The sequence below is a fragment of the Vicugna pacos genome, chromosome 19 (genome assembly GCF_048564905.1).
Source record: "Vicugna pacos chromosome 19, VicPac4, whole genome shotgun sequence".
NCBI lineage: Eukaryota > Metazoa > Chordata > Mammalia > Artiodactyla > Camelidae > Vicugna > Vicugna pacos.
Genome location: NC_133005.1, coordinates 32,519,327 through 33,071,694, shown reverse-complemented (window position 1 = coordinate 33,071,694; position 552,368 = coordinate 32,519,327). Strand labels below are relative to the sequence as shown.

General features: G+C 46.5%; 12 protein-coding genes, 1 long non-coding RNA gene and 2 other non-coding genes across 33 annotated transcripts; 7 read left to right on the top strand and 8 right to left on the bottom strand.

Annotated features, from left to right (window-relative positions):
- Positions 1 to 32,781: 32,781 nt before the first annotated feature.
- Positions 32,782 to 42,600, bottom strand: R3HDML (R3H domain containing like). The gene is made up of 6 exons (XM_072944277.1): positions 42,339 to 42,600; positions 38,799 to 39,106; positions 36,065 to 36,183; positions 35,837 to 35,969; positions 34,493 to 34,608; positions 32,782 to 33,277 (listed from the first exon to the last, which is right to left on the bottom strand). The coding sequence occupies exons 2-6, from the start codon at positions 39,054 to 39,056 to the stop codon at positions 33,145 to 33,147; spliced, it is 759 nt and encodes a 252-aa protein (XP_072800378.1). The 5' UTR covers positions 39,057 to 39,106; positions 42,339 to 42,600; the 3' UTR covers positions 32,782 to 33,144.
- A 6,407-nt stretch (positions 42,601 to 49,007) lies between these two features.
- On the top strand, positions 49,008 to 49,139 carry LOC116284371 (small nucleolar RNA SNORA72). The gene has a single exon (XR_004194133.1). It is a non-coding gene; the product is annotated as a small nucleolar RNA SNORA72 (small nucleolar RNA).
- Positions 49,140 to 52,212: 3,073 nt separating this feature from the next.
- On the top strand, positions 52,213 to 57,740 carry FITM2 (fat storage inducing transmembrane protein 2). The gene is made up of 2 exons (XM_006202519.4): positions 52,213 to 52,455; positions 54,412 to 57,740. The coding sequence occupies exons 1-2, from the start codon at positions 52,283 to 52,285 to the stop codon at positions 55,025 to 55,027; spliced, it is 789 nt and encodes a 262-aa protein (XP_006202581.1). The 5' UTR covers positions 52,213 to 52,282; the 3' UTR covers positions 55,028 to 57,740.
- A 7,108-nt stretch (positions 57,741 to 64,848) lies between these two features.
- On the bottom strand, positions 64,849 to 85,972 carry GDAP1L1 (ganglioside induced differentiation associated protein 1 like 1). Its single transcript, XM_006202521.4, has 6 exons — positions 85,652 to 85,972; positions 78,643 to 78,835; positions 77,460 to 77,633; positions 74,357 to 74,454; positions 73,468 to 73,582; positions 64,849 to 65,217 (listed from the first exon to the last, which is right to left on the bottom strand). The coding sequence occupies exons 1-6, from the start codon at positions 85,829 to 85,831 to the stop codon at positions 64,874 to 64,876; spliced, it is 1,104 nt and encodes a 367-aa protein (XP_006202583.1). The 5' UTR covers positions 85,832 to 85,972; the 3' UTR covers positions 64,849 to 64,873.
- A 20,519-nt stretch (positions 85,973 to 106,491) lies between these two features.
- OSER1 (oxidative stress responsive serine rich 1) lies at positions 106,492 to 117,777 on the top strand. Of its 2 annotated transcripts, none has more exons than XM_006202526.4 (4): positions 106,492 to 106,639; positions 110,214 to 110,330; positions 113,318 to 113,431; positions 116,537 to 117,777. In XM_006202526.4, the coding sequence occupies exons 2-4, from the start codon at positions 110,254 to 110,256 to the stop codon at positions 117,222 to 117,224; spliced, it is 879 nt and encodes a 292-aa protein (XP_006202588.1). In that variant the 5' UTR covers positions 106,492 to 106,639; positions 110,214 to 110,253; the 3' UTR covers positions 117,225 to 117,777. The 2 variants fall into 2 exon arrangements, with proteins under 2 accessions (XP_006202588.1, XP_072800377.1); XM_072944276.1 differs by lacking the exon at positions 106,492 to 106,639 and adding an exon at positions 109,027 to 109,109.
- A 6,535-nt stretch (positions 117,778 to 124,312) lies between these two features.
- Positions 124,313 to 181,793, top strand: JPH2 (junctophilin 2). The gene is made up of 6 exons (XM_072944275.1): positions 124,313 to 125,183; positions 146,250 to 147,030; positions 176,310 to 176,428; positions 177,466 to 178,202; positions 178,887 to 178,980; positions 180,361 to 181,793. Exons 1-5 carry the CDS (start codon positions 124,805 to 124,807, stop codon positions 178,965 to 178,967), a joined length of 2,097 nt encoding a protein of 698 aa, XP_072800376.1. The 5' UTR covers positions 124,313 to 124,804; the 3' UTR covers positions 178,968 to 178,980; positions 180,361 to 181,793.
- Positions 181,794 to 191,531: 9,738 nt separating this feature from the next.
- Positions 191,532 to 404,112, bottom strand: TOX2 (TOX high mobility group box family member 2). 6 transcript variants are annotated; one of them, XM_072944273.1, is made up of 11 exons: positions 404,083 to 404,112; positions 385,647 to 385,766; positions 370,164 to 370,381; positions 262,163 to 262,228; positions 235,047 to 235,292; positions 198,467 to 198,706; positions 195,913 to 196,140; positions 195,370 to 195,450; positions 194,168 to 194,563; positions 193,321 to 193,448; positions 191,532 to 192,515 (listed from the first exon to the last, which is right to left on the bottom strand). In XM_072944273.1, the coding sequence occupies exons 4-11, from the start codon at positions 262,199 to 262,201 to the stop codon at positions 192,479 to 192,481; spliced, it is 1,395 nt and encodes a 464-aa protein (XP_072800374.1). In that variant the 5' UTR covers positions 262,202 to 262,228; positions 370,164 to 370,381; positions 385,647 to 385,766; positions 404,083 to 404,112; the 3' UTR covers positions 191,532 to 192,478. The 6 variants fall into 6 exon arrangements, with proteins under 6 accessions (XP_072800374.1, XP_072800373.1, XP_072800375.1 ...); XM_072944272.1 differs by lacking the exon at positions 404,083 to 404,112 and adding an exon at positions 391,043 to 391,120; XM_072944274.1 differs by lacking the exons at positions 370,164 to 370,381; positions 385,647 to 385,766; positions 404,083 to 404,112 and adding an exon at positions 329,348 to 329,369.
- Positions 404,113 to 406,713: 2,601 nt separating this feature from the next.
- On the bottom strand, positions 406,714 to 408,123 carry LOC140687296 (uncharacterized). 2 transcript variants are annotated; one of them, XR_012061496.1, is made up of 3 exons: positions 407,965 to 408,123; positions 407,681 to 407,870; positions 406,714 to 407,133 (listed from the first exon to the last, which is right to left on the bottom strand). It is a non-coding gene; the product is annotated as an uncharacterized lncRNA (long non-coding RNA). The 2 variants fall into 2 exon arrangements; XR_012061495.1 differs by having other exon boundaries at positions 406,714 to 407,128.
- Positions 408,124 to 422,460: 14,337 nt separating this feature from the next.
- Positions 422,461 to 423,288, top strand: GTSF1L (gametocyte specific factor 1 like). Its single transcript, XM_072943591.1, has one exon. It carries the CDS (start codon positions 422,738 to 422,740, stop codon positions 423,200 to 423,202), a length of 465 nt encoding a protein of 154 aa, XP_072799692.1. The 5' UTR covers positions 422,461 to 422,737; the 3' UTR covers positions 423,203 to 423,288.
- Positions 423,289 to 426,283: 2,995 nt separating this feature from the next.
- Positions 426,284 to 426,390, top strand: LOC116284380 (U6 spliceosomal RNA). The gene has a single exon (XR_004194142.1). It is a non-coding gene; the product is annotated as a U6 spliceosomal RNA (small nuclear RNA).
- A 6,909-nt stretch (positions 426,391 to 433,299) lies between these two features.
- MYBL2 (MYB proto-oncogene like 2) lies at positions 433,300 to 460,704 on the bottom strand. Its single transcript, XM_072944270.1, has 14 exons — positions 460,448 to 460,704; positions 457,301 to 457,394; positions 453,264 to 453,335; positions 452,292 to 452,384; positions 451,870 to 452,090; positions 449,089 to 449,251; positions 445,572 to 445,859; positions 442,296 to 442,718; positions 441,708 to 441,847; positions 438,818 to 438,917; positions 437,327 to 437,440; positions 435,887 to 435,991; positions 434,439 to 434,585; positions 433,300 to 433,836 (listed from the first exon to the last, which is right to left on the bottom strand). Exons 1-14 carry the CDS (start codon positions 460,465 to 460,467, stop codon positions 433,708 to 433,710), a joined length of 2,109 nt encoding a protein of 702 aa, XP_072800371.1. The 5' UTR covers positions 460,468 to 460,704; the 3' UTR covers positions 433,300 to 433,707.
- LOC102540799 (small ribosomal subunit protein eS12-like) lies at positions 450,978 to 451,483 on the top strand. The gene has a single exon (XM_072944269.1). The coding sequence runs from the start codon at positions 451,061 to 451,063 to the stop codon at positions 451,457 to 451,459; it is 399 nt and encodes a 132-aa protein (XP_072800370.1). The 5' UTR covers positions 450,978 to 451,060; the 3' UTR covers positions 451,460 to 451,483.
- A 7,521-nt stretch (positions 460,705 to 468,225) lies between the features above and the next one.
- On the bottom strand, positions 468,226 to 495,112 carry IFT52 (intraflagellar transport 52). 5 transcript variants are annotated; one of them, XM_072944266.1, is made up of 14 exons: positions 495,007 to 495,112; positions 492,757 to 492,881; positions 492,014 to 492,101; positions 490,214 to 490,343; positions 489,849 to 489,924; positions 488,660 to 488,731; positions 485,198 to 485,324; positions 481,996 to 482,097; positions 480,985 to 481,053; positions 477,263 to 477,417; positions 473,254 to 473,341; positions 472,170 to 472,278; positions 470,102 to 470,247; positions 468,226 to 468,488 (listed from the first exon to the last, which is right to left on the bottom strand). In XM_072944266.1, the coding sequence occupies exons 2-14, from the start codon at positions 492,873 to 492,875 to the stop codon at positions 468,441 to 468,443; spliced, it is 1,329 nt and encodes a 442-aa protein (XP_072800367.1). In that variant the 5' UTR covers positions 492,876 to 492,881; positions 495,007 to 495,112; the 3' UTR covers positions 468,226 to 468,440. The 5 variants fall into 5 exon arrangements, with proteins under 5 accessions (XP_072800367.1, XP_072800368.1, XP_015093284.1 ...); XM_072944267.1 differs by having other exon boundaries at positions 481,996 to 482,082; XM_015237798.3 differs by having other exon boundaries at positions 494,980 to 495,107.
- A 1,399-nt stretch (positions 495,113 to 496,511) lies between these two features.
- Positions 496,512 to 516,724, bottom strand: SGK2 (serum/glucocorticoid regulated kinase 2). 6 transcript variants are annotated; one of them, XM_015237805.3, is made up of 14 exons: positions 516,550 to 516,724; positions 511,395 to 511,452; positions 510,811 to 510,860; positions 510,235 to 510,292; positions 509,946 to 510,029; positions 508,927 to 509,058; positions 507,755 to 507,867; positions 507,420 to 507,456; positions 506,288 to 506,374; positions 504,098 to 504,193; positions 502,868 to 503,023; positions 500,340 to 500,429; positions 498,770 to 498,974; positions 496,512 to 496,909 (listed from the first exon to the last, which is right to left on the bottom strand). In XM_015237805.3, the coding sequence occupies exons 2-13, from the start codon at positions 511,428 to 511,430 to the stop codon at positions 498,810 to 498,812; spliced, it is 1,104 nt and encodes a 367-aa protein (XP_015093291.1). In that variant the 5' UTR covers positions 511,431 to 511,452; positions 516,550 to 516,724; the 3' UTR covers positions 496,512 to 496,909; positions 498,770 to 498,809. The 6 variants fall into 6 exon arrangements, with proteins under 6 accessions (XP_015093291.1, XP_072800361.1, XP_072800366.1 ...); XM_072944260.1 differs by lacking the exon at positions 516,550 to 516,724 and adding an exon at positions 512,522 to 512,673; XM_072944265.1 differs by lacking the exon at positions 510,811 to 510,860 and having other exon boundaries at positions 516,550 to 516,686.
- A 6,886-nt stretch (positions 516,725 to 523,610) lies between these two features.
- L3MBTL1 (L3MBTL histone methyl-lysine binding protein 1) lies at positions 523,611 to 551,491 on the bottom strand. Of its 3 annotated transcripts, XM_072944258.1 has the most exons (21): positions 551,283 to 551,491; positions 550,821 to 550,962; positions 550,367 to 550,517; positions 550,093 to 550,225; positions 549,353 to 549,437; positions 542,259 to 542,347; positions 541,684 to 541,788; positions 540,692 to 540,827; positions 540,269 to 540,360; positions 538,898 to 539,049; positions 538,413 to 538,489; positions 537,793 to 537,878; positions 537,499 to 537,609; positions 536,916 to 537,030; positions 536,082 to 536,181; positions 535,762 to 535,904; positions 535,567 to 535,616; positions 535,038 to 535,107; positions 531,132 to 531,289; positions 530,629 to 530,691; positions 523,611 to 526,370 (listed from the first exon to the last, which is right to left on the bottom strand). In XM_072944258.1, exons 1-21 carry the CDS (start codon positions 551,436 to 551,438, stop codon positions 526,272 to 526,274), a joined length of 2,313 nt encoding a protein of 770 aa, XP_072800359.1. In that variant the 5' UTR covers positions 551,439 to 551,491; the 3' UTR covers positions 523,611 to 526,271. The 3 variants fall into 3 exon arrangements, with proteins under 3 accessions (XP_072800359.1, XP_015093287.2, XP_031543662.2); XM_015237801.3 differs by lacking the exon at positions 535,038 to 535,107 and having other exon boundaries at positions 535,567 to 535,904; XM_031687802.2 differs by lacking the exons at positions 535,038 to 535,107; positions 551,283 to 551,491 and having other exon boundaries at positions 523,611 to 526,406; positions 535,567 to 535,904; positions 550,821 to 551,037.
- Between the last annotated feature and the right edge of the window lie 877 nt (positions 551,492 to 552,368).

Sequence of the window (552,368 nt, the reverse complement as noted above, 5' to 3'; positions counted from 1 at the left end):
GACCATGAACTCTGTGAGGACCCCTCTGCTTCATCGCAGCCCTCAAGGAGCCTGGCAGTGCCTCCTACAGACCCCAGAAGGTGGAGCGTCTGTTCATTCAGTCACTGATGGCCATTCACTGGGATGCCACGGAAGTACTTCCTAGAGGAAGATGAAGAAGCTTGGGGCTGAAGGCCAGTGGATTTGGAAGGAAACATTTATGTGGTTAACTGATAACTCAGCCCCATCCTTGGGCCCCTGGAAGCCTCCTTCCTCCCTGTCCTCAGCATGATTAAGACGAACTTACCTGCCTGCTAATCATTGCTGAGCCTGTTGATTTTGCCTTAAAAAATTAACTGGGCATGAGTTTGCTGTTTGCCTCACCCCTAACCCTGCAAAGCAAAGGCCTGGGTGGGCAGGAGGCCACCCCGGTTATGCAAGAGGCCGTCGGCCTCCCCACGCAAGCCAGCAACCCCTCTGCTGCTCTCCAAAGGGTCGGTTTTGCTCCAGAGTCAACAGTCTGCTTGTTTCCCCTGCTCTGGGTCCTGAGCAAATTTGCTGTGTTACCAAAGAGAGATAAAAGCAGCTGGGGGAGAGCTTACCAAACAGGGATGCGAAGCGGCAGCTTTGAGCTTGGGATTCTAGAATCCTGCAGTGTCAGAGCCAGGAGAGCCCTTAGGAGGATGTGGCCTGAGGCCGTTCAGACTGGATTCTGAGATCCCAGGAGCCAAGGGAATATATGCAGAGGCCTCGCTTTACCCAGTGCCCACCACTTAGGGACACTGTCCCTTAATATTTCATCTGAGAGTGGAGCCGGCTGCTGATAACGGGAACCGGAAAACTGCTGGTCCAGCCTCACCCCCTCACTCATCATGCAGATGGGCAGATGGAGGCTAGAGGGGGGAAGTGACCCGCCCAGGGACAGAGGTCACCCTGGATGCCCTGAGGCTCCAGCTAGGCTGGGGCAGACAGGGCTCTCTCTAGTGCTCAGTGATGTGTTCCGGATGTTAGTGAACATCATGGCCCTGAAACGCCCTCCCCGGCTGTTCATCCTCCCTCCCAGGGCTGGCTGGAAGCAGAGTGGTGCCTAAGAGCCACCGGAAGGCCAAGTCACCTGGCCCTGTGTCCTGTGGGCCCTCTGAGGAGTAGCCATGAGCTGCAAACCAGAGGCTCCAAGTTCTAACCCATCTCAGCCTTGTCCTCTCTCTGGAGGCATCAGGCCATAGAAAAAGAAGCAGAGCCCTGCCCTGACTCAACCTCTCTGAGTCTCAGTTTTCTCACCTGTAAATTGAGAATAACAACACCTAACTCACAGAGTTGCCATGAAGGTGAAATGGACTGGGATATATGCAGTAATAACAATGGCCTGTGTTTACAAAGCTGTTTTGAGAGCCTTCCGTGCATTGACTTGTTAATCCTCATAACCACTCTGGGACATAAGGCAATGTTTTTATCACTATCTTATAGACCCAAGGCACAGAATGGTTAAGTCATATGCCGAAGCTTGTACAGGTTATAAGAAGCAAAAGCTGAGATTCCCCCTGAGTAATCGGGCTTTGGAGTCTGTGCTCCCAACTTCCGGGCCACCCTGCCCTACCCTGCCCTTCCAGGGCTGGTATACAGTAAGTGCTCAATGAAAGCTGGCCAATATGATGATAAGCACAAGGCACACATGGGCTGTGCAGATGGACTGTGAGGCCTGGAAGGTGGGAGAAAGAAGACATATCACTGGGCTGGAGTGGTCAGAGATGGATTCCTGGAGGAGGTGGTGTCCTGTGCAGAGGGAACGTCCAGAAGTGGAGAACATTGTGGGTGACGGCAGAAAGGCCTGGAAGCTACTCTGGCTGGAGAGCAGGGCATTATGGGAGAGGCTAACTGTAAGGCTCAAGAGGTAGGGGAGAGAGTAGGGTCCAGAGAATGATCGGGAAGGAGGCCAGGAGGACTTGGGCTGTGTGGGCTGGGCCTCCCTGCAGGCTGCCTTTTGCCAGGTGGCTTGTAACTTCTGGGCTGAGGCTGTTGCTGTCCTCCTGGTTATGTTCCTCTCTCCTGGTTATACTCCTGCTTTTATCTAGGCAGAGGTGACTTTGGGAGTTCAGTGGAGCCTGCCCAGCCCCTGGCAGGTCTGAAGGGTGATGCGGAGCCCTGCCAAGCTCAGGCCCTGGTCTTTGGGTGGGGAGATGAACCCACACCCCAGGAACCACCCTTGGGCTCCCCAAATTCTTGCTCTAAAGGGCTCCAGGGATCTGCCTGGAGGTCACTGAGATGAAGTGTTTGGGATCCTGAGACTCAGGCCAGGGTCACTGCATACAGTTGTACAGGTTGCTCACTGCACAAAGGTTCTCTGGCTAAGGAGGCAAGTGGAGGTGGAAATCCACCCTTGTTCCACTTACCAAGGAGCTTTGGCTGCCCAGAGAGGGACATCATTCATTTATTTTCACAAAGTCTCCATGTGAGCTCTGTCCCAGCTCTGCTTTCAGCCACTGTGTGACCTTGGGCAAGGTCATTTCTCTCCTGAGCCTTGGTTTCCCATTTGAAAAGTTGTCTAGCATAAAGCAGAGACTCACCCCTGATGGTGAATTAGAATCACCCGGGGCCCTTAAAAATACTGATGCCCACGCCCCATCACAGTCCAATGATCAAATCTTGGTGGGGAGTGGGTGCTGGGTATGAGTATTTTTAAAAGTTCCCAGGTGATCCTGATATGCAGCCAAGATTGAGACCCCAAGACTGAAATTTGGAACTGGAAAGGCCTAGGTGTGCATCAAAGTTCTACAACTTCCTAGTTGCAACTTCAGTGAGGCTCCATTTCCCCATCTTTAGAATGGGAACGGTGGCAGCTTCCTCATAAAGTCAGAATGCCAATCCAGCAAGATGCTATTGAGACCGTGCTTGGCACTGTGGCTGGCATGTAGGGGGCTCTCGATTCTTAGTACCAGGACTATTATCTGCCTACTGACAACATGAAATTGGCTTAAAATAAAGGGCCCTGTTAGGTCAAGGATTCAGAGACTGGGAGTCAGGCTTTTTCTCTTCCGGAGTCAGGTTCTGGTACATGGGTCTCAATCGTGGCTGCACACCTGTCATATTATTGAGGTATGAGTGATGATTCTTACGGTTTGATATTTTTCTCCAATCTGGTACAAAACTTAAATTTATTTTTGAATCAGTACTGCATTCACAGGATTCAAAAATCAAAACAATATGAAAGGTGCACTTGAGAAATCTGGCTTCCACTGCCGTCTCCTGCCCACCCACTTCACTCCAGCTGACCCTTCTCTGAACTTTCCTGACACAGACCTGGCTGGATGTAAGACCATATATTATCATCCTCCAGCTCTTAAAATGACCTGCATCTTGCTTTGTTCATTTCATAGCATAACCTGGAGACTTCCCCACAGCAATGGCAAGCACGCTTTGAGGAAGGAAGGGTTATTGCCCCCGTCCCAGGTGAGGGAACCGAGGCTCGAACTGCTGAGTCAAGAGCGTTTGGACTCTTGCTATCTGACTCCAGAGCTGGTGTTTGTTTCCCGCCCCAGCGTGGACTTCCAGGAAGCCTGGCCCAGACAGCTTTGGAGCCTGGCCTAAATCTCTCCAACGCAGGCCTGGCAGGGGGAGTGGGGTGGGGTTGAGCCCCCACTGTGTCCGGGCCCTGACTTCACAGAGGGGCTGAAGTGTGGAACAAAAAATGTCCAAAGTCATCCAGATAGTGACCCAGTGAGGGGCTGTCCCCTGGATGGGACAGTGAGGGCCTGGTGGCCATGCCCTCCAGTAGAATGGAGCCTGCCAGGATCTCTCCGGCAGCTGTAGGCTGTGTGGGTGGCAGGGGAGGGCAAGGCGGTGGGGAGCGGCAGGGAGGGAAGGGAGGCCTGGCTGATGGGACAGGCTCTGAGGAGGGGAGGCTGAAGGGACCCCATTCCTGGAGGTCAGGAAGCAGGATGTGGAATTCATGGCAGAAGGGCAATGCCATTTTAACCAGATGTTTTCTGCTCCGGCAACCTCAGGGCTCCCTCTGGCTTCCTGACCTGCTTCAGGCCAGTGACTCACTGACTTTGGACAAGTCACTTTTCCTCTCTGTGCCTCAGTTTCCCCAGTGCAAAATGAAGGTGATTAGGAAGCTGGCCTTTAGGTAGCTTTGGAGCAGCCCCTAAAAGATTCTCTGAGGCTCTTCTTGCCTTGTTAAGGGAATCTGGATCTCGCCTTGATCAGAATGGGGTCCTCCCATCAAGGCCCTGGGCGGTCCTGGGTTCAGGGCCGGGGTTACAACGTCTCAACACTGCTCTAAAAGCTGGACTCCTCCCCGCAGTCCTCTCTCTCCCACCACCTTGTCCTCCTCTCCAGGTAGATATGGAGTCAGGACCATACCTGGGGGGTCCCGGGGGAAGCCCTGGCCCCAGTCTGACATCCTCCTCCTGGTGCTATGGGGTCGCACACAGAGGGCAACCTCTTCATCCCTGAGGGAGCTCCCGCAGCCACGCTGGCACCCCAGACCCTGCGAGGGCTGCTGGGCAGAGTTAATCTCTTAATACTGGTCACAATGAGATTTCAGGGATGGAGGAAGGCGGTCTCCATAGAAACTGCAGACCAGCCCAGGACCCATGCAAGGAATTAGCCACAGGGCTCAGGAAGGGACTCCTGGAGACCCAACCCAAACAGGAAGGGAAGACACAGCAGCCTGAACTCCCGTGTCCTGCTCCAGCTCTCCTGCTGCCTCTCTGGAGGGCTTCAGACAAGCCATACCCCTCGTACTGCCCCAGTGTTTTCCTGTTAAACTGCACAGAGTCACCTTCACAGGGGGAGCCCTGTGACCTTTCTGGGCCTCAGTTTCTTCATTCTCCAATTAGGGTTATAATTCTCAATCCAGGGGCCTTTCTAGAAGAGTGCAGTCTTCGGAGTCTGCCAGGCCTGAGTTTGAAGCTAGGCCTTTCCCATTCAGACTGTAAAGCTAGGCCAGGCATTTCACTTCTCCCAGCCTCAGTTTCCTCACCTATACAATGGGCACAATCACTGTCGTGCCTGTCTAGTGGGTACTGACGCTCAGTGACTGTGAGTCTCCTTTCCACCTCTTTCGGACTGCCCCACCACACTGTACATCCACCCCCCACCCCACCCACTTGCAGCTTTCAGAATCCCAAATCTGCCTTGTCTCTGGCCTTTGCACATGCCAGAGACGTGCCTCTCCAGATCAGCTGTCACACCTCCCGCTTCAACTCCTCATCCTCCACGTCCCGTCTTAGTCATCTTTCTCCGGGCAGTCCCACTGGCTTAGGCAGGTCAGGGATCCCCCTCGGTGCTCCCACAGCTCCTAGTGCTTTACATCATCAAAGTTTAATCAAATGGTGGTTACTGGTTATGTGTCTGCCTCCTCCATTAGACTATGTCCCACTGTACCCTTATATTCCCGGGACCCAGCTGGCACTTAATATAAGGAGTTGATTGAATAAATGAGTGAATGAATGAAGAAATTTGCCCATTTCATTCAACATTTATTCAGCACATCCCACGCGCACTGCTGTGGGTGCTGGAGATGCAGCAGTGAATAGGGAGGACCCCCTCAACAGGGTTGCAGTCTTAGCAAATAAAAACACCAGATGCCCAGTTACACTTGAATTTGAGGTAAACAATGAATAATTCTTTTAGACCAAGTATGTACCAAATAACACATGGGGCATAATTATACTTTTAAAAACTTCTGTTGTTTATCTCAAGTCCAAATGTCCTTGGGCATTCTATATTGGATCTGGCCACCCTATTCCTTCCCTCACAGAGCTTACATCCTGGTGGGGAGGCACGGTGGAAACTGAGGAAGTAAATAAATAAAAAAGAGAATTCCAAACAGTGCTTAAGTGCAGTGAAGACAATGAAACAGCACGACGTGACAGCGTCCGGCGGCGGTAGGGGGGCATCTGTGGATAGGATGATCTCCAAGCTGGTGGCCTTTAACTTCATGGGACAGTTCTAAGGTCCAATGAGATGCTACTTTGGAAAATTCTTGAAGGATCTTAAAGGAGTGGAGGCTGTTAATATTGGAGGCTGTTTAACTTGAGAGAAGGGCTCCGAGGCGAGCAGAGGGCGCAGACGGGGGACGATGCTGAGTCCCACTTGACCGACTTCACAATTTTGCAATTTGGATCTGGGCCTTCACAAACCTTCGCGAACCCGCAGCCCCACCCCTCGGTCAGCCAATGTCCTCTGCGGGGCTCAGAGCCAGAGGAAAGGGCCAGAGAAGTTGTGCAGAGGAGCGTGGCCACCTGGGCCAGAGTTAGGAGCCCTGACACCATCCCCCCAGACCCACCTGGGTTATTCTGTACCCCTTGGGCACAGGGCACAACCCGAGCCAGAGGGCCTCCTGGAGGAAGCCAGCCAGATGCGCCGCAGGGCCGCGCTTTGCGCGTCCTGAGCTCCCCCTAGTGGCCAACTCAGGAATTGGTGTCAGAACTTTAATAACCCCGCGGGCTTCACCACTCACAGCAGAGGTCATATTACAGTCCCACCAATCACAGGCCCAGACAGACTATGGCTGTCCAAATTCAGCGGAAGACAGCTAGACACGACTACCGATCACAACGCGCTGGGCAAGCTAATTTTCATCCAATCACACACCAGCACTTGGTCACTGCACCAATCACAAAGTAATGTTTTGAAACTGGGTTCCCTAAGGCGGGTACAGCGCTACCATTACACCATCTATGAAATTTATATTCCCAACATCCGGTCGCAACGTGCAGGCTCCTTTAATGAGAGTCCCAGGCTTTGTGCAGCCTCCATGTGGAAACTCAGGTTTGTATTCAAGCTCATTTATATATCTTAATATTATATCCTCCCCCATTATAAAAATTAATGCGTGGGTCCAGAAAAGTGGGAAAAGTATGACCTTTGGAGTTGGACACACCTGAATTGGAGTCCACTTTATAGCTACGTGAATTAGGACAAGTCACTTCCCCTTCCTCAGTCTTTAAAAAAGAATACCTACGTTAATTGTGATTGTCTGTCACCCCACCCCCATCTCAGTTATTCAAGCCAAAATCCTGGGAGTCACTCCCTTTGTGTCTTTCCTCCCATTCCCTCCCAGCTCCTCAGAAAATCCAGTTCTTGCCACCTCCAACGGTATCTCACATTTTCATGATCTTTTCATCTCCACCACAACCAGCCTTGTCCCCATCCCCATCATCTCTTCAGATCTGCAAAGTCCTTTCACTTCTCCTGATCTTCTGCTCTGGGTCTTCTACCACCCACTCTACACCTGGGGGCCAGGGATGACTTTCTATAAGAAGATTGGATCAGGTCCCGCCCTTAAACTGTTGCAGCTTTCTCTGCGCTTATAATTAAACTCATAAAATTCAAAACTCCCATGGACTGTGAGGCCTGTGTGACCTTGTTTCTACAGCCTTACATTTCCAACTTCATTTCATTCTAAGCACTCCCATCCCAGTGGCTGTAGTCACACTGGCCACCCCACCTCTAACCCTTCCCCCAGTCTCAGGGCCTTTGCACTGTCTTCTCTCATTGCCTGGAAAATAGTTCATTGGTTCTTCTCATGGCTTGCAAAAGATCTTTCAGACTGACTTAATTGTCACCTTGTTTGAGAGGACTCTCCTATGTGTTTATGTAGGTTCTCCCCATCCTTTACCCCTTTATTCTCTGTCCCTGCACCTGTTTTTCCTTCTCACCACTTATCACAATTTGAAGTTACACGTATGTTGAGTTTCTTGTAGAATATCTATTTCTATCTCCTTCACCCCCATGAAGATGACCTTTGTCTGAGGTGTTCCCCAGGGTACACTCCACTTCTTGAACGGTTTAAACACATAATAAGTCCTTAATAGATATTTGTTGGATACATGACTGAAAAGATTTTTGGGGAGAAACTGGTACAGTGATGTGAAGTGTTTAGTATATAGTGTGTATTCAATGAAAAGGATTCCATGCTTACAGGGAAGTAAAGTGAAAAAGAGGAGATTAAAAATCACATGTGCTCCTATGTTTGAAAGGATTTAAACTCTTAATTGTTTACCAGGATTTCTTGACCTCAGCACTATTGACATTTTGGGCTGGATAATTCTTTGTATTGGAGAAGAGGGTGGGGGAGGCTGTCCTGTACATTGTAGGATGATTGGCAGCAACTCTGGCCTCTACCCACTAGATGCCAGTAGCACCTGCCCTTCCCTGCCCCCCACCCCAAGGTATGACCACCAAAATTATCTCCAGACATTGCCAAATGCCCCTTGGGGGTCAAAATCACCCCTGATTGAGGACCATTGTGTTAGGAATTAGATGTCTAGACTTACAGGAATTTTCTCCCAATAACTCAATGTTTCTCACATTTCAGTGACCATAAGAATCATCTGGGATCATTAACAAAAATTCAGATGGCTCAGGTCCCACCTCCAAGTTCCGGAGTCAGCAGTTGGCCCAGGCATCCCATGTTTAATGAGGTTCCAGGTGCTTCTGATTCAGGGACCCCTCAGGAAAATTCCTCCAAGAAGCCTCCCTGATAACCTGATAAGCAAACACTGAGTGAGGCTCCCTACCTACCTGGACCCTATCCTTGAATTCCTCTCCTTCCCAATTACCCTTCCCTGGGTATATTTTCAAAGTAGTGACAGAACCAAATCCTAGCTCAGCCAAAGCCCAAACTGCCGCATCTACCTTCAGGGAAGAAAGCAAAGCTGACCACAGGGTTCAGCTAAAACCACTTATGAAATAATGGTACCCCAACCAAAGGAATCCTGAGTCACTGCCTGGGAGAAAATCAGTTGTCAGACGGTCTTCTCTTGGATGGATCAGTGTCCCTTCTCTGAGAACAGGTGCTGAAGACCACTCAGTGGGGCTCATCTTACTGATCTAAGACTGGTCATGACTCAGCCTACCTTTCCAGACCCGTGTTTCTGGCTCCTTTACTCATAATCTACTTATGGGTTGACTATTTCATGTCCCTCTTTTCAGGCACATGGCAAGATTACCCTTTCTTGCTGCCTTTGAAGTTAGATTGATCATGTGACTGGTCTTAGCCAATGAAATGTGAGAAGAAACTGCATCACACTTGGGCAGAAGCTTTAGGAGTCAGTGCTTTGGTTGTTTTGGAAGCAAGTGTAGATTCGGAGTTACAGGACAAGGAGGATGACCCACCGACTCACGACAGAACTGTAACTGAAGGATAAATTCCCACAGAGTTAAGCCAATGAGACTTGAGGCTTTTTTTCTTTTTAATTGCAGCATAGCCTCACCTAACGTGACTGAATGCGGTCTTTTCAAAGCTTCCCTGATTTTCCTACGACCATTATGATTTTTATCAATCTGCAAACCACCTATGCTATTACTTAACATTTTGTTGACATCACCTCACTTATTTTTACTTAGATTTATTTTAGAAGGAAATGTTATTACTTCCAAATCAAACACCAATACCATAAGTAGAAAGCAACAGGAAAATAAGCAAATAAAATAAGCCATTATGTTATATCCTGAATTAATACGATTGCCTTTCAAAGCCTCTGGGCCCTAGGTCTGTTGTCTTTGTTTAAAAAAAAAAAAAAAAGACAGTTACTGTGTGTCAATCTTTTGGGCCCCAGAGAGCTGGCTGGGATGGTCAGATGTTTGGAGGTGGCCCAGCATGGAGGTTGAGAGCACAAATTCTGGAGCCTGACATTTTGGGCTTGCATCCTGGTTCTGTCCTGGACTAGCTGTGTGATCTTTGGTGACTTACTTAACTGTTCTGTGACCATTTTCTCATTTGCAAAATAGGAATGATAATGATTCATGTGTCATTGGGTTGCTGTGGGGATTATTTATGTAAATATAGAGAAAAGGCTTAGAACTGCGCCTGGCAGGCAATACTTATGTAGGTGTTAGCTATAAAATGGTGGCAGGGTCAAGATCAGGTGGGTTTGGAGAAGTGTTTGAACTCAGTGAAAAGGAAAGAAAAATCTCCACATTGGCCAAAAATGAATTACTTGGACAGTGTGGATTGGGGACGTAGAGGGGCTGCCTTAGCAGCAGGTGACATGACAAAATTCTAGAGGTTTTACTTGGCGCCAGCTGCCTAGACCTCGCCTTGTCTTGTGTACTATTAGCGAAGACGTAGTGCTCAGCTGAAAGGAGCTAGAAAGGGAGTGTATACCTCAATGGTAGAGTGCACGCTTAGCGGGCACGAGATCCTGGATGCAATCCCTAGTACCTCCATTAAAAAATAGATAAATAAACCTAATTACCTGCCCCTGCCAAAAAATAAATAAATAAATAAAAATACATTTTTTTTAAAGGAGCTAGAAAGCCCTCCATACACATGGACCATTCATCCACAATTGTGTTTGATTTCAATTTTAATAGAGACACAGTTTTCCTAGGATGGGACAGGGTGAGAAAACCATGCCGTTTAGAGAATAATTGAAGATCTGAAAGAGTTCCAGGCTGATCGCTGGGGAAGGGGAGGGGGCAGTGTAGCAGAGTGGTCAAGGCTGCTGCCTTTGAAATATCGATAGCACCATTTACACAACTGTTTGACCTTGTGAAAATTATATGTTCCTCCAGCCTTATTTGTTTCGGCTTTTATAAACTACTGCTATTTTGTGTCTCAGCTACTCATAAACAAGCTAAACCTTATTGGAAATACCCATTATTACTGCTTCTATTTGATATTTTCCTAGAGGCCCAAGCAATGCAATAAGACAAGAAATTCAAAACCTATCTAATAAGAGAACCTAACAAAATTGCTGGACACACAGTATGTCAAAAGAAGTTGGTTTGTATACACTAATAACAGCAAGTGAGAAGATTCAATTTTAAAAATTATTTATGATAGCAATAGCAATTATTGCTAAGGTTAATCTAACAAAAGGCCTTTATGTATTAAAATTATCAAGTTTTATTTAAAAACATAAAAGCAAACCCATATAAATGAAGACCTATATAAATATCATGTTCAGAAGGACTTTTGAAAATTAATAAAGGGAAATCTCATTAAAATGAAGTCGGAAAGCCAGAAGGGGGAGCTCTCATGCACTTACTACTCAATGACAATACAGATCCCAACAGGAGGAGATGCACCTTGCATCTCAGGAAAGCAGTGACACTGCTTTACTACTGGCAGCAGGAGGAAGAAAGATTTTCTCCTTGCCTGGCAACAGCTCAGCCAGTGAGAGACTGGCACAACCCAGCCAATGAAAAGCCACTATACTTTAATCTTCCAGTTTACTCAATGGACTGCTCCCAAATAGACCCATTTTGCTGGTAAAAAAATAATTGTTTTATTGTTTTAGGTTAACAGATTCATTAGGCAGAGATGTCAGTTCTTCCCAAATTAATAAATTCAATGTAATTTTAATTAAAAGACAAACAGAGCAAAGCCACTTGGCACAGTAAATTGCAAGCACTCCGAATATGATAGTTGCATTGACAGAAGTCCAGTGAAAACAGATATGCCACTGATCTCCAAACTTTGTTCAGTCCTGTTCAGTCTCATTGTAAAATTTATGTGAATGAGCAAAGAGAATAGACAAGATAATTTTAAAAGGACAATTATAATATGAGGAAGACATGCTCTACAATACATAAAGTTCTAGTTTCACTGCCCAATATGATGACCACTAGCCACATGTGGCCATTGAACATTTGAACTGTGGCTAGTCCAAATTGAGATGTGCTGTAAGTATAAAATACATGTTGTATTTTGAAGAACTATTATATTTAAAAAAAGAAAAATATCTCATTAATTATTTTTATTTTTCATTTTTGATTAGATGTTGAAATGACAATCTTTTAGATATATTGGGTTGAATGAAATATATGATTAAACAATTTTAACTATTTCTTTTTTGGACTTTTTAAAAATTAAACTTCTTATTTTGGTATAATTATAGATTTATTTTGGGTTTTGTTTTTCATTTTTTAAACATGGCTACTAGAGGTAAACGGAACAGTACAGAGAGCCTAGAAATAGATCTATGTATGTGTGAAAATGGGAGACAAAAGCAATGGCATTGCATGTCAGTCAAGAAAGGCTGTCCTGTTCAATAAAGGGTCTGATCAACTATAGTTATCCATATGAAGAAAAAATATAATGGCATCTCTATTTCATGTCACATACAAAAATTAATTGCTATGGAATAAAGACCTACTTATCAGAAATACAACTTACAGAAAACATTTGGCACAATGTCTTTATGATTTCAGGGCACTGCAAGATACAAAAAGCACAAACCATGAAGGAAAAGATTATTAAGTTTAATGCTCATACTTATAATTTAACCAAAATTTAAGTACGTTGCAATTGTAAACTTCTGTACAACAAAAGATACTCTAAAGAGAATGAAAAGACGAGCTACAGACTGATGAAAGGTATTTTCCACTAATACAGCTGAAAAAAGGATTTGTATCAAGAATAAATAATCCCGTCAAATTAAGAAAAGACATAATGCAGTAGAAGAATGGGCAAAGGATATGACCACGCACACTCACAGAGAAGAAATTCAAATTGTAAAAAGAAGCCTTCTTTCTCTAGCAATATGGGAAATGCAGTCTCATTTGACATTCATCACCTTTCAGAATCAAGTGTGGATGAAGGTGTGGAGCGATCAGAACTCCTAGATGCTGACAGTTTGTGGGCAAGACTGAGCAACTTACCAATATCTCATCAAAGTGAAGATGCCCATTGCCTGAGATCCAGAAATTTCCCTCCTGCATGTTATCCGAGAGAAACTCTCACCCATGGACAGAAGAATGTTCTTTGCAGCATTGTTTAGAACAGTGAAAAACTGGAAACAACTCCATTGTCAAAAACCAGAATAGATATACTTGGAATATTCATTCACAGCATTTTTTTTTGGTGGGAGGAGGTAATTAAATTTATTTCCTTATATATATATATATATATATATATATATATATATATATATATATATATATATATATATATATTTTAATGGAGGTCCCGGGCCCCCAGGACCTCATGCATGCCAAAGCATGCACTCTACCACTGAGCTATACGCTCCCCGACAATGCACATCATTTTAAATGAGTGCCCTAGTGCTACCTGCAGGTGCATGGGGGAAGAGCCAGAAACGAGAAGAAGTTGCTGAAAAGTATGTACGACATTTGAATAAATTTTCCAGATAAGCAAAATTATTTTGTATATAGTTTATGTAGCCACGTAGAGTAAAGGCATAAAAACATGTCTAGGAGTGATGAGCAGCCAGTGCTGACGGGGTCCCCTGTGAGAAGGCTGGCAGAGCAGTGAGGCCGCGGAGGAGTACAAGGGGGGCTTCAGGTGGAAGTGTAATGTTTCACTTCTCATTACAACAGACAAGAAGAATTTAACGAAAATCTGGTCATGCATGTAGGATTTGACAAAAATCCTGAGAGATGGGTACATCAGTGTTCACAGTATTATTCTCCATATCTTTCTGTAATATTAAGAAATATTAAAAAATTTTAAAGGAAGATTGTGAAAAATTTAACTGTCTTTCCGAATACCAGCAGCAATAAGTAATTATTTTTAAAAAATCAGACTGTTTACATTTTCTATACAATTATTTTTTTCCTTAAATCTAGGAATGTATTAAGCCATAGAATTTGTCTGCTTGGGGAGCTTCAATTGGTGTTAATGTTTTCAAGAGGCTCTGTGATGAACTAAGGCGAACACACTGGAGGCCTGCCTTAGACTGCCTGAGGCACTGTCCTGTGTGAAGGGCTTTGATAATGAAATTTGAACAGCTTTCTTTAATCCAGCATTTTTTTCAAACATCAAAGGAAGTATAGAATCCGTTTCATTTGAGTGGCCTTGCCTTGGGAAAGGCTGACCTAGTGACCTCCAATTCTCAGAGTCACTATTCTAGTTTGGGCTCTGCCACTAACTTGCTGTACGACTTTGGCCAAATCACTTTTCCTCTTGGGGCCTCAGTTTATTAAGCTATTAAGTGGGTGTGTGAAGTTTAGACTAAGGTCTCTTACCTGTTTCCAGCTCTCAAACCCCATGTTCGAGCCCAACCTTGGGATAACATTCCCACTCAATGTTACTCCTCTTCTCTCAGTTAACTTTTTATGATTTAGCTGAAGCAGGTTCATGGTAGAAGAGTTATTTAAAAATGGACATAATGGAATTTAAAAAAAGAATTAAATTTACTCCATATGCCAATGTAGGCCCTTTTCTGAAGGTGTGATGATAGCCAGCATTTATAGAAGACTTACGTCCAAAGCACTGGGCAAAGTCCTGTCCTAGGACTATTCTTATCCTCATTTTACAGATGAGGAGACTGAGGGTCAGAGAGGTAAAGTCACCTGTCCAACGTCATACAGCTTGGAGGGCTCTAACCCAAGTCTTCCTGACTCTGCAGCACAAATTCTCAGCCACTGCCCTATAAGGCCTCCCCATGTGAAAGGGGTCTTCATCACTGCGAGATTCCTTTTCCTCCCAGCTCCCTGTCTCCTTCAGGATTCTCTCATCTCAGAGTAGCTGTGGGTGGATATTATCTCCTCCAAAAGCAAAGTCAGGCCTTCTCTGTTAAAGGACCTGTGTCCCTCCCTCATACTCAGTCCACCTTATCTCTAGAAAAACTATGACTTGCCCTGGAGAAGGGGAAAAAAAATAATCCTCTCCCCACCCCAACTCCACCTACCAAATCACAGGATTTGGGGGTAAATTCACAGGCTGGAGACAGAAGAATGAGTGCGTAATTAAGTTTCAAATTGACTATTGTTTTATGTGAATGTCTGATAAAGAAGACACAATGGCTGCCAGATGTGGGCTGGGAGGTGAGATCTCCCAAATGTGGAATTCTAGGAGGCAGGCCTTGAGTTCTAGAGCCTGGATCCTCCAGACAGGCAGGGTGGGGATACCAGAGAGAACTGTGGGCTGGGGAGAAGTCCCAGCCAGGGACACCAGCCCAAGACATTTGATTGGGACTGGTCCTTTCAGAATGGAAAACGGAGGCCGGATGAGTTAGCAGTGAACTTGGTCACTGCTATAGAATCCAAGGGGCTAGAGCAGCAGTGTCCAGCAGAAATATCATGTGAACCACACATGTAATTTAAAATGTTCTAGTAGTCACTAGAAATAGTGGAGCTATGAAATAGGAAATTGAGCTTACAAATAATGAGCTTCCCCTTGGTGCTAGCAATCAGGGGTCCCAAACTCAAGTGCCCTCAATGCCAGGATAGGTAATAAAGATATACGAAGCAAATAGAATATAAGCAAATTTCACACTGTCCTATAAGAAAAACAACACAGCAAACATAATAGTTTATATTCATTAATACAACTTTAGACTAGAGACACTAAGGAATGGTGAGGGTTGTGGCAAATTAGAGGAAGCGTGCCAGGTCTAAGTTAGTTCCAGTGGATTTTGTCTTGTGGGTATGGGGAATTAGTGTTGCTGGAGCTGCCAATTTTTGGAAAGAAGCTGGAAGTTGGAATTTTTAAAGGTTAGCAATCAGTTGAAATTTTATTTAAAAACAGAACAAAACAAAACTGGGTGGTCTAAATCTCAACCTCTGATCTCCTTTAACCCCTGGGCCTTGTTATACTGAGGAGGAAACCGAGGTTCAGAGTGGTTAAATATTTTCCCAACTCACAGCAAAGACAAAGAACTGGCTCTTTGGGTTGTTTCTGCTACTTATGCTAATAACCAACATTGACTTTTCACTATTCTTACTGAGAATTACTAGGTGCCAGGTTTTGTGCAGAAAAAAATGACACCATGAAGAAGGTCCTGTTTATGATGCCACATTTAGAAAGGGGAAACCAAGGCTCGGAAAGGTGGAGCAAATTGCCTTAGATCACACTGTGGGTCCAGAATCTGGGTCTAGGTTTAATTACAAGACTCTAGATGCCTCTTCTGGCTGCATTCCCTTCCACCTTACCTCACTGAGGGACTTCAGAGACCAAGGACCCTGGTGATTTTCACCCTGGGGCTACCTCGAAGGGCCAGGAGCTGCGGGGCAGGCAGCATCCTGCACCCCCACACTTCCTTTAACCCAGGAACCTCCACTGTATCATTTCTGAGAATTTGCTTCTGGTAAGAGTTTGTTTGAAGAAAGAATTCCACTGCTTTTTTTTTTTTAAGTCTGAAAACCACTGATCAGCCCACAGTCTCTTGATTTACAGGAGAGGAAACTGAGGCCCAGAGGTGGCAAGTGTTTGAGGTCCCTTTGCAAATAAGGGCCAGAGCAAGGACCGGAACTGGGTTCTGGAGGCCCAGCCTGGCGGCCAGGCCCCACCTGGGAAGCTGCCCACTGGGTGTGCCGGGGCCTCCCTCCAGCTCTTCCGGGCTCTGCCCAGGGAAGGGCCAACTGCTCCCTCTGTGTCTCCCCACCTCCTCCGCCTTCCCTCACGGCTGTTTGGATAACTTTCTCACCTGTCCCTTCACAAGCCCTCCCTGAGATGTGGCTGCCTCCACTGCTTGTCCCAGGGAATCCTAGGGCCTTGGCTGTGTGTCGGCCCAGGCTCGGCCAGTCCCATGGCAGACAGTTGTCAAACAGTGGCTGTCTGGGTGGAGGGAGGACTATTTACCCAGGGCAGGGCCCAGGCAGAGGCTGCAGCTTCCTCCCCACGTCACTGGCCCATCCAGCCACTCAGCATACTGACTCAGCTGTCCCTTCTGTCTTTGCTCATTCCACAAATATTTATGGAGTGCCTACTGTGTGCCAAGTGTTGTTCTACATGCTGAGGATACAGCAGGGAACAAGATGGCCAGATTCTCTGCTCTAATGGAACTTACATTGTCGTGGAGAAGACAGATGATAAACAGATTAGCGAATTCACAATCCCAGAGCCTTGAAGGATAAGAGGATTGATAGTGATGGCGGAGGCCGGGCAGTCTTAGATTTGAATGGTCCAGGAAGGCCACTCTGAGTGGGGAACATTTGAGCTAAGAACCAAACTGGGAGGAGAAAATAGTTATGGGAAGATCTGGCAAAAGGATGTTCCTGGAGGAACAGTAGGTACAAAGGCCCTGGGGTAGGAATGTGCTTGGCATGATTGAAGGACAGTAGGAAGGCCCAAGTGACTGAAGTGGACTCAGCTAAAGGGGAAAAACCAGAGAGGCCAAACAGAAGGGCAGACAAGTCAGATCCCCTGAGGCCTTTTAGGTCAGGGAAAAGAGCTTAGGTTTTCTTTTCAGTGCGACACAAAGCAACTAGAAGGTGTTCAGCGGGGATTTTATATATAATTGTATCCTGAACTCCTCTTTTAACTTTAAGTCTGCCTTTTCCCTCTGTTGCTTTCTGTCCCAGGACTCTTGTTTTCAAGTACTGTCGAGGGTGTTTGAAACAGTGTTTAATTATTCCATTTTCCTTTTTAATTTAAAAAGGTTTTCAAAAATTTTATCAAAGCTGTATAGGTACACAATTGAAAAAATCAAATACTCATACAAAGCTGATAGTGAATAGCATAAATAAATAGTTGTTGTCCACCCACTCTTTCCTGAACCCGATTCCCACCTCTTGGAGACAACCAACTATTCTACCTGGGTTCCCCGCCTCCTGGTGTTTTCCTCTATATTTCTAAATATTGTGGTTATACTGCTGCTTCTTGGTTTTTCAGTAACACTATAAGGTAGGTGTTGGCCAACATAATAGCAATAACAACACTCGAAATCTACTGGAATTGGTTGCAGTGTGCAGAAGACCCTTGTACCATCCCCTTGATCTGCAGAGCTATCCTGGGAGGTAAGCAGAACCAGTATTATTAACCCCATTTTCAGAGGAGGACCTGGAGCCCAGAGTGATAAAGGAAATTCCATCTCTCACAGTGGGATGGTTAAAATAAAACCCATCTTGCAGTCAGGATGGAAGGAGCTGGGGTCCCAATGTGAAGGAGATAAGCTCTTCTATCTTACATTTTGGGTTTATTACAACAGCTAGTATTGTCCTTACTAACGCAGTGCCCGCGTTTGAATCCTAGCTCTGCCTCTTGTAGTCTGTGATTTGGGGTAAGTTATTGAACCTCTCTGAGCCTTTGTTACCTCTTCTGAGAAATGGATTTGCTGATAGTAACTACTCATTGGGCAGTGGTAAGGATCAAAGGAAGTAATTTGTTTTGAATGTATGAAGTGTTTAGAACAGTGCTTGGCCCATCATAAGTACAATATAAGAGAGAAAATAAACCAGAGCTAGAGAATGAGTAGGCCAGGACCCAGATTTGGGCCTTCAGATGCCAAGTTCAGTATCTGATCCCAAAGCCCCAGACATATCTGCCCATCACCTGTACTTGATTTACCTGTAATTATTTACTTGATGTTTTTCTTTCTTTTGAAGACATACATTAATTTTTAAAGTGTATTTTGTATTAGTGCTTTAATGTGCTAGTTATAAATTTTTCTAATACACAGTAAAATAAATTTAATAAGATGTAAAAGTGTTTGTCCATGTACTACCCAAAACCAGCCGCTGTTCCTTATGGGTACACTTAAGGAGAAGTGTGCTATTTTGGGGTCCATAAAGAACCTTTGGGAACATTCTGTCTGGTGGCTTTTAAACCCTTTTGACTATGACCCTCAATAAGTAATCCATTTTACATCACATACTTTATATACAGTGGCAATAAAAGTGGCAGTCAAAACACAGACTCTGGAGCCTGACTGCCTGGGTGGGAACCTTAGCATCACCTCTGAATGTGTCTGTCACTTTCAGTGAGTGACTCAACCTCTCTGTGCCTCCATTCCCTCATCTATAAAAGGGGGTGACAGTAATAGCATCCACCCCTCTGGGTATTATGAAGATAAGGAGTTGATATGTGTGAAGCCCTAGCATGGGATCTATAAATTTTTGGTATTATCACCTCCACCTTCCCGCCTTCCACAGGCACATCCATAAGCACAAAAGCATAAGCATAAGAAACGCACAAAAGTTTCACACACACAAAACAGACTCTGACTCCATGAGATGCCCTCGGATGTCTTCTATTCTAAATTACTCCACTTAAAACAACGTGGTCACCTTTGTAAAATTTCATTCATCTAGTTGTGTGATTCATGCTCTTTTCTCTGTGAGCAGTATACTTCCATAAACATGTTTTTAAATAGTACATTTTTATTCAAAGAAAAGGCAAGAAATAAAAATGAAAGAAGTCAGTCGATTATGTGAACAGCAAACATGTTGAAATTATTTTGTCCAGCATAAGGCGGGTACATTAACAGATTTGGGCTCCCTACCCACCTGGATACTTTTGATCCATAATTTCTAATGACGACTGTTGAACTATACTCCTGGAATAATATATCTGATTAAAACAAAAAATATGCACTTCAGATGCTTTGAAAAATATATTCATTATATTAAAGGAAGAATCAGCAAATTATAGCCTCTGGGCCAAATCTGATCCACTGCCTATTTTTTATAAATAAAGTTTTACTGGAACATGCCACACCCATTCATGTATTTATTGTCTATGGCTGCTTTTGTGCAATAAGAGCAGAGCTGAGCAGTTGCTCCAGATCCCATTTGGCCTGCAAAGCCTAGAATATTTACTACCTGGCCTTTTGCAGAAAAAGTTTGCCGACTCCTGTATTAAGATTACAAGTCAAAACCCTTAAGCTTAAATTAAATCTTATTCTATTTGCATTTTATTTTGTTCATAAGTCTAGCAAATTTTAACAGTTACAGGTCCCCTAACATTTTACTTTGAAAATGTTCAGACTTACAAAACATCCAAAGAATAATCCATGAGCACTAATTTACCTAGATTCACCAATTGGTAGCATTCCTAAATATTTGCCTTATCATAATCTATGTATATCTCTCTATGCTTTTTGTGTTAGAATATTTAATGTAAAAAATTGGATATTCACATTTGTTATACATTATATTTCTGTGTGTGTGTTTGAACATGGCTCCATGGTAGAGGTGGTCAGCTGTGTACCAACAAAGTCACTCCTCCATCCATAGTTTAGAACTATTCCTGGGTAACAGCTCCCCCTCCTGTGATCACATATCCCAGACTCCTCTGCATTTGGCCAAGGTCATCTGACTAATTCTGACCAATAGAGTGTGAATAGAAGTGATAAAGGTCACTGTGGGCCAGGGTCACTTCTGGGGTCCCTGGATGACTATGTGACAGAGGTAAGTGAACTTCTAACTTACATTTTGGGTTGGTTTGTCTGCTCCAACAGGTAGTATTGCCTTAACTAATACAACCCAATAAACTGCGTGACCCACGAATGGGTCAAGATTGCAGTATGAAACACTCTGGTCTGGTCCTCTGGTTCTCCAAACATTTTTGAACCATGGAGTTCTTTCATTAAACGTTTCTGTCAAATGTCAAAATAGAGCTTCTCTGGTTGAACCAGAGGTTGTGGGGTTGGGGAGGTTAGGAGCCTGATCTGTTTGACCACTGCCCCCACCATTGGCCTCAAAGTGAACCCTGAGGCATCTTTCCTGACTCCTAGGGCTCCAGTGAATTTTGTGTGATAACCGCTGAGTCGGGCACAGGCCTCCATTTCTCAGAAGAGGAGGTGGGGAGCCAGCAAGAGGAGGACTTGAGTGAGGGCACCAACAGCTGCCCCAGGGCGAGAGCCATTTCCCCGGTCTGCAGCAAGGGCAGCTCTGTTCCCATTTCCATACCTCCCATTTGCTCCTAACGGTTCCAGACTCATGAGTCAGGCCCTTGAGAATAGTCCCCAAGCATCAGAGGGCATCTGAAGTCTTGGGACTAAGCTTTGTTCAGCCAAGTAGCTGCAGCCTGAAACCATCACATAGCCCTCATTCATTTCTGTTCGTTCCACAATAGCTGAAAAATGCCTAGCATGTAGGAAGTATTCAACCTCTCTCACATAGTAGGTATAATAATAACAATACTTAAAAATTTACATAGCACTTTCTATGTGCCAGACACTCAATACTTTACAGACATTAACCTCATTTAATTCTCATAAGCCTATGAAGTAGATACTGTTAGTATCAACCCATTTGACAGGCGAAAAAACTAAGACACAGAAAATTAAGTAATTTACCCAAAGCCACACGGCTAGTAAGTGGCCATTGCAGCCCAGGCAGTCTGACACCAGAGCCTGAGCTGTTAACCATGAAGTTGAACAGCCTCTCAGATGCTGTTATAAGATGCAACAGTGCAGCTAAAAGAATGAAGATCTGCTGCTGGACAGACTAGATCTTAATAACTCGCTGTGTGATTCGAGGAAACTTACTTAGCAACTCTGAATCTCAGTTCCCCTGTTTATGAAATGGGAATAATACTTCCCACTTTGATGGGTTATTGCAAAGATTAAAAGGGAGAAAACCTGTGAAGTCGCCAGCATCCTTCCCAGTGCAGAGAAGGGGCTTAAATGGAAATAAATTTCTTTCCTCTTCAGAAGCCCACCCTTTTGCTAGAGGCATGTGAGTCTGAAAAAATGGAAGGCATAGTTCCTGTTTAAGCATCTCACCATCTCATAATCTTTTTAGGAACAAGATAAATCACCGATCAGAAAAGCCCCAAGATACTCCCAATAAAAGATGGAATGAATTGCAGTCAAATGTTAGGTGATATCAGTGTAGGCTCTGGGCTTGGGCATCAGCTGTTCCCCCTCCCTCTCTTCTCCGGGCTGAGTCCTGCTAAACCTTCAGGTTTCAGCTAAGATATCAGTTCACTCCTTCAAGGTCTAGAGGTCCCTGACCCCTTTCCCTCTTCCTAAGTCTCTTTGTGCTCCCCTAGTGCCCTGTCCACCCATGTCCTGGCACTCTGTCTTTGCTGCTGGTTTGTCTGTCTGTCCCACCAAATTGGATGCTCTCCAAGATCTGAGCCATACTTTATATCCTCCTACATCCTCCCAGTGCTTAGCAGAATGCCGTGCTACCATAAGCCCTCAGTGGTCATTTGTTGAAATGGACACGTGAACAATGAGAAAATGCAGGAGCCTTCTGGCTGGAGACAGGACGTACTCTGGGTATCCACATCCTCCCTTTATAAAATAGGACAAAATAAGGCAATGGTTTCCAAACCCCAGCTGATCCAACACCCAAAATCACTTAAGAAACTTAAAAAATTAAGGATTCTTGGAACTCATCCCAGGAGGTTCTGATTCACCAGGTCTGGAGTGGAGACCCAAAATATGCCAGCGTAAGAAAGTTTCCCATATGCAGCCAGGTTTGTGAACGATTGGACCATAGGGGCTGGATCAAATTGAGGTGGGGTGGGAAGATGACATGGAAAGGGGGAAAGGGTGAGGGAGACTATATTTTGGGAATGAAAGGTGAGAACAGCCATGCCTGGTATCTGACATAGTCCCATAGCAGGCCAGCATCTGAGGTCCCACCCAACTTTGGGACCATTAACCCTTCAGGGAGTACTACTCTCCCAGCCCAGCCCATCTCATCCATCCATCCATTCATCCATCTTTTCCTTTACCCACTCGCCCATCACCTCATTCATTCATCCATCCATCCACCCATCCATGCATCTTTCCAGTTATTCAACCATTTACCACATTCATCCACATATCTCTCCATCCATCCCATCCACCTACTTACCTATCCATCCCTCCATCATCCACTATACCCATCCACCCACCATCATATCTGTTCATTTTTCCATCCATCCACCTACCCATCTGCCCATATTCCCTGTTACTCATTTATTCATCTGTATCTTCATCCATCATTCCATCCATCCATCCATCCATCCATCCATCCATCCATCCATCCATTCACTAACCCATCATATTGATTCATCAAACCAACTACCTGTCCACCCACCCAGATATCTGTTCACTCATCCATCCATCCATCCATCCACCTCCTCATTCATTCATTCATTTACCCCCCACCAAATTCTACAGAGGGCCAGGCCCTGTGGTGGCCTGGAGTATAACAAGAAGAATGAGACAAATACAGACCTTGCTCCAAGGAGATTTGAGATGCTTACAAGAATGACAAACTCCCAAAGGGCCAAAATAATCAAGAGAAGCTTGCTGAAAGCAAAACAAAGGTAGGAAAATAACAAAGCCAAGAGTTAAGTTAGCACACAGCTATGTACACTGTAGCATCTTAGCCTCACAGTTGCTAAGGGCAGCCCCAGATCTGGTGCTGAGCTAGATCCTGGCACCCAAAGCAAACACGACAACGCGAGAGTCACAGTAACTCAACTGTGGCAGATAGTACCCAGCAGCTATTCCTGCTTCCATATAACACAGCGGTGTCATATGTGCCCAGGACACATTTGGAAATGTCAGGAGACATTTTTGGTTGGCACAACTGACAGGTTTGCTACTAGCATCTAGTGAGTTGAAGCCAGGAAAACTGCTAAACATCCTACAATGTACCAAACAGCCCCCTTCCAAAAAAGAATTATCCAAGCCAAAATACCAATAATGCCAAAGCTGAGAAACTCATTATGAGAGAACCCCAGTTTGGTTTGCAGCAGCACTGTGCCAGACCCCAAGAAAAGAGCAGCATTGGTCTCAGCCAATGTCAGCTTTCCCATTTCTTTCCTCTAGACACTTCCCAGCTTTCCTTGAACTAACAAAGTCTGCTAGGAAGTTTCTGGGAAATGTTTGCTTTTGGGAAAAAGAAACAAGTGCTTCGAGGAAAACCCCTTCCAGCTTCAGACACTTCAGTGCAGACGTGATGCCTGATGCTGTGACAGCCACCTTGGGTCTGTAATGGGACAAACCAAGAACCAAAAGCCAACACAGTGAGGATGACAGAGAGGAGGGAACGGAAGAGCCTGGGCCTGGATCTGACTGACAACACAGATCATTGTCATAGGGCTGTTCCTTAAAACCTCCCTCAATTCATCCATCCAACAAATGCTTACTGAGCGCTAATTCTGTGCCAGTCACTGAGTGAGACTTGCAAGGCTGAACAAAGCCTTGAAGTCCATGGCCTCATGGAGTTTAGAGTCTAGTAGGGGAGACAGACCTGACGATGCACAAACGATTTGGTCAGAGTAATGATGAGATCTACAAAGCAGAGTCCAGTGTGCCATGGATGCACTGCAAGTCCAGGGAAGGGTCAAGTTCGCCTAGGATCACCACACCAAAGATCGGCTCATTAATTACGGTCTTACTAAGGATTGGGATTTATCCTGTGCTTTCTCTGTGTCAGGAGCTATTCTAAGCACTTCTGTGCTAATTCATGTGATCCTAACCACAACTCTGCCCTTCACTGTCTCTCCCGAGGCTCTGCTATGAACCATGGTCCTTACCCAGCAACTTACAGCAATTTACCTCTGTGATTACTACCTTCGAAGCTTATTATGATCCCCAGTCAAGAATCCCAGAGAAAGGGGTTTTATTCAAAGCATGTGTGTTCTTTTTTTTTTTTATCAGAAAGTGCATAAACTTTCCCAGAGCTTCCCATCAGACATCCTGAATTTATTTAACAGATGAAATATCTAAGACTCAGAGAAGGGTATGTCACACAGCTTTAAAAAAAAAAAAAGGCAGATTCAGAATGCTAACACAGATTTATTTTTTCTAAAAAGCAGGATCTTTTAGCCAATATTTCACCCCCCCACACACACACACACACAAATACCCACTGTCCAAGGACAACAGTTCTCTTTCATTGTTAATGCATGCTGCAGATCTGGCCACGGGAGCCCTCTTTCTCTGCCCAGCCATATCTGTAGCTCTGTCAAGAGCATAAGCATGGATGGACTATGTCAAGTCTGGAAGCAGATGATTTTTTTTTTAACAATCCTAAACTTTAGTTTCCTCTTCTATCCTTGGAGATTATGTTATTTATCTGAGACAACTATTTTGAGAATTAAATGAAGTAATAGTCATAGTATAGCATCCATCCATTCATCCATCATCCCTCCAACCATCCATCCATCCATCCATCCTTCCATTTGTTATATAATAAATATTTATCCTTTGGGAGGAGCTCTATGGGGCCTTCTCTTAACCCCTAACGTAGGCTTGGGACCTGAACCTCTCCTTCCCCAGAAGATGACTGTCTGACCCTTTGGGAGCTGATGAGTCTCCCTCTGGTCACAGGGTCAACCAAGTCTTAAAATTGTGTTTCGACCTTGGATGAAGCATCTAAGGCATTCCCGCCCCTTGAGCTATGCTATCTCCTCGAACCACCGCCCTCTATGAGATAGGTCCTGTGTTTCTCTCCATTTTACAGAAGAGGAAATAGCTGTAAAGATGGGAAGTGATTTGCCCAAGGTCACACAGCTGGTGTGTGGGAGAGGTCCCCCAGGCTGTTTGTGGTTCTTCAGCCTCTGCTCTTTCCACTGCGTCACATACTCCAGCTTGATGGTGGGTCAAAGAAAGGAGATCCCCTGGACCAGTCAGGAGAACAGTCTCTAATTCCTTGTGGCCATCTGTCCTCAGCTAGTGATGATAATTAAGTAATATTTATTGAGTCCTTACAATGTGCCTGGGGCTGAGGGCTTACACCTTGCTTTCCTTTAGTCCAGCACGAAGACTCTAAGACACCCTGTGTCCCCTGCAGTCAAGGCAACCAAGGCACAGAAACGATGAGGAATTTGTCTAAAGTCCCAGAACAAGAGCCAAGATCTGCTGGATTCCAGAGGCCAAGCTCTGCATGCGTGTGATTTAAATCATTTTCTAAAATGCACCTAATTTTTTTTTAAATCCAAAATGTGCAAAAAAAGTAAAACAAACATTCTCTTGAACCTCCTTCCTCAGAAACAAAACTCTGTTACTGGTTTCTTTGTGTCCTTCCACTAATCTATGCAAATCCAGACGTGTGTGTGCATATATATGTGTACATCTATCCTGTTATCAGAAATATAATATGCTATATGCTCTTCAGCCTCCTTTTTTCACATAACGTACTTGAAAGTCCTTCTCTATCTGCACACAGATATCTGCATTTTTTTCTCTAACAGTGGGATAGCATTCCATCCTGAAGAAGCATCATGCTTTATTTATCCATCCTCTACTACCTAACATTGGGGTTACTTCCAGTTTTGGAGTTACCCCCAGCAGCAGTGCCCAGGGCCTTCATCGGCAGCAACAACTCTTCCCACACCCTGCATCTAAGTTTCACACTTACAGCAAAGACCATTCTCATTTTCCAACACCCTGTGCTGTGCATTGCTTTAAAGGGCTTCCCCTTGCTGAATTATCCAGAGCCGATGGTCCTCATTAGAGGAGACGGCTAACTCTCCCCTCCAGTCCCAACCCACCTAGACCAGGAACCAGCTCCGTGACCCAAGGCCCAGCAAGCTTCTCTCTGGGCTTCAGCTTGTCCCCACGGCAAAGTGGGGATGATGCTTCCAGCCCCTACCTTCTGTGGAATTTCAGAAAGACTCCTGGGATGCAACCCAGGAAGGCTGTCTTCCTGGGCAGGCAAGTGAACCAAGCCCCCACCATGGGGCTCCAGCGGCCCCTCCGAGCACTTCGCGTGCCGGATCCACCATGCCCCAGTTTAGTTTAGTGAAGCAAGTCACGTGCCTCCCCTGGGCTTCCTGCCATTTCAGAGAAGCCCTGAGAGGGTCTTTGGGACCCTAGGAAACACATAGAGGCGTATCTCATGGTCTCCCAAACTTGATGGTGGTCCCACCATGTCCAGTTTTCCCCTAAGCCCCAACTTTAGACCCCACTCACCATAGGGACTCTCCACTGGAGCCCCGAGGGGCGCATTCACACTGACCATGGCCGAGCCCGCCCAGCCGGAGACCCGGGGGCATGGAGGAGCTGGGGCCCCACACACAACAGCAGCAGGAGCCAGTCCACCAGGAAGGCCGTGCAGTGAGTGCAGCCAGCTGCCACCGCCTGGTTATCTTATTGATTCTTCTAATCACCCAAGGTGGGTGGATATGTTAAAGAGTAACCAGTCACTTAGGGAACCTGCGGCTGGGGACTGTCACTGTTGCCATGGTAACGGCAACCTGACCAGACCGGAGGTCCACTTGGGCCCTAGTCCTGCACTCTGGGGTTGGGGGCTCCTGGAGTCAGATGTGGGAGACACCAGCCCTCCCTACCCCTGATTTGAGGGGAAGGACTGGCCAGGAGGGGATGGGAGGTGAGAGTCCAACCTGGGTTGGGTTTTATGGCTCCAAACAATGGGTGTGGCATGAGCCAGGAGGGAGGGGTAGAGGCGAAAATGAGGAAGCTAGAGGGCTGTACTTATTGAGCGGCTACTGGATGCTGGGAGCTTCAGGCATACAGGCATTGCCACGCTTAACTTAAAATGAGGTGAGGAAATTGAAGCACAGAGAGAAGTTGCTTGCCTGGAGTCACAGCTGGTACATAGAGGAGTTAGAATTACAATGCACATTCTCCCCTTTATCTAACATATAATTATTGACTGCCTACTGTACACCAGGCCCCATGCTAGACTCCAGTGATACAGAAATAAGCAAAGTAGACTTCATGCCTGCATCCATGGAACTGTGGAGTAATGGAGGAGATGGGCATTAATTAGATAACATTAAAGACATTACTCAAAGATGTTATTGCAAAGGTGTAATGACAAATGGTGAGTGCTATGAGGAATGGAGAAACACAGGGCTGACTCCAGCCCATGGGTCAAAAGCACTCTGCCTGCTCCCTCCACTGGGCCTTGGTCTCCTTCTCCACACAAAACACAACCTACTGCTGAAATCTGCATTCCTGCCTTGGAAAGCTGAACCATCTTGCTTCTTAGCTGTCTTGCATACTAGACTCATTCAGCTTTTTTGGGAACAGTCCCACTTCTTTTATCTCAATGTTGGGTCTCACAGTCTGATTTGGGATTCTGAGCTGAAGGTCTTTATCATGTTGGGGAGAGCTCAGATGAGGAGCAGTAAAACATGGGACTCAGAAGAGTCAAAAACCCCAGGTCCACCATCGTCTTGCTGTATGGTTTGGGGTACATTATTTCATTTCCCCATTGAAACCTACCTCACGTGTTGCTCCACTTCTAAAATAGCTAATCGATCTCTTCCTTTCTGTCTACAGTTTCGTTTTCCCAGTGTCCTCGCCTGGCTACCTCAAGGGGCTGTCTCATCTCCTATGGATGGACACTATATTGCCTCTGGTCCTTTGTTCCTTCTGTTTCCTCCCTATCTGTTGCACCTTCTTGTCTTCGTTTCCTCCTGTCCAGTTTGAAGCCCACAGTCCATCATCTTAGTTTCTCTCTCAGTTCCTTTCCTTCTAACCACCTGAGAAAAACCCAAGCCTGGATGAGCCTGAGTACCTGGCTTTCTTCATGCCTACACACCAGCAGCCGATCACTGTTGGAAAAAGTATTACTTTGAGGGAGAGATGGCAGCCACCAAAGATTCATGATCACCCACTGGGGCGGGTCCCTCCGCACTGCCCGGAACTTCTCTCCTGTTTCTCTCCTCCTTGTTCTTCTATTTTCTACCTCCATTTCAGATCTCTTCTCTCCTCAAACCTTTTCTACCTCATTCTCCGCAGGCTGAGACTTTACCTTCCTCACAGAGAAAACAGAAGCCTTAAACCTGGACCAGCCTCAATGCCCCACAAAAATTCACCTGTATTTGCACTCTGCTCCCCTCCTTCCCTCCAAATCCACTCGGGTCCACACCCTACCTCTGCCCACTACTCAGGAGCCTCACATGATTCAGTGTGAGTTCTTCTATATATTCAACCTCTCCCTCTTTAGACTTTAAAAGTCAACTTTATTGAGGTATAATGTACATATAATAAAATGTACCCTTTTTTAGGTGTACAGTTTTACGAGTTTTTGACAAATGTATACACCCATGTAACTATAAACTTAATCAAGATACAGAGCATTTCCATCACTCCCAAAAGTTCCCTTTATTCCTCTGCAATCAATCCTCCTGGCACCTCCCACTCCAGGCAACTTCTGGTCTGCTTTCTATCACTCTAGATTAGATTTGTCTTCTCTAGAAGGTCATAGGAATAGAATCAGACAGCATTTACTTTGTGTCTGGCTTCTTTTGCTCAGTATGTTTGTGAGATTCATCTAGGTTCCTGTCTTTTTTCTTGCTGAGTAGTATTCCACTGAATGGATATACTGCAATTTGTTCACCCATTCACCTGGTAATGAACATTGAAGTTGTCTCCAGTTTGAGACTTTTATGAGTTAAGCAGCTATGTATATTCATGTACAAGTCTTTCTGTAGACACATGTTTTCATTTCTCTTGGTTAAATTCCCAGGAAAGGAATTGCTGGTTGATATGGTATGTATAGGTTTAATTTGTAAGAATCTCCAAAACTGTTGTCCACAGTGATTGCACCAGTTTGCATTCCTACCAGCAAGGTGAGAGAGCCCCTACTTGCTCCACATCCTTATCACTGTTTGCTGTTGTCAGTCTTTTTAACTTTAACTATGTGATATGATCTTTGCTTTTGCTTTCGTTTGCTTCAAACTAGTTTCGTGAATGAAAGAAGTAACACATTCATGTGTTAAAAATTGGGAGGGGGAGAGTATAGCTTAAGTGGCAGACTGCATGCTTCGCATGCATGAGGTCCTGGGTTCAATCCCCAGTACCTTCTCTAAGAATAAATAAGTAAACCTAATTACCTATCCCCACCCAAAAAGAAAAATTTAAAAAAAATTTTAAAATTGTACAAACAGCATATAATGAAAAATAAGCCTTCCTCCTACCTTAGTTCCTATATTTCATTCTACTGAACTTTTAAACAAATTCTTGTATACATTTCCAGAAATTACATACATATGCACTACAGAGGAGTGAACTATATCCTCCCAAAATTCATATGCTGAAGATCAAACCCCCAGTGTGATTGTATTTGAAGATAAAGCCTTTATGGAAGTAATTAAGATTAAATTAGGTCATAAGGCTGGGGTCCTGATCCCATAGGATTCGTGTCCTTTTAAGAAGAGACCTGAGAGCTCTCCCTCTCTCTTCTTCTCTTTCTCTCTCTCTCTGCCACCTGAAGACACAATGAAAAGGTGGTTGTCTGCAAGCCAGGATGGGAGCTCTCACCAGAACTCAACTATCCTGGCACCCTGAGCTCGGACTTCCAGCCTCCAGAACTGGGGGAAAATTTTTTCTCTTGGTTAAGCCACCCAGCCTGTGGTATTTTGTAACGTCAGCCCAAGCTGACTAAGGTGTACACACATGTAAATGCATATAAATACATGGGGACATATTAAACACACTCTTCTGCCACTTGCTTTTCCCTCTTAGTATCTAAGTACCAGCATGCCTGCCTCATTCTTCTGGTGGCCATGTAGTATTCCAGTGTGTCCATGTCCCATAAGTGATTTTACTAGTGTCCTGTTGCTGGACACTTAGCTTGTCTCCAGGCTTTTGCCTTTACAAAAAGTGAGTGTCTTTGTAAGCTTCAAATGTCTTGACCCACACATGGGGAGTATATCTGTAGGACAAATTTCTAGAAGCAGAATTCTATCCATATTTAAATGGGCTACAGTGTCTCTTTTATTAAAAACAAAACAAAACCCTCCCTCCATAGCTTCCTTTCCATGTCAGGGACTCCATCACCTCTCTCCTCCCTCCTGATGGTGAACTTTTAAGGTAGCCGTCTACACTAGCACCAGGTACTGTTCCAAGCGCTTTCCATAAATTCATTTAAGGTTTTGAAGGACCTCTTGAGACAGATACTATTTAGTGTCCCCATTTGTAAGTGAGACTGGGGCACTAAGAGCGTGACTCACCCAAGCACACTCAGCCACTGAGTTAAATTTGTACCGAGGCAGTCTGGCTTCAGAGTCTGTGCTCTTAACCCTCTTGGTTAGTCAATGTGTAAGCAAATGAGCAATCAGATGAAATTGGGGGATGAAGATCTTCAGAGAGTATAAAATACTGCAGAGGGTTGAAAGCTGTTTCAGGTTTCTTGCAGCAGAAGTTCCCCTTCAGTTGGAACAGCAGCTTAACCAAGCCAGGACACTGCCAGAGTCCCTGTCCTTAGGTCTGCAGGGTCCAAGGCATGGTAGACACAAGCCTGCCCACCTGCCTCATTTCTCCTTTGACCTGGGCTCTTCCCAGAGGCAGTTTCAGGAAAATGGGGAACCGGGGAGGTCATCTGGAACTCCCAGTGGCAGTTTTTGCTTAATCTTTTGTCTCAATCTTTCTTCAGTCCCTGAGTTTCTCCCTTCTTAGCTGAGAGGCAAGAGAGTGAATGGGTTAAGACATTGGGCTTTGGGGTCATGCAGAGCATATTCAAACCCAGCTTCTGTAGATTCCATTTTTATGTCTGTAAAATGGGTATAGAAACACTTAAGAACAGTTAAGAGAGCTGTGATCTTTCAGTGAGATTAAGTGTGTACTCAGCAGTTCATAAATGCCAGTGGCTGTTAATTCTCATTATCCTGGCACTCAGGACACAGGAGGGTAACATGGGGCAGTCAAAACAGCATAGGCATTGGGGTTGGGTGGCACTGAATTCAAATCCCACATCTGCTTCTTACCAGCTGTGTGACTTTATACATGCCATTGAATCCAAGGGGTCACATGCCACTTAAATTTCCAGAACATTTTGGGAATTTGACATAGGGTTGGCAAGTTGGTTTTTCCCACAATATAAGGACATCAATAATTTTTAAAGAAAATCTAACATTTATTATTACCATTATGTAATAAATGAAAGGACACTTTAACCACCCTCCTGCCCCACTGCCAAAAAAAAGTAGGAAGGATATAACCTGAGAGTAATGAACTCAGAACAGTGTACTTGTTTCTCTTACTTCATGCATGCCCAACATTTGGAAATGAGCACTTGTGCTAAGGCTCATTTTTCTTAGCTATAAAATGGAGTGATAATATGTACACAAAAGCACGCGTCATCTAGCTGACGTGCCGGGTGCAAAGTAGGGGCTGAAGGGCTGTTAGCCCATCCTCGGGTCTTCCTCTTGAGCTGGTTTGCCCCTCACTCCATCTCCGCTAATCAATTTCGTTCTCTCCTCTTTTGACCCTCCTGAGAGCGGAGACCAGGACCAGAAAGAGCCGCTGCAGGGGATCTCAAAGGACTTTACTGAGGGCGGAGGGAGGCGGTGTTGACATGCATAGGTCGTGGTGCAGGTGGGAATGACCAAGAGGGAAGAGCGCTCACTCTGTCCACAACAATGTAGGGACTCTGGGGGAAGGCGCCTGTTTTCATGAGTCTTTAAATGGAGCTCTCTCCAGGCCGGCAGGGAGTGGGCCCCAGCTGGAGGGCAAGGTCTGAGGGAGAGATTTTACTATCTCCAGAGACAAAAGGACTTTTGTGTGTTATGATAACTGGGTAGGGTGGGGTGGGGAGAGGGGAAATGGTTCATGGGAATGAGATTCCGCAGGAGAAATAAAGAGAGGGAGAGAAAGAGAGACAGAGATAGAGCAGAGAAGGAGGTGACTGAGAGAGACCAAGGCAGAGAGAGAGTGACTGGAAGGTAAAAAAATTAAAGAGAGAGTCCCCTCGGGCCAACTTCTGTTTTCGCCTCTCAGATCTGAGCATTCAGAGAGGTGCTGAACTACCTGAAGGGTTTGTGAAGCCTGAGCTTCAACCTGGGTGCCTTTGCAGACAAGCCGTGTAGCTCTCAGTAAGTCATACCTCTTTGCTAAGCCTCAGTGTGCCCATCTGTTAAAAGGGTGCCTGTGCCCATGCAATGAGGATAGAATGTCCACAAGCTAATTTCAGGGTATTGTTTTTTTTTTAAGCATCATCTTTTTATTTTTTTAAATGCTCTGTTTTGGCAAGGGAGGTAATTAGTTTTGTTTATTTATTTATTATTGGTTTTTTTTATTGTTATTTTTTAAATGGAAGTACTGGGGATTGAACCAAGGACCTTATGCATGCTAAGCATGCACTCCACCGCTGAGCTATACCTTCCCTTCAGTTATCTTTTACAAGCGTTGACCTGAAATGGTCCCAACTCAAGAGACAGGGACCACTGGGCCTCCAAGGCTCCAAGAAACTGGTTGGCTACTATTGGATGAATGTAGGTAGGTTTCAGGATCAAGATTATTTAATGAATACCTTTTATTGGATGGACAAAGACTTATGGGTTTGAGGCCTGAGCATCACGAAACTGCTGTCAGTGCTTCTTCCAGCCCTGGCTCTCTGAGGACTGAGTAAATTAAAGACTCAGGCCTCTTTCCTGGAGGCCAGAGAAAAAATAGTTGTAACAGGTAAGAAGGAAGGGAAGGAGGCTGTTTTCTTCTGGCACATGCTGAACATTTAGGAAATGGAATCAGGAGGGAAAATTCAGATTGGTAGAGTGAGCCCCACTCATGTCCTTAAAAAAAAAAAAACAACCCTGGTCTCTGGGAAGGGAGTCTTAGAGGGACAGACCCAGCTGGAGGCCTGCCGGAGCCCAGAGAAACTTCAGACCCGTGGGAGCCGGTTGAACTTGAGCCCAGAGAAGCACATGTTCCTGTTGCAGCTGCCTTGGTAGCTGGGAGGGCAGGCGGAACACGGCCTCCCCATCTTGTACGGTGCCTCGCCGATCCAGTTACCCCTGGAAGAGAAAAGGTCTCAGGGAGGCGGGGTCGGGGGACGGTGACATGAGCCACCTTCGCACAGATTTCCAAGTCTCAGCACTGCTTGTGACCAAGTCACCCTTGCAAGCCTCGGTTTCTTCATCTGTAAAACCATTAGACTTTCCTCCCTCCCAGGGATGCAGCGCAGGTTAAATAACGGAGCCACGTGTGCAGGTAGGATTAGCCCTATTTTACAAGAGGAGACTGAGACCTACGGAGTGGAAATGACTCATCCAAAGACTTCAGTGTGTACGTGGTAGAGCTGAGAAACCCAGGCCTGGTAACAAGAATAGGAACCAACAAGCATTCCAAAATTATTATGCGCCTGGGGGCATTACCTGGGACAGCTCACTTAATTCTCTCAACAATTGTATGAGTAGATACCATTTCCTTCCCATTTTGCAGATGTCCTTCCCTCTTTCCTTCCTTCTTTCTGCCTTTCATCTCTTCAATGCTAAGTATTTTGTAAATGATGAAGGGCTACACGAGAGTAAAAGGCAGTTATCATGATGTAATATTGAAAGTCTAAATACCATTTTTACTTAGAACCTGTTCTTGCTTTTGTATGAGCATCTGTAACGTTTGCAGATTTGTATACTGTCACGTTGTGTGGGAATTCCCATTCTCCTTTCTCCGTGTTTCCAAGAGACGTGGGTATGAAGACCACACTTGTCCTCTCTCCCACCAAGCTGATTGGAGAGTCTGAGCAAGCTCATTCCATCCTTCCTTTCTTTCCTTTGGGATGTGCCTGCCTGCAGGGAGCATGCATTCTTGGTTGCTCTATTTCTTGCGGTAAGCTTAGAGGGGCTGGCCCTGCACTTAGGAGAAGAGGCCTGTGGTTGTCCAGTGTGGTCTGCCAATGGATCTGAAGGTCTAGTTCAACAGTGAGAGATTTGCAAGCCCACTTGGCTGGCAGATTGAAGCCACATTCTCCACTACTGACATCATCAGTGAGACTGCCTATCCACCTGCCTTGGTCCTCTACCTCCCAATCGATTCTGAAACTTGGGTAAGGAAAAAAGGATTCTTGATCGACTCTCTAAAAGTACCAAATTGTACAGTATTAAGGTTATTTAGAATGGAGGAAGGCAGGGTGTCCTGTGTGTCTTCCTTTTCTGAGAATTCTGCCCGCCGCACCTCAGGGGCCACCCTCCTGCCCCAGATGCCCGTCTCTGCCACAGAGCTGCACTCACTTGATGGCGTAGTTGCAGACCAGGTACACAGCCTGGTGCCAGGTGCTGCCCCAGACCTTGATGCTGCTACAGGTGTGGATGGCACAGCCCAGCCGATTGGAGGATGCCCACACCATCTGAGGAGGGACAAAGACAGGCGAGGCTGTGAGAAGGGCTTGGGGCTGGACGGCTCCTGGGCTCGGTTCAGGGTGGATGCATTAGATGAGGTTTTCCTGGGGGAGGCAGTCTGCCCGTCTCAAGGTGACGGGACTGGAGGCACACTGTAAGATATTATTTCTCAAACTTTTTTTTTAACTACAATTAACAGTAAGGAATAAATTTTATACTGTTACCCTGTGTACCAACACCCCCACCCACCGACACACCCACCCCCACCCCACAATTGGAACAAAAGCTTTATGGACCAATATTTACTCTTACCCTGCGTGATACATGCTAATATTTTCTATACCGTTCTTTTTTTCTTTTTTTAATGGAGGTACTGGGGATTGAACCCAGCACCTCTTACATGCTAAGCACAGGCCCCACCACTGAGCGATACCCACCCTACCATACCATTCTGTTAGATTTCCTTCTTTTTTCCCGAGTAACTAGTGTTTAAAAATCATTGTTGTGTTGGAGGTTTAAACATAAACTTTGGCGTTAAACAGCCTTGGGTCAGAATCTCAGTATCACTGTCTGTGTCTCTTTGACCAAATCACTGAACCACCCTGTGCCTCAGTTTTTTCTCTGGTAAAATGAAGGTAATAATATCTCATGGTAATAAAATGAAGGAAGGCCATTTGGTTTAGGCCGCACATTTCCTAGAGGGTCTCGAACTTTGATTTTTGACATTTACTGCAAATGAGTCACAGAGAGATCGGCAGGACAGGAAGAAGACATTCGTCATACCATTGGAGGTTTCTGTCCCAGGTCTTGCAACGTGATACTGTGCTGTATTTTTATGTGTAGTAAGTGGTAACATATTCAATATTAGCACTCCAAATATACTATAATTTTTTATAATCATTTGGTGTTTCTTTTTTTTAAGATAGCAAGAAACTTAGAAAACAGAAAACACGAGAAGATGTTTGAACCTATTGAAATTGAATGCACTTTTGAACTTGTCAGACCAAACATCTCCATTTTGGGGTCAAACAATATGGTCTGACTGCCTAAGACGCTCAAAACGAGGTCAGTTCCACTCGATTCAGTGCTCACACAACTTTCCAGGCACAGGCTCAGTATGTAAAAGGAAGTCCCTAGGAGCCTCTGTTTTATTTCTAATTTCTGGCCCACAACATTCTTTTTCTCCTAAGGTAGAGGATTTGTTCTCTGTCAGCCCCTCATCCCGACAAGGGGTACCTGGGTATAGTGGGAGCAGACGGGGCCACTGCAGCGCCAGGGGCAGTGCGGGGTGCAGTCCCTCGGGGCCGGAAACGAGTAATTTCGCTTCTCCTCAGACCAAGACTTCACGAGATCCACCACCGAGCGGTACCTGGGGAGGCAGAGAAGATGGAGGAAAAGTCACTCTGCCACCAGCGTGCTCGGTGACCTTGTTGAATGAGCGAGTGAAGGAAGAGCTCAACTCACCGGCCAGAATGGATGGAGAGGTTCTGGCCCACGTATCTCATCAGCTGTGGGGGCCCGTGGGACCAAATGCACTGGGTGGCCCAGGCCTCAGCAGACCTGGCCAGCTGCTCATCCCAGACCTCGGAGAAAAGACAGGTCATGAAATTCCCCGGGGGAACAACTGCCATCATCTCGACAGTGCCTAGAGATGCACATACACAGTACCATTACTCCCCCGTCTCCTCGGAACCCTGCAAAAACCCACCTGATAAATTAGAAGACCGAAACTCAAGGTCAACAGCAAGTCCACACCAGAGCCAGAGCCACACCTAGGTTTCTGACTCCTAGCCAGATGCCCTTTTTCTCTCCCTTGGCTTCAAGCCTGAGGCTCTCTGCTCCAAGCAGGATCCCAGGGTATTGGCCCGGGAGTTCCCAGCATCCCTAGAAGTGACTGCGCCCAGGGTGATGGGAAGAGAATGGATTTTTAAATTGTATTTATTTTATTTTTAAAATGTGTTCATTTTAACATTAAAAAATTAATTCAAAAGGGTTTTTTTTCTTGAATAGTGAAAACATGCACAAATTTAATATGTAAGATGGAGGAAAAGTGGAGTCTTTCATCTCTGTCCTGAGTGAGTCCCTCCAGCCACCCTGACCCTGGGGACAACCATCGCTGTGAGTTTCTTGTGTCCTGTTCCAGAAATATTCGACACCTGTAAGCATATTATACGTATGTACATATGTTTTATATGTATAATTATACATAACATATGTAATACATAAAATAATTACATATTACATAATATGTACATATGATAATTATGTGTGTATATAAATTATAAGTATATATAATTATGTATATATATAAATTTTTTGGACAAACGGTTGGATGCCAGACACTCTATTTGGTACCCCCCTCTTTTCACTTAACATGATAGGTTATCTTAGTGATTACTCTGCATCAGGACACAGAGATCACCCTTCTCATCCTTCTTAACAGCTTCCTAATTTCCAGGTTTTATAACCTGAAGAGGCATCCCTTAAAAAAATACTAGTCCCCTTCCACTCTGACTTTCTGGGATTCTCTCAGATACTGTTCGTTCCTTTGTTTCATCTGTTCCTTCAGCAAATATTGAACAAGGACTCACAGTCTAGCAAGAAAATGAGACGTGAAAGAATCATTGCCATCCTGGTGGGTGTGAGAATGTGGTACGGGACCTGAACTGTCTTGGAGGAGAGAAAGGACTCCTGGAGCAAGAGATGTCTGGTCAGATACCTGTCCTGTGGGCAGAAGCCGGCTAGTAAAGGAATGGGGGCCCCCAAAGAGGGGTCCAGACCTCTCCCCAGGGTTGTCAGACTCACACATTTTGAGGGAAAGTAGAGGAATGTTTCCTTTGTGCCACAAATGGGCGGGGCGAGCTGAAGGGACATGCTAACATCAAACCGGCACTCACTGACCCGCCTGGGACCCCCTGCTGAGACGTCTCCCTCTCTGTTCCACAATTCATGCAATAATTAAACACCTGTTGTGGGGAGGGCCACACACACACTGGTGCTCAATAAATGTGTCATTGTTTGAAAACTGGAGGGCCTTCTAGGTGCCAGGCGCTGGGTTAATCAATGGATGAGTCAGTTAATGAACAAATAAGCGACTCGCCCACCTCTAGCTGCCTGCCGTTTGGGCTCCTGTCCCCCACTCCTCCCAACACCTTACTGCTACCTGACGTCTTAATTATACGTAAATTTTGTGGTCAGTCTTCGCTTTCAATCATCTCCACTAAAATGGACCTTGTCCATCCTGTTCTCAGCAGTGTGTGTCCACAGAACTCAGCATGGAGCCTGGCTCCAGACAGGAGCTAGTAGGTAACTGAATGGACACATTGCAAAAGCATAAGAATTTTTAGGCTGTCAGGGAGCGCGTATTTGTCTTAAAGGAGGCAGACTGACAATCTCTTTCCCTAAAGAAACCGGTAGGTGGGCTGGAAGCCTATCTGTCCAGGGTAGTTTGGGACAATGGTCCTGGGGGAGGGGCTGTGATAAAGAGAAAAGTTCCCTCCTCCACTCCAAGAGTCTGGCTTCTTGGGGGCTGGGGTGAGAGCCCCTGGCCCTGTCCCTTTGAGGGAAAACATCCCAGCTTCCTCTGTGGGTCACTGCTGTTTCTCTTTAGCCTGAGACCTTCCAGGTACCAGACCCCACTGCTCCAAATTCTACCTCCACAGGCTAGCTGAGGACAATCTGGGTGTGTCCATCAAACTCCTGAGGGCAAAGAGACGATAGCATGGAAAGCTTTAGCCACCCACCCGCGGTGAGTCCCCAGCAGGAAGCCAAAATTCTTGGAAAAGGTATTGTGTTGGTTAAGACTGCAACCTTAGCAGCTGGCAGACCTGGGTTGGAATCCCAACTGAGTGACCTTTAGCAGATTAATTCTCTGCATCTTGGTTCCTTTATTTGGAGAATGGAGTTCATTCCCACCTTGAAAAAAGAGGAGGCCCCTCAGGGTTACACGTAGTGCCTGGCTCACAGAAGATGCTCCATAGATCGCAGTCCTCTGCTCCTGCCTCCAGAAAGGACTTGGATAACTGCCTTAGTTTTCTCATCCATAAAATGAGCAGACTACTTCCTGCCCTCTCCACAGGGCCCAGATGCCAAGATACTGTCTAGGGAAGCCAGGCTCCTGAGTGGTCCAGCCCTTCCGGGGCATGTTGACTCAATGGCACTTACTGGATGGGGCACTGGGGAGAGCATGGGGACTCACCATAAACTCCATGTTGGCAGCAGGTGGGTGCACGCTGGCCCGGATGTGGTTGTGATAATCCAGTAAGGCATTCATGTCCCGGGCCGAGATGTGGCGCTTCCGCCGGTACCTGGGCACCCCCAGGCCACTCAGGGGCTGCACAGTTGCGCCCTTGGTCTGGGCCAGTGCCAGGGTGGCATTGGGCATCAAGGTGTTCATTGTCTGGCCTGCCCAGAAGAACAGGCCTGCCAAGCCCACGGTGCCAGGCAACAGGGACATAGCTGGCTGGAGAGGTCACACGTCTGCCTTGTGCAGTCAGGGCCGGCTGCCTGGAGGGGGTGGGCATGAGGGCACCAAACCCTGAATGTTCTCCAGTATCACCACCCAGAGGATGCTAACTACTGGTAACTTGGCAAACACCTCTTGACTCAGCTGTAGTCTAGGGGCACAATATCCCATCCTTCCCACCAGTGGACTGAGTGGATGGGGCAATAGGAAAAAATGCCCCCAACAGTGGCTAAATCCAGACCAGGCTGTGGGGTTAGATGAGGCTGCCACTCAAAGCCAGGGCTCCATCCCACCAGCCCAGGAGACGGACCCCAGTTCTCCCTAGCTTGGACCCCCTCTTCCCCACTCTTGCTCCAAGTGGGCTCCGTTGGTGCCTGCCAAGGGGCAGTGCCCACCTTCCCCAAGGCATAGTGAAGGGCCTGCTTGTCCCTGAGTTGCAGTTTAGGGGCTTGAGAGCGAGACACAGTAAGAACCAGAAAGCAGAGAATGAAAGAGGCAGAGAGAAAGAAAAATGAGAAAGAGAGAAAAGGAAAATGAGGGAGATGAAAAGGTGATTGAAAAAAAGAGATACAGAGAAAAGGCATGAAAGAAGTAAAAAGGTAGAAAGATACAAGAGGGAATGAGAGACAATGACAGGGCCCAAAATAGCAAGAACCTGGGAGAGACAGAAAGAGAGGGAGGGAGGGAACATAGAACAGAGAAGATGAGGAGAGACAAAAAGAGAAGAGAGCCAGAGAGAGGTGTCCGGGGGACCAGGGAGCGGGCTTCCCGGGGGCGCGTACCCAGCATGGGCAGCCCAGGCGGGTGGCAGGAGGCGGCTGAGGAGGCAGAGGACCTCTGCAGACGCCCCGGCCCGCTTGGCAGCACAGCGACGACTTTAACAGTCCGTAGGGAGCTGATGGCATCTGACGTCTCGGCCCACGGCCCCCTCCCCTTCCAGCCAGGCCAGACTTGGTCAGGAGGCTCCGCCTGCCGGTCCGTGGGCTTTCCTTTCCCGCCCTCTCCCGCCTCTGCTGTTCCCGCTTCCACCTGGACCGTGCAGGGCTGGGGCTGAGCTGCCGGTCAGGTTAGGGATGTGGTCAAGGCAGGGATTCCAGGACAAAATACCATCTCCTCTCGGGAGACCCTAGATCCAGAGGCTTCTCTCTGCCTTCCAGACCTCTCCGGCCACTCTGCCTCCAGAGTATTTTCTGACTGTTTCCCCAGCAAAGCTCTTCAGCCCCAGAGTTGACAGTTTGAATGTGGCTCCATCTAACGAGTTCGGCTGAGTGCCTGACACATACAAGCTCAGCCAACCCTCAGAAGCAGATACGATTGCTCCCCCACTTTATAGATGAAGAAACTGATCCCCAAAGAGGTGAAGGAACAGCCCGAAGTCAAGCCAGCCTTAATAGAGCCAGGATTCAAAACTAAGTGTGACCCCCAGGCCCTGCTAGTATGTAAAAAGGATGCCATTTCTGTAAACAAACCAAAGATACGTGCCTTAGGGGAAAAAGCCTAGGAAATTGTTCCCTACCATGGCGCTCCAACAGAGCGCTGTACGCCTAATTAATTAAGCCCATGGGTCTGGACTCAACCACTGCACTGTTACCCTCCCCACCAACATTCTTTTTTTTTTTTTAACTTCTTTTTTTCATGCACTAACTAGGTGTCCTTGGCAGGTTACTGAATCATCTGTGCCCTATCTGTAAAATGGGAGAAATGACGGTACCTACCTTATGGCATTGATGTAAGGATTAGATGAACTCACATATGTGCAGCACTGCGAGTGTGCACGCGTGTGTGCTTGTGCGTACACACGTGTACTTGTGAGAATGTGTTTATGTTATAGGTGTGCAAGCACACACGGACATACCCATGCCCATGGAGGGCTCATGATCACATATATGTGTACAGACATGTACATGACCATGTGGATGTCTGCACCTGTGTGTGTACTTGTGTGAGTATCTGTGTGCTTGTATAAGTGTGCAAGCATCTACATGCATGTGCTTAGGATGGTTTCTGTGGCATATGTTTGTGTGCATGGATACATGGGTAAACATGCAGGGGTGTGTTTGTGTGTGTGTCAAAGCCCCTTTGGTTTCTGAGTTGCTACACTTCAGGGTTAAGAAAGAATTTCATTTTCTCTTCTCTGATTACTTGTATTCTCTACAAATAACAAGTGATACTTTTGCAACAGGAGGGGACAGACTTACAAGAAAGATGCTATATAAAAAACCCAAAGCTAAAGCATTTGTAATCCCCCAGCCTCCTCTTCCAGAGACCTCTGAGAATCCCTAGGCAGAACCCAGTCTCTGGGTGCCAAGCTGAGTTCTGGCCTAGGTGGTGATGTGGGGTTGGGGGCTGGCACTAGGCTACTGGAGCAGGGTCCTCCCCAGACACATGGAATTCCCATCACAGGCAACTGCCCAGCCTCAGCCTCCGCGGCCCAGACAGTGCCTGCTGCCAAAGCACACACCTTCCCGCTGGAGCAGCTTCCCCCAGCCCCGGCGCTGACTGCTAGATACTGGGGGAGATTGGCAGACAGAAGCAGTGGGGGTCAAGAGCTCCTAATTTTGACCTCTACAGGGCTTTCTCATCACACCAGAAGGACAGGAAGGACTGGCTCCTATCTAGCCCCTTCTCTGCCTCCAGGATGCTGGGTGTCCTGGGGCAAGTCCTTATCCTTCTCTGGGCCACTGGAACAGTTGGACTACGGGCTTTTCTGCCTGGGATCTACAACATCCTAGGGGGGGCTCTGCAGCCCCCAGGAGGCAGACGCAAAGAGCCTTGGCACTTACAAGTCCAGGAGTGCCAAGGATCATGCTCTCCTCCCTCAGAAAGCTTAACACGGACCTCTCCCCCATACCCGGCACTTGCAATGGTTCAGAGCATTACATCCATGACTCACTTGGTCCTCACAGCTGCCTTTGAGGCAGCAACCGCACCCATGGACAGATGGGGACACAGAGCCTCAGTGACTCGTCCTAAGGCCTGGAGCTTGTTTGTGTGGTCACTGGGGTTCTGGCGGTGAACATTCTCCAACATTTACAGAATGCACACACATTCATTGTGCACACACTTACATGCACACCCTCACACATACATAGCCTCTTCCCACAAGTCATAGAGACAGCTGGTCTCCCCAATCCCTCAGATCCTTTCTACTGGACGCCCTCAGGTGCCCTTGATAAATATACAGAAACCCACCCTTCACATGTTTAATCAGCTTAAGACCTACAAGCTGTGTGCATGTGCTCGTAGTGCCCAGCACTGTTCGAAGCACTTTACCTGAATGAGGTCATTCAGTCTTCAGAACGACTCTATCAGGTCGGCGCTATTATTGTCATTGTATCCATTTTTCTCTCCACGAGGAAGCCGAGACACACAGACCTGAGTCATCTGCCTGGGGTCACACAGCCAGCGGGTGGCAGGGGTGGGATGGGCACCCAGGCAGGCTGGTCACGCTGCCTCTCCACAGGGACAGAGGGACAGACATCGAAGATAGTATGGCCCCTCAGTCCAACCACACATAGAAAATCACCATCGCCTACCCTGCACGTTCACACATCCTCGGAAACCCAGAAACTTGCCCTGGTGGCAAACACGCAGCGACACGCCTGGCTGCTCCACCAGGTGGCACCTTCTCTGCCGTCCTCGCTGACTAAGCCTATTCCCAGGTTCACTTAGGTTGCCTGTGGATAAACATGTGAAGGGTGGAGGCGGGAAATAACCAGGGATGGCCCAGATTTAGATGAATGCCTTGCGCTAGATCTCACCCCTGGGTTTTATCACATTGGATTCAGCTATCGCTTCATCCTCACCCCTCCTGGAGTTCTCCCTCATCTTGGGCAAGCGAAGGGGAAAGGGGAAAGTCTTCTCGACAGCAGTGATGTTTGAGGCAGTGTATGTTAGTGACTAACATTGCTGGCTCTGGATCCAGACAGCCTAGGTTCATGGCTTACTAGCTGTGTGACCGTGGGCAACTGACTTAACCTTTCTGTGCCTTGGTTTCTCACCTATAATTTGGGGTTGCCTCATGGCATTGTTGCAGGGATTAAATGAATTAATACACTTGACACAATGCCTGGGTAAGCAACCACTGTTAATTATAATAACAGCTAATAATACTACTAGTGACAGAAGCAGTTAACATTTATTCAGCACATACTAGGTGCCAGGCACTAAATGCTTTAGGGGCATGATCTCATTCAAGTTTTGTTCCAGTTTTATGGATTAGGTATCAGGAGCTCCATTCAACAGATGAGGAAGTAGAAACTCAGAGAGGTTAAGGACCTTGCCCAAGTTCACACAGCTAGTCCCAGTGGAAACTGGATTCCAATGCCAGGTCTCTGATTCTTACCCCAGTGTTCTTTCCACCCAGTAAAGTTGCTTTTAAGAAGAGATTGTGTTGTACAACACAGGGAATATAGCCAATATTTTATAATAACTATAAATGGAATATAACCTTTAAAAATTTGGAATCACTATTTTGTACACCTGTAACATTTAATGTTGTATATCAACTATACTTCAATGTGAAAAAAAGAGAAATGGGGGGAATAGCTGAGTGGTAGAGTGTCTTGCTTAGCATGAATGAGGTCCTGGGTTCAATCCCCAGTACCTTCATTTAATAAACAAACACACAAACCTAATTTTTTAGCATGGACATTTTTTTAGGGACTCTACTGTTTTGGGAGGGGCATTTGAGTGATAAAACTGAAGAGAAATACAAAGAAATACTACAAAAGTCAAGCTGTGATCGAGGGGCTTCGACTTCTTGATCTGACTGGTAACAGGTGGTTCATCATACTAGGTTCCACGTATGTTTTACGTGACTTTCTGTATTTATGTTTTATTTTACAATAAAAAGGCTTTTAAAAAAGTAACAGCAGTGGTAATTTATACAGTGGCACCTTCCGTCTGTTACCACCCTAACCCTGCATAAGGATTTTAACCTTCTTTCAACAGTTGAGGCCGTGAGATTCAAAAAAGGAGACAACTTCCTCACAGTCACATAGCAAATAAATCTAGGAGCCAGGACTCGACCCCTGTGGTTGGTGTGTCTCTGCAGCATAGCAGTGGTTGGGCAGCCGGTGGGGGTTCCTGACCCAGCAGAGGAGGAGTTGGAGAGATCTCACGACAGATTCAGAGACACCGACTGCTAGGAAAATAAAACACATCCAGAAGCACCTCTGGACTCCTAGGTCTGACTCCTGCTATCTTTGCATCCAGTAAGCCATGTCTCCTCTTTGGCAGGTTACCCAGAGGAAGGTAGGATGTTCTAGTAGTGGGCAAGGACCAGAGCGGTGGCATTAGATTGCTGACTCCACTCTGGGTGACCCAAGGCAAGTCATGGGCCCTCTCTGAGCCTCAGTTTCCTCATATATATAATGGGAACAATAAATAGGTGCTACATTATTTCGCTATTATGATAAATTCAGTGAGATACGGGAAGTGAGAGCACACAAAGCAAGTTTGTTCAATGTTAGCTATCAACCTCCCCAAGCAAACACTATGTGACTCCATTGAGAAAATACTCAAGAACAGAAAAAACTAATTTACAGGGATGGAAATCAGAGCAGTGGCTACTTTGAGGGGTACTGACTGAGGGAGGGGCATGAGAGAGTTCTTGCTGTCACTGAGGGTGCTGTACCTGCTTTATACTTTGATCCAAGTGGTGATCACATGGGTGCACCTATGGAAAAATTCATCTAGCTGCACACTTAAGACTTGGGCACTTTAAGTTATACCTTAATGAAAATTTAGAGTTTTAGATGGTTTTTAGAATCTTTGTTTAATTTAAAAAGATTCTTTCAACAAGTTTAAAGTTAAAATGCTACATAAGAAAAAACATACACACCAAGAAAAATATCCCATTTTCATCTCCCCAACACAGACTTCCTACCCAATACATAAATATCCTCCCCTGTACTCCCACTAAAACCTTCCACACTGTGTACACACAGCCAAGGACCCCACCATCAACGCAAATAGAAGTCAAATCCAATACAGCAGACAAGCCTGCACTCCCACTCAACCCCACAGCACATCCATCTTTAAATATAGATGTTTTTCCATTCTGGGTGCATGGAAACACGTCTTGCATGCAAACACACAAACAGAGTCACACAAGCCAAACCCACAGACTGAACTAACTGACTCGGGCAGATTTGTGAGTCAGACAGACTTTGGTGGGGGTCTTGGCCCCATCACTTTCTCACCATAGGACCTGGGGCAAGTCGTGTAATTTCTCTGAGCCTCAATTTCCTGATCTGCAAAATGGGCCCAATAAGATCTTCTCCACAAAATGAAATAAAATAAGAAGAAAGACCATGAGCAAACAAGGTTTTTGAGGGAAGGAGCTGTGTGACTCGTCTCTGTACACTCCACGACTCACATCATGTCATTTTTAGTGAACTTGTGTGTGTTGTCAATTCTTCCCAGATTAATCTTTACTTAAAAAAATTTTAATTGAAGTAGAGTCAGTTTACAATGTGTCAATTTCTGGTGTATAGCATAATGTTTTTACGTAATGTTTTCTTACATATACATATATATATATATTTATTTTCATATACTTTTTTCATTATAGGTTACTACAAGCTATTGAATATAGCTCCCTGTGCTATACAGAAGAAACTTGCTTATTTTATACATAGTAGTTAGTATCTGCAAATCTCAAACTCCCAATTTATCGCTTCCACTGCCTTTACCCCCCAGATTAATCTTTAGATCCAATACAATCTTGATCAAAATTCCAGCAAGGTTTCTGGAGGAAGTTGGGAAGCTGATTCTAAACTTCACGTGGAAGAGCCATGGCCCAAGAATTTTCAAGACACTCTATTCGTCATGGTATTAGTAATTTGTGATGATTCAGCAGAGAACAGAAGAATGAGTGGAGGGTGAAGGTGGGACATACCCATGAGCCAGGAGAACAGCAGTGCAAGGGAAGGGCACAGCATGGGCAAAGGTTCTGAGGCTGGAGGGAATCTGGTTCCTCTAAAGAGCTGAGAAAAGGCAGGTTAGGGAAGGCTAGAGGCAGTGGTTGAGATGGGGGCAGAGGTGAGCAGAGACCATTTTTGCCTGCAGGCCTTGAATGCCACGCAAGCTGCAGAGCTGGTGAGGACTTCAGATTGTTCTTGGCTTTGCCCTGGGCTCTAGTTGGGGTAGTGGGTAGGGGATGGGAGGGAGGCAGAGAGAAGACCACGGCTTAACCCTTCAGGGAAATGGGGCCACCTCACCCTAGTAAGACCTCCTAGGAGCTGATTTCCCATGGACCCTCCAGAACCCTGAGATCAGAGGGGCGCCCCTGAGGGGTCCCTCTTGGTCTTCTCCCTCCCAGGAAGGATTCTGAGTAGGGTGTTCTCGGGGGCTGAGCCAGGGAGCCACTCATCCTCCTGCGTGTCAGAGAGGACTAGCCCTCCTCCAAAAAGGCCAGTGAAGGGGAGTAGGTGGAGGGGGGTAGGGCTGATCCCGCGCACTTAACCCCGAGGGGGCGCCCAATGCTCCTGCGCCCGGTGCTCACAGTCATCCGGGCCCCTGGCCACCGGGGATCCACGCCGTGCCCTCGGGGGGCCGGCGGCCGGAGGACTGGGGAATCCTCCTCCGGGTCCAGCCGGGACAGCTGCAAGGCCAGGTGTGGCCGCGGAATTTGCTGCGTCTCCGGCCCGCGGAGCTGGAGCGGAAAAGCCTCAGTGTCAGCGCCCCCTCCTCGCCACCGCTCGCGTCCCACATTCCTGCGCGGGGCGTGGAACGCGGGCCCGGCGGCCACATCCAGGCGTCCGACCCGAAGAATTCGACAGGGTGGGGGCGGCAAGGGAGCCGTGGACCCTTTGCGCCTCCTTACTCTTCCGCTGCAGAAGTGAGCCAACCCCCCCGTCTGTTTAATGAAGACGATGACACATAGTAAGATACTATGAGCTGCCAAAGATGAGCATGTTTATTTTATAGGTCATCAGCTATTGTGTGCCTACTGTATGCCTGACGCCTGGCAAATAAGGTTTCACTTACTTGTGCGGCAACAAAGCTGCCAGAATACCGTTTTCATTTTTCAGGTGAGAGAGAAATGATTTGCCCTAGTCATAAACTGAGTGTAAACTTGAACTCATGTCTGGCTGTATTTTTAACCAATAAACTACATGGCCTTTAAACCCTATAAAATGACTTGCCCTACTCATACAGGTAATAAACTCTGAGTTTAGACTTGAACCCATGTCTGTTTGACTGTATTTTTCACCAGTGTAATACATGGCCTTTAAACACTATCAACTGTGTGTAAACTTTGCAGAGCGCTGCGACCACGTGGTCATTATTTTTGGCAGGCAGGTGAGATCAGACCTAGGAGGCAGTGTGTGCCAGTGGTTAAGTGCTTTGCCAGGTGGGGCACACTGACCCTAGTCTGAATCTTAGTTCTGCTGGATTGCTAGCTGTGTGACCTTGGCAAAGTTTCTTAGCCTATCTGTGCTTTGGTGTTTCCATTGGTAGAATGGAGTAATCACAGTATCTTCTTGTGTGGTGGCTGTGAGAAAGAAAAGAATTAAGTACAGTAAGGCACTGTGCACAGTGCCTGCCACTTGGTTAAGGCTCAATATGTTATAAATCAAATTACTTCAATAAAAAAACAAAAACAAACAAAACCCCCAATGAACTAAATGTTTAAACGAGAAGAATAGAAAATTTAATTCGTGTTTAACCAAGTTTAAGAATAGGGGCCTTAAACTATTATGTAGATACATCTGGATTCTGTGCTATAATTTGGAAAGGAAGACTGAAAAAAAAAGGCTCAGAAAATGTGTTCTCAGAAACTAGGTGTTTTATTCCCAGTTTGGTATTCCTTTTTTTTTTCAAATACTGTTTCTTAAATTGTGAAATATAACAAATACACAAAATTTATGAAATACAAATATATAATATAAAGGATATTTTTAAAGCAAACATCTCTGTGACTATCCCCAGGTAAAGAACCAGAACATTGCCTACACCCCCAAAATCCTCTGATCCCAATGTCCTCCCTCTGTCCTGCAAGTAACTGCTATCCTGACACTGGTTTACTCATTTCCTTGCTTTTTTACCAATGCTCTTCCAGACAATAAAAGCCTCTGTGACTGCTTCAGAAAGGAGGGGTCTGAGGTCTGCAGGGCACGGTGTCCAGAGGAGAAAGCAGAAAGGAATTCAAGGCTGCTGGGGTGGTACAGGGTCCCTGGCAGCCCCTCCTGAAGCTCTCCCCGTGGCCTGAAGATGAGCAAAGCCAGCTCCCTGCCCTGACACTTCTGACCCTGTGCCCAAATGGGTCCAGTAATGGGCAGCTGGGGGTTGTGTGTGTTGGGGGCGCAGCCAGTGGATATAACTCCCTCCCAGTTAGGCAGGCAGGCAGCCTGGCCTCTGGCAGCTACTGGCTTTGCTCAGCTGCCTCACCCTAGGGAGTTGCTAACCGTCCCCTCCAGCCAGAAGGAGGTGGCCAGAGGTTAAGAATGGGAGAGGCACTGCAGAGCAGAGCTCAGAAGGAAGGAATTGGTGCTGGGGGTGAATACTTCTGCTCTCTGGCCAGGAGCTGTGGACAAAGAGGGCTGCCCCTGGGAGAATTCTGGGCTGCCTACTGCCCTCCCCACCAAACCAGGAATGAAATTTCCCATTTCACACACACCAGCCAACAAAAAAGCACCTGCTGGTTGCTCTTCCTGGAATGTCTGCTTCCCACTGTTCCTCTGGCCATCCTCTGGCCAATCCTTCAGACCTCGGCTTAGACAGAAATCATCTCTTCTAAGAACTCTCCCCTGACCTTTCCCTGGTCCTGTGGGTTCCTCTCCCATTGCCCCAAGCATCCTCTACTTAATCCATTACCATTCTACCCCTACATCTTTCAAGACTTTATGGACCAGAAACCCCTTTCATGGTGATTTATAATCTTGGGAACCCCTTACTATTGAAAAAATAATTTCATATTTATTATGTATGTACATAAGTGTATTAACACATTTCTTTTAATATAAAGAATGGGTAATGCTAAACATTCATTATATCAAGACCATGCATGTGTCCCCAGACCTAGGTCTTTCCCTGAGTCTGGTTTCATAAATGCTGGTGATAAACCAAGTCTGATTTATATAATGCATTTTATGTGGGAAATATCTGCGACTCCAGGTATCTGATCAACCTCGAGAAATGATGGCACAGCTAGAGTTAATAATTTTTGAAGATAAACATTGGTAATTTGATGATTACCAGTTGCCAATAAATGAATCGTAAATGACTGTGGTTTATTTTCTAGGGGAAAAAAAAGAATGTGTAGCACATTATTTTAAAATAATAAAATGCACAAATACACTTTGCTGTAAATTCCATACAGTGACTTGATTCTCCCAGACTGCTTTAATTGATGTTTGCTCTACTCTGGTATCCATACCCAACGTATAGTTTCAATTCAACCATGTTTTGTCTTGTCTCAATCTAGACAATCAACAAACCAAGTAAAGCCCTGGTTTGCCAGTGTAAATACTCCCGCCTGGGCTGGTTTCAAGCTACAAATGTGACGCCAATGAACACACAGTTGGGAAGAGTTACACAGTAAAGTACTCTACAACAGATATGAGCAACCTTGAGGACATAGATAATAATGAAATAGAGTAAAAGAATTAGGAAATGATGAGTTTTGAATATTTATTTTGAGCTTAATTGTTCACTTATATAATGTGATTTTTTAAACAATGGCTTTAACAATCAGCTTGCAAAAGTCCCAAAAATTTAATAATCTGTTCTCACAGGCCTGTGGGAGGTCACTCCAGCACACAGCTGGACTCACAGCATGAATATCTATTTCTTAATATGGTTTGAAGTTTGAAAGAAAACTTCTCTAGAGAAGTACATTTTTTTTTTTAGGTCTGGGTTTAACCGTGTCTTCAAAAATCTCCAGGGATGAAGCTGTTGCTCGAGTTTCATTGAGCTATTGCTCAAATGGAAGAAACCTGTGTTCCTTCTACAGAAATACAAAGCCTGATGCTTCCAGGAGGTACGTTTTTGATACATCCTCTGGATGATGCCTGGAGATTTTGTCACCCAGCACCCTTCCCCACTTTTCCTGGGGCAGAGGATCAGCATCTAGGGGGACCACTTAGCTAATAATGTCTCCTTGTTCTTAACCATTAGGCAGCTTGCTGGGGAATAACTGAGCACCTGACAATCTTCAGGAGATAAGAGACAGTTTCCGATACTATTTACAAGCTGCCTTCACAATTAACATCCCCAATCATGAAAAGTCCAATTAGTATAATCACTAGCACATTTGCTTTTTTAAATCTAGCTTTTTGAAGAGCCAGAGGCATTTTGCTACATCAAAATTATGATCAGATAAGTGCAATTTACAGATATGAAGATCATCTTGAGATGGCTTTAAGGAATTAATAGTTTTATTAGTTCACTGGATCTCTGCATAAGAGATTTTAAACATCAGTCTAGTATAGGCATAAATCAGGCCAAAGCGTGGTAGCTATCCTTGGTTTCGGGACAAGAGATTATTTTAGGCAGCTAAAGATGATGAATATTTCAGTAGACATGCTATTTGTGTAATAGAAGAAATATAACTGGCACATAGAATCTATTATTCCATGGATATTTCTGCTTGGGAGGCTTTCAATAAGAATTTTTATTTGTTTGCTATTACATTAACTTAAAAAAATTTGAGGTAGAGTTGATTAACATGTTGTTCATTTCTGGTGTGCAGCATAGTGATTCAGTTATACATATACATGTATATATTCTTCTTCATATTCTTTTTCATTATAGGTTATTACAAGCTGTTGAATAGAGTTCCCTGTGCTATACAGTAGGACCTTGTTGTTCATCTATTTTGTATATAGTAGTTCATATCTGCTAACCCCAAACTCCTAATTTATCTTTCCCCACTCCTTTCCCCAATAATTATTTAAATTTTAAATGTGTGTTATTTAAAGAAAAATGTTAAACAAATAATAGTATTGGTGGTATATGGACATAGCAAAAACTGTTAACGTGGCTGTAACAGGTTGAATGATGACTTCCTCCCTCCTGTCCCCCTGTCCAAGAAAAAATGTCAGTCTTTGGAACCTGGGAATGTGACCTTAGTTGGAAATAGGGTCTTTGCAGATACAATTAAGGATCTCAGGATGAGACTATTCTGGATTTGGAGTGGACCCTAAATCCAATGACTGGTGTCCTTATAAGGAGAGAAAACACATAGGGACACAGAGGGGAGAAGGCCACGTGAAAACTGAGGCAGAGATTGGAGTCATGCAGTCACAAGCAAAAAAACGCCAAGGATTGCCACCAGTCACCAGAAGCTAGGAGAGAGCCATGAAGGGGATCCTCTTCAGGGCCTCCAGAAGGAACGTATTCCATCAGCAGCTTGATTTCAGACCTCTGGCCTCCAGAACTGTTAGAAAATAAATTTCTGTAGGTTTAAGCCCACACATTATTGGTCATTTGTTATGGCAGCCCCAGGAAACTAATTAAGTGGCAAAGAAACGCCTCAAGTTTGGGAAACACTGAATTAGACACCCAACCATGACTGGGGATGAGAGGGTTTAACTCTATGATAAAAGAGTCAATGGGGCATCAACACCCTCATCTGATCGTCATTAACTGCCAGCGTCCAGCATTTTTGCTCAATACAAATATGCAGGTGTTTTTTAAAGTGAAAATAAATCTAATAACTTAAAATGTAAATATAATAATTATTTTACGCATTTAATTTCTCATGTCCCTACATCTGGACCACCATACTCCACCCTGAGTTCATAACTCTTGGGGAAGAGTCCAGTCTTCCCATTTTACAGATGAGAAAACTAAGGCTCAGATGGAGAAATTGTCTCCAAGAGAGATTAAATGATTCTGGGACCACTGCTCCAATTCCTACTGCGCTACGTTTATTCTTCACCACCTCCAGCAAATATTCCCACAGCTTTTTTTCCCTCCGACCAAAGCAAGGCACAGAGGCAGAGATTCCACCCTGCTTTGCCTGGAGCGTGTGAACCCCGGGGGCGGGATTTCGATAAGGGAAGAATTTGGAGATGGGCACGGCAGAGGCCACAGGTGGCCACGAGGGGGAGCGCGCGGGCCCGGAGTGCGCACGTTCCTCGGGGGGGTGGGGCTTGCGAGCGGTGCGCATGCGCCCAAAGGGAGGCGGCGGCGCCGCCCGGACGGAGGGCAAGACGGTGGCCGAGCGGGTACGGGGAGGCGGACGGTGGCCGACGAGGTCAGGCATGGAGTGTCTGGAGCGCTGCGCGTGGGTCCTCAGGGGGACGCTGGTGAGGGCGGCGGTGCGGCGCTACCTGCCCTGGGCCTTGGTGGCCTCCATGCTGGCGGGCTCCCTCCTCAAGGAGGTCTCTCCGCTGCCCGAGAGCTATCTCAGCAACAAGCGCAACGTCCTCAACGTGTGAGTGCGCCCCGGGTCCTCTCCTGTCCCCGCCGTAGCCACTCGCTGTCGCCTCGTGCAGAGAGCCGAGGGTTAGCTCCCTTGATGGGTGGGTCATTGGAAGGGGAGGTCCTTCCCATCGTGACAACAGCATCTGCACGCGTGTCGCGATGGAGGGACCCCGGAATAGTGTCGCTAGCAAGTCGTGTTTGCACACCCAAACTAGACAGCCTGAGCTTGACTGGGCAGGGTGGTGTGTGTGTCTGTGTGTGTGTAGGGGTGTGGGGTGGGAAGGGGGGACGAACCAGCCCGTGTCGCTGCTCCCACCCTTTGGGGTGAGGAGTTGGTCTCTGCCCTAGGAGGTATGCCACCTCCTTCCTGCCTGCCACTGCCAGACCCCGCACCTCTCCCTGAGCCCGACCCTCTCCCTTCTCCCTGCTGGTGATCGAATCCCATCATATCTGGGTAGGGCAAAAAGACCTGCCCACCCCTCCACACCCCGTCCTAGCCTATGACACCACCCCTCCAAGACAGTCGCCCAGGAGTGGAACCCTCCAGTCTATGAACTTTCCCCTGGATCTCCTTGGATCTTTTCAGCTACTCAAAGTTCATGGCAGTGACCCAGGAATGCAATCCCATCTGGGCTCTTTGAAACTCCTTCTTAACTCCACTCACTCACTTTTTTTTAAACCTCTTGGATTTTAAGTTTATTGACAGAAACACTGTTGCAGTAGTAAAGGGAAACCCTGAAAGATGAAACTCCTCCCTTGATGTGAACCTAGATTCTTCAGAATTACGGTGTCTGCAGCATCTCCCAAAAGTCAGTCCAACTATGGTTGTCTACTTAAAACCTTGGTTTCTCTCTCCTAAGCTTCATCAGATGCCTGACAGCTCTTGGCTCTGGCCAGATCCCTGCATAACAGTCCCAGGGAAGATTCTCGCAACAGGCCCTGAGTGGTGTCTGAGGAAACTTTAGAACTCAGGAAAGAGTCCTTCTGTCCTTGGCCCACCTTCTTTCCTCCCTCACCCTTGGAGGCTGGGCTGATAATAGGTTATGAGAGTGGTGGTAGCCCCAAGTCTCTTGCACGTGTGTTTACTGCAGCTGGTCCATAGGTCCCCCACCTTTGATGAGCACAGGGGAGGCAGACAAGGCAGCTGCTGCTCGATCTGGCCTGTGTGAGCTGGGAGCCAAGCAGCCTGGTGAGCGAGCAAGTCCCTGTCGATTGCAGGTTGCCATGGATTCTGGTATTTTGTTCCCACACCTCTGTGCTAATTAATTAATGAAGAGAACTAGTGAATCATTGGCTCTGGAAGGGATTTTAAAAGTAATTTGTCCCCTCAGTTCTATTTAACAGTTGAGGAAGCAGGCCTGGAGAAGTGTGGTAATAAGTCAGAGTCAGGATTTGAACTTGGGTCTTCCAGCTTGAAGCCAAGCTCTTTCTGATCATTTCTGCCATATAGGAAAGAGGTAGAAAAAGCCGGAGCTTTGGGGCTGGCCAAATGTTGGTTCAGTGTATGCTTGCTGGTCCTGTGAGTGTGACCCTGGGCATGTTACCGAACCACTCTTTATAATACAGGGCAAATGATACCTTCCTCCCAGGTAATTGTGAGGGTTCCATGGGAAAGAGAATGTGTGTGTAATTACTTTCCTGAGCAAGTAGTGTAGTACTTAAGGTCATAGACCCTGGATTTGAATTCCAGCTCCATCACTCATGACTTCCACTTTGGGCATGATGCTTCTCTGTGCCTCAGTTTTCTTATCTGTAAAGTGAGGATGACAGTAGTACCTACCTCAACGAGTTGTATAAGGATTAAATAGTTAATACACTTAAAGTACATAGTAAGTGAAGTTGTTGTCTATAGCTTTTATCACTTTTTCTCATTTTCCCTCCCTTGAGAGTCTAGAGTCCTGGGTCATGACATTGTTCCCTCTCCACCGACGCCCCTCTCTTCACTTCCACTTTCCTCCTCTGCCAGGTATTTTGTCAAAATGGCCTGGGCCTGGACCTTCTGTCTCCTCCTGCCTTTCATCGCCCTCACCAACTACCACCTGACAGGCAAGGCTGGCCTGGTCCTGCGGCGGCTGAGCACCCTGCTCGTGGGCACGGCCATCTGGTACTTCTGCACGGCTATCTTCTCCAACATCGAGCACTACACGGGCAGCTGCTACCAGTCGCCAGCCCTGGAGGGGCCCAGAGAGGAGCCCCAGAGTAAGCAGCAGTGCCACGGGGAAGGAGGCTTCTGGCACGGCTTTGACATCTCAGGCCACTCCTTCCTGCTGACCTTCTGTGCCCTCATGATCGTGGAGGAGATGGCCGTGCTGCACGAGGTGAAGACGGACCGCAGCCACTACCTCCACGTGGCCATCACGACCCTGGTGGTCGCGCTGGGCTTCCTGACCGTCATCTGGGTGTGGATGTTTCTGTGCACGGCCGTGTATTTCCACAACTTGTCCCAGAAGGTGTTTGGCACCCTGTTCGGTTTGCTGGGCTGGTATGGGACCTACGGGTTTTGGTATCTGAAATCCTTTTCCCCAGGACTTCCTCCCCAGAGCTCTAGTTTGAATTTGAAGCAAGACAGTTACAAGGAATAAAAGAGAAACACAAGGGACGACAGTAGGACAGTGGCTCATACATTTTCCATTTCTGTTTCTTAGCTGTTTGACTAAATTATTGATCCAACTTCCAGGAGGAAGCTTACCAGGCAGTTTTGGTGGGTGACAGTGGAGTCTGGGGAGCGAGGTCAGGCCCCAGAGTGTTCTTGGCGGCATCACCCGGTGTCCCAAGCACGGCCATTCCCACTTGGGCACTTTGCATCCCTGGCAAGACTTGACCTTAATCTGGAATGTTCCTTTTTTTCCTTTGAGAGCCAAGCTCAGGCTCGGCGAGAGGACAGAATCAGGAAAGCCTCTACTGTGTGGCTGAAGGGGTGCAGGGCCTCAGGACTCTGCTCTGCTGCCGTCAGACTCCCCCCGGTTCTGGCTGTCTTCTGTGTTAATGGCTGTTAATGCTGTTATTTAACAATATTTCCCTCTGGTGAATTTCACGTAAGCACTTATTTCCAGCAGGGTTCTTCACAAAGCAACTGACCACCTGAAAGACACACTCTGGTTGTAATATTCGCTTCATCCATGGAATGTTAAATATTACAACTGGCTTGTGATTAGCTACCAAAACGGTTAAACCCGAGTGCCTCTTCAACCGGGTATGGGATGATTTTTATGTAATGAACATTGATAACTTTCTGTCCACATTGTCTATTATATAGTGGTTTCTGGAGCATTAAGTTTACTTACTTTCCCCCTTCTATTTTGAGTGAATGCTTTCTAGTTTTTAATAACAACTAAGGTATTTGTTCTTTGTTGACAAAACTCCCGAAAATAATTCACCGCTCCGGTGCTGCGCTCTGGCATGTGTGTGGATTGTTTTGAGGGTTTTTTTAGAACACTAATTTACTTTTTGATAAACCAAACTCTTGGCTTACAGTATTCGATTCAACCTCACGGGTCTGTTTTCTCTGTTAAGGAGAAAACCAGAAAGCAGACGTTTTAGTAACTTAATGAATTTTAAGCTGAGTCAGAGTAATTTCGCAAAGTGCGTATTTGCCCTGAAACTCTCCTGACCACATGTCAGTGGTATAGACTGAACAGTGCTGCGAAGTTCTGTGATTATAAGTCTTGCTGTGACTCAAGGCTTTTTACTTTTGGACAAGATTGTAAGTCAGAAGTGGAGGAAAATGTCTTCCCTTGCTTCTGATGGCAAGAAGCCAGCTCTTTTGCAAAAATGTTCTTGTTAAATGGTGGTGTGACTTTGGCCACACCTTCCTCTTACCACAGCAAACCTAGGCCTGTTCACCTGGCCTTGAACTTGATTTTCTTTCCCATTTGTTGCACTTCTCAATTTCCAGCCTTGTCCTTGGGTGGCCTTCACCGTGAGATTGCTGGGAAGGGTTGGAAACCTTGTCCCCTCCAGCCCACAAAGGCACAGTTACTGCTCTGTGGTAAGATGCTCCTTCCCCTCTCTCAGGTTGTCTCCTGAATCCTTTCAAAGGGAGCCCCTTGCATTTTGGGGAATCATCCTGGAAGCTTCTTTGATGTCCCTCCCCCTAGTCAAGCCCTGTTATAGCATCAGTCGATAAGCACTGCACTTGGCTGGCTTAGCTGAAGCTCCGGTTGTTAGGAGCCTGAGGTCTGGAAAATCTTCAGTGTAAATTGTATTGCGTATAAAGATGTACGGAGAATATGTCGTTCGTGTCCCATCCGGCCACAGGTTAACCTGTATTGATCAAAATGTGGTGTGTGATGTGTTGTACCCAAAGGTGGCAGAAACACCTGGCAGTGAGATTTTGGAGGTGTTGCCATGGTGTTTTGGGAGCATTGACAAATATGAAGGGCCCCAGGGGAATTTTTTTGCCCTCTGGAGTTTACATCCATAAACCAGGGGTGAAAGTGGGGTGGGGGAGGTGGCAGGGTCTTGTCGAAGGGATTGAAATCTCTCCTAGGTTTCTTGTTCAGCACCAAAAGGCAACAGGCACAGGGCGAGTCCAGAAGTCCATTCTTTTAAATCTCCAGGAGTTTCTCCCATGCAAGTCTGGTTCAGGCCCAGCCTTTAATGAACTCCATGGAAAGCGTCCGTTTCCCAATCTTGTACACAGGTTGGTCTGCTGCCTCTTCCTGTTCAGTCTTAGCACCTTTGCCTGTCTCTTGGGAACATGCTCTTAATCTCAATGTGAGACAGCACGGTGAGGCTGAAAGAGTTTGGGTCTAGGCAAACGAGAGATGTGGGTCCAAGTCGTGGCACCAGTACTGAGAGCTGTCTGACCCTGGGCAAGGCTCATTTTCCCCATCTGTAAAATGGAAATGGTCCTGTTCGGATTAAGGGAAATGAGGCATGTAAAATGCCCAGCACATGTGCTTAGCAGGCGGTAGTCCCCCTGCCTCCTGTTTCTTGACCAAGCCTTTAGGACTTCTTGGCTCCTCTAGAGAAGGCAGGGAACCTGACATCTTCTGGGTATTGTTCGGGGCCTGGGTGTCCTGTTGAAATAGCCTTGTATTGTCCTTTGAAAAGTGTCTGTTCCCCAGGTGCTGAACAGGAGGCTTTCGAGGGCATCTGTGACCAGAGAGTACTGCGTGCTTGTTAATCTTTCCGTGTTGGGGTACATTCATTGGTGCCTCATTTTCCACGTGCATCTGTCACAGTCTGAGTACCAGATTGTATTTGGAGAATGGTCCTTGTCACTGTTGTATACACACACAGATCGTGTTTGTAAACAGGCGTATTAAGTAAACTGGAGATCATGAAATCCCACATTCCTGCGTCCCGTGTGTTCTCTTCTAAAACCCTGAAGTCCAAAACCAGGGAGGCTCAGCCCGCTTTATGAAAGGAGAGCAACTCTGACTTGAGCTGCTTGTTATTTGTAGGGAATTTCATGGCTGTAGTCACTCTTATTTTTTTCTCCTAAATGCTGTAAACTGAGGATGTATTCAGTCATGTATTTCTTAGCTTGATTTACTCCTTCCCTCTGTGCCACATCTGTGTCTCAGTGTCCTAAGGTCTGGGTCATCCAGATTTGGGAGCAGTTTCCTTGCAGGAGGAAGAGGATTAGGCCTCGTGGAAGGAACACAAAGAGCAGTTACAAAGTTCAGTCAAATGAGGTCGTGTGTGGCAATGCCTCGTAGCCCTGGAAGTCTGTACGCGGGTGAGGACCTTTGGTACCTCTTAGCGCCCACTCCTTTGTCAGCCTGCCCTGCTCGGCACCTCCAGGTCCTGTCTTTTGAAAGCTCAGTGGCTCCAGGATTTGAGGCCCCTCACGCTGCAGAGCTTCCCTGTTCAGATTCCATCAGCAGCACCAAACCCTTCGTGAGTTCATACTCTGAATGGGGAGCTGGGACAGGATGATAAACTCCCTCTCTCGTGGAATTTGTGGTCCGAAGTCCATCCCTCAGGGTGTGTGCTGGAATTGCAAAGGTGAATTTGCTACATCTGTGCATTTGAGGAATTTTCACTCTTGTGGGGAAGACTCACCAGGAGCCCACAACCAACATCAAATGTTCCAAGTGCTGGCCAAGGTCCGGGCCTGGGAACACAGAGCAGGGAACAACCAGCTTCCCTGGGGAATCACGGAATATTTGCACAGGACATAAAAGTTCTGGGTCTTGAAGGATGAGGAGGAGTTCAAGCAGTTAGGCAGAGAACAGAATCCAAGGACATGGGAAAAGCAGGCACAAAGGCGCAGAGACGTGCTGCCATGATTTTTCATTCAGATATCCCTTCTCAAGAAACCTCACTTCATTGCCGAGAATAGGTTCTTGTCTTGTGCAGGAAAGAATTCAAGAGGGAGCCAAAGTAAAGTGATTTATTTGGGGAGATACATACTCCGTAGACAGAGTGCAGGCGTCTTAGAAGGCAAGATCGGCAGCCCTGAGGTGTGGGAGGGGGTGAGTTTTTATGGGCTGGGTAACTTCATATGCTAACAAGTGGGAGGGTTATTCTAACTGTTGGGGAAGGGGCGGGGACTTCTGGGATTGGGCCCCGCCACTTTTGGCCTTTGACAGTCAGCCTGGGAACTGTCCTGGTGCCCGTGGGTATGTCATTTAAAAAGCTAATATATTACAGTGAGCCTATAATGAGGCTCAGGCTCTATCAGAAGTTAGGTCTTCACCATCTTGGGCCTTGCTTGTTCCAACTAGTTTATGTCCTATCCTCAATTGCTGTGTCATTCTTTTAATAGTTGTGCCCTGCCCCCTTCCCTCCTGTCTCAACTTTCCCCTCATGTTCAAGAGCCACCAAGATTCAGGAGAAGCAGACGTAAAGGACTGTCAGTGGAGGTGATGGGTGAGGCCTGCTAGAAGCTCGAATACCTAGCTTTGAGCCGGTTTCTACCCCTGCTTTTTCTGCTCTTCTGTGTGACCTTGAACGAGTCACTCAGCATCTCTGGGTCTCAATTTCCTTGTCTGATAAATGATGGACGTGGACTGGTAAATCTCACCAACTCTTCTACTGTCTTCTGTTTCTCCGCTCGATGAAAAGTTCTTCCCGAGCTGGTGATGACTTTTATTTAAGGAAACAACGTGAAAAGAAACTCCCACTCAGCTGAGGTGGCAGCTGGCTTCCTGGTGAGTGATGGGGGAGCTGACCTCCGGGCGCGCTTACTCACAGCCTGCTTTTCTCTGTGTTGAGAGCCTAACACAGTTCAGACCTGATTGCACAGCTTCATGTAGACTTCCTGGACGTGGGGAGCTGAACCTACTTGCTGGAGGGATGAATTGTGGAAGCCTTTCTTAAAAAGTGTCCAAAATCAAACCGTGTTCAGTATCTAGCAAGGAGAAGGTAGGTTCTGTTAAGAGAAACCCTCTGCAGTATAGTCCCCTTCAGAAATTGTCCCAGAGTCCCTGATACGGTCTCTGGGGAGTTTTACAGTTGAACACAGACACTGCAGAAAGCAGGTACTCCCATACCTCGTGGGGAGGGGAGTTGGTAATTTGGTCCCACATGTTCAGATGATAACCTTGTACCCAGACTCAAAACTTGCAGACCCAACCCTCAGTCTAGGGGTTTAGGCAATGGAAGTGCTGTAGACACGGGTAAAGATAAGCTCAAAGATTTTATGGCAGCTATTTGTAATAGTAACAAGTTGTCAAGATTTATCTAACTGTTGCCAATCAGTTAAATAAATTATGGTAACTCTACGTGAGGAATATAATGCAGTCACTGCAAAGAATACATGGAGTTATGTTTAGCATGGAATCTGGAGGCAGAAAGACTTTGTGTTCGTGCTGACTAGAACTTACACTCGAACTTGTGTGCCCTCGGGCAAGTCAGGGTCTCTGAGCCTGTTTCTGAGGGGTAAGATGGGGATGTGAGTGCCTCACCTCATTCAGCATCCACTGCCCAGATAGCTGAGGGGCACTGAGTGAAGCCGGCCCTGTGCTAGGCACGGTGTTAAGTCAGAGACACGGTTCTTCCCTTGGAGGGGTTTACAGCCTAGCCAGGCACAGACAATGACATGAGCAAATCCAAACAGGTACTGAGCATCAAAAGCAGAGTCCCCCCCAACCCCCCCTGACCTTGTCCCAGCTCAAGCAGAGGTGATTTACATAAAGCACTCGGAAAATCAAAGGAGTGAGGAGGTTAATGTGGACCTGAGTCAGACTGCCTGGGTTCTAATTCTTCCTCTGCTAGACATACTGGCTGTGTGACCTTGAACAAGTTCCTTAACCTCTCAACCTCAGTTTCCTCATCTGTAAAATGGGTAAGTACCAATCTCATACAGTTGTTATGAAGATTAAATAAACTGATACTTGTAAAGGGCTTGTGTGGAACAGGACCAGTCTGTGGAAGGCACTATATAAATGTATTTCAAGTGCACAGTAAGTCCCTAACGTGCCATCAATACTGTAACTACTTTAAAATCAGGAAAAAGAAACTCCATACATGTCAGTGTTAATTCTGATCCACTCAAAGGTGGTTAGAATGTACAGTTGGTGAATGTAGGAGGCCGTGTCCCAGTAATGTCTAGAATGAATAGAGTTCATTCTAGAGTAACATTCAGGATTAACTGGGGAGTGGGGGAGAGTGAGAGAGGTGTTTCCCAGGAGAGCTGAAGGGAAAGGACACCCATGTATCTGTGGGGTCCTTTTGGCCAAGGCAAAGTAGGTCCTGCTTTTGGAGGTGCTGTCCACTCACAGGTAACTTAGGGGCTGCCTGACCCTGGTTTCCAGGTTGCTTATTTTGGGGACTGGCCATATCACAAATCCCTGCCGCTTTCCCGTTGTCTCTGTCAAGGAGTGGCTCCCCGGGGTATGTGTCTGAGGTGTCTGAGTGCCTAGCGGGTGCGTAGGTAGGGGAGCCTGGGAGCCACCTCTGATTAGCATCTTAGTTTCTGGAGCAAAGTTATGCAGGCTCTGCCCGAGCAAACTGCTGTCACCCTTTTCTAGCTCTACTCCTTTCATGCCTTCTTGCCCTCTGTCTGTATTTCTTGAGCAAGTTGTGTCTGCCAGGTGCCCCCATGCTGCTGGGGAGTGATGGGGACACTGAACGGGTTGGGGCATAAACTGTCTTATCTGGAGTTATTAGACACCTTGGACTGGACTGCATTCAAATTCTGCCTATCAAACCCTCAGCTGTGTGATCTTAGCCAAGTTACTTAGCCTCTCTGGGCTTATTACTTATCTATGAAATGGGGTTAATACTTTCTTTCTACCTCAGTGGTCTTTGCTTAGCTTCATGAAATCATGGATAGGAAAATATGTTACATGCTTTAAAATGTTAGGCACCTGTGAGGGCTGCTTATTATTGGAGAGATTTACTTTGCCTGGTGAATGTCTCAGAAGCTGGGACACTGTTACTTCTGTGTGCCCCCGATAACCCTGAAATGGCTTGGTGTCGTTACTGTCATTTTTAAAATGCAGCGTGAACTAAAATTTGTAACAACTAGCATTTGTTCTGAACTTTTAAATCTGGTGCCTGACATTTTCACTGTATTGCCTCACCTGTAGCTTCCAGTTGCCCTAGGCCATAGAGAAAACAGGTGGAGGCTTTGGCTTCAGACCGGCCCTGCCACTGTATTAGTCAGCTATTGCTGTAGTAGTGCTTTGTGACAAACCACCCCCAAACCTGATGGTTTATGACAGCAAATGCTGGGCCAGCCTCAGCAGGTGAGCTCTGCTCCAGGCAGTGGGCCAGCTGGGCTTGGTTCCAGGCCATGAACTGAGCTCAGGTCTGTTCTACTTTCATGCTAAAGTCCAGATGAAAAGGGCAGCAACTGCCTGGGGCCCATTCTTCTCGTGATGAACACTGAGGCACCCAAGCCCAAGCCAAACCACATGGCACGTTTAAAGCCTCTGCTCACATCACGTTAGTCCACTAACATTCCACTGGCCCAAACAGGTCACGCAAGCCCAGCATTGATGGGGCAAGGAGTAAACTCCACCCACAGTAGGAGGTGCTACAGAGTCACAAGGCAAGGGCCGTGGGTGTCCAATCCTGTTAGGGAATCCAATAATCCAATCTACCACTTTTACCTGGGGACTTAACTCTGAGCCTCTGTTTCCTCATCAGGAAAACATAAAAAGCAATGTTTTGCAGAGTTAGGAATAATTTATGTAAATTTCCTAGTTTATAGTACTCAAAGGATGGCAGCTTTTACTATCATCAGCTCTACTTTGGAGATGATAAAACTGAGGGCTTTAGGCAGTATGGGTTCATTGCTAGGGAAGGACCATTAGGTCTTTGAAGATACGTTGAAATGGCCTAGGCAATTCATTCTGTGGCTTTGGCTGTGAGCATCTGATGAGCTGAAGAAGGTATGACCTTCAGCAGCCCTTGCTGTCCTCCCCAACAGGCATCTTCCTGGGGAGGAAGACCTTTCTCACAGTGTGAACACTGGGGGCGCCCATTGCCACAGTCCTGGTGGTGGTGGTGTCTATCTTCCTGACAAGACTGAACTTAGATAGCCCCACATCCTCTCCTTCTCTGCATTCCTTCATGGTACCTCTTAGAGGCTCAGCAGGGGGAGGAGGGTATATAGCTTAGTGGTAGAGTGAGTGCTTAGCATACATAAGGTCCTGGGTTCAATCCCCAGTACCTCCATTAAAAACAAACAAACAAACAAACCTAATCCTCCCCCCACCACCCCAAAAAAGAAGGCTCAGCAGATGGTGGATTCTCAGTAAATGTTTGCACGGTGACTTTTGCCCTTACCCAAGGTTCTTTCCATGACATTCTGAGAGACACTCACTGAGTGATCCTGACCAAACGCAGACATCAGCCCATCCAGGGCCTCAGTTTCCCATATGTTGAACAGGCACGTGGGGGTTCATGGAGTCTTTGAGTCTACGGGTCTCTCCAGCAGTCTGCCTGTGCATCTTCTCATTCGCAGTGATTCTGTGTGTCAGAGGCTGCTAGCTGTCCACCAAGATCTGTTCTCTTCTTCCTTAGCAATAGGCTGTCCAACCAGAGACTACATTCCCCAGCCTCCTTTACAGCTGGGTGAAGCCCTGTCCTTGCATCCTTACCCCTGGAATGTGAGCAGAAGCTATGTAACCCTCCACCATGTCTAGGGCCTTAAAATACTGGATATGTGCTTTTCCATCCTCTCTTTCCTTTCCTAGCAGATAGAACCTGGCCTCCCCACCTCAAGCCTTGGGCTCCCCTAGAAAGCCATCCATCGTCTCTTCCTTCTCTCCAGAAGTGAAATGGTCTAACCTCAGTGAGTTTGGACCATGAGAGTCAGGAGAGCTGTACTCTTGTACAGCACTGAGCCTGAACATCGTGTCTCTACCCCTCTGGCCCCAACCTTTGGAAATCAGAGCTAGACGGACAAGAAGGGTTTAGAAATGAAAAGCCACTCCTCCTCCTGGATGCTTTATTAGGGGCTTTCATTGGTTTCTAAGCATGAGCAGCAGTGACACCCAGACCCTCTCCCAACATGCAAATGGCACAGGGAAGTGGAACACCACCAGGGCTGGCAGCGTGGATGCAGAGACCCTCCCCGCGTGGCATGGTGGGGCATGGACGGGGAACCCCAAGAGTGATGGGGAAGGCAGGCATTAAAGGATATGGCTTTGGCAGAGGCTGGAGGCGGGACCTGAGGGCCATCCACCTCCAGACCCACCCCGCACTCAGGCCACCGCTGATCTTCTAAGAAAAGATCAACATGGCTTTTACTGAAAGGCCACCTCACATGGTAGGAAAACTCAACTCCTGTTGGGAAGAGGAGGATGGACACTGCCTTCAGGGACTTCTGATAAAGTGCCAGACCAAACATACTGGCCAAAACTAAGAGGGGAATGGGAGGGTGTGCTCATGGTGTTGGTCCCAGACACGGCCTGTGGTTGGATGTCACTGCCTTGGCTTGAGCCAGTGCTGTCTCAGTTCAAGTCCAGGAGAGGAATGAAGCCCCTTCTGATCTTCAGGGCCCCCCCATGGGATCTCTGGGTCTCCAGCCTCACCGGGAGGTACCACTTAGAAGAGCTGAGTCTTGATGTTGGCTTTGTCCTGTGGAAGAATTCCCTGGGCAAGAGGGAAGGGGAGGCGAGGGGTCAGACCCTTCAAGCCCCCAGCACCTCCCAGAATCTGGGACCTGGTGAATGGAATGGCCTGGGACTCACCTCAGATCCTAACCAGTCCCCATAGTTTCATCTTGAGACCTTGAATTGAAAAAAAAAAAAAAGGCATTCGTGTTTTTGTTTCTCTCTCTCTCTCTCTCCCCCACCCTCACATACTTTCTCTCCTTTAGTAGAGCCGTGGCCTCAACTCACGGCATTGGCAACGTCTACTCCTAAACTATGGAATGTTTTCACACTGACAATAGAATTACTCCAAACAAGGGGCAGGAGGGGCTGTCCAAGTGTTCATGAGATGGTGTGTTACCGAGAGCTTCTTGGGAATCACACAGCACAGAGACACCGACAGCCAGACACCAAGCCCAGGGCCTGGCTTTAGATGTATTTTTTCTTGAGGTACCAGTAGGCAAAGTAGCCCATCCCACCCAGGGAGCCCATGAGGAAGGATGCCCCAAAGAAAGACGGGGGTTTCCGCTTGACCAGCCGGAACGCGTTGGGGATGACAGCCGACAGCAGAGTGGTGTGGATATCGCCGAGAACTTTTCGGAAGGCAAAGCGTTTCTGGACCCTCTCAAAGAAGGACTGCAGGTTGGGCCGGCTGCCATCTTCCCAGTATTTCTTGGACAGTCCTAGGAATTTGAGGCGGTGCAGGGTGGCTCCCAGGAGGACATCAGCGAGGGTGAAGGCACAGCCACAGAGCCACAGCTCACATTTCTGCCCTAGAGTGGAAGAGAGAGGAGTTGGGGGTGGGAGGGGTCAGCATTCTCCCCACCTCCCCCATATACTCCCTCCTCTCTTATCAACGCCTCTGGCTCCTGCCTGCCTGCCATAGCGGCTCCACATGGTCGCCCACTCCTGTACAACTTCAGTGATTTTTACCATATGTATATACTACCTCTGTTATTTTTTCTTTAAATCAACTGACTGATAAAGTGCAAATACATGTATTTAAACTCTGGACTCATATATCCCACTGCCCGTTTTTCAGCTCCACTTGGGTGTCCACTCTGCATTTGAAACTTCACATATCTAAAACTGAATTCTTGACTGTCACCTCCAAACCTACCACACTCATCCCCATGTCAGTAACAGCACCTCGATCCTTCCAGCCACTCAGTCTCAAGCCTCATGCCATGTCGAAATCTTCTTTCTTTCATACCCCACATACAGTTTATCAGCAGTTCCCATCAACTTTATTTTCAAAATATATTCCAAGTTTGATATTACCTCTACTGTTACCATCCTGGTCTTAACAAATATTATCTTCTGTCCTTGTCTCCCTAAAGTCTATTCTCAGCACAGCAGCCAGAGGGATCCTGTTAAAACTTAAGTCAGATCCTGTCCTCCTCTCTGATCAAAGCCCTCTAATGACCGCCTGTGGTGGTCAGAGTAAAAGCTGCCATCCTTCCAATGGCCTGGAGGTCCTACGTGATCTGGTCCCCAGGTACCTTTCAGATCAAGGATTCTACTCTCCCCTCCCCCTTAACTCACTCTTCTTCAACCACACCAGCCTCCTTGCAGTTCCTCATTCCAGGCACGTTCCCACCCCAGGGCCTTTGCACCAGCTGTTCCCTCTGCCTGGAACACTCTTCACCTACAGAGCCGCAGGGCTTACTAGTCCTCCACCTCCTTCAGATCTTTGCTCAAATGCCAACTTCTCAGGCAGCTTCACTGACCACTCATTTAAAATTGAAACCCCAACCCCAGCAGTCACTCTCCTCCTCCCTTGCTTTGTTTTCCTCCAAACAACTTAGCTCCCTCATTCCACCATGTATCGTAGATGCTCATTTTGTTTATTGCCTGTCACCGTCTACTAGAATAGAAGCTTCACGAGGGCAGGAATTTGGGTCTGTCTTGACTACAGCTGCACTTCCTGCACCTAGAACAGCGTCTGGCTCACTAAATCTTAACTTAATCAATGATGGATGAAAAAAGAAACTATATTATAAGCAATGTCATTTGCCATAAACTATGTGCAATGATAAAAGTGTGTATAAGAAAACCAAAACAAACACTATTAAGTTCCAGCTGGAGACGCTTGCCCGCCAAAAATCTCTGAGCCCAAGACTTGTTTATTTGAAGAAAGGAGCAGATATTAACACATAACCCCTTTACATACTAACATCATACTATTACTCTTTCTTTAATCAAAGGAACTGAAAAGAATAATTTTCATTATGTGGTTTTGTATTATTTATCGCCATGGTCATGTGTCATCTAAAATTAGTCTGCGTGCCTAGGAAAGACTTTGTTTTGTGCAACATGTTTCCCCCAGACGTTTAGACTTGAGATTTTGGAGCCTCTTTGGTCTCCTACATCACCTCTAGGCTCAAAACCCCTAAATTTTCCCCACTGACTACACGTTAATGTCAGATTCCTTTGCCCAACTTTTAAGCCCTTTCAGTAGTTAGTTTTGTTCAAACGTACTTCTCTGATCTTGACTTACCATGATAGGCCAACAACGTTTCTATCAAGCAAGGCACGCTCATTTCAGCCTGTGGCCCTTTGCCCCTGCTGTACCCCACGCCTGGAGTGCCCCCCCTCCACTTCCTGTGAGGTCTGCTTTCTGCGGAAGCTTGCTTTGGCACCTTTGGAGAAGTGTTCCTTTCAGCTCAGAAGTTCCATGAGCCTAATGCCTCTACCCTCAAAGTCTGAGCATCCTGACCACGCCCTGCTGTCATTCTGTGTCTTCATGTTCATTCATTTACTCATTTATCCAACAAATGTTTATCTGGTAGGATGCGCTGGGCATGAAGACTTGACAAGACACAATGCCTTCCCTCAAGGGGCTCATGGTCTCACGGGAGCAGGAGTTAAAGTGTAATGAAAGCTCTAATCAGAAGTAGTTCTTGAATGTGGAACCTTCAAAATTCCTGTCTGACATCTGAGGGGAGATGGTGTCTGCAGTGAGAGCTACAGGTGTGCATCATCAACAGTGGGATGGCTTCATCGAGGGCATGAGTGGAGACAGAGCTGAGAACAGGACCAAGGGCTGAGCTTTGGGGCTTCAAGATTTAGATACTGGGCAACAAGAAGCAACCAGCAAAGGTGCATGAAAAGGAGCAGCCTGTGAGATGGGAGATGCCCCAGGAAAGTGCAACGTCCCAGAAGCCAAGATAAGAAAGTGGTCCAAGGAGAGAGCTCAGCTGAGTTCAGATACTGCAGAGAAGTCACAGAAGAGGAGGCTGAGAGTTGGCGATTACATTTGGCAACTGGTGACCTTGACAGGAACAGCTGGGGTAGATGCTGACGATGGAAGTCTGGTTGGAGGGAGTCCAAGAGGGAAAGGGAGGAGAGGAATTGGAGACAGCGAGCAAAGGTCACCCTTTCAAGGAGTTTTGCTGTAGTGAGAAGGACACACCCATAATGTGAGATGGGTCAAGAGAGTTTTTGTAAGTTGGGAAGAAAAGACCAGCACGTTGATGGGAATGATCGAGCCGAGATGAGAAGTGATGCTACAGGAGAGAGTGGAGAGTGACTGATGGGGATCCTTGAGTGGATGAGTGAGCATGGATGGCACCTGGTACACAGAGGAAGGGACTAGGTTTAGCTCCTTCGAGAACAGTTCATCCTTGGTAATGAGGGGGAGTATGGGGATCTTTCATCAAATCTGAGTTGCCGTCCAGTGTAAGACAGCCACCCTAAAGAAAACAAGTGATGCCGATTAAACTACTGATTGTGGGAAGCCTTCCAGTTTCAGAGATGTTGGGATGTGACTTAGCAAAGGTGCATCTTAGAATTGATAAAATACGGTGTACTAATGTTGGGGGGGTGGGTAGTCATGGGGGTCAGAACTGTGAAGGGAAGGCACAGCCTGTGAGGTAGGAGACGAGCCAGGAGAGTGTGGTATAATTTCCTTAATCTGTACAACAATCCTATCAGATAGGTGCCATTATTAGCCCCATTTTACAGTTAAGGCAATCAAGGCACAGAGAGGTTAAGTAACTTGGTCAAAGCCACACAGCTAGCAGAGGGCAGAGGAGAGTTGGACTTGAACTCAGGCCATCTGGTTCCAGAGTCTGTGCTTGTAACCACTACATTAAGCTGCTTCTTTCCACATGCAAATATTCACACATGCATGTATCTCCACAGACACGCAGGCCCCTTTCAATAGGTGGGTGCATTCTTTGAGTCTGTGTAGATCTGTGTGTCTGTATCCTGCATGGTGTGTATGTTTACCCATGTGAATGCCTGCTCAAATCCCTGCAGCTGGTTGTGTATTTGCATGTGGATAGCCACATGCATGGGCATTTGTGGCCATGCAGTGAGGGGACTAAGTGAAGCGTGCGTCCACATCGTTTGGTGTTTGCCTGCAGACAGGTAGATGGTTCACAAGCATGTGGGTGTGTGTCGCTATTTAAGATTGTCCATTCCCGTGTTTGTGTCTGTAGGCAAACACTGATAGACATGACTATGTATATCCATGGTCACGGGTAGCTATCTGGCATGTGGCCAGAGGGCCTGACCCCTTCCATTCCCTCCTTTCCTGCAGTTGTGTGTTCCTTCACCAAGCCACAGCCCTGGATGAACCCCATCTTGTCCCTTCTCCGAGTCTGCCAGCTGAGCCTGCTGGAGACACTTACCCTGACCAGTTACATTTTAAATTCCTGACCACCAGGCCCAGGAGGGCCAGCAGCACTGCCCAGGTCCTGGAATAGTTCTGGAGAAGGTTTGCTTCCTCTCCCCTTGCGGAGACAACAGCACATCTTTCATCTTCTCTCCTCACACCTGGTCGTTCTCGCTCAGCTGATGACATCCCCTCACCCTTCATTCAGAAAATAGGAGCCTTCGGACATGAAAGCCCTCACCCCACACTGTGAAACCCACACTCCAAGCCCACGCGCTTGCCACCCACTGACCAGGGCAGCGTGATGCGCCCATGCACAAAGCCAGGTCCTCCGCGGCTCCCCGCGTCCATCCAGCACTGCATCTCCTCCCGTACCCTTTCTAGATCCACCCTCCTCCCTTCCCCACGCTGCTCTGGCCCCAGGAGGCCCACGTGACAGATATACCAGATATACCGTTGGGGCTCCAGGGAGGTTTGGCCAATGGGGAGCAGAGGCAGGAGATAGGACAGGGTGGGGGGGTGAGAGCGAGGTCAGGGTCTTAACTTCCCTCAGTTTTCTCTCTGCGGGTCATCAAGGGTTGACTGTGACCCTAGACTGAAAGTCACAGCTCCTGTCTTGTGGCCCTCAGCACAGCCTCTCTATCCTGGTTCTGAATCCTCCCCAGCCTGGGTACCGCACTTCTCCGTGTGGTTCCCCTGGGTCCTGCCCACACATCTGTAAAGAGTCCCTTCATGAAGCCCTCTTGATTTACCCCATTTGAGGGCACTCTGTGTTCCACCGGGGAGCTCTGCCTGAAGTACAGCCTTCCTTTCGGCTCATGGACTCGGCGTCATGGTCCTGCATCACTGGTTTCTCCTTTGCACTGGGTCATTTCTACCAGCCTGAAAACACACTCTTGCCTCTCCTATTGCAAGATAAAATTCCTCCCTTTGTCCCGCATCTTTCTTCAGGCACCACCCCATTTCTCTCTTCCTCTCTACAGCTATGCTTCTCGAAAGGGTCGTCTGTCTTCTCTCCTTTCCTCCCATTCACTCTTCAGCATTTTGCCCCCATGTGCCAGTGAAACTGCTTGAGACAAGGTCACCACCAACAGCCATGGGATGAAATCCAGGGGATGCTTTCCCATTCTTGGTTTACTCAGCCTCTCTGCAGCACCTGACACTGTCTTCTCTCCTTAAAACAATCCTTTCTGGGTTATAACACAAGAGTCCTCACATCCCAGTGGCCACTCTAACTCAGTCAGCTTTGCCAGCTCTTCTGTTTCTAACCCCTCTCAATGTCAGGGAGCCACAGGGAAGGGGTGGTAATTCTAAAATATGATACAGTATTTGTCTTTCTTTGTGGAATCTAAAAAATGATACAAATGAATATATATGCAAAACAGAAACAGACTCACAGATACAGAAAACAAACTAACAGTTACCAAAGGGTAGAAGGGAAGTAGGAAGGGCAAATTAGGGGTACAGGAGTAAGAGATACAAGCTACCATATATAAAATAGATAAGCAACAAGGATATACTGTGTAGCACAGGGAATTACAGCCATTATCTTGTAATGACTTTTGATGGAGTATAGTCTGTAAAAATACTGAATTACTATGCTGTACACCTGAAACTAATATGATGTTGTAAATCAACTATACTTCAATTAAAAAAAGAAAAAGAAAAAGTATGCCCACAGATTACTTGATACATATCTCTTGGGTGGAATCCAATTTTCCTCCTCTTGAATACGGGCTGTATTTAATGACTTGCTTCAAATGAACAGAATGTGGCAGAAGAGACAGAATTCAACTTCCAAGGATAGGACATAAAAGATAATGTGGTTTCTGCTGTTTCTGTCTCTCTGGGGTCACTTGCTCAGGAGGGAAAGCCAGCTGCCATGTTGTGAACAAACTCAAGCAACTCTGCTAAGATGCCCATGTAGTGAAGAGTCAGGGTCTCCTGCCAACAGCCAGTGGGGAACCTCTAGTTAAGACGCAGGTGAATGAGCCATCTTGGATCGTTCAGCTCAGAGTATTGCAGCCCCAGCCAACAGCTCGACTGCAGCCCGTATCATGCAGCCCCAAATTAGAACCACCCAGCTAAGCTGTTCCAGAATTCCTGATTCACAGAAAATGTGTCATATAACAAATGTTTTTTGTTCAAACCACTGAGTTTGGAAGCAGTTTGCTAAGCAGTAATAAATAACTAATACAGCAGGGTCTTCATTCCTCTTTCTGTCTCTGTCTACTCTCTTCCTAGGTGAAATCACCCAATTCTATGGCTTTAAACACCACGTATATGCTGAAGACTCTCAAATCTCCATCTCCAAATTCCGGTCTCTCCTTTGAAAGTCAGGTGAGAATACTGAATGGCTTATGTGACATCCCCTCTGGGGTGTTTCAAAGGCATCTCAAACTCATTCGGTCCCAAACTGAGCTCTCAGTTCCCCCTTGCCCAGATCAGGAAATGGTACCACTTAGTAGCTCAGACCAAAACCTCAGGAGTGACCTTTGATTCTCTTCCCCACCCACCACCGCCCTCCCCTCAACACCCTCAAGCCTGTTCATTTTATTTCCAAAATACATCTCAAGTCTTTCATGCCTCCCAATCTCCGCTGCCACCATCTCAGTCCAAGCCACCATCTCACCTGGGCTTCCGTCTGCTTTGAAATCCATTTCCACAGCAACCAGAGTACTTTTAAAAGTAAAATCAGAACACCTCACCCCTGGGTAGATTGCAAGAATGGCCACAAACTCCTCCCATTCCTGCATGCATGCCCCTTGCAAGGGCTTTGCTGCCCCTGCCATCAAGAGGTAGAGTCCAACCATCCACTCTTTTAATCCTGGGTCTGTCATGTCACTTGCTTTAGCCAGTGGGACTTTAGTAAATGCAACACAAGCAAAGGCTTAAATGTGTTTGCACATTGGGCCTTTGCTCTCTTGCTGCTCTCAGTAACCCTGTGATCACCATCATGAAGAGCCTGGCTTAACCTGTTGGATGATGGGTGAAATGTGGTCCAGCTACTTCCATTGGCCCCTGAACACTCTTCTGTAATGGCCCCTCCCCAACACCCTCTCTGATGAAATGAGAAAGTTCCTTCCTGGGGTATGTATTGCTTTTACTTATTTAGCCATACTATGCTTTTTTCTAGAAAGGATTTAGGAGAGCTGGCTTCAGCAAGCATGACAATGTCCCTTGTTTAGGACCTTAGGTGCCTGTGTGTGCCTTGTGCTTGAGGCCTCAGCTGTGAAATACTGGAACCATCAAGAGGGAGCCTGTTCTTGTCCTAACTATGCCATTTAAGAGCTGTGTGACCTTGAGCAAGTCATTTCAACTCTGAGCCTCAGTTTTCTCATCTGGAGAATGTGCGTGACTTTAGCTGTCATATGAAATAAACTACTATGTTCCAGGTACTGTGCTGAGTGCTTTTAATTTTTAAGAGTTCAACAAGATGGGGTTAAGGTTTTCAATTGTACTATTAACATCCTGTTTCGCAGATGAGGAAACTGAGACTCCAAAAGGGAAAGGAACTTGTCCAAGTCACACAGTATAGGCAACAAAGCTAGAACCCTAACTCAGGTCTGTTTGACGCTAAACCCATATTTTAGAACACTGTGCTCCACAACCTTCCCATGTACACAGACCTGTGTGTGTGTGTGTATGTGTGTGTGGAGCTGTGAGTTTAGCAGTGTAGGTTGCATGGGTTCCACAAGTTTGTATTGTTGGGGAGACCAGACTAACAGGCCACCTAAAACAGAGCAAGATGGGAAGGTCCTGAATGAAATTTAAAGAATGGCGTTGGCAAAGATGGTGTGTAAATGTGAAAAAGAGCATGGTGGTGTGGAGAGGGCACTCCATGCTGGAAGAGCTGCAGGAGGCAAGGTGTGGAAACAGCAATGAAGCAGGCATGCTTGGGGTCCAGAGAAGAGAGCCACTTGAGAACAGAAAGAGGGAAGGTCAGAGAGCCTGGGTGAGCCTGGATGTCTGGCTGAAGCATGAAGGAGCCATAATATATCCTTGAGCAGGGAAAGGTGAGATGGTGTGGTGGGTATTAGTCACCACCACCACTACCATCACCATCTTCATCAACCTTTATTAAATACCTACTATGTGCTAAGCACTCTCCATATATTATTTTGTGCAGTGCTCAACATCTCTCTGAAGTAGGTCTTATTATTATCCCCATTTTATAAATGGGAACCTGAGGTCCAGGGATGTGAAGTACCTGACCCATGGTCATTCAACTATCAAGTGGCCAAGCTGGGACTTAAACCTAGGTCTTCCTGACTCCATGGCCCATGATCTTAACCACCCAAATGGTTCTCCAAGATCACTGGGGAAAAAGATGCTGGGACTGTCGTGGAGAGGGTGGGCCGGATTGGCTCCAGCACCCACCTGCCCCACAGCTGGCACCCACCCTCGTTCTCGAGCTTCCTCTTCTCCAGCTCAGCCTCGATCTGGTCCAGCACCATGGCCAGCTCCCCAAGGATCTTCTTCAGGTAGCTCACATCATCATGCTCCAGGATCTTGGCCTGGGGGTGGGACAAGCAGGAGCTAGAGGAGCTGAGTTGGCCTCAGTAGAGCAGGGATGACCAGGAATGGAAGAATCTTGGCCCAAACCCCCTTCTACAAACCCAGGCTCCAAATATCCCCTCAAGTGCATAGGATACCCCACTGTTACAAAGCACCCTCATCTGGTGCTCACAGCTGTCCTGTGAGCTTGGCTGCCCTGGCCAGATCCCTTTCATGGGGCTGGTGCACTCATACACCAGCTGCTGTGAGGGCTGGTTGATAGTGGCTCATAGCTTCCCCTTCTTCAGAGAATTGCTCTCAGCCAATGAGGAGCTTCCTGAAAATACTTGGGATGTAGCCGATAACTGGCTGATACAGGGATGTAAAAGTTTGTCTCTTTATATCAAGAGACAGACTTTGTGGTGCCATTTGTGCTCCAGAGCCCCCTGTGGAATCAGGTGAACTTGGCCCCTTCCTCATTCCTATCCCATCCTTACTGGATTCTCCTCAGAGCATTCCCTTAATACCACACTTACCCAAGAACCTCTGTCTAATGTTCTGCTCTTAGGGACCCAAACTAAGACATGAGGAAAGTGAGACTCCAGGAGGACAGTGACTTGCTCAAGGTCAAAGAGCCAGTAAATAACAGAGGAGACAGGATTGGGAAAGCAAGCCATGGTTTTTCCATTTCTTATCATCAGCTGATTCTCTGCTTAAAACCAGCTACTCCCAGTTGTTCTTTTCCATGGAAAAGATGGTGGGAAAGGTGAATGAGCAGGCCAGGAGGCACTCACCATGAGCTTCTTCTGCTTAGAAAGGTAGGGCTCAGAGAGCTGGGGCTCCTCTTCGTGGTCCAATTTCATGAAGTCCGTGGTGGCATTGGCTAAATGTCCTGCAGAGAGAATAGGAAAGGTCCTGTTCTTCTGATACCTGGTGCTCTTCCTTTCCCTCCCCCCACCTGACTTGGAATAGGTCCCATTCAAACACTAATCGGGGAGGTAACAATATCAACAGGCATAACTAGTAGACACTATGTCACTACAGGCTGGGACATGGGGATGGGTGAGATATCATCCTGCCCTAGGCTCAGGCTAGTTGGAAAGACAGACTGACAAGAGATACAGATGACACTGCACAACCAGTCTCTAATGAAGAGTGAACACTGGCCCACCTGCCTGGGGCTCAAGGTGTCAAGAAACCTCACTGAGGAGGGGACTCTAGGGGATGAGTAGGAATTTGCCAGAAATGAATATCACCCTAAATCCAGGCTACCTCATACTTCAATGAATGTCTCCCCTTCCTGTAGTGAAGAAACAGGTTCAGAGAGGCTAAATGGTGTTCTGCACTAGTAAATGACAAGCAGATTTTAAACCTGGATCTGTCTGGTTTTCGGCCTAGCACTCACTCACTATAACCCACAAGTAAAAACTTGTTTAATGTAAAAAACCAAAAAACTCTAAGAGACCTCGGTATTTTGAAACTTCTTCTGGTGAAGCAACTTCCTTGAAGATTTAGGGACACATTGACCATCTTTTCTGGGAAAACTGGCCTTTAAAAGATGCCAGAAGACCAGGGTGATAGAATGTCGGTCAGTGATGGAACTCAAGGCAGCAGGTTGAGAATTATTCTTAATGGGAGAGAGGAGGTGTCCTAAAATCTAACTTTGACAGTCTAACTATAAGCGGTGGGTTTTATAAGAAGAGGTAGAAGTATTAAGTGGGATAAGATCCTGGGGTGTGTTCCATGATTGGGGCAGAGTTTCTCTGGGATTCTTAGCCAGTAGGTCTGAGACATGGTGGGTCAAGTGTGTGGTGGTGCCCAGTCCTGCCCTGCCCTCTCTTCTGGGCCCCAACTCCACTTGGACATCCCTTAGGGCCCTCAAACTCATCCAGGCTCAACCAAACTCATCATCTTCTCTGCTCCACCTGCTTCTTGTCTGCATTCTCCCCAAACTGCAGCACCCTTTCCCCACACTAAGCCAAGCCAGATGCCATATGGTTGTCCTCACATCTGCCTTCTTTCTCCTCCCCAAACCATATCAATCCCAGCTCCTGTTGATTTTCCTGTTTAATTTTTCTCATATTTAACTTCTCCCTTTCAATCCTCTGACTCTCCTTTAGTTCAGACCCCCCCATTAATCTCTTGCCTAGGTGATGGGACCCACCCCTGTCACCTGCACTCTTTCCCCTCCAAGCCCTTCTCCCTGATCATCCTTGGATGTTGCTGCATCCCAGAAGCCTTCCACAACCCCAGAGTCTGGGATGGGCATCTTCTCTGGCCCCACAGCCTCTACATTCCCCTTACCATAACACCAATTGGTACTAGGTTAGAAAAATTTAAATCAATTAGTTTTGAACAGGTTATACATACATACTTATCTAAAAATTCAAACAATATTAAAAAGCATATAGTGAAAAGTAAATCTCTCTCCTCTCAATCTGTGGTCCCTAAGTTCTGCTCCTCCCATCTTCTCATGCATCCCTCCATAAATAGTCCTGGTGTTTGCAAGCACCTGCGTATCCATTAATGATAGCACACTAGACTCATCTTTCTACTTACTAATACGTCTTAGCATCCACATGCCTATTATTTTTTAACAGCTGCACGGTATTCCACTTTTTGTAAGTACTAGAATGTATTTTTCCAGTTCCCCAATCATGGACAGCTGGATTATCCCAACCTCTTGCTACTAGCACTGATGCTGCAATGCATATCCTTGTACACACTTCTTGGCGCACACATCCACCTGTAATGGCAGGATAATATTCAAGGTGTGGGCCTTTTTATATTTAATACAGAGTGCCAGACTATCCTCCTAAGAGGCCATTCAAATTTACTTAGTCCTGCACTGTAATCACCTGGCCGTTTGTCTTTCTGCTTGAAACTGTGACACTGTGAGGGTAGAAGCTGTGACTGTCCCCATCTGTCCCCAGCCCCCTGCCCAGGTCATAGAGACCTCATAAGTGTTATTGGCTGAATGGGATCAGGACGATATAGATAAATTCTGAATCTTGTTCAAAGGTACTCTAAAGGAACGGAACTGAGTTCCACAGCCTGCCCCACTTTAGTCCATCAGCCTCATTCCTTTGAGAGGAAGTGACCATTTACCGAGCACCTATTATCTACTTGGAACCATCATGCTTCATCTGTGTATAGGACTCTATGGTGGTGTCTGCATAGAGCCTGGACCAAAGTCTGTAAAAAGCTGGTGATGGATGATCTGATTTAATCCAGCCCTCACCTACTGGGTGCTGAAAAATGAAAAGGCAAGCTTGGCTGCGGACACATCCAGACTGGCAGTTAGGACCATATATATGTGATGCTTGAATCTGAAATCAGACACCCTACTGGGGGCCTTGCAATATCTGGCCAGCCGTCCTTGGTGACGCCAGCCCTGATGTCACTCTGTGCCCTGGGCTGCCAACCCCAGCCCTGCAATCCTTGGGCCCCTACCCGGGTGTCTGGGGCTGGGATGCCCATGGAGAGGTGTCCCAGCTCCCATGGACAAGACAAGCCTCTGGGGAGGGAGGTGCAGATAGCCCTATAGGCTCTGTAAGGGATGGCAGGACAAGAGGAGGGGGCAGGAGAGGGGAACGAGAGAGAGACAAGGTGAGAGTGAGAGAGAAAGAGAGAAAGAGATTGAGACCGACCCAAGGTGAGAGACAGAGAGCTGAACAGAGACAGGCACAGGAATGGAAAGGTGGGCAGAGGCAGAGAGATATCCACAGGGAAGAGGCAAGAAGGAGGAAAAGGAGAAATAAAGGGAAGAAAGCCAGTAAGAGACATGAGAGTGGGAGGGAGAGGAGCAGAAGTGAGGACGCCTTTAACGGGAGGAGGTGGGCAAGGACAGGGTTACCCTAGGGCTCCTGCAGCCCTCACCCCGACTCTGGCACTCACTGCGGATCTCGGCCGTGGCATACTTGGGGATCATGGAGTCAGTGGTGAGCTCGGGGTGCAGGATGCAGCCGTGCGTGTAGGCGTCCATGGGCAGCGCATCCAGGAGCTCGCGGTACTGCAGCACCCGCGCGTGCTGCGGGCTGCCTGCCTCGGGCATCAGCGCCACCACATGCTCTGTGGAGCACAGCCAGGGTCGGATGGGGGGCAGAGGACCCAGCCTCCACCACCCACCCCCCTGATTCAGAGAGGCCAGCCTCTGGCACCCCATCCCCCAACCCCAGCACCTTGGAACCCTAAATGTCCAGAGGTTTGGGGCCCACCCCCTTTCCTTGACCCTTGAGATAAAGTCCCCATCAGGCTGACCGGGGACCCTAATGGTTCCGGCCATCTACCTGTCCTCAGTAGAGCCTGCCAAGCTGTCCCCTGAGGGGCAGCTCCTCAGGTGCCAGGCTTCTTGCCAGGTGGGGGTCTAGGTCTAGTGTTGCCACACTTGGGGAGACACTGGGAAACTGGATGTTTGAAACTGAACTCCTTGATTTCTACATGTTGGCAATTCATATTCTTAAACAGTGTATGTCTGGGCCCTGATTCCTCTCAGCTGCATTTGCAGCCTCTGCCATGGGCAGTGAGCTCCTGAACTTGAGTAAGGGCAGGCGGAGGGTGCGGGGAGGCAGGGGAAGGACTCAGGGTTCTGTGGGGTTCTGGGGTGTCTGGCCCTGCTGATGTCTGCAAAGCTTTAGGGTACCTGGGCCCATGTCTGTGGGGTTTCCAGAGAGGCTGCGGCACTGACTGTGCTTACAGGGTTTCAGGGGGCTGGGTCATGCCCAAGTCCTGGCAACCCTGGGAGATCTGGGCCCTGTCTGTGGGGATTTAGAAGGGGGTCTGGGTCCTGCTCATGCCTGACGGGCTCCTGATGGTCTGTGACCATGCCTGTGACTCCGGAACTCTTGGGGAAGGGCCCCAGCGCTCCAGTGAGGGGTGGTCTGGGCCATGCCCTTTCCCTGAAGTGCTGGGGTCCCTGGGGATCTGTGGCCATGTCCGTGGCTCTGCGGTTTCTGGGGTGGGGGGGAAGCTGAGTTCTGCCTGTAGCCCCATGGTTCCTTTCTGGGGAGACTGGCTCCAGCGGGTTTCCGCAGGCTTCCCAGGGTTCGGGGGCCCTGTCTGAGCCTGCGCTGTCCCCTACCTCCTGTGAAGGTGCGCTCCACGTAGTCGATGATCTGGTCGTAGTCGCTGATGATGTTGTCGCGGTGGATGATGACGGGCACCTCCTCGCCCAGGTTGAGTCGCATGAACCAGGGCTCTTTGTGCTCGCTCTGCGGCAGGCTCACGTCGCGCTCCTCACATGCCAGGCCCTTCTCAGCAATCACCAGCCGCACCTGCAGGCGCCAGGGTCAGAGCGGGGAAGGCGGGCGGACATAGGGGGACACTCTGCCTAGGTGGGGTGGGGGCATGCAGGGAGGGAGGTCAGAGGTCACACACAGAAGGGGACACTGTTGCTTGCAGCCCATTCCTGGGCCCCCTGCGGTGCGGGTGGGGGGATATCTCCCAGAACCCTGGTGCCTGGTGATAGAAGGAACATAGCTCTGCTCTGGGGACAAGGGACATGCTGCCTGGTAGTTACAGGGCTGGGTTTCATAGCTGGACACACCTGGGATAGGGTTTCTGGCTCTGCTGTGTTTGTGTGAGTTTGGGCAGATTCCTTACACTTTCTGAGCTTCAGGGGTTTTCTACTTGCAGAATTGAAGTATTAATAATCATTATCATTATCATGATTGGACTCTCAGCCTGGCCTCCAGGTGTGAATCTGGCCAGAAAATTTGCAGAAATTCTTATCATCATTATAATCAATAGCAAAATTTCTTAAATTCTTTGAGAAACAAAGTTAGGTGAAAAATAATTTGCCAACATCAGCCAAGCCTTTTATTGGCCCCAAACACCTTCCCACCTGGTTGCTGGATGCTCACAATAGCCTTCCAGAGGAGAGCAGAGCAGGGACTATCTCCCCATTTTTCTTGATGAGAACTCCAAAGCCCAGAAAGGGCAACTAACTTACCCAAAGTCACACAACCAACTTAGCAGTCGACCTAAAACTAGAAGCAGTGGTTCCTGACTCCAAGACCTATGTTCTCTGCCCTGAGGGCTCCCTCCAGGGAGTCCTGGGCCTGCCCCTTCCTGAGTCTTTCTCTATTGTCTAGGGGGTCCCAGACAAACATTTGTGTTGTTAGATGCTAATGGAGAGCCTTGAGGCTGGGCCTGCGCCAGACCCAGCCCAACATTTCCGAACTGGAACATTGTTAGTGATAACCTAGTCCAAACGTCCCCTGTCTGTGAACTGAGACTTAGAAAGAAGGCTGGATTCTTCTGGGGTCCAATGTTCCCACCAAAAGGATGGCAAGCTCCACTCCTATATGCGCCTCCCTACTTCCAGCTCCAGCCCGAGAGAAAGAGGGGGCATCCTGAGAGAGGCAAAGGCCTGTTCTCACTGAGCATCAGTGTCCCCCCTACACATTGAGGTGCTAACTCCTGAGACTGGGCATCTGCAGCCTCCCTCCCAGATGCCAGGAGTTAAGCTCCCAGAAGAGGCAATGTGATGTTATAGTCAAACGTTGGGCTGGGTGTCTGTCAGTTCAAATCTCAGCTCTAGCACTTAATTGCTAGATGACTTGGCTTTACAAGTAACTTTATATCTGTGTGCCTCAGTTTCCTCACCTGTTCAATGGGAATCATATCAGCAGTTCCTTCAGAGGGCTGTTGTGAGGCTTAGATACATTAGTCCCTGTGGAACAGTGCCTGGCATACAGTAGGGAGATTGTGTCTTAGCCACTTGCATTAGACAAGGTTTTGGAGGCAAACAGACCTGGACGTGAAGCCTGGCTCTGCTGTTTATTTGCTGTGTGACTTTGGGCAAATCCCTTGACCTCTCTGATTCCTAGTTTCTGTGAAATGAGGACTGTAATTTACTCCTTCAAGGCTGTCAAGAGGTTGAGATGGAATACATGGATAAAGTCCCAGGTTAATGCATGGGTTCCAATATCACTATTATTATACACACACACATACACACACACATGCAAACACACACGCACACACACAGAGACTGCCCTGCACATCTGGTTGATGTCCTAAAGTATTTCCCCCACAGCTAACACGAATAACCCCTTCTGTTTCGTGGACTATGAGGAAGAAGATATAATCGGCCCCTGAACCCTCAGCCCTCATCCACAGATTCATTTGCTCTAATAGCCAAAAGCAGGTCCTGCAAGCAGGACTAAGAGGCAGGGACTCAGGTCCTCAGCCTGGCTCTGCCATGGCAATGTTGTGTGACCTTAGCACTCTCGCTGCCCCTTCCTGAGCTTCCTTTTAATTATTAGTAAAATGAGGGGCTGGATTCCAGGTTCACAGCATGCCCCATTGCCCTGCGGCAAGCTGACACTGCATTCAGATCCTGCAGGAGACATGGCCAGCTCCACCCTCCTCGGCAGGGGGAGGGACTGTGGCAGAGAGTGAGCACCTGTGGGTGGCATCTGTTGGGTCTAGGTGTGTGTGACAACTGCATGAGTGAGCAAATTGTGCGTCTGTGCCTGTGTGTGCACAAGTGTGGGTGTGTATGGATGATTGTACAAATTAGTGTGAACATTCAAGTATTGTGTGAGCATGTGTGCATAGTGTGGATATGAGTGTGAGTGTGTGTGTGCCCATGTGTGTATGTGTAGTTGTGAGTGGGCAGGAGCAAGAGTGTGTGTATGTGTGTTTTAGAGGTAACTGAAGGGTGGTACCTGGGCGATGGAGGAGCCCCAGAGCAGCTGAGGCTGGAGTTCTGCTGGACCCAAGCCACCCCATTCCCTTCCTGCTCATCCTGGCATCCTCCTGCCAGGGTCCGCCCCGCTATCCAGCCTCTGGGTCAAGCTGGGATCTCTGAATGGATGGAAACAGAAATTAAATCAGGCCTCCTTCCTTGGCAGGTCCAGACGTTTGGCCTTCCACCCTGGCAGGGCACCTGCTCCCAGGGTCCACTCCCCAGGCCTAGCCCTTGGACTCCAGTGAGGGTGCCTGGTAGGGCTGCAGCCTAGGGAGGGGACTATCTTTAGAGGCATAAGAGTCCTGCTTGGAGCTGCTTTGGGGTCATGCCGGCAAGCAGCCAAGGAGACTTTCTCCTTTAGTTGAGCTGCAGAACACAGCCATGTGCAGTCTTGCAGGGGAGGGGATGTGGGAGGAAGTCAGGCCCGGGGAAAGGCAGGCAGCCGCCAAGGCCATCTGCCATCTCTGCCTCCTGGAGGCTGGACTACACTTAGGTGTTCATCACTGAGTGTGACCAGACATCAGCCATCTCTGGGCAAACTATCTCCCCTGTGGATGCTAGAAATTCACCCACTAGTGCTTCATTGTCATGGTTAGGCACTGTCCCCTCTCACTCAGGCCCTTGTTTGTGAGAAAACTATAATGGGCTGGGTTGGCGTCTCTGCCCAGCCGTTTAGTTGCTGTATGACTTTGTAAAAGACACTTAGAGTCTCTGAGCCTTAGTTTATTTATCTCAAATATTTAAAAAATTTTTTTTAAAAATTAATAAGCTTTATTTCTTGGAGCAATTTTAGGCTTACAGAATCAAATATCTTTTTATGTAACATCTTATGGCTTTTATAAATGCACCACTTTTCAACACTTATTTATTGAGTGTCTACTCTGTGCCAGGTCTTGTAAGTACTGGAGACTCAGCAGTGAACAAAAGCAAAGATCCCTGCCCTCAGGGAGTTGACATTTTAGTAGGGGCAGACAGATGATAAGCAGTTAAAATTGATAATGGTGTGTCAAAAGATAGTGAGTTCATTGGAAAAAAGAAAAAACATAGAGTCAGATAAGGGAAATTCGGGGTGCTGGGGCATTGGGGAGACAGGTGGCAATTTTAAATAGGGTGACTCATTGAGGTGAGTCTCTCTGAGAAGGTGACCTTTGAGCAAAGAATGAAGTAAGGGAGTGGTCCACACAGAATTCTGAGGAAGGGAGTTCCAGGACCCTCAAGAAATTCGCAAATAAATGTTTTGTTATTGTTAAAAGAGAGGTGATGGGGAGCCAGTGCAAAGGCCCTGAAGTGGGAGCATGATTGACATGTTTGAAAAATGGTGAGGAGGCCAGTGTGGCTGAAGCAGGATGGATGGGTGAGATGAGAGGAAAGGAGGTCAGAAAGGGTCACCACAGGGGCTTTTGATTGAGATTCCCAGACTCAGGGGTCTGTGAACGAATTCAGGGAGTCCTTGAGCTAGGATGGGAAAATTACATGTTTATTTTCAGTAATCTCAAACTGACACTTAGCATTTTCTTCAATTATGAGTGTAGGCGACAAAGCATGGTAGTGTTAGCAGCACCTGTAATATTGTCACCACTAGGAATCAGATCTTTTCATCACTTCACTGCTGTTGCAGTTACATCAGTCACAACTCCAACATTCCAGTAGTTATCAGTCCTGCCACTAGACTGTAATATGATGGGTTAATACAGAAACATATATTATTATATAACAAATTTGTTTTGAAAATATGTCAACAGCTATACTTCAATATGATTGGTTTCCTTTCTAATCTAATAATCCTGTGTTTTTTTTAATTTTATTCAATCAAAGGCATTATTCTGAGAAAGTCCATAGGCTTCCCCCAACTGATAAAGGGCCCATGACCCAAGCAAGGTTAGGATCCTGCAGTAGGACCTGAGGCCATGATGAGGACTCTGACTTTTTCCCAAAGGGGCCTGGGAGTTACTGCAGGCTTCTGAGTGAGGAGTGGTGAGATCTGTAGTTCCTGCCTGTGGATCTCCTGGGGGTAGGAGTGGGGGTGGTAAATGGTCAAGTGCAGCATGGACAAGGCTGCAGGGCCAGTGCCTAAGAGCTTCAACAGCAAGGCCAAGGTGGCAGGTAGAGATCATTTACTTCCCTTCCTCCATGTCTGGGAGGGGCCCCCAGGAACTGTTCTGCATGTAGGCAAGGCCCTTTAGGACTGACAGAATGAAGAAAACTTGCCTGCTAACCTCCTACTTTGTGTCAGACACTTAACACATGTCCATGTCCTCTCAATTCCCTAGGCATCCTGCAGGGTAGGATGTAAAAGTCCCCTTTTCCAATGAGGATGTTAAGACACAGAGAGGTGAAGTGACTTGTCCAAGGTCACACAGCCAGTAAGCACTCAAGATGAGACTGGAACCCAGAACCATCTGACTGTAGAGCCCATGTGCTTTCCACTAGGCTACACTCCCTCTAGAAACCACCATGGGCCCCTGGGCAAGGAGAAGGCCCTGGCAGGAGAATGTTAGGCTGCCTTGGTCAGAGGCTTGGTCACAAATGGGATTGCAGTGGGTGGTCCCATTCCTAACTGAGGGCCACCTTAGCCCTGAGCTCAGACTGAATAAAAAAAGATTCAGGAGGCTTCCACAGGAGATGGTGGTGGGAGGTATCACCCCTCTGCCCCTATCCAATCATGGCCACTGGGGCCTGGCTCCTAGGTTCTGGGCAGGAGGAGATCCTGGCATCTGGAGGTCAGTCTGATTCATCCCCCAAAACCCAAAAATGTGCATAGAGCCTGGCATGTGGTAGGTGTTCACCACACATGTATAGAATTCATGGACGAGTCCCAGCATGACCTTGGTTAACTCCAACCCCTCTTTACCTAGCACTTTAGTGATATCATAACACCGGTTATTAACAGAGCCTTGACACCACGCCAGGCACTGCTCTCAGCACTTATTGTGCATCATCTCATTTCACCATCACAATAGTCCTCTGAGGAAGGTACTGCCATTAGCTCCATTTTACAGATTTTAAAACTGAGACTTTGGGGAGGCAAAGTGACCTGCCCAAAACTCCACAGTGAATTATTGGGGAAGATGGCTCTCCCGCTGGGGACTGTCCAGCCTCAGAGTTTGTACTGTATACCAGCAACCACTCAAAGGGGAACTAGTGGACAAGCTTCATCAGCATCACCTGGTAGCCTGTTAGAATGCAGCATCTAACTCCGGATTACTGAATCAAATACCTTCATACCCACTGAATCAAAATCTCTGGGATGGGACCCAGCATTCTGTGCTTTAACCAGTAATGTATGCGCAAGTTTGAGTAGTGCCAGTCTAGAGCACTAAGCTATACTGCCTCTTCAGTAACCCTTGAGAAGGGGTTGCAATTAGAAGAAATAGCTATTATTATTATAATCCCATTTTCCAGAGGATGAAACTGAGCCTGGACCAAGAATCAAACCAAAGAGCCTGGCTCCAAGGCCCTATCTCAACGAAATCTGTTTCTCCATCTGGAAAGTGAGTGAATGGAACAAAAGGATCTTCCAGGGAGAAGAGAGGTCGAAGGGTCAGGCAAGGGGTGATGCTCAGGTCCCAGCAGGACTTGCTGCTGGGACTTGGCCATGGTGCTGAATCCATGCCCCACAGCCAACCAGGGTGGGAGACTGCGCCCCTAGAGGCACCCTGGTCTTACAGGCGCAGTGCCCGAACCTCACCTCCCAGGAAGCGGGAACCCCAATAACTCAACACCAGGCTGGATTCCCAGCTGCCTTCCAGTTCCCCCGGGTCTGAGAAGGGACTGTGGGGTCGTCTATGCCTTTAAGAGCAAAAAACACAAACCTTATGGGCCAAGCTCAGCTGGTTTGAGATGGGTTAACTCCTTCCCTCTCAGCTCAAGATTAGGGGAGGTGGGGGGAGGGCTGGGGACAGATACTTCAAGCCCCAATTAGAGGAAGGCCCCCAGCTGCATAGAGGAGCAGAGGCGCTGTGACCTGAAGGCCTGTGGGATCTGGGACAGCAGCAAGGAGGGAGGGCCCGCGATGGGACTAGCAGGGCTGGAGGCTGGACCCCAGGGTGTGCTCCTCCCCGCCCCCTCCCACAGGCCGCCTTCCCAGCAGTGCCCATTCCCTTCCCCTTGCCTTTGTCTCTTCTCAGCCCTCCAACAGACCGGGTATTTCTGGGAGGGAAAGAGGTAGAATGGGTGTTCCTAGAATTAGGGACAGTGCTCCTGGGGCCCAAGACAGGGCCATTCATCTCCCAGGAGAGCAGCTCAGCGTCCCCGTCCTCCGGCCCCAAAACCCCAGATTCTACCCTCCAGTCTCTCACGAGGTCTTCAGACCCCTTAAACCCTCCCGGATCCCCTCCCCCAAGCCTCGTAGCCACTGGGCACATCGGGTTCCCCTGCTCCCTCTGAGCTCTACCTTCTGCGAGCTGAAGGACTGGGTCCAGTGGTACAGAACCAGGCTCTCCTTGGGCCAATGGGCGTGGCTGGCCGTCTCGGGCGCGTCGGGGGCCTCCACCGGCTTGGCCGCATCGCTCTCCAGCGCCGAGATGGGCCACCAGCTGCAGTTAGTGGGGGTCAGGTTGTTGGGGGTCGCCATGACAGCCCGAAATCAGAGGGAGGAAAGAAGGAGGCTCCGGCGGGTGGCGGCGGCTCTCTCGCCCAGCATCACATGGCCTCCCCGAGCCTGCCCCTCTCCTTCGCTCCCTCCCTCGCCTCTCCGTGAATGTCATTACTCACTGGGCAGGTGGGGGAGGGGCGAGGGGGGATCCCGGGAGCTCCTTTCCTCCTCCCCTTGGCCCGCCCCTGGTCTGTGCCGGAAAAGCCGCCAGTCCTGTCAGGCTCTGTGGAAGGGTGCGAGGAGCCATAGGAAAGTGGTCCATGCCCCCAAATAGCTAGAATCTGGCCAGCCGCCTGCCGAAGATGCCACCATTATAAACGCATTCTGCTTCTCAACCTTCTAAAAGGCATATAGGACAACTGGTGTTATAGGAATCCATTCCTTTTGTAAGTTGGTGTCTGGAAATAGCTTGTCTCTCTTTGAAGCTGTTATTTTCTAACTTTTCTCCTGAAGGACCTCTAAGGGCAGAAGGGAACAAACTATGATTTATTGAACAAACACTCACATAGCACTTACTGTGTGTCCAGGCAGTGCCGTAAGGCCTTTACAACCATCAACTCATTTAACCCTCACAATAATCCTATTAGCCTCATTTTACAGAGGAAACTGAGGCACAGAGAGGCTAAGTGACCTTACCCAAGGTCACCTAGCTAGTAGTTGGTGGAGCTGAGATTCGAACCAGGCTCCAGAGGCTATGCTTTTAGCCATAAGGTCATACATAACATGATATTAATATAAATGACAACACAGCGAGCATTTATCAGCCCAAGCACTTTACACACATCACTCATTTCATCTGCACAGTAATCATTTTTCCTGGATGAGAGAGGTGAGACTCAGAGATGTCAAGTCGTTTGTCCAAGGTCACATCTTCACCTTAGGAGACTGAGGCACAACCAGAGGAGCCCTGTAATGCCTTTGTCATCACATGGTTTATCCTAAACTTTCATGGGAACTTTACATAAAGTTCCTTAATATACCCTTACTTACCTTGCTATGAAGTTTTATTTATCATTGAGCAAATAGATGCATCAGGAAAATAACCTTCTTAGGTTGCCCCGCTCCCACATGTCATGCTACCAAGGACTCCTGGGCCCAGACTGATAAGCATGGCTCTGGAGGAACCAGTGTTTTTCCTTCTATCAGATAACAAAAGTTCTGTGGCCCAGGGGTTTCCCTTTTTGCTTTGGCTGCCAGGAAGCTTGGAGCTACATTTGCTATTCAGTCCCAGTCACCACATTAGCCTTTCTGGTTCAGCAAATCTCTTTTTATGAAAACGTTATTTCTTCTTTCTCCTCAAAATGTCTTGTTCACAGTTTGATTTTGCAAAGAAGGATATGGTATGTCTTGAGGGAAAACGCAAATGTCTGTGAATTCAGGGAAGTAAGACCTTAGAAATTTGATCAGTGGGGAAAATCTGGGCCCCTATCTGTGTCTTTTACCTGAATGCATCTAGAGAGCCTGACTCAGAGCAGTCACACTGAAATATGTATTATTTCTCTCAACAAATATTAATTGTGCACTCACTATGTGCAAAACACTTTTTGAGGCAAAGCGATAACAGACACTGGCCTACTCTTTGCATTTTTCACTCAGCAATACATCGTGGAAAAAGCTTCCTATCAGCATAGGTCTAATCTATAATTTACAACAGTCCACGCTGATGTACCATAACAAACTGATGGATATAAGTATGCTGTTTCAAGTCTTTTGTTATAAAAACAATGCTGCAGTGAATATCCTTGTGCACATGTTTGAGGATAATCTGTATGATAAGTTTCTAGAAGTGAAATTGCTGGATCAAAGAATACGTCTTTGCCAAAATCCCCTCTGAAGAGGCTGTACCAATTCATACTCCCCACTAACGATCTACAAAAAAGCCCATTTCCCTACACCCTTGCCAACACAGCATTTTTTTTAACTTTTTCTTTTCTATGGGTGAAAATGCTATCTCATACTTTTTATTTGCTTTTCTTTTATGGCATTTTATTATTTTAAAAATTCCAAACATATAAAACAGAAAAGAAAATATCTCAATGAACACCCATGTATCTATCACCTAGATACGCTCCATTATCAGGGTTTGTACAATGGTTTTCTGATTTTGTCCTTTCATCTGCGTGTATCAGCTGACATTATTTGAATTGCATTAACTATGAGTGGAGCTGACCATCCTTTCAAATGTTTAAAAGCCATTTTAATTTCTTTCCCAGTGAGTTGTCTGTGTTTCCGTGGGGACCTGGGCAATTATAGCACAGCGTGATGAGTGCTGTGACGGTGTAAGGACATAGGATTGTGGTAAAGCTGGGAGGGACATCTGGCCTGCCCCCCAGGCACCGGACATGCCAGGGAAGGCTCTCAGGAGGTGGTGGCTCTCAGTATGGGTTCCCCCAAAGCAGACCCTGAGGCAAGAATTGAAGGAAAACCGGTTAACTGGAGAGATGAAGGAAATCCTGGAGGCAACTGGGGAAATGAGACAGAAAAAGCAGCCAAAGAAGTTGTGTCATCAAGTAAGTTAGCACCATGAGTGGCTGGAGCTTAATCCCACGGGGAAATTCTGAGGCCAGCTTGAAATGCCTCGGTGTTATCCACGGGAGGAAGAGAGCTGGGGTAGGTATATGCCAAGTCCAGTCTGTCATTACTTGAGGGTTGCTTCGTGGGGGAGTGTTAACTCCCCAGCACTTCCAAGTCTGCCCTGCAGTTGGCAGGGTGGATTCCAGTGACCACAAAAAGCCCTCAGGCAATAAATGTGGGCACTGCCAGTTAGCTTCAACCAGCATGCACTGAAATGGTAAATGAGAGGACATCCGTGAAGGGACCTCTAAGCAGAGACTTTGAGGCTAAGAAGGCATGAGTTTGTTGAGAAGTCAGGGAAAGGGATGCATCTCCAGGTAGAGAGAGGAGCAGGTGCAAAGGCCCAGAGGTGAGAGCAAGAGTGGTGAGTTTAGGGGACGGATGGCCGTTCATATTGCTGGAGGCAGAGGTGAGAGAGGAGGCTGAATGGCCAGCCAGGCCTGTTAAGATATCTTTAGGAGCTGTCACATCATGCTGAGGGCACTACAAAGTCACTGGAAGTTTTAAGCAAGAAAGTAACAGTTTGGGTACCAGAAATCTGAAAAATCCTAAAACGTACATACTGACATTCCAAGGTATTAATTCACACCAGGGGCTAGATGTCCCTTGCCGGTGGTGAGATTCCTGCCTTTCTTCTGTGACAGCCAGGGATGGACTCAGAGCAGGAGGTTGCTGTTGAATGTGAATTCAGGGCACAGTGAGATGAAGAGTCTCGGGGAAACATTTCACTCGGGCTCACTACTGGCAGAGCATAACACGGAATATGTGTGGTTATAATGACAGTACTGAGGGCTTCCCACGTGCCAGATACGGTGCTCAGCACCTCACAGTCATTGCCTCAGTTGAAGTGGTATTGCTATTATCCTGACAGCACAGACGAGGAAACTGATGCTCAGGTAGATGGAGTTATTGTTAGGCCAAAGTCAAGAGCTAACAAACACTTAAGTCCATAGAAAATAGAATTCTGAGTGTCCTGACAACAGGGGATGAGAGAAATCAATTAGAGTATATTCATACTATGGAACAATTTATATTCATTAAATGAGGAAAGTTACAGTTAAAAACAGGGTATGAGGAGAGGTTATAGCTTAAGTGGTAGAGCACATGCTTAGTATGCTCTAGGTCCTGGGTTCAATCCCCAGTACCCTCTCTAAAACTAACTAAACAGATAAACCCAATTGCCCCTCCCCAAGAAAAAAAACCAGTTTACAATTTTATAACTTACTGTAAAATTTCTATTTAGCTTAGGTTACTATAAATGCAAAATGACGAAAAATCAGGTTACTGAAAAAACTATGTACAATTCAATTTTAAATATATATAAATTATAGAAGGATAGTCAATAAAAGTGGTTTATGTGGTTAGATTGGTGTGGGTGGAGACAAGGGCAAGAGGAGATGATGAATTTTTTTTTCTTCTTAATTGGAATGTCTGGTTTCCCTACCATTATGGACTGAATTGCATCTCCACAAAAATTCATGTGTTGAAACCTTCACCCCCAGTGTGACTGTATTTGGAGACAGGGTCTTTAGGGAGGTCATTAAGGTTAAGTGAGGCCGTAAGGGTGGGGTCCAACCTAAAAGGACTGATATCTGTTAAGAGGAAGAGACACCAGAGATCCCTCTCCTCTTTCGAGCACCAAGGAAAGGCCATGTGAGGACACAGTGAGTAGGCGGCTGTCTACAAGCTAGAAAAGAGGTCTCACCAGAAACCAACCCTGGTAGAACTTTGACTTTGGACTTTCAGCTTCCAGAACTGTGAGAAGATAAATTTCTGTTGTTTAAGCCCTTGCTATGCAGGATTTCATTTATGGCGCCAGATCAGACTAATACATCTACAGTAGAAGTACATTATATGTATCTTTTAAAAAGAATTCAAAGTTATTTTTTTTTTAAAAAAGGTACCACTTGATTTTGCCTTACTACAAGGGATGGGGGTGGATTGCGAAGCTGGTTTTGGTCCTCCCACTACAAGAGAAGGGGGAGGAATTAACATGGTCTGTGTCCTTCAGCCAGATCCTTTGCAAAAATCCCACAAGAAGAGTATTAACATCCACACTTGACAGATGGGAAAACACGCTCAGAAAACATGAAATGTCTGACCTCAAATCACCATTTAGGAAGCAGCAGAACTGGAGCTGGGATCTCGGTCTACCTGACCCCCAGCCGCACCTGAGATTTCTTCTCCTTGTACCACTGCCGCCATAGAGCAGATGCTGAAATGGTCACAGACATGGGTGGGATGGGGCTGGGTGACGTCCTTCAGCCTGTGAAGATCACTCAGGAGATTTTGCTTCCAAGTTCTGGGCAGGATGAATGGCCCTCCTGGGAGTTAGAAGCTGCCTGGAGGAATTCACTGTGAAAAATCCTAACAGCAAATGCATCTAACTTCTACATCTATTACATCAGGACCTGCTGACTCAGGAAGCTACAGAGATCAGAGAAATGCCATAAATATGAGGCCAACCAGGTATGAACCCACAGGGTGTGGTGAAGACTGCGGCAAATCTTAAAACACGTGTCCCACATTGTGAGGCCAGCTGCTTCTGGCTCATCAATTACCACCCTACTGGAATGCAAACCTGGTTGCCCATTATTCCGGGTTTGCAAGAACCTGGAAATGAAGATGTTTGTGTGAAATCTCTCACTTAAAAATTTGTTGATAAATCAGGAAAAAAAAAAAAGAACACTGGGGCAGGCGTAACAAAATGTACTTATGAGTCTGAGCTAAGCCCTCATATAGTTCATTTACAGCTTCTGCTCTTGATAATTTCATTTTTGCTACCATCCTGGAGGCCCTGTGTTAGTTAATATAGCACTAGCCACTGTACCAGCTAAACTGCCTAATCACAGAGACTTTACTTAAAAGTTTATTTTTCACTCACACTAAGTCCAATTAGCAGTGGGTGAGGGGAGGGGTAGGGAGTTCTGGCAACCTTCCTTTGTGGCTTCCAAGATCACCCAGGCATTGATATCCAAATAGCTAATGGGCAGATAGTGAAGAGAGAGAGCAGCGGACCAGGAGAGCACTCCTCCTTCTGCCCACATTCTATTGGATGGAGCCCTGCAGCCTCCCCACTTAAATACAAAGCAGAGCAGGGGATGTAAGTCCCTGGCCTGTGGTGGCCACTTTCCAACAGCTCTGTCCTCTAGATCTTACCCATCCTGCCTCAGGCAGTTATTAGCATCTCCATTTTATCACTGGAGATGCAAATCTCAGAGAGGCTAAGTGACCTGTGAGAAGTCACACAGCCAGAGTACTGTTTTTCTGACTCCAATCCAGGGGATCTTTTTTTCCAGCCTTAACGTTTCCCAAACTTGTCATCTCATGAGCATCACCCATGGCACTTGCTAAATGTACGGGTTCCTGGACCTCACTCGCAGACTTTGAATTTGAATATTCAGTGAAGGTGGGAAGGAGTAGCTTAAGTGGTAGCGTGTGTGTCCTGCACGCACAAGGTCCTGGGTTTGACCCCCAGTACCTCCATTAAAAATAAATAAATAAATAAAAATTGCCTTCCCACCCAAAAACTAAAAAAAAAAAAAAAAAAAAAAAATTAAAATGAATAAATGTGGTAACCTGTACTTCCATCGAGAATCCCAAGATAATTTTTTTTAATTTTCTTTTTAGGTTTTTTTTTTTTGGTGAGGAGGGAGGTAATTAGATTTATGTATGTATGTATGTATTTTAGAGGAGGTACTGGGGATTGGACATGCTAGGTATGCACTCTAGCATTTTGAGCTATATCCTCCGCTCCCAAGATGATTCTTATATCAGGCTCTTTACGAAGGGCTACACCCTTGACTGGGGGACTTTGTGGAATGCTAATCCCTTAGCCCCAACCCCTAGAAATTCCCATTCAGCTGGTCTGCGGGGGGGGGGGGGGGGGCCCTGACACTACTACCATGGTGTAAAGTGCTCAGGTGACTGATGTGCAGCCAGGACTGTGAAGCACTGCCTCTGGTCCCCAACCAGATGGGGCTGGTCATCAGAATCACCTGGGGGAGCTTTTTAAATTAAAGCAGCAAGAGAGAGAAAGGAAGGGAGGGAGAGAGGAAAGGATGGAGGAAGAGAGGGAGGAAGGGAGGGAGGCAAGGAAGGGATATCAAGTGATGATTGACCCTGGGAATCAGCATTTGAAAACCTCTTCAGATGATTCTAACATCCAGTCCAGGCTGAGACCCACTGAATAAATGGACCAGGGGATTCTGAATCAGTAGTTTTGGGGTAAGCCAAACTTTCCATATTTTTAAAGTTCCTCCAGGAGACTGTGGTTCCACTGCCCTAAGGCTTTGCTACTCAGAGTGTGGTCTGAAGTATTAGCACATCACTGGGCGCTTATAATAGGTGCAAAATCTCAGGCCCTCTCCTAGCCCTGCTGAGTCAAAATGCACAATTTAACAAGACCCCAGGAGATCGGCATACACTGCGGTGGGAGAGGTACTGCTCTAAGACATGTGGGCTTTTTGCGAGGAGGATAGCAGATCAGGTCCTCCAATCAGAGCTGGCTCAGCTTCTCTCCCATTCCCTCTTACGGTTGCAGAACTTTTTCTAGTGTCCCCAGCATAGTCTGTCCTCAGAAGTCTGGGCCTTGCTGCCCCCATGCCGTGGCCATCTGTTCGGGGATACTTGGTTGGAAGGTCTGGGCATGCTCATGGGTCGATGATTCAACAGAGGGCTCGCAGGCCCCGCCTGCCATGGAAGGACATCACAGACGCTGGGTACTGACTTGAGGATCAGACCATGGGATTGAATGCTTCACCTGAAGAAAGTCTCTCTAGATCTACAGGCTGGAGAAGAAAACAGACTTGTTTTATGTGGTTCTGGGACCAATCAGAGGATTTTATAGGGATGGAGGCTGTAGTTCAATATAAGGAAGAGTTTCAAACAAGCAGGAAGGGACTGAGTCGAGGGTAGGCAGCTTCCTGCTCCTGGAAAAGAACAAGCAGAAGTTGAATGGCCTTCATTCATGGGCCCCTGGAGGCAACGTCTGGATTGGATGTGGGCTGGAAGGAGGCCTCTCCTTGAGGCTGAAACATGCAGGACCCCCCGAAGGCAGGGAGGCTGGGTCAGGAAGGGAGAAGAGTGAGATCATTCAGGGGTCTGCTGGGCCCAGCAGTCATGCAGCCAGTTTGGCTAAACAGTCTACTGTTTGTGCAGGAAATAATTTCCGTGTTGGTCTCCACTAGTTTGAAAGCTCAATGAGGTCAGTGGCTGGGCTGCCTGTGGCGTTCATAGCACGTGGCACAGGGTCTGGCATATAATAGCATCTGCCCAGTAAATATTTGTTGACCTAAATGTAAATGGCTGCAAATGAACATCAATCCTTTGTCTATCAGTGGTAGTTTTTGTGCACTGTAGGGTAATTTGGCCTCCTTTTGTGCCCTTTAAAGTATCTTTGTCAGGTGTTCAGATTGTTCGGGTTTTTCTTCTTGTTTTCTTACTAAACTCTAGGGTTGGGGAATAGCTCGGTGGTAGAGCACATGCATAGCATGCAGGAGGTCCTGGGTTCAGTCCCTAGTGCCTCCATTAAAAAAAAAATCCTTCTCATTAAGTTCTAATTCTTTTTCAGCTAGCTTCTATCTGCATGGCATTCTTTGTAATGGTAGAACACCTGAAACATCCTAAATGGCCCACAAAAGGGAGTTTTTTGAATCATCCAGGGTCTCTGTTCCTCCAAAGCCCATCCAACAATGCAAGTTAAGAACCTCTTACCTGGAAGGATCCAGACAAGATACCAACAGCGTGGTCTCCGGACGGGTGGAATTATGGGTGTTTTCTGTGAACTACGTATGCTTGGCTCTATCTTCTGACCTTTGGTGGTGTTTGTTTTGTTTTCTTTCTTTTTTTTTTTTCCCCCTGTTCTGAGCATCTATTACTTTTGAATAAGAAAAACTAACCAATAGGAACAGGACTGGTTCTAAACTCTATTTTAAATCTCTAATTTAGTTTAGCCAGCTTTATCTAATTGACAATGTTTTTATTTGAGAAAATTGCAAATTGGAAAAGAGTGAATGATATCCAAAAACCAGTTAGCGAGAAAGCTGAGGCCCAAAGAAGTAAAGTGATGTATATGTTCCAGAGAAACAGCCAGGCAGGAGCAAACTCAGACCTGACTTGTGGATGGGTGTTCCTTTCCTTACATCTCTCCCTTCCCTTTCCTCTGGCAGCCTCTTGCCGCTCTTTCTCACTTAAGTCAGTGTCTCAGGGTTCATGGCCTCACAGGCTGGACATTCCCTCCCACTGTGTGGATTCCAGAGAGTGGAGAGAGTCATTAGACCAGGCAGCCTCACGTGGGCCCTTGCTTCCTGGGAGATCACAGTGGGTTGCAGGTCAAATGCACAGCACTGCTAGCAGAGGTCCTGTCCACCCGGCCCTGGGCCAGGAGCTGTCTGCCCACTTTGAAAATTTGCTATTGGGAGATTGGCAGAGGCTGCAGGCAAGCCTACACCGTTTCTGCCGCATGGGGCGTTTCCTTGGGAGGATCCAGATAAGACCAACAAGTCCTCCGTGGACACTTCCTCCAGGCTGAGCCCAGCTTGCTCTGACCCAAGTAAGAGGAGTGGGGATCTTCTTTAGGGCATCCTTGCCAGGCTGGGTGGGGCTTGGGCCAGGGATCCACCCCTTTTCCATTTGTTCAGGGCCCAGTGGAGGGGATGTGAGCCCTGCTGCACCAGAACCCAGGCCAGCAGCCCCAGGCTCTGCAGAAGCTGTGATGGCCTGGGAGATTCACAGGGTGAACGGAGCTCAGGTTTCACAGCTGGGAAAGGAGCCTGAGGATTTTTTCTTTCCTGGCATCTGGACAGATGAGTCCATGGCAGGTGTTCTGTGGGCCCTAAGGTCAGCTTGGGATACATTTTTCTTGGAGCCCTGGGCTGTGGTGAGGAATATCTCTGGGCTAAAGTGATTCTTGGAGGTGGCTCCTGGGTCTGGCTGTCCATTGGGGGAGAAAGTGCTTTGGAAGAGCAATAGAGAAATTCTGAAGTCAGAGGATGGGGGACTTGAACCTGAAATACTGACAGCTTCTCAAGGCCCACACTGAGAATTTCTTGCTACACCTTATCAGAGAGAAACAAGCAGGCACTTACATGATCAGATCTTAAGGGCAGACTCCGTACGAATCACCAAAGAGGTATCGATTTTCAAAAACTTAAATGGCTTTTCAAAAAAAAAATCAGGGAAACAAGAAAACCCAATGTTTGGCTAACACCAAGGGTTATATTTCCGCCCACAGGAAAATGGACCCAGGCAGGAACCAAGTTAACACATCTATCCAGAGTTTATGGGACTGCTCAGTTAATTTATGAACATTATGAAGAGTGACGTATGCAGGAGCACCCTGGGTGTGGGACCATCTCCTACCATCTCAGTGAAATGCAGTAAATAAAAGTGACCTTGTGAAGGAGTGGTAGTGACAGGAGGCAGATTTAAACAAGCTCATGTCACTGCTGGAGAATGTAGGGAGGTGGGCTCTGAGTGTGTGAATGGGTGATAGCCCTTCTTTTAGGCATAAAAGGCAGGGCATACCTTCTTACCTAGGTGTTCCAGGTGTAAAATTCTACTCTAAGCAAATAATCAGACTCATGATCAGATGTAGAGATATATACACGTACATCTACACACGCATTTTTAATGTGTAAATTTATATATACACACACAAACAAGGATTTTCAGTTCAGAGTTCTTTATTACAGCAAATGCACACACAGACAACACACACACACAAACTCACAACTGTCCAAAAACAGAGGAATGGTTAACTACAGGAGAAATTATGAACCCATTTAAATGATGGACTATAATTCAGTCATTAAAATCATATTTTTAGGAATATTGTGTGACATGAAAGATGCTTACAAAAGTTAATGAAAAAAGCAGAGTGTAAAACTGTGTGCACAGTCCGTCAGCAATTAAAATAGATACATTTAAGATAACAATACCAATAATAGTAATAGTGACTAACATTTGTAGGACACTATCTCATCACTCAGTTCTCCCCATGCCTCCTGAGGTGGGTCCTATCATTAGCCCCATTTTTCAGAGCAGTAAATGGAGGCACAGGGGCTTAGGCAGCATGTCCAAGGACACAGAGGGGTAGGAGTGGGGAAGCAGGACTTCTAAAATAGAGCCAGCCTGACTCTTAAGTACTCTGTAACACAATGACAAAATGCTGACAGTGGTCTTCCTGGGTGCTGGGGCCAAAGGACGTACAATTCTCTTCTTCATATTTTCTAAATTTCCTATAAAGGTATATCCACACCTTTTAATAACCTTTAATGAAAAAGAATATGAAAATGAATATACATATATATGTATGCATGATTGGGACATTATGCTGTACACCGGAAATTCATACATTGTAACTGACTATACTTCAATAGAAAAATAAATAAATTAAAACAAAACAAAACACTTCCAACGTACAGGGGTTATTAAATAACCTAGGAGCCTGACAGATGGGAGGGTGTGAATCAAATTCCATTTGATTCAATTAAATGGAAAGGGACCAGGAAAGGCCAGAATACTAGGCTTTAGGGGAAAAGGTAACCCATTCAGTTCTGAACATGTCGCATTTCACCAGGTGTCTGTGGGATGTCCACGTAGAGACGACCAGCAGGATACAGGACTCGAAGTGTGGTGAGGAGACAGCCGGGCTGGAGATCTGGACGTTGTCAACAGCAAGCACATATCGCCAAAGCTGTGGACGACATTTATTGTTTCTCCCTGCCCGTTCCCTCTACCCCTTTCTTCAGGTCATAGCACCCACTGTTCCCTTTGAAGAAGTTCCCCAGCCATTCTGTGTGGTCCTGGTGAAACAGCCCAAGTGCCCTGCCATCCAAGAAGTGGGCACATCTATCAAGCTAAAGAACATTTCTTGAGGGCAACACCAATGTACTTTTATTGCTGTTAATTCCTGATTCCTCGTTAAGCCTGCAGCTCCCCAGCCATTCAGTGAGTGCCTTTTGCTGCCCAAGGAGCCATTGCTCGGCTCTGAGTTTGAAATTTTTCTTGAGTCCACAGTGAGATAAGAGTCTTAAAATCTGGCTTTGTAGAGGGAACAGAAAAAAGATTTCCTTAGTTCCAAACTCTTCTCTCTGCAGATCAAGAGCACAACTGGGGGGTGAGAGGGCAGAGATTTTCTGTAAGTCACAAGGAGGAGATGACACAGTGTAAGATTAAAGAGAAGTTCCCATAGAGCAGGAAGGGACGAGGCCTTCTGGGCCTGCCCTGGAGAAAAAGCAGGACAGGAGTTCAGATGCAAGTGTTCTGGTCCACCCTGTTCTAAGGTCAGATCCACTGCATGGGACTGAGAAGCTCCTAGGCAGGCTTGGAGGACGCGGGCGTCACATCCCAGAGCAGGGCCAAGGGGGAGCTCTGGCCTCTCAGGGAAGCCCCACACTGGCCATACCGCAGCACCGAGTTGGCACCTAAGCTATAAAAGCAGCCCTGGGAGATGATATGGTGGAAAACAGCAGCTTCCCCAGCCCCCTGAACCCATATGCCATGTAGATGACCTGGAAGTTACGCATGCCCTCAGGAGAGATCTTGTGGGTGTGCTAAGGGGACTGATGGGTGAGGAAAGCCCAGGAGACAAGCTGTGAGGACCTCATGACAGGGAACACCGGCAATTTTCATGATTCTATTCAGGAACTGAATCAGGTCAGCCCCACCATGGTGGGTTCCAGCAGAATCCATGATGCAGAAGACAAGCCTAGAGCAGCCACGTGGCTGCAAAGAACAGCCAAGGGGAAGGAACAGTCTCTGAATCACAAAGCTCATCTGCCCCCTCCCTCCTGGAGCCACAGAGAATGGGAGGAGAAGGGGGAGGGGAGGAAAGCCTGCACTACTGAGGATTTATGCAGGACAGAGTGCGGTAAACCAGAAGAGACCGAAATACAGGTCTCCCTTCCTACCTTCCCCTTCCTGAGACCTTTTGTAAGCTGACACAGCGTAAAGCGAAGCAGCAATTTCCTTAGGACACGATGTACTAATGGAGGCGCAACATAAATTGAGATAAAGCACAGATGTTCACAGACACAGGGCAAAGCTACGCGGCTTGATGCTGAGATGCTGAGTGCAGTTCCCGGGAGAGAGCTTGGCGGTGCCTCTTTCGCCCTTGGGGTGCGTGCTGCCTCTCTAATACTCGGCGCAAAACAAAGGCTCATGCTATTTTTGCTTTTCACCTTTTTCGTGAAAGGGAAAATCCTCTTCAGGTTTCTTTTTTTTGGGTGAAAACAGGTACTAATGTAGGTCTTTCATAAAAGCAAAGTGGCATAGAGCGAACTTTTGAGAAGTGCAGGAGACCTCTACCCACTAGAGTTGGGAGAATGGAAGTTTGAGGGCAAGATGAGATCAGTTGAAAACGGAAGAAGCTGTCCTATTTTTGCACCTCTGAGTCGTGGACGATACAGTCTGACACCGCTACGGGGCCAACCAGGGCTTCCCTCCTTGGAACTTGAATCCTATACAGAGGGTCATGGAAGGTCAGAAATGCGTGGCATCTGATGGCGATACCCCAGAGAGGCTGCCTGCGAATTCCTGGCACCTGGGAAAGGTTCTGTCCCCAGTCTGATGAGGCTTGGCTGTACAGCGTTCCCTTTTGTTGAGTGAGCTTTCTGCTATCCTTCCAGTAAATTCCTTTTCCACTCAAGCAAGTCAAGAGTAGATTTCTCTCTTTTCTGACCCAGGATCATCCAGGAAGTGGAAGTGATATGAGAAGCATGGGGCAGTGAGGCGCCTGATGGGCAGAAGAGGAGCCTGGGGAGGAGACGGAGGAGGAGAGGCCGCTGAGAGGATGGCGCTGGGTGTGAAGACCACAGAGGCCGGAAGGAGGGTGAGTTGAGGAAACCATGTCCAGTGTCAGACGGAGCTCAGAACTCAGGCAACCTAGGAACTGAGAAACGGGCCACTGGATTTAGCAGCAAGGACATCACTCCTGCCCTTGGCCAGAAGCATTTCAGTGGTGATGGAAGTCTGGTCGCAGCAGTTTGAAAAATGAGAATCGAAGGAGAGACACTGACTATGGTTCCAAAGGGGAGAAAAGGACAGGCGCTTAGGGAGAATCCAGGCAGAAGGGGGCTTTGTGGGTTTGGGTTTTGTGGGCTTTTTTTTTTTTCCTTTTTGTTTTTTAAATGGTAAGAGAAGACATGATGTGTGTTTGCGTGTACAGAAAAAATGGCGTGCATTTCCCAAGAAAGTGCGAGAGACAGGAACCAAAGTGAGGTTACAGTAGGGACTGGTCTTGGAGAGAAGACCTTCTAAAAGAGGAGGGGGGGGGATGGCTGGAGAGACAAGCAAAGATGAAAGGACGGGGAACGAGATCTCAATGGCATCTGAAGACAAAGGCACACTTTTCTAATGAAACCTTTTCTTTTTCCCTCAGGCAAGCTAAGGTGCTCATAAATTACACATAAATGTTGGCACTTGAGAGGGCAGACTGGTTTAGAGCACACACAGGGCAAGGAAAGAATGCTTGGGAGTGAAGGCTGAGCCAGGAAACCATGACACAACAGTGTAAGTGTAGATTAAGTTGACGTCTCTTATCAAGACATGGCTTCATTCAAATTTAAAAAACCAAACCCAGCCATTGTGAGGTTGGCAGATATGAGAAGTATGCGAGTGCAGAGGCTTAGCTCAACAGCTTTAGAGCGGGGCTTCTTAAATCTGTTGTTACTGTTGTCTGGCATAGGTAACACAGTGACAGGATTCAAAAATCACTGTGACAAAGTCTGGCTGCTCCCATCCTGCCCCCACCATTCTCTGAATTGCTCCTCCTGGTGTTCAGCTTATCTTCTCAGTGTTTCTTTATGCAGACACAAGTGATACACATATACATTCTTAGCTTGCACCTTTTTTTTTTTTAACTTACTATCTCTTAGAGATCTTTTCTAAGAGCTTGCTCTGTTTCCAGCTACATAGTAACTCAGTGTATGGCTGCACCACAGTGTAGGTGCCTGGTCCTGTACAGATGGATGGACACCTGGGTTGCCTCCCATCTTTTGCTGTTACAACCAGCGCTGGATTGGCTAAGCTTTTATATAAGTCATTACATATATGTACAAATGTCATCTACAGGGTGGATTTCTAGACTTGCCATTTTGATGGATACTGTCATTTCACAATCCCCCTAGCAATGTCTGGCAGAGCCTGTTGCCTCCTGTCCCACCCTCTAACTTCAACTCCATTGAGTGTGCTGTCAAACTTTGGGATTGCTGCCAACCAGATAGATTAAAAGTGGTATCTCTGTATTCTTTTAATAAGCATTCATCTTTTGAAGACTGAAATTGAGCATCTTTTCATATGTTTGATTTCTTTTTCTGTGAACTATCTGTTCATGTCCTTTGCTCATTTTCTCTCTTTTGCTGCTGCAAAAGTTCTTAACCTGGGGTCTTTTTCAGAAAGGGTCCTGTGACTCAGAGAAGGTTAAGAATTATAGGAGAAAAAAAAGAACAGTCACCCTAGTCCAATACATATATCTTGTGGTACAAACTGAGACTTTAAAAACAGTTTTAAAAACACTTTATTGAAGTTTAATACAGATAGAAATATAGTGTCTGTGTGTGTACATATACATAGTATGGATATACTATACTGTATCAAAGCTTGATGAAATTTTCACAAACTGAACACGCTCCTGTAACCAACGTCAGATCCAGAAACAGAGTATTACCAGCACCCCTGAAGCTCAGTACTCCCTTCCAGTCCTTACTGTTCACAGGTTCTTTTCCTCTGTAGCTTTACTGCTTGATTCTTTTTTTGGCCTTGATACTTTCCTGATGTCATCACACAGTTTAAATTGCAAAGCTGAATGAACACTTGAGCTAGAAGGCAAGGGATTCACTAACCCTGGGTCTTCAAGTTTTGAAAACACTGTGAAGGGCTTTATTATACTAGAGGAAGAGATTCTGCAGTCCTAGGGCTCCCCCTGCTGGTGATCAGTAATTACTAGGAAAAGCCTCCCATTTCCTCCCAACCTCTGAGGATTAACTTGAATCCTGGGACTCAAGTTGACGCAGACTTAACCAGAACCAGTGCACAAAGAGATGTTGTAAGTTCACTTATCAAGGCATCCCAAAGTCCCCATTCTGTCAGCCAATGTTTGAGGAAGGCAACTGGCAAATAACAGACCACAATAGCTTTGGGGCTGTGAATAGAATGACATGAAAGCACAGTTAATCTCCACTGCCCCACCTCTAGCCTATTTCTCCCCAAACAAGACTGTTGTGAAGGGCCCTGGTGCTAAAATCAACAGTCAAAGGAGACAAGGCCCCAGTTATGGTTCTCAAAAGCCAGTGGGCAACTGTAATTACTCGCTTAGCAAGATGACTGACTGACTGACTGATGGACTCTCACTCATTCACTACATTCTGTGGCAGACCCTGTGCCGGGTACCAGGGAGACAAGATGCGGCCCTGGCTGTGATGGAGGAAGTGGGGGTGCCCAGGGAGCACACAGCGTAGGGGCATTTAACCTACATATGCAGGGGAATACAGGCTGAGGGGGAAAGCTGGGGGGAAATGTGCGTCTTACCCTCCAGAAGCTTAGAATCTAGCTGGAGACACAAGAAATGTACGGGCAAAAAGCTAAATAATAACTTAAGGAGGCACCTGGAGTCCCAAGTGATGTGCTTCTGGAGTCCTGGAGATGGGGAAGTGGAGGGGGGCTGACAAAGCTGACCCGTGGTAGACAGAGGAGTGGGAGGCCCTTCAGTTGTGGTGAGGGGCAAAAAATGATGTCCAGGGAGCCAAGAGGCCACTAAGTGGTTTGTCGTGGCTTGTCGGCTGAAAAAAATGCATAACCTAAAAGTTGAGAATTATGCTTTTGGTGAAATTTCTGAGGACTTAAGCCTGGAAGACAGCCTCTCAGGTGGCTCTGAGGGACAGCTCCAAGGAGGTAAGGGAGGGGCCAGGATATATAGTTTTGCAACGAAAACTAGAAAGTCAGAACATCAAAAGATTACTGTTAATTTAAGAAAATGAGACATCTCAAGTTAATGAATTTAGCATGCTTTCCTAAGTATGGAAAGATGCAAGAGTCTGAGCTCATTGAAATCATTCCTTTGATTCCTCGCACCTTAACTATCAAGGACCCGTATCCTGCTTTTTGCCATCCTGAACCCCTTCTGGATGCACAGCTGGGGTGGCTGCAATGGCTGATGGCTTGATGGCTGCAACATCCTTTGTTTACTGATGTGGCAGGCAACACTTTCCATCCACAGGTAGGAGAGAGTGGGAAGGGTCATCACCACTCAGGGTTCCCTTTGTTTCTTTCCTCCCATTTCCCACCTCTCCTTGGGGGCCCTTGCCCTCCCCTGTGTCTCTACTGGCCTCCTGCATGCTGACTCCACAATGACTTTCCTGTCTGAATCTCTCATTTGAACTTGAGACCCATGTATCTTCCTGCTCATTAGATACCTCTACCCAGCTGCCCCAAAGATCTCTCAAGGTCAATGTGTCCAAACTGCGCTCATCATTCAGAGGTACGACGTCATGGGAAGGCACAGCCTGTGTGAGAGCACAGACTCTAGCCTGACGGTACAAATTCGAGCTCCACCATTAACTAAGCTGTGTGACCTCAGGCAAGTTACTTAACGTCTCTTGGCTTCAGTGTCCTCATCTGGAAAATGAAGATGATCGTGATACTCTCATAGGACTACTGTGAGAATTAGAGTGAGTTTTCCTGACACATAGAAGAGCTATAAATGTATTAGCATTTATTATTATCTCCCATTTAAATGTGGTTCTTCATCTGTTCTCTGTCAACTGGATTCAATAGTTACATTAGACACAGGCAACAATACCTGTTCAGCTGCTCAAACTAGAAAGCAAATTGTCATTGCTTACTTTCTCTCCCTGCTCTTCCTGCTCACATCCAGCCTTTTACCAAATCTGATCTACACAACTTTCAGTCTGTTAATTTGCGCTGCATTCCCACAGCCACCTGCTTTTAGATCACTGCCATCTCAGGCCTGGATCCCTGTGCCATCCACACTGTAACCAGAATAATCTTTCTAGAATAAATCTGGTCATTTCTCTTCTCTTCCACAGCTCCCATGGTTCTTAGGATAAACCTTGTGACATGGCCTTGTAGACCTTTCATGAACTGATTCCTGCTTTCATCTGTACTTCAAACTCCTTATGCCGGAAACTAAACACTCTCCCTAGTCCCTAAATCTGCAGACTTCCTGAATTTCCTTCCTCAGTAAATGGTACCGCCTACTGGCCACGCACTCACTTGGGCCGAACAGTTCTCTGACCGGCAAACCTGGAAAGTGTTGCTAATCTCCTTAGATAATGTGGCCTCCTAAGTGACCTCCAGCCATTGTTTCAGTTCTGGCCTTCATTTAGATCATTTCAACTGTCTTCAAACTGGCTTCCCTCTTCCTCTCCTTTTTAAGAGGCTTCCAGAGTGATAGAAACTGCCCATGGGCACGTCATCATTTTGCCTAAGGTCACAATCCCAGCTCCTTAACAGGATTCTCTCCATGAGCTGGCTTGGACTCTCTGAGTTTCACTGCATCCCTTCCCACTTCCTGGGGCAATGCGTGACATTCAAAACCTAGTTTAGATGGCACCTCCTCCAGGAAGCCTTCTCAGAGACACCCCCTGCACCTCCAGGCTGGCTAGGCAATCCCTCCAGGTGGGCACCCACACGGCATCCTGTGTTTCCGCCAGGGCTCTCCTACTAGCTTCTCAAGGGCTTCCGCACAGCACTGGGTAAGCAGCAGGTATTCACCAAGGGCTGGGGAGAGAATAAGTGAGAACTGACGACACAGAAGGTGCCGTGGTCCCACAGCAGAGCAGAACCAACCAGGACACAGCTCTCTTGACTCCTGTCTTCCAAAATGATCAACACACACTGACTTCCCGCTACCGTGCCTCTATCTGTAAGTGGATAATCGTGGGGATTAAAAATTGAGTTGATACCAAGTCAATTTCCTGAATGTAAAGTCTCCACATAAGTTCAGGGCTTTTTCTATGGCTGGAAAGATGCTGTGTTACTGGTATACGAGGCAGGCCTGGCTTTTTGTTCTCTCAGATCACATGTTTTGTGCCTTCTCTCTCTCATTCTAAGTCTTGAGGTGACTCACACAGTGAGTTAGGCCTGTATGTAAAGACTTGAAATTTCAGGCCACATCAGGCCGTGCGAGTTAGCAGACTTTACTCTCAAGAGGTTCTCGCCTTCCAAAAACCCAAGTAATGAGCCACATTCTCAGAAAACATCTAACTTTATGATGGAAACATGCTTACCTAAAATGAAGCATTTTAAAACTTTTTAGTTTTTAGTATGTAATGCCATCCATGGTGAGTGGAAATAAGGTAAAATGAAGAATTCACCAAAACTACATAGCACCTACTGACCTCCAAGGGCTGTGTTAAGCTTTGGGAATTCAACTGATCTAGATACAGTCCTTGCCCTCAAGGATGTGTGGTTTTATCTGAAGCAGTATTTTCATATGACAGCTTAAGAACACATATTTGGTCTTGATGAAACTCACTTGGCAATTTCTAAGGGGAAAAAAATGCGTCATATTTACGTTTCTTAGTATTTTCTAAGAGATGTTGAGAGATGGGCAGCAGTGGACGGCCTGGCTTTTGAGACGGTTTAAATCCTGACTCAGTCACTTCCTAGCACTGTGCGACACAGAACAAGGGGAGCTAGAACAAGTTATCTAGTATCTGAGTCCCAGGCATCTTCTTCTGTAAAATGAGTAAAATCACAGGAATATTAATCGTGCAAACACGTGCATGCCTGAGGCACAGCAGAGGGCAGCCATTATTAGCATCATTACGTTTGATGTTGGAACTTCACAATTAACAGGTTTTTTTTTAATCCCTCGTCAGTTATTGAGATTCTGGTAAGAACAAGGAGGATTTAAAACGTTTTACCCAGAGCCCACGACATGCTTTAACAACCTTACACAATGACCTGTAGATTCCATTTCCAGACACAGGGGCCAGACTTTCCAAAGTCTGGCTGTAGTTAAGTTGTATACACTAAGCTATTTTCAGCAGCCTAGCAGGTGATTGGGGAGTGGGAGGTTCCACTTTTGGTTCAGGTGACCACCTCACACGAGGGTTGGGTCAAAACCAATTCCAGCCCACTGTATTGAGAAAAGCCATCTTTCCCCACTAAGTTCTGGTAAGTGCAGACGCGGAGCTGGGGCGGGGTGAGTGAGGAGGGGCGCGGCTAGGTCAGCAGAACCAGACCCAGTGGTGGAGGGAGTGGCAGCTGTTGCTCAGCCCGCCCCTTCTCTGCCTGCCAACTGAGCAAAGGCAGGAGTCATTCAAATGGAAAAGATCCCTAAAAAAATCACCAATTCAGAACTGCCCAAACCTTTTCGCAAAATTTAGTATGCATGTGCATTTCTCTGTCGAGGTGGTCTACAGTTCTCACCAGATTCTCAAAGGAGCCCATGCCTGGAAACAAACGAGATTCGCCGAAACGGTCCAATGCCCTCACTTACTCTGTTAGAACGGAGAAATTGAGGCCGTAGAGGGAAATTAAAGCGAAGGCGTTTCAGTTCCAATTCCGGCCTCACGTTCAAGGTCTTGGCCGTGTCCGATACCTCTAAGCTTCTCTGCAGCACTGGAAGATCCCCCGGGGGCTGAGGGCTGGTGTCCGAGCCCTGGAGATGTCGCAGGCAATTCAGATTCTGGCATCAAAGAGACTCGAACCAAGCGCTCCGTTGCCGCGCAGGCCCCCCACCCTGGGCTCACCCCGCGGAATTCGCAGTCTTGGTGACTCCAACTAGCGCACCAAGCACAAGGAGACCCTGGCAAGTGGAGGCTGCTCCGCAACTGTGAAGAATAACGCCCACTCACTCACCTGATCCACAGGAGGAAGCAGACACGCCCCAAAACCGGGTCCCGAGCAAACTCTCTGCGGAGGAAGGAGTGAGCCAAGAGAATAACAGGAAATGACGTCAGGCGCACGTGCTTCGCGAGGGGCGGGCACCAGGCGTTTGAGAGGCGCGGCCATCGCCCTGCGCCTGCGCAGCCACCGCCAGCCGCGCTGCCGAGTCACTAGGGTGGGAGGAGCATGGACAGGGGGCGGGGCGCGTGCCCGGTTGGCGCAGGCGCAATGCGACTCCGGAGGCGCGGGTCGCCCCCTCCGCGGGTTTAGATCCGGGTCAGTCAGGCGCGCCGCGATCGGAGAGAGACGATCTGAACTGACGGGACTGGCTCAGCGGAGCGCCCCAGCTGCGAGGAGGTGAGTGCCCTGACGTGACGGGGAGGCGCCGTGGCACCGCGTCTCGGCCTCCAGGCCCAGCCTGGCCGCGGGCGGCTTTCTCTGGGCCCGCCTGCCTCGCGTCGCCTAGTCCCCCGGCGCTGGCTGCCTGGGCCCGACCGGGCCTGTGCCTCTCCGCGTCCCCTGGGCCGCTGCGGCCTGGCCTTGCCCGAGCTTCGTTCTCTCGCCCCTTCCCGCCGCCGCGGCCCCTGCTCCGTGCCTCCGCCCTCTCCCGCCCGGTTGTAGCTTCCCCTTTTCGCCCTCCTCGGCCGCTCTTTGCCTCTTCCCGCCCTTTCCCGCTCGTTCCTGAGCCCCAGTCTCGTTGGCTGCCTCTTCGCCTCTGCTCCTGCCTCCTCCTGCATCCCTTGCTCCTAGTCCGACTCAAGCCTCTCATCCTGGCCGGGGGAGTATCCTCAAGGGATAACTTTCTAGCAGGAGACCCCGGGCAGGCAGAGTTAGGGCCCTGGACAGCTCCCTGCTCGCCGAAACCCCCAGGTTCTGACCTTTCCCCCTATTCTGCTCAGCCACGGCCGATCCGGTTTCTGGGTGAAAACAATTAACATCGGGCTCTAGCACCGAGAGTGTAGGGGTTGAGTGGGTGTGTGAACATGTTTTGTCTCAGGGGCCAATTGTTTCAACGCGGTCTTGTTTGCGTCGAGAGTTGCTGGACGGGGATTTCTTTCCTGGATTCCACGCTTCCTGGTGGGCTGGGAAATTTTCTGAATCTTTAATATTGTGATGCCACGCTTACGCGCATCGTTCTCAGGTCTTTTCAGGGTCCTGGAAATTTGGACCTAGGCTTGAGGTTCAAAGAGGTCTTGGTTAAAAATGCAAGATATTTATATAAATAAGATTGTGACACATACTCTTAGTTGAAAGTCGGAGAAAGTCAGGAATTTGCCCTTTTGATGGAGGAACTTAGAAGAATTTTGTCATTTTTGAAAGGTTAGGGAAAATCCGAGGTCCCGGGTAATTTGCCTTAAAGTGACTTACAATAGGCCTTTAAAAGTTTAATCTTTGGCGGGGATTGTCCAATTTCAAGAAGTTAGTACAGTTAAAACGGCAAGAACGTCTCCCATAAATTTAATATTAATGAAGAAGGACACTTCAATTACATGTTTCCCGGAGGTAGTTGTACGGCTCTTGATTTGAGTGGATGAGAAGCTGGGAATAGGGAGGAACATAATAAGCCTTCTTGTAATTACAAACATACTCTGATTTAGCTGTTAAGGTTATATTTAAGACTCACCTTTGCCGTGGGTTAATATAACTGAGGGAAAAGTTGAGCAATCAAAATGTTAGACGTCTGAAAAAAGTTCAGATAGAACTTCATTCCTAGAGTTTTAGTCTGTGGCCAGTTTTATTTTGGTCTGTTTTGGTTTTTAAGTGTTGGATTTTTTAGTGTGACTACAAGAATGTTAGGTAAGTTTGTGTAAACATCTGGAGGTCACCTGCAGTGCTATTAAGTTAGCAGTATGATAGTTGAAAGTTCAATTCCAGGGTGCAAAGTTTCTTAGCAGAGTGTTAGGGCAGGAGTGTGATTCCAGTCCTTACAGGAATGGGGTTCATAGTCCTGGTGTGTGTCAGATTCACCCTCATATCCCTAAGCATCCAGTCTGTTGCTAAAGCACATAGTAGGGATTCTGCCAAAATTTATGGAAGGAATGATTTCTGCCTATAGAGTACAACAATGTATATGTAGATATGATGTGTACTGATTTCCAGAGAGACCCAAAGAGGATTTATGTGGGGGTCTGCAGGGATGGGGACACTGGTTCAGATGATTTCACTCTATAAGGGCCAAGAGTCTGAGCATTTGACTAACTGGTCATAAAGTAATTGAGAAAAACTAACAAATAAAATGAAATCTTTATTCTAGTTCTGCTGGCAGGAAGAATTTGTTTATAGTCTATAGATAGCAACCTTTTAGATGCTGTGCAGCCTCAAAAATATTAGCATATGTGATCTTTCCTCCCCCTCTTCTCAGGTATATAGGACATTATTGTGTATTTGTGGGAAGAGTCTCCTCTCAATCCAGAAGAATTAGAAACCAGTGAAGTATGGAATTGATGTTTCCTCAAATTCATGTGCTGGTTAAATCAGCAAAATATATGTGGGTAGTGTACTTAATTTTTTTTAAAAAAATTTTTTGTCTTAAGAAATTGAGATGAAAGCTAGCTGAATTCTTTTGAGACCGTTTTCAATGTTCCCCAGAGGAATCTACCTAAAATACGTTATACACTGAAATAAATAAAACAGTCTTGATTCCTTGCTTCTTAATTCTGCCACTGGTACTACATGGTTACATTATAGCAAACGTATTATGACACCCTGACATTTGGAATATTAGAGATCTCACAATAACATCAAACTCACGCCTGTGAAATAAGCAGATAAAGAATCAGAGAGGATCCAGAGAAGCACTGCTCACTCTGAGAGTGGTTGTGGTGGGGTAAGGGGTGGGAGATGGGGTCCGGGGGTAGCAAGTTAGAAATAGAGAATGTGAAGTGAATTCTTTGCTTCATAAACTCCCCATCTTATATTTTTTATTTTACTTTTTTTTCTTTCTGTTTCCCTGTGATATGTTCATAGATACTGATTTATTTTTTGACCAGGATTTAGTGTTAATAAATTTTTTACCCTGGGTAAAAAAATTGGGAGATTAGATTCAGAGAATTTGTTAGCTTCTCTATTGTTTCTCTTGTTGCTTCGGTAGGTCTCCCCCCTCCTTTTTTTCTGTTTAATAATCTGGGTGAAAGAAGTGGTGAACTTTGGTTAAGATTAAGTGGAGATCATTTAAAGGCGCATCTATAGAACAATTTCAGTGTTTTTCCTTTACTTCCTGTCTCTCTTAGCTACTTTTGTTTTTCAGTTGCAAGTATAGTTCATTTATTTTCTATGTTTATTTTCTAATAAAGTATTCAAAGTATAAAGAAAACATATCAACCTTATAAGTAGAGTGTGGAATAATCAGTAATCATTGAAACATATTTTAATCCTGCTTTAACCATGGTAACATCTTGATATCTGGGCCAGGATTACTTTAGAGAAATGCTATCATGTGTCATGAAGTTATTATCTGAAATGTTTAAAGTTAAATGAGACAAATACTCAGTAGCATTTTAAAGAATCAGAGTCCTGTAAATTGAGCTTTTTCCTTTTATTTCTGATGCAAAGGTCATCTTGCATGTAGGTTTCTAGACTTCTATAACTGGAAAGGTTTTTCCCCCTGTTAGAAAGTATACTTAAACACAGATTTTAGGTGATCTAGTTTCCAAAATTGTGTAATAAAATACTGGCATCACGTATTTTGACAGTTTCAATTCTATCATAATAAATACACATTTTCAGTATTGTTTCATATGTCTCCACTTAAGAAATAAAACCTATAGTTTCCTAATCATCTACATTGAAACTTCTTTTTACAAATAGAAATTTGCTTTTTCTCTCCCTAACAAGCAAGAGTAGTATCAGAAATAGAGATTTTTAACAAAATGTATACTTTTAAACACACTTGTTTTCATTTTGCTCATTTTCTTTTTGTTTTCTTTTTTAGTATTAACGGGAACATCCATAATAGTGTAAAATCTTTCACGATGAAATCCGAAGCCAAGGATGGAGAGGAGGAGAGTCTACAAACTGCTTTCAAGAAACTAAGAGTGGATGCGTCAGGGTAATTAGATATGAAATATATTATTGGGGAATTGTTTACTAGATATAAATAGCCATTTCTTCAGAAGAGCTCTTTCTAAAATTTCGCATTATTCATAGAAGATACAAATGTTAATAGTGTGACATTCTACCAAATTCTATACAGCATTGTTTTACTCATAAAAGAAACTCTTCTGTTAAATTTGGACTCCAAGGTTGGAGGTTTTCCTTAACTTTGAGGAGGGTTCCCCCCACTTCTTTTTAATCAGAGTGTCTCATTAGAGAGTTCCTCTTACATCTCTGGGGAATCACAGTATTTTTCAGTAAAAGTGAATTGGCTCAATAGAAATCTCTGCAGACATTGTCGATTTCATGGGCTCTGATTGCTGGGCCTATCACTATGGAAACCTCTATTCATTACGGTTCTGTCACTGAGATCAATAATCTTGGACCCTTTGGCCAAACTAATTAGAGCACCTGCAGACCAGCTGCTGTCTGCATGTTAATATTTCACCCCTTGCGAAGTGTTCTATTTAGGGCTCTTTTCATCCCCATTCTTTGCCCCAGGCCAGAAGAAATCTCAAATTTTTAATGGATGTAAGATTATTTCATTTCATGAATGGAAACTGAACACTCCCCAACAAGGAATAATAATAATTGCTAAAATATATTACTGATTTACTGTGCCCTAGACACCGGCTTAAGTACTCTGTACACACCATCTAATCTTCACTACTAACGTAGAAGATAGGTACTGCAGAGTATACCACATGGTTTACAGAGGAGCTACAGATGAATTAAGCCACTTGCAGAAGGTCACATTGGTAAGAAGCGGTAGAGCTAGGATTTGAACCCAGACAATGTATCTCTGGACCCTGTGCTATTAACCATTCCTTTATATGGTACCTTGAAGACAACGTGAAGAAATGCACGCAGTACTTGGCGCATAGCAAAATTAAATAGGTGTTAGCTGTTATTATAGCTGCCTGCTTAGTACTTGCTAATACTATTTTTGACCTACCAAATGAGAAGATTTATACTAATAGATTTGCGTAATAGCTGTTACAGATACTTACATTTGCTTCCCTGATACTTCAAATAAGTACACTAGGTGTTTTTTCCAATATGATCATCTTGCCATTAGAATTGGTAGGTACTTTATAAGGTATTTTGGGGAGCAGAAACAAAGCAGACAAACAAATAGTTAGATTGGAGTCATGGTAAATTCCTTTGTGATTTCTGGTATAGAAATACACTTTTTTTTTTTTAAATTTTTGGGGGAGGAGGTAATTAGGCTTATTTATTTTTAGAGGAGGTACTAGGGATGGAACCCAGGACCTCTCCCCAGAAATACACATTTTTTAGATATAGAAATAGGTATTTTAAAATATATTATTTTAATCAGGAAAATACTAGGAATGTATAAATGCACATATACATGTATATCTCTTAGTGTATAAATTTATATAAGTAATTCTTGATATACAGACTTCTTTCCTGGTGTTTTAAGAAGTTGGAATGTAAAATTAAGCTATTTCCATGCCCCTAAAAATTACTTGGAACATTAAAAAAACTTTAAAAAATATCTGTACAATGTATGGTCATATGTATTTGTAGCATGCGATCTACTTTGAGTAAAATTATAGAAAGAGAAGGAGCAGTGGAGAACATTTGAGAAAACCAAATAAATAAAAGTACGAGGAGTGAGTCATCACCATGACTAAGCAGAGTAAGACTTGTATAGAGTAACATACATTTATAGTTGTTTCATATTGTGTCTGATTTACGAGTGGAACATCTGAGGTACTGAGTCATAAACTAACAAGCCTTGCCAGGAATTTAGCATGATCCTGTTTAACAGGTTTTGATTCCTAATGGTATTTGTCTTATTGGGACGAATCTCTATATTGTAAAACAACATAGTCCTTTTTATCAGATTATAAAATAATACATGCTTATTATGGATAAATCATGAAACAAAAGAAGAGTAAAAAAAGAAAGTAAAAATCACAATTTACCATGACCACTGTTAATATCTAGATCATCTGTAATAACATCATACCCTTTTTTTTTACACAGTTGAGATTATAATGTATATACAGGTATTTATCCATGCTGTTTTCTCTCTCTGTGTTATAAGCATTCTCCCATGTCATTAAAAGCTCTTTGTACACTTAATTTTTAATAAATTGCTAATCCATTGTACAAATGGGCCATAATTTATATAATACAGTATTTTCTATTATTGAGTATTTAGGTTATTCCCATTTTTAGTTTTCAGTTATATTTCAGTGAACATCTGTTTACTTAGTAGATTGTTTCTTTCTAAAGGATATTTATCACTACCACAGCATTGTATAGTAGGGGCTCTGTTTATGTGTGTATTGAAAAGGTCCAAAAGATTTTAACATGAAATGGTGGTGATCTCTGGGTTGTGAGATTATAGATGATTCTTTTTTTCCCTCTTTTAAATTTTTCATCTTTACTGGGAACCCATATTACTTGTGTAATTTTAAACTGCAAAGATTTAATTTTGAGTAATATTTCAAGTTCATTAGTTATAAAAATTAGGATATTTTTGTGTAAGGTGTATACTATTTGAAAAAGTATTCATTTCCAAGTTAGGTTGAGTTTCCTAAAGTTTTTGCTCCTAAACTTAGTTTCAGCGACTCTGGTTTGCCACATGAAGTAAGTGGTCAGTGTCATTAACAATCTCCCTGGACATAAGGCCTGATCTGCCCCAGATAAACAGCCTAAAAGTCTATTTATATCCCACTGCTGGTTACAGTTAAGAATCATTCTTTAGCTTATGATTTTGCACCTGTGAGCTCTCAGAGGTCCTCCAAATTTGGTTTTGGAGGAAAATTTACACTAAAAGCTGAACAGTTTTTGAGAAACCCAAACTACAAAGACAGTAAAGGTATTAGTACTTGGATTTGGGTTGATGAGGGCAATAAGTTCTCCTCTTTGCACGGTTTTCAAAGCAGTAAACTTTGTTCTTGTCTTTAGGTCCATAGCATCTCTGTCTGTTGGAGAAGGCGCAAGTGTCAGAGCATCCGTCAGGACAGCAGCAGATGATACCAAACCTAAAACTACATGTGCATCTAAAGACAGTTGGCATGGGTAAGGGCTCATTACAGATGATTTTTATCCCAGTACCTTAAAACATTTTTGGGTTTTCTTTCCTGAGGATCCAGAAAAGAGTATGTTACGATGTAGAATCCAAGGACCACGATTAAAGAAGACCCTTTCTTCTCATTGCAGATTTGCTGAGGCTTGCTGTATGGCCTGGTTCATAGTCAGTCTTTATCAGTGTATGTGTGTTGTGAAGAATAGTTCTCCTCTAATCATTCTTAGGTTCTGTGTGTCCCCACTACAGTAAAGGCTTTTAAATGTGTTATTTGGACCTTTTTCAACTAATTTTTTGGGGGGATCACTTCGACCTATTAATAATTGAGAGGAGTTTGTTGAAATCTCCTCGACAGGAGTGCATTTGTCTGTTTTCCCCTAAGTTCTGTATTTTTGTTTTGTGTGTTTTGAAGCTGTTTCATTGGGTGCATGTAGCCTAGGTTCATGCCAATTTAGAATGTTTCCCTGGTGAATTGAGACTTTTATTATCTTAGTAATCCTCTAAGTCCTTCAGAGTGGTTTTTGTCTTAAAGTCTGTTTTATCTGGAATTAATATAGTGAATCCAGTTGTCTTTTAGTATCTGCCTGCTGTATCTTATTCTGTTCTTTTACTTTTAATCATTCTGTGTTTCAAAATTTTAGGTGTGTCTCCTAAATATATATGGCTTATTTTGTTTTGTTTGCTTCAATGATCTTTTTAAGTGCTGAGTTTAATGCGTTTACATTTATTTTGATTATTGATATATTTAGACTTCTCTTTGCTCTTTTACTTTATGCGATTTGCTCTACTTATTCTTTTTCTTTTTTTCCACACTTCTCTCTCCTCCTCACCTTTTAAAAAATTATTTGAAATAGGTTTGTTTTTCTCCCTACCATTTTTCTTTCTACTGGTTTGGAAATGGTATACTTTGTTTCTATTCTTTCAGTAGTTAGCCTTGAAATTTTACCACATATGCTTTACAAAGACAGAAGCTAACACTTTAACCTTCCTCCTCAGAATTGTTTTGCTCTGACCTCCAGATTTCCATGGTGTAGTTGCCCAGTATTTTAGTTCTGTCACTTGTCTTTATTCTCACAAATTTGATTTTGTTTAATCTACTTTATTGTATTTAAATGGAGAGTTCATTTAGATTCATCTCATTTGTAGTTTCTTTGCTCTCACCATTCTTGTATCTCAGACCTTCCATGTAGGATCACTTTCTTCCTAAAGTTCTTCCTTCAGAAGTTCCTTTGATAAAAGTCTGTTATTAGTAAATGGAGCCTCTATGTTAGTTCTTTACCTAGAATAAGTTTGAATGGTGCCCCCAGAGTTGTATACATCATATTCTATTGATAAATACACTTGGATATGGCTTATCTGAAAATGTCTTTATTTTATCCTTGTTCTTGAAAGCTGTATTTGATTTGATACACTGGAAATCTGTTCTAGTTGACTTATTTTCTTTTAGCATTTGAAGGTATTATTCATTGTCTTCTGGCTTCCGTGTTGATGTTGAAAAGCCTACAATCTAATTGCTGTTCTTTTGGAAATAATTTGTCTAGTTGCTAGCTATTTTTAAGGTGTTCCTGTTGTTTTGGATATTCTGCAGTTGGCTGTCTTGCTTTAGTGTGCTTCCTGTAGCTGTAGATTCTCTTGTATCAATTCAGAAAATTTCTCAGCCATTATCTCTTAAAAAATTACTTGTCTTCCATTCTCTGTATTCTTTCGTAGACTCCAGACTTTTTATTCTGTCTTAACATCTCTTAAAACTTCTACATTTTTTCCAGATCTCTAAGTCTCTGTGCTGCATTCTATGTCAAGGGTTGGCAAATGTTTTTGTAAAAGGTCAGATAATAAACATTTTAGGCTTTGGAGGCCAAGAGGTGAGATCCAAGGATATTATGTAGGTTTGCTTGATGTGCACCATCCTGTAGGTAAACACACTTTGTGTTCAGTTGCTGAGACAGTCTAGGGTGAAATAACTAGCCTGGTGTGATGGGTGAGTGGGGGCATTGCCAGGGTCGGTTTTACTCTGCCCCAGTGGCCTTCTCTGCCAGCATGCCCTTCTCTCCTCCAGAGAGCCTGGCACAAACAGATTCTCCCTCTCAGTGCTCAGCGATTGCCGATAGCACAGCCCCAACATGTAGATGGTAGCCAGTGTGGGCCCGGGCAGTGGCGTGACACACACGTCTGCTGGCCAGGAAGGCAGGCACAGGCAGTGAGGGGAAGAACAGGGGCACAGGTAGGGGACACCCCAGCTGTGTCTCCGTGGCTCACAGGTCTAGTCCATGGGAGCAATGTCCTAGGGGCTTATACAAAAACAAGTAGGGGCCAGATTTGATCCACACACTGCAGTTTGCTGACCCCTGGTGTAAATAATTCAGATTTATCCTTTAGTTCAGTATTTCTTTTCTTAGCTGTATGTATTCTGCTGTTTAGCCCATCTATTTAATTTCATATATAAACTTTTTAAAGTTCTATTTGGTTCTGTTTTCAAATTTGCTTGGCAATTTGAGTCTCTTTTCTTTGCTCATTTCTTATTTATTTAAATACTTCATCAAAAGTTATATAGTGTGTCTGATAATTCCCAGTATCTGAAAACTTCCGGGAGTCTAAATCTGTTTTTTAGCTGTTCCCAATGATAGAAATGAATCCTAAATCTCCTACTCTGTTGAGTAATCATGTCATAGTGGCCATTTGTAGCATTAGCGCCACAGTGGTACTGAAGCTGCTGTGTTCAGGGCATAGAGCACAAGGCTGAGGTTTTACAGCATCAGTCTAAGTTGTCTGTGCAGAGCACTTCCCTAGATTCACTGGTCAAAGGCTCCCAAGCCAAGGGTTGTAGCAGAGCAGTCAGGTATTCTGCACCAAATGTTTGGTCCAAGAAATGCAATTAAAAACTACCCTTTACCTCTCCTGTTTCTATAGCTTGTTAATAAAGCTGTTGAAGGTTTTGAGACACAGAGACTTAGCTTGAAAATGGAAGCAGGCACATCTCTTTGGGGGAAACTGATTTAGACCTATAAACCTGAGAGGTGGCAAATTTCCAACGAGCTCATACCTGTTTAGAAGAGCTTTGTATCCCAGCATCTTCCTATGCATTTTTTTTTCCCTTTTAGGTCTACAAGGAAGTCTTCACGAGGAACAGTGAGAACCCAGCGTCGTCGACGTTCTAAGTCTCCTGTCCTTCATCCTCCGAAGTTTATACATTGCAGTACAATAGCTGCTTCCTCCAGCAGCCAGCTCAAGCACAAAAGCCAGACTGACGCCCCTGATGGCAGCAGTGGGCTGGGAATTTCAACCCCTAAAGAGTTCAATGCAGGAGAGTGCTCCACTTCCCTCGATACTAATCACACAGGGGCAGTTGTTGAGCCATTGAGAACTTCGGTTCCAAGGCTCCCGTCAGAGAGTAAGAAGGAAGACTCCTCTGATGCTTCCCAAGTCTCCCAAGCAAGTCTCAAGGCCAATGATCTCTCTGACTTTCAATCTGTTTCTAAGTTAAACCAGGGCAAGCCCTGTGCATGCATAGGCAAGGAGTGCCAGTGTAAGAGGTGGCATGATATGGAAGTATATTCCTTTTCAGGCCTGCAGAATGTCCCTCCCTTGGCCCCAGAACGAAGATCCACGCTTGAGGACTACTCTCAGTCGCTTCACACCAGAACTCTATCCGGCTCGCCCCGCTCCTGTTCTGAGCAAGCTCGAGTCTACGTGGATGATGTGACCATTGAGGACCTGTCAGGTTACATGGAATATTACTTATATATTCCCAAGAAGATGTCCCACATGGCAGAAATGATGTACACCTGAGAGCAAGAAGCTAATTCCTACGCTTTAAACCAATGAAGGGTTGTCAGAGAGATTTAGTTAACGGCAGACCTTGTGGCCACTTTGTGTGAGAAGACATCTCCTGCTCACTGTGCTTGCAATAAAAACTTTTCTTGGCATCTCAGTTAATCTTCATTCTTTAAACTTACTCTCCAAGTTCTTACATGCCCACCAAGACAAGCAGATCAAAGAAAAATCCCTCTCATTTAGAAATGTTAATGGAGTGGGGTGAAAAAACTGTAATTGCTTGACTGGTAGCAGTGGGTCTGTGGTAAAAGCCTTTGTAAAACAGTGTATTTTTCAGATCTGTTTAAGATTTGGGTGCCAAGGAAAATGAAATGTGGTTTTGTAACTGGATTGAACATTTGTCATGCTGTAGTTGCCAGCCCAGAATATTAGAAGTTATATGACTGGTTTAAACCACCTCTGATTTAATGCAAGATTTATTGTGTCTTTAAAAGTTTCCTATGTTATTGTTAAGCCAGAGATCGAAGGTTTAGATTCACTATGAATAAACTAGCTGGCCTGCCCTCTATTGTTTGAGAGAGTCATTAACCATCACTAAATAAACCCCTGCTGGTGCTCCTTACCCTGAGACACGGTACATGAACTTTCTTACGTAAGAAACGACTTAGCGGGGCGCTGCCTCCATTGGCGGGAAGGGGTGTGATACATGAAACTACTGTGTGTCTTCTCCGTCTCTGGCATTTCAGTATCTATGGCATGTTTCAGTCTCTTGCAGTATAGATCACATACCTCAGTTTCAAATGTTCTGGATGGATATTATCTCTTTGCACTGCCCTTCTACCCCAGTAACTCCTAAGGAGAATTTTATACATGCTGTGTCCCGTATTTAATAGCTGACCATCCCACAGTTCTCTCCAAAGTTTGGTAAAAAAAAAAAAAGTGTCCTCAGTTTCAGTGGAAGATGAATCCCGATCTTTTTACTCTGAAGTGGATTTCTTGTAGGCCACATAGTTTAATTCAGACCATCCTAAGCATACTCATGAAATTCAGAGAAAATTTCTCCAGCCATTTTAACATCATGTTAACAGAAAGTTCATTTCACTTTTTAGATTATGAACTAAGTTTTACTAAAATAGCCCATTGGCTGTGGGGTTGATGGATGATAGTGGGGCGTGGGCTTCACGAATAGGTGATTTATACTTGGGAGAGGTGGGAAGGGTGTTTTTAAACTGGAAAAGCCCTGAACTTAAGTAGTGAGAGAGCCCAGCTAGTTTTTGGTTTAGTATGGATTTAATAACATGTGGAGGCTGTGGTTGGAGGAAGAGCAAAATGCCTTGGTATCACAGCACTAGAAACTCTTAACAGTTTTCTTAACGCTCACAGAAGGTGCACTGTTTCACGTGTCTAAGGCAGCAGCTCTGAAACTCTGGTCTTAGGACTTAGATTTGCAAATTGAGGATCTCAGAGCTTTTGTTTATGTGGGTTCTATTTATCAGTATTTCCCACATTAGAAATTAAAACAGACATTTTAAAAATACGTATTCATTTAAAAATAATCCACAAAACCATTTATGTTAATATAAATAATATCTAACTGGAAAATAGCTTTTCCAAAACATTTAGTGAGAAGGGTAGCATCTTTTTGCAAATCTCTTTGATGTTTGGCTTAATAGAAGCCAGCTAGGTTCTCATATCTGCTTATGCATTCAATCTCTTGTTATACCACATGTGTGACCTCGGGAAAACTCTACTCTTGTGAGAGAAAGAGCATGAAAAAGACAAATACCATGTTAATACTATGAAAACAGTTCCGATCTCCCAGATTTCCTGATTGGGTGGATTCCCAGACCACACTCTGAGAAGCGCTGATCTAGGCCATTAGAGCTCCTGGTTGTCAAGGTACCTGCCACTCCACCCTGACCTCCACAACTAGTGTTCTGCTTCACGTTTTTTCCACTAGAGAGAAGTCGAGCAAATTGGGCTTAACATGTTCCTTGAAGTAAGATGGTTCCTAAGACTCAAGTCCTTTTTAGTTTGTTTTTTCAAATCAGTGGTCCAGTTATTAATTCTGAATATTAACAGAACAGTCACCAGAGGAGGGTGAATGATCACATGCCTTTTAGACGAAGTTGTTAGGAGGGGTGTCTAGATTGAAATGGACAAAGTTCCAATGGCCTAATAATCTGCTGAAGAATTCCAAATTTGGATGAAAACTTAGGCGTTCCAGATTTGTGAGAATGAGTTGTAAACATTTGCCTCTCAGTCAAAATCTTCCTCAAAACATGAATCTTGAAGCCCAAAATTACTCTGCTGAAACCCAGTTGGGCCGACTTTAGTATGTGTCCCTGACTGGAACATCTGAACTTTGTGAGTGCAATTTAATGAACCAATGTTTGTCAAGTACATCCTGGAAATGGATTCAGATTGTGAATTGAGGAATTTCTACTCTGATGTTTTGGAAAGTAGCATCCCGACATGGCCCTTTATTTAATAACTATTTATTGAACAGTCATTCATTCAACAAATATTAATCGAGTGCCTAAAACACACCAGGCATGCTATACTAGGTGGTGGGGATAAAACAATGTCATGTTCTTGGTGGAGAAAATGCTATAGAGAGAGAAGGATTAGGCGATAGTAAGGGCTGGGCCAGGGGGAGGGGTTGCTATTTTATTGAGGGTGGTTAGAGAAGCTTCTGTGATGAGGTGACATTTGAGCAGAGACCTGAAGAAAGAGGGATGAGCCATGTAGATATTTGGGGGAAGAGCATTCCTGGCAGAACAGCAAGGATATCTGTGGTTTGAAGCAGGTGAACCCCCAAAAGCATGGGTCAGGGCAGATATGGAGATCCTTGAAGTCTGTTTTAAAGGCTGGACTCTTGAGGAGACAGGGAGCCTTGGGGGAGTTTGGAGGAGAGGAGAGAAATACCAGACTTGTCTTTTAGAAAGAGCACTGGCTGAAGTGGTGGCCATAGCTCAGCGGTAGAGCACATGCTTAGCAGGCAAGAGGTCCTAAGTACAATCCCCAGTACCTCCATTTAAAAAACCAAAAAGCACTGGCTGCTCTGTAGACGAAGAGGGGAGCTGGGGGAGGGAGGGGAGCAGTTAGGAAGACTATTGCGGTAAACCAGGCAGTGGTTTCTAGTAGCTTGGGCACTTTTTAGTGTGGGAGGGAAGATGTACTCCGAAATTATTTTGAAGATAGAGCAGAAAGGATTTGCTGATGGATATAGGGTGCGAGAGAAAGACTGAAATTAAGGATGACTCCAAAGATTTTAATACACTGGAGTTGGCTGGAGGAGCAGATCTGGGAGGAGAAATTGGGAGTTTGGTTTTGATCTTGGTAAGTCTGAGATGCTTATGAGGTATCATTCAGATAAGCCGAGTCAGTGGTTGGATGTACGACTGAAGATCAGAGAGAGGTACAGGCTGGAGATACACATTTAGGAGCCATCAGAACGTGGGTGTTATTTAAAGCTATGCGGCTGTAGGAGATCACCTAGGAAGTAAATGTAGATCATGTTCAGAGGATCGAGCTCTGAGCCATTTCCAAGGTATAGAGGTCAGGGGAATGGGGAGGAACGTGCAAAAGACTTGAGTGGGAGCAGCCAGTGAAGCAGGAGCAGAACCAAGAGAAGAGCCCTAAAAGTCAAATGGAAAAGCATCTCATGAAGAGAGTTGTCGGCTGCCAAATAACGCGAAGAAGGGAAGGTGAAGACACCCAGTTTGTGCAGGTGCTGGGCATACAAAGATGAGCCCGATGCCAGGCAGGCACTTAGGAGGTGTTCACCATTTTTTTTTTTTGAAATGAAGAGAATCTTTTCTCCAAACAGCTCATAGCTGGAGTGAGAAGCCAGCATGAGGGAAGGCGTCTAACACAGCCATGTAACTTGTCTGGAGAGGTGAGGCTCCTTCAGCTGAGTCTTCAGTGGCTGAGAAGGAACTCAAGCAGGTTTCTGTATGCAGTTCTCTCTGTTCTGGATTTTCAGTCCCCTCCTCTCCACCTTCCCTAGCAAGCAGCCAAGCACACTTGAGAAGTTAAGACAGAAATAAGAGGAAGCAGCTGAGTGTCCCCTCTGACCAAAGAAGAGGGCTAAGGAGTGAGAAAAGGCCTGGGAAAAGAGAGACTGGGATAGCTACCTTTAAAAGCAGTTGAAAATTCGTTCCAAATTTAGTAAATTCCCAATGGTCTGAAGAACTTGGTTTTCCGAAGAAAAACGTTATAATGCACATATGGCCACAAGGGGTCTCCCTTTCCCTGAAATGCACTGGTTTAAAGAGAGGCAAAAAAGAGACGGCTGGTCCAGTACCAAATTTGGCAAAGAATTTGCTTAAACTTTTAGGAAATCAAGCTGTCTCTTTAGCAATAATATAGTTACCAGTTTAAAAAGGAAGAAAGTACAGGGTAATTTTGAGGGAATAAACACATATTGGGAAGAGTAAGGACTACTCCTATGTCAAGGTACTTAAAGGTTAGGGGGTGATTTTTCCCTCTTTGGTGAGTATTTTATTAAACATGATGGTTTGAAAAACATCTCATCATCTGAGGATAATAGTAATAATAGCTAACATGTATTAGGTGTTTAGTGTGTTCTGAAACTTTTTACAGCATTAACTCATGTAATCCTTACCCAGCTATGTAAGGTAGATATTATTAGCCTTAATACTAAGGAGCCTTAGAGATAGGTACTTATACAGATGAAGAATTTATGGTTTAAGGAAATTAACAATTGGCCCCAGGTCACACAGCTTGTGCAGGGCAGAACTGAGATTTGAACACAAATCTAATTCCACAAGTCTCTACCCTACACAGCCAATGGTAAGTAAGTGGATTCACTAATTTGTATATTATTAAGAAATGGTTTCTTAGATAAATGACAGGTTTCTTCTGTATAGCCCAGGGAACTATATTCAATACCTTGTATTAACCTATAATGAAAAAGAATACGAAAATAAATATATGTGTGTGTATATATATATATATATGACAGAAAAATGATGCTGTACACCAGAAATGGACACAACATTGTAAACTGACTATACTTCAATCAAAAAAGAATTCTAGCTACTAAAAAAAGATGCCCCCCCCGCCAAGAAAAAGAAACAGTGTCTTAATTTGAAAATAAACACTGGTTCTTCACTAGGAATGAGAGAGTCAGATTTGTCTGAGGAGATTTTAAAAAGAATGCAAGTGACCAGAACTTCTCCCAGGACAATCTAATTCAGTAGGTTGGGGATGGGGTGAATCTGTTCACGTTTTTCAATTCCATAGGGGGTTCTTATGTGTACCCACCCTTGGAAGGGAACCACGAAGGGAGCTGTACGGATGAACAGTGGCTACACTTATGTAGGAGGGACAGCTTGCTAGAACACGGTAGCCACCCAGCCTTAGAACAGGATTATGGTGATTTGCCCAGCATTTAACTACAAAGGGCATTGAACTCAATCTCCTCTGGCTTCCAGCTTGAGCTGCTCTTTCCTTTCCCCTTGAGAGAGGAGCTGGAAAGAAATGTGTGATTTTCCAAAGACCAGTCAGGAGTGGCAACGGCAGAACTCTCTGGAGGCAGCACTGAGGGGCGAATTGTGCAAGGAGGCTCTCAGTCCACTTGCTGGGTGGTGCCTCAAAACCCAGATGATATAGTCTTTATCCACTACTATTTGCTGCCTGTCAGCCTGGCAAACAGACAGTGATAGTGAGCTCAGAGGCTGCGTGTTTCTTCCCGGGGTGAAATGTGGGCACGAAAGAGCTTTCTAAGGCAGAGAAGCTGTGAAGATGAAGGAACCAAGTGGTAAGAACTGGGATCAGCTGAGACGAAGGGAGAGAGCCTTTTCTATCCATTTCTGAAATGAGAACACATTCATCTTCTGCAGTGACTTTAAGTGGCCTAAGTCATTACGGAATCTGGAGTCTGACAGATAAGTCTGAAGTCAGATAATAATGGTCTCATGTTCTCAAGTGCCTTCTGTGCTTCCTTTTTTTTTTTTTTTGTGATTTCTATCCTCCTCTTCTCTCAACACACACACACACACACACATTAGACACACACACAAAGCTTCCTGTACTTGGTGGCTCCTACGTCTCCCAGAATTACTCTGTGCTCCTGTTAACCCTGGGCTCTGTTGGGATTTCCAGTCTTTAGCCTTGGCCACCACCTCTGTCATAGAGATTTATTTGTTCCTTTTGCTGGACTTTGGTGGGAACCTGCGCGCTGGTCAGTCCCTTTGCTCCTGACCCTGCCCCAAGAGCTTTCTGAAGTCTGGCCTCCCAGGCTTTTAGGACACCAGAGCAAAAGAGGGCTTTGAAAGGGAACTGTTTTTTGAAAATCATGATCCATGAGTGCTTTTGAGACGACCTCATTCCAATACAACCAGCAGGGCTGTCTCAGAGCTGGAGTGGGGAGGGCAGGCTCCCTGCCCTTCAGAAGAGATAGAAAAGGAGCGATCCATGATTGGTGCCTCTTGCACAGGGTTCTTCCCGGGGTTTTCCCAGGGTTGGGGGCGGGGAGGGAATTTGAGGTTGTTCTAGACTCAGATTCACTTTGTCTCCCTGACTCTGTTTCCAGAACCGCTCCTCTCTTCCTAAGCTCCATCTCTGCTTTCAAAAGCATATGCGAACCCATGCCCCGTTCCTTTCTTTTTAGGTCACCAGATTCCTTCATGGGGTTGGCAGCAGAGCTGTAGCCCCAGGTTCTGTCGGGGCATGTGAGTGGTGGGGGCGCTGAGGTTTGCCAACATCTATGCTCCAGGGGCTTTTAAGTGTTCCAGGACTGGGCGTTCTGCTGGTCTTCCTCTCCCCTCCCTGCCCGCAGACTCAGGGGACCAAGGTGGAAGGGAGGTCTTACCCAAGAGAAGAAAAGCCACCACATCGCCCCAGCTGCCCACACTGAGTTCTCAGCTTCCCTTCCTCATCCCTCCGGCCACTCCCCGAGTCTGAAGCACCAGCCCCGCTTGAAACACCCCTCCCGTTTTGAAGGAGGCTGGGCTGGCCAGGGGGTTATTTTGGGAGCAGCTTCTGAGATCCGATGGCCTTGTTAGGACAACACTGACCTTTCCATCCCAGGAGGAGGGCAGGATTGGAGAGGGGCGGGGCGGGGGCGGGTGATCACAGCCCCGCACACCCATGGGGGTGGAGGAGAAGGGGGCCAGCCGGCGGCAGGAATTCAGCCTCGGGCTGGGGGCTGTCAGCAAGGGGGATTTCTCCTCCATGAAAAAGAACTGGGGACCTTGCCACCCCACCCTTTTCGCTGGGCTTCTTAAAGGGATCACATCGGTTTTCCTTTGATTCCATGGAAGCCAGGTTTGGGACACTCCGTGGAGACTTTGAACCTTTCCTTCCTGCTGCCTTCCCAGCTGGCAGCCTTCCTCTGGCTGAGTGAGAGGGGGCCTCCCAGGCATGGCACTGACCAGCCTACCCAGTGCTGACTTGGCTCCTGGGTTCCTTCGGCCTTGGGTGGCATCTGGCTTACCCCCTCCTGGGGCGCGGCGGTGGTGAGTCCAGGGGCCCAGCCCTGAGCTGCTTGGAGAGAGTCGCTGGCACCCCCCATCGGCCTCTCCCCCCAAGCTGGAGGACGGTGAGGTGGTCAGGGCTACGATGAGATGAGTGGGGGCCGCTTTGACTTTGATGATGGCGGGGCGTACTGTGGGGGCTGGGAGGGGGGGAAGGCCCACGGGCACGGACTGTGCACGGGCCCCAAGGGCCAGGGCGAATACTCGGGCTCCTGGAACTTTGGCTTTGAAGTGGCGGGCGTCTACACCTGGCCCAGTGGAAACACCTTCGAGGGATACTGGAGTCAGGGCAAACGGCACGGGCTGGGCATAGAGACCAAGGGACGCTGGCTCTACAAGGGCGAGTGGACGCACGGCTTCAAGGGACGCTACGGAACCCGGCAGAGCAGCAGCAGCGGTGCCAAGTACGAGGGCACCTGGAATAACGGCCTGCAGGACGGCTACGGCACCGAAACCTATGCAGATGGAGGTGAGCCCAGCTTGGGGCTGGCAGACTTGGGGCAGGGGCCAGGTGGGCTGAAGAGGCCTGGGGAGGGTGGGGAGAGCCTGGGGATGTACCACACAGGATCAGAGGATCCAGGATGTTATTTGCTGTGTGGCACTGGGCAAGTGGCTCTACCTCTCTCTGCATCCATTTCCTGGTCTGTAAAGTTGGGGCCAGTAACGGGGTTCTGGAGAGGACTGGCAGGAGTGCTTAGCACAAGACCTGCCATCGAAATACACATTCAACACACATTCAATAAGACGCTGCTGCTACTGTTGCATGCTGGGTGTACAAACAGCTGTGGAATATATTCTAAAAGTACTAGGGTTTAATGTCAACTTTGCCATGAAAATTATTTTCAATCAATAGATCATGAAGTGTTCATTCATTCATTCATCCATCTATCCCCTGACCTAACTCATCCACCCATTCATCCACCCACCCATGTATCTACCCATCCACCCATCCACCCATCCACCCATCCACTCACCCATCCACCCATCCATCCATCTATCTATCCATGCATCTTTTTGTTCAGTGCACATTTCTGTAGTACTGCCTATTAACCAGGCACTGTAAAAAAAGTTAGGTATAAAGAGGAATAAGATACAGCCCATGGGTTAAAAGATACGTTTTACACACATTATTATACACAAGTATTCACAGAGTGCCATGGCAGAAAAAAAGAAGCTAGATTTGAGGAAGTCAGGGGATGCTTTAGAGGAGGTGACATCCGAGCTGAATCTTGATGGGAAATCTGTTTGTGAGGCGTATAGAGAGTGGCCTTGGGTGCAGGATGGGCTACCAATTGGTGGATGTCTGGCAAGGGCCCGTTCAGCCTGTACTCTTGGAGTTTCTGTGGTACAATGACAGCTACGCAGCCCTGGCTGGAATTGGACAAAATCTGGCTCCATGTTTCCTGATTCAGTGACTTTGAGCTGTTTGCTGAGTCTCTGCAATTCAGTGCAGTTCAATTCACCAGGTGTTTATGCTGGACACTGCACTAAGCTCTGGGTACAAGCAGAGAGCAAGCCTCAGTTTCTCCAGTTACGAATTAAGATAGTGCTTCATTGAGTGCTTGCTAGGCATCAGTTACCTCTGCAAAGCGGGACACAGTACGCATGTGCTGAAAGCTCCTTCCCTTCCCTCTTCCCTTTCCAAGCCAAGGTGTGTGTGCTGGAGGCCTGGATGTGAGTCACAGGGACACACTTTTCTGGGAAGCTGCAGGCGGATGTCCCAGCATGTCTAAAATGGGGGAAACCCATTCATTCACTCACGTGACCAATATCACAGAGCACCAACTATGTGTCAGGCGCCATCCCACAGCAAGTTCTAGGGCCAGGGCGGTGAGCAAGCAAAGTCACAGAGAGTTCCCTGTCTAGTGAAGAAGACAGAAATAAACCAGAAAACAAACATAGATGTAATTTCCAGAAGTAACTAGTGTTATGAAAAATACAGCAGACAAGGAAGACAGTGATGTTTTGGGGTAGAGTGGTCCGAGAAGTCGGGTGGAGAAGCCTGGAGAGGAAGGAAAGACCCCAGGCAGAGGGGATGAAGATTGCAAAGTCTCCGAGGCAGGACTGGGCTTGGCACGTCTGAGAAAGAGCAAGAACGCCAGGGTGGTGGTGCAGAGTGAACAGGGCACCAGGCAGGGGCTGATGCTGGAGTTGTGGGCGTGCGCCAGCTCACGTTAGGTTTGCGGGGCCCTAGGTTTTATCCTAAGTGTGTCCAGGGGCTGTTCAGGCCAGGTAATCGGAAGAGCTGCCCCTCCGGTCTGTCAGAGGCCCAGACTCTTCCCCCCAAATGAGACAGCCCCACATCCAGGGGGCTTGGAAACCTCACAGGTCCTCGCTCCCAAGTGCAACTCTCCAAAATTAGATGTGGCTACTGCTTTGGAAAATCTCTTTAATCAACCTGTCATCAGCTCCCTGAGGGTTTGTTAAGGACCTGCCCTTTGCCCCGTCCTGGGAAGTACTAGGGGGATGTGGGCACAGAAGATCCTGTGATTAGGAATGGTTTCGAGTCCGGCAGCCCTGGATTAGTGCCCTGCCCCTGTTGTATTAGTTAGTTTCTCGGGGCTTTAGGTTCCTTATCATACTAATCTCTCCTAAGATTTCTCCTGGGATAAATATGTCGTTGCTGTTACTACTATTAACTATCATTACTTCATTCAATAAATATTTATTGAGTGATTATTAGTAAGCCAACACTATACTATATGGCGGGGGTGAGGGGGTGGGCTGCGGGGAAGGAAAGTATAGAAATGAACAGGATGGAAAAAGTCTCTGCTTTCCAGAGAACTTGACAAGAAACTGTGTTGGGTGCCAAGTAGGGACATGCCAGGGAGTCAGGGAGCAAGAAGCGGGCAGCTGACCAGACTCAGGCATTCAGAGAGGCCGCCTGGAGTAAGTGGCAAGCTGGGCTCTGGAGTATGGAGTGAACCAGGGGACAGGGGTGGGTGAAGGACGCATGCTCTGGATCGAAAGAACAGAGTGTACAAAGACACTGAGGTCCAAAGCTTGCCGTCCAGCAGGGATCAAGCTGAAATTTGCATCTTATCCCCAGCTTTGAGAAGTACTGACTTCAAAGCAATGATATGTCTGTCCCCTTTCGTCCACTCTCCATCTAACTTTGCAGTCCAGTGTCACAGGTATCTGCCTGCTCCAAACCAAAGAGTAGATTTCCAAAGTGGAGGTGTCCACCCATTAAAAGTTGGCAAAATCAATTTAGTGGGTCATGACCTGCATTTTTTTAAATGGAAGAATAGAACAGAACAAAATAGAAAATATCAGAGTGTTTCATAGAGAATGAGATAAAGTACTATTTTCTGAAATGTTTTCTCAGTTGGAGACATATGTATATAAATACACATCTGGATATATGTATCTATATAGTGTGTGTATTAAAACATCTGTGTTTTTGTGTGTGTGATGATTCAAATACATTTTTTTACTGCAGGTCATGGTCAGAAAGGTTTGAATATCACTGTTTTACAGTGACTTGACCCGGCATCTTCATGGAAGCCCCTGCCCTTCCTAAGTCCACAGAAGACCCTCTCTCACCTTCATGCTTGTAGCTTTGGCTGGAAGTTAAGCGCCAGTTCTCTGGTGAGAAGGGGAAGGTGGTCTAGGCCAAGGAGCCCCAGCCTCCCAAACCCTGCACTCAGCCTCCTGGCACCCCTCCCCCGCCTATAGCCCAGCATTCCTCCCCTGGCCATATATAGCCAAGCTAAAAATAGCTGCTGACTTGAAGCCCAAAGCCAGCACACACCCACCCTTAGGTAGTAATGCGCTGCGTGGCTGCCTGGCGGTCCCCATCCCAGAGACCCCCAGACTCCAGGACTGGAAAGGCCACTAGCGATCTTCGCTTTCCGAGCATCTTGACCGGGGGCCCCAGCCTTGGCCTCAGAGGCCCGTAAGTGGCCTGAAACTGCAGGCAAGACGTGTGCATATGTGCGTGGACTATGTGTGTTTTCCTGGGAGGTGTTTCCTCAAAGAGCCATTCACTTCGCAGAGTAATCTAGTGCTCAGATAAGTTCCAGAATCAAGACTCTAGTTCAGTAAGCCCCTCCCTAAAATGTGCAGTGGGAAAAACCAAGCCCAAGGTTGACTTTTTCTCACAAATAATGATAACAGTAATTAACGTTTTTGGAGCACGGATAACGTGCCAGGTGCTGTTCTTGTCACGTGGCCCACGCTGTGTGACTGAAACTTACCACAACCTCACAGGAAGTACTGTTCCTACCCCTATTTTACAGAGGAGGAAACTGAGATGAATAATTCAAGTGGCCTTTCTTCTGCTCCTCCAGCTGATAAGAGGCCGGGAAAGAATTTGATAATCTTCAGTGATAATTAAATGTATTATAAATAAGTATTGTAATCAATGACAAATGATACAAAGTAATCAAGACTGGCAACATAATTTGGTAAAATTACGAAACTGCCCACGAACCGGTCTTGACAATAGTAATGACTGTCTCCACCACTTACGGAGTCTTGCTAGTCTTTACCAGCCTCTGTGCTAAGAACGGTACATGCGTTGTATTATTTAAGCTTCTTAACCACTCTCTCATCTACTACACTCGTGACTTTCAAACTTTTTGATTACAACCCACTGTAAGATACATACTTCACATGTAATTCTGTGCACACACACACACATGTAAACCTGAAACAAGTCATCACCAAACACTATTCCTCTTCCTGTATGCTGTGCTTGCTATGTTCTCTTTCATGCGATCTTGCTGATAGAATTGTTCTATCTGGTTGATATCTGGTTGAGAGAATTAAACAATGCCCTGATAGGTGCAACGTACTTGGAACAGAGTTAGGCATGTGGCTAGTGTTGTTGTTGTTATTATTTTTATTACTATTATTATTATTACATGCTGAAAAGATGGTATTTTTCTGTTTCACTAGGACAATGGGGTCAAAGCCCCAAGCTTCTATGCCTTGGATACAGTTTTCTTTCTCCTGCCCCAAGTTGATGACTTAAGCTCATTTTAGCCCAGTTGACTCTGAAACACATGAGCTAAATGGATTTGCCAGGCTAGAGGCCTGAGTAATACCTGTTGTCACATTATCTGGGCCTGTAATATATGTTCCTTGAAGCAACTTAACCTCCATCTTTCTTTGTGTATTTGCTTCCCAAAGGAATAGCATTTCTAGTGATCTATATGTCTATCTTTGTGCCAATATCACACTGCCTTGGTTACAGGAGCTTTAAAACAAGTTTTAAAATCGGAGTAAATCCTTCAGCTTTGCTCTTCTTGTCCAAGACTCTTTGGGTTATTCTAGATCATTTCCGTTTCTATATACATTATAAAATCAGCTTGTCAACTTCCACGAAAAAAAGCCTGATGGGAATTTGATTAAAATTGCATTTCCTCTTTACATCTATTTGGAGAGAATGGACATCTGAATAGCAGTGAACCCTCCAATCCATGGACATGGTATACATCCCTATTTATTTAGGTCGTCTTTAATTCGCTCAGCCTTGTTCTAGGGTTTTCAATGTCTTGTCACATCTTTTTATGAGTAAAATTAACAAATTTTTTTTCTTATGATATTGTAAATAGCATTTAAAATTTCATTTTTCTAACTGTTCATTGCTAGGTTTAGACATACAATTATTTTTGTGTATCAGTTTTCAATCTCTTCCCCTTGCTAAATCAATTTTTTAGTTTTGGTGGGTTTTGTTTGTTTTTGGTTTTGGTTTTCAGATTTAAAAGAGACATCTTTTAATTTAAAATTTCTTGATTGCTATTAAAAATCCAGTATAGAAATCTTAAAAGAATCTGATGGTGTTAAAGGAGGCATGTGTTACTTAAGCACGTGGAGCTTAGAGTAGCCAGATCTGGGTCCAGATCCCAGTGGTGCCACTTCTTAATTCTGTGAACGTGGGCACATCGTGTGACCTCTTTCACCTGCCATTTCTTCTTTTCCATTTAGGGATGTCAAAGTCTCCCTCAAAATATGGTTGAAACAATGAGATAATACATGAAAAGGACTTAGCATGAAGCCTGGCATGGAGAAAATGCTGGAACATATATACTCTTTTCTGTGTTTCCCTCACAGTCCAAAGGGCGAACTAATTCAGGATGGCCTGAACCACCCTTGTCTCTGTTTTGGGGAGAATATTTCAACACAAAACCTAGCTTTTGATTTTAGAGCAGTTAAGAAGCCAAGACTTTGATTGCTTAGTTCTGCCTTGGGTCCTGCCAGTGTAGATGGAACCCACGTCAGGGGTTTTGAATGTAGAATCAACACAATTTAACCTCATCTTGAAAATCTCATGTCCCACATCACAGCCAGGGGTCAGCATGACAGCCAGCTGAGCTGCTGTCACGGCAGCTTCTTGGCATTTATCTGGGACCCCAGAGGAGCAGAGCAGACCCTCAGAGAGACAGGGAAGTAGATGCAATTAGTCTTTCCTCTCTGCAGCCTTTCTTTCTGGGATGCCTGCGTCCAGTTGGCCAAATGTCCCCAGACGGGCATGTGTCCAAGGCCAAGCCCTTGGGATTCATTGAGCTGGCTTGGTTCCAGGGCCTATTAATTCCATGTCCCCAGCAGCTGTTCCCTAGACCAGCCTTGGCTGCCACACCTTTGTGAGGAATGTCCAGTCTCCTTTTCTGAGGGCCCTGGTCGGGGGCGAGGGGCGGGTGATGGAGACAGTCTTGCGTCCTGCCACAGACCAGAGGGCCGTCCCTGCTCTCTCCCATGCCCTCCAGTCGGAGCCACAGAGTAGGCAGGCATTAGGTCTGGCAACGAATGAGCATCTACGATTCCTCCTTACTCCTGCATAACTTGGAGTCGACTGGCCTGCACCCGCCTGGCAAAATCCACAGGGTGATCCAGGGGCAGTGTGAAAGCCAGAAGCCTCTTCCCTATCCCGGCAAGTAGTGAGCACCTCATGCCTGGAAGTACTCAAGCATGGGCTGCCGACTACTGTATGGACAGGGTAGAATGGGGGCCAACCACTGAGGCTTGATGGCTGCCCACAGCCTGCAGGAAATATTCTGTGCAGCACATGCAATGTTTTCCTTATTTTTATTTTTAATTAAATCTGAATTCTTTATGGATACCATCCTAACAGAGTGATCGAACCTCACACCATTGATGACCAGATCACCTGACTATAGGGGCCCTTGGTGGGACGTACAGAGAAGGACAGAACATTCCCCTACGTAATATTCCTGCCCGGAAGGCGTGGGCAGGGGGTCATTCTTGCAGGGCCTGCTAGGCCGTTGTAAGAATTTGGCTTTGACCCTGAGAAAAATGGGAGCTATAAAAGTGACATGCTCTGACTTTGTTTACAGGGGCTCCTCCAGCTACTGTGTCAGGAGACTGGGGGAGAGGAGGTGGCATAGAAAGGACAGAAGCAGGGGAATCAACTGGTGCGTTTATTACACTAATGCCAGTTTGGACCACCATGCTGTGGCAGCAGAGGCGGGGAGAGGTGGTTGAACTCTGGGTCTGTTCTGAAGGTGGAGCCATACACTGTGCTGATAGATTACACAGAGGGCATGAGAGAAAGAGAAATCAAGGAAGGTTCTACAGAAAAAAAAGGAAGGTTCCAAGGCTTTGGCCTGAGAACAAAGCTTTGGATGCCTTTGCAAAGGATGGCGTTGCTCTGAACTGAGATGGGATGAGGGTTCGAAGAGGGAAGGTCAGGAGCTTGGCGTTGGAGACTGAGGGTGAGCAGTACCTGGCAGATACACCTTGTGGGCACGATGGTTGTGGGCAGACCCGCACACAGACAGGGAGGCCTGAGCAGCCGGTGGGAGGTCGGAACCCAGACCCTCTCCGCTTCATCCCCTTTGGCTCCCAACACTCAGTTACTTCTGGCTTCCAAGGCCCTCGGCATTGCTGCCCTGACCTAGGGCCTGGCAAAGACGCTTCCCCCTAGGCCCCAGGTCCCAGGATTGTCAGCAACCAGGCAATGTCACTTGATTAATCCCCTGCTTCTTGTGCAAGCTGGGGAGCAGCCTCTCCGTGTGGGGGTGGTGGAACCATACAGGCGATGGGGACTTGCCACTGCAACCTGACCCTGATCCTGGGCTCTGGTCGCCCACTTTGGGTCGCCTGTTGGTGACCCTGGGAAACCAGACACAGCAGAGCTTTGATGGGAGGTAGCATTTGGGGGCCATGGGAAGGGACTTTGGTGCCACCTTGCAGGCAAGCCAGAGAACAAGGCCTTGGGATTGTTACAGGAAAAACAAAATATCATCTGTGTGCTCACCCAGAGGGACTGTTCAGTTAATTCATGAGATCACGTCATGAAGTACTAACATCGTTAAAAAGACAGAGAACTAAACCTCAATTAAAACAATTTTTTTTAAAGAGAGGAAAAAAAAAAGAGAGACAGAAAAAAACAGAGGCAGGCCCACCTGTACTCACATGGAAAGGAATCTAAAGCATTTTAGGCGAACAAGAGCCATTGGACAAATATTTATTGAGTGCCTACTGTGTGCAAGGCAGTGTTCTCATTGAGGGGAAGGGTGGTAGAGGAAGGAACAGCTAATCTTCTAGTCTGCCTGTGATATGTGTAGGCTTGAAATAAGTAGAAAAAGTTCTGGAAGGGCCTAAATTGTTAACAGCAATTACCCTTCAGTAGACAATATAGGAGCTTGTATCTTAAATACTCCAGTACTGTTTGAATTTGATACAATGACCATGTGTGTAAATTTTTTAAAAAGTGCCCTCCCTCCAACACATAAATAACATTTATTTGCAGACATGCTCAGAAGCTTTCAGAGTACAAAAAGAGTTTGGAGGCTTGAAGCAGAGTCCCCCAGAATCTAGGCTCAGATCCCAAATGATTCAGCTCTTCAAGGCAAGGCAAGACAGGTGACCTTTTGTTTAGTTCCAGCTGAGCTACTGTCTGGCTGTGTGGCCTTGGGCAGGTTGCTCTACCTCTCTGTGCCTACACTTCCTCTTCTGTATCATGAGGGGGCTGAACCACACTTACTCCTGAAGGTAAATTGATTTTTCTCACATGCAACATCAGCTAATTGACTGTGGCTGCCTGCAGATGTGGTGAGGGGAGACTGCTTGGCTATATTAAGATTCAGCATTGTGATCGATTAGCAATGTCTGTTGTGGACACAGGTTGGGGGAGAGGTAGCCCATGTGACATTACTTGTTGCCTTGGACTAGATGTCCTTCAAGGTCCACTCCAGCTATGACCATCTTGGGGTTGAAATATTCTCACTGGCCCCTGAGTTGAGGTTGTCTGTAACCGTGTTGCAGATATTAGGAACATGACAGTCCGTATTGGATACTGGGTACTGGCACCAGCTCCTACTGGCTCATGACAGCCCATCATTAACTTTTCAAGAATTTTCCATGCCGGCGGTTCAACTGTTGATAGTTTGGCCATGGTGGGAATATTTAGATGTTGGAAATGGGCTGACACTATGAATCGGGTATTTGTTTTTCCAAAGAGCTGTTTTACCAGCATGCCATGAACAATGTGCTAATAGGAAATGGCCTTCTCTCCTTCTCACCCAGGTTTAGGGTGCCCAACCCTCCCGGTTTGCCCGGGAACTGTCCTCGCTTTAGTACTGAAAATACTAAAGCTTCTTGGGGAACCCCTCCATCTCAGGCAAACTGGGATGACGGGTCACTATCCAATTCTTTCCCAGAAGTGAAGGGAGCCAACATTTGTTGAGAGCCTGAGGTCTCTGCTAGATAACCCATGTGACACTCACAGCAACCCTGCAAGTCAACTTGCTTTGCTTCCTTTGCTGGGCTGAGACAGACTTGAAGAGAACTTGTCCAAGGCCATGGACTCATGCACTCACTGGGTGCCTTCTATGTGCCGGTCAGCACACTGAGTGCTGGAGATGCTGTGGTGACAAGGTAGACTTGGTTCCTGCCCTCAGGAGCATGCATTCCAACAGCAGAGACTAGCTTTGAACAGTTGTTTAACAACAGCACGGGATAAGTAATTTAAAAGGCAAGTGGAAAGATTTATGAGCTGATAATGGGTGAACCTAGTCTGTTGGGTAATCAGAGAAGGCTTCCTAGATGAAGTGATCTCGGCCTTGAGGCCAAGATCTGAAAGATGGGTGACAAGAGGGCCACACGGTGCCAGGCAAAAGGACTATCAAGTACAAAGGCTTGGAGGTAGGCGTGGAGCATGTTGTGTTCAAGAAAAGTTGGGAGCACAGAGACAGAGGGAGAGTGGGGTGGAGGAGGCTGGAGGGTTGGTTGGACCACGAAGGCTTCAGGGGTCACAATGAGGAGTTTGAACGTCACCCTTATTGGAGATGCTGTGTGACATCCTCAGACATCCGGCAGGAGCAGGGTCCTCATTCCTCCAGCTGCTGGGAGTGTTGGCTGCTGAGGGCTCACAGCTGGGCACTGCTCTCTGTCAGAGGAGGTGCCTCATTGGGGGTAATCCAGAGCTAATGACTGGTTGATAGGGTAGTACAAAGACCCAGCCTCCTTGCTTTGATTTTGGACAACTCTGAAGGGCCACATCAGCTCCAGAGATCCCTATGGGCTCCATGGAGGCATTGGTTGCAACTGTTCAACTTCTTCCACTTACTGAAGCCTGCTCCCTTCCTTCCAGGTGTTCATCTTGAGAGCCCTCTCCCCATAATCACCCACCTGCTATCTCAGTCTTGGAATATGTCTCCCAAGGGCAACCCTCCCCTAAGGCATTGGGAAGCCATCACAAGGTTTTAAGTGGGATAACCTGATCGGATCTGCATCTCATAAAGGAGATGAATCTGGGGGCAGAGAAGGGTGGACTGAAGCAGGTATCAAGGGAGGCAGGAGACCGGGGAAGATGCTATTGGAGTCAACCAGGGAGGATTGGTACAGCCTGGACTACATGGATAGGGTGGAGATAAAGAGAAGTGGGGAGATTAAAGAGATACTCAGAGTCAGGTCTGTTTCCAAAGCCCAAGCAATTTCCATTCTTCTTTGCTGCCCCCAAAGATGTCTCAGGCTTGACTTGCTCTCGTTGGGACGTGGTCTTTACCAACATGGGTTAGAATCAATCTGATATGGGTCCCCTATATGCAGGAACATCTACGTGGGTGTCCACAGTGTGGGCATGTGTGTTCACCACAATGGCATTACTGGTATACCTGGTCTGATTTCAAGGTGCCTGGACAGGAGTCAGGAACCCTGGACTCTCTGGTGCTCACTCCCCTACCTGCCATGCTCCATCTTAAACCCCATCTGAAATCTGTGGATGACACTTTCACAGTCCTGCCCAAAGATCTTGCACCAACACCTAAGACTATGTGAGAGGACTTGTAGAAGGATCAGGAACGGCTGTTACACAAAACAGACAAGATATAGACAATATAGCTGCCAGAGGTGGGAAGAAGTGATGAGAGTCTGGAGGAAGGAAGGTGGCCTAGGTAGTTTTCTGAAGGAGGCAGCTTTGAAACTGGGCTTTGATGGATTTGGGGAGACAAAACTGAGAGGTGACCTTGGACCAGCTCATGAAGACACTGGACTGTCAGGTAAGGACTTCCATAGGCAGTGGGGACCCCTGGAGAGGAGCTAGTCCTGACTCCTTTCTGTCCATCTCTGTTCAGTCCCCTAGGTACACTGACATTTGGACCTCAGACAGTTTCTTAGAAACAAGCAGGGGCCCCTGGCCAGAGGGGATGGTGTTCTCAGTGGCACTCTGTATTTGGAGGCAGAATCCCTGGTCTGACCCACATGTCTCTTCTCTGTCTCAGAGTGGACTCTGGATCTCCTAGATGCCCCTTGGGTTTCTGAAATGGTCATTCTCTCTTCAGAGCTGAGGTTTGCGTGAGGACTTATGAACCTTTAACTTGTAAGAGATATTCTCAGATGCTTAGAGGTGCAGAGGAGAAAGCGCTGGTCATGATGCTCGGCTGTGATTACCAACAACCATCACACTTGTGTGATCATGAACAATTCATTTAAATTTTAGTTCCAGTTTTTCCAGCTGTAAAATCAGAATGATAATACCTATATATGTTAGGATTTTTTTTCTGTCTTCAGGTAACAGAAAACCTTAACTCCAAATTACCTAAACTAGTACTTTCCAGTGGAAATATAATGTGGGCTCCATATGCAATTTAAAATTTTCTAGTAGCCACATTTAAAAAGGTGAAATTAATTTTAATACCATCTTTTATGTAACCCATTATCCAACATATTATCATTTCCACATATAATCAGTATTTAATTAGTGAGATATTTTACATTTTTTGTACTAAATCTTTTAAATTCATGCTCAGTAACCACATGCATCTAGTGGCTACTATATAGGACAGCACAGACTTAACCAATAAGGATATTTCTAATCTCACATAAACAAGAATCCAGAGATAGGGAAGTCTCAGGATTAGTTAATTTGGAGGCTCAGCAAAGCAGCAAGAACCCAGGTTCCTGCTACCTTTTCGCTCTGCCATCCACAGAGTGTCGGTTTGTTCTCAGTTAGTTCTCCTTATGGGCCCAAGATGGCTGCCACAGCTCCAGGGATCATCTCCACATGCAATAACATCCAGCAGAAAAAGAGGGTATGTTTCTTCGCAAGTACCTCTTTATGAGAGCATGTAGTTGTCTCCCTTGCCCCACCCACTTTGCCAACTTACCCTCAGGTCTCAGTGCCAGATTTCATCACATGCTCAGGTCTAATCCAGTCATTGGCAAGGTGGATAGACTTGAATGCCTGATTTAGAGCAAACAGGATTTGCCCCTGGATTGGGGACCTTCCTCTGAGTCGAATGGAAGGAGTCCTGGATCCTGGGGCAAAATTGAGGCTCTGTTAGCAAAGAGGACATTTGGTGCTGGGTAAGCCAAGACCAACAGTAGCTGCACAATACCTGCTCTCCCGATTCCTCCCCCAGGTTAAACTGATGTGAAAATGAGGTATAGCCTTAAGATCATTTCCCAAAGTGGGTTCCCTGGAAGGGTCTTCTGATTAAATAACACCACCTCACGGACTCACAGTCCCCATGAGCATTGTAAGAGTCCTGACAAAGTCCCATAGGCAGGACATTTTTCATTTTATTTCCCAAAAAACTTCAACTGTCTTGACTTCAGAACGGTTTTTATTTTTTTCCCACGATGTATGTGTTTTTTCCATGATAAACAGCAGTTTTGAGAAACACATTTTTGGGGAGCCTGTTTTAGTGGTTTATTAGGTTGTATAGCAGGGAAAACCTTCCCCAGGCTATATGCCCCCTGTTTGACCTCTTGTGTTGGAAATGAATGACCTGCGTCAAGCACGTTGAGAAAGCTCCCACAGACCAGGTCAAAGACAGAGCACCCAGCGGCTCAGGCCACAAACATCTTTTTCCTGAGAAAGAATAAAAAGTGCAGTTGTGTCCTGATGAACCTCAACCAAACCTTAGCTTCATACCCTATGAGAAAGTCACACATCATGCTGCTGGCGTAGGGTTATTCGCTTATTTTCCTTGCCTTAGCTTTGGTTATCCGTTTGGTGTCTTCCTTCCTGAGATGGATGGACCTCTTTGACAAGGCAAATGTTATCACACTGATGTTTGAAAATGAAGTAGGAGCCCCCTTACCTGATGCCATCAATACTGACAGCATGCTGGTTAATTGAATATGAGTGACAGCGGAAAATTTTTATATGATACATATATCTTATCTTTACTTTAATTTCCATAATATATATGTATAGTGTATAGATATCCAGTCTTTCTCATTCACTAATCTTTTGATGGCAAAGCCTTTAATGAACAGAGTTTCTCATTGTCTGCCTTGCATCCCTGCAACAGATCATCTACAATTTCCAGTTTCTGTCGGTTTCTTTTAAATTGAGCAAGAAGTTAAAGACACTCACAGAGCAATCCGAGTGTAGGAAATGTCTAGATTTTTATAACCAACGTTTTATAGTTATCTCTTGCATCCCAAATTTAGAGAGTGATTTTTAAGGGACCCTCCCTATGAGCATCCAAAAACATTCAGCTTGTTTTCAGAGAAGTAAACTTCTCTTTCTCTGTGCACTCATAGTCCACTGGTTTAGATAACAAATATTAATAAATCACATCCTTTCAATAATGAGTACAACTGAAGTTAACGGGTTTAGAAACAGTCTTAAATAAACACACAACTCCACATGTGGGAACAGAGAGGCGTGTGCACTTGTGAGGGCGTCAGGCTACCTACCAGCCGTGCACATCAGGGTGCTGAGGGCATCAGTTAGCAGGTGGTACAAAAGGAACAGAGCATGTTGGTTAATTGGAGGTCAGTGGAGAGCTTTTACAGCTCTCACCCCAGGATGCATATTAAAATCATCTGAGACGCTTTAAACAACTCCACTATCTACATTAATTAAGTCACAGTCTCTGGCCCCAGAGAATGGATCTTATAGTATAGATGTGACTTGCAGAAATCACTCCACCCTGTGTGTTTAGGTGGTGTGGAGGCAAGTCTCACTGAGGAACAGACTCCCAAGTGTTCTTCCTCCCAAGGACAGAAGCACGGAGGACTCCCTGACTCAGAGGTGGCCCCAAATCAGCAAAAGCTGGGCATTCCAGGACACAAGCCTGCTCTCTTACACACAGATGGAGGCGGAAACCTGGAGCTGGTCTTATTCTCTCCCTCTGAGTTCTCTCTGTCCTCCCTGGCACCTCTTCATCTTCCCAGTTAATCCTTTCTGGGCTAGCTTTTCTGAGCAAAGACTCTGATCTGCCAAAAAGCTAGCCTTTATTGAGCACTTGCTGTGTGCTGGCTGGCTCACAGAGAGTTCACCTAATCTTTGGTCAACCAACCTTCTCTACTCCACTGCCACCCAAGACCTGGACTGTCATTTCTCTGGACCACTGCCGGGGCTGCCTAACATTTATCCTGTGATGATTGGTTAAATCTAGTCTATTCTTGGCACTAGACTCCAAGCCTCTTGAGGGCAGGGAATTTATTCACTCCTGCATCCCAGCACCTTGCCCTATGAATGCAGGCTCCATAGCAAATACTTACTGATTCAAAAAAAGGAATGAAGAGACACTGAATGAATGAATGAATGAATGAATGAAGTAGGTATCATTACTTCTGTTTTACAGAAGGACAACTGAGGCTCATTGGGCTTCAATAACATATGCATGTTTTAGAACTATTCAGCGTCCGAGTTAAGGTTAAAACTCAGGTTACTTGATAATAAACCAGAAGAGGGAACTGCAGGGAGAAGGCGATATTCAGGTTTTATGAAATTTAGGAGCCTGGTCTGTATATGAGAACTGCACTGACCCTGATTTCAGCCTCCATCAGCCTTTTACAAAGATCCCAATAACTCCCAGAGTTTGAGCTTCTGAATCTGGACGTGAACGTTCTTGGCAGCACTGCCAGTCCCCGCTGAGCACTTACCATGTGCTGAGTCATAAGGAGAAGGAGAAGATGTGGTTCCTGACCCTGGAAGAACAGAAGGGTGTCGTCTGGGAGAAGATACTCCCAGATTCATTAGATGCTCACTGAGGGCTTCCTCAGGCCCGGGTGCTGTGCTAGAGGCTGAGGCCATAGCAAATGAGCTCGGTGTGATTCCCTCTCTCGGAAACCAAAGTCTGGTAGGAAAGGCTTCAGGTGAACAAATAATCATAAGAATTATTTTGTTGCCATTGTGCACAAGGTCCAGAGGAGATACTGGGTGACATGATGTCGTGTGGCACTACTCAGGGGGTAGGGGTCAGAAATCATCCTGGATGAAGTCACATTCAAACTGAAGCTTAAAGTATCAGTAGAAGTTGGCTGGGGGAGGAGACAGGAAAAGAGCATGCCAAGAAGAGGAGGGGAAGCACATGCAAAGGCCCTGTAGTAGGAAGGCGAGGGGTGACTGGAGAGCCAGTCAAGATGAGTCAGGAGAGGTGGGCAGGGACCCATGCCAGCCCTTGTAGGCTGCTGAGAATCTTGGTCCTTACCCTGAGGGCAGGGGGAAGCTCTGTAATGTCTGTAAGTCCAAGGGAGAGGACCATCCCAAAGGGTATCAGGAGGCACTTCGTTAAACAGAGGGCCCCTCTCAGTCCGACGGCTGTGGGTGGGTCCTCCTCTCCCTCTTCGGATGCATTCTTCTCGTCCCCAGAGAGAACTGTCTTGTCTTAGAGAGAGTCAGGCAGGGGATGGCCCCAGCCCTTGGCTTTTCCCCCTTCCCAGGGCCCTGTCACTCCAGCCTCCCCTGGGTGTCTGCGCCTCTTGCCACTTGCTTGTAAGTTTCCTAATATAGCCTGGCCATTTCCTCCCCAACTGGAGGCTGACAGTGGCTCTCCTGTTGCAATCTTAGTTTTTCTTGGGCTTAAAGGGGCCATGTCAGCCCATCTCATGCCAACCTTAAGCTAAAGGTAGATTGGTTGATTTGATTTCACAAACTTGTCCAGTCCAGAGATTAGCTGTCTTCTTTCTTTCCTCCAGTTAATCATCTTCTCTGCTCTATTCTTGACCACTTTCTCCTTTCATATTTTTTTTCTTTTTTCTTCTGAGACTTCCAGCAAGAGCACAGCTAGACATGGTTGTAAATTTTGGCTCTGTGCATTCATTAGCTGTGTCATCTTGGTTGAGTCTTATAGGAACTGTTAAATATCTTTCTGGTCATTTTCACAGATCTATTTTCAGATGGATAGAGCAGAAAGAAGAGAAAACAGTTAGAAGATGCATGCTATTCACTCATTCTTTCAACAACTATTTATAGAATACTTATATGGTACTGTTCTAGGTACTAAGGATACAGCAGTGAAAAAGAATGAAATCCCTGCCTTTATGGAACTTACACTCCAGTATGGGAGGTGATCAGTAAGCAAAATAAAGGGCAGAATATATGTAATATTAGATATGCTATATGGGGGAAGAAAGGAAAGAAAAGAGATAAAAAACCTTGAGTGGGGATTATAATTTTAAACAAGGTGGTCAGGGAGGCTTCAGTGAAACGATATTTGAGTAAAGGCTTGAACGTGGTGAGGGACTGATGCATGCAGGTATCTAGAGGAAGAACATTCTAGGCAGATGGAACAGCAAATGCAAAGGCCCTGAGGCAGGACCATGGCTAGGGTATGGGAGGAACAGCAAGGAGGCCTTTGTGGCTAGAGTGAAGTGAGGGAAAGGGGAGAATGAGAGGAGGCGAGGACAGAGGAACGATGGGGATGAGATCAGGTAGGGCCTTGTGGGTCACTAAGGACTTCAGCTTTTCTTCAGAGTGAGAAAGAGCAGAGCAGTGTCATGATCTGACTTATTATATTTGAACAAAACCCTTCTGATTGGTGTGTTAGGAATAGGTGGAAGAGGACAAGGGTGAAGGTGGCCATTATGGAAATCCAGGTGAGAACTCAGGGTGGTTTGGACCACCCTCTAGTAGCAGTGGGGGTGATGAGAAGGAACCACATTCTAGACTGATCTGGAAAGCCGCGCTGATAGGATTTCCTGATGGATATTTGCAGGATACTGTGCTGGGTGGATTATTTTCCTTAAAAGTTCATTTTCAAATTTGTAATTTATCAAGTCAACTTTATTGAGGTCTAATTTTCATGGAACAAAATACATTTTAAGTGTACAGTCTTGACAAATGTATACACCTGTGTAACCACCAGCACAGTCAAGATAACAGAAAATTTCTATCAACTTCCATCCACTCCACGGTGGACCTCTCCTGCCTGCCCTGATAATCACAGATCTGCTTTCTGTCACAAATGGTTAGTTTTTTCCCCCAGGCTTTCATGTCATTGGAATCATACAGTTTGTACTCTTCTGTAACCAACTTCATTCCCTTGTCATGTTTTTGAGATCCGTCCACGTTGGGGTGTGTATCAGTGACCTGCTACTTTTTATCACTGACTAGTATTCTACTGTGTGGTTGAGCACAGTTTGTTTATCCATTTCCCAGTTGATGGACATTTGTGTTGTTTCCATCTTTTGTTGTCTCCTTTTTAAACTTCCCGAAAATGCCAGGAAGCAGGTATTATTGTTCCATTTTCCAGGTGAGGAAATTGAGAATCAGAAGTAGCCTGTCCAGGGTTCCCCAGCTTAGATGATGTTTGGAACCAGTCTGTCTTTGTCTCTGGGGTTTTTTTCTGCCCCTTTGCTTTCTGCACAATGTGGCCCCACGTGGATGAGCTTGGAAGACAGAATACATCGATTTCTGTCTATCCATCTCCTTATTTTGTCATCCTTTGTACCCCACTCTCATTTCTCTGTTCCCTGCACCTGCCACATAAACCTATTTTCCCACTTCCTTAGTGTGAGTCAGACCTCAGTTCAAATCCCAGTTCTGCTCCTTCCTCGCTGTGTGACTTTGGGCAAAACACAAAACCTCTCTGAGCATTAATTCACCTATGAAATGGAGATTATCACTGCATTTTCCTTTGTGAGATCATGCCCGACACTCTTCTCTCTCTCTGTCTCTCTCTTTTCTCTTTGGCCCTTTTATGGTTGCTATTCCATGATTGTTTGTTTTCTGTGGCTGGTCATTGAAGGGAGCTGAGCCCTGCTGTTCCTCTTATCCCTGGCTGTTCCTGTCTGCTGTACTGAGGGGCTATCTCTAACAAATTAAAGCAGAATTTCAGGTGGTGAGGCCCAGGGATCTGTATTTTATTTTTAGCTTCTCACAGGAAGGAGAAGCCAGGGTTGAGAACTGTGGGCTCAGAGCGTGAGCTCTGGGGATCAGATAGACTTGGGTTTGGATCCTGTTTCCTTAGTCAAGTCGCTTAACTTCTCAGACCACCAACTCCCTCTCTTATAAACGAGCATCCGCATGGGACCCACCTCACAGGACTGTTGAAAGGCGGAAGTGAGCCCCCACACTGTACACAATCCTTGCAGGGGCTCTTCAAGCCCAGAGGGCTGGGGCGGTGTAGGAGCGGGACCCTGAGCTGGAGCAGCCTGTGCTGGGAGGGACCAGGCAGTGCAGAGTCACGTGGACTCGCTGTCCTTTGCCTCCAGAGTCATAGTGCCCCGATTCCTAGAAGCCCAGTGTCTCAAATTGAGGCCAAACCTTAGAGAGCCTCATAGCCAACACGTCATTGACTGATGGGGCAATTGAAGCCGTAAGAAGGGAAGAGAGTTGCCCAAGGTCACACAGTGAGATGGCATTTCCGGACAAGTTCAGCCAATCAATCAGCAAATCTTTATGGAGCACCTCTACGTGCCAGGCTACATCAGAGAACACAACAGGACAGGGCCCTGCACCCTTGGAGCTCCCATTCCAGCAGGGGACGAAAAGCAATAAATATAATAAGTCATGTAAAGCTTATATTAGAAGGCGATACATGTTATAGAGAAAAGTAAAAGTAGATCACAGATACTGGGTGCCTGTGGGGACTCGGGCAGATTGCAATTTTAAACACGGTGGTCAGGTAGGTCTCATTGAGCAGAGAGTTAAAAAACGCCAGGAGGAAGCGCTCTAGGCAGAGGCAACAGCCAGCGCAAAGGTCCAATAGGAGCACGCCTGTCTGGTTGAACTTAGGAGTCCCTTACCAGACATCCTAGGTACTTGCTGGGAGACCATTTGGTTTTTGGTTAACTAGGGCAACATATCAGCTTGTGTTTAAAATACGGGCTCGGAATTTCCTCCCTCACTTCAGCACTCTATGTCAGGTGCTCTTCTATATTCTAAAGGCATAAAGATGAAGGTGGCAGAGAAATGGCTTTCAGAGGTGCTGCCAGGGAAAGACCAAGAAGGGGGAACAGGTGTGTGTAGGGGCGAGGGGAGGTGATGAGTTGGAGATGGCTGTGTAACATCTGGGGGCATCCATCTCCCAGGTGACACGTGGAGTTGCAGAGCCGAAGAAGTTGGGGATATGTCTGGTGGAGTCAGCAGGACACAGATGGCAGTTATAAACACACCAGATGATGCAATCACCCCGCGACGGTGGGGAGGAGGTTGTGGACAGCGCCCTGGGGAGCACAGCCTGTTAGGGTGGGTGCGGAATATGAAGACATTTTGTTAGCTTCATATCAGCTTGTTCACACAGCTAAAGTGATCTCACACACCAGCACAATTTTGTAGAATCACAGTATTACACACGAATCTTTTCTTTCATAGTTTTTCAGTGATATTAACTCATTTAAACCTCCAGCAACCCTATGAGGCCAAGAGGCAACTGTTACCCGTTTGCTGGGTGAGAAAGCTGAGGCACACAGAGGTTAAGTCACTTGCCCAAGGTTACACAGCTAGCAAGGGCAGAGGCAGGATTTGGACCGAGCAGCCTGGCTCTGCAGTCTGTGCTCCTGCCCATTACTCTCGCTGCCTCTCCTCACGTCATGGCCCACACACACAGACTCTTGTTCCCAGGAGCTCGCGTGTTCACATTCACGGACATGCAAGGCTTTCTTGCTAATATTTCCCTCTACACGCCACTAGTCCATACACGTGGACTTACGGGGTCTCAGTTTCACTAATAAGCAAATGTCACACACTCAGCCTTGAGTGTCTCAGATTACTCTCTGCTGTAACACTCAGATGGCCTTGTGTACTCAGATCTCATACATACCCATAATATCACCTCGCCTGGGCACTGGCTGCAGGGTGTACACACTGTGTTATATGCTCATGATCTCATATAGTCAAAAGACACTGATATGCATGCCCATAACAGTCTTCTCTACACACGGCCTTGCACAAACATACACTCGCCCAGGCTCTCCAGCACAGTCCCATGCTCTCCGACATTCACATCACTATGCCTGCTCACTGTCATATCCATCTTATCTATCCAGCCACGACCTCGGACAGTCACACCACCTGGCACACTAGGATAACCACACACACACATTTAATCTCATATATGGACAGAGCCCTGCCTGCTCACAATTTGCACTCTTTTATCCTCTAATGGTCTTGCATCCTCACTCAACTTTGCCTTTTCTTTTAAGGCCTTTCCACATTTAAGACCTCGAACGCTCTCCTAACCTTATATTACATCCCATGATGACATGCTGGTGAGATCTCAGTCACCCTCTGTGCACACACTGCCTTGCTCATTGATGCTTCTACATGATCCTGCCGCCTTGCACTCTCACACAAATGCAATGTTCATGCTACTGCCAAACTCACTGTCTTCCCCACTCACACTCTGGCACACTCATTCTCTCTTGTGTGATTCTCAATCTGTGCACACTCGTCTAAGTTCATGCTCACAGAGCCTCACCTACTCATACAACGTCACACTAAAAACGGAGTCACTCAACCTTACCCTATTTTGCACACTAAAGCCCTCACGTGTTCCCACAAACAGAAATACTCACACTGCCACGCAAACTCCTTCTGGCTGGTCCACTCATGTCCTGGCACACTCGTTTAACCCCACAAGCTCCCTGGGCCTCACCTGCTCGGGTAACTTCACCCACTGACGCTCCCCGTCACACCACCGCCCAACATCTTACACGCTTGTGACTTTGCTGAGTTCGCGCCAGTGAAAATATTCACACCACTGCATGTGTTTGTTCTTGCACACTCACGCAGCCTCACACTCTCGGAGCCTCGTGAGCTTCGGCAACCCCGCACTCCGGGCCCGCGATGGCGAGGTCCACTCCCGCCCCGGCACCCCTGGGCCCCACCCGCCGCCGCCCCGCGTCCGGCCGCCCCACTGACGTGCCCTCTCCTCGCCCGCAGGGACGTACCAAGGCCAGTTCACCAACGGCATGCGCCACGGCTACGGCGTGCGCCAGAGCGTGCCCTACGGGATGGCCGTGGTGGTGCGCTCGCCGCTGCGCACGTCGCTCTCGTCCCTGCGCAGCGAGCACAGCAACGGCACGGTGGCCCCGGACTCGCCCTCGTCGCCGGCCGCCGACGGCCCGACGCCGCCCGCGCCCGCCATCCCGCGCGGCGGCTTCGCGCTCAGCCTCCTGGCCAACGCCGAGGCGGCGGCGCGGGCGGCCAAGGGCGGCGGCCTGTTCCAGCGGGGCGCGCTGCTGGGGAGGCTGCGCCGCGCCGAGTCGCGGACGTCCCTGGGCAGCCAGCGCAGCCGCGTCAGCTTCCTCAAGAGCGACCTCAGCTCGGGCGCCAGCGACGCCGCGTCCACCGCCAGCCTGGGGGAGGGCGCCGACGAGGCGGCGCCCTTCGAGGCCGACATCGACGCCACCACCACCGAGACCTACATGGGCGAGTGGAAGAACGACAAGCGCTCGGGCTTCGGCGTGAGCGAGCGCTCCAGCGGCCTCCGCTACGAGGGCGAGTGGCTGGACAACCTGCGCCACGGCTACGGCTGCACCACGCTGCCCGACGGCCACCGCGAGGAGGGCAAGTACCGCCACAACGTGCTGGTCAAGGGCACCAAGCGCCGCGTGCTGCCGCTCAAGAGCAGCAAGGTCCGCCAGAAGGTGGAGCACAGCGTGGAGGGCGCCCAGCGCGCCGCCGCCATAGCGCGCCAGAAGGCCGAGATCGCCGCCTCCAGGTAGGACCCGGGGCGGCGCAGGTGGGCTGCGCCTCACTCTGGGAAGGGGTTCTGGGGTAGGGTAACCTAGGAGGCTTGTTTCCGCTGCTTTTACCACCAGGGGCTCCCCCGTGACTTTAGAGGGTTCATTGGAGGTGCTTCAGCATGTGATGTCATCTGTTCACCGAGCTATCCATTACTCATCAAATTACCCATCCATCCGTCCACTCGGTTGTTCCCAACCACCCATTCACCTTACCCCTCGATTCACTTAAACATTACATTTCGTCATCCACCCATTTAACTTTCCATCTTTTTATCCACTCAGCCATGCAATCACCCACCTATCCATCGACCCAAACATTCATCCAACAACCCAGACACCCATTCAGCCATCCACCATCCATCCCCTCATCCCCAGCACCCACATTCACTCAACTTCTCCCAGCCACTGAATCACCATCCATCCTAACATACAACCATGCATCCATTCACACAACCACCTTCATTCACCCAATTACCTCCATTTATCCAATTACCCCATCACCCAACCATGCTTCCATCCACTGAAACAACATCCAGTCCCACCCACCTACCTAGTCATTCAGCCATCTATCCATTATCCATCCATCTAACCACATTCATCACCCAGCCGTACTTACATCCAATAGTCCATCTATCCTTCCATTCACTAAACCACCCACCCTCCAGCCCGGCATCCATCCGCCCTCCACCCATTCAGCACCTACCCTTTCATCCATATTCAGACCCCAGTATGTCTTCTCATTGTACTTCAGAAAAAGTTCTAATGTCTTCAAACATTTATAACACCTGCTGTGTCCATGGCATTATTTTAAGTAGTTTACAAGCATCGACTCATTCAATCTCCTTAACAAGGTTATAAGATTGGTACTATTTTTAAAAAATGAAGCCAGGACCTTTTGCATGCTAAGCATGTGCTCTACCACTGAGCTATGCCTCCCTATCACTGGTACTATTTTTATTTCCATTTTACAGATGAGCTAAATGAGGCTCTGAGAGATAAAGTGACTTGTCCCAAATAACTCGGAATGAGTAGCCAGGTAGTGGGTGGTTCCTGCCCTCCTACCCAGCCTCATTGTCTACCACTCTTTGTCTTGGCCCTGAATTTTTTTCTCTATGCCAGTCACACTGGCCTTTTATCATCCATCTTTAGTTCTTCCTCCCGGAGGGCTTTTGGTCCTGCTGGTTCCTCTACCTGGACTTCCTTTCGCCTTCCCATCCCCTTAGTTTCTATTCCTCCTTCAGAGCTCAGATCACGCCTGACCCCCTTAGAGAGCTGACGATGCCCAGTTCCTATCACAGGCCGACTCTCACTTGTCCGCATGAATGTCTTCATAGAACATCTCACACTTGCAGCTTTATGCTGCTTATGTGATTTGTTTTTAACCCACCACTTAATAAAAGGCTTTCTATGAGCCAGTCATTCTGAGGTCTTTATGTACATTAACTCATTTAGCCTTTACAAGATCATGAAGAAGTAGGTACTATTATTACTCCCATTTTGCTAGTGTGCATGAGCTGCAGGGACAGCAGAGGATGCAGCAGGACAGTGGTGAAAGGGACTCGCCTGTCCCAGCACCTACAGCAGTCCTGCTGGTGGCTTGAAATGGCCTGGGTCAGAGGCTGCAAGTGTGCTCTTCAGGGTTGAGCAGACCCAGGGCCAAATATGGGCTCCACCATCTTTAACTCAGAGACCGGGGCACATCAGCTTGCCCGTCTGAACTTCTGCTTCCCTATCTGCGGTGCCACCATTTCTTGGTTATATGTTCTTGGCTAAATCAACCTCAGTCATCTCATCTATAAAAATAGGATTGATCAGAGAGGTAAGAAACATAGTGCAGGTCCTGTGGTTCACAGTCCTGTCATGGGACGAATTCCCCGGGAAGCCGACTTTGAGATGGACATCAGTGTGCGGGAAGTTTCCAGGAGCACTCTCAGGATCAACACTCGTGGGGAAGGGAAAGAGGCAGGATCAGGCAGAGGGAGATGCTGGGCTGAAGTGCAGTCTCCACCATGCCCCAGCCAGCCACAGAGGGCGCCCCGCAGTGGAGATGACCTGGAAAGTTATCCCAAGTTGAGGTAAGAGAGCTGGGTCTTACCTCCTCCACATTGGATGCAGGCTAACTTCCAGAAAGGGGCATGACCCGGGGCTGGGTGACTCTCCTCACCAAGGACAATCCCTGGACAGGACTGACAGCCGGCAGCGCACTGAGCAGCTGGGTTAGGGGTGACAGGAGGGGAGAAATAAATCCTTGGTTCCGAAGGGGACACTGAGTGGCACATCACAGTATCCACTACAATGCTGGACACCTAGCAAGGGCTCAATAAATGTTACTAGTCATTGTTGTCCTTCAGTGAACTCATTTACAGATGTGGAAACCGAGGCCCAGAGAAGGAAGGTAATAAACCTGAGACCACCTGGCAAGCAAGTGGGAGAACCAGGACTTCAGCCCCTGGCTTTCTGATTCCAAAGCTTTAAGTAGCACGTCTTTCCATCCCTAAACTTTGTCATGAATGTGTGAGCTTGTTAGTATCATTAAGGCAGAAAGAAGGTAGGGGTAATTTTCTTATGATTTCTGGGTTAGGGGGAAAGCCAGGCTTATGACCTGGTGATCATATAATTTACTGTTCAAACCTGGACACTTTTATGAGTAAAAGGGGGTACTTATAAAAAAATAACATTTTGATGCTGGAATAATTTTAGATTTACAGAAAAGTCACAAAGGCAGTACAGAGAGTTCCCCTATACTCTCCGCCCAGGTTCTAATGTTGTCTTCTTTCCTTACAATAATACATTCCTCAAAGCCGACATTCATACCTTACTGTTAAGACTTTAAGGTGGTGTCTCCCAGGTTTCTTTCTGCTGTGAAGCTACCATCTTCCTTTTTCCCCTAACTGAATCTTTGGAATCCAGACATTGAGTTCAGCCCACACTCAGGAGGGAGAAGGGTCTGGAATTAAGCTCCACCTTTTGGAGGGGGAAGTAGCCACATACATTATTTGGAATTCTTCCGTAAGGAAGACTTTTCTCTTCTTCCAAAGGGAGTATTTAAAATTATTATGCCAAGTGTATATAGTTACGACAGGCATAAGCCAGGGCTATTCTGAGCCACCCTGGGACACGGCAGGGCTTAGATTAGGTAAGAGCTTAAGCTGTTGATTTGGAAGACTGTGAGTTGGAATTCTGGCCCTTCTACTGAATTGCTGTGTGACCTTGCTCAAGTTGCTTCACCGCTCTGAACCCTGGATCTTCTTTCTTCCTGGGGTTGTTTTGAGGAGTAGATGAACTCATGCTTGTAAAATGCCTCGCACAAAGCAGCCAGCAGTAAAAGCAGTCACTGTCATTATTTAACAATTTTGAATGTGAGGAAATGGAAGCTTGCAGAGAAGGAGGGATTTCCCCAAGCTCTCCGTTTGCTCCTCCGCTCCCTTGCTTTCCCTGCCCTCCTTGTCCTTCTGCCAAGGCTGTGGCCTTGCATGTGAAGGTGTTGAGAAGGCTGCCAGACCCACGGTAGGTAATTGAGTCTCTGTGTGAAGGTGGTGCCAGCTTCCTCCACGCGATGCTGCTGGGAGGGGAGTGCAGGGGAGATTTGGATCCCCCGTCCTGTATGCCCACGGGGCTGGGGCCACTTGGGGGGCAGCTGCCTGGCTCAGTTTTAAGCTGAGATTGAATTTCCAATTAAGGGAATCTTTGGGTTAGGAGGAAAAGCAGGGTTGTCTGCCTCCCGGGGATTAGGGTGAGTAATCAGGCTGCAGAGAACAGAGAGCCTTCCCAGCATCCTCCTCCTCCCGGGCAGGCCTGGGATCTCTGTCCATTATAGCCTCGAACTCCTTACCCTGGGCTTGCAAGGAACTTGTTGGCTCACAGTCTAAGATCAGGACAGCTTTCCCAGATGGAAAGGAGAAAGCTGAGATGTCTTATCCCCAAAAATGGGCTATAGATTGAAAAAGATTCCAGATCTGTGCTGTCCAATATGGTAGCCACCAGCCATATGTCTTTCGAGCTCTTGAAATGTGGATGGAGATGTGCTCTAAGTGAGAAGCACACACTGGATTCTAAACACTTAGTAAGAAAAGAGTATAAAGTAACGTAGTAATAATTTTTTTATGTTGATTATGGGTTGAAGTAATTACATTGTAGATATAGTGGGTTAGATAAAATGTATTGTTATCAATTTCACTTGTTTCTCTTAGCTGTTTTGAATGTGGCTACCTTAGAAAAGTAAAAAATTACATATAGGTCTCACATTGTACTTTTATTGGACAGTGTTGCTTTAGACCCATTCAGGGCCCTAAGGAGATTGTCTAAGTCCTTCACTGACCAGATGGGGAAACTGAGGAACAGAAGGAGACAAAGAGATATCCATCACCGATAAGCAGTTGAGGGGGAACCAGCTTCATGCCGTCTGATTGTGTGACTCTGAACTCTTTTTGTAACGCCTTTTAAGGTCATGAATACTGGGCCGGGAGAGAAGCTGGGATGTTTGGGGAGGTGGTGTTTAAACTTTTCTGGTTGTCATGCCGACACCCTGGTAAATGGCTCCTTTCTGAAAGGATTGCAGGGAGTGGTTAAGAGAGGGGCTTTAGCCCTGCCTCTTGCTGGCCGTATCTTCTCTCCAGCCTTCAGTTCTCTCACATGTAAAAGGAGAGCGATGGTATCTACCTGGGAACGTTTTCGCGAGGGTTAAATCATAAGCTGCATGTGCAGCACTCAGCACCGGGCTGGAAGCAGAAAGTTCTCAATAAGTCTTAGCTGTTGTTGTCATTGTCTAGGATTTTTGTTGTTGTCGTGCCCCTGCAGCAGAAGCAGGGCATGGCCTGCAGGAGTTCTCAGCAGCCCCAGGGCGTGAGGTTTGGAACATCTCAGGTCTTGTACCAGGGGAGCATCAGTGTGGCCCTGAAAGACAGAGCCCCCTGAATTGGTCTGTTCTCTGGTCCTCCACCTTCCCACCCCCTTCCCCTCCCCAGACTGGCCCTGGAAATTCCCAAATTGAGTGAAGGATTAGAGTTGACTTTGCAAGTTGCTAGGAGATGAATTTCTTAGGTGAGCAGGAGCTCCTGTGGTGCAGTAGTTAAGAGCTTGGGCTCTGGCATTGGACAACCCAGATTTGAATCTGGGTTTAGCTTCTTATAAGCTGTGTGATCTTAGGCAAGTTACCTCACCTTGCTGTGCCTCACTTTCCCTTTCAGTCAAATGGGAATGACATGAATTCCTCTTTCAAAGTATTGTTGCAGAGAAATAGCCATGTAAAGGGTTTTGAAGGCAGGCAAGGAGATATACACTCTTATAACGAATCATATTATAATGAATTATTCTGCACTGATAAAAGAGTCTCCCTGGAGAATATCACCAGGAGGGAAGGCTCTGCCGTCTCTAAGTCCCTCTAAGCTGTTTCCCAAACTTGCATCTTGTACATGCCACAATCCAAATTTTTGCTATATCCACGTATGACCCCTCCCTTCCAATTTAATATTTATCTTTAAATCAATTTACTTCAAAATACGTACAGTTACTGAAAAAGAAGTCTTGGGAGTCACCGTTGAAAATGAGAGCCCAATATCATGGGAAGCTCTGACGACAGAATGATGTTATTTGAGTCTGAGGTCAAACTATTAATGCTATAAGTGCAGAGCCTGAAGTCTGCTCTCTTTTTGCTAAAAAGAGACATTGGCAAGAGATTGACAGGTCTGAAAGACCTGTAGGCACCTGATCGAGCTTTGTCTTTGACTAACAAGAAGAACGGGTCAGGTGCTATTTCAGGCTGTGACTTCACACCTACCAGCGCTCATTTCCAGCAACTCTAGGGTATGCAGACCATCCTGGGGGGAGAGGGGCTGGCCCTGGACTAGGTTAAGGTAGGTCCAGGTAATTGTCCATGTTGGAGCCTGTTTATCTAATTTTTATTTAACAAGTATCCACATATTTCTAGGAGCCAGGAGGATCCTCAGTACCTTACATAATATATTAACTTACTTAATCTTCCAAACAACCTTGTGAAGAAGGTACTGTTATTCCCATTTTACAGATGAGGCACAGAAAGGATAAGTATCTCAAACAAGGTCATTCGCCTGAGGAATAGCAGGGCTGGGAGTCAAGACCCCAGAGTCAGGAGACTTGGTTCTAGAATGCTCTTAGCCATGATCTGATCTTTGGCTGGCTTTCTTTCACAAACACTGATTAGCACTTTACTCTGGGCTGGGCTTGTGCTGGGGCACTGGACACCCAGTGGATCAGCATGGCCAGCATCCTCTGGCGACTCACAGCCAGTCACTAGGACAGACTGGGATTTGACACAGTCTGTGGTGAGTTAGAAGGACAAGTGAGCAAAGAAAAACTAATTGCCCCAGAGGTGGTCTGGGAGACTCCCTGCAGGTGGTGGGTGGCTCTGGGAGTTTGCCAGATGGAGAAGAGGGAAAAAAAGGTCATTCCAGGTAGAGCCATGGAGGTAGGAATGTGTGTAGTATATTTTGGGAGCAATGAGTCATTGGCAGGGCTGATGTGGGTGAGGAAAGAGATTAGAGATGAGGCTAGGAAGGCAGCCTAGGGCCAGGTGAGGATGGGCTTTGAATGCCAGGTTAAGGAGTTTCGATCTTACTATGCAGCAGGCACTGTTCTAAATGCTTAGCTAAATTCACTCATCTAATTCTAACTATGACACATAGAGAGTTTTGAAACATGCTCCAAGTCACAAAGCTAGTAAATGATAGAACTACAATTCTGGCCCCAGAGTCTGTGATCTTAGCCACGACAGTTTCTGCTACTTCAGACGTGGTGAACTTCTCTCTTTCCTGTATTTTTTTCCTTTTTCCTTTTTTACATTGTTGAAAACAACATAGTTGCTAAGATTTAATGAAATCCAGAATAATAAAAAGATAAAAAGTAATAAAACCCTTCTCCCACCTCCACCTTTGTTGCACCTCTAAAGTAACCATTGTTAACAGCTCACTCATAGCATTCTTCCACTTACCTATTCTGGTTTGTGTCTTTTTGTTTTGTTTTGTTTTGTTTTTATTCTTGTTTTCCACAACTGGGACTATATACCTAATATTCGTTAAGATCTTTTCATCTTACACACATGCTAGATCGGCCTTAATCTTTTTAACAGCTGCATAATATTCCATACTTTGGATGTACCATAATTTATTTAACCAGATCTCTTTTGATGGAGATTGAAACCATTTCATGTTTTTCACGATTACAGATGAGGCTGTCATGAACATCCTTGGGCCTTTATTCTTGCTCATGGAGCTGTTTAAAGGGATGACTCAGCCAGGTACCTTATCCTATCAGGGGTATTCAAGCATCGTTGGAATGCATTGAAAGTATGAAAGTATTGAAAGTAATGCCATTAGCCCAGGTCTTTGCAAGGGGCTGACACTTGATGTACACTGTCAAAATATAAATTTGGTGGTCTCTTCTCTGACAAGATCTATTGTACCCTTGAGTGAATTAACATAAACAAGCAAAAATTCAAATCACCCATGTCTAATGTCCCAGAACCCCTCCCCTTAGAATATGTTCAATTGATATTTACAAATAATTGTTGCAAGACATGGCAAGCCCTTAGCCTGCTGGGGTGCCCCCATTTTCCTGCCTGTCCTTGCTTACACAAATCTACATGGGGAGGTTAAATTCCTAGAAGTGGAATTGCTGAGTCAAAAAGAATGTGCATTCTTACTATTACCAGAACCCCAGTTCATCTCCAAAAGGGTTGCAACACATTTATGACCCCCTCAAACAATGTAAGAGGGCAGCTTTCCTCACACCCCCACCAACACCATGGTTATTAGTCTTTTGCATCTTTGCCAAATTCTTTGAGATTGACCAGGTGTTCTGTGAACCCAGTGATCGCCTCCACTGCCCAGGCCCATACAGAGGCAGAAGTTTTCGTTGTTCTGTTTCTGGCTCACCTCCTGAGATTCCTGGATATGGCGCTCTGTAAAGAGGGATTAAACTCCCAGGGGTGGCCTCAAAATGTTGGAAAAGCCCCCAGCCCCGGACTCCTGCCCTCCTTCACATCCCTCCTTCGAGAATTGCCAGATGGACAAAATCCCTTTGCTCCCAGAGACTGAAGACCAGGATGAATGGAATTTCCTGAGTTGTCAGAGCCAGATTCTCATGATATACACGAGGCAGCTGTGACTCTAAGGCCGGCCTTTGAGCCGAGTGGTCTGGAGAGGGAGAGGATCTTGCCCAACATGTTCAAACTACGGGGCAATGTGTTTGGGGAAGCCAGGCCTCCTGAGTGAGAGAGTGGAGAAGCAGAGAAAAGACCCAGCAGGCTCCCATCAGTGTCCTCAGAAAAAGCGGGGAAGACGATGCGTTCCAGTATGCTCATTTCACAGATGGAGAAACCGAGGCCTAGAAAGGGACCACGATCCAGGGTCGGAGCAGAGAGAGGAGTGTGGCCAGAGGGGCAGAGTGTGGCAGGCTTCTGGTTTCTGGGTCACATTTAATAAATCAACTAGGAAGAGGCCAGGGCCCTGGGGGGGAAAGGACTGTTTTGTCTCCCCAACTCCCAGCCCTATGAACTGTGCTTTCAGTCCAACTCCAGAACCTTTCCAGCTTGATTTTTCAACCCAAATAGCAGAGTCAGAGAATAGAAAGGCCAACAGCCTGCACCTGTGGGAGAAAAAGGCCCCTTTCCTTCAGTGCCAGGATTTTCCCACATCCCAGTGGAAGGTGTGACCATGTGAAGCCAGGTCTTGGTCCTGACCATGGCACCTGAGCCGAGCCCCAGCAGCGCCAGGGACAGAGGGAGCATCGCCGAAAGTGAGTGCTTGAGGTCCCAGGCTCAGGCTCAGGCCGCCTGGGTTCTAGTCCTGGACTCTCGTTAGCTTCACAGGCAAATCCCTTCCCCTTAAACTTTCTGTCCTTCTGTTTCTTCATCTCTGAGATGAGGATCATGAGAGAACCAGTCTTGTGGGGCACACTGGAGGATCAGGGGCTTCGGATGGGGCCTGGCACAGGTCAGCCCCCCTGATCTCACTGCTGGGTACCAGGCTCTGTGTAATTCCCTTTATATGCATCATCTCAGTCCATCCTTAGGAGGGAGATGATGTTTATTATATTAACCCATTTCCCAGATGAGGAAACTAACCCCAAGTCTCCAAATAACAGACACAACAAGGCTTCGAATTCTCTGATCCAGACTCCACCCCCTTAACCTCTGTTGGAAGAGAAAGTCTTTGAGCTCCAACATTTCAGGTTCCTATCCTGCCAGTCTGATCTTCTGTGCCTTGACCTTGGTGGCTGGCCAGAATTTGGACGACAGAATGGTTGAAAGCAATAGGAGACAAAGAAATGAAGATTCACATCCCGCTCTAGTCCTTGCTGGCCACGTGTCCTTGGTCCTATCTGAGTCTCGCTTTCCTCATCTGTAGAATGGGGGCAGTACAGCCTTGCCCCCGGGGTTGTGGTGACGACTGAATGAGATGATGTGGGTAGAGGACTTTAAGTGGTTTTGGTACTCGGTAAGGAGAGGCCCTAGCTGGTTTGATCATCATGCTTCTTACCCAGAGAGTCAGGCAAGTGGAATTCAGAGAGGCTGGGCTCTTCCCCCAAGCTTCATCCTTCCCCAAGCGCAGGCTGTTTGACTCCCCTGGGTTTCCAAAGCCCCATCCAACTTCCACTTGACTTCCTAAGTCCATACCAGCCAGTCCCTGCCATCGGGAGAGGAGTTAAAAATAAAGCCCAGTCTTCAAATCTTTCAAGTAAACGCCCAGCTCTCTAAAAATAGCACCTTTGCAACAGGTCTCCAGAGCCAGACCGGCTTGAGGGATGGAAATTGCAAGGCTGGTTCTCGCAGTCTGGCAGGCCAGGGCCAAACCGCCAAATCACCCTGCCTGGCTGCCAAGCCTCTAGGCCTGAGGGGCAACCACGTGCCCCTGAGTGTCTCCAGCCTCTTCTCTCCAGCCCAGTGCTGGCCACCTTCCCCTCTCACTGCCCCACTGTCAGTGCCCCTTATCAGCCCATCACTCCTCTTCTTCCCTAAACTCTTCACGCAACAGCTGGAGTGAGCTTTAAAAATGTAAGCCCAACCATGCCACTCTGGTAAGCACAACCTTCATGGGGTCTTCAGTTTGGTTCCCCCTGAAAGCAGAGCCTGAGACAAATGCAGGAGGGTGCAGGAGGTTGATTTCGCATCCTGGGGTCCTTTCCTCACCTCTCAAAGTGGGTATGATTAAAGCACACAGGGCCATTTGGTGCAGCCCCAGCCAACGTCAGAATTCCTGTCCCGTTATCCATACCCAGTGGCCTTTCAGTCTCTGCTTCTCTGTCCCCAGGCATAAGAAACTCACCACCTCTTGAGCCGGTCTGGGCCAACTTTGGACAATTTTGACTTTTAGATTTTCTCAAAGCAGAAGAACATTCTGCTTCTCTGTAGCTTCTATTTTTTGGTCCCCGGTCTGCCTTTGGGGACTGTTTCAGTTAGAAACGCGTTCAGCTGCAGGTGACACAACCTGTCTTCACCACTAGGCTTGTATTCTCACAGAGGAAGATCAGAGAGGCTGAGCAAGGCTGACGTGGCAGCTCCAAGATGCCCTCTGTCTTTCCCTCCTGTCTCTTTAGAATGTAACCTCAGTCCTTGTCCTCAGAGGTGGCCACTGTGCCCTTAGGTTCACCTCCGAGTCCCAGGGCAGAGGTCAAAATGCAACAGCTTCTCTTCATGGGGAAGGGAGCCCATCCGGGGACTTACGTCTCATACATGGCCTTCCTTAGGTACAAGGAATCTGGGTGTAAGGAATCTGGGAAGGTGAATGCTTTTAGCTGGACTCATTGCTTCCCTGAACCAGATTAGGCTTCTGTTAGGAGGAAAGAAAGAGAGAATGGATATTTGGTGAGCAGTTAGCAATGCCTGCCCCCAGTGTCTCTGCAGAGATGTAAAGACTGTGATCTTAACATCTCTGAGAGTCTTCTCTGGTCCAAACATGCCCCTATCCCTTCCCTCAGCCCCTGTTTTCAAGTCTCATCAATTTCTCCGTTTTCCAGATGGAGAAACAGAGGCACAGACATCGTTTAGTGATCGGTTTTGGGGTCAGATAACACTGTTTCCTTCGGCAGGTCACTTCCCTGAGCCTCGGTTTCCCCACTTGTGGAAAGTGGTGGAAATTAACACAGGACCTACCGCAGAGGGTGTTGTGAGGCTAAAATGAGATAATGCAGGTCAAGTACTAACCACAGTGCCTGGCACACAGCCATCGCTCGGTGGTGGCAGTTGTCACTTTTATTATTGTAACTATGCTTCCTCTTGCTTCAGTGATTCCTTCTGGTGTTGTTAAATGAAGAACCAGAGAGCCTAGCCCGGGTGAGCGCTCCATCGGATCACCTAGGTGTTTCCATAATCCCAGCAGTCACCCCAGGGAGAACCTCTCCAGCAGCGGTGTGGATCGGACCATAGAGGGGAGGGAGGGGCTGCAGTGGGGGCTCCATCTCTAAAGCCACTTTTGGCCAAGCCACATCCCCCGTAAGGGTTATCGCATTACTGCCCAAGCGCTCTTGCCATCAGCCCTGGCTCCGTGCAACCCTATCTGGGAAGGTGGGTATTAACAGAAGGTCACGGCAGCCTGCTGCCAACCCCGTAACCCTGCAGGACTTGAAGTAGTCTTGCCAGAAGCCAGGCCGAGGGTGGGGGCCCCTGAGCTCTGACCCAGCAGGCAGAGGGTTAGAAATATCACAAAGCAGGTTCTTTTTAGATGGGAGTTTGTCAGAAGCTCACCTGGGGCAGCCCCCCCGCATACACACCTGTGGGCACCAGGCATAGACAGTTCTTCCCTGAGCACCCACTGGGGTGGATGTAGAGACAAACATCAGGTGGCAGAAAAGCTGGCCCTGATGCCCTAATTATTTCTTCCTTTATATTTTAATAGGTTATACATGCATATGGTTCAGAACCCACAGTTACAAAAACGTAAAGTGTCTTCTTTCCCCTGTCTCCCCCTGGTCGCCACTTCCATACCCCATGGGCCACTGTGATTTGCAGTTTTCCCCGTGTCTTTCAGAGTTACTTTATGCATATATTATGGTGAAACTTACATTTGACTTACAAAGTGGCAATTTCACATGGTTCCACCTAACGTAAGCGAAGGCAGAAATTCTTCTTTTCGTCTTTCTGACACAGAAGGTAGCATAGTGTGTGTATATATATATATATTCATGTGAACCTTGCCTTTTTCTCTTTGCTGTGTGTGCATATGTATTGAAGAGCTTTCCATATCTTTCCAAATAAAGAACATTGTCAGTTTTAACTCCCGCGTGGTATTCCATTATACAGCTGGATTGTAATTGATTTAATCAGGCCGCTGTTGTTGCGCATGACTGTTTAGGTAGCTTCCAGACTTCTGCCGTTTGGCTATGTGAGATAAAGCCGTCCGCTCACATGTCACCCCCAGAGCGGTGTATCTCTGTAATAAATTCCCCCAAGGGTCAGGCGCTCTCTGGAGTGGCTGTCCCATTTTTCCTTCCCACCCACATCGTATGAGGGTGAGAAGGCCTCAGCCCAGAAGTGCTGAATGACCCCGGGCAAGTCCCTGCCCTGTTTGTTTCTGTGTCCTGGGGGCACTGAGCTCTCCTTGCCTAGTCCTTGGGATAAACAGCCGCCCAGATTCGCAGTTTTGCTTGGCCTTTCCCACGCCCCAGCCACGTGCAGCTATTGTTACCTTGGCTTCTTTGGGAGGTGACTTCAGCCCGGACCAGGGCCAAGGCAGCTGGTGAGGTCAGCGTGGAAGAGCAGGCAGAGGGACCAGCATAGGCAAAGGCACCGAGGTGTGACAGCAGCGGGTGAGGCTGGGTTTCCCACATGCCAGCTACCGATGTACCTCATTCTTCATTTGCTCACGACATTGTCAGGCTAAACTTTCCTCAGCTTCTTAAACACTCTGTGTGTGTGTTGTGTGTATGTGTGTGTGTGTGTGTGTGTGTACACCTTTTTGTGCCTTGGCCCCTGCAATTCCTTCTATTTAGAACACCCTTTCCTCACTCCTTTCTTCTCTTCTCCATCTGACCAGCTCATATGGATGTGGAAATAAGACCACAGCCTCCAGATTTAAAGTAAGACTGTCATTTTCTCAGATCTACATGCAGGGAGAAGAGGACACAGTCTGGAGGGGTCTCCTTCAGCCCCACCCCCAACTCCTTCACAGGTTTCCTTTTATACACAGATGCCACTTGAGACCCACTCCGAGAACTGTCCTGTGATAAGTAGGGAGGGGAGATCTTACGGTCAGAGACGGCAAACTTCAAGTGCTTTTTGTCAAGAGAGCTAGTAATCTGTTTTTCAAAGGGGGCGTGGTAGAAATTGTCCAGGTAGCAGGTGAAACATAAAGATCTGAATCTGCTGAGACAGTTAACTTTTTTCTAGCTAATGCCTATTCTGAGAAGTAGTGTGCTGACTAAATATCTCTTGGAGGTGCTGGTGGGGGGTGGGGTGCAGGGTGGTGAGTGGAGGTAAAGAACCATGCTTCCTTAAGTTTGCCAATTTCCAAGGTGTGAATACTGCCACTGTGGCTGATGTCAAGCTACCAGTGTCCTGTCGCCCAACACACAGCTGGGAAGAGATGTGAATAATTGTCTCTCTTGAGCAGGCTGGAGCCTGCCTGGGCCAGCCCCAGCACACGCTGAGTACCAAGTTTGATTTCTCAGAGCTCTCATTTGCAGGGAAGTTTGCCATGTCTTTTTTAGTTCAGGGCTCCCTGATTTGTAAGCCTGAACTTTCCCAACTGGATGGTTTTCCTATAGATTTTCTTTATTGGTCTATAAGTGCCTTATGGCCAGAACGCTGGCTTTAAGCTTCTTTACATCCCTGTTATGTTGTTGGATGCCTGCACTTAAGAGGAGCCCAGGGAGTGCTTAGAGAAGGCAGGAAGAAAGGGAGGACAGGAGGAGGAGGGGCCAGGGAGGCAGATCCTGCTCTGTGACTTGTTGGCCATGTGACCTCCGGCAAATCCCTTCACCTGTCTCAGCCTGTTTCCTTGTCTGTAAAAAGCTCCTTTATTTTCTTCTGCTCCAGCTCGGCCAGGCCTATCACTGCATAATAACTATGATATTAATACTCATAATAGCTGCCGTTTATTCATTCAACAAATTTTTTATTATGCACCTACTGTGGGTCAGGCCCTGTTCTTGGTGCTGGGGGTGTCCATCAATAAACAAAACAGACAAAATCCTTCCTTGTGGAGCGTACATTCTCCGTTTGCAACGTGCCGTGAACTGGATGGAATTTCACGGGCATCATCTCACTTGGTCTCCGGGCAACCCTGAAGGGCAAAGGTAGCATCTGTTCCACTTTATTGCTGTGGAAAGTGAGGTGAGGTAGATCGTATGAGTTGCCAGAGGTCAGCCAGTGCATAAGGGGTGGAGATGGGACTTGGACCCTCTAGTCTGGTCCAGGACCTGGTTCTTAACCATCATGACGTGCTCTTCCCAATCCTTAGGCCCCTTCCTGCCCACCTCTCTGCCTTGACTCTGTGTTTGATCTGTTCCCATGATCACATCCCTCAGACCCACCCATGGTCTGATCCCTTCTGATGGTGTCTTTTCTGTGTATCAGATCAGGTCCTGCTTCCAAATCCTTCCTCATTATCTGACCAGCCATGGTTGGTCACCAGGAATAGAATGCTTCACATCTTTGTGTTGCTTCCTTATGACACCTCTTTCTCCTCCCCCTTCACCCCACCCCCCGGGGCCCAGGCCTGGACCCACGTGAAGAGCTCAATAAAGGTCTCTTAATTAATGCCTTAAAATCCTCATTTTTTTACTTGGACTCTAGTTTTAAGTCTTGGTTTTAAATATTTTCATCATAAGGGCTATTTATTCTTCCTGGGAAATCTGAAGGTCTGATCTGTTGAAACAAACAAAATCTCAGCAGCCCTTGTGTGTACCTACTGTGTGCCAGGGATGGTGTTACCCCTTGCAGGCCTGACTTACAAAGATGGCAGACAGTTGCTGTCTGTCTTCAGCCCCACTTGGCACCTTAGTTGTGGTCAAGGCTGGGAAAACTACACAGCCTCATATACCTGAGAGATTGCCCTGATCATGTTAGGTAAAATTATAAACAGCCTCCCTTTCACCCTCAGGTGCCCTGGTTTGAATGATAAGCTCTCTGGTCACCCTAAGAAAGGCCTGAGGACACGACCCCCCTTACTGCTCTAAGCACTTCACAAATACCAACGCATTTGGTCCTTCCAACTTTGTGAGGCTGGTGCCATTATTATCCCATTTCACAGATGGGGAAATGGAGGTACAGAGTGGTAAAGTAACTTGCTGAAGGTCACACAGCTAGGAAGGAGCAGGGCTAGGATGGGAACGCAGGTCATCTGGTGCCAGAGTTCCCCTGCTCAACCGCTATCTCAGCAAGAACTTCTCTAAGAGGTCTCCCCCGACCCCATGCTCTAGGCTGGGTGTGTCTTCCCCTCCCCACCGCACCATGCGCCATGAACTTGTCCCAGTCATGACTGCTGTGATGCGGTTTCGGGGACAGGAAGACAGCAATATGATCGGAATCTCCTCTGGGGACCTCACACCTGGTCCAGCGCCTGAGGCCAAATAAAATTTCTGGAAATGCTTTTCGAACCAAGGGATGTGATTTTCCAGGGCTGGGGCTGGGTTCGGCCCCTCCCTTGAGGTTTCTTCCTCCCCGTGTGGCAGCAGGGATGCCAGCCCCCAGGAGCAGATGTAGCTGCCTGGAATTCCTTCCGAAGGCTCCTTATCAGTTTTCAGAGCCACTTGGAGTGGGGTGAGGGGGGTGTCAGGGACACTGGGGGCTGCTGTGGGGAAAACTGGAATGCCGCAGCGGAGCCCCACCTGGGGAGGGGCCGGAGGCGGGGGAGGGTGCTGGGGAGGGAGGGCTCAGCTGTCACATTCCTCCAGCTCACAGAAAGCTCTCCTGGGCGCCTTGTCCTTATTTAGGCAGGCGATGTCTGCTGATTCGGGGCTTGTGGGATGCCATTGCAGGCTGGCTCACCGGGAGGGGTGGGGTGGAGGGAGCAGAGCACACCCAGAGCCAAGTCCACAGGCTCAGCAGGCGATCCCAGTAGCCCTGGGTGGGAAGTCCAACCCTGGGGGAGAAGAATCACTCTGTAAAGCAATAATAATGAAAATAGCAGCTACCATTTATGGGGTGCCTATGGTGCAAAGAGTACCATGCTAGACCAGTCTGTAAGTTCCAGGAGGTTAGTTTCTTCCGTTCACTGTTGTATCTCTCCATCTAGCCCAGGACCTGGCACACAGTAGGTTCTTAGCAACTGCTTGTCACAATTGAATGAATATACACATCACGTGCCACAATTTGCTTGAGCCTCACAATAATTCTAGTGACAGCAAAGTGCTATGACCCATTTTACAGATGGTGAAACTGAGACCTGGACAAATTCCATGACTTAGTAAAGGTCACACAACTGGGACATGGAGGAGCTGGGGTTTGAAATCAGGTCATCTGACTCCAGCACAAACTAATGCTTCTGTCTTCTTATTTTGCTGTTAGCCACACTGGAATTCCTGGCTTTCCCCTTTTATTGACTGTGTGAGTTGGGCAGGTTAGATAACCTTCTCATCCTTAGTTTTCTCACCTGTAAAATGGAAATTGATCATGATATCTATTTAGAGAATATTGTGAGGATTAAGTGAAATAATACATGCAAATGTCTTGGCTCGGGGCTGGCACATAGTAAGTGCTCAACAAATATTGCCTGTCAATGATAGTGATAGTAATGATGGTAAGGGGCCCAGGGGATGCAGCATCCTCCTGGCTGGATTGGACACAAGCAGTGGAGTAGGCAAAAGGTGAGGCCGTTCTCCAGCAGGCTCTGTCCTCCTCTGGGGCCATGGTGACAATCATGGCTCTCTGGAGACGGCCACCTCTAGGCTGTCTGAAGTCTTTCAGGTTCCAGAGCAGGAGACTAAAAGGGGTTTGCCAGTTGCTAAAGTTTTGCAATATTCCAGTTTATACCCTGAGCCCCCTAAGTGCTCCCCATCCCCTGTTACTGTCCTGTACACCTGACCTCTTGCCCAGGACATTATCTTTCCCAGAGCCCAGCAGCTAAATGGTTAACCACCTGGCTCAGCAGGGGGACTCCCCCCACCCCAGCCAATATCAGTTGCTAGATATTTTTAATATCACCCAGCTGCCTGCATATCAGTCAAGCCTTCCAGCTCTAAGCAAGCATTAGAGAACATCAGATAGAGCAGGACCAGCTCAAGAAAACCTGGATCTTAACCTGGTCCTTACCCTCTTCTTGTGGGTAAGGCAGGAGTTTAGACTGGACTGTCCCCTTGGGCTCATTCTGCAGTGGCTGATGCAGGCTTGGGAATCAGGCTGACCTGGGGTCCAGCCACAGCCCTCCCCTTCCTGGCTGTGTGGCTGCCCCGAGGTCACACTGCCTCTTGAAGCCTGGTTTCCCTATCTGTTAATGAGCATGATAATACCTACTCTTACTGTTGTTGTAAGGAATAAATTAAACTGTTTCTCTTAAAGTCCTAGTACCAATAGATGCTAAATTTTAAAAAATACATTTATTTATTTACTTTGGAATAAATTATACTAACATTCAAAAGACCTCAAAGGGTTGTATCATTCAGGGTCCTCGCAAGAAAGGGTATATTCAGTGTTTACCTGAAGCTATTGTTTGTTTGTTTCTATGTTCACTGAGATATAATTGATACATAACATTGTGTAAGTTTCAGGTGTCCATTGTGTGAATTTGATACACTTATATATTGCAAAATGATTGCCACCTTAGCATTAGCTAACCCCTCTCTCATGTCACCTAATTATCGTTTCTTTTTTGTAGTGACAAGATTTAAGCCTAATCTCTTAGCAACTTTCAAGTGCTTACATAATAAATTATTGTTAACTACAATCACCACGCTGTACATAAGGTCCCCAGGACTTACTCATCTAATAACTGGAAGTTTGTGCTCTGCGGGCAGAAATTTAGCAAGGAGTGTGAGTCACCTGGAGCTAGTAAGGAAAGCCCCTGGTACCTGGGTCTGAAGGAACCAGGGGAGGAGAGGATGTTACTGCTAGAGGTGGTGGGTGAGAGCCGCCGCTGTGGAGGCAGGTATCCAGGGAATTAATACCCGACTGCCCCCTCCTCCAGCCCTCTAGCCTCTGGCTGGCGCCCCCTACTGACTGAACTCATCTGGAAGAAGCCAGAGAGCAAGGACAGGGAGGGTGTTGGGTGTAGAGTCTCCCGTGGAGCAGGGTGGAGAGTGGTGCGGTGGGGCGAGGGGAGGAGATGGGCCAAAGGAAAGCTGGAAAGGAAACCAGCTCAAATGAGTGTGTGTGTGTGTGTGTGTGTGTGTCCTTCCACTCTTCCCTGGCCATCTCGTTTCCTTCCCAGTAGGCAACCTCTATTATCAATTTCTTACCTATCCCTTCAGAACTATTAGCTATATAGCGGAGCAAACATCTCTGTTTTCATGAGTGTTAGCCTACAACAAACATTATTTTACACTTTACTCTCTGTCTTAGCCTATCTGGATTCACTTGTGTCGGTACAGAAAGCTCAGTCTCATTCTTAGTGTTGGTTGCTTAATAGTCCTTCAGATGGCTATCGCATAATTTCATCAACCAGTTCTCTACTTCTTGCTTTGGCTTCATTTCCAGCCTTTTGCTATTACAAACAATACTGCAGTCAGTACCCTTTGTATGTGTGTCATTTTGCACAATTTGAGTATATCATTTGGCCAGAGTCCCGGAAGGGAAATCACAGGCACAAAAATATGTAGATGTTAAATTTCTAAAGAAAAAAAAAGATGAAGCAATATGAATGGTAAACACAAATATTCAGAAATACGAAAAATGATGTAAGTGAAAAACGTACAATAGTAAAAACTAACACTTCTGTAGTGCACACTCTGTGCAAGGCATTGTTCTAAGCCATTTCTGTATATTAACTCCTTTCATTTTCACAACCATCCTGTGAGGTAGGCATTATCATTATCCCAAATATATCAGTTGTCTATCCCTGCATAACAAACTATCCCGAAACACAACAGCTCGAAACAACACGCATTTCTTATCTCACAGTTTCTGTGGATCGGTAGTCAGGACAGGGCTCAGGGTCTGCTATGAGTCAAGGTGTGGGTGGGGCTGCAGTCCTATATGAAGGTTCCACTGGGGAAGGATCCACTCCACATTCATGCACATGGTTGTTCCTTGCCGGCCATTGGATTCAGGGCCTCAGCTCTTCACTGATGTTGGCTGGAGGTGGCCTTGGTCGGTTCCTTGCCATGTCAGCCCCTCCAGCATGGCAGCTTGCTTCCTCAAAGCCAGTGAGAGACTCTGCTAGCAAGAGCAAAGGCACCATCTTTTGTAAACTAGTCATGGAAGTGATACCCCATCACCGTTGCCATATGTTTTTTGTTAGAAGCCTGTCACTGAGTTCAGCCCATTCTCCAGGGGAGGGGATCACATAAGAGGGTGAATATGAAGAGCTTCTGGCCACACTTACTTTTCAGAAGAAGAAATGGATGCAGAGAGAGGTTAAGTGACTTGCTCAGGTTACAGCGGCTAATGCCTGAGTCAGGGATGCAGGCCTGGGTAGCATGACTTCAGAAACTTCAGACCCCATGCTGTTAAACACTGTACCTCAAAACTGAACCATGCTTGTGTTCATAGCTCTGTTAAAAACACGTGTGCACATGGAAAGAGTAGAAAGGGAGGCTGAAAGCGAAAATAGCTATTGTTTTAGCACAGTGGGTTCACAGTGCTGTCGCTTTAATATTACTGTTTTCATAATTCATAAAATGTGACTGTAAAGTCTGGCATAGACTTTTTTTTTTTTACTATAATTACCTGGATTTTTTTTATTGAAGTACAGTCAGTTACAGTGTGTCAATTTCTGGTGTACAGCACAATGCCCCAGTTATGCATATACATACATTTATTCATTTCATATTATTTTCATTAAAAGTTACTACAAGATATTGAGCATAGTTTCCTGTGCTATACAGAAGAAACATTTTTATCTATTTTGATATATAGTGGCTAACATTTGTAAACTCAAACTCCCAAATTTATCCCTTCCCACCTCCTTTCCCCGGTAATCATAAGATTACTATGTCTGTGAGTCTGTTTCTGTTTTGTAGGTGAGTTCATAGTATCCTTTTTTTTTAAGATTCCACATATGAGTGATATTTTATGGTATTTTTCTTTCTCTTTCTGGCTTACTTCACTCAGAATGACAATCTCCAGGTCCATCCATGGCATAGACGTTTTAAAAAGGAAGTTTCCCTGTGCCTCCAATTCATGCAGAAACGGCTTCACCGCTGACGGCTAGGTTCCAGATTATACTTCAGGGCCCCGTCCTACGTTGGGAGGGCGAGCAAGGCCTGAGGCCCCCTCCCTGCCACTGATTGCCAAGGTACAGGTAGACCTCAGTCATGTGTAGTCAGACAGGCAATTCCTAGGTTCCGATGGCTTAGCTTTCCTTTGGGGAAGTTGGGGGCACCACTGCTGGTAACCACTAGCCCAGGCTCCCAGGATGAATGCTGGGGACGTGTAACACCCCCAGGGGAAGAGGCTGGCTGGTGGCCAGTCTCGGCTGCCAGGCCCTTCTGGCTTCCCTGAGGAGCGTAGCAGATGTGTGGATCAGCAAAGGTCTGGTGCCAGACAGACCTGGAATAGTGTTCCAGCCGCCCTGGCTTTTGCTAGTTAGGAGCTGTGGGCAAATACTTTTCTGAGCCTTCATTTTGTCTCCTGTCAAGTGGGTTGTTTGGAGGATGACATGGGATCATGCAGGTTGTTGACATTCCCTGTCGCTGCTGTAACAAACTACCACGAACCTGGGGGCTGAGAACAACACAGATTGATTGTCTAACGGTTCTGGAGGTCCGAAGTCTGAACTCAGTCTCAGCGGGCTAAAGTCAAGGTGTCGGCAGCCTGGTTCCTTCTGGAGGCTCTGACGGGAGATTCTGAATCCTTGACTTTTCAGCTTCTTAGTGGCCGCCCCCATTCCTTGGCATGTTACTCCTTTCTGCATCTCCAAAGGGCGTCACTCGTCTCTCCTGTCATCATCACATCATCTTATGCTCCCCTGTGGTCACATCTCCCCCTGCCTCCCTCTTATAAAGACACTTGTGCTCACATTTAGGGCCTGCCTGTGTAACCCAGGATAATCCCTGCATCTCAAGACCTTTAATTGTCACATCTGCAGAGCCCCTTTGGTCATATATGGTCACATCCACAGGTCCCAGGGACTAGGACCTGGCTATCTCTGGGGCCATTATTCAGCCGACGACACAGGTCAAGTGTCTGGCACATAGTTAGCACTTAGTAAACAGCAACTCATTACTTTGCCTCCTGCTTAGAGGCTGGAGGGGAAGGGGTGTCTCATATCCACTCTCATATGGTGAAACTTCCCAGCTGGGCTGGCAGCTCCTTTTCAAGAAAGGGAGAGAGTTCTCTGTAAAACATGATCCAGCAGAGGTCACCTCCATGGCCTGGAGGTCTCAGGCTGGGTTTCCAAGGTGGAGAGGTTATACCTAGGGCCTGAGGGGGTGGCATAGCCCCCCCAGACTGAGAACTCATGCCCTCCACTTCAACTAAAAAAAAATCTACTTTCTAAAATTTTCAAACATTTGCATAGAGCTTTCTATGTGCCAGGTCCTGTCCTAAATGCTTTATGTATGGTAATTCACTCTGTAATCCCAACAACTGTGTGGACAGTCTGGGGCTGTCCACATCCCCATTTTATAGATGGAAAAGTCACAGCACAGGAAATTTATGTAAGTCACCCACAACCAAAAAACTGTGCCCCTACCGCCTTAAAATAACAAAATATTACAGCAATTTTTTTCTTTTTTCAAAAAAAATTTGCTTATTTTTCAACATTTTTGATGATGAAGCCATATTATTTTATACTTTATATTTTCTAGAGGTCATTAAGCACATAAAAACATGCTGAACATCATTAGCCATCAGAGAAAGGCAAATCAAAACCACAATGAAATGTGCTTCTCAAACCACTAATGTGACTACAGTACAAAAGGTGGATAATAATCAGTGTTGACAAGGAGATAGAAAATTGGAAACTTCAAGTGTTACTGGAAGATGTTAAATGATGCAGCCACTTCAGAACGAGTCTGCCAATTCCTCAGAAGGTTAAAGAGTTACCACGTGACCCAGCAATTCTGCTCCTAGGTGTATATCCACGAGAAATGAAAACATACATCCACTCCAAAACTTGCACAAAAATGTCCACAGCAGCATTATTTATAAGAACCAAAAGGTGGAAACAACCCAAATGTCCATCAACTGATGAACAGATAAACTATGGTTTAGCTACACAATGGACCATTATTTGGCAATAGAAAGGAATTAAGTGCTGATACATGCTATCATGTGGGTGAACCTTGAAACAATGTTTACGCGACATACCCTTCTAAAAGAATGCATATTGAAATCCCAATTTGTTGGCAGTCTATAGAATTTTGGAAGGGAGTTGCTGCTAAGCATTGTTATAATAGTAACATAAACTGTAATAATAATGAGAGCTCACTAATCTTTGTTAAGTGCATAGTTTATGCCAAGCACTTTTGTGTGATCTCATTTCAGACTCCCAGTAATTTGGGGAGGTAAATATTATTAATCCCATTTCACAGTTGAGGAAGCTGAGGCCAGAGAGCAAAGGTCAGATACCCAGAATGTGATGGACTTGAGCAGGCGCCCTTAACCCCTCTGGTGAGGGCCTTCTCAGCTGGGCTTAACACACGTTTGCCAAACGAATGCAGTGCAGGCAAGATTGGACTTGTCTGCATCCTTGTTCAGGGGCAGGGGAGCTTTCTCCCAGGGAGCTATCTGGGCCAGGTGGCTGGACACCCCAGCTGGGGTTCCTCCTTGAGTTTACTCTGACCATGATTGTTCGTGGGGAGAAACGGCGAGCAGCTATTTTGGGAGACTGCCAGGCAATGGCATCTGAAGCTCCCCCCGCCTCAGGAAGACACTTGGTACTGCACTTATCAGCCACCTCTGCAGCCTCCAGAGAAGCTGGCAGGGGCCTGAGCTGGGGGCTCTGATTAGCTGCTTCTGTGCTCCAAATCTGCCATGGACTCCTTGTTCTGAAGGATTTTTAAAAAAGTTGTTAAGTGAACAAATCAGTGACATCAAGTGCATGCAGGATTTTTGTTTCAGTCTTTAAAAAAAAAAAAACCCTACTTCTTACTTATTTTATTAACTAGCATCTATGTAGCACTTCCGGTGTCTTGGCTGTTGTTCTAAGGGCCATACGACTGTTCAGTCATTTACTCCTTATACCCTGTCTCCGAGGTCAGTGATGTTACTATCCCCATTTTACAGATGGGGAGCCTGCGGGCTCAGATTTGCCCGAGGGTGTAAGGAGCAGAGCCAGGCACCGCACCCAAACAACACAGCCAGGGCTGCCGCCTCTTCACCACGCCATCCTGCAGTTCAGAGGCTTCATTCTGCACCCCTGTCCATCTGCTGATTTTCAGAGATGTTGCATGATTGATGGGCAGAGCTGCATCAGCCTGTGTGCGACTCAGGTGGCTGCTGGGTCTCATTTATCCCCATCCCTGGTTCCAGCCCATGGAGCACCTGGCCCAGTTAGTACTAGGGAGGCAGCGACTTCATGTAACGGGTAAGAGCTTGGGCAGATGCACTTTCTAGCTGTGTGACCCTGGGAAAATGACTTCACTTCTCTGAAGTCATATATGTAAAGGTGGTCATAGCACAGAGCTGGGCACAAAGTGCTCAACACATAACAGATTAATATTATCAATAATATTATCAAAAGTGACCATCATTGAATGAATGCATTAGAACAGGGGTTGGCAGGCTTTTCCATAAAGGCCCAGACAGTAAATATATTTTGGCTTTGCGGGCCAGTCTCTGTAGCAAATACTTAACTGTAGACAAAGTAAACAAACGGGTATAGCTCTTTTTCCATGAAACTTTACATGGACCCAAATTTATTGATATGGACACAAATTTGAATATTCACGTGTCAGAAGGTGTGATTTGACATGTCACAGGCAGCGGGCTGGATTTGGCCTGTTGCCGTAATTTGTCGGCCCCCCTGCAGTGGACTGTAAGCTCGCCAAGGGGTTTGTGGGTACTTGGTTTGCTGCTGTAGCCACAGTGCCCAGCATAGTGCTGAGCATGTAGCAGACACTCCATGAAGTTGTATTAAATGAATGAATCCATTTGTAGACGTGGGTCTTGAGCTGGCCCTTTAAGACTTGGAGGTGGAAGGAGGGAAAAGAACATTCCGGATGCGGGGACAGCCAGAGCAGAGGAATCAGGGCTGTGTCAGTGTGTGTCCCTCTTTGGCCCAATGAAGCCGTCGGTGCTTGGTGGAGACACCTGCGCAAGAAAGCCAGCTATAACTGAACGTTTAGGGGTCTGGGGTGGGGAAGGAGGCTGGGCTGGGGGTGGATGCTCTCAGAAGTTCTTCCATTGGGTTATCACACTGCCCCATCCCTGAACTACCACCAGCCTTATTTTTAACCCTGCTGACGAAAGAAAATCTGATGAAATCAAGAAGGGTGACTGATCCCTGCCCCGGTTACTGTTCCCTCCTCCCCCCACCCCCGCCGCCCGCCGCCCCAGTAGGGGCAGAGCCATCCTAGGAGACCCTCCCCAAGAGACATGAAAGTGGTCCGACAAAAAGAAATGATCCCTGCCTTCCCCTGGCAGGATCTAGCTTCAGGAAGGGATCCTGGTGCTTGACGAGAAACACTCAAGGCTCCTGAGGAGGGAGGGGGGGTTGAGCAAGCTGGGAACTGCCCAAGAAGGAGCTGGATTTTCTATCTGTCCAGTCCATGCGTCTCAAATTTTACTGAGCAGTGGAAGCATCTGGAGGGCTTATAAAACAGATTCCTGGGCTCCTTCCGAGAAATTCTGATTCAGTAGGTCTGGGGTGGAGCCCCCAAATTTGCATTTTCAAGAAGCTCCCAGATAATGAGGGGGCTGGGGGGGTTGCATGGACCACCCCGTGAGTGCCGCTGGACTAGAAGAGAGCCCCCGGACAGCAGCAGTTTGGCCTGCCCTTCACTCGGTGAGCTGCCAGATATACCCCATCAAGTCTGCTCGGACCGAGAATCTGGAGAGCCTTGAAGGCCGTGCTGAGTAGTTTGGAGTTTGTTTTCAGCACGACAGGCAGCCTTGCAAAGATTTGCTGCAAGAGGTGAGGCCTTTGGATGTATGGGTTAAGCAAGGTGCATGTAATCGGTTGTTGTGAGAGAGCCTGGAAGCAGGGAGGCTATAGCTGGGAGTGGGGGTCCTTGCAGGAGGAGTGATGCAAAGATGGAGAAGGGGCAGATTCAAGATCTGTGGGGGAGCAGGAGAGACAAGAGTTGGTGGTGGTTGTCTCTGAATATTGAAAGATGAGGAAGGAGTGGGTGGGAGACACTGGGATTCCTGGCTTAAAGGCTGGGGAGCCAGGGAGCCATTCCTGAAGTCAGAAGCATTTTAGGGGGACGCTGATAAGGTATTCAGTTGGCCAGACTGATGGATGCGGTTAGAGACATGTGCTTCCTTTGAACCCAGCGGCCCTCATTACCTTGGGCTGCGTGGCTACTTCCTGCTGACCCTGGGGCTGGCTGCCCTGCAGGGTCCACAGTTGATCCTCCAGAATCTTCCAGGGCTCTGTGTGGAGGCTGCCATTCTGGCCTGAAGTGTCCCACAACATGGCTTCCTAGGGCACCAGGAAACAAGCCTCCTCCAGCTCACATTACCAAAAAAGAACATTTTCTTAGTTTGAAGTTTTGCCAGCCCTTTCCCTCCTCCCTCAACCCGGGGTTTCAGGTTTCCAGGGAAATGTCTTTGAAAATTTAGATCTTTGAATCACACATATCCATGTACAGACAAATCTGAGCCCGGGGATATGCATGGACCACGCTTGGTTTTGATGTCACAATTGTCACCTTCTTTCTCCTCCTTCTTTTTCTCCTCCCCCTCCTCCACCACCAACCACTACCATCATCACCATCACCACCACCACCACCATCATCATCACTCAGCCCCATCCTGGGCTAAACACTTTCATATGTTGCCTCTCAATGGTTTTCACAGCAGCTCCAGGGTGGGAGAATTCTTATCCTACAGATGTAGAAATTGAGGCACAGAGAGGCAAAACCACTCACCCAAAGTCCTGGAGTCCCAGTGGGGTTGGGACTAGGGGGAGGTGAGTGAGGCGAGTCATACAAGTGCAGAGTCTGATCTGGACTTTATTTAAATCTCGTTCATAGCATGTTCATCAAGGATAACTTTTGCCTTAATTTTGACTTTTAAAAATACTGAATTAAAATATTATTTATCTGGATTAGTGAGTTTTTTTGGTATCCCTCCTAAATGTTGAGCCTGAGGTGACTGCCTCACTCACTCACCCTAGCCCAGCCTTGGCAGAACCAAGATTGGAATCCAGGGCTGCTGAGTTAAGAATCCACACTCTTAACTATTTTTTGTGCTACCTCGTATGTTTACATGTGCACATGTGCATTCATTTATGTATTCTTTCATTCAGTAAAATACTCTTTGTTCAGTAAACATTATTGTGGCAGTGGAGAGGGCAGGGGCTTAGGGATCAGTCAGTTCTGGGTTTGAATTCCACTACTCATTAATGAGTGAAGAGAGAGCCTGTGATTTAGGGCATAGACTCTAGATCCCAGAATGCCTTGGTTTGAAACCTTGCCATCACTTGCTGGCTGTGTGGGTTTGGACGGAATCCTTAAAACCGTCTTGTGCCCTGGATTTCTCCTCTGTAAAGAGGGCTGACAGTGATAGTATCTGTCACATAGAGTTATTGGGGAAGCTAAACGAGTTAATCTCTATAAAACCCTTGGCATGTAGTCAGTGCTTTGTAAGTGTCAACTGTTATTTTGCATCCTTGAGTAAGACACTTGCCTGAGACTCAGTTTCCCCACCGGTGAAGTAGGGACAGTAAACACTACCTCCCAGGCACTTTTTAGGATTGTAAGGGAAAATGTAGGTAAAGGGCCTGGCATGTGGAAGAGCTTAATCTTATCTCTCTTAATAAAGTTCATCTCCTAGTTCCGTGTGAGAGGCACACACACAGATCAACTCCCCACAGAACTTAATCATCTGCACATGTGGACACTGATTTGACCTTTCAGTTTCCCAAAGACTCAAAGCTCTTACCTCTCTCGGGGCCTTTGCACATGCTTTCCCCTCTACCTGGCTCACTGTCCATACCTCACCTCTGGTGGCCAACTGATGTGTCAGTTTCAGGTCTCACCTTAAATGTCGCATCTTCAGCTTTCCCTGATCCCCCACCTCCACTGCTGATCTATATCAAACCTTCCTGTTGTGCATTTTCATTGTGTTCTGTACTCTTCCTTTATGGCCCTTCTCAGAATTGCAATGCTTAGTTAGTTACATTTTATTAAATAGTTTTGGTTGTTTTCTCCCAGCCTGTCTCCCTCACGTGACAGTGCGGGCAGGGACTGGGCTTGTCTACAGGAATTTCCATCCTCAGCTCCTGGCACATGCTCCAGAGCAGTGCAGACTCTGGAAACATCTTGCCTGGCTTCAAAAATCCCAGCTCCTGTGCTTAATGACTCTGTGACCTTGGGCAAGGCACCTACCCTGCCTGTGCCTCAGTGTCCTTTTCTGTAAACTAGGGAAAATAGTAACAGCACCAGATTCCTAAGGCACCATGATGATTACATGAGATAATCTTCATCATTCCTTTAGAACGTACTTCCTTTAGAACAATGCCCATTGGTAAATGGGGCTGTTAATATTTTAGCAGGTGCTGCTACGAGTTAGGATAGATTAAGAGCTGCAGCAAACATCCCCCAAATTTCAGGTGCTTAATGCAATATACATTTAGAGTTTGTTTAATGTTTAACCTTAATGCTTAAATGCTCCTCATCCCAATGTGGAACTGTGGGAGGGGGACTTTGTGCTATAATCATTTGTGGACCCAAGTTGTTTGCACTATGTTTCTTAACCTGAGGTCCACAGGGGATTCTGTGGACAGAATTCAGGGAGTCCGTGCACGTGAATGCTGCCTTAGGTTAGATTCCCTAGAAGCTGAGTCTGAGATGAGGATTCCCTTCCAGATGATTTCTGGAGGGAGTGCTCTCAGGAGAGGTGGGGGAGTGGTGAGAGATGCAGGGTAGGACAGGGAAGGAGCCAAGCAAGGACGTGGTCTTACCTGGAGTCCCGCTTCAGCCTGATCCCACAGGGGCTCGGAAGCCTGACTTGTACCTCAGCGCTGGTTCCTCACGTGGTGCAAGAGGGGGCTGATGGGTGTCATTAGTCATTGCTTGTGGGCTGCCTGGGTTGGAAAGGGAGCGTTGACCTCTGGAGCAAGGTGGCAATTGGTTGCAATTCTCTGGGACAGCAATGTGCCATTAGCAGCCAATTCAGCTGCTAGGAGTAGCTGCATTTGCCCAGCGAAGAGATCTGGGCAGGGCACCAAAAGTGTCTGCAACAGATGGGAAAAATCACATCTTTATGTTCTAGACCTCAGGTCTAGACTGAGGTCACCTGGGATGGCCCGATCCTCTTCTTTCTGTCCTCCATTTCTCTCTAACCTCTCACTGAAATTTAACATTTTCTTCAGTTATGGAAGTAGGCAATAGATCACGGTAGTGTTAGTATCTGTGACTTTGTCACCAGTAGAAATCACATTTATTTCCGTGTTACATTACTGTTGTTGCAGGTATCCTTACAATACCCTTTATGCTAATCTGTACTTTAAAATTATGGTAGTTAATAATAACCTGCTGGATATAAAGAAGGGTACACATTATTATATTACAAATTTATTCCTTTAAATATTTTGGTAACAGTATGTCAATACAATTGTGTTCCTTTGTAATCCTATATAATTTATGCATTTTAAAATGTTATTCTGAGGTGTCTATAGGTGTCACCAGATGCCAATATCTGTGACACAAAAGAGGTTGAGTACCCTGTCCTGGGGCCTTGGCCTCCTCTGCATTTTACCAGCAACAGGGGGAAAAGAGAGGTCATAGAGGATTGCAGGGGAGGTTATGGGCCAGGCCTGAAAGTGGCACAATCACATCTTCCTACAGTGCATTGGCCAGGCCTCTGAGCGCACCTAACTGCAGGGGAGGCTGGGAAATGTAGTCCATCTGTGTGCCAGACAGAAGAGGAAATGGTCTGGGGAGTGCACAGCAATCTGGGCCACAGGGCTCAATAAAGTGAATGAAAGTTCTGTCCAGGGTGTCTCTGTGGGTTGGGGAGGAAGGGCACGGATCTGGTTCTCCAGAGGGATCCTTAGTCTCCGCCATGTTGTCTCCTTAGGACAAGCCACGCCAAGGCCAAAGCTGAGGCAGCGGAACAGGCTGCCCTGGCTGCCAACCAGGAGTCCAACATTGCCCGCACTTTGGCCAGGGAGTTGGCGCCGGACTTCTACCAGCCAGGTAAGGCCAGCAGGGTGAGGACGGGCAGGGTGGGGTAGGGGGAGGTCCCAGGGGTGGACACTTTTTCTTTGCTTGCTGGAAAGCTGAGATGCTCAAGTGGGTTCACAAATGCCTGTAAGTTCTAGAAGCTGTGGGGTGTGGTGCAGGCACGGGATGGGGTGACACAAGGGGACTTATGCTGATTGTGGTGGGGTATTAGAGGCTCCCGCCTACTCCAGCTTGTCTCTTCTCCCTGGGAAATGAGGCTGCAGAGTAAGGAGGACCTCCAGCTCTGATACAGACTTTGCACTTGGATAAAGTAATAGGAGCCCCTCAGGGTGGCAGATTGGTTCTCTCTGAATTGAAGGATTTTAAAGTGAGTGACACGATTAGATTTGTATTTTCTAAACATTCAGGCTGTGGCAGGGAGACCAAAGGGAGACAGGGATGGAAGACCTCTGAACACAGATCTGTGCCTGGGAGAAGTTGCTTCTGGTCACAGTGCGCCCCCTGCTGGTCCCAGGAAGAGTGACACTGGCAGGCTGCCTCCGCCTTGAGTGGTTGGTTGTAGCAACAGCTGTCACGAGGTGCAAGGCACTAAGCTCAACATGCCATGCATTTTTAAAAACCTGATTAATCCTTCTATAAGTATTTATGAAATAGGTATGATTGGGCCCATTCTTCAGGTAAAGCAGTGGAAAGAGACCAGAGTCATCGTTAAGAGCAGAAACTCTGGAGCCAAATTGCTTGGGTGCTAGTCTTGGCTCTACCCTTGGTCAGCCGGGTGACTTTGGGCAAGTGATTTCACCCCTCTGGGCCTCCTTTTCTTCATCTGTACGTTGGAGGTTAAATAATACCTTTGACAGCATGGGGTTATTAAAATGATTAAATGAGTTAGTGTTTGGAAATGGCTTAGAACAGTGCTTAGCACTTGGTGGATGTAGGTCGGTGCTGGCTGAGTACATACATGAGACTCAGTGGGGTTAAGCGGCTTGCCCAGGGTCACCCAGTGCTGGGATTGGGGTTTGAATTCAACTTCTTCGTGTGGTCCCTGGCAGGTCCAGAGTATCAGAAGCGCCGGCTGCTCCAGGAGATCCTGGAGAACTCGGAGAGCCTGCTGGATTCCCCCGACAGGACCCCTGGAGCCGCGGGCCTCCCGGAGCGGCCCCGCGAGAGCCCGGAGCTGCACGAGCGCGAGACTCCTGGGCCCGAGGGTGGCCCCCCGTCGCCGGCCGGGACGCCCCCGCAGCCCAAGCGGCCCCGCCCGGCCACGGAGTCCAAGGACGGCCTGCTGAGCCCGGGCGCCTGGAACGGCGAGCCCGGCGGCGAGGGCAGCCGGCCGGTCACGCCGTCCGAGGCCGCGGGCCGCCGCAGCCCGGCGCGCCCCGCCAGCGAGCACATGGCCATCGAGGCGCTGCAGGCGCCGCCCGCGATGTCGCGGGAGCCCGAGGTGGCGCTGTACCAGGGCTACCACAGCTACGCCGTGCGCACCGCGCCGCCCGCGCCGCCGCCCTTCGAGGACGAGCCCGAGCCCGAGCCCGAGCCCGAGAGCCCCGCGGCCGACTCCGCGCCCGCATCCCCGGCCGCCGCCCCCGGGACGGCGTCCCCGCCCCGGGGCCCCGAGCCCGCGCCCGAGAGCCCCGCCAAGCTGGAGCCCAAGCCCATCGTCCCCAAGGCGGAGCCCAAGGCCAAAGCCCGCAAGACAGAGGCCCGAGGGCTGACCAAGGCCGGGGCCAAGAAGAAGGCTCGGAAGGAGGCAGCGCTCGCAGCGGCGGCCGAGGTGGAGGTGGAGGAGGTGAGGCCGTTGGCGGAAGGTCAGGTTCCCCGGAGGTGGGAGAGCTGGGGGGAGGATGCGGGCGCGGGGAGATGACTGGGGAGGAGGTGATGGCACCGGAAAGGGCAGGGGTGGAACCCCAGCAGGGATGTGGACTCAGTCAAGTGCAGCCTGATTCACGGTTACACAGCAGAGCCCCCCATCTTGGAGCTAGGGGCTGGCCTTGTACCCACTGTCGCGGCAATTCCTTGGAGAAGGAGAAGGCCAGAAATCCTAAGCAGCTGGGAGGGGGCAGCTGGGCGCACCTGCCGGTAAGGGGTTCTAGGCTGGGCACCTGTGGCGTCTGCTACAACGTCTAGGAGGGCTTTCTGGGGGGTGGAGGAGGGGCCCAGTGGGGGAATTGTTCTGAGAGGCTGGGAGCTAGAACTCCAGGGCCAGACACTGAAGCTAGGCTCTGAGGGACGGACTGGTGTGGCCCCAGAGGAGTTCCGAGTGGGGAAAGCCACGTTCTTGGGATCCAGGCCCAACTCTGCCCACACTTTCTTGCCCCTCTCTGGACCCTGAGTATTTGGTTAATTATTTCCAAGCATCCTGTGAGCTCTGACGATCTGCCCCCGTGCTGAACACAGCAGTGAGCAAGCGGGGGGTGGGGGGGTGGGGAGTACTCTCCTGGGGACTCAGGCAACCTCTCTCCACTGTTCCCAGGTCCCCAACACCGTCCTCATCTGCATGGTGATACTGCTTAACATCGGCCTGGCCATCCTCTTCGTTCACCTCCTGACCTGACTTCGGCCACCAGGTGCGGCTGGGAGGAGGGGGTGCGAGCCCCTGGGTGATGGGAGGAAGGGCCTGCTACCTACTGGGTATCTGTCCTGTGGTTAATTCCGGCCCAGCCCCCAAGAGAGGCAGGGACCCAGGGTGTGGATTTGAGAGATCCTCTCCCCAACACACATACACACACACACACAAATGCACACCTCTCTCATTAGCTCAGCAGTTACAGAACACCTGATCTCTGTCAGGTGAGCACTGGGGGCTTCATTCATTCATTCATTCATTCATTCACTAACTCAGTCGTTCATTTAACCGCCATTTACTGAGCAACTGCTCTGTTGGGATATAGGAATACAGCAGGAACTCCCTCCTGCCCTAAGAAATGGTGTGAACATGAGAGTAAACCTTTGACTTATGGCTCATTGTGTAAAAGTCTTGCATTTCAAAGGTCAGGCAAGATAGTTCTTGACTCCCTCCCCCCAGATCCCCGCAGGTCTACACTGAGGTCCCCTGGGATGGCTGGATCCCATCTTCCCTCTGTCCTCCGTTTCTCTCTTGCTCTCACCCTCCACCCTCTCCCTCAGTCTTCTCCTGAGACCCTGCTGTCAGTCAGTTGGTTCCTCCTATTGATTTTCTCTAGAGCTCAGGGGCTGGGTAGGGTCCTGTGAAAAGGAAGTGGGCTGGGCTGAAGGAAGGTGGCCCTCATTGGTCTCAGGGTGAAGATCTACAAGGTAAGTAAGATTTTCCTTCTGCTAGAACCAGCCTGCACACTGTAATCCTGGGCTTGGTGATGCTAGCAGAGTTTTGCCTCTTGCCCCACCCCCAGCCCTCCCAAGACCCCTGTTCCTTGATCCTAGCTTAGTGTGGGCTGGGAGTGCCTACTCAGTCCCAGAGGAGAAGGAGAAGAAATCCCTGTCCTGTCACCGGGTGAATAACCAGTGTTAGTGTGGTAGATGCTGCCCTGGGAGTGGGCGCTGAGCTCGGTGGGGTCCGTGTCTCGTAAGGGATGTGGGAATGATTGTGACAGGGACTGCCAACTTCACGGCCTGGAGGACGGAAGGAGGTGAGCCAGGTGGCAGTGGGGAAGAGGAAGGAAGGGAAGAGCGTACCAGGCAAAGGGAACAGCACCTGCGAAGAGGCAGAGGCGGCATCCAGAGGGTGCCTTGTGAGGGCCAGGGGAGGCCCCTGGGACTGTCTCTGATCCCACTGAGTCAGAGCCAAGGGGCAAGGCTGCCTTGGCGGGGCTAGGGGAGGCAGGTGTGTGTTGGGGGGGAAAGATCTTCCCCCACAGTAGATCAGGCCTGATGTATGAACCCTGCTTCGAGCCTGGCTCAGCCTCTGCCCACCCTCCCTCCCTCCCCACCGCCTCGTCCCCTCCCCTGACCCTTTTGCTGTCTCTTTGTAGAGCCAGGAGCTCCTGCTGAGGACGCATGGACCCATCTTTTTGCAGTGCCAGGCAGGGCGGCTGAGGAGGACTGGACTCTGGACCTGGGTGCCGGGGGTCCAGCTGGCGTCCCCACCACAGACGTTTAAGGAGGCGTCCCATGGCACCCATGCCAGATGGCCCGTGGTGCCCAGAGGAGCAGAATGTGCTGGGCGCCCTCCGGAAACTCTGCACAGCGGCAGGGAAAGCCCTGGAGGCAGAGCCCTAGGCCCTTGGACTCCCTGATCTACTCTGTCCCTCATCCTCATCCACTGCCTCCTCACCCCTAGGTCACCCCTAGGTCACCCCTCCCTGGGCTTTTATGTGTTTCAAGAGAAGTCACCAAGCCCGGATATTAATATTAAACCCCAGCCCCTTCTTTCTACCCTCCCTTGCTTTATTTTAACCTCTGGCTGCTGGGCTGAGGCCTCCCAGGCAAGCAGAGGGAGTGGGGAGATCCCTGGAGCAGGAGGGGCGGCGAAGGACACGCGCTCAGACAGCGCACGGACTCCTGTCGCAGTCCGGACCTGCCCACACTCTGTCTCTTGCTTACAGGTATTCTGGATGACAGTAGAGGAAATGGACATGTTCAGTTTGAATCTCCCAGGATACAGTGCTCCTGTCTCCTCCCATCGGTCCAGTCAGCTTCCCTTCTGGACCAATAGAAGAGGGGAAGATGTGAGGAACTGGGGCCTTAGGCTGGGAAGCCGCTGACCAGGTGGCCAGGGGGGAGGGGTGGGAAGAAGGGCTAAGGGCAGTTAGGGTGGCCCTGTTTCTGAGTGTGCCTGAGCCTAAGGCTGGCGTTGCACGTGGGGCTTCCAGGATGCCGAGGGTGAGAAGGGGTCCTGCAGGAGCCCTGGGGCCGGTGAGATGAAGCTCCCAGAATGCCCTGTGAACTGGTCTGTTTGCTTCCCATCCCAGGAGCCACTGGAGGCTTAGGGGAGCATAGCATGGAAGCCCAGACAGATGTCGCTAGGGCGGACTCTCAGGCAGGTGCTGAAGACAGGCTGTTAGTCAACAGGCATGTCCCAGGGAGGGAGGAGCAAGTCCAGGGCTCCCACTGGGCACAGTCTGTGTGACAAGCCCCTCGGCTTGCTTGGCAGAGATGGTATTTGCATGTAGCCCATTACAGATGTTTGGTACCACACTGGTTCTCCGTGTCCCAGTGCTTGCTGGGGGTGGGTGGAGGCTGAGGACTGTGCCTCTGTCCCTGGGAGGATGGAGGGAGGGTTTTCCCTCCCTCCATCCTCAGAGCCTGGGAAGGACAAGGTGATGGCATCCAAGCAGAGCTGGAGGGAGCAGCTGCCCTCCCACCTTTGTTTCTTTGCTCTTTGGGGACTGGGGGATTGTGACCTGGCCTCCTGAGGGCAGCTCTTCGACCTGAAGTTTGCTTCTGATGGGGCCAGCTTTCCCTTCCTCCCTCAGTACTTGGGAACCTTCCCTCTGGCTTCACACTTGCTGTTTGAAGCACCACTGGGGCCTTGAGGTTGGAACCTTGGACTGCGTTTCTGCAGAGAGGAGCCCGTGGGTTTTCCCATTATCTAGGGGCTCGCTGTCTGTGTGGGGGCTTTTCAGGACTCCTAGGGAATAGGGGGGTGGGGGTGGGCTGGGGGCACTGCTCAGGGCTGACAGGCTCCAGGCCTCGGCTCTGAGATCGTGGTTCAAGGATTTTGGTCTGGCTCAGGCCTGGGGATAAGCCTTTGGCTGCCAGAACTCCGGGACCTTGTTTGGGGGCTGGTGTTTGGGGTGAGGGTTCAGGAAGCTGCCATCTGTGCAAATAATAAACCTGCATCTGCTCACAGGCTCCGGCTGAGCTACGGTGTCTGCTTGTGGGCCCAGGATGAGGGGTTGGCTGCAGGAGGAGGCTGGGGACCCGGGTCATGCTGGTCCAGGCTCTCTCTCTCTTAAAGTTCCCATAATACCTCCTGAGGAGCAGCTGAAGGGCTTCAGTTCTGGAGGGTCCACCCAAAGAAGGCCATAGAGCTTCTAGGGTAGACTCTGAGTTTCTAAAGCAGACTTCCAGAAGATTCCCTGAGCAGCCTATAGCAGGAGGAAGAGCTTACCTTTTGAGATCAGGCCTCCCTGGGCTCTAGTCCTGCTCAGCGTACTTATTTCATGTCACTGAGCCTCAGTCTTCTTATCTATAAAATGTGGGAAATAACACTGCCCCCTCCTGGGGTTGTAGTGAATTTAGCATTGTTGAAGCTTATGGAAAGCCCAGCGCGCAGCGAGCGAGCCGTGAGAAGTGGAGACTTCCCGCTTTGGGGATCGTATTGCTGCTGCCCTGAAGTACTGTCATCGGTCCTCTCACAAGTCTGTTTGCATTTTGATTGAGACCCCGGAAGCCCCAAGGGGGCAGAGATGATTCAAGCCCCAGTCACAGGATGTCTCAGTCAGAGGGGGGACCCAGAGGCCATCCTCATACTTTACAGAAGCTCAGAGAGGAGAAGAGACTTGCCCAAGGTCACACAGCAAGTAAGCGGCTGGCAAGCAGTTGACTTGTTTGCGGGTGAGCACTAAGGTTCTGTCAAAGCCAGCAGCCCCCGTGAGGTGACTGGAGGGGGAGGGTGCCTCGCGCATCAATAGGCTTGAGTTCAGGCAGGTTGCGGTGTGGTCTGGTGTCACCACAGACTTGTTGTGTGCCCGTCATTCCCCCTTTCTGTGCCTCAGTTTCCTCTTTTGAAAGGGAGACCATAAATCCTGTCCCACTGCCTTCTTCATGTGAGAATCAAATGGGTGATAAAGATTTTCTAAACCCTGGAATAAGCCAGGGGTGCTTATCAGGAAGGATGGTTTTGGAGAGACCACAGGAAGGATGGAGGGGGTGGGAGTGAGGAGGAGGGAGTTGTTCTGCAGAGGTTTGGATAAAACCCACCAAGGGAAGGGGCAGGGGTGGGCAGCCAGCCCAGTTGGCTGGTCTGTAGACCGACTGTGTGTGTGTGTGGGGGGGTGCGCGCGCACATGCCTCCACGTGTGTGTAAAGTGGGGGTGTGGGGTGGGGACAGGAGGATGGCTACATTAGAACCACCTTAGATGGTTTGAATGAAAGCTCATTACTGAGCCCCTATTGGAACCTCGGAGTCAGGTTAAGGTTGGGCCCAGTCAGGCGCCCCCTGGTGGCTGAGGCATAGCACATAGCCTAGCTGGTCCTTTTTCCAGCTGTGGCCGGCAGCAGCTCTAGCAAGTTTGTCCCATCCTCTGCCAGGTCCAGGATCCTTTTAAGGTGTCTTGTGCCATGGGGGAACTTAAAACCACCTCGTGGACATGGCCAAGGCCAATAATCACTGACCACTGCCTTGAGGTCTTGGCAGGACTCTTCTAGGGCAAAAAGAATGTGGGGCCGGCGAGCCGTGCGATTCAGATTGAAATGGATTTGTGGCCAGATGGGAATTTTCATAATCTCCGATGAACTCGCAAAGGATCTGGCTGTGCTGCAAGAGATGTAGGCCCAAATGATGACCTTCGGAGGCTTCAGGCCTGAAAAAGTGATACGGCTGCTGCTATCCCACGCCTCCAGTGTCCATATTCCTGTGTCCCGACACTGGTTGGAGCTCACCTACAGCCTCTCGGGACCTCGTTGTGAGGCAGCCTTTGTCTGTGATGACTCTCCACTGTGAGGCTGTTGCTATATTAAATTCTTTTCTTGCAATAAACCTTACTTTATAGGCGTTGTCATCGGGGTCTTGTGAGTTTTCTTTAGCAATCAAACACTGTCTAACTGCCACCATTAGGGCAACCTTATAGATTGTATTAATTTTTCTATTGCTGAGTAACAAATTACCCCAGACCTAGGGGCTGAAAACAACCACCTGTGTATCATCTCACTGTTCTTGTGGTTCAGGAGTCTGGTCTGTTTTAACCGGGTCCTCTGCTCAAGGGCTCACAAGGCTGAAATCAGCCCTGAGATGGGCAGAGGGAGGCCCTGCAGTCTGAGGCCAGGCCTGGCCTCGGGTTCTCCATCTCCAGGCAGGGCTGAGGGTGGGGCCCAGCCAGCTGGAGGGCAGGATCTCCCACCCTAGGCTCCTCATTCCCCACTGGCCTCTGAGAAGGAAGAAAGGTACCTCTCCAGACAGAACAGCAAGAGAGGCAGAGCGGGTGTGTGGAGCAGGGGTCCAGCTGGAGATAATGACAACACACAGTGTCTCCCAGTCCTCTCTGGTCGCAGAGGGAAGCAGCTGATACACTCATCCTCATCTGGGCATTTGTTACTAATGGTCAGCCTTTAAAAGAGAAGTCTGGAAAGAGCAGTGCATGATCCAAAGGAATATTTTGCTCTAATGAGATTTCTCGTATCCACAGGGGATCTATTTTTTTGGTCAGGTGCTCCAAGCCAAAGTAACCCCTTTTCACCCCGACCCAGTGAAAGAAAAATAATTACCCACCAGTTTCACTTTCTCGCAAGAGAGAACGATATTAGCAACGTGGGGCCAATGGTGTTCTGAGTGCTAGGATCATGCTAGTGTCATCTAGATCATAGCCAGCACTTTAAATTAAGGGCTATTAATATCACTTGCATGCGAAGTGTTATTATATAGTTTCATTAAATTGTTAGAACCACCCCATGGAATCGTAAAATTGTTCAGAGAAAGGGATGAAGGGTATGAGTGGAGGTGAATGACCTGTGTTACCTACTTATATCTATCTGAGCTGGATTCAAATCCATAGTCTAACCTTATAGCCCAATTTGGCTCTTAACCATTCTGTCTGGACCGCTACACTTCTCTGCAGTTCTAGATAGTGACCACGAGGGGGCGCCACCACTCCACGCATGAATGACCTCATAAATTTGCTCGAGGAGGGTACTTTTATTTTTAAAAATTCATCACCATTGCTCTTCTCTGAGTCACCATGATAATAACAGCTACTATATATTAAGCACTTACTATATGCCAGGCCCTGCACAAGCAGTTTCCATGCATTATTTCATATATTCCTCACAACAGCTCTATGATTTCAAACGCCACAGTGTTTTGCAGACAAGAAGCTAAAATTTAAACCCAGGTCTGTGTGCCCATTTTCAAAACCCATATACTTAACCATACCCTCAAAGGAGGGCACAAGCTAAGTGCCTGAAGGGTGCATTCGACTGGCAAACTTGTTTTGTTTGGGCCTGCCTGGTGTTTTAAAACACATTGAACTTACTTATTTTTGTTTCTATTTTTTCTTATTTTTTATTGAAGTGTAATCAATTTATAATGTAAGTTTCAGGTGTACAGCAAACAATTCAGTTACACACATATATTTTTTCAGCTCATAAGAAATTGAATATAGTTCCCTGTGCTATATAGTAAGTCCTTATTGTTTATCTAGTTTATACATGGTAATGTGTATCTATTAATCCCAAACTCCTAATCTATCCCTTCCTTGGTTTCCCCCTGGGAACCACAGTTTGTTTTCTATGCACATAAAACACTGAATTTAAATGTGTTTTTGGCAGGGCAGTCAGTCTCCACTTAGCCACAGTCCTCACCATGCCCCATCATCATCTCTTTCCTCTGTTTATCTTATCTACCTGACCCTGACATCATTTGATTTGTAACACCATTTATGCCAATAACAGTTTGTTGACTCCATTTATACTAATAACATTTTGTGGACTGGAAAAAAAAATTGGAGGGAAGCTTGGAGGTTTAGGAAGGCACTCGGGAGAGATGACAAATGGTTGTGGTCCAGTGTCATTCTGGAGACATAGGGGACAGCCCTGTCCTTCTGCACCTTCCCCTGACATATCAGTAAACATCCTCTGAGTAACTGCAGCTTGCATGGCACGACATCAGATGTGTGATGGGATGGATGATGGTGAGATGGAAGTGACTGGGACACATCTTGACTTCACAGCATCCTCCCAAGCAGGGTGATCAGAGTTGTCAGCTACCTCACAGGCCCGTGCGGAATCCTTCCCAACTTGTGTCTCTTTTCTGATTTGCTGTTGCCTGGCCCATGAACCAGTGGTTGGACTAAACCAACATTGTGGGGTTTCTAATCTATATCAACCACGCCATCTGAATTGTGTCCCTCCGACAATTCATATATCGAAGCCCTAACCCTTAGTACCTAAGAATGTGACTGTATTTGGTGATAGGGCCTTGAAAGAGGAGATTAAATTAAAAGGAGGACATTAGGATGAGACCTCAGCCAATGTGACTGGTGTCTTTATAAGAAGAGGAAATCAGGACACCCGTAGGGGACACCAGGAGCTCTTATGCACAGAGGAACGACCACATAAGGACCCGGACAGAAGACGGCCGTCTGCAAGCCAAGGAGAGAAGACTCAGAAAAAACCACCCCCCACCCCCACCCTGGGCCGACCCTCCCCCGGCTTGAGACACTACGTGGAAGAAATAATCAGTGTGTTTGTTCCTCACATTCTTCCCCTATTAGCTATGGAAACCATCATTTCTTTGTGGACTGGAGCACAAAGAGGCCAATTTCTTGCCTTCTAAGTTCAAAATATGGTCCTGGAGTAGGACAGAAGTCGGTGGGGAGATGCAGTCAGCCCTCTTCAGACTGGAAGGGTCTACCTGGCGCCAGCCAATGAAAAGAGACCCAGATCCAGGTACAGCACCGTATTGTCCCAAGACAGGGAGCAAAGAGAAAGCCAAAAGCTCCCAGAGGAGGGGAAAATGAGGGCGACATACGAGGGAACGGGAGGGAGAGTGACTTTAGACTTTTCAGCCGCAATGCTGGAAGCCATGCCTTCAGAACCCACGGATGGAGGCCACAGACTTGGGGTCCAGGCCCTGACTCTGCCTCTGACTTGTTCCGGGATCAACTATTCCATCTTTCTGTGCTTCTGTTTGCTCATTTGTGAAACAGAGTTAACAGCACCTATTTTACAGGGTTGTGTGAAAAATAAGCCAGACTTTACATATAAAATGCCTGGCACAGAGAAGGTCCTCAAGAAGTGTTGTAAGGGTCCCTTGAGGGGGATAACTGAAGAAATAATATTTATCAATTTTTTTAATTGAAGTATAGTCAGTTGCAATGTGTCAGTCTCTGGTGTACAGCATAACGTCCAGTCATGCATGTATATACATATATTCGCTTTCATATTCTTTTTCATTAAAGGTTACTACAAGATATTGAATATGGTTCCCTGCGCTATACAAAAGAAGTCTGTTTTGAAGAAATAATATTTAAAATGGATAAAATGGGGGGCTGGGTAAAGCTCAGTGGTAGAGAGCAGGCTTAGCACGCATAAGGTCCTGGGCTCAATCCCCAGTACCTCCATTAAAAAAGAAATACATTTAAAAACAGATAAATCAAGAAACAGCAGTATACCCATATTTATTTGTTAAATAAGAGAGGGAATACCCGAGTGGCGGGTGCGGAGGGAGGCGGTGGGAGCCAGGGGCCGGGAGGCGTGGAGAGCAGTGTATAAGCTGTGTGGTACACTTTGACTTCTTAAGTGACATGCATGTATTACTAGTTTAAAAGTCGAATTCAAGGACCTTGAACATAACATTCTTCCTCCAGGGTCGATGCTAATTGCTGTTATAAGACAGCGTGAAATTAGTGTAGGCATCCCACAGGCACGATTTCAGGGCGCCGAGCCCTGCCTGGTCCTGCGCGCTCCGAGTGCCACGGGGTCCTGTCCCCCTTTTCTTGCCCTCCAGAGCCCTAACTCCGAGGGCACATCAGTCAGCCTGGCCGGCCGCCGGGACAAGACAGCAGCGGGGGGCTGGGGGCTTCACCCACAGAAATGGATGTTCTCGCAGGTCTGGAGGCTGGATGGCCAAGATCAAAGTGCCACCAGTTTCTGGCGAGAGCTCTTTCTTGGGGTTATAGACGCTGCCTTCCCACTGTGAGCTCATACGGAAGGAAGAGAGAGACGTTGAGAGATTGAGAGACTGAGAGAGAAAGTACCCCTCTCTGGTGCCTCTTCTCACTAGAGCTCTGATCCCATCCCAGGGGCCCCACCCTCAGGACCTCATCGAAACCCAGTCACCTCCAAGTACCATCACACGGGGAGCTGGGCCTCAACATCTGGATTTTGAGGGAACACAATTAAGTTCAGACCCAAGAATGACAGCCAGATCACGGGGCCTCCCTGTCTGCTTCTCTCTCCACTGGAATGTCTTCAGAGTGGTTTCTTTAGTGGCTTCGTGGCTCCAGTTTAGAAAGCCCTTTCCTGCCCAGCACTCTGTCTGCTTCCCTTCTCATCCCTCAAAGGCAATATTAGTCCCACAGTAGCTGGCGGGACCCAGGAGTGTACGGTGGGGCAGAGACGGGGCTGAGGTCCCGAGGCCAGGACTGCGGACCCCTCGCCCAGAGCTGCTTCTCTCAGCCCGCAGCTGTCCTCATCTCACTGCCCCTCTGGTCCCTGGCCAGTTTCCAGTGATGCCGTGCATCCAAGCCATCCAGATGCCTCCCCTCCAGTGTCACCACCCTGTCTGGCGCCACCATCTTCTCTCCCCTGGTTGACTGCACAGCCCCTTGACCAATCTCCCCACTCCTCCTCTCCCTGCCCTACAATCTGCTCCCCTCCCGACAGCCAGAGGGATCTTCTGAAAATGCAATTTGGATCCTGCCCATCCTTCACACAAATGACTTCTCATTGCCCCACAGCAAAGTCCAGACTCGTCACTGGGTGTAGAAGTCCTGGTCTGGCCACGGGCTGCATCCTCAAACCCCTCTTTTGCAGCCTCCTCTTCAATCATTGGCTATTCTGGTTTCCTTGCTGTTTCAGAACATGCCAGTTGCTTCCTGCCCAGGGCCTTTGCTTCAGCCTTTCCTTCTCTCAGGAACTCAGTCCTCTCAGAGACTGTCACTGCTGGTTCCTTTACCTCCATCCCCTTTCTGAAGTGGCCACAAGCTCCCTCCACCCGTCCCTTTTGTGTGTCCCATCCCTTTTGTCTTCTGAGCATTTGTCACCTCTCAAACTACCCTTCTTCTGCATTAGTTATTTGTGTAAAACTATGTTGACTGGAAGGCTTCCAATGGCCCCGTGCAGGTGACCAGGGCTGCCTCTGGGGTGTGAGGGTTGGAGAAATTGATTCGCATTTGGGGCCAGACATCACTACCCCCAACACACTCATACCCAGAGCTCCCGAAGAGATGGGTAAGAAACCAGTGCCCCTTCCCGGAGCCCGAATCCTGACACGGTCCACACCTCTTTCCTGTGGGAGGGGATGGCTGGGGCGGGAGGGCCACCAGGCTCACTTTCTCAAAAGCCCGTCCTTCACCACCTTCTCCCAATTTGGCCCAGGACCACCTGTTATTCTTGCTCAGAATAGCTGTCTGGGGGTCCTCCTAAGCATCCTTACCATTTGAAATCTTACGGGTACTGGTGGATATCCTTGTTTAATGCTTTACGTCTCCAAGAGGGCAGGGACCTGGCCTGTCTTACTCATACTGTGATGCAGCACCAAGCCCAGTGTTCATTAAGTATTTGTTGAATGAGTGCCTATCAATCTGTTTGATAAGAACCTCTGGAGGGCAGCCTTCCTCCCCTGCAAAGCTCTAACAGCAGGTCAGGCACGGATGAGGTCAGATGGGCAGAGATGGGCAGGCGGGTGGTGGATGGGGGTGCTTTCTGGCAGCAGGAGCAAGACTGGAGAGGAGGGATGAGGGAGGCCCCGGTAACCCCTCCACATGAGCAAGGATGCTGTTGCGGCTGGAGACCTGCTGCAGCCTGATCCCACGGGAGCTCAGGAACGTGAGTGATACCATGGAGCTGGCTGCTCCGTTATTCCGTCATTAGCTGAGGGCAGCTCTGAGGGGATGGGGCATCCCCTCCTGGTCCAGGACAATGATTGGGACCAACAGGGGCACCTGTGAACTGTGAGCTGCTAACACTCAGGAGCTGGGGGATGGGCGCTGGCCAGTAATGGTATCAGCCACAGCAACCCTTACAGGTGGCATAGTCCACTCCACCGCCCTGAAATTAGCCTTCTTGCACCTGCCACTGGCTCTGTTCCTACCCCCTGTGGCATTGGGATGCACCCACTTGGCCACCCTCTGATATCTGTAGGCGGGGGGTTCAGACTCTGCTTGGGTGTCTCTGAGCATCCCCTGCAGCTCAGAGGAAGGCCAGCCTTGGCATGCAGACCTGTTCAAAGGAATCCTGAGTTCCTGGTGCAGCGATAAGGGAGCAGGTGAGAGTGTCTACCTCGGGAGCAAGAACCTGTAGCCTTGCACTCTTGTTATTTGGGGCTGCCTGCGTGGATCTCAATAACACCGTTTTCTCCAGTGTAAAAGCAGGAGTCGAATATTACACTAAGTCATCAGTGTGTTACTGACAGGCCCCATGTAGGAAAGGAAATTGTAACAACGTGAACTATTTACGCTTCACATTGCAATGATGCTGCTGACATGACAGCATGTTGTTTTTGTTTGTTTGGCTGGTTTTCCTTTTTTTCTTTTTCCAAAGTGAATTACAAAACGCCCTTCAGTGAGGAGACTGCGCACAGAGAAATTGTGCCCCACCCTGGGGGCTGTTATCTGGGCCGAGCAGGGTTACAGGATTGGAGAACAAAGGCCAGACACGTGGTGCCTCCTCTGTCCAGCTCCTGGGCCTGGTTTGGGGTGCCGGCACCTGCCCCCCACCTCAACATAGCTGCGTCATGGGGCCCAAGAGCTGCGCTCTCCCCAAAGCTCCTCTACACCAGGCGACTGTGATTTTTCCAGAAGCATTCAAAATAGCCACATAATTATTATTATTATTTTTGAAGTATCACCACCTGTCAGGAAACCTGGTTAAGAGGGCCTAGTCTGGAACGCTGCCTACACTTGGGTTTGGAGGCGTCTCCCTGGCCCCATGGGCTCCTGTCACCCTGAACCCACCTCTCACCTCCTCCAGAATGGGAGCTTCCAGAGGACAGAGGCCCCATCGGTGGTGAGGAACTGGTGGGGGAACGGTTTGCCATGGTCACCTGCCAGGGAGGGCTCCCTGCATGGCCAGCACTCCATGCCAGAGACCCTCTGAATCATCACAAGAAGCCTGTGTGTTCGCACCATCATTACTGTAGACGGCAAGACTGAGGCCAGCGAGGCTCTGCCACCCATAAAGACCCCGGGGTTCGGGCCATGGCAGGAGGGACCTTGCCCTCCGTCTGACTGACACCAGGGGCTTTGTCCTGGCCAAGCCACCACCAAAGGCCACTCCAGAAGGCCTGGCCCTGGCTTGCCAAGAGCAAGAAGAGACAGGCTTGTTTCCAACTTTTCAGAAGTTTTATTATAAAGACGTTTGAGAGAAGCACTGGGCACCGAGACAGACAATTTGCAGGGTCAGAAAACAGCTGCAAACATTAAGAACCCAAACCCAAACCAAACCCCCAAACCACGCACACTTTATGATAAACGGCATTTTTGTTTTCAATTGTTCTTCATAAATAGACAAGTCGTTGTTGGTCATTTTAAATAGATGGAGGATGTAGATTCAAAAAAAAAAAAAAAAAAAAAGCGCCATGTCTCTGAGTGTGGCTGTAAACTGTCCGGTTCTTCTTGCTATACAGATGGTGAAATGGTTTGGCAGCCTCTTTTGTGCATGTCTCCCTTAAGATAAAACTTTAAAAAAAAATGTGCTAAGGGTCATATAAAATGCTTTTTACCTTAAAGGAAACTACCTTCCCCCCCACAAAATAATCTTACAGATGTTTTCAGCACAGTTCTAAAACACTTAGTCAACTAGTACTTACACGGAGCCAACAGTTTATAAGTTTCATAATCTCTTGTTCACACCATAAAACCGTATTTGCACGTCTGTGGCTGAGCTGGCCCCCGCCCCATGTACCTGGGGGTGGGTTTCTGTTAGAGAGAGAGCCGTCCAGGGGCAGCTCACACGAGCCTGGACTGGGGCCAGATGTCCAGACGTAGGGTACAGTGGCAGGGCGAGGAGCGGGGTCCACAGTAACCCTGGAGCAAGCAGGTCAGGGGGCGGAAGGTTCCGGCAGGTTCTTTGGGCTGGCGGTGGGCGGCGGGCTGCCTCTGCAGAGTCTGGTGGGAGGTCGAGGAAGAGACTCAACCCTGGCGTGTCAGCATGTCACTGCTCTCTCTCCTCCATCACCCCGCTTCCTGCCAAGGCCTCCTTCTGCTGTCAGCTCTTCAGGCTCTGAGCAGCGCCCTTCCAGCAAGCCTCGGGGAGGAGAGGGAGGCGCGCTTAGGTGAGGTAGAGCGACTTATCCCTCGGGAGCAGGCTGGGGAGAGAGGAGGGACCATCAGGGCTGATGTGATCCCTCCACCCCCACCTAATGCGACGCCCAGCCCGCAGGGGCCTGGACACAGAGTCCCGGGCACAGCAGGACACTAGGCCTTCACCCATCCCCGGATTCGGCTGCACCGCTGAGGATGAGTGAGGGGCACGTGCTGGTCCCTCCCTGACTGTCTACCAAACAGCAATCCTGGAATCCTGGCGAGGGACCACCTGTTCCTCAATGCTGAGGGTACAAAATGCTTGAACCTCAAGGTGAGGCCAATACTGTGGTGTGATTGGTATCCAGGGCTCCAGTGGGATCAGGCTGAAGCCAGTCTCCAGCTGAGGCCACGCCCTCTGAGGCTCCCTCCCTGCTCATCCTCCCTCCCCCACCTTCTCCTGCAAGTTCTCCCTGAACATGTACACGTCATCAAGGGCACCCAAATCCCTGCCCCAGTCTCTGCTCTTAGGGGACCTGAGCAAAGACAGGCGGCCCAGCTGTCAATGTCATGTACAAGCACGTGTGAACATAACCAGTCGGAAAGCGAAGCCACAACACAGAGCCGGGCCTGTTTCCCTGGTTCAGGGCCTGGCTCCGGACCAGCTGAGTCCCTCTGGGGCCCTGCTTTGCTCTGTGATCTCTCCTGAAGACAGCGGGCACTCAGTGCCCACAAGGCCCCCCGCGCAGGGCTGACAGTGACCTGCAGTGTCCCCCTCACCTCTTCCCACCCCCCATCATCCCGTCCCCACCCTTCATGGGTCGGCAGGACAAGGGCAGAGCTAACATTGGGGGTGGGGGGAGGGCCAACCTGCAGGTGCTGATGCCACACTCCCCGCTGGGGTAACTGCTGTCCCAGTCTCCGCTGCTCGTGGGGTTGGATGGGCCAGGGGAGCGGGATCCGGAACCACTGGGGAACTCAGAGATGTGAGGGAAGTCCTGCCGTGGGGGGAGGAGGAGGCGGGTGAGCCAAGAGGGGAATGGGGTACACGTCTCAGGCAGCTAGTGGGGACGGGAGCTGTGTGCGCCTGAGGGTGAGCCCAGAGACACCTCCCCAGCTTATAAAAATCTCTGCTCTGCCTCTCCGCCTGGAACGCTTCTTTCTTTTCCCCACTCAGAGCACCTTCTGAAAAATTCAACCCCGGCTTAGCTGCATCGGGGGTGTGTGTGTGTGTGTGTGTGTGTGTGTGTGTGTGTGTGTGTGAAGGACCTTCCTTTCCTGGACCTCAGTGTCCCATTCTGTGAAATAGAGTTATTGGGCTGAGTGACCTCCCAGGGCCAAGTAAGCCTTGTAATTACCAGTGTCTGTGGAACAATTAGTAGGGTTAAGCTTCAAAGGCTTTGGGGAGGGTCAGGAGCTAGGGCTGACCTAGCGGAAGTCACGGTGGCCTTAGCCCCTCCAGCCAAATAACAGAAATGGACAGAGGTTGAGGGGAGGAGAGCATGGGATACCTTAAGAATCTGAAGAATCTGTCTGGCAACTTACCAGCTGTTCACTGCAGCCAGTACATCTCAGACAAGGTATACTAGCCCCATTTCACAGATGTGGTAACTGAGGCTCAGGGAGCTAAGGGGCCAAGGCTGAGGTTAAATCCCAAGCTGCCTCCCCTTTCCACAAGGGGTCCCCCAGGGGCACGTTCTTGCTGGGCCCTGCTTACCTGTGGCCCTGGCGGTGAGGGGCTCATGGCCAGCTGCACCTGGAGCGCCATGGGCGTGGGCAGGACAGGAGGCTGGGGGGCTGGGGACATGCTGACAGGTGGACTGAGGAGGGTGCCCTGGGCGTGGGGGGGCAGTGGCAGCTGCTGGTGCAGGGTAGGGCTGAGAGGGAAGGAGGGGGGCGGCGGTGGGGACGCGCTGAGGCCCGGCAGCAGCGACTTGGAGCCCAGTGTCCGGGCGAGGCTGGCGGGAGAGGCCCCGCTGCGGAAGGCCTGCAGGTCGGATGGCGTCAGGAAGGAGGCCAGGCCAGGCATGGCGTACATGGGCTGCTTGGGTGGGAGCATTTTGGCTGGTGGGTTCGCCTGAGTGCCCTTGGTCTCACCCTGGTCGGTGGAGCTCTGGAAGGAGACAGACACTGATCACTCTGGAGAAGGTGGATAAGCCAGAACTTGGGCCACGAGGCCATGTGGTTCTGCAACCTACTGGCACGGCTTCTGGCTGGCTGTTGAGCCCCTTGGGGAGAGCCCTGGACTAACCTGAGATAATTCAGGGTCCCACCACACTGAGCTCTGACCATCCAACTACCCCTCGCTTTAACCCCTGGGGGCTCCCCTGTCCACAGGGGAACCCACACTCTTAGCATCATCCAGCTGGGCTAGCCTCTATTTATGCTTCTCTCCGGCCTCTGTGCCTTTGCATATGTTGTTCCCTCGACCCAGGACATGCTCTTTGCTTGGCCCTTTATGGCCTAACCCAGAAGCCATGTTCTCTGCAGCAGCTTCCAGACCTGCCCCACCCTGCCCCCGACTTGGACCACACATCCACCGCCACGCTGAGCCTCCCCCAATGCCAGTGTGGACAGAGGCGGCAGAGAGTGGTCAGGAGTATGGGCCACATTTGAAGACTGGCAAAGACTGGGTTTGAATCATGGTACTGCCACTTAACAAGCTGGATAATTCCAGGCAAGTTGTTTAACTCCTCTGAGTATCGGGTTTTTGTTGAGAATTACATGAAATGAGATGGATATAAAGTACCCAGCGTGACCCCGGCACACAGTAGGTGCACCGGAGAAGTGAGCACATGGGTCTTATCCATCCCTTCCAAGACCTAAGGTGCTGACCGTTCCCCTGGGCCTTGGTTCTTGCTCTGTCACTCAAGTGGCCCCACTCTTAGCAGAGCTGGGCCTCGGGACTGCAGGGGTTACCTTGGAGACGAGGCTGGCCCTGTAGGCTGCCAGAGCCTTCAGGTACTCCTTCTTTGCCGCTTCTGTCTTCCTCTTGTAGGCCTGAAAGATCCAAGAGGCGGGCAACATCGGGGAGAGGTTAGATGGTCAGCCTGAGGTCACACAGCTGGCAACTAGCCTTTGCCTGTGAGCTAGGCCTGCTCCTGTTCCCCCGAAGGCCCTTGAGACGAGGCCACAGGAACACGGTCAGTGGACAGGAGAGCTCTGGCCTGGCCCCCAGACTATCAGCGTTGGAGGCACAGGATGGACGGAGATGCTTGTTTTCATGTTCTAGATGAGGAAGCGGAGGTCCACTTTCCTCTCCACTTAGCCAAGTTGCTAGTGAACACAGCTGGAAAGGAGCTGAACTGGAAGAAACCTACCTTCCCAGCTTAGAGATGGGCAAACCGAGCCCAGTGAAGACCTCTGCAGGGGCCTCTAGTTCCAGAGGCTGGGCCTGGCTTTAGACCTTCCAGGTCCGACCTCAAAGCCTTGGGGGGTGGCCCAGAAAGGGCTGGGGCTCACCTGCTTCTGCTCCTCTCCCAAGCTGTCCCACATGGAGGCCACGATTTTGGACACATCCCCAAAGGTGGCACTGGGGTTCTGTCCCTTGATGGCAGCCTGAGTGTCTCTGAAGAAGAGCGCGTAGGCCGACACGGGTTTCTGCGGCTCATTGGGGTCCTTCTTCTTCTTCTTCTTCGGGTTCTTGGCCTTTTTGCCTGGGTCAGCTGAGGGTCTCTTCTCTCCTGACATCTGCCCGGGCGAGAGGAGTCAGACAACCAGAGAAGCCCAGGGCCTCCTGCCAGAGGGCACCTGTCCCAGCCTCAGGCAGAGCTGGACTTCCCTCAGCTGTCCCCTGCTTGCCCAGCCCTGCTCACACACGGGCAGCCCCTGGGGGCTGGCCACCCCGGACCTGAACACACACACACACACACGCACACATGCCCAGGTTACGAGCCCTGCCTGGGTCTTTCATTTAACTCCTTAATGAGAATCAGCATGATGGCAAAGTTGATTCAAAGAAATACAAGAGAAAGAAATTGACTAATGCCCAACAGAGCAATAAACCTATCACCTTTGGGGCTTTTCATCTTTTTTCCTGGACAGAAGTCATTTGCATCTCCACAGGGAAAAATTAATTTGCCTTGTAATCAGACAAAAATTGTTTATATCTTTATCACTTTTTCCCCAAGTTAACATCTCCCTTTATGGAGTGTAAAACCCCCTAATCAATAATGAAGGAGGAATCAAAACAAAGGTACACTCTCCCAGAGAATCAGATAATTCTGGAATGAGCCTGTTAGATGATGCTGCGATACGCCATTGAACGAACGTGCAGTTATTGGTTTTTGGACTAATTCCAAGTTTTGGAGAGATGTGTGTGTGTGTATATATATATTTATATATATATTTATATATATATATATATATATTTTTTTTTTTCTTAACAGCTCTCCCCTCTATGAGCACAAATAATCCTTGATTACATAAGGCCGGTCTCTTCCACCACATTTCAGCTGTGCTACTTGGAGCACATGGCTTCATTCCCCTGCCCTCTTTGAAGTTGTTGGATGGGGTGAGGTTAATGTAACTGTCATCAGGTGTGGCCTCACCCTGCCCTCGGAAGCAGTTACACTCCAGGACCACAATACTGTGAGCATCTGACTTAGGGCATCTTCCCGGTGTGGGGAGAGGGTGGGAATGCTCACCACAGTTTAGGACTCTCAGGCCACCTAGGGACCAAGGATTTTGGTCAAAGGCCCTGGATCCTGCGGTGAAGACCATGGCTCTATGCATCAAGAAAAGGAAGGTGACACCATGGATTGATAAGGAAACCACAGGCCAGCAGACAGGACACAGGCCTGCACGTCTGAGGGACAGTGTGGGGCAGTCTCGGTTCTGGCCCTGAGTGTCTCTCTGCGGCCGCCCACCTCTCCAAGCCTCAGCTCCACAAGCCCCAGGGCGAGACTCTAACAGGACAGGGAGGTGGGTAACCAGAGAGCTGGGCAGACGTGGCCTTGCAGGTGGTTGGGAGGGCATATGCTGGAGCCCGACTGCAACCACCTCGGTTGAATGCCTGGTTCTGTGACATCTGATTAATTACTTAACCTCTCTGTGCCTCAGTTTCCTCATCGGCCAGTCAGAGAAAATAATGGCACCTACCACACAGGGGTGTGATGAGGGTTACTTGGATTCACATCCTTCATGCCCTTAGAAAAGTGTCTGGCCCCTGGAAGTGTTTTAGAACTGGTTGTTAAATTAAAAAAATAAAATAAATAAAAACCACCCCAGCCTGGACTACACTAGAGACCAAGTTATCCTGAGGACGGAGCTAGACCAGGGTCCAGAGGCGCCCACCCCAGCCACTCTGTTAGGTGGCACCGGCCCCTTGGTTATCACCCCAGGCCTCTGCAAGGACACTGCGTGGAAAGGGGTGAGAGGCCCTGAGGAAGAAGAAAGGGAGGCAGGAGTTGTGGGAGCAAGTCTTGATTCTGCCACCAGCTCACTGGGAGATTCTGGGCAAGCACATCCACCCCTGGCCATTCTTGGCCTCTGTTTCCTGCCCCAGTAAAACAAGGTCCTCTCCCGCAGGGAGGGAGATTTCGAGTCAGTGTAGAGAAAAGACTGGAGCCAGGACAGGTGGTGAACTCTCATCCCGACATGTTCTTGAAAGGGCAGGACCATCCCTGGTCCCAGGGATGTGGAGGGGGAAGGCATGGCCCCACTTGGAGGAGCGAATCATTTTTACTGCTCCAGCCACCAGTCAGTGCTGCCCAGAGATGCCCACTGCTGGACCACACATCTTTGTGGTTCTCCTAAGTGGCCAAAATACGTGGCCCTGAGGATCTTGCCAATGCCATCAATGCCACTGAAATGATCCACTGACCATTCAGAAAGAAGATTTCACCATGTTTCCCCAGAATTTTCCTCCCCCTTGTTTTCCAGCAAAGGGTACAGTTACCCGCCTCTAGACTTTTCTAGAGGTAGGTGATGCTCACATCCATGCAGGGCCTGTCCCCTTGTTGACGGAAGGGCATCTTAAGGCATCTTAAGGCTTTGCATCTGCACTCCTACATACCTTGAAATGTGCTTCTGACTCCTCCTCCTGAGTTGAACTGGAGGGAGAGGGGGTCGCCGACTTGCTCCCTGGGGGGGACGGGGAGCTGTGGGCGATGCCGCTCCGGATGCCCATCTGAGAAATGAGCTGGGACTGGCTGAGGGCGCTCATGTGGCTGGCCAGCATCGCTGGGCGGCCCAGCAGGGGCCCTGGTCGGCCCGAGTCATAGGCAGCAACCTCCGAGTGGACCATCTCCTGGATCTAAGAGAGGAGGAGAGGGCATGTTGAGTTAGAAAGGACCACTACGTCTGCATTAGGGGACTCGGGGCAGGGGGCGCACTCTGAGCTGTGGCTCCCCCACGGCTCCCTGAGAGGCGAGCGTCCATTCTCTTCTGACCTCTGCATGACTCAGTGCACCTGTAGTGGGGCCCACGGCTCCTGAACAGTTTGCCATTCTGTTGATACTCACCTTGGACAGATGGTCAGCATCTCAGCCCTTGCTCGAGAGCCCAGTCCAGCTGTGAATAGATCATTTTATGATACTGGGTCTTCCCCCTGGAACACGGTATATCTTTACATTTATTCACTATGCAGCGTGAGAGCAAAGAGCACAGACACTGGAAGCTGACTACATTTTGAATCCTGGTTCTGCTGCTTGTACACTGTGACTTTGGCTAAGTTACTTAACCTCTCTGTGCCTTAGTTCCTTCACTGAAAAATTCGGGTAATGATTAAGCCCACCTTCTACGGTTGTTAAGGATTAAATGTGCTTGGCACACAGTAAATCCTACACTGTATAAGGGTTTGTTAAATACATAGAATAAATAAATCCCTTAATAAAAATTTGTACTTTTTTCCGCAGTAGGTCAGTAATTTTTTCATTAACTGTTCCCCATGATATTTTCTAACTGGTTATTTTTGGAATATAAAGAAAGCTACTTATTTTTATATACAGGCATTTCTCATACTAAACACATTTAGAATAGTGTGTACTTTTCACCTAAAAATTATATATATACCCACACACACTCTGTTCAGTGAGGCATACCAATTTGCATACTCTTATAGTTATGTTTATTTCCTCTGAATTTGTGGTTAAATTCTAATTTCTAATGCCCAGTATCTGTGTTTTCCTCTCATTTTTTCTTCATTAGGCAAGCTCACAGGTTTTCAATTTTTTTTTATTTTGTGGGATTTTTTTTCCTCTTCAAAAGAATCAAATCTCAAATTTATCATGTCTACTCCAACTCTGTTTTCTAATTCTTCAATACCTAATTTTATCCTTATTAATCTCTTCTTCTGATTTTTGAAGATTCATGATTCCTGCTTGCCCCTCAATTCTGAGTCTCATTTTCAATTCACTGTTCTCATTCTCAAGGTTTAGAAATAAATTTTCCCCTGACCATGACCTTAACATTTTGCAGAATTCATCATGTGAGATTTTCATTATTGTTCTTTTTATGTATTTATTTTTAAATTTTAGTTTTCATTTCCTCTCTCATTGAATAGATACTTAAGAAGAGTTTTGAAATTTCTAAGAGGTTAACATTTTTTATTGTTTTTTTCCCTTTTGCTACAAATTTCTAGTAACAATAGTGATCAAAGAAAACGGTCCATACTGTTGAACTTCTGAGAATTTATTCAGGTTCCTTTAGGACATAAATATGTTTAAATTCTGCATACACTTCACAGTATTTAAGGGCAAAGAATGAGCTGTGCTTACAGGTTAATCTGACTGTATAACTTAATTTATAACCGTCTTATCAGTGGTGATTATACTATTTCGATTTCTTTGGTTTATCTAAGTCGCCTACAACTTTTCTGCTTCCATCCAACTCGCCCTTTAATGCTTAAAGTGTTTATTTTGGGAGTCTGATGCTGGTTTTTATGAAAAAGAAAGCTGGCAATTATACCTTCATAATGGATTGAACTTCCGTGTTATTATAAAGTGTTTCATTTTTTAATCTCATGTTTGCCTTGAATTCAGGGGAGCCTGATATGAACATTCCTGTCCTTGTCTATATATATGTACTTGTTTGAGTTTGTCTGGTGGTTCTTCATTTCTGAGGAACTTTCTTTTTTACGTGTCTCTCGGTTTTCAATTTTTTAGGGTTATCTTTGTCAGATGTTGGGTTTTGTGTTATGGTCAGCTTTAGAAAAAGAACCGAGCTGTTTCTCTTTTTCTTTATGTCCTGGAAGAGTATAAATAACAAAGAAATAATATTTTCCTTAGAGAACTGAAAGAGTTTAGATGTAAAACCATCTGAGGCCCAGAGTTTTTTGAAAGACTGATTTTCACAGTATTTTCCATGGCTAATTGGTTTAATTTAGTTTCCATGTTCTCTTGAGTTACTCTGGTTATATCTATATATGTACATATGTATTTAGAAAATCGTATTCTTGATCCACATTTTTAACACTACTAGCACATAACTGGGATACTATTATCATATTTTAAACCCACTCTATGGTTTGAAATGGCCATTCTCAATTGTATATTATGAAGGCGTGTTGCTTTTTCATGTTTTCCTTCTCAAAAGTTTCTGTATTTTTAACTGTCCGAAGAACCAGTTCTTATATTTAAAAAAATTAATTTGACAGCTTTTCTGATCATTCATTAAATTTTGCTTTCCTCCATTACTACTGACTTCAGGTATCATATGTTGCTTTTTATATAGCTTTTCAAATTAACCAATTTACTTATTTTCACTTTTTCTCTTTTAATAATAGAAGTCCTTACGGCAAGGGTTCAAACATTTTGAACACTTCTGCTGTGTAGGAGATATTTCTGGCTTTTAACCAGGAGGAGAGGATGTTGCTACTGACATCTAGCAGGTACAGGGGCCAGGGAAGCTGCCAAACACCCTGTGACGCACAGGATGCCCCCGACAAAGAATTAAGTGTCCCGGAATGTCAAGACAGCTAATGCTTAGAAGTACTGCTCTGTCACAGTGATTTTTCCTCCTGAGGAGGACTGTAGCTGTATCATAGAAATACTTTTAAAATACACTACAACTGAAGATTTAATTTTCCTTTTTACCCTAAAGTTATTTGGAAAAGAATCTTTATTTAACGTATCCTTTTGGGATTGTGGTCAGAGAACATGACTCCTAGAATTCTATCTTTTTGGAATTGAAGTTTTCATTATGGCTTAAGATATTAACTTCTGTAAAACTTCCGTGTACTGCTGAAACAATGTTTACTCTGGAATGCACACATTTCTCTATTTGTCTATTCAATAGACTGTTTTGACTACTTTAGCTGTGGAATCTCGAGAAAAATGAGTTGAAGTCTCCCACTACTAGTGTGACTCTGTCAGCTTCTCTATAGAATTTAAACAGATTTTCTTTTTATTTATTGATGTGAAGTTATTCTTTCGCATAAATGTCCCAGAATACTCTATTTTCATTATGGTCCCTCCTTGTTAATTAAAAAAAAAGTATCTTTGTCTTAACTAATGTTTCTATCTTAAATCCTACTCTATCTATGGCAATTATCACTCTATTCCTCCACTGTTTTATTTTTGTTTGCATCACTCTAAGTGCGAAATTTGTAAATGGCATATAGGTAGATTTTGTTTCCGAGTTTTTAATGTAATAGATTGTGAGATACATATTTGATTATTAATCATAAAGTAACATGAGAAACAGACTTAGAGTGAATTCTTTTAAAGAGTAGAAGGTTTTAAAAACAATCTGATTTAAAAATGGGCAAAGGACTTGAATAGACACCTTGAAGACATACAAATGGTCAACAGGTACATGAAAAGGTGCTATTGTTGACGACAACATCCCTAGTCATCAGGGAAATGCAAACCAAAGCCACAATGAGATATCACCTCGCACCTGTTAGAATGGATGTTATCAAAAAGACAAGAGATAAACTAGTGTTGGCAAGGGTGTGACAAAGGGGGACCTTTGTACACTGTCAGTGGGAATGTAAAATTGGTGCAGCTACTGTGGAAAACAGTATGGAGGTTCCTCAAAAACTTAAAACTAGAACTACCATATGATCCAACAATCTCACTTCTGGTTATCTATCCCAAAGAAATGAAATCACTAGCTCCAGGAGATAGCTGCACCCCCGTCCATGGTCACTGCAGCAGCATTCACAACAGCCAAGTCATGGAAACAACCTAAGCATCCATGAACAGATGAGCTGGTAAAGAAAATGTGGTATGATGTTGCTCAGCCATAAAAAAGAAGGAAACGCTGCCTTTTCCAACAATATGGATGGACCTTGAGAGCATTATGCTAAATGAGATAAATCAGACAGAGAAAGACAAACACTTTATGTTTTCCTATGTGGGATCTAAAAAAGCTGAACTCAAAGAAATAAAGAGTAGAATGGTGGACACCAGGGCCAAGGGGGTGAAGGTGGTCAAAAGATGTAAACTTCCAACAAATACAATGTATAAATTCTGGGAATCTAATGTACCACCTGGTGACTCTGATTAAGAATACTATATTATATACTTAGAAGTTATTAAGAGAGTAGATCTTATATGTTATCACCACACATACACAAATACACAAAGGTAACTATGTGAGGGATGAGGTATTAATGAACCTTATTGTGGTAATCATGTCACAATACATACATGCATCGAATCATCACGTTGTATACCTTAAACTTAACCTACATTAAATGTCAGTAATATCTCAATAAAGCTGGCAAATTTTTTAAAACACTTAAATAGAAGGTTTTAAAATCTATTCTCTAAATATCTCTTTTCCATTTCAATATGTATACATTCTCCCTTCCACGAATCTTAAACAAGAATCCAACATTATTTCGTCAAGGGCAAATTGGCCTTGGGACTCTGTGTTTAGGGCTTGTTTTTTGCTTCTTCTTCTTTTTTTTTTATTTCATGGCTGCCTGCTTTAAAATTCTTCCACCAGACAGTCCTGACTCAGTAATTTAATATATTGCCAACACTTGATAATGGCAGACTTTGAATTTTCACAGATCTGTTAAGTCTAAAATGCTCCCAAAGTTGTCCCAATTTGCACTGCCCTGTTTCCTAGAGAGGTCAAACGCCTTTTCACACCATTTGGGTTTCTATTTATAGAATTATAAAGTTGGGAATGTAAATCAGTTAGATAAATATTTTAGGAAGCATTCTGATAACACATATCCTATAATTGAGCAATTCTACTCCAAGATATTTACTATAAAGAACTTTCCCTGGTACACAAGAAGACACATATACTGCAGAAAATTTTAAAGACTATGAAATGGGCAGGTGAGTTTCCTTTCAACGGCATGCTGGGTGTGGGCTAGTGGACCTCGCGGTTTTCTGTTTCTATAGGAATGTGTGCCTTTGTCTTTGACTAGGCTATTTTACGACTTTGTAAGCTGTACAAAAATGATATTAGTGCAACTTATCTTTTTATCATTAAATTTTTAAAAATAGTGGTAAAATACACGTAACATAAAATTTACCATCTTAACCATTTTTAAGTATATAGTTCAGTGGTATTAAGTATATTCACAATGTTGTGCCACCATCACTACTATCCATCTCCAGGGCTCTGTCCATCTTGCAAAACTGAAAACTCTGTATCTATTAAACAATAACTTCCTATTCCTTCCTCCCTGCAGCCGTTGGCAACCACCATTTTACTGCTATGAAATTTGACTACTAGTCTATGAATGTGACCACCCTACGTACCACCTGTAAATGGAATCATACAGTATTCTGTAACTGGCTTATTTCACTTTGCATAATGTCCTTAATGTTCATCCATGTTGTAGCCTGTGTCAGAATTTCCTTTCCTTTAAAGGCTAAATAAAACTCCATTGTATGCATATACCACATTTTGTTTATCCATTCACTTGGATTGCTTACATGTTGTAGCTATTAAGAATAATGTTGCTATGAACGTGGATGTACAAACATCTCTTTAAGACCCTGCTACCAATTCTTTTGGGTATATGCCCAGGAATAGAATTGCTGGATCATATAGTAATTCTATTTTTAATTTTTGAGTAACTGCCATATTATTATCCATAGAGGCTGCACCATTTTACATTTCCACCAACAGTGCACAAGGGTTCCAATTTCTCCACATCCTCGCCAACACTTGCTTTCACTCTCTCTTTGATAGTAACCATCCTAATGGAGTGCAACTGATTCTTATGCATAAAATGCATAAAAATGTAAATAAATGTTGCCTGGTGGAGGTACCAACTGAACCCACCCTGTAGAAAAGAAGAGTCTAAACAGTATACTCTTGCTCTATAGACATCAACCCATTTTGTATTTATTAGAAAATTTATTTCAGCATTCTTTTTTTGTTTGTATGTATTTTTATTGAAGTACAGTCAGTTTACAATGTTGTGTCAATTTCTGGTGTTATTTCAGCATTCTTGATTGCCTACATACGTACTTATTCATCAGATTCTCCTCTGAGCTGATTATAATATCTTACTGGCTTCCTCATTAATGAATGAATTAAATAAATGGACATGTTTTCATTTTATATTTATATGAGAGTCACAATGCTATCTTTTAAAAATTATACATTACAACAAGGGTCGTTACAGTATTTTTTTTAATTATAGAAAAACTGGGAATAATTTAAATGTTCACCAATTAGGAAATGGTGAAAATCTGTGATCTATTCACATTATGGAATTGTGTACAGAGTTCAAGTGAATGGCCTGGAACCATAACCTGCCAATGAGGATGAACTCAAAACAATAATGAGTGAAGAGTTTCAGAAGGATGCATATAGTGTAATACATTTATGTACCACGTTCAAACCATAAAACATCACTATAAGTGTCTAAGGACATATAAAAACACAGCAAAAGCATAAAAACACCTACTACAGCCCCCTTCTTCTGCAGGATGGGCATGCCCCGGGCTCCCTGAGAGATCAGGCTGAGGCCAGTCTCTGGCTGAGGTCACATCCTTGCTTGACTTCTTCCTCTGTGGACCCTGATTCTTTCTCCTTCAATAAACAATGTTCACAAGATTTCTCCTTCAATAAACAATGTTCACAAGAATCCTCATCTCAGGCTCTGCTTCTAGGGGCCTCACCTAAGTCACTCTCTGTCGGGGCAACTGGTTTCCCTTCTCTGTGGGCTACAGCCCATCGAAATCAAATCATGCTCACTTCTCTCCTGTAAAAATCTCCCTGAGGTCCAAGTCTCCTAAAAACTGCTGTCCCAACTGTCTTCCCTGCATAGCCAAACTTCTGCAGAGAACTGTCTACCCTCATTGTCACTAGGACCTCCCCTCCCATCAGCAACTTATCTGGAGTGTACCATCATTACTACCTATACCACTGTCATCTTCATCATCCTCACCCCATCCTCATCAGGAGGAAGAGGAGGAGAAACTTATATTAAGCATCTAATATATGCAGTGCTAAGCTTTTCCATCTGTAGCATCTATGGCCCATTTAATCGTCACAGCTACTATATGAGGTGGGTAATATAATCACCCCCAGTCGAGGAAGTCAAGGCTCAGAGAGGTTGAGAGACTTGCCCATGATCACACAGCTACTGAAGGTGCAGCTGGATTTCTTCAGACGGTCACGTTTTCTTGCTAAGCTATGATGCCTTTCCCAAGATACATATCAGTCCTTGAGAAGGACACCTTCCCTCCGTCCAGGGCCTGGCTCTTGGCGTCCAGCTACCTCCTAGTCATGCCTTCTTGGTTTTCTTCAGCCCAGCCCTTACACACTGGCATTCCTCCAGCTTTATCCCACCTTCCCTCCTTTCTTACAAGCCCCTGGGTGAGTTGTGGCTTCTGCATGAATGCTTACAAGTCGGGGGACATCCTCTAGAGATCATTCCAAATTTCCATGTTCCCCCTAAGAAAGTGTTTCATCTAAAGCCAATTTCAGGCTTTAAAAGAAGTGGTCAGACAAAGTCCATCCCTCCATGCCTTCTAGTATTCTCTCCTAGTTCATAGGACCTTGTCCTCAGGCAGATGCACCCTGCTCTGCCCAACATGTTTGGTAACCATCACCTTTCACCCTGAGCAGCTACAGCAGGTGCTGTGAGGGGCTCTCCCCTTTGCCCTCGGCCTTCCCTCCAGGTCCCCTCACAGGGTTCTTGCAGTGGCTACTGGTTTCCTGCGCCTCCCTGCCTGAGAGCGTTCTCTGTCCAAGGAGGCTGGAAGTGCTAAGCCCCAGAAATGACCCTCATCCCCTGAGGGGCAGGAGTCTGTGGATTAAAAGCTCGGCTTCCCCTCCCCTCCAGAGGACAACTCTGAGTTGCATTCCGTGCACCTCTCGGAGGGTCTGTGGTGGGATTCCACTTGGCCCCGATGGTCACAGCTCATCAGCCTCCCCTTACTGGCTTTCTTCCCTTTCTGTCTCACATCCCTTCTTCCTTTGCAGAACCTCCTGGGCTCACCCCTCAAACTACTGCACCCAAACCTCTGTGTCGGAGTCTGCTTTTAGGGGGACCCCGAAATAAGACATCAGCCCTTCTCCCCCTCCCCACACCCACATGGCTTCCTTGAGTCCAGGTGCTATGCTGGCCACTAGAGTGACCCTTCACGGGTATAAGGTCTCCTTTCTGCTCAGAAGCTTTCAGTAGATCCCCTGTCACCTGCTAGTGTGGGCCTAGCCTTGTAGAACATCCCACAAAGATCTGCCCCATCTCTTTCTTCCTGATTTCTCCAGATCCTTCCTGGAGCTCCCCCTGGAATATGTGAGCTTCTCCCAAGAACAGAGACTCTGGCTCTCTGGTCCTTTTTTCTGGGTCATCAGCCTTCGAGGCTTTTACCTGAGGCATCACCTCCTCAGAGAAGCTTTCCCTGATCTCTCCCGCTCCTGACTCCTCTGGCCACACCTTTTACCAGAGCCTCCCCCAGAGCCCACTGTGGTGAGCATGGAGCACCTGCTGCCGAGATACACAACACGCTTTCCCAGCCCCGGGCAGGCGGCCCGGCCCTCAGCTGGCACTTCCGTCTGCTAACCAAGTGAACCAAGCCTCCTGCTTCTCTCCTGGAAACACATGCACACATCCAGGAACCACATCTGCATCCTCTCCAGGAAGGATGAAACAGAGGAAGCAGCGAGGAGGCATCGCTGCGAACGTAATTAGGTTTGCCTGGCTTAATAGATTCTCAGGGCTGCAGGACACAGAGGTGTTTTTCACAATCCTTCATTTGCAGTCTCCATGGAGAGCACCCCAGGTGCTGAGGGCAGCGCCACACGGCAGGGAGAGAATAAGAAATCACACCTCTCTCCTTCCCGCCTTCTGCTGATTCACAGAACGAACACCTGCCCTGCTTCCTCTGAGGCAGGGACGAGGCGTCATTCAACACAGCCTCACGCTCTGCCCAGGGAACTGGAACAGGTTTACAGCAGCTCTGCTCAGTTCTCTCACTGAAGCCTCTGCCTCAGCTCCAGAGGGTCCAGAAACTTCTCCTTAATTTCCGAGCACAATCAAACCCCAAAGGAAAATTAACAAGCCACTGACCAGCATTTTACAATCCTTTCCATAGTCTCACAGTAGCTCTTCCCAACAGATGCTAATGTCCCCGTTTTATGGAAGATGGTAACAGTAATAATAATGAAAACAATACCAACTACTATGCTGAGTGAGTGCTCGCTATGTCCCAGGTACTGTGCCAGGAGCTTCATGAACAAACTTTTGACATAAACGCTCTTATCACCCTCATTTTATAATAAAGACACTGAAACTCAGAGAGGGTAAGTGACTTTCCCAGGGTCACACAGCTGGGTAGTAGGGACGTCTGGCTGTCTTCCAAGACTGAGATTGTTTTAGTGCACCCGTGCAGGGGTGGGGTGGAGGGACCATGCCTGCAGGTGCTAAGGGGGTGGCCCCAGGCTTTAAGCAGAGGTGGGTCAGAACCCAGGTCTGTGCACTGACAGCTTCTGGGGAGCCCTCTGATCTGTACCAGAGACCCCGCATAGTAGTTTCCTATTGCTGTTGTAACACATTACCACAAACTTGCTGGCTTAAAAGAACGCAAACTCATTATCTCACAGCTCTGGAGGCCAGAAGTGCAAAATCAGTCTCACTGGACTAACGTCAAGGTGCAGGCAGGGCTGATTCCCTCTGGAGGCTCCAGGAGAGAATCTGTCTTCTCGCTTTTTTTTTTTTTTTTTCTTTTCAGAATGGATGTGGTCCTTACTCCTTGGCTGGTGGCCCCACATCACAAGGCCTTTTCTTTCTCTGCTTCCATTGTCACATCAGCTACTCTGGGTGTTGTACACTCCTCTCTGCTCTAATCAGGACTCATGCTTGCATCATAGGGTCCACTCAAATAATCCAGCATAATCTCCCCATCTGAAGATTTTAACCTTATCACATCTGCAAAATCCCTTTTGCTGTATAAAGTAACATTCAAAGGCTCCAGAGATTAGGTCACGGCCATCTGGGGGGGCATTATTTAGTCTCCTGCACCCCAAATCAATGAAGTGGGGAGTCACAACCAAAGCTCCCTCACACTGACCTTCTCAGGGACACACCACTCTCTGACGTTTCCTCAGGCTTTAAGAGTCAAATATCTGAAAACTATTTTCTTTTAGGAAAAAAAAAATTCCAGCACAAAAGAGATAGAAAGCCCATAGGAAGCTTTCCCCAGTGCCCGCCTCTCGCCCCGAAGCCACGTCAGTATTTCTGATAAACTTTCATGCTTGGTGGAAGATCCCTCGCACGCTGACAAATTTCTCCTGAAATTTGAGATGTCTTGTTCAGAGTAATAGCTATAGCGCACAGGTGCCCAGCTGCTATTGTAAAATCAGCAAGCATTTAATTGAAACAAACGACTATAATAATAGTACATTATCCCTGCAGGCCAAGCACCATCACAGTTTTAATTATTGAGTTAAGCGTCAGACTAATTTATCCTTTAAAGCAACAGCCCCATTCCTGGCTACACTGATCATCTTGTTATAAATATGAAGGCACCAGCAGGGAAGGATGTAAATGGAAAGCAATTTGTCCTCTTTGGGGCTGGTTTTGTCTTTGGAGAAAGGTTTGCCAACACATGTTGCTGAGACACTGGGTCTGGGATGGCCCTGCTGGGAGTGTGAGATTTCTGCTGGGTTGGTATGGGGGCTGTGGTCCTTGGACTTCCCATCCCTGGGACGCAGGCTCTGACCCCTCTGCTCGGAGCCTGCATTAGGTTCCAACTGCACCCAAGTAAAAGCCTGAGTCCTTACCAAGCCGCAAGCTCCTAGAACAACCCACCGCCATCACCACCACCATGTGCCTCCCATTCACCCCACTCCAGCACCTGCACATCCTGCCATTCCTTGCACACCCAAGCATGCTCCTACCTCAAGGCCCTTCTCAAGCTCAGTGTGATGTCCCCTAGGGGACATCTGGCAATATTTGGAGACATTTTCAGTTGTTACAACTGGGAGATGCTATTGGCATCTGGTGGGCAGTAGGCCAGGGATGCTGCTAAACATCCTGCTCCTCATAGGACAGCCCCTCACAATGGAGAATTACCCAGCCATGAATGTCAATACTGTCAAGCGTGGGACACCCTGTAAGTTAGCCATTGCCTTTGTACAGGATGTTCTTCCCTACCGGCCGGGACACCCACCCAACTTACTCCCCCATCTCCTGCCAGTCTTTGTTCAAACCTCCTCTTACCTATGACACCCTCCCTGACCATCCCACCTAATGCACTGCCTGCCCCGGCCCCGCGCTGCTCCTGCTTTCCAGAACCCCTTCATGCCGCTGTTCGTTTTCTTCCTTCCAAAGCACCAATCACCTGTAAACACACTATATGACTCCTTTATTAACTGGCTTTCTCATCTTGCTCCCCCTGCCAGGATGTAACATCAACATGGGTGAAGATCTGTGTTTTGCTCACCATCGTATCGCCAGCACCTGGAACAGTGTGTGACACCTAGCAGGGGCTCAGTGAAAGCTTGTCGAGTGAGTTATCTGTCCAACTCCTCCCCTTGTCTTCCACATCTACTCTGCCTCCAGGGCAGGCCATGCCACCTCCTCAGGATCTCCCAAGTCCTCCCCTCTTGCCCAGGTTCAGAGCTGGCAATGATTAATTTGATGGATCAACTTGACTGGGCTAAGAGATGCCCAGGGAGCTGGTAAAATGTCCTTTCTGGGCGTGTTAGTGAGGGTGTTTCTGGAAGTGATTAGCATTTGAGTCTGTCTACCGAGTAAAGCAGATGGTCCTCCCTGATGCAAGTGGGTATCAGCCAATCTGCTGAGGACCCGCGTACAGCAAAAAGGCAGAGGAAGGGCGAGTTCTCTCTCCTCTTGAGCTGGGACGTCCATCTTCTGCCCTCAGTCATCATGGTTCATGGTTCTCATGCCTTTGGACTTGGACTGAACTATACCACCAGCTTTCCTGGTTCTTCAGCTTGTAGATCGCCGACTGTGGCCTCCGAAACTACAAGAGCCAATTCCTATGACAAATTTCCTCTTGCATGTATCTCTCTATATCCTATTGGTTGTGTTTCTCTGGAGACCCCTGAGTATTGCTTAGCCCATCTCTTTTTCCCAGACAAGGAAACGTCTCTCACTGGGCTGCTCAGGTGTCTCTCCAGCAAGCAGCTTTGGGTTACTCCCACGTGCCACGTGGCATGTTCTTGGTTCCTTGAGGGCAGAAACTGAGGCCTGTGATCTGTATCACAGTCCCAGGGGCTCACACGGGACTGCCGATGAGCCACAGGTCCTGTCATTCAGGAAGGGCCACCAAATCCAATGGGACAGAGAAGTGAGCCAACCAGGTGAATACAGTGTGACACGTGCTATTAATGCTGTCACCATCAATGCACCCTTAATGCTCTCACCCATAGAACAAATGCAGGGTGTCCCCTGCCACCTGTGCTCCTGGGACACACTCTCCCATCCCTGTGAACAGGTAAAGGTTGCACCAAGTAGAAGTCCTGTGCAGGCATATTCGATTCTTCCAGCTCATTAATATTTTGTGCCACCAAGAGACAGCCTGTGAACACAGAGGATGCTAATCGAGCTGAACTCAGCAAGCAGGGGAGGACTCAGAGCTATTCCCCTTGCCCACTCGCCCCACCTTCCTACTTTCATCCTGTCTGGTATGGAAGTGCTTTCTGCACACTTCTCCCCAGTCTTGGTGCATTTTGCCATTGCTACCTTCCCGGGTCTTACCAAGAGTCTAGTTAGTAAGAATTTAACACCTATCTTTTCATTGTGCAGGTACGTACACTAGGATCGTTATGGTCTTTTTTGTTAGCACTCTGGTTACAAAGTTGCACAGGTCTTGGGAGGTTTGCTCCAGCCTTATTTCCCCCCATTAGCTCTATTTTTAAGATGTTGCAGCTTTTTCAGGACTGCATCTCTCTTATCATTGCGTCTGTATTGATTAAGTATCTGCTACGTGCCCGGCTCTGTACAGGACACTGGGGATTTACAGTGAATAACATAGGTGTGGTCTCTGCCCCACGGAGCTGACGGTCTCATGGGGGAGGCAGACATTGATCAATTCCACACCTACATCAGCATGCAGTTACAACAGCGATCAGTGCTGAAAGGAAAGCCATGGGCCACAGGGAGGCTGTCAGATGCACATTGGGTATCCAGAAAGGCCTCGGTCTGTTTGTGGGGGTGAAGGACTGTGGGGAGGCGTGAGGAGGGCAGCTAAGGATGAGCTTAGAGAACCAGGCAGGGGCCCGGCCAGGCTGGGACTTGAATGCCAGCTGAAGATGTTCAGATCTCATCCCTAGGGTCCCTGGAACCCAGAAAGGTAGATCAGCAACTTGAATTTCAGAAAGGCCGGCATGGCTGCTATGTGGTAGGCGGCAGCTTCCATGTGAAAAGCAACACAACAAATGTCCCAGATTCGGGTAGATGAAAAGTGAAAGAAGCTATGAGAGACATCAAGGGAGAGAGGGAGGATGTGGGACTGGCCATGGCAAGGGGTCAAGGGTGGCACCGATCACCAGTGATGCCACGGCTGGTCACGTAGGAGAAGAGGCGTGTCTGGCCAGGTGAGGAGCGGTCAGCTGGAGACAGGCTGAGCTTGAGCACAGCATCCCAATGGGGTCTCCAGGTGGGACATGGTTGGTTACATGGTCTGATACTTAGACAAGGGAACCAAACTGTGGAAACTGGCCTGGGGTCCTAGGGTATCCAGTCACAATGGAGAATCAGGCAGAGAGAGAGAGAGAGAGAGAGAGGGCGGGGGTTGGGGGGAAAGGGGAGAGGAAGGTCCTGCAAAGTCGGCTAAGAGGGGATGCTCTGAGCAGTGGAGGACCCCAGGAGCATCACAGTCACACTGAGGAAGCAAAGGAGAGAGACCGTTTCAGGAAGAAGGGGGTGGCCAGTTGATCTGACAGAGCTAAATGTCAGCTATGACAGAGACAGCACATGCCCGATGGCTTTAGCCATGTCGAGGCCACCAGAGCGCCTAAGCGGAGCATATTTGTAGTCACGGGCAGGTGGGGGCCTGAGGCCAGAGTGAACTCCAGAGGAGGAAATACAGACACCCAGGGCCGATGACCCCTTCTGGAGGCTCCGCTGGGACCATGAGGGGAGAGATGGGACAGCAGGCAGGTGTCAAAGGACGACTTTCCATTTAGAGGCTAAAGCACAGTTATGGAGGATGGGTGTTGCCGTCACAGTAATGTCCCCATGGGGACATTAACCACAGAACTGGTGGGTGACAACATGGCTCTGCCACTCAGGGGGCCACGTTCTCATCTTCGGTCTCAGGCATCCTTTCAATAGACCTGTGAGGTAAGTGCTGCTGTTCCCACTTAACAGAGGAGCAAATGGAGTCTCAAAGGTGAGGCAGCTGCTCCCTGTCCACAGCTCAGATGCAGCAGGGCCTGGATACCATCCCAGGTCTGCCTGACCCCAAAGTCTGAGCTCTTTTTGGCGCTGAGGGTGGAGGGGCGCAGCGTGGGCTGGGCAGCCCTAGGAGGGGGGCTCTGTTATCACTGCACATGGGGGTCAGCACAGCCTGTCTGCTTTGTTTTGACTACTGCTGAACCCTTCTGCATCTCTGTGAAGAATCAGGAGGGAATGACAAGCCCACGAAACTGCTATAATTAAAACAAGACTATTGTATAGCATGGGGAACTATATTCAATATCTTGTAGTAACACCTAATGAAAAAAGAATATGAAAAGGAACATATGCATGTACATGTATGGCTGAAACACGATGCTGCACACCAGAAACTGACGCAACATTGTCCACTGACTATACTTCAATTAAAAAAAAAATCAAACAAGACTGGAGGTGAGGCCTGAGGTCCAGAGTCAGCACAAGGGTTGTCTCTGAGAGTCAGGGGGCTGCTAGGACTCAGGATGACCTGGGGCCAAGGCAGGGATGAAGCTGGAAAGCCCCAAGGGGCAGATCACAGGTGATGAGGGCTAGGTCTTGCAGGCAGTAGAAGCCTGGGCGGCTGTGGGCAGTGGACAGCCCAGTAGGTTCCCTGTGCTCAGGGTAGGAGGACAGAGGCGGGGTCAGGAGGCATGTGGGGCAGACGTGAGAGCTGAGGAGGTGGGGCCAGTGCCCTTGATCACGGAAGCCCGATAACCAAAATGACCTGTCCAAGCTGTGACTCCTTCAGCTTCCTGAATTTGACCTTCAGTTCCTATTCAAAGTGGGCCTGGTGCCCCAGCCCACAGCACTGGGCTGAGCCTACACTCTGGGAGATGCACCTGCTTAGCTGGCAGCCAGCCTCTGCTTTCCCGTCCGAGTGGTGGGAGGGGTGTGTTTTACTTCCTTATCTCCTTGTCTATCTGTCCCTCACACTGGAATGCAATCCCATGTATCAGGGATCATCATCTGCTCAAGGCTCGGGAGAGTGCCTGGGGCATAGCGGGAGCTCAATAAAAGTTTATTGCGCCAATAAAAGTTTATAGAACGAACAAAAAAGTAGATGAGTGAGGGGGTGTGGTATAGCTCAGTGGTAGACCGCGTGCTCAGCATGCATGAGGTCTTGGGTTCAATCCTAGTATCTACATTTAAAAAAAGTACATGAATGAATCCTGATGAAATGAAGCCGAGAAATTCCGTATGTCTTGCTCACGGTCTTGCAGCTTTAAGCACCAGAGACAAGGTTTGGGATCAGAAGGGGGCTATTTCTTCCAGCAATGAGCTCCCCATGGAAGACATCCCCTTCTCATGACGGGTCTAGCCCCCACCCCTACTCCAGGCCACTGCCAGGGACTCTGCCAGCACCTCCCTCTGGGGATGGGGCAGCTCTGATGCCCTGCTGGCCCAGCTCCTTCCGCCTAGAACCGCAGTTTGCCTTCCTAACCCTGACTCACTTTTCAGGACTCCTTTCAAATGTCTATACCTCCAGGAGGCCTTTTTGGGCTCTTCCACCTAAACCAGGGCCCCCAGTGATTGTCTCTCATGCGCCTGCTTTTGTTTTTCATTTGTCTTGTCATGCTTCAAATCATACATTCATCAGCACGTGGACACAGTTCCATGTGCTCCAACTGTGAAGGAAGGGACCATGGCTGCTTTGCTTGGAGCTGTTTCCCCGGTGCCCAGCCCCAGGTCTGGCACACAGCAGGCACTCGGTGAATGCTGAAGGAGTGAGCCAGGTAGGCCTGGGAGCTCTGGGCTCAGAGTGGCAACCTCCCGAAGCTCCGGGCCAGCTCCATGGAGACCACATCTCAAGGGGGACCTGCTTCCTGCATCCTCCCTTTCCGAGCACCTGTTAGGTCCCGGCTTCCCCCACTGGCAGCCCACAGGCCATTTGTTCTTGCCTCTTTGCCTTTGCTTATGCTGTTCCTTCTGCCCATGATGCTTCTTCCATCCCCACACGTCAAGAGATTGGCTGAAGTCTGCTGGTCCTCGTATGCCCGTTGGGACCTGAATGACCTTGACTATGCATTTCATCTCTCTGGGCTTCCTCAGTGAAGGGGCTTTAAAGGGGGCAGAAGGGAAATCAGATTTGCATTTCAGAAAGCTCCAGGAGCTGTCCCAGTGGGGACAAACCAGCTCAGGAACGAACTAGAGGCGAAAGACACAGGCAGAGAGACAAGTTCAGGGGCTCCTGCACCAGCTCAGGCCATGATGGGGGCTGTCTGAGCTGGGATGGGGCAATGAGCCTGAAACGGGGGGCGTTGGGGAGGGAGGAGGGATTCAGGAGGTAGGCTCAGGGGATGCTCAGAGATTCCTGGCAGGTGGTGGGATCCCATGTAAGAGCAAAACACAGGAAAGGAAGGGTTACTCATCCCCTCAGCCCAAACACGTAACAGTCTACGCTCTGAATTAGCACGTGGGCTAATTAAAACCATCTTTCCAAAGAATTTATTATAGGATATTCCAAGCTAATTATAAATTCTCTGTAGCCGATCCTGAGCAGTGTGCTAATGTGGTGTTGAAATCTCTTTGGCCACCCTCGTTTAAATTATTCATTGGGCCTGGCAACAGTTGTGAACTGTAATTTAAACAGTCAGCTCATGAATATTCAATTAACACAACAAACCCTGGCGTGTTTTACTGCCTTGCCGCTCAATATTTTGTATCCTCACCCGTGTTTACATGTTTTTATGAACTCTCGAGAAAAGCACTGCCTGTTGAAGTCCCTGGTTAAGCGCAGATTGAAATGCCAGGGAGGGGGCTGGAGGCAGCAGGCGCTGCTTCTGCCATCCTTTCTCAGAAGAGTTGTGGGTGATCAGGAAGGGTCCAGGGAGGGGAGGCTCAGAAAGGGCAAGGACTGGCCCTGAGGTCACACAGCAAATCCAAGGCAAAGACAGGACTGCTGCCTGATCCAACACAAGTTAATTGGTGAAGAAGGTCTGAGGACGTCTGGCTCTGAGTCAGTGTTAGGAACATGGAGGAGGCCAGGCAATCCCTGCTCCCCAGCCTCCTAAGGGCAATGGCCAAACATTGCCAAAGCAGGTACAGCAAGGCAACAGGCTGTTCTAGAATCCAGGCTGGCTCCACCCTTGAAAATTAGAGCTCCAACCCACCCCGCCCCATGGCCAGGTCAGAGAAATATGTGTCCCCCTTTACCGCCATGAGCTTTCGGGCCCCACAACCCGCAAAGAGTTGTGACGCTCCCCATCGGCTCCTCATTTACCCTCACATCCTCCTGGGAGGCAGGCACTCTGCTGATTCCCACTTTTACAGATGAGAAGACTGAGGCTCAGAAGGCGAAGGAGCTTGCCCAGGGTAGAGCTCTCCTCTCCTTCCTCTCCTGAGACCACACCCTCAAAAAATCATTTTCATAACTCCTAAGGAACCCACCCCAAGAGAGTTTTACAATGGAGAACGGTCAGAAGAAGTCTAAATGTCTATCAATAGAATGCTGTTTACATTCACAATGAAACATCCATACAGTGGAATGTTATTCAGCCACTAAAAATAAGGGCACGACCTATAATTATAGTCATGGAAATACATCCATTACCTACTGTTGCAGAAAATCAGCAGGTCACAGAACAACTCCAATAGAAGAGACTAGAAAGTACAGGAAAAGGCACTGCATTATGGTCCCTTTTATGTAAATTATAAATCACATAAATCACAAAGATATGACTGAAAGGACACTTAGCAAATGGTTAGGTTAATAGTGGTTATTTGTGGATGGTGCAGTTTTAATGATCTTTTATTTCTTCTTTGTATTTGTTTGTGTTTAATATTTCTACAATGAACATGTGCCATTTATAGAAAAGTCAACAAAGCTATATTTTTGGGAGAAAGAAGTAAAAGATATAAGAACACTTCATTTCAAAATTTTACAGGATACAGCCAAAGCGGTACTCAGGAAAAAGGTACAGCCATAAACTTCTTATTATTAAACAATAAACAACCAAAATAAATGAACCAAAGAATCTAAAAGGAAAAATCTAAACATTCATAGAGAAAAGGAAGGGATAAATAAACACAAAGGGGAAATGAATAAGTTATGAAAAGAGAAAAGTAACAGAATTGAAACATAACTCTGATGGTTGGTTCTCTGAATAAAATGAATAAAACAAAGCTGACAAACCAGTAACATGGTTAAACTGCTGGTAAAGATGAGAATGAAAAAAAAAGAGAAAAACTACAACACACAACTTTAGGAATATGAATGGGGTATAATTACAGGTACAAAGGCTATAAAATTTATAACATAATACTAAGTACTGTATATATCTCAGCATATAAACTGTTCATTTTATGAAGATGGTATAACCTGTATGATTATGAAAGATTATAATATAGTCTATATTTTGATACAGAAATATGAGGAAGCTATTTTATAAAAGGAAAACTACAGACCCATTTCTCTATAAAAAAAGTAAAAGAAACATCTTAAGTAAAATAATACATTAAATCCAGCCTCATAGTTAAAAAATGTGTTTCTGTACATATGTTTAAATATGTACGTATACATGCATACCAAAACCAATTAGAATATATTAATATATATTGGGGAACCTTTTAATAAAACGTGTTACCTCAATACGCTAAGGAATAAAAACATATATGATCATCTCAGTACATACCTTACAGGTATTTGATAAAACTCAACAAAAATTATGAGTAAGCTAAAGGATTAGAAATATTTTTTTAAAATATGCTAAAGAAAACTGACTTTATGCCAAGAGTGAATTTCATTCTCGTTACATTGGGAGAGAAAGCAAAGGTCACTGGTCCCTGATATCATCCCTGTTAACTGAAAGTTTGACCCAATATAATGAAACAAACAAAAAAAATGAGTTACAATCACTGGAAAGCATCTTCTTCGTAGGTGTGATAGCATTTCAAGAAACCCCCAAACCCTCATATTCTAAGAAGTTAGAACTTGAGACAGCCAGTTAAAAGTAAATATAAGAAATATACTGATTTCTTATTTACCCACAAAAAGGCAGAAAACATAATTGAAAAGTTCTAACCATAACAGCAACGTAAAAATATACAATTCTAAAGAATGAAATTTATAAGAGATATGTTGGAGCCATATAAATGCATATATAGATGTATATAAAACTATAAAGAGAGCACAACTTATTGAAATGAATGGAGATTCACATTGTTTCAGAATGGGATAACTCAATAGTATAATGATAGAGAAATAAAGAGTTAGGTTCCTGCGAGCCTCTGGTCACAGGAAATGACAATATTTTCACCAAGTGACCAACACACCACCTTGTTTTATCTGTGGTTCTGTTTAAAAACACCTTATTTGATATATACTGTTGACTCATTAATATTGAATTCCAGGCACTATCACTCATGCCTAAACACACCTATTTTCTCTGTAAGGCACATCGCAGCCTCTTGAGCTTGGGGACACTAGATGGCCCTTTGGCACTACGTTTGGGGGCCATTTGAAACAGTGAACTCAGCCACAAAAAGCACAAAAATGTAGGGGGGGAAGTGGCACTAAATAACCTTGAAAAGGATACTTGTTTACAGTATGAAAGTTGAAACAAGAAGGCAGAGCATCACCCTGGGTGACTCCAGCTGGGAACGTGAGATTTGGGTGATGGCAATTTTTTTGTTCCTCTACATGCATCCGTGAATGATGATGCAAGCACTATGAGCACTGATCTGGGGGTTATAAATAAATTTTGGTGGGTAGATGAACTGGCAAATACAGCAATCTGCCAATAATGAGGATCACTGTATACAGATTCACAGCAGGAGCCAAAGGCCTGGCTGTTTGGTCAGGGGCCTGGGGGGCAAAGAGCCATGAGCTTGCAGGCAAGCTCTCTGGGGTGGAGGAGGCATTGTGGATGGAGTTAGGAGAGTGGGCACAATGTGTGATTTTTTTCAATCACATTTTGCCGACCAGAAGGCATTCACCCCAGGAGAGGCACTGAACGATCATGGAGACGAGATGGCTCAACCTGTTGTGTTAACCAGACTTCACCATCAGCCACCCCAGAACCAGCACTGGGCACGTGCATGGAGCAGCCAAGGTGCAGAGAGAGCAGCTACTGACGGGCCCGATGACAAGAATTCCTACGCACCAAGGCCAGTTCAGCTGCTGCCGCCTCTGAACACCCACCCTGCCAGCCACAGAGGCCAGTGCTGAGCCCCAATCAAGGCATTCTTCCCTGAAGATGCCAACCAGTCCTGGGCGGTAAGCTGACTACACTGGGCCCCTTCCATCTTTGAAGAGCTGAAGTTCATCCTCTCAGGGCCAGGTATTCTGGGCACGGGATGTCTCCTATCTGCAAAGCCTCAGCCAGCACCGTTCTCTGTGGCCAGCCTGGTCCACAGGCCTGGAACCACACAGGGCATTGTATCCAGCAGGGGTGCCCACTTCACAGTGACAGAGGCATGGGGATGGGCCTGTCATCATGGGGATCTCTGGGTCACATCACATATCACCCCAGGATGTGGCCTCTAGGATGTGGGATGGCCTTCTCCAGGGGCAGGTGAAGAGTTAGCTTAGAGATAAGACCCCAAGAGGATGGGGTGCTGTCCTTCAGGATGTGGTATCTGTATTAAATTGGAGACCTCAGCATGTTCTGTGAAGAATCCATGGGTCCAGGAACCAAAGGGCAGAAGCAGGAGTAGCCCCATTCATCCTCACTCCCAATGCCCCACGAGGCGGTCTCACACCTCTGGATCCTGCAATTCTGGGCTCTGCCCAGTTGGAGAACCTGGTCCCCATAGTGGGTGTGTTCTTGCCAGAGGACACAACAGGGCCAGCTGCTGCCACAGCCCTTTGGACTTCTTACGTCCAGGGACCTGGAGAAGCGAGAAGGACTCACCATCAAGGCCAGGCGAATGGACCCTGACCGGCAGGAGGGGGGGGGGCCGCCCTGTGGGGTCAGAGAGGAATACATACACGTGCATCCCAGGTGACCCACTCGGTGCCTCCTGCCACTCCCTTCCCCACTGCAACTGCAATTGGACAGGTGCAGCAGCCCTGACCTGACAAGTGTACGAGTGGCAAGAACTCAGGCCTCTTGGGAGCAGGGAAGACATGTAAGTCACCGGACCTACCAAGGTGACAGCGGAGGGAGAGGGAAGGGTGATGAGTACCAGTCGCAGTCCCAAGAGCAAAGGCAGCGGTGAGGGCTGTAAGTAATTCCACTACACTTCCTTCAGGAACAGGGGGCCAGGAAACCATGGAGATGCTGTCGCCTCGCCTGCATGGAGAAACAGGTCTGTGTGGCACTAGGGGTGGATAGTGGGAGCCATGGAAATGCACTGCTCAGCTTTGCTTTGAGAGCCCAGCTGTGGCTCTTCTGGCTCCGTGAACGTGCTCTCACCTAGGCCACACTTTCCGTGGGCCACCCCCAGCCAGTGACCGAGTGCACAGGGTTACTGAGGCAGGACCTTTTGGTGAGACACGCAGCTCCTTCAGTGGGTGACTGGTTTGAGGAACCCCTACTGGCCTGGCCAAACCTTTCTTGGAACTTGTGCTGCTGTCCGAGACTCTTCCTCCTCAATCCTCCTTCCCTCCCTCCCTTCCTTCCATAGGTGTCAGACCTGCATCTAGAATTCCCCTCACCTTCCACCTTCTCTTTCTCCCTCCTTGACAAATCTCCTCCATGTCTAATCCTGCCTAGCGCTGCTTCTTGGTGGACCAGAACTAATGCAACCAGAATCCCTCTTTGGGAGGAAACTGGACTTGTTTGACTTGTATTAAGAAATATATCAATGCCTTGCTTGGGGTGGAGGGTGAACCCAAGGATGCTCAGTTCAAACCAAAGGGACCCTAAACCAACCTCTAAGGAAGGCAGGTCCTGTTAATGGAAGAGCCTTTGTTCAGATGAGCTCAGAGGTATGTCTGGATTTGTACGTCTGGGGGGAGATGCTGAAGCTGAGGGGTTACAATGTGAGACAGAACCAAGAGGATCCTGACACCGAGCATGCCATGGGGGCAGGGGTGAGAGGTCATCACAGTGTCAGTGTAACCAAAAGGGGACTTGGGAGCATAGACATGTGCCAGCTGTCTGTGATGGTCACTCCCAGAAGACCCCCAGGGAAGCAACTCTGTCCACCACCACTTGGGCAGGTGGATTTCTCGGGGAAACTAGAACAGATACGGAGCTCTCCATGTGGGCTGGCAGGGAAGAAAAACAGGCAGCTCATACACAAAGTGCTTAGAGACAAATAATAGCCTTGTTATGGCTACCATGCTGAGCATTTTATAAGCATTATAGCATTTAATTTTCAAAACAACCCCATAAGGTAAGGATTACTAACATATCCATTTTACACATAAGAAAACTAACGATCAGCGGGTGTGGGTAACGTGCTCAACACGGCAAGCAGCTGGAGGAACTCAGATTTAAATCCAGGCTTCCGGAAGCCCAAAGCCAGCGATACTTACTCTGGTTAAGTATCGACCCCCTTTCGGCAGGGCGGTGGGCAGCAGGCACAGAGACCGGGGTGTGCATGTCCAGGGTAAGGGGCTACAGTGGAGGCTGAGCCCCTGTTCCCAGGGGACAGTTTGTTTCTAGTGTCATTGGCTGGCTGTGGATACCTGTGTGGCTGGCAGTCTTCCGCTCTGCTGGGGCACAGAGAGCCTGACCCCCACCACATTGGGCATTATGAGAAGACACATTTCCAATTTACTGTGACCAAGGTCGCAACGGTGGGGACATGCAGAGAATGGCACAACCAATTTGCTGCCTGGGATTAATTTCCTTCTCCCAGCAGGGGCACAGCAAGTAAGAGCAGGTCAGGTACACAGGGCAGACGAAAGGGAGTGGGGAGGAGGAATCTAATGTGCAAAGGCACAGAGGCCTGAGGTCTGGGGTTCCCAAGAGAGAAGAGGAGTCCTGTGGGCTGGGGGAGTACCGTCTTAGGCTGATCCTTTGAGCACAGGACCTCAGGCAAGGGACTCACGCTTTGCTGTCGTCTGTGCCTTTAACCAAAGCCTGATTTATTAGGTCCAGCTGCTACCTGTGCTGCAGATGTCTGCTTCAGTCTTTTTGTCCAACTGCTCATACTGTCCTCTCATAATCTCCGAGACCAGGCTGCACTGATCGCCCTTACCTGGCACAACACACTGTCCCCAGAAGCATTTGGCAGAACCTTGCCTCGTGGTCACACAAAGGTCCTGGGGATCCCCTGCCTTTCTTTTCCCCCACTGCGTGCTGTTTCTACTTCTGCATAGGCCCTTGGTGCACAATTACCCATGAAGCCTCACAAGGATGAAGTCTTCTCCAGTCCAAGGAGATGTGGCCTGGAGTCCTTCTGATCCCAGGCTGTGGACAGTCCTCATGCCAGGGTGTTTGCGTCAAAGCTGAGCCAAAAGGAGGCCCGAGGGGCTGGGAAGAGTCAGGAACCACAGGCAGAGGTGTGGGGGAAAAGGTTTGCAACTGTCACAGGTGTGATGAAATTCTCAAGGCAAACAGAAACACGAGTGACAGTTCCATGCTTCCTAAAATCAATGGTGAACTCGGGACTCAGCTGAGGATGATGGTGAGCCAGTGGTTCTGAGCAGGATCAGAATCTCCTGGAGGGCTGGTTAAATACAGGTTGAGGGTCCAGGGTGGGGCCTGAGAATCTGCATCTCTTAACAGGTTCCCAGGTGACATTGACCCTGCTGACCTTAGGCTCTTATTAAAATAATGTAGATCTAAAGATGTAGATACCGCTGTTGTCCCACTGAGATAAATTCTCAGGAGTGTTGGCTGCCAAAGGTTCACAGCTGCCCCCTCTTCTCCAACTGCTCTTTGCCAGTGGGAGCCATCTCGCCTAGGAAGTTATGCACAAGCCCCACCCCACCCTAGCTTGTGACCAATGACTGACTCACACGGCACACAGGAGCCTAATTCATGCTTGAGAGTTCCCTGTGGGACCAAGAGGACCTCCCTCTAGCACAAATCTGGACACCATTGAGAACATCTCATTTAATCCTCACAGCAAACCCATGAGGAAACTGTAGCACAGAGAGGGTGAGTAGGTGGCTAAGGTCACACAGCTGATGACACAGGCAGGTGTCTGATGCCAGAGCTCCCACTCAACTCCCTCCCAACCACTAGGCTCTCCTGACGTATGGCTCTGAGCTGCAACCCCAGTGACAACAACTCTTTGTAGGGCCCACTCACAAAGTGCTTTGGAGACATGCTCTCTCTTGATCCTTTTCACAGCTCCCCATGGTAATCGGGGTTGGTCCACTCAACATATGAAGAGAGTGTGGCTGGAAGAACGGGATTGCCTTCCCCCATCCATTGGTGGTGGCAGAGATGGGATGTGAACCCGGGTTTCCTGACTCCAGATTCCTCTACCAGGTCTTGGGTGAGAGACAGAACCAGCAATGGCTTATTCAGAATAGATTTCTCAGGGCTCCAGCAGCCCAGGCCCGCAGCTCCATCCAACAGACACGGCCCAGTGATTCTAATCACTCACCCCCACATTCCTTTCCTTTCTCCTTGCTACCAAGAATTTGGAGAAACAGCCAACATTTTTGCCTCCCTACTTAACCTCTGTCTCAGGCAGAACTCTGTCCACCCCATTTTGGATGGAGAGATGGGGTGACAGTCCCACCCTCCATTTCAAGGATGAGGAATGCTTCTGCACAATGTTGAGGGCACAAGACACTTGGAGTCAAGGGAATGGTTTCCCATCTTGTCCCCACCATTTCCTGGCTTTGTGTCTTTGGACAAGCCATTTGCCCTCTGAGTCTCAGGCGCCCATCTGTAAAACGAGGATAATTCAAACTCCCTCCGAAGTCGATGGGAGGGTTAGGCGAGACAGGGTGGGCTGTAAGATGAAATAGACTGTAGGGTCCCCATCTGGCTTACTTACCAACAATAATGCAGGCAGCACTTTACAGTTTGTGAAGTGTTTACACAGGCAGCGTTTATTTTCACTCATTTACTCAGCCACTCAACAAACCTGTGTCTGACACCTGCTACATCTCACACATGAGCCTAAGTACCAGGACCGTCTGTTGGCACATTTGGTTCTCACAATCACCCTGTGTAAATAGCATCAGCTCCATCTTACTTGCGGGTCAGAGAGGGAGAGTAATGTCCAAGATCACCCACCAGGGCAGAACAGGGACCTCAGGGCTCCAGATTCCCGGTTAAGTGCTGGGGCTTGGACACCAGGCTCCAGCATCACAGCCACCACAGCCCAAGCCAGCCGGTGTGCTGAAACCTCCCCCGGGATGCCCTTCCCCTCGAAATGCTCTTGGTGCCTGGGCTTCAATAGTGCACTGACGCTTTCTTCTGGAGCCTTAATATTTTGATGAGTTTTATTTGTCTCACCTCCTTTTATAAAGACTCCGAGTTCTAAATGGACAAAGCCGCAAGATGAGAGAAAGCGGGCACGGGACTGACTTTTTATTATCCAGCAGAGCCGGGGGAAAATGACTCCAATAGATCTCAAGTTTTATGTGCTCCAGACATTCTGCGGAGCCAGAGATGGTTTCTCAGCAATGCCGACGGTACATTAAAAGCTCATTTTCCCAAACGTGGTACTGAATATGCACTCGGAGGAAAGAGCCATTATGTGGGGTAATATCAAAGCTGCAGCTGACGGATGTTGCTGAGATTTTCCGTAAATTCTCCCTTGTGACTCGGGAACAGGTCTCAGAGGGAGAGGTACTCTGCCAAGCTGGGCATCTGGCCCAGAATGGAAGTTAAATGTTTGGCCCTTGCACCCTTCAAGGCCAGAGGGTCATGGCTCCGATTAGGAGCCTGGCAAGGGGTGGGGAGGACCGGTGCCAGAGGGCGCCAATGTGACCATAAAACATCACAACTGTTGGCAAAGCTCAGCAGAAGAGGCGGCAATTGGGTCTATACAAGGAAGTCCAGGCAGGTGTGAAGCTTCCTCCTTTAGGCTTCTGTTGCTGTTCTCTGGCTCCTAAGGCCCAGCCCCAAGGCTGCCACCTCCAGGAAGTCCCCCTTGCTACTACTCTCCTCTGAGCTTGTCAGCACTCATCCGCTCCTCATTCCAAGCTAACACCTCACACTTCGTGCTGTAGTTACTTATGAACATGAAAGGCTTGACTCAGAGTCGGTTAAAATGGGTCTCAAGCCTGGCTCACTCACTTCCTTGCTCATTCATTAATTCACGTGAAGGCTGTACAGGCTATTAGATATTGAGTCCACAGGCTGATGAGTCAGGCCACCTGGGTTCAAATCTGGGCACCACCATGTGACAGTTCTGTAGCCAAGAGATTTTTCTTGCTTGTGCCTCTGTTTTCTCCTCTGCAAAATGGCAACCATAACAGGCCCTCCTTCTCAGGGTGAAGGATTACATGAGATAACAAATATAAAGGGCTTAAGTGGGTGCCAAGCATATAATAAATGCTAAGTAAATGTTAGCAGATTATAGACAATTCATCCATTAATTTAGAAAAAGTTCACCAAGAGAATGTAGGGTCAGACACAGAGGGGTCCTTCCCCTCCAAAGGCCACAACGAGGAATCCACAACCGCAGTGAGCATGAGTGGTGCTCCGAGGGGCTCCCATCACGGTTCTGTTCTTGGAGATGCTCCACATCAGTGAGCTGCCGGCTCCTGCCTGAATAAGACAGCCTCGGGGAGAGCCATGTGGGCACCACGCTGAAATCATGGCTGCCGTTACCTGTCCCCACCCTCCAGGCTGTGAGCACCCCAGGGCATCTCTGAATCCTCTGTGACTTAGATACCACCCTGCAGGCAACCTCAGTTCACCCCATACGTGGCCTGAAGGGTGCAGAGAGCACAGGGCTTGGAGTCAGTGCCCTGGGTTCAAGTTCCATCTCTATCCTTTTTTTCACTGTGTGAGCTTAGACAAGCCATCTCTCTCCTCCCATTCATTCTGTCAATAAACGGAGTTTGAGGGTTATTTGCAACTCAGGCCCTTTGTTAGATGCCGGTGCCAGAGAAAGGCATAAAGCAAAGATCCAGCCTTCAGGCTGAGCGGGGCTGGGGGCACAGACAGGCATCTAAAAGGACAACCACATATTTCTGTGAATTCAGACTAGTCTCATGTTTACTTAAATTTTTGATATACTGTTCATCATATCTTCAGTGGTAATTTTGGTTTTTAAAAACACCACACGAAAAAAAAGGACTTATCTGGATTCCTGAGTTCTTTGGCATGCCCTTAAATTTTGTGATGGGGGCAAGTGCCTCACTTGCCACACCCTACACTCAGCCCAAAGGATCCAGAGAGCCTCAAAGAGAAGACAACTTCTGAACTGGGTCCTAACACAGGAATAGGAGTTCACAAGTTGACAGGGGGAGAGGCTTCCAAGCAGAGGAAACAGCATGCAGTGGCTCTCCATCAGGCGTGATTTTGTTCCCCAGGGGATATTTGGCAATGACAGGAGACATTTTTAAAATTTTGATTTTGACTGGGGGAGCATTCCCAGTGGGTGGAGGCCAGGGATGCTGCTGGACATCCTACAATGCACAGAACAGCCCCCCACAACAGAAAATGATCATGCCCCAAATGCTGGCACTGCTAAGTTGAGAAACCCCATACTAAACACAAAGAGGTGAAACGTTATGGTGTCAAGCTACCTTGGGCTGGTTCCTTGGCCTCTCTAAGCCTCAGTTTCTGCATCTGAAAAATGGGGATAATAATGGTACCTACTCTGGAGGGTTGTTGGGAAGAGGCCACGGCACCATGTGTGTACACAGCAGGTGCTCAATAAATGTCCCATCCTTTTCTGCTTTGAACATACCTCAAACTTTAGCACAAACCCTTCTCAAAAGAGACAGCTTCTCCGGGTTCCAAAGAAATCTGGGACACGGAAAAGAACACATTTTGTTCGTTTCCGACCTTTCTCTTGGTGAAAACCATGAGTCTTATCTTTCAATGAACGTGAGCCTGTTGGCAGAGAACTAGCCTGTGTGTTGGCTTATCACTGGCCTGAGTTTTTAACTGGGAGAGAATTTTTATGACTGCCTTATAAACCTTTGCAAAAACCATTTTTAAACTAAAAAACGCGGACAGGTTCTTAACTACTATAGCTACTAAATTAAGCATGAGGGATGGGGGGGTGGGGAGCAAAAGAAAACAAAAGTGCCCTGAAAGAGTCAGTGGAGGTAAAATAATGTTCATTAAAAATAGAAAAACAAACATACAAAAAAATCTTTTGTGTTCAACTTCACACTCGTACATCATAATGTTCCAGTAAAAGGCCATTTCCCCCTGAGATAATAAAAGAATTGAATTTTTCCTTATCGGTCATCTATTTTTCTAGCTGAAGCTATTACTCCCGCTCTGGGGTTGCTAGGCAACAAGAAATATTAATAGCAGCTTTTATTAGCTTAGCTTTTGCAGCCGAGTACCAGAATGAGAAAATGGGAAACATAAATGTGTTACATAAATCTTTCAACCTTTCAGAGCCGGTGTTAGTCTCTGTTTTCATAATGATTTATTGAAGTGATGGTTCATTTATGAGAAAAAGGAGTGCAGGATAAGAAAACGGAGCAGTCCCCTGCAGGAGTGTTTGAAAATAAATAATTATAGCAGGGGAGCAAAAGCTGTTTAAAGCCATTTTTCTGAGTTTTATAAAATATAAAAAGACATATTTCTTTCGCTTATTGCCTCTAAAAACAGGAGGAGGGAGTTTCATCTGGACTCTGCGGAATATATAGAAACCTCTGGACCTCCGGTTTCCCCAGTTCTAGAAGCCCATTTGGTAGATAAGCACCCCCATTCACATGCACAGAGGGAAATCAGCCAAAAACATGGTACCCAGGAAGAGCTCAGGCTGCAGAAGCCCTGGCGGATGCCTGATTTTTACTAAGATGCATCCTTTCCCTGGTCAGGTAGCCAAGAAGAGTTGGGTTTGGGGCTCTCACTTTCTTGGTAAGCAGTGGAACTGTCAGTATGCTGTTCTCATGCTCTGAGCCCTGACCAAGGTCCTGGTTTAATGAATATGTCCATCCCCTGTCCAATCCCAGCTGGGGCCCTCACCACCCCCAGCTCTGATCTGCCTTCCCCAACACTCATCTCTTGGACCAGCCCCCCAGTTGATGAGTCAGCCTGATGACTGCTCCAGCAAAGCTGACCCCCGGCAGGTTGGGCTGGACAAACACAGATACCCAAACCCCATCAGTAAAATGAGTAGATGAATCAACAGATTGGCTCACATTTACTGAATGCCCACTGTGTGCCAGGCACTGGGCTGGGTACTTGACCTCCATCAAATCACTGAATCTTTATAAGTTCTGATAAGGCAAGTAACATTATCTCCATTTTACAGATGAAAAAACTGAGGCTCCGGAAGGTGGATTCACCCCTAGCTCTGGGTCACAGGGTGGAGGGTGACAAATGGTGGAACTGAGTTTTGAACTTAGGTCAGCCAGATGCCATGCTCGTAACTACTGGGTAATACCACACACTAAGAAAACAAAACACAGACACATGCACACACAAAATACTACCACAGTAGATTACAAAAATGATCACAAATTCCTGCCTACCCTTCTGCAATGGGACTCTGCCATTTCTCCCTTTAAGAAGTGGGGTCTATTTCAGGGTTTGGCCATATGACTTGCGTTGGCCAATAGGACGTTAGCAAATGTGATGCAAGTAGAGGTTTGAAAAGTGGTTGCACATTGGAGCCTCTCTTTCTTGCCGCTCTTGGGACCCCTTTGACCCCTGCCAGGTGAACAAGCCCAGGCCACCATATGAGGAGAGACCTGTGGCCACATTATCCCCATTGACTTCAGCCAACTGCCAAGATGTGAACAAGGCCATCCTAGATCACAAAGCCCCAGCCAAGCTGCAAGCAGACCCCAGAAATCAGCCAAGCAGTCCAGATCTAAAGAACTACTTTGCTGACCCGCAGAAGCATGTGACATAGGAAAAGTTCATTGTTTGCTTTAAGCTACTACAAGTGTCGAGGTAGTTTGTTACACAGCAAAAACTAACTGATAGCAGTCATATAACAAAACAAAAAACCAAATTATGCATTAGAAGCAATAAAATGGATAGGATGGACTGAGCAGGGGTCTCTACTCACCCTATAGCTCAGAAGTCCAGAGGACCAAAGGTCGGGGGTCTTTGGCCCCTTTTTCTCCAACTCCAGAGAGGATTCCCTGAATCTCAACTTGTGAGAATCAAATAGAGGTAGACAAAGCCTTCTGGGTGGAGAAAGGATAAGTCAGGAAAGGGGGGAGGAGAGAGAGGAGATTGGAAAGGAAGAGTGAGAACAGGCAGAGAAGTGGGGAGGTGTTAAGGGATGGATATTAAGGACCTCCCACAGTCAGTACACAGGCCCTGCCCCCAGTCTCCAGACCCTGAGCCAGGGTTGCAAGCTGTCTCGTGGGAACCATCTCCGAAGCAAGGGGGTGAAGTGGTAGCTAAGATACTGCCCAGCCCTCTCCCCAACAGCACACCCTAAGCCACTAGCCAGGAAAGACCCTTCAGTTAGTGTGGCCCCCAGCCGTCTCTGTGCAGGGAGAAGGTCCAGTTTTGGCAAGACGTTTTGGGACAGGTACCTAGAACACAAAGGGTCCAAAACTACCAGTCCAGCACTCAGGATTTTGATCCAAGTTGATAAGCTTTAAGCCCTCACGACAGTGGCGTGTGTGGTAGTGGAAGCAGGGCAGGGGGTTGTCTATCCAACCCCACACCCATAGACTTTGTCCTGACAAAGCAATTTTTCCCATTTTCCTATTTGTGAGTTCACCAGAGCTGGAACCCCAATCCCCCTTCCACAGATGGGGAAACTGAGGCTGGGATAGAAGTGACTTGTCCAAAGTCCCAGAGAAAACAGTAAACAGGAGTTGACATTGGAGGAGAATGGTTAAATGACGGCTGTGTGCCAGTCTTGTGCTGATGAAGCCAAAGGCTGGATCACAGATCCTCGGTGACCCACAGGGCTCAACTGAGGGAAGCCCCCTATTTCCCAAATCACCAGAACCCCCAGCTGGTTTTGCCAGAACTCAGCTTTGCCAGAACTCATTTCCCATCGAGCCCCGTCTCCACCTGCCCAAGGGTCTCCCAGAAGTTTCTCTGATCTCGAAAAAGGTACAGATTTCCCAAGAACTCATCTGGAAGCATCAAGCTTTGTCCCTTCCCAGGGTAATTCCTCTCCTGGGTGAGCCAGACCCGTAGGATCGAACATTTCCCAAGGACAACTCCAAAATAAATTATTTCAGACTTAACAGAGGCTGCTTAATAAATTCCACTCTTCCAGTTTCTTTGGGTATTTTAGAAACTGATTTATACATACAATATCTCTCTCAAAATGAGACAATCAACACAGGATAAAATTATTGAGTTATGAAAATAGGGGTCAGATGGAGGTGCGGCGCTTTAAATTAAACTGGCAAAATATATCTCTCACACTAAATTGACTCTTTTTGTCTTGGAAATGAATGTTTAATCAGTTAAGATGCTGAAGTCGAGGGAGAAGCCTTAAGCATATTTAATTTTGTAAAAGAAGCCTGATTCCAGTACTGTACAGGACTCCTGCCAGCAGCTATACCTTTAAAGCAGAAGAGCTGACTCCCACGCATGCTGGGAGACCACACGGACAGGGGACCAAAAGGAATTTGTGGCTTCTGGCATCCGAGCCAAGGGGGCTTGGTGTTAATGAGATGGCTGTCAAATGCCTTTGCCTTACCCACCTCTCCAGGGACCATACCCTTGATGCATCTCAGTCTGTGCAGAAAGCACCATAGGCATCCTGGTCTTTGGGGCATCCTCTGTGCCACCGGTGGCCCTGCAGCCAAACTGCTCCATCCCTTGGGCACCTGCTAAAACTGAGAGGTGCGTGAATTCTGGTTCTGTGACTTTATAACTGTGTTATATTCATTCATCCATAAAGTACCTAAACTACTAGTATCAGAACATCACTTCTTTTAGGAAGCAATAACCCCACATCTGAGTCAGGTGCCTCCTCTAGGTGCACACAGCAACGTGCACTGTTTCTAGCAGAACATCTACCACCTTTTCAGAAATGGGCTCTTCACCTGTCTCTCCGCCTGCACCAGCAGTTCCTCTAGGGCATCTTGTAGGTCCAGAACTCAGAACAATGCCTGGTACCCAGTAGGCTCTCAATCAGGGCTGATCACTGTGGTTAAGTTGAAAAATGGCCCCTTTCAAGACACCAGATGCTCCTCACAGGCATAGAAAACAAACTTACGGTTACCAAAGGGGAAAGGAGGGGGAGAGATAAATTAGCAGTCTGGGATGAATATATACACACTACGTTATATAAAATAGATAAACAATAAGGACCTACTGTACAGCACAGGGAACTATATTCAGTATCTTGTAATAACCTATAACGGAAAAGAATCTGAGAAAGAATATATATATGTATATATATAGTTGAATCATTTTGCTGTAGACCTGAAAACTAACACTACACTGTAAATCAACTATACTTCAATTAAAAATAAAAAAAATTTTTTTAAAGGTATCAGATCCCCTGGAACCCAAACTTGTTACTGTGTTGGGGGGAAAAGTCTCTGCAGGTGCAGCTCAGTTAAGGCTCTTGGGATGGGGAGGTTATCCTCCTTTATCCCTCAATGCTCTAAGTGCCAACACAAGCATTCTTATAAGTAAGGCAGAGGGAGAGTTCGCCGACGGAAGAGGAGGTAATGTGACGGCAGGCAGAGACTGGAGGGGTGCAGCCACAAGTCAAGGACAGTGGCTCCCACAGGAAGCTGGGCTCTCCAGGGGATGGATTATTTCCCAGAGTCCCCGGAGGAAACTCACCCCTCCTGACAGCTTCATTTCGGCCCAACGATATAGACTTTGGACCTCCAGCTTCCAGAGCAGTGAGAGAATAAATTTCTGTTGTATTTAAGCCACCGAGTTTGTAACGATTTGTCAGAGCAGCCACAGGAAACTAATACAATCACCTACCAGCGCTGAGCCTCCATTTCCTCACGGCAGTAATTCCTGCCCCACTCCGCACTCAGAAGCATTACGTGAGAAAATGTTTGTAAAACACCCACCGTCCCGCCCCCGCACAGTGCTTGACACCACGTGGGCGCTGGCACAAATTCCAGCATCACCACACAGCATGCACGTCCACACACACACACACACACAGACATTCACCTGCAAGCTGCAGCTCAGACAAACTTAAAACAATTGTCTATTTAAGGGGTTCTTGTCTCTCCTTGCCAGGTCATCCCAACCAATGGACACATTCTTATCTGGTTTCCCACTTGGTTTGGCAGCCCTCCCCTGGGTAAGATAGTTTAGTTTATCTTTCATTGCATAATGAGGGGATATAAAACCCAGCGAACCCTTGAAAACTCTCACTAATGGAAGAATTAAAGCTATCTGAATTTGTGAAGCATCTTAAACACGAGCTAGCTTTAAAGAAATCTGGAAAATGACTGCAAAGTGCCTATTTGGACCAAGCCCAACAAAAGTATTTCCCGGGAGGAGCGATGGGGGGTCATCTCTGATAAACAAGAACATCCTTTGTAATTATCAGAGCTCTTATAACCAGGTGGCCCTACCAAGGTACCTGGAGTATCTTCAGTCTGTTCCCTTAGGTAAATGAGACTTATGGGAAACATTGCCATTTGGTTACAGTGGGAATTCGTTTTTACTACTAATAATAACAATAGCAAATATTCCCTGACTGTTTACTCTCTGCCAGACATTTGCTAAGACTTTCCATACATTATCTCAGATACACATCACTGCAGTCTGGAGGTGAGTGCTCTTATGATTCTAAGACAAGGGGACTGAAGCTCAGGAGGTGGAACCAGGATCTGACAGGGGTCTGTGGGACACCAGAGCCCACACGCCTAACCACTATCCCACACTGTCTCCAGTGATCACCAGTATCACAGGCCAGTGATACTGTGGCCCAGAATGGCAGCCAGAAACTCCCCTGTGTTCACAGGCAGGTGTCTGCCGGGCTCTACCCTGGCCTGTGTTACCATAAATCTCGAACTGGGACGGTCTGGAGTTGTAAAGTTTTTGTTAGGAAATCAGCTGGGCAGGCAGCTAAGGTAGAAGCATTCTAACAAAGTGGAATTAAAACCACACGGCTGTGGAATCTGCCAGTCTCTTAGAGGAGAGGAAGCGTAGGACCTGCATTATTGGTGGGCTCGTTCCTCAAGAAATGGAGCGTCAATTTCCATTGAGCACTTTGGTCAGACCCTGCACAGTATAAGACGTGGGGCGTGAGTTGGCTTCCTCTCTCCCACCCTCCTCTCTCTCTACGTCTCACTTAGCTTCAAAAAATAGTGATGTAGCTCTCAAAAATGCATAGAGTATACCAGATTTTTTTAAGCAAGAAAATTTGATGGTAATAAGAGGAAAACAATAAATAAATAAAATATAATCAGGATTAGCAGACTATGAACTGTATGCCTGAAGGCCCCAGGCATCTGCTAGAATTGGGCCATGAATTTGGCTGTGGCCTCTGAGCAGCCTCTGCAGAGATAAACATGATCTACCCAAAACCATGTGATTTTGATAGAAAATCAGTTTAGTGGCTCCTCCTCCCCTGCATTCAGGTGTGTTTGTGACAAAATCAAGGATTGCTTCCTCCAGGACATAGTGGTTGGTTCAGCCATGCTGTGTCATGTTCCCATGCAAGACCCAAACTGCCACCTGCTAGAGACATCAGGGAAGATGTTGGCTGCCAACGGCCATCATACCTGCTGTGCAGAAGTGGGGATGAGATAGGGCCCTAATGATACTGCTGGAGTTCCTGGATCCAGCCATGCCTAAAACCCTCTGTCCACCCCTAGATATTTCAGTCTTTTTCGCTTCAGCTTATTTGAGTTTGATTTCTGTCAATGAGGAATGAACCTAGTAGTTGTGATTTGCATATCATATTAACTGTGAAGGAAAAAGCAAAATGAAACACACATCACAGTCATTTAGGAGAGGTACTAGAATTCCCTTAAGATTTTTCCCATTATACAAAAAATTCTCTACTGATTTTTCTAAAGGTCTTGATTGTTCACATCAGCCATTCATGCTGAAAAATCCTACCTTTCCTCAGCATGGGATTCAGGCCCTTCATTATCCAGGCCCTGCTAGCTCTTTCCCCTCCCCTCTCCCTCTGAGGCTCCACATCCTTTCTCTCCAGCCTGATTAAAAGAATGAACTGCACGATGCTCCTGAGAGGGACGTAAGCCCTCGTGCCTCCTGCTTTTGTATATGCTGCTCCCCTAGCCTGGTAGGTCCTTTCCTGTCCTGTTCTGCCTGCCAAATTTCCACCTATCCCACAAGCTCTAACTCAGTAATCACCCTCTTTCTTGCCAACTTAAGCAAGAGACAATATTTTTAAAATGATATGATTCCATTTATATGAAATCTGCAGAATAGGCAAATATATAGAGACAGAAAGTAGGTGAGTGGTTGCCTAGGGCTGGAGGACGTGGGGGGAGTTGGGAATAAGGGCTAAAAGGTAGAGGGATTTTTGGGGGGTTGATGAACATGTTCTAAAACAGACTGTGTTGATGGTCACACAACTCTGTGAAGATACTAAAAGCTACTGAACTATACACTTTAAATGGGTGAATTGTACGGTAGGTGAACTGTATCTCAATAAAGCCTTTAAAAACTAAAAACAAAGATGAGATTATACTATTAAAAATAACAAGGCAAATAATACTGAGATATTATATACAGAGCTTCAGAACTGAGGAGTATGAGGACATAAATTTCCCCCCATGCCCACCCCCCCATGTTCTGCAGACCCCCACATAAGCAACCACCTGAGCCCAGACCCTCCCCACAAGCGGAAGATCCTCTTCAAGGCGCTGACATTCTGTTCCCCTCCAACCCCCTCCCCTGCCGTAACCAGCAGGAACCAGGGCAGTACAGGGACTCACCGTGGGCAGCTGGCCCGATAGCAGGTGGCTGTCCTGGGCCAGCATGTTGGACACCATGATGGCCGGGAGGTCCATGGCCTGGTAGGAGTAAGCAGGCAGCAGTCCGTTGGGCGCGAGGCCGTGGCACAGTGAGTGGTAGCCGGCTTCGTGGTCCCCCAGGTGCAGGAGGGGTGGCTCAGGGAGGTTGGGAGGAGTTATTGGGGGGATCTCATAGTCTTCGTTGCTCTCGTTCTGGCTGTTGTAGGTCTAAAACATCCAAAGGGCATGTGGTTGGAGGTCAGTGTCTTAAACATGCCTAACAGCATTAGTAACAGCAACAACCACGATAACCCCCTGGCCAAGGAGAGAGGAGATGATCCCTCTGCAAGGCACGCGGTCAACAGGTCCGGCCAGACTCCTGCCCCATCCCCAAGTGGGCGCTTCTTCCTCCCAGAGGGTCTGTACACAAAATCCTGCCTCCCGGGGAGTGGGGCCAGCTCCCGTTCACCTGTTCTTCCTGTTTTCCTGAGATCTGGCCACCGCAGCCCACCATGAATCCACCTGTCCACACCCACCTGTTTTACAGATGGGACAACTCAGGTCCAAAAGGAAAGCGGCCCATGCAAGGTTAGTAGCAAAGCTGGGAGTGGAGCTGAAATACCCCGACTCCCTACCCAGTGGTCTTCCAGGGCAGCTGGACCACTTTCTCCTGTGTGTTCCCAACACCCAGCCCAACGGGGTCCTCTCTTGGTCTTTCTCATCTTGGTAAATGGTACAAACATTCCCCCAGAAGCACAAGCTACAAGTCACACTGGACACTGTACTCGCCAAACATTATTTGTTCATTTTTCTCACCTCACTGCGCTGACCAGGAAGCCCCGGTACATGTTGAATAGAAATGGTAAGAGTGGACACTCTTGCTTTTCTCCCTTAAGTATCTCAATATTTTACCACTAAGCATGATGCCTGGATTGGTTTCCACAGGTATTCTATAAAGGTCAAGGGCATTCCTTTTTCTTTCAATTGTGCATCGATTTTTAATTTTATTGAACTCTTTTTCCCTGCATCTACCAAAAGACTCAAATGACTTTTCTATTTTAATTCAGTTAATGTGGCAAATTGTTACACTTGGTTTTTCTTTTTTTTTAATTTTTATTTTTTCTAAACATTTTTTATTGAGTTATGGTCATTTTACAATGTTGTGTCAAATTCCAGTGTAGAGCACAACTTTTCAGTTATACATGAACACACATATATTCATTGTCACATTTTTTTCACTGTGAGCTACCACAAGATCTTGTATATATTTCCCTGTGCTATACAGTATAACCTTGTTTATCTATTCTACATATGCCCATCAGTATCTACAAATTTTGTACACTTGGTTTTTCTAATGTGAAAACAGCCTTGCATTTCTGGAACAGACCCTACTTGGTCATGATGTTATTAGTTTTATGCATTGTTGGATTTTGTTTAGGATTTTTGCTTCTAGGTCATGAGTGAGATAAGCCTATAATTCTTCTTCACACTACTCTTGTTGGGTTTTGGTACCAAGGTTAACATTAGCCTGGGGAATCATCCCCCCTTTAGACCTAGAGAGATTAGACCTAGGAGAAGAAACACGTGTGAACTGGAAGATGGATCTGAGAAAACAAGACAGAGAAGTTTCAAGACATAGAGGACGATGTGAGGGTCTCTAATGAACATCTGTTCCAGCAGCATTCTGGAGGGAGAAGAGTGAGAGGATGGGATAGAGGAGTAACTGAAGAGATAATGGTTGGGAATATTCCAGAACTGATGAAGGACACCCAAAGCATTGGTGAATATGATGGTAGATTTTACAACAATCATAATACAAAATGTGTAGAGAGGGGAAAAAAACATGAATCCACAAAGCATACAGGAAATAACATCTAACACCCTTGTGTTCTTTGGTAAGTTAAGAATGTGCATTACAATAAAGCCCTATACAGTATCTGGTTCCTGGCAGGTAGGCTCTCAGTAAATATTTGTTGGATGAGGTCGCTGGGGGGTGGGGATGGGTAGGACTGAGTGGAGCTTTGGTGAGAGTGAGGACCACAAGTATCTAAAACACCTGCTTGGTGTCAACGCCTTTCTCCTTGGGCACCTGTGGTTTGAACCTCACCACAATTTCTGCAGAAGAGCCCTAACTGCCCTTTATATCCACGGAAACATGCTCTGAGAGAGCCTTGTCACACTCACATCCAATCCCTTGGACCCAGAGCCCAAGCCACCTCTGGCTCACTGACTCCCTCTGCAGGGCTGTTGTGAGATTATTTCACAGGTAGACAAGCAGTTTAGAGCTTTAACTTTTTACACTTACATAGCTACCAAAGGAATAAAGTCAACCACAAAATAAGAATCAACAGAATGCTGGCCTGAAGTTTCAGAGACATTAAGGGACTTCCCCAAGGACACAGGACAAGTAAACAGCAGCTCACACACTCAGCAACCTCATGGTCTCCCCTGCTGTGAATGTCCGTAACTCCTCACTCCACACTGTGCATCGCAGGGTAAAGCCTGGCTTCTGTCTGACCACCGAGATGGGCTGGGGGCTGATTGCCTTTAGATGGTATCATATCATATTATCTGGGAAAGCAGAGTCCCAGGAAGCCTCCCCCAGCCCCCCACCCATCCCACAGCAGGACTCCCCTCCTCTCACCACCCCCACTCCCCCTCCTCAGCCCCTCATATGTGCTCCCCAGAGTATCATTATTGCCTGCAATGATCTGTGACTCTTCAGCTTGTGTCCCCTGCCCCCAGACTCCATGAGGGTAGGGGTTAAGACTGTCTTGTCACCAGGGCCTGGCACACCGTAGGTGCTCAATTAGAATGTGATGAATGAGCTCATGAAATGGGGTGGGGGGTACATGAGGCTTTGGATTTAGATCTCATCTGGATGTTTCCATGTCTGTCCCTCTCACAGACTGGAAGTCCCTCAGTCACCCACTGCTCACGTCTGTGGACCGCTGCCCTCTTCTCTGTCCGCTCCACCCACAACAGGTGCTGTCGCGTGGCACGGGATGGTGAATGCCAAATGACTGCCCAAGTCCATGCTTTTCACTTAAAAACCAAAACCTTCACACACTGGAAGAGGCCCAAATGCCCAGAAGCCTTTTGCAAAAATAAGCATATGGTAAATCAAAATATTGGAATCACACAATGATGACAATTCATTTAAAAAGGCAATTAGCACGTTTAAAAATAACTAAACATGCAAACACATACATGCCTCCTCGGAATGCAATTAAATCCTAAATGCAGGACACCTGACTACCTGCCCAGCCTGCTACAGACTCATCCTGTGTGCCAGCCACTGGACCCGGCACTTTCACGCTCACTCTCCATTCACTCGCTATCAGCTCTGCAAAGAAGGGACTGTTCTCTCCACTCTGCAGGCGAAGAGGATGAAGCTTAGAAAATGGAGGGGGCATGTGGCTAGTAATTCTTGTGAACTCAAACCCAGGTCTTGTGACTCTGAATCCATCATTTTCCCACACTGGGTCGGAGACCTCTTCACCTCTTCGAGATCCGTATTTCTCACTTCCTCTAAGTAAGAGATGGGCCACTCAGATGTCTAATTTGCTCTCTAGCACCAGTGTGCTCATGAGAATACAGAAAGAGATGCCAAGTTGTAAGAACTCTAGAAGTGAAAAATATTAGCAAAACCTTACAGGGAGACTTTTGCAAAAATTTGTCTCTTCCTAGGCACCCATCCTCTCTCAAGCCCGCTCCAGTTACATTTTCACTCCACCACCCACCCAATCTGTCTGGCAAGGTCACCAATAACCTCCATGTTACTAAGTCCAATGGTCTGATCTCAGTCCCCACTTGCCCACCTTGACCTTCTCAGCAACATCTGACATACTTGGCCACCCCTTTCTCCTGGGAAGAGATTTCTTCAAATGCTTCTAGGACACCACAGATGCTGACCTTCTGAAATCACAGGCCAGTTCTGCTCCATGTCCTTTGCCGGTTCCCATTCTATCCCCCAACCTATTAATGATGTCACAGAGCTCAGATCTCAGACCTCTTCTCTAAACGTACTCACTCCTTGAGGATCTCATCCAGACTTGTGGCTTTAAATACCATCTGCTGCTGCTGACTCCCCAGCTCATATGTCCAGCCCAGACTGCTCTCCTAACTATAGATTCATAGAGCCCAATCTTATTTGACAGCTTTGTTTAGATTTTTTTTAATTGAAGTATAGTCAGTTTACAATGTGTCAATTTCTGGTGTACAGCATAATATTTCAGTCATACATATATACACATACATTCTTTTTCATTATAGGTTACTACAAGATACTGAGTATAGTTCCCTGCCTTATACAGAAGAAATTTGTTGTTTATCTGTTTTATATATACTAGTTAATATTCTCAAATCTCAAACTCCTGATTTATCCCTTCCCACCCTCCTTCCCCACCGGTAACCATAAGATTGTTTCCTATGTGAGTCTGTTTCTGTTTTGTAGATAAGTTCATTAGTGTCTTCTTTCTCTTTAAGATTTTAATAGACACCTTGAACTTAACATGTCCAAAAGAGAACCTATCAATCCATGGAATTATCCACCTCACTGAATGGCAAGTCCATCCTTCCAACTGCTCAGGCCAAAAGCCTTGGAGCTATCCTTGAACCCTCTCCTCTCACCTCCTACACCAAATTTGTCAGGAAATCTATTGGACCCACCTTCAGAACAGATACAAGATGGAACCACTATGGTCCAAGCCATCATTTTCTTTACCTTGAATGACTAAAATAGTCTCCTACCTGGTTTTCCTGCCTCTGCCCTTACTATGGTCTGTTCTCACTCAGAGGCCAGAATTATCCTGTTAAAATGTAAGGCACATGAAAAGATGTCCAACATCGCTAACTATTAGAGAAATGCAGATCAAAACTACAATGAGGTATGTCCTCACACCAGCCAGAATAGCCATCATGAAAAAGTCTACAAATAATAAGTGCTGGAGAGGGTGTGGAGAAAAGGGAACCCTCCTACACTGTTGGTGGGAATGTAAATTGGTGCAGCCACTATGGAGAACACTATGCTGGTTCCTTAAAAAACTAAAAATAGAGCTACCATATGACCTAGCAATCCCACTCCTGGGCACATATCTGGAAAAGATGAAAACTCTAATTCAAAATGTACCCCAATGTTCATAGCAGCACTATTTACAATAGCCAAGACATGGAAACAACCTAAATATTCATCCACAGATGACTGGATAAAGAAGATGTGGTGTTTATATTATGGGATATTACTCAACCATAAAAAAGGAATGAACTATTGCCATCCAACATGGGTGGACCTAGAGAATACATACTAAGTGAAGAAAGTCAGACAGAAAGACAAATATCATATGACATCACTCATATGTGGAATGATGCAAATGAATTTATTTACAAAAGAGAAAGAGACTCACCTAGAAAACAAATTTATGGTGACCAAAGGGGAAAGTGGAGGGAGGGATAAATTAGGAGTTTGAGATTAACAGATACACAGGAGAAACTGTAACTGACTGTTCTTTGTGGGGAGCGAGTAGGAGTGGGGAAGGAGAGGCATTAAGGCAAAAGGCAGGCCTAGGAGGTAGGGGTTTACCAACATTCAACACCTACCATACAGAGATTGGTTTGGGGGGCTGCTAGAATCACCTTGTCCCTCAATTCCTCCATTTGTGCTTTTTTTTTTCCCCCAAATCAACTAAGAATGAGAACTCAGAGCAAAGTAATAAGGCTGGGTGGAAGGGGCGTCCAGAAGGAGACTGTCGGGTTTTCCATGCACCAATTCCAGGAAAGGAAGAGTGGTGGACTGATCCAGACAAATTCTGTGGCTTGCCCTTGGGTCAGAGAAGGGGAAGACTTCTCCTGGAATTCCTAGGAGGAGGGGTATTAATTAAACATCCAAGCCAATGAATCCTTGAGGTAGGGGAACAAACAAGCAAGGGGGTGACCTCTGGACCTTGAGAAAGGGATGGGAAGGAAGGAATCTAAGACCATCTGATGGGCCAGAAGCCTGTTGCAGTGATAAGCTTACGTTCCATGAAATTAGCAGAATAAACTCATTCACTTATCACAATAAAATAAAATGAAAAGCAAATAAAAATTCAACCCCAGGAAGTAAAAAATATGTACGTTCTTTTAAATAACCCTTTCTGAGACAAATACTCAAAGCTCAAACTTAGAGAATGAAAAGAAAGCCAAGAATGTATTCTATAAGGAGTGGTGAGCTGAAAAACTACTATAATTTATATTAATTCAAAATAACTATTTGATAAGGTGACTGCAGGATTTAATGTGACTATTTTATAAGGATTCCTAAAGTGGAAGAAGTACAGGATTATAAAATAATGATCACAAACTAAAAATCCAGAGGGTTTCAGCTTAGAAGCTGTGCCTTCCTGAAAGGAGATTACAGATACTGATTATTTATCAATTTAAATATATTTGTAATGATTTTAAAAATTTACTGAGGTGAAATTCACATAACAAAATCAACTGTTTTAAAATTAACACTTTAGTAGCATTTAGTACATTCATAACGTTTTGCAACCACCACCTCTATCTAGTTCCAAAACATCTTCATCATTTTAAAAAGGAAACCCCATACTCACTAAGCAGTTTCTCTCTATTGCCCTGGTCCCAGCCCCTGGTAACCACCAATCTGTGTTCTGACTGTGGATTTAGCTATTCTGGATAGTTTCATATTAATGGAACCACACAGTATGTGACACCTTATGTGGCTTCTTAAACTGAGCACAGTGTTCTCGAGTTCATTCACAATGTAGCATATATCTGTAATTCATTCCTTTTTGTGGCTGAGTAATATTCCATTATACCTATATACCCCAATTTGTTTATCATTCATCCACTGATGAACATTTGGGCTGTTTCCATCTTTTGGGTATTGTGAATAGTGCTACCATGAACAAATGTGTACATATATTTGTTGGAGTCCTTGTTTTCAATTCTTTGGGATATTTAGATCTAGAAGTAAAATTGCTGGGTTATATGATAATTCTTATTGAGGAACTGTCAAACTATTTCCCACAGTGGCTGCACATTTTACATTTCCACCAGCAACATGTGAAGGTTCCAATTTCTCCACATCCTCACCGCCAACACTTATGTTCCATTACTTTTAGTATAACCAACCGAGAGGGTGTAAAGTGGTATCTTATAGTAGTTTTAATTCATATTTACCTACTGACTGTGATGGTGAGCATCTTTTCATGTGTTTTTTGGCCATTTGCATTATCTTCTTTGGAGAAATGTCTTGAAGTCTTAGGCTTATTTTTAAGTTAGGTTATCATTTCATCGTAGCATTGTAAGAGCCCTTTATGTATTCCAGATACTAGATCCTTATAAGATATATGATTTGCAAATATTTTTCTTCCATTCTGTTGTCCATTTTTTCACTTTCTTGACAATGCCCTTCGATACACAGATGTCTGTAATTTTCATGGAGTCCAAGTCATCCATTTTTTTCTTTTGTTGCTCATGATTTTAACATCATATCTAAGAATCCATCGCTAAATCCAAGGCCATGAAAAGTTATCCCTATGTCTTCTTCTAAGAATTTTATGGTTTAGCCCCAAGACTTAGGTCATGGATCCATCTGGAATTAATTTCTTTGCACAGCCTGAGGTAGAGTCCAACTTCATCATTACACATCTGGCCATCCAGTTGTCCCAGCACTGTTTGGTGAAGAGACTGTTCTTTCCCCATTGACTGGTCTTGGCATCCCTGTTGAAAATCAATTGGCCACAGATGTAGGGTTCTTATTCCTGGACTCTTAATTCTATTCCCTTGGTCGACATATTCATCCTTATGCTAGAACCACACTGTTCTGGCTTCTGTGCCTTTGTAGAAATTGGAAAGTGCCCAACTTTGCTCTTCTTTTGCAAGATTGCTATGGTTATTCAGGACCCATTGCAATTTCATATGAATTTGAGGATTAGCTATTCCATTTCTTCCTAAAATGGTCAGGGAAACTTAAGAGGGATTGTATGCAGATTTCTTGAGTAGTATTACAATCTTACCAAAATTAAGACTTCCAATTCATGAGCACAACATGTCTTTCCCATTTATTAAGGTCTTCTTTAATGTCTTTCAGCAGCATTTTGTGCTGTAGTCCTAAATATTTTATTCTTTTGGATGTTCTTCAATACAAAATTGTTTTCTTAGCTTCCTTTTTGGATTGCTCACTGCTGATACAGAGAAATACAACTGAGTTTTGAATATTGATCTTATACATTGAAACTTTCCTGAATTCGTTTATTAGCTATTTATTGTAATTTTAAAGAAAAGCAGAAATCCCACACCATTGGAGAAACAATCACAATAAATGGAAAAGAAAACAGAACCTCATAAATTTAGCAAAAATCCTAAAAGAAAAAAGAAAACAGGAATGAACCATGAAACATGGTAATGAAAATTCATAAAATGACAGTTAAGACTACATGTTAGTAATCACAATAAATATGAATGATTTCAATTCCTTTATTAGACGATAAAAAATAATATTTTGATTAAAATAAATGAATCCAGCATATGACATTTATAACAGGCATCCCTAAGAGAAAATGACACAGGAGGTTAAAACTGAGCACATACATCAGGCAAGTAAAAAGCAGAAGTGGCAAAATTAATAACAAATTAAGTATAATTCAGGGCAAAAAGCATTAAAGAGACCAAGAGGAATACTTAAGTTGATAAATGACACAATCCCCTAAGAAGAAATGACAGACATAAACTAGGAATATAAAACGTTACAAAAACTGTTGGAAGTACAAAGAGGATTTAATCAATCCATACACATAAAGAGACACTAACACATCTCTTCAAACACTGACAAATCAATCAGCTAGAAATGAGTAAGGACAGAAGATCTAAATAACAAAATGTTCTCCCTTAATTTATCTTAACATTGAAAGAATACATATTCTTTTCAAATATCCATGGAACACTTAAGAAACACGACCATGTACTAACTACTCAGATCATCTCAAACTTATCAAAAGGTAGAGATGATACAGGCCCCATTCTAGTATCTAAATGCATTAATGTAGTTTTTAACAACAACAAAAAAAAAAAAGAAGAGAGAAAACGAAGGAGCAGAAAACGTGGAGGGAGGCGGACCCTCCAAAATACTCGGACCCTTTAGGAGCAATCTTCTAAATAACTTTTGAGTTTAAGAGGAAATCAGAACTGAAACTACAGACAAGGAGAACTCTATCTGACAAAACCTGTAAGAGGTGGACAATGGAAAATTTATAACTTTTTCCCTAAATGAATTTATTAGAAGACAAGAAAGACAAAATAGATGAATTCAGCACTCAAGAAGCTAGAAACAGAAACAAAATAGACCGACAGTTAGTGAAAGAAAGACTAATAAAACAGAAAACAAATTTTAGATAAGGAAGAGATGGTTTTTGGAAAAAGCCAACAAAACAGTAAACCACTGAAGGGGGAAGAAAAGATACCCCAAAAAGGAACGAAAAACATATTGACTCTTTGAAAGGTGTTGAGAAACCCTTTGTAACAGAGTAAAAGGCTAATTTTCATAAATGTTTGCTGTTTCCAGCTTAATAACTGTTAGTTTCATTTTCTTGCTATAGATTTCTGAAACAGGTATGTCAAAAAATTTCCACCATGACTGTGATTTTATCAGTTTCTTCCTATATGTCTGTCCATTTTTGGCTTCATATATTTCTGAGCTCTATTGCTAAGTATTTACCAATTAATGATTATTGTATCTTCTTGAGGAAGTGCACCTTTCATTAGTCAATGGGTTATCCAGTTAATGCTTACTAGAAGGTTCTCAGACTGACATTTGGATTACCCATTTCCATTGCCCATCCAATGCTGTATAGAAGGACAGAAGAGTCACTGAGGGGGAATCTATAGAAGCAGAGAGTGATCTGGCTTTTTTCGCATCCTGAACCCCTTACCTTCAAGCCAAGTGAGAAAGGCCCCAGTAACACAGTTTGTTGGGACTCGGGGTACAACACAAAAGGGGAGGTGGCACCTTATTCCCTTGTGGAGTCTGGTAAGAGAGAGCTCTCAGGAGGACCGAGTTGATGTTCCCAGAGTTGAGAGGCTAAGGAGGACACTGATATGGAAGTTTTAGGAAGATGGGGCTGGAGCCACCTGCAACGGCAGAGCCAGGAGAGACTGAGAGAATGAGACGGGGACAGAGAAAATCTGTATGTACAGGGTTTGGCAAGTTGAGGATGTGTGAATTGCTGTGGAGGCAAGTAAAAGCTAAGGAAGGCAGGTGGCTGGCCGAGGGCATCTACAGAGGTGCCACCCAGGACGGCAGCCTGATAGGACAGGGGGATCTCGGCGGCTGGAGGTGTGTCAGCAGGTACACCAATCACCTGCAGGGCAGTTCCCAAGAGGTGAGCTGCAGAGTGACTCACCAGCTCGTGTGCCCCACGGAAGAGCCAGCATGTGAGAGGCTGCTACAGCAGCAGGCTTGGAGGGCAGGACACCAACAGTACCTTATCCCGCCTCACCTTGTCCTGACCTGGAGCCTCTAGCAGCATCACAGGAAATGCGAGTGCATGAAGAGGTTCTAGTCCACCCTCAGGCCCCCTGCAGGTTTCCAAGGCCATGAGCCAGGAAGGAAAGAACACAGGATGGACCTCTGCTTTTCTGTACCTTGTGGAGTCCAGCCTGCGGAGAAACCCAGAGCGACAGCAACAATACCTTTTGCTGACACAGGACTTTGCGGTTCCAAATGCTTCCATATATTTCCGATATTCTTCCCACAAAAGCTTGAAGATTCTTGGAATACATAATCAGTGAGTACTTTTTTTTCCTTTGATCTACAGAAAGAATGGTAGCTTTGGACTTAGACTGACCTGGGGCAGATCCAGTCCTGCCACTTACTTGCTGAGGGACCTTTGGCGATTTATCCCAGATGCCTACTCCTGAGGGTCTTTATCTAGGAAACCCCACCTAACAGTTGAGAGACTTATACAAGGAAAGAGATGTGAAAACGCATAAACAGAACGTCAGCGCAAATCCCTCCCCGATATCCAAGAAGGCGGGAAAAAAGACCTCAGGGTGTAACAAGAACAAGTGTTACATATCTTTCCCGTTTTGGAAACTGAGGTCCAAAAAGGCAAAAGGGCTTACCCAAAGCCACACAGGTAGCATTTATGCTAACAAGGACCAGAAGCCTTAACTGTCTGGAGCCCACACACACACTCTTCCACTATTCACGCCCCTTTCAACACACACTCATCAATCCTGATTAGCTCAGGACAGTCCTGGTTTATGCCTTTTGTCCCTGGGTAATCTTTAATTGTGCCCTTTTCTACTCTAAAATTGTCCCAGCTTGGACAATAAATTCTACGGCCACCTACCATCCTAACGAATCAAACCCACATCCTATAAGAACATCTGAGCTGAAGGACTGTGATTCACTTCAGCATCTCCTGACTCTGTTATCAAAACAAGGAAAAAAGCATCTTATCCAAACCTGAAACCCCATCAGCTGGATCAGGGCACCCAGCGCCGTAACTTCTTCTCACGTGCACAGCGATTTTATGAATTCAGTGGGGAATGAAACGCAATTTTGTCAGCCTTGTCTGTGTCCATAATGACCGAGTCAAATTAATCATCTCGGGTAATACCCCTGTGTCACCCATCCCAGAGATGTTTAATAGAATCTTTCTGATTCATGTCTCGCAGCCCATCAGATGTGGAGTACTGCCGCCCTTCTGAAAATAAGTACAATTATGCCTTCTCGTTGGGCTATCATTTTCCAGGACTAAAAATGCTTCTTAAAAATAAATAAATAAGAGCCCGTGCCATATATAAATGAAACGGGAGTGAAAAAGCCATACTGTTAAAATTAAATGTGGATTCTGGAGGTGGTGGGGAGGGGAGGAGGATGTAATAGCTTTTTAAGCCTTTATTTATAGGCAAAACCTCCAAGCCGTGGCAACAGGGGTGGAGGAGAGCGTAGAAAACTCTCCCGCTGGTGGTCTTGACCCTCAAATGCTTGGCTCGGAGCAGACAGAGGCATCATCATGTGACAATGACAACCAGTCACATTTGATGTGAATTTTGTTTACTAAAACTGTATCTGGGAATAAACATGATAATCCTGGCGTGTTTGGCTCAAGAAATTATCTGAGTCACTTTAAGGTTCAAGCAGCTTTCCAGACTGATACACCTGTGTGTGTGTTTGGGGGGCAGGGGGTGTCTGGAAAAATGAGCAACGAGTGGTGGGGTTTTCTTCTTCTCTAAGAGAAAGTAATCCCAGCGGAACTGAAGTAGCAAGGCTGGGAATAACTCGGAGCCCCAGCTTTTGAGTGAGAGGATGCGGCCCGAGCACCAGGCATTACCCCATTTTACAGATAAACAAGCTTATTTTTCTCAAAAGTGGCAGGGTTTTGTTTATTTTAATAACATATTTTTTGTAATCACATATCCAACTACCTCTTTGACACTTTCCTTTGGATGTCCTGGAGGAGCGGTCTGTGAAATTTTTCTGCAGATGTCCAGATAATAAATCTTTTTGGCTTTGTGAGTCATACAGTCTGTCACAACTATTCAGCTCTGAGGCTGCAGCATGAAAACAGCCATAGACATTACTGAACTAACGAACATAGCTGTGTTTCGATAAAGCTTTATTTACAAACAAGAAGTGGTGGGCCATGGGCCACGGTTTGCTGACCCCTATCCTAGAGACTTTTTTTCTTCTCCATAGAACTTTTACCATCTAACACACAATATTTATTTTAAAAAAATGGGGGGGCATTAGATTTATTTATTTATCTTATGGAGGTACTGGGGATTGAAGCCAGGACCTTGTGCACGCTCGGCATGCACTCTACCACTGAGCTATATCCTCCCTTAACATATAATACTCTTGCCTTCTTAAAAGTATTGATTGCCCATTCCCGTCACTAGAATGTAAATTCCACTGTTTGGTCACTGATTAGTCCAAGGGCCAAGGGCCTCACACATAGTAGAACCTCAATAAACATTTGCTGAATGAAACAATGAATGAATAAATGAATGAGAATAGGGGTTTTGGTCTGCTGTGTTTGCAGCTGTACCACCAGTACCTAGAAGACTGCCTGGCACACAGCAAGTATTCAGTAAATATTCTTTTAAATGAATGAACGCACAAATGAGTTTACTGATGGCCTGCCATGGTATAGGTCCAGGCTCTGCACCATCTTCCCTATAAGCTCTAAGAAATCAGCAAAAGTCTGAGGTGGCCTTCTCCTTAGAAATGCTGCTTAGCACAAAGTAATTCTAACCTGACCCATGAGGGTCTCCCAGTACCCTGTCCCTATCTTAGAAATCATCTTCTCATGAATGTGTTTGAATTCTAGCTCTGCCCTGACAGGCTGTGTGACCTCGGGAAAGTCACTGCCCCTTTCTGGGCCTCAGTTATACCACCTGTGAAAAGAGGGAGTTGGACAGATTTTTAAATCCAAATTTAACCCATGTATGTGCCACTAGTTCGCAGGTACACAGGCTGACATGAAGCAGTGCTGATTCTAAAAGCACGTCTAAATGATGAGTAGACCCTCCAGTTGTTTCTGTGTTAAAGTAGCTTCTGGGGAAAAAAATGTGTATTTGGGGCTTTTTTCTTCTTTTCCATTTCTATCTTTTGAAAACTACACAAGTAGCATCACCTGAAAACATGCCAAGCCAGCTGCCTGAGGAAGTTCTCAGAGACTGGCCTTTGTGAGTGTTCTGAGGTCCTGTGACAGCGGGCTCAGCAGGGAAGTCCGCCAGTCCATGCTGCTCCAGGGACACTGCCCGACTCAGACCTTTCCAAGGCTTACTGCCTTCAGAGCAGGGCCCTGCTACCTGTCTGGCATCCAAGGACACCAGATCCTGCAGTAATGAGCCCACTGCAGGGCCCAGACATTGCCTGCTCTGGTGTCACCAGGCCCCTGGGTGTGCTGGGCCCTCTGCTCAGGCGGTTGTCCTCTGGGTAATCAATGAACGAATTTCTGTTGAGTGAACACCGAAGAGTTGAATCACTGGGTCACAGAGCTTGAGATACGGAAAACTGGCTTTCCAAAGTGGTTGAACCAATTTATGTAGCCGTGAACGAGGGCACCAGTGCCTCCTCATTCTTGTCCAACTTGGTATCTTCTGTCTTTTCCATTTTCTACATTCTGTCCTAAATGTCAAAATGCTTCCCCACTGCCTTTCCTGCTCAGCTTCTCCCATTGCTATGTCTGGTGACTGTTTATTCAGGACAGCAGCAAGAAGAAAACTACACCTGCTCCATGTTTACATACCACACAGATACAACCTCTGGCCATAACCCAGCCACCCGAGAGCCATTCCAGCCCAGAAAACAACCCAAAGTAGCGCGGAGCGCCTCCAAAGGCCTTGAGCTGTTACAGAGAACTGTGTTCAAGGTTTTCTCGAAGGGACTCTGAACAGGACATCCCACCTCACAGTGCAAAGCAAAGCTTCCTCGAGGCTCTCCTTCCCCATCTCCCTCTCCAGAGCCAACAGTCATTCCTTCGGCCTATCTCCCCGTCCCTCCCCAGCCTGGCACACCCTCCCCTCCAGGCCAGGCGCCCCAGCTCCCCCAGTGAGCTGCCCTCCCAATGGCTCGATGCCCCCGGGTAGTTGTTCAGACCCTGCCACCAGGCAAACAGGTACCTCTCTGAGGCCCCTGGTGCTGGCCCGGCTTCAGGGCATCAGGACTGGATTTCTGTGAACCTGGAACGCAAGCCTCATCTTGTTTGTTTCACCCCAGTCCTACGTCAGAACGTTCACAGAAAATGACAACTACCTACCAAACATCTTCCTCGCTCCTCCGCTGTTTGGCTTCTCTTCTCTCAACTGCAAATTCAAACAACAACCTCATCAAACTATCATATCCAGCATTGGCCGAAGCTGGCTACCTTATACCTACTTAACTAGTCCTCTTAACTAACCTACACCCACTTAACCAGTCTAACTCAAATAAATGACATCCATTTCTGGTTTTCTTAACCTGCCAAGGTAGGTAATAATACTCCCATTTTACAGAACTAGAAAGGGAGGCCAAGAGAGGTTAAGTAATTTGATCAAGGTCACACAGGGAGAACAAGACAGAAGCAGGAGTCCCATGGAGCACAAACTTGCCACTCACCCTCTTCTGAGTTCTTGACCTCCACACTCTGCCAGCCAGGCCTGGCAGGGGCAACCACCGCATGCCTGAACCTTTGTTCCCCATCAGAGCCTCGGGCTTTGAGTATAGGAGAGAGGGAGGAACCGGCTGTCTGGACCACATGAAAGCCTTTTAATGTTAATGAAGTGTGACTCAAGGAGGCTTGGCAAGGCCAGCTGTTCCCTGGAGCACTGGCCTGGAGGGTGGTCACAGAGATGGGAGTGGGGAGGGGTCACACATCTTCAACGGGCTGACAATTATCAGGAGGCATCTTCCACTATTTTTGTGATTTTAGGGGAGCATTTCTTGGCACATTTTAAAAGCAAGATGGTTTTCAATATCATCTTTTCAATTTCAACCCTTAACATAATTTGATTGGCATTAGACTAAATAACTGACTGGCCTCCTCTTTGCTGATATTTCTCATGCTGTTTTTATCTCCTGTGCCCGCCACGTCCTGGGTGGATGATTTTGGTAAGTTGTTTTACTTTCCTGAAAATCAGTTCTTTCATCTGCAAAATGCATACTTTAATAGCACTACTGGTAACTACTATTTGCCATGTACCAACCACTATAAGAACTTTGGGTAGATAGATAGCTAGATAGATGGAATGGAATATTACTCAGGCATAAAAAGAATGAAATAATGCCCTTTGCGGCAACATGGATGGACCTAGAGATGATCATACTAAGTGAAGTAAGTCAAAGACAAATATCAAGATATCACTTATAGGTGGACTCTAAAAAAATCTAGACAAATGAACTTATTTACAAAACAGAAACAGACTCACAGACATAGAAAGAAACTTACAGTTACCAAAGGGAAAAGAGGGGAAGGATAAATTAGAAGTTTGGGATTAACAGATACTAACTACTATATATAAAACAGATAAACAACAAGTTTATACTGTATAGCACAGGGAACTATATTCAATATCTTGTAATAACCTATAATGAAAAAGAATATGAAAAGAAATGTGTGTGTGTGTGTGTGTGTGTGTGTAGCTGAATCACTTCTTTGCTGTGTACCTGAAACTAACTTAATATTGTAAGTCAACTATACTTCAATTAAAAAAAAAAAGAACTTTGGGTATAAATGCATCCTAGTTACTTCTCCCCACATCCCTTTGAGGAACTTCTAAAGACAACACTGAGGCTCAGAACAGTTGGTTGACTTGTCCAGTGTGGCCCAGTCATGAAATGTCAAGACCGGAATTTGTGCCCAGGTCTGTCTCCCCCTGTCGTTACCTTTGTAACCCATCTGACCAACAGCATCTCTTTATTATTGCTCATGGCAGGCTGAAACCTCACTCAGAGCCACCAGACTCCGTCTCAGGGGGCCCCTTCAGCACTAGGGGCGACTCAGTCAGGTGGAGACCAGTCTCTGGCCTGCTGAAAAGACCACTGTCCCTCCTAGGGTCTCAGGCAGAAGAGGGAAGAGGCCAACCTGCCAAGAGACATAACCTAGAAGGTCCCTCAGAGATACCCATTCAGCCCCTATTTACAGATGCAAAAATCAGGACTCAGAGAGGGCATATGACCCACCCAGGGGCACACAGTGAGAGAGGCTGAAGAGGATCAGACCCAGGCTCCTGGCCCTCCAGAAGCTAAGGACCCAGCATCATTCTGGAAGGTCCCCATCTGGCCCATTTCGACTTCTTGATCACTGGGTGAGCATGCATGGCAGCAGTGAACAAATGTGTTAAATCGGGGACTCTCCTATCCTCCCCAAGAAAGACCCAGGCCTTATAGAGGATGCTGCACTACAGGTGGCTGGGGGTGGGCGAGGGGTGCTGTTTTAAAGAGAACCCTTGAAATTACGTTTCCAACCCAACACTGTTCCCTCCCCCAACCCATAAACTTCCTGCACCATCTTCATTGTTTCCATCCCATTTAGAGAGAGTGAACGTTTCCTGGGATTCAATTTCTCTCATAATAGTTGGAAGGAAACACAACCACACGCTGTAAACATTCACTGCATTGTACGAAAAATATCAGCTTTATGGGGGAGGCGTATTAAGGGCAGACCAAGGTCCCCCCACCCCAAACCCCTGCCCCACAAACCCATCCCCTAATGCCTCCCATGCCTGTGCCCTCAAATATTTAAACATCTCACAGCCAGGAGTCTAGAGCTTTAAAATAAATATCTATATCGTCATGGGAATCCAAAATTAAGATTGGTGGGGGATAAGTACCAACTCCTTCTCAGCAATTTTCTCTCAATGAAAACAAGAGAGGCTAGTCCATGTTTCCAAGCACGTGTGTGGGACAGATGAGGAAACATTCATTAGTTCAGCCTGACATATACTCAATTCTCCCCATATACATAGCATGGGTTTTTTTCCTTCCTTGCATTTTATTCTCCAGCTGCGAAACGATATTAAATTTCATCAGATTTGAACAAAATCTATGGTCTTGAAACACTTCCCTTAAAGGCCCCTCATATTTATTCAGAATTCATGAATCATGTTCCGATAACACAATCGTAATTATTTTTAAAGTGTGATGTTTGTGGCTTTAATAGGAAATGCTTGCAAAAGGCCTTTTCTCTTTGATTGTTTGTAATCTTAGCAGTAATCGCTGCTGTTCCCTTCTCTGCACCGCAGCAGGCAGAGCACAATTTCATTTTAATACGAATCGGGAGCTCTTCACCCAGGTTTTAATTAAAGCAATAAAAGCCATGTCATCTTTGCCCTTTATGAGGTACACAGAGTCAGAGGCTGGAGTTACTAAGCCTAGAATCTTAGATTTCAACTGTGGCAGGGGCTCTCCTGCCTCCCAGTGTATTTGCTGGAAGTAGTTTTGTTTGTTTCAAAAAGACTCAACCACCCCTCTGTCTCTCTGCGGCTGCAGTTTCCTCATCTGTGAAATAGGAGAGCAACTGTACCTGCCTGATGGATGAACCGAGACCAGCCAAGGAAAACATTCAGCCCCAGTGCCTGAGCCCCAGGAGATGCCTGGTAAATGTGCATTATCATCAGCAGCATCATTATTTAGGGCTGGAAAAAGACCACCTACCTTCCTTATTCACATGAGGGAACTGAGGCTCAGAGAGACCAACACAAGGTGAAGGGAACTCAGAGCTCCTGGCTCGTTCCTCATCCAAGCATCCTACACTGCCCCCTGCTGGAAGGAGGCCATGCCTTTAAAGCCACAAGGACAGTGCCCACCGACTGCGGGTCTGACCCTAGCCAGCAAGCTGACTTCCCTGTCTCCTGGTTAGACCATTGACCCACTCTAGGTCTATGGTTGATCTGAGTGGTAAGAAAAACAGACCAGGTATCCCCAGGATCTGTGAAGGAAGGTCATGGCAGAAACACAGTGATGTTTGGAACCAAGAGCAAGAATCCACTCAACTCAAAGTCCCCGGGTGGCTGTTATGTGCCGGGTGTGATGTGAGGCGCTCGGAGGTCTCATTTTGTGGAACGGGAATCTGGGCCTTTCTGATAATAACTCCACTTCAGCACATGTTCTGCTGGCACATCTGGGAAAGGATGATAACGGAGCATGGGGGGCAGGGCAGCTGGTGGGACTCATGATGCTCCACAGGCCTAGGGTTCCCCAAGGAGCACCTCAGGTGTCGGCCCTCCAACCTTCCTGCCCCACCGTGCAGCACCTCTCCCCTCCCAAATAGCCCCGGGGTCCACTGGGGCTCCCACTCTAAGAACAAACAAAACCCCTACCTCCCTAGCCACTTCTTAGAACATGCCTTCTATGTGCCTCCTGCCTCAACAGAAACCTGTCTCTTCCACATGTTCTGCGGTTAAGTTGCTGGTTCCCCACTGCCCATGCATCTCAGGTCAGAAGGTGGGGTTGACATCCTCTTCCTTCTCCAAGGCCCCATCCAGACCACCGTCCACCTTCCCTACAAACCGCAACCTACCCGATCCAGCTCCGTCCACATACAGTGGCTCACGCATCTGCTCTGTGCCCCCTTTCCTGTCATGCTCCCAGCCTCCGGCTCTGGGCTCCGGTCCTCTCAGCTCAGCCACCATGCTGATGCCGGGCTTTCGGCTCCTCCTCACCGACGAAGACCTGCTCCACTCTGTCAGCTCCCCTCCCCAGACACACCCAAGACCCCGTCAATGCCTACGGCTGCTCAATTTTTTGGGACCCCCTCTCTTCTCTCCTCACCCAGCTTAGATTTCCTGGTCCTTCACTTCAGTCTCTCTTCTGGGCAATGAAGCTTGACTGTCCTTCTGGCACACCTGCCTGGCAAATCCTTGCCCTGGATTCACCCAACTGTCTTCCCCTCCAGCACCTACACCAAGAAGTCAGTTTTCCAAGCTCCACAACAAATATCACAGACCTTCCCCACCCTCTGAGACCTCCAGTGCCCTGATGCTTGGCAGGTGACCCACTCACAAGCTCTCTGAGAAGACAGGTGCTTCCAGGCATGGCCACCCTCTGCTCCCAGCCATCCCATCCACAAAGCCAGACTCCTTTTCTCCTCGGTGCCCACTTCTGGCTAAGGCCAGAGTTTCCATCCCTGGTCTGGACTCGCCTTCTCCAAAAACTTAAATCATCAATTAACTCTTCCCTCTCCTGATGCTGAGCAACACCCTCTCTCCTGGATGTCTTCTATCAAGATTAAACATTCTAAAGACTCTCTAGCCTTAAAAAATCCCTTCTAAGAAATCTTCATCTCATTGAGCTACGGCCCTTGCTCTTGTCTTGCTGGCAAGACTTCTCACACATCGTCTAATCTTTACGTCTTCATCCCACGCTCCCTACTCAATCCACCCTGGGACCTGCGGGACATCCCCGACACATCAAAGCTGCTTTTTCTGAGGTCCGGGGTGACTCTCTCTTTGCTAAAACCACTGGACGTATCTCAACTCCTATCCCAACCAATCCCTCAGATGAACCACCTTCTGCTGCTTCTTGTTTAAATTGTATTTAACTTTTTGAAGCGATAATAAATCCTCATGGCTGAAAACTCTGAAACTATGAAAAGGTACAGCAAAAAGTCTTTTTGCTCCTCTCGCCTACCTCCTCAGTAACCATGACACACACACACACACACACACAATGTACAAAGCCACTGTTACTAGTTTCCACATCTTTCCAGAGTTACACAGGCACACAGAAACATACATTTTTTCTATCCTTTTGGCAGAAATGGTAACATGTTGTACTCACCACTCTCCATCTTGCTTTTTTCGGTGCCTAATGTATCTCAAGAACTGTATCACTTCAGTTTCCTCATTCAGTCTCTACCCCGGGCAGTATTCTATTTGACAGACGTACATAATTTCTGTAACTAGTCCCATATCATTGCACATTTGGGTTGTTTCCAATTTTTTGTCATTATAAACAATACCAAAATGAATAACCTTGACTATATCATTTCTCGTGAGTGCAAATATATCTCTAGGATATATTTCTAAAAGGAGAATTGCTGGGTCAAAGGTTAATGCATTTGTAACTTTGATAGATGTCACCAATTTGCCTTCCATTAGGGTTACACCAATTTACTCTCCTTTCAGTGATGTATAAAAGTGACTCTTTCCCCACAGGGGCTCCACCACAGTACGTTATCAAACTTTTGGATTTTTGTCAGACTAATAAGTGAAAAGTGGTAGTTTTAATTTGTTTCTCTTATGAACTATTTTAAGCATATTTTCATACATTTAGGATCCACTTATATTTCTTTTTCTGGTAATTTTATTGGTTCAGATCTCCTCCTGCCCATTTTCTACCAGGGTTTTGAGTTGATTTCTAGGAACTCTTTATATATTAGGGAAATTAGTCCTTTCACTATATCGTGAGTTGAAAACACTCTTGCCCAATTTTTCATTTGTCTTTTGACTTTACTTACACTGTCTTGAGCATACAAAAGTTGTTTTAATTTATGGTCAAGTTTTTAAGTCTTTTAAGACTTTGAATGCCTTTCCTACTCTGAAGTTGTAAAGTATACCTTAAAGGCCTTTTTTTTTCCTGGTACTTTTATGGTTTCCTTGAGTACAATTAAATATTTTATTTATTTAAAGTTTATCCATTGATAGGGATGTAGCTGGATCCAACATCATTTCCCCCAGGTCCCCTCACTCCTTCCTGGAACACTCTGCCCTTGGCTTCTAAGACTCCATGTTCTCCTCCCTTGTCTCCAGCCACTGCTTCTCCACCCAGCTCACAGTTGCCTTCTTCTTTGCTTTGTTTTCAAATGTTAGAGCTCGACATTTAAGTCACTGGTCCTCTATTCCTCTTAAACTTCCCTCTCCATAAATTGCAAGGTTTTAAAGCCATGGGCTGAGGACTTCCAAATTCACTTCCCCCATGAGCTCCAGACTTGTACAACCATCTGCCTACTTGGACATCTTTACTTGGATGGACATCTCAAGTGTAACATGTCCAAGTCTGGCCTCATCAAACCTGCACCTCTGCAGGCCATCCCCAGTTCAGAAAACAGTACCATCTTGCTGGAAAATGGACTCATGATAGAAGCCTGGGAGTCACCATTTACTCCCCTATTTTTCTCTCCCACTGCATCTATCGTCATCAAGACCTACCAACTTTATTTCCAAAACACATCTCAGATCCATACACTTCTTTCCACATCCTCTGCCTCTACACAATCTAGGACCAATACAGCATCTTTCACTTGGACTATTACCACATCCTCCCGTGGGGTCTCCCTGTATCCACGCTTGCCACTGAGAGCTTTAAAAACTGCAAATCTGATCATGCCATTCAATCTCAGTCTCTCTCTGTCTGTCACTAACAAAGCTCAGTGCCTTGCTTTGACTAACCAAATGTGTTGGAAGTAGTCACGTGCCAGCTCTCTCTGTAACACACACACACACACACACACACACACACACACACACACACACACACACACACAGAAGCTCTTTCAATAATCCTTAAAAGAAACTCTGAAATCTTTAGCAGAAGTGGCCATTATAGCCACGAGAGTGGTTCTGCTGCCCATGACTAGGAAGGCTGTGATGGGAAGGCGACATCTGGAGCGACCTTGAAACAACAAATAGGCACTTGTTGGGGGAAAATGACCAGGGGATTCCCATCAAAGGAAACACGTATCCAGAGGTGCAGAGCTGTACATGAGCATAAGAAGTGACCAGAGGAGGTTCATCTCATGTGATGAAGGCATTGTTAATGGTAATAAGAACAATGAAAAAGGAAGACATAGCTAGTTTTTTTTTTTTTTGAATGCTGGTACTTTACATACTATCTTAGGTGAATTCTCTTGAAGTAGAGCTGAGACGGGGATTCCCACAAGAGTGACTTTTGAGAAGTGACTCCAGAGAAGGGGAAGGAGGGGAGCCGGACAGGGCGGAGACAAACGAGGTCGTAGCTGGAGTCAGCTGGAGCTCCCCGGGGAGCAGCCACGCTGCGGCACCCTTGAGACAAGGGGCATGGTCTTCTAGACCATCTCCCATTTCCCTTCCCAGTTCATGGTTCCCATTTGGCAGAGAATTCTCTAGAGAAGGGGCAGCTGTGACTAGCTAACTGCCAACACTGCAACACAATGGGTGTCCTGGGCTGGGGAAGGGAAGCTGCGAGGGAGGTACCACCAGAATCCACATCCCACATCTCATTTACTTCTCAAACACCTTACGAGGCAGGCATTAGTCCTCCCATTTGACAGAAAGCTGATGTAACTTACGCAACGGCGTCTGGCTGGGATGTGGAAGACTGGAATTTGAATCCAGGGCTGCTGAGACCCAAGCCCAGTTCCTTTCCTCTTCACCCTCATCCCAGGAAGAGTCTCTTCCCGGGTCATTTAATCAGGAAATGTCAATCCCTGTGCCCCTGAACAGGGAATCCTCTCGAGAGGCAGAAGAGCTGATCTCTACCAGGCCCTGCACCCCTAGAAGCTGCTGGTGGGCTGGAAGCCATGCCTGACAACTGCATCTCGGTCTCAGACAATCCAAGCAAGTCTGGTCCAAAACAAACTCAAGGTCCAGGGAGAAGGGGGAAATGAAAATATGTGAAACTAAGGCAGCCCTGTGGCAGTTTTGCGGAGACTTGCAAAAATTGAACAATGGAGCATGCATTTGCAAAAGAAACTTCAAACCCATGAGAGCTAGTTTGAAAGTTTTTATAAAGGGACACAGTTGGCTAATATACATCCTATAGGAACCTCTGTCTCAGCTACAGTTTCTAAATAAAGAAGACGGTCTTTCAAGAGGAGGTTACATTACAATAGCCAAGACATGGAAGCAACCTAAATGTCCATTGACAGATGACTGGATAAAGAAGAAGTGGTATATATACACAATGGAATACTACTAGGCCATAAAAAAGAAAGAAATAATGTCATTTGCAGAAACATGTATGGACATAGAGATTATTATATGTGAAGTAAATTAGAAAGAGAAAGACAAATATCACATGATATCACTTATACGTAGAATCTTAAAAAATGATACAAATGAACTTATTTGCAAAATAGAAAGAGACTCACAGGCATAGAAAACAAATTGATGGTTACCAAAAGGGAAAGGGGGTGGGGAGGGATAAATTTGGAGTTTGGGAGTAGCAGATACAAACTACTATGTATAAAACAGATAAACAAAAAGGTCCTACTGTATGACACAGGGAGTATTCAATATTTTGTAATAACTTATAATGAAAAAGGATACGAAAAAGAACATATATATATAAAACTGAATTACTATGCTGTACACCAGAAACTAACATGACATTGTAAATCAACCAAACTTCAATTAAAAATAGAGAGAGACGGTTACAATGAAGAGCAGATTTTTAACATGATAAAATTGGACTTTCTAGAAGCAAATGTCTTCCAGAAATGGCTTCCTGCTTATGTCCAGAGCTTTGCACATAGTAGGTGCCCATTAAACAGTTGGTGAATGGACGAAGCTTGTATTTAACTATATTTATAAAATGCATTTCATGCCACTTAGACTGTTTATCCTCTGAACCTCCTATCGGCCAGGAGACCTTCATTTGCCTGTATGTTTACAGGAATCCTTTGGTAAATGAAATGAGAAAACACAACTCCTGAAGTTGATGAGGCCACACAGTGTGACAGGGTGCTCATGTGCGCCTATGGGTCCAAGCAAGCACTCCAGGGAAAGGACTGGAAGGAAAGATACAGAAGTTTTGCCAGTAAGAACTGCAGAGGCCAGTGGAGCACCACCAAGTCCCGGGGAGCTGCAGGTCCCGGAGAAGTCTTATTCTTCAGCAAAATCAGCATGAACTACATTCCACATCCTTCCCGTATGTGATAGTTTTGTTAAAAGGCCACAATACTTTGCAAGTGCCTCCCATCAACAGGTAGAGTCTCCTTCCTCATTCCTTGACTCTAGACTGGCCCTGTGACTTGCTTTGACCCACAGAATGTGCCAGAAGAAGTTTAGTCAAAAGCCTAAACCTTAAGAGGTCTTGCAGCTTCTGCTCTTGCTACTCTGGGAACTCTTCTCCCACCACACGAGCAGCCTCAGGCTAGCCTGCTGGAGGGCAAGAGACCGTGTGGATAGAAGTGAGCCCCCCATGCCAATCAGCCTGCAGCTGACCTGGCAGCTGACTGCTGCCACTTAAATGATCCCAGCCATGACCAGAAGAGCCACCTGGCCAACCTCAACCAAACTGCCACGCCATGGAATCACGAACTAGATAAATATTTGCTGTTTTAAGCCACTAAGTTTTGGGAGTGCATGTTATGCAGCAATAGCTCACTGATATACTATAAGCAGTCTAGATTGTAATCACTAAGTCTGTTCCCAACAAGGTTGGCTTGGGTCACCAGGTGAACTCAGTCAATCTCAGGGAATCCTGAAATCTTCTTTATAAAGTTCAAAGTTAGGGAGACTCTCTGTGTGACAGCACAAGAGACTTGGAAGGATCCTTAGGGAGTCCAACCACCTCGTTGCACTGTTAAGGAAATATATTTGTTACATAATTATTTCCTGAATAAGAGAGATCAGATCCTGCTCTCAGGGAGGTCATGGTCTAGGATGGAAATCAGATGTTAACCAAGTCATCACACAAGTAAGCAGACAACCACAGTGACAAACACTGTGAATTAAAAGGACATGGCACTGTGAGAGAGAATTATGGGGAAGGGACCCAAAGCCCTCTAAGGAAGTGACATTTAGGCTGAAGCACGTGGCTGCCTTGAGGTGGAAATGGAGCTCTCCACAGACACAGCAAGGTAACAAGTGGAGCTTTGAGTCCCACTGTGTGGGCTCAAATTTCATCTGTACTGCTCCCTGGCTGAGTCAACCAACGTCCTTGGGCCACAGCTGCCTCATCTATGAAATGGGTTAATGACACTGTCTTACTTCTTTGTGATACTTCTCAAGGCTGTTGTGAAAGTCAGTTGAAATAACCATTGAGAAAAGGGCTTTACAAACTGGCAAGCATTGGGTGAACAGCTGAGGCTGCAGCTAGCAGCTTGACGGGACATTTATTTATCCTTACCTCCCCTCTGAAGGACTGTGCCCCACCTCTGCCCAAGCCTATACCAGACGCAGAGCCTTGCGGAGTCCCGTGTGCCCTTCTTGGTGGAAGCACAGCGCCAACAATCTCCAGCAGGGACTGAGCCGGCGCTGACCCTACCATCGTACGGTTCTGAGAGCCAGGGCTCAGGATGTTAACAAGATGCAACTGAAATACTGTGAAGGGGCTCAGATGAGATGTTCAGGGGTAAGCGCTAGGACAACCACATTTCCAAGTAGATTATGGGCAATTCAGTGACTTCCGTGATCTCGTCCAAAATGAGCATTTCCAGGACTGGAGTTCTGCCCACCAGTGTCTTGCAGCCCGGCACAAGTCAGTGCAATATTAAGGCAGCTTTTCAGCAGCCCCCTTGGTGCTCATGCGGCCACAGGCCAGAGACAGCACGTGGATGGCGGCCCCAGCAGGCGCACACCTGCCGTGGCAGCGCCCTGAAACAGAGCTTCCACACACGGGGATGACAGTGTCTTCTTCCATCACTTGTTCCCTAAAGGCCACAAGCCTGTGTCTCAGTCATCTATGTCCCTCATGGGATGTCTCACATAGTAGGGCACAGAAATGTTTGTGAATTAATGGGCTTCTGTTTCCCCAGCTGGAAAATGTGGTCCCAGCCACCCAGCTTGGACTGCTGCACCACCACAACTACACGGCCAGAGGGTGGACAGTAGCCCCAGGGACAGGCTTGTCCTCCAGCTCCCAGGTTTTTCAGCAGCTATGAAATCCCTCGCCCCTCCATCCAGCACCCTGAGCTTCTGCCACCCAGCAGGCACCATTGCTTTAGGGAACCATCTTCCAGGATGTTTGTGGGACCCTCCTTGGGACCCTTGTTTGTGGGGTCCTCCTTGCAGTGAGGACATTCTCTGACATCCAAGACCATAGTGAGGATGCTCTCAATGGAGAGAAACCTTCGTTTTCAGAGACCAGGCTCCCAGTGGAAAATCTGTCCAACTGGCATCTGAGATTCCCAGTGGGCTGGGCTGGGGCTTTCCCAGAGATGACTCAGCCCCTCTCACCACCAAGAAGGACCACACAGAAAGCCTCAGCTGTCTTCCCAGTTGTGACACGTCTACAGCCCTCCCCGGTGGCGTCAGACAACTCCAGGTGAGTGGGAGAGCCCTGCACACCTATGCATGGGTGTGAGCACCTCTGCACCATCGTAAGTATGGGTGCTGGGTGGCAGTAGGAGGCAGGCAGCACCAAGGAACATGTGACATCTCTACCCACTGTCACTGAAAATTTCCCCTCTGCGCATGGAGAGTGTAGACAACACATTTGGAGTTTTATCAAGTTTTCAATGATGCCCATTTTAAGCCAACAATGGACAGACAGTTGATTTACAGAAAACTACTACTGTCCCAGTTTGATTGCCCACATGAAGGGGACTCAACTCATATTCTTGATCAACCAGAGAAAGGACAGTAGTGGGCTGTGCCCCCTGCTCTGCCCTCTTCCCATTCCATTCCAACAGCAGCTGGGCTCCAGCCAGCCCAAGGCTAGACAAGGAGGACAGGGCACCCACCTGGCTGGTTGATAGGAGCTCTGGGTTTCCGTCACTCATCCCCACGTAGGCACTGTCACCATCAAACTGGAACAGAGAAAGAGAAAGAGAGGCAGCTCTGATGAAAATATTCTCAAGAAGGCTCCAGGAGAAGTGAGAGGAAGTCAGGGGAATAAAAGCATTGAGGGGGAAAGACTTTGGGGCCTGGAGAAGCAAAGACAGAGCCCAGGATGCCCAGTTCCCAATTCAGCAGGGCTCCCTCTAGGGTAGAAGGAACAGTCCTTGTTCTGTGGCCCCAAGGGCTTGGGTGAGTGCCACTAAACACACTAAGGATGCAGAGAGAAAAATCCTTCTGCCCTTCATAAGTTGTCCACAGATGTGGCAGGTTGCCTTGTCAGGTACTGAGTTCCCCATCTCTGGAAGTACGCAAATATTTCTCCTGGCCAAAATGACATCAGGCTCTCAGCCAGAGCTGGAATTCCACATGCTGGAGGGGAGCCAGGACCTCCAGAGCCTTGAGGTCTGCCCCAGGCCTGTCCTCCAGGTCTTACCATCCCAAGTGGCTCTGCCCCCTCACCTTTGCCCCTGAGGCCACCCCGGGCCAAAGGCAGCGAGGACTGTGGTAGGAACCACGTGCAGGAACCCTGTGTCCGGAGAAGCTGCCAAGTCTGGAGTCGGGAAGATTTATCTGCAACAGGGAGCAGGTGTAGTGGGGAAAGCGGGGGCTCTGGGGTCACTGGCTCCCCCTTTTCCCTGATGTGTGATCCTGAGCTGGTGTCTGAATTTCTGAGGTGATTCGTCTGTCAGATGACAGCAGTCCTGTCTCCATGGGATGTTGCACTGAAACTCATACAGCACTTGGCTCAAGTCCAGGTCCCTTCCCTTGAGACCAGTGCCTTGGGTCGGGTTCTATAGAAGCAGAGCCTGAGACCAGAATTCAGAGGCATGTGATCTCTGAGACAGGCCCTTTAGGAATAAGCTGTGAGGGAGGGAGGGAGGGATCGGGGAGGATGGGGAAGGAGCAAAGCAAGGACGCAGTCCCAGCTGGAGGCTCGTGCAGCCTCGGCCCGCCGCAAGCTCAGGCGCATGAACGGTACCCCGGAGTCAGTCCCGACGTGAAGCAAGGGGCCGCGCTTCTGTAGCCCGTGCACATCAGTCACTGGCTGTGGGCTGCCCTTAAGGGACAGAAGGAGTCATGACTAGAGCAGGGTGGCCCCAATCGGCCAAGGGCAGTTGGCCAGAGAACTGTGCCAGCTGTGGGCCATTTACAGCCAGTGCTCGCAGCAGATGGAAGAAGCCTGCGCTGGGCGGTAAAGGGATCTGGGTGGGGCACCAACAGTGGGTGGCCACTTCATTGTAATTGAAAAAGATTTTATTAGATTATATTCATATGGTTCAAAATTCCCAAAGCACACAAAGTGACAGAGGGAAAAGTCGCCTCCCTGCCACCTCCCAGACATCCACTGCCCCCCTCCAGAGACAACCATTGCACCTACCAGCCTCCTGCAGTCCTTTCAGAGATAGCCCACGTGTACACAGTACTCATCTCGTTCACACCAATGACAGCGTACTATACACACCATTTTGCACCTTATTTTTCTCCTAGCAACACATCCTGGAAAGTGTTTTATATCAGGACATAATTTCATCTTCTGGCACCTAGTATGCCACCAGCAGGGCTGTCACACATATTTAACCAGTTAAACGCCTGGGCAACTGAGTTGTTTCCAGTCCTCTGCTATCCCAATGTTGCTTCCGAGAATTTTTGTACATCCACCATCTCGCATGGGTGTGAGTTTATCTGTAGGATTAGTTTGTATCATCACTGCACGCAACTGTGTGTGCATCTGTCGTTTGGATGGACAGCGCCAAACAGCCCTTGCGGAGGCTGGAAAAGTCCGCATTCCCACAAGCATCAGTTCATCCAGACCCTCTTCGCCCAAAGAGGCTTTCCTAACGACTGGCTCAGATGTCCCACGTCCGTGGGCTCTGAAGCCCACCACCCCCAACTCCCTTGCCCGGCTTGTCCCTGTTCTTTGTTCCAGAGCCCCTGTACCTTCTAGCTTTCTACATAATTTACTTATTTACCACGTTCACTGCTCGCAGTTGGAGTCCCCCGAACGAAAATGGAGGCTCTTGGAGGTCAGGGGTCTTAGCCTGTATGCTGATGCCTCCCAAACACCTAGAAGAGTGCCTAACACAGTGTAGATAATAAATTCTTGTTGAATGAATGAATGCATGAATGAGCTACACCATTCATGTTGTCTTTACCAGGCCAATCTTTCCAATGGGGCAGTGGCGCTCGGGATTACACCCAAGTGCTTTCCCAGCACAAGGATGGGCAGAGTCCTTCGGGGACTGCTGCATTAGCAAAAGAAAAGGCCAGGCCTAGAGTCTGGGAATGACCCCAAATGCAGGGCTCCACCCCCTACACTGTACCCAGAGCTCAGGCTTCAGGGCTGTGCTCAGAAACACCTCCTCCAGGAAGCAGGCCATGCTCTCACCTCCTTTAGCTGCCCCTCTAACAACAGAGATTGTCTTCACATCTGTCTTCTGCCCCAGCGTGGGAACAAAGCGGAGGCTGGAATTGCATCCTGGTCCTCTCCAAATTCCCAGCGCCTGGCACAGGCCGGCGTCAGGAACGGGACTACAACTTGGGCAGGGCAGAGAGCTCTCAGCAAAAACTCCTGGCTACTATCTGATGTGTCATCGTGGCCATATATTCTTCAATAAAAATAAGACCTTTTGAAAAATCACACATAATTTATAAGTATGTCCTAAAAGAAAGAATGATGGAAAGTGGTGGGGGACTAAGTTTAACCAGATATTTGAAATATTTTATAAATATTATAAAGCAATAGTAATCAACCAGTATGATATAGCTCTAGATACAGGAACATGTATTAAAGGAGCAGAGGGCAAGATGTCCCCCAAAGCCTGTGTAACAGCCCATTTATTAAATGCTGGTTAGAATGGAGCCACTGCAAAGTGGGGGGGGGGCGGTCTGCTCTCTCCCCTGACGTGCACAGCAGGCACTGAACAAATATTTGGTGAATGAATGAATATACTTGGCACTGAGCAAAATGCTTTCCATAAAAGATCTCATTTAACCCTCAAAACAACCAGTGAAGCAGGTATTATTTTTCCCTGTCTCCAACCAAGGACACAGGTTGAGAGGATAAACAGTTGCCCAAGAGGCCCCAAGGTGTGCTGGTGGGGATTCTGTTCTTTGCCCACCTCTGCCCAGCGCTCCACCACCTCCGAGCCCTTGTAGACGGAAGGAAGGAGGGAAGGGAACCCTGAAACCTCCCGGGCATCCCCTGGCTTGGTCCCCAGGGCTCTACAGCCTGGGACTTACCCCCTCAGTCCTTCTCTTGGGAGTGGGGGGTTTTCTAGGGGAGAGAACTTGCAAGCCAAGAGGAGAAGTCACAAAGCTTGGGCACAGCAGCGCCAACCCCTCCTCCAAGTGCACAGAAAAGATGGAAAACGCCCACAGGTATACCCACCGCACAGCGAATGCTGAGTGTGGATGTGAACAAAGGCATGCAATGCACGCAGTGCGCTCCTGCACGGTGACAACACGTGCACCGCAAACCAGCAGGGACCCATGCCACACCCAACACAGCGTTCAAGACAACACTTCGTCACACATGTACCACGTGCAAGGGTAACGCAAACCACCACAAAGGTGTCCAGAGCACAAGCGTGAGTGCACGTAGCACACTCACAGCCTGCATACATGGAAAGGAGGGGAAGCTCAGATGTGTATAAATATACCACACGCCTGCAACTGAATATAAATGTAACTCACAGAAATGTGCACACAACATATGACACGAGTTGTACGTAGACACACACAAGGCAGAGACACTCGAGAACTTAAATCCTGTGTGTATTTCACAGTTTATCAGTGCCTCAGTCAAAATCTTTTCTCACACCACACAACCTTCCAAATGCTTTAAAATGTGGGGGAAAAAGATGTAGAGGAGGGGAACAAGGGCCTAAGAATTTCCATGAAACGCCAGGAGAACATCTCTTACCACTGACTGGAATAGATTAATTTTCCCCATTTCATATTCTAATTATAATTCCTTTTCCCACCGCCATCCTCAGTCCTCATTACAGCTGGAAGATTGTTCTGCGAAAGCCAGACCTTCATCTTCTCTTCCCAAGAGTTTTGTCATGGAAATGAGTTTTGGAATCTGAAAGAACCCACATTTTTGCAAATATCGAATGTGCGGAGATAACCCTTTCATGACGGCCACCAAGGAGAGGCTTCTGAAGGGTCTGTCTCTCCTCACAATGTGCGGACCCCTTGGCGAGAGGGGTACCTGGGCCTCTAGTCCAACAGCCACCCCCTACCTGCCCCAAAGAAAAGGACTGATCTTTTTTCTGTCTTTAAGCAAACTGAGCAAATAGGAAGCCAAGGTGGAAGGTGAGAAGCCCTGATTTTAGGGAGTCAGACGATGCAGCTTCATGCGCTACCTCAGGCAAGCTCCGCAGCTGCTCGAAGCCTCAGTTCCTTTACTCTTATGACCCACAGAGTCACTGACTCATAGTAGGTGTAAATTGAATATCTGTAGGGTGGGCCAGTGCAGTGACTGGGTAGATGGATGGATAGAAGGAAGGGAGGGAATGAAGGATGGGATGGCTGGATGATGGACAGATGGGATGACAGATGGTATAAATCAGCAGTCTGACAGAAATATAAAGCAAGCCACGTACGTAATTTAAATTTTTCTAGTAGTCACAGTTTAAAAAGCAAGTATAAATAGGTGAAATTAATTTTAAAGACATTTTATTGAACCCAATATATTCACAGTATTATGATTTCAACATGCAATCAATAGAAACTTGTGAATGAGATGGTTTATAGTTTTGGGTTTTTTTGGTACTGTCTTTGAATTGTGGTGTGTGTTCCACCTTATAGCTCATGTCAGTTTAGTCTTAGCTACATTTCGAGTGCTCAAAAGTCACAAATGGCTGGTGGTTGTCATGGTGAACGGAGAAGGAAATAGTTGGGAATGGGTTAAGATGAGTGAATGGATGGTGGATAAGTGTACAGATGGGATGGATGGACAAACAGATGGATGGATGGGTAGATGGGTGGGGGTGGGGAAGATGAGTGGTTTGGAGGATGATGGGCCAGTAGGTGGACAAACAGATGGCCTAAAATTTGGATAGATGGAATTAGAAGGTTGGATGGATGAGTGGATAGATGGGCAGATGGGTGGCTGGAATGAGAGGGATGAGAAGACGAATGAATGAGACGGGATGACTAGGTGACATGAAGAGGCAAGTGCTGGGAAGATGATTGGATGGTGGGTGAGATAAACAGATAGGTGGTTGGAACAGGAGTGTGTGATGCCTGGGTTGATGGAATGGGTTGAATGGGTCTGGTACTTCCTCCTCACTCTATGCACACTTTCTTTGGACAATGCCATAGCTTCTTAGGGCTGCAACACGTCACCAACTTTTAAATACTCACCTTCAGCTAAGTTACCTCCAGATTCTGATGTACAGTTTCCCCCCAAGCATCTCCCCCATTTGATCCATGAGCACCTCAAATTCAACACACCCAACACTGAACTCATAACATGTATATGATACGTGTATGAGTGCTCTTTTTCCCATGACCTGCCATCCCTGGGGTGGTGCTGGACCCCTTCCATCCTACATCCTTCTGACCCCATCACCAGCAGATGCTTTCTGCTTAGCTTCCCCTCACCAATCCATCTTTCATCCTGGCTATCACTAGCCTTCCTTTGGCAATCATTTCACTGCTGAGATCAAAACCCTGCAGTGACTCCACATGATTAATCCTGGCATCCAGGACCCTCCATGACAACCAGCCCTGAGCCTCAGCTCCCACAGCATCCCTCAAGGTTGCAGGAACCTCCGGCACCCTTGTCTTTACACACACTGCCCCATCATCAGCCTGGAGCACCCTCCTCCTCCCCTTCTCTATCCACTGAAATCCAACTCTTCCTAGGTCTTTTTTTCCCCCTGGCTATGCACTCCAACTGTAACAGACCTGCTTGCTTCCATAAGCCCATATTCTTGGGCCAAGTCAATCTTAAAGCCCCCATCTCAAGCCGGCTTTGAACTTAATCCAACTTCCACATGTAGCGTGATACACTGGGCAACAGCGTTGATTCCTGAATGGGGGTACTGGTTCCACCATTTTCTAGCTGTGTGTGATCTTGGATTCAACTTCTCTTTGCCTTAGCTTCCTCCCCTGTAAAATGGTAATGATGGCACTGAATTACTCCTGCCTCAAAAAGTTTTTGATATCTGTTATCAGATATGAGTTAATATCTGTAACATAATATTTAATAATGGTAATGATTTTTGACAGCTGCTTAATAACTGTTATCTATTATAATTATATGCTAAACCCTTTCCCTGTCATCAGCTCCAATCCCCCTCAGTCTAGCAGAGGACCACGTCCCCTATGTCACTGACGCCATCAGATACCCGCTGGAGCCTCCCCTTCCCACATTATTAATATCACACCCATCCTGACCTCCTTTCCCTTAGTCTAAACATGTGAAGTGTCTCTCTCCTGTCAAGGTAAGTCTTTTCACTTTGACTCCACCCCTCTCATGTCTTCTCCTCATTCATTCCCACTCGCAGTCCTAGGGCTAGGACCTAATTTAAATATGCTGAAGCAAAATGAAATCACCCCATGCCCCTGAATCAGGTACCAAGCACCTACAGTACTGAGTAACCTGCTCCCAACACTGGGGGCTTACAATAAATGAAGCTTGTCACAAGGCACTGAAAAGAGGTAAAAGCAAAGGGATTCTGAGGTCACAGAATGGGCAACAGTCATTGTAATCGCTGAGCGGTATCTAGTGATTGCTTACCACGTGCCTGGCACTGCACTGACACCAGGCACAATGATCATGACACAGCCCTGCCTTCCAGGAGCCCCTAGTCCTTAGAAGAAATTTGAGAGAATAAAACATTCCTATCCTCCAAATCTGAGAAAGGAAGACAGCCATTTTTTGGCCATAGTCCCACGACAGGAACAAGTAACTCAAAATCTTGTTTGAAGCCCACCTCAACTGGTCAGTGACAGTTTTGCACCCACCCAGCCTCTGAAAGTCAAGTGATCAATAACAGTCTTTCTCCAATAGCTACACGTCCAGGGCAGGGGGTCAGCCAGTCCCAGAACCTCCTGCTTCTGATAGTCTTCCATTCCGGGGCCCCACGCTTCCACAAACCCTACAAAGCTCAGCTCTGCCTTCATTTCAAGAGACTAGCTTTACAATGATTTCAGTATCTTGTTTCAGATACCTAATGATGGCCTCATTTGTGACAAATGTGACAATGGCAGGATAAAGTTATCCCAGAGGAATGAAAGCAGGGAGAGGACCTTTCAAGAGAGGTATCGTGAAAAAGGTGACTTGGAAGCCCTGTGATGGAGGACACACAGGAGCCGGCCAGGCAAAGAGAAGGGAACATGACATCCGAGGCAGCCGTAAGCACAGGCCAGTGAGCACCTACCCCATGCCAGACCTCAGCCCAGAGCTGTACCTGGTCACCCCAGAAATCCCAAGGCCGCACAACCAGCCCCATCGTAGATGTGCGCAAGGCAAGGTTCTAGGTGGTTGGGGAGCTTGCCCAAAGCCACCCAATCAGCTCCGAACCTAGCCTTGACTTCAAGCACCAAAGCCACAGGTGTGCTGTAGAAAGTGCTGCCCCGCCCCTCTGCACAGAGACACAGATAGAAGACTGAAGAGACACCGTCCTCAGCCCAGCCAGTTGCAGACACCAAGAGGTGCGCCTCATGGAGATCTAAGAGGAAGCAATCAAAGCAGCACACACTGCTCCCGCCTGCCGCGACGTCGGGCCGTGAGAACACTCGTCGTGCACAGATAAAACACAGCTCAAAAGACAGAGGCAGCAAATGTGGCAGCTGCACCCTGGGCCCTGCCGAGAGCGCGGTTTTATGTGGAAGTCTCACAGAGAGATACGCATCAGACCAGGGAGATGGGGAGGGAGGGGGCGGAGCGGGGCTGCACAGATGGAGCAGGACAGGGATAGGGCTTTGGGCTCAAACTCTGACCAGGCCCTATATACTTAATCCCAGGCCACCATTACTTAAAGAAGGCTGACAGCACAGTGGTTACAAACGTGGGCTCCAATGCCAGGCTGTCTGGGTTCAAATCTCATGTTTGCTTTTCAAGCTATGCAGACTTTTAACTAAGTTATGATGTCTCAGTTTCCTCATCTGGAAAATGGGTATGACTATCACTTGCATGAAATAAATTAATGTCTGTGCTTAGAACATTGCCCGGTACAGAGAAAGCACCCAAAATTGTTAGCTATTCCTTGTATTACTATTTAACCCTTACAACAACCCTATGAAGTTGCTGTAACTGCTTCTCTTCTGTAGATTAGGAAACTGAGTGGGGCTTCATGCAAACCTTTGAGGTCCTAACTGTGGGGAAAAAAACCCTTTTGCCTCTGCCTGCCATATGTAATTTGAAATAAAATTTATAAATTAAAGTCTTTGTAAGAGAGTCCAACTGAGGACTAATTTTTCCCATGATGACTTTTGTGCTTTGTTCCTAAATATCGTATATCAATTTCTCTCCAAAAAAAGTTTTTCTCCTTATCAATGCTTTGTCAGACATGACTTGCATTCTTATTTTGCCCATCAAGAAATCCAGTGCTCTGACTGAAGCCCAGAGAGGTTAGGGGATCTGCCCAAAGCCACACAGCCAGGACGTGCACGAGCTAGTCTGCAGTCCAGGCTATTGTACCCACCAAAGCCCACACTGGCTTCCCACCTTCACTCCTCCCAAGCTGTGGGAACCAGAGCAGATGACCTCATGACTCTGGGCCAGGGGCCTTATCTATCAGTAAGAGGGGACAAAGCCTTGGGTATGGCTTGCCAGAGGGGCTGGGAGCAAGCCCAGGGTTGTGGCCACTGTAGGACCCGCCCCCCATCACTGACAGAGTTGGCTAAGATGGTGCTACCTGTTTTATCAATAAAAAATATCAGGAGGTTGTGTAAAAAGACAGTGATCAATACAACTTCAGTGGCAGAGGCACCTCGCTCCTCCAGGAGGTAGAAATCATAGCCCCCATTTTATAGACAAGGAAACAGGGCCCTCCCAGCTGACTCTAACCACGCTCCTTCCAGACCTGGCCTGTCCAGCATGGTGCCCACTGAGCACTTGGAACACGGCTGGTCCCAGCTAAGAGGTGTGTAAGTGTAAAATACACACCAGGCCTCAAAGACTTAGAACAACAACAACAACAGAACATAAAATGCCTCATTGATGTATTTACATTGATTGCATGCTGAAATGAGAACGTTTCGGATAATATGGGGTTAACTAAAATATAGTATTAGAAATAATTTCACCTGTTTCTTTTTACTTTTTTAATGTGACTACTAAAGAATTTTAAATTACGTAGGTGGTTCGCGTTATGTTTCCGCTGGACAGTGCTGGTCGAGATGCCGTCTCAGTCACTAACTGCTCCAAACCCAGAGCCTTGGTGATAGAAAAGTCCACATCAGCAATAGCTGAATCCAATTCTCCATGAGAGATATGGGGAAACTGAGGCCCACAGAGGGAGAGTGACTTGTTTAAGGTAAGAGGTGGTACCGAGGCATTCATTCACTCAACAAATGTTGACTGAGTTCTGGGTGCTGGGATATACAGCAGAAGACAAAATATGGAGCCACATTCTGGCCCAGGGGTGACATGGCAACAATGCCAGGATTCCTTGCCTAGCCAAGACCCCTGGGCATCAGGACCGCTGGACTTGGTACCAATCACTCAGTTCCCCTCTGTCGGCCTGATCATAGAGCTCAGAGATGCAGACAGGAAGACACAACGGGAACTCAAGCTCCAACTGGGAACAGATCCACCTCTAAGACCACGAGCGAGCACCCCCACAGGGCACTAACCAGCCGCCACTGCCAAGAAGCCCGGATGGGCAGCGTCGCTCAGTGGGCACAGCGTGGCCGCCCGGCAGGCCCGTGATTCCACCACTGGTGGCAGCTTACACACTGTCCACATTACCGCAGATTTATGGCAAAAATTATCCTCTCTCTCAGTTCCATTTAAAGCCATTTGGAGCTCGCTCCCATCCCCGATTATAAATCTAATTGCACATTCCAAACAGACAAGCACTCATTAAGCTTTAATTATGCACATGTTGTTTTCAACAAACATTTTCATTTGGCCACTGTGAGGGGGAATGGTTCCAAAGGGGCTGCAAACACTGCCTGTGGCTGGAGGGAGCTGGGGCCAGAGAAGTGGGTCAGGGTGTGGTCCAATGAGGCTGTTCAAGGACAGGACCAGAACCCCATCAGATGTGCCTCATGACACATCCACCCGGCTGACCTTCCACCCGGCTTCTGCTACAGGAGATGCCACCGTGTGTGTTCTCGGCTGGTCCCACCTGCACCCCCAGTGCAGCTCCAGTGCACCAGGGTCTCATCTAAGCTGGAGCTGGTGGGCCTCTCTGGGGTGGGGAAGAGGGACCCACACTGCTAGCTCTGAATGATAAGCCCACCCTCACCAGGAACTACGCCTGCTCCCAGCCCCTCGCCCTCTGTACTGCAGCTGATGCCATCTTTCTCCAGCTCCTCCTGTCCCCTCATTTGTCCACTCATTTACTCCACAGTTATGGACCAAGCATAGACTTGACCAGGCAGTGAGGGGCCAGTAGTATCAGGACAGATAAGGCTCCTGCCTCATTCTGCCCAGGTCACTATCCTTCAAGCCCCAACTTCCCCACTGGGGGAAAGTCCGAATTCTTCACTATAGCATTCAAAGCACTTGAGAACCTGCATCCTGACAAGCTGACCATCCAGGCTGGCCTCCCATCCTCCCCTGTTCTGTCTTTCCGAGATGTCCTGAGCTCCCTGCATGGACCACGCTCTCCCCCACATGTTGGCTTCTGCAGCTCTGTACTCTCCACCAGAATCTGCCTTTCCTTCTGTTCCTAGTTAACTCCCATTCACTCCCACACTGTCTGCCTCCAGGAATCCATTGCTGATACCCACTCCTGGACCAGGCTGGCTGCCCCTCTGCTCGGGAAGAGCTAAGGAAGCATTTACTGGCCCAAAATGCTGTAATTCACTGCCCCACGTCTGGCTCCTAAGACCAGCCTGCCCTGTGACTTCCCCATAGCACCCTCTGCTCCAGGGGTTGGGAGGAGAGGCATCTGCTCCCTGTGTGGCCTTGAACAAGGACTTCGTCTCTCTGGGCCTCAGTTTCCCCATCTGTACATGGAGGGGTTGAATGGGTGAGGTTCTCTGGGCCCCTCGCAGTTCAGTCATTTTTAAGTTTTGTTGTTTGTCTGGGAGCTAGACCCTTCTCTTCCCACCTAAAGAGTGGTCCTGAAGCCACCAACCCATCTTCCAATGTTGGGCCAGGACCCTCGGAGCAGAGGGGGCTCGCCAAGCCACATCTAGAGTGTGCAAGTGGCACACACCCAGGGATGGGGGACAAGGATCGTGAAGAACCCCAAGGCCACTCTTCAAAGAGCTTCTGGAAGAAAAAGCAAGGGATAGAAATTCATGTTTTAACACGGATATCAAGCTCCATCTGCATCTGATGGTTACCTGTTGTTTTAGGGCAGGTTCCCTGGAGACACAGAGTGAAATCTACCAGTTGGAAGTTTACTAGGGAGCATTACAGGAGTGCGGAGAAAGCAGGGGGGCAGAAGGCAAGGTGAACTATGATGCAGTCACATCGGAAGCCTCAGCCTGTCCCAAGGAGACTCTGGAGCTGGGATGGCTCTGCAGAGATGTCCCAAATTGAGGTAGGGAGTCATTGCATTTCCAAGTGAGCCAGCCATTGGGTCCAGGCTGCCCGGGGGGAAGGTGACGGATGTCCATGGGCAAGGCCTCTCCTTCCCCCAAAGGCAAAACCCAGAGGGAGACTCGGCTGTGAGCAGCAGCAGCCAATGCTCTCCACAGCTGGCAGAACAAGTGTCTCAATCGGGGAGGGATCTGGGCGACTTACAAGAGCATCCACTGCAGCTACGATCATCTATTCATTTTAACCAAACTGTGCAACATTCACAGCCTGCTTACTACACGTCAGGCACCCTTTTAAGCCTGTACAAGTTTTAACTCCTATGATGCTCACAACAGCCCTGCAGAGGTGAGTTACTACTACTAACGCTCCCATTCTACAGATGAAACAAATGAGGTCAAGTGAGGTTAAGCAGCTTGCCCCAGACCATGCAGCTAGTAAGTGGTAGAGACAGGATTCAAACCCCAGGATGTCCACCTCCAGAGCCTGTGCTCCCACGACTGGGTTGTGCTACTTCTGTGGCCTTGCCGTGCCACCTCACAAAGGCCCAGAGCCATCCACCTCCCACCTCCCACCTCCCGCCCAGAAGTTGGGCTGTGGTCAGCGGTCTAGAGCCTTGGGCTGCCCAGCGAGGCCAGTATTCGTGTTTGACAATTATCTATCATCCGAGTGGTTGGGAACAAGTCCCAAAACTGATCCTTGCCAAAGACAATTAACTAAAAGCCACATGAGCCTACGTTGGGTGGGACTGTGGCACGGGGGGCGGGGAGGGTAGTGAGTGTGACTGAGACAATGAGAAGCAGATGATTTGGAAGATATTTTCTCCCCAGCGCTACAAAACAAGCCCTCAATCATGCCACAAAGGGCTTGTATTGTTGGAAGGGAAATATGTCAACGACAGCATTCAGTCGTGGGGTGGTTAAAAGAAAAAAAAAAAGGAAAAGGAAAAAAAAATCTTTTGAAATTGTAATTTGACCTAGAAAGGTTTTCTGGGTCACCTGAACTTGGCACTTATGCCTCTAACCCCAAAACCTAACACAGACAAAGTACCAGGTTCACTTCCTTCTGTCAGTACCAGATAACGCAGGAAATGATATTTGTAAATACTGCCGCTATATTTTTGAGGGCTGTATTAAAATCAGCCCTTGGGATTTGGGACTTGGGAGCCGAGAGAACACTGGAGCAGCACAGTTTGGCAGCCCGGGCTCCGCTCTTGGCTGCCGTGCGGCTGTGTGGCCGTGTGGCCGGGGCAGGGACCTCACCTCTCCGATTCTCAGCGCTCCCCTGTAAAATGGGAATAGCACTGGCGGGCTGTGCAGGCTGTGCGGGCTGTGCCGGCATACCGACACGCCCTTAGAAAGGCTGGATGGCCCCCGCCACCTGCCTACCCCACTTTCCTTGACTTTGGAACCCCTACACCCCAGCTCTGGCTCTCCCTGAGGACCAGCCAAGAGGGCAGTTAAGACCTCTGTCCTAACAGGCCCTCTCCCACCCAGAAAACAGAGAGAGAGAGCAAACCCCATTCCAAGGCACAGCACATGCTTCTGATTCATCTTCACTATTGAGACACCCAGTTTAAGATAAATTATAGAATCTCAGGGCTAATAGGCTCTCAGAGACCTTCTCATTATCCCACTGGGGAAAGTGAGGCCAGGGCTGGTAGATAGCTCCCAGTTACTGGCAACAGCAGGCCAATGCTCACAACTACCATATGAGCAGGTCGCCCAAGCCTGTGCATCTAGAAGAAGGTGAAGTTAGCTTGGGTACCATCAAAATCCAAGGTGGTGGAGAGCATCCCTGCCTTCCCCAATCCCTGACCTGAGCACCTCTGATGTACCTGGCCACGTGCCAGGCTCTGAAGGTATCGGGGACACAGAAACGATCCCCAGGGAAGCAAGGGGTGCAGAGGCAGTACAGGCACCAGCACTGATGACAGCCAGGGTGACAAGGCACCAGGTAGAGACAGGCCAGGTGAGACAGCTGATGCACACCCGTCAGGGAGAGGAACCAGAGTGATCAGGGAGCTGGGAGACCAGGCAGCTGGGAGCGTGAGAAAACTGCTCTATGTGTGTGTGTGTGTGTGTGTGTGTGTGTGCACGCAAGTGTAAGGTGGGCTACAGTGCAGAGTGCACAGGAAGAATCAACATTCACTGAAAAAAATGGTGAGTGTTTGAAGCAATACTCGTAAGAGAAGAGTAATGGAGGGGTGCCATCTAGTTTGGCCAAAGATAAAACATTCTGTGAAACAACAGTTAAATAATTAAAGCGATGGGGCAGGGATGTCAAAGAACTTTAAATCAGTGAAACAGAAGAGAAGGTGCAGAATTAGAACCAACTCTGTATGGAAACACATTATGGTTAAGGAGGGCACTGACTCTGTGCTAGGCACCATGTGACATTCTTTACTTACGCCCTTTCCCTCAATCTTTGCAACAAGTCTTAGGAGATATTACCTCATTTTATAAGAAGAAGAGCTTGATTTAAGCAGCGTGCTCATGGTCACACAGTTAGCAAGAACCGTAGCGCTGTAAGCGCGCGCTCACACAGCTACTCTATTTTGTCTCTCCCTTTGGAAACAAAGAGGCAAAGACCAATTATTTCATAAACAGAATGAGGATACCAAGGTTACCCTGTTCCAACTTAGGAACACTGGACTAGATACCCATTGCAAGCCTCCTCACCAAAATGTACTCTAAACAGATTCAGGAGTTAAGGATAAAAAGTCACGTTGCAGGGAAATATCAGAAAACAGAGCAGAATGTTTATCAGATCTGTGGCAGCAGGATAACTTCCTCAGCCCTTGAAGCAATCACGGAGAAGGGGAGATTGACAGATTCAAATATATACGCATTAATATCTTCTGTAGGAGGAAGCATAATAAAACCAAAATGAAAAGGACATCAGACTAAGAAAATACCAGCACGAACCATGAGACAGTTCACACACATGATGCAGAAATGGCTCAAATTAAAGAGACAGCAAGATGCCGACAGACAAGACGACACAGGACACAAACAGGAAAGTCACTCAAGAGGGAAACCACCGAGAAACAAATGTAGAGGAAAATGGGAAAGATGTACGCTCGAGTCCATGAAAAGGGGAGAAATGTACATGAAATACATCTACCATGATGAAACTGGGGTATTTCCCGCCATTGCTGACACAGAAACCCGCCTACTGGAAAGGAATGTGGCAGTCACCCCCGGGGCAGGTAGCCAGCCAGAAGCAGGGTAAAGAAGGACCCAAGACCCCTGCCTGCTGCCTCAGGAGTCAGCCCCTCACCACGCTGCCCATTTGTCCAAGTCCTCCCAGTCTTGCAAAACAGCCTGCTGTTCTCAGCACTGGGGACGGTACTGGTGATGGACAGGACACAGTCTTCGTCCTCCTGAGCATCTGGTGCAGTGATGAGGACAGGATCAGGAATTATAGATGATAATTATGATGATAACGGTGGTAGGGGCTAGAGTTCATGGGAGCCTAGAGACTTCACAGAGGAGGTGGCTTCTAAGCCAACCTACCTGAAGGTGGAGCAGAATTAGCCAGGTGAGGGGAGAAGGCACCAGACAGAAGAGAGAGGGCAGTGGGAACAGTATTCATCAAGACCAGGGGGCTGGAGAGGAGGATACACTTACAGACAGGAGGCAGTGAGAACTGATCTGCGTTTTAGAAACTGGCCTCTCACTAATGGATTGGGGGAGGTAAGACTGGAGCTTGTCTAGGGAGCCAGGCAGAGATGCTGTGATGAGCCAGAGGTGGGGCCTGGATCTGGGCTCTGAGTAGAGCTTGGGCAGAGGAGAAACACCTGCTAGAGCAATAATAAGTAAACGAGTGTGGCAGTGATTCAAAAATAGAAATTTACATTGACACTAGAAAGGGAAGCGGGGATGAAGCCAGAATAAAACCATGACAGTCCCAGTGTATTTTCCAAAATTCAGAACTCAGAGTCTCAGAGGTGAATGAGAACTGCCAAAAGCAAGGGATCACCCAGGAGTCAGAAGGGGGTGACTCATGGTTTTTAAACCCTAATTTCCTCTCCTTGGTCACACACTTCCTTCTGATTTCTTTTTCTGATGATTCATAAGAAAAAAAAATTTCCCCTTTTAAATTCAAACCAGAAAACGCATGAACACCTAGGCTCGCCCTGCCCAAGCCTTAACCTCTGCCCCTCAGTCAACAAAACCCAACTTAACCCCAGGTGACTAAAAACCCCAGGCTGCTGAGAAACCAAGAGGAAACAAGAGGTTTCGGGCTCTGCCCTGGCTGTCAGAATGCCACCTCCCACCTCCTGCCCACCATGGACCCTCCAGGACCCCAGGAGGGTCTTCAGTGGCAGCTCACACACCCAGGTCCACAGCCCATTAGCCAGAACCTATGGAGTTTCAGAATTCAGAATTTGTTTGGATTTTGGAAAAGTGAGGAAGTGAAGAGTCTATAAATTAGGTCGTAGCCTCTGTTGGGTCTGGGGCAATACCTAGAGTTAAAACAGAAATTCCTATTTCTGCAGTGAATCCTGTGAATGTTCACACAAGAGGGCTAAGGGAAAGTTATGTCCCACCAGTGTAGATCAGGTTTGGGGCCCGAATGAGTTTGCAGCATCTTTACAAAACAAATCCTGGTTGCATAGCCTTCTGGATTTCAGATAAGGGAGTTTAGAGCTGAATCAAGCAGTGGGCACACGTGTGTTATTCCCTGTTGGAACACCATCCCTGTGTGTGCCCATTTTGCAGATGAGGAAACTGAGGATCAGGAAGGTAAAGGAAACTGCCCAAGGTCTCACAGCTATGAGGTGACTGAGCTGGGATTCGAACCCTGACGTCACAGGCACACATGGATCCACCAGGCTGCTGAAATGCCAGGCAGAGCATTGAGCATTACAGGGAATGTGGGTGACTCCAGAAGCAGGTCAAGACCAGGTACACCAGGAATTGGACTGCTCCTCCTCGGGCGGTCCGGGTAAGGCGTCTGCCTCCTCAGGCAGGTCTGGGAGCACCAGCCATACCTACAGGCCCAGAGCTCCTGCATCCTTGCAGACATGGTCCCAGCCCCCGCAGACATTATGGTCCACTGGGGGAGGCAGGTGACACAAAAGTGGCTACAACTGTGATAAATGCTGTGAGGGCGAACAGAGTACAGAGATAGAAGACGGAGAGAAACACAGAGTACTTGAAAAGGTTTGTTGAGAGGTGATAGAGAGCCCTGAAGGAGGAGAAGGATCCTGCCACATAATAAGTAGGGGTGGGAGCGCTGTGGGCAGGGGTGGTGGGACAACAAGTGCAAAGACCCTGGGGTCAGTAAGCAGAAAGCTCCCGCATGGGGGAGGCATAGTGAAGCTGAAGCACGGTCAGCAGAGTGGCAGGAGTCAGGATGAGATCAGAGTGGTCGTCAGGGGCCAAAGCATGTGGGACCCCAGGGTCAGGGTGGGACTTGAATTTTATCTTAAACGGGAAGCCACTGGAGAGTTTTTGCAGAGGAGTAACATACTCTGATTTCTATTTTAAAAGAGACTCAGGCTGCCATACAGAGGATGGATTCCGTCAGACTCCAGTCTGTGAGTCTCAGTTTTCTCATCTATACAATGGGTTTGCAAGAAACCTTGTGAAAAACACAACCAAGGTGGGGTCTGGCATACAGTTGACTCTTAGAAGGTGGAAGAACAAAACCTGGGTTTTCCCACAAACAAGGAGAACCCGGTCCTAAAGCACCCATAAGTCACTGCCCTGCTTGAAATCCTTCAAAGGCTCCCCTCTGTCCTCAGGATGAAGACCCACCTCTTTCTCTTGGTCCTGAGGTCCTCCTCAATCTGGTTCCAGATTCCTGCAATGCCATCCCTCACCATCTCCCACTGGACAGTTGCCATCTCCCTCTACTGTCCCGCCAACTCAACCACTCCCGGAATATGGGAAGGCCCCTTGCCTAGAGCACAAGGTCTCCTTTATACAGGCATTACTCAGTCTCCCCCTCCTTGATGAGCACCTACGCGGGGCCAGCCCTGCACCGAACAGTGAGAGGCTCAGAAAGTGGGGGGAAGGGAATTGGAAGGGATAAATCAGGAATAAGAGATTTGCAGATACTAACTACTATATATAAAATAGATAAACAACAAGTTTGTACTGTACAGCCCAGGGAACTATATTCAGTATCTTATAGTAATTTCTGATGAAAAAGAATATGAAAATGAATATATGTATGTTTATGTAAAACTGAAACATTATACTGTACACTGGAAAATGACACTACATTTGAAACTGACTATACTTCAATTAAAATAAAATAAAATAGTGGGGAGGGTATAGCTCAAGTGGTAGAGTGCATGCTTAGCATTCACGAGGTCCTGGGTTCAATCCCCAGTACCTCCCCTAGAAATAAATAAATCTAATTACCTCCTCCCCCCAAAATAAAAAATTAAAATAATACAATAATAAGTAAAATAAAATAAAATAAAATAAAAGTGGCTGAAGGCATGTGTGCATGTACGTGGGACGAGAATCCAAAATATTCAGCCTGACCCTCTTCTGGTTGCTGGGCTGGTTCTTATCCACTCTCTCATGCATGCATTTCCCGAAGGAATATTTACTGAGTACATGCTTAGTGCCAAGCACTATTCCAGGCCCCTGAGATACAGAAGTGACCAAAGATCCCCGGAGCTACCCTCTTGCATTGGAGACAGAAAACAAACAATACATGCAGAAAGTCATTTACTTAGTACATTAGGTGGTCCTAAGTCCTAGATGGAAAGAAGAAAAGATTGGACAGGTGAGATGCATGAGGAGTGGGGAGGTGGAGGGTATGCGAGCTTAAACAGGGTAGTTAAGTTGGGCCTCACTGAGAAAGCGACAGTGGAGCCAAGACTGGAAGGAGTGAGGGAGGGAGCCCGGCAGGGATGTGGGGGAGAAATAGCCTGTGCAAAGGCCCCAGGGTGGGAGCGTGCTGGTGGAGACCAGTAAGGTGGGCAGAGTCATCGATGGGGGAGGGAGAGGAGAAGCCAGAGAGGTAACAGAGGAGTGTACCCCACAGATGGCACTGAGATTACCCCTCCCCAGAGAGAGGAAGGCAGCACTTTTTCCGTCTGCCTTATCTGATGCTGTGGTTGGAGGAGCCGGAGCCGCGAGGGCAGGCATGAGGGTTGCAGAGCTCGGCACATCCGAGGAACCTCAGTGGGGCCCCAGAGCAGCTGACATCCGCTTGGCCTGCGGCTTCTTCCTGTGGCTTCTGCATCTCAGGTTGCCCTGATGGCTGCTATTTTTGCTCCTGTTGGGGTTCAATACAGGGCTCCTCTGTGTATGACATTGAGGGCTGCTGGGTCTGGCCCCTCTTTGGGTTTGCTCTGCTCAGAGCAATAGAAAGGAGCCATTTAAATATGCCAAGTGTCTAGGGACATTTACTGTCCAGCAAGTGGGAAAGAAAAGGAATTTTGTCATAGGCATCATCTTGTCAATCCTTTTGACTCTCCAAACTCAGAGAGGTAGGGTGGCTTGTCCAAGGCCACACAGCCAAATCAAACCACAGGCTCAGGAGTCTAATCCAGTCTGTCTAGGTTTTGTCTGTAAAGGCTGTTCATTCACAAGAGATTCTTTGCATTTACTATCTAAAGTAATGTTTCTCAAGTAGGCAGTCTGTGCTATCCAGCCATCCAGAAGGCATGAGGATAAAGGTACATCCCACACAGTTTCAGTGCCCCCACAGCATCACAGCACTGATGCAGAGGACTGTGACGGCGTGCGTACAGGGAGGTGGCAATCTCAGAAGGTTTCTGGAAAGCAGTGATGCCACAGCTCCGTCTGTAAGAACAAGCAGGAGTTTGAAGGGTAAAGGAAACATATTCTGGACAAAAGGGTCTGGATATACAACAGCAAGAAGCGTGATAGCTTGGTGAGGAAGCAGCAGGCCAATGATTCTCCCTAGGCAGGAGGAGGCAGAAGCTGGTTCTAACTGCAAAACCCAAGATCCGACAGGTGCCCCCCTGACTCAAGCAGGCATATTAAGGGTTTTGGAACAGATCTGGTGGCTACAAGTGACCAACAAAAGGCTTCAAGCAGGGGAATGGTTCACAGAGATCCCACTGGGGACTGTGAGGGGAGCAGATTTTGAGAGGGAAGATGGAGGCAGGGAGGCTTGGGTAGAGGCTCTGGTATCATCCCTACACAGGTAATAGTGAAGTAGGGAGATGTGGCTGTACCCTGAAGGTGCAGCCAGCAGGAAGTAAGGCGGGGGGGGGGGTCAGGGATGCCTTAAGCCAAGAAGAGGACAGTCAATGTGTTTACGAAGATAGGCTGGATGGGGGAGGGCAGGTCTGGGGGTGGGGGTGTATAAATCAAGATAAGGATCATTTAGAGCCACTGTCTCTTTCAGATGACCCCTCTGGGATGAGGACATGCAAATCAAAGCTGCCTTTCTACACTATTCTCCCATCCTTAAAAGGCAGCTGTTTCCACGGCCTCAATTGTTCTGTACGGCAAGTACGACCCACAGGTGAGAATGTTGCCAGAAGTCTCACAGCCAGAAATCAAGAGAGTGAAGCCTGCCCATTCAGGCCCACCTAATTCCCATTCCAATGCCCATCTCAACAGACACCAACCCAGGAGGCCTTCCCACCCTCCCTGGAAAATGGCACCACCAGATCTGGGCTGGGGAATCCACTCCCCATCTGTGACACTTTAGAGCTTTATCTGCGATTGTTCACACATGTGAACATTTGCCAGGCCCCCTGGCTAGACAGAGACGGTGACTCCTGGACAGCCCTCTGGCCTCCGAGACCACGAGGCCAGCACAGCAGGTACGACGGGGTGGCCCCAGCTATGCCCCAGCTGCCTCCTCGGGAAACCTGCATCCCTGCCCCTGCTCCCAATTTCACTAGTTACTGGTTTGTGGCTGCAAGAGGCTGCAGGGAAAGTGAGTCGTCACAGGTGCCACTCATTGCGGCCAGGAAATAAATTTAAATGTTAAGTTCGTCCTCCTCTGGGGGGTCCTGCACAGCCCTGATTTCCAGCACAGAGTAAAACACTAGGGGTTGGTGGGACCAGCCTGAGTTATTTCTCCGAGGGAATCGTAGACCAAAAAAGGTGAAGAACTTGCCCCAGATCACAAAGCAATTACTGCTGTGTGACACACACACACACCCTGTGCGCCAGCAGACACCCTGGACCCCTGTCAAAGAATCAAAGGCTCTTCAGGGTCCCTTCCCCAAGAGACAAGAGTATTTTTATTTGCTGAGCATCAATAAAGTGCTTCATAGATCTTGTTTAAGCCTCCTAACAGTCCATCATTTTGTGGGAGAGGAAACTCTGGCCCAGAGAGGTAAGATGATCTGCTGGAGATCACACAGCATGGAGCAGAGCCAAGGCTCAAAGCCAAGTAGTTTTTTTTGGCGGGGGTAGGGGGGTTACTTAGGTTTATTTATTTAAACTTTTGTGGGGGGGCAGGGAGAGGTAATTAGGTTGGTTTGTTTGTTTGTTTTTAATGGAGGTACTGGGGATTGAAGCCAGGACCTCATGCATGCTAAGCATGTGCTCTACCACTTGAGCTATACCCTCCCAAGTCTATTTTTTTTAAATTGAAGTATTGCTGATTTAGGATGTTGTGTTAGTTTCTGGTGTACAACGTATTGATTCAGCCATACATATAAATATATATCCTTCTTTATTACAGGTTATTACAAGATACTGAATATAGTTCCCTGTGCTATACAGCAGGCCCTTGTTGTTTATCTGTTCTGTATATAGTAGGTAGTATCTATAAATCTCGAACTCCCATTTTATCCTTCCTCCCCTTCTCCTTTGGTAACCATAAATTTGTTTTCTATGTCCATGAGTCTGTTTCTGTTTTGTAAATAAGTTCATTTGTGTCATTTTTTTTAGCTTCCACGTATAAGTGATACCACATGATATTTGTGTGCCTGACATACTTCACTTAGTATGATCATCTCTGGGTCCATCCATGTTGCTGCAAATGGCATTATTTTCTTCTCAAAGCTAAGTCTTAAACCTGGGTTCAGCTTCCGTTCTCTAGGTTCAGGGATGCATAGAGGGGTGGGTGAGGGGTGATACTCCAGCAGCACCCTCCTTTCCAAAACCACTCCCTCCTCCCTTCCAAGGCCTTCCTTCCTGACCCGGGGCTCTCAGCAAACACAGGTTTACTAGCTGGCTATTGTCTCGAGACCCCAGTTGTGTTATACAACGCTGGTGACTGTTAAGCTGTTCAGGAAATGTTAAAAATAAGAGTCCGTTCTGTTTCAAGACAGCCAGTGAGCCCCCGTAGTTTACTCTTCTCCCTGTCAAGAGCCCATAGATGTGACCAGAGACAGAGAAATTCCTATCAGCCAGGGCTGCAGAGCAGACTGTGGCCCTGCATTCGAACTCCCTAAGAAGAGGACCAGAACACGGAGCCTCTAGCTACAAGCACAAGGGGAGAGCTTTCTAGGTCATACAAACACACACACACACACACACACACACACACACAGTGTGTGAACCATCAAATCTCCTCTCAAGCAGAGCTGGACACTCCAGGTCATTTGTCCATTAATTCACTCAACATTTATGGAGGTCCTATCACACATGAGATAAAATGTCAGGTTGTGTGTGTGTGTGTGTACATACATGCATACACACACACACACAACCATCACAACCCAGGGAAGCAGGTATCAGTGTCCCCATTTTATGGATGAGAGACAGACTTGCAAGGCTCAAGAAGCTTGCCCAGTGTCACAGATTGTATCTGTGGCAGAGCTGACATTTGCAACCAGTTCCTGACCCAGACCCTGGTACACAACAGGCACTCAGTAGCTATTTCCTCCATGGCTGGCCGCCTGGTTTTAGACCCAGCGTGCAGAAAGTAGAGATCACACAGGAGGCACAGAAGTTCCTGTTTCTTGGTCTTTCTCAGCTGACCTGAGATATTCCAAGCCAGAGAAAGCAGGCCTGAGAGAGAGGCTTCCATTTCTGGGATGCACATGCACTTTGCCAGATTTGCAACAGTGACTGTGATGAATCAGAGCGCCAGAAGAGGTCAGGCCTCCTGCTTGCTCCACGCAGCTGGGTGCAGCCCTGTCAACTGTAGCAAGCCCCACCCCCAACCCAGCCACCTCCCATCACAAAGACCATCTCCCCAGGGACAGCAGGAAAATGCCATGAATCTTGGGTTTCTGTGTTCAAAATTCCCGTCACCTATTCTGTGTGTACATGTACGCCCTTATCTGTGATGTCCTTCCTCATCTTTTGCTGTCCTTCCTTCTACAGAAGGATGGCAACTCGAGATCCCAACTGGTGATCTTTTCAATATCCCTAATGGGCAAAAAGAAAAGGCGGCACTCACCAAATTTGGGGAGGAATTCTAATCGATTCCACAAACTTCAAAATCCAATGGAAGAGGTAGTTCAAACTTTTGCTCCTGGTGACATTCCCAGCTACTCCTCACCCCTTGCCTTGAAAGGCCCTCCCCACTCCTCATCCTGGTACCTTCTGGGCTCCTCCCATACCCTGGGCCATCTCCATCCTTGTTTCCATCTGGCTTGACTAGAGCCCCCATTGCACCTGGCCAGGCCCACTACAGAGGGTGCTAAATGGATGAATGAATGAATGAATGTATGAATGAATGAACAAACAAATGCTTCCTGAGCATCTCAGCACCAAGACCTGCTCACTAGGGGCCGGTACCAGCCACTTTCAGAATTCCTTTCCACGAAGGAGCTGCCAACTGCAGGCCTCCTAGACCTTCCAAAGCATCTTCATTCTACAATATGACAGACACCTGTCCAGGCCCCTGCCTGCCCCACCCAGGCATCATCTGTCTTCACCCCGCAGTGCTGGCCTGAGCACCTCCACCCCAGGAGGCGGCAGGCACCCGCTGCTTACCTTCTGCTGAAACACACCTGCAATGCACCAGCGTCTTGTAAGTAGAAGGAGCCCGAGTCTCATTCCACAGAAGCCCAGGCAGCGAGAGAACGCGCCCGCGACAGCCTCTGTGCGATTCTGCTGCATAATCAGCCGAGAAAGAGAAAAAATGCCAGAAATAGCAAGCTTTATAAGCCCTCCTGACAACTCTTGGTCCTCTATTGGCTGGAGGCCCAGCACCCCCGCCCCCCATCCCATTCCTATAAGGTGCAATGGAAAAACCTGTTATTTAACCTCTTTTATCAAAATCCATCTTCTATCCCAATTTGGGCCTGTGTGTTCAGAGCTCCTGGCGGCGGTCTCCACGCCAGGTCTCAGGGAGCAGAAGGGGAGGTAGCCTGGCTCTGCATTATTTGCGGCTTAAGAACCGTCCCCACTCACATACACTGCCCTGGGAGCGGGTGTTGAACTGGAAAGGCTTTAGGAAAGCAATCTGGCAGCACCTGTCAATGTGCGAAACTTGCATGCCGTTTCATTTGGCAATTAGACTTCTGAGCATCCATCCTGCAGAAATACCTGTACCTGCGGGCACGATGTATGCCCACTGATGTTGCTCGTTACAGCGAAGCATTAGAGGCAAGCTAAATGTCTAAAACAGGGTCAGGCTGAATAGACCGAAATGCATCCCTTCTGTAGAACAGGATGGAATGAGGAAGGTCTGGAGGTGCTGACTCGGAACCGGCTAGGATAAAGTCAAGGACATGATCCCATTTCTATAAAAAATGTGTGTGTGTGGATGTGCACTATAAAATGCATATGCCAAACTGTTAATAGTGGGTACCCTGGGGAGCAGGAGAAGCATTTTCAGCTGTTGCTTTTTCCTTTCTTGTCTTGTTTCTTTTTTTTTTTTTCTTTCCTACAAGCATGTATTACATTTGTAGTTGTAAGAGCCTCCCTGGTTCCTTCCTACTCCTCTAAAGCCAACAGGCCAAGGGCCAAGGTCACCTACCACAAGGCTGGATCAGGGCTGGGGCAGTGCTGGCCCGAAGCACTAAGGATCCCCGGGCAGCCTCATTAGCTTTCCCACAAGTGCAGTTAAATTAGGACTCTGTGAAGAATGTGAGCTTTGGAAAAAGACAGAACTGGGTTTGAATCCTCGCTCTGCCTACTGGAAGTTAACTTCCCTGAGCCTCAGTTTCTTCATCTGTAAAATGGGGATGAGTGTACCTATTAAGTGCCATGTACTGTGCTGGGTGCTATTAGATCAATTTTAATGTCTTGGACATTTCAGAAACCTCAGAAGCTGCTGAGGAAGCATCACAGAGCATCCTGGACTGGAGTTCTTGGGTGATCCCCCCACTTATAACAACAGTAACTTACACGACAAGGAGGAGGGCATGGGGGACAGCAAATGCCACGTGATGAAAGGGGTCAATGCCAAGTGTGTCTGTGTGAGGAGGGACTGAGGGGATTAGAAAAGGCTCCAGAAAGGAAGAAGTCTTGCCTGTGCCTCTGCACCTTTCTCACGCTGTTCCCTCTGCCAGAAATGCCTTTGCAAATCTTCACAAAACCGACTTCTCATCCCTGCATTCTGCTCAAAGCTCTCCTTCCTCCCCAGAGAGGATCCACTGACTCACCCCTGAGGATAGAAGATCCTGGACTTGATCCTGCCACATGTTTGTTGGAAGGACACCATGCTGTCCTCGAGTGTGCAGTGACAGAGCAGTGTCCCAGCGTGACTCCCTCACCCTGAGAGTGCCAGCCGCATGGGGCAGACAGGGCTGGGCAGGAGTGCCCACCTGGCAGGTTGGGTACCCGTGGCTCAGCCAGGTGAACCCCAGCATGTGGGATTCCAGACGCAGGGCTCTTTGCTTTGCATTAAGTACTTGGCCAAGCAGTGCTGGATGGAGGGGGCCCCAGCTCTACAGATCCTCTGCTCAGCTCCTCCTGCGGTACCGCCAGAGAGGGACCACTGCACCTTGACAGAACTCAGCAACTTTTTTTTTCTTTGTTTTATTTATATTTCTCAGATCTAGAGGCAGCTTGATGGTTATGGTTCAAAACAAAGAGCGATGACTCAGCTTCCTGTGAAAGAGCCGCAGCCTTTTGGAAAAGGTATTTCTGTCTTAATGCTTCTCTCTCTGGGCCCTCCATCCAGGCTCCCATTTTCTTGATTGTCAACTGTTCCCAGAGTGGGGGTCAGGGACAACAGACAGGCTTGGGGGGCCAGATTGCCTGAATTTGAATCCTAGCCCTGATCTTTACTTGCAGAGAGGACCTGGACAAAGTTACACTCTCTCTGAGCCTGACTTTACTGAAGACTTCCTTGCAAATTTTCGCACAAAGCAGCCTTCGCCTATGGAAAGGGTCTGATCCAGTGCCCGGCAAAAAGTAGGCGGACAATCTCACTCTTAATAGGAAAAACCACTTGTGCTCAGGTTGTACTGTGCTTACATTATCTCATTGAAGCCTCACACTTACCCAATGCAAGTTCCCATTTTATGGATGAAGAAACAGAGGCTCAAAGCAATGAGCTGACTTGTGTTTCCATCTTCCCATTCCTGATGGTCAGTGCACACACCCCAGGCCAAGAGAACTGAATCTCTACAAGCTTTTTCTTTCCATCTGCCCCTCTCTGCACCAGCAGCCAAATGCTTACCAGTCTCTCACTGTCTTTATCTGCAAAATGGGGACATCTCCCTGAAGTTGTTGAAATATTCTGGACAAGGCTTAATAAAAATAATTCTATGAAAGGCTCAGAAACCTTCAATAATAATAACCCATCATTCCTTCCTCTGGGACAAGGAGTCGACAAAGAGCTGAGGTCTTTACGTGCAAAATCCCAAGGAGATGCATGAAGCCATTAGGAAAACCCCTTCACAAGTCTAGGGAAAAACCCCGAAAGCTGAGAAAGAGGTGTGAGCCTGTGCAAATAAAAAGAAAAGGAGTTGAAAATGACCTGTCATTCAAACAGCCACTCTGCGCCAGGACATTAACATGGGGTCTCTCAAACCCTAGTCCTAGAATTAATGTAAAGAAAACAGATCTGATGCAGGTGAACACCAGATAACCCAAGGCAGTCAAAACCCAAGCTCCCATCCCCCGTTTCCTTGCATCACCCTAAAGCATATGCTGACAGAGCAACCTTAATAGTAACAGACTAATTTTAAACCCTGTGATTACCAGGGTTGATTTCCATGGAACCTTCCTTTCACAGCACCAAGAACCTCTCAAGAGCAGTAATTGCCAAGTTCAATTTTAGCTCTGTCATACCCAACCATCGGTGCTAACTAAGGCGGCTGCTTCCTCGCCAGGTAAGCTGGTAATGAAGTCGGCTTTGCTGCTTCATCTCACAATATTGTGATGCCGCCGTCAGCATCTGTAAGTGCTGAGAAGCTACGAGCTTCTTTTAAACAAATCTTGCCCAAGGGAAGTGACTGAAGCCACTTAGTGCCTCTAAGGGGCCCCGCCTGGATCCTCACACCCACTGGGATGTCCTCGTGGTTGCTTAATCCCACGGGCCTCCTCGCCGAATACGCTGATCACTGTGGGGCCACGCTGAACACTTGAAGGGACACAAGCCCTGCCTTCCTCCATCCTCTGCAACTATCTTCCATTTCCGCCCCCTTCCCTGATCCCGGCTGCCCTCCCAGCATTCAGATTCACGTCTCACTGCACAGTCTCACCAGATGGGCCCCTGCTTGTCCTCCAACCCCACTGCATGCACTCACCTGTGGGGCTTACCCACAATGCAACGTTTTAGCCTCATTTTGTTAAAGTGCCCTACTGACCTTGGCATCTGTCCTGCTAATTAACAGCTTCCACATCCCCCACACACATCACCCTCCCCCCAACTGGGTTCTGACAGCAGAACTATACTCTGGGCACGACCAGGTATGTTTGGGCTAAGTTTGTGCTGACTTCAACTTCTGCCCAGAAATGGACAGGAACTACGATGGGGAAGAGGGAGGAGAAGGATGCCCTCTGGGCACCTACTACACACCAGGCGTGCACCAGGTACGCCTACCCACGTAGTCCCTGCCATCAGCCAGACAGGCCAGAGAGCTGTGTCTCATACCCCCATTTTACATTCAGGGAAACTGAGGACTGAGAACGTCCATAAAGCTGGTGAGAGGAATTTCTTTTAATTCCCATCAGGAGCTGCCAAGCCTCTTCCCTCTGGACAAAGAAATCACAGAGTAATTCTGGTTCCCTTCACTTGTCCACTAGGAAGCCCAGAGCCAGATGTGCAGGCCAATTTCAATAACTAGAGAGCCCCAGGCCGACATGTCTGTTTTCATTTTCCACCTAGAATTTGTTCTAGTTTATATATCCCGTGGCTCTAGTTTTTTAATAAATATATATACTTTTATATCTTCATATGTGTTTTTGGGGATGAATGACCAAAAATAAGCTACCACGAGACTTGTAGGGCTCAGGTGGGTGTCCCGAGGTCTGAGAGCCAGTCCAGTGGTCTGTCTACCTGGGTGCTCTCCACACTGACCCCATCTCCTTCCTCTCCTGCTCAACCGAAGAGCTAACAGTGTAGTTTCCTGCCGAGCACGACAGGTCTGGCTGCCTCCACGATGACTTCCCCACAACCCCAACAGGTGACACTCATAGCAGCACATACTCTGGCCCAGGTACTGTTTCCTGCAGTTACCAATACTGGTCCTCATGACAACCCCATTAGGTAGGTGCAATTGTTATTCTCATTTTACAGAGGAGTACACTGAGACACAGAGAGGTTGAGTAACTTACTGGATATGCACAGCTAGTAAGTGTCACAGACAGGATTGGAACTACAAGGTTCTGGGCTCTGCGGTCCATGCTCACTGCCATGATGCTGTCAAATGAGTCACCAAGTCCCTCATTTTACAGATAAAGACCTGAGGTTCACAGAAACGAGGGGTTCGCCAAGCTTGGGCTCTGACTGCCCAGTCTGAATGGTGGCAGACCCAGAGGCAGAAGCCGTACGGCTCCAGGAAACCCCACTTTCAACGTCCAGCCAAGGCAAGGCCATGGTTCTAGACATCAGGGCACAAATCCACTCCAGAGCAAAGAAAGGAGGCTGCCAGGCAGAAACACAGACTGGAAAACCTTCCCAGCCTCCAAGGCCACCTCAGCTGCCCCTCCACCACCACCCTGGACCCCTCTGTGCTGGGGGCAGGCCCTGCAGGCCAGCCACCCCCACACGGGGAACTGACAAATCCCCTCTTCCCTGCCACACTGGCGGCTGAGCGCCCAATTCAGCCAAAGGCGGTGTGGAAATGAATTCTTTCCTTTTTTTTTTTTTTGGAAATGAATTCTGAAGCACAGACACAGATTTGAATCCCATTTCTGCCACTTACTAGCTGCGAACCCTGGGTGAAGGTGAGCCTCTCCATAAAGTGGGGTATTAATGCCACCACCTCGATGCACGTCTGGGGAGACTGGCAGAGCCCAATGGGCCTGTACCCTCTCTCCCGAGATTTGTCACCATGTTGGTGCCCACCTCCACCGCTGTCCTGGAAAATCCTTCCAAGGTATCGGTCAGCAGAGGACAAGGGAAGGGAGGGCAGGGAGGTCTGCTCCAACTTATCTCACTCAAGACATGCTTTCTGGAACAGGACTAAAAAATAAAATTCAGTAATAAAATCTGAGGTTGAATAGAAATCCCAAATCAGGACTGATTTTTCCAGATCTTCTCAGTCCTACTTCCGGCAGAGAGAGGGGGTTAAGGAGGTCCCTTGGGGTCACCCCATCCTCGATGGGCATCTGTGACAGGCCCTTCTCCTGGCCATCAGCAGCGGGATGGGATGCTGGTCCACGTGATGCATCCTGGTTGCCATGGTTTCTGTTTATTCTGGTGAAGACAGATTCCCTGACATGCAGGCCTGGTGAAGAGGAGTGTTTGCTACATACACTCCAACTGTGTAGTCACCGAGGTCCCTGTGCTGTCCTTGGCTGCACACAGGCAAGAACCCGCATGCACAGAGGTAAAGGTGCTAATGTTAACTCAGCCCCACAGGTCCTTCCACAGCCAACCCAGGGTGGATGGGACCCAGCCCCATTTTCAGATGAGAAAACCAAGGCTTGGGGCTGAGCAGTGAATTGCCCAGAGTTTTATGGTGACATCAGCAAGAAGCAGGGATTTAACCTTGGATTCTTCTGACCTGTCCCATTTTTTCCAACTCTGTGCTGGCTCATTCATGATCATTATTCCAGCTCCCAGTGACCCCAGGCCTTCTCCCAAACTGTACATCTTGATATGTCTTGAGAGAACCTCTCCAAGGCTCAGGGACATCAGAGGCAGCTCATGGAAGCAGGGAGTTCCCCAGGGGGACTCGACACTCAGGTCACCACCCGGGATCTGACCATATCACTCTCAGTTCATGGTCCAAAGACTGGCAAACAAAACTAAGTCCAAACCCGTTCCTTAACCTAGCACCCCACACCCTCTCCAATCCTATGCATCGGACCCCTCCCTTGTTGTCTCCTTGCCCTTTCCAAAGCTCAAATCCTTTCTCTTCCACAAGGATTCCCTGGGAGTATTCATCTCTCCCTCCTCCCAGAGACCAAGCAAGCCCAGCTGCCCCTGTGAGTGAGCCATCCATGGAAAGGTCTATCCCCATCTCCCTCCTGAGATTGTGTCACACAGGGGCTGCTCGGGGACAGCTACAAACCAAAAGTTCCTTTCTAAGCCCAAGCCTGCAGACACTTAAAGGGATTGGCACTTTACTGGGTGCTCCAATGCTCCAGGTTCCTCCTCCCACAGGGCCTTTGCACATGCTGTTCCCCTGTCCTGACCACCTAGCAACTCCTAGTGTTCCTACAGGTCTCAGTTTTAAGGGACTTCTCTGACCCTCCCTGTTATCTGGCCACACAGCACTTGTGCAGTTCTAATCACACTTGTCACACTCACATTATGTTTCATGTGCTTATTTATTAGTTAGACTAAAGGCTGCATAAGTACAGCATTGAGTCTGTCTTGTTCACCCTGGAGTCCCTGCCACAGTGCCTGGCACACAGCAGGGGCTCAATAAATGTGGTCTGAAACAGCAAGGGCAGCTGTGGCGGATTAAAAATGACCTCAAGTCCTCCTGTTTCTGTACATGTGCCCTCTGCACTGTGATGCTACAGCTCCTCTCATGGAGAAATGGAATCTATTCCTTCACACCTTGAAGGTGGGCTTAGCCACGTGACTTTATTTGGCCAATGAGACAGCAGGAAATCTGCTGCAAGCAAAGGCTTGAAAAGCACTTGTGCATCGGGGCGGCCTCTTCACTGCACCGAAAACCCAGAAGCACCAGGTGAGCAAGCCCCAGCTAGCCTGCTGGAGGACAAGGAGCTCTGGGAAGACCTGACGCAACCATCAGACCCCGGCCAGCAGCCTGCCAACTGCCAGACACATAAGTGAGGCCATCCTCGATCTCCCAGCTGCTAGCTGACCAGCCAACTGACCACAGATATAAGATAGAGCCCTGCAGAGACCAGCAAGCCCAGCCCAGAAAGCCCTCCAGCCAACCCACAGATTGTGAGTGAATAACATGGTGGTTGTTTTAAAGCACTAATTTGAGGTGGCTTGTTATGCAGCAAGAGATAACTGATACAGGGACTAACAGAAGGGCACTGGCCAGGACAGACTCACAGACAAACAGCGTGTGTCTGATCTACACAACATCAAGTTGAGAACAACAAAAAGCTTCTTGGGAGGTGGAAAGCAGCTGGGGATTCCTGCGAACAGGTTTGGGTTCCAGTCCCACTGTGATCACAGCCCAGTGACCTCTCCTCTGCAGCTTCAGTTCATGTGCAGAGCAGGGATGGCTTCTAATTCAAGGGTTGTTGTGAATATTAAATAAATAACATAAATGAAATATCCAGCCCATGATGGATGCTAAATAAATGGCTGTTCTGTTCTCCCCTCCTCTGTATGTCCCCATCCTACCCTTCTTGGAGGTCCTTCCTAAATGCCTCCCTCCCCAGAAAGCCCTCCCTGAACATGCAGGTCTCAGGGATCTTCCCTCTCTGTCCTCCTCTCCTCCCTCCCTCTCCTCTCTACCTCTCTCCCCCCCTCCCACCTCCCATTTCTCTCTCTTTTCCCCTCTTTTCCCCTCTTCCCCAACCTTGGGCTCTGAAGTAAGAGTCACCCCATCCTTTGCAGACCCCCCACCCATCCACCCATCCCTACCTCAGACTCGGTCACAACCTAAGGATAGGGACCAAGGACCAATCATGATCAAAACCTTGTGAGGCTGCAGCACAAACAGTGCCCAGAGAGCAGAAGTGCCTTACCCAAGGTCACACAGCAGAGTTCAAACAACAGCCAAGATCCTGTCCCCCATCCATACCCCTCACGGTCATTGGCAAGCAAGGATACGGTGTGGGTGCTGATGGGGTCACCCCTCAGACCTTCCTTTTTGGGTGGTGCCCCCCACCAGGGGCAGTGCAGGCCGTCCTCCTCGGCAGAGCTGCCCTCGGCTGATGTGAGAGAAGCACAGGAGCCACGACCCCCTCCCTCAGCCCTGAGGAAGCCCGTGGCCAGTGACCAGCTGACACGGGGGTACGAAAGGCCACCCCCTACCTGGCCTCAGGGTGGGGCCAGCTCCATAGTACCACTCATGCTTCAGGGCTCCCCATAGGATCAGGCGGAAGCAGGTCTCCAGTGAGACCACCTCCTTGCTCCCCTCTGTCCTGCGGCCCCCACTCCTCTTCTCACAAGACCCCTCCACACTGAATCTCTTTCACAAGAATCCTTTTCCAGGCTCTGCTGCTAGGGAGCTCAGCCTGACACAGAGGTGTCGCTTCTCAAACTGTGGTCCACTGAGCAGCAGCTCAGCATCCCCTGGACCTTGGGAGAAATGCTCAATCTCCAGCCCTTCCCAGATCTACTTAAACAGAATCTGCATTTTAACAAGATCCAGTGTGATTCCCATGCATGTTAAAATTTGAGAAGCACTGGCTTAAGATAGGTGGCTATCCCGCAGTGGGGATCATCCAACCAGCACCTGGACAGGTATTCACCAAACTTGCCCATTTGTTGTGAAGGTCGTACAGCACATGTGTGTGTTATCCAACCCTGGCCATGGACTGTGGAGGTAAGCCAATCAGTGTAGACATAACCACCCCAACCACCAGCTGAGCCATCTCTGTGTTCCATGCTCTGGGTAGGTGTGAGCCCAACATTACAAAGGTGGACGCTCCATGCCCTTCTGGTTTGAGCTCCAGTCCCATACACCTTACTTGGTCACCAGAATTCTGTTTCTCTTCGATGCCCCAGGAACCATCTCAGTGTTTGCATTAGTCAGTTAAAGATTTGCCGTTTCAACCCCCTTCTTGAAGGGACCCTAATCCCAACATCAGACAGCTAGGGAAGGCTCCCCAAGGGCACCTTTGGGGAGGATGCTGGAAAGAGGGAAGGTAAGATTCCCCAGGGCCCTGGAGGATGAAGGGCAGGGATCAAGCCCACTGATGTCTCTGCCTTAGAAGCAGCAGCTCCTGGTCTGAGTCAGAAAGCACTCTTCAGAGGCCCCGCTCTAGCCTACCCCGGGGTGTGAGCCCCTCCGAGGGGATGCCCATGACCTTTGCTAAACTAAATGCAATAACCAAGTCCTATGTGCCGAGCGGACCCAAGGGCCAGCCCCAGGGGCGGCACTAATCCAGACGTGTGTTTGGACAGGAGGAACCCTGCAAAGCTCCGTCAACTCTGCCAGTTGCCCGAGGAGGGAAGCGGTTCACCTTTAGCTAATCGCCCTAATTCATTTTTTATTACTAACTTTCCTGTTTTCTATTTGCCGTCTGATTGAAGATATTACTGAAGGCATTTAAACAGCATCAGACCGTACCACAATAGCAAACATGACTCTTTTCATTGAAATCGGCATTAATATACATATAATTCCCGGATCACAAAGACCTCACGGTCCACGTGTGGGCCCCGAAGTGAAGGCAGATTTGGCAAGAGGCATGGGTCCACCTGAAGGTTTTTTCACAAGACGATCAGCCGTGCCAAGCGGGCACACTGAGACGGACGCTTTCTTGTGACGTTGGTGGACATAGACGATCCTTCGGCATGACACCCTGAATCATAAGCCATAAAAACACTTGATCCTTTTGAGCTAGGAGTTCTACTCTGGCCAAAGTCAACAGCCTAGGTCTTATCCTCGACATCCTTCTCCATCACACCCCACATCCAACCCATCCCCAAATCTCATACGTCTACCTCCTAATGTCTCCCATATCCCTCCACTTCTCTCCATTTCCAACCCTCACCAGTATAGTCCAAGCCAGAGTGGTCCAACAGAACTTTCTGCAATGATGGGAATGCTCCATATCTGCACTGCGGGGTTATCGGGCACTTGAAATATGGCATGACTGAGGAACCACGTTTTTATTTTAATTTAAATTTAAATTGCCACGTGTAGCTAGTGGCTACTATACTGGAGAGTGCAGCCCCAAGGCAGCATCAATCCTCTCCCAAACCAGAGTAATCAGCTCCCAGCTGTCATCTTGCCCCCATCCTTGGCCCCGTCCATTGTTTTCCCGATAAGATAGCCACAAAGATTCCTCTAAAATGTAGCACATCTCAACTCCCACCACCCTTGAGACAAAGTCCCAGTTCCTGGACATGGCGTGCGAGGCCCCATCTCCTGGGGACAGAGAGTACCGGGCTGTTCTCAGGGAGATTACAGTGTTGCAGGTTCTGGAGAGGCAATCCATGAAGGCCTCCCGGAAGGGGTGGCACTTGAATAGAAACTTTAAAGACATGTAGGTAGGAGCCCACCAGGTAGGTGGAGAATGCCTAAACCAGAGGCACAGCAGTTAGAGCTGCTCTGAGAACTACATCCACGAGCCAACAGCAGAGAGTCAGTCCCGATGAAGCTGCTAACCCGGCGGTGGGGGTGGGACATAAGCATATAGTGAGTAGGTAAATTACACATTGTGAGAAGGGAAAAGAAAAAGGTAAGGCGTTTCTGGGGGACTGGGGCGCAGGGGAGACGTCTGCAGTACTGAATAGTAATGACAGATGGTGCCCAAATAAACACATTCTTGAGTCTGTGTGGAAGAATCGTAGCAGGTGATTTCCCTCATTTCTTAAGCTTTTTGGCAGGGAACACAGTTTTCATAATTCACAGTTTAATAAGAAGAAAGGGATGATAACTTTGTGAGAGAAGTCACCAAAAAGTCCTGCTTGCCCAACAGAAGTGTTCCCACAGACTAGAGAGATTCCCTTATCTCCGAAGGTCAGGCCGACTGTGCCCCAGTTACCCCAACCAAAGCAACTGGGAGTGACGTCTCCCTCCCGAAAAGGGCAAGGTCACCACCACCAGCAGGGAGTCGGGAAGTGGACAAAACAGGGGAGTGAGGTCTGCCAACGCCATCCTCAGAGAGTCAAGCAGTGATTAAAAACCCTAAGGGTTTCGAACATGAGCCCTCTTGCCTCCCATTTCAACTTTCTTCCTTGGGCCTGGCTGGAGGTGAGGGTGGCATGTCGTTACAATGGGAATCCACATTTATTAACATTTACAAGGCCCAGACACTGTGTCTGTCACATTTTTGTTTAATTCTCCCGGCAACAATGTACAAAGAAGACAAAGGAGGCCCAGAGACAATGAGCAAATCGTTCTTGGAAAAACAGTGTGGGGTACGTTCTGGTGGCCATCTCTGGAAATTATAAATGCCACACTGATTCATTCATTCTTTCAGCAAATTTTTATTTATTTATTTTTATTGAGTTATAGTCATTTTACAATGTTGTGTCAACTTCTGGTGTACAGCACAATTTTTCAGTCATATATTAATATACATATATTCGTTTTCATATTCTTTTTCACCGTGAGCTACTACAAGATCTTGAATATATTTCCTGTGCTATACAGTATAAACTTGTTTATCTATTCTATATATACCTGTCAGTATCTAGAAATCTCGAACTCCCAGTCTGTCCCCTCCCCTCTGGCAACCACAAGTTTGTATTCTATGTCTGTGAGTCTGTTTTTTCAGCAACTTTTTATTGAGCACCTACTACACAGCGGACACCACGCTAAGGTGCTGGGAACTCAGTGGTGAAGAAAACAAACATGGCCCCAAAGGTTGGAAAGCTTACTGTCCTCAAGATGGAAAAGACACTCAAATAATCTCATAGATGTATGATGCAAGGGGGAAAAATACACCGGAGGCTGAGAAAGAGAGTAACAAGGTAACCGCACAGATTCGGGGGAACGGAGTCTGGGACAAGGTAAGTATAAAGCTGAGACCTGCAGGATGAGCAGGAGCCAGTGCAGAATGAAGCCAAGAATATTCCAAAGAGAACAGCATATGCAAAGGCCCTCAAGCAAAAAAAAAAGCGTGGGGGAGGATGTTGTTCAGGAGAAAGCAAGCAGGTTGAGGTGGCTAGAATGGCATCAATGGAGGCTCGCTTTGCTCCGCACTGCATACCCAGCAAAGAGCCTGAGGCCTCTGACAGAGCAGCTGGGAGTGAGGCTAGAAAAGCAGGCAAGGGCAAGATCGCACTAGGATATGTGGGCCAGAAAAAGCATCTGTTGTTACCTACACACTGGGGAAAGGTTTTAAGCAGAGGTCTGATTTTGGTTGGGAAGGGTTCACCAAGCCACAACAGAGACCCATGAGCGATTCTGCCCAGAGAACTGACAGGATACAATTTATACATCAGAAAGAGCTCGATCATGGCTGGGATGGTTCCTCAGAGCATCCTGATGTGTGACTTGTGGTCCCTGGATGGTGAATATTCCCCAAAGCTAAGAGTCCCCAGCTAGTATGTGGGAGGCAGCCACCATTCAGAAAAGCAAGACACAGCAGCAAGTGACAGGACACACTGACAGAGCATCAGACAGACCCAAGGCTGTCGGCAGCGGGAAAAATGTCCTAGAGATGCTATAATGGGGCGGTGGCTTATTGTTAATGGTAACCGTTAGGAAAACACAATTATGCCTTCACTGACACTGTAAGACATAATCCAAGACAGAGTGCAAACATTCAGTGCTCCATCCAAAAGACAGGGACGACGACAGAAGAGCCACCAGAGGAGAGGCCTGCGTTGCACAGGTGGTGGCCAGGCCCTTCAGGTTTTAGCGGTTTTTTTTCTCTTTATCTCATTTTTTAATTAAAAATTAAAGTCAAAGTTTGGCTCTTAGGCATTCTTAGATTTGGAAAAGGAATTAAAATTAAGTATCCCAGATGCTTAAACACACATTACTATCTCATTTAATTCTAGCAACAGGTAATCACCATTAATTCCATTTTGTAGATGAGGAAACTGACGCCCAGAGATAACAAGCAGCTTTCCAAATGCCCCTGCTCCCTTCTCCAGCCTTATCTCTTGACACTCTGGGCCCCTTCTATGCCTTTGCACATGCTGTTCCATCTACCTGGAATGATCTTCCCTATCTTCTTCACCTGGCCAATTCACCTTCAAGCACAGACCCGGTGTCCTCTCCTCTGAGAAGCCTTCCCTGACTACCCTCAGCCTGGTCTGGTAGTCTCACATCCATTTGGAATTGTTTATTTTTGCCTGTCTCCCTAATATATTAGACTGTGGCTTCTCAAGGGCAAGGACCAGATCTTAATCCCCTGTTCATGTCTGGCATCTCCCTCCAAGCCTTGTGTACAACAGGCAGTGAATGTTCTTTGCATGGCTGAACGAATGGATGAGTAAATGAATTAACTCAAAGCCAGGACTTGATCCCAGGCCAGTATGACTCCAAAGCCTATCTCTTGGCCAGAGTTTGTGTGTGTGTCTTACACAGATCAATCAAAAAACATGCACAAGCACAGGATATATTACAAAACAAGGCTTCATCCATCCCTGTAAAAGGGCTGCCAAAAAGCACCACCCCTCAGGAAAAAATCGGATGGCAAATATGGATAAAGGGTTAACCAAACCCTTTTCCTCCTTGCAAGAGCATTTCACCTTTGTTAACTGTCCAGCATAACTCCCCTGGAAACCTGATGAAGGTAGGACTATGTTACTAGGTAACTCTGCTTATGGTAAAAATGACCCCTGATGGGTAAGGTGCATCCAGACTAGAAGGAACTATAAATAAATTATAAATAGCTGATAAAGAAGCCATACTTGAGGTCTTCCTGAGTACAGTGACTCTTGTAACTGACATGCCCCTTTCAGGGACCCTTGAAGTGAAGACTACAGAACTGCTACAAGAGACATGGGTCCTTTGGGGACAAAGGCTTCCAAGTGGGGGTGGCTTCCAAACTCACCATTTGTGGGTCTCACTCCCTTGTACCCGAACGGAAAGCTGGGCAAGAGGACTGACAAGGAGCAGCGCTGCTGGCCGCCTCCGCGGGCTACCGCAGCGACTGCGGCTGGAACCACCCCCAGGGACGAGGACTGGATCATGTGCCCTGCTGGCAGCAATGGTTCCTGTCCCAAGTCCCTCGAGAAGACAGGTACCAAGGGTCACCCATGTGAGTCTGGCGAGTCTGAATGTTTAAGTAAACCTTAAAGAGTCCCAGTGGGAGCGTCAGTGAGAAAGAAGAAAACTGATTCAGGGGAGAGAAGAGGCCATCCCAACCAGAAACACCATTACACTTATTCTGAACACGAAAGCGCCTTACACCTCTCATTTATAAAAAAAAAAAAAAAAAAAAAAGACAGAAAAAGCTGGGATGGCGCCTATGCCCTTGTCCTTTGGAGGGTCCAGATGACCTGAACCACTCCTGGCACAGTAATGAGGGAGGGGATGACTGACTTAATCGCCCAGAGGCCGCACCACAAACCTGAGCACAAATGCGGTTATGTGTGATAAGTGAAGCTCAGAGAGGTTAAGTAACAGGTCCAAAGTCACACCGCTTATAAGTGCCAGGATATGAACCTAGGTACTTCCATAGAACTCAAAAGTCACATTTGAATCCACTATCTGGTTTTGCATAAAAATTAACTTACAGCTCAGGTGGCTGTATAGGACAGAGAAAGCACATAGGGTGGGACGGAGTAAAGAGGCCTTCTTAAATAATGTAGGTAGCACCCAATAGGCACTCATTAAATATCTGCAGAATAAATGAGCAACAAAAGGCCCAGGGTCCTTCTTCCACATTATCAAGTTCAGTTTAAGCCAAAACACAGCATAGTGGAACAATAAAATTTATGCATGAGATTGACCCTGGGTTATATGCTGAGTTGGATTAGTTTCCAACAGGTTTCTAAATCATTCCGGCAAATTAGGCCCAACTTCGAGATAAGCACGTTTTAATTAGCTGTAATGTGCAGGCATTCTATTACCACATGATGTTTGAAGTTGCAAACCGAGGCAGGAGGCCCAGCTGGGAACCTCCTGGCCCCCAGAACAGACAATGCATCAACAGTAAAACCAAGGGGTGAGCTGGCCCACTCTTGCATCCCTGCAGAGGGCGGGAGCTCCCGCTGGCACCGCGGAGGCTGCAGGAGAGAGGAGTGCGAGGGCACAGTCCAAACCCCAGCTCTGCCAATCAGCTTCTCTGCTGCCTTTTGTAACTCGACCCATTTGGGTCTCAGTCTCCTCACCTACACAATGGGCACACATGTGCCCAGCATCGTTCTTAAGAAGACTTAATGCGATGATATGAGTGAGTGAGCCTGACATGCAGTAAATGCTCTGGGAATAATTTGTGCTTATTTCTACCCTACTTTTCTCCACAAAATGGCACAAAATTTAGAAATAAAAATCAGTGAGAGGGGACTTTTTGTTCACAATGGTGGCGAGAACACATACTTTAACCTCTCCCTGATTCTAACCCCCCATAGAATGACAGAAAAAGACAGATACACACATAATTCATAATTCATATACACACATACAGACTCATAATTCAGAGAGACAGATAGATGAAAATGGAGTAAGTCCAAAGAAGCCCATAAGGAAACAAGAAAACCCATGGAGAGGGTGCTGGAAAGTAAGAAATCAGAGAGACAGACTGACAATGAAACCTATCTAAGCTGAGGCACCAGCACATCAACACAAGACCTCTGGAAGAATTGTTTTCCTGACAGCCCCAGAAAATCCCAAAACCCAGGCAGCAGGAGCCGGGAGCCCTGGTCAGAGGAGATGACGTGACCTTTGTGTTAGCCTATGGCCCTCAGAGAAGCTGCCTGTGGGTTTTGCCTCAAAGCTAAAGCCAGGGAGACAAACTCTCTAATTAAATGAGAAATCTGCCTCAGGGATTCCCCACTTACGGATGAGCATGATACAAGAATACACAGTGCACCAGGGCCCATGGGTAACTGCTGGCCTATGAGAGAAACAGATGTCCCCAACCTCCAGGGAGCTTGTCCCACGCTCTAGCAGAAGTCTCCAGCTTCAGGTGTCCACCCGCAGACTGCACCTAAGATCAACATTCACACTGCCTGCCCACATGCTCGTGGCTTTCACGGGTGCTGAGGGAACTCACAACTACAGAACAGATCGATCTAGAGCCCTGTTCAGAAATAAATGTCAGCCAAGAGTCACCAGGCATTTGTAGAAAATATCAACATAAAAGGGAAGCCAAAAAGTGAACAGAAGAGCTAACCAAAAAGAAAACAGAGTTAATGCAGCAAACAAAAGAGAACTTTTTAAAAAAAACTGAATTATCATCTTCAAAAAGATTCAAGATATTCACATATCCATGAAAAAAAAAAAGAACAGGCCACTATGACGTAAGAGCAATCAAGAAACAATACAGAATTCTGGGAAATGAAAAAGGGATTAAAGAAACAGAAACAACACACGTATTAGAAGTGTTGACCTGAAAAACGGTTATGCCTGGAGATACACCCAGCACACTCCCCTCAGTGGTTAGCCCTGGGGAGTCGGGCTGAGAGGGCAGTGGGGAAAAGGAAAGAGAGTGAGGGGGCTCTACTTTTCTCCTTTATATTCTACTCTATTTCTGTGGGGTTTTTTACAGAGAACAAAAGCAACTTAAAAAAAAAGAGAGAGAAAGAAGAGAAGGACTGAAAATATAGAAGGAAATGACAGAAGAGTGAAATGAAATTGGGAGTGAGTTAAGTGAGCAAAAGCTGCCTCACGATATCCTGTGTCTACAAGTGATCCACTTATTGGCCTCTGAGCTTCCTGGTTGCTCAGAGAAGATCGAAGAGTGGTGAAGGGACAGCCACGGATGCTGACCTGCACTGAGACCGGGGCAAGGTAGAGGCTCTTGAAGAATGTGACAGGACTCCAGTCCAAAGAGAAAGCCATGGTCCCCTGCCCACAGGGGACTCCCTAGGCATGGCCTCAGAAGTCAATCTAGAGTCCTCCCTGCCACACAAGGAAATGTGCGACATCTGAGCACAAGAACTCTGGAATCCTACCCAGGAATGTATAAGAGAATCTCCTTGGGCCCCAGAAAATTCCATTAATTGTCATTTTTCTCACTCGGACCTAAGAAGCAGTTATCCCCCAGCTCTCGCTCACATTGTGAACTAAAGAAGAATCCAGCAAGTGACTCAGAGTCTCTAAAAATCATCAACATGCTGCCCCTTGATTTCTTGGGAACCAGGAGGACGGTGAGTTCTCTCCCCAAGATGCAGCTTCCTGAAATGACACTGCAGTGCTCCACCTTTCTACCCTTTCATTCCCTACCTGCTGGGCTGACAGCTGTGTCCGCCACTCGGAACCGCTCCCTGCCCCACAGAACTCCCTGTGGGAACTGCCTGAAGCCAATGACCAGATGATGCAAGAATCAAAGGAAAAGGCAGCCCCTCGCCTCAGTTTGGGACAAACTGAAGCCCGGCTCTCTGAGGGATGCTTCCATCATTAACTATATCCCAGGCCAGCACCTCCCTCTGCCAAATCATGCCTCCCCCACTCCCTTAGAGGTGCACTTCCTGAGAACGTTCCCCCAAATACACCATCTACAGGCAATTCTGCTTCTCAGAGTCTGTTTCCAAGGAGTCCAGGGTAAGATTCTCTCCAAGGTAAAGGAGACACTCCCCATGATCCATAGGGGGTCCTAAAGAAAGCAGGAGTCTCTGGGACAGGTGACCATGGCCAAGTTAGGGCTACATGCCCTAGGCCAGCAGTACATCCCTAGTGTCCTAGATCAAGGTGGGAAAATCCTCCTGTATCCTAGTCTAGAGCCATATTCTCTGAGTGTGCCTCCTAGACCAGCAGCACAGCATTATCACCTTGTTGGCTGTGCACATTTTCAGCCCCTCCCCAGACCTACTGAATCAGAACTTCTGAGGGATGCTGCTAGCAATCTATGTTTTAACCACCCTCCAGGTGATTCTGTGGCACTGAAGTTTGAGAAGCAGAGCATTCCTGGCAACCGGGGAAATCAAACACATGTCATTAAACTTTCCCACAGCAAAATGTAAATTGGTACAGCCACTAGGGAAAACAGTACAGAGGTTTCTCAAAAAACTAAAAATAAACCTAACTACCTCTCCTCCCCAAAAATTTTTTAAAAAATTTTAAAAACTAAAAATAGAACTACCATATGATCCAGCAATCCTACTCCTGGGCATATATCTGGAAAAGACAAAAACTCTAATTTGAAAAGATAAATGCACCCCAATGTTCATAGCAGCATTATTTATAATAGCCAAGACACAGAGGTAACCTAAATATCCATCAACAGATGAATGAATAAAGAAGATGTGGGAGATATATATATATATATATATATATATATATATATATATATATATATATATATATATATATATAATGGAATATTACTCAGCCACAAAAAAGAATGAAATGTTGCCATTTGCAGCAATACAGATGGACCTAGAGAATATACACTAAGTGAAATAAGTCAGACAAAAAAAAGTTATATAATATATCACTTTTACATGCAATCTAAAAAATAATACAAATTAATTTATTTACAAAACAGAAACAGACTCACAGAGTAGAAAATAAACTTATGGTTACCAAAGGAGAAAGCAGGAGAATAAATTAGGAGCTTGGGATTCACAGATACACACGACTACATAAAAAAATAAATAAACAACAAGGATTTACTGTACAGCACAGGGAGCTGTATTCAGTATCTTATAACCTATAATGGAAAAGAATATGAAAAATATATATATAACTAAGTCACTTTGCTATATACCTGAAACTAACACAATATTGTAAATCAACTATGCTTCAGTAAAGAAGGAAATTAGATACCTACTTATGATAAACCCCAGTTCTATACAAGTGAAGAATATTTTGTATTATAAGTTTATAATATTAAACTTTACCTAAAACAAAACAAAACAAAAAAACTTCCCCACAGCAGAAGACCAAGAGACAGTTGCTGACAATGGTCTGAATCCAGCAACCTGAAACATTCCATACTCTGGACCATAATTATGGCTCCAAGGCACCTTTCTACTTAAAACCCAACCTGCTGAAATGTGACACTATATAATGATCTTTGCCGGTGTCCCGCTCCCATGCAGTCAGGTCTCCCCAAATTAGGCTGAGAGTACCCTCAAACCCTCTCCAAGACACCTTGCGATGGCTGCTCCCTCTGCCTAGGACGCCTTCCCACCACTCTGCATGCCCCCCTAAGCAGCCCGCGTGGGTTTCCTGTAAGACTCTACCGTGTGAAGCCTTCCCACACCTCTGGCACTGTCACTTCCCCAGACGATTATATATTTAATGATGACTCTGCATTTCGAGCCAATATATTAAGGATCCACACAGCCTTTCATCTAGGAAAGACAAGTTTCCTATTGCATCGCTGAGCCTTCAGGACAGGGTTGAAACCCCTAGCACACAGTAGGCACTCAGTTAAACCTGCTGAACATCTGAGAAACCCAGCAGTAAACAGGTCATTACATATTGAGAAACCACAGCCTTGTTTCTCATTCTAGCAGGCACCAGAAATCGCAACTGCACAGTAGAAAGCTTAAGCATCAGGATAATTGATCAAAATGTATTAGCCCGTGTTATACAACATGTTTTCACTAAGATATAAAATTACAATTTACCACGACTCATTAAGTTAATAATTACTTACCATATGTTTTTATTGCTGCTCCCAAACCATGCTGAAAAATCACTACGTAGGTTTTTGGCCCATGTCAATATGATGACTCTCAACCACGTGGATACAGGATTTACTGACAGGGAGACATAGGACTAAAATAAGGGACAGAAAACATGAGCCCCAGTACTCTGCCACTCTCATCACCACCATCTTCTAGTTTACCTGCACCCCACTTTCTAGATCAGTGGTTCTCAAACAGGGATGATTTTGCTCCCGCCCCACCAGAAACACCTGGCCAAGGCTGGAAACATTTTTGATTGTCCTGACTAGAGAGGGGGCATCTGGCTGGTAGAGGCCAGGGAAGCCGTACACATCCTATAATGCGTGGAACAACCCCCACAACATGGAATTATCAGACCCAAAATGCCAGTATAGCTGAGGCTGGGAAACACTGCTCTAGATTAAAGGGAACTACGGCATTACTGTCTTCCTGTACCAGTGAGAAAACTGAGACTTGGAGCGGTTAAATGACGTGCACAAGGTCACCAGCCCATGCGGGTGACTGGTGCAGCTGCATTGTGGGAATCAGTCTTCCCTGCCTCCCAAACCCCTCTTCCCTCCCACAGATTCAAGAAGGAAACAGAAAGTTGCAGAGGAAGCGAGCAGCTCCCTCTCATTCCAAAATGCTGAGCAGAGACCTCTTAAATCAGAGGCCCAGAAAAATCAGATCCAGAGATCAAGGCATAGAAATGTTTGATGAAGACCGTTCCCCCAGCAGCTCGAGCTGAAACTAGACTTCTCTTGCATTTTTAACTTTCACTTGTGCTACTCTTTGTGAATAGAAACGAAAGCATTTCCTGCTGGGCTGAGTGCTTTACATGTAGGATTTCCAACCCCCAAGACAACTTCACAGGGAGAGGTGTTGATGTGCCCATTTTCCAGAAGAGGAGGCTGAGGCACGGGGAGGTGAAATAACTTGTGGCCACTGAGGCTGGTAAGGTAACGGTCAAACTCAAGTCTGCTGGGCTCCAAAATTTACACTGCGTTCATAACTGAGACCAGCTCTGGGAAATCAGGGAAGCAAAATAAATGCCCTACAGAGTCATTCCAGGACTGGCAGCCACGCTGCAGGGTCATCCTTGGCAAGAGGGTGAGGCTCTTTCCAGCTTACTGGCTGCTTTCCATGCTGGGCTCTGTCCCTTGGGCCTCCTCAGAGAAGCTCTTCTAGGAACGTCAGGTCCGCCAAAAGACGCTTGGCCCCTGCCCTGCCCTGGACACAATGTGCTCACCACAAAATCTTCAGATTATAAAAGCCAAATAGATGTTAAATTCCTCAAGCCACAGGGAACAACAGGCCAGCCCTGAGTTCATTCATTCAGCAAATATTTACTGAGCAATTACGTGCCAGTCCAGCTCTGGAAATACAAAGGTAGACATGGAGGCTCCTACCCTCTGCAGCATACAAGGGCCCATATCCTCAAAAAGCATCATCCCCATCCTTGCCGGTGCACCATCCTCTACAGTTAGAAAGGACACACCCAGCCTTTATTTCATTGAATTGCCACACCACAGCTCCCCATCTCACAAGCCTAATGGTCACTAATTTTCTTTCTGTTTGCACAGAGGGAAACAGAGGCCCAGAGAAGGGCACTGTCATGCTCAAGGTCATCCAGCAGACTGGGGGTGGTTGTGCCAGGCCTCAGCTGCCACTCCTGATAAGGTAGAGAAGTGTCGTCCTTGAAGAGGGCTATAGGGAACACCTTTAGGTAGAAAGTGAAAAAGAGCTTCCTAACAGAGACACAGCATTCGTCCTGAGCTCCCCCAGGACCAGCTCCAGGTTCACCTGGCCCAGGGCTCCCTCCCCAGAACTCACCAACAGCCACCTGGGCCCCAGCAGAAAGATGCTGTGGGGACCTCACCTACCAGAGATGCTGAGTGGGCTTCTCATATCTCAAATCTGGGGGAGGTGGGAACAGCAACTCCCACTTCATGGATTTTTGTCACAAGGAGCCTCCAATCATTCACGAACCAAACTTGTCTAGATCCCATCCAGGGGCAAGAGGCTGTGCCCAGAGCTGTGTGGGTGGAGGGTCACCCATCAGAACAATTTCCTGAGTAATTATAGGTCAGGCACTATGCCAGGTGCTGGGCACGGTTCCTGCCTGGTGGGAGCCCACAAAAACCTGTATACAAACAACCAAACCACTGCTACACAATGTGTGGTCTCTGGAGCAGCAGCGGCACGACTGGGAGCTCATCAGACATGCAAAGCCTCAGACCCCAGTGCAAACCAGCTGAATCAGAATCTTGGGCACAGGAAGGGGTACCCAGGAATCTGTTTTTCAAATCTTGCCAGATGATTCCTAATGTATACATGAAATTGAGAACTACTGGTCTAGGCCACAAGGCCTTCCCCAACCTCCCTACTTAAACTGCAAACCAGCCCCTGGACTTGACACTGCAACCTTCTTCCCAGCTTCAATTTTCTCTGTAGTACTGGCATCAATCAAAATACCATATATATATGGTATCATATGTATATGATATGTATATGGCATCATAATATATATGATATATATACCGCATATATATATATGATATATATCTCATATATATACCATATATGTATGATATATGTATCACCCATCTATTTATGACTTCCCTTGCTGATATGTAAGCTCCAGAGTCACTTTGCTTCACTGCTATAGCATCAGTTGCCTAGCACAGTGCCTAGCACAAGAAGGTGACTGTCCCCTTTTGTTTGTTGATTGAACGATGGATGGCAGAACATGCCAAAACCCATGAAGCACCCATTCCTGGGGGGAACCTGGAGGAAGAGAGAAGGTTGCTGGCCATGGAGCACTGCATAGAAAAAGTGGTACCCAGGTTGGCCTTGAAGGATATTTGGAAGGGATGAAGGATACTTGGAACACAGAGTTGCTAAGCCTATTACTGGAATAGGTCCCAGATGGCTAATACCATTGCTGTCTAATTAGTAGCTGGTATGTGCCAAGATCTGTCCTAGCCTATGTCACCTCACTTAACTCTCTGGAACCTCAGAGATGGTCAGTATCATCCTCAAGAGAACACTGAAACTCAGAGATAGTAAATAATTGCCCCACCCACAGAAAGACCTGTATACGAACGTTCACAGCAGCTTTATTTATAATAGCCCCAACCTGGAAACAAACCCAAATGTCCACTGGTAGGTGAACAGATAAACCAATTGTGCTATATTCATACAATATAATGTTACTAAGCAATATACTAGAACAAACTATAGATATGTACAACATGGTTAAATCTTAAGGACACTTCATTGAGCAAAATGGGTCCAGATGCAAAACTGTATATGCTTCATACGATGTTCTAGAACTTAAATTGATTTAATACACTTAAATTGAACTTAAATAAAGCATTGACAATAGAAATCAGATAAGTAGTTTCCTCTAGGGGTAGGGGGTGTTGACTGGAAAGGAGCATGAGAGAACTTTCGGGGATAGAGAGTTTTTTATCTGGATTGGGATAGTGGTTACACGGGTGTTCTTATTTGTCAAAACTCATGGAACTGTACACTTGAAATTCGCATTTCATTGTATGGAAATCAGATCTCAGTAAAAAAAAAAGTGCTAAAAATCATTTGCCCTAGGTCACAAAGCCACAACTGGACCCAGATTTGCCCAATTCCAATGGCCAGCTTCCACCAGTCTGCCACAGTTGAGTGGGGAGCCCCAGGCAATGACCTCAGCCTGACAAAGTGCCTTGCCAAAACTCGAAGGAAAGGACTGTATAGTTACCCCAGGAAGGATGTCATGACTCCCAACCCCTAAACCACAAGACTTGTGGGAAGGCCAGACGAGTGTCAAGCTGGGAGTCAGGGAGCTTGTGTTCAGGCCTCAGCTGTGCTCTTCACCTGCTCTGGAATCTACGAGTATATCACTCCATGACTCAGTTTCCCCTGGTGTGAAGGAAGGGGGGATCAATGGTTCCCAGCAGGGGGCCACGGACCCTGGGGGCTACAGGGCCACAAACCCCTATGCTCACCAGGCATCGTTACTACACGAACTAAGTCATGTGCCTGCTTCGTAACTTGTGAGCTATTTTTCAAATGCATGCTAATATTATTGTGATTACTAAAATAAACATCTATTTCAAAGCAAAAAGGAAACCACAGCAGCTTTTTGCCATTGTGTATTTTTTTCAAACAAAAGATACCAAAAGAGCAGCCACTGCTCATGACTTTGGTTTAAAAAGGCTGGAATCTCTGTGTTAGGGGATTGCTAAGGGGAGACAGTCACCAAGGGAACGGTCGCCAAGGGCCCTTCCAGGTCAACTGCCCCATGGTTGTCCAACATCACTTGGCAAATGCTTGCCCTTGTGTTTCTCAGGTCTGGGTCCCTGTGGGAGCAAGTCTCTTGTCTGGACTCCAGGCACCAAGCCCCCAGTGTGCAGGCTGTGTCCTGGCTCTGCAGCTCAGTCTACAGACCCCAAGTGTGGTCATGGCTGTACCTTGGGCCTGTTTCCCCTCCAGTTCTGATAGTGACCAGCTATAAGGATCGAGCCAGGCCATTCCCCTCCTCATCCCTCAACATCACCTTCCTGGCACAATACGCCCCACCCCCCAATCGCCAGCACTGAAGGCAAATGCCCACTTCTGATCTGCTACCAACAAGCTTCTGACCTACCCCTGACTGAGCCAAGTGACTTCCCTGACTCACCCTGCCATGAGGCTGAAGGATTGAGAAGCAGGTCTCACATCCAAGTGCAAGGTGAGATCTTTAGGAGCTTTCACCTCTCCTAGTGGCTCAGCTGCCATCCTCTTCCTCTTCCTGGACACACCCTCTGCTCTGGGCCAGGGATTCGAGATCACAGACAGAAACTAGAATCATCAGCTTCTCGTTCCCTGATAGGTGCCCTTCCACTAGCACTTCACACTGCTTCTTGGTGCTGAGTCAGAGCTTTATAGTGTATCAGAATAAAGTAGGGGCTTCAGCTGGGTACCCCCACCCAAAGGCCCCCTTATGAGACCACCACTCCAGTTTACAGAAACACCACCCCCAAAAGGAACACTCCAAGCTAGCAGCACCTACCCAACCAGGCTTTGAGGCACAAATCCCCCGTGTCACCCATGCCCCCAAACCAGAGGCTAGAGCCTTGCCAACTTCTTGTTTTAAAAAATAACAAAGCCAAGGGCAGCAGACAGACCAGCTGCCCCTACACCCAACCATCTTCTTCCTGAAGACTCCACTTGCTACTTTTAATCAATTTTCTCTCCATCTGATGGAAGCAGCCCAAGACCTGGCCTTCTCTTGAAGACACCATCCCCCTCTTCGGCTTCTAACTTTGCTGGTCACAGGACAAAAGATAATCACTCCATCCTCCTGGAGGCCTCACTTGCCGCCCACCCCAGCTCCACGCCGCCCCAGGCCCTGTAACCCCGGACCCCACCCCATGCCCCAGACGAACTGAGGAGGGCTTTGCCCCCAGACTCCAGAAGCCACTCCCCAAGGCCTGAGGACGTACTCATAGAGGCCCAACATGGGCGGCCCCTGGTTCCGCGCAGGGACGCCCCTCCCCACAGCATCCCCGCAGCAAGAGGCTTAGTTTAAAACCTGGAGGGTGCGGTTGAGATCCCGGGAGGGCCGCGGATCCAGCCACCCGACGCGCACTCACCACGCAGCGCCACCAAGCCCGCACGTCTGCGCCACGGCCACGGGGAAACCCGCGCGCACCGTTAAATCCGGGCTCCGAGTGACGAAAAGCCGCGCTCGGCTCCGGCCGGCCAGGGACCGACGCACCGACCCGCGGACTCAAGGACCGTCCTGCTTCCTAACTAAGTTTGAAAGTTCCCTCCAGGGCTAGGGAAGGGACGCGGACTGCGCCGCTGCACCTCAGCGTCCCGGCCTGGGCTCCGCGCGGGGAGCGGGGTCGGACGCCGCCCGTCCGGGCTTCCAGGCGCTGAGCTCGCATCGCGCCGGGCGCAGCGCGGCGGGGACCTGGCTGAGGGTGGGGGCGGCGATCTCGAGAAAGAGGGGAGTGTCCTCCACCGCAGCCCCAGCCTGGAGGGGCGCCCGCTCGCCGTTCCTGGGGAGGGGACAGACCTCGATGGGCCACTGCCAACTCAGAATCCAAAGCCCCACCAGGCAGTGAAGGCCAATTAGTAAATGGCCCAATTAGTGCGCAGCGGCGCCAAGAAGTTAAAACCCCGACGCGAGTGTGGACGACCAAGGTGGGGGAGGGTCGATGTGGGGGCTGCGGCTGCCCCGGGGTGTGACCACTAGTGACTCTGTGACGGTCAGGGAGATTAGTATGTTTGACGTTCGCCGTCCATGGGGTGGCTGTGTGTGACAGTGTGCAACTGTGTGTCACTGGAAATGCGAGTGACTGTCGGAGTGACTTCTTTGTGTGCCTGTCCCCAGTTGTGACTGCGTGTGACAGCAGAGAGGAGCATGGAACGGGGTGTGTGGCATCGTAGTGTGGGAATGGGTGACTCGTATGTGGCGGTGTGACAGTGCAGATGGGCGAGTGACTGAGTGTGGTTGTGTATAAATGACTGGAGACTTGTGTGGGACGGTAGTGTAAGTAGGTGCGTGGCTGTCTATGTGTGACAGTGGGTCACTGTGTGTCGGCTTAGGAATGAATGCGCTGCTGTCAGGGGGACGTGGGTGAGTGTGTGTCACCCAGACATCGCGTGAATGACTGTCGGGGTGACTTCTGCCCGTGATCCCAACAACTCCTGGGCGTGAGTGTCACTGCCAGGGCATCGGCGTGAGTGTCGTACCCGTCGGCGGGGCTGATGGGTGCGTGTCCCCGCGCGTCGGCACTGCCATCATCTCCCCGCGTGTGTCCCCGAGAGCGCCCGCGTCCCGAGCCGCCGGGTGACTGCTGCCCGCGCTCCAGCCCGGGACGCTCTGGCGCGGCGCGCGGTCCGAAGGCGCGGGCAGGCCCCTCTCGCCCGGGCCCCCACCCCGCCCCCGCCTACCTTGCCGCAGTGGTAATAGTCCAGGGGCGCCAGGCCGGCCGGCTCGGCCCCGGGCCGCGCGCCTACCGCGGGCGCCGAGGGGTACAGGCGGACGTCCATGGCGGGCGCGGCGGCGGCGGCGGCGGCTCCCGCGGGCAGTGCCTGGGCGGGCGGCGGGTGGGAGCCAGTGTGCGAGCGGGTGTGCGAGCGCGGGGGGCGGGCCGGGGGCGGTGCCCGGCGGAGCGCCCCGCCCCCGCCCGCCAGCCCGCCCGCGCGCGCTATTGTTCCGGCCTCGGGCGCCGCGGAGGGCCCAGGGCCCGGGCCCAGGGGGCGAGGTCCCTCCCGCGGTCCGCCTGTGTCTCCGCCCCCCTGGGGGTCCAAGAGGGTTTCGCTCCTGTCCCTTTCCCGTCCCGCCTTCCACCACCAAGGGTGAGGGGAGGGAGAAGCCGGTGAGACACCCCTCCCCAGAAGTGGGACACCCCCGACCCCCTAGATATTTAGGGCGTTGCTGAACCCCACGCGGCGTCTGGCAGAGGGGAAGGAACACTCGGATATGAGTGCTGCCTTACCCGGGGGCCGCGGCCCTGACCCTGAGGCTGATCCTCGGATGTCCTCCACCCGTGTTCCGCTGATCTGAGTCACTGTGAGAATGGCCCTGGGGGATTGCTGCTTAAACTCTCACTTTATATATGAGGAAACCGAGGCAAGGACTTGCGGCGTCGGTAATGGAGTGAGCTCCGCTGCCCCCAGAGGATCCAGGACGGAAGTCACCGGAGAAGGCAAAAGGATCCTGCCCTCTTTAGTGACAGGGAGAGAAAGGACCATTGAAATGGCCTAGAAAGTGAAGTTCTGGGGAAGGGTCCAGAATCTGACACACACACACACACCACAACCACCACCACCACCTCCACCACCACGGTCTCCTGGAGCAAGAGGAGAACGGAAATGGGTGCCTCCCATGGTGGGACAGAGAGGTGACTGACACTGGGGCCCTCTCCCACAAAAGAAGCCCCCAATTTCATCTCAACACCTGCTAGCAGCTGGCCTGCAGCTGTTCCCCTTCTTTTCTAAGAACTAAGTCTCTACTCCCTTAACCTCCCACTGACTGGGCCACCACACAGCCCTCTGTTTCCTGGTTCTGGCACACTGGGGATGCCTGGCTCAGAAGGGCCAGGAGGCCAGGAGGCAGAAGTGGGTCAGGATGGGGTTCGTGGGTGGCAGCAGGACACTGGGATGCTATTTGGACAAAAGGGAGTGAGCCAGTTGCCAGCTTGGAACTTAGCTCCTAACTGCTCCTTGGGCTTTGCTGGTCCTGGCTTCAAGCTAGGACCACAATTTGTGACCATAAAGATCCCCTAATGTAAGATAGGTGTGGGAAACAGGCTTTTGCTAAAAGTTTGGGAACAACAGAAGGAAATTACAGCTCAGAAAGGAAAGAACTTCTAACTGAATTTCAGCAGTCATTGTTTCTAGAATTCAGTGCCGTATCTCATTAGAAGGAATTTCCCTCTGGCCCATCTCCTTTTTTCCATCTGCACATCCAACTGACCCAGCAGTATTTATTGAGAAGATCACCTTTCCTCCCACTTTGCTGCAGTGTTAACTTTGTCATAAATCAAGTAGTCCATATGTACATGGGACAGTTTCTGAATTTTCTAGTGTGTTCCATTAGCCTATTTTTCTCTCCTGGTGCTTTATCTCACTGACTAAATTTCTATTGCATTATGATAAGTCTTAATGTCCCCTCAAATGAGGCTACTGACTGTTATCTTTAAGATTGTCTTGACTATTCTTGACATTTGTACTTCCATAGAAATTTTAAAATCAGATTGTCCGTTTAAACACACACACACTTCTGCTGAGATTTTAGTTGCTATCACATTGAATCTTTAAATCAATTTGGGTAAAATTAACATTTTCAATGTTAAGGCTTCCTATCCATAAACATAGTATGTCCCTTCATTTATTTAGGTTTTTTTTTTTTAAGTTCTTTCAGCAACATGTTGTAATTTCCTATGTAGAGAACTTGCACATCTTTTATTAGATTTACTCTTGGGTATTTTATGTTTTTGATGCTATTATCAATGGTTTCTTTATAAGTATATTTTTTTTTCTGTTTGTTACCAGTACACTATGGTGGTTTTAAAACAAGTCAATAAATTATTTGACATTCTCCCAAGGGGTAGAGTCTAATAGCATTCGCCTTAAAAAGTGTTGGTCTCAGTGAATGGTTTTTAACAAATAGAATGTGGCACAATGTGTGCTGTGTGGCTTCTGAGTCTAGGTGATGAAAGTTGAAATATCTTTTGCCTGGCTCCCTCTCTTGGGACATTTGTCTTTGGAACCCTAAGCCACTATGTAAGAAGTCCTGGGCTGCCGTGCTTTGAAGAAGTCTGAAATAACCCTCACAGAGAATCCATATGCAGAGACTTAAAAAAGAGTGGAAAATGACTAGCCAGTCCCCTGCTGTTCCAGCTCCATCTACTGCCTGACTGTAACCACATGAAAAACCTTGAAATATCCAGCTGAGCCCTTCCTGAATCCAAAATGCACAGAAACCATGAGAGATAATAAATGATTATTGTTATTTTAAACCATGAAGTTTTGGAATGATTTGTTACTTGGCAATATATATCTAGAATGTGTAAAACAGTGGATTTTGTATAATGCCCTTTGATCCAGTGATACTGCCAAACTCATTTATTCTAATAATTTATCTGTAGATTGTTTAAAATAAAGATACTATATTCTATTTCATCTATAAAAATGAAAGTTTTGGTTTTCCTTTCCAATCCTTAAACATTTTGTTTATTTTTCTTGCCCTGTTGCACTGGCTAGTGTTGCCAGTATATATTGGAAAGAAGTAATAATAGAAGGCAGCCTTGTCTCATTCTCAATATCAAAAGGAAAGCTATCAATATTTCACTATCCATTATAGTGCCAGCTGAAGGTTTTTTGCTTTCTTCTTTGTTTAATTTCATTTTGTCTTTTGTAGATCCCTCTGTTGTGGGTTGAGAAGGTCAATCTTCACAGCAATCCTCTGTGTCAGGAAATAAGACTGCTGTGGCCATTTTACAGATGAGAAGTATGAGGCCCAGGGAGGAATCCTCAACATCACAGTGTAAATAATAGGACTAATCAGCATTACCTAAGTCTGGAAATCTCACCTGGAGCATATTTCCACAGTCTTGGTCTCGCTAACTCCGCTCAGAGCTATAGAACAACATCCACCAGAGGATGGAGGCCCATGTGCAGTGGATCAACTTCAGGAAGCCATCTGGCTCTCCTGGGGTCTGCCAGCAGCAGCAAACACCGACCCTGCTGGTCACCTCTGTCCACTGCCTTCCCTGAGAAGAGGCCGGCACCAAAGAGTTCTCAGGGAAGTCTGGCCGTAGAGCCCAGCAGGGAAGCCATGCAGACCCCAGCACTTGGGTTTGCCATTTTTTTGTTGGGGGTTGATCAGGTAGAAAGTTAATGACTCAGTTCCCCCAAAGAAACACCCCAGCCTCATTTGTTGTTCTCAGGATGGGAGTGGGACTCCTCTTCCTCTTGACCCCATGTGGAATCTGTGAAGAGGGGAGTCTCAGAGCTGCTCCATGCCCTGCCTGCAGCAATCCAGTTTGGGGACCCAGAGCATCTGCTATGCATCTTCTGGTTCTTAGTTTCCGATATCACAAATAGCTGAGATATCAGAATATGAATGTGCCTTAATATGTTTTGTTGTTATTCAGGTACGGTAAGGCAAAAGGATCAGGAGACAATTACCATTGAAAAGATAGTTTGTTACACACGGTTCCCAAGAGGAGAGGCATGCCACAATGCCACGGAGGCCACATGCAGAAGCACCAGGGTCAGTCAGGAGGCGGGGGGGGGGGGGAATAATTGTAGGCAAGAGCATTTATTGTGGTTTCCGTGAAAAGGAACAGGCAAAGCAGCGTAAATAGATTTAGGATTGGCTAGTTTGAATAATTTCCTACGGACACATGGGAGAATTATACTTCCCATCGACTTGAACTTAGGTACAACCTTGTGACTTACTTTAGAGAAAGGAACATAAGCGTAAGTGGTGCGAATCACATTCAGGTGGGACGTTTAAGGGTCTGGGTATACTTAACTTTGTTCCCTTTTCCTTCTACCACGAAATCCCTAACAAATTCCAACTCAATTCATTAAGACCCAATTCAAGTAACTTTTTGGTGGGGACTTCTCCAAGACTCTAACTCAGTGCTCCAATTTGCAGCTCCAATAACTGTCTGCACATGGGACCGTTAGTGTAGATTTCACTGAACCATAATAACACACTTGTCCTATGAGTATCTCCAGGGCAGAGATGATGGCTCGCTCATCTTGGTGCCTCCAATGACTAATACAGGATGGATGTTTCATGCCCACTTCCAGGGGATGTACAGCTTTCAAGGGACTTCCTATCTGCACACACACACACACACACACACACACACTCACTCAGGAAGAAGTAGCCTCTGAATTGTTCAGGTCCTAAGGCACAGATGGGCCACATTTGCCAGTAAGAGGAATCACAATTTAGCACATGTAGGTGACTCCCAGCAGTATCTGCACCTCTCTTCTCTTCCTTTCCAGTGGCCACTGTGCTTACAGTCTAGCTCAGGCTTAGACGTAGTGGGATATGTTAAGCTGGACTGGGGTGTGGAAAAAGGAGGTCCCCAGGAAAGAGCTTAGCTTACCTCTCTTGGCTGGGGTCCTCCAAAAGTCGATCCTGAGGCAAGGGACCTAGTGCAAGTAGTTTACTGGAGAGTGACCCCGGGACACACAGGTACGGGGCAGCGAAGTAATCACAGGATTGAAGTCAGCAAAAGGCACATTATCAGGCAAATTACCCCTGCTGGCAACTGCAGCTTCACTCCACGGGGGGATTCAGGAATACAACCTAGACACTGCCTCAGAATTATCCCACGTGAGGGGCAAGGAGTTGGGAGTCTTTACCCACCAACTCTTCACTGTCTTGGTTGAAGGCTGCTCTCAGAGGGCATTAATTCCCAGGTAGTTCAGCCTGGCAGGTAGAATGGGGCTCCAGCAACGAGAGAAAACTGTTAGACCAAGTGATGCAGGTACCAGCAGCCGGAAGCTGGGGCTTCCTGCATTGGGATGGTGAGGTTTGTGGGGATGGGGACAGAGCCCTGGGGCTCAAGTCCATCTAATAACAGAGCAGAACTCTGCTTTCCTGAGGCACTCACTCTGTGGGCATGTATGTATGCATTTCCTTCAGGAACTTGGTTGAGGTGGGTGTCTATTGCCTAGAGCAGCAGTTGGGCCTTCCTGGGGCCCTGGCCATTGTACCTCCCTCAACAGCACTCCAACATGTTTTATTTCTGACAACTGCCAAGTCAGCCCACAACCTTCACTCAAAGTGTCTGTTGGATGAAAGATCAAATGAACCAACACACATGTGGCAGAGACTTTAGCACAAGATGATTCACTCAGGCCTTGCATACAGGAGCACTGAGACACCAAAAGCTCTGAGTTCAATTCCTGAGCTCCGCTCAACTCCCTGTCTTATGTTACCCCCTCACTGCACTTCCCTGTGCCTCAGTTTCACTTCAGCAAAATGGGATGGTAATGCCTACTCCACTGGTTTGTTGCAAGAAGCGATGAGGAAACAGCAAAAGCACTTCTAGAACTCTGAAGCTCTATTTAATTGTGAGTTATTGTTATTAAAACGTGTTTTCCTTGTCAACAGCTCTAAAATCCCCTCACAAAAGGTAAGGACTTCTCCCTGACGTTCCACCCATGAATCTCTGTCCAGCTTTCCAGGGGGGCAGTGCCAAGGTCCACCTGGGAGACTTTACACTCCTTGGACTCTCACCGGGGGAAGAAGTTGGGGCTGGAAGGAAGGAGGGAGTGTGGCGACTCCTTGGAAGTTCACAGAGAATCTGCTGTGTGAACCAGCACAGTATCTTTGGGGATCTTCTCGCTGGCCTTCATGGTGGGCAGAGTTATTAAAGCACTTTTTACAAACGAGGAAACTGAGGCTTGGAGAGAAGTCCCTGAACCTCAGGCACACAGCCAAGACTTCGTCAAGCTGGATTCATATTGAAATCCACGCTTCCTCTACAGCAACACACGCTACTTGAGTTTAAATTAAATCATGCAGATTGTCTTACAATACAAAGGGCTTGAGTGAGCTATCTGGAACACATTCCCTGAGAACTCTCAAGATTTCCTTACATTTGTCTGTCATGTGCACACCTGTATATTATTATATGCTGGTTACAGAAGGAGAGAAAGCAAAAAAGTTAAATGTGAATGAACCCCACTCAAAAAAGAAATAGGAAATTACCATGTGCAGCTGTCTAAGGGGAAACAGAAAGCAGTTCTAATGACAGCTAAAAAGTGCTGAGCGCTAGATGTGTGCCAGGCACTGTGCTAAATGTACATCTGTTACCTCTATTAATCTCGACAACAATGCTGTTCTTATCCCTATTTTACAAAGGAGGAACCTGAGGCACAGAGAGGCCAAGTAACTTACCTGTAGTCAGTACATGGTGTAGCCAGGATTTTCAACTAGCCAATTTGGCTCCAAAGCCGACACTCATAACCACTAGCCTCACATATCTCTAGTCTTACATATATTTCAACTTATGCAAAAAAGAAAACTCTGTTAGTGTTTAGATTGGAATTACATGTAGTTATTAAATTAACTTGGGTAGAACCGAGTTTTTTAATAAAAAGTCTTTCAATCCTTTGAGATTTTATAAATATGTATATAAGTATAAAGGAATACTATTAAAGTTCTGAATGAATATCTTGTGTCAACAAAATTTACTAAACTCTCTTATTTGTTCTAACAGTTTTTCTGCACATTCCCTTGGATTTTCTGCATGAATGATCATATTATCTGCAGAAAGAGAGAGTGATTTTTGCTCTTCTGTTTCAATCATCTTACTACTTCTTTCTTTGTCTTTTTTATTGCATTGTCCAGTTCCTCTAGAATCAATGTTAAATAGAAGTGTTGATATAAGGAATTCCTGTCTTGTTTCTTACTTCAATAAACACACTGTTTATATTTCACCATCAAGCCATTAAGTAAAATACTTACTGTAAAATTTTGGTAATACTCTTCATCAATTAAAAATTTTTCTTTTTATTCCTATTCTGCTAAGAGATGTTTCTGGGGGCATGAATTAGTTGTAATTTATAACGCTTTTTTAGCATATATTAAAATAATCATCTACATTTTATTTTCTACCAATATTATAAATTATATTAGTAGATATTTTCATGGTGAACCATCCTTGAATTCCTGAGATAATTGTTGGAATGTTGATTCAGTCATAATTTATTTTTTAATGCACTGCTAAAGTCCTTTTGTATGATTTAATTTTGAATTTTTGTGCCTATATTAATAATTGAAATTGGGCTTAGATTTTTTGTACTGTTATTGCCAAGCTTTGTGCACCAAGGTTATACTCATTTTGCCTAATGAGTTGAGGAAGAATTTGGTAACTGTTTCAACTGCTTAAATTATAATTGGATCATTATGGCTTACATTTTTCTTCAATAAATGTTGGTAAATTATACTTTCCTAGAAAGTTGTTCATTTTCTTTAACTTGTAAATTGCGTTAGTGTAAAGGTGTTTTTAGTCTTATCTTATGGTTTTATGAAGTCTTCTGTATCTATTATCTATGCTTTTTCTCTTTTTTCTTAATCTATCATATTCAAGGTTTATCTTTGTCATTAGACTATAGTTTTTCTGTATTATGTATTTTCTATTTTCTACATTCTCCTCTAGTCTACAAATTTTCTGCAGTAACTGTAAAAAATTCATGTGTTTTAAAACAAAGATAATAGTCAATTATCTGGCACTAAAGGTAAATAGTAAATTACCTGGCACTTAGAAAGTATTTGGCAAATTACTGGTAAAATTCATGTATGAAAAGTATTTTTGATCACATACCAGAGACCAGTGTGATTCAACTATGATCAAGACATGATTTGTGCTTTTACGGAGCTCACAGCTGAACTCGGAAACAGACAAGCAAAGAGCCAAACAAATACAGTGTAATAAACATAACCAAGGTGAGTAAAAAGTGGAAGGGGAACACAAAGCAGGGCTTCCTGAAAGAGGTGATGCTGCACTGGTCACTGTTGGATATTTAGGAGTTAGGCAAGTAAAGATGATGTGTATCTCTTGGCCCTACCCTTGGGCCCATCTTCAGTTGACTCAGTTCTGAGCAGGGGTTGGCTGCCTGGACTCAAGAATCTATGATCTTAAGCCTCCTTCATTTCCATAAGGGAATGTATGCTAATGTTTCCCCCTTCTGAGGATAATGATGCTCCACTTTGGATCCAGACATTTCTCTGGCCTATATTCTCCATCACCTGTAGTAGCCTCAGTGAGGTACAGGCTTGGACAAAGGAGAATAAAGATAGAATAAGTTGTCTCTCCTACACTGTTGGTGGGAATGTAATTTGGTGCATTCACTATGGAGAACAGTATGGAGATTCCTTAAAAAACTAAAAATAGAGTTACCATACGATCCAGTAATCCCACTCCCGGGCATATATCCAGAGGGAACCTTAATTCAAAAAGATACATGCACCCCAATGTTCACAGCAGCACTATTTACAATAAGCAAGACATGGAAACAACCTAAACGTCCCTTGACAGATGACTGGATAAAGACGATGTGGTGTATATATACAAGAGAATACTACTCAGCCATAAAAAAGAATGAAGTAATTCCATGTACAGCAACATGGATGGACCTAGAGATTGTCCTACTAAGTGAAGTTAAGTCAGACAGAGAAAGACGGATATCATGTGATATCACTTATATGTGAAATCTGAAATAATGACACAGATGAACTTATTTACAAAATGGAAACAGACTTACAGACATAGAAAACAAACTTATGGTTACCAAAGAAGGGGTAGGAATAAATTAGGAGTCTGGGGTTAACAGATACACACTACTATATATAAAATAGATAAACAACAAGGACCTATTGTATAGCACAGGAAACTATATTCTATATCTTATAATAACCTATAATGAAAAGGGATATGGAAACAAATGCATATTTGTATAACTGAATCACTATGCTGTACACCAGAAACTAACACAACATTGTAAATCAACTATACTTCAAAAAAAAAATAGAGTTCATTGTTACTTCTCACCCTGAAGAAGATATTTGACAAAGCCCCTTATAATGACAGCCATTCTCCAACTGCTGATGGCTTTGTGAACAGGCCCAGCCTTAGAAGAAACATCAGAACAAGTACATTAACATAAAAGATGTAAACTCTCTAATTACTCCCTTCCAGTTCTCTTCCTTAGGATCTCAGGAAACTATCTGGCTGAAGCCTAAATTTCCTGGTCCAAAAATGCTCAGAGAATTAGGGCTTACAATGGCTATAACTGGACAGGGAGAACAGTTTGGTTAATGGCCATAAGAAATACAAAGGGTTTCTCAGTCCTGGAATGCTGACAGCAACCACTCAGCTGTGGACTCCCTGAAGAACACTATTGAGCACTTTCTATGTACTAAGCGTTCGACGCGTGTTACTCATTTATTCCTCTCAGCCACCTGTGAAGTTGTTGCTGTCACCATTCCCAGCTTACAGGTCAAGAAAGTGAAGCTCAGAGAGGTTAGGTGACTTGCCCTATAAGATTCTAGACTGAGATTCAAACCCAGACAACTTAGCCCTCGAGCCTTAACCACCATCTCAAATGGGGTCACGTCTCCAGTGCCTGGGACAGATCCTAGGTGACTAAAGAATGGAGTGAGTGAAAAGAACGAATTACCATGAAGGCTAGGAAGCAACATGGGAAATTATTTTATTATAATGATAAGTGAAAGACAAATAACAAAATGGGGTGTGTGTGTGTGTGTGTGTGCTTGTGAATGTCAGGGATTGACGGGGAAAAAGCATGAGGGAACTATCTGGAGTGGAGGGAACTTTCCTGATGTTCTAGATCTTGACAAAGGTTTGGGTTACACACCCTAATGTAAACTATGGACTTTGGTTGATAATAATGTGTCCATGTTGGTTCATCAGTTGTACCAAATATGCCACACTGATGAGGGATGTTGAGGGTAGGGAAGTATATACATGTGGGTGGGGAGGGCTATGTGCAAACTCTCTGTATATTCTGCTGTGAACCTGAAACTGCTCTAAAAAAATAGTTTATTAATTGAAAAAAAAAAAAGGTTTGGGTTACACAGGCAGATGCAGTTGTCAAAATGCAGAGAATGTATATTTAAGATTTGTGCATTTCATTGCATGTAAATTTCAAATCAAAAGAAAAAATGTGAACCAATATTAGACTCTAATTAATTACATGCATGCTGATGTACTTTAGGGGGAGTTAAAGGATGTCTGCATTTGAAATGTGTCCTCAAAAATAAGAAGGATTGAAGGATGGGTAGAGAAATGGCTGGATGGATAAATACATGATAAAGCCAGAAAGAGTAAAATGTTAATGGCCGAATCCAGGTGGTGGATGTGCAGGTGTTTGCTGTATTAATATTCCTTCAATATTATTTATTAAACTGTCATAGTAAGGTGTTGAAAGAAAATATCTTGTATGTTGTAGTGGAAATTATGTAAAGACATTTTTTTCCTGACACTTTGCCCGCATCCTGCTATTTATGATGCTTTCCCCTTTAAAAGAATGCCCTTCCTCCCTCTCTTCCTTCCCTCCCTCCCTTCCTCCCTCATTTCATCCAGGAAATAGCAACTAAGTGCCAATGCTGGGTTAGCAGCAAATCCCTTCTCAGATTCCCCTCCTCTGCCAATCCCTGCTCACCATTTCCCTCAAGCAGCATCAGATACATCCTCTGATGGGCAACTATCTTAGACCCCAACTAAAGGCCATTCAGAGTTATAAGATCACAGGTTCGTGGGAACCCCACTATACCATCAAACTTGGAGAGAAAGAACCTGATTTATCTTTGTATCCCCCACACCAGCTCTTGGTCTGGCATGCAGTGGATCACCCAGCATCGTCTAGGCACTGCAGAGACAGAGACAGAGAAAAAGTGTCCTGTGTCCAGTAGGTAGAATTCTAGACGACTTTTTTTCAAACTTTCTTTAATGGTGTCTGATTGCCTTTTGGATAAGAAGAACACACAGCTCACCCTGGGGCCCCAGCGATGCTGTCAACAAGGCTTTTCACCCATCGAGGGAGGGGGAACCGGCATGCCGATTTGCAGTGATGTTTGTCTGCTTGGCTATGTGTTTGTTGTTGGTTTATTTATTGTTCCTTTTGTTTGTCATATGGTTCCTTTAAAATATCCAGAGAAGGAAACCACTATACATAAAGAAATTTGAATTTCTGAATGCCCGCTTCCCATCTGAAATGTCACTTGCACGTTAAGTCTCTGTCCCTGAGTTGCTGTGGCAACCCCGGCAGCACTCTTTGCCCAGGGTGACAAAGGGGCCCTTTGTTAGCTGGGAGGCCAGGTCTGGGTGCAGGGACATCCTATTCAGCCCGTCCTAACAAAGGAGCACACGTCCCCCTCTCTGAGCAGGGCAGCCGCCGGCCCGATTATGCCTGCGCTGTTGACAATCTTCCATGGGGAGACCGGGAAAAGAAATCCCCTATTATTGGCATCTTTGAGCCAAAGTTGTTTTTTTTTTTTTCCTTTTTCTCTCTCTGTGCAGCTTGCTGTACAAAAACCCCTGCAAAGGGCCCCACTCATGCTCTTGCAAAGAAAAATACTGGTTGTGAGGCCTCCCTGGAAGAGGGATGAGGCTCCAATCTTAATTGAATCTCCTAAACTTGGTTATTAAAATGGCAACACCAACAACAGTGGGTAAGCAGATGGGTTCTTCAAATTTTAGCAAGCAGCCTGGCCCTGGCCTAGAAAGAAGTCCTGGCCACCCCTATCTTTGAAGAGACCTCGGTCCCCAAGAGCAAGGGGCTTGTGCTAAGGGCAGGCCCCACCACGTACTCTGATCAGATCTGGGGCTCAAGTGTCATCAGCCTTAGACTCTCCTTGTCCCTCAAAGCAGAACCCCGGGGAGGGGGTCAGGGTGGGCAGTGCCTGGCCCAAGCTGGCTGCACTGGTCCTGAGAGAGCAAGGCTGGGAACCCAGCATCCTGGCTTCCCAGCTTAGGCTCTTTTAGGTCACAGGTGAGTGAAAAAGAGCACCAGACCTGGGCTGCAGCCCCCTACCCTCCTTCTGCTCCCAGAGCCATGGGGTTCCACCCTCCTACCTGCAGATTAGGACCATTGGAGGCTCTTGTAGCCTTGTTTCCTCTGTCACTGTCCCCACAAGAACCATCTTTCACATTCCTCTTTCTGATCCAGTGATGCATGGGGAAGCTAAGACTGGGGACTCCAATAGAGCCAGTACCAGGGTCGGTCTCACTCACTGCACCAGTGGCCAGCACGGTGCCTGGCACGTGAGGCACACTCTGAAAGCATCTGCTGAACCAGTGAATCACAAATGAGTGAATCTCTCGTAGGGACTCGTTTCTTCCACCACTCCTTGAGGTCGAGGCCATTTTCCTCATTTAATTCCATTCCTACTGTCCTCTGTTACCAGGTCCAGGCAGGGCCGGAGCAGGCTACCAGGATGACAGATGTGGTCCCTGCCCAAGGGGGGTTGCATTCAGACAGATGTGTTGGCAGACACTGTAGCGGAGGACAGTGAGTGCCCGGTGGAGGTGACCCGGGGCTGCAGGAGGCAAGAAGGGAGGCTGCAAGGAGTACAGAAAGACTTCCAGGCTGAGGACACTCCAAAGAAGAAACAGCAAAAGCAGAGCAGAGTGGTATGAAGTAGCTTGTTATGGGCAGTAGCCCTACGAAGCTGGCTATTGGTAGAGAATACAGAACATGGCAGAAAGGGCCTTTGCCAAAGAGGTAAAGCCAGAGGGAGGACCCCGTGAGCCAGGCTTAGGAGTTCAAAGCCAAGGCAACCATGAACAGTTGTATATGTTGTGTACTATGGAAAAGGGGTGAGTGCAGTTGAAATGCAGCCTGCAATCTGTTGGCCAAGCCATGCGGCCATGGATGAATCTTCCACTTAAAAATGCAGTGAGGTCAGCTTACAAAGACATCAGTTACTCAGACGTCTGTTCCCAGGGGTGGGCAATGTCCTCAGTCCAAACTTCAGGCAGTGTGTATCCAGGGGGAGGGGGTCCCAAGTCCAAAGGGAGGCCAGGCAGGAATCAGGGTAAATGAGCAGGCCCTGGAGAATCATTAGGGGCCACTTGGGTTGCCAGGGATGGCTGAACATGCACTCTCCAGTCCATCCAGATTTTCCAGCCTTCCACAACAAGGGGTGAAGGCATTTGCAAAGGAGTAGTGGAAACTCTCAGCCTCCAAGTTGATCCTAGGTTAAAAGAGAAGGGAAGGCCGGAGGGGACAGATTATGGAAAAAGGGAGGAGGCTCTGGTTTTTGAGGTCTCCATGGGATGGGGCTGGAGGAACCATGAGAAGGCTGGAGAGGTGCCTCCCCAGAACAATGTTACACCATGAAGGGGCAGCAGAGATTTTTGGTTGACTGACATAGGAGGTGACAGGGCTGTGAAGAAGGTGGGTACCATGTGTGGTCATGGCCAAAAACAAGAGCAGCTACCAAGTGAGCCTTGGATTGAGCTCTTGGCCTTGCTTGAGAGTCTAAGTGGAACATGTGTGGGGGCAGTGAGTGAGTGGGGAGTGGGCAGAGTGACTCTTTCACATGGGATCCTCACTTAGTCTTGGGAAATGGGGCTCGTCAGCCCATGACCTCGTTTTGACAGATGAGGAAACGGGTCCTGAGAGAGGACCCTGGGCAAAATCAGGAGGCAGATTGAGACAGAACCCAGGGCATCGGTTCCCCCAGTCCTGTGCTGACTCATCCAGTCCACTACATCCAAATTGAGCCTCCAGAACACCACCGAGATTTTCGTGTCATTCCAGAAAAACAGCACATCACATCACAATCGTTTTGGGGAGAGCAGCCCGTGGCCATCAGGACGGGGTGTTTGCTCTCACTGACAGCTGGGAGGAGGGGCCTTTATTCTGAGCCCCTGTGGGTGGGGCTTGGCCAGACCCGCCCTGCTGTGTCAGGAATTCTTCCCTTATTGCTCAGCAACTCGGTTACAAAGTATAAGATCTTTGAACTTGTTTTTAAACACTATCAACTCAGCTCTGTGTTCATTAATTCCCCGTTGTCCTGAAGCTGGACCCAGACAAAATCATCTTTTCTATTAAAAACTCAAAGGGACCCTTATACAGTGACAGTGGATTACATCGCAGCGTTTATGATACAATCCTCTCATCCTCTTTTGTTGTTGTTGTTGTTATTGTTGCTTCTGTTTTTGTTCTTTGGCCCAGCACCAAAAATCAAATACCACAAAGGCAACCCGTTTCAGCCGCTCTGAAACAGGCTGTGTCAGCCCACATATCGTTCCACTCTGGACGCTGTGTGACCCTGTGTTTGGGCCTCATATTAAATTAATAAGCACACGAGGATCATCCGTGCTGTACTCCAAGAGCCTCTTCCCGTGCCTGGCACACAGCAGTTCAGTAAACTTAGGATGGAAACCCAAACCCTGGTTTTCTCTGACCTCCTTGGAAGACAGCCAGTTAGAGTTGGCCAAGAAACCTGTTATTCGTGGTTTTCCATTTTAAACACAAGTGTTCTCACTTCACCTTAAAATTTATAAACACAAAGTCCATAAAGGGTATTTCTAGTGCCCAGCATGGTGTGGATCAGAGCAAAGGATCAATATATCACCTATGGAATTAATGAACAAACCGATTAAGTAATTACTGTCCCCAAATGGGCTTTCAGGCATCACGTTACTTCCTGAAAACAAGGACAATGGGGTACATTCCCTTGAGCAGAGGGAACTCACTGCAGATTAGAGGACTGGGACATGCAAAATGACAGCTCTGGAGCCTGTGACACCCCCCTCCACCCCCAACCGAATCCTACCTCCCTGCGGCTCCCATCCTCAAATCTTCCTCTCCTCCACTCCCACCCCGCTGCTGCTCAGAACTCCCCATCTGCACCCTCCTTATCCTTCACCCACCAGTTCTAGCCTCTCAACCTTTAGCTCGGATGCCCAATGTGGCGGCGAGTTCCCTGAGGTCAGCTTCTAAAGGAAAGAAGATCTGCATATCTCCTCCTGGTCCCCATCACTACCTCTGAGTGGGGGAGGCACAAGTGGGTCTGGGGAGGGATGGACGGAGGGAGTGGAGTTCTTTCAGCTCCTGGTACTTAGGAACCTCCCCATGGCCCTGCCTGCCCACCTGGGAGCCATCCAGCCCAGTGGGAATTCAGGGACACTTGCTGGAGGAGGGGAGGATGGAGTCTGAGGTTCGTTCCCCCCTCCATCAACCTAAGTACTTATTTAACCTTCAACTTTACTCCAACCTCAAAATTAATATTAACGCTATTAACACTCTCTCATAGATACGTTTTGAAAGTTTCTCTTCCACATTGTTTACTTTTCAACTTCATGCCTTCTCTCGCACTATAGAAGTCTGTCTGCTCGCAATTAAATCTATCAGGCTTCTCCTTTAATTTTTTAAAGCTCACTCAAATGTTTCCTTAGTTTTTTTTTTTAATACTGTATGGATTTACGAATTGCTCCCCCCCTCCCCTTTTCATCTCTGATCTCTCTCTGGAGCTTATTTTGCAGTAAGACCTGATGATAATTTTTAGCTTGACTTTTTATCCAAATGGCGAGCCAGTTTAGATGTGATTTAACAAATAATTCACCATTTCCTCCCTGAATGTGTAACACTAACTTCGTCACATGACAACGCCCACGAACCCTGGCGTTTGTGCCTACACTCTGCGGCCCTTCAATTCATCACCCCACAACCCCTTCACTTACAACGCGTTTTGGTAAACCGGTAAGGCCAGCCCTACTCATGCTTCCTTTTCAGGAAATGCCATTCTGTTCTTTCATACCTAGTGCTCCAGATTAATAATAATCTTGTTAAGTTCCCATCAATTTGAGGGGAGAGTTTTTATTGGGATGACATTGAATTAAAGGCCAATCTAAGAAGAATGAACATCCTTACTACACGAACTCTTCCTATCCAGGATGGGAAGTCCAATTACGTACTTCTTATTATATTTATTAAGGTCTTATTTTATACCCTTGAGTGGAGATTCATTATTTTCTCCACATTAAACTATTTCCTGGCCTTGTTTCCAGGCAACCTCCATGATGCACTTTTTTACTTGACTCCCAGACACCACACTTCCCTGCTTTTCCTTGCACCTCCCAAATGGCTCCTTCGTGGTATCTTGTGCTGGTTCCTTCTCTGCTCCCAGACCTCTTAACATTGGGCCTCAGAGCCCAGACTTATAATTCTCAAGGATTCTCCTGAATAAGTGAGTAATTCAGTGATAGCTATCTCTGTGCAAATGGATCTTCCCCTGGTTTGAGTATTTTTCTCCCTATGGTTCCTCACCAGTGGGAAACACTGAGCAAAGAGCCACAGAGGGTGTATGTCTTTACCATGTCAGGGCTGACTATGGTTGCCTGGATTCTCTGGGGTTATCTGAGCTCAGTGCAGAGAGCTTTGGGAGACTGGGGTGAGAAAAGCCCCCTTGTCTTAAAGTCAAGCTTCCATGTTGATCTATGAGGATAGCAGTCTTGACTTGAAATGCCAGTGCAGGAGCTACATTTAGAAGGAAATTGTGGTAGATTGCAAATATGGCCCCTCCTACACATGTGGAAGAATGATCTCTGGAGTAGTCAGTCCTGGATTCAAAACTCACCTATTCTCTCTGCTCACGGTGTGGCCTTGGGGAAGGTAACAGTATCTTCTGAACCTCCATTTCCTGGTCAGTAAAATGAAGACAATACGTAGATGTTGTGGGCAATTCATTCATTCGTTCGTTCGATAAATATACATTGAGTGCCTGTCATATAATTGGCATTGTTTTAAACACTGGGAACCCAGCACTGATAACACAAACAAAAACTCATGCCTTCATGGAACTTACATCCTAGGAGAGGACAGACAATAACAAAATCATAAGAGCTGGTGTAAATGCTGAAAAGAAATGTGAAGAAAGGAAAAGGAATGGAGCACAGGGGTTGTGTTTGAGACAGGAAGGACTCTTGTGAAGGTGACATCTGACTGGAGCAGGTCAAAGGTGGAAGAAGCAAGATGGTTTAGGTGCCACGGAGATTATTCAGGAGGGAAGTGATGGTGGCCTAGGATGGAGTGGGAGCCTAGAGGATGGTAAAGATATCCTACCCTAAGTGTGGTAAGGACCAAAGGATTCAGCCTGAGAAAGTACAGGAATTGAGTTGCTGTCAACTAGCTGCCATTGAGACTGAGGTTGGAGCAGGTGTGGCGGAGATCAGGCGTTCAGCTGGGACAAATTACGCTGGAGGCGTCTGTTCACTTCCAAGTGGAGAGAGCAGGGAGGAGGCTGGGTGTGTGGGTCTGGAGCTCACGCGCGTGGCTTAGGCTAGCAGGACAAACTTGGGGCTAAATAAGAGAATCAAGCAAAGTGTCGGGACCCCTGTGAATCTTGGAAAGGAGATAGTCAGTTCTATGCCAGGTGCTTCTCTTGGCTGGCTCCCTGCTGATTTGCGCCAACATATCAACCTGCACAATTTACATTGATGCCTCTGAGAAATCACACATTTTTTACACGTCACAGTCCTTCCAGGCCTCTCACAGGTGAGTCTGAACAGTGTCCGTTGGGAGAATCTGCAGAACTTTCTCCAAATACTCATTCCTGAGTTAGCTGTGCCCTTGGGGATTCCAGCTCAACGAGTCTAGGTCTTCATTTTATAAAAGCTCCCTGGGTGGTTTTTAGGGACACCCAAGTATTATCCATTGGTCAGAACCTTGAATGCTAAATTCATAATGCCAAGAATATTGTAAAAGAAGAAAAAAATTGGAAATATCCAAATAACAGAGGTGGGTATTCTTATCCTCATTGTATAGGTGAGGAATCTGCAACTCAGAGATTAAGTACCTTTCCGAAAATCACCTAGCTGTGACTGATAGCCTGGGTTTGACACAGGTTTTAGGGCCAAATATGTGTTCTTGTCACCACACCCCTCTGCTGCTTGGTTACTGGTCATTCCACTGAGGAGGGGGAAAGGTATTCTGATGGGTTGAGTGACAGGTACATCTCAGGGGTAAGTACCCCAAGCCCTGCTCTCTTAGCCAACTCTTCAGCCTGGGTAAGGATTAGGTCAATGTGTCCCCAATCCTGGTATGATCAGAATCTCCAGGAGGATCCCTGTGCCTTAGTCCCAAAAGTTATGCTTTGTAAGATCTGAGTGAGAAACACAGCCTTGGATGCAAAGTGCTTGCTGCCCCAAATGTCAGTCACCGCACAGACTCTTGCTCCCACTCCCCTCTGGTGCCCAGCGCCAGATCATGACCCCCCCCCCCGCCCCCCGCCTTGGCTCTGGTCCTTGGGGTCCTGGCAGGAGAGGGTTAAAGTCCTGAGAACTCGGGGGCTCTTCTCTCATGAGAATGGAATGTGGAGGGGAGCCCGAGGGATGAGGGCTGCCCAGTGCTGAGCAAAGCCATTGTTGCTGAACAATTGAGCCCCAGGAACAGAACAGCAGACGCTAATTGTGGGACACTTGTGTTGTCACATAATTATGAGGCCCCTGTGACCATTAGCATAAGACACTAAGCTCACCGGCTTGTTTTTGTCATAACATTCCCCAAACTGCTCTGCTCAGAAATCTGAAGAAGTCAGACTATCAATTAACTCAAAAGATCATAAGAAACTCAGCCTAGAGATTCTCTAGTTTTGGTCACATTAAAATCTCCCAGATGCTTGACAAATATGGACTCTCAGGACCCACTTCCAGAAACTTGGGTTTGGTGGGTCTGACTGGAGATGAAGGTGGGCGAGTCACTGAGATTCACAGAAGTCCAAGTGTAGCCCTCCTCGGGAGCTGGCAGAAGTCCTGGCAACCGTATCAGAGCTTTCTTTGTAAGTACCCTCACTCCCCCACCAAGGTCTCTGGTGTCCTGCTAATGTTGCCTGAGCTTTGTGAGTTAATAAACACACCCTCAAACACTGACTGAACCCCAAGATAGCTCACCAGGAAAACCAAGCCAGATGACAATTTCTCTGCTCTCATAGAGCCTTGGATATGATGGGAAAATAAGAATCACAGAGAGAACAATGTTCAAAACTGGAGCGAGGAGGGGAAAGGATGAAGGAAGAAAATGATCTCATCTGAGGGCCCCTCAGTCTCTGATCGCTGAGTTAGTTAGTCAGGTGACTTCGTACACAAGTCAGAAATCTATGGTAATCCAGCTGGGGCAGAAAAGAATAATTGATGGGTGAGTTTGCTTGATATGGAAAGAGCTGCAGCCGCTGCAGAAATAACCAGAACCCAAAGTCAAATGCCTCCAGGATTCTCTCTAGGCTTCGTTCTTATCACTGGCTTTCTGGGTCACCTGGGCACCACCAACTCCCTGCCTCACACCTTCCACACTCTCCCATCTGAAAGATGTTATGCCTCTTCCTTTAACTCCAATTTAAAAACTCCAAGGAAGGCTTCTGATTGGCATAATGGGGTCCAGGTTCCCAGCTCTGGTCCCGCAATGGCTGACTGACAGCCCACAGAACCAAAGGGTGAAAGGAGGTTGGGAAGCCTCTCCCCCAGTTCTCAAGAGAAATGCAGGACCAAGCAAAATGTGTTCCCCACAACAGTTCGCATACCCTGTTCCATTTAAACCTCACAGCCAACAAGCAAGTAGATGGACTTATTCCCTCTTTTGATAGATGAAAAAACTAAGACTTTGGAAGTTGAGGTGACTTTCTCAAGGTCACACAGCTAGTCATAATAACAGACACATACGAAGTCCAACAGAAAAAAATAAACAGGACAGAGAAAATAGAAATTACATAGTAAAATGATAGATTTGGCCTCAAGTATATCCATAATTACATTAAATATAAATGGGCTAAATGATCAAAATAAAAGACAAAGATAGACTATATAAGAAGTATAGAACTCTTGTCATATGCGCTGTAACAAGAGATTATTGGAAGTAGAAGGATACAGAAAAGTTGAGCACAGTGGGTTGTAGCTGGGAAGACAACATCTAAGCTGAGACCTGAGTCCTATGCATGTGTGAAGGGAGAGTGTTCCAGAAAGAGGAAATCCCCATGAAAGGGCTTTAAGAGAGGAATAAGCTTGGCATTTTCACGCAGGAGGAAGAATGCTGAATAGCTGGTACATAGTGAGGAAGAATGAGAATGGTTAATAGTGAAATCAGAAAGGCAGGGGCCGGACTGCAAATGGTTTTAAAGGCAACTGTTGTTCTAAGTGTCACCAGTAGGCCAGCAGCAGCAGCAGCGGCGCCTAGAAGCTTAATGCAAAGTCTCAGGCCCGCTCCAGACTTACAGAATTAGAACTTGTATTTTAACAAGTCCCCTGTTGATCAGCATGCCTGTTAAGGATTGAGGGGCACCGTCGTAGGTCACTTGAGGGCTTTATTCTACATGTGAAGAGAATCCACGGGAGGGATTTGAACAAAAGGTTTATGTTTTTAAAAAGATCCCTCTGGCTTCTGTGTGAAGAGTAGCCTGTATGGGGTCAAGAGTGAAAACAGAGAGACCAATTTGATGTTTTTTATAATAGTCCAAGAGAGAAAGAGAGAAAGTAGCATTTGGGACCAGGATGAGGATGAGTCGAGGAAGTTAGACGCGATCAGATTGGTGGTAAATTCTGAAGGAAGAGTTAACAAAACTCGAGGATGAATTCGGTGTAGGGGTAGATGAGGGAAAGAAAAGAATCAGGAATAACTTCTTGGTGTTTGAACTCAAGCAGAAAAATGCATGATGGTGTCATTAACTGAATTAAAGAAGACTGAAGGAGGAACAGATTCTGGGGAGTGGCAAGGAGGTCGAGCAATACTTCTGTATTCTAATTTTGACAGTTCACATTTGAGATGCCTATTAGACTCAGTTGGAGGGGCTGAGCTGCCCAGTGAATATATAAGCTGATTATCAAGGGAGATACCAGAACTGGAGATATAAATCTGAGAGTCATCAGTGTGTCAATGATATTTAAAACAACTCTACTTAAAGCCTGCTGGTTGTTGGATCAAAGTGTAGGACCAGAAATAAGAAGATCATGATGAAAAAGGACTGGTAATTAGCATTAAAGCCAACTGAGTATGACATTTACTCATTATATATTTCTAAAAATTAACTCAATTGCCCTAAATTCTACTCCTTAAAAAAAATCTCTCATATAATAGGAATATACTCTCAACTTCTTTATTTTGAACCAAAATCTTGTCTGGGCAAGAAACATCAACCTGCAATGACCTCAATCAATGCTGGTTTGGGATGCTAGAGATGGCAGCTGACAGAATCAGTAAGTAAGGGAGGCAAAGAAATCTGACACAGATTTAGTAATTATTGCTGGAGGTATCACCTCACAATTGCAAGCGTCAGATGCCTTCGTAAACAAGCCACTTAAAGCTCACTTTAAAATCAATACAGGAAATGGTTGTCTGTGGAAATCATGCAGAAACACCACCAGGACAAATTAAACAACCAAAAACCTGTTCTGATACAATGGGTTATTGCAGCTTGGGGTAAAAGTTTCTGCGATAGCAAAAATATAGATTCAGGCATTAATGTCTTGAGGCAAATGCCTCAAACGGAAATAAAGACAATGTTCAATGGAAAACTGTTAGATGATTCAGAAAGTGGTCCTATTGATGACAAAGACACTGATGGCCACGGTGCTGGTGAAGAGCTTGAATAAAATTGCTCCTTAAAATATGAGTGGAAAAAAGCCATAAATTAAATTATTTTTATAACATATAGTTTTAAATTGTATGTAATGAAATTATTCCAATAAAATTGGTAAGTAAACATCTATTTCAGTTATGCTCTAATGGTTTTTTTACATTTAAGTTGGCCAAAAATCTGGAGGCTATTCTAAATTGGAAAATGGATAGAGATGCATTATATTCTGGGTTGCCCTATTTTTCAGCATATATGGTATTGAATATTCCTATGGCTGTAAAACTAAGTGCAAAATTATGGCACTGTCTCCAAGTAGGAAGCATGAAGAGAAAGACTTGGATGAGCCATGAGAAAATCAGAGACCCAGTTCCCTACACAGACAGCATTCTGAGGTCATGGTAATGGGGCTGAATAAGACAAAAGCCCCTATCACACCACTCTGATCCGGAGTCCTATTCTGAGGGTATAGAATTCTAAAGAAGAAGGAAAGTGTATACACACACACACACATATACACCATACATACTACACACCACACACACATACCCCACACATAAAAATACACACACTCGAAGCTCAAGGCAGCCTTCAGACTGCCCAGAGATTTCTAACAGTTCTTTGTTAATTCCTCACATCCAAGTTTCTTCCTGTATCTATCGTTTCTCCAGGGTAGAGTCTGAGGGCAAGAGCCATCAACCTGGGCTACAAGGTCACCTTGACAGACACGTGCAGCCCTCGGACTCTGTAAATCTCTATTTTATAATGTTGATATATTTGGTATTTGATAAAGCAGTGGTGATATCAGCATTTTAAGTAAAATATCACAGCCCAGAAAAACTGAAGGCAATCTTCATGCAAAATAAAGTCTGATCTTGCATTTGTTGGACAATGTTTTTAAAAACATATGAACTATTTCTTCAGTGAAAACGAAAGCATTGACTAAATTAACACACTCTGTCCATAGCCCCATTTCAGTCTGGATTTAAAATGCCTGATATTTCAGTGTTATTTTAATTTACATTTCAATGGATATTAGCAAAGTCAAACATCTTTTTACAAGATAATTTAATGACTTATACTTTTTATTTGCTATTCATAATGTTTGCCTACTTTTTAAAAAGAGATTTTAAAGAAAAAATTGTGTCTCACCACCTCCAATCCTACCTTGAAGTAACCAACACGTTCTGTTGGTTTTGTAGCCTTCTTAGTTTTTCTCTAAATGCATCCCAAAATATAGATACTTAGATGGTTCTCATAAGGTGATTCCAAAGCTACTCAAATACACTGGATGGAGTGTGAGGTGTGGGGAATCAGCAAGGGAAACCTGGCCATGTCAGTCTGAGACAAATAAAAATCCTAAATAGAATCTGAGTCAGAGATGAAAAAGAGAGACATAAGCAAACACTTTGCCACCAAAGAGAATGAAATAAACATAGCATTATAGAGACATGAAGAGGATATTTCTGAACCCATAAAACAGATGAAAATTTGGGGCAAATCTACTTTCAACAGAATGAAAAAAAATCAACAACTCTTTTAAAAAAGGCCAAAAAAAAATAAATGAGGTCCTAGAACAACAGATCAGGTTAACAAAAGGATGGGCAATACTAAGGAAAAATATTAAGGAAATGAATGATGCTATTGTAACATTTTAAAAAATGGTGTAAGAAGTGATAAAAAAAAAAAACTCATTATTGAAGAAAGCCAAATCAGAGAGACTGAAGGTAGACGTGAGGAAAATAATGCAGAATATGGAGGCAAAGGACAAGAGGATGAGAAAGCCCACACAGGAAAAACAACAGAGATCCTATACAGGGTAACTGGCATTCCTAAAAAACAGACCAGAATAAACTGTACAGAAAAAAAAATCTGAAACCTAAAGGAAGAAATCTTTCCTAATATGAAAGAGGACCTCAAATTGAAACCTGAAGTAGTCCATCAAAGACAGGAAAAAGTAAAAGGCAATAACAAGGCAAATTCTGATAAAATTATTTCATTTTACATATAAATAAAAATTTATGTAAATATCCTTGGAGAAGAAACAGGACCTTGACTTTTCTGCCTACGATTCGCTGCTAGATGACAAAAAAGTTCTGAAGAAATGAAAAGAATATGGTGCCAGAATTCTAAGCCCAGCCAAGATGCCAGTCATCTGTTAAGGAAACAGACAAGATTGTTACTAAACATTGGAGAATTTGAGGAGGCAATTACTTTAAAACTCTGTCTCAAGAACTAGTTGAATAAATAAATACTTTTGAACATGAAAGTTACGTCACGGAAGGGTTGCAGTGAGCCCCAAATCCATTCAAATTCTAAACACAGAATTAAGACTTGATGAAAAAAAAAAAAAAGACTTGATGACTATGAGAAATCTAGTTATAAAACAAAGTGAAGATATTCAATTCCTTGACAGAGAAAGACACATAATACAAGTATTAATAATAATTTCATTATAATACACTGGGACAACAATTCAGGATACATGGATATACAAATCTAGTGATTTAGATTTGGAGTTGTAATTAACAGAGGAAAGAAAAAAGGGAAGTAAAAATATGCATTTTCCTATTCTTTCATAGAGAGATAAAAGACCAGATCCTACTTCTAAAATTGATAAATTGGAGAACATAGGATTAATCATTATTCAATTATTAATAGATCTAAAGTATAGATCTATATAGTCATTAAATTATAAGCAATACAGCAAAAGACACAAAGCAAAGAATACTGCCATGAATCACAACAACAAAAACACAATATTCTAACAACACTTTGAAACAACAGAAATTATTATGGCAATAAGTGAAAATGGTATAAACACATATTTTTTCTAAACTTACTTGAATTAAAAGACACAACACAGCTCCAGAATGCCTACAAAACACTTAAGTAAAACAAAATGATTCAGAAAGATTATGAGTAAGAGGAAAAGCAAAGATGTTCTAGGAAATGCGAACAAAGAAGAAGAAATCATAGCACGATGCTAACATCAGACAAAGTGGAATTCTCTCAAACATTCAAATACCATAGCAGTCTCCTGCCACTTAAATAGTTCCAATGCATCATGAAATAAAATTTTCAATTATTTTCACAAATTGTGCAGGACTCAATATTAAAAAGTAGACTAAGCACAAAATGGAACACCGCAAACCCAATTATGAATATATCTGCAGAATACTGAATAAATGTTAGCAAATAAACTAAATAGTATGTTAAAAGAAGAAATGTGAGATTAAGCAATGATTGCTCAAGCTTTGATAGACTATTCACATAAAAAGAAAAGAATAATCTCAATAAACAGCCTAAAAATCAATTTCAAAAAAAAAATCCATCCCTGATAGCAATATTTCATAAAATAAGAAGAGGAGGCTATTTCCATAGTATGACCCCCTCTTCCAAAAAATACTTATATCGAGTGACTGTTAGCATCACATTCAATGGGAAGACACTTTCCTCTTAAATAATGAGAAAAGACAAAAGACTGCTATTACCACCATTTTTGCACTCTCTTCTGAAATGCTACCAATATCACCAGGCAAGAGAATGAAATAAGAGGTACAGATATTGGGGAAACAAGCAAAATGATCAATATTTGCACATTGTGTAATTTTCTACCTAGGAAAAAAAACGCAAGAAAATCAATTAAAAACCTGTTAGAAATAATAATAGTTTCAGTGAAGGCAGATGGTTTAAAAATAAATATACTAAAATCAATAGTTTTCTTAGATTTGCAACAATGACCAATTAGAAAACACAGCAGATTTTAAAAAGAGCATTCAGGCCAGCAATAAAAAGGGAAAGATACCTAAAAATAAACTTTTTAAAACGTGCATGATCTATATGAAGAAAACAACTACTTAACTCCACTGAAATACTTAATAGAAAGAAAGGAAGGAAGAAAGAAAGAAAGAAAGAAAGAAAGAAAGAAAGAAAGAAAGAAAGAAAGAAAGAAAGAAAGAAAGAGAAAGAAAGGAAGAAAGAAAGAAAGAAAGGGAGGAGGAAAGGAAGGAAGGAAAGAAGGAAGGGAGGAACGAAGGAAGGGAGGAAGGGAGAAAAAAGAAAAATAGCACCGAATGGAGTAAATACTTTTAGAAGATAATTTGGCAATGTCTCTCAAAATGGCAAATGAGTATATCCTTTTATTCAGGAAACCCATTTTCAGGGACTCTACAGAAATTCTACCACAAAGTACAAAATTACTGTGTCTGCAGAATGACTCAAGAATCTTGACCTGAGCTACTGGGTACAGTTTCCAAAGTTAGCAAAGTGTATCAAATTGACAATATGCAGAAACAGCCTTAAAAGGTGCTTACCCTTTGAGCTGGCAATTCCATTCCTAGGAATTTATTCTTTGGGAAATAAGCATGGTCATGCTCAGAGTTCAGTTTCTGGGAAATGTACTGCAACGATGCTCATAACAACGAAAAAATGCAAACAACTTAAATGTTTAACAATAGAATATTGTGAACACTTAACACTGATGTAGAAAAATATTAAATGACATGGAAGGATACACATGATACATTGTAGCAGGACAAAATCAAGTTATAAGACAGTACGTTCTGCATATATAATGTGATTGAAATTTTGTTGAAGAAAAAACTATGTGGGTATGATATGAATGGCCTAGAAAAAAAGACCTGAAAGATACAAACTGAGTTGTTGGGTTATGGATGTAATTTTTAATTTTCCTTCTGGCTATATTTTCTGAGTTTTCTGCAGTAATTGTGTTTTACTTTTGTAAAACAAATACTGTTTTAAACCCATTTTTTCTTCTGTACAAGGTCCCAAGGGCACTTGACCTGCCACCTTGACTGAGCTAACAGTATTTTGTGATTTTAGAGAAGTCCCTTTCCCTTTGAGGGCCTTCAGTTCCTCACCTGTAAGTCGGAGGATTGGTGATTTCTAAGGTCCTTTGAGCATTTGTCTTGCTCTCTGGCTTCCTTTAAGTCACCAATATTAGCCCTGAGGTGCCCTTTATAGCACTGCTCAGAAGACCTATTGCTGGTTAATTCACTCTCGGCTGGCAGGGTCCCACCCATGATCCCTGGGCCCTGATCATTTCAGTGCAGACCCAACTTCTAATTGCCAGAAACACATCTTTGCCTAAGGACTTTCTGTGGAGGCCAGAGCTCTCTCCCCACCCCTGCAGTCTGTCTAAGTGCTGAGCACCTAAGGCATCCCCAGCCAGGATCAACCTTCAAATAAAAACCACCCAAGTGTGTAGATACGCCAGCTCCCTCCCCTCATAGGTGGATCCCAGAATTTCCCACTGGGATTGACCTTCAGTTGTCCACTGTGGCAACAGACTTGACCATGCACCCCTTACTGGCTTCCTTCCCTTTCCTGCTTAGCAGGTGCACAGCCTCTCCTCTAGGACCTGGTTCCACATGGAAGTGGACAAAAGGGAGAGATGCCACAGACTCTGGGTCAGCCTTGAGGGTCTGTCCCTCAAACTTCAGGACCTCAGGGCAAATGGGATACCCTTTGCTTGAGGGGCAAGAGTGGACCATGCCCTCCTCACAGGGTCTAACTTGAGGGCTTTAGGGGCTGGGGGAAGAGCTGACTCTGCTCCTACAACGAGTTCATCATGTTCTTTGGCACCTCAATGCTGTCTCCATTTAATTTTTCAGAAGCACTAACGCATCAGAAAAGAAGTCTGCCCTGAAATTGCTGTTTGGATGAGTGTGACATTTGTAGGCCAGCGACAGAAACTGGAGGAGCAGATGTGCTCACACAGCCTCATCTCACAGCCACCCCTCCCCGCAAACAGTGAGCAGGGAGCATTTGCCTGGATGGAAAAGCACAGCTTAGCAGCCAGAATCTGGACAAGGCAAGAAAGGGAAGAGGAAGGAAGGGAGGACAGGCAGGCTGACTCAATACCAAATATATCAAACACTTCCCACGTGCCAGGTCCACAGTGCCATGTTGTGCTTAAAACACATCCTGTCACCCCCATTTTAGAGATGAGAAAATAACAGAAAGGGGATGTGTTATTTTCTCAAGGACACAAAGCTAAGAAACAGCAAAGCTGGATCTGACCCCATCTGTTTGATGTCCAATTCCTTCGAATACGCCTACAACAGAGAGAAAAATCTCAGTGACAGTTTCCTTCCTTTTATCTTCCCTTTCCCCCTTTTCCTTCCTCCCGGAGGAAGCCGAGATCCAATGAAATTGGGAGACATGTGAAAAGTAATTGGGATGTTTTGAGGGCAGAAACAGGACCAGGTAACTAACAGGATGGTGAAGCTGAGGGTGATGAAAGAATCCAGGACACGTCACAGCAAGTTTCTGTCCTGGGATTGGGCACAGAGATAAAGAGTCTTCAAAGGAGAAGGCGCTCTTGGCAGGAAATGGAGGGAGGGTACTGGATTGAAATATCTCTGGACGCCAATAAAGGAGTCCTGAGACCACGGAACAACCAGTTCTAGACTTGTGGAGAGACAGGTACACTGGAAAGACAGGGATCCTTCCCAAAATGAGCCTTGTTGTGGTTAGACTTTCTTCCCAGAGTCCTGGATGTCCCTGCAACGTAAGGACATCAGACAGCTTGATCTGATGGCCACTGGAGAGATAGAAAATTGTAGAAAACAGATAAACAAACTACTAAAGAAGCATATGCACGTGGGGACAGTCAGTGAAGGGAGACAGCCATTCTCACCTGACCATGTGCTCAAGCAAGGCATCACTGGGTCACAGTGATCATCATAATGATGATCCTCAACACCAAGAAAATGTTACCTGATATTCAATCCCTGACAGTAAACAAAGCAAGATGTCTAAATCCACTTTGTCTTGATTTCTGGTCAATGTCAAATCAAAATGATGCTTAAAGGAGCAAATTTTAGTTTCTCAGAATGTTCACCTGGGAGGAGGATTTAAGGAATATCTCAGATCAATTTTTTGTGTGCAAACAACAGAATACTGGTTACGAATGTCACCTTACCCAGAGGTCAACCTTATAAAGCACTGGCTTGGTCTTGACAACTCACTATCCACAGTTCCTAGGGCTCCTTGAAACACAATTTGAAAACCACTGGGCTTATCTGACAAGGTCATTTTACAGATAGGAAAACTGAGGCCCAAAGAAAGGAAGGTACTTGCCCAGGGCCATCCAGAAATATAGTGAAGCCCAGGCTCAAGTTATGGTCTGGGGCCAATTCCCAGGTTTGGATTTTATGAAATCTGAAAACTTAAAGGCAGAAAAAACATATGACCCTGTGCTTTCAATCCTACCAGAGAGTGGTAAAGCCCAGAAGTGTTACATAACTTTCTCTTGGTCCCACAGCCCAGACAAGAGTCACGGCATTCTCTCCTCTTTGTTGCCCAAATAAGGTGATCTAGCCCATGGTGGGACAGAAAAGGGGTCCAGCTGGAAAATTCCAAGTCAGGGCGAGCCAGTACTTTTGTGAGATTTCTTCCATTTCCAATGACAGAGGAGAAACCCACATCCACAAATAATTGCACTTACAATAACACCTGCTTAATAACGGTGAATTTTTGCAGTTGCTTAACAATGAGACAGAAAAAAATAGTAAAAAATTTTAAAACCCTCGATAGCTGTTCCAAGTAAGTTCAATTAAACGTGCCCTTAGGTAGAATAGATATGGTGAGCAATGTCTCGTCCAATTCCTTGTTTCCAATTTCCTTGATAAACACACTCTCCAGCAGACAAGGTTATTATGTCATTTGTTGAAAAGGACTGCAGTGCAGTGGAAAAGACACAAAAGCTTGAATCAAACAGATCAAACAACAACTGGCTAGCCACAGATCAGTGAAGCCCCCCATAAAAGGAGCATAATAATATCTACCTCCACAGGCTGCTAGAGGATTAAATGAGATAATGCACAGGAAAGAGTGATTTGAAAATGTACCTCAAATAGTCACTAGAGCTGCTTCTGAAATATGAAGTCCAATAACTGAATTATTTCGTGAGGTTTTCTTTAAAATCATCTGAAGATGATAGAGTAAATGTAGGCTTCCTAAATGTCTCTCTCTGCAAATTGAATAGAATGTGCAAAAATAAATTTGAAATAACCAAGAATAAGCCAGCAATTCTGAAGCTAGGGATGGACCCCAACCACCTGGGCTAAATTTTGAAAAGTATCTTCCTGAAAAGGAAAAAAAAAAAAGGACCAATTTGGAAGGAGAATTTAAGAATTAATATGTTGATTCTCTCTGCAATGGGGAAAACGTTGGGTGAATGACAATCAGAAGAACCTCATGACATCACCCTGTTTTGTGGGGTGGGGACAGGGAGAATGTACCATCCAAGAGAGAAGCCAGGCAATGTCGGTCTAGAATAGGCTTTTCAACTTCACACGATTGATACTTGGGACAGGAGAATTCTTTGTTGTTGGGGCCATCCTGTGTAGTGTGGGATATTCAATAGCATCCCTGGTCTCTAACCACAAGATGTTAGAAGCTCCTCCCAGATTGTGCCAACCAAAAGAATCTCTAGACTTTGCCAAAGGTTTCCTGGGGTTGGGGGAATGGGCCAATATCACTCCTGGATGAGAACCACAGGTCTAGAAGACCCCCACCCCCTTACTCCAATAAAACAGCGAGTTGGCCAAATGCAGACAAACCTATGATACTTGCCGCTCGCTGAGAGGGAAGCAGAACTCTTTCAAGGGGATGAACACCAGGACAAAACACCCTGATGACACATAAAGGCTTTACAGAATGGAGAGAGGAAACAACATTTCCTGTGGGCGAGGCAGCCCAGAAAAGATGTGGAATGCAAAGAATGACCCACTTGGCTTCTCTCCCTCTGTCAGTAGGTACAGGAGCTGGGATATTTAGAACTCAGTCTCACAAGACAGTGGAAGAGGTTGGCTGGACTGATGGCCTGAAGTGGATTGTTTATGTGACAAAGATGTGGCCTCAGAAGGTGGATTGTCTCTGAAGCTGACAGGACCATCTGAAACCGAGAGTGTCCCTCCTCCCCCTTGTCCCCGATTGGATGTGTTCCCCAGTCAGGCAGGGCTTTAAGCCACGTGCTATATGGAGAAAGTCAGCAAGGCTTCACTTGTAACTGTTGCCCAGGTCCCCAGCCCCTCCTCTCCCATCTCCAAGCACCAGAAGAACAGCCTTGAAATTCAAGATCTGATGGGTATAGAGAAGACCCAGGTAAACAAGGAAGGAGGTATGGGAGACTCCAGCTGTTCTGTATCTAGGCAAAGAAGAAACCTGATAAAAACTCCTCTGGTTCAAATGTACATATGTTGAAATAACAGCAACAACAACAAAATAATATTAAAACTATGGAAATTTTCAAAAAGCATCAGGAAAGGAAAGGAAGAGATAGATCATGTTAAAAAAAAAAAAAAAGAAAAAACCTAGCTTTGGAAAAAAGACATGGCCCAGAAAACAGAAAGAAAAATTAGATCACAAATGTATCACAATTCCAAAGAAACTGAAGATAAGATTATAATTCAGCAGAATAAGATTAGAAGGATTGCAGAGCCAAGGAAAAAAAAAACTGTGGACCAGAATAATACCACTACGCTACTATTAAATAGATAAGAAACTGTGAGGACAGAAATGACACAGCAGAAAAATAAGTTGGAAGCATTTTTAGATAGCCTACAGAAAAAAATCATAACAAATGCCAAGGAAACAGCCAAAGAGGGATAATTTAAAGATGATGGCTACGGATGACAGACAAGGGAGGTAAACACACAGATGAGCAGCCTTAAAGAAGAGAACAGAACAAATACATCATAAAAATAATCCATCATATAATAAAGGGAGAAATTGAAAGAATATATGGCATTGCAAAAACATTATTCGAGTCAGATGAAGATCTAGATATACTCTGGTCAAGATGTTCAACTTAAAGGATTCAAGAAGGAATTCTATAAACCAGGAATACTAATTTATCAAAAAGAGGAAGAATATCAGAATCCCCTAAATTTCTCCACATTAACATTTGATGTCAGAAGAACAAAGTAAAATCTGCAAAGTTTTGAAGGAAACAGAAGTGTGACTTAAGAATTTTATACCCAACAGCTGGAGGGTATAGCTCACTGGTAGACTGCCTGCCTAGCATGCATGAGGTCCTGGGTTCAATTCCCAGCACCTCTGTTAAAATAGATTAAATAAAAACCTAATTACCTCTCCCAACCAACAACAAAGAAATGATTAAAATAAAATAAAATTTTTTTAAAGAATTTTTATACTCAACAAATATTTTATTCATATTTAATCAGGACTGTAGGATCCATTAACATTTCTCTTAAAAAGCTTTTGATAATAAAACCCAGACAACCAAAGATAATTCAAAATAAGAAGTCACTTTATAATGGCCTATAATGAAAAAGAATATGAAAAGGAATACATGTATGTAAAAATGAATCACTATGCTGTACACCAGATATCAACACAAAACTGTAAATCAACTATACTCCAATTAAAAAATATAAAAAATAAATCAGTTGAAAAAATTTTAATAATAAAAAAAGAAGCCAGGAACAGGAAGACTATTGAAAGAAAGGGCAAGAACTGAGTCTTGGAGCCTTTTAAATATAAAACGAAGCCTGAATAACTGCAAAAATTAATTTCAAGTCAAAATGAAAATTATACAATTCCCCAAAGAAAATCTATGTCATAGAACAATGAACAACAAAAATAAAATATCTGTAATGAACTGTGAGAAAAATCTCAGATCAGAACAAAATTGGATCAGGGTGGAGATACTAACTCTTAGATTTGTGATCTTCCACAGTGAAGAGTCCATTCATACTATGATACACTGTTTTATTTCTTGACAAATCAAGAAAAAGAGGTTTGAGTATACTGTTTTTTACAAAGTAAAAGCATCTGATAAACTCTATCAGTAAATGGTCAGGTGTGTTGAGGGCAGAGAATGCGGGAGGCCAGGAGAAGGACTGAGCAAGAGTTGAAAGTAAAATGATTTTCAAAGATGTGCCAGGCAAATGCAAACTAAAAGAAACCACGATCTAGTAGATTAAAAAAAAAAAGTAACCATGTGAGCTGATGGATGTGTTAACTAATCTTATCGTGGTAATAATTTTGTAATAAACACATATATTAAATCATTATCTTATACATCTTAAACTGAAAAAAAAAAAGAAACCACGATCCATGATATGAATATCAGACAAGGTTGAACCGAAACCAAGAATTGTTGAATGAAGAAAAGCATCACTCATGATGACCAAGGATATAAAACATTAGAGTAATTGTCATGACACTTTATGTTCCAGATAACGTAGCATCAAAATACACAAAGCAAAAACTATAGCAGAAACGCAATGTGGAATCAATAGAAATACAAGAGTAGGAAACTTTAACTCCCCTCTCTTGATTTTTGACAGTTAAGTTAAATAAGTAAGGAGATAAATAAGCTCAATAAATTAATAAAATCAATAAAATTGATTGATAAATTAATAAAATTGATGAATAAAATTGATCAAAATATGAGTACATATGATACACTGCATTCTGTACACAGGGACCAGAGAATATTCCTCTTCATGTGTCAATGCGATACTTGCAAAAGTTTGCCATACGCTAGGCCACAAAGGAAACCTAAACATTTTGCAAGTAGGTACATCACAGTTCACAAACACTGACCTTGATGCAATAAAAATGTAAATTAACAGTAAAGGCTAAACAAAGCAGAAACTGAGACATTTTCTCTCCTCAACAACTTTTGGCTCAAAGAAGAAATAAACAGCTAAAGCCATATCCAGAAGAAAATCCATAGGCTTGAACAGTTACATTCCAAACAAATGTTAACTGGTATGTCCTCAGGTTTCAACAGTCTATGGCCACGAAGTAATTTTAAGACCCAAATTATTATGACTCTCAGCCTTCCTTCCCACTAATCGCAGGCCATCATTCTACCAGGTTCCCCATGGAAGCATTCCTGGGAAGCCCCCCTGCTTCCCTGTTCCACAAGTTCCACCTGATCTCACCTCTCTCTCCCTCCCTCCCTGTCCTTACCCCTTTTTTGTGGTTAGCAACCACAACGCAGGTATATGTAGTGATGGAATATGATTATAGTGGTGATTGCACACATCTATATGTGTTAAAATTCAAACAACTGTACATCCTCTCAAAAGAGTCAATTTTACTCTATGATAATTTTAAAAATACAATTAAGGAGAAAGGGTAGTGATCCAGAGAATTTAGGAAAAAGAAACTTTATGAATTTTTAAAGAAAGCAGGCATATAAATTATACTAAAAGCTGAAAACAATAAGAAAAGAGAAAACTGGTCCTCAAACATTAATTAAAACATTAACTAATCAATTACAGCAATACATTAAATAACTGCCATAATATGTCCAAGCAGGGAGCTTACTCCACGTCTACAAAGATGGTGTAATATTAGGAAATTTATAAGTACGAATCATCATCCTAATAGGTCAAAATAGAAAAATGACATCTCCTTAGATGCCTCAAAAAAAAGGCATTTGATGAAACGAAATCTTCATATCTAATGAAAAAGAATTTTAAAATAGTTTTATAACATTATCAATATATATCTATATATTTAGATATCTACAGATATCGACTGGATGAAGATTTACATATGTTTCCAGTAACTGACATCTTACTCAAAAGTTCAGCAGTAGGAGCATTTCTGATATATCAGAAGATCAGAACATCCGCAAGTAAATAGCAAAATAAAATAGGGTATAGCTTTTGGAAAGGGGGCAGCAAAATATTCACAAATCCTTCCTAGGAAGCCTAAGAGAACCACTAATAAACCATTAGAAATAATATATTAATGCAATAATAATAAGAATAATAATACACTAATTTAGGAAAATACATATATTATAATAGGTCAGGAAAATAGCTCATTACAAAACTTTAATAATAATAGCTACTATTTGTTAAGGACTTAACTAGTTACCAGGGGTATTGCCATCAAATAGGTACTGTTTCTATCCTTGTGTTAAAAGTGAGGAAACTGAGGCTCAGAGAGTCAAAGTCATCTGCTCACAGTCACACAGCTTGTGAATAACAGAGCCAGGATGGAAATTCAGTAATTCCATTCCAAAGCCCGTATGTTTAACCACCAGGGACTACTACTTCCTCCCAGAATGCTTTCACATATGCAAGCAATAGCTAGTCAGAAAATACAATGGAACAGAAGTCTCATTTCCCAACAGCAACGAAAATAAGAAAATACTTAGGAATGAACATAACAGGAAATGTGCAGAACTGCAGAGCCTCTAATGCAGAGAAATATAAGACACTCTGTAGGGACGTAAAATATAAGAAAATATTTGCATGAATAAAGATAGATACATTCTTCTAAGTAGAATCTAACATAAAAATATAAATTCTTCGCCAAATAACATAAAATGTAATGCAATCCAAATTAAAACCTCAAAAATATTTTTGTGATCTTAAGATATTTCTAAACTTTGCCAAGAAAAATGACTGTAGAGAACTATTCTTTTAAAACAGTGAGGGGAGAATCTTCCTTACCAGGCACTAAAATGTATTTTAAAACTACAGTAATCAATAATGAGATATGTTGTCTAAAGAGATAGACAAACCAGTGAAACAGAATAGAGAATCCAGTTTAGACCCAAATATATATTGAAGTTTAATTTATATATAGTGGCAACATTTCATCTTAGAAGATTATGGTTCACACAATAAAAGATGTTGGGATAATTGGTTAGCCCTTTGGGGAGTAAAATTTCGAGCCTTCCTCCTAATACCAAAATATATTCCAGAGATCAGTGGTTTACATATTTTTAAAATATTTTAAATGCTAGGAAAAAATACATTTATATAAAAATTAAAGAATATAAAACTCTAAAAAAAATGGTTAATTTTATCATGTAAAATTTTTAAGTGGTAATGAACACCATAAACAAAATCAAAAGACAAACTGTAGCAGATGACCGAGAGCCCAGGTCCCCACTGTACAAAGAACTCCTTCATATCAATAAGAAAAGAGCTGAACTTAGTAGAAATGGGCAAAATAAATGAATTAGCCGTTCAAATAAGAAATAACATGAAAAGATACTCAACTTCACTAATGATTAAAGAATTCAAATTACAACATTGACAGTTCTTTTAAACTCTAAAATTGACAAAATTTAGTAACTGAAAATACTGAGGGCAAGTATAGCTTGGAGGCTGCTAGTCAGTGGCCAAGGACGCAGGGCTGGAGGTGGGAGCCTGGTGGGGGGGTGGACCATGCAAAAATCCAGGGGCCTGTGTGTATACATACACACACAAATGTAGATAAATGGGTAGACATACATCTATGGGTAGATACACAGGTACATAGATCAACAGAAGCAACGACATCCCAGTAGCAATGAGCATACTGGCTGCCCCTATCTTGGTTTTAAATATTATCCTCCACTGAAATGAACAAGGGCTAATCAAAGAAATAGCAGATTCCAAGCTGAGGCAGGGAAAATGCAAGATGCAAAGATGAACCTAGAATATTTCATTGTGCCGGGGGTAAGAAAATGATAGATGAGTCATGTCAAAGGGACACAGGAGACACTGTATCCTTGAAGGGGCTCCCACTGACCAAATAGAAGCACCAAAATCAATAATGATAGAAATGGATTATAAAATAAGAATTGATGAACCTCTGCTGATACAAATAAATGGGAGAAAGGGAAACACTTTTCCTTACAATAGAAAGCCAACTAATAAGTGTAGAAGGAATGATGGAAAGAGAAAATCCCCATTTGGCAACAGTCTCAGAGGTGGTTGATCCAATAGGAGTCATCCATAGGGTTTCGACAAGGATCGGAATATTGACATAACCTCAGAGAGCCTCCCCATGACCTACTGATCGATTACAAGAGGGCAATGGTGAGGTTAGGTCAATAAACCTGGAAAGTGCCAACATGACCAGGGGACCGAGTCATCTCCTGGGTGGGATGGGTCACCGCCATGTGCACTGATTGAGCACAGCATCATTTCTGTGGTCTTCCTGCCCAAGAAGCATGACCTGAGTTTGGAATTGAGGAAACACCAGGCATATCTGGGTTGAGGGACATCCAACAGAATTTAAGACTCCTGCCCTTTAGGACTGTTGAGAACTCAAGAGACAGGGAAAATGGAGGAGCTGTTCTAGATTGGAGGAGATGGAAGGCACCTAAGAACTAAATGCAATACCTATTCTTGGAGAAGATCCTAGAACAGAAGAGAGCACATTGGTGGGACAGTTGATTCGAATGGGGTCTGTGGATTGGGTGGTAGTGCTTGTAGCAACGTTGATTTCTTGATTTGGAGGGTTTCGTGGGGGTTGTGTAGCAGAAAGAACTTGGTTTGGGGAAATACACACTGCAGTGTTTACAGATGAGGGATATTATGTCTGCAGTTTGCTTTTCAAGGATCCAAAAAAAGAATAAGGGAGAAAGAGAACACAAATGTGATAAAAAGTTAACAATTTGAGAATCTGGGTGAGGGGTACATGGGAGTTCCTTGTACTGCTCTAGCAACTTTTCTGTAAGCTTGAAATTTCAAAGTATATATTTTTAAATACTCAGTGTTAGGGAGGGGACAGAAAAATAGATTCTCTGGTGATAAGATTGTGATTTGGTACAACCTAGAGAAAGGGCAATTTGGCAGTACCTATCAAAATAAGCCTGTCTCTGAGTTTTAAAAAAATGCATAAAGAAGTATGCAAAGATATTTACATTATAAGTATATTCAGTGCAGAACAGATATAAGCTTGAAGAACTGGGAACAGCCCAAGTCCAAGTACCCATTAGTGGTTATTGAAAAAGTTAATCACATTCACACAACTCAATTCTCAGCTACCCTCAAACAATGAAGTATTGTTCAGTGGGCAAACACAGAAAGGTGTTTATGATATAGTTTTGAAAAAAACTTCATTTATTCATTAACTTGGCTATTAGCTCAGTAAATATTCATTGAATCCTCTTATGTACAAATTATTGGGCAAGCTATTAGATTTATAAAGATTTATAAAGCACAGTATTTTCCTCTCTGAACCTCAAATTCCAGTTGAGGACACAGACATACAGACAAATAACGTTTGTGGAATCTTAGGTGAAAAGTGCAAGTTGTAGAACAATTTTCATAAAATGCTATTTGGAAAAAAAGAGAATTTTATGAGTGGTAATGCGCATAAATACACACGGGGTGACAAAAGGCACCCATGATGTATTCTGCTCAGTAATCAGTGCTTCTCTCTGCGGAAGAGGTTAAAATCGGGGAAATTTCACTGCTCTAGCGTTTAGAAATTTTTACAGTGTATATAACTGGGGGGGGGGGGAGCAATACAAATATCTATGATGAAGAAGAAATAAACAACATGATGGTACCTGAACACAGAACAAGAAAAAGATCTGTCTTGTCTCTAAAATCGAGATGCAGCTTCGCCCCAGGAGAGATTGACCTGAATTATTATTAATTGCAGTTGTGGGCCTGAGCGCTTTGCCATGTCTGCAATTTTAAAAGTAAACAAACATCTTGTTCTCAAGATAATCCTCAACTGTTTATATTTGGTCTTCCTGAGAAAGGACGCTTTGTGACTCCCCAGGGCTGAAGGGAGGAAGGGGTGGGTCCTACAGTTCTCAGGTTTGCCAGCAGAGGAGGGCTGCCCCCGCCGGCCCCCCATCTTAGCCATGGAGGGTACAGTTGTCAGAAGCACCTCTCTACACTGAAAAATCCTGGGGTCTGGGCACTTCCCAGCTCACCCCTAACTCCATCAATGACAGGGGACTTTAATGGAGGGGGTTTGGTAAATTTGGATGTGCAAAAAAAAAAAATCATCTTTCTCTCTACTAACCTCTAACTAAAATTCTACATTCCTTCCCTTGTGAAGGCTGACAACAAACCACAGGGTCTGCCGTGCCCATGACATTGCCACCAAGAGAAATCACAGATATTTTCATATCACGTTGCTGCTTCTATCTCAAAAAGTTGGTTACACTCATCACTGCCTCAAAATTATGACACTAATTAGACCTGTCCAGCTCTTGGCATTTAGTGCATTAATAAAGAAGCACATTTATTACCATATCAAAAATGTTTTTTAAATAATTTGATAACTGCATTTCAAAATAATTGGAATCTTTTGTAATCTAATGTATTTTATTTTATACATTTAAAAGATTAGCTCAGTGAAGAAGTCCACGGCTCAGAAAGGTTAGAAATCTTTGACCTTGAGGGTTGCAAGGGGTTGAGGGACCCAGGAGGACTTACAAATCATCACCAAACCCTCCTGCTATGGACTGAATGTTTGCACCCCCACCCCCCCACCCCCGCCAGATGTATATGTTGAAGCCTAATCCTCAGTGTGATGGTGTGTGGAAGTGGGACCTTTGGAAGGTGATGGATGAGGCCATGGGATGGGATTAGTGCCCTTATAAAGGGGATGAAGAGACCAGAGTCCTCAGCAGACATCGAATCTGCTTGCTGGTGCCTTGATCTCAAGATTTCTCAGCCTCCAATATCCCCACGACTAATTCCCCTGATCCTTTAAAGTCCTTGCTCAAGGGTCAGCCTCTTAAGAAGGCACACTCTGATTGCCCTATTAAAGCAACTCATCTTCTTCCCAAGATTCCCAATTGCTCCCACCCACCTCTGTGTTTCCATAGCACATATCTACCCTCTTCTAACATGTATCATTTGCTTGTTTTTTATGTTTATGGTTTAGTGTGTCTCCCTAAGATGGAATGTATAAAGTTTTGCCTCTTGTTTACTGGCTTCTCCTTCGAGTCTAGCACAGTGCTCGGCACATAGTAGGTGCTCAGTACCTGTTGAATGAATGAGAGAGTGAATCACTGGCTGTGGGGTGGGCAGAGGAGTAGGGATTCAGACGACTTCAGCAGGGCTGCCTCTTGGGGTCCTGGTTAAAGCAGACACTGTGGCAGAGGCTTTCAGCAGCAGCTGAGTCCGAGCTAATGGACCACTGACCCACTTTCCTGGTTGATTCATTACCTCTGATTTAGCCTTGAAGACACGGAGGCTGGTTGGCAGAGATGCCTTCACAGACAGGAGGGCTGGGATCCGGGTCAGCTACCCACTGCCAGTGAGGTAAAGGTAGAACCGAGATGGGCAGAATGAAAAGGACTGACCCCAGGACCACGTCCACCAGGGAGACAGAATCTCCATGATTACACTCATCTCATCCTTGCCTGCCTTCCTTTCCAGCCACCCAGTGTGGGGGGTGCAAGAGAAGGCACAGACCCAAGCCTTTCCTCCCCCACTGGGAGCCCAGTGCTTGTAGCTGACGTGCCCTCAGGGGACGATCGTGGGCCAGTAGGTTAATTAAGAGGCTGTACCGACACCTCAGGTCTGGTCGGTGTGCAGGCACCACCTCTCCTGGGAGGCCAGGGATGGGGGCTGTGCTGGGGCCATTCTGCAGTCGCTGGGGGACTTTAGATACCTTCCACAGCAGGGCGATATGGGAAAAAGCCAACATCTTGCATCCCCAGAGCCAGTCACTGCCCCTCTCTGGGCCTGTTTCCCCATCTGTTGAATGAGGGTTCTGGGCAGACAATCCAGAAAGATGCTGCCCAGTATGGTAGCCACTAGCCACATGTGTCTTGAAACTGTAAAATGCACATTGGATTTCTAAGACTTAGTACAAAAACAAAAAAGGAACATAAAATATCTCATTAATACATTTTCATTTTGATTACATAGAGATGATAATATTTTGGATATACTAGGTTAAATTAAATATGATATTAAAATTAATCTCGCCAGGTTCTTTTTACTCTTTAATGTGGCTACAAGAAATGTTAAAATTATGTATGTGGTTTGCATTATATTTCCATTGGGTAGTACTGCCCTGGAGTCCTTCTTAGTTCAAATCTTTTGTGGTGGGGGAGGTGGACGTGGATACTATGAGTGTGTGTATGTATGCGTGTTGTGTGTTGATGTATGAAATTGTCAAAAGGCAAGAGTGAGCTTAGAAGTGAACATGTAGATTGTGTGCACACAAATGGGTAAGTTCGAGCACACTGCAGAGAGAGGATGTGGGGGGAGGAAGTGTCTCAGAGACCCAGGCCTGCCTGCCCCAACCACAATCCACATGAATATGGCCCTCCACGGGCAGAAAGCTCCTCCACTCAGCCTTCATGGAACTCATGGAAATCTGTGGGTTGAGGGCTCTGGTCCCCACTTTGTAGATGACGAAAATGAGACATCGTTACGTGTGGTTGACAGATACCTTCCATCCCACCCACATTCACGATAGCAAAGAGGCAGGACCCCAGTGATGACCCTGGAGGATAAGACACATTTTAGAGTTTCTTTCCTGTGTTCTCTCACATAATAATCCTCACAATAGGCTGGAGGGGACCAATGAGAAAATTGGGGTTCAGAGAGGGGATATAATCTCACCCCCACAACCGCCATTCTCAGACACCACCATCCACCCGATGGCCACACAAACTGAAGCTGGGGTCGTCCTTGCCTCAGTTCTCTCCCTCACCCTTCACACCCACCGCACCCATCACCAGCTCCTATGGGGTCTACCCATCAGATTTTTCTCTGCTACCATCGCTCCATCCCTATCAGCCGGACCCCACCAAAGCCCTCATCAGTTCTTCCCATTCATTCTCCCCAAAGCCACTAGAGGGAGCTTTTCAAATCGCAAATCAGATTTGGACTCCCCAGCTTAAAATCTTTTGTTGGTACGCCCTCGAAATAAAGACCAAAAGCCTTAGTAAAGGCTCCCAAGCTCTACCTGCTCTGACCCCAGCCAACCTCTCAAGCCTTTTCTCTCCCCACACTCCCCCTTGATCGCTCTGCTGCAGCCCCACAAGCTTTGCTCGGCTTCCCAGCACACCATCATCCTTCCCGCCATAGGGCTTTTTTGTACACAGGGCTTTTTGTTCCTTCAGCCTGGGATGCCTGTCTCTCCCATTGTTGCCTAGCTACCACTGACTCATCTTTCATAGCTCAGCTCAAAGTCATTTCCTCTGGGAAGCCTCTCTTGACTAATACAACAATATGATGATGATGATGAGAAAACAATGATGAAGGTTTTTTAAAAGTAAACTTTTTAGCTCTTACCATGTCCTCAGAACATTCTAAGCACTTTGCACGTCTTAATTTATGTAAACCTCATAACAAACTTATGAGGCAGGCACTTTAATCATCTCCATATGACGGGTGGAAACACGCACGGAAAGGTTCATCAATTTCCTCATGGTCACACAGGAGTTTAGTTCAAGAGCCCTCACTCTCTGGACCAAATCCTATACTATACACACTCAGCACTTTCCCCTCCTCCATAGCCTTAAGCTTACTTCTATTGGGTATTTAATATATTCCAAGCACTGTTATAAGCATCTTATGAGTGTTACCACTTGTAATTTTACATTTGTTTGTACAATTTTGGCTGTATGACAGTTCAAGTTGTTCACATTCTTACCCATACCCTGTTTCATTTATACCCACAAAAGAATATTGGTAAAGGACAGGAAGCCTGAGGACAGTGAATCTGAAATACAAGTTAATGAGCAGCGCTGCTGTGATGATAATTCACTGTATGTGCCTCATGGTAACACTCGTTGGTGCCATCTGATCACAGTCCTCATAAAGCACATCCATATGCTTCCAGCACCTCGGAAACCAATTATAAAGAGAGAAAAGTCAGGGATGGGTACAAACAGCTTGACTTTTCACCTACTGGAGGGAAAAAAGGAACCCACAATGTGTCCTTTTGAGTAGGTCTTACCAGCACCAGCCCGAAGCCTTCTCTCCTATTTAGTCAATTTGAAACAAAACCTCAAAATTAACTAATAAGCCAGTGGCTTTCATTTTAGCCACAAAACGCAAAAACCCCTGACATCAGGCCATGAAAGCAGTTCTTCTCTGTGTCGATGATGAACACATGATTAAATGTCAGTCTACATTTTAATATGCATTTGTTCCCCAAATCAAACATGATACGTCATTTAAAGATATATTTGTGAGCAAACTGTGCAGTTTGTTACATAATTAATTCAAAAGAAATTAACTGCGTGTATCTCTTTTTAAAGGAGCAAGTTAAAATATGTCTCTCTATGTAACGATTATATTAAACGTGAACTTTGTAGTACAATCCTTAATAGTATGCTGATTTAAATAATTAACTACTTTTTAACATATACCATATAAAACAAATGAAATAGATTATACATCTTCTAAGAGGGTTGGCCTTCACTGCCCAGGTCACCGTGGTAATTAATTAATTTTCTTGCTGATTTATTGTCTGTATCACCCACAAGTTTCTGTCCTGCTCACTGCGGCTTCCCCAGTGTCTGAGGCAGTGCTTGACACATAGCAGGTGCTCAATAAATATTTTTGAATGAGCTAATGGACAAATAGACAAATGGGGTGATTGTGTTTAAACATTTTTTATTGAATTATAGTCATTTAACAATGTTGTGTCAAATTCCAGTGTAGAGCACAATTTTTCAGTTATACATGAACATACATATATTCATTGCCACAATTCTTTTTCGCTGTGAGCTACCACAAGATCTTGTATATATTTCCCTGTGCTATACAGTACAATCTTGTTTATCTATTCTACATATGCCTGTGAGCATCTACAAATTTTGAACTCCTAGTCTATCCCTTCCCACCCTCCTTCCCCTTGGCAATCACAAGTTTGTATTCTATGTCTGAGTCTGTTTCTGTTTTATATTTATGTTCTTTTTTTTTTTTTTTTAGATTCCACATATGAGCGATCTCATACAGTATTTTTCTTTCTCTTTCTGGCTTACTTCACTTAGAATGACATTCCCCAGGGACATCCATGTTGCTGCAAATGGTGTTATATTGTCATTTTTATGGCTGAATAGTATTCCATTATATAAATATACCACATCTTCTTTAACCAGTCATCTGTTGATGGGCATTTAGGCTGTTTCCATGTCTTGGCTATTGTAAATAGTGCTGCTATGAACATTGGGGTGCAGGTGTCTTTTTGAAGTAGGGTTCCTTCTGGATATATGTCCAGGAGCGGGATTCCTGGGTCATGTGGTAAGTGAATTCCTAGTCTTTTGAGGAATCTCCATAGTGTTTTCCACAGTGGCTGCACCAAACTGCATTCCCAGGAGTGGGATTCTTGGTTCATATGGCAGCTCTATTTTTAGTTTTTTAAGGAACCTGTTCTCCATAATGGCTGCACCAACTGACATTCCCACCAACAGTGCAGGAGGATTAGGGGAGGCTATTTATGACTAACCCAAAGCAGACTTACCAATAACTATTCACACCTTGAGGAAGGTTCTCTGCAGCTTGGCTTCTGTCCAACTCCAGATCCCAACTCTGCAGACAACTTCCTCATCCTCTCCCAGGGTTCGGCCCAGGATGAACACCCTCCACTCCATTAAGCCAACCAGGTCAAGAACCAGTCAAACCATGAGCAAAGCACATCTTAAAAACAACAACAAAGGACAAATCACCACCCTGACTTCACCTGGTGGGAATGTGTTTAGTTCTGTAACAGATTCACCCCCTCCCTCAAATGCCACTGTGCTGAAGAGATCACCCTGCACTCTGAGCCTTCGTGGCCTCAATTTATAAAATGGAGATAATTCCACCCACCCCACACACACAAGGCTGTGAGGCTAAGACACCCCAAATATGAAAAGATCCCTGCATGTTGCCTGGAACCTAGCAGCCCTCGGGACCCACTTTAGTCTCTGCAGTCCCACCCCCTCCTCATTCCCTTGAACTGGGAAAACTCTGGAATGCAGGCTATGTCTCTCAGTATTCAGAACCAATTACCAAGTTTCTGTGAGTGTCTGGCTACCTCTTGGGGCCATCGAGCATCTTAATTAATTATGATCTAAAAGGGTTTGATGTTCCAGGAATAAAAAGGCGTGAAGGAGCCCAGGCTATTTTAAGGGACATTAATTATTTAATAGACATTATTCGTAGAAAATTGGGACTAACAGTTAAATATAAATTTAAGGTTGGGAGCACTATGATTATTTTAACGCTAAACTCTATTCTCTCTCATCCATTATCAAGAAGAGGATATAGGTCTGAGCTCTGCCATGGATTTACTGTGTGACTTCAGGTAGGTCACTGCCCTTCTCTGAGCCTCAGTTTCATCATCTGTTAGAGTCTGTACTAGAGGGTCTAAGCATTGACACTTTGGAAGAGAATACATCACTGGAGCCAGGATCATCTCAGGATATTTCAGAAATACGCCATCCTGGGCCCACTTCCAAGGTTCTCACTGAGCGAGTCTGGGGTGGGTACCAGAGTCTACTTTCACAAAGCTTGGAATGAACCTGTCTCCAGAAGTCTTTGGGCCATATTCTGAAGACAGCTAGCTATAATTTGGGGGCTTCCAGGGAGGACCCTTCAGAGAGGATTTGGACATGAAACATATCCATTTTTATTAGCTGCCTACATGCTGAAAGGGCAGGTTAAACTATATTCACGTGGATTTTCCCAGCCCTTGATTTTCCACTTCATCAAAGTTCATGTGGTTAATTCTGGAGTCAAAAACATAAAACTTCCCTCTTGTAATTAGCTCCTAATCGGTTCATAATGGTCACTCCCCAAAAAGAAGCCATAATTCTTGTCCACAGGAACTGAAGATGAAACGCACACAGACAAGCTCTATATATGTATATATCCTGAACACATAGAGGAGAAGCTTGAGTCTGAAACCCTGGGAAGTCATCCACACGTCCCTCCATCTATTCATTCACTCATTCATCTACCCAATCATCCCTCCATCCAAGAAACACCCACCCATTCATCCATTCATCCAAAAAATGCTTATTGAGGACCTACTAAGTCCCAGGCACTGGGGATACAGATGGTAAACAATACCACTTTGCCTCTACCAGGGATAGGGACACTAGTCAAGTAAACAAACCAAATAATTACAAATTGTGAAAAATGCTATGAAAGAATCAAATAGGCCTCTGAAATAGAGAATGATGGGCTGAGAGAATAAGCAGCCTACCTTGAGTGAGCAATCAAAGGAGGCTTCTCTGAAGAGGTGACGTTAAAACTGACATCTGAAGGATGGGAAGTCACATATGAAACGTCTTCCAGTTAGAAAAAACAGCAAATGCAAAGACTGTGGGCATGAACTGCTTGGGAACCCAACATACTCCTTGGTCCAATTCCCTTCCCAAGTGGTCAAATGATCTTCTAGCTAATACTTACATGCTTTAGGTAACGGGGAACTCACTGCCTCTAGGAAATGCCCTCCTCACCCACTGTTAAGAAATTTAATAGGTCAAAGTTTATTTTCATATGAATCCCATAATGTCTAATAATGTAAGGTCCAAGTTATAACCTTAAGACATCCCAGTTACTCTAAGCTGGTCCAGCAGACAGCTTTGGACAGCTGAAAACAACAAGGATGCTCCAGGTAAACCCCATCTTTGCCTCGTATACCTCTCTAGTTCCTCCAGCCGTGCCCCACAGGCCATCCTAGCTGATTTCCACATCATCTGCTACAATGATCAATGTTCGCCTTATCCTGTAAGCAGAGAAAAGGTGATGTCTGACCAGGATTACAAGTGGGACTCTCCCCTCCTTTATTCTGAGTGTTATACTTCTACTAATGCGGCTCAGGGCACCCAAATCTTTTCTTCTTCCGTCACACTGATAGAGCAGTGACCGTTACCCAGAGGAATATCTGGTTTGTTTCCTCTGATCCTTTTGAGCTTCAGTTACCCCATCCTTACATAGCTCAGCTGACCCTATGATCAATGCTTGGCCAGAAATCTTTATGCCTGACTGCTCCCTTATTCCTGTGCTCTTGAAAAAACAAAACAAAACAAAACCCCAAGTATGGCAGAAGTCACGTTCTATGTTTTTCTGCATGGTATCCCTGTCACCTGGAACAGTGCCTGGAACAGAGTAGGTCCTCAATAAGTGTCAGGTGAATGGCTGGTGGATGAGTGAATGAACAACCAGCCAACCAGGCCTCTGGTCCTGACTGCCTCTTACCAACCGGGGGAAGTTTCTTAGTCCCTCTGAGCCTCAGTTTCTTGACTTACAGATGGGTCTCCCAGTTCTATTCATAAATAGTAGGGCGGCAGAACTGGTGACAAAGCCTGGTGCACAGAGAGTGCTGGAAAGAGACCGTCTCCTGGAGCCCTCTGTAGGCTCTCACAGCCAGGTGTTAAGGTGCCTTGTGGGTGCTGAGCAGGGATCTCTGAGTCCTGTGGGTCAGTGGGTTTAGTGTCGAGAAGAACAGTAGCTAACATTTATTGAGCATCAGTGTGTGCTCAGCACACAGATTTACTCATTGCATCCTGACAACAGCCCAATGAGATGAGCACAGCTTGTATCCCCATTTTATAGGAGATGAAACTGAGGCACAAAGAGTTAAAGTTTAACAGCCAGGAAGCGGCAGAGCTGGGTTTCAACTCGTTAGCTTCAGGTTCCAAACGCCCCGTGCAGCCTCTGATCACCATGCCCTGGGGCCAGAGGGTGTGTCTTCCTCCCTGAGAGCTGAGTGAGGGAGCAAGTGCTGAAGACCCCCAGCCTGCAGGGCTTGCTGGAGCTGACCGTGCCACCATCTCCACCAGCCTTGAGCACAGATAGGATGAAAATGGCCTTGTGGGGGGTTTCGGCAAAGGTGTTTTGGGGATCTGATGATACCCTGTGCCTTGAGTAGTTGTGTGCATTTATCAAATGCTGACTGTGAGCCTGATTGTTAGATGACTTGCTACACTACAAGCATTTTCTCACCTATTCTCATAGCAGGCATAGGAGAGAAGCATCTCTTGCCCCCATTTTACAGGTGAGAAAGGTGAGTGTCCGAGAGCCAGAGGTTTCCCTACTTGCTGTATCTTCCCATCCCCTGCACCAGGAACATCTAGCCTTGGTTTGGCCCAGGGCACCTTGCCCATCTTCTGTCAGAGGCCTGGACAGGAGGAGGGTTTGTGGGGAGGAGGGAGAGAGACTGGGACGAAGGTCAGACAATGTGGAGAAGAGGAGGAGGGGACAGCAGGGAGGTATTACATTAGACAGGTGCGGAGTCCTCGGCCCTCGGCCATGTGAACCTCCAGGCAGGCTAGTTATCCTTCCTGAGCCTCAAGACCTTCATGTGCAAAGCAGAGAAAACACAATTCCTCATTATGGGACAAGTTATGCAAGAAAATGTAGCAAAGTCCCAGGCAGGTAATAGGAACTCAGTAATGTTAGGGAGATGATGGGAGGTGGAGAGCAGGTGTTGGGTGGGGCAGGGAGGACAACGGGACGGGGAATCATCCACCACTGCAGATGTGACAACAGGGGTCAGGGGACCCTGAGCCTGATGGGTTAACTCTTCTCAGGGCACCGCCCTTACAGCTGACCACCCCCTTCTCCTCCCTCGTGTCTCTTCTAGACCTCGTGTCCATCCTGCACTGTTAGAAATGTCCCAGGCACACCCCCTGTGCTGGCAGCCTCCGGACTACAGCAGTAGCAGCCTCTCTTCTTCCCAGGTTGGTAACCCCACTGGACTGAGTTCCCTGTTTTAGGAACTCCAGGTGCTCCATGAATGCACTGAATGAATAAACTTAAAAATGAAGCCTATCCCCCCAAAATTAAACATAGAATTACCATTTGATCCAGCAAGTCCACTTCTGGGTATCTACCCAAAAGGACTGAAGAGACATTTGTACACCCATGTTCATAGCAGCGTTATTTACAATTGCCAAAAGGTGGAGGCAACCCAGGTGTCCTCCGACATATGAATGGATAAGTAAAATGTGAAATATATATATATATATATATATATATATTATTCAGCCTTAAAAAGGAACAGAATTCGATATTTGCTACAAATGGATGAACCTTGAGAACATGATGCTGAGTGAAATCAGCCGGTCATAAACAGACAAATACTGTACGATTTTGCTTACATGAGGTGCCTAGAGTAGTCAAATTCACAGAGACAGAAGTATAATGGTGGTTGCCAGCAGCTGGGAGGAGTGGGGAATGGAGTGCAGTTGTTTAACAGGTACAGAGTTTCAGTTTTGCAAAATGAAAAGCATTCTGAAGATTAGTTGCACAACAATGTAAATGTACTTAACACTTTTGAACTGTATACTTAAAAATGGCTAAGGTGGTCAGTTTCATGCTACGTGTATTTTATCACAATTTTTTTTAATAAAAATGAAGCGTAACTTTACCTAGAGGCAGGAGCGTGGACTGTTTGACCCAGAGTTTCCACGATCAAATGAAAATACACTAGCCCGCAGCCCCAGAGCTAGATGTGCTTTTTACACACAATCAGCAGTGAGAAGTGGGTTCATTAGATATCTAATGATTGATTTTAAAATTCTTACTGAAAGGCCTGATAATGTATATTCAGGATCAGCTTGCCCTGCAATTAACTAAAAACTACTTAAGACAAGAATTCATACATAATCACTATCAGTGGAGTCACCGTGTAAGAATATTCCAAGCATTTAATTGACTTTTAAAAGAATAGCTACAGCTAGCTAATTAAATATCAAATCAGGGAATGTGTTAATTGATATTTAATAAGGATGTCAATTGATGTCTAACTAGCCAATATGTCTCTTAAAATATGTCAATTAGATGCCTAAAGATCCTTTTCAAAAGGGATTAGGAACTGAACGCATTGAGGATGTAATTGGTTAATTTTTTTTCATTACAAATTGCAACCCTCCCTGCTGACTTCGCTTGGATCATAGAGCCATTTATAAGCCCCGCTTTGCCTTGTCTCCAGACTGTCTTTGTATACAGATCCATAAGACCAGAACTGGCTTTTGTTTGGCTCTTGTGCAACATCTGTATAAAAATGGGACCCAGAGACAGTGAGTGAACCCTCTCCAAGTTCTCCATCAAGTCAGGTATGGGCTTTGCCTCCACTCAGCATGGCTGATTTTAGATGGTCAGGTCCAAAGTCCCATGTACAGAGACCATGCATGGAGTGTGCCCCCAGCTTGACCACCCAACCCTTGCCCTGCCCCAACAATCTCTTCCCACCTGGATGCCACCACACCTGAAACCCACATAGCCCAGGACCTTTCTTTCCTGTCTGCTCCCTGGTCACAGTAAGAAATTTAATCAGGAGAGCCCTGGGTAGCTTGGAACCAGTTAGAAGCTCTTCTGCTCCTAATATGCCCACCAAACAATATTGATGATACTAGCTTTACCCATTCTTTCATTCATCCAACATTTACTGTGTGCCAACTGTGTGCCAGGCAGCCTACCCTGCCCTCATGGAGCTCACAGTCCAGGGTGGAAGAATTAATAAATAAGATTCCAAGGTCACTGGGATCACACCTGGCATGTGATGGAAGCCCATGGTGAGGCTGACCTCCTCTGGGTGGTCAGGAAAGGTATCCAGCTGAAGTGATGTTGGAGCTAAGACTGAAAGATGAATCAGCAGTGGCCAGCTGAGGGGGGTGTGGAGGATAAAAGAACATGCCAGACCCTGAGATGAGAAGATGTATGGAGTGTCAGTTGCAGGTGAAGACGCAGAGGCCTTAGAGGCCATCAATAAGATCTGAATTTTGGTCCAATTACCAACTGCTGCATAAGAAACCACCCTGGGCAACTGCCATTTAATTCTGCTCATGATTTCTGTGGGTTAGAAGTTCACAGAGGGAACAACAAAGAGGGTTTTTCTCTGTTCTTCCATGTCTGGTGCCTCAGTTGGAAAGGCATGAATGGCTGGGGTGGGTGGGGTGAGGGAATCTAGAACCATCTAGAAAGTTCTTCACTCACATATCTGGCTCCTAGGCTGGAATGACTCAAGGGCTGGGCTTAGCTGTGACCATCAACCAAAGCATCAATATGTGGACTCTGCATGGCTTGGGCTTCCTCACAGCATGATGGCCTCATGGTGATCAGAGCATCTTACAGAGTGACCCAGGGTTTTTAAAAGCTAACAAGATAGAAGTCTCATGACTTTTCAGGACTTGGCCTCAGAAGTCACAGAGCACCATGTCTGCCATGTTTTATTAGTTGAAACAGTCACTGCCTACATTCAAGGTCAGTCGCATTTTAAAATCACCACAGATCTTTATCATGAGATCAGGGGAAGCCAGTGAGAGGCTTTAATCAGGGGAGTGATACGATCTTATTTGTATTTTAAGGTCATTCTAACTAGAGTAGAGAAAAGATAGTCAGGGGCAGAATGGAGACAGAGAGAGACTGGTAAGGAGGTAAGCCATAATGGTGGGTGGATGAAGGCAATGGCAGTGGAGCTGGAAAAAAGTTGGCAGATTCTAGAGACTTTCTAGGATATTGGATCAACAGGACTTGGAGATGGATTAGCTGTAGGGGACAAGGGATAGGAAGTGCCAAGGATGACTGCCCCCCTCCCCCATTCTTGCCTTGATTATTGAGGAAAGAGCAGTACCATTTTCTCAGTTGGGAAACACTGGATAAGAGGGAGGGGGAGAGACAAGTTTTGGTAGGGAAGAGTGACGTTCAGTTTTGGATGAGTTGAGTTTGAGATGTCTTAGGGGCATCCAGGAAGAGCTGAAAAGTCTTCCATGAGAAATTCAGGTCTAGAGCTCAGAAGAGAGGTGTGAGCTGGAGATCGATGGGAAGTGAAGCCATGGCCACAGTGGATAATGTTACACAGGGCCAAGTCTTGAACTGCTCTGACTTGGAGAGATCAAGTAAGTAAGGAAGAGTAAAGGAAACAGTGAAGGAACAGCCAGAGAGACAAGAGGAAAACCAGAGAGAAGTGGGGTCGCAGAAGCCAGATCAGAGAAATGTTCAAGATGGAGGGAGTGCTCAGCTCTGTGAGAGGCCACCAAGAGATCAAGAAAGATGAGGGTCCTTCCTAAGATGAGGGACTAGACACTGTTTGTGGGAATGTCAATTGGTTCAGCCACTGTGGAAAACAGTAAGGAGGCTTCTCAAAAAACTAAAAACAGAACTACCGTATGACCCAGCAATTCTACTCCAGGGTACATATCAAAAAAAAAAAACTAATTCGAAAAGATACATGCACCCCAATGTTCATAGCAACATTGTTTACAGTTGCTAAGATGTGGAAACAACCTAAGTATCCATCAACAGATGAGTGGAAAAAGAAGATGCGGTGTATATAGATACAGTGGAATACTACTCAACCATAAAAAAGGATGAAATTTTGCCATTTGCAGCAACATGAATGGACTTGGAGGGCATTATGCTAAGTGAAATGAGTCAGACGGAGAAAGACAAATACTGTATGACACCACTTACATGTGGAATCTAAAAAATACAGAGAAATAGTGAATATAACAAAAAAGAAGCAGATTTACACATATAGAGAACAAACTAGAGGTTACAGTGTGGGGTGAAGGGGCAAGATACGTGTGGAGGAGTGGGAAATACAAACTATTGGGTATAAAATGGACTGAAGGATGTGCTGTACAACACGGGGAGGCTAGCCAATACTTTGTAATAACCGTAAATGGAAAGTAAGCTTTAAAAACTGTATAAAAATTTGAAAATATTTTTTAAAAGAAGGGGTACTAGAATTTGAACATAGATGGCCAGAGGCCAAACTCTGAGTTCCTTCTCACGTCCATTTGCCAGGGCCTTCATGAATTATGAGCTTTGTACATCTCCACTCAAAATCTCAGCGGGGTTAGTTCTGAGTCCTGACAACAGTGATTCTGAAGTTCATCTAGGAAAATCAGCCGCAGAAGTAGTCCTGAAATGTTTTATGAAATAAGAGAACCCAGAGAGAGAAAGAGAGATGATAAAACCCAGTGCAGTGCCCAAAGGTCCTCCGTGATGGTGTTCCGAGTCTCACTTCTGTGGGCAGGTCTGCCTCACCGTCCATCACCTGCCAGGATGAAGAGAATGTGATGGAGAGAGCAGGCAGCTGGAGACAATGGCCGGGGTGAGTAAGTCCCTTCACCTCCGTGACCCTCTGCTTCCCTAAAATTCTAGGACTATAGCATCTTGAAGTCCTACTCACTCCACTGCAGGATAATCATGCGAGGCAGCATCCCGAAGAGCCTGCACAATGGCCCATGAATCACCCTGAGATGCTATCTGTTCCTCACAGTCAAACAAACCAATGGTGTCACAAGGGAGGACTGATAAGGTTGCCATATGATTTCCGAGGAAAAGCACAGAGGTGTAACAGCCCTGTGGCCACAAGTATGGCTTTCAGAATCAGACAGGTCAGGCTTCAGCTGCTGGATCTTGCTAGCTGGGTTTGAGGGGGCTTCTCAGCCTCTCAGAAGGAAGCTGGAAAACACATGTCAAACCAGTTTGTCGCACCCCTTATGCCACACAGGTTAGAGGGATTATTGAGGGGTGGCTTCACTTTGCCCGACATCAACTGTTGATCCCGAAATAGGGGCACAGAGCCCAGCACTTAGGATCAACCAGCAAAGAGTCTGGCTCCTCTCACTTTCAATTAGAAGGGAAAACCATCAGCAGCTCCAGCCGCTGTTGTTGGAGATGCTTATTCGGTTACCAGTAACAACAGTTGCTATGGAGATGGGCGGTCCAGCCTGCCAGCCTGGAATGACTCTCAGGCCAGGGCAGGATTAGCCTCATCCACACCCTTTCCAAACCAAGAGCAAAAGAGGCAACTTAAGCCCCAGCTCTATCCCAGTTACCTGGGTTGAGGATTTCTTCCACTTTATTTTTCCCTCTCCTTCCTGCTGGAAGGTCCAACTATTTGAAAATCAATTGGGATATTGGCAAAGGCATGGAAAGTCTCATGGATTGTGCAATTATCAAATCTTTGTCAAGTCAGAGGACAGCTTATGTTGGCGTAGGGGATGGGGGTTGTCACAGAAGGTGGGTGAAGTAGCTACGGGTGTTTGGGCTGCAGCAGGACCTGTGGAATCCAGAACTGCTTTGGGAACCCCTAGGAAATCTGTGTTGGGGTGCACCTCCACAGAGAGGGCCAGGGACAGATGGAGGTGTTTCCAGAGGTGGCAGCTGCATGGGCAGCTGAGACCGTGCACCAGGAGAAATGACGAGGCCCACACTCAGGGATGACCTCAGCTTCTCCAAGTCCTCTAAGATCACTCTTGGAGGAAAAGAGGCCAAATCAGAAGTAAGTCAGAATGTTAGTGAGAAAAGGAACCAGAGACCAGCAATCTTCACAACAAAGGAATCAAAACCCTCGGAGGGGGTGGGGTTTACCCACGGTTACCCCAGTCTCATGCCCAGGAACTTCAAGTCCCCATCTGGTTCTTCGTGTTACGGCATAAACTGGGCTGTTCCCAGAACGTTACTCAATGTGAGTGGAGCTTTCTAATGATGAAAGTGCCGTCTGTAGACTAGCTGTATGCTGAGGTAGGCAGTGAGTTTCCTGTTGTGGGAGGTGTACAAGGAGAAGTCAGAAAGCCTTTGGGTAGCAGAGAAGATTTCTGCGCTGGGATGGCGTCAAGGCCATATAACCTTGGAGCCCTGTCATCTGTGGACAAACTGGAGCAGAGCATACCAAACCCCACCAGCCTGGGTTCTTCAGCTGTTTTTCCTCCACTCCCAGGGCTGGGCCTCAGAATGGGGAGTGCAAACGCTTTTTCAGCTCACACGCAAAGAAATTATCCAGAATTGCTTTGCACGGCAGCATGCAACTCAGCTCTCTGCCCAACAGCTCGTACAAGGTCTGGCCCCGAGGCCTTCTTAAAGGTCTACTGAAAGAGTTTCCACATGTGAGAGATGGTGGCAGGGAGGAAAACCAGTGCCTTCCCCAAAGTTCCAGTGGAAAGAAAGAAGCAGGCAGGCAGCAGCCCCAACAGCTCCTGTGGTCTGAAGTCAAATTGAGGAGATTGTGTAATAAGAGTCTGACCTGGACACCATCCTGGGTACCATCAGCTTCCAGAGACATGAAATGGGGAAAATGTCCTAATATCTCAGAGGTCTTGTTCCCTCAAATGAGCAACCAGATACTCATCCATGCTAATAGAACAGATTTGTAATGAGGATTAAGAAGACAATGCAGAAAGTAACCAACACATGGTTACTCATTTGCTTCAAAATGGTGCAGTGGGGAGGCCCGGGAGGAAGAGGAGATAAACAAACAAGACTGAGCCTGAGCTGATAATCAAAGCTGAGATCTGCAGAGTCAAAACGATTTTGCTAATAATTCTACAATGCTATTTGCCTTTCTCCCTCTCCTCTCACGAGCGGACTGTGGAGTTTTCCAGAGGCTGCATGGCATGACATAGGACAGCAGATTAAATACAGAAGCAGATCTGAGAATCCAGCTGCCTATTAAGCCTGACATTAAAAAGATTTACAAAATCTAAAACAATGATTTTCTTCTCACTAATTTTTATTGGAAAAATGTAGTTAATTTTTATTAAAAAGTTGTTTAACAGCCATTAGGACACCTATTATTTAAAAAAAAAAATCACCTACAAAAAGCAGAAAGTTTTGGCGTGGATGTGGAGAATTTGGAGACCTGTGCAACGGCACGTGGGAATAGGAAATGGTGCAGCCACTGTGGAAGACAGTGTGGTGGTTCCTTAAAAAAATTAAACATGGAATTATCATTGATCCAGCAATTCTACTTCTGTGCATTTGCACAAAAGAACTGAGATCAGGGTCTCAAAGAGACATTCGTGCACCCATGTTCACAGCAGTGTTATTCACAACAGCCAAAAGGTGAAAACAATCCAAATGTCTGTCAGTGGATGAATGAATAAACAACCTGCGGTATATACATATAATGGACTATTATACAACCTTAAAAAGGAGGGAAATTCTGATATACGCTACAACATGGATGAACGTTGAACGCATTACGCTAAATGGAATAAGTCAGATCGAAAAAGACACATACAATATGATTCCATTCATACAGGAGGATATCTTGAGTAATCAAACTGCAGAAAGAAGAATGGTGGCTCCCAGGAGCTGGGCGTAGGACGGAAAGGGATTTGTTGCTTAATGGGGACAGAGTTTCAGTATTAGTTGATGAAAAAGTTCAGGAAATGGACAGTGGCAATGGTTGCACAGAAACGTGAATATACTTAATGCCACTGAACCATATACTTTAAAAGGGTTAAAATGGTTAATTTTCTGTTATGTATATTTTACCACAATTAAAAATAAAATAAGATCCAGTTGATAATGTGTAACTGTCATCTAAAAGCTCACAGAGTGGAAACAAATTATCAAGGACGGAAGTCATTTGCGTGGACATGTAATTGGATTATTGTTATTTTTAGATGAGTTCATAAATAAATATTTTTTAATGTCTGAGAATTAAGTGATATTAAGCAGCCCACATAAACAAAAACTCTTGGAGGTTCTCAAAAGCTTTTTAAGAGTATAAAACATTCCAGAGACTAAAAATTGAGAACAGCTACCCGGCATTATTCTCTCTACTTTGCATAGGGTTAAATTTTTCTGTATTAAAATTTTTTATTTTAATAAGAATTGATTATTGTTTTTCCTTCTTTTCTGTTTTGGGCAAATTGCTTAAGTTTGATGGCCCTCAGTATCCTCATCTGTCAAGCGGGTGGATGATTCTAAAACACGATTCTGTGAATTAAATCTGACCCTACACAGACACAAGGGCTGCTGCTCCCACCTGGAGCTTCCGCAGAGATCTGAGCCTCCCTGAGTTGAGGAAGAGGGAGTGGACTCTTTGTATTAATCAGCTGCCATTAATTTTTCAGAGTAGACAACAGCCCACTTACTCATTTCCCATAGAGCCTCATCCATAATTGATCCTGAGCTGCACTTATCCAAATAGATGGAGAAGATGCCCGGGGCACGTGGGAGGGTTTTCTGCTGATGAGCCTACCCTCCGAATTAATGGCTGTCTTGAGCAGGTGCACACAGCCATGACGGGTTCAAATGAAAGACATGTTCTAACCTTTCTGTTGATCAAGAGTAACAAGGAAGGAGAGAAAGAAACGACTCCCTAAACATTCGGAAGGACTGTTCTGAGGTTATTTCTATGCACAAACCAGCTTGAGGAGATTGGTCGAAGCCAGCCTTGCGAACAACTCAGGTCCAGACACACCCCAGCAAGTTCAGCCCTTACACCACGTCTCAAATCACTTCTGCCCTCATGACCACTACTTGAGACCACACACCTCTGCTTCATCCTCTACTCCAAAATAAATGCCGGCCGCATTGAAGGTTTAAATGTTTTGTTTTGTTTTTTTAAGAAACAGTTAAAACCCTTAAAGACAACGTAAAGTGAACGTTTATCAGATAAGTAAAGAATTTATGGTTAAAAAAAGAGAAAGAGAGGCGAAACCATCTGGGAGAGCTGGTCTGGCACTCACAGAGAGGCCCTGGTCGTTTTCTGTTGAAAATAAACAATTTCGCAAAACACCGACGTCAGACAAGGCCATTCTGTGACCATGACTGAGCAAGAAGAGCGCAAGACCCCTCTGTAACCACATCTGACTGTATTCATTTCCTGGGAACACCGCCACAAGTACCACTCACTGAGGAGACTAAATCACAAAGTTCTCGTCTCGCCGCTCCAGAGGCTGTGATCAAGGGATCTGCAGGGCCACGCTCCTGCTCAAGGCGCAAGGGGAGGAGCTGTTCCAAGCCCCTCTCCTAGTTTCTGGGCTTGTAGCAACATTGCTTCAGTCTTTACAAGGTATTTTCCTTGTGTGGGCGTCTCTGTGTCCTAATTTTTCCTTTTTGTGAGGACACAGTCATATTGGACTGGGGGCCCACTCTACTGACCCCATCTTAACTATTTACATCTGCAATCATGCCATTTCTAAGTAGGGTTATATTCTGAGGTCCTGGAGGTTAGCACTTCCATATATGAATTTGGGAGTGAGGGGACACAATTCAAACTGTAACTCATGAACTTAGGCAAAAATCAACATTGTCCAAACCATAGAAATGACCAAACATCCTCTGTATTTTTCTGTTCCTAGGGCTGCTATAATACATTACTGCAAGCTGGGTAGCTTAAAACAACAGAAATTTATACTCACAGTCCTGGAGGCCAGACGTCTGAAATCCGTCTCACTGGGCCAAAATCAAGGTGCAGGTAGTGTTGTGTTCCCTCCAGAGGCTCTAGGAGAGAATCTACCCACTGCCTCTTCCAGCTTCTGGTGGCTGCCAGCATCCCTTGGCTTGTGGCTACATCACTTCAATCTTCAATGCCAGTGTCTTCAAATCTCCCTCAGCTCTAGCCTCACATCACCTTCTCCTGGAGGGTGGAGGGGGACAGATACAGAGAGACAGACAGACAGAGAGAGTGTGTGTGAACCTTTACCGCTCTCTCATATGGACACTTGTGACTGCATTTAGGGCCCCATCTCAAGATCCTTAACTTAATTACAACTGCAAAGACAATTTTTTTTTTCATATAAAGACTTTCCCCACACAGGGAATTTCAGATTCCAGAGATCAGGATCTGATGTCTTTGGCAGTCATTATTCGGTCTGCAACACCCCCATGGAGCTGATGACAGTGACTGCTGCTTCCTTACCAATTATAGCTTTAATCTCCCTTCATTCCTGCCACTTTCTAAATAATATGTATCAAAATATCCAGTCATAGAATAATCCCGTTCAGAGAAAAGCCCTGTTGCTCTGAAATCTTCTCGGTATCACTTGACACAACTCCAAATCCTGTCAGAATTCATTTGTAACAGCTCTTAGGAGGTGCCTCACAGTTCCCCGTGATGGAGAGCCTCTCCTGTTGCAATGATTCAATAAACCCATCTTAATTCAACTAGAGACATATCCTTGGTGGTATTCAGCAGGAGGATATGAACAGTAGCATAAGAACTATAAGAGAGATCACAGAGAAGAAAACGCTAAGTTTGCCTACACAGGAGTGACATCATCAAAAAAAAAAAAAAAACTGGCACAGTAAGAATCTCCAAATACCCTTTCCTTCATAAAAACAATGGGAACATTGGCAAAAAAAAAAAAAAAGTTGTCAGAATCAACCGCTTCAGAACTATACAAATTAACCAAACGCTTGCTACAACCCAGGGGGCAATTTTTTTCAAGAAAAACGATGAATCTGGATAAGAATGGTGAGCTTTGTGGCATTTTAACTTGTCTCAATCTTCTTTCCTGCTCCCCAGCCCATAGCAGCCTTGAAAACTAACAGCCCATAATCACAGGGAAGAGTGGCAGCCCAGCAGCCACTGGAGATGTCAGAACAGGCCTGGAGCTTTTCAAAGCTCCACTCTCAGAAAATCATCATTATTTGATCTGTCTGGCAGTCCTCTAGAAAACCCCACTCTGAAGGCTCCTCTTTATTTGACCTGGCTCAGAGCTCACCTAGTGCAAAGTCTTCCCCCTTCCCCGCCCCACTCCGATGGCTTTTGTCAAAAACAATAAGCAGTAATTATTTAACACTGTAGCTGCCTGAGGGAGCAATAACAGTTTGGGCAAACAAGTTAAGCTGGAGAATGAGATTCCATAGGGAACTGTGGGAAAAAAAAAAAAGCTACACACATGTGTAGGGCTGCAGTGCATGATCAGGAAAGACTTGAGAAGGCCCTAAGCTATCATCTCTGGCGAACCTTGAGGGTCCCTGCAAGCAGGAAGTGAAGGCTAAGCCAGAGCTGTGGACTACTAGGCTGAGCATTTTTTACAATTTAATTACAGTCGATTTACAATGTTGTGTTAATTTCTGGTGTACAACATAGTGATTCAGTTGTGTGTGTGTGTGTGTGTGTGTGTGTGTGTGTGTGTGTGCGCGCGCATGCGCGTGTATGTATTCCTTCTCATATTCTTTAGGCTGAGAATTGAAATCACACCCCAACACGTCTACAGAACCCCTTGGCAAAGATGGAGACTTACTGATTTTAGGCGTTTAAGGAAATCTCTGTCCAATCAACACTGACCACTAAGCTGAGAAGGGACTTCAGTGGCCACAAACAACAAAAAATACAGACTTTATATAATTAGTTCAGGAAGTCACTAAACAAAACAAACAATAACAACAACAACAAAAAAAAAACCCAGCAAAAACAACAAACCCCAGAAAGAAGGGAGAATATGATGTCCAGAGTTGTCACATTACGTTATTTAGAACGCCAAATTTCCAACAACAAAAAAATGAAGAGACATGCAAAGAAACAAGAAAGTATGGCCAATACACAGGAAAAGAGTCAACAGAAACCATCCCTGAGAAAGCACAGATGTTGGACTTTCGGGACAAAGCCTTTAAACCAGCTCTTTTAAATGCATTCAAAGAACCGAAGGAAACCACATCTAAGAATTAAGCCCTGAGGTGATGGCAGCAAGATGGTGAAACAGGAGATTTCAGCCCTCATACTCCCACAGAAACATTGATTTTGACAACCATCCACAGACGGGAGTGCCTCCGTGGGAACCTGGGAGTCCAGAGGAGAGATTCCAGTACCCTGTCCAAACAAACAAACAAACAAATCTAAGAAAAGATGCCTTGAAAAGGGCAAGAAGTACAGGTTCACTTTACCCATGTCACTTCTCCCCCAAGGTGGCATATCTCCGTGCCAAGAAAGAACCCCCCTCAGCCAACAACTTCTCCTGCAGGGAAAAGTAAGAGCAGGGTGAGTGAACAACGTCCTCAGCCTCATTGGACATTGTCCAAGAGGCCCACTTTCGCCTCCTCCCACCCAGGTCACTGAGAGGATCAGCGTGGCTGCACAGTCTAGAGGGAGCCAGGCATGGAGGAAATGGCCTCCGTTGCATGGACTTCAAAAACCAGCCGCAGATGCTACGAACTAGCTTGCAGACTCCACCAGGAGGCCTACTCATGAGCCCCATGGGATGCCTCGCCTGCAGCCGCCCCCAGCTGGCCAGGGCACACCTGCAGCGCTCCAGACATGTCCCTGCAACAGCGCGCGCAAGCCTCCGCAGACAGTGTCCACACTGCCCTTCAGATCACACATGCTAGTCCCGTGGACAGCGCTCAGATACTGGCCACCAGCTCAACTCCAGGGCTGAGAGAAGGAGCACAGCTTTGAACACATCAGGGCATCACCCTGGGGAAAATAAATGGGACGCTCTCAGCACCCAGTCTGACTTTTCGGGATTGAGAGAAGGCAAAAAAAAATCCTAAGATTTCCCCCCTTTGCAAATCAAAACCCCAATGAGATATCACTTCACACCCCCTAGGATGGCTGTAATCAAGAAGACAGAGACTAACAAGTGTAGACAAGGATGGGGAGAAATAAGAACACTCATACATTGCTGGTTGGAAAATCACACAGCTGCTTTGGAAAACTGGCAGTTTCTCAAAAAGTTATCTATAGAGTAACTATATAGCCAAGCAACTCCACTCCTAGGTATATAACTAAGAAAATTGGAAACATGTGTTAAAATTAAAACATATATTCATAGCATCATACTCATAATATTTTTTAAACATGGAAACAATCCAAACCTCCATCAATTGATGAATGGATAAAATATGGTGTGTCCATACAATGGAATATTATTTAGTCAAAAAATTAATTACTGATTTCTGCTACATCATAGATGAAGCTTGAAAACTTTATGATAAGTGAAAGAAGCCAGACACAAAAAAATGACATATTGTATGACTCCATTTCTATGAAATGTCTAGAATAGGCACGGCCATAGAGACAGAAAGCAGATTTGTAGGGAGGGGAAGGGGCTGCTATTTCAGACTGGGTGGTCAGAAAAGACCTCTCTACAGCGCTGACATTGGAACAGAGTCCTGACTGAAGAGGCAGAATATGCCATGCAGATTTCCCTGGGAAGGGTGTTACAAGCAGAAGGAACAGCCAATGCAAAGATGTAGCTGGAAGGAGGTTGTTGGGGAGGAGAAAATTCAGGGCAGGTGGGAAGAGCTGTAGGGTCCAGAGTTCAGGAGATTGAGGGAAGCTTTGGGGGCCTTACAGGTATGTGACATTGGGGATTAATTAGCCTTGTGTTGGGGGAGATAATTAGGTTTATTTGTTTATTTGTTCGATGGAGGTACTGGGGATTGAACCCAGGACTTCATGTGTGCTAAGCATATGCTCTACCACCTGAGCTATATCCACCCCCATAAACTGGTCTTTTAAAAAGACCATTCTGGCTACTGTGTGGAGGATGGGCTGGAGGGTGAGGGTGTAGAATTGAGGAGACCAGATCAATGAGGAGGGAAGAGACAGAGGTGAGTTTATCCCTGGTGGGAGCTAGGAAAACAGTAAAGTAGACATATTTAAGAAATATTTTGGAGCTGGAGCTGATGAGATTTGGTAACCCACAGAAGGTTTATCTCCTAGATGGTGAGCTTTTCCTTCTGTTCCTTTTAGAGGCTTTTATTCTTCCCTAATCCACTTGTAGAGAGAGTAAGTGAGGGTATTTTCAGAAAGTCTTCAGCAGTGGGAGCTGAAGAAATGAAGTTAAAGTCCCACCACCACCACCTGGACCCTCAAAATTGAAGCACAGCACATCCAGAAAGAGAAGGGCACAAGAATGTTCACAGAAATTTATCCATAATAGCCCAGACTGGAAAACAACCCAACTGTCCATCAGTAGTAGAATGGATAAACAGCTTGTGTGTATTCCCACAATGGAATGCTAGACAGCGATGAAAAAGCAATCTACTGCTATCCACAACAACTTGGAGTCATCTCAAAAACATTATGCTGAGCTGAAAAAAGCCAGACAAAATAAGAGTACATACTAGTGGTTCCTCTTCTGTAAAGTTCAAGTGCAGGTACAATTAATTTAATTTATAGAACAGCAATCCCCAAGTGGTTACCTAGGGGTGGAAGGCAGATATTGACTAGAAAGGGGCATGAAGGAACTTTCTGGGAAACTGGAAATGTTCTACATTCAAACCTAGGTGGATGCACTTGTGAAAATGTTATCAGTCACCAGTGATCATTCAGGTTGAGATCATGTGCTCCCCATACGATGAGAAGGCCACTTCAGAAGTGTGACCTTCCCCCAAACCCATAACTCAAGCCTCATCACACGCAAAACATCAGACGCACCCAGGAACCTTGTACAAAATACCCGAGCAGTCCTCCTCCTCAAACCTGCACTGCCTTTGCACTATTTTTGTAAATACAGAATTATTTCAAAGTTAAAAGTTTGTTTTTAAAAAGCCATAAAGCTGAATACTTCGATGTGCCATTTACTGTATGTAAATGAGCTCTCGCTGAAATACTGGGAGGGGACAGAAGCACAGGAAATGCTGCCCGGGCCAGTCCGTGCTCCGCGTAGCCAGGAACCACGGAGACACAGAACTGACACTCCGGAGAAGGCTGTTGACATCTCCTCCTCCACCTCCGGCCTTTCCCCAAGACAGGGCCGCAATGCATCAGCCACAGCGGGCCACGTAGTATCCTCTCTAAGGGATCTGTTCTCCATTTTCAAAAATCCTTTTTCCCTCTTGAATGTTACCATGGAAAACTCAAATCCCCGGGGTGTAGCAGTCAGTGAGGGAGGCGGTCGCTGAAGCCCCACGGCCTCCCTTCGCTCTGGAGAGCCAGCCCTGAGCCGGGCGTAGGGCTGCTCGGAGGAGGTGAGAGAAGACTCAGCAGCTCTGATGAGAAGGCAGGTCAGGCCACGCTGCCTGGTGTTGTGACTAACAGTGCAGGCCCCCGGGGGGGCTTTGAGATGCCGGAGTAAAAGGCTGCGGAGCTCACCCTCTCCCATGAACACAACCAACATACATCTCCCTGTGGAACAGCCCTCACAGAACACCTACTTAACTTCGGTGGAAGATCCAGTACAACTGGAACTACAAGGAAAGTCGTCACAAAACTGGATAAACAACATTCTACTGTGCAGCACAAGGAACGATATTCAATATCTTGTAATAATCTATAATGAAAAAGAATATGGAAAGGAATATATATATATATATATATATATATATATATACATGTATGACTGAAACACTATGCTGTACACCAGAAATTAACACAACGTTGAAAACTATGTGTCAATTAAAACAAAAAAGAAAGAGTGGACCCCCAGAGGCACGCTGCGGGTCCAGACCCCAGCTCTGCTACCTCCCAGCTGAGTGGCCAGGAGCACAGCTGTTAACTATTTAGTGTCTCTAGGTCTACATCTGTGTAACGGGAATTCCTATGACACAGGGTCCTATGTTTTTACATATATCTCTTTAAAGTGCAAGGCCTCACCTCATCACCTATGTGTTTAGACTCCTAAGGATTATAGCCTGCCTTCCCACTGATGTTGGATCTTCACCCCAATATCTTCTACCTCCCTACCATTTCCTTCTAAACTGGGAGGCCTGACCCCCCCCAGGATAAGGCTTTCATTTTACCCACAAATATCTACTAAGCAAATACCCCACTGGGGAGGCACAGCACGTACTGCAGTGAGATGGACAGGATCAGGCCTCTCTGCTTACCTTGGGTCTCACCCACCCTGGCCTCCAACACTCTCTCTCCAAACCAAAGGCCTTTCCCTCCCCCCCATCCCTCACTCCTTCTCATGACAAACTCCTACACACCCTTCAGATCACCCTGAAATGTGACTTCCTCTAGGAAGCCTTTGCTGATTTCTCTTGCTCTGCCCCTGTCTCGCCTGCCTTCCTCACTAGCCAGGATCTCCTCAAATCTGTTTTGTTCGCTTCTAAGTCGTCTACAAGACCCGACTCAAAACCTGGCCTCTGCAAGAACTCAATGAGTGTTTGCTAAACGAATGAATGAGTGAATGACCAGGGGAGTTAGGAAAGGCTTCACGGAGGAGGTGACATTTTATTGCATCTTAAAAGGATGAGAGGAAGTCAACCAGGAGAAGAGCAGGGGAGGGTGGTTACTGTTGAGGGAACACCTAGGGGTGGGCTGGAGCCTGATGCCCTCGGGGCCCAAAGGGGAGGCAGCACACAGGCTAAGATACTAGGTTAAGATTGTAGGGTTTGATCCTGTAAGCCAGGAGCTGCCAACCCAACAGAGCATTCAAACTGGGCTCCAACTTTGTGGACTCTGGTCCAGCCAGTCTGGGTGCCTCAGATTCTAATGAGAAGCCAAGGTTGAGGACCCCTGCTGGGACATCAAGAAGAAAGTTGGAGAGATTTTCAAGCAGGGGAAGGGCATGATCTCATCTTCAGATCGAACTCTGTTCAGGGAATGATGACAGACGGAAGCAAGGAATGAATGAGACAGCAAAAGGGGAAAATCAAGAGATCCAGGGTCCCATCAAATGTAGGACAGGAGGCCAACAGTGTCTGGGTTCAGTGCTGAGGAAAGTGAGTTGTGCTTACACTGCTTTGAAGTAGACAGAAAATCTGAGCAGCAGGTGTGCATGATCTGTGCACACTCGTCACACAACTCACCCGTTCCAACATACACAAGAGTACACACACACACACACACATCCTCACACACTCAGCCTTTCCTCTCTGAAGCCAACTGTCCAACACAAGTGCACTGCACACACACCCTTCACACTAAATCTAGCTAGGAGATCTCCAACCTTATAAAAAAAATTGCTTGCACGCAACACTGGCAAGGTGAGGCCGGGCACAACACCAATTCCACTATATTGGTTTCCATGGAACAAGAAGACAGACAGGGGCTTCGAGAAGGGGCTTCAAGCTCCAACAGTTCTGCCTGTTCTGAGAAGCAGTTGCTACTTTCATAAACACTGGGTGGGGCCGGGAGAGAGGGCACAGAGACGCAGTGGCTAAGCTATTGCTCATTATAGGCAAGTCCTGATACAGAGAGGAGAAAAAAATCCAGCTTGTCCTATCTTCAAACATCACAGTGTTGTGACTTATAACAGCATCCACTGTATCTTGTTTCATTACAACTGCCAAAAGGAAAAAAAAATTGAATTACCATACTAATGTCTTCTCTTTTGGTGAAATCTGTGATTCAGGTACGTGGATATAAAATACATCATTAGTTGCTTTTAAGCTTATCTTTAATGATGAAAAAGCATTTCAGGGCCTGAGGGGGAGACATAACTGAACTCACTTGGCCAGCAGCACTGGGAGCCTCTTGTAAACTATAATGTGACAGTGCAGTTTCCTTCTCCTTCTGAGATGACAGTTAATTCCAGACTAGGAAGGCTGTCAAAAATGCTTAGTTCTGCTCCACTTGAGTTAATTACCGGCCCTGGGGCAGGCTCCCCTCCACTCCTCTGCTAATGGGGCTGGGCTCCAGGTAAAAAATCCATTTGCAAGAATGTTTTCCTTGCTCCAGATCTAATTTATTGAATATCAAATATTTATGCCAATGCAATTAAAGTGACAACATTGCCCTCCCTTCTCCCCTGCCCCCAGTCCAAAGGAAGCCCAGGCTTGCAGACAGAATGCTTTATTCTGTCAACACAGGGTAAAAGTTTTGCTTGAGCTTCTAAAGTAAGAGCTTTGAAACCTCTTCAACCCACAAAGCCACCTGGGATTCTTTATCTTCTTTTGTAGGCAGTCATGTGACAGGCTATGGAGCAAGGGCTTGGAATCTGGGGCAGGAGGCGAAGGGAAGAGAGAGGGGGCCAAATGGGTTTTCAATTCCACCAAGATCCACCATGGTCCCCGGTGTTCCAGGCACCAGACTAGGCTCGGTAAGAGAGAGGGTGTAGACTTGGTCCATAACCCAACAATCTCTCAGTCTGACGGAGGAGACAACTCAGAGCACATATAAAAGAGGTTCCAGAAACAGATTCTATTTATAGATCTTGGGTTTGGGGTCTCCAAGGCTTAAAGGCCACCCAAGCCCCCCTCCCACTCAACCAGAAATAACTGCAGCCAAGTATATTCCATCTTTCCCCAAACCCTAATCAATCCAGCAAGAGAGCCTCAGACTGTCCAGACTCTGGAGCCTTGGGGCATTCCCCAACGGGATAGCACTCAGCCCCGTCATCACTGCCATGAGTCTCTTGCACCACAATACAAATAATTTGACATCTGCCTCAAACGGAGGGGTGACTGGCAAAGATCAGCCTATGAACAATTGAATGTGTATGTATGCCCTGAAAATGTGAAAAGGAAAAGCACTGACAAATGGAAGACGTTCTCTTTTCTTCCCTGAAGCAAAGGAAGAGGGTATGACTCAGGGGTAGAGAGCGTGCACAAGGTCCTGGGTTCAATCCCCAGTACTTCCATTAAAATAAATAAATAAATAAACCTAATTACCCCTCAAAGAACTGAAAGTAGATCGATTTTTACTGGAGCTTGAATTGCAAGGGAGTGAGCCCTGGGAATATAAGCATCAAATGATATGATTTAAGCATGTTAGAAAATGTGAGGTCCTAGATAAATGTGCATTACTCCCCACATCACAGAAGTATTGGGGAACCAAACGATATGTTACATGCATGCTTGTGTTACATAAATTGTAGTTGTTATAAGATGGAAGAAGATAGAGCTTCAACTAGTTTATAAACCCAATATTCTTACCATGCCCTACCCAGTTTGGCTTCCCATGGTCATTGCCAACCCTTCTGACCACTTGCCTCCTCACCCTCTGTGCTCTAAGCCACACCAACCTTCTCTGTGATTTCTCAAATATCTCTCGTCTCTTTCTCACTTCAGAGCCTTCACTCTGTATTCCTTCCTGGGAACAAGGATCACTGATCTTCCTCTAAGAAGGCTGGTTGGGTGGAGCCGGGGGACCTTAGCCCTTGTCAGAGGTCTTCCTGACTCTCTGGGCCTCATCTTTCCCATCTACAACATGAGTTGGTTGAACTTAAGGTTCTCCCCAGCAATCTGTGAGCTGAAGTTTCAGGAAGAGATGGTAGCAGTTGAACTGGTGGAGGAGGAGAGTGGGAAGCAGGGGATGGGGAGAGAGGAAACAGTCCTGGGGAAGACAGCACAGAAGGAAAAGCTGGAAAACTACCAGTAACCACTTTCAGGGTATTTAAAACCCTAAATGCTATCACTTCATTTTTATTAGCAGAACAACTTAGATTAAAACATAATAGGATTTGGAACCATCATAATAATCTTGTCACAAGGAGAGAAAAAGCCATCCAACCTGTGGTATTTAAATATTAAATACATGTACTATATTGAAAATTTGATTCCACTCCATGAAAATACTTCACATCATCCAAAGCCAAGAAGGAAAAAAAAAAACCAACTCATTCATCCACATAAAGAGCTTCTAGCTAGCCAAAGGAAGGAACATGTAGCTGCTTCCACTCCTGGCTTCCAGGGGCTCCTGGTTGCCTACTTCAATCTCCTTCTCTCTTCATATTAGAACTTTGGTTTCATTCAGAGGAGCAACATACCAATTAAAATGCTACATTTTCTAGTTTCCTTTGCCAAGAAGATGGCCACATAGCATCATCTGGCAAATGATATGTAAGAAGAAATTGCTGGCTGGACTTTAGTGAAATGTCAACAAAGGCAGGGCAGACTCAGCTGGTGCAGGGCATTTATTAGTCCTTTGTTTTTTGTGCTTTCCCCTTCTTCAGTCATCGTGTGACATTCTTCAACCACCTTGTGACCTTGAGGTGACCACAGGGACAGGTCAAGAGAATCAGAGATCTGCATTTAAATCCCAGCTCCGCCACCTGCAAACTGGACAGTTCAACATGGAATCCAGAACACAGAATATAGAATATAGAATACAGAATATAGAACACAGAATATAGAATATAGAATACAGAATACAGAATATAGAACATAGAATACAGAATACAGAATGTAGAATATAGAATACAAAATATAGAATACAGAATATAGAATATAGAATATGGAACACAGGACATAGAATACAGATTACAGAATACAGAATATAGAATACAGAATACAGACATGGAACGTAGAATATAGTAAACAGAATTTAAAATACAGAATACAGAATGTAGACCACAAAATATAGAATATAGAAAACAGAATACAGAATATAGAATACAGACGCAGAATGTAGAATACAGTAAAAAAAAATTGGACAGTTCATTTAACCTCTCTGAGCCTCATTCTTGTCTACAAAATTCTTTCATAATAAGAATATCTGTTTCTCAACATGAAATCATTGACATGAAATCAATTATCTTCTACATTAACCAGAAACATCAGCCACACCGTCCTTTAAAAAAAATTATCTTTTCAAAGGTAAAAGTGTATTTTACTGAGCATTTGAGGGATCCTGTCAACCTACAATTCCATATCCTTCAATTCTAGTAATTTGTCTTGATTATTTCTTTGATAATGCCTTCCCTTTCATTTTCTGTGTTTTCTCATTCTTGAATTCCTATTATTTGGATATTGGACCTCTTAGTCTGTTTCTCTAATTTTCTTATCTATTGATAAGATCTCTTATCTTTCTTATCTGTGTATCAGGCAAAGAACCCTGAAGAGACAGGAACCATCCTGCCTAGAAGGCAGTGAGGAATTTCAAATAATAAATACTTCTTCCCTAGCGCACAAAGCAAAAACCCCAATCACTTAGGTACATTTAATTGCTTTCCTGAATAACATTTGAGTTATTAAAGAGGAAAAATCGAAACTGCAGACAGACTATTTGGAAACAATGAAAAAGAGAAAAATCATATAAAAAGCCATGAGGCAAAGCTGATTCATGAAAACTGATTCCACTCTATGAGGCAAAGCTGATTCATAGGCAAACTCATAACCTTAAATGCCTTTATGGTTAATCAGAAAAGCATGAAAGTAGATAAAATAAGCATTCATTTAGGAAATTTGGGGTTTTTTTTTTATAAAAGATTAAAATAACAGAAGAAATCTGGAAAATACAGCTAAAGCAAATCTTATTCATTAGTAATCTTAATAGTCAGAAAAACTAGAATTAGTAGATAAAATTTGAGAATTGGTTCATGAAATAGCCTTGTTCCTACCATAAGAGGAAGCATAAATAAATGTCATAAATGCAAAACAGGAAACTATAGATTTTAAAACTGTAAGAGGACTCTATGCATAATTATATGCTAATACTCTCAAAACTTCAGTAATATGGATTATTTTCTGAGAAAATATAACATACCAAAATTGCCTCCAGAAAAATTAGAATAGACCAATAACAAAAGAAAAAATATAAAGAAAGTTGTCAAGGTATTGCCTCCAAAAATGGCTTCCAACCTCAGATGATTTCACGGGTTCATTACTTCAATCTTCTACAGAACAAATAACTTTCATGTAACATAAATCCCTTTAGGGTGTGAAAAAAGATGTAAATCTCATTAGTTCATTTTACAAAGCGAGCAAAACTATTGACATGATATTTTGGATGAATCTCAAAAACATTATGTCAAATGAAAAAGAGAAGGCAAACACAGAGTATAAACTATATGATCCCATTTATATGAAGCTTAAGGATGAACAAAACTAATATCTGGTGATAAAAATTAGAGAAGTGTTTGCTGAGGGTGGGAATGGAGGACTGCCTAAAAGGAGCCACAAGGGAACTTTCTGGGGACGAGAATGTTCCATATCTTGATCTGGGTGATGGCTGGGGTATGTATATTAGTCAAAATTCATCAAGCTGTACACCTTAGATTTGTGAATTTTACTGTATGTAAATTATACCTCGGCAATGTACTCTTAGGAAAGGAAAAACCTTGTAACCATGACTTAAAACAGCCAAGAAAAACAGCAGGCTTAATCACACTCAATATGTTGTATATGCAAAAATACTATACAACATATAGGTAAACTAAAGTGCGATAGATTAGGTGAATAATACATCAAAAATTGCAAGGTTGTTTCAGTATTAGAAGCCTACTACTCAATAAAAAAAAGTCTACTACTACAATAATTCAAATAAGAAAAACCAAATCATAATAATATTGAAATTAGTTTATAAAATTCATTTATTCATGATATTAATTCCTAAAAAACTCGAATTTAAAAAAAGATAATACCTCAACACGATGAAAAACTATTTCAAACCGAAAGCCAAGTCATCCTTAACAATGAAACACAAGAGGCCACCTTATTAATGCCAAGAACAAAAATGAGGATGGCTACTGTTTCCAGTGCTATTAACTCTTGTCCTGAAATTTCTAAGCAATATAAAAGGACCAGAAATAGATATGAATCATAACTATAGGGGAGAAAGACAAAAGTATCATTTTTAGTTTATGATAATGTTGTCTTTCTAGAGAACTCAAGAGGGCCAACTGAAAAACAATATTCAGACTGACTACAAAATAAATACACAGACACAAGCAAGGATGTTCACTGAAGCATTGTCATGAAGAACAATTGGAAACCACCTAAATGTCTAATAATAGGAGACTGGATAAATAGAAGTGTGCCCACACAATAAAATACTATGTAGCAGTTAAGATGAATTAAATAGATACAAAAATGTTCAGTGAAAAAGAAAATGCGAGATGATATACACAACGTGGTACTTTCAGTGTAACGTTTTAAGACACACTAAACTACACTGTTGGGAAATACAAAAATACGGATATGAAAGATTCTTAGCAACTTGAGGACATTGCCTCTGGGGAGAGAGGAAGGGGAATGAATTGGTGGAGGCATGAGAAGGGGGCTTCAGCCACGGTTGTATCTTTTTTAAGGAGTAGAAAGGGAACGAGTGGGGAAAACACTCTTCATCTGACAAGCAGACTCAGCGTGCCAGAAATACTCCCCAGAAAGTTCGCTGGTGGCCCTGCTAGTTAACCTTCTACCTCCACCCCCAGCCACCACTTCTCTGATTCGTTACCAGAGGTGAGTCATATCAGTTCTTGGAGTTTATTTAAAAGGAATCACAGGCTCTCCTTCGGGCCTTCCTTGGTTGCCCTCTGAAGACTGGCCTCCATTAGGAACCCAGGTCTACAGCCTGAGCCGCAGCTGAAGACCACACACCTCAGTGTGCTTGGCTGCCATGCTGGTCGGGGTGCAGCCTCTTGTGGGGGGCTGCTCAGCTCAGGGCACAGAGCAGACACCCAGAGGAGAGGGTACCCTCCTAACACTTTACACATTCACCTCTGGTACTGATCAAAATGCTGTTACACCAGTAGGACAACCTCATGGGGAAAAGACTCCATTCACAATGTAGGCAGATCAGGGTTTCTGCATCTGAGCACTACTGACATTTGGGGCCAGATGATTCTTTGCTGTGGGGACTGTCCTGGGCACTGTAGGATGTTTAGCAGCATCCCAGAGCTCTCCCTACTAGAAGTTGGTGCCCTGCTGTGACAACTAAAAATATTTCGAGACATTGCCAAATGTCCCCTGGGGAACAAAATTGCTCTTCGCTGAGGACTTCTGTGATAGAAGATAGATTAGATGGCAGTGGGGGAGTGGGGAGCAGGTGGTGAGTTTTGTGGGTTTTTACCTAAAAGAAAATCATTAAGACATATGTATCAGTATTTGAAGAAGCAACGAAACTGTATCGAGGATAAGAAAGAAGATCTGCTTGGTTAGGGCGCACACCAGATTCCAGGGTGGGAAAACAGTATTATAAACCTATCCACTCTGCTCAAAGCAGTATGTAAGCTTAATGCAACTGCAATTAAAACTTGGCCCCCCCCCCAAAAAAAAAGAACTTGGCTGGAAACTTTCTGGAACTTAAAAATGTTAGTCTAAAGTTTGAATAGAAAAACAAAAGAGGTTGAATAGTAAAGATAATTTTCAAAAATATAAATACATAACGGATTTTATCTACCAGATATTAAGTGGGTTATAAAATTATAATAATTAAAACAGTATAGAAGAATAGACAAAGCTACGAAAAATTAAAAGCCTGGAAACAGGCCCTCCTCTATGCAAAAATTTAGCATCCATTAAGGTGACATTTAAATTAATGAGAAATGTTGTGGAATGCTCGATAAATGATGCAGGAAAAAAGTCATTAACAATTTGGGGCCAGGGTCGGGGAGGGTATAGCTCAAGTGGTAGAGCGCATGCTTAGCAAGCATGAGGTCCTGGGCTCAATCCCCAGTGCCTCCTCTAAGAATAAATCAGTGAATAAACCTAAATTCCTCCCCCCACCAAAACAAAATACAAAACACAAAACAATTTGGGGCCAGGAAAAAATTCAAGGCCTCGCACCACACATCAAAATAAATTTCATGAATCAGGGAGTTATTATTTTAATTAAACTATAAAAAACTAGAATAAAATATAGATTAATATTTTTCTGTACTTGGAGAAGAATGGCTTTCCAAGCAAAAGGAGAAAAAATCAAAAGGAAGCAAAATGAAAAGATTGATACACTTGACTATATTAAAATGCCAATCTTCTATATATCAGGAAGACTACAAACAAAATTAAAACTCAGAAAAACTATTTGTCACAGAACAAAGATAATAATATCAAAGATTTCTTCTAAATTAATATAAAAAGGACAAACCCTTCCCATTTTTTAAATGGACAAAAGGATCAGCCCATGTAATTCACAAGAGATGAAAGAGAAATGGCCAAAAATCAAGAAGGTAATCTCACTGGAAATCTGCATTATGCAAATTAGAATAATGAGACATCATCTTTCACCTAACAGATTGAGATGTATTTTTTAAGGTAACACCCAATGCTTGGGAATTTCCAAATCCTCTAAAACAAGCTAGTCTTGCTGCTGGAAGCCAGATTTTCCTTATTAAAGGATTTCTTACTTCGGTAAGGGCTCCAGTGGCAACATTTCTATTCTTTGAGTTCCAGAGGCTGAAGATTCTTAGTTCCAGGGTCATCCTGGAGCCTGCTGGTTCCTGTCTTGCACATGCGCAGTATTGTCTCTGTAAAATAATTCAAGGTTTGATTAATCAACAGCCTATTTAAGGAGGCAAAACCTAAGCTGGTCAGTGTTTTACCTGCTGTTTCACCTCCATCACTGACACCCAGGTCCAAGCCACCATCGTTCCTTACCTGGACCACTGTAACAGCCTCTTTGTTTGCCCTGCCTCTACCTTTGCTGTCTTCCAGATCATTCTCAATATGGCAGCTAGACGGATCCTTTTGTAGCCTCAGTCAAATCAAATCGCTCCTCACTCAAAACCCTCCACTGGCTCCCATCTCAAAGAAGAGCAAAGCCCATGTAAAGGCCTATAGGAGTGTGGTATTTTGATTTGCAAAATACATATATCTTTGGTCATTCATTTTTTTATTTTTTAAACATTTTTTATTAATTTATAATCATTTTACAATGTTGTGTCAAATTCCAGTGTTCAACACAATTGTTCAGTCATTCATGGACATATACACACTCATTGTCACATTTTTTTCTCTGTGATTTATCATAACATTTTGTGTATATTTCCCTGTGCTATACAGTGTAATCTTGTTTATCTATTCTACAATTTTGAAATCCCAGTCTATCCCTTCCCACCCTCTACCCCCCTGGTAACCACAGGTCTGTATTCTCTGTCCATGAGTCTATTTCTGTCCTGTATTTATGCTTTGTTTTTGTTTGTTTGTTTGTTTGTTTTTGTTTTTTAGATTCCACATATGAGCGATCTCATATGGTATTTTTCTTTCTCTTTCTGGCTTACTTCACTTAGAATGACATTCTCCAGGAGCATCCATGTTGCTGCAAATGGCATTATGTTGTCAGTTTTTATGGCTGAGTAGTATTCCGTTGTATAAATATACCACATCTTCTTTATCCAGTCACCTGTTGATGGACATTTAGGCTGTTTCCATGTTTTGGCTATTGTAAATAGTGCTGCTATGAACATTGGAGTGCAGGTGTCATCCTGAAGTAGATTTCCTTCTGGATGCAAGCCCAGGAGTGGGATTCCTGGGTCATATGGTAAGTCTATTCCTAGTCTTTTGAGGAATCTCCACACTGTTTTCCATAGTGGCTGCACCAAACTGCATTCCCACCAGCAGTGTAGGAGGGTTCCCCTTCCTCCACAGCCTCTCCAGCATTTGTCATTTTTGGATTTTTGAATGACGGCCATTCTGACTGGTTATCTTTGGTCATTCAGATGACCAAAACATAGTTCTGATATATATTTGATCTTTGTCCATGGTTCATGACTCACAGCTCCCAAAACCTAAGTGTTGGAATTTCCTAAGTGTTGAGAATGATAAAGGTATCTCTTTTGTTATGTCAATGAGGTGACTTTAGGGAAACATCTAAAATGGCTGCTGGTTGCCAGTGGAGCCAATCATGTGATTAAAGGATTGAAACTTTCAGTCCCACCTCCCAACCTCTGGAGATTGGAGAGAGATTGGACATAGAGACCAATAGCCAATGCCCAATGATTTAATCAGTCGTGCTTAGTAATGAAGCCACCATAACAACCCAAAAAGACAGGGTTCTGAGCACTCCTGGGTTAGTGAACACATGGAGATTTGGGGAGTGCTGCATCTGAAGAGAGAGAACATGGAAGCTCCACACCCCTTCCCGTATACCTTGCCTAATGCATCTCTTCCATCTGGCTGTTCCTGAGTACTCTTGTAATAAACCAGTAATCTAGCAAGTAAAACATTTTCTCTGAGCTCCATGAACTGGTCTAGCAAACTAATCACACCCAAGGGTCGTGGGAACCTCTGATGTACATCCAGCTGGTCAGAAGCACAGGAAACAACCTGGGCTTGCAGCTCGCAAGTTGGAGAGGCAGGGCAGTCTTGTAGGACTAAACCCTTAATCTGTGGAATCTGATGCTATCTCTGGATAGATAGTGTCAGGATTGTGTGGAATTCTTGAACACTTTGCTGGTGTCCAAGAATTGCTTTTTGGAAGTGAGGGGGAATTCTCCGGCATATGTTAGAACTGGGTCCAGGAACCCAAAAGAAAGCCCGTATACAATCTGGTTTCTTTTCTTACCTAAACCTAAGTGAAGTTACTTAATCATAAAACCCAACAGTGCAGAATGCCTGTACCAGAAGGATTAGATCCTACTTCAGCAAGTCTGTGCAGACATACAGAAAATGCTTCCCCAGAAATACCTGGCAGTTTGGAACCACTGAGATTCTCATCTAACACCTCTATTCTACAAAAGAACAAACTGAGGCTTACAAAGTAAATTGCTGGAGATACAGAGTCAACAACACAGCTCTCTCAGGATGTCCCCTTGATCCAGCCTTTCCTGCATTCCATCTATCTCTTAGACTCTTAAGAACACTGTGACCTGATATAAGACAATATTTCTCCCTGACAGCTCTACACTATCCAGTAAGAACACATATTTAGAATAAACGATCAGAATAAATTCTAATGGCCAGACAACAGAAATTCTTCACTTTGTCATATAATGAGTAACATTTATATGGCCATTTCTATTGAGGCCTACAGTTTTTCAGGGCAAAGCATCATTCACTACATGAAATAAGTCATTGATGGATGGAATGACTGGTCTCCCAAGGGGCTCTTGTACATTTGTGTGGAGCCCACACAAGCCTTTCCAGCTTCCTACTTCCACTCAGGCAGTCTGTTTACCAGCACTCACTTCTTCACTAATTTGTCAATTCAGTTTGCATTATCAGCACCTGCTCTGAGCCAGACCCTGTGCTGGACACTAGTAAAGCTGAGAGTGGAAGCCATGAGCACCATGTAGAATAGGGCAGTGAGCCAGAAGGGAGGTGGGCGGAGCGCTGGGCAGAAAAATATTAACCACAGTAGTAAAGTTACAGCCTTTGGCAGTTGGTTTCAATGTCCTCATAAGCAGATGAGGAAACCAAGGCAGAGAAAGATTGAGACTCCCTGAACTCACATGGTGAGTAGGTGCAGAGCACAGCCACGGCCCAGCAGCTGATGCTGAAAGCAGAGCTCAGCCCACCATGCTCCTCATCCCTGTAGCTCTCATGCCCCCTAGAAGCCAAGTCAGGACTGAAGATCAGGCCTCATCCCAGGGCAATGCATCTTTGTTGATTTTTGCCTCCCCACCATCCAAACATCTTTCCTGGGGTTTGAAATCCCCCAGGGCATGACAAGCAACCCTGCCTGATACACTGTCCCCACCCCTCAGGTGGCCAAACTGGTTGCTGGCCTCTTTATGCAAAATCCTGCCGCACATCTATAGATCTCAGCCAGCCCACCTGTTAAGGTGTGCAGGGGTTGGGGTGGGAGTGGGGTCTCCCAGAGCATTGCAGGGCCATGGGCATGCCTCTCAGAGCTCAGGTGCAAGTCCCCAAACACTGCAAAGGCTGCTATTAAAAACCCAGCAGGAGGAGCCAGCAAACAAAGAGGTGCCTTAATGACATGCCTTGGAAGCAAGTCTTTTTATAACTTCATTCTTCCTTCTCAATGGCCCCAAATGAAGACGAACTCAGAAGGGAGCCCTGGCAACAGCAAGGGAGAAAACTCAGGCTTCAAGGGCCTTCGCCTTGTGCCCAAGTTCTTGTTTCAACAGGAGGCAGATTTGGCCTCTCTGGAACCCAGTGTATTGCTGATTATCTGGATCATGAGGAATAACCAAAAGCACCCTTGGGACAAACTGTGGGCCAATCACACAGAGGCTCTGGGTTGCAGCAGCCATGATAATTAGATACTTCTTTCCCTTGAGTCTCTCTTTCCCCGCATCCTCCTCCCCTGTTCCAGCTGGAGGTAGGAGGCGCACAGGGCCCCGTGAAGAAGGGCCATCAGGACAGGCCACTGGGCGCTGGAAGTCAAGAGCCTGCCTTGGTTGAAAAACCAGCTCCCTCCACTGTTTGCTTTGTGACCCACTGAAAGTTATTCCACATCTTTGAACCTCAGTGTCCTCATCTAAAAGTGGACACAACAGCAGTGCCTGCCTTGTGGGATTAAATGAGATGCTACTTAGCAGAGTCTTTTGTGCAAGTGGGGGCTCGATGGATTTAGCAATTATTTCTCTTGCCAACGAATGTGTGTGCACGGAATGTTGACACTTTGAAAGCCCTTCCCCACACACGTGATCTGGATGTCACTCCAGGCCAGGGTCCCCTGCAGAAAGGGCCCTGGGAAGACCTGCTGTGAGGACTAAATGGGGTCGTGTGGTTGAAGTCCTAGCAGTGCTTGGCGTTCAGTAAGCGCGCAATACCTGCTAGCTACCAATGGCTCATCTGGACAGATAATGTGGGCTCAGGGAGGTTGTGAGATGAGACCAAAGTCACATTGGTAAATGGCAGAGTGCAGCTTGCTTAGTTCTAAACCTCTTCCCCCCTCCTATGTTTAGGATCCTGGCAAGGTCTTGGGTTCTTCTGAGGGAGATCCACTTGTTGGATGAAATGAAGATGTCAGGGCCTCCCCCAGTGTTGGATTGTTTCAGAGCAAAGGCTGGGGACTTAGACTGCCTGCAATCAAATCCTAGCTCTGCCACTTTTCAGTTGTGTGCCTTTGGCAAATTACCCAGCCTCACGGGGTCTCAGTTTCTCCATCTGTATAATAGGGTTAATAATATCACTTAACAGGGTTGTCATGAAGATTCACTGAAATAATAAATGTAGAAGGCTTAGCTTAATGCTTCAACACATTATATATATTTATATATGTATGTCATTTTTATTATGATCACTACCCTGAACTCAGGCACCAGAGTCAATTTGCCATGTCCCTTCCCTTAAATGTGTTGGTACCAGTTCCTTGAGGATGTGGTCATCTCATGCCTAACTGCTCAGGCGAAGCTGCCACACTGTACAATTCCAAGGGCATCATTCACATCTTATTCCACTTGAATAGTGCCCTCTGGGCTTGGGCAGTGCACAACCTATACTCCTGTGCATAGCAGTCCTGTGCTCAGAGCAAACTGCAGGACCACAGAGAATCTGGATGTCAGGTTTCTAGTTGGAGAGCATGAGCATCACGAGGCTAACACAATGTCTTGGTTCTGGGGTCTTCCAGTTTAGAGCTAGAATCCAGACTGATCCCCACATTCCAGGCTATGCCTGGCTGCCAGAGGGGGAAGACGATCAGAAATAGTAGATGCCAACCCAGAAACACAGGGTGGGGGCTGGACTGTTGGGTAGGGAAACAAGACTTGGGCAAGCAGTGGTCTCAGCTCCACTGGGTCTCTGAGTGAAAGTAAGCCAGGGTCAAGGGGGAGGACCTGCATATTCTGGCCAGGGAAGACAAAACACCAGCCACCAGTTGCAACTTCAGAATACTGACCGTGTCCTGCAGAACCAGCCTTAAAGGAGGCAGAGCTGTTTTCAACGGGCCACTTCCCCTCCACCCAGGCTGGCTGTTTCTGAGTCGACATGGTAAAAACAGCAAATCCCACGAGCACCTCACAGTTCATCACCTCACAGTTCTTGCAGTGGACAGAGGGAACACTGGGGCTGTGAAAATGTATCAAACAAGTCTGTGGGTGGTGATGCTTCCAGGACCTGATGGAAATGGAAATCCAGGGTCTATTCCAGTAGGAACAAATTCCTTCCCCTCCATAGCCAGTGCGGGCCAGTGAATCAACCCGCTGTCAGGTCCCCTCAGCGTGGTTTGGCACCTCATTGAGGGCTTCAGGCAGATGTTTGCTGCTGGAACAGTGGGCCCAGAGCCACAGGGGCAGCCCAGGAAGTCTGGGTGTTGGGTGCCTGCTGCCATGGCCACTCAGCCATGAGTCCCTTGAGCAAGGGACTGGCCCAGGAAGAAGGAAGATCAACAACCACGGGGTGAGTTATCTTGTCCACTAGTGAAGGGCACGTGGTAGATACTTGACAAACATTTATGGAATGAATATCTTAACCTGATCATTGAAAGATGTAGGGGCTTGGCCTGGACTACAGTCAGGCAGGTGAGGCACCTGCCTTGGGCACAAAATTTAAGACAGGTGCCCCAAATTCAGAAATTAGGATAAAAAAAGATTTTGTTGAAATGATTTTTAAAATAAAAACGAATAGCAAAAAAATCTATGATAAATAAAATATTAAAATATTAAAGACAGGCTCTGAAGAGGCTACGATTAGGGTGAGGTGAATGGGGCTGAGTTGTGCCAGCAGAAGGTCTGATCCTGCCTTTTTCACTTAAAATTTTGATATTTTGATGATGGATTTTTTTGGCATTAATTTTTTAAAAATACTGAGTTAACATATTATCAGTCTTGACCATGGAGGGTTTGGGGACATCTCTTTACATTTGGTGCCTGAGGTGAGGACCTCACTTTGCTTCATCCTAGTCCTGCCCCAACCCAGCAGGGTCTGCTAGGAGTCTCAAGATCTTCCACCAGCTGCAAACAGCATCCTGATGTACCCCTAGACCTGCCAAAAGACAAGAGTCACTTGCACGGTTGTCTGGACCAGCTGTGGAAACGCTTCTTACCTGGAGCACCACTCAGAGCTGGTGGCATTTCAGAGCCTAACCACCCAGATACAAAGATCCGTAACAGGCCCCGACACCGGCTGCTTCACCAGGGAAATTCCAACAGGTCCCACCCCTCAAGTCCCAGGAGCTTCCCTACAGAGACCAAATAGACTTTATTTTTTAGAGCAGTATCAGGTTTACAGAAAAATTGGGCAGAAAGTATAGCAAGTTTCCATACGCCCTCACTCCTCCACACAGCTTTCCTATTATTAACATCTTGCTTCGGGTAGCACATTTGTTACAACTAATGAATGAATACTGATACATTATTAATAGCTTGAGTCTATCGTTTCATTGGGGTTCACTGTGCTGTAGATACCGTGGGTTTTGACAAATGCATGATGTTCTGTATCCATTATTACAGTATCATACGAAATGGCTTCATTGCCCTAAAAATGCCCTGTGTTCTATCTATTCATCACTCCTCCCCTTCTCCCAGACCTCGAGCAATCACTGATCCTTCTCACCATCTCCATAGTTTGGACTTTTCTGGAAATCATAGAGCTGGAATTACACAACTTTTCATTCTGGCTTCTTTCACTTAGCAACACATCTGGAAGGTTTCTCCATATCTTTTTGTAGCTTAATCATTTTTTTAATTGCGGAATAATGCTCCATTATGTGGATAGACCACAAGTTGTTTATCCACTCACCTACTGAAGGGCATCTTGGTTGCTTCTAAGCTTTGACAATTATGAATAAAGCTGCTATAAACATGTGAGTGCAGATTTTTGTTTGGAGATAATTTTTCATCTTATTTGGGTAAATGTTAAGAAATGCAACTGGCCCAGGAGTTTTTGAGGCTCCACAAGACTTCCAGGACATGGGCCCCTTATTATTCTGCACACCTTTCTCCATGGACTGGACCAGTGGGATACTCACTAGGATGGTGAGGACGTCAGTCTCTCACAATCGGAGAGCTGGCTTATCCCTGGAGCAGGACTGCAAAGGTGTACTGTTGCCTCTACCAGGAGAAGGCAAACAACGCCAAGTGGTCCAGTTTAACAGGAGCAGAGAGAAAGATAATTGCCCCACCACCTGGTCCTGCCCCAACCGTGGAGAGAGTGTGTCAGAGAGAACAGAGGGGAGAAAAAGGTGTATTTTCCAATTCAGCACAGACATCTCCCCACATGTAGCAGGGTCCAGCCCTTACCTTTCTATTTGTTCTCTCAATAAGAGATTTTTTTACCTGCAATGATTACCTGCCACAAGGATATCATAATTAACAGAATGTGTATTTCTAACAGTCAGAAAACTGTCTAACAAGTAAAAATATAATGAACATTCTTCAGCTCTCTCCTCTGTGGAGATTTTTTTCCCCTCACTCTCTACAAATTCAGAGGGAAAAAAAATCAATTAGGAGTGTGTTATGGGTTGAATTGTGTCCTTACAAAAAGATGCGTTGAAGTTCTAGCCCCAGTAACTGAGATTGTGATCTTTTTGTGAAAGAGGGTCATTGCAGATGCAATTGGTTCAGACAAGGGTGCATTGGAGTCAGGTGGCCGGTTCTCAATCCAGTATGACTGCTGTACTTACTGGAAGAGGCGAAGAAACAGAGACACGCCAAGAGAAGGCGGCTGTGTGATGGTGGAGGCAGAGAATGGGGTGATATGAAGCTGCAAGACACGAATGCCAAGGATGGCTGACCGACACCGAAAGCTAGAAGTAGGCAAAGGAAGATTCCACCCAGACTCCCAGAGGAACAAGGCTCTCCTGACACCTTATATTTCCAACTTCCAAAACAAAGCAGGTTCCTTATTTTATGCTTTCCTTGTCACCTGCACTTTTTCTTTGCAGTACTTATCACAGTTGTAATTATTTGTATAATCTTATGTTTAATATCTGTTTCCTCACCAATAGACGGCAAGCTCTGTGAGGACAGGGACTGTATCTACCTTGCTTCTCCAGGACATTGTCTAGAAAATAGTAGCTGTTCAATACATGGTAATGGGTTGAAACAACAAATGAAATAATGAGCAGAATAAATGAATGAATGTGTTGTGCTGTTTTCAGCTGTCTGCCCAGAGCTAAGAGGCACATTTCATAGTGTAACACTTTTCTCTAAGGAGAACTCCTCACACTTACAATGTGCATGCAGATCACTTTGGAATCTTTTTAAAATGCAGATTCTGATTCAAGAGGCCTGAGCTGGGGCCTGAGAATCTGCATTTCTGACAAGTGCCAGGTGATGTTGATGCTGCTGGTCCAGGGACCATACTTTGAGCAGCAAATAGTTTAACAATCTCTCACCTCAGTCTCTCTTTTATGAGTGAGTCTTTCAAATCTCTTCCCCCACCTCTGCCTTTCCAAGATGGCACCTGAGTATTGAAGGGGGACTTTATGTGAATTTTTGCTCACAGGGAGTGGGGAGTGAGAGCAGGAGGGGGTGAAGAGCTGGCCTGGAGCTCCCACCTATTTGTGTCTGCTGGGGATGGCTGAAATAAATAGGGCATCACTGGCTTCTGCAGAAAATAAACCCCGAAATCCCAGTGTCTTAGCACAACAGAATTCTCCCCCACTGTTCACATGATCCAATGAGGCGTTTCTTAGTCTGTGGGCAGCTTTCCTCCATGTGATGATTCAAGGACCCAGGCTCCCTCCATCTTTGGCTCTGCCAGCCTCTCAGACCACAGAGTCTTCTTCGAGCCCCAAGAAGAATAGAGAAAAGTCCCACTGACTTCTTAAAAGCTACTGCCCAGAATTGACACACACCACTTCCACTCACATTTCATTGGTGAGGACTTCTCAGACAGCCAGACACAGATGCAAGGTTAACTGGGAAATACAGTCCCTGTCTGGGTAGCCACCTCCTGGCAACAATTCCACACTGTGGGAGGGTGAGCACCAATGACTGGTGGGGGAACACTAGTTGTCTCTACCACAGGGCCTGATCCTAGACATTCTGTTAGCATTTGCTAAGTCTGTGGTCTCTTCTCCAGCAGACATCGGGCTAGGGTCTTCCCTGAATATCTCCACCCCTCACCTCACCCCTTACCAGCACACAGCTTCACCATTCAGCCCTGCATCCCCTGGCAGGAGCCTTTGCTATAGGATCCCCTGACCTCTCACCACAGCTGCCCTGGTGACAGGCTCTTGGCTTGAACCCACTTGGCTGGAGCCTCCCTTCTGCCTGCCCTCACCACACTGCCCACCTCACTCTTGAAGGGCCTCCTACACAGCTCTCTCCTCCTGGCAACCCAAACAGGAAGCCAAGCAGAGGCCTCCTGAAGGAGGGCTCAGGGCCTCTCCAACCTATCTCCAAGTCAAGGAGGGCAGGTTTGGATACATGGTGCCTCCATGCTTGCTTCCCCATGGGTGTGTCCCGTCTCCCATCCCACAATCCACCGAGGCAGGAAGTGGAACCACCCCTCCACTTCCTCTTCCTGTCTTGTCAGGGACTCTCCCTGCATTAAGTGCTGTTGGTTTCCAAGCTGTGTCCCCTTTACCAGCTAGTGGCCCCAACCCCCAGAGCCTGTGAGAACTGACTGCTAAAGATAATACTGTCCCCTTCCCTGGGGACTTGCCTTTAGTGGGAGGTTACTCTCCCTCCTCAACCAACGACATCCAGTGGCCACTGACTGATGACCTGCAGATACAAATGCCAGCCCCCTTGTCTCCAGTGGAGACCAACTCAGTGACACAATTCATGTTCAGAGCTCCTTGTGGAACCGGGCTGAAGCTGGCTTATCCTCTCATGTGTCCCTGGCTCCTTGTCTCCTAAGAGCACTCTGCCATAAATCACTCTCACAAGAACCCCCATCTCAGGCTCTGAGTCTAGGAAGCCTGAACTAAGACCCTCCCCTACGTCAGATCTGCCTCATCTTTCTCAAGGTAGCACCTGCCCTCCTCTTTGTCCAGAGCCGTAGTGGCAGACATGATGCAGAAAAAGAGAAATCAGCTTGCAGATAACAAAACATGCCTTGGGAAGTGCAATGAAAATATCGCACAAGAGAAACTCTAGGGTCTTGAACACCATGTTGTCCATTTCAACTCTTGCTGATAACCCTAGCATGGCCCTGGAGCTCTGCCTGTTGGAGAGAGGCCACTCACCAAGCCAGGAGGACTTGTGACATAGATTCCATGGGCACCGTGCATTAAGTTGAGTAGCAGATCCCTGTCCCTGAACCCCATCTGGCCTCACTCTGGCCTTCCCAAGGCAAAACCCACTCCGTGTTACTACGTTGGCCCAGTGGGGGAGTAAAAATGCAAAAGGTAGGGGGCGTATAGTTCAGCGGTAGAGCACATGCTTAGCTTGCATGAGGTCTGAGTCCAATCCCCAGTATCTCCATTAAAAATTAATTAATTAATTAATTAATTTAAATGCAAAGGGAGGAGATAAGAATCCAGAGAGAAAGAGTCCAAGCACCTCTTTCTTTGGCCCATCAGGAACTCCACACCCTCTTCCCCTGGCCTGGGACACACATCCCTGCCCACACCTTGGGACCTATCGTCCACAAAAGAAGTGCTTTCAGTACTTGATGCATATGGAGGCATGGGGCCAAAGGCAGCGAGGGCAGAATGGAGGGGCCCACAGGCCCACGGGCGATGGAGGAGAGGGGTGAGGGTGGTGAATGGAGAGGGTTAAGAAACTGGCAGTTCACACCAACGCCCTCCACACTGCACTCCTTTCAATTTCTTTTCCGTGAATTTAAATGTATTCTGTCACAGTGAGTTATGTCACCCGGAGGAAATGCCCAACTCGGTGACGTTTTTAAAGATTATTTTTTAGATCACCTATCACTATCCATTTGAGGAACGATTGTTCAATCTGAAAAAATAAATTTAAAACTGTCCCCATCTAAGCAAGATGGAAAAATAACTTTCCTTATTCTTTCCCCTTTTTTCTTTTTATTTATTTTTTTAAAGGCTCATTTCTGAAGGACAGTTTTGAAAATCTGTTTTCACCTTGACATTCTGGTTGGATTTGAGCAGCTTGGTAAGCCAGAGATCATGCCTTGTCAGATGGGTAAAAAAGGTACAGCCAGCTGTGTGACCTCAGGCAATTCACTTAACCTCTCTGAGCCTTAATCTCATCAGCTGTTTTGATGAGGTAATAATACATCAAACAAAATGATGTCCAGACAGTCCTTGAATGTGGGACAGAAGTATGGTGTCTGTTCCGCTAAACTGTCAATTCTTAGAGGGCAGGGAGCAGGCTCCGGCCAATTCTGCCCTCCCAGTGGATCTTGTACAGGGCCTGGCCCACAAGAAGTGTTTAATAAATGTTGGGTGGATGTATGGTTCAATGGGTGATGGTTTGGTGGATGGATGCCTCGACATACAAAGAGATGGATGAATGAAAGAGGGGTGGATGGATGCAATAGTGTGTTGGAAAATAGCTATCCAAAAAGCAAACAAATAAACAAACAAAAAAAGCACTTACTACAAGTTCCCCAATTTCCATAGTGTAAATACTGACACCATGGCCACCAACATGGTATCACTGAATGCAGTTGGAAAGAGATGTGCAAAATTGGCATTTATGAGTCAGTAGAAGCCAGCTCCTACACCTGAATCGAAGGAAGGAAGGGAGAAAAGGAGGAAGGAAGGAAGGAAGGATGGAAGGAAGGAAAGAAGGAGAGAAATAATAAAGGGAATAATGAAGATGGCAGGAAGGAGGAGGGAGGGAGAACAAAGAATAAATACTTATCATAGAAAGAAAATAAAAATATTCTGGTACCAGGGAATGCCAGAAAGAGCAAAGCCCTGGGGGCAGGAATCTGCATTCATCACCATCCATCATGCACTAGAACTGAATCCACTAATCTTCTGGAGTAAATGATTTCTTCTTTCAGGATGAGGGGTGGGAGTGGAGTTTATATAGTCCAAAACAATGATCCTCAATTATTTTTAAGAATTAGAAACCTTTTTTTAATGAAATCTTACTTGAAAAGCACAATAATAATTACAAGTGATTAAGCATTTACTATTTACTATGTACCAGGTACAGTCTAAGTACACTGCCTGGAATACTCCATGGAATTCTCCCAACTACCTGGGAACATAGATAATCTTACCATCCCGTTTATCAGAGAGGTTGAGGCACTTGCCCAAGGTCACATAATAAGCAGCAGATCCAGGATTTACACACAGTTGGTGACGCCAGTCCTAACCACCATGCTCTCCTGCCCTAATCAATCAAAAGAGAAGAAGGGCTGTCAGCTGAGCTGCCCCCATAGGCGCTAAGCCCAGAAGCTCCGGAGGTCCCACAGAGAGCCAGATTCTTGGAAAAGAAGCAGGGGGAACAGGTGCTCATCCTAGTTCTGCCCCTGGTTAGCTGTGTGTCCTTGGAAAAACCTCTTGCCTTATCCGAGCCTCAGTTTTCCCATTTATAAAACAAGGTGCTCACCCTCTACAACTATTATAAATTATACATTGGGAAAGTCTCATGAAAAGGATCCTTCAGAGAAGAGAGCCTTCAGAGAAAAATAGTTCAAATAAGTCACATTACATGCAATTTATCTACCTCTTGGACACGAAGAACCATTTGATTCAGAATGCATCCATTTTTGAGATTATATAACATTCTTTGAAAAAAAAAAAGCAGTAGTGATCATTTCTCCAACTAAATTAAATCTTGTAGAGATGACTTCATTTTCAAGGATACTTATTTTGAAAGTCACTTTTGTTAATGAAGAGTGATATTTTGTTATTAGTTAGTTAGCAATATTTAGTACAGCCTTCACGTACAATTGTACAAATATGCATGAAATTAAACCTGCTTTGGTAGAGAAAACAATAACAAAGAACAAAAGGTGGCCAGCCTATTGAATGTTACTTTCTCTGGGACTCATATCTCTGAAAATCTAAAGACAAATGTGAACTTTTCTCCCCCGGAGAAATACAGACAGTTGCCAAACTTTGCATATAACTTTGGGATGGGAAGGATGAGGGGAGGATCTTTGTAGAGACCAGAATATCTCTGAGATGCCAGGTAATTCTTCAGGTCCCTGTTTCAGCACCCTCAATCAATGCAGAAAAATAGCCAGAAGCCTCTCAGACATTGCCCGAGATTTTAAAATGAAGAATTCTCTTGATAAATAAATGTCTTAATGAAATACAAGCAATTAAGCTAAAAGTCCTATCAAATGCAGCCTGTCACTCAGTAGCCTGACACTTAATTGAATTTCTTTTTCCATCCCCTGGCTTGTTTCCCCCGATAAACAAATTCATTCACTGCAGATCGAGTTTCCCTAACCCAGAAACCAATGATAGTCAATCAACTAATTGACACAACAAAGACTTCTATTTTTAAAAAAGTTCTCCTAATTAAAGTGGGAATGAAATTTTATAATACTCTGGTGCCTGGTATTAATTACTCTGTGGTTAACCCTCTCCCTCCTCCTTAGGGACCTGGCAGTTAACTGGGGGTCATGAGGGAACCTCAGACCCAGGTACAAGTCCAAGTTCCAGCTCTATTCTGAGTTTGCTGTGTGATCTTGGAAAGTCACTTTCCCTCTCTGTTCTTCATCAGCTGTAATATAAGGGGTGACCTAAGTGACTGCCAAAGCTGCCTCCGGCTCTATCCTACTCTTTCTCTTCCTCCTGAAACCCACACGCACATATTTAGACCCACGTCCCACTGGAGAGCAGATCCCTTCAAAGCCACGCACACACCCATCCCCTCAGCCTGGATGCATGAGCACACACTAGGGAGTATGTGGCCCCCTCCAAAGAGTCCACACACACACATACACACACTTACACACTCCCGTGCCCCACACAACCACATGCTTCTGTCCTTGTGGCCACTGTCCGACATGACCTTGGACTGGGGGTGAGCTGGTTTCCCAATCACAAGGAAGCGCTGGCTGGGGCAGCCCTGAGGCTCTCAGAAACCTGGCAACTGACTCGATTGTCCAAGATTGCCTGGGTTCCAAAGTTTCTTTCTTCCAACCAAAGGCATCTGAGTGCCTCCCCTGTGCCAGGCACTGCTCAGGGAGGAGAGGTGGATGAGACAGACACAGTTCCCTGGGAGCAGCTCTGTCCCTGCAGCCCCTGCCCAGCAGGATGAAGGCCCCATCCCTGGATTCTGACACAGTCAGGGCTCTGATTTAGAAATGGCTTTTTCAAGACATTATGGTCAAGATGCTACCGAGCCAGGCCTTACAGGACACAGGAGAAGGTGTGTTAGGCAGAGACATAGCACAACAAGACAGGGAGCCTAGGAAGCAGGTGTGGGCAGCCCAGCTTCCCTGCTCACTGGCTTCGGGATGTGGATAATCACGTAACATCCCTGAGCCTCAATATTCTCATGTGTAAAATGGGATGACGGCAGTAGCTACCAGAGAAGGACCATCCATTGACTGAACAAATAGACAGGAGCAGCTCCTCTGTGCCAGGCACAGTTCTGGGCACTTGGGGTCATTGCGAAGATTAGGGGAGGTGACGAATGCCGGCTCTTGGCATCATGTCTGCACACACTGGGCACCAGCTTTGTGGGCCTGAGTGCTAGTGGGAAGATGGGGCTCTGGAATGAATGGGGGGACTTTGGTGCTCCTGAGCAGAGCAGGGTAAGAGGGAGCAGATGGAAAAATGGGAGGGGCGGAGGCTAAGGCTAAGGCCAACCTGGAGGAGGAGAAGGGACCAGTGATGGAGCCCCCAGACTCAGGCTGCATCCAGATGGGAGACACCATCTCAGCCCTTACCTCATCTGGGCAGCCCTGCACCCCGATTCCTCACAGGGACCCCTTCCAGGGCAGGGGCCTGGCTCCCCCCGGAGGTTTGCAGAAGGGCATCATTCCCTGCCCCTTGGACACAGGGCGGAGGCTCCCGGCATCTGATACCTTCGGTTGGGCTCATCTCCCTGTCTCTGTTTTCATGTTTTGCTCTCTCACGCTGGCTGTGTGGAGCACATCTCTCAGAAAATACTTGCTTTTGAAAGTTGTTGCCATAACAACCACTTCATTACACGCCAGGCCCAGTATCTCAGAAATGCAGAATCTTTCCTTAAAAGCGTGCGCTGCACATCAAAGGGGAATAGGAGCTCATTATTTTTACATTATTTTGCAGGCAAATAGATATTTTCCAATACACATTTCTTTTCTAAGTTGATTTTCTCGTTCAGTGGAAATGCACATTTCTTTCTTAACACTTTCCTGCCTGCAGGGCTCAGGGCCTAGAAACCTAAGTTTCTCAGAGCAGGAGGCAGAAGGCATTTCTTTTGCTGGGATGTCCATCCCTCAGCTTGTGAAGGGCGGTTTGCTCTAATTCACAATTTAAATGCAAGCAGAAATTCTAGAACAGGCAGAGATTCTCAGTGTGGCATACACAAGACTTTGTTGGTCTGACTTTGTTCTAACCAAAATTTTGTAACAAGTAAAGCTAATTATTTAAGGAGCCAAATAAAAACAAACAAGGATCTTAACCAGTTGGGATGGAGATGTGTTCCAGGATTTTGTGTCCTAAACCAGAGGGTGCTGTCAGAATTTAATAAGTTCCTTTAAGTGAAGGCTGAGCATATATCTCTCCCCTCACTAGCACACAAATTTCATGATGTTCTTCTGTCTGGTTCATCTTTACCACCAGAACCCAGAACAGTGCCCGGGCCTACAGGGGCTCAGAAAATATGTGTTGGAAGGACGGATGAATGCATGTGCTGTGAACACTGCATCTTGTTACAGTTCTGCAAAAGAATCATCATCCCATTATATAGATGAAGAGTTTGAGGTTTAAAGTAGTTAATATAATAATAATATTAATAACAATAACAGCTGACATTAAAATTTTTCACTGAAGTATAATACGCAGAGAAAGAAGTGCACTGATCTTAAGTACACAGCTCCCTGGCTTTTCATAAACAGAACACCCCTGGCTAACAACACCCAGATCAAGAAATAAAACACTGGGAGGAGGCGGTGAACAGGACTAGCTTCCCTGGTGGCCTTACAAGAATCCACTAAGCATCTGTACATTTGTTTTGTGTGGATTTCTGTCTCTGCTCTATTTGACAACAAAAAGGGCAGGGCCTACTTGAGTCGCTATGCCCTGTAACCACTATCCTGACCTCTCAGGTCATAGATAAGTTTTGCCTCTTTCTGTGATATCTGTTAACAGAACCACACAGTGGGTCCCCTTTCATACCTGACTTTTTTCCCTTATCCTCATGTCTTTGAGATTTAGCTTAAGTCATGGCAGGTAGCTATCATCTACCTCTCTATTAATAGAAGCTAATTTTTCAAGAAAAAATTTTTATTGATATAGTTGATTTATAGTGTTGTATTAGTTTCAGGTGTATAGCAAAGTGATTCAGTTATATATTATATATGTATACACACACACACATATATGCATTCTTTTTCAGATTCTTTTCCATTATAGGTTATTACAAGATAATGAATATAGCTCCCTGTGCTCTGCAGTAGGTCTTTGTTGTTTATCTGTTTTATATACACTAGTGTGCATACATTAATCCTAAACTTCTAATTTATCCCTCCACCTCACCCTTTCCCCTTCGGTAACCATAGTTTGTTTTCTGTGTCTGTAAGTCTATTTCTGGTTTGTAAATAAGTTCATTTGTATCTCTTTTTTTTAGATTCCACAATATCAGCTAATTTTTAATGAGCATTTACTACGTGCCAGGTAAACTCATTTAATCCTCCCAACACTCTAAGATGAAATCATTATTATCAGTGATTTGCCTGGAGTGCCACAAACAATGAGTGGGGAATTTAGCTCAAAAATATATGGCCTCCAAACTCCTGCTGTTGCCAGGAACCTTTCTTCCTGGATGACTGAAGGCTGTCGCTAAGCAAGGTCAATAGCCGGGCCAGGTCAGAGGTGAGTGGAGAGCTTTTTACTCCAACACGAAATGGCCCCAGCACACTAGGCCTCAACCTCTTGTAACTGCTTTTATATTTCTCCCGCTCCTGATGTCAGGGGCTCCCTCCTGCTGGTGTCAGTGTGCTTGCCAACAGCCACCACATTACATAGCTCATGTTATGTCTAATTCACCATGACCAGGAAGCCAAAAATACTAGGGTCACTAGAGTTGTGTGCAAAACAAGAGATAAAGGCTATGAATAAGGGCTTGCTGTGCATGAGTCCATAGATGATGGGGTCTATGCTAACTGGACTTCTGTTTGTTTCCTGGGTCCCAGTAAGTGAAGTTTCTAGATAAGCCACATGCCACTCCAATTTTTCCCTTTTTGAGTGCTTTTGGAAAAAGTGTTTTGGTTTGGGGTCTGAGAACTTCATTCTTGTAGTATTTTTATAGCCTGTGTGGATGGTCAGTACCTGACAAGCTAGCTCAGGTCTTTGTGGTCCTGAAATCCCATCAGACAAAGGAGTCAGGAGGAACACAAAAGCCCTTTGCAGCTATCGGCTCTGAGGCAGAGATGAGTGCTGAAGTGGTACCCTGAGGGAACGGTTTCTGGCCCCATAGCAGAGCTAGTGTCCTATAATCCTGGGCTCTCACTGGTCTGCTCCAGCTCCACTCTCCCGGGCCGGCCCCTCGTACCCCCTCAGGTCCCAGAGTTGGCGGTGCACTGACCTGATTCTGGACATGTGCTGGCTGTGTAACATAAACAGGAGGGGACCCACCCAGCCTCACCCCCGGGCAGCCTCCTTCTCCTCCGCCGTGCAGCCCTCCCCGACAGCCCAAGACCAGGTCCTGCTGTGCTCCGCCAGGACAGCCTGTCCACCCTCCATCAGACTACTCACTTACCTGCACTGGGCACTTGTTGGCGCTCAGTGTTTTTTTAATGAAAAACTAAATCTTCTCTCCACCTGCCTTATTCCCCTTCGAAGAAGCCAATTTTGCATCCATTAACCAGCTCATTTCCACCTTCCTAATAATCTATTTCCATGTCCACTCTCTGGAATTTCTTTTGAACCAGTTTTTAACAACTTACCGGTTTCTTCAGTAATTAACGGGTTTTAAAAAAAGACTTTCCTTTAAAAAAGGAAAAGAATAAACCTGACCCATGGGCTCTCACCATGAACATGAGCGCCCGGTTTTCCTGGGTCTCACATTTCCCAGAATCCAGGGCCTGTCCCCAGAAAGAGCATGTCTCTTCCTGGACAGGGACAGCCATTTGCTTGTTTTCTGACACTTCTTACAGAAGCCCCGATGGCTAGGCTGTGAAAAGCCACTCCACCCTGGGCCCACAGCTCACATTTGGCAACTGTATCCCTTTAATGGATGCACACGTGTCCATTGTGAGTATAAACATAATGGTTTCCATGGATACATGGTCACAATGACTAATTAGACAAAAGAGACAGTTTTTCAAAGCCTTGAAAGACATCATGGATGTAATAAATGAACATCATCTTAGTCAATTGACATATTCCTTCTCATTTCTCCCCAGAAACATCAATAAATGGTCCCTGGTAACTTAACCTTATTATGGAGCTGGACTCTTCAGCCACTGGCTCAGCATCTTCCAGATTTTCAACCGCAGGATTCTCACCCTGGTACACATTCCAAAAGCAGCCACAGGGGCAGTTGTCCACTGCCAGCATTTCCAGACTGAGCTGTCCCACTCCAGCCCCACCTGCTCACTCTCATGATGGCCATTAAGGAGACCAGAAATGCTCCAGACTTTGGGGACCTCATCCTGCCCTCTGCATGACACCTGCCTGACTCAGCCATCAGCTGCCCCACAGGGCTCATCTACCCACCTTCATTTATTTGTTTCAGATGCTGGGTGTGTGAAAATTAATAAACTAAACTTGGAGTTGGGAAGGCCTTTAGAAGGACCTCTCATACACTCATTGCCAATTACCCCAAACAGGAAGACATCAATTACCCGCAACAGGACACCTCAGTTACTGACCACAACAGGAGGACGTCAATCACTCCAGCAGGAAGATGTCAGGTACCAACCCCAACAGGAAGAGACCTACCTTGCACTCCCAGACAGGAAGTGCTACTATTTTACTAGCCCAGAAGGAAGAAGGAAAACTTCCGTCTTGCCCAGCAACAAGCCCAGCCAATGGAAAACGCCACAGCTCAGCCAATGAGGGGCTGTCATCACCTGAACTCGTACTTTTACTCCAGTGAACTTGGATTTTTTTTTTCCCTTGCTGCTGACTTCCTTTCCTTGTCTCATCCTCCTTACTATGAAAGCCTTCCATGTTGTGTAACCCCTCAGTGTATCTCTCTGTTGCCAGGTGAGATGCTGCCTGATTCATGAATTGTTTAATAAAGCCAACTAGATCTTCGAATATATTCAGTTAAACTTTGGCTTTTAACAGATGCGAATTATGCAACAAAGCTGGGGGCAATGATTACTAACTATTCCTCTTTGTAAAGGAGAGTTATCCTTCTCTCCAAGGGGTTATAAACTTAGCATCACGTACTGGCAAAATCTCAGAAGTGAGAGAAAACAACCCCAGATATTTCTTCCAAAGGTTGTGCATGGATCGGGATGAGCTCTTCTGCTTTCCAGCCCCTCATTCTACCACGATCCCAGACTAAAGGAAGAGTGTTCAGAACACAAAATACCCAATGTAACTGTGTTATTTAGAAATACAGAAATAAGACTATAAAGAAACAGCTTATACTTGAAAGAGGCTGGCAAGAAGGAAGAAAGGTAGAAGAGAGTTGATTTTCCTCGTGAACCCAGAAAACAATTTGACTTTTTAAACTATGTACACTTGTACTTTTTTTAAAAATGGAAACTAAGTGTTTTTAGAAAAAGAAAAACAAACTTTGAATAATTAAATCTTTAGGCATTCTGGCAGAAAAAGCAAAGCATCTACAAATGAGAAAAAGCCTCAGGCTGGACCCTAACTTGCACTCAACAATAGTCAAAGCCAGAAGACCTTGGGAAAATGGTGTTTTAGTTTAAAACACACGTGAGTCAAGGTCATTCTATCCTGCCTAGATGCTGTTCAAGTCTAAAGGCCACAACAGACACTGACAAACATCAGCTAATTCAGAGTGTACCGTACCTATGAATCTCTTGGGAAAACTGCCTGATAATAAAATCCAGGAAATGAAGAGATAAATAGAAAATAGAAAACTCAGAGAAGGAGACATCATGCAAAAGGACTGAGCATGGGCAATGAATCCATCTAAAATTAGAACTAACATCAATGTTCAGATTGTTATTGCATTTAAATATAAATGTTTTAAAACTTAGCTGCGTAAAAATAATAATGGAGGTGAGGAGCGAAGTGGGAGGAAGTGGGAAAAGGCTAATGTCCTAATGCCCTGTGATAAAACATTCAATACTGTCTAACATGTAAGCATGGCATTTAAGGACACATGATTCTCAAGGAAATACAAATTAAAATACAATAAAATACTACTGTTATCTGTTAGAATGACTAAATTTTTTAAAAGGACAATACCAAGTGCTGACAAGATCACAGCTCTCTCACACATTACTGATGGGAATGCAAAATGTCACAGCCACTTAGGAAAGCAGTTCGCAGTTTCTCATAAAGTCAAACACTTAACATACACCCAGCAATCCCAATCCTACATATTTACCCAAGACAAATGACAGTTTATGTCCACAGAAAACCCTGTGTACAATTGTTTAGAGCAGTTTTATTCACAATTGCCCCATACTGGAAACAATCTAAATGTCCTTGAACTGGTGGGCAGATAAACAAACTGTGGTACATCTATTCAGTGGACTTAGTAATAAAAAGGAGTGAACTAAAACAGTCAACACTGTTCATCTCAAATGCATTATGCTGAGTAATAAAAGTCAAACTGAAAAAGCTATCCTCTGTACGTGTTGCATGATTTTTCTGGGAAAGGCAAAACAATGGACACAGAAAACAGATCAGTGGTGGCCAAGGTCCGGGCGTGGAGGGAGGGGCTGACCACAAAGAGGCACCGAGGATTTGGGGGGTTGATGAAACCATTCCACATCTTGGTTGATTGTGGGGTGACTATGAGACTATGCATTTGTCCAAACTCCTGGAACTGACTGTACACTGCTCTGCGAAAAATGGAAACAAGAGTCACAGATTTTTATAGAATATGCCCATGTCTTTTGATTTAATAGGCAATTTTATGTTGCGCTCTCAAAAATTCCATTGTTGGATTAATTTAAGTGTTTTATCTGAGAATACCGTTGTTCTGCTTATAATAAAACACATAGATTTTAAAAACTGTATGACTCCAACCACAATGTCTTCTCTAATCCCTGTTAAGCTTGGAGGAATCTTTTAGGAAACAATTCCATTGGTGATAATATTTGTATGAGGTTCAAAAATTTCTTTGGTTTCATTGGTTTTCTCTTCTTCTGTCAATGTCAAGAAAAGTTACATTAAATGACTTTTACTTTCAAAAGTCTCCCATTTTGCAAAAATATTCTTATCTACCTCTCCTTCTAGAAACTCTACCTAGAAACATAGTTGGATGTTTTGGGGGAGCATGAGGGGGACTTCTTGTCTTATTTTGTTTATTGTACCTTTCTGTATTTTTTGCACTTTATTGCATATGTGCTATTTTTATGAAAACAGTGAGTCCTTCCCTGACCTCACCTTAGCTACAGTCACAGCTCCTCCCCTTTGTCTCTCCATGGCGTGCGGGTCACTCTCCTTACTCCGGAGGTGTTGCCACACCTGTTCCACCCCTGGACTGCACATCCTTGAGAAGCAAGAGCTCAGTCTTGCTCATCCCTCTATCCCATGGAAGGCCATGGTCCACACAAGAGGTCCTCAATACATGCAGCTGGAATAAAGGAGATGACATATCAAGGATGCCAAGAGTGAAATCCTTCATGAGTTTGAAAAGCAAAAAACATCTCAGGGTTTTCAATCCTGACCTCAGGCAACAGCTTCCCGTTGTCTGCTTTCCTACAATGTAAGAGAGCAACCAAGGGAGAAGGGGGACATGGCTAAAAGCTTAGCTCATAAGAACACTGGGAGACCACCCATGGCCATCTCACTGCCTAACATCTAGTGACATGTCTCTCTCTCCTCCTAGTGAGAGATTTCGACAGAAAACAGGGGGTTGAGATTCTAGAACCATGAGTAAACAAAGAGACCTTTAGAATGGGATGGAGCTACAGGAGCCTGGAAGACACCAAGGTTAAGCAGATTGAGGAGATGAACCCAACAGACTCCTTGGCATTCATGAAGTCAATATGAATTATTTGTAAGCCATCTTCAAACATGATGACATGAAATCACTTGCTATTTCATTGAGGAAGGAACTCAAATTATGTGCACTGCAGAGCTGGGAGTAGGAGGTATTGAAGTTGAGTCCCTTAGCCACTGAGTGAGCCAAGCCCACCAACAATGCATTTCAACAGGGTCTGTTGTTCTCTCTTGGTCCTTACATGTCCCCCTACTACTCCCAAGAAGTGAGAAAAGATTGCTTTTTGTGAGAAATGGCCTCCAAAATAAATCCAACTGCTTATGTTGGTAATGGAAGCAAAGAGGAAGTGAAGAAAAAGTGAAGGCATCCAAGAAAGTGATGATGTAGTGCTGGTAGCACACATACCAAAAAGGAATATCAAATTCTAGTGCAGCTCAAACCCACCATGTGAATGAATTCAATATAGTACACTCAGTATGGAAATCAGAAAGTGACTCATGAAACTTTCAGCAAGTGCTTCCGTCATGGACAAAAATGCTTACCAAATGAAAGCTCAAGTTTATTCATTCACTTGAGCCTTCATCTGATTCAGTCAATATAACTGATGTCCTGCTGTGGCCCAAGCACTAGTCTTGGCCCTGAGGACGTCACAGTGAGCAGAATAAAGTCCCTGCTTTCATGAAGCTTATTGTCTAGCGGAGGAAGACATTAATAAATACATTCTACATCAGGTGGGGACAAACTGAAGAAAAGGTAAGCAGGCAGAGGTTTAAAGCATGAAGGGAGCTGATATTTTAGGTAGAGTGATCAAGAAAGCTTCTCCAAGAAACTGTCAATTCAGCAGAAACCTGAAAGAGATGAGGGAGAGAGCCGCACGGAGACATGGGGGAATGTGCAGGAATGTGCATGGGTGTTTCAGGCAAAGAGAACAGCAAGTGCAAAGGCCCTGGGGTGGGAATACACTTGGAAGAATAGCGTGGAGGCCAGGAGGCTGGAACAAGGCGAGCAAAGGGAAGAGCAGCAGGAGATGAGCTCAGAGAGGGAGCAGGCAGAGCTGTAAGGCCACGTAGGCTACTTTAAGGACCGCAGCGCTGACTCCGAGTCAAAGGGAAACCACTCGAGGGTTGTGGGCAGAGACTGGTGTGATTTGATTCCAGTTTCTAACAGGACCCTTCGCTGCTGTGCAGAGTAACCTGCAGGGAGAGAAGTTCGGGGGAAGGAGACCAGTGAGGAGGCTACTGCAATAACCCAAGGCATTAGCTTAGGGCTCAGACCGTCGTGGTAAAGTGGAAATGGTGAGGACTGGTCAGATTTGGGAAGTAGTTTAAAAAACATAGCCATATGTCCGGGGTTTGGGGGGGAACTTCCCATCCATCTCTAGAAGGTATCAAGGATCTACTTGGAGCAACAATCTTTTATGTGTGTTGAACCATTTACATTGCTTTAAATATTGCTTTAAATTATGCTTTATATGCTTAAATATATTGCTGATGATAAATAGTGGCTTATGTCCAACTTTAGCACCTTTCTCATCTTGATAAGAAGGACCAGCTTAGGGTGCTGCATCCGGGACCACTCACCCTGGGTCACTGATCACGGGCAACCCCTGTGTTCGGAGGGGAGGTTCAGGTCCAGACAGCCAACCACCTACTCACTGTCAGGTATCCAAATGGCACTAAGTACACTCAGGGTATGCAGGTGTCTGGCTTAGTCATAAGGCCAATGTTTAAGGCAAAAATTTGTTTTCAAAACTACCACTGAAGATGCTTTAGGCCACCAATCCAGCCGACAGAACATGGCTTCAGCCCTATTCAGTGAGGCTCTGGCACCATGGAGTTTGACCACAGAAAGGGGCAATGGAGAGTCCCATGCAGCCATATGGGCACGGAAACGTCTCTGCCTTCAACTCCCAGGCCGGGAAGGGGAGGATGGGTAGGGAAGCCACCAGGCTTCCTGCTTACCGGCAAGGTCTGCTCCACTATTTTGCTATGAAGCCTCTAAACCTTGATATATGTTAATGGCTTTGTTTGTTGTTATGAGGATTAAATGAGATATGGAGTCCATTTTCAAAATTAGGGAAGGGCTGGACTCAAACAGGCTTGAGTAAACGTGCCACCTCGGCCCTGTACTCACTGTGTGGCTTGGAAAAATTGCTTAGCCCCTCTGTGCCTCAGAGGTAGGAATAATGGTACCTGCCTCATTGTGAAAAGCCAGGTGAAAGGATATGAGATCATAGATGTCCAAGTACCCAGTGCTACACTTGGCAATTAGAAAACCCTGAGTAGGGGGTGGGAGTAGAGCTCAGTGGTCGAGAATGTGCTTAGCATGCTTCAGGTTCTGGGTTCAATCCCCAATACCTCCATTTAAAAAGAAAGAAAGCCCTGAGCTATGTTTGGTCCTGATAGTGGCTTTGTGAATGTTCCACTGCAAGTCCCAGAGATGGGAAGTGACTTTTGAGGGGCCCCTTGAGTCTCTGAGTTTTGGGAATCAGTGGACTCAAGCCTCCCCAGACTGGACCACACTGGGCTCATGCATCTGGTCTGGCTCTCCTTTTCCCAGATGGAGAATCAAGCCCCAAAGAAAGAAGAGAGCCGATTAGCCAAGGCCACATGGTCACTAAGTGTCAAAGTCACAGCTATTCCTCAGAGTCTGGTGCTCCCTTCCCTGCCCAAAACTAGCTCCCACGTTCACAGCCTTTACAATTGGACAGAGATGCCCCCAGGTGCCGCCATGAGCTACCCCAAGATGCTCTTTGGAGCTCATGCAAAACATTTTGTTTTGTGTCACGCCTGTGGTGACAGCTGAGTGAAACTGAATGTTCACAGTCATTCTGCTCAGAAACCTTGCACGCGTTCCATGTATCGGGGTTTCAGAATGAATCAGGTTTCCAAACTCTCCTCTCTCCAGCTAATTGCATGTCTGTATATGGTAACCTTTAGAAAATGAGTCTACTAATTAGTCATCTTGGCCTAGTTAAAGGCAACAGTATGTTCTCCAACTCCACTTTGTTTTCAACAAGAGAGTGATGCCAACGGTAATTTTCACCATGATGAAAACATGCTTCTCAGCTGGGCCCAGCCGTCGACGGAGACAGCTCCGGTCCCTGCACCTGGCCGGTGCTTTCCCAAGGCTCACTCTTTAACCAGGCTGTGCCCCCCAGATGCCATCCCTTCACACTCACTCACATCTGTTGACACCAACTGTGTACTGGGCACTGTACGAGGTGTTTTGGAACCATCATTACACTTAATCATCTTTGCAAGACAAACCTTACTGCCCCATTTTGGAGATGCAAAATTTGAGAGCCTGAGGGTCCCTGCCTACTGCCCAAAGCCCAGGTCCAGCCCCTCTCTTCCTTCCTCCCTGCACCCCAGCCATGTTGCCTTTTTGCAGTTGCTCAAAGGCAGTGAGCTCATTTTCACCTCAGGGTTTTTGCATGTGCAGAGTCCTCCCCTTGAAACACTCTTCCTCCTGACCCTTTGCGTAGGTAACTCCCCCTCGCCCTTCAGATCTCAATCCAAGCACAGTTTCCTAAAGGAAGAACCCCCTCACACCCTCCCACATGTCCCCATAGCTCCTCACTCACCACACCTGCCTTCCTCTCCTTTCAAAGCAGCTAATTTGCAATTTCATGTTTACGGGATCATTTGCTATTATCTGACTCTTACAAAAGCATGACTCCAGGAAGGTAGGGATGGGGTGTCTTGTCCATCACTCTGTCCCCACACTTAAGAAGGACATGTAATAAGAGTTTTGTTACTGTATTGGATGGATGATGCCTGGATGGGCAGATGGATGGATGATGGATGACAGAAATGCTAAAACAAACAAAAAACCAACACTTTCCATCCATCCAGGTAAGAGATAGGGCCAAAATGCAAGCCAAGGCGTCTGACTTGTCAAACTTGCTCTGCGTGATAATCTGCTCCCGTCACCACTGCCACCCTCCACATAGAACCCCAGACTCTGAACCTGGGAGCCTATGCCCGCTTCCATAGAGCAGTAGCCCTCAAAACTCACTGGGTGGTAACCTTACTGTCCAACCCGCCCCACCCCCGACCCCTACACACACACACACACACACACACACACACACACACACACACACACACACACACACCCCTCCCCCGTCCCACAAGCCTGGGGCTTCAGATGTGTTGATTCCCATGGATCCAGAAGGGCTCCCAAATCTACACTGTTGACAAGCAGCCAGATAATTTGTAAGGGCGTGTGTCCCAGACCTCCATTCAATAACCCCTAGACTAGGGTGAATCCTGGGGAGACCGTAAGGCGTCCAGCCCTCCACCCCCACTGCCACCCACTGGAGAAGCTCTGAGGGCATCAGAAGCTGGGGCCGTGCTGCCCTCTGGTGGTCATGGCAGCGCTGCAGCTGCGGGCCTTTCCGAAGGACAGTGGCCTCTGTCGGCTGGGCACCTTCATTCCTTCCCCGACTCTCCAGTGACCTTTCCAGGACTTCCTTCTCTTCATAACTGAAACATGGTGTTTCCCAAACTTTGGCTCTTTGGGTAACACCACCATTTTGCCCATTTCCTACACTACCTGAACTCCATTTTTTTTCTCTAAATGTTTGTAAAATAATTCATTTTAAAAGAGAAACTTGAATTCCCACAGTAGATGGGAAAAAAACAGTTTCACTTACCATAAATAGAAGTCGGGGGAGAGATATGGAGGATTTGGGGAGGGGGGAACAAGGATAACCAAAAATTTTTTTAAATAGAAAGATTACCATTTTACAAACAAACATAAGTAATGGCTTGCCCATGCAGTGAAACTGTGAATAACAGCACATAAATTATTATCATAAAAGTCAGGATGGGGGTTTTCTCTGGGTGAAGGAAGGAGGCTGTAATTGGGATAAGAAGGTGGGGGTTCCTGCAAACCCAATTCTCCTTAATCTGGGAAGTAGTTACAATCATGTGTTAACCTGGACATATGAGCTTTAATGCATTTTTTTTTGGTATTTTCATCTCACGATAAAAAGTGTGATGGAAATAAAAAATAAGCAGTGAAATACAAGTAATTTTCAAATACACACCTAAAAATAAGGGAGATGACACTGAGCAGAAGCAGTGAGGTGGGAGCTCCCTGGCTCTAGGATGCTGGGAAGAGCCCTTGGCTTCCTGGTAAGACAGCTTGGACAGGGCCAGGAGCCCCACCTGGAAAAGTGCCCCAGAAACAGGCTGACCAACAAGGGTCACTTCCAGGAAGAAGCACCCCCACCACACCCCAACCCCTCATCCTTCCAGCCCACCCTCCTGGGAGCCCCATGATTAAAGCTCAAAGCTTGGAGTGCATCTGTAGGGCCCCTGGCTGCTGCAGGAGGTTCATGGGGCCAGTGTAGTGAAAACGACATGAACCCACTCTCGGGGGACAGGTAGCACCCCCGTCACCAGGCAGGTGGGGAAAATCGGGCTGCTCTGTTATGGGCAGCAAGAGACACTCGGGTTATTTACTGCCACCATCCGTTCTGATTGGTAGAGTCCTGTGGCCACACCAGTTGTCAAATATGTTTATGACCAGCCCTGCTAAAGTTCATTAAAGCACGTATGTAACTATTAACATAAAAACTGCCCATCTAGGGAAATATACACAAAATGTTATGGTAACTCACAGAGAAAAAAATGTGACAATGAGTGTGTATATGTCCATGAATGACTGAAAAATTGTGCCGAACACTGGAATTTGACACAACATTGTAAAATGATTATAAATCAATAAAAAAGGTTAAAAAAAAACTGCCCATCAAAACACCACTGAACATCACTCACATACCTCCAATCAGACATGTACGGAGTTTCAGAAGGCAGGAGGCATTACGTGGCCCCCTCCCAGGGTGGCTCTAAGGATCGGAACATCACAGCCAGGCAATCACCAGCGTGGAACCCCGTACAAAGGAACATGGGAGCTGGGAGGTTTCCCGTACAGATGAGCATGTTGAGGCCCAAAGGGGGAAGAGAACTCCCTGGGGATCTTGAGAGCGCTCTGCTGTTTGCACGGTTCTGATCTAATCCTCATGGCACCCCTGCCAAAGAGCAGCTGGGGAAACTGAGGCTGGCCCCAGGACCCACCAGTCTTTCCCTCCCCTGGATTTTTGTGGGTTTCCTGTTTTGTTTTGTTCATTTTCGTCCTCTTTTCTGAGAGCCTTTCTGCCAAGGAACCCGGCTGCTGACTCACTGCCTGTTGGTCCCCCCTTGTCCCGCCTAGTAAAGCCTGCTCCCACCTTTATTAGATGTGTGTGTCCATGCGGACTGAGGAAATCTGGAGGGATAGACACCAACATGTGGTTTTCTTCTTTCTACATTTTTGCGCTTTCTGATGCCTTTTTATAAGGTTTGAAAATGAGCGAACACAGTTGTGCATTAAGGAAATACAGCAGCGCAGTTTGGGACGAGCTCTGATACGAGAATCCAAGGAGGTCAGGCAGGGTGTCCTCTGCCCCTCAGTTGCTAAGTGACCCTAGGCAAGTCCTTCCCTGTCTGGGCCTATTTCCCCAGCTAGTCAGTCAGAAGGGTGTGCTAGCTCTTCTCCATCCCCAACCCCACTCCACCCCACCCATTTTCTTGCCCTGCTCTGTGCCCCAGAAGTTGGCCTCTGTGGCCTGGACCACCCATACACACTTGCTGGCTGGCTCCCGGGTCCCAGAAGCTGGAAGGAGAGAGAAATGGCAATATTTCTTCCCTGCCACCTTCCTTTTTGGATCTTTGGATCTTTGGCTCTCTGGTCTAGACAAGAAGCCAGAGGGGAGGTAGGGAACTAGTTAGGAGACCTTAGACCAGACCAGAGACAGCAGTCACTAGGGTTAGTGCAGTGGTGATGGGATGAAGAAAATCGTATAGATTCAAAAGTTGCTCTGAAGTTAAGAGTGGCAGGACTTGGAGATGGATCAGACATGGGGGCGGGAGTCAGGGCCCCTGTTCTGCAGGAGTGAATGGAAGTGGACAGGTGGTGGCATCGCTGGCTGTCACAGGACCAGGCAGAGCAGGAAGGTTGTTTTCAGACGGTTTGGAGTAGGCTGGGTGTGAGGATCCCGTGAAACGTCCAAAGGGAGGTGCTAATTAACAAGGTGGATTCGTGGATTTGCACTCAGCAGGCAGTTTAGATCTTGAGATGCTTATTGGTGCATTGTCTGCATACAGACAGTAAAAGTGAGAAGAGAAAATGGAGCCCAGAGGATTCCCGCATCTGATGGCCTTGTGGCAGAGGGTAGGATTGAAGAATCCAAACAACACAGGGTAGAGACAGTACAAAGAGAATAGAAACTAACAACCAGAATGCATAACAGCCAGAATGCAAAAATGCAGGGCTGACTGCACATAATGAGGCATGAAACTCACTGCCAATTATCAGAAATAAATATTAAAGCTGAAAATACACACTATGTTAAATAATTTATTATAACTAACCATGTTCATAATCATCTGCCTGTACAAATCCCAAATTATTTCCCCCAAAAATGAGATATACAAGAGGAAGGAAAAGCATGTGATGGGAAATCAAGATTTTTGTGTTTAAAATAACCTCTGGTTTAGTAAAATAACAAGATGTATGAGTTCTAACCAACCAAAGAAAACTAATTCCAGAAAGCATGGCTCATTAAAAACAAAATGACAGAAAATGACAGAAGTAAACCAAACATGACAGGTGACACAATAAATGTACACATATTAAATTCATAAAAGACTTAGATTGGGTCCCAAACCCAAATTTTTTTTAAACAAGGCATTCTCTTTTTATTTTTTGTTTTTTTGGGGGGAAGGTAACTAGATTTTAAAATTTATTTTTGGTGGAGGTACTGGGGATTGAACCCAGGACCTCATGCGTGTTAAGCACACGCTCTACCACTGAGCTGTATCCTCCCCATTGCAAATCCAAATTGTTAGTGAGGTTTTCCTGATATTTGATGGTGGTTTGCTGGAGGACCCAGGAATACCAAATCCTGCACTGCCAACCGCCCCTCCTTGTAAAGTTCCCGGGGGACAGACTCTCCAAAAACAAAAGAAAATAGAAAACAAGTTTCCACATTATTATGATTAAGCTTGAGCCCTAACCAGAGGCTCCATGGAAAGCTAGATCCAGATCTGATAGTCAGCTGTCCTAGGGGACCCCTCAGACAAGTCACCAGCTCATGGGTTGCCACACAGAACAAGTGAAAATACAAGATGCCCATTTACATTTAAATTTCAGATGAACACCAAATAGTGCTGAATTTTTTTAAATCAAAACAATATTTACTTAGCTTTGAAAAATGTAAATAACACAATAAATGACAAAATACATAAAAATCCCCAAAACTGGCATGTTATAGGATTGATCATCTCTAGGCACAAGTAGCATTTATTAATGAATATAAACAATTAATTTTATTATTTTTATCTGCTCCTTCCCCAGCTTTAACTACTTGTTTTAGGAAGCTTGAGCTCCTAAGAAAATTCCACAGCTATCCCTGCGCCTATAATGTGGCTGAGGTTAAGATCCCATTCCCATAGGGAAATAAATTTCTATACTTGGGGATTCTGAACTAGACCTCCATGAACTCTAAAAGGAAAAAAAAAATAGGTGCTTTCATTAGGATCTTTCTAACATGGGAAAAATGCGGCCATCGTGTATTGAGACATGATTCAATTGGGGTACATAAGTATATTTTCAGCATAAGTATGTCCCATGCAATATTCGGGACATACTTGCACTAAAAAAGTATCATTGTTTATTTGACATTCAGATTTACCTGGATGTCCTGTATTGTACGTAGCAACGCAGCAAACCACAGCAAGTGTATGAGAAAATGAGATCCAAGAAAGAGCGAGACAGCACCCACCCAGCCACGCGAGGGGGGTACGCAGAAGATCAGGTGACCTTCCCATGAGTAAAAGTGGACTCACTCACCTGCAGTCTGGCCGATGAGGTCAGCAGCTCCTCCTGGGAAGATGTCAGAGTGAACCAAGGGCAGCAAGCTTTCCTTCCTCGTCCTCGAATGCATTTAACTGCCTCTTGCTGGATGTCTGCTGAAATGGTCAAAGGACAAACACAGGAAATTCTCTACGAGCGTGTAAACCAGGGAGAAACTCTGCCCACATGCTCGCAACCTTGCAGTGAAATGTAACACCAGGAAGTTCCAGGTGAGCGAAGGATTGACTGTTGGTGTGCTGGATGGAGCTCCCACTGACTCACAAGAGCTGAAATTTGGGAGCTGGTGTTTAAACCATCGGTAGCTTGACATTGGCCATGGCAGGGGTGTTTGCACCATGGAAATCAGCAGATGCTACAAATCAGAAAAAAATTTTTGAGAGCTGGTTGTTAAATACTGGTTGGACTGACAGCACAATACATCACCAAACAAGAATTAAATCTCTGTAAGTTGAAGTGGTTGTTACACCACCCATATCCATGGGGCCTTTCAGTATTCCCGAAAATCTCCACCTCCAGGCTCTGTATCTCTGTGTGGGGGGTCTTGTTCACAGACCTGCCCATGCTTGTCAGGGTGGAAGTGCTGAGGAATTTACAAACCCTCCCACAACAGCCCTCAACAAATGACTCTCTTAGAAGTTGGCGTATACATTCCCCAGCTCCCTCATCCCTTGGCTGGGGTAATTCTGAGTTGTATGTTTTGTACCATTTCCCATAGTTTCCCCCAAAGGCCTTCAGATGCCCACAAGGTAGCTGGCTTGATCATTCACACCTTAACCTTCGTAAGTCTTTACTCATTCCCATAAATGTTTTCCTAAGTATGATTTTTGCTTTTTTTGTTGTTGTTGTTATGGAAAATATGCTCAGTGGAAATTTTAGAAAGTGTAGAAAATACACCATCCTGATTTTTGTCTCATTCTTTTTTAGTATCTGTATGTGAGTGGATATACAAATGTATCTCATTTCCTCATCCTTACCTGCACTTTCTGAATAAACTATTTGCACCTGAATCCTTGTCTCAGGCTCTGCTTCTGGGAGAACCCAAGTGAAGACAGAGTCATATTCCTGGTAGGATGCCATGAAACTGGGGAGCTCCAAGCAGCAGGGGGCAAGGAAGCAAATCCACAGGGCAGCCACAGGGGACTAACATTCAGTGTTGAAGTTACCCCTGGGGGAGAGCAGGAAGGCTGGCTCATGGCAACTCAGGCCATGGCCCTACTTCACACCCCTGGCACTGATGTTGGAATGAGGTCTGAGTTGTTCTTGTGGCCAGGTGTGGAAAGGGCTCTGGCTAACTTCAGGGTGCTAAAGCAAACAGAGAGAACTTTGGGCACAGCAGTGAATTCATTGCCATGTACATTCATTCCTCGGATGGGTCCCTCAGACAATGGGGCCTCCAAGATAACAAATCAAAAGGACAGTAAATCTCACCTGAATTGACATTGACACAGCATCCTGCAGATCCCACATGGACACTCCCCTCTTTTTGTAAAAGTGAGGAGAGAAGCAGCTCAGGACCTGTGGATGGGCTCAGAGGTCCAAAGGGAGAGGTCCTACCTGAGGAATGAGTGCAGGCAGACCTCGGAGATATGGCAGGATTGGCTCCAGACCACCACAATAAAACAAATATCACAATAACCCATGTCACATGAATCTTCTGGTTTCCCGTGGATATAAAAGTTAGGTTTACACTAGACTGTAGTCTGTTAAGTGTGCACTAGTCACACAATTACATCTAAAACAACAATGTACATATTTACAACAGCAAGGACATGGAAACAACCTAAATGTCCATTGACAGATGACTGGATAAAGAAATTGTGGCATATTTATATAATGGAATATTACTCAGCCATAAAAAAGAATAATATGGCATTTGTGGCAACATGGATGGACCTGGAGATCATCATACTAAGTGAAGTAAGCCAGAAAGAGGAAGAAAAATACCATATGATATCACTTATATGTGGAATCTAAAAAAAAAAAGACACAAATGAACTTATTTACAAAACAGAAACAGACTCACAGATGTAGAAAACAAACTTATGATTACTAGTGGGGGAAGGGGGTGGGAAGGGATAAATTGGGAGTTTGAGATTTGCAGGTAATAATACTATATATAGAATAGATAAACAAGTTTGTACTGTACAGCACAAGGAACTATATTCAATAGCTTATAGTAACCTATAATGAAAAGGAATATATATATGTATATGTATGACTGAAATATTATGCAGTACACCAGAAATGGACACAACATTGTAAATTGACTACACTTCACTAAAAAGAAAAAGAAAACAGCAATGTACACACTTCAATTTTAAAATACTTTATGGCTAAAAATCATTAACCATCATCTCAGCCTTCAGAGAGTTGTAATCTTTCTGCAATAGTAACATCAAAGACCACTGATCACACAGACCACCATAACCAATACAACAACAATGAAAAGTTTGACATATTGCAAGAATTACCAAAATGTGACCGAGAGACATGAAGCAGGCAAATGCTGTTGGAAAAGTGGCACCAACAGACTCACTGGATGCAGGGTTGCCACCAACCTTTAATCTGATTTAAAAAAAAAAAAGGCAAGAAAGCAAAGTGCCACAAAAATGAGGAATGCCTGTACCATGACCCTTCATAAATAGTTGTTCCTCAAGAAATAAGAGAAAACCTTAAAACAGAATTTTCTGAACTATGTTCCATGGAGCACTAGCTGCCGCAGGCGGTATGAGGTGTTGGGAGAAGAGGCCGCACCCAGGAGACACTGAGTGGCACCAGGGCACACGGTGGGTCGACCTCAGGACCTCCTGGGTCCCTGCTGATGGCCCCGGTACCCCCCAAGCTCCTTGCAGGACTTGTGTTCCAAGGTATGCCAGCTTGGAAAAAGTAAGTTCCGTGTCATAGATAAATACAAACAGAAAAGACATTACACTCAAGCATCAGTAAGGAAATGACAGAAACAGAAGCCATTCTAGGGCACAATGAAGACCTCCGAGGTACGAACAAGTAGTCTTTCTCGGGACACATTATCTGACCACAAAGCAATAAAAATAGAAATTAAAAACAAAAGGATAAACAGGAAAAAAAATTAAACCACTTGGAAATTTATTCCTAAATAACTCAAATTGTAGAAGGGACCAAAATGGCAATTACAGGCCATTCAAAACATAATGACAACTAGAACTCCACGTCGCAAATCTCAGAGGGTGTGTTATTCAACGCGGAAACTGCAAGTCAACACAGCATCCAACTCAAGAAGCTGGAAAATAAGCAACAAGGTAAACCTAGGGAGATGATTCAAAGTAGAGGTAAAAATTAATGAGACATAAAACATACAAATCGTAGAACTGATGAATTTAAGATGCAGCTACTTGTAAATAGCGGTAAGATACCTAGACTTGTGGAAGCCCATTAAAAGGGAGGGAGCAGGAAGCAAGTGAGAGAGAGAAAGAGAAAAGAAGGAAGGAGGGAGGGAGGGAGGGAGTGAAGGAGGACGGATGGACAAGGACTGCCCATGGAGGACAGCGTGGAGAAGCAGGGACCAGAGCTTCTCAGATGGCTCCTTAGGCTGTCCACACCTGCCTGCTGGACATGCAATGAGATGCAAGGAGCCAGAGATGGAGGGGCTCCCCCACCTCAGTGCCACGTCCACATGGCATGAGTTTGGCATGCTGAGGATATCCTTACACCCTGGAGGGTGTTCTGGGACCAGAGTTCACACTAACTGATAAAGGCCATGAGGAGGCAGCTCAGCTCAGCTCAGCATGAGAAACCTAACATGGGAACGTTCTGGGGAGGTAGGGAGCTCCCGGTCACTGTATGACTGTCCTCCAGGGATGCTTGGGAAGGGGTGCCGGCACTGGGAGAGAAGCTGGCCTGAAGGGCATCAGAGCCTGAAGAATTCAGATTCACAGTGACTCTGGATCCTCCATCCCACCCCTTAATAACAGCTGACTCGCTGGCCAGGACACACAGCGTTCATTTTCGGGAAACACTGTTCCTGCACACTCTGCGACCTCTTCCCCACGCCTGCATCTCCAGCTGTTGGCAGCTTCTCTCAAGACGATCAGTGTGGGAAGAGAAGGAGCAGAAAGCAGATCTGAACTCGCCTGCATTACTGGTCTCAGACGTGCACAGGCCTGAGATGTGCTGCCCAGACAGGTGTGTCTGCATCCCTCTCTCCCTTCCTGTTGCCATGGTGAGCGACCTGCGAGATCCCAGCCTCGAAGTAAATGCTGGGAGAAGACTGCAGGCTGGAGGACCATTCAAGATATCCATTAGAATCATTAACGAGCCCAGCCTCCTCTCTCTCCATAATGGACTGCATGTGGGCCTGCCTCACTAATGGGTGCTTGACCACAAAGAAACCTAAAACAGCTAATGCCCTGTTCCTTATTATGTGGATTTTAATGACGGAAGATGTGCTTTCATTATCGTCTCCGTTTGCAGACTGACAGCTGTGTGAACCACTGGAGCCTGGGCCACCACTGGTTGAGCATGAACGAGGCTACAGGACTGGGAACAAAAAAACACTGTCAGCATCATTCACAAACACCATGCTGGACTCTGAGGACATGTGAGAGCAGGGGCTGGGCCAACTGTTAACTCCCAGTAGGGCCAGTGTCATAATTCCTTCAATACTGGGTGGCAGGCTTGGAGAAAATGAGCCCTTGTCACATGAAGGGTGTAGGAGTTACCGTTTACAAAGGACTCCTTTGCAGCAGAGTACATGAGGAGCTGTCCTGGTGCACAGGACATGCAGTGGATGGCACAGTGAGCGTGGCTCTATGGGCCTCTCATTCCTCACAGCGGGCAGCTTGGTTGGAGGCACTAGGACTCCCACCAGTGCAGAGTGAGAGTCTGCCGGAACCCGAGAAGCCCCCAGTGAGCACTGGCCAAGCATTTATCCCCCACAACGAGTCAGGACTTTGGGTTTTCTCCCGTGGGAAGGACGCAGAGAGAAAAAGAATAAAGAAACCAAAGAGCAGGTTGGGAAGCACAAAATAAGATGGTAGATTTAAGCCCAAATATATCAGAAGTTACATTAAACATGTAAGTATAAAGACAGGTAAATGACAACAGACATGCCACCAACAGCTTTGAACGGCAGGCAGCTTTCCTGAAGCCCTGTCCCTTGAAAGTGATGGACAACAAGCAGCCTTTTCCTGATGACTCACGCTGCCCACTGTGACCATCTGTGACTGGCCGGCAACATCACATCCTGTGGCTTTGAGTCACGGGCGGGCTGGCATATATCTTGTTTACCTCCCTGAGGCGCTGCAGTGGATTTTGGCCCTTGCACCTGCTTTGTGTAGTCTTCCGTCTCATGTGCCATTTGATAACTATCTGTTCTCTGTGCGCTGCTCCTAACAGCACCTTGTCCTTCTTCCGATTCACCATTCATAGTCCCAGAGAACAGACAGCATGAGTTAAGAGCTTCACCCGTAAGTTCCAAGGGCCGGAGCTGGTGCAGAGGATTGTTCCATCCTTCTTACCAAAGGGTTTTTCCATGAAGGGCACTTCATTCTGACCCACGGCAGTGAGCTATTCTGCTTCAAGAACTATTTCCCATGGAGCCAGAAGCCTTAGAAATTTGCCCTTACAGCCCTCACCACCGAATCCCACTCAGCAGATTTCAGTACCACCTGGCATCATGCAGGAGAAAGAACCCCAAGAAAGCCAAAAAGATGACCAGCTGTAAATACAACGCCTGCCATGTGGTCCCCATCAAAAAGCTGGAGGAGCACGAGGCTGCCTGTGTCAACAGAAGCACAGTGGAGGAAGAGGACATCTTGAGCCCTCTGAAGGTCAGCCTTCCAAGTTCAAAGCAGGACGGAAACACCCCTCCGGTGTCCCCCAGGCTCCCCAACCCCAATGTCTGGAATGTCGATAGCACGAATTGCCATCCCATGTTCGTCCTTAAGACTTTTGTCCCCCAGAAGCTTGTCTGTGATAGCGACACAGGGGAGTCAGAGAGAGAGGACCACACGCCATCCCTGACCATCTCCCAGAAGATCATCAGACCAGGAGAGTAAACTACCAGGAGCATAAAGGAGATGCAGTCTCCTTAAAAGCACAAAAGGAGACGCAACTCACCAGAATAAAAGGCATACAAACTAAACTACACTGAGATGCTTTTTTTCCTCCACCTGACAGATAGGCTTAAGGCCACTTTGCTGGCAAAAGTGGGACAAAAAAGGGCACTTTCATAACATTGGTGAGAATAAGTTGGTAAACCTCCCTGGAGGGCAATTTGACAATAGCTATAAAAATTATCAATATAAGGGAGTAATTCCACTCCTAATATATTCCATTAATATATTCACACATGTGGACAATGAGGTAAGTAGAAGAGTATTCACTGCAACATTATTTGTAGCAGCAAAAGTCAGAAATGATCTAAATGTCCATTAGGAGTATTTGGTTAAAGGAATTATGATGCAGCCATGTGATGAAACAGTATGCTGCTGTGAAAAGAATGAGGAAGCTCTTTCTGTACTGACGTGGAAAGGCTAAGCCATGTTGTGTAACTCAGAGACCAGTTTAACTTTTTTCTAAAGGGCCAAAGAGTAAATATTTTAGGCTTTTCAAGCCGTACTGTCTCTGTCACAACTATTCAGCTCTGCCTTGGTAACATGACAGCAGCCACAAGGCACTATGTAGACAATGAACATATGTTCCCACAAAACTATTTACAGAAACTGGTGATGGGCTGGATTTGGCCTGTGGGCTGTAGTTTGCCAAGCCCTGGTTTAACTGATCAAAGCCAGGTCCATGCCACTGTTTTTGTTGATTTGTAGCAGAGGACGTGTGGAGGGATGTGCTTGAACTTGCACAGAATTTCTCTTCAAGGATACACTAGTACAGGGGTCCATCCACAAACCTAAAATGTTTGCCATCTGATCCCTTATAGAAAATGTTGCTCTCTTCTCTAATATCAGCTGCACCAGGGAAGACGGCTGGGTGACTTCAGGCCAGGGAAGAGAAACTTTTTACCTATAATAACTTTCATCTGTGAACACACATGAATGAATTATCTGGTCAAAAAATTAAAATACACACTTTTTAAAACAGCAAAAAACAAATCTTTTGAAAATTTTTCAGGAGGAAATTTTAACTAAGTTTTTTTTTTAGGTAATCAAACTTTGCCACTCTTGATCCCTTCAACTGTTTCTACAAAGCATTACATAAAGATTTCTTCCTAGAAACAGACTCATAGACATAGAATACAAACTTGTGGTTGCCAGCGGGGAGGGGAGTGGGAAGGGACAGACTGGGAGTTCGAAATTTGTAGATACTGACAGGTATATATAGAATAGATAAACAAGTTTATACTGCGTAGCACAGGAAAATATATACAAGATCTTGTGTTAGCTCGTGGTGAAAAAGAACGTGACAATGAATATATGTATGTTCATGTATGACTGAAAAATTGTGCTGTACACTGGAAATCGACACAACATTGTAAACTGACTATAACTCAATAAAATAAAATTCAAAAAAAAGAATATATAAGAATATCAAACTCACTACAGTCAAAAACAAAAGATTTCTTCTTGGTAAAAAGCAGCTCTGTGGTTAATAAAATGCATGGACTGGAGACTTGTCACATAGGAAGCAGGTGAAATAAGAAAGTGATGTGTGTGGCACATGTCTGCCAACTACAGGCCAACAGGACCAAGAAAAAAAAGTAATTTGGTTTGGGGTGTGAATGAAATAAATTGGTCATGAGTTAGTCATTGTTGAAGCTAAGTTAAGGATAAATTTTACTATTCTCTCCACTTTTATATAAGTTTGTTTATTTTACGATTCTCTACTTTTATATAAATTTGAAATTTTACATAATAAGAAGTTGAAAATGTATTTTAATATATTTTATAATATATTTTAATATATTCCATATAAATATATATTTATATCACACAATATTATATAGTATATCTAAATTAGATAATTTAGATATATATTTTTAATAAAAATAGCTTCAAATATATACTTAATGTAATTTGAAATCTTCCATAATAAAAAGTTTAAAAATACACTTTAATATATTTTATTATATATTTTAATGTAAATATATATTAGATCATAAAATATTATATATTTATATAAATTATATACTATATTTTTTAAAAATAATTTTTAAATGTATTTTATATAAATTTGAAATCTTCCATAATAAAAATTTCTTAATTTTATTTTAATATATTTTATAACATATTATAAATATATATTATATTATATATTATGGATAAATATATGTTATATTTTAATAAAAATAGTTATAAATATATAAATATATATTTATATGTAATATATATTTAAAATATATATATCATGGAAGATTTGAAATTTATATAAAAGTACAGAGCTAGTAAACAAACAAAAAATACATATATAGCAAGTGCAATGTAGTATATACTGTGTTGGATTCTGGAACAGAAGATATTAGTGGAAGAACCGGTGAAATACAATAAAGCCTGTAATTTAGTCAGTAGTACCATACTGATGGGAATTTCTTAGTTTTGCTAAGTGCACCATAGTCTTGTAAGATGTTAACATTAGGGAAAGTTGGGGGTGGAGGGTACAGGGGAAATCTTTGTACCATTTTTGCAAGTTCTCTGTAAATCTGAAATGATTTCAGAATACAAAATCTAAACACAGGATAGACTCAAGGATGGCCTCTCAGCCACCTCCTGCTGACCTCGGGCAGCTGCCTGACCTCTCTGCAACTGTTTCCTCACCCACAGAGGAGGGGTGAGAAGCTCACAGGATGGTGTGGGGGATCATGGATTCAAAACATGTAGGATTATCAGGACACTGTCTAGCATAAAGGAAGCCTTCAGTTAATATTAACCACTACTAGTAGTAATGGTGGTGGTAGTCGGCAAAAAGAAAATGTAATGTGTAAGGGAAACAATGATGAGCAAGTAACTGTATAAAATAAATAAACAAATTTAATCAACTGAGAAAATCATCATCAATGTTGCATTTAAAGTGATAAAGCTTAAAAAATAAAATGATAAAGCTTCTAGATAAAAAACAGGCTAGGGGAGGAAGGGCATTGTTCAGAAAGGTAGAAACACTGAATAACAGATATACATAAAAATTTTCTAGTGCTCGCTTCATCAGCACATGTACTAAAATTGAGACCATACAGAGAAGATTAGCATGGTCCCTGTGCAAGGATGATACGTATATTTGTGAAGCATCCCATATTTTTTTATGAAGTATTTTTAAATAGCTCCTAAATAAGATAAATATTTTTGTATGTTACAAACCAGCTAAGAAGAGAAAAGAGACCAAGAGATTACAGAAAACTTTGTAAAATCAATAAAGAAAAGGAAAAGAATAGTAAAGACAAAACACAAAGTTTAATGGTAGAAATAAAACCAAATATACTAATAATTATATAAATGTAAAGGGATTTAACTCACCTATTAAAAAATTCTATTTATATTTCTAAATCAAATACATGTCCATTCTGACCAACACTACCAACATCTTTAAGCCAGAGATCACAGAAAATACATGCATGACATGTGTGCCATCACCACCAAGTCTCATGCACATAACAGACATAACCAATCAATCACAGCACTCTTTCTTGAGCCTGGACAATACCTTCAGAATCCTTCTCAATGCAAGGCTCCAGGCTGCCATTACACAGAGAAGTCATCTCTGTCTTGACAAAGCACCCCCCCACCCCCTGGCAGTTTCCCCACTTGGCCCACTCTCTCCCTCATTTCCCAACTCAAGGTGTTCTAGGAAGATAGGGAAATACAGGGGCTTAAGAAAAAGTTCTGCCTGGATATCTGTGGGGAAAGACCAGTAAGAGAGGAAAGCCAGTTCTAGATTCCTGGGCTTGATCTCAGCCAGCTCGCCCCTCTCCTCTTCATTCCTTGCTTCTGCTGGGCCTTTCTCCAGGAAAACATACGTAGCAAGCCAGACTCTAGCAGGGACCATCATAAAAACACTTGTTAGTGGTAACAGTGACCACAGCAAGCTACTGCTGGGCTGGGTGCCAGTGCCTGAATCACAGAGGAGAGCCTGCAAATGGGCAGAGGAAAGGCAGCCCCACCAGCCCTGGGTAGCAGGCAAGCTTTCCAACTTCATGCGGAGAATTCCTGGCAAAGAGGGCACCTGGCAGAAGAGCTGTGTGCTTGGGCAGAGGGGGCTCTGGCACAGCAGAGGAAGGAGGTAAGGAAGTGGGGCTACCCTGGGGCCAGGCGCCTTGCAGGTATTAAGTGCCGGCCACAACCCTTAGGAGCAAGTATTTGCATTTCCAATGTACAGATATGAAAAGGAAGTCTCAGAGAAGCTGAATAACTTGCCTTGATTCACAGCACTAGTAAGTGGCAAATGGCCTAAGGAAATTGAACCCATCCCCAGCAATTCCACTCCTAGATTTGTATAAACCAGAAATATGTACATGAGTTTACCAGAACAGTTGTTCACAACAGCACTATTTGTAATGCCAATCCAGAAACACTCCACATGCCCTTGAGAACGGGTACAGCATGGAAAAACCCCACAATGAAACACTATATAGTCATGAAAATGAACCAGCTATAACCACCCTCAACAAGAGTAAATCTCACATAAAGTGAAATTCAGTTTACACAATGGTTTTTTTAAAAAGGCAAAACAAATTGATGGTTGGGCACATATCCAGAAGGAACCCTACTTCAAAAAGACACCTGCATCCCAATGTTCATAGCAGCACTATTTACAATAGCCAAGACATGGAAACAGCTAAATGTCCATCAACAGATGACTGGATAAAGAAGATATGGTATATTTATATGATGGAATACTATTCAGCCATAAAAATGATAACCATTTGCAGCTACATGGATGTCCCTGGAGAATGTCATTCTAAGTGAAGTAAGCCAGAAAGAGAAAGAAAAATACCATATGAGATCACTCATATGTGAAATCTAAAAAAAAGAAAATGAACATAAATACAAAACAGAAACAGACCCATAGACATAGAACACAAACTTGTCGTTGCCCAGGGGGAGATGGGTGGGAAGGGACAGACTAGGAGTTCGAAATTTGTAGATACTGACAGGCATATGTAGAATAGATAACCAAGATTATACTGTATAGCACAGGGAAATATATACAAGATCTTGTGTTAGCTCACAGTGAAAAAGAATGTGACAATGAATATATGCATGATCATGTATAACTAAAAAATTGTGCTGTACACTAGAAATTGATACAACATTGTGAAATGACTATAACTCAATAAAAATAAAATGATAATAATAAAAAAATCGATGGTGTTTGAAGTCCAGGTGGTGGTTACTCTTGGCAGGGTAGAAAGTGGGTTTCTGGGTGCTGGTCATGGTCTATTTCTTGTTCTGGATACTGGTTACCTGAGTGTGTTCACTTTGTGAACATTCATCCAACTGTTCCCTTGGGATTGTGCGCTTTCCCGTGTGTTGAACTTTCATGGAAAGTCTTGAAAAATTGAACCTATACCTAATGTAGATGCTCCCTCTACTGCACCACACTGCTCCCCTGGCCAATAACTACGAAACAGATGGTTACACATAACAGGGCACTGAAGTGCTAGCCTTCGAGTCCAAGACTGGGCTCAAGCCCTGACTTGACCTCTTTCAGTTATTTCCCACTCAGAACAGTCAAATGAAACATGGACACGAACTTCTCCTTTGCAGGGTCGTTGTGCATAAGGAAGGAAGGAGAAAGCGTTTTGTAATAACATCACAAGAGCCCATGTTTTCTGAGTCCTGAGTATGAGCTCTCCAACCCCTCAACAACTCTGAAAGGTGAAAGACTCTCCCCTCGTAGAGCCAAGGACTCCAAGGCTTAAAGCAGGAGAGAGACACAGCTAGACACAGCCAGCCTGGATTCACAACCAGGTCTGTCTGATTCAAAGTCAGAGCTTTATCCACAGCTGCCCGGAGAGCCCTGGAAAACCTGACTGGGCAACAATCAGGAGGCAGGCACAGTCACAGTGGCTCTGGATTCCGGAATTCTTCCTCCCACTCATTTCCAACAAAATTCCAAGAGTCCTAAGTGGTGGGCCCCCTCCACCCCGTGGCCCCCACAGTATGTTGTTCATTTTCCCCAGGGCTCTTTAGCTCACACAAGTCTACTTTCCAATAGAAGCTAGTTACACCACATCAATGCTGTGTGAGAAACCATCCCAACATTCTAATCATGTGCCATTTGGGGTAGAATCTAGGTCCACAACAAGTAGCAGACCAAAAAAAAAAAAAAAGGGATATTTGATATTTGGACCATAGGATTAGCACATGACAAAAATGGGACACTGCCCCCACGCCTGCAGACTTCATTCTTTTCTCTTTTTGTTTTTCCTTTTTTTTTTTTTTTTTTTGGTGCAGGGAGGTAATTAGGTTTGTTTAGTTATTCTTAGAGGAGTACGGGGGATTGAACCCAGGACCTCATGCACGCTAAGCATGCACTCTACCACTTGCGCTATACCCTCCCCCCTCACATTCTTTTCTGATGAATAAACGACAGAATTGATCGTACGCTTGACCATAAAGTCTCAACAGATTTCAAAGATTTGAAACCACGCAGATCATGCTCCCTGACCACAGAAGAATTAAGGAATCAACACTAAAAAATGATGAAGCCTTCCCCACTCCTCTAGTCCTAGCTGCCCTAGGTTTTTCTCTCTGCCACATCACATAATGACAGGATGAGACATTAATTAGCATCTACTGGGTACCAAGCCTACTGCTCTCAGAGGAGATAGCCATCCCCCAGCCCCACCTTTCCAAAGGGCATTGGAGACTCAGGCTCTGCACCTGTCCTTGTCAGACTGTTCCGTTCATTAAGTACTGTAACCTAAGTACCTATAGGTCAGCCCTGGTAGAACAAGAAAAATACCTTCATCCTGACCAGCTGAGACCACTAGCCTGTATCAGGGAAAAGTTCAGCTCTCATCTCATGTCAAAACTCAGCTTCAGTTGCTTTCAAACACATCTGGCCAAGGATGGAAACATAAAATACATCTTAAATGAGGTTAAATCACTGTCATTACTGAATCAGAACCTCAGTGATCTCTGGAAATAGCTGGAACAGAGAATTGATTTACCCTGGGGTCTGCCAAGAAAGTGGCTCATTCAGGCAATTGTTACGGAGTCCAAACTCGTTCTGCTCGTTGCACGATAGGCCAACAAATCAGAAGGTGAGGTACTGGGGCAACGAATAATGACTTTATTCAAAAAGCCGGCAGACTGAGAAGATGGGGACTAATGTCCTGGAGAACCATCTTCCCCAAGTCAGAATTCAGGTTCCTTTTATACTAAAAAGGGGAGGAGGTGTGGTTGGTTGGTGCAGACTTCTTGATGCCAAAATCCTTTGTTCTTGCCGCTGTCCACCTAGGTCAGGTCATGATGTTCCTGTAAATTAAACCTCCAACAAGACAAATGTTACTCTCTGTTCTGTAACTTTTTATCTCCAGATGAATGGGAAAGTATTATACTGTTAAAGGTCAAAGCCTTGAGAATGGACTATCCTGTAAATTTCAGGATATAGGCAACATTTTTTTACAAAGTGTGCGGAACCAGTAAGACTAAACACGGGAAGCAGAACACAGGGTTAGAGCTAAAGAAACAGATCTAATATGTAGTCAGATTTGTTCTTCCCTATTACACAATCACACTCCCAGCTTAATCCTGGCCTATCAGTTACCTGCCCTGAGACCCTGATTTCCCCACCAACTAGCTTCCCTATTGTTTTCAATATTACAAGGGGGAAATTTTTTCCTCTGGATAAATAATCATTTTCTTCTCATTTGCAATCCAACAATGGAGTTGGCTGCCAAATAATAGAGTCATCTCTCCCCATCCATGGAGGTGCTCAAGCAAAGGCCAGATAACTGCTTGATGTGGATGCTGAAGAAGGCACCTGAAAATCAAAACTTCAAGACGTTCAAGAACCCTCTCTACAGCCAACTTTACCTGCTGCAGCAAACACACCAATGGCCACCAGGTGGCGATAGAGTTGCACCATCATTGCAAACGCTTCAATAGCCCAGAATAGCTTTCCCTAGAAGTACCAAAAACCTAGTTGAAACAAAACTTAAGCAATTAAAAACAGGAATACCATATGACCCTTCAGTCCCACTTCTGGGTATATAGTTTTGCACCTTGGCCCCTTGCCAGCTAATTCCCTCTTGCTTGCCACACTGGCTTTGAAACGCCGGGCTCTGGATCAGCCCAGATGGCCAAGTTCCCTGGACTGTAGACTCTACTGGAGCATGATGTGCCCCAAAACCCGTGGTCAAACCACAGCAGGCCCTCAGCACCAATGCAGTGGCACCCAGTCCCCACTGTCCCAGGTGAGATCTTCCCTCCCTGTCCACATGGTGGTCAAGCCTTCTCCCAAATCTCCCCCTACCTCTTAGCAGACAGCCCAGCCCTCATGCTTTTCCCTCCCTGCTGTTTCCTTCTTCAAAGTCCCTATTGCCTCTGGCATGTTGTATATAAATTTGTCGATTTATTGTTCATCTGCCCTCTCTGGAAACTAAGATCCATGCGAGTAAGGTTGTTTGGGGGGGGTGCGGTTGGGGCAGTTATTTATTCTTGTATCCTCAGCAACAGAACTATGCCTCACCCAGGAGGGGAGGTTGGAGAGGCCCTGGATGCTTGTTTGTCTCATGCACAAAGCAGAGAACAGCTCTAGGGCAAGTTAACATGTTACCAAGGCAGCCTCCCTTGAGGGTCAGGGAGTTCTTCCCTGACCCCAGGATAAGCCCCAAGTGGATGGGTGGATGGATCTGCAGGGAGGGGGACGCTGGGGCTGAAAACCCTGGTGGGTTGCAGGCCAGTTCCGTGAAGTGTAGCCACTGACCACCTGCCTGTGAATCACCCCCAGGAGCCTATGATGAAATCAGGGTTGAGGGGGGCACCAGTGAGTAGGTGGTCGGTCCTAAGGTAAGCAGCGTCTGAGTCTGACGTGGATGTTCTACAGAGCCTTGTGCAACTCCTAGTGATGAAGGCACCCCAGCCCCCAACCCACACCACAGGGCAGGGTCACCCATTAATGCTGAGTCCTGCAGGGGAGCAGAGACAGAACCTGGGTCCCGCAAGCCACCAGAGGAAGGAAATTGGAAGTGGAGAGAGGGGTGTCCAGACCAGAAATCAACAAAGGCACAGGGGTCTGAGGCAGAAAGGGGCCAGCCACAGAACCGGCTGGAGTGTCCAGCTCGGCCACGTGGGCTGCAGGAAGCTGGTAGGAGGAGTGAGTGGAGGCCCATCCTGGGTTTCAAACAGGGACCGGGACACAGCCAGGCCCAAACAAGGCTGGATTGTATGTGACCAGATTGGGGCTGCCTAGGGAGGCTGTCAAGGGACAAGATCCTGTGTGCAGCCTCAGTAGGAGAGGGGCATGTCAGTGTCAGACTTGACCCTTGGTGGCCTAACTCCCAGGTCTCCTCTCTTTAGAGATTAGGGGCCCCAGGAAAGAGGATCTGCCCCAAGTCTCCCTTGGGAACCAAAGGCACTGAAGCAGGGTGTGAACATGGGCCTGACCCAAGCAGATGCCCTCCTGCAGTGCAACAAGACCTCAGGCCCCTGGGATGGCCACGTGCCCTGGTCCATGGACCCTACTGCTGAAAAAATCACTCCCTGATTTAGACCTTCTCAGATCTGGCACCTGCTCCTCTTCAATTCCCAGGGACTCTTCCCAGCTACCAGCCAAGTGCCACAGTCTATGCACTGGGCCATAACCAGGGTGGGTAAGAACTGCTGCCATGGCCTTGGGAATTTGGGGCCACTGTGGCCAGAAGGTTCTGTCCAGCCGCTGGCCACACCTTGTTTACCAGTCTGATCTGGGGGCGAAGCTCATTGCAGGCCAGGTCAGCCATCCTCAGCAAGGGCCAGTCACTGATACACCTTGCCCCTGACCCCACCTAAGAGCCAAGAGCCCTGAGCTTTGAGAGACACTCATTGGGTGCAGAAAACCTGCCTCCAGCACAGTGGGACCCTAGGGGCAGCAGAGTCCAAAGCCAGGCCTGGGCTGTGCAGACAAGGCTGCACTCTGAGGACTGGTGCCCTAAAGAGTCACCGGGGACGCACAGTCACCAGGGAACCATGAGCAGGGCCCAGGAGGAAGGTGGGGTCCAGAGCACAGGAGAAAGGCAATTTTATTCTTTCAAGAAAATGTACCAACAGGTTGAAGGAAGGAGCAAGTTGGCCAAGACCCCTGTCCTAAGTAGGGGTCTGAGATGAGGCCAGACCTGATGGGCTTGGGAGAAGCTAACTGGGCTCCCTGTGGCACTGGGGAGAGGACTGGGTCGGCTCAGGGGTGGGACTTTGTTCTATTAGCACCAGGAACCGCCCGCAGCTGCAGGTGGTATTGGAGACAAGACAGTGGGTGGCCCTGCTCTGTCTCCCCCTGAGCAGTCTGGGGAGGGGCTGGTGGCAGAAGGTTCCCTGCAGGCAGTCATTTGAGTGCAATCCTCAAATTCACAGCCCAGCCTCGGTCTCCCCCAGCCCCCTGTAAACATGAGAACAGGCTCGTGACTGCCGAGCACCTAGGACAAGATGAGGGTACGAGAAGTGTGGCTGGGCTTCAAGTGGCCCAAGAGCTGCCGGGCTTTCTCCTGCATGAAGAGTTGGTCCCTGGTCCCCCCGCAGGCCACTGTCTTCCAGGCGCTGGTCATCTGGGAGGAGGCAAGAGGGTTACCATCCAGGCAGAGGCAGCATGCTCCCAGGGAAGCCCAGTGACCCTGGCCGGGAAGGGGTGGGGACATTTCTATGACTCTCCCTCCCTCTAGAAGCCACAAGTCTTTTTGTGCTTTACTGTACCTTTCTGGTGGACCTGAGGAAGCCACTCCTGTGTCTGGGAGTCCTCAGATGTAGAGCAAGGAGGCTAGACCAGGACACAAGCCTCCCCCCTCCCCACCATGCGGCACTAGCCTCCATATAAGGAAAAGCTACAGACACCCAGGCTGGTGAGGAGCAGAGAGGGGTTGACACCTGCAGATGCTGAGAGGAGCAGGCAGGGCAGCCCCTGTCTTCGAGGACGGAAGTCACAGAGACAAAGACTTAATTACAAGTGAGACCACGCCTTGAAGGAGGGGCTTGTGTGGGGGTCCTCCAGTACACAGGTTCCCCGAGGAAGTGGCATCTGGACTGAGATCTGAAGCCCAAGTTAATCAGGCAGCAGAGCCACGGAAGAGCATCAGGCGAGGCAAAGCCTGTGCAAAGGCCCTGAGGTAGGAAGGGTGCAAGCAGAGCAGATCCCCCAGGGAGATGCACTCACAGGGGCAGGAGTTGGAAAGTGGCCTCGGGGCTTCTGGGCCACCAGCTTCTCAGACTTGGCCTGCAGGAAGCCTTCATTGAGCAAGCTGCTGTCCTCTCTACTGCCTGATGGGGTGAGGCCAGAGGAGCCTGGTGGGATGTTCGTCGGCTGAAACCAAAACCAAGTCAAAAGCTCACCATTTTGCCACAAGCTCTTTGTGGGAATGAGAAAACAAAATTGTAGGTACTTCCCACCACCTCTTGGCTGGTGACATCATGGGCAAGACATTAACTTCACTAAGTCTCAGTTTCCCCTTCCAGGTGGGAATTCGTTTAAAGATTAAATAGCTATAAAGTGCCTGTTTCAGAGCCTACCACCTAGTAAATACCCAATAATGCTGGTTCCCTTTACATGAAACTGGTTCCTCCCCATCCCAGGTGGAGACGAGGATACTCCAGCTTCTCCTGAGACCAGAAACATCCAGGAGGACGCCGAGGTGCCTGCATCCACCAGCGTCCTCAGGGATCTGCACAAAGCACCCCCAGGCCTGTCCAGCATCTAGGCTCTGCTCAGCCTTTACCCTCCCTAACAGGCTGCTGGGCCTTATTACAGGAAAGAACTCAAGGCTCAGGGAGACCTAAGAGATCCCAGAGACCAGGTACCAGTGTCAGGACTCAATCCCAGGTCCCCTACTCCACATCCTGTGCTCTTAACCATTTGCTGTAACTTTTTTCTTTCTGCTAATTATTTTATTTGCCCGAGGCGATACTGGCTGCAGGTCTGGCTGGAGGGCACTGAGTCCCCAGCCTGGCGGGGATCCCTGGCTACAGAGAGATTTCTCTGCAAGGACTGTGAGAGCAGCCATCATATTTGCAGGCTCTGGTCACGCAATCCCCTCAGGTGCCCTCACGGCCTCTAATAGGTGCCAGCGAAAGATGGGTTTACCCCCCTGTCAGATACAAGGATCAACAGCATGTGGTTTCTGGGGCCCAGGCTCTGCATAGACAGCAGCCCCCTTCCTAAGGTCGGCCAGGGAACTGGGCAGCATCCATGCCAGGGATGAGGTGCCCCAATTACCTGGCTGTGCCCTGAAGCACATCACTGACCCTCTCTAGGGTCACCCCCACAAGTAGACTGCAAGGAAGGTGCTGGGACCCAGAACCACAGTGGTCAAAGTGTTCTAGCAATGCAACTCTTGCCAAATAAACCTTTCTGTGAAAGACACAGGCGGGGCTGCCTGGATTGAAGCCAGGGGTGAGTGCCCAGCTCCATCTTCCCCACCTGCCCTCCCTGCTGAGTCTGGTACGTGGAAGCCCAGCCCGAGAACCACCAGGCAACTCTACCTCCAGGGTCCTCCCCATGGCTGAACGGCTCTGGAGGCAGAGGGCCCTGAGGGAGACTCCATCCTCCCAGCAGCTGGGGGAATAGAGGGTGGCCTGACAGGACGGCTTCTCTCCCAGACCTCTTACCAAGGACAGAGCCTTAGGTAGCGTGGACATCATCAGCTTCACATCCTCGTCCACAATATCAAGAGCCAGGGACTTGCGGACTTTCTTGATGGGGCTCCGCCGTAGCTGGGGAGAAGTGTGTGGTCAGAACAGGCGCTGGGGTTCCTTGGGTCACCAACAGCGCCTGAGGACGCCTGCCCCAGCCGCTCTAGTCACAGAACCAGGCCTTGGCACAGGCCAGCCCTTGAGCAGGCCTGGCTGGCAAGGATTTTCTGCGGGAGGAGTGAGGGACCAGGACACTTTGGCCCCACTGCAGACCCTGCACCTCTGCACCCAGGGCAGACTGTCCTGCCAGGCGCTACAACAAGGAGCGAGGACACCAATGCCATCCTCCACCCAACCTCATCCCCAAAGGGACCAAGCACAGCCCCAAGTTTCTACCACACTAAATACACTCCCCAACAGCCAAGTTACAACTAAAACATCCACCTGCAGGTGAGGGATATGGAAACCTAAAACCCCGCGGGACACAGGCTGTTATAGGAATGTCCAACCCCACCTCGGCACCTCATATGAGTAGGTCAGAGGTTGGCTCTAATACCAGGGAGGGGCTCTGGGACTAACAGTCATCCCCCAACCCAGCAGTGTTCCCCCAACAGGTGCTATCATGGCTCAGAACCATCTTCTGACACAGGCCAGGGAGGGTCCTGATCACACTCTACCTACACGCCCACGGGCCCAGCCCAGCAGGCCCCTCTCAGCCTGACTGCCCATCTTCCCCACTTGGCCATCACCCTGGCACATTCCCACCTTCCCTTCTCCCTGGAGGAGAGTGTCTGGGAAGAAAGGAGCACAAAGACAAAGAGGACACGTAGCTGCCTGCTGTCAGGAAACAACACACACGGGGCAGTGGGAAGGCTTGCCCAGTATGGCCCTGCCCTGCCCTCTGTGCTCTAGTGTCACTGAGTACTGTCCCGGCCAGCTCCCCACCTCACCTGAACCCACTGTCCTGGCCAGCTCCATCTGAAGGGTTTCCCGTGAAACCCTCTGTGCCCATTCTACCCCCTTGATGCTCTATGTATTGAGTCACTAGGGTGTTTGTCTGCTGTCTCCGCTCACTGAACTCCAGGAGGGAGACCACCTCTCAGTCCTACTGCTCTATCCATCCTGCCCCAGTCCAGAGCCCACTTCAGAGGGGTCCACACAATGCCCAACAACTAAGGCACCAGTTCAAAGGGGAAGATGGGAGCATCCCAAGCACCAAGGTCTTAGCTTGGTTGGTTTCAAGGATAACTACTCTGGGGGCTGTAGCTCCACTTCCCCCTGTGCCTTCCATTTATTAGCTGTTCCAGGACCCATTCCCTGCCTCACTGTCACTCGCCTCCCCCCATGGCTCCACCTTCCCCTGCCCAGGCCTCCCAGGCTGGCAGCAAAGGACTCCCCACTCTGCCAGCCACTCACCCCAGCCTTCCTCTTCTGCTTCTCGGGCCTCACTTCATCCTCGATGATGAGCTCAATGCCGGCCTCTGAGCGCAGCACCTCCTTCAAGTCCTCCTCCAGGTGCGGGGTCTGGGGCTACGGGCAGGGATAGGGATAGCCAGTGTGAGGCTCTGCACCCAGGCCTTAGGAGCAGCGGGCAGACCTGGCCACACCTCAGCCTGCCCCAAGCAATGCAGGAAGGAGGCCTGGTGCAGAAAGCTGGCCTCACACACATTATCCATTAAGCATCCTGCCTGGGACAAGCACTGACCTCAACTCACTGAGGGCTAAGTGGGCCAGGAGCATCCCCAGCTCACCACAGCAACCCTCACACAGCCCCAGGCAATAGCTGTCTCTTCCACAGGGTAGTAACGGAGGCTCAGAGAGAGTGAGAGCCCAGCCCAAGGCCACACAGCTGTGAGGTTAGAACCTGGACACACTCAAACCCTATACCCTTTTGTCCCGCACTAACAGGGATATTGATTCCATTTCCCTTTCTCTCCCTCAGTGGCAGAGACTAGGGGAGGGAGAGCTATGGAGCAGAAGGTGCAGGGCACACTGACACCTGAGGAGTCACTCTAAAAGCCCCCACGTACTTTAACTACACTACTAAGGGCAGATTCTCCCTCTCAGACCTGCCTGGAGAGCATACAGACATCTTAGTATCTGGGAGCTGAACCCTACTCCGGACAGGAAAGGGCAATGCTGACTAGTGCCTGGCCTACAGCCTCTGCAACTCAGCCAGCTCCATCACAGGATGGGGAGCGCACGTATCGCCGCCTGGACCCCATGCAGTGAGCAGGGGAGCTTGTTGCGGGCTTTGTCCACAGGCCGAATGCTTCTCTACGACCTGCCTTTCTCCCACTTCTGGCTGGTTTCTAAGATATTGCCTGTCTTAGAAAACCCAGGCTGCCAGCTCTCCTTCCACTGGGGAAAGCAAGACTGTCTCATGAACTGGGAAGAGTTCAGGGGAGAAGGGTGGTGTGCACACTGCTGAGGAAGAACCCCAGGAGGCACCTCCCCCACCGGCTGGCATCTCCAGCCCACCCATGAATGCTTTCCTGTGTTTTGCAGTCGGTCAAAAGACTTAGGTTTGAGAAGCAATTCGCAACTTCCTGAAATCAGCCCCAGCAAGTTCTCCATCTAAACACCTGCCCGTGTTCTGCCCACCGTAAAGATGTGCTGAGTAGTCATTTATGAGCATTCACATTCTTAATGTTGGTCTCCACCATCCCAAACTCCAAGCTTCACCAGGATGCCATTGTGTCTCCAGCACCAGCCGGCACTGCCTGGCACATTGTAGGTGCTCAGGAAATGTCTGATGAACTGGTAACTTAGCCTCGGGGTCTCTGTTTATAAAACTAGGGTATCTGCAACTTCTCAGGGCGGCTGGGAGAATCCCACAGGCTCTCAGAGGGACTGGGCCCTGTGAGCTGTGAACAGCTGGATGACTGGCCTGGCCACAGCACTTACCAGGGGCTTTAGTGGTCCATACTTCTCCAGGGCATTCTTGAATGGGGTGGGTGTGTGGGGAGTGTTGTCCATGGAGTACTTCTGATCTGGGGTAACAAACCTGCCAGGGACAGAGGAGGCAGCTGAGTGACGGGGCTGGGGGCAGACACCAGCCACTCTGCTCCAGGCTGCCTGGGACTCCCACGCCCTCCGCCTGACCTTTGGCCTTAGCAGCAGGGAGGGAACCCCCGGCACACTCTCTTCCCATTGCACTCCCCCCAACCCACCCACCTCCCCACCCGCAAGGGGAGTTACCGAGGGGCTGAGAGGAAGGGCCATCCTCAGTAAGAGTCTGAGAGGGTCCAAGAGACCCAAGCAGGTGGAAGAACGGCTAAGAATGCTGCTGTTACCAGGATTTCCCAGAAAACAAGGCCAGCCTGTGGCCATACTTCAGGCCCAGGGAGAGGGGCAGGGGAGGGAGATGGGAAACCAGAAGACCACGCCCCTCCCAAACCTCTCTCGTGCAGCGAGACAGTCAGGCCAAACCACGTGCTTAACTTACCCTTTTCCCAAGTCTCCTCAAAATGATCACAGTGGGGGCAGAAATGTGGAAGGAAAGCTTTGGCAGAGAGAAACCCAGGAAAGGCCTCAGGTAGCCAGGAGCTTGGGTGCAGAGGCCAATAACTGGACCTGCTGCCTGGGGCCGTCACTCCAGCCACTTCCTCAGCCTGCTGTCCACCCCATGGGAGATAAAAAGCTAGGACAAGTGCAGACCATTCTTTCTTTCCTTCCTGGGGCCTGAGAGATTACACAGGGATCCACAACCTCTTCCCAAATCCTTATCTCCCACACAGGACAACAGGGGTCCCCTCTGTAAGGATGAGCAAAGACAGGTTAGCGCTGGTCAGAAGTGAGCAGCTCACAGTTCGAACCACAGTTCAAAGGGATGAACTGAGCCTTGGGATCCAACATCTCTGTGGGACACGGAGCTTCTGCCGTGAACATGAGAAAAGCCCAGAACATCTCTAATTCACAGCATCAGTAAGAACTGAGGACACACATTGAAAAACTAAGGGAGGCCAACTTGATAAGGGAACATACAAGATTGCATGGAGATGAGAAAAACGTCACTGTGTAAGCCAGAGGACTGACTCAGCAGGTGGGCAAGTCAGGAGACAATCCACTGTGTTGTATTTCGTATGTTTGAAAAGTTTGAGACAGGGATGCTCTTTTAATAGATCCACTAGAACTTCTAGGGATGGAAAACAATGCCTGAAACGGGGTTACTGGAAGATTAGATATGCTCAAGGAAAAATGCTCAGTATACTTGAAGCAAAGCAACAGAAACTACCCAGAATGAAATAGAGAGGAAAAAGAATGAAAAATTAAAATAAGCATAATATCAGTAAGCTGTGGGACCAACTTCAAGTGGCCTAATATGTGTAACTGTGGAGCCTCTGAAGAGGACCCGGGGTGGAGGGCCCAGACAAGTTATTCAAAGAAATAATGGCTGAAATGTTTCTGAATTTCATGAAAATTATAAACCACAGATCCAAGCAGTTCTGTGAACACCAAGGATAAGAAACAAAGAAAAATGTATCATAGCACATCATAGTCAAATTGTTCAACACTGATGATAAAACAGTACAAGAGCCCCAAGGCAGAAGAGCAACATCTTTAAAGCACTGAAAGAAAACTGTCAAACTAGAGTTCTATACCCAGCAAAAGTCTCTCTCAAAAAAATTAACGTAACTTTTCAGACACACAAAAGAATTCATGGAAGAACTCATGACCCTCAGGCCCACGCTAAAACATTAAAGGATGATCTTCAGACACAAGGAACATACATACTGCCAGAGGGAAATGGGGATCTACAGAGGAAGAAAGAGCACTGGAAATGCTTCTTTGTGTGGAAGAAAACAGAGACATTTGAGCCGGCAGCAGTGCATTAGGAACACAGATGAGAAGGTAAAAGAAAGAGAAGTATTGACTCCTTTCGTGGTCTCAGCCGTCTCTTTAAGAGCTTAAAGTCTAGGATTTTGGCTTGAATAGAGAATCATTTCTCATGAAACGTATTCAAGTATCAATTTTTTTTTTCGGTTCCAGGGTAGGTTTAAGAGCTTTGATTTGAAGTCCAAGATTTCAGCTTGAAAGGAGAATCATTTTGTATGAAACCTATCTATGTTAAATTTTAGATCAACCATTGAGAGACTGATTTCTGACCAAGGGATTCATACATCTTTCCTAAAACCATGTATCATTACAAGAGGTAAGATTCCTGAACTGATTCCTGAATTACAACTTAACTCCTGAAATACAAATAGCAATGCTTCTCCCCCAGCAAATGTAATTAATAAGCAGAAGGCCAGTTAAGCAACTCTCTCTACCTCGAATTGAAGACTCGTGATGACACAAGGAAGTAAACTTAACATGAAAGCACCCCCACAGAAGCATGCAGGTAAGCAACCCTACAGGCTTGAAGGTGACACACTGTGCTGTATAAGCTCAAAGGCAGGGACACAGCTGTCCCTCCTGACCAAGCACCAGAGAGACGGAGAGAACCGGGGGCCCTTTCGTCCTTCATGTCGGGCTACTCAATCACAGTGGATCTGCACTTGAACCTCATACAAGATGCAGAGATTAAATTTTTCATGGCAATGTGGACTCTCCACTTCTGAGGTTAGAAAACCATCCAATTAAAAAATAAAAGAGTTAGAACAAAGGTGAAGCACCAGACTCCACGGAAAAAAAAGGAAGAGGTGTGGTGACCAGAAGGAGGCTACCTTCTTGAAACAGAGCCTTGGGTGTTTTTCCAAGGTGCCCCTCCCCAGAGATCCTGTCCCCGCCAGACTGGCCACTGCTGGGGGAGGGGCAGGCCCAGTGCAGGCGGGGCAGGGGGTACAGCACTCACGCAGCGTGTTTCTGGTGCAGGGGCGTCTTGTCCCGGTGCAGCGGCGTGGTGACCACCACCTTCTGGCTGCACACGGGGGTAGATGTCAGCGAGGGGCTCTCCAGCTCCAGTGTGTCCTGTTTGTTCCAAAAGTTCAGAAACTGCCAGGAAGACAAAGGAAACAAGACAAAGTGATGACCTGTGGGGGTGGGGATGGGGCAAGATCCTTGAGACCTTCCCCTGACATGGCTGCTCTCTGACAGAGGTCCACCCTGACCTAGGAGCTCCCCACCCACAGGTGCCAGAGAGTAAAGGCCAGGGCAGATCAGCAGGGACCCACTGAGCAAGTCCATCAAGGTGACGCACCTGAAGTACCACGAGCCTTCTCCTTCACTCCATTTATCACATTTGGGTCATTTTTAAATTAACTGGTCTTCCTATCAGTGCATAAGCTTCGTGAGGGCAGAGTCAGGCCTGGTTTTGCTCACCAGCGTCCACAGCACTTGGGACAGGGCCTCATGCACAGCAGACACTCAATGAACGGACAGTACCGAGCATTTGGGGGCTATCATCTGTGCCCAGAGAGCAGGTGGGGTGGGGTCCACACACCTGGGAGGGCGAGAAAGGCAGGGTCTTGACGGGCGTGCTCTTCGGGGTAAGGCTGTTGCAGGAGTCCAGGAAGGACAGGCTGGCGCCGTTCTCAGTGACGGGGGACAGGGCAACGCGCCGCTTCTTCTGCCTCTTGAGCACTGAGGGTGGTGTGCCAATGCCGGAGCCCCCTACTTCAGTGCTAGGGGAGATGGGGATCAGCTCGCCCCGGCTGCTCCGGCTCAGGTCTGAGATGGTGTGGCCGTCCAGGCGGTACTCGGTCACGCTGGGCACTGGAGCAGCAGGCTGGCCGGGCGGTGGGGCCTGCTGCTCCTGCTGCTCCTGGGATGGTTGTGACCGCACTGGGCTGTTGGTGATGCTGCCTTCTGCAGATGGCTCCTCAGGTAGGTCAAATTTACTCAGGTCACACCAGGCGTCAGGGTCCTGCCCAGAGATGGGGGTTAGGAATAACTGCCATGACTCTGCTTTTCTACCCGTCCATACGACAGGACTCATTCATTAAAGGAAAACACACGAGCATCAACTGTGATCCCACAGCCCAGGAATGATCATCGTTAATACTGTCCTGGCTTTCCAAGGATTCTTCTAAGTCTGTGTGTCTCTATTTGTAAACATAACTGAAGTCATATTGTGCGCATGGCCTCTTACTGTTCTTTACAAAACTGGTCTATTTTTAGGACATACAAAAAGTACAAAGAAAAATACAGAGAATATTCGGATACCCACCAATAAGCATGAGAAATAAAACCTTATCATTAAAGCTCCAGGTCCACTTGATACATCCTCTCCTGCACACAGAAAACCACTACCTGAATTTGGTTATTTACCATAGTAATGCATATCTTTAAAAATTACGTCTCTAAATATTTAATATTTTCAATGTTTTTAACTTTAGTGCAAATCATTTCTGTATCATTTCTTTTTCCATTTAAAATTTCTCTAAAGCTAGAATAACGATAGTACCTCCTTCTATTATCCATGAGTTTAATGTTTACTATCATTAAATATTAGTTGTTGTTATAGTGGAAAAAAGTCACTTATAATAATTGTCATGGCTGCAAAATATTCCTTCATTTGAATATGTTACTTAATTATTCCCCTTCTGTAGGACATTAGGTTTCCCCCACTAATTCTCAAAAATTAAAAATAGTATCTTTAGGGGGTAGGTAATAGCTCAGTGGTAGAGTGCATGCTTAGCATGTACGAGGTGCTGGGTTCAATTCCCGGTACCTTCATTAAAGATAAAAAAAGAAAACATCTTTATAAACATCTCGGATATGAATCTCCTGCATTTATAGCTACTTCCTTAAAAGAGAGCTGGAAGTAGAAGTCATGGGCCTTCATTTGCCAGCCATGCTCCCAGAGAGGAGACCCCTCTGTGCTCCACAACCCTGTCAATCACGGTGCCTCTTTGGGTGATTCACCTGAATTGTTTCCAGCCCCCTAGTCACCCTGCCAGAGAAGCACTGCTGTCCCCTCTCACACTGAGGGAGCCAGACCAGAGGAGGTGTGATCAGCCCAAGGGCACTAAGCTTCTAAGAGCAATTCTGAGAGGCGCCCAGGTCTTTCTGCCTTTGCCCAGTAAATTACAACCCAGTCAAAGGGCTTCTGGAAATGGAAGTTTCCACTTTGGTCCCCGAACATCTGGCTCTGAATAGACCCAGTTCCTAGTGGTGATTTTTGGTCCTTGGGGCTCCCAGAAACCTGGCAAGTCAATTCCTAAGGGTGAAGGCCAGCTCAGCAGTGCTAAATCCAGGCCCACCTTCCAGAAGCCAACCCTGACGTCGAAAAGGCCCCAAAATTGATGGTATCTAACAGACCAGAGCACATGTGACAAGGACTGCCTGCTGGAAGGGCAGTCGGCAGCGTTTCTGCAAATACTGGAATTTCCTGTCAGCTACTGAAGGTCACTGTCGAGAGAACCAGAGCTTAGACCAGACAGCAGGGCCTGACTCCTGGCCCCGGCACTCACCAGCTGTGTGATGCTCTGAGCTTGAGATGAGTCCACCACCCACTTCACAGGCTGTTAAAGGACTGAGAGCATACAGAGAGGTACCAAGTAATAAGCCTGGCACGTGGCAGGCACTCAGAAGTTAGATACTATTATTACTAAAGAAGCACTGCGCCTGGCAGCCAGAGGGTGCTCCAGAGAACAGTCTGAGGATGGAGGGAGGCAACAGTGAAGTGCAGGACACAGAGTGGGCCCACTCTCACCTCAACCCTCCCACCAGAGCCCAAAGGAAGGACAGCCCATGGTGGCCTTGGGGCTACTTGCTGAACAGGTTGAGGAACACATTGTCACCTTGGCATTCCATGGAGTGGAGGGGACACCATAGTCCCAACCTCCAGGGACAAGAGGTGAAACCCAGAGCCAGAGGATCTGAGCAGAGGCCCTCCCGAGACCGACTCTACCATCCAACCCCTCACTGGGCAGGACAGTTGAGCACAGCATGACGGTTAGTTAAGACCACTGTACCTCACTCACTGTGTGACCCTGGGTACACTACTTGATCTCTCTGAGCCCCAGTCTCATCTACAAAACACAGAAAGGACACCCCTCACAGCATACCATGTGGGATACGTTAAGCCACAGCCTGGCATTTAGCAGATGTTCAATAAACAGTGTCATTATTCTCAGCCAATCAGGAGAAGCGCAAGTGGGAAGGTGTTCAGTGTGGACACCGCCCACTGAACCTCGCTGCCCTCCGTGCCGGCTTCTTGCTCACCACTTCCTGAAACCCACTCCACATCACAGGGCTGGCTGACACAGCTGGGTGGTCATACCCAGAGGTGCAACCTCCATCAGGGTACTTTTCCCCAAAGGGCACAACCCACAGCTGGAGCAGCCTTGGGGGCTGCTCTACCTGCGTAATCCCCACTCACCTCTCCATGCCCAGGCCCAAACCCTGGCACTTCCCAGGGCCCTCACCAGGGACACCCAATCATCTGTGTTGCTGCAAACACCACCCTCTCCTGTGCTGTTTTTGGTCTCAAATACCCTTCCCAAACACCCTTGAGGACTCTGTAGTGCCACTTCTGCCGGGGAGCCCTCCAAGCCCATCCGTGCTGTACAGGTGAGTCAGAAGCTCCCCAAGGGCAGGGACTGCATGGCAACTATCTTGGTGTCGCCAGGCCCAGGCTTTGGGCCGGGCACTCGGATTGCCTCGGCCATGTCAGAGAGACAAGGAGTGAGCAGAAGGACGTCTGCCTATGGAGAAAAGCACTCCCTGCTGGGGGTGCTCTGGGCCCACTGGGATGCGCTGTGACCAACATTACCGACTCGATCAAGTCCAGGGCTTCAGAGAGGCTGGACCCCACGGCAGGGATGAGGAGGTTTGCGGCCTCCACCACCCACTTGTAGGGCAGGCTGGTCTCTGGTGGGGAGCCCTCCTGGTCCTCACGCTTGGGGAAGTCCTCCAGGGGCTCTGGTGTCCGCACTCCATCCAGCTCTGCAGGGACAGGCTCCTGCTCCTGGGAAGGGGCAGCTGCCGCGGCCTCCTCCTCACTGCTCTCCTCTTCCTTCATGGCCGGGAATGCTGGGGGCCAGTTGGTCACAAGACTTCCCTGGGGGACACAGGGCACAAGGCTTGGCTTTTTCCTTAAGAGATGTAAACTATGCCATATTCTAGCTAAAAATGCACAACCCAAATCTAATAATAAGGAAACTCCAGTGAACCCAAACTGAGACACAGTTTATAACATAACAGGCCTTAGCGTATACTTCAAAAAAATCAGGATTATGGAAGGCTAAGAAAGGCTGACGACCCATTCCAGATAAAAGTGGATGGAAGAGATATGACAACGAACACAATGTCTAATCCTGGATTGGATCATTGGCAGAAAAAATGGAATCTGGATGGCAGGTTAGTTAAAAGTCCGGAATCAATGCTAAATTCCAACTACATTCCTTGGTTACATAGGTGAATGTCCTTATTTTTGGAAAAAACACATTCAAATATTAAAGCATAAAAGGTACAATACATGGAACCAACTTTCAAATAGCTCAGATTAAAAAAATACGTATATAGAGAAAGATAAAAGCAAATCTGGAAAATATTCAAAATTAGTGAAGACAATAAAGGGTATATGGGAGTACTCTTCCTGCAATTTTTCCTAATGCTTACTATTATTTCAAAATGAAAGTCTGAAAAATGAGTGGATACTAATTTTGTGACAGAAAAAAACAGAGATCTTTGCGGCAACAGCTCTCCTGGCAGAACCTTGGAAACAAGCTTGACATGTTAACCCGACAGACCCTTGAAAACAGCACATGTGACTAACAAAGGCCTGGTCGAGATCCAGGAGCGGGGTCCCATGTTAATGGCGGGGCACCAGGGAATAGGGGAGAGAGCACGGGCTCTAGATGCAGACAGAGCTTTGCCATTTCCCAGCTCAGGCCAGCGGTCTGATGAGGGTCAGTTTCCTTGCCTATAAAATGAGGACACTGAGCAGGGAGGTTACACAGATCAACGACTATGTGAAAACCACTCAACCCAATTAGTAGCCATTATTGCCATGACATTTCCCTTTCCTACAGCACAAGCATTCCACACTTGTAAAATTAACCACATAAATAGGCATATGTACAAAGAATTTGAACTATGATCACTGCAGCATGCTGATGGAAATGGTGACAGTCATACTGATGGAAACAGTGACAGTCATTCATCAATAGGTGATAATGACAAGATAAGATACGACAGATTCAGGAATGGTGTAAAAATCTGCATGCACATAACAACGTGGAAGATTTAAGTAGAAAAAGAAATTTATAAGACAGTAAGATATAATCTCATTTTACACTTACTACCCTTGGTAATAAATATTGGCAAATATATTAAATAATATATCAGTTCTCTCTGGAAGTTGAGATTTACAGACTTGGCCTTCAGCACTGTTCAATTCTGTTAAAGTTTCTAATCCCACAATGACTGTGTATTACTTCTGAAGCACAGGATAAAATTAATAATTGCAAGCCCTGACCAGTGAGGTAGTCCCATAGATACAAAAGAGACAAATATTTTCTGGCAGGCAATCAAAAAAAAAAAAACCTAGCAAAGTCTAGCAAAAAAAAAGTCTATTAAAATTTTTAAAGAATGTATCTATCCATCTCGAAGAATTTCTCAAGAAATAACTGAGCAAAGGATCTCCTGAGCTACAAGGACAAGGTTTGTTTCTAACAACAAAAAGTCGGATAAAACCTTAATTAAATAAATTAACAGCACGATAAAACCATTAAAATGACACTGGAGAGGAATGCGTGAGGCTGAAACCCACATTAGGCTGACCCAAGTTTGCTCAGGATCCCCCTCTGGGGCTCCTCCTGACCCAGCAGGGCCAAATTTCCAGACACTAAGTGTCAGAGGGGTGAGAACAAGAGTCAAGAAAATGACTTTCAGCAGAAAGGGTTTTCAGAGACTACTGTCCACTCTGCCCTATCCTGAAAGACCACTTCTCCGTGTTTGCTGCTGCCCACTGTTTCCTCCTTCTGGCATGGGTGCTTTTTCTTCAATCAGAAGTAAAAGCCTGGAAAATATCTTACTTAAGCACATGAGAAACCGTGAGAAGTGAACTCCTCTGGTGAGGGGATGCGTGGGGAGTCCAGACGGGAGGAAGAAGTCATTCTACTTTACACCTTATACCTTTCTCAACCGTCACCCTACAGATGCTTTCATATCTGGGAGTCAAGCGATAGTCTCTGAAATTGAAAAATCAGGAAATAGAGGCAAAAACATTATATAATGCTCCAGCAGGGTGCTGTAAAAGAACTGGAGCAGTGAACAAGTTATTATCTAGCTCATTTGAAAGGGAAGGGGTAGTGTTAAAAAGGATTATTCAGTAGTTCACAAGTACAGAAAACCTTGGAGAACAGTGTAGACGAAGCTTGTCACCAGCCATGTACCCAGCACTATCATATCTTCACACTGACCCATGGGCTCCAAATCTTCATTTTGGGGGTGGGGGTGGCAATTAGGTTTAGTTATTTATTTATTCATTAATCTCCAATCCATACTGGGGATTGAATGCAGGACCTCATGCATGCTAAACAGGCACGCTACCACTGAGCTATTCAATCCCCCCTTCATTTCTTAAGAATGAATCATAAGACATAGTTCAAAAATAGCAATAAATACCTGACACTAATATTATACTATAATCGACTATACTTCAGTTTTTTTAAAAAGTGTACTCCAGGGTGTGGGATGGAAGATGTCGACAATTATAAACCTAACACCATATGACTCATTTATGTGACTGTCTGGAACTACAGAGACAAAACAGATGAGGGTGCCAGGGGCTAAGGATGGGAGAAGGCATGAGAATCTGGGGAGTGATGGAAATGCTCTGTGTCTTGATGGTGGTGGTGGTTACATGACTGTTTCTGTAATGACTCAGACCTGTACACAAAATAATGAATTTTACTGTGTGTGAATTGTACCTCAATAAATCTGATTTCTTTTTTTAATTGCAAACTTGCTTTCAGTATGAAAAGGCTGGAAAGAGCAACAGGTAGGAAGGAAGCTGCAGACGCAGACAAGAGAAGGCTGAGACCTCCTCACCTAACCCTCAATCTGATGTCACCTCTGGCATCCTTCACCTGTGGGCATATGAGTGCCAGGTGTGGGCACGGGTGTCACAGGGACAGACCCTCGTGAGAGACACGTGGCCACACAGAGATCCTGTGACAGGACTAATGAACAGCTGTGGAACAGGTGAAAAGAGAGGAAGCAGTGTTGATGAGACGGTGTCAGATACATGTGAAAACAAGCCAGCCACGCCCAGCCCAGCTCACCTGGCCTTCCACGGGGGGGACACTCTGGCAGCCATCCTTGTCTTCCAGCTCCAGCAGCAAGTACATGGGGGGCTTGCAGTCTCTGGACTCACTCAGGAAGCCTCCGGTGTCCACCTTCCTCTTGATAGTGGAGTTCCAGTGATTCTTCACAGCATTGTCCGTCCTGCAGGGGCCAACAGGAGAGCTCTGACTCCAGCCCGGTGGCCCGTGCACCACCAAGCACATCACTAGCCTCCCTGAGTTCTCACTTCCGTAAATAAGGGTTCAAACTGAGGAACTCTAAGGTCTCTCAGCTCTAAGATGAAGTCTGACATGCTTCTAACCCAGAACAATTTTCCGAGCATTTCTATACATCTGAGAAATAAGCAAAGGTTTTACTCAGTCTACAGGGTAAAAAGCCTAACACTGACATGTTCTGGGAACTCTCATGCCCTTTCCTGCTCATTTTGCATCTGTAGAAACCGTAAGCAAGCTGCTGGCTGCCAGCCCCAGTCCTGAGGCTCAGTGACCTAGAACAGAAGCCCTGATCACCTCCTAAGGGAGAAAAATGGCCAAAGAGGGCAGAGCTAGAGGCAGAGGGTCCACTACTGTCCACTCTAAACCTTGGTTTATCTGGAGAAGCAGACTACTTCATCCTCCATCACTTGCTGAATATTAAAGAGAAAATATACGTAGTCACATAAAGCACAGAGCAGTACAACACTATAGAAGCAGAGTTGAGCACAGGGGTAGAGAAGTGCAGAGAAGTGTGGAGGTGGAGGCAGGCTGGTATAGCAGGACAGAAGGACGGGATAGCAGAGCAGTAGGAAGGCACCGGAGTATGAAGCAGAGTAGTGCAGAAGGAATGACAGAGCAGCAGAGCAGTGAGCAGCACGGGTGGGCACAGCTGTGCCAGAGCACAGCGGTCTACAGCAGCGGAGAAGTGCCAACACACAAAGGCACTGCCTTCTTTGGGGCTCTGAGCAAAGTGCTTTTCTCTTGAACTATGAACAGAGAATAACAGTTTGACTTTATCCCAGCCTAAAGGGAGGGTCTATAACTCTCATCACTCCCACTGCGGGTCGTCAGGATACAGCACTGACCTGGCAGGGGCCTGGGCACTACTGGGAGATGGCCAGGGACCGATCACAGTCGGGAAGAACAGAGAAACCTTCCCTGAGGAAGTAACACCACCACCGAGGACTGAAGGATGAGAGCATGTTGACTACGTGATGGGCACAAGGCAGAGGCGTCCAGGCTGACGGAAGCACAGGGATGCTCTCAGAAGTGAGTTCACCATGTCTGAGACAGGAGGGTGCAGCAGCTAAAGCCAAAAGGGTCAGCAAGGGTGACAGCGGATCAAGGCGAGGCAGGTGGAATTAGCTGGGCCAGACTGGCCACATGGGAAGAGGGCTGAGTCTCCAACCCAAGTGTGAGAAGAAACACCCAAAGGATAACACACTCTGGTTTGAGTTTTGGAAGTAGATGATTCCAGACTCTAGGGGAAAGACCATCTGGCATTTTATCCTGCTCCCTCTCAGGACTGCACTGCCATGGCAAAGAAAGGATTAAAAATAAAATACGGTAAAAATGCACATGGACAAAGATAGCAGGGTAGAAGATAGCAGTATGTGAGAAATTTCTGTAAGTTGCCAGAAAATGGAAAGCAGTTAGAGGAGCAGTAAGCAACTCAGGAGACTGGAAGGTGACCCTGGGGGAAGATTCCAGCAAGAATGGAGCCAAGTCATCCAGACGTTCCCTGAAGAACCCCAAGAGGCCGAGGGCTTGGAAGGATCAGGCCCTCTGAGGAGCAGGGTGAAAAAACAGCAGTGGTTCAGACATCCAGATCCTGGCCCTGATCTCACAGGCAGGAAGAAAGACACCTATTCTCTTTAAAAAAATGACCAGGCGCTCTTTCCCTGCCGCCGCCGAGTCGCGCGGAGGCAGAGGCTCGGGTGCATTCAAGATTCGGCTCCACCCGTAACCCACCGCCATGGCCGAGGAAGGCATTGCTGCTGGAGGTGTAATGGACGTCAATACTGCTCTACAAGAGGTGCTGAAGACCGCCCTCATCCATGATGGCCTAGCACGTGGAATTCACGAAGCTGCCAAAGCCTTAGACAAGCGCCAAGCCCATCTTTGTGTGCTTGCATCCAACTGTGATGAGCCTATGTATGTCAAGTTGGTGGAAGCTCTTTGTGCTGAGTACCAAATCAACCTGATCAAGGTTGATGACAACAAGAAGCTAGGGGAATGGGTAGGCCTCTGTAAAATTGACAGAGAGGGAAAACCCCGTAAAGTGGTTGGTTGCAGCTGTGTGGTTGTTAAGGACTATGGCAAAGAGTCTCAGGCCAAGGATGTCATCAAGGAATACTTCAAATGCAAGAAATGATCAAATAAAAAAACTGGGCTCTTGTTTCTCATTTCTGTTCTTTGGGGGGAGGGCAGTAACATAAGGTTCCTGTTAACGAAGGACAAAAGATAAAAAATCATGGACGTAAAAAAAAAAAAAAAAAAGACCAGGCAATCCTGGCCACAGCAGAGGGAGGATCGCACACAGAGCTGAAACGGGGACCAGATGAGAATCTGCACAGTGAATGGGGGGCTCCCAGGAGCCCCTCCCTACCCTGCTCAGACTCCCGGCAGCTGAGACCCATGCCCCCAAAGACAAGAATCTGAAGGATTCATTTGCTTCTGTGAAAAGTGAACAACTCCAGAGAACTCAGACTGGGCCTTGGAACATCCCCCTAAAGGCCAGTAGGTGCCCTCACCTGCCCGCCCTGTTCCCAGAAGGCGGCTCACCTCCCTGGCAGCATCTTGGCGATCTCGGCCCAGCGGTTGCCCAGCACCTTGTGGGCCTCGCAGATGATGCGGTCCTCCTCCTCCGTCCAGCAGGACTTCTTCACCTCAGGGTTGAGGTGGTTGTGCCAGCGCTCACGGCACTGCTTCCCCAGCCGGCCCTTCAGGTGCTTGGCGATCAGTGTCCACTGCTTCGTGCCATACTTCTTGACCAGCTCGATGACCTTGGGAGAAAAGCTGCTATGAGGCCGGCGGGACCTGCCCCTCCCCCATCCCAGCAGCTTCACTGGGCGGTGCCTCACCACACCCCGGGAGGTACGGCCGACCAACTGACCAGTGGGATGTCACACATCCAAGGTTCAACTGGACAACCCAGCCAACCCCAAGGGCAGCCTCAGACCCTGAGGCACTGTCCCGGGAGCTACCTTCTGGTCCTCCTCTTTGGTCCATGGCCCCTTGACGAGGTCTGGATTCAAGACCCTCAGCCACCGGTACTGGCACTGCTGGTCAGTGCGGTTCTGGGAAGAGAACAGGCATCTGTGAGAACTCCTAGGATGGTGACCCTGAACTGGGCTCTGGGGACTGCAGCTCAGGGGATACCTCAGAGGGGTTCTGTTCTGTTCCCTGCACCATCACACACTACACACCCACATGCCAGAACATGCATGGTTTCCGTTTGCTACAAGAGGGCATGATGGGACCAGGAAAACTCAGGACCTGGGGGGAAGCCACTGTCTGCCACCCCTGCCACAAGGGGGCTGCCCTGTACCAGCCTGCGGACTATGTCAGGGATCCTTGCCTGCTTCTGGGAGAGTGGTTATTTCCCTGAAGGTTTCAAATCACATGAAGGAGGGAAAGATGAGGAATTGGGCAGAAGGGTCTGGTGACTTGGGCCCTAGGCTGCCTGAGTGACCCAGGAAATAAGCCAGACAGCAGCTCCTGCCAGGGTACATGCCTGCAGTGCTGGGGATGGGGGATCGGACGGGGGACTCACATCACCAGGAGGCTCTAAATGCCAGATGGGGTGGCACCAGCTAGCTCTGCATGGGCCTCATCATGAAGCCCGCTCAGTTTCAGGTTCACGGTTGAGAAACCGAGCACCAACTCACTCCTGACTTGCAGGAAGAAATGCAAATAAGCCACTGATCTGCTCGCATGATCACAGAGCCTAAGACCCACAGGCACACAGAGCTGCCATGTGGAGATGCTTGTACCAGGGTGCCTCAGATTCCAGTTTGGGAAGAAAGGGTCTAGGAAGGCTGGAAGGCTGCTTTGTTGAGGGAGCTGGCGGGTAGTGTGGGGGGTGGGGTTGGTAAGGAACTCCCCTTTCTTCTCCTTGAAAGTCTGTCCCAGGCCCACTATTCTCAGGGAGGGTGCCACAGAGGGGCTGTACTCACGGGAAAGTGGCTAGCCAGGAACTTCCAGTCTTGCTGTCCAAATTGCCTCACCAGGGCCCTCAGCTGCTCGTCCTGCCAAAGCCAGAAAGACAGAGGGCTCAGCTCACACATGTATAAGAAAGCAGCTGCTAAAAGGAGCAGCCTCACTCATCCATTCAGCCACAAAGTGAGCGCCTACTATGTGTTAAGCATGGCAGCAGGCTGCAACAGAGCTGCCCCGACTTATGATGGGTGCAGAGGGAAGCAGATGCTCGTCAAAGACTCCTGCAAACAAAAGGAAAGCCACCCTGTGCTGGGGGTATGGCGAGGTCGATGGTGAGGCCTATTCGGGGGACTAAGAGACAGGCTCTAAGGAAGTTTAGGAAGGCTAGAATGCATGAAGGAAGTGAGAAGGATGCAAGAGGATTTTGGAGGGGACGGCAGGGGCCAGACCACACACAGGGTTAGATCGGGCTTCTACATCATGCAAATCCACTAATGCGTTAGAGCACTAGGTGGTCACGGTCCGACGACGTGCTTGTTATGAACTTCACTTTGGCAGCTGCAGGAAGAGGGGCTACAGGAGCGCAGAATGGATGAGAGGAGGCCATTACAGGCACCCAGGCCAGAGATGACAGTGACTCAGCACTGGAGATGGGGGATCATGGGCAGAATCAAGAGCACTTAGAAGGGAAAACAACTGTTTAAATGTTCCCCTGAACATGAACTATTGATTCACGCAACACGAAATCTCAATATACTTATGATGTGGACAAGAAACTAGACATAAAAAAAACATACACAGCATGATTCCATGCATAGGAAATTCTAGAATACGTAAACTAAGCTATAAGGACAAAAAGATAGTCGGTGGTATCTGAGGTCAGGGGTTAGGGGAGGGAGAAATGGACAGCAAAGGGGAGCAAGAAATGCCTGGGGTAATGGAAATGTTCTTTAAGGTGATGATGCTGGTAGTTTCATGGTATACGCCCATGGAAACTCATCGAATTGTACTTTAATTGTTGTAGTTGACTGTACATAAAGTATTCCTCAAATTAATTTTTTTAATTTTATATATATAAAGAAAATGTAGTATATCTATACAGTGGAATATTATTGAGCCTTAAAACAGAAGGAAATTCTGTTACAAAATATAACATGGATGAACCTTGAAGACATTATTCTAAGCAAAATAAGCCAGGCACAAGAGGACAGTGTATGATTCCACTCACATAAAGAACCTAAAGCATTCAAAATCATAGAAACAGAAAGTAAAAAAGGTGGCTGCCAAGAGTCAGGGGGAGAGAAGAAGGGGAAATCAGCATTTAAGGGGTATACAGATTCAGTACTGCAAGATGAAAAAGTTCTAGAGATCTGTTGCACAATGACAATATACTCCACACTACTGAACTGTAGACTTAAAAATGGTTATGATGGTAAATTTAATGTTAGGTGTTAGGTGTTAACACACACACACACACACACACACACACACACTCTCTCTCTCTCTCTCTTTCTCTCTCTCTCTCTCCTAGTTAGAAAAAAAGGCCACCACAGAAATCCAGACCCTCAACTGCAGCCTGGCCACAGACCAGCACCAGCTGGACAAAGTCCCCATAAATCCTGTAGCTGAGCCAGCCCACACCGACACAGCCAGCCCCGGACACCCTGCGTTCCTCTGCTGCTCACCCAACCTGGCGAGGCCAACCCCTGCCTTCTGCCCACGTCCCCCAGGTCCCCCTCCAGCACCACTGTCCTCCCTGACAACTGACGAGGACACTTGATGTTATGTCTCCAACTCCTCCTGGACCCCATGGGCTTCCTCCACCTGTCACCTCCTTCCCACACTGTCCTGGTCCTGTTCCCTTCACAGCCATCTTTTCTTGCCTGCCCAGCATGGCCCCCTTCCCCACTCCCTCGGGCTCAGGCTGTCCCCAAATCTCTACTCCAAATCCGCCCTACCCACAGCAGATTAGCTCCCTGAAGCCTGGCTACCGTCACTCATCTGCTTTAAAAACCTTCAGTGGCTCCACAATACCAGCCAAACCATGCTACCTTCCGAGCCCAACATTCAAGGTCTTCTGGGACTAGACCCCAATCAATCTTTCCATCTACACCAACTATTCTTCCTCTTTAAGGACATTTCCCTCCAGCCAAACTGGGGCTCCTCTACTTGCTTTTCTCCACCTACAACCCGTTTCCTATTCTGACTCATCCATAGTTTTGCACACCTCCCTGACTGAATTCCCAAATCCTCACCCATGAAACTTCCCTTAACCTCTCAGACAACCTTTAACCTTAACGTCTAAAGGCATTTTGACAAGTACATGTGCCTCCTACGTGTTGGGAGGCTTAGTGTAAGACAGAAGAGACAACATAGTGGGCACAAAGGACGCCAATTCTGCCAGCACCGTGATGGCCATTGGCACGTCCACGGTCTGTGCCGGGTCTTATCTCTCCATCCCAAGCAAAGGGATGCTCTGGGGTAGAGACTCCATCTTGATTGTTCTTCTAAGCCTGCAAGAGTGAAATACAGTCTCTGGTCCACAGTGGGATGAACAGAAAAGTCTAGCTTGGCACTCCTTTGAAGAAATAGCTTTTCTGATTTAAGAGGGTTTTACAACTCATACAGTAAGGAGGAAAAAAAAAGGAAAAGAAAAAGACTAAACACATCCATGAAAACAGAGGAAGAATAAAAAGAGAAGGCTAGTAGGAGTCTAAAATGGTACAACAAAGTTAGAAAAAGATCTGCCAGTGTCTACAAAACTAAACATGTACCTACCCCATGAGCATACCTAAATACCCTCTCTAGAGAAATGAAAACATAATCCTCAAAAAAGACACAGACAGCTCTATCCACAATAGCCAAAAAAACTGGAAACAGCCCAAATGCTCATCAACAAGTGAAACATACTATGGTCTATCCATATGTTCAGCAATAACAAATGAACAAATTACTGAATCATGCAACATCATGCTGAACAAAAGAAGCCAGATAAAAATACAGCTGTCATACATTCAAACATAATGTGAATAACAGTAGCCTGAGGAAAAGGCAATTTCCCTACAACATTCATTAACTACAAGCCTCCCTTCTTCCTTATCTATGCACATACCTCCAAGTTTTTTTTAATATTCTGATAACATCAATGGGAAAAGAACGGAAATTGTAGGAACATACTTTGTATTCACTTAGGTTTTCTCTGTTCCATTTTCATAATAATTTCCACAATAATTTTCAAAGTGTTTATGAGGTGAAACAAAGGCAGCAGGTCATCATAGCAAGTGCCCTGTATTAGGATCCAGGGAACCTGGCTTTCTGGTCTTGACTGCTGGCTTTCTTGGGCAATCTTGAACACATCTCTAAACCTTTCTCTGGTTCTACTTCTTTAGCCAAAAAAGTAGCTTTATTAGACAAAAAAAAGTACAGTTGTGTGATTTCATTTATAGCACATTCAAGAACAGGAAAAACGAATCGAAGAGACATTGGATCAGTGACTGCCTGGAGTTGGGAAAGATGGACCATAAAGGGAACTTCTGGGGATAATCAGGGTGGTGCTTACATGGGTGATATACATTTGTCAAAACTGCTGGAACTGCTCACTTTTAAAAGGTGCATTTGATTGTATATAAATTATATTTCCATAAACTTGATTAAAGAACAGAGCTCGGTATCACAGACACAATACAATTACTTTTTTAAAAATAATAATGAAGAGGGGTTGCAGATTTTGCTAAACCTCCTAGCAGTTAAAGGACATGAAGCACAATTAATGTCCATGATGCAGAACATGCCAGCTTCCAACAAACACAACATTAATTGCTGGCCCTGAGGTCTCAGAGGCATATCCCCTCAAGAGTCCTCAATATTGGGAGTGCCCAGGAATGCTCTGAGATGCATCAGGGAGAACCAGAGGGCCCATCTGCTTCTTTCACCGCCTCTTCCTCTTCATCGCACCATTTGGGCATCAGGCAGACACAACCCAGGCTCAGTCTCAGTCCAGCCCCTCTGCTGCCATCACCCCCACGCCCCACAAGTGCCCCTCAGTGTCACTCACCTCCTCGTGGGTCCATTTGACCTTGCACTTGCTGTCCCTCTGCTCTGGTACATCTGAATCTGTGTCCTGGTAGTGTAGCTCATCCAGCTCCTCACTGCAGGAAGAATAAGCTAAAGGTCACGCACGTGTCTCCACCTGATGGTACACAATGGATGGACAGTGGAGGCAGCAGCCAAAGGTTTTGGAGAGGTAGGCTTTTACTGTAGGTAAAATGTAGGTATTTTCATCTCTTCCTTTTAAAAAAAAATTTAATGAAATGGGGTTATGGGCTATTTTTTCTTTATTCTTTTATTTTCAGTAACACCCTAATGATTTCAAAAGCTACAAGAAAAAAAGTTAAGACTTTATCAAGAACATTATAATATTCAGTACCAGACACCCATTTAATATTTTCTTTTCCGTAACAAAATTTTTTAAACTTGCATGGATTATTTTAAGGATTAAGCTTATGATAAAAGTACGCAATTATTAAGCACCAGGATTTTAAGAAATATTGGTTACTTGAGAAAAACATTTTTAAAACATTATCTCAGTAACTATGTCCATTTTTGCATACCCCCTCTCAATCCTTGCCAACAGACAAGCCTAGTTTACAGAGGGAAAAATCAAAGTACAAGCAGCTTAAAATTCTGGATGCTTTTATTTTCCAACAGGTAATTTTCCAAGTTGCTCCAAAACCTTCCTATTTATCAGGTTTAGTGGTTACAGAAATGGAGATCATGCTGTTCAGTCTCAGGGATGTCAGGTGCTCACAGAAGCACTTTTGCCAAATCCATCAGGTCACCTCTGTCAGGTAATACCTAAGTCAGGCATTTGTAAGTGAAAAAAGCCTACACATCTCCAAACAAGGAAGGCAAGCACAGGCCGTGTGCCAAAAGAAGGAAGAGGTCCTCCTTCTGTGTCCATGTTCCTGTCCCCTTCTCAGCATCTTCCTAGTCACTCCTACACTCCCACAGCACCTTGGAAATCCTGTCTCATAACATAGGCCCTTAGGCTGCAACTGCCCGTCTCCTTGACAACATGGACAGAGGTCAGCTCCACCTCTGAATCTGTAGGACCTTTTGGGGGTGGCACCAAAATACCTTAAGAAATGTTTGTTCTGGGAATGGCTGGCTACAGAAATGAATTACTAACCATGCAAAGCTGCTGCCTATTAGTCGATAACAAATGCTAATATAAGTAAATTTTTTAGAAGTCCGAAAGGGGCGGATGGTGTCTAAACCCAGCAATACACACAGTCACAGAAGGAACTGGAATTCAGCCTTGTCCTGCCATTTCCAACCCAATTCATGGGTTCCTCCACCATCGCAAAGTGGGAGGCAAAAATTCTACAAGATACTAATAAAAGAAGGAAGCTGGTTTTAAAAATCAACTTCCCCCAGACTCCATTCTGACAGAAACTATCTTTGGTTCTCCAGTACCCAGCTCCTAATAGAAGTTCAGCAAATGTTCCTTCGAGAATGAAACAGATTCTGTGGGAACACTCTCTGGTGCTCCAATATTCTATTTAATGAGGACAGCAACCCAGCCAGCTGGGAGAATTCTGTGAGATAATATTCTTCTATCACCAACGTGGTGCTGTCTGCTTCCCACACATTCTCATTATCCCCATTTACTAGATGTGGAAATTGAGGCTCATGGGGGTTATGTCACTTGCCAAGTCCACAGAGCCAGGCTCCAAACCTGCACCTTCAAGTCCTCATCTCATAATCTCAGATGGAAAAGCAGAGGTTAAGTCAGTGGTGGCAACCACATGTAGGTCCAACACACCCTTTCTATGCCCTTCCATGTGCTGGGCTCTGCTCCAGGTGGGGTGAGTCAAAAGCTGAGCAGGAAGTAGGGCACTGGTGCAGCAAGTGGTCAAAAATCAAACTGAATGTTATGGGGTTCCAGGGGACAGAACCCGTTCCTCACCTGGTAGGGGGAGGGTTCCTCCACTAAGCCCCAGGGGAGAAGTGGCAGAGGACCTAGGGGCTGTCTGGGGCTTTGGTTGTTGCCTGGAGTAATACTTCCTGAACCAGAAATCAGGAAAAGGTTTGACAAATGCCTGACCAGAAAACAACTCCTGGGAACTGGAGCTGCCCTGGGAAGACACACCCTGTGCCTAAGCATTGTCCTTGGATAAGATGCTTCCTCGCTGAGAGAACTCTATCTAGGGAAAGCCAGCAACGATTGCTTCTCAGGTCTATATGCTGGGCCTGAAGGAGGCAAAAACCACCTGATGGAGAGTTTAAGATTATCTGGGCCTCATGAATCCAGAGACGGCACATGGCAGAAACCCATTGCCCTCTGTGACTCCCAGGCTGGCTGAAAACCCGAGTTCAGGCACCAGGCGCAAAGGTGTAAGGCAGGGACCTGGAGCCCACAAACCTGGTTCCTGGCACGACTCTGTCATTAATTCTCTGGGGGAATAAGTAAAATGGAGACCGCAGTTCCTGCCTCCGCCCCAGGGGCTGCTGACAGAGCGGTCTTCATACACAGCGGTCTCTCTTCCCCTCGCCTTCAACCCCAGCTGCCCCAAACTCGTCATGTGGAACAGGAAGACAGGTCTCTGAAACTAAACCGAGCTGGGGCCCGGAACCCAGCTGGTGGGTCACAAAAGAGTCCCTCCCTGCCCCAGCACCCTTCCTAGGTCGGGCGAGAGGGTTTGGGGTGCTCTGTGCTTCCCCTGATGTTAAGAAATGCCCACTGGCAAACCTGAATCCAAAAGGGCTTGAACAAGTGTCTTCCAGGCTTCGGCCTCCCGCTCGCTGTGACCTGGAGAATCTCTTTCCTTCTGCATGGGTCGCCTCCCTCCCCGGTAAAGGCCCTTCCAGCTGACACCGCCGTTCCACCCCCACCCCACAATTAGGCGGGAGACAAAATGACATCATGCAGGGCTTGGCCTGGGTCCCAAGAGACCCGCCCGCCTCAACTCCGAGGCCCAGCAGGCCCGGGGAGCCGAATGAGGGGCCCCGAGAGCCCCTGGGTTCGCGCGCGCCCCCCGCGTCAGGCGACCCAGGACATTGAATTTTCTGCGGACGCCACCCCCGCCCCGCTCAGAGGGGCCAAGGCGAGTATGGGGTTGGGGCAGAGGTCGAGGTGGAGGGGATGGGGTTTGAGGATGGGGAAGGGGGGAGGGCCCCTCAGCCGCCCGGGTCCGCTCACCCGCGCGTCCGCCGAGACATCCCCCCGGCCCGGGCCGCGCCGCGCTCGCCCGCGAGCCGGCTGAGCCCGGAGCGGGAGCCGGGCCGGGGTCAAAGTGCGGGCTGCTCCGGCCGCTCCCGGCCTCGGGGCCGCGCTAGGAGGCGTCAGCGTGGCCGCAGGTCCCGCCGCTGTTCGCAGGGGTTGCGGCCGCCGCCGGCGCTCACAGAAGCACTTTTCTATCTCCCGCCAAGCGCGTCGGCGCCGCCCGGGCCTGGCGCGCCGGCGGGCTGGCGTGCGCGTGGGGCGGGGTCAACGGGTGGGCGGGGCCCGTGGGCCGCGCGGGGGCGGGGCCAGAGGGCGGGAGGGAGCCGCACCCGCGCAGACCCTTGAAGCCTCAGGGCAGGGAGGTCTTGGGTGCTGTTCTGAAGCGGCCGCCTGGTGACTAAGGCCTGTTCCCCTTCGAGGGTGATCCCGGGCGGCCCAAGAAGAAAGACTGAGGAAAGGGAGCGAGGCGCAAGGATGGAAGTCAGGCTGGGGAAACCGCCTGTGCAAAAATCCCAGCGCTAGTCCAAGCCACTCCTGTGTCCCTACAGCCCCAACCCCAAAGCTGCCCCCTACCACTACCTAGACCATGGCTGCACCTTCGAACCAGCTCCCTGCTTCCCCTCCAGCCTCGAACTGAATGGCTCCACGTCCTGAGCTCGACTCCTGATGATCCAAAGTGAGCCTCCTAAAATGATAACCTGATCTTTCCTTTTAAGAACTTAAAACCTCTGTTCTCTCCCTCAGGGTAAAATATTCTATAATCAGGTTTATAGGATTCTGCCAGATTACCATCCTGCCCCTAGCCAAAGGTAACTTGCTAGCCTCCTGGCCTTTGCTTGGGCCTGGAACACTTCCCACCCCTCCCATCTTAGACTAGTTCCTGTTTATTCTTAGGGTCCACAACCCACAATATGCTTATTGACTTGTGCATTTCCCCATTTGAACTACAGGCTTAGGTCCAAATGGCCCCTCAACTCATGGCAGTATCCCCAGGGCCCAGAATTCAACTGTTGCTTTGAATTGTTTACCACATACTTGAACTCCTAGAAGCTCAGCAAGGATTTTTGCATTTTAAGTTGCCATTCACCAAGTACCCCACCTGAGTTTCATGCCACATCCTGGAAGAAATGCTAAAAGGAAGGTAAGTGAATTATGAGGTAGAAGCCTGGGGTGACCTGGCTCAGCCTCTCAGCCTCTTAGCCCCTGCTTATGCTTCAGATCCTTCTTCCAGAAACTGCTGGTCACCTGGGGACAGTCTAGCCAGCTGCTGCAAACTTCATTTGCCACAGCGGAAGGAACACGGACATCTTACGTGATAGAAGCTTCCACATCAATTAATTCAGTTCTTCCCCCACCCACTTCCTTCATAAAGTAATTCATGTGGACATCCCCTTTTTATTGCAGGAGCATCATATTTAAGAGTGCAGGCTCTGAAGCCAGACCGCCTAGGGTTTGTTTCCCAACTCCATCATTTACTAGTCGTGTGACCATAGGCAAATTACTTCTCTCTGCCTCAGTTTTCTCACCTATAAAAATGAGATTTATCAAATTAAGACCTTTTTCCAGCCACTGGTCTGTATGCTTTATAAATTTTGATTCATTTAATTCTCATAACAACCCTATGACGTAGTATTCGTATGATCTTCTTTTAGCAGATGGGGGCACTGATACACAGGCCTCCCCCAGGTCACAATGCTAGTAAATGGGATTCAGACCTGGGCTGTCTAGTTCTAAAGTCTGTGCTCTTAATTACTACACTGATACGTACTTTGTGGGGTGGTTGTAGGACTAAATAAATATATGTAAACCACTGAGAACAATCCCTGGCATAATAAGCATTAAATTGAGTTTTTTTTTGTTATTGTTAATATCATAGTCATTATTGTAACTGCAGCTGCTCTTATGCTTGTCTTTTGAGGTCTAGGAAGCTGCTTTGCACACACTCTCACGTGGATTTTTAGTCCCATTTTAGGAGAGAGACAGGACCTTACAGCTCAGGCAAGGTATTTGCCCAAGGCAAGAAATGAGGAACAGCTGTCTCCAGTTGCTGGAGCCAGTTGACCAATTCACTTATCAATTTAAAAAAAAATGCAGAACCTAAAAGTTGAGCATTATGTTTTATTCAGTGGACTTACTGAGGACTTAAGCCTGGGATTCAGCCACTTAGATAGCTCTGAGGAACAGTTCTGAAGAGAAGCCAGGATATATAGGAGTTTGGAGGGAAAAAAAAGAAAAGAAAAACAAGTAATAGGAACATCAAAAGATTACTGCTAATTAAAGAAAACCAGACATCTCAAGTTAATGAATTTAGCCTTTTTCTATGTATAAGAAGATGCAAGAGTCTGGACTTATTGAAATTATTCCTTTGTTATGTACCTTAACTATCTAGGGCCAGTATCCTCTTTTTCCTTCCTGAATTCCCCTCAGGGTGCACTGTCAGGGGCAGCTGCAATGGCTGTTGGGTTGATGGCCCCAACATCCTTTGTTTACTGAAAAGACAGGAGACTTTCCTGGTCCACTCTAGACCCTAAGAAGCCTGGAGTCAGTGCTATGAGTCAGGGAGCAGAAAGATCACCCTGGTACCAGATGGAATCTGGTTATCTGCACAAGCATTTCTTCTCCAGTTATCATCACACCAACAGACATCCCTGGAGAGAGGACTCCAAGTGTCCTGGTGGAGCCACAGCTGGGAGTGGTCCCTGAGCCCAGGACTGATAATATACAGACTGCACTCTACCGGGGACCTTTTCCTGCACATGCCCTGCTTGGACAGGGAGAATCCAGTCATTTGGTCATCACAATCTGCCCCACCCCAGGCTCCAGACCCAGGGCCTGCCCCCATCTTGGGAAGACAAATCTACTTATTAAAAGCTCAAGATGCAGCATCAGGCTGGACACAAAACACTGATTGATAACAAGCAAATGAAAAATAGGGTCACATGTCCCTCTGCCTGACATCTTCCCCTCTACCTACTGAGCACCTTCTGTATCACCCTGTCCTCCCACCGTACTTCCTCTGCCCATAATTTTACTGCTCTCTCAAGAGCAGGGCCAGCCCCATGTTCAGATTTAGCTTCAGATGTTTACTATAATATTTGGTTCCTGGCAGGTACTCAAAGAAAGGATTTTACACATTTTTTAACTGAAGGAATGAAATGTTAAAGCTAACATTTGGGCTGGAGAGTTAGGAGGGCACAGAACAGAACTCAAAGAACTTGGAATGCTAAGAGATAAGGACCATCAAGAGATTTTGAAACAAAGTAATGTTTTTCAGGTACTTCTGCCTCACTTTCAGGGGCATCAGTATAGAGGACACAGTCATGGCAGAAGTTAAGTGGCCAGCGGGATGAGATGTCCAGAACAGGGTGGATCCCAAAGCAGGAGAGCAATTCAATTATCTGGTTCAAGTAATCAGACCTCAAAAGAGAAATTCCCCCACCTACTTCACAAAAGATTGAGATTTTATGGATAACTATTTGCAAAGCACCTATATTTGAGTTCCAGCAAAGGAGTAGCAAAATATTCAGGTCAGAAAATAATAGCTGGATTTTACTGGGAAAGACACCATGTGCCAGGCACCATATTAAGCATTGCATTTAATGCTCATCACTATAGGAGGCAAGTATCAATAGGCTCTCCATTTTAAAGATAAGAAAACTGAGGCAAACAGATGTTAAGATGCCATGATCACACAGCAAATGGGCAAGTAGCTTAAAGCAAAGCACCCATGCTTTGAAATGTAAATTTTGAGAGTACAGTTTGTGAAAATATGCTGAAATGATTGAGGCTGGGCTGCACTAGGGGCTAATCATCAGGAGACAATCCAACCATCCATACTTTCTCAGAAGCTCATCAGCTGACAGGGGACTGACAATGAATAAACAGAATATTAGATCTATAAGGGTGAAGATAAAGGCAGGGGCTCCGGGTATCGACGAAAGTGGCTCTTCAGAGCTGATTTAAGAATTAGCAAGGCAGCCAGAGGGAATAGCCAGTGCGTGTCAGGGAGAAAAATATTAGGAAGTACTCAGGGACTGACCAGAGTTGAAGTCACTTTTGACTCTTCTCTCATATCACTTACCTGATCCATCTGCAAACCCTACTGGCTCTACCCGCAAACACTAGATTAAAGTATATCCAGTGGCAAAGCAAATGAAAAGATGCTCACTACCATGTCATTAGGGAAACGCAAATTAAAACCACAATGAGATTTACACACCTATTAGAATGACTGACTAAAAAGATGAATCACATCAAATGTTGGTGAAGATGGGGAGTAATCAGACTTCTCAAACAGTGTTGGTGGGAATGTGAAACTGTACAACCACTTTGGAAACAGCTCAGCAATTTCTTAAAAACATAAACACCTACCACATGACCCAGCCATATGGAGCCAAGAAAAATGAATGCATTTGTCCACACAGAGACTTTTACATAGCTTTATTTGTAACAGCCCCAAACTGGAAAAAAAAAAAAACAAATATCCATCAACAGGTGACTGGATAAACAAATTCCAGATAAAAAACAAATACATCCACACTGTGAAGTACTACTCTGACAATAAAAGGGAATTATTCATACAATATGAATCTCAAAATAATTATGTTGAAAGAAGCCAAAGATTAAGCATTGTGTGATTCCATTTATAAGGCCAGGACCCTTTATATATGGGCTGCTTTATACACACACCACGTCCAGCCCATACCTCTAACCTCTTACCCTGGGCCTTCTGGGACATCAGCTTTCGCAAACACTTAGTTCTTCCTTTTGTCACGTCGCCACTTGCAGTTCAGCAATCAAGCAGGAAAAGAGTTGCAGACTAAGGAGTTAGGGCAGAAAGTCAGGGAGGGAACCGCCAGTGCCAACGCCAAGGCCTTGTCCAGAGGCCAGTGGAAACCACCCGGACAGCGCAGCCCGGCCAGGCTCCGCGGCCGCACTTGGAGGCAACATCACACTCCTCTGTGAAGATGAACAGGCAAAATCCGGCCTTGGAGTCCACCTGGCCGCCCGCGGTGACCAGGGACAAGAGACGTGACCTGTTTCGTGGTGCCCCCCTAGTCAACAGAGGCGGAAGGCCCCAAGATGCCCGACCGCGGGGCTGGCGCTTCAGTTCACAGCGCGTCCACTTTTCTGCGCGCGTGCACGTTAAGGCGTCGCGCGAGGCATCGCGGGAGTCGCGGCTCCTGACGTCAGTAGAGGGCGCGGGCGCTTGGTGTTATCTTGGAGCGTCGCGGCTGGGTTCTGGTGTTCTTGCAGCCTTTCCCCGCGCCCTTGTCTCACCCGCAGATCTCGCCGGTCCCGCGCCGTCGGAGAAGTGGTCACTGGGAGCATGCCGTTTCGGGTTGTGGGAAGACGGGTGAAAGAAAGGCCCAGCGGAGGAGAGGGATCAGAGCGGGTACATCACCAACCTTCGACGCTACGGCGGTCATGACCCAGAGCCCGGTTGACCAGCTTCTGTCTCGAGCCTTCCCTGACTCCCAGTGTGGCTCAGCCCTGGACAGGATCCTAACACTGCAAGTTTCCCTTATGCTATTTGTCACCATTTGCTACTCTTACGAGGTTAAATTCTCTCCCCGATTAGATTGAGCTGCAGGAGCTCGATCTATTAAAAACATAAATAAAACACATTTAGGGAGCATCTGATTAAGCATTAAAAACTAGGTATGATAATAGTATATTATGGATATACAGTGATATACATTAAGGGGTAAAGTGTTATAATGTCTGAAATTTAACTTCAGATACCCAGTAAGAAAAATTATACATACATAAAGCATATGGCAATGTTAACTTTTGAAAGTAGATGGTGGGTACTGGTGTTTGTTTTACTATTTCCACTTTTCTGTTTCAAAATTTTCATAAGACGTTGGACAAAAACATATATCCTTGCCACAAGTCATTCATAGATTAAGGGGGAAAGCCCACTGACCCAGGCAGAAGCCTTGTCCCCTCCAAGGTAACTTCTCAATTTAGGAGTGTGGTGGGGGAAGCCCGGATAAGCAGGCGGGCTGTCAGTGCTCCTCTGCCCCTAGGCCTCCCTAGGCCTCTATCCCCTGAAGTTGAGGGAAAGTGAAGATTCTGTAGGTTAGGAATTCAGAGAGTTCAGAGCAGAGACTGCTTGTCTTTGCTCCATGATGCCTTGAACCTCCGCTATGACAACTAGGGGTGACTTGATGCTGGGGGCAAGAATCATTTGGAGGCATGTTTCTTCACGTGTTTAGTAGGTGATGCTGGTAAAGACTGGGACCTCTGCCTGTTGGCCAGAACATTTATGCATGGCCTATCCACGTAGTCTATCCAAGTGGCCTCAGACTTCTTCCAAGGAGGCTTGTGGTTCTAAAGGTGAGTGTCCCAAGAAGACCAGGCAGAGGCTGTACAGCCTTTTATGACACAGCCTCAGAAGTCAACAGAGTGTCACTTCCATAAATGCCAGTTCAGAGAGAGGGAACACAGACCTCACCTCTTAATGGCAGGAGCACCAAACCCAGTGTAAGAGAAAAGCATAGGGGTTGGGAGGTAATTGTTGAGTACATTTTTAGAATGTTTCCAAATACATTTCCACAACACTCCCCTGCTGTTCCATAGCTGCTTGTTTCTCAGCTGGTTCCCAGATTCTGTGTGTTGAGCAAAGTGGCTTCTCCTCCAACTCTGTGCTCTGGTTTGGCTACTCTGAATAAGCCCTGCACCAGGGCTTGAGAGTGAGAGAATGGAAGCCTATGAACAGAGCTTTAATACGAATAAATCATTTGAAATTCAGGATGTGATTTGAGCCTTTCTCCCCCAGGTTTTAAATTTCCAAAAATGTGAATTCCTTGACAAACTATTCTCCTGGCTTCAATTGTCAACTCCATGTGAACAACTTGTATCTTGAGACTGGATCTTTTCTAACCCTCAGTTAGGGATGTCTTGCTATGCTATTTATTGGTTATTACCACTTGCATGAATTGCCATTGTCTCAATTAGATCCTTTTGCTCCAAAATAGCTCACCCTTCGGAATCGCCATCTTCCAATTGTTCTACCACTGTCCCAAGCAATCAGGCTCAAAAATCTTGCCAACCTGACCTTCAACCCCCAGACCAAATCTATTTCAGAATGCCACCTCTCCTACAACAGCACCTTAAGTCCACATCCTCATTACTTTTTCTTGGAGTTATTTCACAATCTCCCACAAAGGACCTTCCTTCCACAGTTCCCATCTTCACAGAACCACCAGCTAGGTTATTCCCACTGTACCACATCTCTTACACACTGGCAGTGGTGTTCAATCTTCTGTCTGGCTTTCAGCGTTCGCCAAAGGTGGTTCCCAATGTATCCAGTACCCAGCTATACATTTTAATGCCAACTGCCCCATTCAAGCAGGTACAATCTCTCCCATTGTCCTTGGGACAGATGATCACATTCTGCCCTGCATCATAACCAAAAATGATGATAGAATACAGCGGTTCAGGAGCTCAGAGGGGGATGAAGTGAGGATGGAGACAACAGCCTCCAAATGGTTGTGCCTGTGGGCAGCTGGGAGAAGGAGTGAGCGGTCTATGTAAGGAAGGTACCTATCTACTATTTAATCTTTTTCATTAGGTACAGTGGGGCAAACAGATTGTGGGTTGTTTGTTTTCTATCCTTTTGATAGTCCAAAACTATAAGGATTCAGAAGCTTGAGAGTTATTTATGCTTTTGATAAAAGAGACTCACATCTAGAACTGGAGTCAAAAGAAAAGACTTCAATGAAAGACTGATTCATAAATTATAAAAGTACAGATTCAAACAGATTTAATTTTAAAAATGGAACATATCTTACATAAGGATCTTGTAAGTTAGAAATGTTATCCCTCTCCGGGCACTACAGAAGATGCACAGACCTTCCACAGCTCACAGAGGAAAAACTATATAGACAATTTTGAAAAGGAGTAATTCAAAAAGTTTACAGAGAGAATCAGGAGGCAGAAAATGCTTCAAGAGGCTTGGTCCTCATAAATTGTTCTGGAATGCCGTTTCACTTGTATCAATATCATGTTCCTGGATGAGGGAATAAGACAGAATTTTAGTGTTTCAGTACAAAGCCTGAAATGTGAATTCTTTGTTGTTTTGGCTTTGATTAGAGATTCTAAATCATCTTTAATTGGGACACACAGGTAATCTCTGGCTTTAAGGCTAAATCCAGACCAAGGATCAAATTTTCATGATTAGGACAGGGCTCTGACCACAGCCCACCAGCCCCATGATGAGTGGGAAGCAAACACAGTTGAAGATACTGATGGAAAGACCACATAAAACTTCTTACCTTGGCTTTGGGGGCCATTCCTTGCCTGCCACCCAGGTAAGTACTGGTGGGAATCTACCTGAGCCCCATCCCATATTTCAGTGCTGAGCAAGTATATCAATACTTTGCCCCTGAGTTCCCTTCCTGGCATTTATCTCAGAGCACCATCCTCGCCCGTATACTCCTGTCTCCCCCACTGCACGGAGCTCAGAGGCAGACAGCAAGGACTGCATTCATCCCGTTCACTGCTGTAGCCCCGACATCTAGCACCATAAGCACAAGTGAGGTGTATCCTATGAATACCCAGCAGATCCAGCCCCCTGCCAGTAGTGGCTCAGATCCTAATTAGTCTTTCTACTCAGCATAACATACATGTATTAAAGAAAAACGGACTTTCCCTCTTTATACTGTTTTATAGCCCTTCCTCCCACCTCACCCCATTTACTGTATCATGAATGTCCTCCCAAGTCCTTAAACATTCTTCTAAACATTCTTAATCTTACAGGATACACCCTAGGTACTTAACCAGTTCCCCACTGATGAAGACTTTTCTTCCATTAAAACAATGCTGCACTGAGCATTTTGACTGTAAATCTACACACATTCAGTATTATATTCTCAAAGACAAATTTTGAGGATTAGAATTGCTGGGTCAAAGGTATATGTATTTTTCAGGCTTCTGAACGATATTACAAAAAATAGCTCCAGAAAAGTCAGACCAACTTATTCTCCCATCAGTAGTATATAAATGAATGCCCCTTTAACAATAGCGGTTGGGCTTTTAATTTTGAAGTCCTGTCCAGGGATAGACAAAATGAAGGCCAGGCAAAATTTTAAGTTCCTGGTCCTCAGTCTAGGGCAAAATGATCCTTAATATAATGTGCTGACCTTACGTCCTGTACTGCCCCACCCTTAGCTCAGTCCTCTCCAGCCACACAGGCATCACTGCTGTCCCTCAAACATGCCTGGCAGAGCCCAGCCTTAGGGACTCTGCATGGGTCTTCCCTCTGTGGGACACTAGTCCCCAAATCCCTCAATGCCTTCAAGTCTTTGCTCCAGTGGAGCCTATTCTGAATATCCACACTGCCACCTTCAGCACACTTCCCTCTCACTCTGCTCTACTTTTCTCTACCATAGCATTTATCATCCCCTAGAATATCCTGTGATTTACTTATGTATTGTTTGTTGTTTACAGTCTCCTCCAGCTAAATCCCTCCATAAATGCAGGGACTGTCATCTGTTTTGTTCACCAGTAGATACTAAAATACTTGCAGAATGAATGAATGGCATTAAACACAAGAAGTCCAGTTTCTGGATGATACCACCACCCGAAGGGCTCCCACTTCACTGGGCCTTCCAGACGCTATACCTGGTTCAATTTCTTGAACTCCACCACCTGGAAGAAGATGTGCTCAAGGATATGTTTGGCATCTTGCTGGTCCTTTGGTAGTTTACTGGTGACACCAAGAATGTCACCACACTTCCTGACGTAGAATTCCAGGTCTTCTTCAGTACCTAAGCACAGTGAGGGCAGTTAGATTCACCCTTAACTCTGCCCTGTCCCAACTACAGACTTTTGTGGTTGAGGTACCCCTGTTGAGTTGTCTCAAGATCACCCAAGTCTCCCTAGGGTAATGTGACCAAGGGACTTAAACAATGACAAACTGTAGAGATCTCTGTGTGCTGCTTTTGTAAGTTAGGACAAAAGTGTGACACCTAGTGAGAATAAGGCTGGACTGGTTCTGGCTCGCCTACTCCCAGATCCCACACTCCTACATTACAAAGAACAGGAAAAGCCAGTAGGAAATTACCATTCTCCGAATGCCACAAGGACCATTATGAGAAGGACATGTGGGTGTTTTAAATAGCATTTATTATAGGAAATGAAGAAAAAATATCACCCACAATTCCACCAATAGCATATCTCTGTGACACCACCCCAGGCCTGTATCAAGGATGGACAGCCATTACTGCCTTTCCAACATAACATTGTCATTTCTTTTTGTTTTCCCTCTGATTTGTGTTTTTATAGTTATCATAGCTATGATCTCTCACCCCAGCTCTATCCCCACCACCACCACTTAGGGTAATTACTGCCATGTATGCCTACATATTTACATGTGTAAAAAATGGGATCAAACTACAATAGTTGTGTAAGTTGCCTTCATCATTTATCGACAGAACACGGACATTCCATGTCAAAGCTTATGCTCCACATCTTTCTTTTAACAGATGTATAATATTCCACTTTTTTGATATATTTTTTAACCAATCCTAATGATGGACCATTAGGCTGGTGCCAATTTTTTGAATGTGATGATTAATACCTCTGTAGCTAATCTTTTTTTCTTTTGTATTTCTACAAGGATTTCTGAAGGATAAATTGCTAGAAACAGAAATGCTAGGTCAAAGCATCTGGTCCCTCACAGGTTTATTATTCCTACTGGACTAATTACTGCTAATTTCTGATTGGACAGCACCTACCACAATGCCTAGCACAGAATAGAGATGCGGTAAAGGTGTCTTATACTGAACCATTTTCATTTTTGCATATTCCTTTCCAGTCCTTGAACACAGACAGATCATACAGATACTCCCACAGTTGGGATCCTACTGTAAGTAGAGTTTTATATCTTGTCTTCTTCATTAAGAAATCTTGCTTAAATTGTATCAGTGTCACTCCCTGGGCTTGTAAATCTCTTTTACAGTGACTATGTATTGTCCCACTGATTGAACGTGGTACAATTTACTACTGTTCCCCTGCTAGTGAACATTAAGACTATTCCCAATTGTATTTTATTTTTTAAATAATATAGTAATCATTTGTGTACCTTCATTTACCAACTCCTTAGATTAGTTTCCCAGGAGTGGGATCACTGCCTCAAAACAGATGGTTAATGTTCTGTGTCTGAGCACACATGTGCAGGCCCACCTGCTGTGCGAGAGACAGGGCTTGACAGAAGAGGCATTGGACTAAAAGTCAGGAGCACCAGTCACCAAGCATCCAAGTGGCCTGGGGCCTCATTTCCTCATCCACAGCTCAGGGTGGGCACATACGACTCTAGGATCCCTTCCAATGTGAAGTTTCTGTAATTTTATTGGCTGTGACTGAATTTTCTTACTCAACTGCTCCTATGACCAAAGGCCTAGATTTGATAACTGGAAGCCAAGGTCAGAATTCATCCTAGAGTCACTCAATAGGTCAGAACTAAACACCCACAGGAATTAAGGCTGAGACCTTGGCTTCTGCTTGGCACCATGTTCTAACTCACTGAGCTAACTGGCCTCTAGAGAAATAACATCATTTACATGAAATAAAAACTAATTTTATACGCCCATTCACATTTTGTTCTTCCTAAACAATCTCTAAGCTTTGTCTCACAGCTAATCTCAGAAATTCACAATAAAACTCACAAAAGGAAACAAACAAGACTCACACTTATTGGTAATCTGAGCAAGCCGAGCCTTTTCAGAGGAGAACGTCTCATCTAAATCAAACAGCTCTAGCGGAGGAGGTGGTAATTCCCTGAAACTCGGAGGGAAAACCTAAAAGGCAATAAGGTCTTTCATGAAAGAGCATATCCAAAGCCATAACTAACAGTGATGAGACGAAAGGAGTATGAGAGGCCAACTCAGCCCTTCCCTGGGATGAACCACCCAGTGCCAACATCTCCTGCCCTGACCCATTAGACCACAGCAAACAAGACAACAGTCCATTATAAGCAACTCAGCGGAACCGGCTCTAACCAAACCACTGACCTGACCAAGCTGACGTACCAGTGCCCATTAACTCGTGCAAGGACACAGAGTTTGGGGCTTATTAGGTTTATTAGTGTTGAACATTTGATTGTCAAGTTGTTTCTCATCTAATCATGAGTTCTTTAGGGACAGAAATTGGGGAAACAGCTGTGAATTAATGCAGAAAGTGCTGAACTTAGAGCCAGAATTCGCAGGAATGAACCAGTGGTGTGCTGATAAATGTTTGACTATCACTCAAAACAAAAGGCCTGATCTGTAGCATTTGTCGTTTTGTCTTGTAAATACTTTCACCACGGCCAGTTTCAAGCTACCAAGATGAAGCCAACTGGCTCATAACATTCTAGGAATGTGGTGGGATAAGACAATTTGGAAGGCAGTGGAGCTCATGCTGGACTGGGATGTGGAAAAACAACCTCTAGACACATGAGGGCTGTTAGGACTGTGCTATGAATCTGAGTGCCTGCTGCCTAGAAAGCTCAAAGTTTTCTAGCACAAAGCTCTTCATCCTTTTCCCTGAAGAGTTCTCATATCTGCCCTCCAACCTCAGAAGATGGGGAGTATTTAACAGCGAGGAAGGTCCATGCCCTTGATTTCTCAGTTGGGAATGACATCAAATGCAAGTTCCTACAAAAAACTAACAGGTTTGGTCTCTGCATGTTTAGAGCCAGAGAGACATGGAGACCTACATACGAGGGGCCAGCTAGCCAGGGAAGGGCAAGTGGCAGGGCCCTGCAGTGGGCTGTCCCCTGCATACCTACTCACCGCTGGTTGAAGGGCTGGCAGCGGCGTCTCAAATTGAGGTTGGATAAGCTGGAGAGGTTCATGTTTCACGTTCAGCTGTTCATGAGCCCTGTGTTAACAAGAAGATAAAAGGCAGGAATCAAGACGAGACACTGGGGCAAAGCACATCGAACTGATCACATGGTGCTCTTCTCCACCAAGTCAGGAGGTTCAGCCCTTTGGCAGAAACACACACAAAAAAGTTGTTATATGGAATGCAGTGATCCTTTCAAGAATCTTCTCTCCTATAGCAGACAGAGTGACTTTATTGAGAACAGAAAGGAAAGGTTCTTTCAAGTGTCATATCACGCTTCTCCTAAACAGGCTTTTAATGTTTACCCACTGGACACTGGGAGCCTTGTAACTCACTGTGTTTCCTTATTTGTTTTCACCATCAAGAGTCGAGTCAAATTTGAAGTAAGCTTCTGGCAACTGTGCAGATCAGGAGGATTAGGCACTGCTGTGTGCTCATTCACTCCACAAATACTTGCTGAACACCTACTATGTACCAGGCAGTTTTATCTACTGGGAGTACAGTAGCAGGGGAAAAAAAAGAGTCCAAGGCAGGCCCTCGTGGAACTTACATTCCAGCGGAGAGGCACATGATAAACTAAAGCCAAGACGCCAGCTATGAATAGGCATTACAAAGAAAAGCAGATCAGGAGAAGGGGACAGAGACTGGGAAGGGGCAGGAAGTGTGGCTTGTCCAAGCAGCCCTGAGTGAAGGGAGGGACAGGCCATGCAGTCATCCTTAGAAGTGTCTCAGCCAGAGGCAAGAGCAAGGAGAACAGGGAAAGGAGTGCCAGGCACTTGCACAGAACAGCAGGGTAGCCAGAGTGGCTGCGGCAGAGGGAGAGCAGTAGCAACAAGTTTCCAGAGTCTACTGCTGCCCTCCCCCCATGGTATTTTTTTTTATTGTGGCTTCCCCTTTGCCTCCCTTCTCTCAAATATTCATTTGACCTTTTTTGCATTGTTGTACAGAATTGTGCAAGGTGGCTGACCTCCTCTGGGAATGAGGCAAATTAAAATATACTCACTCAATTTAAATTGTACACTCAACGGTGGCCTTTCAAAATGCACCTGAATAAGCAAATGCAAAGAGGTGTGGACAAAATTCACCCTTCCACGTACGGGTGCTTTCAGAAAGGAGAGAGGTCTGTGACTACAGAAGAGCAGGTAGCTGACCTTACCGCTGTCACCCCCTCTACATTTCTCAGGTATGTGGAGAGCATCTTTCTCAGCAATGAGAAGATCCCCACAGAGAGAAAAGTCTTTTCTTGAGTATCTGCCGCATGCCACACGCTGTGCCTAACCTTGTGCTAGGTACTTACTCCATTTAATCCTCAAAACAACCCTGAGAAGTGGGTGTAATCTTTTATGGAACAGGAAACAGAGGTATAGAGATGAAGCAGCTTCTCAAGGTCACATGGTTAGGAAGCAACAAAGGCAAGATCAGAACTCAGACCTGGCCAATCCCTGCCAACTAGAAGCCCCACGACTCAGTCCACCCAGAAGGCAGAATGACGTTAGAGGCAGTTCTAAGCTAGAGGTCCTACTACCCACACACGAAGAACCCTGTTGCCGAGTCCTGCCCTTGGTCGTTCCAACCATGAGATTCTGTTTTCTGTCCCTAGACAGAGCTGACTGTGCTGAAGGCCTATGTTAATAATAAAACAAATGCCATTAACTCTTCCCTTTCTCTACTCAGCTCACCACCTGCCCAAATCTTCCTCCTACCAGTAGTCAACATGTACTTGGTGGGGGTGGGAAACAGGCGGAGAAGCTAATCTTAAAACCAAGCCAAACCTAATTCAGAAAGATAATCAGTATAGGAAGAGGGGGAGAATGACTGTCATGACTATACAAAAATCTGTGAATGGGGCTGCTACATATGCCAACATACCCCGGCCTGAACTTCGGCATTGCATTTTCACCACCGCTGTCTCACTCCTAAACCCACCATGAACTCTGAGGGCAGGGACGCCACACCGTTTGTCTCCACCTCACGTCCCACAGGCATCAAGAAGTACTGGATGGACAAATGAAGGTACTTTAGAGCAATACCCTACAGTTGACATAGATATTTAAAGACTAATAGAATTTTCAGTCAAAAAGAGAAATTGCATTTGAAAGATGTTACGTGCAAATAACACTACTCAAAAGCACCATACAGAAACCGTAAGCCAGAAACTCCTGCCCTTTGCTGTGTGGTATGAAAGACAAATACAACCAAAAGAGCCTCTAAAACATCTGCTACTTGACTCTGCTGACACTAAAATCATACAGAGTTCCAATCAGTCCCTCATTCAACACTGAGGAGGGGTCTTAACGGCCTTTAGCACATCAGGAATGAAGCAGCCAAAATGGCAGAAGCTGTTTGGACTGGCAGGAGTTAGTGGAGCAGCCTGATGAAGCTTTTGTTACTCTAAGAAAAGCCCTGCATGAGAAGGAGAACATCAGAGGTCAAAACCAGGCAAAGAGCCAAACATGCAGCCAGGATTTATGACCTGGCTGTCACCTGCAGGCTGCAGGTGGTGAGTGGGTGACAGAGATGCCCTGGCAGCTCTGGGGCGTCAGTGCTGTTCTGCTTTTTAGAAACACTGTAACCTCCTATGGTAACAAATCTCCAGATAATTTCTCCCCAGGTTCAGAGTTAAGATTGGCTGGATTCAAATTCAGGCCCCACTGAAAACTAACTGTGTGACCTTAGGCAAGTCACTTAACTTCTCTGTGCTTCAATGTCCTCATATGTAAAAAGGGGATAATAACTGCATTATGATTATCACATGACAAAGCAACATACATAAAAAAAACTTAACATGGTACTTGTTAGAAGTCAAAGCTAAATGCAGTTCAAAGGGCAATTAGGAATAAACTTCCTTGCCTGGACTCACCTTGTCTTTGCTCATGAAGGACCTCACTGCAGAGTGCTCTCTCCCAGTGCCCCAACTATCTCCTGAAATCTCCTCTCACCCCTTAAAGTGCAGCTCCCAGCAGAGTGCCAAGCAGACACAGGTCACCAAGAAATGTTTGTTGAAATAATCAATGCCTGGCCACAAGGACCCCTCTTTCATAAAGCCTTCCCCGCTCACCCCAGTCAGAATTGAATTCTCTTTCTTCATTATGCCCATGGCCTCCAGTTTTATTTTTCCACATTTAGCATTAGTATAATAACTTCGTGTCACAGCTTTTGTCTGTCTCCTCTGTATGGCTCCTCCAAAGACCATACACTTTAGCTACAGTGCTTGGCACAGTCTGAGCTCTATAAGTACTTGCTGACCCTGAACACAAGTACAGCGGCAGGAAGTTAGACAATCACCTGTAGCTGCACCTTCAGCCTTTGGTTTATCCAGATGTACATCCTGTGCCAGGCCAAAGGTGCTCAAAAATGTTAGTCCCTGTGCCTGTCATTAAGGATGGAAAACAATAACAAAGCAGGCAACGAAACAGGGTCAAGCACCAGCTTGAAAGTCACTCAGGCCTGGCTTGAAATCTCTGCTCCCACCTTGGAAGAATCCCTACCCTCTCTAAGACTCAGTTTCCTCAGCTCAGAGGATAGGTAACTCAGAGAGAGCTACTGAAAGTACCAAATGAAGCAGGTAACTCAGAGGACTACTGAAAGTATTAAATGAAGGAACACTCTGGAGTGCTTATAGGGCGACTAACTGTCTTGATTTACTAAGGCGGTTTCTGGGATATGGGATGCTCTGTGCTAAGACCGGGAAAGTCCCGGGCAAACCAGGACAAGTTGGCTCCTCCATATGCCTGATACAGAGCCTGGAACACAGCAGGGGCTGATAACTCTTGGCAGTTTTCTCTGCATCAAGCCCCCACCCCAATCTCCCAGCGATCTCAGCTGACCTCATCACAGAGCTGAGAACATGTTTTGCACACCGCACTTGCTGTAACCCTAACTCCCATCCCCAGGCTCGTGTTTTCAGACCGAACACTCAGAATGGAGTGCAGAGCAGCAGAGAACTGCGGTACTGACTTGATGACCTTGGGGAGGGAAGTGGTGTCCAGCTGGTAAATGGACAGGTCGAAGAGGGTGGTGAAGTCCCGCGGGTTCTCATCGCCCTCCTGGAGACACACTCGCAGCCGCTCGGACAGGGTGGCCATGTCAGGCAGCATCATGTAGTCGGAAATCTGAAAGCCACAAGAGGGTTCCTTTCAGCAGATCAGGGGCAAGAATTTACTCTGCCTGGTCTCTGACAACTCAGGTCTAAATCTGCAGTATTTCTACTCTCTTGCCAAGAGATTTCACTATGCACGATCACTGACAACTAAACCTTAAATAAGCCACTTTGGGAGGAAAGAAGGACAGAGGTCACCTGGCTAAACCTGAACACTGGCAAAATCCAGTTCTGCAATTACTCATGCCAGTGTGCACACAGCTGAACATGGCCAGAGAAATGCACAAGGCCTGCTGACTGGCCTCCTTTTTATCTCATGATCACTGATCTTGGGTGCTCAGCCATCAGCTAAATTCTCAAGTTCATTCCCTTCTCCTATTCTCCTCGGCAACACCTTCCTTCCGTCACTTCAACCATCTAAAATGATTTTCCCTTTCTTAATTTTAGGTGATGACCTTATTTTTTACTTCAGTGAGAAAACAGAAGCAATCATAAAAGGAAGTCTCCATCTCCCATTTCAACCTCTGTCCTTTCTATCCTCTCTCCAGCCACCAGCACCTGGGCTGCACACAGTGCTTTCTCTTCTGTCCTGTGTACAAACTGCCTGTGACCCCAGAACAGACAACTCCTCCTCAGACACCAGACTCCAGCCCCTCTCAGCTAACTGAGGACAAGCCTATAGCACTGCTGAGGCGCCCTTAATGATGTCATGTGCTTAATGATGACAAGTGCTTGATGATGACACTCTGGTAACAGCAAAACACAGGGAAAACCTAAATGCCTGTTGTTAGGAGACTGGTTAAATATACTACAGTACGAAGAAATGGAAAATACAGCTTTCAAAAAATAAAACAAACAAAACAAAAACAGTCAAAAGAAAGTTCTTTTTGTATAAATACGGAAAAACCTCCAAGGCATATTTGGTAATTTTGAAAAGTAAGGTGCTAGACAGTGTGCATACACAGCGCCGTTTAAGTAAAACAGGGGGAACGAGAGCACACGCACACGCACACACACAAATTTGCTTATCTATGTATAAAACATCTCTGGAAGAACAAAAGAGAGACTGCTAAGATTGTTGTCACTAGGGAGACAAGCAGCTGGGCAAAGACAGAAGGAAGACTTCATTGTGCAGGGTTCTGAATTCCAAACTATGTGAATGCACTACCTAGTCCAGCAATAAATTTAAATTTAAATGAACGCATGCTGGCAACAAGAGGCTTGTTTATTCCTAATCTCCCTTTGAACTCATTTAGGCTTGACTTCTAACAAGGCCAACTTGGTGCTCGTTTTAAAAACTGGTCCTCTGAAGTCACCTACAACATGCACATTCTCCGGCACTAGCACTTGAGAAGACACCTGAGCATTACAGAAATAAGTCCAGACAAGCAGGCTCACTTCTTTTTATATCCCAAGGGTCGAAAACTTCCCCAGTCCTCAAACTCTTTTTCAGACAAGAAACAAGGCAGAAGGATCAACAAACAGATGCCCTTCCTGGCACTATCTGGCTGCTGCAGAGGCTTAAACCCTCTAATAGGACAGGGATGGAGGTGAGAGCAGTAGCAAGGGCCCTGACTGGGGCAGGACACACACCTGGGACGCGGCATAGAGATCAGTAACAGGCCAGCAATCCCAAAGGTCCTGCGGCTGATTCTCAGCTCTGCACAGAAGCCTGCTACAAAATCCTAGTTCAGACAACTAACAAGGCCTTAGACATCCAGACAGAAACATTAAAAGACTGCTACCAGAACCACTGGTTTTCATGACTTCTTAGCAAATGCTGAGGTTAAAACTTGTTACGTAAATTCCTTCAGCCCTTTATCAAGCTATCATTTTATTTTATTAACTATCATTTGAAACTGATCTGTTTCTGGGTTTGAAATCCATTCCAACCTAACAAGATTTAATCTGAAACCATAGTTAGGCAGTTCAGATTTTTGGAATATCTTACTGTGAAATGTTCCTGGATCCAGTATTTTACTTTCCAAAGCCTTGCAATACAAAGGACCGTTTTCACCAGGTCTCACATCTGGAAGATACACAAAACTGCATGGTCTTAGAGAATGGTCTTAACAACATCCCCTTCCTCTGGCTTTCTACTGATGCTTCCCTTCAGAACCAGCCCAGCGTCACATGTATTAAGAGAGTGAACAACAGGGCAGCAGAAAAGGCACAGGCTCCAGAATCAGCCTGAAATAGGCGTCGATAATGGCATGGCCAGGTATTAATCTAAGCAGGCACCTTGGAGAATTTTCTTACTTCAACTTCTTCAACTAGAAAACAGGAATGACAGACACTTAGCAGAAGCAAGGTGGCCACACAGAACAGAAGCAGATGCAGCATCTTAGTGCTGCTTCCCTTGACCCACAACACTAACCCGGCTTGGCAGCTGCCAAAGATGCCATCCACTCAGAGTTGGGTCCTGTGAGAGCTGAAAAGTGTATTCCTAGCTGTACCCCAGTTCTTTCATTTTGGGGGCTTACATCACTTTTCAGGAGGAATTTAAGCTAAACAGCCACACTCTTAATGTTTCCACATAAGGGGATATTTTAGACATAGGGCTTTCCAGTCGAGGGCAGTAGTCAGTGGACAGCCATTTCTGATCACCTCTTGCCCACCTCCTGCTGTCTACAGCCAAGAAATTATTATCCTGACATTTCAGAGTTTAAGAAACTGAGAAGTAACTGTAGAATGAGCAGACTTTGAATCAGGAGAGCTGGGTTATGGGTCCTGGCCCTCCAATTTCTTGCTCTTTGAGCATGCTGCAATCTTGCAGAATTCGGTTTCCTCTTCTATAAAACAAGAATAAGACCATCTACCTTCTGGGGCTGTCATGAGGTTTAAAGAAGATGATATATGTGGACACAGTGCCTGGTATATAATACAAGAATTTTAAAAAATCTTGCTAGATATACAGCACGTTTTACACCTTTTAGTTTAATAAGTATATTTTAATCTAATTTAGGCCTCACAGCTATTCTGTGAGACAGAGAACACAGGTATATTAGCACCCCCACTTCACAGATGAGAAAACTAAGACAAAAAAAGATCCAAAAAAAACTGCTTAAGGTCCCAGGATGATGAAAACAGGACCTAGAATATAGTTACTGGTTCCCATTCCAGTGCTGGTCTCACCATTATCCCTTCTCTGGTAACTATTATCACAGTGTCTTTAGGATGGTTTTTCCTAAAGGCAACGAAATTATAGTTTAAAACAAATCCTGGTGATCTTTGTTTCTTCACAATAAAATTATTTTTATATCTTACATATTTTTGAAAAACATATTTCTCTACAGGTACTGATTTTGAAAGTTTGGGCCAGAGAGCATATATTAAATTCCAGTTATTACATCTATAGAGAGAGGTTCCTGTCCCATTGAATACTGTAACAAATTATGTAATTTATTGATTTATTATTTTTTACAACGTGGCCTTCATCTCCCTAAAGAGCATCACTTCTTTCCATCTGTCTTACAAATAAAGTAAAAGATAGATATTCCCCTGGAACTGGCAGAAGTGGTGCTGAGAACTTGGACCCACTTTTCATTTCAAAGTTTCTTAATGATTCACAACCTCCTACCTCTGGGTCCTCAGCATCAATCTGGTTTAGGTGGATGTCTCCTGTCGTGAGCCACTGGAAAACAACATCCTGGATTTTAAAAAATAAACACAGAATTAGACACTTGGTTATTTGAGAAAGCTGAGGGCAGGACTAGAGAATTAAATCAACCAAGAAAACATGATTAAGGGAAAGAGACTACACCAGTGATTGGAAAAAGAATAGCCATCTATCTCTCTTGGTGAAATCACATGAAAACTTAAAAGTTTTCCTCACCTTAGTGCCCTTTTTCTCACAGAAAATTTATAATTTATCTTAGGGCACTCTAACCTCTCTAAGCACAGGCCAAAATTTATTAAAATTTATTCACAGTCCCGAAACAACCCCTGCTTAATGTGCTGATGACAGTCGGAACTTAAAAAGTAGAATATATCTAGCTCCCCCCAGAATGTGTCCCATCATAACCCTCCTACATCCCACTCGTGCTGGCCAGCCCCTCCCCACACTCACACCTTCACTGCCTCCATTCAGGTCACTGTCACTTCTTGCATGGCTGACTCTACCAGCCTCCTAACTAGCTCCAGGTTGATCTCTCCCTCCCATTTTCCAGACACCTGACGGAGTTTTCCTAAAACACAGATCTGACTGTGCCCAAGGCTGCTGGACACTCTACAAGGGCTCCCTGTGGCTTTCTGGAGAAAGTTTAAGATCTTCGGCTTTATATATGAGACCCTAGTTGGGCTCGCTCCTCCCCACTTCTCCAGCGTAGTTCCCACCCCAAGGTGGCACACTTACAAACGCTCGCCGCATCCTTCTGGATTTACTTCTGTGTCTCATGCTCGTTCTTCAATGTACTACAGGCCTTTTCAGGGCAGAGACTACACCTGACTCAACTTTGTATCCTTAGTGCCTGGCATATAATGGGCTCTGAATAGCTGGTTTTAAATGAATAAATAAATGCAGCAGTATTTTTTTAAAAGACATGAAAATCACAAACAATATTCATTAGTATGATAAAAAAGAAGAGCTTACCATGATTTTGCCATTTTCTTCTTTATCCAAATATTGGTCACTGAACATGTGACATGAACCAAGCACTGCCAGTTTCCCACCTTGGTTCTGTTGGTGACAAAGCTGCGTAAGAAATTCAGATACCAAAATGTGCCACATGTATCCTAGTCTCCAAACTCATCAGAATCATGTGAGCAAATGTCTCATATACTAAGAAGTGCCAATTCATGAGTATATTAACAGTCTAGAAATATAAACTATGATAACAACTATATTCCAACCTGCCTCTCAATTTAGACACTTCTATTTGACTTTAACAAAAAGCAATGTGAATTGGTTCAACAGTATTTTCCCATTGTTAGTCAGTATTACCAATTTAGAAAAATCAAAACAAAGTATTTTCCAGGCACAGCTACAGAAACAATAAAAAGATGGTGGTTTCCAGGGGTTTGGGGAGAATGACAGAGGGAGGTATGAATAGATGGAGCACAAGGCATTTTTAGGTCAATAAAATTATTCTGTATGATACTATAGTGGCTACAAGTCATTATGCATTTGTCAAAACCCATAGAATGCAAAACATTAAGAGTAAACCCTAATGTAAACTATGGACTTTGGTTGAAACAAACAAAAACAAAGTATTTTCCTATCAGATTAATAAATAAGGAAAAAATGACTATTAATGTTGGTCAAGTTTTAGTTAAGTTCTTTTACATACTGTTCCTGAAACTGTCAACATATGCAAGAAAGCAGTTGCAGAAATATACCAAAAACTCTGCACAATTTTATAGTCACAAACACAAAAGATTAGAAATAAATCCAAATGTTCAACTACAGGAAAATGGTTAAGAATAATGGAACCTCCTCCAGTTGTTAAATTATATATTAGAAAGGGTTTTCAGCAATGTGCAAGAATGCTTCTATCACAACATTAGATTAAAAAAAAAAGTATACCATCAGTTGTACAGTTATCAGAGCTTAAAGCCTATGAAGCAAATAAACAAAAACGAGGCACAAGCGAAAGTGGGAGAAAATGATCAAATCACCAGCCTGGGCTGCCTCACAACAGTGAAAATGGGTGGCATTCTTTTTTCCTCCATTTTTATATTTTAAAATTTTTCTATAATGAGCATATATTATTTTTGTAATGAGGAAAACAATGCAATATTAAAAATACAAAATGAAATCAGATTTTTCTAGCAACAACACATACAGGGAACAGGCACAGTCATACTGGCACCAGGAAAGAATGACATCTAAGCCAGAGATGTTAAGAGATACAAATACACAAAGTCCATAAATAAAATTTACAAACCAAACTCTGACTTGTCCCACCTGAAAAGCAAACACTTCAGAGGAAAAATAACAGGACTAGTATACCATAGCCACTGCAAACAGATCAGTTACTGAGAACAGGAAGTGAACCTGGTGGAACTCTACAGAAAGACCAGGGAAGGGACTGGATGAACTGGGCTGCGATTTGAAACCTTGTAGGTAGGTAAATACCTATACTTCTACTCCCAGTTAGACTTCTGTTTTTTTCCTTAAAATGCAGTTGATCTTTGAACAGCAGAGGTTTGACCTGCACAGTTCCACTTATAAGAAAACTTTTTCAATAGTACATACTCCAGGACCACATGATCTGCAGCTGGTTAAATGTGCAGGTGCAGAACTGCATATACAGAGGCCCGACTGTGTGTTATACACCATCTTCGACTGCACAGGAGATTGGTACCCCTCATCCCTGCATCATTCAAGGGTCAGCTGTATTTCCTTTTCCCCATCTCATTTATTTCAAATAGATTATAGATCCTCTTTTAGTCCTTCTGTTCTGTCCTGACTGAGATTTCACCATTGTCTTCAGCTTCTTATTCCAGCATTTGTCTATAATTTGTTTCAATTAAATAAGAGTATGTCTACTCAACGACCAGTTTGCACCTTCAATGTTGAGTCTATCCCAGCAAACCAAAGATCTAGAAAGGCTCATGATAAAGCTCAGTGAAGGCAATGGCCCTGGGCAAGGATGTAGAACCCCTAGTGCCAGCATGGCCCTGTCATGGGTTCCTGACAGAGAGTGGCCTCCTCTATGGGGTCACTGCTTGGTCTCTTATAAACAAGAGTGACAGGCAACAACCTCTCTGAAAAACTGTTTATAAGGCAGGACCAAAAGCCTATTAGGAGGAGAAAATGGGCTTTAAATAGCCAGGCAATGAGCAGACAATACTCTCAAGAGTTCTAGAAGAACCACCACACTTAGCACAGAATTCTGTACCCAACAGATGCTCCATCAAAATCCACTGATTAAGCTAGGTAAAATCTCTGTGCACAGTTGAAAAATCAATTAATTATAATTCCAGTATTATACTCTAGAGGCCCCTTTCAGATGGTGTCGCATTACTTTTGTGCCTACAAACTGACATTTCATCCAATTATTTCCACATCTTGAATCATTCAATAACTCTTTAATTTTAAAACAGTATTTCCAACTGTTTAGGAGAGACTAACTACCGTAATAGATACATGAATTTCGTATAAATATCATCTTTCAAACACAGCATAGACGTTTATTTACTTCTAATAAAATGATGTCAGAGCTTATAAATATGAGAGGGAAAAGTAATACGTAGGTCCCACAAAGAAAAATAGGATCATGAGGAGCTAGAGACATCTAGGTCTCTGGAGAAAAACTGGGAGGTCAGTGGTGAATTCTAAGTCTTGGTAGACAGGTGAAGGTGAATTCAGCCAACATGAACTAAAAGGCAGTGGATACGTGGGGTGATGAGGAGGAGGGCTGTGTCCTTTGGGAACACCTGTTCCCGCATGTTGTGGGGTCTCCAGGATGAGAACCGGACAACTAGTCTTCTGATATGTTTTCCTGGGATAAACTAAAATACTAGCAGCACAATTCCATGCATTTTGTTAACTCAACCTTTCCTTGAATGGATTTCCTTACACTGAGGATAAGAGCTCGTAGTCAGAGACAGTTATACTATAGGTAGCCTCATGTTAGGATAATATCTGGGTATAGGTCTTGACTCCATCAATCACTGGGCAATCCACTCTTTCCCCATAAGTAAAATGCAGATAGTTGAAATACTACCTCACAGTACTGTTGTGAAGACCAATGAGAAAATATATGAAACCACTACAGAAATAGTAAAGTCGTTTTTACTATTTCAATAATAAAAATAACATATCCACCCATATCTAAGAAAGGCTGTACCTTCGAGTGATAGAAAGCCAGGATGGGTCTGTTAAGCGGGAAACAGACAGAGCCTGTGGACAGAACAGCCACTGCTGGCTTCATGACACTCAATGTGGCACCAAAAGGATAGACGAAGGTGAGAGCCCTGTAAGAAATTAAAGAAGCATTCCAGTCTTTTTAAAAGTGAAAAAACTTTAAGGACAATCTCAGTGTTTCTTGAGCAATTCACAATCAAACACAAAATTTACTATAAACTATGGTATGTTAACTCAAAAAATTAGTATAACTCTAGCTACAAGTTTAATAAAGCATTTAAAGAAATATGAATCTAAATTAACAATTTACAATCATATCTATAAATGACTGTAACTGGAAGAACTAAAGTCCCCTATGGAGGAGGAGGAAGAGGGGCCTCATCTAAGAACTGAACAAACGCTACACATGAGCCTGCTCTATGTAACAACGTCTTAGAGGGAGCTAGTTTCCTCTGCCTTACAGATTTGACTGGTGTTATTTCCAAGAATGAGTATCTGTCATTAGAAGGGCCATTTAGTGGCTGAGTGCTTACATGAAGAGCAGCATATATTTATCCAACACTGGACACTTCCACACAGACCTGCCTTGGAGTCCTTCCTCTACTTTCCACTGTCCTAGCCAAGACTTTTGAGTATCTAGAGTGACACAGCTTGACGTGGGGCAATATACTTCCAGAAAGGGTGTGGGATGGAGGCAGGTAAAGGTGGGTTGCAGACCCTAGGATGAAGCCAATCCCTGCAAGAGGGAACAGTTTTACTGAAAGAAAGATGTAGCTCTGAAAAGTAGCTGTTTGAAGGAACTGTCCTCAGAAAGCAGAGAAACAAGAATCTTAAAAACAAAGCATAAAATTAGAAGACTGGGGTGTGGGCAGAGAGAGCTCCCATGAAGAATTTCCTATAAAGATTTTAATTTTCCTTTCGCTTAGACCATGAGACCATTCTTTTTAGCTTAAGTTTTAAATTATTTCCTTCCAGTGTTAGTTCCCTCATTCCTTCAGTAAAGTCTCATCCACCCGTATGACTTGGTGTCACATTGCGGTTGAGAAGTGATGCCTGCCCCACGTTCCCCACTGTCTCCTTTCCACCCCTAGCCCAGGAGTACCCCAGTAAGCAGGGCTGCAGCCCATGATTTCTAGGGCAAGAGCAGAAAGAAATGAGCAGTTGTCAAGGAGGAAGAGAATGTAAGTGGGAGAAATACTTCTGTGGATATCAGGGCACATCCTTCCCCACACTCTCTCCAGTGCACTCAAGGGAGGTAATTCTTAGGAAGGAAGGGAGAATGAACACTTGAGTTATATAATGAAAGTTGTCAGCTAGTATTTACACTGCTCTGTTTATTTTATTATTATTAAGAAATCAATCAGACTGACATTAAGCATAAGGCTAAACACCCACCCCTAAAAACACCCATGCCCAAAACAAATACAAGACTTTTCCTAACCACCTGTGAATGAGTAAGATTAGCTGGGTGGAAAGTTTGGGAAAGCGTATTCCTGAAAGAGGAACAGGAATGTAAAGATCCAAAGGTGAGAACGAGCTTAGCATACTTAAGGAATTCAAACAAAGTCAGTATGGCTACAGCAGAGTGAGAGAAGGAAAAGGGGACATGATAAAAAATGAGGCTAAATGAGAGCCTGAGACTCCAACAGGTCAAGATACTTCAAAGCACAAAACAGGACTGTTTATCCACACCTGAAAGCCTCCTAAGACACTGTGCTGCTTCCGGGATAACCCAGGAAACAACCAACCAGCCATTTGCCCTTCACTACAACTACCAGGAAGCAATAATTCAACAGCAATGCCTTACATCTTACAGAGCAGTTCCACAAGTACTGCCTCATTGGAGTTTCTCAACAAGTTTGTGAGATTAATATTGTTCCCATTACACAGATATAGCAACAAAAGGTAACAATTACTTTGCCCTGGGTCACCCTGAAAGTGAGACATGAAATCAGGAACTTCTAAATCCTTCTAATTCCAAGTCCACAGTTCTTTCATTTATTTACCAAGAATTAGATTGTGATTTCTTGAATGTCAAAAATGTTAACTTATGATATATGTTGATATATATTTTTCTCCTTTATGACTTTACCTTGGTTTCATACTAAGAAGGTCTTTCTTACCCTAAGATTATAAAATACCCATCTATAGTTTTTTAAGTCCTTTCATGGTTTCATTTTTAATATTTAAAATTTTAATTCATCTGTAATATATTTTGTGGCATAAAAATGAAACCATTTTTCCAAATGGTTAGCCAAAATTATGCTATCCATTCCCCAATAATTTGAAATGTCACTTTTACTACAAACTAATAACCCCTATCTTCTATATATATTCTGGGTCTGATTCTAATTTTTTAAATTTATTTTTCACTATTTCTGCATTAATACCACATTATTTTAATTACTAGAGCTTTGTAATAGGCTTTAATTATATAAAAACATTCAACTTCTATGGGGCATAATACTCCAAAGTAAAAAGGTAAACCGGGAAAAATATTTGCAACACATGGAAGTCTTATACATGAATAAAAAAAGACAAACCATCAATAGAAAAATAGCAAAAAGCAGTAAGCAGGAAATTCACAGAAGAAACATCATCAGCCAACAGACTTTAAAGGTCACCCCACTCACTAATAAAGAACTGCAAGTTAAAATAAAGTGGTACCATTTTCAATAAACTATTCCATGCTGGCGAGAGAGGAAGAAGGGGCGTGTTCATAGGGACTGTAAATGTTACAAATGCCTGGAGGGCGACGTGGCAATGCATCAATTAGAAGACCTCTGACCTAGACATCTGAATGCTAAGAATCTGGCTTACTAAGATATTAGCATAAGTGCACAAGAGTTGAATCTACAAAGATGATCACTTTGTGCTTTGTTACTTACAGTAACAAATACAAAACTGTTTATATAACAGATACGCCCTGGAGCAGACTGAGGTTTGAAACTCAGGTCTGACACTTACTACTAGTCAAGTGAGCTTGAAAATTAACTTGTTATCTCATCAATAAACTTACAGGTTGTTGTGAGGATTAAATGAGGTAATAATACCTGCCTGTGACATAGTAAGTGCTCAATAAATGTTAGGTGGCATTATTAAAGGGAAATATTATAAATGACCTAAGTGTTCAATAATAGGAGATTGGTTAGATTAGGACATATCCAAAATTAACTCAGTCATTAAAAGAATAAGGTATCTATCTTTATTTTTATATATTAAAAAAAATAAAATGTCTAAATACTGTTAAGAAAGATCATCTTTGGGGAGAGAGGCATGGAGTTACACTGGAGAATTTCTATTTTCTTCCTTTTGAACCATTCAAATTGGTTTTCTGGTGAGAATTACTTTTGTAATAAGAAATGAAAACTCTTCATTTTGAAAAAGAAAACTCTTCAAAATGACAAATACATTCTCTTCAGGTGGCCTCAGAAAACACACTCACTGGGCATTGTTTCCACTGCTCTCTTCATCAATGATTCCAGGCACGGCCTTCCCTGCAGCTCGGCTGATTTCCCTTGAAGACAAAAATTAAAAATCCAGTAAACAAAAAAATTTAGAAATTTCACACTCCTTTCATTAACAGTTAAGTATGAACTAGACACAAGAACTATGCAGGCTTGTTCAAAATACAATTCTTAAAAATTAAATAAAGGTACACCTATACACCTACACCTCTTTCGGGAAGCCTATAGAAGTAACATTAAAATGTAAGAATCAGTTCCTCTTTCTTGAGTCCTGAGGGAACGGTCCATAGATTTACTAGACCTATACCTCTAGGCCTGTGTTCTAGACTCTGTATCTTCAGACCCAGCAGAGTACCTGGCATATAGCAAGTTCAAGTGTGGAATGAACCGCTGTGAATATAGGGAAAAGCTCCCAGAGGGCACCTGACGTTGCTCCCTCAGGCATTCATTTCCCACTTTCTCAAAGCCCCTAATTTATGTTTTAGGATCCAGTGGGTGAGAAAAAACTGACTTTATCCCGGGCTCCAGGGGTGGAGAATAATATGACCCAGCTGTGCCATCAGGGCACTCTATGCCCTCTGCCACAGTGACCAGGTGTGATGGGCAGGTGGCGTAGGCCAGCTCAAACAGAGCAGATGTCAGTTCTATTATTTCTGGGAATGCTGGGACCAAGGCATGTGCTCTTGCCCTAAATGGTATCACATGAGGATACGAATTTGGGAACTGTTAAAACTATTCAGCCCACACACAGAGGAGAGCAGAGCCAAGAGAACTGCAGAGAAATGGAACTGGAGCCCTGATGACATTATGAATCTTTCAGTCAATCAATATTCAAAGTCTGCCATATTTCTCGGGTTTTCAGTTACATGAATCAACGAAGTCTCTTTATTATTTAATCCCATTTGAATAGAGTTTTCTGTTATTTGCAACTGAATGTATTCTAACTGACCTAAAGGTGATGTGGAGTAAGGTTTCAAAAGATGGGAGGAACATAATCTGATAGATGAGAAGTAACATAATAAAATAAACTATGATGTAATAAAATAAAACAGAAAGGCGAGAAAGGAAAAGGGGCCAAAGAAAAGAATGTGTGAGAAGAGAGAAGGGAAGATTCTTGCAGGAAAGATGAGAGTCGTTCGCAAAGTCATTTCTGCTTTCCATGCTTACCTATTCAAGACTCCATTGGAGACAAGAGCTTCTTTAGGATGGAAATACTTATAATACACATTTCTAACCACAGCATCTTTAAGGGGAAAAGAGAGGAAGATATATCTTAGATCAGAAGTAAGTTAGATATTATAGACACAAATTTTGATCTGAAAGGAAACCTGGAACTATATTCCAGTCTCTCTCATTTTATAAATGGAAGAAGCCTAGAATCAGAAAATTCAGACTGCTGGTCAGGCCAGAATGCTGAACCATGCACCCTCACAGCCCAGGGCTTTTCCAATTGTACTGTTAGGCCCAGAGGGCTACAATATGAATAATAAATAGGAAATCACTGCTTCTATAAAAATAATAATAATAATTACCATTATTAACCATGATTCCATATTCTTCTAGGAGAAAGTTAATATTGGTGTCAAATCTGGACTCCCCACCCTCTCCTAGCATCACAAGGATATCTCCACCACCATCAAGGTATTTCTTCAGGACTTCAAACTATGCAAAGGAAAAAAACAACCTATAAATATGTACAAAAGACTTTGGTGCAAAATAATAATAAGACCTTAAATAGCTGAAAAAGAAACACTTCAAAACTATAAAGGCACTTAAATATAAATGTATTTAAGATAATATAAAATTTACTCTCTATGTAGGATTTCCATGCTTGTCTTTAAGCATAAAGCTCTAAAATACTCAAACTGAAATGCCATTTTCCGAGCTATCTAGACAACAAACAATAGTGGAAAACTATTAGTTAAAGGAAGCTCATAGGTCTTCTCCAATCAGACACCATTAGAAAAAAATTTGAATGTGCACTCTAATATGTATATAAAGTGTGTATATTTATATAGTTATAAAACATACTCCTCAAAGGAAATTTTTAAGGATAAAAAAAATACGAAGAATAAACATAATTTCCTTCTGGCACCCAGTGGGTCATCACATGCACCCCACTTTGGAAACCAATGGCCCAGACCAGCTCTGCTATGCACGATCCTCTTGCTCTTGCATACAACCTGGATTCTTTTCACTCCTCCAACCCCCTAAATATAGAAAGTATAGTGCAACAATTAACATTTCCAAGAGGGTCTGCTCACAAATGAGACATAATTTCACAGATTCTGGACTCCACACAATAGGCTGTCCTGTTCATGGTGATTCTACAGAACTCTTCAAGTTGCAAAACTAAATTTTATATCCATTAAAAAAAAACTACCCATTTCCCTCCTCCCCCCAGCTCCTGGCAACTAACTTTCTAACTTTCTCTCCATGAATATAACTACTCTAGGTACATGATATAAATGGTATCATACAGCATTTATCTTTTTGTAACTGGCTTACTTCACTTATGATGTCCTCAATTTTCATCCATATTGTAGCAAGCATCAGAACTGCCTACTTAAGACTGAGGCAGCTTAAAAAAAAAAAAAAAAAAAAAAAAAGACTGAGGCAGCTTGAGGGGGTGGGTAACTCAGCAGTAGAGCGCATGCTTAACGTGCACAAGTCCTGGGTTCAATTCCCAGTACCTCCATAAAAAAAAAAAAGATTGAATAATAATTCATTGCATGTATAGACCACATTTTGTTTATCCACTCCTCTGCTGGTGGACATCTGGGTTGCTTCCACCTTTTGGCTACTGTGAATAATGCTGCGATGAACAAATACCTCTTTTTTGAGATCCTGTTTTCAATTCTTTTGGAATTATATATCCAGAAGTTGGATTGCTAAAGCATATAAAATTCTATTCTTAATTTTCTAAGGAACCACTGTACTGTTTTCCATAGTGGTTGTACCATCTACCTTTCCACCAGAAGTACACAAGGGTTCCAATTTCTCCACATCTTTGCTAACACTTGTTATTTATGCTTGGAATAACTGTCTATCCATGAAATAGAATAAAAAAGTTTAATTTTAACTGGAATTTTCCTATTTTTAAAGAAAAAAAATGGCAAAGAAGTATGGCTAATATTTAACTAGCCTGCACTATGTGTCTGGCACTTCACAGGCACTAACTCAGTTAATCATCACAACTCTGTGATGAAGAGAGATGAAAGTACCACCTTAAGGCGACACAGTAAGTGGTGAAGAAGGATTTTAAATCCAGGGTTTTAGAGCCCATGCTCCTCACTCTCTTACTACATTTCTTCTTTATGGACAATTCTTACCTCAGCTGCAGTAAATTTTTCTCTTGGCCCAGCTGTAATCCACAGTTTCACCCCAATTAGCTTCTCAGATGTGATTTCATCTTTTAAGCTAGAAACATGATTTGAAAAGCAAGTGTTAGATCCATTATTTAAATCAATTTATGAGCTGTTTTAGCAACTAGACTGTATGCAACCAGAGGCTACAGGGTCCCAGAGATGAAGAGATTTAGAGGTACTTGGTCCAGCCTCTCTCCCAAAGTGAGGTCCCCTCTAATAGGCCTGCCCCAGTGTCATCAGCCACTGGTCAAATACTACCTATAAGCCAAGGTGACCAAATTAAACCATGCTAGAGCATAAAGAAGTCCTCGAATTACTAATTTAATCGGTTCTACAATTAGCTTATATGATTACATATCCTTACCCATTAAGAAAAACTGCACACACACACACAGTTACTCTCATCTTTCCTTTCCCTAAACTGAAGTACTGACCCAAGTTAAAATATGGAGAAAGTCTCTAACCTCTTAAAAACCTGTATATTTATAATTAGAATACTTTTTTGATTTGTGATTTGGGGACAACTTAATAATATGCTAATTACCAATTTCAAAAGAGATGTTTTAATAATAATTTATCTCTGAACGATCTTTAAACGGAACTCCACTCACCAAAACAATCTATCTTATGTAAGAAAATAAAGACTTTTCAGTGTTACCAGCAGGCTGTTACCATCACTTAGAAGGGAAAACAATACACACGGTCACCTCTGAATCTTCCAATTACTCCGAAGTCTTTTCTGCATGGATTTATAGCCATTGCTGGTGGTAAATAATTCCTTTTTGTATGCATTGAAAAGAATGGTGCTCCGAAGCTCTTTCTCCATGGTTACCTTATAGAAAAAAGAAGGGATCAGAAAAAGGGAAACAACATTCCAAAAGGAAGACCCTAAAAGAATAGTCTACTTCCTCTAATTGATTAAGAAAAGGCATACAGCTGCAATTAACCTACAATTTCCCTACAATTCCCAAAGGCTGAGAGTGAAATGACAGCTGCAGAAACCCAAGGCAAATCCTAGCCTTCCCACCAGCCCAGATCCATGGCCCTGCCCTGCCACCACCCTACCATGTGGGGAACCATGTATCCAACCTGATTCCTCACTGTTAACTACTGTTAAATGGGGGGTATAGTTTTCTAAATTTCTTTATACATACGTTAAACTTACAGTTTTATTTATGAAATAGGACCACATACACTATTCTGCAACACACTTTTTTCACCTAACCTATATCTTTCACATCTTTCCATGTCACTATACATGGATCTACCACTTTTTAAACTGCTGCACAGTATTCCATTTTATGGATGTACCATAATTTATGTAACCAGTTGTATACTGATTGGTATCTGCTATTCCCCCCATATTTTTGCTAGTAAAACACTACTACAAACATCATGTTTGAACACGGTATTTTTATGTACTTTGCATGTCTGTAGAATAGATTCCTACCTGTTGAATGGCTATGTAAATTATTTCCAAATTGCCCTCCAAAAAAATTGTACTAATTTTTACTTTCACTAATTCTAATACATTTCTGTTTCCATACAATCCTATCTATTTTTAATTTTTTCATCTTTGCGAATATGATAGGCAAAAAAAAACCTTTATTGTTTTAACTTGCACTTTGAAATTAGTGAGATGGCCATCTTTCACTGTGTATATTAGCCACTTGTATATCTTCTAATTTTCTTGTTCATATAGTCTGCTCAATTTTCTACTGGGTTTAATATTTTTCTTAACTGACCATTACACAAGTATTTTCATAAGCTTTTTTGTTTTTAGACTTAGCTACTGGTAGGTATTTTGGGTTTAATTTGTTTGAATTTTGCAGGCCATGCAGAATGTTTTAAGTTATAATATAGAGTCAAAAGTATTAAAGCTTTTCCTTTCTGGCTTCTAGATTGCGTGACATATTTAGAAGAGTTGTTGCCTTGCTAAGATTATAGATGTATCTGACAATGCTTTCTACTAGCAGTTTTATGATGTCATAATTTTTAAGATTTAAATTTTAGTCCATTTGGAATTTATTTTGTTGTTTAAAATTAATTTTGTTATTTTTTTAATTACTAGGAAGCCACCTGAAACCATTCCATCTTTTCAATGCTGATTTAAAATACCACCTTGCCTATACAATAAATCCCTAAAAATTAAATTTTATTATGAACTCTATATATTTTATCTGCCTGTAAGTCACAGCTCAGTTCTACACTACTTTAAGTACTATAGCTTTATAATATGTATGTTAATAATATTTGGTGGTGCTGATAGAGTTAATCCCTCTTACTACTCTTAATTTTTAGAATTTTCCCGGTTGGTCCCAGATATTTATCCTTCAGGTTGATCTTTAAAATCATTTTGTCAGGTTAAAAAAAATACCCCCATGATCCTACCACAGCTGTCCATTCATGTTCCATTCCATGCAGGCCCATGCTTATCTTCACAGTGTGTATATACAACAATGTACTCTGTCTTCTGATTAGGTTAGTGGTTGCATGGTTATGTCATAATAAATTCAATCGCCGCCTTTATAAGCACTTTTCAACTTTTTGCCATCATAGATACTCCTGAAATTTACACATTTCTACTTCTGCCATTAATAATTTTTTACCATAGGACAGATTCCTAATAGCAAGATTCCTAGAAAAAGAGAATGAGACTAGGATGTTAAGTTATGGTTTCTTCTCTAATGGTCTTTTACACACTCAACACGATGACTAAAAATCTTTCAGCTGGAGGCGACTCAGATTCGAGCGCAGTCTGAGGTTCGGGATCCGAGCCTGTATCTGCGCCCTCCTTTTACTTTATCCTAGCAGACCTTGATTTTTCCCGACAGGGCCAGAGGCCTCGAGGGCAGTCTGGCGAGGCCCTCGCCAGCTCCCAGGCCGCCTCAATGCCCCGGCCGGCCCACCCCAGTCGGAGTCCGTCTTACCTGAGGCCCACTGACCACCATCTTTACCTGACGCCGCCCAGCATCCTGCGGCTAGGTATCCAAGGCCGCTTAGCAACCGCAGAGGAGCGCTGAGAAGGCGTGGACCGGGGCGTGGATCTACTTCCGGGGCAACGTGATGACGCTAGCTCACCTACCTCGTCACGGAGGAAGTATGAGTGGGGGCGGGGGGCAGGGCTAATGTAGGACTGTACCATTATTTTGGATGAGGGGTAACTCCATATAGAGCGTGGATTAACTTTAGGACAAAGATAAACCCACTTAATTTTATCCTTTAATATCAAGTCTTATTTAATAATTATAAAAGTTAGAGGCTCCAAGGACTCAAACTTCGCTTCACCCCGAGCGAGGAGAACAGTGAAGACTTCCGGCGGGGAGTGCAGAAGGCCCAGCCGCGATCCCAAGAGCGCAGGCGCAGAAGGCGGCCCGGCGGAGGGCGGAGCCTTGCGGCTGCGATGTTGTCTGGTGGGTCGCCGCGATGGGAATGCAGGACTCAGCGGTTCGAGGCGTGTCTTGGGAGGTTTTCGGTGCCCTGGAAGGCCGAGGAGGACCTCCCGGAAGAGGGCGGGCAGGTTGAGTGGTGAGAATGGGAACACGAGATAGTTCTTTCTGTTTGATTAGCCCGCATCTCTGAGCGCCACAGTGCCAGGCCCGGGATGAGGCGGTGGACCTGCCCTCTGAGCATCCCTAGGCGGGGAATTAGACCTGGTCAAATACAGCCAAAAAGTGAAAAATGTAAACTGTTTTAAGGGAGCTATGAAGTGCCGGGGCTGGGCAGACGGGTCCCCGTTGAGTAGAGAAGTGAAAGAAGAATGGTTCATTAAGGCAGGGGCTGGGAACGGGCAGAAGGAACTGTTCATGCGAAAGAACCATCGCCACGTTCAGGTTGCCCTGCAGTCGCTGTGAGAATGAGAAACCAGACGCCGGTAATCACAAACAGCCACCTTCTCGAGGGGGCGCTCAGTGCCTGTCCCAAGGGAGCGTGGCCATGTGTGCAATGCCGCTGCCTCAAACCGATGAGAGCAGAGACTTTTTGACTTATGCCTATGACAGTCTGCAGCATGTACAGCATAGTTTGCGTTCTAGGGCCTTAAAACACACACACCACTTTTGTTGCCTTTTCGTAGCTACTGTCACTGCAAAGCTAAAAAGCGGAAAAGAGGGTGATTGTGATTTCTCTTCTTGGGGATGCTGTCTTCATGCAAAATTGGATGAGTACAGTTTGCAGTCAGTGTTTGCTAGAAGACCAAAAAATCTACTTCCCAGAGCTCTTCTTCCACTGTTAGAAGTTGTAGAAATAGCAAGGGCCTTAGAATCAGCTACCACCAAGTTCATTTCCCACTTGTGCCTTGTACCAGTTTAGGTGACCTTGGGCAAGTTGGTTACTATCTCCGAATGTTTATCTATGAAGTGAGGTTAGTAACTTCAAAATGCTGGCTTATTGTGAGGATTGTAGATAATGCATATGAAGCTCAGAATGTGCTCAATAAATGGAGGTCTTGCATGATCAATTCAATATTTTGTATTTTTTCATTTTTATTTTCTAGCCTGGTGAAAATTTTGTGATTTTACAGTTTGGAACAGATAGAACCATTATTGTTTCACAACCCGTAGTGGGTTGTGTGCTTTTGAGAGTACTATCACATTTCTGACAATTACACGGTCTTGCTTTTTGCTTTGGGAAGTTGGGATTTTGGCCTCCCCTTCATCGTGTTCCACCTTCGTCTATTAGCAGATGCCATTAACACGGAAATGAAATCAGAGTGTTTCTTTCAGAATTCTCAGCACATGTCAAAGGGTAGCAGTAGCTCTTCTCGACCCAGCTGTGATCCCCAGTAGGTCAGTGTCAGTGTCATTGGTGTGTTTTCCATGGTCTTCCAGCTTCATCCCCCATAATTTCTGGGGCAGGGGGCTGGGTAAACAAAAATGTAAGGCAAAGAATGGGACTGAGTTAAGAGGAAAATGCAATAAAGTCACCAGCACACACTGATGTTCAGAAAGTTCCCCTTTTGTCCACAAACCAAAAAGTTAGTAAGACCACCCTGAAGTAGACCATGAACCACAGGTTTGTGAAAAAGAGACTTTCACTGAAGTAAGTCAGCATGATTCATCCGACAAGTGCAGCATGTCCTGGACTCAAGATGTGTTATATCCTTACGTTCGATCTAGTGAGAATTATTTTCAGAAATGGCTAATCTTGAATATATGGAGGTCTCTGTATGTGGCTGGGAAGCTTTGGTCACCAGGCCCACACAATCCTCCAGCTCTGCCCAAGGCCTGGGCTCCCTATGGCCTTATACCTGACAAGCATACAGGGGCATGTGAGGTGGAGCATAGCATGAGCTGAACAGCCAGGCCCAGACCACAAGCATCTAGTCGAATGCCTCCTCTTCAGGACCCTATTTCCCATCACCTGGCTTGTTCCAGCCAATTCCTGGCTTGGCTCTCCTTTGAGATTTTGACTTTGAGTCATTCTTAGACCTGACAGCCACAGTGAAGGGTAGACTAGCACAAAGGTTACATGTGAGAGCCCTGCAGTCAGTTTATATGGCTCCAAGTCCCATCTCTGGCCCATATTAGCTCTGTGGCCTCCAGGCAAGAAATAACTTCTCTACCTCTATTTCTTCACTGGTAAAAGGGAATAGTAATAGTTCCTACGTTAGAGTTGTTTGGATGAAAACTGATAATAGACTTGAAAGAGTTTAGTACAGAAACTGATTCAGCATAGGCAGGTGTTCTGAAGTTGGTTTTGACCAGTTATGCAAAAAAAGAGTATGTTAACAAAATCAGAAGCTCAAAATCGTTAGGAAAGCTAGAGAAAGAAACTCAAGGCTTCCCAGGAATGCTGCTGCAGTACTGATCTGATGGGGAGACTGATACTGCCAATATATATCAATTGCTACAGTTTGCACTGTTGCCACTTCCACACCAAGAGCTCATTTTTGTGGGTTTTGTCACCACACTTACCACATGAAAGAGAGCTCACCATTCCTTCTTTGAGTCAAAAATCTGGCACAGGTGCATCCTGGGGCCACATGCCTGGCCCAAACTGCAGGGGAGGCTGGGAAAGTCAGTATCTAGCATTTTCAGCTACTGTAAGTGGAGGTACTTTTTCCCTCTCATCATGGTTCATAAAGTAGGAGATTACCTGGAGGGGTTCACATGCTGGGAGGACAAACTTAAATGTCCAATACCAACCACCCTAGAAAGACACCATTGACATAGAAAAATAAGAGGATGTTGGGTGGTACCCTATTGGCTTGTTACATCTCTCATTTTACACATTGAGATGAAAATCCAAACACCAAGAGACCCTCTGGTAAAGAGGAGCCTGTTGCCTCCCGAACATTTCCCCTTCTCCCTTAGTGTCAGAACCCCTGTGTTATTAGGGGGAGTAATGTGCCCAGCTAATTAGACACATAGCCCAACCTCCATTACAGGTAGAGTGGATGGCTAGTGAGGCAAGCAGAAGTCACTGGGTGTGGCTTCTGGGGAAGTTCTGAAGGTGCCGTTTTGCTCTTTCCTCCGTTTTCCCTGCCCAGGACACAGCAGCTAGAGCACCAGTACCATCTTGTGATAGGATCATAATCCTAACAGTAGAAGCCATTTGCCAAGGATGGCAGAGCAGAAAGCCTCTGAGTATCTGATGACCTGTTGTACCAGTCCTGGACCACCTAACACCATCCTCCTTTTATGTGCTGGAAAAAAAGCTCTTATTTAAGCCATTGTTACTTTGGGTCTCTGTGACTAGCAGCTGAGGATAATTCCTTACAGAAACCAGCTGGCTTCAGTGGTTTCACGATGCTTCACTTCTAGCAATCCAGGATGGCATCATCCTCCGGCGCATAGGAAAATCCCAGGAAGGCACTTGAGGCCCCAGAGCTGCTGGCCACAGTGTCGGGAGTGCAGCCAATGGACTTTGACACAGCTTCTTGGGTGAACTCTGGGTCAAAGTGTTTCAAGTCAGCAGGTCCTGCCTATGAATATAAGCCAATAATGAGGAGGGAACACTCAGAGCTGCCAAAGGAGCCCACAAGCCCTGAGAGGGATGTTAGGGCCCCCCCCGAGTCCCCCTCAGACACCCTTACTTAACTGTAAGGGTGTGCACTTATTCATGCATTTACATTAGTCATTGTATTCCAGTAGGTCCAATAACTACCTATCAATTCCTCCACTACCTGGCACCCTGCCTGCTCCACTTCAACACTCCAGACACTGCTGGAGGTAAACTGTACTCCCTAGCATGCAGTGAAGGCAGTGTGAGTCAAGAACCTAAAAAAACGTGCACAACAGATACAGAGAACATGAGAGGTACCAGAGGGGAGAGGGTGGGAGGGAAGGGCAAAATAGGTGGGGATTAAGAGTTACAACCTACTAGGTATAAAATAAATAAGTTGCAAGGATGTAATGTACAGCACATTATATATGGGAATATAGTCAATATTTTATACTAACTGGCGTATAATCTATAAAAAATATCAAATTACTATGTTGTACACCTGAAACTAATAAGTCAACTATACCTTAATAAAAAAATTTATGTTCAAATTCTTTGACTTGGTAATTCCACATCTGGAATCCATCTTAAGGAAAATAATCAGAACTACTTTGGACGAAGATGTACACTTAAAGATGTTCATTAGTCCATTATAATAAAAAAATGGTAATAACCTAAAAAGTTCACCATTAGGAGCATGGCTGAATAAATTATGCTATCAAAATAGAATTGAAATACTATGCAGCCACTTTAAATCATACTTAGAAAGTCTTGTATGACTTAGGGGAATAATGGCATAGTTTTTAGCAAAAAGTTTAGGGTTTTGGGGGGGAGGGTGAGATATATAAATGACGAGCTATATAAAAACACGTAGAAAAAGACTTGAAGGAAACTTGCCAGCGGTGCTTTCTCTGAGGTGAGATAATAAGCTTTTTCTCCTTGATAATTTATACCTCTGTTTTACACACCTTTTACAATAAATACGTGTCATTTTTATTACCAGGAAGAAAGCTAAACATAGAAAGCAAATCTTAGCAGGGCTTGGCTCTGTCTGGGTGTGTCACATGACATAGTGCACTTTAAAAACTAAAGGGCTCAGTAACGAGGGTTATCAGTGCTAAGTGTCAAGGAGCGGCAGCCTGGCTGCCCACACAGAGCTGAACTGGCAGTCAGGACTTCCGGGTTCTAGATCCATGCTGCCTCTAACTTAGGGGTGGCCTTGGACAAATCACTGAGCCTCTTGGACCCTCAGTTCTCCCATCTGTAAAAAGAGAGCTGGCCCAGATACCCTCCAAGTTTCCACCAGCCCTGGGAACCCAGAATCTAGAATGTGATGACCTCTTACCACATTTGGGTTGAAGGGTGGAGTCAGCCTCTTGTGGTACAAGTCATCCCAGTTTATGGGGCTGAAGAATACATGGCTCTTTATCTCAAGCTGCAGGAAGAAGGTACAGATGAGAAGTCACCCTCTCCATAGGCGCTCCCATCCCACCCCCCGTGCCTTGGAGCTCCAACTCTCCTGGCAACTGGCCGTCAAGCCCTAACATCTTTACTGGGAAAGTAACTTGCCATTCTGGCTGGTTTTCTGGAACAAAGTCTCATCTTCAGTCAGACCTCTCCCCTTCGCCATTATCTAGAACCCAGACTTTCTCCCCTATAGCATTTGTTTATTCCACTGCTATTTACTGAGCACCTGCTCTGTGCCAGCAGCATACTAGGATATGGAGGTATGTCAGTGACTGCAGAACCTGCTCTTGGGGGTCCCCGGGGATCTTGGGGACCCTCTTCCCCCACACTCTGCATCAGTGCATCCTGACTCTTCCAGAAATCTAATCAGAGAAATAGACCAAATCAATTCACAAAGGAAGATTTGGGAAATAAAGCCCCAAGAAAAGCTGCAGGTTCCCAGAGATCCAGAATTTAGGATTCAGCCCTAGGCATGATTCACCACATCTTTCCTAATTCAAGCCAATGGTGGCACCAATTTCCTCCTAATCCAGCAGACCCTTCCCTCTATCTGTGTTTCTTGAAGACTGATTTCTCTGGCCCTTATATCAGAACCCTCTGGGGGTTGTTAAAAAGTCAGATCCAAACTATTTCCAGAAGAATATCCAAGAAACTAACACTAGTTGCCTCCAAATTAAAACAAAACAAAACAAAACAAAACAAAACAAAACTGAGTGGCTGGAGGGACTTCTTTGAATATCCTTTGAATTTTGATCTATGGGAATGTATACCTTATTTTTAAAATAATACATATTTTTAAAATGCAGATGGGAAGGAGGCGGCCAATCTTCTTGAAAGCCCTGATCTTTACACTGTGCAGGGGTGGGTAGGCAAGTGCCCTAAATGTTGTTACACGTCACAGTCTCTGGCATGTGGGGCAGTTTGTACAAACACATAAAAAGTCCTTAGTATGTGTCAGACACTGGCCTAAGCAGTTGAATATACTAGATCATAAGAGCTATGAACTGGGTGCTGTTATCACAGATGGGAAAATTGAGAGAAGTTAAGCAATTTGCCCAGGGTCCTGCAACTAGCAACTAATGGAGGAGGAATCTGAACCCAGTAAGTCTGTCTCATGGTCCATGCATATCAACCACTGCACTAGAAGAAAGAACAAACTTCCAGGAGTCAAACAAACTTCTGTGGTCTGTTTATAAATCCAAATGCTCTTTTGTTTAGTAAAGAATGTGTTTTTATTGTTAAGGTTTTGCTTTAATTTTAAAAAATGCCATGGACTTGCTAAGAGAACAGACTGTGAATTATCCATCCCTCTATTCAGATGCCCAACCCTGGGCAACTGGCAAGGAGGAAGGGCTCAGATGCTTGTGAAAAGCAAGTCTAGTTCACTCTCTGCACAGAAGCCAGAGGAATTTCTTAAAACTTAGATTGGGTCTTGTGACTCCCCTGCTCAACGTACCCTAATTAATTAATTACCTGATTAACGACCCCTGTCCATCTTGTTCCTACTGCAGAACTTTTGCACATGCTTTGCCCCCGTTTCTGGGATGCCTCCTCCCTGCTTTCTCTGTGGGTGGCTCCTTCACATCCTTCAAATGTCATCTTAATTGTCACCTCCTCACAGAGGACCTCCCTGACCATGCCAGTGTGACTCCCTCCCATTATTGTCTATCTCCACTCATTGTTCATGACTTTCTGAGACCTGAGACCATTTACTGGAATGCTTGCACTAGATAAACCTAGATAAATATTTCCTCAAGTAACAGAATACAAAGACATTATAAGGGACTAAAAATAACTTTACCTATGCACAGTTGGGACAAATTATGAACAATAAGATACAAAAAGGCCAAAAACCAACTGCCATTTCTGAGGCACAGGGAACAAAAGCAGAGGACTACACATGATCCCTGCACACAGCACCACCAAGGGGGTGGGCAGACCACCCCAGCCGCCCCTCCTGCCCAACCCACTGGTCCGCCCCTCCACTCACCCCATTTAAGGAACCAGTTCACACTCCCCACCTCAAGAGCGAGCAAGGGCACCTGTTACTTGTTTTGACTGCCTGGTGCTGCAATGCAAGTCCCAATAAAGCCTTGCCTGAATTTCTCACCTGGCCTCTTATCCAGTCACACTCTGTAATAGTTGTATGTGTTTATTTGTCTGCCTCCCTGTACCTCCCCCATAGACTTAATAGGGGCAGAGACCCAGTCTACTGAATCCCCAGCACTTAGCTCAATGCCTGGCACATAGTAGGTGTTCAATAAATAAATAGTGATTGAATAAAAGCATTCGACTGAAGGGAGTAAATAAGCAGCAGCAGCTGTGAATCTCCAAATGAGTGAATTAGCAGTTCCTGGTTTCAGAGGGCCCCACGAGGGGCCAGTGCTCTGTTGGCAGGTCACCTACAAAGTCTGTCTTAGAGCCCAGCCGCTGCCTCTGGTCCTTGTGGAGAAGGGCTTGCAGGAGGTCACAGGCGGCCACCGTCCGGCCCCCAGGGATCCGCAGCGGCTGGTGCAGAATGTTCTCGTACATCTGGGACAGGTCTTGGCTGTAGAAGGGCGGCTGGTGAGAGAGGGAGAGAGATAGGAGGGTCATTCCTGCTACAGCGGGCACAGTTCTCAGGGACACTTGGAGCAACACTGAGTAGCTGGAAAGATTCAGCCAGACCTGTGTCTGGTGCAATGGCAGGTTGCCTTGTCTTGTGTCACGTGGCAGACTGGAGGGAGACAGAGACCCCTGTGCTTCCAGCACGGTGGCGAGCCTGCTGAGAAGGCCAAGTCTCTCCCCACTAGTGTGAGGCATATGGACCCCCCCAGGTGCCTCCTCTCTCCCATCTCTCTTATTCCAGCTTATGCACCAGTTTTGCACTTTGCAAAGTTAACACTGTTCCTGTCATCTTTCATCCCAGTCTCACACACATCTTTTGAGACAGGTTGTCACTTTTCAGATGAGAAGAGGCTCAGAGAGATGAAGAGAGAAGAAAAGAAAGCCAGTCCCCAAACCGTATCCTGAGCCCACTGCTCTCTCCTGATGATCTCCCCCACCTCCTCTGCTGGCTCTTCCTTCTCCCGACTCCACAGAGCCTCTTCCTTCATATCCAGCCAGCTGTGCGGCGAAGACACCCCAGAGTAAAGCCTAGGCTCAAGCCAGTCTACACGAGTCTCCACCTAAGCAGGCAGCCAAGCACTGCGTCCAGGAGCTGGTTTCACAACCTCCCAGCACTGTGACCTTTCTGGGCCTCAGTTTCCCTCTCGGTAAAATAAGAACAACTCCATTTTCTGCAGTGCCAGCCTCCAAAGGCTGTTTTGAGGCACCAAAGGAGTAATGTGTGAGACAGTATATTATGAAGTGCTGAACATTATTGAAAAAATACGTCCAATCCTTGTGTTCACTTTGGCATCATCTTTTAAATTTTTATTTATTCTTTTTAATGGCGGTACTGGGAATCGAACCGAGGACCTAGCGCATGCTAACCACTGAGCTATTTCTCTCCCCACCGGCAGCATCTTTTTTAGCTTAGAGAAGAGATGGCTCATTCAGGTCCTTGAGGAGCACGAGCGAGCCAACACAAGAGAGATCCATCCCCATCTCTCCTTGAGTCAGAAGTCCCTTGCAGACAGCTGTGTCCCCACTCACCAGGCCATGCAGCATCTCGTAGAGAACCGCCCCCAAGCACCACCAGTCCACAGCCCGATCGTAAGGCTCTTTCCGAAGCACTTCTGGAGCCAAGTACTGTTAAGGGGAAACACACTTATACGAAAGACATTCAGCCTCTCCCCATTGGTGAACAAGGCGCTTGGAGGAAAAAAATCACCAGGGGTTGATCCTGCTGTGATATTTACTTGGCTGTGCATATATCCAATCAGCATCCATTTGCCATAGGCTTGCTTTGTGCAGGGCCAATTGCCAATGTGCTAGGGACATAGAGGAGATCACACAACTGCCCTGTACAGTTGTGTATGTTGTGCACCACACAGAAGGACCAAAGGGGTAAAGAGGGATGCAAGCCTGGCTGTGATCAATACAGCAAGCCAGAACCCTAGTACAGGGCTGTATCTAGCATCTTACATGTGTTTAAAGGGGAAACTTTTTCTAATTAGTCTGTCCAGAGCTGGTGCCTTCATCTAATTTGCTCAAAAGCATCCAATCAGTGTCTTGAGGCTAGGAAAGCCCCGGGAATACTCACAGTGCAGCGGGAAGACTAACGATAAAGCGTAAATCAATGTGGCATGTACTTGCACTAGAAATCTTAGTAACGGAGGGATGGAGAGGAGTCAGGAAATAGGGGGCAACACTGGAGTCCCTACTGACAGCCGAATACATGCCATGTGTCTGTGCCTCGCACAAGGAGAGAACGTGGGCCAGAGCTGTGCTTCCTGCCAAACTCAAGGGCTTGGTGACCCCTTAACCTGGTGTTTCTGCCAGTGAGAAAAGGGGTCTCAGCAACGGAAAAGCCACTGTGAGAGACTGTGTGGGTGTGGAGAGAGGCAGGGAGTTACACAGACCTAAGCCCTACTGGGGGTGTGGTCACAAGCAGGTCATTGAACCTCCCAGAACCTTGGTTTCCTCATCCACATAATGAGGTCGCAGAATTGCCCCCCTACAGGCTGTGTTCAGGACAGGGGCTAATATATGTGTTGGCCTGTGAACAATGGGAGCAACTGTGATTACTCTCATCTGTGCTCCCCAGCAGTGGCTGAGTCATGGAAGAGATGACAAGTTAGGGCCACATGTCTCCTGCTCCTCGCCCCTGGCAGTATCCAAGGAAGGGATGGCTAGGCTGGCAGGCTTTGCGAGGCCAGCTGTGTCCAGCGGGCACCCTCCCATCCACAAACACAGGCAGTGGCTGCTGCCTACAGAGGTCATCTGTCCATTGGCTCCTCTAAAACCAAACTGAGGAGGCTCAGCTGAATCTGAGACCCAGATTCTCGAGCATATGGAGAAAAATAGCAGCTAACATCCTGTCCCATGCCAGGTTGGAAGGACCTGCCTGCTCTATAGCCTCAGCGCCCCCACCCCCTACCCAGACACCTGTCCAAGCGGCTGGGAACCCCTTTGGGTCCAAGGGCTAAGGGCCAGGTTTCAACACTGGGAGGAGTTTAAGGAAAAGTTTTAAGCCCCAAAGCTACAGGGAGGCCTGCAGGACAGAGAGACATGTGAATTACTGCTGAGACCCACAAATTTTAACCCTCCAGGCTCTTGGTGTCTGGAAGAAAGCGGTAGATAGATCAGTGTTTTTATGCTTCCAAAACTTGAACTTAACTGTCAGGCCAGGCCCTCCTGTGGCACATGGACTTCACCCTGTAGGACAGTGCTGTCCAATACAGTAGGCACTGGCCATGTGTGGCTACTGAACATTTGAAACGTGACTGATCTGAGTTGACACGGACTGTAAGTGTAAAATGCACACTGGACTTCAAAGATTTAGTTAGTGATAAAAAGGGTAAACTATTTCAACAATTTTACATTGATTATATGTTGACATGATAGTATTTTGTCTATACTGGGCTAAATAAAACAGATTATTAAAACTGATTTCATCTTTCTTTTTACTTTTTAAATGTGGTTGCTGGAGATTTTTAAATTGCGTAAATGGTTTGCATTTCTCTTTCTGTTTCTGCTAGACGGCACTGCTTCAGAGTTTCACCAGCTGGGTCCCAGCAGCCCCTCGAGCTGGTGCCCCCGTGACATAGATGAGGAAACCAAGGCTAAGCACCCAGCCAGCTCAGGGGATGTGCTTGGGTGGGAGGAGTGAGCCCCTCCAGTGCAACCTGGTGGCTCTAATCAGCAGCTGTGGTCTCACCTGTCCTAGGAGGTTTCGCTTACCTCAGGGGTGCCACAAAATGTGGACGTGGTCTCCTCGGGCTCTACACCTTCCTTGCAGAGGCCAAAATCCGTCAGCACCACGTGTCCCTGTAGAGGAGGTAGGGCAGGGGTGAGAAGGTTGCCTGAGCCAAAAGTATGGCCGGGTCTAACCCCAAAGCCCAGATGCCACATCCGGGGCAGTGGCTGTGGGATCTGATGCCCCAGCCACAGGCACAGGCACAGGCTGGAGGCTCCACTCAGAGACTCAGTGCTTCTAGCCTGGATGCCAAGAGCAGCACAGGGGGCCAGGCGGGGAGAGGATGTTCCACTGTCTGCCCCCAGCTCGTCACAGGCTCAGGTCCACACCCTAAACAGCAGCAGTTCCAGAATGTCCTCACTGGAGGGGCCTGGTGGAAGCAGCCCCCTTAACAGAGGGCTGAGAACCAGAAAGCAGCCATTCCTTGTGACAGTGGGGCAAGAGGGTGGCTGGTGGAGGTCGTGGAGTGGGTGGACACCATGGGCTCTGCCCAGGTCCCCTCTTACCAGCCATCGTGCCCATCCTCCCATGCTGAGCCACTGCCCTCATCCAAGGTCATGCCCCTCTCAAGGGGCAGTCCCCATCCAATGACTGGTCAATGCAGGGGCACAAATGCCCAGCCTCCATGCCTCAGTTTGGAACAGTTCTAAACAGCCATCCTAGCTGGGGCCCACTCCACCCCTGTGAGATCAGCCACGGCCTCACTTGCAACCACAATGCAGGTGAGCTTCTTCTTCTGTCCAATCCTGCCTCCTCACCCCCTTAAAGGAGGGTCTCTTGACCCCAATAACCTTCTGAACCCAGTGCTCCATCTCAGCATCTGTTTCCAGAGAACCCAGTCTAAGACATGGAAGGACTACAAAATCCTCAAGCCTCCACCTGGCTCCACCCCTGCCCCCCTCCACAGACCTTGCACACACACACATGAACATGAGTGTGCAGGTACACACAGTCACATGTACACATGGGGCACATTTACATGCATGCACACAGGCATGCATGTGCACACATACTTGGATGCATCCCTATGCATATGGTGCATGTACAGTGCATGAACACACACTCGTAGGCACACAGCACACATGTGCAGCTATGTGCACACACACACACACCAACCTGGCAGTCCAAGAGAATGTTCTCTGGTTTCAGGTCCCTGCAGAAAATGAGAGAAAAGGGTGTTGTGATGTCTCAGCCACTGAGTGAGGAGAGCTGGGGACCTGGGGTCCTGCAGAAGGACTGTTCATGGAGGCTCACGGAGATGTACAGGGAGAGCCCAAGGAAGACGGGCGTTCAATCCTACAAAGGAGGAGGCTCCCACCCACTGGTGGGCCCGCCTCCTCAGACAAAGGACCAAGTTCCCTGGAATATTATCAGGATTTAGGGGTCCGTACATCCCCTGGCTATTGAGGCAGAAGGGCCAGGCCTGGCTCTGAGCCACAGGCAGGCCTCACCTGTAAATGATGTTGAGAGAATGCAGGTAGCCAATGGCGCTGGCCACCTCGGCGGCGTAGAACCGGGCCCGGGGCTCCAGGAACCGGCGCTCCCGCTGCAGGTGGAAGAAGAGCTGGAGGGGGAGGAGGCGTGTGAGAGGGTTCTAGGGGAGCTCCTCGAGTGCGGGGTGGGGGCGGCTGGCCAAATCACCCCCTCTCTAAGCTGCAATGTACACATACAAGGAAGGGCAGCCAGCCCCCACCCCCACAGAGCTGGCAGTGTTAGCAGGACAGCTGAATACACAGGGATGGAGCATCCCCAGCAGGGATGGAGCACCTACTGTGTCCCAGGCTCCAGACAGACCCTTTCATGTCTCTTACCTCCTTTAATCCTCCTGACTACCCTCCAGGTATTAAATATGAGGCCAGTTTCACAGAAAAGGAAACTGTGAGAGTCAGAGCAGTCAGGTGACTTGCCCAAGGTCACGGAGCTGTAACTGGCAGAGCTGTGATTTGAATCCAGGTGGGTCAAAGATGTGCTTTTCCTCCAACCCAAGTAATAAAATGATTATGATGGTCAAATTGAGACCAGGTTAGTTCTGCCCCTGGGCCAATTGCTTTGGTCTATTTTGCTGGCAAAGAAAGCCTTTCACTTCCACCAAGGAATTTAAGCATATAGGACAAAAACTCCCCTCTTAGCATCAGGGCAAACAGCATGAGGTCCCACTGATTAAATCTGGGTCACTGAGAAGTGCCCCACTACATTTTGCCATCTTGCCCAAAAAGACAAAGGAAGGAGTCCAGCTTATCCTGGCTGAGCTTCTGGGTCACCAGGTGGCCTCAGATCTTTTCTGCAGGGACTGATCACTCCCACGCAGTGGCCCTGGAAATACTGACCACGGAGCTCCTTTAACATTGACCTTTCCCGGGTCCACTGAAGGGTTTCTGGGCTGCTTTGTGTGAGGAAGTCAGGAAATAATAATGGCTGGGAGTTAGACAGACCTGCCTTCAAAGGTACAGGCTGGGGGGCCTTGAGCAAGTGACTTTCTTGCTCTAAGCCTCCGTTTCTTCAGCTGCAAAATGGGTATGTTACAGGGATGAGAGGAGATGGTTCTAGAACCTGGTACACAGTGGGCATGTGGGACAGATGGCTCCCAGTGAGGGCCAGTCAGAGACCCAGTGGGCCCACCCACCTCTCCCCCGTTGACATAGTCGAGCACAAAGTAGAGCTTCTCGGGCGTCTGGAAGGAGTAGCGCAGGCCCACGAGGAAGGGGTGCCGCACGTTCTTCAGGAGCACGCTGCGCTCCGCCATGATGTGGCTTTGCTGTGGAGTCACACAGACGGGGGGGCCATGTCACAGCCCACTGCAGCCCCTCTCACCCTGGCACAGCCCACAGGGCCTCACCGGTGGGGCTTGCCTGGCCTGGGGCCTTCTCATGCCCCTGCTCAAACACTCACTGTGGCTCCTCATTGCCCTCAGAGCCAAGCTGAGGCGCCTTGCCTAGTATTCAGGACTCTGCATGGTCCACCTCCTCCCCTGCCAGTCCACATGGGTGCAGCTCTGGCCCTGGATCCAAATCCCGGGCCCCCCACCCCAGGGTGATAAGAAAAGCATATATGATTACTTCACAAACGAGTCCCAAGGAAAATCTCTCAGAGGAAAAAAGCCATGCACTATTCACATTCAGGCCTTTGCTGCTGTTTCCCTGCCTGGATACCTGCTTTTCAGACCTTCAAAATCCTATCTTCAAGGCCACCTCTTTCAGAAAGACCTGCCCCATGATGCCTTATTAACATTAATTCCTTCTCCTGAGTCTTAGGGCCTGCTCTGACCTCCTCAAGGAGCTGACATTAAAGAGACCCAAGTCAGCAAAAGCATCTAGAACTCCAGGAGGGCTGTGGCTTGTAGGGGCTTTGGAGAGTCTAAAGTGTGACCCCTACATTGCACAGATGAAGAAGCAGGAACCTCGACAGGGTGGAGGACTTGTCCACCACGGAGCCCTGACTCTTTAGGGGAGCACAAAGGGTGAGAACTGGAAAGCAGTTAGCCTGCCTTCCTGGAGAAGGGTCAGCATTCTGGGCTCCACCCAGCCCCCCGCCTCTGGCTGGACCACCTCTGCACCCTGAGTTGGGACCCATTTTCGGAAAGGAGGCCATCTGACTGGGGGTTGAGAAGCAGGAGAGGAGATGCCTGTCCCTGAACTCTGGTACCTCTTTCTTCTTTAAGATGGACTTTTTCTGCAGCACCTTCACTGCATAGAACATCCCGTCAGACTTGCGCTTGGCCAGTAGGACCTGAGCAGAAGGACAAACACAGAGCCCACAGGTGACCACTCCCCTGGGCTTTGATTTCTCCACAGCAGAGCAGGCCTCCAGCCCTGGCCCTGCAGCCATGATTCTGCAGGTTGTAAGCTCCCTCTCTGAAAGTCAAGAGACAGCAGAGGGTGGAGGAGACCAAAGAAGGAGAGACCCAGGCCTCCCACACTCACTGATCACTTACCTTCCCGTAGTTTCCTTTGCCAATGACTTTGAGGAAATCGAAGTCGGTGGGCCGGGCACTGGGGGAAGAGCGAGGAACATGGGTCAGCATTTACAAGCCTGGGGAAACTGATACCTGAGTTTCTTCTCAATTTTGAAGCTGGAAAAGGCAGGAAGCTTTCTAAGAGCTAAGCCTCCTTGCCCCTGGAGAATGCCATGTTCTCCCAGTCAAGACGGGGCTTACAAAACTGGATCCTGAGTCTGGAGCTCTCATAGTCAAGTAAGCAACAGGCAAGGAAGGGAGAAAACCAGGCACAACTGTATAGAAGAAAAGGAATCTGGCCTCCAAAGTCTGAGAAGGGCCTGGAGGGTGGGGGGCTGCTAATAATGCAGATTCTGGGGGGATGTCCCAGCCATGGGGCTCAGCATGGGCAGAGACTGGGGAATTCGTGGGAGATAAAGATGGGAGCCGGTCCTGGGTCCAGGTGGCAGAGGTTCTTGACATTAGACCAGAGAACTTGGATTATATTCCCCAGGCAAGGGGTGTCAGGTGTGAGGGGACCCAAGGAGGAAAGTTATTTGAGAGACCAGAACTCACTTTGGGTTGGCAGAAGGCCCCAGGTTGATATTCCCATTGGCCCTTGGGGGCTAAAGACATTTAAAGAAAGAAGTGATTAAGATCAACAGTTCCCTACTCCTCGGCCCCTACCCTTTCCCCTGGTCCAAGCCCTGCTCCTTCTCCAGCATCTCTACTAGCCTGCCTGCCTGCCTTTCTTCCACCCATCCACCAACCCACCCACTGATCCACCATTTCACCTGCTTCTCACAGCAGCCCTGGGAGGCTGCTGGCTGTGGTACCAATTGTGAGGGTGAGGAAACTGAGGCCCAGAGAAGAGCTGCCCGAGGACTGACAGGCAGCCCCAGCAGCTTCGGAACCCAGGTGTCCTCAGGGCCAACCCCATGGTTTTCCCACCCCATTTACTTCATGATTCCTCTGCCCAAATCTCTTCTCTCTTTGCCCTGCAAATGGCCCAGTTCTATGAGCTCCCAGTGGCCCCTGTTGGCCCCCCAGTCCTGGGCTGGGACAGCCTTCCCGCCCAACTGACTGGGGCTTCCATGGATTTCCTCAGCCTTGGGAGGTGAGCCTCCTGGTGGTGGGTAGGGGAACCAACACCCACTCACCTGTGGACTGGGGGTCCCAGCCGGGCTAGAGTCCATCCTGTAAGTGATCGGGTGGGTTCTGGGGGCACAAGGAAGAGTGGGATGGGAGAGCTATTGTTGAGAATTACTGTCACTTGTCTAGGGTTTTAAGCACCGCTGTCCTCTCCACCCCTCCCCAACACCAGGCACCTTCCATAGTCCAAGCATCTCCCACCCGAGGCCAGCAAAGGATATTCCCTGGACCCAGCCTCTCCAAACATCTCAAGAGGGACAGAAGAAGGATGATCAGGGGTGGCCCCTTCCAGGCTGAGTCTTTTCAAGGGTTGGGAATGGCCAAGGTAGCTTGGAATGTCTGAGATGGCTAGGGCTGTAAGGACCCTTGCAGAGCATGAAGTCTGAACTTGTCCCCCCATTTCTCAAGTGGGAAAACTGAGGCCTAGAATGGGGCTTGCCTATGGTCCCACAGCTTGTGAGGGGCAGGCCCCGAGATGGGCATGTTGCAACCCTGGATTCCTGTGGACAGCCCAAGGCTGGGCTCTGTGTTGGCTCTTATCTCTCTGCCACAAGGACTTCCGTCTAAAATGCTCTGGAAGGGCAGCTGCCCTGGGGACCTTGGGCCAGAGCCATGGACAGACCCAATGGTCTATGTCTATTTGAGATGAAACAGTGGAGAGTGTGACCAGGAGCATATACCTTCCCTGCCCTCAGCCTGCAGGGTGGAGGAGGCTGGTGTAACTGAACCCTGGCTCAGGATGCCCAGGGACTCACAACCCCACTCCTGCTTGGAAGGTCAAGGCCAAGAATCGAGATCTCATCTGAGAACTGAACTGCTGGGTACTGTGCATCCTAAGACCACAGCCTTTACCTGCTCACAGCAGCACAGACCAGTCACCTTTACAAGGGAGGTCCTGGAACGACCACCCCACAGCCTTCCTGGGAGCTGAGAAAGTGACCACGGGGGAAGTGAGGGGATCGCCCTGCCCAGGCTGCTCCGTGGGCCCAGCCCTGCTGAGCCCTGAGAGAGTGAGCCGCAGAATTTCCCAAACAGGCACTGCAGCCTGGCTTCAGCCAGCACCCCATGGTCCGCGCTCCCGCAGAGAACCCACACCCTCTCCTGGCCTGGCACTAACCTTCCCGGCCCCGTGTACCTGCACAGCCTGAGGAGAGGCCGCTGGGAGAAGCAGCAGTTGGAGCCGGAGGATGGGCAGCAGACAAGAGAGCCTCTCTCTGTTCTCCCAACAAGGGCCGAAGTGTTTGTGCCTGGCGCCGGCCCGGCCCCAGCACCCAGCTTGGGACTCCCGGCAGCAGCCAGGGGACTGTTGTGTCACGCGGGAGCCAGCAGGGCTTAAGATGGGACCGAAGACCTCTGTTCCCTTGGGGACATCGCCTCCCCCTGGGCGTGTGGGTGGAAGGGGGTGAGCACAGCTGCAGGAGAGCCCTGGAGACACGGGGGCTCGTTAGAATGCGTGCGAGTGCGGGGGCAGGGGTGTGTGTGCAGGTGGTTCAGGCAGAGATGCGCTTCATTGTGTCTGTCTGTCTGCTGTATCAGTGTCTCTCTGGATGTTAAGGTATTTGTGCCTCAGTGTGACTACGTTTGTATAATTTTGTAGGTGTTTCTGTGCATCTATGACTGTGTGTTCTCACTCTGCATGTGTGTGTGTAGAGATGTGCTTCAGTGAGTCTCTGTGTAGTGTGTGGACACGTCAGTGTGTTACCTCCATATGTTAATGTGTTGTGTGTATGAGTGTGAGGTCTATGAATATGTGTGTGACAGTAGTCATTGTGTGTGTGTGTTCATATTGGTGTATGTCAGTATATCTGTGTGTGTGTGTGTGTGTGTGTGTGTGTGTGTGTGTAGGGCTCCGGCCTGTGAGAAGATACATTCCCCAGGGCCTGCCGAGGCCTGGTACAGACCATCTAGGGCTGAAGATGAGGTTCCAGAGACCTCAATCATGGCAGCTGAGAGGAGTTTGCCTCCCAAGAAACTGCAGGTGTTTCAGAGGCCAGGTGTCTGGCTCAGTCCCCCTGGCTTTGGTCTTTGCTGAACACTTGGCCCTTTGGGCCTTTCCCTGCTGGCCCTCCAGGGCTGTGCCACTGTCTCAGGGGCAGGGCTGGTTGGCTATGGAAGAGCCAGGAAGCAGCGTTCCAGCCAGCACCCTGGCTCATGATAACCTTGCTGCCTGGTGGGATAATGAAGTACTCACAGGTTCCCTTCCTCTCTCCTGGAGGTAATGAGGAGTATTGTAGGGAATGAAGGAGTTGACAGGGCCTGACACAGCCCCTGCCCTTCTGGAACTGTCTGTGTGGCTACCACATAACACACCCAGACTTCTGTAATTCACCAGTGGGGGAACCTGTGCGGTTAGGGTCAGAGTGGGTTGGTCAGAGAGGGATCTGAGCCCAGTGGCCTCAGATGTTCTCTGTCGGCTTGAAAGTGAGGGTGTCATACAAGCAAAACCCAAGTGAACAGTATCAGAGCCTTCCAACCTTTCAAGGAAACAGAAGTGTTGAACCAATACACAGATGAGTATGATATCGTGTTGACAAAATAAATGCCCAGAACAAGGGCATTTCTTTTCAATGACAAGACCCTGATGTGACCTTCATTTGGCAGCACTACTTAGAACCGGAAAACAATGGTGATAACAAAAATAATCTCCAAGTCCCACTGTAGGGCACTTCAGAATACCCGCCGACTCTAACAGCTCCTCTCTGGACCTTACATCCCTCTTGAGATACTGTCCCATTTCTCTGTTCCCCTTGTCAGGTAAACTCCCTGAAAGAGTTGTCTGGACTCAGTCCCCACTCCTTCTCCTTTTCTCTCTTGAACCCATTCCAAAGAGGCTATCATTCCAACATGCCAGTGGCACTACCACCTACTGGAAAGTCCAGGCCAGCAACTTGGAATTTATGCCAGAAACTTTGCACCCTCACCCCACTCCCACTTGACCATGAAATCCCCATTAGACTCAACCTTCAAAATAAATCCAGAAACCACTGCTCCTACCACCCGAGCTACCATCATCACTTGCATGGATTATTGCAATAGCTTCCCTACTGTGGCCCTATTCCCTTTACCCTCTATACTCTTCCTTCACCAAAAACCAGAATGATTCTTTTAAAATGTAAGTCAGATCATGTGACTTTGTTGCCAAAAAACTCCACTCACTTCCCATCACACTTAGGATTAAAATCCAAAGTCTTTACCACGGTCTGAAAGATTCCACGTGACCTGACTCCACCTCTACCTTGGTCTCTGGGCTCTAGGTCTCACTACACTGCAGCCCCTGTGGCTTTCTTGCTGTGCCTTGAACACACAGAGTGCACTCTGGCCTCCCGCCTCTTGTCCTTCCTTCCCTCTGCTTAGAAGACTTCCCCTGGACGTCTGCTGCAGGGCTGGCTTCCGCTAACATCACAGAGGTCTCTGTTCAGATGTCACCCCTCAGAGAGGTCTCTTCTGATTACGTATGACTGATGGTCCCAGTTTGTCTTGGACGTAAGGGTTTCCTGGGATATGAGATTTTCAGTGCTTAAACCAGTACAGTCCTGGGCAAACAGGATGGTTGGCCACTCCCACCTGTTCCCCATCCACATTTTCTGCTTTATGTTTTACTTTTGTAACACTTATCACTCTCTGGTACTTTATTATGCAACTCTTTTCATTGTTCATTTTCTGCCTCCAACTGGAACATCAGCTCTGCAAAGGCAAAGACCTTTCTTGTTCAGTGTTCAATCTCCAGCACCTACATTAAAGCTTGGAATATGGTTGGTGTTCAGTACCAATTTGATTTCTGAATCAAAGAATGAATTGATTCATATAAGATAAATTATATTACATATATAAAATGGAAAATTAACTAAAAACCAACAACAAGCCTACATAAATTGAAATGGGAACATATATGTGATACAATGTCAAGCAAAAAAGCAGGTTTCAAAATGATAGGTGACCAGGAATACCATCTTTGTAAAGAAAATAAAGATGTGAATACACATAGCCACCAAAAAAAGCCTGGAGGGCCAACGATCCAAGGTGACAGTGGGTTAGGTTATTTTTTATCTTTGTACCATTGCATAAAAATTCTCAAGGTGTTGCTGTTCACTTAATACTTCGGTACTAAGTCCTGGTGGGAACTTGGACGTGCTCATTGTCAACTACCACATTCTCCCATCGCCTTGACTGTGACTCCCACACCTGAGCAACTCTCAGCTCCTAAGGCATCTTTCTCTCTTGCACCACTGCTCTCTGATTTTTTGGCCAGAGGCTGAACATCAGTACTTTCTCCCAACAAGAATTCAGACCACTCCCAGAGGGTGGTCCTAGCTCCTCCGTCAGCCCTCCCCCAATCCTCCCCAGAACTCGCCCCAGCCTAGATTTGGATCCCTCTTCCCCCATCACTACGTGGATCTGCTGAATGCGGTGGGAATGGGGATCACACAGTGCCCTCTTCCTGGAACAACCCCCTGCCCAATCTGATCTGCTCAGCTAACCCTTTGCACCTGTCCTCACTTGTCTTCCTCAGAAACCTCCCCAGACCACCCTCAACCCCATGAACCCTAGCTCCCTTCCTTGTGCCCACTTCTGCTATCATACCTGTCTTCACTCTACTGTAATTCATTCACACACGCCTGCCTGCCCAGTGCCCACCAATGACAGTGCGTACCAAGTGCCAACTGATCTTCTTTTGTTCCCACAGTGCCATGGGTGAGGAACCCTTCATTCCTGTTTTAAGGAGGATGAAACTGAGGCACAGAGAGGTGAAGTGACTTGATCACGGCATCCAGGTAGTAAATGATATGACTGGGATTTGAACCAGGCAGACTGACTCCAGAGCCCATGGCCTAGAATTTCAGCAGGAAGTTAGGAATTTAGAAAAAGAGGGAAGGAAATTAGTGGGAAGGAAGTGAGGATTAAATGGGTTAGTTAGGAAGGAAGAAAACTAGGCAGCTGAGAAGGTGCAAAGTTAGTTGAGGGGGAAGGAGGGAAAACAGAAAGAAGGGAGGGAGGGGAGAGTTAAGAATCAAAAAGAAAGGGAGGAATTAGGAAGGAGGGTGTTGGGGAGGGAAGGAAGTCAATAGGGTAGTTAGGAAGGAAATTAGCTGGGTAACTAGTTCCTAAATTTGGCAGATCAACAGGCTGGAAGGCAGGTGTCCTGCTCACGGCTCAGCCTCTCACCTGAAAGCTCTGGGTCGCAGCTCAGGTCCTGGGGAGCAGCCCCGTGCACAGCTCTGCCTTCTTGTTTCTCTGCATTGTCCCTCTGCCCTGAAGCCCAATCCTGACTTGCCGGACAACCTTCAAAGTCAGGAGCGACCTGTCACCCACTCGCTCAGGCGCCCAAACCAGCTACAGTTCAACCTTCCAGCGCTGCTGGCTGGGAACTGGCTGCAGGACCTTCCAGTTAATAATTAACCGCTGGACCTGAATCACAATGCTGGCTGCACCCACTGGCACCTCAACGGGGCCCTGCCCTGGGGACCCTTTTTTAAAAGCGACAGCACAACTTAAGTTGTGTGACCTTGGGCAAGTGACTCCAGCTCCCTGAGCCTCATGTGAATAGGTGATGATGGTGTGTGTTCTGCCTTACAGGGAGGGTCCCTGAAGTCCCTTGCAACACTGTCACATTTCATTCTCTGAAATCTTCTCCCCCAACCCAGCCCCCTTCTCCAAGTCCAGCTCAAATGCTGACTTTCCCACAGACCCTTTCCTGACTATATCAGCAGACTCACTTTCCCCATCTCCTAGAGCCTGGAGAACCGACCATGAAAAGGGCTTGTCTTGCAAAACTCTCCCAGATGGGGACCACCAGCCTCTGTGATTAGTCCATTCGTGGACACATCTAGGGAGGGGCAGCACACTCCCTCTGGAGCCAGCCTCATCACCTGACACATCTAGCATTCTCTTGTGTTGAGCCAAAGGTTGGGCCCAGAGCTCCCCTGCTCTGGCACTGCCTGGGCACTGACCTGAGAGGAGACCCATGCCCTACTCTGCCCTTCAGAGAACTGAGGCTCAGGAACCAGGGCTCAGCTCACTCCAAGCTTTCTCCTGCTTGATCTGAAGTGCCCAGACCAAGGGTCCTAACTCAGGGTCTGGCCTGCTGGACAGGTAAGAAAAGCTCTGCCCAGTGCCTCCCTTCTTAGCAGGCAACTCAAAGTCTGACTACTAAGCTTCTTTCTTTGTGGCCTTTCCAGTAAGATGTCAACAACTTCCCAGTCATTCTAGTGCCTTAGAAACTTGCTGCTCTAATGTGCTTTGGAGGAGCCCAGCCTGCCCCACTCTCCGCCTCCAGCAGCACACTCAGCAGCAGGTGCCTGGCTCCCACCCAGAGAGGGGCGTTGGCTGGCCCCAGTGCACCAAGCAAATCAGGGCAGAGCCCCCGTCCTGCCCCTTTCCCCAGCTGAGCTGCTCTGGCTCCACCAAGCTCCTCCTCCTCTACATTCCTTCTCCTCTAAGCTCCCAAAGCCAAAGGAGAAAAAAAAAAAAAAAGCCCACATATTGGTATTGCACAAACTGTATGGAAGAATTCCAACACAGAGAAGAAAGGGAAATAAAAGTGAAAGCGTCTCCTCCAGCCCGTCTTCAATCTCATTTCCAGAGGTAACTGCTGTTACCTAAACAGTGACTCTCCTTCCAGACTTTTGTCTACACCCTTATCTCCATATCTCAGACATTTCTTCCTCCACTCTACATATTGTTCAGCAACTCACTTTTTTTTTCTCAAACATGGTTTTCCGTGTCAACACCTAGAGATTCAACTTGTTAAAAATACTTGCATCACATTGTATGTACCCCATGGGATAAATTGCCCCATTCTTATTCCCTGTTCACCGTTCCTTTGTGGATGGACATTTAACCCATTACCAGTTCCACTATAATTCTAACATGACTGCAGAGAACATCTTTGTGTTAATTCCCTGTGGCCTCATGTTTCCTTCTGATAAATTCCTGTAAATGGGAGTGCTGGGTTAATTTTGACCTCTCTACAAAATTACTGGAAAAAGCTGTCCCAACTGACATGGCTATCAGCAGTGCTTAAACTTGCCCTTTCCCCTCAAAGATACTGCAGAAAATAGTCAAGGCCACTCCTGCCCTGAGGCCACTGCAGTCAAGCATCTCCTCCCCGTCTTCCTCTTACTTCTTCTCTCCCCTCCCACCCTTCCTGTGTCTTCTCTCTCAGCCTACTGGTTTCTGTTGTTTGGGTAGGAAGGTCAAAGATATGTTCTTGGAAGGGGTTGGAGGGAGGGTGGGGTGAGCCGATGGGGGCGTGGGGATGGGTGGTGCAGGGGGTGCGGGTTTGTGGTGGGTATAGCTCAGTGGTGGTTCAATCCCCAGTACCTCCATTAAAAAATATATATATATATAAATATATATATATTTTCTCAGGGATGAGAAGGGGAAACAAGAGCCTAAACCAATGGGAACCCACCTCCGTGAATGTTCCCTCCACCTTGCCATTTCTCAGCTCACTTTTCTGTACTTTATCTGCACCACCCCCAGCCTCTGCACCCACATCCCACCACTCCCCACACCTGCACACACCTTCTCCCACCTGCAGATTCACCCATGGGCAGAGGGAATAACAGGTATTGGGGCAGCACTTAAAAACCTGTTACCCCCATGGGCTGGGTACAGGACCCTTGGCCAACAGAGTTCATACATAGGCCAGAGATAAGCCCCCCAGTTTTCTTTTAGAAAGGGAAGATTTTTAGAAAGTGATGAATGTACACTATTTTAAAAATCAAGCTGGACTATGTGCTTTAGCTGCTTCCTTTGGTATTTACCTCCACGTGTCTAAATAGTATGATCATACTGCTATTCGTCTGTCTTTCATTTTTAGAAATTTTCAGATGACTTCCTTCCTACGGTATTTAGATCTTGCCCACCCAAACACACGCTTCCGCTTTTCCTAAAGTTAATGAATAGTTGCCTCATTTAATGGTTTAAAATACTGAACACATATCTATGTGTACACACACACATGTAATTCTCTCTTACTCTCTGATAGAGCTGAAACCATCCTCCTAATACAATAATATATCAGTTTCAGTTTGTTTGTTTGTTTCTTATCCTCTTCTCACCTAGATAGTCGCTCAGTTGTCAACCTGGCCCTTCCTTTCCCATTACTCTGGACATTCCTTTTGTCCCTCTCCTTGTAAGATGTCCTGTTTCCTGGATCCTATGTTTTCCTCTTATAAAAAATTTTTTAAATTGTGGTTAAATCTATATAACTCAAAATTTGCCATTTTAACCATTTATTAAGGTTATTTAACCATTATTCAGTGTCATTAAGTACATTCATAATGTTGTGCAACCATCATCATCATCTATTTCCAAAACTTTTTCATCACCCCAAAGAGGAATTCTGTAGCCATTAAGCAATTAATTCCCAATTCCTCCTTCACCCCAGCCCCTGGTAACCTCTACTCTATTTTCTGTCTCTATGAATTTGCCTATTCTGGATATTTCCTATAAGTGGAATCATGTAATATTTTCCTTTTGTGCCTGGCTTATCCCACTTAGCATAATGCGTTCAAGGTTCATCCATTTTGTTTATTCTGTTTTCTGGTTGAATAATATTCCGTCGTAAGGACAGTCCAAATTTTGTCTACCCATTCATCTATTGATGGACACTTTGGTTGTTTCTACCTTTTGGCTACTGTGAATAATGCTTCAGTGAACACTGGCATATAAATATCTGTTTTCAAAACTGTTAGGCATATACTTAGGAGTGAAATTGTTGGATAATATGGTAATTCTATGTTTAGCTTTTTGAGGAATTAAAGTTTTCCTCAAATAGCCAAACGTTTCACGGTGGCTGAACCATTTTATATTCCAACCAGCAGTTCCCCCACATCGTTGCCAGCAATGATTATTTTCCTTTTTTTTTTTAATCATAGCCATCCTAGTGGGTGTAATACGGTATCTCATTGTGGTTTTGGGTTTTTTAATCTCATTGTGGTTTTGATTTGCATTTTTCTAATGACTAATGATGTTGAATATCTTTTTGTGTGTTTTTAGCCATTTGTATATCTTCTTTGGAGAAATGTCTAGTCAAATCCTCTGCCCATTTTTGGGGGGAGAGTAACTAAGTTTATTTATTTTTAATGAAGTTACTGGGGATTGAACCTAGCACCTCGTGCATGCTAGGCACGTACTCTACCACTGAACTATACCCTCCCCCACCTCTGCCCATTTTTTATTTGGGTTGCTTGTCTTTCTGTTGTTTAATTTTAGGAGTTCACTATATATATTCTGGATGTTAAAGCCTTGTCATATATATACACTCTGCACATATTTTCTCCCATTCTGTCAGTTGTCTTTTCACTTTCTTGAGAATGTCCTTCAATGTACAAAAGTGTTTAATTTCGATGAAGTTCTACTTGCCTACTTTTTTCTTCTGTTGCTTGTGCTTTTGGTGTCACATCTAGAATCTGTTGTCAATTTCAAGGTCATAAAGATTTACCTCTATGCTTTCTTCTAAGGGTTTTATGGTTTTGGCTCTTATATTTGGGTCATTGATCCATTTTGAGTTCATTTTTTTATATAGGGTAAGGTAGGCATCCAACTTGACTTTTTTTAACACGTGGAAATCCAGTTGTCTCAGTGCCATTTGTTGAAGAGAGTATTCTTTCCCCACTGAATGGACTTGGCTCTTATGAAAAATCAACTGGCCATAGATGTTTGGTTTTGTTTGTGGACTCTCAGTTATATCCAAGTGGTCTTTCTGTCTGTCCTTACGCCAGTATCATACATTTTGATTACATTATTTTTGCACTAAGTTTTGAAATCCAGAAGTCCGAGTCCTCCAACTTTGTTCTTTTTCAAGACTGTTTGGCTTTGGGGCATCCTTTACAATTCCATACGAATATGAGAATCAGCTTTTACATTCCTGCAAAAAAGGCTATTGGAATTTTGATAGGATTTGCACTGAATCTATAGATCACTTTGGGCAGTGTTGACATCTTAACAATATTGTCTTCCTACCCATGAATATTGCCTTTCCATTTATTTAGGTCTTCTTTCATTTCTTTCAGCAATGTTTTGTACTTTTCAGTATGTAAATCTTTCACCTCCTTATTTAAATTCATTCCTGGGCATTTTATTCTTTTAGATGCCAGTGTAAATGGAACTGCTTTCTTAATCTCCTTCTTGGATTGTTTGTCATAGGTATGTATACATACAAATAATTTTTGCCTGTTGATTTTATGCCCTGCTACTTTGTTTATTAGCCCTAGCTGCTTTCTTGCAGATTCTTTGTATGTGTTGTTATCTGTCATCTATGAATAGAGATAGTTTTACTTCTTCCTTTCCAGTTCGGACTCTATTTTTCTTATGAAATTGCCCTGGCTAGAGCTACTGGTACAATACTGAATAGCAGTTGTGAGAGTGGGCTTCCTTGTCTTGTTTCTGATCTTAGGGGGAAAGCTTTCAGTGATTTACTGTTGAGTACATTAGCTGAGGATTTTTTTGGTAGATGCCCTTTGTCATGTGGAGGAAGTTCCTTTCTATTCCTAGTTTTCTGACTGTCTTTATGGTGAAAAGATGTTGGGGTTTTGTCAACTGCCTTTTCTACATCAATCGAGATGATCATATGTTTTCCCCCTTCATTCTAGTAATGTGGCATATGATACAGATTGATTTTCTTATGTTGAAAAGACATAGCCTCGCATTCCTGGGATCTTGCTTTTTTGATTTACTCTCTCATGTTGATGGAACACATCCTCCAGTGGCTTCCTGAGGAAAGGAGCACAGAAGGTAAAAGTTTGAAAGCTTGTATGTTCAAAAACGTTCTGCCTTCATATTTGATTGACGGTGTGGCTGGGTACGGAATTCTAGGGTAGAGACAACTTTCCTTTGGAATTGTAGAGACACTCCTCCTTTCTCTTGCTTCCAGCATAGCTATTGAGAAGGTCAATGCTACTGTGGTTCATGTTCCTTTGGATGTGACCTGTTTTATCCTCTCTGGAAGCTTTCAGATCTTTTCTTTGTTCTCATTTTTCTGACATCTCACAATAATGTAGGTTGGTGTCGTTCCTTTTATATCCATTGTGCTGGGCATTCAGAGGGAACTTTTGATTTGTCCCTCAAGCCTGAAATTTCCTCTTTTTTTTAAGTTTGTTTTCATTTTATATAATTTGTTTTCTCTGTTCTCTTTTGTTGGGATTCTTATTAGCTGTATATTGGACTTCCAGTTAGTCCCATAATTTTTTTTATTCTTTCCCATTTTCATCTCTTTTTTTATTCTACTTTCCAGGCAATATCAACTTTATCTTTCAATTCTTATGTTGAATGATTTTATCTCTGCCATCACAATTTAAATTTCCAAAAGTCCTTACTTGTCTCTCAATGTCTCTTTTCCTTTTACAGCAGCCATGGCCAGTAGAGGATTAGCTTCCAACAAGTGGAAGGATCAATTCTTTCACTGTGATAGGTGGCGAAGAAGGAAGGATAGATGTAGGTAGGGGAGACTGTCAGGTGAGGTGGCAGGAAGGAGGGGTGTTCCTTCTTATGACTTCCATTTGCTCTGTGACATAGATGGTGAGGACAACTATTGAGACAACAGGGAAGGTAATAAGGTAGGAGGAGGTTTGAGGAGCACTGAAAAGAGAAGTCAAAGGTAATTCCCTACCCCCTACCCCAAAACTCCAGGGGCAGCCCTAAGGGTTTACCCTGAAACCAGAGACCATTAGTCAACCATGGCACCAAACTGCTCACTCAGGTAAGTTCTTCGTCAAGGTGTAGAGAAGATGGGCTCTTGAACAGCACTATGGTTGGTATTCTGGAAGAGAGCAGGGCAAAGGAATTAAGGATGTTAACAGCAAGGGGCTGATGTGATTGAACATTTCTGCCACCTTCCCATCTGCTCACACCATCTCTGGGAAACTTAACAAATTCCACCTATTCAGTGTGACATTTCCCCACCTGAAAATTTGAGGTTATTTTAAAAACCAGAGTCTTCACTGAATTTTCTGCCCTTGACCATTTATAAATTGTCAAGGATCAGGCTGCTTTCATGCTGTTCTTAGGGGGTTCTGTTGTTTATATTTCTCTAGGTTGACAAATATACCCATTTATTTTTATCCTCTATTTCTTGTCTTTAAAATAGAATAAAAATCAAATTCTTCAGGATCCCTAACAGCAAAGAACATGCTTTATTCTCTTCAGTAATGACACTGATATTCATTCTGTGTTCTTCTGGATGTTTTATCACCAAAACAGAAACAGACTCAAAACAGAAACAGACTTAATTCTTCAAGTTTATTTATGTTGTTTCATTACACTGACAAAATACACCACATTTTGTTTTCTCCTGCAAGAGTCAAGAGTCACTTTATCTTAAACCAGAAGATTCTCTTAAAGAACACGCACATGTATGTGCACACACACACTCATGAGGCAAGTACAAAAAACTCCACCAAAGTGCATATGAATGAAAGTGCAAACAGGCTTCATTTTTGAACTCTGAGATCATTCTCTCTGCTCCAGAAATTAAACAGAATGCTTCTTACTGCCCTCGGGCGGAACAGGGCAGGGGATGGGAGAGGCTTGCCAGGGGCCAAAGTGTAGGCAGTTCCTGCTGCTGGAGAGCAGGGTGGAGGGCACAGGGCAGTGGTGCCCACTCCCTCCCTTCACTGCGCTCCCAGGTCAAGGTGCGATGATCTCACTTTGGGAAGGAATGGGGGTGAAGGGGCAGTGGGGTGGTCAGCAGGCAGAGTTCTTTCTCCATTTTTTATGATTTGGTTTCTTTCCAGAGTTGACAGTGATACAGAAAGTGCTGAGGCTTCAGAGTTCGGAGGCCTGGGGGCTCTTTTCTTCAAGGCCCCTGGTCCATCCTGCCTTTTCCATAGACAAGCATTGGGATGGAGGTGGGCAGACCCACGTGGCAAAGTCACCCCAGCCGCTCTCCTTAGAAGAGGTGAGGCCCCACAGCACGGCTGGGCGAACTTGCTGTCTTCTCTCCACGACGCAGTCAAAGAGCATCCCTCCTCAGTTTCACAGACAAGCACCCAAGGCCACGGAGCTGCTGGGTTTCACCACCACCCAAGCAACCAAGATAGAGAGGCTCAGACTTGCTCCTCCTTACTCTTGGCCAAAGGACCCCCCACCCACCCCCGCCGTGCAGTCTCTGTAAACCCAACCCCCGCGAGGCAGGGCCTGGCCAGCCCTCCCAGGACAGCGTTGCCTCTAAGGACCGTCTGAAGCCCTGCGGCAGTTCAGCTGGGGGCTGAGTGGCTGCCCCGGCCTCTGTGAGAGAGGGTCCCCTCCTGGGCTGGGGCAGGAACTTAATAGAACTTTGGGTTTCCCACTTCTGCAGGAAAGGTAAAGCTTCATATTTTAACAAGAATAGCCCTTGACATTTTCCCCACGCCGAGCCTCACATCTGCACCCGACAAACACTTCTGAGAGTGCCTGCCCTGAGCGCGCGCGCGCACACACACACACACACACACACACATATCAGGTGATGGAGAGAAGGTGTCTGGGGAAGGCCCAGCTGCATACCCTGCAGGCCCATCTCAGCACCTGCGGCCACGGGAGCTTGGTGGTGACTCCTCGCCTCAGTGTGTGAGGCCAGCTCTTGCTGGGGCCTCTGCCCCCACCAGGTTTGGCAGTGGCTCACCGGAGGCTAGGCCCCTGCTTGGACAGAAAGGTCAAAGTCCCAGAGCCCCGACAGGCACCCAGCTGGCAGTGCAAAACAGATGGAAAGGCATAAGGGACACAGAGAATTCAAGGACAGAAGAATTCACCTTCCCAGCTCCCAACTTCAAGGGGTCTTTGTAACACTCCCCAAGACATTCAAGGGACAGATTGAATATGATGTTTTGTGGGGGGGTGTGCTAGGCAGACTGCTACATTCCTAGGGCAGGAGGCCTGGCAGGCATGGGGCCCTGACCCCCAGGGCAACACCTCAGCTGAGCCCCGTGGCTGCAGGGAAGGATGCTACGTGCAGTTTTGAGGGCCACCATGCCTGCCGGAGCTGCCCCACTGGGCAAAGGCCTGAGATTATCTGATGTACCCTGGTGCTGGCTACCTAGCCGGCCAGGCTGCCTTCTCTCCACACTTGACACAGGAGGGGTGCATGGGGAACATCCGTGGAAACTTAACCTCTGCTACAGACATTAAACAGGCTCTAACCACCTGCTCTGCTGGAAACAGGACTGGGCATGGAACACTGAAATGCCACGTGGCCCAGAACTGGGCATGTTAAAGAAGGCATCCTGGCTCCGAATCCTCCACTTCTGGCCAAAAGGGAGAAAGGCAGACATACCTTCCCAATCGACCCTATGAAGATATGTCTCTGGGGCTCACCCACCCAACGAGGAGGGAAGAGCCGGTAGGGTCTGGCCAGGCTGTGGCTGGGGGCACTGCCTGGAGAACCAGGCAACAGAATAAGGGGAGCAAAATCAGCAGACAGAAAGCAGGGAGGTGTTTTTGAGTAAATACATATGGGGCTGGGTCGCTTCCTGGTAGGAGGAAAGGAGACAAGGCAAGAAAAGCATAGAGAGATGTCGAGGAGAAAAGGGCCTCAGATTGGAGGACTCCCGTTCTGCTAGACTTAACTGCTGAGAGAACGACCCTTGGGGATGAAACAAGTCGGCTGGAGATGTGGGGCGGCCATAGGTGGGGCACCTCCAACCTGCTCCGTCAGTAACACTCCCCTTGCCTGGTCACAGCCTCACCGGTGTGCCTGGTGGCAGATGATCTCCAGGACTTGAGGGGGGGCTAGGACTCCATTCTCCCCAGGGTTCCTGTGCTCTCTTGCACCTTGTAGGAGGCAGCCCCGGAGAGAGGGACCACCCCTGGTAAGGTACCGAGGGCAGTGGGGCACAGATGGGGTATGAGGGACTCAAGGCGGGAAGGAGGCATCAGCTGCAGAGGGAGGGCCAGCCCTGAGCCAGTCACTTTAAGGAGTCATCCGCGTTTTTGAACATGAGAATGGCGTTATAGATCTTCAAGGCGGGGCCCAGCTTGACGCTCATGATCTTCACAATGTCAGCCTGTGTCAGCAAAAGGAAGGCCTCGCCGTCAATCATCTGAGGGGTTGCGGGAGGGCGGTGGAAAGTGGAGAAGGTGGAGAGGGTCACAGGGAAGGAGGAGGGCGGGGATATGTGTGGGGAGTGGGGAGGGGAGAAAGAAAATTGGAGTCAAGGACCAATGGGGGAAAGGAAGGAGGAGGGAGGGGGAGAGGAAGGAAAAGGAGAAAGGACAAGGGAGGGAGAAAGGAAAAAAGGAAGACAGCAATGGGGACAGAGAAGGAGAGAAAGATATCCACTGGTTCCCCACGTTCACACACACACACACACACACACACACACACTCCTCTTTCTGCTGACTGGTCTGGATTTCAGTGTGTATTTGCATAACGTCTTCTGAGTCCTCACTGATAGTGGCTTCAAAAAACCTGCTGTGACTGTCCCCACCCAACCCACTGCTCACTCTCAGTGCTGCTATGGTAAACAGGCAGATACTATGGGCATTCCAACACCATGCAGGCTGAGCTCTACCATGTTACCTATGAGCTATTCTTGAGAAGAGGTGGGGAAGAGAGGAAGAGGGAAAGACAGAGATTTAATCTGAATCCAACTAAGCCTCTGCATCTGACGTCAGTTTATAGGAAACACAGGGGAGAGTGAAGCTAGTTAAATGACACCATGAGGAAGCAATGAGAAGGATCCAGGACACATTCTCCAAGACTTTTTCCAATGTCATGAAAAAAGAAAAAGGAAAAAAATGGAGAAAAAAACCACTCTAGAATATAAGATATTTAAGAGACACCACAACCCAAATCAATTATGTGGACCTTGTTTGGGTCCTGGCTCAAAAACACCAACTGAAAAAGATACTCTGGGTACAAGCAGGGAAATTTGAATACAGACTGGGTCTTAGGCGATATAAATGAGTTACTGTCAATTTGTTTGGTGGGATAACAAGTTTGTGGTTATGGAGAGAAAGACTTTCGTTTTCAGAGATGCACGCTGAAGTACCCAGGGGTGAAATGTCAGGATGGCCATTATTTACCTAAAATGACTTCATCTAAAAACAGGTGAAGCAAATATGGAAACTGCTGATAATTGTTAATTCTACAGGAGAGGTATAGGAGTAGGGAAAGGGAGGGGAGAAAGCAGCCATGGAGGATGCAATGAGGGGAAGAGAGCGGGGGGGGGGGGGTGCTAGGGATGGGGTGGGGGTGGGGTGGTGAGCATGCAGGGCACTGCCTCTCTGGGAGTGGGCCTGGCTGGGCTGGAGATCCTCTGGGCAGGAGGTCCATGCAGCTCCTGGTCCCACCATTGAGCTTGAAGAACCCCCTCCTCTGGGTACTGGGACCCCTTTTTCAAAGAGGCATCCTTTCCCCCCTCCTTAAGAATCATGGCAAATAAAACACTTCTATGCTGTTTCTTATGTGCTCAGCACTGTTCCTAAACACTTTTCATATATTAACTGACTTAATCCTCACAACAGCCCTCTGAAGCAGTACCAGTATTACCCCCATTTTGCAGATGAGGAAACAGAGGCAAAAAGGCTAAGGAGTTTGCTCTCATCACGTTATGCTGGGCCATGCACACAATAGATACCAATAATTATTTGCTGAATAAATTAAATGAATACAAAAGAGCTACAATAAAGCTGATGAAGAGGAACTAGGCACTTTCCTTAGCACCATCAGTGATGACTACCAGACTCTACAGACTGCCCATAAGACCATCTCTCTGATATGCTCTAGTTTCTCATTCACAAAGCATCCCTCTAATGACTGATCTATGCCCCAGCTGGAAAGTATCCTGACTCATGTCCCTGAAAGCATCAGCTCAGCCAGAGAAAGCCTACTCCCTGGAGCATGGTCCTCCCTGGGGAAATTGATGATGTGGACCAGATCCTGGAGAAGGCAATCCTCAGACCCTGCAAAGGTCCTCCTCCACCCTGAGATTCTATTTGACGCTGGTGGTCCACCAGCACACCTTCCCAGCTTTTGCCATTGCTTTTTGTATCACAGATCAGATGTACCGATACATAGCAGATGTTTCTGGGAGAGATAGACCTTCTCCTAAAAAAGGGAGAATGCTGGAGGATCGAATTCTGGAGTGGCTGTGCAGCTGGCTAAATCATTGTACTTGAAGAGCATTGATTTACAACCTGTTGTCACCTAAAGGAAGATCTCTAATGGGTGCTACGTGGCTCTGCTCTGTCTCATTAAACATGTACAGTGAAGATTTGGTTGAAGACACTGAAGGCTTATTTATCAAAGGTACAAGCTGTATGAGGCTGGAAAGCCTTATTAATATCAGAGATGACAGAATCAAGATTTAAAACAATGAGACTATGAAACGAACAAGATAATATTTAATAGGGATAAATGTAAAATTTTACATTAGAGTGATTAAAAAAACCAGTGGTACAGGTAACACACTGGAAAATTTGGTTGGAATATAATAGATAATTGATATAAAAGGTATTTGTGGACTTTGAGGAACTCCAAACTGGTGTGATGTGGCTATGATAAAGCTAGTGCAAACTAAAGGTTTGCTAATAAACATACAGAGTTCAAATATAGAGAAGAAAACAACCCAAATGCCCATTAACAGGAGAACTGTGGGATAGTCATAAAATGCAGCACTGCTCAGAAGTAAAAAGAAACTAACTGCTGGTGTACAAAGTAACATGGATGAACCTCAAAAACATTACACTGAAAAAAGACAGACACAAAAGAGTATGTGCTGTATGACTCCATGTAGATGAAGTTCAAGAACAGGTAAAACTAATTTATATGGTTGCCTGTGAGAGCGGAGACTGACAAAAAGGGCCAAGAAAGAACTCTCTGGTATGATGGAAATGTTTTATATCTTGATTGACATATTGGGTTCAGGGAGTACACATTTCTCAAAACTTGCACAATTGTACTTTTAAGATGCGTGCATTTCATTCCATGAATATTTTACCTCCATTGAAAAACATCTAGGCGTCGGTTCGTCGGTTGTAACAAAGGTGCCCCTCTGGTGGGGGATGCTGATAGCAGGAGAGGCTGTGCGTGCGTAGTGGGGCTGGGGGTATACATGGGAACTCTCTGTACCTTGCTCTCTTAGTTTTGTTGTGAACCTAAAACTGCTCTTCAAAAAATAAGTCTTTTTAAAAACAAAAGCAAGAAACACCTAGGGGAGCAGCAGCCCAGGGTGCTCTGTGTGGGTCAGAGGGCATCTGAAACATGGGGCGCAGCTCTGGACACACCCTTTCCAATAAGATCACCAACCCAGAAGGCAAGCACCCAGTTTGGGGAGGCCTTTGGGAGCTCCAGCACACAAGGATCTGACGAAGACATTGGCTGCACTGGGCCTGGATAAAGAGACTATTCCAGGGAAGGGGGAGCAGACGTCTTTCTTTTGGGCACCTGGCCTGCAGGCGGCGTCTGTGGGAGGCTGAGGCCACACTCCCCTGCGTGAAGCAGGTGCACGTACTCTTTGGAAGGAAGATCTAAACAATCAAAGGTCCCTTCCAGTTTCAAACACTACAGGTTAGGAGAGTCAAGGTAAAGTTCTTTATTTAAGGACAACTACGCACTGGAAGTCAGAACTACCACTGGCGGAGCCCTCGCTGTATGTGGGTACAGTGATGGGATTTACGTATTACTGTACCGTATTGCTTATAGTAATAGATACGCTGGTAATACGGTTACACTAGACATTCTGGTACACGATCCACTCATCATTTCCAGTGCTCACACGGCCCTGCAAGGTAGTCATCATTACACCCACTTTATCTCCATTTTACAGATGAGAAGACATAGACCCAAAATTTAAGTTCTAATCAGCAGAACTAAGATTCAAACCCAAATGTCTACAAAGCTAGTGTTCTTGCCCCTAAAACTCACTGCTTCTCATCTTCGGTAAGCTTTTGGGTCTGGATTTTAAGTGTGTTCGGATCTTGCAGTAAATGGCAACACCTGTGCCGTTCAAAATACACCTTAACTGGCTGTCACTGGGGAAGCTAAATTTGGAAAACAGAAGTCTGAGCAGAGGAGTGAATGGAATCCTGTTTCAGGACGGTATTCCCTTCCTGAGGATGGTCTGAACACAGAGGGTTCCGTTCGCAAGCTGGGCCGTGGTCAGTACTGGATTTTTCTCAAAGACATGGGTCACTATGACTGGTCCCCATCAGGTGGGACCACAGAGGGCCCTCCCCAGCTGGGGGTGGTGCTAGGGAGGGCACCTGCGTTCTGCCGCCTCAATGACAGTGACCCTCCTCTGTCCCCACTCTGTACCTTACCTCATCTTTGAAGAGCCGTGCTTGGTCCTCACAACCTGTCAGGGTCTGAACGAAGCTGAAGACCTTGGAAACCAAAGAAGACATGTTGCCAAGGGGACAGGGCTCGGGAGTGTAGGGAAGAGGAGGGCCCAAGAGGCCTTGGTGCCTTCTGGGCTGTGACACTTCTGCTTTTTCTTATCAGCCTGACAGGATCCTGCGACTCTGTGCTGCTGGGTACGTGAGGCGAGGCCCTTTGCTCCCGAGGCCCAGGGCTGAACCTGTCTCTCCTGCTGGACTTCCAGCTGGACCAGCAGTATGCCCCCTGCCCCATCCACCAGGATGGGCCTATCAACCCTGCAGGGCAGCGGGGGGGGACTGTGGACCGGAGGGATGAGCAGGAGGTTGGAGGTTGTGTCAGGAGCAGTGTATGCTCTGTCTGACAGGGGCCTTTCTTCAGCCCTCCCACCAGGGTGTGGTGGGGCAAAGCAGAGGCGGAAGGAGAGGGAGGGGCCCTCACCCCTCACCTCATCGATGGTCCACTTGGCGACTGTTGAGGCTGAGATGCCCGCCACGCCCGGCAGCAGCTTGCAGTGCTGCTCCCAGCATACTGACAGTGATCGGTCAGGGTGGGCCGACAGGGCCGACATGAAGAGGGACTGGTGCATGACGTCGGCGGTCAGTGCTGGAAGGCAGAGACAGAGGCTGGCAGGCCGAGGCCGAGGACTAACTTGGTCCCCAAAGCCCACTCATACCCAGGCCACCTGGGGGCCTGGCTGGCAGAGTGGACAGGATCACAGCTCCTTCTGACAGCCCTGCAGAGCCAAGAGGCCAATGCAGATCTCCTGACTCCCTTGCGGCAAAGTGGGTTCCTCACATTATAGACTGAGTAGAATGACCCTACCCACATCCCTTTGAGGCTGCATCACCCTAGGTGCTACAAGGATGCTCTTCTCCCCTGGAGCGGCTGCAGCATCAGGGAAACACTGCTCTCTAGATACCCTGCATCACAACGGCCTCCAACCTCCAAGCAACCTCAGCTCTGACATCAAAAGTCCATTCTGTTTGCCCTCCTTTTCCTAAGTCCTTTTGGGCCCCAGACAATTCCTGCAGCGTCAGGGGGATTCTGTTTGAGAATCAGAATCAGCCTGTCCAGTCTGAGGCGCACCCCTAAGACAATGACACTTGCCTCAAGTTCCCTTCCTTCCCCACCTCCGCATCGCAGCCCAGTCTGGTTCCTTGCCTGCGTGCCAGCCCCCAGGCTACTCTGGCACCTGTAGGGTGATCCCTGACCCACTTGTCAGCTTCACATTATTTGTCACTCTGCTTCCTGATCTGGTCCTTGAATCCCTGACCCCTGACCTCCAGCCTCAAAGCAGCTCCATGATTTGATGAGGGACCCTGAGACCTGGCTTCCTCCTTGGCCAGGCCTGGGGCCTGTCTGCTTGGACTTCATCTACTTTTGGTGACTCTGACAAATGTAGCCCCTGCCCACCTTACCTGCCTTGACTGGCCTTGGGCCATGTGGCCACTTTCCCATAGGGCTTGCCCTGCTTCTGCCCAGAGGCCAAGAGAGCTGGCTCTTTCCTGTTCACTTGGTGCTAATTCTAGACTCTCATGAACCTGACCCTTCACCACCCTCTTCCCGCAGGCCCACCCTGCACATTACACTGTCCTTCTGTCTCTCCCCCTTGTCTTTTGCCTTGACTCCCCTGCACCTCACAATCAGCCTCAGAGCCTCTAAGATCTCGTTTCCAGCCCCACTGACTGTTCTGTAACTGCCTGCCTGCTGCCTCTCTGCTCATCAGCTCAAAGCCAAGCTCCTGTCCACACCCAGAAGAGCCCCACCCTCAGGACAACCAGGGAGCCTGCGACCATGGCACAGCCCAGCCAGCCGTCCCAGGACAGCCTGGAACTCCTGTGACAGTTCCACCACTAGCACTTCCTCTACGTGGCCATAGGTTTGGCCTCCTGCCCACCCAGGTGCCCCTTTTGCAGCCCTGTGTCTGGTACTCCGTGCACCATAGTGAGGAGTCTGGGAGCTGAGCCCCTTGTCTTCCCCGGAGCACAGGACAGGAGCTTGCACAGGCTGCCCTGGTGTCTTATCTAACTGCAGAACATCCAGCTATGGGTCAGAAACAGCTCCTCTTGTTCTCTCTTTTTTTTTTCCAGGGTGTGGGGCGCTTTCAAACAACAGAAATTTATTCCTCACAGTTCTGGAGGTTGGAAGCCAAAACCAAGGTACCAGCAGATTTGGTATCTGGTGAAGACCCACTTCCTGACTCACAGGCTGCCATCTTCCACTGTGTCCTCCTTGGCAGAAGTGGCAAGGGAGCTCTCGGTGGGGGGGGTGTCTCTGATAAGGGTACTAATCTCATTGGTGAGGGCTCCATCCTCATGATCTAATCACCCCAAAGGCCCCTCCTCCTAATACCATGACATTGGGGATTAGATTTCAACGTATGAATTTGGGCAGGGACACAAACATTCTTTGTCTATAGCACTATTATTGGAACTTAATAACCATGTGCTGACTAGGTGCTGTGGAAAGACAAGGGGAAGCATGGAGGGTGGGAGGGGAGGATGCAGTATAACAGAAAACACAAACTGGGCTCAGAATCAGGAAATGGGGTTAGCTCCTTACCAACTTGCTTTTTGATCTTGGGCACATCACTTAACATGGGCCTCAGTTTCCCCATCTGTAAATGAACTAGTTGGGTAAGGAAATCTCTGCAGTTTCCTCTTGTTCTTTCAAACAGCTGATACTCATGGGGTTCAAATGGCCCTGTGAGCAGGGTGAACACAGCCGAGTACTGTCCTCTCCAGGCAGCCCTCCCCTGGGAGCTGTTCACCAGTAAACCCACACTGAGGGGTCTAACCACGGATGTATGAGAAGCCTCCTCTGGAACAAAACCCAGAGTAACCAGTGTCCCCTCTATGCAAGAGCCAGTTGGTAAAATGGGAGCCCTGAACAGAGCTCAGAGACCTGGGCTTCGTCCCGTGCTCTGTCCCTGAATTGCCTCAGGCTTTAAGTGAGTCCTTCCTGGTCCTCTCTGGGCCACAGTCTGTCTCTGGAAAGAACTCCCGTGTCCTCAGGATCATTCTGGAAATGCACACAGCAGGCAAGAGCCCTCTGGCGGTCAGAACATGGCCCTGCAATGGAAGCCCACCAGGTACACCAGGCGCGGAGAGAAGAGGTGCCCACTTAGGTCCCATCCCCAAAGTCCTCACTCTGAGGGCCAGAAACAGGCTAAGACCCTCCTCACTCAGGCCCAAGGCTGTAGGAACTGCCTTCTGTTTCCCTTAAGAGGAAACATTATGGAACAGCAGCAAGAGGGAGTCAGGGCCAATTATTAGGACTAAATAATAATTCCAGCAGGTTATTAAACACTTCATGTGAACCATCTCATTGAAGCCTCCCACCACCTTTTAGGATTGGCACTGTTATTATGAGCATTTTACAGATGAGGAAGCTGAGGCTCAGACAGGTGGCGTCACCTGTCTGAGGTCTCACCGCACATAAAAGGCAGTCTGACTTGAGGGCTGTATTTTTAATCACTGTGCTGTATACAGAGCCCAGGTTACAGAGCCTGTTTCTGAGGAACTGGAATAGCCTGGGTCCTGCTCAGAAATTAGGCAATGAACAGGTGATTTCTCAAGGTCTCTTCTTGCCTTAAAATGATGTGCATTCAACTCGACTGAGGCAAGATGCCCAGTGTCCCTGCAGTGTATCAGGCTGAAGATGTGAGATGAATTCGTAATGCAGTGAGGACACTTTGTCCCTTCCCTTGGAGCATGTTATGGGCTGAGTTGTGTCCCACCCCCCGCCCCGCCCCAAATTAATATGTCAAAGCCCTATCCTCCAGTATCTCAAAAATGTGACTGTAGTTGGAGATAGGGCCTTTAAAGAGGTGATTATGTTAAAATGAGGCAATTAGGGTGGACCTTAATCCAATCTGACTGGTATCCTTACAAGAAAAGGAATTTTGGAAACACCCCGGGGCACACAGGCATAGAGCAAAGATCACATAGACACAAGCCAGAAAGTGGCTGTCTAAGCTGAGGAGAGAGGCCTCAGAAAAAGCAAACCTGTCGATACTTTGATCTTGAACTTCTAGCCTCCAGCAGTGTGAGAAAATACATTTCTGTTGTTGAAGCCACTCAGTCTTTGGTACCTGGTCATGGCAGCCAAGCTGACTAAGACAAAGTGGGTGGAAAAGTAAACCGACATTCGGGTCAGGTGCTTTCTGTCTGCTATACCAGCAGCAAGTGACAGGTGAAGTCAGACGGGAGTTTGAAGCCCCGCTCAGCCCCTTACAAGGCAAATGACCTTGGGCAAAATGACTTCACTCTCCCAACCTCCCACTCCTCTCCTCTTGGGGCAAAAACATCTAGACGGCTTGTGAGAGTCAGGGGTGGTAGAGGTCAAGCACCTGAAACAGGCCCACAGTAGGTGCTCTGTAAACAGTAGTCATAGCCACCATTCTCCCAGGTAGTTGACATCTGAAAAGCAGGTATTATTCATGTTTTCAAATAAGGAAACTGAGGCTCGGCGATGTTAAGTGGCTTGTTCTAGGTAATACAGCTAGAATGTGACAGCCATGGCCTCCCTCCCAAGAAGCCCAGAATTGAGAAAAGCAGAGCCGGGTGGTGGGGGGGGCATCCTCCTGCCTCACAGTGCAGAATCAGAAGCCCAGAGAGGCTCTGTGCCTTTCCTGCAGACTCACAGCAAGGCCACAGGTGAAAAGGGGCCAGAATCTGAGGCCCCTCAAGGCCCCACCCTGTGCTCTCGCCACTGCTCTGTATCCCCAAGCATCTTGAATGAAGAGGAGGCTCCCTTCTAGCTTCCCCTCTTGAAACACCCCTGGTGACTCCTCCCACCAATTACTAAGCACTCATTGTGAACAGGGGTGGGGGTGGGGGTGGGGGTGGGGACAGGGGAGTAGAGGACCCAGGACTCACTTGGGAAATCTTCCTTCGGGATCTCCTGATACTTTGAAGGGCGTCCAATCCTGGAGAGAGAGGGACCAGATCCGTCGCAGGCAGTCTGTGCCTGGCCCGGCCCAAGAGGACACGAGGCCCTGCACCCCTGCCCTCCGCACTGGCCGTGATGGCGCGGCTTCTTCCTTAGGGAGAAGCTGGAGAGGTTCCTCTTACGGGCCGAGGCCTCCGTGTCCGAAAGCTCTGCCTTCAGCCGGCTCTGGTTCCTCTCGGCCAGGGGGCAGCCTGAGAGGCAATGGTGAGCTGTGAACTTGCCTGTGACGTGGCCAGAGCCGTCACAACCAGGAGTGGGGCACTTCCTGGAGAAGAAGAAGGCTTAAGATGGGCTAAATCTAATTGTTCCTGCATAGCTCTTCCCACTCCTGGCCGCGTCGGAGATCAATCTTGTGAGCCCTGGTCGGCCACACATGGTGGGTGTAAAATAGGCCCTCTCTGAGCAGTGCCTGGGGGTCTCTTAGCAGGAGCCCCTCACTCACCGGTGGTGAAAGCTGTACTTGGAAGTCCTAGTGTGCGGCAGGCTCCGATAGCTGAGAAGGGGACAGCCCCCAGGGGAGGCAGAGCTGGGTTCCCTGGGTCCTGGAGGGGGAGGAAAAGGAGGTCAGCCCTGGACCCTGGGGGTGGGGATGGGGGAGGGGCGGTGGAGGGCAGGGAAGGAAGTTTCCACAGGGAAGGTCAGCACTAGGAACTAGTTCCCCAGGCACAGGGGCCCTGAGCTAGGCGGGGACACCATTTCCTGTCAGTGGATAGCAGCCCCTCTTTGGGGAATGAGGGGAATGAGGGCTTGGTTCTCATATACTTTGTGGAAACCTGCAATATCAGAAATCACATCAGGCAGATTCATGTTATTCTGACTGTTACCCTGTTTCTTCCCCAAGGCTTTGGTGGCTTTCTCAAAACTCTGCTCATACTTGGAAAACAACAAGAAGGATCAACACCCCCTGTGAAACAGATGTGGGTGACCTCTAACCCCAGCCTGCAGAGGGGACCAGGATTTGATTTAGGGAGCCACACTGATTCAGCAAACACAGCGCAGCCTCTGAGTCGCTCTGCTAGATGCTGAGAGAACTCCCCAGGCGTACAGCACCTCCTGAGCTTATGCTCCCAAGTGAGCTTGGCCCTTTACACCACCAGACCCCAAACCCAGCAACTGTGAAGACCAGAAGCACTGCTAAGTGTAGCAGAGATCCCTGGGGTGGAGAGGATGGGGGACCCCAGAGCTCACTGTGGGCATGTTATGGGGGGGTGCCAGAGCTCAGGGGGTAGGGTCGGACAGCAGGAGGAATGGGTCAGAGTGCCCTGGGGGTACACACGGAGAGGAGGCTGCAGGGGATGCCCTGTCTTGGAGCACCAGCCCGCAGGGTGGATGTCGGGGTGGTCAGCGTCAATCCAGAAGTCATAGGCATGATTCCAGCCATCCAGATGGAGCTAGGGAGGAAAGGCCCTTGGAGGTCAGGTGTTCCTCGCAGAGCCCAGCTCAGCCAGGAGGTCCTCCAGGCTCCAGGAGGCTCTCCCTATCCCCTGGGGCCTGTCAGAAGCAAGATTCTGGATTGGAAGAACCAAGGGGCCAACCCCACAATAATCCGTCTTGGCCACCACATTTTCCAAGTGTTTCATTCATTAAGTTACTGGCATCTCCTATCAATCTTTGGAAGAACAAGCATTATTAGGCCGACTTTATGGGCTCAGAGAAGTGTAGTGACTTTTAAATTCATAAAGGTTAAGTCACAGAAGAGGCCAGAATGAGATCCAAGATCTATGGCCTTGGGTTTAGAACTCTCTTCCCTACAACACACAGCCTCCCTCATGTCTGGCTCACGCCATGCCCTTGACCTCTGACCAGCCTACAGAAGTCCTGCCCTGTTCACTCCCCTAGCCCAACAGTCCCAGAGCCACCTTTATCCGATGGTCCTCCACATCCTCCACACTGGCCACTCGAATTAAAGCTGGGTTCCTGCGGTCCACAGCCTCCAGCTTCATGTTGACCAGGAAGCCGTGCGGGGGTCTCTGCAGGGGGACAGCAGTCTTCAGGCCCAGGCCCAGCTCAGCAGAGCCGAGGCCCCAAGGAGGGAGGCCAGGTGCTGTGCCCAGGGAAACTGCAACCATAGCGGGCACCCAGGGCCCCATCCCGGCTGGCTGAGCTCCACACCTTCCTGAGCTGGGCTCTGGCGGCAGGAAGAGCTGACTCACCACCTTGAAGGCCCAGCTGGGCACAGCAGAGGCCCCGGTTTCTTCCAGATATTTCTCCCAACAGAAGCTATCAGGGTCTGGGTAGTCTGGAGGAGAGGATGGCAGCAAAGTCTAGGCACCTCAACTGAGGGAGCTCTCCCCTCCCAGCAGGACCAGGAGCCCAGGAAGGACAGGGGCTGGTGGAGAGAAATCCCTCTGCATCACCACAGCCTGCTCCTCAAAGGGGGCTCCTGAGGCACAAGGGTGCTCATGACCACACAGTTAACAGAGCTGTCTGGGAACCCTGGCTCCCACCCCCCTCCTTGGCTGTGTCGCTCCCGCTCCAGCCCCGGCCCCATCTGAACGCATGTGGTACGTGGGAAGGACACACTTTCTTCTCTCTGGAGTCCTGCTCCCTTCCTGAGGGGAGTCAGCTAACCTTCCTCCCTTCAACCTCAACAGAGCCAGAGTTTGACTGGACTCTCCTAAGATCAAAGGGTTTTCAACTCCCAGGCAAATAAGGCTCCAGGACACATCTGTCTCCTCACCGTGCCCCAGCTAATGAGGTGCTGGTAAGGGACCAGGGGAGAGGGGTGTGGGCCAGGCCCGGGAAAGGGTGTGGGCTCGGGCTGCAGCGTCACCTTGTGGAGGGGTGAGGGGCTTTCCTTGCTTCTGGCACCAGCCCACCGGGTGGATGTAGGGGCTGCTGGGATCACACCTGAAACCCAAGAATGCTTCACTGTCCCAGGTGAAACTTCGAGGCCCTGGGCCTGCTGTCCTAGGACATCATGTCTGTAGGGCCCACCCTTGTTTTACTTCTGAGTGAGGGTCAGACAGATGACTAGAAAGAGAGTCAGAAAATTCCAACAGTAACTAAAAACTGTAACATCACCTTAATATCTCAGGGAAAATCATGGATCACAGGGGTTTGCTTATCTTAACCTTGGTGTTTTTTAGGTGAAACATTCATTGCCATTGTGTTTCTCATGCTCTGGATCAAATCCACAGGACAGTCAATTACCCCCTTGAGCAATATGTCGGGGCTGGGCCAGAGCCACATGGCGCCTTCCATCCCCTCCACGCCCTGTCCCCCGCCCCCTAGGCCAAGTCTGGGCCCTCTCACTACCAGTAGTCATAAGTGTCGTCCCAGTTGTCAAAGTGCACCAGGAAGCGGCCGTCCACCACGTCGGTCACACTGGCCACACAGATGAGGGATGGGTTCATGCGGTCCACAGCCTCCAGCTTCATGCCCACCTGGAAGCCCAGGGGTGGGGGACTCTGGGGGCAAGAAGCACGGCTGCCACGGCCAGGCCCAGACCAGCTAGGGCTGGCCCAGGACCCACTGGCAAAGGAAGAGGAGCAGGTTCCCCGGGGGTCATGCCTGGTGGGTGGGCGGAGGGAGGGCAGGAGAAACAGATTGAGAAAGAGGGTCCCTCCAGGGCAGAATCATAACCCCCAGCCCTGAGCCACTCAGAAACTTCTGGCCTCCAAGGTACTCTTGGAGGAAGCCTCCCTGTGGTAGAAGATGAGTGACGGGGCAGGAGGCTACGCACTCACCCCAAGAGTCTGCCAGGCTGGGTACAAGCCTCCCCTCCCCGGACAAGCTTGGCCCAACTTGGGCTGAGGCAGTTGGGTCAGCAGTGGGGTGGTGAGAAAGGGAGCTGAAGTGAGGCAGGGAGCAGGGAGGGAGTGCAGGGAGGCACCTGCCACGGGTCAGGTGGAAGCTTCAAAAGCCATCACTTCCCTTGATTTTTATAACTACCCTAGGGAGAGGAGTGCATCACCCCATTTTGTAAGTGACTTGCCCACAACCACAGAGCTGGTCAATGGTGGGGCCAGGACTTAAACAGTTTAAAATCTGCATCCCCTGTCACATAAGCTGGTAGAACCCTACCAATCACCTGGGAACCTTTAAGCATGGTCCCTGGGGCCAGACTGGGGCCAGGGAGTAATTGCCCCTGCCTGAACATCATGGTGCAGCCCCTGCCCACGAGGACCCTGGACTTTTCATATGGTGACAGTTTTACTGGGAGCTCCCTCTATCTCTCAGACCTTTGGCTCGAGATTCGGAGATACTTTAACTGTGAGTAAAGTATCTACAGCTGGCTGCCTTAAACAGAGAGTGAGTGTTGGGACCGGATGGGAGAGCTTCAGTGTTGGTCAAAAGGAAGGAAAAAGCTGCTCCCAGAACAGAGGCTTGTACCTGACACCAAGAGCTGCAGAGAGATCCACGCAAGAAAGAACAATGATATCCCAGCGCCTAGGCTCCGAGAGGATACGCGGAGGAGAGGATTTCAGCAGTAGGTGGAGGGAGGGCACTGGGGAAACCAGCTTCCCCTTCAGGCCCATGGCCTGCCCAGTGGGCCCCTCCCCTCTGGTCTAAGATTGGAGCCCAGCTGAGAGCACCAGAGGGGCGAGCACTCTCTGCTGAGTCAGGTTCCCTGGCGGCTGCAGGGACTCTGTCCTAGGGGCGTGTCCACTTGCTGGGGGCACTCACGTGGCTCTGGCTCACAAACAGGTGCTTGGGGGCAGCCTGAGCTCTTGTGCTGCGCAGGTACTGGCTCCAGCTGAACTCCTCCTCCTTGTAACCTAGGCCCCTCGGGGGGATGAACAGAGCACTGTGCAGACAGAGGCTGGACCGTGGCGAGGGCACCCCACACTGAAGTAGCAAGATCAGGCAGGCCTGAGGACCCCACAACCCTCAAGAACCTGCCAAGGGACCCCCTGCCAAAGCAGGACACAACGTGGGTGGATGCTCAAAGAGCCAGGGTGGAGTGGAAGCCCCGGGGGCCAAGTCATAGAAGGATGAGATGCAGAGAGGCTGGCTGTGCAGCGGGAACAAGGAAGGGGGCACCTCAGGGGAGAAGGAACGGGTCTGTGGGCTCACTGCCTCACTGGGACCAATCTGGCTAGGCCTTACCTTTGGGAGGCTGCAGCTTGTGCCCTGTCTTCTCGAACCAGCCAGCGGGATGAATGTCAGGAGAGTTGGCATTGATCCAGAAGTCGTGGCACTCAGAATACCCATCAAAGTGCAGACGCAGGCGGTAGCCACACACCTAGCCCCGTAAGGGGGAATCACAGGGCCGCTGATGCCAGCAGACTTGCCACTACCCTTCCCTCAACTCTCCTGGCACAGCCTGGTGGTCGCAGGGGCGCTGGTGCAAGCAGGTTCCCCACCCCACCCCTCCTCACACTCAGGTTTCCCCGCATCCTGAACTCTGCCCCACAATCCCCTCATTACTCATACTCATTAATGAGTAATGAGTCCTTGTACTCATTAGCCCTGAGCTCTGGGCACAAGACAGGCAGATCCTGTGACATCCTCCTGCTTCTGCTGAGCCCTGGACAGAACCCCGAGGGTACCGATCAAGGCTCAGGCCTACATGGGGGGCCCTCAGGACCTTTCCTTCTGCTGCCTTTTCTCATGGCTAGGACCTCGGGGAACTGACAGTGGATCTTTGAACATAGTGCCCTGTTCCGTGCCCCGGGGCTTGTGCTCAATGCCTCTCATGCCTGGAACACCCTACTCATTCACAGCTCATCTCTCAAGACTCAGCAAAGGAGACCCTCCCTCTGTGAAGCCACCCCTACCCGCTCAGCGCCCCATTTTCATCACCCCGATGCTGCGTCACTGTTTATATGGCTGATTTCCACCAGAGCTGTGAGCTCCTAGGAGGACAAGGACCTTGCTGGACTCATGCCACCATCTCCGCCCTGGGGAATGTTCTTCCTCAGGAACATCACCACCCCAACACGTCGCCTGTTTTGGGTCCATTTATTAGCTTTCTGTGTGTTCCACCTCAATCCCCTATTACACTGTGTGCTTTTGAGGGCAGGGCAGTGTCTCCCTCACTTGAGCCCAGGCCCTCTGTGCCCCCCCGGCTGGCCCCTTCCATCCAAGCCTCAGCTCACCTCAGCCACGGTGAGGATGAAGTACATGGACGGATGCTGAGGGTCGATGCCTTCCAACTTCATGCCCAGTCTGAAGCCATTCTTGTTATGAGTGACCGCCTGATACTGTCAATGCACAGATGGGAGAAGACCCAGCTTCCCTCAGGCCTTATCCTCGCCCGGTGGGCTTGGGGTGAAGGAACTGCCTTTGGGCCCCACCTGCCTGGTACTATCAAAGGGATAATTTATCTGGGGAGCTTTCATGCAGGGATCCAAAACAGGATAGACTAGCTCCCAGATCCCTCAAAGAACGGACTTCAGGGCTCCCTCTTACCCAAGTCATGGAAAGACCAGTGTATGGACTTGAGTAAAAAGCACCAGAATTCAAAAGTTTGCAAGCCCAGGGATGGGTGAGCCTGGAAACCCCTAACAGTGAGCCCTTTTCTACTCTGGGCCCCTGATCAGTTTCCCCCGCTTCCCTTATGCCAGTCCTCTGAGGGACGTCAGGCATGGAAAAGACCAGAAGGCCTGAGTTTGGTGATGAGTCCCTGGACTGGGAAGGTAAGTTCTTCCCAGGTGGAAACTGTCCAACTCACATCCTTGAAGAGGCTGACAGGGGCAGTGATGGCCTTCTGCTCCTCAAGGTAGGAGTCCCACGACCAGCCTTCCTTCTTCTCCCTGGGGGCTGTGGACAGGAGATGGACAGGCTGACCCCCGGGCTGCTCCGCGAGTACCACTCTCCTAAGTTCCCTTGACCCAACTCGACCTGAACCTCCAAATCAGACCTTGTCTGTGATCACAGGCTGCCCTCTGGTCCCTCGCAGACATGATGATGCCAGGCCCAGGGGGCCCAGGTGAGAGTTATCTCAGGTGAGGCCGCACAAAATTCTGCCCACCCGCCCCTACCCCTAGGCCACTGTCAGCAAAAGCACATACAGCAACTAACTGAGGTTACAGTCTCAGCCACAAGGGACCCTGTTTAATGACAAAGCTGAGTGACAAGTGTTGAGTCAGAGGACTTAATCATAGTGTCACCCAGACTCACTGGGAAAGAAGAGGGAAATGTAGAAAGAGGAAGAAACAGAGAAGATCACACAGAAATGAGAAACTCCCTTTATCCAATTCTTCTTCCCCTGAACACAGACAGGCACACACAGGGACACAGGTGTGTGTACGTGTGCTTGGCGTGCCCACAGAGACTGAGTCCACAATCCCACCACCGACACACACGCCGTGCACACAAACACACACTCACAAGCACACACTATGGTCAGGGTCTGGGGAGGGGGAGATGAATTTCCCTGGAGGACCTTCAGTTTAGCCTGAGAGGGAGTCCTGGCCTCCAGCACAGAGGAGAAACATCCTTTAAAGATGGGAAGAGCTGGCACCATGTAAGGAAGGCCCCCAAGGTAAGTCTGAAAAAATTCACAAAAATCGGCTTGACTAAATAGCTCCAGCTTCTTCTAGAAACTTCCATGCTTCAATTTTGTCATCTGTCAAATGCAAATCACTCCATCTACCCCAGAGGGTCGTTAGGGAGACTAAGGGCTAGTACCATGTTTTGCCGACTCGGAACTCTTAGGTGAGCTGTTGTGAGTAAAAATCTTCATGAAATACTTGGTCCCTCCTAAGTCTCCACTGACCTGGATTCCAGCTCTGCCTCGCCCTGGCTCACTTGGCTTCTGCTCCAGGTCATTCAGGTGTGGAGTGGTTTGTCACTCAGGAGGAACCTTGTTTCCTGAGTTGGAACCTCTGTGACTCCCAGGAGCTGCCTAAATTCCCCAGTCACTCTACTGAACCTCAAGATCCCAACCATCTGATCCAGTTGGGCCAAAGCCAGTACTGTCTTCATCAACAGATGGACCGAGGCGGGAAACTCTCTCAGAGATCTGCACCGACACAGCAGCCTAGAGCAGCCCTCTTCCTGCTCCTCTCTGTCCTGAGTGAAACGTGGGTTGGTCCTTAGACAATATCACCCACTATGGTCCCTCAAGAAGCCCTCCTCATCCAGACTGAGTAAGGGGAGGGGAACAGAGGAGGCTTCAGGATGCCAGCTTAGCATCACGTTGCTGTTTCTGGCCACCGGAATTCCACATCATTCTGGAGAATACCTCTTTACTTCCTCCAAATCACCACTACTATCACCAATCCCTTTACAACGCCCATTTCTATCTCTATACATATCATTTTTCTTTTTGCCTCACTCTTCCCAAACTATAGCAAGCCAAGGAGCTGGCCATTTGTCAGATATCTCATATCAGGCACCTGGGCTCCGCCTTGGCTCTTTAATTCTGAGTACCTGCATGCCTCTGTGTATTTCTGTGCCTTTGCACATGCTGATCTCCCTGCCTCAAACATTCTGCCCCAACCCTGTTCCATCCTCTTATCTTTCTGTCATTCATCAGACCCAGCCATATCTCTGGCACCTAGCATAAGGTTTTACAGAGAATAGATGCTCATCAAATGTTTGATGAATGAATGACTAGAGGGATGGAGGGATGGATGGATGGATGCATGAATGGATGCACTGAATGCATTCCACCTACTCCAAGGAGACTTCCTTAACTACATGAGGAGGAGTTTGTTCTGTGACAGCCCTTGGTATCTATATATCTCAAATATAACACTAATTACACTATTACAACATAACTACATAGCTCTCTCTGCAATGAGATTGTGAGCTCTTTAAGGGCTAGTATGTGTTTTGCCTACTTGGAACTCTTAGCATCTGGTTTAGTATCTGATACAAAACAGGCACTTAGTATCTGTTAAATAAAAGGGCAATCATGGAAATATGACATATCAAAAACTGTGTGGGAATATAATGTGCAGTATGGTGATTATAGTTAATAACACTGTATTGCATATTTGAAAGTTGTTAAGAGAGTAGATCTCAAAAGTTCTCATCACAAGAAAAAAAACTGTAACTATGTGTGGCGATGGATGTGAACCAGACTTATTATGGTGATCATTTCACAACATATACAAATATTGAATCATTATGTTGCACATCTGAAACTAACATAATGTTAATATGTCAATTACATCTCAAAAAACAAAAACAAAAATAAAAACCTCTGTGACATGCAGCCAAAGGAGTACTTAGAGGGAAATGGCAGCTTTAAATGAACACGTTAGAAAAGAAAGACTGAATTAATTAAATCTGAAAAATTAATCTGTCTCATGAAGTTAGAAAAAGAAAGGTTAAATAAGCCCAAAGAAAACTGAAGAAAGAAAATTAAAAAGAAAAGGCAATAAAATTAATAAGGCTCTAACAAGACTGATTAACAAACAGGGAGAGTGGCTAAGGGAAAAGGGGAGACGTTGGTCAAAGGGTACAAACTTCCAGTTATAAGGTGAATATGTTCTGGGGATCTAATGTACAGCCTAGTGATTACAGTTAATAATACTGTATTCTGTACTTGAAACTTGCTAAGGGAGTAGATCTTAAATATTCTCACCATTTAAAAAAGCTAATTATGTAGCATGATACAGGTAACACTATGGTGGTAATCATTTTGCAATGTATAAGCATATCAAATCAACATGTTGTGCATCTTAAACTTACACAATGGTTTATGACAATTAGATCTCAATAAAGTTGGAAAAAAAGAAGAGAAAAGGCACAAATAATAATAAGAGAAATTTTTAAAGGGAGATCATTATATACACTGCAGACTTCAAAAAGGGGATTTTATGGGGATAAGGGGATATTATGAACAATGTGACACTGATGAATTCTCTTGTTAATCACCCAGTGTTAAGCCTACCTCTGCACGCTAGTGAAATTGCTCTCCTGAGTCCCCAGGGACACAATCCAATAACCATTTCTTATTCCTTAACTCTCTTGATCTCCTTGTTCTACCAACCACCCGTTCTATCTCAGTATTTCCTTTTGCTGCACTTTCTCGGCTGTATCTTCCACCTCTTCTGCTTCGGTTACTGGTTCTTCTTTCTCCCACCCCAACCTGCTCACTTAAGGAAGGATCCCTAGAAATCAATTCAGTATTTCCCTCCCATCTTCTCTCTAGAAGCTTCCTCAGCATGGCTTCCGTTGTTTCAGTAGATAATTTACAAATTAATGGTCCTAGCCAGACCTTTCACTACAAGGTCCATAGGAAAGACAGAGAGTGTAAAGAGAAGAACAGAACACCATGGTTCAAGAACAACAAATGACAAGCAGTCATCAAGGTGCCACTGTGTGTTGTGTCTTTTTGTTTTAAATTGTTACAGATACATCTCTGTATTTACCTACCTCTTACAGAGTGTAGCTAGCCAATCCATAATCAATTCATTTTAAGACTGAATGCTTAATCAAGAGCCTGGTACTTGTGTGCAACGAGTACAAGGGATCTATGCCTCAGAGCACCAAACTCAAGAGGCTGGGCCCCGTAATGCTATGATCTACTATTTACCAGGCCTTCAGTTTCTAGGGAGTCTGGACGCTCTTCAAAATCTAATAAACCATGAATGACTGAAAAATTGTGCTGAACACTGGAATTTGACACAACATTGTAAAATGATTATAAATCAATAAAAAATGTTAAAAAAAAAACAAGTTTATACTATATAGTGCAGGGAAGTATATTCAGTGTCTTGTAGTAGCTCATGGTGAAAAAGAATAAAAAAATGAATATATGTATATTCATTCACGTATGACTGAAGAATTGTGCTGTACACCAGAAATTGACACAACTTTGTAAGCTGACTGTAACTCAATAAAAAATAATAATAACAAATTTAAAAAAAATCTAATAAAAGCCCTGGACCATCCCTATAAAAAGTGAGCAATTCACAGAATTTTGAATGGAAATTTAGATTAGGGACCTCAGTTAAGAAGGCACTGCTGTAAGAGGCATACTGATCAATGTCTTGTACTGAATCACACACTCATATTTTCAACATGTTCCCCAACTCCCCATGGCACTCCTTGTATTTTGATAGAAAATGTGTTTGTTACAACTAATTTGAAAACGGCAAGGATCTGAATAAATATTTCTCCAAGGAAAATATATAAATGGTTAATAAGCATATGAAAAGATGCTCAACATCAACAGCAATCAGGGAAATGCAAATCAAAACCACAATAAGATACCACTTCATACCCACTAGGATGGCCACAATAAAAAAAAAGATAAGAATAAGTGTTGGTGAGAATGTGGATAAACTGGAATCCTCACTACTGGTAGGAATCTAAAATGGTACAGCCACTTTGCAGAACAGTCTAGAAGTTCCTTAAAAGGCTAAGCATAGAGTTACTATATGACCCAAAAATTTCACTCCTAGGTATATACTCAAGAGAAATGAACACTTATGTCCACATAAAACTTGTACACAGATGTTGCAAGAAGCATCATTCATAACAGCCCCAAAGTAGAAACAACCTGTATATTCATCAATTGATAAATAAAGTGTGACATGTGCGGAATATTATTCAGCAATAAAAAGTGATGAAGTACTGATGCATGCTACATCATAGATAAACCTTGAAAAACACTGTGCTAAGTGAAAAGAGCCAGTCACAAAGGACTACATGTTATATGATCCCATTTATATGAGATGTCCAGAACAGGCAAATCCATATGTACAGAAAGTAGACTGGTGGTTGCTAAGGGCTGGATGGGAATTGGTGGTTTGGGGAGAATGACGGCTAATGGGTACAGGGTTTCTTTTTGGAGTGATGAAAATGTTTTAAAGTTGATTGTGGTGATGGTTATACAATTCTATGAATAGACTAAAAACCACTGAATGGGTGAATTGTACAGTATATGAATTACATTTCAATAAAGCTATTAAAAAGCTGTTTCTTATAAAAATACATATAAAGCACTAGCTTAAAAAATGGATTAATTAGACATTGTCAAAACGAAAACTATCAGCTTCTCAAAAGACATCATTCAGAAGGGAAAAGAAAAGCTAGTCACAGACTGGGAGAAAATATTTGTAATATTATACATCTGACAAAGAACTTGTAGCCAGAATACATAAAGAATTAACAGTAAGATGATAATGCAATTAAAAGTGGGCAAAAAAACTATAAGGAACACCAGGATGCTTGTAGCATTGCTCTGAATCTGAAAAGGCTATATGTAACAAGTTGATCCTGAAGCATGCCACTGCAGATCTGGACGCGGGCAGAATGAGAGCTGACATGAGAATATAACTAACTCTTAAAATGATCAGAACAGCTATTAATGACAGCATGAGCTGTAAAGACTTTTGCAATGGTATGTTAGAAGACAATCCTTCACACAGAACGGTTGAAAAGGTGAAGGAGATAGATGAGAGAGAAGGCCTGCATTTGTACATGTTACAGGGTTCTAATTCTTCAACTATCGGAACATTCCATCAGGACTAGATGCGTCAGGTCTGCAGAACATGAATCCAATAGAGTAGCCATCAAATGCCAAAAAGAGTGTAGACAAAACATAGATTCTCCACATATACAGGACACTCAAGCAGCCCTGCCACCCTCTCCCCTGCCCTCAGACTCTTCTGCCAAAAGACCCCAAAAATGAGTGGAAAAAGATTTCAGTCATAAATGCAAATTTGTCTACTGATAAAATTTCTTCTCTTGAAAAAAAGGCAGAAGAGGGAAAATATCCAGAATCAATACCACATTAATGTTCACAGTTGAGATGGTGAGATGTGCAAATCAAAATACAACTTTGGACTGGTCAACAGGACCCAGCTAAAAGAATGCTGGTTTATGAATGTATTTCCTTAAGTAAGATAGAGCAGTCGAGCCAATAGTAGTTAGATACTAACTCCTTCTTCTGTTAAGACTTAAGAGGCCATAAACCAATGAGAGCTAAGACTTGGCTTCTGATGTGATAGCCTTGGGTGAGAGAGAGCAGTGAAAATCTGGTTTGGCAGAATATGGAATAGGCACTATAGAGTTTAGAGCCCTGGACACAGAATGGACTCCTTGGGCTGGCATTGCCATCAAGGCAGAATGATGTCCTTGGACTGACCTCACCCTCTGGCTCTCTCTGGGACAGGAAAGACAGTGACTCATGCCACCGAGCCATGTTCTGAGAGGAACCACCAACATATAACTCATCCATTCCTCTCTCTACTGAACATTTATTGAGAATCTACTCCACACTAGCCTCTGGGATATTTACCAGGGATACAGTGATTAATAAAATAGATTCAGTTTTGAGGGAGGAAGACAAACATTGCTACAAAGTGTCTAGGTGATTATTAGTGTGATAAATGCTACTTGGCTCCAGTTGGCCGTTGTCCACATGGGAATGTGGAGATGGTAATGGAGAAGACCTCAGGGCCAGAGCTGACTACAAACGACCTTTTTCCATTTTTCTTAGAACCAAAGAGTCAGACTGGAGGCCCAAATAGCAGGGTCGGACCAATGACCAGAATGGACTTGCTCACACCATCAAGGGGAAGCAACACCACGTGGTGCCATTAAAGGCTGCTCAAGTCTTCGGATACTAAGCCTGGCAGTAGGACCTACTCACAACTGGATAATAGACAAACACACGGTATAATCCCTATGAACACACATATACTAATACATAAACCAGAAACACTCTCTCATCCACACATGCTGACTCATGCTTGTCTGTACGTACAACACACCATCACAACGGTAACCCACACTCCCAGCCTTACACCTCCAAAGGTGTATACATACATTACACGAATATATATACACAGGCCACCATACCAGGCTGGCTGCTGTTCCACTCCTCACTTTCTGGGGTGCTAGCGGTGGGTTGTCCCTCTGGATCTTTTTCTTCTTCTTGCTTCTCCTGTGAAAGGCAAGCCTGATCCCAGCTTCCTGTCCTCATGGGTCAGCATGGCCCCTGCCTAGCTCTTGGACCACATGGTGTTCTGCCCCAAACAAGTGGAATCTCTTCTAGGCCACCAGCAGGAACACAGCTCCAGCAGACAACCCCCTACTACTTGGGCACAGAGTCACTTGAGCACACACCCCCTGGCTTCACAGCCTGACTACAATTCTCCTTATTCTCAGGTGCGGAAACTGAGGACATAAATACCTGCTCGGTGCTGATTTTACCTGCCCAGTGGAACTTTCATGCTATGTCTCCTCCAGATTCTCTGCAACTAGAGCCCCGTGCTCCCTGGCCTCTGGCCCGGTGGCTTGGTTCTAGTGATGAAGCTTTCCACCTGCCTTCGCATCTACTTGGGTGCTTGTTCATGTGCATATGACTTAGCCCTGCCACTAGACCGAGATGTGAGCTCTAGAAAAACAGGAGAGTGATTTATTCATTTCTCTCTAACCAAGTACAGGACCTGACACAGGCTGGGACCCCAAAAGATGATGAATGAATCATTATGTGTCTTCTTTGGCCCAGTCCCATGGCCTGGGTTAATGGAGGGAACAGTGGGGATTGAGGTACAGCCTCTAGCCTTCCCCGTCCCTCCCCACTGCCCTCTTCCTACCATGGCCTCTGGTTCCGACTCCTCCTCGGATGGGCTCTGATATTCCTTGCGCTTCCTCTTCTTCATTGGTTTCAGGAGCTCAGAAGCATTGGTGCAGGAGTTGCTCTGGCCTGAGTTCTCCACTATGACTGACCTGAGGGAGGGGCAGCCTGAAGGAAGAACCACCCACCCTGCACCACCCACCCCTTCTCCTAAGCCCCCTGCAAGAGTGGGGCCCTAAGGGCTCCAAAGACAGAGAAGTAGGGCTGCAATTCCCCTCACCCCCAACCCTCACCGCTCCTGGAACAGCTGGGGACAGCCATCACTGGAGGAACCAGGATCTGGACCAGCGCCTTGCTGAGGCCCACACGCCTGGCATTGGCAGGTGCCATCATCCTCTGGTGGGTCCTGAGGGGGATCTTCTGGAGGGTTCTGAGGGAGGTCCGCTGCGGGGGGAGGGGGAGCCAAAGGGGCCTCAGGCCTCCCGCCCATCACTGCCACATTCCGGCTCCGCCCACTTAGGGGCCCACGCCCCCTCAGGCCTGGCCTCCACCTTGGTCCCGCCCCCCTCGGGATCCACTACTGGACAGCACCCCCTTCTTCGCCAGAGGACCAACCTGTGGATGTGGGTGCACCTGCAGGAACCCAGGTCACGCCCCCTCGGGCCACACCCCTGGCCTTGGCTCCTCAGGGAGCTCAGGGTTCCCCTCACCCACGCAGTGGCCCAGCTCCGGGCCTGGGGCTCGTACCCGGCTGTTGGGACCCCGCATCGCCACCTCCCGCAGGGGCCTCGCCATCTTCGCACTCGGCCACGCCTTCCTGCCGCAGTTCGGGGCTCGGGGGCTGCTCCGCTCCCACCATGTTCGGCGGCGCGTACTCGCTTATCCGGAACTGGAGCGCGGAAGGGTCTGAGTACCGGGACTCCTGCACTGGCCCTTGACCCACCCTAGTCAGCACGGTACCCCTCCCGCCACCTCACTCCAAGCCACGCCCCCAGAACCCATTCCCCCACAAGCCACGCCCCTAGGACCCCCAAATGTCCTGAAAGCGCCGCACTCCAAGCCACGCCCCCAGAGTCCCTCACTCCGAGCCCCACCCCTAGAATCCTCCCTCTCGGCTAGCTTCCCCACCTTCCGCTTCAGGCCCCGCCCCCGGGCCCACAGGCCCCGCCCCACAGCTGCTGGGCCTCACCAATCTCCACAGACACTGACCCGCACGCCACTCCCAGAAGGCGGGGCCGCGGCCTCGGTCCACTCTAGGAGCCTCACTGTGCTGGTGCTGGAGCTGGCCGTTGGCCCCGCGCTTAACTGCGGCAGAACGGTGGCCGTGATAGGTACGCTGGCAGCCACTCGCTCCGGGGCGCCCATACGGATCGGTTCCCGCGGAAAGCAGGACACATCCAAGGCACTGCTGGGCAGGCCAAGGGTGGTCGAGCTGGCTGCGAACAAATACACGGACAGACTCGACATAGGTGAGCCGGGTGGCCCTGCCCCAATCCTGCCATGCATGTGTGCAGACAGGTGAAAAGTATCATCTCGCCAGGACCCACATCAGTTTGGGCAGGTATGGGGATGCTCTCCTCCCAAGACCTCTTGCATGGCCCACCTGGAATGATGAAGGCAGTAGCCGGCAGGTGAGAACCGGAACCTGGGCTGTCTCTGGCCACAAGGTGAACGCTGACCTCCCCTGTGGAGGGCCCCTTCAGTGTCCTCAGCATCTCCATTTCAGCATGCCCCTCCATCCTGGTAGGCCTACAATTGGAACATAGCCCCCAGGGCGATCAGGGAGGGGAGGGGCCTATTTGAGGAGGAACTGCCCACCCACAGTGAAAAGCCTCAGCCCTGAGGGACGTCGTCGGGTGTATTAGGAGCCCAGCATCAAGTGTGGCTCCTGGCTCTCACCTGGTCACCCAGGCTCTGGCCAGGCCCTGCACCTCCCCCGGACTCTGTAATACGAATGAACGTGTGTGACGGTGTTTTGTAAACTGATGACTGACTCTAGGAGTGTGTCTCAGGCCAAGATTCTGTCTGGACAGCTGTCTTATGATACAGCCCAGGCCAAGTCCAAACTTCCGTCTTTCTCAATCCGCAACTCCATCCCCACTAGAATCATTCCCTTCTTTCTCTGGGGATTCAGAGCCCTCAAGTACCAGATTCTCCATCACTCAAACAGGTTCATTTTCCTAGGAGGTGAGCTTTTATGCTACCTACCCACCACTTCCTCCATCCCAAGCACAGAGTGGGCACTCAGACATCTGTTGAACAAATGTATGCATATGAAGAGCATCTTTGTATGAG

What these genes read in the sequence shown, in the direction of transcription:
- R3HDML (XM_072944277.1), bottom strand. Translation starts at nt 39,056, where the DNA reads ATGTCCCTGTTGCCTGGCACCGTGGGCTTGGCAGGCCTGTTCTTCTGG. An exon ending in CTCTCCATCCATTCTGGCCG is followed by an intron (nt 35,970 to 36,064) that starts GTGAGTTGAGCT and finishes CTGCCTCCCCAG; the next exon opens with GTACCGCTCGGTGGTGGATC. An exon ending in TCTGCTCCCACTATACCCAG is followed by an intron (nt 34,609 to 35,836) that starts GTACCCCTTGTC and finishes GTCCCTCCTCAG; the next exon opens with ATGGTGTGGGCATCCTCCAA.
- FITM2 (XM_006202519.4), top strand. Translation starts at nt 52,283, where the DNA reads ATGGAGTGTCTGGAGCGCTGCGCGTGGGTCCTCAGGGGGACGCTGGTG. An exon ending in AAGCGCAACGTCCTCAACGT is followed by an intron (nt 52,456 to 54,411) that starts GTGAGTGCGCCC and finishes CTCCTCTGCCAG; the next exon opens with GTATTTTGTCAAAATGGCCT.
- GDAP1L1 (XM_006202521.4), bottom strand. Translation starts at nt 85,831, where the DNA reads ATGGCGACCCCCAACAACCTGACCCCCACTAACTGCAGCTGGTGGCCC. An exon ending in AGTCCTTCAGCTCGCAGAAG is followed by an intron (nt 78,836 to 85,651) that starts GTAGAGCTCAGA and finishes TGGCGCCTGCAG; the next exon opens with GTGCGGCTGGTGATTGCTGA. An exon ending in GGAGCGCACCTTCACAGGAG is followed by an intron (nt 77,634 to 78,642) that starts GTAGGGGACAGC and finishes TGTGCTCCACAG; the next exon opens with AGCATGTGGTGGCGCTGATG.
- OSER1 (XM_006202526.4), top strand. Translation starts at nt 110,254, where the DNA reads ATGAAATCCGAAGCCAAGGATGGAGAGGAGGAGAGTCTACAAACTGCT. An exon ending in CTAAGAGTGGATGCGTCAGG is followed by an intron (nt 110,331 to 113,317) that starts GTAATTAGATAT and finishes TCTTGTCTTTAG; the next exon opens with GTCCATAGCATCTCTGTCTG. An exon ending in TCTAAAGACAGTTGGCATGG is followed by an intron (nt 113,432 to 116,536) that starts GTAAGGGCTCAT and finishes TTTCCCTTTTAG; the next exon opens with GTCTACAAGGAAGTCTTCAC.
- JPH2 (XM_072944275.1), top strand. Translation starts at nt 124,805, where the DNA reads ATGAGTGGGGGCCGCTTTGACTTTGATGATGGCGGGGCGTACTGTGGG. An exon ending in CGAAACCTATGCAGATGGAG is followed by an intron (nt 125,184 to 146,249) that starts GTGAGCCCAGCT and finishes CCTCGCCCGCAG; the next exon opens with GGACGTACCAAGGCCAGTTC. An exon ending in GCCGAGATCGCCGCCTCCAG is followed by an intron (nt 147,031 to 176,309) that starts GTAGGACCCGGG and finishes TTGTCTCCTTAG; the next exon opens with GACAAGCCACGCCAAGGCCA.
- TOX2 (XM_006202529.4), bottom strand. Translation starts at nt 285,911, where the DNA reads ATGCAGCAGAATCGCACAGAGGCTGTCGCGGGCGCGTTCTCTCGCTGC. An exon ending in AGTCAGAAGCACATTTCAAG is followed by an intron (nt 196,141 to 198,466) that starts GTATGTAGGAGT and finishes TCGCCCGGGCAG; the next exon opens with ATGTCAGGAGAGAAGAGACC. An exon ending in TGGGAGAGGAGCAGAAGCAG is followed by an intron (nt 195,451 to 195,912) that starts GTGAGCCCCAGC and finishes TGGATCTTTCAG; the next exon opens with GCCTACAAGAGGAAGACAGA.
- GTSF1L (XM_072943591.1), top strand. Translation starts at nt 422,738, where the DNA reads ATGGAGCCAGAAGCCTTAGAAATTTGCCCTTACAGCCCTCACCACCGA.
- LOC102540799 (XM_072944269.1), top strand. Translation starts at nt 451,061, where the DNA reads ATGGCCGAGGAAGGCATTGCTGCTGGAGGTGTAATGGACGTCAATACT.
- MYBL2 (XM_072944270.1), bottom strand. Translation starts at nt 460,467, where the DNA reads ATGTCTCGGCGGACGCGCGG. An exon ending in CTGCACCAGAAACACGCTGC is followed by an intron (nt 438,918 to 441,707) that starts GTGAGTGCTGTA and finishes TGTCCCTGGCAG; the next exon opens with GTTTGTTACCCCAGATCAGA. An exon ending in ACTTTCCAACTCCTGCCCCT is followed by an intron (nt 433,837 to 434,438) that starts GTGAGTGCATCT and finishes GCCTCCTCCCAG; the next exon opens with ATGACCAGCGCCTGGAAGAC.
- IFT52 (XM_015237798.3), bottom strand. Translation starts at nt 495,000, where the DNA reads ATGGTGGTCAGTGGGCCTCAG. An exon ending in AGTAATTGGAAGATTCAGAG is followed by an intron (nt 492,102 to 492,756) that starts GTGACCGTGTGT and finishes TCATGTTTCTAG; the next exon opens with CTTAAAAGATGAAATCACAT. An exon ending in TGGCTTTCTATCACTCGAAG is followed by an intron (nt 482,098 to 485,197) that starts GTACAGCCTTTC and finishes TTTCTTACGCAG; the next exon opens with CTTTGTCACCAACAGAACCA.
- SGK2 (XM_015237805.3), bottom strand. Translation starts at nt 511,430, where the DNA reads ATGGACTCTAGCCCGGCTGGGACCCCCAGTCCACAG. An exon ending in GCAAAGGAAACTACGGGAAG is followed by an intron (nt 510,030 to 510,234) that starts GTAAGTGATCAG and finishes CCTTCTGCTCAG; the next exon opens with GTCCTACTGGCCAAGCGCAA. An exon ending in CACCCTTCAACCCAAATGTG is followed by an intron (nt 498,975 to 500,339) that starts GTAAGAGGTCAT and finishes TTATATTCATAG; the next exon opens with GCAGGACCTGCTGACTTGAA.
- L3MBTL1 (XM_015237801.3), bottom strand. Translation starts at nt 551,438, where the DNA reads ATGGGCGCCCCGGAGCGAGTGGCTGCCAGCGTACCTATCACGGCCACC. An exon ending in TGCGGGGTCCCAACAGCCGG is followed by an intron (nt 550,518 to 550,820) that starts GTACGAGCCCCA and finishes CTCCCCCCGCAG; the next exon opens with CGGACCTCCCTCAGAACCCT. An exon ending in GCCCCTCACCCCTCCACAAG is followed by an intron (nt 537,879 to 538,412) that starts GTGACGCTGCAG and finishes CCTCTCCTCCAG; the next exon opens with ACTACCCAGACCCTGATAGC.